This window comes from Balaenoptera borealis (genome assembly GCF_965194805.1).
Source record: "Balaenoptera borealis genome assembly, chromosome: 18".
Lineage (NCBI taxonomy): Eukaryota > Metazoa > Chordata > Mammalia > Artiodactyla > Balaenopteridae > Balaenoptera > Balaenoptera borealis.
In genome coordinates, this window is record NC_138877.1 from 78,954,612 (window position 1) to 79,403,529 (window position 448,918).

The following is a 448,918-nucleotide window of genomic DNA, read 5'->3' on the forward strand; positions in this document are numbered from 1 at the left end:
GACCCCTCCACCCCCCTTCTGCGGAGGAAGCCATCCAGCTGGGGGAGTTCCCTGCCTTTACCGTCCTGTCCCCTCAGGCCACCCTCCTTCTGCAGCAGCCGCCGCTGCGCCCGTGAAGGAGCTGGTGTCCTGTCTACCCAGGAGCCCTGCCCTCCGCCGCACCCATCCCGCGGGGGGAGCGCCTGCCCGCCCGCCCGGCCCGGCGCCCCAGCCTCCGCCTGGGCTCCGGGACGCCGGTGCAGTGCACGCGGACTTGCAAGGCGACGGTGCGTGGCCGCGGGAACCGCACTTTGAGGGGAAGGTCCTTCAGAGGCCCCGCCCCGCCTCCCCGGGGGCGCCCTAGAGCCTTTGGGGTTCATGTTGGCCACCTTCGTGGCAGAGGCCCGCGCTTGTTTTACTCACATTTCCCACCGTGACCCACTAAATGCAGACGTGTTAAAGCCCCAACTAAAATAAAGTTTATACCCAGGTCAACATTTGGGATGCTTCAGCCCTTCTGTGCACCTCAATTTTCCGAGTTCTCCTCGGGAACTTGTGTGTGCCCTGAACTCTGGAAGACCCAAGGGTGAAAAGGCGGGCGCCTTCCTTTTCCTTGCAAACGCTGCCGCAGGGTCGGGGACCCCCGCGGCCGGCCCTCCGCGGGGCGGCTCATCCACGAACCACTTCCTGCCCTGGGATCCGCACACCCGGAGCCCGGCCCGAGCAGCTCGCGGGCGACGCCCATCTCGACCCACGCGCAGCGGCACCTGCCCCACGCAGGCCGACTGGGGCGCGTGGGGGGAGCGTGCGGACACGCGGGGGGAGGGGCGGGGCGGGGCTCGGAGGCTCCTCCCCTCCCTCCTCCCCTCCCCGCGTCCCCCGGCCCCGCCCACTCGGCTCCGCTCCCTCGGCGCTGTCCCCTCCCCCACCGCTCCCTTTACTCCAGACCCTCCTCCCTCCTCCTTCCCCTGCCCCCCGCCACTCTCCTGCCGCCGCCAGACCAGCCCTCCACCCCACCGCCCTCCTGCCCTCCCTCCCCTCCCTCCCCTCCCCTCCCCTCCCCTCTCCCCTCCCCCAGGCCGAGGGGGAGCGGCGTCAGCGCGGGCACCTGCGGGTGGAGGCCGCGGACGCGGGGAGGACGGGCCCACGGCCGGGCAGGTGTGTGGGGCTGGAGAAGGGGGGAGGGGGCCGGGGGAGGGAGGGAGGGAGGGCGCTCGGTCAGCTCCCGGAGGCTCCGCTCGCCCCCGCCCCCCGCCCCCGCCCCCGCCCAGCGTGCGACCCCTGAGAGCCCTGGGGATGCCGGCCCGCCCGGAGCGCGGGCTCCACGCGCACAGACGCCCCTCCCCACTGCCGGGGCCGGGGTCCCGCACAGCCCGGCGGGTGCCACTCCCAGGCCTTCTCCTGCAGGGTTCCCTCCGCGGAGGAGCCGTCCTCCAGGCTCTGCAGACCCCCAGCAGGTGCCGGGACAGGTGTGATAGGGGCGGCTGGGGCGTGGGTGCCCCCCTGACTCTGCCCTTCCTGGCCGGGCAGCGGGAGTGGCGTGGCCCCAGTCTGGCTGTTTTGCTTTTCAGCCGGGCCGCAGAAGAGTAGGCTCTGCAGTTTAAAAATAATGCCGTTTGCTCTTTCAACTCCAGAGACTATTGCTGCCAGTTTTTAAAAACCGCACTTTGTTGCCTTTCTGTAGCGCTAGACACTTAAATAGGAGCTGGGCGGGAGCTGGAGACTCTCCTAAAAAGGAGACTTTTTTGTGGAGCAGGTGCAGCCTCTTAACTTCACTGAAAGCGTCCCCATCCGGGGCCACGTGGCTCGCCCTGCCCCTATGGACCGCCTGCGAGCCCTGCACGCGGAAGGGGTTAAGGTGACCCTGAGGCACAGGCAGGATGTGTGGGGTGGCCGTGGGAGGCCCCAGGATGTGTGACCGCTGGGAGGGGCAGAGCCAAGCCACAGAAATAGAAGTGCGTCCCCCAGGGGCTGCTGGTGCTGGAGTGTCTGCCGTGGGCCCCAGGCCGGCAGGGGACCCCGCTGGGCAGGTAGGTGAGGGGCGGGGACCCTGGGGAAGGAGCCCTTGCGCTGGAGGGTCTTCTAATATGCAAATCATCGGTGAAATGACCGGCCCAAAGCTGGTTTGGGGACCTGCGTTCTGAGCTCTGCTCCAGCCTCCTGGGACCCACTGCAGCAGGAGAGACCACCACCCCGGGGGACGGAGGGAGTCCTGCCCTGCGGTCCTGGGGGGGCGGCCAGGCGGGCCTCTCTGGGGTGAGTCAATCCGGGAGGGATAGGAAGAGAGAGTTTTCAGCTCTATTTTAGGACCCCCGCCCCCTGGGCCAGGGGCACCCTCCCAGGTCCTGGCCCCACAGTCTGGGCAGGCGCCAGTGCAGCTGTGATGGGAACACCCAGGCCTCTGTGGCCTCAGCCCCGCCCCGTGTGACGCCTCCCCTGGTGGCCAGGACTGTTGTGCGAAAGGCTGTGACGAGCGGGCCGAGGGCCCTACGCACGCACCGGAAGCCTGGTTACAACCCTCCTGGCTACAGCTTCAGGCACACCCTTTCCAGAGTGGTGGAGGCACCGTCTGCGTACAAGAGACCCTCGGAACAGGAGGAGGGCGGCAGTCTAACTTGTCAAGGTGATCGGATTTGCGGAGCTCGGCGACAAGAGGACTTCTGTGCTTGAAATGCAGCTTGAAATCCCGTCTTTCTCCTGAATTTGAGTGTCTTCACTCCCCCCCCCAACCCCGCCGTCATTGCTGGGCTTCTGTTGAACTCAGGTCCTCAGGTCAGCGGTAACTGTAATCAGTGGTCCAAGGTCAGCTTTCCATGAGACCCTCTTTCTGAGTCTGGGGCTCCGTTGTGAAAACTGGACATTTATCTGGGAAGCAGAATCCTGGTGACTAGAAGTGAAATTACAGTCACCTGGAAAGAAGAGCTTTCTGCCGATAGGCATTTAAGTACCTTTTGTAAAACAGCGAAAAACCTGAAGTTGAAAGGAAGGTTACTGGAGTACTTGTGTGATGGAAATAAACTGGCCTGGAATGTTACAGATTCGGATTCGCAGCATCTGGCCACCAGCTTGGTTGATTTGGTGCTATTTTAAGAGGCTCTGGGGGAAGAAGTTAGAAGTGTAACAGTAACGCTGACAGGAAGGTGACGTTCTGTTCTACGTGAAGCTCAGCCTCTTGTTCTCAGGTTCACTCATTCCACCCTCATCTGAGCCCAGGAGGGCCTGGCTGAAGCTCTTACCTGATAGACGAGAGACGCTGGGCTGAGCGCGCGCGCCCTGAACCCGGCCGAGGGCGTACAGGGCTGCGTCTGGAGCCGCCCGAGGGATGCTCGGTCCACTCGTCCCTTGGAGGATGCAGTTGGCTGGGCCCCGCGTCCGGAGAAGGCACCACGGGCTGTGCAGTCGGCGTAGGGTGGGTGGCCGGCTGCACTGCCAGCCACGTGTGGGGTCTTCGTGCTGGCGGAGCCGGCCCGTAGTACCCTCGCCTTGGGGACGGCTGCGTTCTGTGTCCTCTGGGCCTCCCCAAGTAGAAGGCTGGGGACTTCCAGCCCACGATTGGATTGTGGACACTCTGTGTCTACCGAGAAACTCGTGGACATCTGGAGCCGGACCCTTCACTTTGTGGTCAGGGGCCCCTCCTGAAGCGCCTCACCAAGCATCAGGGCAGCCCCGGTCAGCTCCAGGATCCCCAGGAAACCGGGCCCTCCGCAGAACCTCCCAGCACCTCTTTGGCGCCCAAAGGACCAGTCCCTCCGCAGCTCCACGGAGGTGAGCAAGGAGCCGTCCAGGGTCCGTCTGCAGCGCCTGCGCCAGGATGGGTAACCTTTGGGACGTGTCAGGTGAAGTGTGGATGTAAGTCACCGTTGGGGCATTCCGTCCAATCTGTTGAGAAAGTGAAGAACTTTATTCAAATTACTGAGTTGAAACAAAGACAAAAATCTGAACAACTCAAATAGGAAGGTAATGGTGTGGACGCCGAAGAGAGTACAGCTAGAAGGACTTGACATCTTCTCAGACTCCTTCCTCCTCACTTGTCTGGGTCTCATTCCGAGTTCAGGGCTGGAGAAGGAGCACAGCGGGCCTGACTCCCGCGGGGAAGGCCCTGCCCTTGTCCCACAAAATGGGCCTGAGGGGCAGGGAGGGCGGGGCGGGGTGGAGATGGAGACTTCACCTCCCTTGAGGGTTGCCCGTCCCAGGCACCGAGTTGGACAGCCCCTACCTCCCTCCCTGGTGCCCTAGACGCCGCGGCGGGTGTGAGCGCCACGGAGCCCCGCTGCCCCATGGCTGTGGTCCATGAACAAACCGCTCTTCCAGGCTGCGAGCTCCCTGGGTTGGGGCTGCCCTGTGGCCGCGCCCTCAGCGCCCAGGGGGACGAAGCAGGTGTGCAGGGAGTGCTGGCTGAGCCGGTGGCAAGCCGGGGAAGCTCCTGGGGTGGGCGTCGCACGGTGCCTGGCCGTGTCTAGCCGCCGGGTGACCGAGTTCTCGTCTCTGTGCAGGACACCTGGAGCTCGGAGGCCAAGAGCAGACGTGGGCCCCCGTCATCTCTGTCCTAGCTGCTTGTCAGGGCTTTTTCGGTGGGAAACAGGGCATCGAAAGGCACCGACAGGGTTTGGTGCTCTGTGGTTACGCCAGCCTGGAGATTTTTACAGTGAACAGAGGGTAACAACAACCCATGTGGGCCTAATGTCTGGGTTTGTCCTCTGCGCCCTTGGACTGTGGGAAGCGCAGAGCTGGAGGAACCGCCCTGTCTCCTGGCCTGTCTCTGGAGGGACGTTTCAGCACCTCTGCTGAAACGATGCTGGGATGCTCCTGTCCACGCAGCTGGAGAAGTAAAATCCCGGTGGAAGGCAGAAGCCCCGCCCTCCCTGGGCCCCTGGCACCAGCAGCCTCGGGGCCGGAGGCTGACCGCAGGGAGGGGGGCAGCCCTGGACCGTGTCCTGTGGAAGCGGGATGCTCACCCGTCCTCTAGCCGGGTCAGGCGAAGGGCACGTTTCTTCTGTTTCTCAGAACAAACTCGTTAAAAGCAAACCTTGGATCTTGCACTTGTGTCTTGAGCCTGAGCGGCCGCTGATACTTAACAACAGCGCCTTCTTGGGTTGGTGGAAGGGCTGTCCTGGAGTTGGGGGGGCACATCATGGCCACTGGGGACAAATGTGAAGCAAACACACCGGCCTTTTCTATTCCTTCTGGAGGTTTGAGATCACGATCGGCCTGCTCGTGTCGGAAATTCTCTGAGTAGAATTTAGAAGAAAAGAGGACAAAAGAGGGTTTGGGGTTTTGTTTTGTTTTTAGCTAGGGAAATTTCTCTTCCTATTTTTAAATGTCAAAACTAGACCGAAGCCACCAGAAGTCTGTAGCCCCGGGTCTGACTGTGCTCGGTGTCTGTGCCCTCCCAAGCGCCTGCCTGGCCTGGGTTTCTTGGAAAGATGCAGCAGGACCCGAGGACCAGGGCCGAGGGCTGAGGTCCTGCCGGAGGAGACGGTGTGGGATGTGGCTCCCTTGTCTCTTGTCACCAGGAAGGTCCCTCATCATAGGGTCACGCAAACGGGTTCAATAAAACGTTACAGGGATCTGAAGACATGCCTGGAAAAGTGACACAAAGACTCGTGTGGGTAACGGATAAAACAGACAAGGTACTGACCGAAGGCAGTGTTGATAAAGACAAAGGGACGTGCCTTTGAGGCTGTGGGAGCCCAGTGGGGTTGTAGGTTTTGGCGGGAAGAGGAGGGGATGGGAGGAAACGCCACCTGTCCTTGTTAGTGTGGGGTTGGTGGAGCCCCAGAGGGTTTGGGACCTGAACTGTGTGTCCCCCTCCCCGTGGCAGCCCCTTCCCCCCTGGAATGATGGTCGAGGCTCCGAGCCGTGGTTCTCATGTAGGCGGCCCATTGGAACCCCTCCCCGGGGCCGCTGGCAGTGGTGGGCTTGTGAACGGTGCTGGGCGTGGACTGGCATCGCGCGGCCAGGTGGCCAGGGAGGACCTTGGGGGAGGGGCTTCAGGGAAGGGCACGAAGGGGGAGATATGGGAACAGGAGGGTCATCCAGAGTAGCTGGGCGGCCTTTCCCGTGCGTCCAGGTGGCCTCCTCCACGGGCTAGTGAGGGTTTGCCCGTGGGGTGCGGCTGGAAGCAGGACAGGCCGCCTGAGTGGAGAAAGCAGCTGAGCAGCTGCCATGGGATCCCAAGCCGAATTTATCCAAGTTGAATTATTTACATCTTTATTCTTAAGGAAGGGGCCCAGCCAGGTAGTAAGCCAATGAGCCATAAATATGCCAAAAAACCGAGTACAGAAAGGAGTCGTCTGTGATTACCTACTGGCGGAGAGCATCTACCCAGCAGGTGATGTCACCCGGCTTCTGTTTGAAATATAGTCACTAGCTGTCTCTTTCGATCCAAGATTGCCTCCCAAAGACTTGATCTGAGTTTCTTAACCAAATTTTCACTGCAGGAGTAAGACTCGAATGTTTGTCCTGGCACTCGGATGGCATTCTCTACCTGGAGGGTTGGAGGTGTTTCCAGCGCAGGTGGCAGCGGCTCTGAAAGTTTGCCAGTTCAGTGGATTCGACTGTGACATTGAAACCAGGAGAACCAGGGGCTTTTTTATCCTTGAAACAAGAGCCCAAATGTCAAGGGGAAAATCTAGGTTTTTCTTTTTCTTAAGCAGCAGAAGTAAATAATATTTTTGCTTGTGCCACGCGTTATTCCATTTCGGCGTTATAAAAGAAGGCCGCTTCTTTAACTGAACGTTGACACGGTAGAAATTCACTGGAGAAGAATGACTTGAATTCTAAATAACCTGCCTCCATTTCAGAATAAACACTGCTGCAGGCTGTATCTGGTGATTTGGGTTTTGTTCAAAGAAACAGGCCTGATGTCTTTGGCTGCGTGAGCTGCGTTTCCTTTTAAAACCTGTTTTTCGCTCTGCAGACTCATGTTTGACTGTTGGAGGTTCATCCTGTGCAAGGAGACTGGAGGTGATGATGGTCCTCCTGCGCCAGGGCCCAGTGAGGCCAACGAGGAAGAAGGTGACCCTCGGGTCGATGTGTCTGACGTCATCAGGCTCGTTCGAGACCAGCCGGGGGGGACGCCCACGCCCGCAGGTAGGGCCACCGTACACCTCTGGGTCCTCATCGCGCCTCTGGTCCTCCCGGGGGGACCGACGTGTTTTAGATCTGGGGGAACAGCGCGCCTTGGCCTCCCGGGTCGCCTGCCGGCAGGGGGGTGGGCCGGGCTGGGTCCAGGGGCCGCCCCTGCCCTCGTGCGGGTGACACGTCACCTCTGCACGTTTGCCCGTTTGGCCTCCTGGCAGTCGACCCGCTGAGGCTGGCTCACGGCTGTGTCCTGGGCTCCGTCCTGCTGCGGGCGTATGGGGTATGAAGTCTGCATGTGTCAGAACTTAAGTTTTTGAAATCAGTACGTTAGATTTTTATTGTGGTAAAATGTACATAACATAAAACTGGCCATTTCAACTCTTTTTAAGTGTGCAGTTCAGGGGCATGAAGTACATTCACATTTTTGTGCAACCATCACCGCTGTCCATCTCTGAACTCTCTCATCTTCCCAAACTGAAGCTCTGTCCCCTCCCGCAGCGTGGGCCCCACTGTCCACTTTCTGTCCCCGTGAATCTGACTCCTTCAAAGACCTCGTGTCCGTGGAGTCAGACAGCGTCTGTCTTCTTGTGGCTTATTCCAGCCAGCACAGATGGAATAAGGTGTCCCTATTCCAGGACAACACACATGCCCTGGAGGCCCGTCTGTGTTGCATCACACAGTCGGTGTCGGTGCTTCACTCCTCAGAGCTGAGTCCTGTTCCCTCGTGGGGATGGTCCACGCTGTTTATCCATTGTCTGCTGAGACACTTGGGTGGCATCCATCTTTTGGCCGCTGTGAATAGCATTGCTGCGAACAAGGTACACGGCTGTCTGCCCGAGGCCCTGCTTCCCGTTCTTTGGGCGCATCCCCAGAAGTGGGATTGCCGGTCGTGAAAGCATTCGCTGGTTTTGAAACCAGAAGGGAAGCTGGTTTCCTCCTGTCGAGCTGGGTGACGGTGAGGTGAAGGGCTGATCTGTCTGGTCCCACTTTCAGACTCCGCATCAGCAGACTCTGGTCTTGGAGAAGGTCAGGGGGGCTGGGCCGGGCTGCTTGAACACCGGTGAGCTCGAAGTGGCAAGGGGGCCTTCCCCCTCCCTCCTCCCCGTCCTCCCCACAAGGCCTTCGTGTCCACACGCCAGGTCCCTGTGCGCTCCTGCTGCCGCCCGAGCCTCGGAGCCGGCGGGTGATGGGTCTGCACCGTCTGCCCTGGCTGTGCACGCGCCACGTACGGAGGACAGTGGGCCTGCAGCCGCGGTCGGCGTGGCCCCGATCTCACAAGCAGGCTGCGGGGTGCGAGGCTGCATTTGCCTGGAAACGTTTGCTCGTGTTTCCGAATGCCTGCTGTCCTCGTACAGCCTGGGTTTGGGAGCAGGAAGGGGAGCTGAGAACGCGTAGCAGTTTCCGTGTCACAGCAGAGGCGAAGGGGCAGGACCACCACCATCGCCGTGCACGTTTCCTGTTTAGAAAGTTCTGTCTGTCCTGATCGGTTAATAGTGTCTTTAGTGATGCCAAAACGCCACCTACAATATTCGTTGAATTGTGAAGTTGCTGTTGTTTGGGTCAAAAACCTTAGAATATCGGTAATTGCTGGTAGCTGAACCCAACACCTTAGTGCATCTACGGTGTGAGATCCTTCAGGATTCTGGGGAGGGGGCTCCTGAGGAGGGGGTCGGGGGAGACTCAGGGAGGGGCCCTGGGCCATTCACATTTCTGGGGAGCGGGGTTTGCAGAAACAATTCGCTTGGGCTGAAAATGCATTTCAGAAAAGGGGAAAATGACCACAGGAAAGTGATGCTTGGAGAGAAATTGGCTTCTTGTCTGTCCCCAGTGTTTCGGGCCTGGGTGGTGGTTGCAGTTTAAGGAGAACGAGTGACTTTCCACGATCGCGGCCCTCTCGGGGGTCGAGCTGTGCAGAATTGGGCGGCCGTCGCGCTCGCGGTTTCCTGGCTCTTGTCTCCCGAAGCTCCTCCTCTCTCTCGGGACCGCCCGTACTTTCCCGGGAGCCTTGTGGTGTTGCTGAGCCTCCCGACCGAGCCAAGAACACCCGGCCCGGTCCGTCTGTTCCTTGTGGTTGTGTGCGTCTCGAGGGGGACGTTCTCAAAAGACAAACACGCTGTTTGTGGAAACGGAGCTCCTGGTGTTACCGTAAATGATTAACTTCTCATTTTTAACCTTTCCTGATCCCTTGGTCTTTATTTGGACTTTTTATATTAGCCAGGAAGCTAGAAGGAGTTCCTTTTTGTTTTAGGAACTGTGTTTTAGAGAACACAGCACCATTCATGAATTTACAAATATTGGGAGACGAGCTGGTGTGTTGCAGGTTGACGCTGGGAGCGGATCATCTTCTTAGGGCAGCTGCGGGGGGGCCAGGGCCGGGTGAGGCAGCCAGGGGATGGGGGGAGGTCTCAGGGTAGAAGGGCCCCCAGCGGCCCCGAGCTGATCACCGCCCCCGGCCACTTTGCAAAGCTTCGGGGACTCCAGGGTAGTCCTCTGTCCCCCAGCGTCTCCTGCATGCTCTTCTCAGGGAGTTTACTTGGTGTGTCCCATCTTTACTTAGCACGGACAGGCCACGTCACCTAGAACCAGGAGTGACGGCTGAGCTGCTGGAGGAGGTTGTTCACAGGCCTGAGGATGCCTGGGGAGCCCTCAGCCCAGACCCGGAACCCCAGGACCCACCTCTGGCAGCCAGCGCAGCCCGCCCAGTAGCCGCGGCGAGTTTGTTAACGTTTCAGCAGAAACTTAGCGGGTTTTCTGTTTGACTGTGTGCTTTATAACACGTGCCGTATGACCAGGGTGACCAGTGGCCGCACCCTCCTCTGAGTGTGGCCAGCGGGTACAGGCTGCATCTCTCCTAGCCAGGAGGGTGACTGAGGGGCCAGCCTTTGCGCCCTTTGACCAGGTCCCACTGCCCAGAAATTCTTCCTCCCCTGGCCTTGCCTTGTGCTTGCTTAGAATCCTGCCTGCCTATCCAGGACTGGCAAACACCTGACCTGTTCCAGGAAGCGGTGCTCCCGGCGTCCCGCCTATCCTCCTCCCCCGGGGCTGCGCCTGCAACCCCATGACCCCATGACCCCGCAGAGCGAGCGCTGCTCTTGTCTCTGGGCTCTGCATCACAAATCACCATGAAGATTAACCGCGAAGAACGAGAAAAAAAATTGCTGCAAAGATATGGCCTTTCTACACGTGGCTCTCCTACGAGGCAGGATCAGTGGGACAAACGTCTTGACAGAAACTAGAGCTTTAGGGATGACACAGCAGCACGAGAAACACCGTCCTGTGAATAAACGGGAACGAGAAGTGTCGATTTCCCACGGGATCTCCTTTGTCTCTATCGTTATGGACAAAAATTTTACATCCACTGCTGGTAAGAATGCCTGTCCTTACAGCAGACCTGGAAATCAGGTTGATGGTGTGGATAAAAATCTTCAAGCATTTTGTTTTCAATCAGCAATCTCCACTTCTAGAATTTAAACTAAGGAATTAATTAAAACTTGTCATGAAGATTCATAAACAAAGATGTTCACCAGAGTCATTATTTATGATGATGGATATTTTGGGAGAAGCAAAATCACAGGATTGGGGGGGGGGCGAAATCATTTAGTTGTCCGGTGATAGCTGCCCCATGTCTTATGCTCTAGGAAGTGATGCAGCCGATTATAAAACAATGCACTGTGACAGCAATTCTGTGAGCACAAAGTGTGTGTAGTTTTGATGAAAGACCTACGACAGGTGCCTCAGTGTATTTTTATCATGCATTCGCAGTTTTTTGTTTCCTCTGTTTTTCCGCATCAGGAAAGCTTACTGTCTCTGAGATACTCGTTTCCCAAAGCAGGACGTGAGCCTGGACCCTGTCGGCCCCAGGACCCACCTCCCATCCCACGCTGACCCTGTTCCCGGGAGTGTACGCCCACGCGGGTGCTGTTTCCACAGGAACTGTCCCCACGGCGTGGTCCCTTTGGGATGCGCCCAGCTTTTCCCGAGGGCAGGAGGGCACAGAGCAGCTTTGAAGGGAGGTCTGGTGGGAGAATTTTCCTGGGGGAGAAGCTGGGTATGAACAGAGCCCCGGAAAGCGGGGCTAGGCAGCACCCCCCCGCCATGCTCCCACCTCCCAACCCCCTCCATTGGGTCACACCGTGGGCACAGCTTGGGAAGGGGCCAGGCCTCCTCCCCCATGGCGCAGGTCCCCATGGCGCAGGTCCCCCATGGCGCAGGTCCCCCATGGCACAGGCTCCCCATGGCACAGGTCCCCCATGGCGCAGGTCCCCCATGGCGCAGGTCCCCATGGCACAGGCTCCCCATGGCGCAGGTCCCCCATGGCACAGGCCCCCCATGGCACAGGCTCCCCATGGCGCAGGTCCCCCATGGCACAGGCTCCCCATGGCGCAGGTCCCCCATGGCGCAGGTCCCCATGGCGCAGGTCCCCATGGCGCAGGTCCCCCCATGGTGCAGGTCCCCATGGCGCAGGTCCCCATGGCGCAGGTCCCCCATGGCACAGGTCCCCCATGGCGCAGGTCCCCATGGCGCAGGTCCCCCATGGCGCCGGTCCCCATGGCGCAGGTCCCCATGGCGCTGGTCCCCATGGCGCAGGTCCCCCCCACCCCTTTGCGGTCCGTGCTTTTGGAACCAGGCTGCTTTGTGCAGCCCACCGCGAAGGAGGGGACTATGCGAGACCATTGTATTTAAGCGTGTTTAATTAATTTTACTGGCCATCCGTTTCTGCTTCTGTCTCTATTTCTCGTGCTTTATTTCTCCTTTAAGAATCTTTTGAGCTCCTTCCTGATTCATTTATTTTTCATTCAGTCTCGGGGCATTAATGGAATGAATCTATTGATCTTTCCTGCCCCCCAACTCCCCGCCGCTCGGCGGGCACCTCCATTCCCACACCCCTCGTTTCCTGGCACCAACTGGGCAGAACCAGAACCTGGTGTCTCCATCCGTCCGCCTAGTCCCGCTCGTACTTGGGTGAGTGAGGATGGGCGTTGTGTGCCAACCGGGTCTCAACAGAGCTGAACCGAGTGTACCAGCAGGCGGATCGTTTGATTCTCACTTCTCAGCCGTGAGCCTCGGTGAGCCCGAAGCCCTCGGGAGGCTGCTCTGTCTGCACGGACTGTCCAGGCCCGCTCTCTCCCCAGCCCGGTGCCCGTCCCCACCCTCACCCTCTCCTGCGGGCGACCCTGAGCCCACCCCACACGGGACTGAATCCCTCGCAGGAGCGCCTTCCCACCGGTGCCACCCTTCCACCTGCACCACACGCCTGCCTTCCTGGCTGTCGCTGCCTGGACCTGTCCCTCCACCTGAGCCCCACCTTACCACACCTGTGCCCTACCTGTGTCCCACCTGTGTCCCACCTGAACCTCACCTGTGTCCCACCTCTGCCCCACCTGTGTCCCACCTGAGCCCCACCTCTGCCCCACCTGTGCCCCACCTGACCACACCTGTGTCCCACCTGAACCTCACCTGTGCCCCCCTGTGCCCCCTCTGTGTCCCACCTGAACCTCACCTGAGCCCCACCTCTGCCCCACCTGTGCCCCACCTGACCACACCTGTGCCCACCTGTGCCCCACCTGTGCCCCACCTGAGCCCCACCTGAGCCCCGCCTGAGCCCCGCCTGAGCCTTGGTGCCCTCTTCCTCCCTCCAACGTCGCTCCAGCTCCCCCTTGTCCTCCCTGCGTCTCTGGGTCTTCATTCTCTCTGGACCCACATCAGTTCAGAGGTGCTGTAGTGTCTCCCGCCCGAGAGCCTGCCCGCCGTCTGCACCCAGCCCCTCGGTGCCCTCGCAGTCCTGTGGCTGTGGGAACCACCCACATCGGGACGCCCGGTCGCCCTGAGCCCCACCTCTAGCTGCCTCCGCGGCGTCTCCGCCTGCAGGCCTTGCTGACTGCTTGCTCCACCCTCCGGCTTCTCCGTCAGTTCCCTGCCCCGCAGCCCCTGGAACCGCCTCTGGGGTCTCTGGGCTGCCCCTTGTCGTCGTGGACTCAGCGTCTCTGTGCTGTTCACTCGTTTATTCTCTCTCCATGTGCGTAGAGATGATTTGATTGATTCAGATTCATCTAAAATATATGAAATCCTACAACAGGAGTTTTAGTCTTTACTCATTTTCCCAATTGTATATTCTAATGGATGACCACCAGGTAAGGGTTTGCAATTTTTATATTAAAATGCCATTTTCAGGGAATTCCCTGGTGGTCCAGTGGTTAGGATGCTGCACTCTCACTGCCGAGGGCCCGGGTTCCATCCCTGGATAGGGAACTCGATCCCACAAGCCGCGCAGCACGGCCAGAAATAAGTAAAATAAAATAAAATGCCATTTTCATACCAAAAGTGTTTGGAACCATGGTTTTGCTTTGGAAGAAAATGCTTTGAAAACATAGAAAGCATATAAATTACAAGTTCTTAACGGTAATTCTTATCATATGTTTGTTTTCCCTGTGGACTGTATTTGTGGTCTTGTTTTAGCTGCTTTAAAATCTGATCTGGACATTTAGCCAGGCAACTTTTTCAGTTCCTCCCTGAAAACAGAGAGTAATGAAACAGCATTCATTCATTTCATTGGCACCATCTGCAACTCTGAAATGCAATTTTTTATTTATTGAATTAAGTAGACCGTGAAATGTGTTCGAGATGCAATATTCCATTTCTCCATGCTTTGAAGGACCCAACAACTGGTATGATTTCTCTGTATAATTTCTCCTCCTTCAGATATCAAGGCTTGGCTGAATTATGCATCTTTAGTCATTTACTGTCCTTCTCTTCTTAAATAAACAGTCCTACCAAGTAGTTTGATGCCTCTTCAGGAAACGCCGTGTCTCCTAGTGTCTGACATCTCTCGTGAGTTTTGCCACCTCTCTTGACCTTTCCCCTGTGCAGCTGGGACCTTTTCTGTTTTCTGAGGTTAGAAGCGGGAAGGCGATCACGACACCTGGAGAGTTAGGCGTTTAAGGGAAAGGGGGGTGTGGCCAACAAACGCAGGTGGCCTCGCTCACCTGCAGAGGGAAGAGCGTGGATTTGTGCATCGGGAAGAGGGATCTGGGTCTTCAGGGCTCAGTTCTGAGGTCATCTGATGGAGGTACATTTTCTTTCTTGTGTTGGCACAAACACGGAAGAAAACTTGACCCGGCAAGCAGCTGTGCAGCCCGCGCGTGGGTGGTGCCTCCTGCACATGTGTGTGGTCAGTTATGGACACTCAGGGGCACACGTGTCTCTTGGGCGGAGCTGGATCCCTGGGGTGCGGTTAACAGGACCCAGCAGCCTGGCTGCAGATTCCGGACAGGTGTCTGCAGACAGATGTCGGGACAGGCGGGGATCTGATGGATGCCCTGAGTACAGACAGCTGTTAGCCGGGGAGCGGCCTCCCACCTGGGGGCAGGGGGACAGGGCCCTGGCTGGCCTGGGCTTTTGCAGGGGGACAGAATTCAGTGGGTGGAGGGAAAGAAGAGCCCCCCACCCCCGCCCCGGCTGAGGGCCGCAGCGCCTTGGGCTGCTCATCTGCTCTGACAGATGAAGTGGGTGGAAGCGGCGATTACCGCCTGCTGGGTGCTCACCGCGAAGCAGGTGTTGGGAGACAGGACGGGAGGGTCACAGGGGGGCGGGGCAGGACGGGAGGGTCACAGGGGGGCGGGGAGGGGAGAGGTGCCCTCGAAGTGAGGTAGGTAAAGAAAAAGCTGCGCTGAGATCTGAGGACACTTAGACCTGATGACAGTTTCTAGGAAATACTGGGAACAGGGATCTCGCTGAAGGCCGCCGAAGGCAAGTAACTGACAGACTCCAGTCTGTGGGAAGCCTTACGTGACCCACGAAAACGTTGCAGAGAAGGAAGAATTGGAGGAGAACCTGCAGGTCCAAAGAGCCGCCGGGAAGTAACAGCCAATCCAGTGTGTGAGCTGGATCGTGCGGGTCCCAATTCTAACAAACCCAGTGGGCTCAGAACACAGAAACGATATTTAAACTGAGAACTGTTAACCGCATCGTGGCCACGCGGCTGTTGACTGTCTCGTGTTTCGATGATGTGTCTGGTCTCCTTAGATCACACGGGGGCAGGGGCGGTGCAGCCCCCTTCCTGGGATGAGGAAGGCGCAGGGCGGGTCGGGCGCAGACACCCGCAGCCCTTACCCTGTGCCGCTGCTTCTGTACACATCTGAAGTTTCTCCTGTGGGCGGAAAATCCCCTGTAACGTGACTTGCGTGGCAGAGACCCCCGACTCGAGGCCACGACCGTGGGTCATCACGGTCCGGGCTGGTTCTCTGCCGGATCACATCCCTGGGGACCGGCGGAGAGCGGGCTTCTTTCCGTCCAGCCGGGCCCACAGTTACTAGACCTGAATGCAGAGGAACGGTTTTCGCTTTTTCACATAAATCTGGTGCATTTTTCCTCCTTAAAAAAAAGCCATGACAACTCTGCTCCGAGTGCATTTTCAGCCGCAGCAGCAGTCACGTGGGACGGCCCAGTCTGCCCGTTGCTCGCGTGTGTGTGGGACCAGGAGCCGCAGGTCACGCGGGTGTGGCTGTGGCACAGGGATGGGGCCGGTGTTGGAATGAGCCTGGAAGCTTCACGACCCTGCCCCGAGGGGGGGTGCCCGAGAGTCGCCCTCGGGAAGAGGAGGGCTGCTGCCCCGAGTGACACCCCACCCCGGGGGTGTCCCCGACAGCTCCTGGCTCCTGGGCGCCGTCTGAGGTTGGTGCCGGGGACACAGAGTCAGAGACGCTAACTGGCCTTTGCGAGACTGACTCCGGGCCACCAGCGCCTGGAAGGACTCGCCCGGCCCCTGGACTCAGGTGCCAGCGGAGGCCGGGCTGGCCGTGGCCGTGGGCCGTTCGCCTTCGGGTTCGCTGTGCTTCCCCCTGTGGGCTTAACCTTTGCCACGGACGGCGGCCAGGCCCCGCGCGAGCCGAGGAGTGAGCTCCGGAGTCGCGGCGGCCCTCCCCGTCCCCCCGAGGGCACTGACTCCAGGGGGAGTCGGGAGGGGGACACGGGGCAGCAGGAAAAGCCTGCTCCTGGGCGGTTAGCGGAATCGCTGCAGGGAAGAGCGGGAGCTGATCCGAGGCTCGTCCCAGGTTAACTCTCCGGCCCCCGAGGAGCCTAGGAAGCAGGCAGCGTCCATCTTGGCCCCCCGGCCGCACGTACCGCTCAGGGGACGCATCTGCGGGGACGGGCCCCGGTGGCCTGCGCTCACCGCCCGCCTGGGCCGCCGGCACCTGCTCGGCGCCTGCAAGGTGGACGGGGAGGCCCTGCCCCGGCCCCGGCAGCGGGTCTGTGCCCTGTCGGATTCGCCCTGTGGAGCCCCCTTTGCTCAGGGGCCCCGTTTCCCGACGTCCTTTCCGCTGGACGTTGCCGCGCGATTCAGAACCAGCGGAGCCCGTCGGGGTGAGTGAGGTGAGGGGTGCGGGATGCGGCGGCCGCTTTGAAGACGCTGGACAGTTTCTTCCAAAATTCTTACCCCGTGATCCAGCGACCGCTCTCCTGTGTATTTACCCAGACGAGCTGAAAACTTATGTCCACACCAAACCTGCACGTGGATGTTTACGGCAGCTTTACTCAGAGCAGCCAAGACGTGGATACAGCCGGGGTGCCCTTCGGCAGGTGACGGATAAACAAACTGCGGTCCATCCGGCCGATGATTCTGTTCAGGGCGGAGAGGAAATGAGCAGAGAGGATCTTAGGGCGAGTGAAACCATTCTGCACGGTTGTGGTGGTAGATGCAGGACATCACGTATCTGTCAACACCCAGAGACCTTTACAGCACAAAGCGTGAACCTCAGTGCATGCAAATGAAACAAACCACTGAGGGCGTCAGGGGACTCAGGAAGCACACAGACGTGACAGATGTGTGGTCAGTAAAGGGTGGGTGGCGTGCCTACGCGAGTGGCCTGGGGAGGGAGGGGGTCGGTACACAAGGGCCGAGGGACCCCCGGGCTTTGTTAGTGGCTTCCTCCCTGTTGTTATTAACAGTTAACGATTAGGCAGGAATGTTTGCCTGTTTGAAGTGTGGTGTTGAAGGACCTCTTCTCCTGTCTTTATTTTTGAGGATGGTGTGAACAGGACGTGTGTTCTCAGTCCCCGACCAGTGACCCTCTGGGTGCAGGAATGTCATGTGTGGGAGGGGTCCCGGGGGCTGGTGCTGAGACACACGGACCGTCTCACGCCGCTGGGACCCGGTTACCCTGGCATCCCCAGCGCTGGCCCCCCAGAGACTTCTAAACACCACCCCTGTTATGAACAGGCCGACCTTCCCGAGGGCCCTGGGCCGCTCCCCGAATTCTCAGTTCCGAGGTGTTGATGGGCCTTTTGAAAGTGGGACCAGTTTCCTGGCCCTGGACATGTTAGTGTTAGGGTGTGTGTTTCCCAACAAATAAACACTTTGGGAGATATGACAGGATCACATCACAAGGTCTAAGTTCAGCAAGGGGATGCCTCGTGTGCCCCCCAAGTTCATGTGTCAGAGTCCTGACCCCCAGCACCTCAAAATGTGACCTTATTTGGGAAAAGGGTTGTTGCAGATGTAACTAGGTAAGATGAGGCCTTACTAGAATGGGGTGGTCCTGATCCAACGTGACTGGTGTCCTCATAAAAATGGGAAATTTAGACACACCCAGGGAGAAGAGACGCACAAAGGGAGAAGCCACGTGAAGATGAAGGCAGGGATCAGGGTGATGCTTCTAGCAGGCAAGGATGTCAGGGACCAGCAGGAGCTGGGAGAGAGCCCAGGACAGACCCTCCCTCGTGGCCGCAGAAGGAGCCAGTCTGCCGGCACCTTGACCTTGGACTCCTGCCTGGAGACTCTGAGAGAACAGATCCCTGTTGTTTAAGCCGCTCAGTCCGTGGAACTCTGTTACAGTGGCCCCAGGACACTCATAGTTTTCCTGCTGGTCATCTGCTATTTAATGCAGTTACCAAGCTTTTGGTGAAAGCCTCTGATTTAGTGCTGGCTATTTGGAAGAATATGTTTTGGGGGTCGAAGTGAAGGAATCAATAAGACGGTGTGTGATTTATTCGCTGGTGGCAGAAAATTCGTGGACGCTTTGTCAGAAAAGATTTTCCTTAATCTGAAAACAATCTGAAATGTTTTGCTGGAAAACATTTGTGATTCAGCTGCTCTGGGAGATTATTTCTTAGATGTCTTTCTGCAAAGTACGGGCTGTAAATACTAAGTCCTCGTGCAGGACGATGGTTACACCTCGAGGTTACTGTTTCTCTAAAGTGAATTCTTTAAAACTCCAGTTTAAAAATTATCTAACGAAGTCAAATAAAGAGAACACAGAGGAAAAGTACCAGGTGGTGGACTTCTTCTTTGTTTGGGAGGAATGTAAGTGTTTGCCTGACACCCTGTTGGATAATCTTCGGGAGGTGAAGGCAGTGACTGTGCGTTTGTAAACCCAGGAGCCTCGTACCTGCTGCGGGGCCGTGACGGCAGATCCAGGAACGGAAGCTCGGGTGACTTGGAGGAAAGGGGCCTTTGTTTAGTTTGAAACCAGAACAGGCACTTTGAAACTTGACCACATTCCTGACCTCAGCCCATCCTCGTGTCCACTGTTTAGTATGAAATGTCCACGTTTTGTGTGGCTTATCCAACAGCTGGGCCACGTGTTGCACATGCTGACTTGCTCTCCGGAGCACCGCAGAGGCAGGTGTGGGAGGACCGTGGCGGGGGTCTCCCTGGAGGGCGGCCACCGCATTAGGGGCTGGGGAGGCTGCCCCAGGCCCCTCGTGCACAGGACAGGAGGAGGGACAGCACAGAAACGGCACAAAATGTCAGCGGCTGCAGCTTTCAAGGAAGAAAAATCAAGCACGTGGAAGAAAGAAAAATGTCACCTTTGAGTTTCAATTTCCAGACGCATCTGTGAACCTCACTGAACAGCAGATAAAGAATTTGTTTTACGCTCTGAGGAAAGTAAGGCCAAATCACGTCCTTGTCGTTAGAGGGCCGCACCTGGGAGCCAGGCGGGAGGGGCAGGAACAGATCTGCTGGGTCCACAGGGCTTTCGCAGCCTCGGCGGCACTGGGATTCGGGGCTGGCCGTCCTGCCGTGGTCCATCCTGTGCCTTGCGGGGTGTGGGCAGCACCCCGCGTCGTGACGACCAGAGATGCCTCCCGACGCTGGCCAGTACCCGGGTTAGGGGCAAAGTCGCCACCCTCTCTCCCCCCACCCCTGCTCTGACAAGAGATGAAACTCCAACACAACTTTGCCCTCCAGGGCGGATGGCGCTGCTAGGTTGGGGGCTCCGCGTCCAGAGACCCCCGGTCCTGAGCCCGGCCTGGAGGCCGCTGGGCGAGCTGCCGGCCGGGGCTGGGGGGATCGGTTAGAACCACAAGGCCGCTTGCCCACTGCAGAGGCTCTCCTTACCGGTTACCCGCAGGTAACTCCCGGCCCCGCCGGGCCCCTCAAGCAAAGATTTCATTTCTCATTTTTTCACAATAAGTATTTTAAGTCCTTAGAAACATCTCGCCGCTTTTTCATGTAAATCTTGAAGCTATTGTGTTTTTTACAATAAGCCACTTGTAACTGGCTTATTTTGACACCCTTGCAAAGGCTGTCATAGCTCATTTTCCTGTGTGTCTGCGGACAGGAGTGTCCTTGGCGACGCTGACTCCCCGCCGCCCGGCACGTGGAAGGTGCCAACATGTGAACACAGGGACGCAGCGTCTCGCGGGCACCCGTGGTCAGCCGCGGGCGGAGATCCTGGCGACCTGGAGGGTCCGGGTTCCGTTAAACACTGACTTTGACTTTGAAACCTGTGTGCTAGTATCTGAACATGGAAACTGCAAAAATGCTGTCTGGATTTGTGTAAAATACAGTGTTTCTGGGCTCGGATACAGGTACCCAAAGTTTACTGACAGGAATGTCCCAGGGGTGCAGGACATCGACAATTGTTGACAAAGTGTGTCCCCGGCACGGACACCCTGAGAATTCCAATTCCCCTGCCGCCTGGCGGGCCGGCCTGGCCCCGCTAGACCCCCTCGTGCCAGCAGGTGGCACTGCTGGGCCGGCCAAGGCTGGACCACCTTTCCTTCCATGTTTAGGGGTGAAATGTGCCCTAAGGCTGTGACAGAATGGTGGGGACGCTTTAGGCGAGTACAGTTTGGATGAGCGGGGAAGTCAGGCCTGCTCCTTGGAGAAGCCGAGGGGTCCCAGGAGGCCTTGAGCCACAGGCTTGTGTACCAGCTCAGGAGGCACGCAGGTGAGTTTATGCACAGGCGAGTTTACAGGCAGGTCACCCTTCCGGCTGGGGTGGCGCCTGGGCGAGCTCGGCGTTCTCTGAGTTTCTCCGCCAGCCTCTGGATTGTTGCAGGGAAAGTAGAAGAAAACGACGTGTGAGACGCTCGACAGCATCCAGGAGGGGCTGGTGTGTGTGAATGTAGATTGTCCGGTCCGCCATTCACTTCAATTTTCATAACAGCTTATTTAGGCATAATTCGCATACACGCAGAGCTCGGAGATATTGTGGGTTCGGTTCCAGGCCAACCAGAGTAAAGCAAGTACCTCGATGAAGCGAGTCACATGAATTTCTTGGTTTCCCGGTACATGTGAAAGCTACGTTTACACTATACTGTAGTCTGTTAAGTGTGCAACAGCATTATGTCTAAAAAAAAAACCCTACATACCTTAATTTAAAAATACTTTATTGCCAAAAAATGGCAGTTATCCTCTGACAACCCAGGGTTGCCACAAACCTTCAATTTGTAAAAAATGCAATATCTGCGAAGCACAATAAAACAAGGTGTTCCCGTACTATAAAATTGCACCCTTTTAAAATGTCTAATTTGGTGGCTTTTAGTGTTCACAGAGCTGGGCAGCCACCAGTGTCTAATTTTAGACCATCCCCTGGCCCCAAAGAAACCCCCACACCAGCACTGACTCCCCAGCCCCCGGCAGCCCCCGGCAGCTGCTAACCTGCCTTCTGCCTCTGTGGTTTTGCCTGTTCTGGATGTCTCACATACTGGACTCAGTACGCGGCCTTTTGTGTCTGGCTTCTTTCCCTTAGCATGTTCTCAGGGGTCATACGTGTTGTAGCGTGTCAGCGCTTCCTTCCTTTCCGCGGCTGGATCGTGCCCCCCGCCCCGCGTGGATGGACCTCACGTCATGTCTGTCAGTCGGTGGACTCTGGGGTTCTTTCCACGTCTTCGCTGCTGTGAGCACTGATGCGCTAGCGTCTGTGTGGCCCGGCTTTCCTTTCTCTTGGGCTGGACCTGGGAGGGAGCTGCTGATCACGTCTCCCACAGCGGCTGTCCCCCCCCATCCCCACCAGCTGTGTCACTGTGCATCGTCTCTCTTTCGGCCGCCTGCTGGGAGGGAGGTGGTGCCTCCTGTGACCTGATGCACTTTTCCCTGATCACTGACGATGGTAAGCATCTTTCCATGAGTTTGAAGGCCGTCTTATACCTTCTTCAGAGAACGGTGAATGCAGGTCATTGTCATTAGGGGCGTTTGTCTTCTTACTGTGAGTTGTGGAGGGCTCTGCGTTTTCTGGGTACAAGGCCCGGGGCCCTCCTGTGTCCCTGGCTCTCACTCTGGGGCTCCCACCTGGTACGGCAGGTGTGCGGGCGAGTTGCTCGTGGTCGGGGGGCCCTTCCGTGCACAGTGGGGCGCGTGGCAGGTCCGGCCTCCACCCACCCATGCTGACAACCAAAACCGTGCCCAGGGCAGGAGTCTCCCTGTGGGAAGTGCCACCTCACTAATGCGCTGACCCCTGAGGACCCAGAGGGCGCTGGGGCTGGTTTCCTGCCGCGGTGAATGGGCGTGGTCCCCGGGGCTGGGTGCACCTGGGCCCGTGACACCCTGAGTGGAGCGTCTCAGAGCAGAGTTTGTCTTGGGGAACGTGCCTTCCTGACGGGCAAGTTTCCAGGGTCCGGCGCTCCAAACCACGTGTTTTTTGCTTCTCAGGCTGCAGCAGGGCCTGGGGAGAGGGAGGAAGGTCCTGTGGGCACCACGGGGGTTGGGGGACCAGGGAATTGGGAGGTGGAGGGGCGAGTAAGCGGGACATGAGGGTAGGTCGCCATGCCTCCAGCTTGTGTCTTGTGGGAAGGACCACATCACAGGGACGCCCCAGAGCAACCTGGGGTGACCACAGGGCAGGCAGAGAGAGGGGGATTTTAGGGCAGTTGAAACCATCTTGCACGATACCATAATGGTGGGTACGTGACATCATGCATCTGTCCAAACTCAGAAACTGCCCAACGCAAAGAGCGAGCTCTGACGTGAACCGCAGATTTAGTTCATAACAGAGAACATAGCAGCACTGGTTCATCAGCCATAACGCGGGACATAGCAACACTGGTTCATCAGTCATAGCGCGGGTACCGCACCGGTGAGGGGGGATGCGTGGGGGCTCCCTGCACTTTCTCTTCCTTGTTCTGCAAACCTCAAACTGCCTTCAAAGTTGAAGTCTTACTTCTAAGTGCTTGTCGCGAAGGGGGTGATTCCACCTCACTGTCGTTGGGACCTTTTCCCACGAGGTGTGTCTGAAGCTGCGGTGACGGGTTTGCACCCTCACCTCCTGCACCATCTTCTTGACCGTGGGCCGTGCGCCCACCCGGCTGAGCAGGTAGAGCCCGGTGGGCAGAGTCAAAGCCTCGTCTGTACGTGCGATGCGGTCTCGTCCTGCGTGCACGGGTGGTGATGGAGCGTGTCTGGCACGTTTATACACCCAGTACCTGAGGTGGTTAAGATAGATGATTGGGTTGGTACCAGCGTCCTCCTTAGACTTACAGAAACGAAGCACAGGCGGATGAATCATTGAGACCGTGGTTCGTTGACACGGATATTAACCATGTTTTTAATTTTTTAAACCCAGGACTCCTCCTGTGGCTTCCAGGTGGTTCCAGCCAGGTGGGAAACTGCGGTTATTTCCTGCAGAACACCTGAGCTTACCCGGGGGCCAGGCTTCTCTCTTCGGGGCATCATGTTTTGAGGGGATTTCTCTTTGAAATGCTAACACTTTTCCATTTGTATTTGTTGAAATTCCAGAGCTTTCCATGACGGATGCTAAAATTTAATCACCTTTTCGCTTTGTCAGCTTTTCATTTGAAATGTCAGAATGTAAGTAGGCACATTTGCTACACAGTGAAATTACTCTAACTAAAGCTAGCCAACATCCTTCAGCAGATATCCCTAAAGATCATTTTTCTTCCCTTTGCCATAAAAACGACAGTAACTCTAATCTCAAAATAAACAAAATAGATGCAGCTGTGACCCGCAGAAGCATAATTACTAGCTAGATACCTTGTGAGCCGACAAACCACTAAACTTTAAACCTATGTGAATGCACGTGTTCTACCCAACAGGCCGGAAGCAGACAAGAATGGCAGGTCACAGCTTTATTCCAGCCGCTCCGAGGAAGAGGGCTGTATCTGCCCCAACCCTCCTCGGATTTTGCTGTGAAAATGGGCTGGAGGCGCCCTCAAGGTCAGCGCCCCACCCCCAGGTCAGGGCCCTCCTCAAGGTCAGCGCCCCGCCCCCAGGCCAGGGCCCTCCTCAAGGTCAGCGCCCCGCCCCCAGGTCAGGGCCCTCCTCAAGGTCAGCGCCCCGCCCCCAGGTCAGGGCCCTCCTCAAGGTCAGCGCCCCGCCCCCAGGCCAGGGCCTCCTCTTACGTGGGAAACTGAGAGGCAGCCCCCTTTGTTGTCTCAGGAGTTTTTCTGAATGAATTCACCCAGAGCCCGAGGGAGGTGTGTATCCAGAGCTCGCTGGGTCAGAAGAGATGCTTGTGCTCTGATGTCACTTTAAAACTTAACCCGTGAAAGACCACCGCACAGAAGACGGAGCAGATGGACTTTCCCCTCATCCTTCCTCTCGGTAAACACGGGCCCCTGAACTTTACATGTGAAAAAAGTGAGAGGATTCTGAGAAGGAGGAGAGCAGCCGGGATCCCAGGGCCCGAGAAGGACACAGTGGTCCAGGCTGGGCGCTGGAGGAACCGGCAACTGGAAGCGCCACTGGGCATAAACTGGGCAGAAAGCCCTGACCGAAGCCTGCTTTCTCCACCAAAGGACCAGGAGAGGAAGGACGGCAATTTCTGGACGATACCTGCTCCGCCCCAGCCTGACGTCACGGGAAAACTGTGCCCCTCTACCCGCCAGGCCCCAAAGACGGCGGGAACCTAAGCTTCCACCCTGAGAGGCTGCATGAGGCTCCCCTGCCTCATTCGGTGGTAATGAGTCCCATCCCAGCGCTGACACTTGAGGTCGGTGGAGACCACGTGGGGAGCCTGGACGTCCCCCTGCCCTGGGACTCAGAGAAGGCTTAGTGGACCCAGGACTTTCACCACCACCGGGGGGACGAGCGAGGCCCCCCCACCACCACAGTGACAGTGGGGACTCTCAGGGAGCAAAGCAAGGAGCCCCAGACCCCCCGGCCGGGAGGCATCAGTGGAGACCCCCTCAGCAGTGACAGGGAGCCCCCCGACCTCTAACCCTCTGCCCCAGATGTCGAGAGTCTTGCATGTCACCGTTGGGGAACCTGGCCTCCACCCGTGCCTGGCAGTACAGAGGCGGTGCCCTTACTTCCCTCCCTGCTGGAGCACCCGGAGGAAGTCAGCCAAAACAGCAGATTTTTAACAAATCCAGAGTTTCGTAACATAATGCAAAAATGTCCACGTGTCCTTCGAAAACTAGCTGTCGTATCAGGAACCAGGAAAACCTCAAAATGAATGAAAAAAGACAAGAGGTGTCAACGCAGAGATGGGAGAGATGGCGAGACCGTCCGACAAAGAGGTCAAAGCAGCCACCACAAAACGCTTCACTGAGCGATTACAGACATGCTTTAAAAGGGAAAAATAAGAAATCTCAGCAGAGAAATAGAAGATAGAGAGAAGGAAATGGAAATTTCATAAATTTCATAAGTACTGTAATTGAAGCAAAAAATCCCCATCAGTGGGCTCAACAACAAAAGGGAGAGGACGGCAGAAAGAATCTATAAACTTGAAGATGAAGCAACAGAAATCACCCAACCTGAACAACACAAAGAAAATAAACTGAAGGAATAAAAAAAAAGAACAGAGCCCTGGGGACCCAAGGGGATTCTAACAGAAGATCTGACCTTCCCGTCATTGGAGTCACAGGAGAGAAGACAGAGGCGGGGCTGAAAAGTACCTAAATAAAGGCTGAAAATGGCCCAATTTGGCAAAACACACAAACCCAAATATTTAAGAAGTTAGTAGAACCCCAGTTAGAATAAATCCCCCCGAACCACACCAAGACATATAGTTAAACTTCTGAAAGTTGAAGACAAACAAAAATTTCTTGAAAAGCACAGACTACCACAATTCACTTGATAGGAAACAGATAATTTGAATAGTCTGAAGCTATTACAGACATTGAGTTCATAATTTTAAAACTCTCAAAAAAGAAATCTTCAGATCAAGATGGTTTCACTCAAGAATTCTACAAAGCTTTAAAGAACACCAACTCTGCACACCCTCTTCCTATTCATCTTATGGGGCTAGTGTTACAATGATGCCCAAACCAGAAAAAAACGAGAAAGAAAACTATGGACCAGTAACCCTCGTGAATACAGACACAAAATCCAAAACAAAATATTAGCAAATAGAATGAAGCAATGTATAACAAGAATTATTCACTATGGCCAACTTGGGTTTAATCCAGGAATGCAAGGCTGGATCAATATTTGAAAATTAATCAGTGTAATCCACCATATTAATGAACTAAAGAAAAATCACATGGTCATTTCAATCAATGCAGAAAAAGTATTTCACAAAGTTCAACACCCTTTCAGAAACATAGGCATACAGGGGAGCTTCTTAACTTACCAGAGTACTTACAAAAAACTCCTACAGCTGACATTACACTTCGTGGTGAGGACCGCATGTTTTCCCCGTACAGCTGGGAACAATTTTCTCAACATTGTATTGGAAGTTCCTGCTGGTGCAGTGAGTCAGGAAAAGGAAATAAAAAGCATGGAGATTGGCAAGGAAGAATTAAACAGTCTCTATTTACAGATGACACGATTATCTAACTATAAAATCTCAAGGACTCTACAGAAATGCCCTGGAACTAAGTGAGTTTAGCAAGGCTGCAGGATACAAGATAAACATTGAAAAATCAATTGCATTTCTCCGTATAGCAATGAACACATGGACACCAAAAGTAAAAATACAATACCATTTACAGTTACTCCAGACAATTAAATACTTAGGTGCAACTCCAACAAAACACGTACACGGCTTGAAAACTAGAAAATGCTGATGAAGGAACTCAAATACCTAAATAAATGGAGAGACATACTGTGTGTATGGATCGGATGTCAATATAGTAAAGACCTCAATTCTTTCCAAACTGATTAACAAAATTCCTATCAAAATCCCAACAAAATTTTTTTGTAGATATAGACAAGATTATCATAAAATTTGTGTGGAAAGTCAAAGAGGTAGAATACCTAAAATATCTTGAAAAAGAAGAATAAAGTAGGAGGAACCAGTCTAAATGATAGCAAGGCATTATTCTGCCACAGTAATCGGGACGGGTAGGAGCTGGCAGAGGGACAGACAGTGGAGCGGAATACAGAACTCAGAAGTAACCCCACACAGACGGACCAACTGATTTTTGACAAAGGTGTAAAATCAGCTCAGTGGGGGAAAAACAGCCTTTCAACAAATGGTCTGGAGCAGTCGGACATCAGAGGCAAAACAAAAACGAACAAAAAACCATGACTTAAGTTTCACACCTTATACAAAAATTCACTCGAAATGGGTCACAGATTTAAACATAAAGTGTAAAACTATAAAACGTCAGAAAAAAATATAGTAGATGATATTCAGGACCTAGGAATAGACAAAGAGTTCATAGACTTGATGCCAAAAACATGATAAAAGAAAAAACGGGTAAATTAGACTTTATCAAAATGAAAAACGTATGCTCTCCAAAGGACCCTGCTAGGCGAACAAAGAGAAGCTACAGATAGGAGAAAATATTTGCAAACCACAAATAAAGGACTAAGGAGTCTCAAAGCTCACCGGTATAAAAGCAAACAATCCAGTTAGAAAATGGAAAACAGAGATGAAGAGGTATTGATGACAAAGGAACACCAGAAAGGTGATTAGGGAAATGCAAAATAGCTACGAGCTACAGTTACACACCTGTCAGAGGAGCTAAAGTGAAGAACAGTGGCCGCACCAAATGCTGGTGAGGGTGCCGAGAAGCTGGATCTCTGCGTTGATGGTGGGGATGAATGTAAAATGGTACAGCCATCTGGAAACAGTTTGCCAGTTTCTTTTAAAACAAAACATGCAGCTGTCATCCAACCCAGCAAATTGCACTCCTGGGCATTTATCCCAGAGAAAGGAAAACATATTCACACAAATTCATGCACACGAATGTTTCCATTAGTTGTATTCATAGCAGCCCCAAACTGGAAAGAACCCTAGTGTCCTTCGATGGGTGAATGGCTAGAAAAAGCTGTGGTCCCTCTCTACTCTGTGAAAGGCTAACTACTCAGCAAGAACAAGGACAAACGACAGGTTCACAAAACCACCTGGATGAACCTCCAGAGAGTCAGGCTGAGTGATTCCATTTAGAGAACATTCTTGAAATGACAGCACTATGGAAATGGAGAAAAAACTAGTGGTCGCCAGGGTTCAGGGGGGGTGGGAGGGAGGCGGGTGTCTCTAAAAGGGGACCATGTGGTGATGGGGAGCCCAGGGTGAGGGCTGTGTCGGTTGTCAGTATCCATGCTGTGACATCTTACTGTACTTTTGCACGCTGTAACCATTGGGGGGAAAAGGGATCTCTCTGGATTATTCCTTATAACTGCATGCGAATCTACAATTGTCTTTAAAAAAAGGAAGTTAATAATCCACAGCCCTATTCACTCACTGCCAACAAGTCCACACATATGTGCTGGGTAGGAAGGGTTTTGCCAAGATGTAGAATCTTACTTGCAGTGGGAAGGAGGGGGAAAAGAGCTTTCCTTTTAGATAGCTGTGACCTTGACTGGCTTAAAATAAATATTTGCTACAGAGTTATAGGTCCAGATCTACAAGTTAAAATAGATGTTAAGGTAGGTTAAATTCAATTTCAGTGACCTTGGTGTTGAGCCTTGGAAAATACGGCCTCTAAGTTAACGCTTGAATAAATGACATTTCTGAAATTAAATCAGGTATGTTTAAATATTCAGTTGTAGGCAAAGGAGATGGAGGCAGCGGCCGATTCCAAGGGGAGTGGGGTTGCTTCCTGCTGCTGCTGGAGCCTCAGCGGGGGCTGCAAGGGAGCTCAGACCACCCCCTGCCCTCCCCGCTCCGCTCCCCCCGCCCTCCCACTGCCTCCCTCCTGCCCTCCCCCACTGCCCTCCCCCTGCCCCCTACCCTTTCCCCTGCCCTCCCTCTGCCCCCCACTGCCCCCCCACCCTTTCCCCCGCCCTCCCCCACTGCCCTCATCCCGCCCCCTTGCCCTCCCCCCTCCGCTCCTCCGGCCCTCCCACTGCCTCCCCCGTGCCCTCCCCCCACTGCCCTTCCCCCGCCCCCCACTGCCCTCCCCCCTGCCCTCCCCTACTGCCCTGCGGGCACCGCCAGTGTCACTGTGTGCGCTTCACACACATGCCCGGCTTCCCGGTTCCTTCCTGGAGGTCTCAGCGCCAAGGCGCCCCTGCGTCATCTTTTCCACTGACCACGTCCCTGGGGAGAGACAGGAGGCCCACGGCCCACGTACCAGCCCCCGAGCCTCTGCAGAGCCTGAGTGCTTGTGACCCCCTCCTCTGGACCTTCTGGTATTTTGTGGATTGTTGGGTGGGGAGAATCTGAAAACGTACGATAAAATCAAATTTAAAGTTGTTACTACTAGTTTTCTAAAGAAAGTAATAAACCAACTTCCTAATTACAGATTGGCATGTCCTCCCATGTTTACTGTTTTGGACCAAAGTCCCCGGGGCAGGAGGGTAAACAGCACAGAGACGTGCGTCAGCCCGGGCGCCCCGAGAGGACCCGTTATCATCGCCATCGGTGACCCCTATTGTTAGCAGTTTCCTTTCCACCCAGACGTCAAATCCACTGTCAGGGAGAGCCCAGCAGGGGGCGGATAATTAAGGCTGCAGGCGACAGTTACACACCCGCCTGTTTGGGGAGGAGATACTGTTTTTATGGAGAGCAGTTGGTACTCAGAAGGTCCGAGGTACCTTGGGTGTGAGGGGCTACTTTGCGCGAGTCTGTCCTGTGGGCTGGTGCTGGGGCGCAACCCACCCCCAGGGAGCTGAAAGGGGCCCTGCTCCCTGCGGGGAGAAGAGGATGCCGCCCTTTGCCAGGGGCCCTATTTCGGCATCAGTGCTTATTCCGTGCGTTTCTGGTGGAAGGAACGTTTCCAGCCCTGATCTCTGTAGGATGTGGTGAAGGGCTGGCCACCTGACACTAATCCGAGAGAGGTCTGACGTGGGTGTCCATCTCCTCCAGAGTCCAGCAGACAAAGGTGGACACTAGCGGGCACACACGGAGCCACCAACCGTCCAAGGGGCCATGGTTGGGAGCCTAAGACGGAAGCTGTGATCTCTGTGTCACAGGGTTCACCTGTGCAGGGGCACAAATGGCAGAGACAAGGGTGGGAGAGCCCCTGCGGGTGTCCCGGCCCCCAGGGACTGCCATGACCCCTGTTCCCTGGCCTCCCATCCACGGCCTCCCACTGGGAATCTGGGAGCTGCTCCCAGGAGGGGGACCAGGCAAAGGCAGGACTGGGGAGGGGCCGCCCAGCCGGAAGACTGTGTCTGCATCCAGCGTTCTGATGCTCTCTGGACGGGACTGTATTTGACAGTCTCCTTCGGCCACCCTCCTGGCCTTTCTCAGCGGCTGTGAAGTCGTGAGTTAAGTTTGCTATTCCTGGAACTTCTCCCAAACTTGTCTTATCACCCGATGAGATTGTAAGTGCCCAGAGCCAGGGTCGTATTTCACTTTCCTGTGACACCCGCCTTCCCAGGCCTCAAATACAGTGGTGGCAAAAGAATGAAATCTCCCCACCTCTGCCCCACCCGGCTCAGGTCCCTGTGGGCTGCCTCGCTGCCCTCAGTGTCCCCCCTCCCTGCTCCAGCCCGCACCTCCCGGGGGAGGGGACACCTGGCACCGCCCCCCTCCTCACGCTGGTGTTGTGCTCTCAACGCCTGGCTAAGATGTCCAGCCCGAAAGAAGGAAACCCTGTCGCTTGTCACAACAGGGACTGACCTGGAGGACATTACGCCGGCTGACATGAGCAGGCAGAGAGGGGCAAAGGCTGCGAGGTCCACAGCTGCGAGGGCTGTGAGGTCTTAGTAGTCAGACCCGGAGGAGCAGGCGGGACGGGGGCCGCAGGAGAGGCCAGCGGGCGTGGAGTCTCCGTCACGGAGGCGAGGGTGCCCTGGGGCTGCTGACGGCGCGGCGCCCTGGCCGAGAGCTCGGCGCTGTGCTGCTGTGCGCCTGAAACCGCGTCAGGAGGGCAGGTCTCACGTTAAGCGTTCTGGCCGCAGCGAAGGCGGTGCGGGCAGCTCGGGGTGAGGGCGCCCTCTGTTCCCTTGACTGTGGAGGGGCTCTCGGTGCCCTCGCAGGTCCAGACTCGTCGCCCTGTACACGGTAACGGTGTGGCTCTTCGTATCTCAACTGTCCTCAGTAAAGCTGCTCAAAAACGGAAATAGTGAAATAAAAGAACAAGACGTTAGTGGAGCCGCTTTAATTTTTCACGCTCTCTTTATTGAACCTCATGATTCCCCTGACCTAGTCCGGCAGCCACAGGGGCCACCTGGAGGCTGGGCCCCTCTGAAAAACCGTCCCCTGTGGGCTGAGCCCCTCCCCGCGGCATCCCCTACGGCCAAGGCCCCGGACCTCCGGTTGGATGAGGTGGCTGGGCCTCAGGAGGACCGGGCCCTGGGTTTCTGGGTTCTGTGTGCTCGTTGTAGGGTTGGGTGTGTGGCTTTGCAAACATCAGGTGCTCATATTTGCTGGCTTGCCCTGTAAGGAGAAAACAGCCCTGGGATACTCGGAGCTACCGTGTCACACCCGCTGTGCCCTGAGGGGCCGCTGGGTCAGGGCCAGGCTGGGGGCCCCGCATCATCAGACCTCAGGAGTCGGGCAAACGAAGAAGACGTGACCGCGACCTGGGCCACAGAGGGGGCGGCTCAAGTCCGTGCTGGACAAGTGGACCCGCTGCCGAGCAGGAGTGCAGCCTCGCGTCCGTGCTGGGCCTCAGGGCTCAGGGGTTGGCGAGCGTGGGGTCCCCCCCGGTCGCCCTGAACCAGGGGGACAAGGCCAGTGGTCCATTCCGGCTTTCCTGCCTGATCCTCTGAATATTACAGCACTGCTAATATTTATCGAATGTGTACCACGTGCCAGGCACTCTTCTAACCGTTTCCACGTATTTAATCCTCAAAACAACCCAGTGCTGTAGGAATTTTGTGGTCCCCATTCACAGATGGGGAAACTGAGGCAGAGCGTGACTAAGAAACTTCTTCGAGGTCACCCACCCAGTAAGTTAAGTGGCCAGGCCGGGATGTGAGCCCAGGTTGCTGACTCTGGAACCCAAACTCCGAGCTGCGCCGCTAGGCAGAGGCTCCCAGAGGGGCGTTTCCACCCCCAAAAGCGCATTGTCAGCATTCAGCCTTCCGTGGGGATGTCTCTCCAGAGGCCAGGGTTGGGGCTTACGGTGGGGATGCCACGTGCACGACCCCGAACACGGGGACCTCTTAAACGCTCGCGCAGGAGATCCCCAGGCGCTCGGAGACTAAAATCAACTCCAGCTGCTAGGACCGGGTGTAAGTGTTGAACTGAGTCCCAGAGGGAGCGATGCCAGATCCCTCAGGGCCAACCGCGTGCTCTTCTCTAGTCTCCTTCGGTTTCTTGGAAAGTATCTGAAATGAGGGAAGAAAGTCCAGATGCCCCCGTGCACCGAGTTACCGTTCCTGCTTCCCAGGAGGCGTGATTCCCAAGGAACCGAAAGAGCCCAACACAGGTGCGAGGTCGTGGGGCTGGCGCTGCGCCCGACCCTAACCCGGGGCATCCCGAGTCGCTGCTCGGACTTGACGTTCTGTCCTGAGAACCTGAACTGAGGTTCACACGACGTGAGGAGAACGGTAGACGTCAAAGTGCAAGTTCGCTTTAAGCATTTTGCCTCTTAAAACTCTTGTGTTTCCCGCCGGCGCTCGTTCTGGGCGACGGGCCGTGTTTATAGAGCGAAGCAGGGGTCAGGGTCTGGAGGAGGGACACAGACACGCGGTTCTCGCTCCGAAAGCTCGTTTCGCTTATAAGCGAGGTCGGTGTGCGCTAACAGAGCACCTCGCCCGTTTGTGACGCCCACTTTAGAGTCAGAGCTCCTGCCGACGTGCGCTGGGCCCGAGCGACCCGGGCCGCGACTGTCCTCGGGTAGCCTGCGACCCGCCTCGCCGCCCGCGCGCTCTCCTCGGGGGGCGTCCAGTGCTGTTGGGATGCACGAGGCGGCCCCAGGCGAGGCTGCGTCAGCCGTGTTCCGACCAGGGCCCCCGGAAGCCAGGCGCGCTGGGCCTGAAACCTCACACTGCTTCACTGGCCTGACCGCGGGCGGACGTCCATCAAAGCCGGACACCCGGCGTAGTTTTCCTCGAGTATCGGGCTTGTCTGCGGAGCTGTCGCGTCTTCTGGGCACTCGTGTACCATCTGGGGGTCCTGTCAGCTCCCGGGTGGGCGGGTCCCCTGTCCTCACGCCAGGCAGCCTGGGCACGTCGGGGGCTCTGCAGCATCCCGCCTACGTCACGGCAGCCACGGCTCCTTTTCTCCCCCTCCCCGGACGGCCATCCGCGTGACGTGACGCCTCGTTACAGGCTGACGTCCTAGGGAACAAAGCAAAGCGCTCAGGAGGACTGGAGCGTGGCCGTGACTGTGACCAGACGAAGCCAGGACCTGCTGTCCAGGGCAACGCAGGAGGGGCCCCGGAGACCACCGGGTTGCTGTCACAGCTGAGTGCAAGGGCCGGGGGGCCGCTGCTGCCTGGGGGGGCGGTGCTCCCGGCATCGTGACACCTCGCTCCTGCGCGGGCCCGGGCCCGGGCGTGGTATGGGCCTAGGTGTGCCGTGGGCCCAGGTGTGCTGTGGGCCCAGGTGGCCGCCCCTCCGGAGGGTCGGGGGGTAAACCCTGGTGTTGTCGTGACAGTATCTTCTCTGCAGGGCTCCAAGCTGGGAAGGCTGCGTGAGGGCGGCCCCCGGGGCCTGCACCGACCCCCCACCCCATCTTGGAAGACAGCCCCCCCGGGGCCTTAGGATCTGGACGGGCTCGGGGCCTGTTACCCTCCGTTCTTCCCTTTCTCCCCTTTGGGACGGGGCTGTTTGTCCCTCGGAAGCGGTCGCCTGTCCCGTCTGACGGGCTCTCGGCCGGAGGGGACCTGGCCTTGGTGACTCGCCTCGGCCACGTCATTCAGGAGAGGCTTGGGACTTTGCTGAGTTGACGCCAGAGCAAACACGTTCTGCGTGTGAGGGTGTAGATTTTGGGGGGCCAGGGGCAGAATGCTGTGGTCGGGCTGTGTCCCCCCCGCAAATTCATATGTTGACATCGTAACTCCCAAGGTGATGGTGTTAGGAGGTGGGGGGCTTTGGGGTGATTAGGTCATGAGGGTGGGGCCCCATGGGATTAGGGCTCCTATAGAAGGGACCCGAGAGAGTCCCTCACCCCTTCTCACGTGTGAGGACACGGCAAGGAGGCCCTAGAAAGGGGGTCCTCCCCAGACCAGACCACGCTGGCGTCTTGGTCCTGGACGTCCAGCCTCCAGAACCGTGGGAACAAAATTTCTTTTGTTTACGAGCCGCGAGCCTATGCTGCTCTGCTATAGCCTCCACACCGACTCAGGCGCGGCAGGAAAGTGCCAGGTGGGTCCTTGCAGTTACTTACTGCTTTACATCTGAACAAAACGTTCTTCCCAGAAAGTCGAAACCGCTCTGACTTGGAGGCTGCTCAGGCCCACGAGGAGATGCACAGGCCCGATGCCCCAAAAGATCTGTCCAAGGTGCCCAGCTGGGAGGCGGCAGGGCCGAACCCCAGCCTGGCGACATCCTTACAGTAAGCGCAGAACCCGGCGATGCCGGTGCTGTGGGTCCCTGCAAGCGGGGGGGGCGTGGGGGTGGATCCCAGACGGGCACTGCCCTCCCCCCAGGCCCCGCCCTGTGTGGCTGCAGGAGGACCTGCGGCCCCAGCGGAACAGGGGCTGAGTTAGGGGCGCAGCCCTCTCTGAGGCGGGCTCCACAGGGGTCCCCACCTGCTCACTCGCAGCCTGAGAGCATCACTCAGACCAGAGGCTTTCATTTCCCAGTTAGGATCTTGCTGGACAGTCAGTCCTGCGTCCCAGGGTCCTTGTCCCGATCGGTCGGAGTCGTTTATGGCCCGCTGGGGGATCTCCGTGAAGCTTCCCTTAAACCATCCCCAGTAAATTGTGGAAGGGACACCCTGCCTTACTCCCAGGTAAGTTATGCTGTACCAGTAGGGGAGCACTCTGGATTTCGCATTTCCTCTTAGAATGCACAGGGCACTGGGCTCCTTGCTGAGCTCAGGAATGGCACTGCAGAGCCTGTCAAGGCTGTGAAAGGGCAAAGCTGGAGAAGCAGGGCCTCGGTCTGTGGAGGTGTCTGGTTAACCTGAGCCTCGTGAGACAGGATGCCGTCTGCAGGTTCCCCAGCTGGGCCGGGATCCAGCAGGTGTGGCCATGCCCAGGCCAGCCCCTCTGTTACCTACAGAGGGCGTCCCGGTGACTTTTTATTCTGAGTCCAGAAGTTTATTAATTGTTGTCATTCAGTTAGCTCAGCTCAGTTTCCAAGGCTCAGTCCTGATGTAAAACCTCGGTCTCCATCTCTCCCTCTCCACCCCGTCCCGCCCCACCTGGGCGCAGGTTTGGGATGGATGGGGCGCTGCTCTCCACTCTCCCTCCCCCAGCGTCTCCCTGGACCCAGGGCGGGGTAGGGCGGGGAGATGCATGCACGTGCACGTGCGGGCTGACTCGAGGGCTGTCTCCTGGAGACCAGCGTGTGGGGTTGGCCGGGCGCACCACCGCCACCCCTGTGGCGCCACTTCCAGCCGATCCCGGTGATGGCCACCCTCCCCTGGAGCCTCTGCACCAAACCTGGGCCATGGGACCCCTACCGCCTTTTGGGTGGACGCCCCTATACACGCTGTCGAGTTTAAGGTGTGCGGTGACAGTGTGATACATGGTACATCAAGGGAGCACCACGGTGAGCTTAGCTAATGTCTCCACCACATCACATAGTTACCATTTCTCTCCTGTGCTAAGAACCTTTGAGATCTACCCTCTTAACAACGTTCACATTTACAATCTGGTGTTGACAACTGTAGTCACCACGCTGAACGCTGGAGCCTGGAACTTCCTCATCTGCAACTGTAACGGGAGGTTTGTATGCTTGGGGCACCATCTCCCCATCTCCCACAACAACCCCCTGCCCGCAGCCCTTGGTAACCACCATCCTACTCTTTCTCTGAGTTTGGTTTTTTAGATTCCGCATATAAGTGAGATCACGCAGTGTTTGTCTTTCTGTGTCTGACTTATTTCGCTCAGCATAACGCCCTCAGGGTCCATCCACGTTGCTACAGATGGCAGGATTTCATTGCTTTTTACGTCTGAGTAATATTGCATTGTGTGTATGTACATCTTCTTCATCCATTCATCCGTCGATGGACGCTTAGGTTGCTTCCATACCTTGGCTACTGTAAATAATGCTGCAGTTAACATAGGGGTACTTATATCTTTATGAATTCGTGTTTTTGTTTTCTTCAGAAAAATGCCCAGAAGTGGAATTTCCGGATCATATGGTAGTTCTGTTTTTAGTTTTTTGAGGAACCTCCACACTGTTTTCCACAGTGGCTGCACCAGTTTACATTCCCACCAACAGCGCACGAGGGTTCCCCTTTCTCCGGTCCTCGCCAGCACTTGCCACCTCCTGTGTATTTGATGAGGCTCTCCCGGCGGGTGAGAGGTGGTGTCTCCCGGCGGGTGAGAGGTGGTGTCTCCCGGCGGGTGAGAGGTGGTGTCTCCCGGCGGGTGAGAGGTGGTGTCTCCCGGCGGGTGACAGGTGGTGTCTCCCGGCGGGTGACAGGTGGTGTCTCCCGGCGGGTGACAGGTGGTGTCTCCCCGAGGTCTCTTTGCATCCCTGACATCCTTGGTGTTGAGCGCCCTCCAGCCATTCTCATGCTGTGTGCTGGCGCAGCCACAGCTGGTCCCTCCCACAGCACCCTGGGTGAACCCTGCCTTTTGTCTTCTGAGTGTTCTGTCTGCGCGCCTTTGGCCCGGGGTTACAGGAAAGGCAGCTGATGGGGCCCCAGGCCGGGGACGTACCCTGGGAGCCCCGTGAGGGCAGGGACCGCCCCCAGCGCCTGCTGCCTGCTGAGCACTCACCTGGATCCAGCGCCCAGGGGGAAGTTGCCCAGGAGAGGCGGGTGTGTCCTGAGGTCCCCGAGGGCCCGGGATGCCCCCTCAGATGGACGCCGGCTCTGTGCCCCAGCTCACAGGTGAGGCTGTCTGCCCAAGGCTGCGGGTTCCTTCACAGCATCCTTTTCAAGTCTCCCCTTTTTCTTTGCTGCCCTCGCCCGCCACGTGGGACAGTCTAGTGCAGGAAACAGCCGCACCCAGGCCTGGCGGGCGGCTCCCGCTACCTTCCAAGAGCCATGTCGCCACCTCTCCCAGGGCCCCCTCCTCTCTCCCGAGGGCGGGCCCCCCCCCCCCCCCCCCCCGGCGCCTGGGTTCTCAGAACCCGACCCGCACACCCTCCCAGCTCTCCTGTTTCTCGCCTCCCCTTTCAGGGCTGACTTTCTGCAACGGTTGCTAAGAGGATGTGTTCGGTATCCGGGGATAATCTTACGTTCTGCCTCTTCTTTCTGGGACGGGGCCGAGGCAGTGATGCAGAGTAGGTCTGTGCTCTTGGGACACTCAGGCTAAGATGCTTCGTGCAGGGTGGGGTCTGGGGGTGACATTCCAGTTGATCCGTGACAGTGTTTCCCTGAAGCAAACACTTGTTTTTAGGCCTGTGTTTATACGCATCGAAGTTTGATCCTGTCTCTGACACCTTACCAGCTGTGTGACCTTGGGCAAGTTACTGGACCTCTCTTTGCCTTATTCTGTAAAACAGGGTAGAAACAGTGCCTGCCTCCTAAACCCTTGTGAAGATTTAATCAGTTCACATCATGGAAAGAACTTAGGAGGGTCCCCGAAACATAGTAAGTGCTCAATAGTGTTGGGTGTGATCGTTATGACTGTTACACTTTACGCCACATTCAGTGATTTTTATGGCAAGATGGCACCACGTGTGCCATAATTTAAGGAGAGAGTAAAGGTCCGATATAGATTGAGACGGAGGGAGGGACTGGCTCACGGGATCATGGAGGCCAGCAAGTCTGAAGTGTGAAGCGTGGCCACAGGCTGGGGACCCTGGTCAGTCTGGAGGCAGAATTCCCTCTCCCGCGGGGACCTCAATCTTCTCCTCTTCGACTGATTGGACGAGGCCCACCCACACCAGAGAGGGTGATCTGCTGGTCTACATATTCATCATGGCTACAAAACACCCTCAAAATGACATCCAGACAGTTTGAGCAAACATCTGGGCACCGAGGCCAGCAGACTCAACCCTGAAGCAGCACTGGGTTTAGCGGCTTGGTCCCAGCGAGAGGTGCTTCAGGGGAGGAAGCTGAGAGTGAGCAACTGACAAAGGGACCGGGAGTCCGTGAGAGCAGCAGAGCCAGAAGGTTCGCCTTCTCCTCTGTTTTGCTTTTGGTTTAAAGATGGGCTAGACCCCGGCAGCAGTTCTCAAAGTGTGGACCAGCGTCACCGGGGTTCCCGTGAGAAGGGCATGTTCCTGGGTCCCCCAGACCTACTGGATGGGGAACTCTGGGGGGAGGGTGCTGGCCTTCCGGGGTTAACGAGCTCTCGGGGGACCCCAGTCACCTCAAGTTGGAGCACCACTTGCGCACGCTTTTGTGCCTGAAGAGGGGGAAGGCCAGGACAAGGAGGAGGGGGTGGTACCTGGGAGAGAGGAGGCCCCGCCCAAGTGGCTGTGGGGGCCTGAGGGCACGTGGCCTGGGGCCAGTTGAGCTCCAGGGCAAGTGTGGCTGTTTTTGCCCTTGGACCAGTGGGAAGGCGGATGTGCCCCCCTGCACTTTGGGGAGGGCTGGGCCAGCGTTTCTGGCCGCTCCGCCAGGTGACTGGCCTTCCCTGAAGTTGGAGGCGGGAGGTGGTGATGGGGGCGGGCTGGCCTGGCGCGGGTACAGCGGGGTTTGCTTCAGCTGCAGGAGCCCAGGCCACAGGGAGGGGCCACACTCTGCCCTGCGGCCACACCTGTCCAGACCCCCACGCCCTTCGCTGGGCTCTACTCTGAACCACACAAAACTGCCGACGTTCAGTGGGTTTTGACGTTAAAAAAGAAAAATCATCAGTTTCTTAGCTTTACTCCACACTTCCCATGTGTGGCTGTTATACCTTCATTTCATGTTGCAATTATGTGTTTCCAGATCTTTCTTGCCCCCAGACCCTTGAGCGCTGAGGGCAGACGCTGGGCCACCTTCACCTTTTTACCCTCCCCTCCTCCCCGCCAGCGGTGCCGACGGTTAGTGGGCACACACTGTGCTGACACGAGCTGCCCACCTGAACCCCCAAAACCACTTACGGAAACGGGCACTTCCTCCTGAGACACTCCCTCTGTGACGCCAGCCTCTAAGGGATGGCCAGCCCCTTGGTAAGGAGAGGCCAGTCAGGGTCCAGAGAGCACCCACATGGTCCACGCACATCCCTGGGAAGCGGTGCCATGGCCGGGCACACTCACGACTGGCATCTGCAGGATGCCGGGGTGCAGAACGTACTGGGTGGCTTCGTGCCAACCGTGGCGAGGTCACAGGACCCGAGTCTGGGCGCGCGCTTCCCTCCTGCGCCTCTCCTCGGGGCAGGCGGCGCAGGGGGAGCGGCCGGTCCACCTCTCCACCCGCGGACCCACCGACCCACTCACCAGGGGCGGCGCGGGGAGGGCGCGCTCGGCTGCTACGGCCTCTGCACCTGCCTGGGGGCGGCCGGAGGTAACGGCGGGCAGGTTCCGGTGCTTGCGCCCGCAGCTTCCCGTCTCTCCAGGCGCAGAGACCCGCGGCTGGAGGGGTGGGCCGGGCTGCGCCTCTGCGCCCGCGGGGAGGGGAGGGGAGGGGTGCGCTGCGGGCTGAGGTCGCGGCGGGGTGCGCCCGCTCGCCCGCGGGGCTCCCAGGTGGCCTTGGGGGTGCGCGCGCGGGACTGTTCGGGGTCCGTAGGTGCGCGCGCGGGGCTCCCGGGTGACCGCGGCGGGGGCCCTTGCCGAGCGCCCTGGTCACCGCGGGGGTGCACTCGCGGGGCTCCCAGGTAGCCTTGGGGGTGCGCGCGCGGGACTGTCCGGGGTCCGTGGGTGCGCGCGCGGGGCTCCCGGGTGACCGCGGGGGGGGGGCCCTTGCCGAGCGCCCTGGTCACCGCGGGGGTGCACTCGCGGGGCTCCCAGGTAGCCTTGGGGGTGCGCGCGCGGGACCGTCCGGCGTCCGTGGGTGCGCGCGCGGGTCTCCCAGGTGGCCGCGGGGAGACGCGGGGCGCGCACCGCTTCCGCTTCCGCCGAGCAGCTCCCCGCACCGCGCGCAGGGCGCGCCCCCTTGGCGGGGCTCGGGGACCAATCCCGGGAAGGCAGCGCTGCCGGCCCCCTCCCCACCGCCTGCCCCGCCCATGAAGCACCTCTGGTGCAGAGGAGAGCGGGGCTGCGGGGCCGTTCTGCTCGGTCTCAGGATGAGATTCTGGCTGAGAGATGACGAGACGGCCCTGGAGGAGATGGTGCGGAGACTGAATGCGGCTTCCAAGCGCGCTGGTAGGCGGAGCCGCTGGCCCCGAAGCCCGTTCTTGAGCCTGACATCATGTGCTGAGTCTAGGGAGATGCGGCTGGTTTTTCTGTAACAGCCTGCATTTCTTTTTCCAAGCAGAGGTAACAGGGCAGGCAGCAGAAGGACGGCTTTGGTCTGGCAGCTGATAGGCTCCGTGGCCGGTCAGCCTGATTTTACTCCGCCTAGGAAGGTGGACAGAATTGCAGATTGGTGACGGTCTTTGTGGGAGACCCCAGGTTTGTACGTGGAGCCGTGGTCTGAAATCTGCTCATTCAACCCGCATTTCGGCTTCATGGGCTACAGTCGCAATGGAGAAAGCGTACGTGTTTGTGGCCTGAAAATAACGTGAGCCCAGGCGTTTCGAGCTGGTGTAGGGCTGGCGGAGCGTCAGAAGCTCATTTGGAGGAGGGAGAATCTGGTGAATCAGGTAGTTCTTCTCTCCACCAAATATGACTCGAACCTAAGACAGATGTTGGAACGCGGTGTGGGTGTGGAGTGGGGCACAGCTTGACTGGATGCTCGTTTTCTGCCCTGAGTAAAGGATGACTCACAGTTAGCTTTGAGGAGAAGTTCCAGGGGATTCGTTTGGATTCAGGAGAGCCCTGCGCAGGCCGCGCTGGGCGCTGCTTTCGGTCCCTTCTGAGCCTTCCTGCTGCGTGTGCAGAGGCACATTGACCTGGGCTCGTTCTCCTTGAAATGAGTAGGAAATAAGCGTGTATCATTAACAGTGAGTTGCCAGCCTTTTGCCTGACGTTGCCCTGCGTTGTTATAGACCGTGGCCTCATTGTCTGAATAATGCTTTCCTGAGAGATTAGGTTACTTGGTTTTGGGCATGGTATCCCCCCCCACCCCTCTCTTATAAGCGCGGGACCCCACAGATTTGGAGAGCAAAGCGATGACTAAGTCGGTGTAAACACACTGTGTGTGATGGTCTAACCGAGACTTTGGGAGACATTGTTTTTAATGGTGATTTTTGTGATTAAAGCTACTGGATTTATTGTAAATGGGTCAAAAGCAAATAAAGCCATTTTGTGCCACGTGGCCCCTTATTCTTAGGAAGGGGCCCCTTTTTCTGACACGCAGGTCGCGTTTCGCTGGGTACAGGATGCGGTGTGCAGCTGAGGTGAAGGGCACGGGACTGGGTTCCGGGTGCCCCCTGCACTGGGCTGGAGCTGGGATTACAGAGCCAGCGGGAACTGTTCCCAAGAGTGATGTCATCCCTGCGTTTCAGGGATGCAGGCTTCTTGGTGAGCTCGGGAGACGCATGTGCACTTTGAATTGTGAAAAGGCCTCCTGCCCAGAGCGGGGAGGCGCTGACCGCCCCCCGAGTCGTGCTGCGAGCCGGGCCCCGGGGCACCATCGCCTCGCTCTAAACGGCAGCTCCCTAGGTGTGTCCTTTGACACACCTGTGCTCCCGGCCCCAGTCTCACCAAGACTCTTTAAAATCCAGGTCAGCAGACGCTGGTCTTCGGAACACCGCATCGGGCTTGGTTAGCGGAGAGGACCTGCTTCCCTCCCACTAACACCGCCTCTTCCTTCAGCGCAAACCCACTTTTCACGCCCGCAACAGGGAGGTGCCACCGGACGGAGGCTGTGAGACACGGCACCGGGCGTGTGTCGTGCGGCGTTGACACAGTGCCACCCGCCGAGCGTGGGCGGGTTACACGTGCTCCTGTGGGGACGGGGATATGGGTCGCTGTAAACCGCCCACCAGCTCAGGTCTTTACCCCCAGCACTTCCTCGGAGGGAGCCCCATCCGTAGCAGGATGGCTCTGTCTGGAGGCCACAGAGGTCACTTGGATGCCGCTGTCGCGATTCAGGGGAGGGGGTTCGGAGCTGAGGCTCGGGTGCCCGGAGCCCTCCCAGGGCTGGGTGGCAGTTTCCCCGCGTGGAGCTGGACCCTCCGAGGCCCTGGCCCGGACCGGCAGCACCTTCTCTCGTCTGCCGTGCGGACGTGCTGCCACCTGCTTTTAGCTTCAGGGTTACTGTGGCCCCGTGTCCTCCAGGCCGGTCATCAGCTGGTTAGTCCGCCTGTGAGGGAGGATGGCGCTTGCTGCCCGTGTGGCCTGTGAGGCTGTTGACCTTGAGAATTTAAATTCTCTGGACTCTCGAACTCAGTCTTCAGTCACAAGGCCAGGACCCCCTTCCGGTGGCCAAGGGTCCCCTTCCATGTGGTGGGGCTCCTTTTCCAGCGTTTTCATTGTTTTGTTTTTCTCCCTAGATTTGCAGTAAGTGGGGACAAAGTAAGAAACATATGAGGGAGGAATGCTAATGGATCAAGTCCTTGTAAGCATTTGCCGATGCAGGAGAACAGTGGTTTGAACCGGAGCATCTGGATCTCCTGGGGGGAATCATCTGAGATTCCGGGGCCACCCCCAGAGTTTCTGATTCAGGAAGTCAGGGGCCTGAGAATTTGCATTTTAAGTTGTCAGGTGACGCTGATGGTGCTGGACCAGGAAGCAAAATTGGAGAAACACTTAGTAGAAAAGTCTTTAAACCTAGTGCCACCTTCTCCACTGATTGACCTTGAGCAAAGTGTTAGCTCCTGTCCTGGGTGGATGGACGGACAGACGGATGGATAAGGATGGATGGGGGGGTGGGTGGAGGGGTGGATGGATGGACCCATGGACGAAGTTGCACACAAGACAGTAAAGATAGAAGAAGCTCTATCATATTTCAGAGTTTTCATGTCTCCTGATGAGGACTAACAACTCCTAGGTCTTTGCATGTTGAAGGAACAAATCACTGGTTTGAATCAGGATGTAAGCGGTGAGGCCGTTCACTCCTCCGGTTCAAGTTCAGCCCCGGGACCCTTACTGTTTATCCAGACGTCTTCCTTTCTGTCCTTTCGGTCCCATCGTCTCATCTCTTACACCACCTTTAACCACAATGCAAGAAGCTAAATCCACCTGCTGTCCCAGCTGCTCACTCGGCCTGTTGGGGGCGGGACGCTGTCCCAGCACCATCATTCTAGCAGCACCTGGGTACATGGTGTTCACGTGTCCGACCTGTTCCCTTTAAGGACCCAGGCGCCCCACAGCCGTGTCCTCTGAAAGCCGCGATCAGTTGCAAGAAGCGAGGCTTTCTAGGGGTCCTATCGCTGAGCTCCCTAGAGTAGAGAGCCCCGACAGAGGGAAGCGGACGTAGCTTTGTGCCAGGCCTGACCTGAGCCGTCTCTCTGTAGGGAAAACAGACACTGTTGGGTGGAGAGGACGTGCAGGAGACTGACGGCCCGGGGAGGGGCCGCTGCGGCCACAGCCTGTCCTCGCCCGTGCGGCCTGCACCCCGCAGAGTCAGCTGCGCTCTGGGCTGTTCCCAAGGAAACCGTTCGGTCGTTGTGGCCCTGCTGCCGCCCCCCTGCACTCCCGCCCCACCTGGGACGGCCTGGCTCCAGCCCAGGACTGCCACCTCCGCCCCCAGCGCGCCCACTTCTGGCGCACGGCGGGCTCTGCCCTGGTCGTGCCTGGTCCCTCGGGGATGTGCCTGCCTGGGCAGGGGGCTTCCTCCCCTCTGCGTGGCAGGGCTTGTGGTGGCTCTTCTGTGTCCGGGGTCCCTGGTGGCGCTCACCCCTTCCTCCGGACCCCCGACTGGTGCCCACGCCCTGTGGTCGGCATTGCTGGCGCTGACCTGCCTTTTCTCTGCACCAGCCTGAGTCCTGCAGCCAGCGAGGCGGCCCGGCCCCCCTCCCCTACCCTCAGCCCTGCGAGGAGGGCGGTCACCTTTCCCGCCCCCTCTCAGTTCCGCGAGGAGGCGTAACCCTTCCTAGGGGCTTGCTCAGGATGAGAGATGGGAACACAGCACGCACTTCTCAGCTATGTAAAGTGGAAACATGACGGCTTTATTTGAAGAGCTTACGCACACAGTGAAGCACGTAAGTGGTGCTGAGGGCAGCGTTTCCTGAAGTTTCACGAACGTGCCTTCTTCGTCACCCGCCCTTGCAGCTGTCCTCTGTCTTGAGACGCTTGGTGCAACCCCGGTTTCCTCCCCAGGACTGAGCAGGGCTGTCTTTCTGATTTGCCGGGTACCGCCTCTGAGGTTCCAGAAGCGCCAGGCTGCACGTCTCCTCGAGATGTAGGGACTGTTCTCTTCCTGGGGAAGTTGTGCTTTTCCTGGGTTGCTTCGGAGAGTGAACCCGCGAGACGAGGACGCAGGGGGATTTTGGGGTGAGCGTCCCCCGGCCGATCGGCAGCTGGAACCTGGTTCTTTCTGCTCTGGTGGGTGGAAAACTCTGGGAATTCACTTAATACCTCTTTGTTAGGTGTTTGGTTTTTCATCTTTGGAGTTTGCTTTTTTCCCATACATAAATAGACCAAACACGGGCAGTTAACGAGTCAAATCGTGTGCTTCTCTACAGAACTTAAGATTTGAGCAAATGATTGTCAAAATCTTGTGTTTTAATAAAAGGAGGAATTATATTTTACCAAATAGAAGTCAGCACGTAATTAAGAAGCTCCCTTCAGCCTCACACCCCCTTGCCCTGTACAGAGCTGGGGCTTCGCGCTCACGGCTGGCCATGCCCTGGCCTCTATTATGCATGTTATTAACTACGTCATTTGACTAACATCCCAGTCATGAAAGGTGGGGATTCTCCAGGCGAGTGAGAAGGAAAGGGAAGTGTGCCGGGGGAGTGGGAGTTGGCTCAGAGAGGAGGGGGCCAGGGCCGATGACCCAGGCGGGGCAGGTGTGCGGAGGACACACACGGGCGAGGCCGGGGCCCAGACCCCTTTCCCCAGCTCGGACCCCGCACATGCACACGTACGAGAGGAAGTCAAACTCTGGGGAGGAGACTTGCAAGAAAATTTAAAGTTGAAAATACAAAAGAGCCGATTGTTCTTTCTCAGCTTTCGAGATAAGTGCCTCTTATGTGTCTCGATTGGGGTTTCAATGAATGTTCTGGGTTTTTGCTTTATTCCATTATTAGTAGTGTGAAAGAAATGAGTCCCATCCCCAAAGCATGACCCGTTCCTCATGTTTATCGTCATCTGTGTGGCCGTGGTACTTGCTTCACCAAAGGAAAGAACTGGTATCAAAATGTCACCAAATGATGACATCTTGGACAAGATATTAGGGACGGTGAACTAATGCCCCCAATACGACTTCACTTTTGTAAGGGTGCTTTGTCTTTAAGGACAAAAACTTTTTAGTGTTTTGATTCCTGAATCCTTAAGAAGGGGAACATGTCATTTGATACTTAAATGATAACAAAATATGGAAAGCGGTTGAATGCACATAGATGGTAGGTCTCTGTGGTTTATCAGTTTTATAACTTTATGCCTCCATCAATTCTGGAGGACTAAAGTTTTTACTGTCTTCTCATCTGAAACCACACCCTTAGTGTTGACAGGATCATTCATTCCTATGGACACTTTCATTCATTCACTCACCGGACGCTTAGGGAGCAGAACCAAGGCCGGCGAGCAGGGCAAGCATGCCCACCACGTGGAGTGTGCCGGCGAGGTCCTGTCTGGATCCGGAAGCTTCGCCGGGAACAGTCCTCAGACACAACCGTCACTAAACGTGATCAGTGTTAGAACCCGAGCATTTCACGGGCTGCATGCTTGTTCCCAGCACAGGGAAGACCCTTATGTAAAATGTGGCCCAGCCACGTCCCAATCCGTGTCTTTGATTTTTGTGGGACTTCCCTGGCGGTCCAGTGGTTAGTATTTCACGATTCCACTGCAGGGGGCCACAGGTCCGATCCCTGGTCGGGGAACTAAGATTGTGCATGCTGCATGGTGCAGCCAAAAAAAAAAGAAAGATTTTTGCAAACACAGCTTAGAAAGGGCCTAAATCACCTTGGCATCTGTTATCTGTGTTTTAAGAGATTTCTAAAATCATACGCCTTGGGCATCATCTCCAGATGTTGTCATGATTGGTCAGTCAGTTGTGACGTTATCCTTTATTTAAAGAAATTAAGCATATCATTTAAGAAGCTCGTTTTTAAGAGTAACTAGTTCCAGACTCTATAATGGCCTGTTTCTCCACACATGGTTTTATTCCTGGGTTACAGAAGCCTCCGAGTTTTAGAACCATAACGAGTCCTACAGGTTACCTTGATCGCCCAGCTCCCAGAACTTTCTTTGTTAGAGGGAAGACATGTGCCGGGAAATGACAGAAAGCACCCCTACTCGACGCCCCTCCTAAACACGGAACAACTTAGGAGGGACTGGCCACGCGGCTGCCTCAGGAACCGTCACTAGATGGGACCACAGGTTGTGGCCGAGAGCGGTGCCAGGTCATGGGGCCGAGCCCGAGGAGGGCTCGTCAGGTGTGTGGCCGCCTGTGGACCTCAGTGCTCACCGGACCCGAGACCACACAGCCAGAACGAATCCCCTCTCCCCCCGACCCAGTGCAACAGGGGTGCCAGGCACCAGGTCGAGGAAAAACCCAGGGAGGGATGAAGTGGGCAGTCGGGCCATGCTTGTCCGTGGTCCGTGGGGCAGGGGCTCCTCGGGTGCAGGTGTGCTCGCCGGTGCGACGGCTTCATGGGAATCCACTGACTCCACGTGAGAGCCACGGGCTGCCCCCTGTACGTGGTGTCGCAAGAAGAGCGAGGGGCACACGTTTTGCACCTCAGTGTGGAGCGTGGCCTGAGGGCCCAGTCTGCCGCCTGCATCCCGCCCCCGAGGGTTGAATTCTCAATCACCCAGCGTCTCACTTGGCATCAGACCTGCACTGAATGACTCCCTGCTCCCCTGGCAGGATTAAAGACTCTTTTACTGCCAAAAGCCGTGCCATTTATTGGTAGGAATTTCCTAGTAACTTGAGGCCACGTTGTATGAAATACACCCCTGGGTCCAGAGACGTGAGTCCGGTTCGTGAATGGCCTTCAGCTTCCCCGGCCAGCGTCTTACCAGGAGCCCTGGCTCTCAGGAGTCTTTGTGATTTTTTTCACGGGGTCTTGGGGAGGAAACGCCCGCCAACTGCTGGCAAAACCCCGCAGAGTCTCAGGATGTTCGGACACCCGAGGCGGCAAATGTGCACGACAGAGAAGCCAGCGGTTTGTGGGTGAGGCCCCAGCGCAGAGCCGGCTTTTGGAAAAGGGTTTAATTAGTAACATCTTTAAAACAATTAGATATTTGGGAGAAAGTGGATTAACCCCGGCCACTTGGTGGGAAGACCGTATCGGGTCATAAACCGTCTGCACCGGTGCGCGGGGGCGCGTTCTGACTCACCGGTCCGACCCCCAGGGTTCAGGGTTCTCTGTGCGAGCCGCACGCACGGGGAGGGACACAGCCCAGGGCGACGGCTCGCTGTGGTCCCGGTCCCCCATGGCGGCGGCTTCCGTGGATTCGTAGGGACCACATTTCCACGTGGCTGTTCCCGAGGCGCCGCACCCTGGTTGCGGGAAGGGGCCTGTGTCCCGGACGTGCCACATCAAACGCACCATCTGTTTCCTCTGGATCGTGTGCCGGGCCAGCCTCTCTGGGAAGCCGGTGTGAAAACACAAGCGTGGACGGCGTCTGCTCTGGCTTGCGTGTCGTGTCGGGAGCGCTCGTGGGAGGAGGGTGAACCAAGGCGTCGTGGTGCGGCCGTGTCACCTGCGCTCCGGGAACGGCACCCAGGTGCTCCCCCGCCATCCTGCAACCTTGAGCATCTAGTAAGCGCCCGGAGCCCGGGGGGCCTCAGCGTCACACAGCGTAATCGGCACGGAGCTGCGTGCAGGGCTCTGCACGCGCAGGGTGCCCGGCCGCCGGCCCGCAGCACAGGCGTCCTGGGACGGTCCTGGGCGGCCTGCTCGGGGGCCTTGGTCGAGGGGCGGGCTCAGCGTCTCTCTGGAAAGTGTTGCTCGCCAAACAAAGCAGCGTTAGGGTTTCCTCTCCCCGAGCTGGAGCTGCAGGAGTGACAGAGGGCGGAACTGCCAGTTTATTTCAAGAGAGCCCAGGCCGCGTCCCCTGAGGCCCTCCTGCCACGTTGTTTGTTTGGACATGAGGCTTCCTGAGCTTGGAAGGGGCTTTTGGCTCTGGCGGCCCCTGAGGCTGGGAGCTCCGCCACAACTCCCCGCCCCCCAAGGAAGGAAACACCCAGGACTTGCAAGTAGACAGCTGAGCCTCGCCCGCGGCAGGAGCCCTTCCCCGAGGAGTCCACAACTCCCCGCCCCCCAAGGAAGGAAATGCCCAGGACTTGCAAGTAGACGGCCGAGCCTCGCCCACGGCAGGAGCCCTTCCCCGACGGGTCCTGTGACCTGCAGCCAGGCCCCCTGTGCGCAGCTGCCCGAGTGGCCTGGCGGTGCCGGGCGGTGTGGGGACCGTGGCCTGGACGTGCACGGTAGACCCGAGGTCACCCGGGGCCTCGTCCCAGCGCAGCGTGCAGCCCGCGCCCGGCACCCCCGCTCCACGTCCCCGGAGTCGGCTCGGCTTTCGAGTGAGTGTCCCCGACGGAGTCCTGCAGGGCAGCCCTCGAGTGAGCCCGTCCTGAAGATCCGCTGCCGCCGCCGCTGTGTCCCCGGTGGGGAGACGACACGATGGCCGAGAGGGGCGCGTCCCGGGGGCCCCCCCGGCGCTGGCTCTGCCCGCTTCCCCTGCTGCAGTGCTGGAGGCGTCGAGCGGCCTCGAGGTGCCCACAGCCCGGTGAGGCGGGACGGGTGGTGCTGGCCGCGGGGCGTGGGAACCGGCGCCTGGGTCCCTTGGCGGGCGGGCGGCTCCCTGTATATTTCTTTCACCAAAGAAACGTGTGCCACTCACAGGACTTCTCGGAAGGGCTGGAATAGAAAAGCCGTGTTGGGCAGCCTTGACTGAGGCTGGGCTGCGGCTCTTATCTGGTTTACTTTGTCCTCTGTCCCGAGGGCCCTGGGCTCTGGCTGGGACCACAGCGGGGCAGGCGCAGTGAAGGCTCAGCCAGACGGCGCAGGAGAAACCCTCATGGGTCTCGAAGAATGGTTTTCCCAGCTGACTGCCCCAGGACTGGGGCTTCCACGGGGCTGACTTGGAGAAAAGCGCCCCGTCTCCCTGCTCTGCTCCTTCGGCCGGGAGCCCCTTCCTCCTTCGGGGACCTGGAGAGGGGAGAGTGGGTGCTGACCGGGGCACGCTCTGCGCGGCCGTGAGCCTGGGATCGCTTCCCAGGACAGACACCCATGTGTCTGCAACGTGCGGCGTCAGAAACAACAGGTCAGAGCCGGCCCCTCTGTGGCTCGGCCCACGGTCCTCTCCTTTTGGGGGAGGGTCGGGCAGCTGCCCGGTGCTGGGGGACACCGAGAGAGGGGGCAGAGCGCCCCGACTGGACGGAGCTGTGCACGTGGCCCCGGTGGAGCTGGACTCCGCCTCACGCTGCCGGCTCCGTGGCTGTGGTTCTGGGCTCAGCCCCGTCAGCGCCCACGACGCAAGGCCTTTCACCAGGTCCGCTGACTCCTGCCCTAAACTCAGAGCGAGGGGCCGTCACCAGGGGCCGCGTGGGCCCCCGCCTGGCCCGGTGCACACAGGGGTGTGAGTGCTCCGTCAGACCTTCTCCTGTCTCCCTCCCAAGCCCGTGGTGGGCTGGGCACTCCACCCGGGCGGCGGGGTCCCCGAGTAGCCTGACCGGACAAGCCCTGGCCTTGGGGATCTGCGCTGTGGCGGTTAGGGTGGCACCCAGGACCCCCAACCCCAGAAGGACTGGATTGTTGTCCTGACGCCGGGGGGGGGGCGGGAGGGGCCTGAGTCTGCCCCCGACTCTCCAGGCGTGTGTCGGGGCAGTGGATCTAGGGCTCCAAGGGCCCTATGCTATGAAGTGGGGCCCCGAGGGTCCTCTCTCTATGGAGTAGGGGGTGGCTGTGACCATCAGAGATCTGGGGAAAGGGGGCTATGTGACCGGAGCAGCTTCTCTTTTCCTGGTTAGCACATTAGATGCCTTTGTTCTGTGCTCTGCCTGTTGGTCATGAGGATCCAGAGTGGACGATGGGCAGTTAACTGCTTTGTGACACGTGTGGCCCTGGTCAGTGTGGTTCCGTGCAGCCTCCGCTTCCCGCTCTGTCCTCCCTCCACCTCCCGCTCTGTCCGTCCTCCACCTCCCGCTCTGTCCTCCCTCCACCTCCCGCTCTGTCCTCCCTCCACCTCCCGCTCTGTCCGTCCTCCACCTCCCGCTCTGTCCTCCCTCCACCTCCCGCTCTGTCCGTCCTCCCTCCACCTCCCGCTCTGTCCGTCCTCCCTCCACCTCCCACTCTGTCCGTCCTCCACCTCCCGCTCTGTCCGTCCTCCACCTCCCGCTCTGTCCGTCTGCTCCCCACGCCCCTCCCCGTCTGGCCTGGCGTTTCTGGGATCATTTTCCTTGACCTGCAGGAGCAGTGCCCAAGCTCACGGATCCCACAGCATCACTTTTTCCTGCTCCCAGAGAAGCAGTCTGGCCGCAGCTTTCCTTCCTGCCTGTGAGTTTGCCCTGGTTCCTTCCTTGCAAACCCAACCATGCACATGTCTTGGTCAGGCTGGCCTCTGCATCCCATGGACAGACCTTCCCAGGCACCTCAGCCGTTTCCCTGGGGTGAGTGTGGAAAGAAACACCTTCAAGTTAGGGGATGAACAGGGTCAGACTTCCCGCTGCAAGGTGAGGGCGCAGGAGGAAGTGTGGCTGCGAGGCTGTGGTTTTCTTTGCTCGCCAGAGTGGACGTTATCAGTTCATGAAGAGGAAGTCAGGGACAGCCTCCTGATTGTCGCCTCTGCTCTGTTCCTACGAGGAGCTCCCACCCTTTCAGAAGCAGAACACTTCCTGCAGTGGGCACTCGAGCAGTGGGGAGGAGCGTCCACTGTGCTCTGGGACATTTGGGACTGAGTCCCAACGAGCAGGAAAGCCAACCGTGTCCCTCAGAATTGAAAGTTCTTTATAGGAACGTGTTCCAGGTTGTCACGGACAGTTTTGCACAGAACCAGAACTGATTCTTTAAAAAGCAGATAAACGCATCTTAGGCGCATGGGTGAGCTGTTCACTGCAAGTGAGCACAGAATTTTCCCTTGAGCTTCCTGGCAGCTGATGCAAAAAGGGGAAATGTTTAAATGCAAGGTCACATGCCCAAAAAAAAGGCCCTTCTGGAAGGAATTCTGGAGGAAAGCAGTCGCTTGTCTATGTGCATTAGAGGCATTGGAACACTCAGTAGGTGACGTCTTTGGAACGTTTCCTCTCTTTTGGAAAATCGATGCACCTGAAAATGTTGAAAACAGCACTAAATGTTGGTGAGGCCCTTTCAGAGTTGGCTGAGGCATCAGTGTGGTTCCAGCCTTTGCCTGGGCCCCTCCCCCTGTTGTTCCAGGAGAGCCTGTGTGAAGTGGGATCTGACTTGGGCCGAAATTGTCTCAGGGCCGCACCGTCATGCTCAGGACACAAGGTCACAGGCCTCGGAGCTGCCGTTCCCGTGGGCCTGGGAGGTGGAGGCCCAGGTCTGTGCCGAGGCCAGAAGTGGGCAGCGAGGTGCCTGAGAAACCCGGTTTCCTTAGAGTAGCCACAAGTGGGCACGCATTTGGGAAAGTACAGTCAACACCGGGCCCTGATGCTTTGCGTTTTTCCCTCCGGATTTTACACTGTGAACCTGGTTTCCATCTTTCTGGGAGTTAGAGGAAGCCGCAGGCACTCACCCTCGCCGTGGTTGTTACGTTTGGCTTTTTGGAGCGCCGGCTGAGAGCTGGTGGGAGCTGTAAGGACAGAGGGACGTGCTGTTTTAGTTACAGCGCTTTCTCGGAGCAAAGACTCGCCTTGAGGTGTCTCCCCACGGGCCGTACCAAACCTGTGGGTAAGGAGACGCTTCACAGGCTGAGGAAATCTGGTGGTTGGTAGTATTTTTATTACTTCGAATTTCAGGCAACTTGGTTGAAGTCCCTCCTCTGGCCTCCTGCTCCAAGCTCCCCGATTTCCCCAGATCCAAGGAGGACACAGAGTGGGGTGTGCAGGCGTCTGGGTCTTCGTGGCGTCTCGGCCCGAGGAGCCCTGGGGCTGCAGGCCCACCCGCCAGCCGCCTGCCCCAGGCCCCGTGCTCTGCGCGGCCTGGGCTCCATCCAATGCGCAACAGGAGCCTCGCTGGCACCTGCTGGCTGGGGTTCGGGGACGCTGCCCGCCTGGGTCTCTGAGCACTGGGTGAGGGGAGCCTTCCCGCCGTCCCCGTGGTGGGCGGGGCAGGGCCACCGTGACGGCCGGGCGGCACAAGCGTTCTCTGGGCTCTGAAGGGGGGTCCCCAGGTGGGGCCGCTGCTTCACGCCCGCACGGCTTAGAGACGCACACCTTGAATGGAAGTCCGGGCAGAGACGAGAGGGGCCTTGGATGCGGTGCCTGTGTCCCCACTTCCTCACCTTCCCGAGACAAGTGCGGCCGCCCTGCGCTTTGTCCCTGGACTTCAGCAGATGGCACGGGACGGTATCGTCTGATCAGCACCTCCAGCGCGCCCCTGCTGGAGAGCACGGAGGTCTCGCCCGCGGAGGGGTCCCTCGTGCCTGGGACCGAGGCGGGGACAGCTGCACGGCCCGAGCCTGTGTGTAAACACGCGGGGCGGGGGCGGGCGGAGGAGGCGCTGGCCCGCGGGCGGGCAGCCGCCCTGTGATGGCTCGTCCTGGCTGCAGGGTGAAGCAGAAGTAGAAAGGCAGCTGGTCGCAGGCGGATCTTAGGGAGCAAAGTTCAGCCGGAGGAGGCTGCCGGGGACGGGCCCTCAGCCATGGGAGACCGGGCGGCCGCCCACGTCTCCCTGGAGGAGATGAAAAGCTTCTACATCTACTCCGAGTGCTGCTCCTGGCTGCTCTCTGTAGCTGAGGGTGAGTGCTTCGGGGTCACTCGCAGGAGGTGAGATGGGACGGGGCAGGGAGCCGGCCGTGGTGGCAGTGGCCGCGCAGTATGGGCACGGCGCGTGCAGGTGTCTTGGCGGGTCACGTGCACCCTGCATCCCCTTGGCATTCGGAGCAGCTCGGGGACGGGGTGTGAGCCCTTCACCCAGATATCGTTAGATGACCCTCCCTCTGGCTAAACGCATAAGCTCTGCCAGTCCAAGCCTGGTGCAGCCGGCGCCACGCCCGTCAGAGCTGCAGCCGGACCTCCTTCAAGCGCCCTTGAAGGACGAAGGTCCACGCAAAACGCAGACCAGAACAAAGCCGTTAGCTACGCAGTACTGACGGGCCCACGACAGAGAGGCACAAGCAGGTGACTCACTTGAACGTCAGCTGCTGGTATGTCCAAGTGCGGTTCAGTGACAGAGCTGCTCTGTGGCGGGCTTTGCGGGGAGCTGCGAGGGCCGGCGAATCCTCCTGGGCTGTCCCGGCAGGACCCGGGCCCCGCGCTGGCCAGCGGGTCTCCTCTGGGCTGAGTCCCGGCCTCTCTGCGGGAGGCACCCTGGGGTCGCCAGGGCCGGGCCTGGTCCTGGCAGGCAGACGTGTCCGCAGTGCAAACACAGCCTCGGTGCCTCCTGAGCGTCCCGCGCGGCCCCAGCTCTGAGCCTCCTCGGATTTAGAGCTTGGCAGCGTCGCTGTCTCACGTGAATGCCACCCACTTTACAGATGTGGGGGGCCAGGCAGCAGTTGTCAGAAACGGTGTCGCTTGTCCTGGACGGTCGTCCGGAGTGACAGCCGAGAACAGCCTCTTGGTCCAGTTGGGCCCGTGGCCCCGAGCTCGAGACTCCTAAGGTCACAGCGTCGAGAGCGGTTCGTGTACCGAAGCTCACGTCTGGTCACTGGGTGACCTGACCTCGGTGGGTCGCTCTCACCGCACGCCTCTCTGGGCTGCGGCCCCCGGCCCTTCCCCAGAGGACAGCGGGAACAGGACGGCCGAGGGGCTGCCCGTTTTGAGGGGCACGGGCCTGGGGGGCCGCCGGGTCTCTGCCCGGGTCTCATGTGGGCGGGATGGAGTCTCTCTCCGCCCGCCCCTTCCAGCACTTTCTGGAAACACTTTTGGCACCGAGGGGTGGACACTGCAGCCCCCGGGCAGGGTGGGAGTGCCCAGGACGCAGCCCAGGTCCCCCTGAGCCCGCCAGGCATGAAGTTAATCTGGGCAGCGCAGTTTCTGTTTTGATTCTCCGGCTTTTTCACTTCTGTTGAATGTCCAGATTCCCCTCGGAACTGCTGTTCACATGACAGTAGCATCGACAGAGCGGGTGCCCTTCTCCCCATATTTGGCTAAAAATACTCAGCTGGTGAATTAAAATTGAGTCAGAGTGGCCATGGGGAAGTGAAACTTGAGCTCCTGGGACCTCAGCGTCTCATGAGGCCCTGAGTCTCAGAAAGCTCAGCTTCCGCCCCGAAGAGCAGAGGCCAGGGGAGGCGGGCTGGGGGCGTATCCCCACCGGCAGCAGGTGTCGCTCAGAGCTGCTGCCCAGGCAGGTGCCCGCCAGACCCGGACGTGGAGGTGGGAGAATGTCCGCCACGAGGGCAGAGGCTCCGTCGGGACCGCCGTCAGGTGGGGCACGCCCCGACCGAGCCCCCCCGAGGGCCGCGGGCCTTGGGCAGAGGTGGCTGCTGTCAGTAGTCTGTGTCTCGAGGGGCTGTAGGGAGTGGACCGGGGGTGGGAGGCGTCCCCGGGGGGGGGCACGCCCAGTGCGGTCCTGCTGGCGCTGCGTGTTTGCTGTGATTCCCGGGAAGCCTGTCAGCACGAAGGCTGTTTGCCGTGTGGGCGTGGCTGCTTCTCACCGGCGCGAGATGCTTTTTATGTGCTTTCCCTGCTGTGCGGGCTTCTCCTTCCCCAGTGTGGTATGGGGGGCAGCAGCGGTTCAGCACCTGTGGGATGCGGTGCTGCGATATAGACACACGTGTCTAAAACGTACCAAAGAGCAAGAAGGTAAAGCGGTGAGGCCTCCTGCTTCACCTGCGTCTCTGCCGGTGGCCCCAGGAGGGAAGAGGGTTCCGAGCCCCCGGCCCAGCGCAGGCGCCTCCACTCGGGTCTGCCCGGCTCGCCTGAGGGCGGGGCCCTTCTGCATCCTGCCCCCCGGCCCTGGGGCACCCGAGCTGGGTGGGCAACAGCAGAGATGCCCCCTCCCCGGCTGGCTGGTGCGGGGCGTGCGGGACCCGTGAGTCTGACGGAACAGGAGGGGGAGGCTGCAGCACCTCCGCAGGCCCGAGGCAGGGCCAGGACGCTCCCTCAGGCCCCCGGTGCCCCGGGCCAGGCGCCCATGCAGGCTCCGCCCTGTCCTCTAGCGGGTCGGCCCCCATGCCCCTCCCCCGACCGCCTGTCTCTCCCAGGGTCCCCCCCCCCCGCCCCGCCCGATGAATCAGGCATCTCTTCTGAGCCCAAACCACTTGGCCCAGCCTCTAAGTAATTTTTAGTTATGTCCGGTAGCACAAAGGTAAATGGTGTTTTAAAATAAAACATATTGGCTTCAGAGAGTTTTTCTTTTGTTAACGTCTTTATTGGAGTATAATTGCTTAATAACGTTGTGTTAGTTTCTGCTGTATAACAAAGTGAATCAGCTATACGTATACATATGTCCCCATATCCCCTCCCTCTTGTGTCTCCCTCCCACCCTCCCTATCCCAACCCCTCTAGGTGGACACAAAGCACCAAGCTGATCTCCCTGTGCTATGCGGCTGCTTCCCACTAGCTAGCTATTTTACATTTGGGAGTGTATATAAGTCCATGCCACTCTCTCACTTCGTCCCAGCTTACCCTTCCCCCTACCCGTGGCCTCAAGTCCATTCTCTACATCTGCGTCTTTATTCCTATCCTGCCCCTAGACTCATCAGAACCTTTTTTTGTTGTTGTTTTTTAGATCCCGTATATATATGTTAGCATACAGTATTTGTTTTTCTCTTTCTGACTTACTTCACTCTGTATGACAGTCTCTAGGTCCTTCCACGTCACTACAGATAACTCAATTTCGTTTCTTTTTATGGCTGAGTGATATTCCATTGTATATATGTGCCACACCTTCTTTATCCATTCATCTGGTGATGGACACTTAGGTTGCTTCCATGTCCTGGCTATTGTAAATAGAGCTGCAGTGAACATTGTGGTGCATGACTCTTTTTGAATTAATGGTTTTCTCAGGGTATATGCCCAGTAGTCGGATTGCTGGGTTGTGTGGTAGTTCTATTATTAGTTTTTTAAGAAACCTCCATACTGTTCTCTATAGTGGCTGTATCAATTTACATTCCCACTAACAGTGCAGGAGGGTTCCCTTTTCTCCACACCCTCTCCAGCATTTATTGTTTGTAGATTTTTTAAAATTAATTCATTTATTTATTCGTTTATTTATTTTTGGCTGCTTTGGGTCTCCTTTGTTGTGCATGGGCTCTCTCCAGTTACGACGAGCAGGGGCCACTCCTCATTGAGGTGCGCAGGCTTCTCATTGCGATGGCCTCTCCTGTTGTGGAGCACAGGCTCTAGGCACATGGGCTCAGCAGTTGTGGCACATGGGTTCAGTAGTTGTGGCTCACGGGCTCTAGAGCGCAGGCTCAACAGCTGAGGCACACGGGCTCAGTTGCTCCACGGCATGTGGGATCCTCCCGGACCGGGGCTCGAACCCATGTCCCCAGCACTGGCAGGCGGATTCTTAACGACTGTGCCACCAGGGAAGTCCCTATTGTTTGTAGATTTTTTGATGATGGCCATTCTGACCGTTGTGAGGTGATACCTCATTGTGGTTTTGATTTGCATTTCTCTAATGATAAGTGATGTTGAGCATCCTTTCAGGTGTTTGTAGGATTTCTATATATCTTCTTTGGAGAAATGTCTATGTAGGTGTTCCACCCATTTTGGGGTTATGTTGTTTGTTTTTTTGATATTGAGCTGCATAAGCTGCTTGTATATTTTGGAGATTAGTATTTTGTCAGTTGCATCATTTGCAAATGTTTTCTCCCATTCTGAGGGTTGTCTTTTCATCTTGTTTATGGTTTCCTTTGCTGTGCAAAAGCTTTTAAGTTTCATTAGGTCCCATTTGTTTATTTTTGTTTTTATTTCCATTTCTCTAGGAGGTGGGTCAAAAAGGATCTTGCTGTGATTTATTTCGTAGAGTGTTCTGCCTATGTTTTCCTCTAAGAGTTTTATAGTATCTGGCCTTATATTTAGGTCTTTAATCCATTTTTTTGTTTTTTTGGTTTTTTTTGGTTTTTATTTATTTATTATTATTATTTTTTAAATGACATTCTTATTGGAGTATAATTGCTTTACAATGGTGTGTTAGTTTCTGCTTTATAACAAAGTGAATCAGTTATACATATACATATGTTCCCATATCTCTTCCCTCTTGTGTCTCCCTCCCTCCCACCCTCCCTATCCCACCCCTCTAGGTGGTCACAAAGCACCGAGCTGATCTCCCTGTGCTATGCGGCTGCTTCCCACTAGCTATCTATTTTACATTTGGTAGTGTATATATGTCCATGCCACTCTCTCACCCTGTCACATCTCACCCCTCCCCCTCCCCATATCCTCAAGTCCATTCTCTAGTAGGTCTGTGTCTTTATTCCCGTCTTGCCACTAGGTTCTTCATGGCCTTTTTTTTTTTTTTCCTTAGATTCCATATATATGTGTTAGCATACTGTATTTGTTTTTCTCTTTCTGACTTACTTCACTCTGTATGACAGACTCTAACTCCATCCACCTCACTACAAATACCTCCATTCCATTTCTTTTTATGGCTGAGTAATATTCCATTGTATATATGTGCCACATCTTCTTTATCCATTCATCCGATGATGGACACTTAGGTTGCTTCCATGTCCTAGCTATTGTAAATAGAGCTGCAATGAACATTTTGGTACATGACTCTTTTTGAATTATGGTTTTCTCAGGGTATATGCCCAGTAGTGGGATTGCTGGGTCGTATGGTAGTTCTATTTTTAGTTTTTTAAGGAACCTCCATACTATTCTCCATAGTGGCTGTATCAATTTACATTCCCACCAACAGTGCAAGAGTGTTCCCTTTTCTCCACACCCTCTCCAGCATTTATTGTTTCTAGATTTTTTGATGATGGCCATTCTGACCAGTGTGAGATGATATCTCATTGTAGTTTTAATTTGCATTTCTCTAATGATTAATGATGTTGAGCATTCGTTCATGTGTCTGTTGGCAATCTGTATATCTTCTTTGGAGAAATGTCTATTTAGGTCTTCTGCCCATTTTTGGATTGGGTTGTTTGTTTTTTTGTTATTGAGTTGCATGAGCTGCTTGTAAATCTTGGAGATTAATCCTTTGTCAGTTGCTTCATTTGCAAACATTTTCTCCCATTCTGAGGGTTGTCTTTTCATCTTGTTTATGGTTTCCTTTGCTGTGCAAAAGCTTTTAAGTTTCATTAGGTCCCATTTGTTTATTTTTGTTTTTATTTCCATTTCTCTAGGAGCTGGGTCAAAAAGGATCTTGCTGTGATTTATGTCATAGAGTGTTCTGCCTATGTTTTCCTCTAAGAGTTTGATAGTGTCTGGCCTTACACTTAGGTCTTTAATCCATTTTGAGTTTATTTTTGTGTATGGTGTTAGGAAGTGTTCTAATTTCATTCTTTTACATGTAGCTGTCCTGTTTTCCCAGCACGACTTATTGAAGAGGCTGTCTTTTCTCCATTGCATATTCTTGCCTCCTTCATCAAAGATAAGGTGACCATATGTGCATGGGTTTATCTCTGGGCCTTCCATCCTGTTCCGTTGATCTATATTTCTGTTTTTGTGACAGTACCATACTGTCTTGATTACTGTAGCTTTGTAGTATAGTCTGAAGTCCGGGAGCCTGCTTCCTCCAGCTCTGTTTTTCTTTCTCAAGATTGCTTAGGCTATTCGGGGTCTTTTGTGTTTCCATACAAATTGTAAAATTTTTTGTTCTAGTTCTGTGAAAAATGCCATTGGTAGTTTGATAGCGATTGCATTGAATCTGTAGATTGCTTTGGGTAGTATAGTCATTTTCACAATGTTGATTCTTCCAATCCAAGGACATGGTCTATCTCTCCATCTGTTTGTATCATCTTTAATTTCTTTCATCAGTGTCTTACAGTTTTCTGCATACAGGTCTTTTGTCTCCTTAGGTAGGTTTATTCCTAGGTATTTTATTCTTTTTGTTGCAATGGTAAATGGGAGTGTTTTCTTAATTTCTCTTTCAGATTTTTCATCGTCAGTGTATAGGAATGCAAGAGATTTCTGTGCATTACTTTTGTATCCTGCTACTTTACCAAATTCATTGATTAGCTCTAGTAGTTTTCTGGTAGCATCTTTAGGATTCTTTGCGTGTAGTATCATGTCATCTGCAAACAGTGACAGCTTTACTTCTTTTCTGATTTGGATTCCTTTTATTTCTTTTTCTTTTCTGATTGCTGTGGCTAAAACTTCCAAAACTATGTTGAATAATAGTGGTGAGTGTGGACAACCTTGTCTTGTTCCTGATCTTAGAGGAAATGCTTTCAGTTTTTCACCATTGGGAATGATGTTGGCTGTGGGTTTGTCATATATGGTCTTCCTTATGTTGAGGTAGGTTCCCTCTATGCCCACTTTCTGGAGAGTTTTTATCATAAAGTGGTGTTGAATTTTGTCAAAAGCTTTTTCTGCATCTATTGAGATTATCATATGGTATTTTTTTTAATTAATTTATTTATTTTTGGCTGCGTTGGGTCTTCACTGCTGCGCGCGGGCTTTCTCTAGTTGCGGCGAGCGGGGGCTGCTCTTCGTTGCGGTGAGCGGGCTTCTCATTGCGGTGGCTTCTCTTGTTGCAGAGCACAGGCTCTAGGCGCGCAGGCTTCAGTAGTTGTGGCGCACGAGCCCAGCTGCTCCGCGGCATGTGGGATCTTCCTGGACCAGGGATCGAACCCATGTCCCCTGCATTGGCAGGCGGATTCTTAACCACTGCGCCACCAGGGAAGCCCTATCATATGGTTTTTATCCTTCAATTTGTTAATATGGTGTATCACGTTGATTGATTAGCATATACTGAAGAATCCTTGCATTCCTGGGATAAACCTCACTTGATCATGGTGTATCATCCTTTTAATGTGCTGTTGGATTCTGTTTGCTAGTATTTTGTTGAGGATTTTTGCATCTAATTTCATCAGTGATATTGGCCTATAGTTTCTTTTTTTGTAGTATCTTTGCCTGGTTTTGGTTTCAGGGTGATGGTGGCCTTGTAGAATGAGTTTGGGAGTGTTCCTTCCTCTGCAGTTTTTTGGAAGAGTTTGCAAAAGATGGGTATTAGCTCTTATCTAAATGTTTGATAGAATTCACCTGTGAAGCCATCTGGTCTTGGGCTTTTGTTTGTTGGAAGATTTTTAATCACAGTTTCAATTTCAGTGCTTGTGATTCATCTGTTCATATTTTCTATTTCTTCCTGGTTCAGTCTTAGAAGGTTATACCTTTCTAAGAATTTGTCCATTTCTTCCAGGTTGTCCATTTTGTTGGCATATAGCTGCTTGTAGTAGTCTCTCATGATCCTTTATATTTTTGCAGTGTCAGTTGTTACTTCTCCTTTTTCATTTCTAATTCTGTTGATTTGAGTCTTCTCCCTTTTTTTCTTGATGAGTCTGGCTAAGGGTTTATCAATTTTATCTTCTCAGAGAACCAGCTTTGCTATTGTTTCCTTCATTTCTTTTTCATTTATTTCTGATCTGATGTTTATGATTTCTTTTCTTTTTTTTTTTTAATTTATTTTTGGCTGTGTTGGGTCTTCGTTTCTGTGCGAGGGCTTTCTCTAGTTGCGTAGAGCGGGGGCCACTCTTCATTGCAGTGCACGGGCCTCTCACTGTCGTGGCCTCTCTTGCTGCGGAGCACAGGCTCCAGATGCGCAGGCTCAGTAGCTGTGGCTCACGGGCCCAGTTGCTCCGTGGCATGTGGGATCTTCCCAGACCAGGGCTCGAACCCGTGTCCCCTGCATTGGCAGGCAGATTCTCAACCACTGCACCACCAGGGAAGCCCCTATGATTTCTTTCCTTCTGCTAACCTCAGGTTTTTTTTGTTCTTCTTTCTCTAATTGCTTTATGTGTATAGTTAGATTGTTTAGTTGAGATTTTTTTTGTTTCTTGAGGTAGGTTTTAAAAATAAAAACAGAGTTTTCTAAGGTGCCCGCAGTGGCCACCCCAGGACCGAGGCCCTCCCTCTGCCCCGCATGGCGGCAGAGCTGTGAGCCAACCCAAGGGCATTTGTGCCACAATTTCCCGAGTCTCCTGCGACGGGAAGCTTGTTTTGGAAACAGCTTTAAACGAGTCATGACATCTGCCCCTCCTGAGGGATCTTCCCGTTGCCGCATCTGACTCCTCCATCTGTTGTCCCCACTCTCGGGACCATCTTACCCAGATGTGGATCCGGTGGGCCCGTGGGCGTCCCCATCTGGTGCCCCCTCGGTTCTCCTGAGCGCCCCGCCCGGCAGCACCGCCCACCTGCTGTCTTCACTTCTGGGCTCCTGTTCGCGAGCCTCCTGCCTGGGATCTGAGTTGCCACCCCCTCGAGACTCTTTCAGCCCTTCAGGCACACCCAGCACTGGCTCAGGCAGGTCTGCACCCCACATCCCGGGTGAGGGCCGCCTTCCTCTGTGCCCCGTGGCCAGGGTCCTGCCACCCTGTGGACGGAGGGGACTGTGAGCCCTGGAGGGTGGGTGACCTTGTCCCGATCTCTCCCTTAAGGCAACTGAGACCAGCTCGGTGGTCGGATTTAGAATCCAGAATTCCCGAGACCACCGTGGTCCAGCCCAGAAAAGCCCGGGTCACCTCTCTACGCCGTCCTGAATCCCACAACAACAGCCCCTTTGTGCTTTGCAGGCGGGGGGAGAATGCTGCCGCCTTTCGTCTGGGGGCAGGAAGGGCCCAGTAAGTCAGGCGTCCCTCCGAGCCCCGGACACCTGCCGTCCACTGGCTGAGCCCCCAGGGTGTCCCGGAGCCAGGGTGTCCTGGACCCACGGGTGTCCACTGGACGGACCCAGCCTCACCCTCATTCAGTGGCATTTTATTAACCTAAGGCCCAGCTGTGTTTGCTCTCTGCCCCGCGTCTGCTCCTCACAGCCGCCCGGATTTACTGGGTTTGTGACAGAAGTTGTTGATCTAGCAGGCGGGGCCTGGCCCCCTCCCAGTCCTTCTGTCCAGGTCACAACTTGTGCAGAACAAATGGAACATTGTTCCCACTGCCCTGGAGGGTGGGGAGTGATGGGTGCAGATGAACACTTGTCCCAGCCCCGGCCTGGAAGGCAGGTGATAGTATCTGCAGCTCTTGTGTCTTTTTTCCAACGGGGCAGGAGAGTCTTCCTGTTAAGCTCACGGAGGTGGGCGGGGGCCCTGCTCACAGCCCTGCGGGCGGCACATCTGCTCTGCGGCCCGCGGGAGGGGGTCCTGAGCCCCTCGTGCTGCCTTCCACCTGAGTGGTTAGGTGTCACTGGCTTCCGCTGGCCTCGCCTCTGTCCGTCTTTCAGTCCTCAGTTCCTGTAGTCATCAGGAGAGACTTTAGGGCACCCGCAGTATAACCCCCATGCACGGTCACTGTGCAACGTGAAGCACACAAGCCAGCATAAAAGTGAGGACTAAGCACTGCCCACAGCCCTCTCTGGTCCCGCCGTGGGCAGTCCTAACACGTCAGGGCTCATCCCTGCTGTGACTGGGAAAGGAGCGCATACTGCATGCAGACATGCAGTAAAACACAGAATCGAGCGCTCTTCAGAGGGAGGGGCGGCGTAGAGCGGGGGCGGGTGGGGAAGCCGGGCTGGGGCCCTGTGGGACGCGGCGTCTGGGTGTATGCTGTCCGGGAGGGTGATTGGGCACCAGAATCGGGTTGTAGTCAGATGGAAGGGAAGCCAGAGAGACAGAGAGAAGCGGCCTGGCTCTGCCGCAGCCGGGCTGGGGGCGGACGGATCGTCTTTGATGCGGCGGGGATGCGTTTGGCCCTGATTTCACGTGTCCCATCTCGGGCCGCCCACGAAGGGTGGTCAGAGCCCCCGGTGCCCTTGGCACTTGAACCCCACAGGCAAAGGTCAGACAGACAGAGCGGCCTCCCGGTGCACGTCCCCGCCAGCCTCGATCCCCCCGTGGCAAGAAGCGCAGGTCGGAGGTGTGCGTGCTCAGAGCCGGCAAGGCGCCTGGTCTGGAGATTCTGGCCGCAGGGGAGGCCCAGGGCACGGAGGGGTGGCCGTCAGCCGAGTGGTTCCAGCTGCAACAGCGACAAGCGCGCTCCCTTCCCCAAAGGGGCCGGGAGACTCAGAGCACAGCCTCGTGGCGGCCTTCCATGAGTCTGCCGCGGGGCCGCGAGCCCACGTCCCCTTCCTCTCGGGCTCGCTGTGAACTCGGGGCCGGGAGGGCGGAAGTCGTCTTGGGTTGAGAATGAGGAAGAGACAACCCTTCCGAGGGTCCGGCGTGCGTGGACGGTGCTGGGGACCAGCGTGGGGCGCCCGTGGGCGCGGGCAGGCTCCACCCGCCTTCCCAGGAGACTCTCGTCCAGCCGCCAAACACAGCCAGAATCATTGGAAGGCCTGGGGGCGGGTAGAGGAATCCGGGGGAAGGAGCTGCGTGCCTGGGGCCAGGGCTAGACCCCCGATAGACCCTGAGCCAGGACGTGGGACCGGGGGACGGGTGGGGGTGGTGGTCTTCCGCGAGCGCTGGTTTAAGACTGGAGAGCGCCGGCCGCAGGCTCGCTAGCTGGATGCCTGGACCGCGGTGCTTGCGGGAGCCGAGAGGTTGCCTGGGGACGAGCTGCCTGCGAGCCCTCTGCCCGGTGGCCGCCCACCCTCCTTGCGGGCCCCGCACATTGTGGTGGCACGTGTCCCGAGGTGGGGCCCCCGCACACCTTCCTAGGTTCTCTGCCGCATCCACGGCTGGAGCTCGTGCGGAAGCCGGGCGCGTGGATAGCCGGCCGCAAGGACCGCCGCTCAGGCCAGCTCCTCAGGGCCTGCCTGTCACTCCAGGAAGGCTGCTTCTTATCCTGTGACCGTGGGTGACCCTGGGGGCAGGGATGATGCGTTCAGCTTAGGAGAGCTGGGTGGACGGGGCTGCAGGAGACAAGAAACAGGGCAGAGCCCCGGGAGCACCTTAATCTAAGGGGCAGCAGCTGGGGGTGGGAGGGACCCGGGCTGCAAGGATCACGGGGCCTTAGAAGGACAGTGAGGACACGAGAGGGGGACAGGGAGGGGGACAGTGAGGTCAGGGAGGAGACATGGAGGGGACAGGGGCCAACTGGGCCTGGGGGCCTGGAGAGAACTGAGTAGCCGCTGTGTCCAATTTCCCTGCTGCCTGAGGCTTTGCTGATCAGGGACACTTGCCTCACAGGTTGCCATGACGATGAAACAGGACCAGGTGGCAAGGGTGGCCTCGGCAAACAAGGGCGCGCCTGTGAGCGCGGGATGGTCCCTCCCACGTTATCACCAGCGGGTCGTGGCCGGAGAGGGTGGCGGCTTGGTCCTGACTTCTGCACGGTCCAAGCAGCGCAGTCTTGCCCACGAGGAGATTGTCCTTGGTGAGCTTGTCTTGCATCCCTGGGCAAGGAAGAATTAATACCAAGTGTCTGTAACTATTTACAGGACCAGCTAGGCGGGGGGTCGGGGTGCAGCCGGTGTGCACCCTGTGTGCTCAGAGCATGACGCCGCCTATACCGTGTGCTAAATACGCGCACGTGACCCAGAACGCTGCGTTTGCTCAAATACGCCCTGTCCACGTTGAATTCCGGGCCTGCATGTCCTTCCAGCTAAGGGAGCCCCTGTAGGGTGACGGGGGAAGCTGGACGGCCCTTCGCAGCGGGCTTCTCCGGGAACAGAGGCCCCGCCCCTGCCCGCTGCCCTTCTCTCAGGGCGTCCGCCTGGGGCCCGTGGTCGGCAGCCTCTGGCCTCCGGTTCCTGTCCGACCGTCAGGCCTCCTTCCCCGGATTCTCTGCACCCTCTCCTGCCGCTGGTTCTTTCCGCATCTTGCGCTGGTCGCCTGCCTGTACTGCTGGGCGGAGCCGCATAAAATTGCCTTCTTTGTAGGTTGAAAAGGTTGGAATATCCACAAACTCACCAAACCCCGCACCTGGGAGAGTGTTTACATCTTAAGCAAACACCCTCCTGGCCCAGCGGCCGGCCCTGGGGCCAGGTCCTGAGTGAGCCCGCAGGCCTGTAGCGCCAAACAAGGGACGTGGGGTGAGGTATGGGACGCAGCCAACTCTGCAGAAGTAACCAGTGTCAGCTGATCGGGGCTGAGGTCGCGAACCCCCCCACCCCCAGACGGATACGCCCGCCAGCCGGAGAGCCGCATGTCAGTGGCATCCGTGTGTGACTCTGGGCTCCGGCTCAGCTGTCCCCCAGTGTGACTTGTCACCCCTGGCCCAGGGCCTGTCCTTGAGGCTCTGCAGGGCATCAGCTACTGAGCCATCCCCAGAGACTGCGAGAAATGTCTGCGTGCCCTTTGGCCCCAGCTGGCCCACACGCCCTTCCTCACTCCGTGCACGGCCCACTCTTGAGAGCACAGCATCGGGTGGACGTGAAAACCAGGGGCCGAAGCGATGGTCCTAGAGCCATCAGCACAGCGAGAGGAAAACCCCGGCGGCTTCCAGGTCTGTGGTGGAGCCTGTGGTCAAGGGCCACATGGGGAGCGGGTGGGCACACAGGGACTGACGCGGAGGCCCGAGGCCGAGGAGAGCCATGCGAGCGTGGACCTGTGGCCCGGACACCACCCCGAGGGCCTCTGGGGCCGCGGAGAGCCAGTCGAGGGAGGTGACTGCAGAGGGAGCGGCCTCCTCTCCCGCCTGCCGGAGACCACGTTCCTTTCGTCACGCACCTGCCCTGGGCTGCTGGAGGTGTAGCGGGGGCTCGGCCCTGGGGGGCGGCGGCAGACACAAGCTGAGGCACAGACATGGGCACCCGAGCGCCGTGGACGCGGGAACGGGGCTGGCGGTGTGCCGACGTGTGGGTGGTGCCGGTGCCTCTTGGCTCTCTGGTCTTTGGGGTGGAGAGACCAGGAGCTGATTAACCGAATGGGGTTTGTCCTGATGCTTCCCTGACCGTGGCCCGTTGGGGGAGAGCAGCCCCCGGCCTCCTCTGACCCCTCCCGCCCGACCCCACGCACATTTCCTGGATGAACAGATCACGTGTCTTTAGAGGGAAACTTACAAACCAGTGACTCTCTTTTTAAACTCTGAGTCGGGGATCTGGAGCGGACCGGTTTTAAAGGAGAGCGCGTGCTTGTTTTGTGCACGTTGAAGCGCGGTGCCTTCTGGCTGGTTCTGCACAAGCACAGGGTGGGCATTAGGACTCCACCCACCAGACCTGTGGGCCTCGGACCTCACCTCGGAGGCCACGCAACTCAGCAGTGGGCCGGGCACACATCTCACGTTCAAGCACAGCCTGGAGAGGAAAGGTTGGGGCTGGAGAAGGGCGCCCGCAGCTAAGCCTGTGAGCCCAGAGCCCGTGGCCCAGCAGCTGGCTGAGGAGTGTGGCGACCTGCCTGAGACAGTGGCCTGGAGCTCGGGCCTTCGACCTTGACTCGGTCGGGAAGAAAGGACGGTGGGAGCAGGCGAGGCTGGATGGAGCCCACGTACCCCGGGCGTGCGGCACAACCTCCTGGTAAAGGCATGTCGGGCCTGAAGACTCCTTTCTCAGAGCGGTCGGTCACCTCTCAGGCTGTCGGTCACTCACTTGGCAGGCGTCCACACCATGCTGGATGCCCGAGGTGTCCCTGGGGCAGGAGGGGGCCGTTGTGGTCTCCGCGTCTCCGAGGGGTCAGAGGCCAGCCACCCTGAGCGTGATTCTGGAGGCCGCGCTCGGGGCAAGGACCCGCCTGAGGTGTGAGCCGCAGGCCGCGCGTGGGGGGACGTGGGCGAGGGCTGCCTGGGGAGGAGCTGGGCCGGCCCGGCCGCAGAAGGCCTTGCCCACCACGCTGGGAGCTGCACCCCGCTCTGCAGGAACATCCGTGGTCCCGGCCCCTGGGCGGAGGGTGTGAGAGCTGTCCTCTCGGGACTTGTGTGCCAGCGCCAGCAGGAGGCCACAGGGGAGCTGTTACAAGGAAGACGTGGGACCCATCCAGCAAAGGCCAGGTCAGACCCGGGACCACATGACGCACGACGGGAGCGTGGACGGGGCGCGTGTTGGCTGTGCCGTGACCGGTGCCCCCAGTGGCGTGAGCTGCTGGGCTCCACGGCCTCCTCTGGGGCGAGCGGCCCGGGGCCCAGGCTGGGGGAGGGCACATCTGCCTCATTCCCACGATGGAGAGGACGGAGCCCTCGCTGCCCGTGGATGCACAGCCACGGCCAGTCCTGGTCCAGCCGGAGGGCCGTCCTCTCCAGGTGGGTCGGCTCCAGGCTGGGCTCAGCCCCTCGGGTCCTTCCTGCTGGAGATCTGGTCCTTGGGGGGCGGCCTGGCCTCCCCCTCCCCCGGGAGCGCCACCTGCAGAACCGAACCCTGCGTTTTCACGTTTTAACGAGCTCCCCCGGGACCCCCCCCCGCCCCCCCCACCCCGTCCCATTTTCCTTGTTCTCAGCCACATCCCTGCCCCCCAGCCCCTGGCGGCGGTGTTCTGAGGTCTGGCTGCCGAGGACCTGGGGGGTCGGTCCTGGGAGGTCCTGGCCGGGTCCTGCGCCCCCAACCCCGGCCGTCCTGCCTCCCGCCCGCCCGGCTCCCTAAGCCGCTGAGCGCGGGCCCCCGCAGGGAGGGTCGGGACGGGCGACGGGGAGGGAGCCGGCGCTGCGCGAGCCCTGCCACCGCCTGGCCGCACGGTTAACCGGCGGCGGGCAGAGCAGGGGAGCCGACCGCAGGCTCCGGGCTCGGGGACGGCAAACCCGAGGCCCCGGGGAGAGCCCGGGTCCTCGCACTCCGGGCGGGCGGCGCGAGCATGGAGCCCGACCACGTCCCTTTGTGCGCCCAGCACGGGCGTTCCGGGCGGCCGGTCGCCACCTCCTGACGCGGCCGGCGGGCGACAGCATGACCTTAAGCCTCCTCTCCCTGCTGTCGCGGGACCTGTCCGCGCTGTGGCTGCCCCTGAAGACCCGCACAGGTGCGCGGCCGGTGGGCGCCGTGGGGACCGTGCGCGAGGGGGCGGGGCCCCGGGGGCCTGGCGCGTCGCCCACGCCGGACTCGGGACTTGTCGGCGGGGTCCGGGCCGGGTGGCGGGCGCGGAAGGGAGCCTCCTCGGTGGGCGTGCCGCGCGTCCCTCCCCCCCATCCTCATCCTCATCCTCATCCTCGTCCTCGGGCGGCGCCTGCCGGGTACCGGGCCACGGTCGCCGCTCCGCCTGGAAGCTCCTTTGTTCCGGCTGCGGGAGACCTGCCGATGGTGGGGGGCGCCGGTGGGGCCCCTCCACGCAGCGGGACCAGGGCTGGACCGGCGGGGAGCACCGCGGGGCGGTCTGCAGCCCGCGCTCCTGTACCTGCCTGGCTGGGGGAGGGTCACACCCGTGGTGACCGAGAACAAAGAGAGCTGGGCCCGGGAGGGCGCCCAGTTTCCTGGGCTCGTTTCTAGGGACGGAAGGTGTTCGCTTGGAAGTAGTTTGTCGTGAGTTCATTTTCCTGTGGGTGCTTCTGCGAAGGATTGACCAACAATGCGTTAAATAGTCTTTTGTAAATTTTGATGAATCAGCCACACCCTAGCCTTCGGTGCGTGAAGTTTCCGGTTTTATAAGGAGGTGACCGGTAGGTGAGACAAGGGAATCGGTGAGTTTCCTGATGGACAGGGCGCAGGACGGTGACCGCCTGGGCGGCCAGGTGGGAACACAAGCTGGTACACGGGGTGAGAGCGTGTGACTCACGCCTGAGCTGGCAGCACGGTGACAAGGCTGGGATCCTGGAAGGGACGCTTCCTGGGGCTTGGAGCTTAGAGGCTCGCCAGTGGGCGGTGCGCTCCCTACCGCATGCTGGAGTCTCCCCTCCCGCGTGGACCCGCGTGGTCCTCAAAGCCGTCCCTTTGTTTCCAAACTACGCTCCGGCTCTGATTCTTATCACGGTTCCCTTAAAAATTCTAGGTGTTTTTCTAACACGTGCTTTACTTTTAAGATACACGGGCTCTTGAGTGAACGTCCTGAGGCAATTTGGGGTGCCTGAGGGGTGGAGGGCCTCTCCCCCAGTCTCTGGAAACCATCCACTGGTCTCCTACAGAAGGAAGCGTCTGTCCGGTTTCGCAGAGTTGCTGGCACATGTGATGTGACCTCTCCCTTGGTGTTGCCGGGAACACTCCCCAGGTGGCCCGTACCTGGCTCTGTAACCGGATGCTGACTTTCGTTAGCGCCTGCTGTTTGCTGACTTTCGTTAGCGCCTGCTGTTTGCTGACTTTCGTTAGCGCCTGCTGTTTGCTGACTTTCGTTAGCGCCTGCTGTTTGCTGACTTTCGTTAGCGCCTGCTGTTTGCTGACTTTCGTTAGCGCCTGCTGTTTGCGGACAGGTTGCTGCGCCTCCTTCCTCACTTCTGCTCAGGCTGCACAGGATGGGGGGGGGGGCGGTTGGCGCCGGCCGAGCCGGCAGCCGGGCCCTAAGCAGATGGCGTGGATGAGAGTCACGTGGCGAGACCACAGCTCCGTCACCGCGCCCAGGGCAGCGGAGCCCGCGGAGCAGGACAGCAGGGCTGAGCCGCGCTCCCAGACCAGGGCCAGGGTCCCCCGTCCTGTCCCTTGCGAAACCAGTGAGGTCGCCAGGTGTGCACGACCCGCCGCTGCCAGCGCCCCAGCTCCCTCTCCGTCACCCCTCCTCTCTCTGTCTCTCTGTCTCTCTCTCTTGGTCTGTCTCGTCTGTCTCGCTGTGTCTGTGCGTGTCATTCTCTCTGCCTCTTCTCCTCTCTCTGTGTCTCTTCCCCTCTCTCTGTCTCTCCCCCTCAGTCCCTCTGTCTCTCTGTGTCTTTCTCACTCTCTGTCTCTGTCTCTCTCCCCTGTCTCCTACGTGTGTCCGGGGCTCCGCGGTCAAGCTCCGGCGGGGCAGCGTCCGTGGAGGGCCCAAGCCCCGCTCTGCTCTGTGCCGCCCCGCCTGGCGATCAGGGACCCCGTCAGCAGGGCCGCCTGGGTGAGGCTCAGGGCGACATGCGCCCCCGTCCCTGTCGCCCAGGGCCCCAGCCTCCTCTGCCCTGTGCGTCGTTGTTTCTGTGTTTTGGGGGGAGGGTTGTGTTTTGAGAAGGTCAGTGCAGTTCCTTGTCTGGTCTTAGATTTATCGAGCTGCAGACACTTAGAAAGTGGGACTCCATGTGCGTGTCCACCGTCGAGGGGAGGGTTTGGGGAGCTGCTGGAGTCCTTGCGGGAGCGTGGTGTGGGTGTCAGGGCCGCACCGGCCTCCCACGCGGCCCGTCCTGTGAGCTGCTTTCCGAGGGCAGATCTGGACAGGTACCGGGGGTGCTGCCCCCAGCCCCACCTTCTGTCTTCGGAGCGATGAGGGGCGGAAGTAGGTGGACATCCCTGAGCTTTATGGACGTGCTGCTTTTTACTGTTGACGAGTGGTTGTTTTAGAAAAGAGCTGTCGCACATCTCCTTCATTTCCAAACAGCAGTGGACTCACACGTGTGTGTATCTGTGGTGTGTTTGTGAGATGTGTCCGACAAGCTGCCGGGGGCCCAGCATGGCGGGAGGCTCGAGCCAAAGCCGAATGAGGGTGGGACCTTGCTGCCGGCGCACTGCTCGGACCCGCTGGCTTTCACTGAACCCCGAAGTGCCCACGTCCGAAGAGGGCGTGGATGGTGGTGTGGCTTGAAGGGTGTGCAAGCTGTTGGCCGTCGGCCCCCCGGGAAGGCGCCACGTCCTCCCCAGGCCCTCGGGGCACCTCCTGCGGCCTCTGCTCGGCGCGTCCTGCGGGGAGGCCGGGCCAGCGTGACCCCAGCCGCGGCCCCCCTCCCGGTCATCTCCGGGGCCTGGAATCCCATCTGGACCGCGTCCCTGATCCCTGTGGAGGCCCCGCCCGGCCGGGATGAGACGCAAGAAGCACAAGGGCGGGTTCCACCTAACTGGGCGCCGAGGCCGCTGCTTTTGGAGCGCGCAGGAGCCCGAGGGACTTCCAGCACAGCTCGCACGGAAGCTGGGGGCCTGCCTGGCGGGGGCTGCGGTTCTGCTCTCGGACCCGCTCTTTCACAGGGACCTGGGCCGTTGGGTGCGTGTTTAAGTGGCAACATTAACTCATCAGGCAGGTGCCCTCGGGCCCAGGATGCCGAGGAGAAGGAGGAAGGTTTGGAAAGGACTGACCCTCAGGCCCTGAGTGGCGGTGGACTTTCGGCCAGGGGAGGAGCAGTGAGGCCCAGGAGAGGGACGCCCACCGTCTGGCCCCGGGGCTGCTTCGTGGGCCCGCCGGCACCTGCAGATCCCCCGCCCCTTTCCAGCTTGGCCTGGGCCCCGGGGGCTCCCAGAGCCATGGGGAGCTGGTGGGTCTCAGCAGTTCTGCCCACTGCGTCGTCGTAACCTTGGGTCATCGTGTGTGACGACCTGCCTGGTGGGCTGGCCAGGCTCGGGAGCTGGACCCTGGCAGGGTTTGCCCGGTGCTGCACGGGGAGGAGGGCCACTAGGAGGACCGTTGTTGATGATAAAAGGTCCACGGAGATTTTATTCCGTGCCAGCCCACACCCCATGCCCGAGCTTGGAGGCTCCAGCCCAGGCCCCCGGGCCGCCCTAGTCCTCCCCGACCTCGTTACCTGGCCCACCTGCCACCTGGCTCCCTGCTGGGTGTGTGACCCACCCTCATCCCTCCAGCCTGCTCTGGGCACTCAGAGTCACTGCGCAGAGTAACGTGTAGTAAATTAACCTGCCTGCGATGTGGCCACGAGGCCTCCCGCTGGGCTTCCACCGCCCCCCCGCCGCCCCCATCCTGCAGGTCTGATTCTAGTTCATCAGGGCCCTTCTCCAGGGAGGCCTCGCAGGGGCAGCCCGACCCCGCCTGGAGCTCCACGGTGTGGGTGCAAAGGAGGCCCTCGCCCATGGCAAGGGGGTCCCTTCTGGGTCCTCTATGGGGCCCAAGGCCCCTTGGTCCAAGCGGACATCCCAGGCCCCAGCCCAGTGCCCACCCTGAACCCAGGGTGAACCTGGCCGTCCGAGCACGTGGCCAGACCCCAGCTCCGCGACCCGGGGGGAGCACGGCCCCATGAACTGAGTGAGTGAGGCGGCACCTCTCCCCTCCACCCTGCGGCTTGGTCCTCTCTGCTGGGCAGGGCAGGCCCCGCCTCCCTCTGCTCCTGACGTCCAGATGCTAGAGCCTTCCGTGCAGCTCTGCGGCCACCGGCCGCGTGTGGCTGTTTACGGTTAAACCAGTTAAAACTGAATAAAATGAACAACTGCAGCTGCTCCACCCCCATCAACCACGTTTCGAGCGCTCAGCGGTGTCTGTGGGTCGGGCGGCAGAGACGGGGACACTCCGGTCATGCCGGGAGCTCTGGGGGCGGGGGACCTGCTCTGGACACACGTGAGCCGCCACGCAGATGAGGGGCACGCAGCGGGGGTGCCGGGGCTCTGGGATCAGGCGCTGGGAGGGCCCCAGCTGAGCTGAGAGACGCAGGACGGTCAGGCCGGGTGGAGGGTCCTAGGCAGAGCTGTGCCTCCAAGCAGGTGCGGGGAGCAGGAAAAGCCAGGGTGGGACCATCCCACCCAGAACCCGCCTTTCCCCGTGGGCACGTCCCTGCTCTCGGTAACGGCAGCAGAGCCAGAAGAAACCGGGAGAGGCTGAGGGGTGGATGCGGCCCTTTCCTGGCCCGACCTCCGCGAGGTGCAGTGTGGCCAGGTGCCGGCTCACACACTAGCAGCAATTAAACACCCACCGCATGCCAGACACCATTGCTGCATGTGTGCACAAGCCTCCCCAGAGCTAGATGCCACGATTATCCTGATTTACAGACAAAGAGACCAACTCAGAGAGGTTAGGTAACACGCCCAAGGTCACACAGCTCCCACCTGCCTCAGGAGCACTGGTCCACTGCCCAGGAGACCAGAATCCCTGCACATAACAGGTGATTCTGCAAAATAAAACACAGCCTCTGGACCAGGAGGTGGCCCAGAGGCCAGAGCAGCTCTGCAGATGGCATGTCTGTGTGAGCCTTGGGGACAACGGACAGTCCGTGCTCACAGGTGGCTGCAGGTACGCGTCTGCCCGTTCACCGAGGGCAAGGTCATTCTCCTCTCCGCCCACAGCTTCAGATCTTATAAGATCTCGGATCAGAATTCTCCTTAGGGGCTTCCCTGGTGGCGCAGCGGTTAAGATCCACCTGCCAACGCAGGGGACACGGGTTCGAGCCCTGGTCTGGGAAGATCCCACATGCCGCGGAGCAACTGGGCCCGTGCGCCACAACTACTGAAGCCCACACGCCTAGAGCCCGTGCTCCGCAACAAGAGAAGCCACCGCAATGAGAAGCCCACGCACTGCAATGAAGAGTAGCCCCTGCTCGCCGCAACTAGAGAAAGCCCATGCGCAGCAACGAAGACCCAACACAGCCAAAAATAAAGGAAGGAAGGAAGAAAGTCTCCTTAGACTCTAAGGAGGAAATGCAAACTCACGAGATGATTTAAAGTGTCTCATCTAATTGCAGTGTCATTTCTTAGATCATTCCCGCAGGGTCAGGGACCCCCCAGATCACATGCAGGGGAAGGCCTTACCGTTTGCTGTAACCCCTCTGAGCCCGGGAGGGGCCCAGCTTCCCCTGCTTTGCAGTTACTTGGAGCTCTTCTCCGCGGCTCTGCAGAGCCAAGCCTCCCACCAAGTTAAGACATGCCCCCCCCCCCCGCCGCCAGCATTTCCACTTGCTAACCTCAGCCCCAGAATCACCCACCCTGATGCCGTCTCAGGCTGAGGGCACCCCTGCCCTGCCCTTCTTTGCTCTGCTGCACCTATGGTCACCCCATCACTGCTGTGTGGCCTCAGGCAAGTCACTCAGCCTCTCTGTGCCTTTGTTTGCTCATCCAAAAAAATGGGATAATCATGTTCCTACCTCTTGGTTTATTGTGACAATTAAATGCATTAGTACATTAAAAGTACTTAGTAATAGTTATATTGCAACTGCTATTTCTACTGTGGATTAAAGATTTTCTGTGTGAACCCATTTAAAAGTAATCCAGTTGCCCAGACAGCCTACAAGTTTAAGAAATTCTTACTTTTCTCCTATACTTTCTCTTATGTCCACTGGTCACAGTGAGATGTTTGAGACACACTTGCTTTCTTGATTGAGACCTCGGTGTTTTGTTTTAACTTTAATCTGTCATTGACTCAGTGGGTACTTGTGTGGGAATTTCATTTAAGACTTTTTCTTTGTTTTCATAAGGACCAGCGAGGGTGGCCTGTCCCCACGTATGCTATCAACAACGTGAATCCTGCAGGAGTCGGAGGTGCCGTGCACCCCCTTCTCCCCGCACACCCCAGAACCCGTGACAGTTAAGTTTGGGGGGTAGTCCCAGAGTCTCCAAGACAAGAGGTTTTCTGTGGTGCTCCCCAAGTCTGTCCGACTGCGGAGCCCTTCTCTCTCTCCCTGACTGGGGAGGGGGCTCTGCCGAAGGTGCAGAGAAGTGAAAGTCTGGAGCCCCCCAGTGTGAGTGGAGCCCCTGGGAAAATGCTCCATGCTGGTGTGAGGGTCAGTGGGTGTGAGGGTTGCTTACGCACTGATGCAGGTCGGGGCAGGTCTCTGCGTGCTTGGCGAGCTGCCTGGAGCCTGTGTTAGGATTCTGAGGCCCGCTGGGGCTCAGCCGTCTGCCGTCGGCAGGCGGTGCGACGTCTAAGCCAGGTGTCTGCCACGTCCTGCGTCGCCCGGGACCTGGCAGAGGTGATGTAGTGGACATCCTACGGGACAGGATTCCAAAAGCTATTTTTTAAGAAGTTGTTTGTAGCTGAGAAACCGCCAAGCGTGCCGTGTGAATATCCACAAGCCAGGCTGTGAAACGTGCGTGCAAGCTTCGTATCCGGGGCCCCTGGGGTGGGTGTGGAGCGTGCGCCCCGAGGCCCACCTGGCTGAAGCTGCTGCCCAGGTGGTCTCTTCTGACGTCCGAAACCTTCACAAAACGGGTGTTGGTGAAGGGGCAGATGGAAACGTGTCCGCTGGTGTCCCTGGGGGGGCCCTGGCCTCTGAGGTGCTGTCCAGCGCACGGAAGGAGGGTCTGATCAGCACCAGTCCCGCGGGTGGATGGCCTTGAGAAGGCTGCACTCCTCTGAGATCGACTGAGAAGGCCGTGGCCGGCGGGGCAGGGCGGGATGGGGATTCTACGTGAGCCTCGCCGAGGCCCCAGGAGAGTCATTCCCGTACAGCCTGAGCTGCAGACACGCTGCCGAGTGGGCCGTGGCCTTGGAAGATGCAGATCCAGAGCCTGGATGGTAGGAGGACGCTGGGCCTCGTCTGCACGGATGGTGCCTCCTGTGGTCCCCCAGGGCCTCCCGCGGCTCTGCTCAGAGTTTGTCCCCGGTGCCCACGCGGGAGAGCTCCTACGGCGCCAGCTGGGCCCCGGCTGGTTCCCTGAGCTTCGCCGGGGGTCCCTGGGAACCAACCCCTCTGCTGAGGATGGGGCTTCCCTGAGGACGAGTTTGGTTAAGCATCTTCTCATATGGGGCCTTTTATTTTAAAATACATAAGGATTCACGTCCTGAGATCAGGAAATCGGGGAGAACAGTGGTGAACTGAGTCAACGACGCATCGTACGTGACGTGAAATGTTTGTGCCTAAAATCCAGTAACGCGTAACTTGTCAAAAATACCCAGGATGGCCTGTGAGAGAGGATTCAGCCCAAGTGAGTGTAGACCTCCAACATCCCACAGGGCTGAGTCCCAGAGCCGTCCTGGGCACTACAGGTTGCCATGGAGATGCCTCTCCTGCCTGACCAGGGACTCGGGGAGCTGACGGGTCCCTGCCTGACCGACGGCCGGAACGGAGCCCGTTCGGAGCCCCAGGTATCCTCGTCCCCCGGCTTGGAGTCGCCTCTCTGCGGCCGTTCCTCTGCACACACTCTGCTCTGGTTTGGAGGTTCCTGGATGGGGTCTTGGTGGACTAGGAATCCCACCCAAGTGAGTTGGTGAAACCACCCCACGGACTCTCCACTTTGGACTCTGAAAGGGCATCACGGGTGTATTTTGATAGAAAATAAACAAAAACCTCGGGTGTGGATGTTCAGCCAGATATAAACAAGGAAGAGAATTAGCCGTAACAGACTTAGTGGACATTGCGGCCCAGGGCCTCTTGCCAGCTGCCGACCCCTGCGTAGGAGCTCTTCTCAGGCTCCTGTCCCTCTTCAGCGAGATCCAAGGTCATCGGCAAGGCAGGGACCAGCCTCCGATCACGAACGCCAGGCTCCTGCACGTGCTGTGGGCTCCCTTGACCCGGACCCTCGCCACCTGAACGTGGATTTCCAGGGTCCACGCGCTCTGCGTCTCTCGAGCCCCAGCCCTGCGTGTGTTCTCGGCCCGAGGCAGCGCTGGCAAGCACGGTGCAGCTCAGAGGCCCTTCCCGTGGGCAGCACGGGCCAGATGCCGCCTGCCCTGCATTATGAAATCCTCGTCCTAAAAGAAGGCAAATCTGCGAGCCAGTTTGCCAGAGGAAGGAAGTTTGCTGCCGGAGTCTGATTGTGTTAAGATGAAATGGTGTGAAGATAAAAGGGTGATACCCCCTCCCCCGGACTCTCCGATTGCTGCCCAGACCAGGCAGGACTCAGGGGACCACTTTGTGGCCAGAGATTCCAGCGGTTGGTGTTTCCTCCCCTTTGTCCTCGTGTAGAACTGAGCTGGGGCCCCGCACCACTGAGATGTCGTGAGCTCAGCGAGGGGTCATTCCCTCTGGCCACTGACAGGGAGCGGGCGTCTGTCCCCTGCGGTGCTCCGGACAGAGGGACCTTTCCAGACGGGCTTCCAGAGCTGGTGCCAGCGGGGCCAGGTCAACCTGCAGACCCCGGCCCCGGCCCCCGGCCCCCACCCTGCAGGGGTCGGGAGGGAAGCGCTGTCCTCTCCCCCCTGCACCCCTCCCGTCTCAGAGTGACTCTGTGTTGGGTAATTGCCTGGAGTCTCCGCTTACGTCTGGGCGACAGGAAAGTTGTTGTCGGGTGGTTATCTGTGAGGCATTGTGCGCACACAGAGCGGGTCTGTGCAGGAGCTGGGCCTCCCCTGACCCTGACCCTGACCCTGACCCTGAGCTGGCGGGCAGGGCGACCCCACTTCCCGTCCCAGACGTCAGATGGGCCAGGACGGGCACCTCCACTTCCTTCTCAACCGGCCGTCACCTGCCGCTCGAGTGCAAGATGAAATATCGTGGACGAGGCCCCAGTCTTTGAGCGAGAAAGAAGCAGTAAGTGCCTGACACCCCATCGCCCGCTGTCCACGGAGGGTCACGTGACAAACACCATGTGCCTCGATGGCAGCTGGAAACTGTGCTCGGTTATTCCCAGCTCTCTTAGGGGCGGCCAGTGACCATTTAACACGTATGAGTTTTTGTACAGTTCATTTGTCTGAATGGACCTCGTGCGCAGAGTAACCCTACTTTTAAACGTAGACTGGGTCATTTGATCTAAGGCACAATATTAGGTTAGTCCTGCCCAAGAAAATTCACGGGTGGTGGGGTCTGGGGCGCGGCTGCCGTGGTCAGCGGTCTGCACCCACGGGGCCTGCGATGGGCAGAAATTCTGGAACCAGCCTGGGTGCAAGTCAGAACGAACTTTGCCAAATTAGCCAGATTCCAAATGAAGCTCTGAGAAGTCATCATCTATTCTTTCAGCACGAGTTCTTTGGGCTCCTGCCCTGGGAGTGGGCCGGCTGGTGCCCTCCGCGGGGGATGCAGGAGGCTGTGAGGCCCCCGCCAGGCTAGGAGGCGGAGAAAGGCCCCCCCGAAGAGGTGACATCTCGGTAAGACATCTTGAGTAAGATTGGACCAGGAAACAGGGATGGGAAAAGCATCACAGAGGGGGCAGCCTGTGCAAAGAGCCCGGGCCTGGCAGGACCTCGGCTGGTCGGGGAACTCGAAGCACATCGGGGCGGCGGCCCCAAGCACGTCTCTCTGCGGAAGCAAATTAGCATGAACAGTGGTCCGGCCAGTGAGAAAGGGCAGGGATGGTAGGAGCATCAGCCGTGCCCCTAGCACGTGGGGCGCCGTCTGCCGTCCGGGGAAGCCGGACACGGAGGGCAGACAGCTCTGGTGTCCACAGCGAGCCCAGGAAGGAGGGAGTGTTCTCGTCGGAGGGGCCACATGAAGGCCGTGCCACTTGGAGCTGCTCGGAACCAGGTCTGAGAGTCTCTGCAGAAACGCCCGTCGGAGTCTCCATGTGGTCCTGGGGGGTCTGGAGGCTGAGGGCAGTCTCGCGAGGCCTGGGGAACTGCCCGTCCCAGCGTCCACGCCGGTCAGGGGACTTAACAGCTCGCAGCATCCGTGCTGGTTTCCGCAGCCCCGCGTGTCTCCTTTCCAAGCTTGAGGGCGACCCCACTTCCCCGGGGGTCCGTCTCAATGACGCGCTTGTCCCCAGCGGGCAGAGGCCGGATTTGAGGAGAACGGGGTCCGTGCTCGACAGCGTGGGCAGCGTAAAATCTGGCCTCCCAGCCTCCGTGCAGCTGCCTGCCCATCGCACCTGTCGTGTGTTCTAAATAAACGAGGTGTGACGGCCATAAACCACCTCGTCTGGAATTAAAAACATTTCAGGTTTTCTTTTAGCACTTGTTTCCAGCCCTGTTTTTCTTCCACAAAAAAAAGCCGCTGGGGGCTTCCCTGGTGGCGCAGTGGTTGAGAGTCTGCCTGCCAATGCAGGGGACACGGGTTCGAGCTGTGGTCTGGGAAGATCCCACATGCCGCGAAGCAACTAGGCCCGTGAGCTACAACTGCTGAGCCTGTGCGTCTGGAGCCTGTGCTCCGCAACAAGAGAGGCCACGATAGTGAGAGGCCCGCGCACCGCGATGAAGAGTGGCCCCCACTTGCCACAACTAGAGAAAGCCCTAGCACAGAAACAAAGACCCAACATAGCAATCAATCAATCAATCAATCAATAAATCTTTAAAAAAAAAAAAACGCCGCTGGTGAGACGTTTCCCTGCACAGGGGAGGTGGCGTGGCCCCGAGCTGCCCGTGGAGCCGGCAGAGTCGTGGCCTCTGAGGTTTCTGAGTGTGACCCGTCATTCAGTCCCTGACCCTGAACGTGCTGCGGCTCTGTCGGGACGAGGGGCCCAGGGACACGGCCCCCGTCACGTCCTCGTCAGCGCCAGGCAGAGTCACAGGGCAGCCAGCCATGGGTCTTGGCAGCTCCACAAATGACAGCCCGGATCTGGGGACCCGCCTGTGCGTTTCGTCGTGCCACCTGCCCGTGCTCGCTGGTCTGCAGGACGGAGGCTCATCCGCTCGGAGGGCGCTTCACTGTCTCCGTGACCCGAATCTCCAGGCCCTGGGGGCCTGGGTCTTCTTCTGGGTGTAGGAGAGCTGACTTTCAAGCCATTTGTGAGTTGTAGTCTCTGTGGAGAAGTTGTGTCAACATTCAAGGCTGCAGACTCCAGGACACCCGGGTCTGGAGACACGAGACGTGGGCCGTCGGTCACGTGGTACCAACCTGGCAGCAACTAGAGACACAGGTCCCCGAAGGCCCCCGAGCACCCCGGCTCTGTGGCCACCTGCTGGTGCCCCAGCACGGACCCAGACCCCGTCCGTGTCTGGGTTCCGCCAGGAGTCTTGCTAAACCTTTTGTTTCTGGTCAGCGCCTCCAGGCTGTGACTGGGTCACTCCGGGCCCTGATCTAGGACTTGCGGCTGTCAGGACCGGGCTCAGCGCCCTGCTCAGGGTCAGTGTCAGGCTGGGGTGAGGCTCCAGGCATGTGTGTCTGAACCCACCGCCATGGCCAGGTTTCCACTCTGACCAGTGGGTTGTTGCATAGACAGCAGGCGAGAACCCCAAGGGTGGCCCAGCCACTTCCAGGACGTCGGTAGGTGCTCTCAGACCAAAGCATGTCTGCTCCCTGAGCACTTGTCTCGGGGTCAGTCCTCCAGCTCCCGGTCCTGCCCCGCTCCCCCCGACCTCCCCTCTGCCCGCCTATCCTTCTCTCTCCCTCCCTGTCCTTCCCTGTCCCCCTCTGTCCCTCCGTGTCCCTCCCTCTCTCTCTCTCCCTCCGTGTCCCTCCCTGTCCCTCCCTGTCCCCCCCTGTCCCCCCTCTCTCCCTCCCTGTCCCTTCCTCCACTCCCTCCGCCTTTCTCTCTGCTTCTGACACACACCACGCTTTAAATATTGATGAATCACTCAGCGCACAGCTTTCTGTGCTCTGAGAAACAAAGGTTTCTGTACTGGAAACTGGAATCCCTTTTTCCAGGCCCGTGACCGCTGGACCCTCGAGTGTCTGCGGTGGGGCTGACCCAGACGTAGCTCGGGAGGCCATTTCCTCCAAATGACAGCGTGTTTCCGTCTGCTCTGCTCTCCCCGCAGATGAAATCATGCACCACGACATCAGCCCGCTCTGTGCTGCCGACATCCAGGACCAACTGCAGAAGCGCTTTGCTTACCTGTCTGGTGAGTGCGAAGGCCAGGGCGTGTGACGGGGGCGGGGGGGGTGTGCTCGGCCAGGCGGCCGGCCTCCTGGTCCTCCGTGACCGCGTCGTGGGGCCTGGGGACAATCCGTGCGGTGCAGCCCGCCGCCCATGGCACTGATGCCTGTGATGAGGGCAGCTCAGGGCTGGCAAGTGCCGGCCAGGGGTCAGCTGGGTCCCCCGGGGGGCGCGGCCCGAGTGCTCCTGGCTGCAGTCTCCTGGCTTCCAGAGCTTTCCTGGGACGGGGAGGAGGTGCAGGTGTGGCACAGTCGCCGCCGTGCAGTGTCCAGGGCCTGGGGTCTGGCTTCCGTGGCTCCGTCTTCTGGGAGAAGCCCCTGGGGTGCCACCGGCATGGGCGAGGGGCTGGCACTGCCCACAAGCCTGTCCTGGGGTCGCTCTGTATCTCCGGCCCCTGTCCACCTGCCACCCTCCCCTGGGATCCAGGTTCTGTCTCCACCCTGCAGGGACATCTTGCTGTCCTACCCGGCCGGCCGAGGTGCTGGTGCCTCAGGCCTGCAAAGGCCGTGACCTTTGCACGAGAGCAGTGCCTGGAGTGGGGTGGCCGCCCCTCCCATCGGGCAGGCCTGCCCACCAAGCCTCCCTGTGCTGTCCGTCAGGGGCCCGAGGACGAAGGCCCCCTGCTCACGGCCCTTTCCCCTGGCCAGCAGGTTGGGGTCTCTCCTGAGCTCCGAGAGCCAGTCCTGCGCCCCTGGGCTCACCTGCCCATCCCTTGGTGCCAGGAGCTGCTCCCCAGGCCGTGCCCTGTGTGGCTCTGGCCCACCTGCCCCCCTACACATGGACCCGCGGTGTCGCTCTGGGGTTTAAGTGCCTCCTGAGGCCCGAGCCCCGTGAGCAGGAAAGCTGAACCTCTGTGGTTTGTCAGCGGAGACGGCATCCTGCTCTTCCTGGAGGGGCCACCACCGCAAGGGGCGCCCACCTCACGGAGGAAGGAGAGAGAGTGGGGTGTCCTTCTGAGAAAAAAAAGTCCCCAACAGGACAGGGTCATGACCTTGACCTTCCTTCAGGTCTCCACCCGCTGCCCTCAGGAGGAGACCCCAGGGGGGCCCTGACCCCCAGACACCCCTCTTGTTATTCAGAGGCCGCCGGGTGCTCGGGGAGGGGGTTTTGCACAAGTAACCAAGGCCCCAGCCCGGCGGCTACAAGGTCGCTGACCACTGGGCCTCACAGGCCCCAGGTCCCCCAGCACACGGGGGGCCAAGGACAAGGGAGCTGATGTGACCAAGATACCCCCCCGCCGGCCTGGGCTATGGGGGTGTGTCTGGAGGAAGGTGGGCGGCCGAGGTGGGCAGAGAGCAACCCCAGCCCTACAGCCACGGGAGGGGATTCTGCCAGCACCTGAGGGAGGCTGGCGGTGACCCCGGGCTCAGGCGAGCCCACAGGCGGGTGGCAAGGCCCTGAGCTGAGGACCACCAAGCCCGCCGCCATCCCAACCTGCAGAGCGAGAGCCGACGGACCGGGTTGGTTCACGTCGTCAAGTCTGGGAATTGGTTAGAAGACAACACATCTTGAGCTTCAACGTCTGAAACAAAGCTGGACCGTCCTGGGTTTTTGCGGACACCCCGTGCGGGTTGGCCAAGCAGAGCCCGGGGGCGGGGGTGGCCCTCGTCCTCTCCATCCCTCTCCCACCCGCCAGGACACCCAGCTGCCCGCCTCCCAGCGTGAGGACGCCCTGGCCAGTTACCACGGTGCCCACCGCCTGCCCTGGACCAAACTGCCGTAACCTCCTGCCGGGGTGTCCGTGGGCGAAGGTCAGGGTGGCTGGCTTCGCAGCCCAGCACCGCTGACACTGGGGGGCGGCCCCACATTGTAAGACATAGAGCAGCCACCCTGCCCTGCACCCACTGGAGGCCAGCACCCCCCAGGGTGACGACCAGAACTGCCCAGGCGCTGCCAGTGGGCACCAGAGCATGCTGGTGTGGACAGAGTGAGAGGTCTTCCGGGGTCAAGCGGGTCTGCCCTCGTAAGGGGCCCCAGGTGCTCGCCTGTATCAGGCTGTCTGCAGCCGGCTGCCTGTGCAAGGTCACTGCAGACCAGCCTTGAGAGTCACGCGGCATCTCTTCTGCCACCTCGGATGGGCCAGGCCAGCCTCGGTTCAAAGGGAAGAGGGAAGGACCCAGCCCCGGAGGAGCAGCGGTGGCCATCTCCTGCCGCCCAGGGCACCGGCTGGCAGCAGACCACGCCTGGCCTCACCTCCCGGCCTCCGCACTGCTGCTGCGGGTCGTCGGTGGGACAGCTCGGCCCAGACTCCCAGCCTGCATCTCCACGCCCGCCCTCCCGACTGCCTGGCCCTGGGGAGCCGTGCTCACCTTCCCAGAGCCAAGGCCACTGCCTCGTTTTCCCTCGGGAACTGTGTCGGGTGCGCCTCCCCTGGGAAAAGTGCCCCCCCCGCCGGTTCCACCTGTACCTCCGCACACACGGTGCCGAAGGGATGACTCCCGTCAGACGGGAATTGTCTACCCGAAGCCGCCACGGGGCGAGCGGGCAGTCGGGGTGCAGCCTGATGGCACGTGCAATGTTTAAATGCTCGTCACGTCACCTGTGGAGCGTGGAAAACGTCCGCGCCGTCAGGAAGGAAGCAGGATGCCAGCTTCTGTTCAGCGCAGCCTGTCACACGCAAAAGCGCACGGAAGTGGGTTTGGGAGGAAACGTGCTGCCGCGATGCTCCCGCGGTGGCAGAATAGCGGGTGCTTCTTTCAGCTCATCTCTTCATTCCAAATATTTCCATCGACAGCACACGTTTCTCTCATGATAGAAGACATGGAAGGGACTTCCCTGGAGGCCCAGTGGTTAAGACTTCGACTTTCAGTGCAGGGGGTGTGGGTTCGATCCCTGGTCGGGGAGCTAAGATCCCACATGCCTGCGGCCAAAAAAACAAAACGTAAAAACAGAAGCAATATTGTAACAAATTCAATAAAGACTTTAAAAATGGTCTACATCAAAAAAAAAACAAAAAAACCAAAACATGGAAAGTGAGTTTCATTCTGGAAAATGACTGTCCAGCCGAGACCCGGGAGCAGCCCCGCGACCCCCGTGCTCAGTGCTGATCTTCTCTCTCCCCAGGTGGGCGGGGGCAGGACGGCTGCCCCGTCATCACCTTCCCCGACTACCCGGCCTTCGGCGACGTCCCCGACAAGGACTTCCAGAATGTCATGACCTATCTCACCAGCATCCCCAGGTGCGTGTGGAGGGGTCACTCTGTTGTATTACAAGCAGAACTGGGTCCGTCCTCCAGAAAGGTAGGGAGACCTTCTCCGAGCCCACGGCCGTGCTGGGCGGTGTGGCACCCAGGAGCCGAGGGGCGGGGGGCTGATGCTGCCCGGGGGCCCCCCCTCGGAAGGGGTGAGGCTGCGGACCTCCCGCCCAGCAGACGAGCGGCTGCCCCGCTACGGCACTGCGGACGTGGGTGCCGTCAGACTCTCCCTCCGTCGGGTTTCGGAAGGCGGGTCACGGCTCGGTGAATTAAGTCTAATCTGGGAAACAGACCCGCAGCGAGTTTGACCGCCCGACACCTGTCCTACAGAAACTGCTGGTCAGTGTCGTCCCGTCAGCACCGATCGGTGCCGGGGGAAGGGGGAGGCTGGGGGAGATCCTTCCAGATGCCTGCGGGGTGGAGCTGTTAAGCTGGGGGAGCCCTCCCGACGGACGTGGGTGGTGAAGGCCACTTGGCAGAGAGAGCCGGACGACGCGCCCTGGGTCCCGCGGGGTGCGGTCTCTTGTTAGGCTTGGGTTAGGGTGGCCACCGTCTCCGTCCTTCTCTGTACCCAACTCGCTGGGCCAGGCTCCGGGTGGCCGAGCTGAGGCGGGAGGTTCGGCCACTGTCCTGGGAGCGCGTGGCCTTCCTTAAGGGCCCCTCGGGCTGGCCGTGCCCCCTCGAGGGGCTTCTTGGGGGCTTGCGACCCTGCAAAGCATCTCCATTTGTCTTCTCCCTTGAAGTTACAGCCAGGAAGGCCATGGACAAGGCCCTGGACCTCGGGGGACGATGCTTGAGTAGGTTCGAGGGTCTGGAGAGTGGCGGGAAGGTGTCTGCTGCCCGCGTGGAGCGGCACAGGGGGTGTCCTTGGGGGAGGGGGACCCGGGACGGTGGGTCCAGCTCTCGGCGCGCCCAACAGTGAGACGCAGAAAAGCCGCACAGCCTTGGCGGTGGGACACCGGGGACAGGCCAACAAGAGAAAGGGCAGCTGCACTCGGCACCGGTTTCAGGCAGTCAGTGATTTAACAAGACGGCCGTTGGTGGCTGACCGTGGGCCCCCCAGGGGTCTCACTGGCCCTCCGGGGGGCGGGCTTGTGGCCAGCTCCCCAGCTCCCCTCCATGACACGTCCCAGGGGTGGGCATTCCACGTCCAGGTGAGGCGTGGCCCTCCTCCCCCGCTCTGTGACCCCCCCACCCCGTGTCTCTTGTCCCCCTGTGGCCGGCTTTTCCCCCATCTCCCGTGGTCCCCAGGCCTGTCTCAGACCAGGCAGTGGAGCTCACGGTGCAGTGAGGTCCGTGTGGACGCTGCCCGGGGAGGGGTCCGAGTCACTGTTCTCAGTCCGACACCCATGAGCCGTGAGAGAGGCCGCCTGCGCTCCGTGGAGGTTTCTGCCCACGTCCGTGTCACAGCCCTGTGTGGAGCCGGCTGGGCGCCCGCCCCTCTTTGCTGAACCGCCGGTGGGCAGGGTCAGATGACTCAGAGCCATCGGCAAGGGCGGGCGGGCTCTGCGCTCGTCCAGGGGCCTGGAGACCCCCGTGGCCTCCTCGCTGCCACCTCGTCTCTCTGTCTCTTCCCCCTCCGGCCCCTGCGTAGGGACGTACGGTCCGAAGTCCTGCGGTTAGAAGCTGCCATGAGCCTTCTCTGTAGCTACGGTCACGGCCCTGCCGCCCCCGCCGAGGCGGTGGCCGGCCCTGGACTCGGTGGCCGGCGGGCAGCGTTGCCGCGGTGACCGGGCCGCTCAGTGCAGGCTGAACAAGGGCCACGGGGGTGCTCTGTGTGGTCTCCCACTGCCCACCTACAGTGGTTCGCTGGGGTGACCCTCCCCCCCGATTCGGTGGGGGAATCTCAGGTTTCAGGTCACTCTCGGGTTTGGAAAGGTCCGAGGTCCCTTTCTGTCTGGCAGCGTCGACAGCGGGCTGAGAGGCGAGCCTTCGCCCGGACGCAGCAGGCCGAGCCCTGTGCCCTCTCGGCCCCTCCCCGCCCCGGTCACCACTCTCGCTAGCGCTGCTGTTCCTCGGGCCTCCTGGCCTCGGGGCCTTTGCACTCGCTCCCTCGGCCCTGGTGGTTCCTCTTCGGGCTGCAGGCCCCTCCTCTGGTCGGCCCTCCGTCACACCCGCCACCCCCGGGCCCCGGCCCCCCGGCCCCCTGGCTTACCTGCAGTGTCCCCGTTAGCTGACAGCGCGGTGTTGGTCTGTGTCTGCCCTGCACGCAGGTCCCGAGAGCAGCAGGTGGTTCCTTGGTAAATATTTCCTGGACAAATGGGCTTCGTCTGCAGAGAGCAAAGCCAGCTCAGGGGGTGAAGTCAGCCCGCGGCCTGGCGGGACTGAGGCTCCCCCCGCGTCCCTCACCGCCGCACACTCACCTCCTCTTCAGGTGGGACCAGCACCAGTGTTTCGCTCCTTCTTTAAGGGCTTCTCACCCCGGTGCAGTGGAACCTCTCCAAACCTTGGTCTCCAAGGTCGCAAACAGAATCTGCCCTCGGATGCAAGGGCAAGAGACACGTTCCCCCTGAAGCTGAGGAGTGACGGTGGGTTCCTTGTACCTGGCGGGGCTATGGTGCCGTGGACCTGGCCACGGGGCCGGCTTGAGCGTGTGCAGCCCAGACCCGTGGGCTCCGTCTCCAGGGAGGCTCATGCGGCGTGGTGGTCAGCGTGTGTCCTGTTCACGTCTCTTCCTCCTGACGGAGGATGGGGTGGGGTCCCGTGGCCCCGACGCCCTCTCGCACAGAGTGAAACCCCGGCGGCAGCGCCGGACACCGTCCTTTCGCAGCTGGGCGCCGGGCCAGCAGGCTGTCAGGGAGGCGGGCAGGGGCCGCGTTCTGAGCCCTTGGCCGCAGCGCTGTTGGGCCGGCTCCTGGGGGTGTGGGGGGAATCAGCCCCGAGCGAGGGCGGATTTGGGGGACCTCCTAAGGGTACGGAAGGGTGTCGCCCATCAGCTCACAGGCAGCTGCGTTTCCAGAAGATTCAATGCACGTCTCGGGGCGGGGGGGAGACACTCGGTGTCCGTGGGTCAAGCAGGGCCGGGCGCTGCCCGCCAAGGGCTCCCCTCCTGCGGGAACCCAGGGAGGGAGGGGCTGCCGCCTGGCGGACGCAGCCAGCACTGCCGGCCCCAAGAAAAGGGGGAACCCCCCCCTGCCCCCCGCACGGGCCGGGCTTACCCTAGACAGCCCGGCGCCAGCACGGCCTCCACGCGGGAGGGTGAGATCTGGGACCAGGCGCGGCTGTAAAGTCAACGCAAATCACGTGGACGGACGTCTCGTGCGGCTGCTTCTCAGAGACGCTGCCTCCTGCAGTCGGCCCCGAGCGTCCCTCTGTCCTCTGAAAAACACACCCTCCTGCGCGTAGCGCTCGTCCCGTTATTACACGCAGAGGACAGGAGCCCCAGGTTACGTCTGGTTCACAGTCGTGGGTCATCTCGAAACCTTACGCTGCCGGGCGGCCCCCGTCCGGATGCACCGGATGCACGTGAACTTGGAAATGCCTCCACGAGAGAGGCTGGGCTGCCTTGGTGATTTCTCAGCTGGCGGGTCCGCGGCCGCACCGCGGGGCTGGTCCTGGGAGCACGTCGTGGCTCAGGGGCCGGCTTCCCACTCCGATGCCTACAACCCTTGCGGTTCCTCTGGGGCTTGATCACCAGCATCTGCCAGGCCGGTGGGGACAAGTCCAAGGACGTGTGACCGTGACCCCCAGGCCCTGCCCGAAGAGTGGCTGTGACCTCAGCAGAACTCCTGCAGGGGGTTGGGGGGGTGCACGCGGCAGAGGGAGCCGCTCAGGTCACCGCCGTGAGGATTGGCCGGTGCTGGACACACTTGGGACCTGGCAGGGAACAAAACAGGTAAAGTCCTGCATCTCATGGTCTCAGAAAATTAAACGGGATGCAAGGAGTGTGGGTTGCCAAAGAAGAAAAACAAAGCGAAAGGGGGTGAAGGATGGGGGGGCGGGAAGAGGGGACCCCCCGCCGACGGTGACTTACGGGAGGTGAGGGGACCTCTGGCAGGGGGGATGGTCCTCACAGGACCCCCGGGGGGGTCTCAGGGGGGATGGTCCTCACAGGACCACCAGGGGGGTCTCAGGGGGGATGGTCCTCACAGGACCACTGGGGGGGGGTCTCAGTCAGGGGGGATGGTCCTCACAGAACCCCCGGGGGGGGTCTCAGTCAGGGGGGATGGTCCTCACAGGACCCCGGGGGGGTGTCAGTCGGGGGGGATGGTCCTCACAGGACCCCGGGGGGGTGTCAGTCGGGGGGGATGGTCCTCACAGGACCACGGGGGGGTCTCAGTCAGGGGGGATGGTCCTCACAGGACCCCGGGGGGGTGTCAGTCAGGGGGGATGGTCCTCACAGGACCCCGGGGGGGTGTCAGTCGGGGGGACCTCAGTCACGGAGAGGGGTCAGAGCCAGTGCAGTGAGTGTGGACACCTCCTTCCAGGATTTGCTCTCGAGGTGGGTGGGGAAATGGTCAGTGAGGGACGGGGGGGAGGCAGACGAGGTTTTCTTTTAAGATGAGGGAGATCACAGCATGTTTATGCTGATGGAAATTGCCCAGTAGAAAAAGAAAGATTGTGACCATTTGATTCATTTACACCTGCCATGTGTCTCCATGCAGGGCTTGGGTCCAGCACCCAGTAAATTGTGAGCGAGTCACGGAGCCGGGATGCCAGGCTCCAGGGCCCCTCCTCCCGCGATTCTGAAGTCTCGGTCCCCCCCACCCCCCCTCCACCTCTTACCCCCTCTCACCCCTCCCTGTGGCAAAACCGAAGTTTCCAAGCTGATCCTCCCCTCCTGGTGAAGGCAGTCACCGGCGGCTTCCCCCGTGGGTGCAGGTGTACACACACACAAGACATGCACAGGCATGTGCGTGCACTCACACACGCAAGGTCATAGGGTCTTAGGGCTGCCAACACTGAGACAGTAGTTTTCTGGCTGTTCTTTGAAGGACAGATTTAGCCGTCCTGGACGCCCTTCCACACGGCAGTCCTGCAGGGTCCCTGGGGGCATCCCACACCTACCCGCCCTGGGCTTGGAAGATAACATCGTGAGGATCGCCTTCCTGCACAGCTGCCGTCCCTCCCCAGCCCAGGGGCTCCTAGATTACTTGACGCAGATAAGGACGCTGACTTTCCACGGACCCGGGTCGGATCACCCAGCTGCTCGGGAGGCAGAGGCACATCTCCCGTCTGGCTTTCGTGGCGGGCCACGTTCACCCCGAGGGGCGGTGCACGCAAAGAGGTCACCCACACACAGGCGTGCATCACACACCACGCACACTTACACACACAGGTGTGCATCACACCATGCACACTTACACACAGGTGTGCACCACACCATGCACACTTACACACAGGTGTGCATCACACACCGCACACATGTGCACACAGGCGTGCATCACACACCACGCACACTTACACACAGGTGTGCATCACACACCATGCACACTTACACACACAGGCGTGCATCACACCATGCACACTTACAGGTGTGCATCACACACCGCACACATGTGCACACAGGCGTGCATCACACACCATGCACACTTACACAGGCGTGCATCACATCACACGTGTGCACGCAGGTGTGCATCACACACCACACACGAATGCTTATACGTGCATAGGAGCGGGTGTGCACACCACACATGTGCACACACACGTGTGCATCACACATTACACGTGTACATGCAGGTGTGCATCACACACACGTACACAGGTGTGCGTCACACCACACACATGTACACAGGTGTGTGTCACCATGCACACTTACACACACAGGTGTGCATCACACATCACACGTGTGCACGCAGGTGTGCATCACAGACCACAGACACGAACGCTCATACGTGCATAGGAGCGGGTGTGCACACCACACGCAAGCATGCACACCACACGCGTGCACACACGTGCCCCCCACATGCAGCTGTATGGACTACGTGACGGGGAAAGGCAGCTCGCGTGGGGATGGAGCAGGGTTGTAAATGCCGTTCTGAGGCTCCCAGCCGCGCGCTCGGGACACGCCTAATGCAAAGCCCTGCGGCCAGGCTGCCTCTCGCCCGGCCTTCAGCCCCTGGCAGCACCTCACTTCTCGCTGTGGCTGTGATTTCCATGTGAATTTTCAGTTGACTTTTGAATATAAAGATAGAAAATGTGGCATGAACGTGTCCCGAGCAATTCAAATGCATACGTGGAAAATCGTTAGCTTTCACGCTGCCCACAGGAAACCACAGTTAAGCCTCTCGCTCCGTCCGTGTGCAAATGCGCCCCCGCGAGACAGGACAGCGCAGCCCCTTCCTGGTCGACGGCGTGTGGCAGGCGTCCTCGTCGACGGCGCCCTGCCTGTCCTTTGGCGGCTGCACTGCAAAGGCTGACCGGGCAGGGGAGCCCCAGCCTGTGGCCACCACCCCTCCGCCTCCTGCAGCCCTGCCCCCCACGTGGCAGGTGTGGTGCGTTCTGAGGCCGGACACCTTGAAGGTGATCCCGTTTGTAACAGCTCTCAGGCGCCCTGGCCGGGGCTGATCCTTCCCCGTGGCTCGCGTAATTAGCGAGTAAAGGGCCGTTCTTGCCGTTTGCTGTCCATTTGCTGTCCAGTGGCCTGGCTCAGCCCGTTGCCCCACGTGGCCTGAAGCTCAGGGACCCCTGCCCGCTGGGGCAACCTGTCCACAGGGGTCCTGTCTCTCTGTCCTCCCGATCTTGTTCTCCTGGGAGCCAGAGGCTGCCCGGCTCAGACCTCTTCCTTTGTTGTAATGATTTTTCTCTGTCACCACCGTCAAGTGTGACAGCCACTGGCCACGTGTAGCCATTTAAATTGAAACTGAACGTCAAAGCTCAGTTCCTGGGCCGGGCTAGCCGTCCTGCGGTTCCCAGGGGCCGGTGGCTGCCACATCGGGCAGCCCGGAAGTGGCACGTCCCCACCTGATGGGCACGCGGCTGCGATGGGGCGGCATCCAGCTAACAGCGGCCATGCCCTTCACCTGCGGGGGGAAGGGCGAGAGACCCGCCCGGGAGGAGGGGTGCGGGCCTGCCCTGCTTGCGAGCAGCGACAGGTCCCCGTGAGGGGAGCCCAAGGGGGGTGGGCGTGAGGGGAGCCCAAGGGGCAGCGTGAGCCCCTCCCTCGCTGCCGTCAGAGCACCAGGCGGCACCCAGCAGCTCGTGCACATGGGGGGTCGCCACGCCCAGAGGCCTCCTCATCTAGGGTTTCAGCTCCGGGTGCAGAGGACGTGCCTGAGGCAGCCCCAGGCGCAGCGGAGTCGGGACAGCGGAGCGGCTGGGTCTCAGGACCCACTCGGAGGGCAGGAGCCAGAAGGCAGGCAGCTGGGGCTGCAGCAGCAGCAGCGTGGAGCCTCTGGCAGGTAACCAGGTAGCAGGGGTTCCGGACTTGCCGAGGTGGTGCTGGCGTCTTCATGCCCTCGGGGGAGCAGTTCATTCTGTTACAGAGAGGCGGCCGATTGTGTATATGTGCACGTGTGTCTTTTTTTTTTTTTTTAATGTATTTAAGGAAGCTCTGTGCCTGGTGGGTTTTTCCCCCAACATAATTTTCTAGCTGTGGGAAAATACACGTACTTCTCGCCGTCCTAACTAGTTCCGAGTGCGCAGCTCAGTGGTGTTACACGCACACTGCCGTGCGGCAGACTCTAGAATTCGTCATCGTGTAGAACGGAAGCTCTGTCCCCGTGAAACGCTCCCTCCCCTCCCCTCCCCGAGCCGTGGGCCCCACCGTCCACTTTCTGTCTCCGTGAATCTGACTCTTCCAAGGACCTCGCGTGAGTGGAATCAGACCGGATTTGTCACTCTGGGGTGGCTTATGTCACTGAGCATCATGTCCTCAAGGTTCACCAGTGTGGTAGCAGGTGTCAGGATCTCCTTCCTTTTTAAGGCTGAGTAATTCTCCATTGCATGGATGGACCACATTGTGTTCATCCATCATCTGTTGGAGGAGGCTGTGTTTCGAGATAGATTAAAATCAGTCTTTGAAAAACAGGTACATACTCCAGTTTCCTTCTGTGCCAGGTGGGTCCCTGTAGACGGGGCACGGGGCTGCACGTTGACCTCTTTGTTGTCTAAGAAAGACCCTCCTACTACTGCACGTGCGTCGGTTCAAACAAATCTTGAGTATGTTCACGTTGATGTTGATGTGGGAAAAACAACTCAAATATAAAGAACAAAAAATGCAAGTTTTCAGGCTCTTTGGAGAAATCCCTGTGTTTTTGTAAGAGGTGGACTGTTTCCTTTGGGTCGTGAGGAAGAGACGACAGCCCTGCGGTGTGCTCGGGGCTCCCTGGCCTGTCCTGCTCTCCCCTGTGTGCGTCTGACCCTGACGGGGCTGCTGTAGCCTTGAGAACAGATATGGTACTGTTGTTACCAAGTGTGGGAGAGTTCTTTAAAAGGGTCGGACGTTTTTCTTGCCGTTGTGCTTTCTGGGATGAAAAGCTGACCAGCATTAAGAAAACCATATTGCACACGTGATATGATAACAGGTGCAGCTTTTGAATCACAAGAAGAGGGAAGAGACAGCCAGGAAAGAAAGGCTCAGGCTTGAATGCTCAGGGCTGCATTCAAAGTCACGGTGTTTGAACCTGGCAGGTAAGTCACAGGCAGAGAGGAAACGGGCTACGGCATTTCGCTTACAAAAGGAAGACAGGGAAATAAAATCTTTGTAACATTTGCAGCCTCTGTAGACCAGGGTCAAAACATGGGATGAAAAGAGAGAAGAAAGGGCAAAGGAGTACAGTCAGGTGGGGTAGCGGGGGCACTCAGGAAGGTGGGGCAGGTTCTGCCTGAACCCATTTGTTCTGCAAGCCAGGCGGTGCCCCCCGACCCCCAGCTGCAGCCTCCACCCGTACCCCAGCCCCCTGCCTGGCCTGCCCACCCCGCGGGCTGGCGCAGCCCCAGGGCCCACCTGCTTGGCCAGGGCCCCTGGAGGAGGTGGGACCTTCTCTCCCACGGGCCCTTGGCGATGCACTGCCCTGCCACCTGCCAGGCCGGTCTGGGATGGGTGCCAGCCTGCCGGCGCCTCCTTCCAGGGCCTGCCTGGCCCGCTGGCCCCCGTTGCTGGCCTTGTTTCCCCCGCCTGGTGCCAGGCCTAGCTGGCCTCTGTCAAGGTGGCCCTGAGAACGCTCACCCTCACCCCAGCCGTGGTCCTTCCCACCGGGAGCTCCGCGCGGGCCGAGCAAGGCCAAGCCGGGCCTGGTGTCCCCGCCTGTCGTGCTCTGTGATGTGTTAGGTCCGAGAACAAGATGCAGCCACGCGGGAACTGGTCAGGGTGACGCCGGGTGACCGCGGCCTCACTGTGGGGACCCACCCAGCCCAGCCCTTGTTCCCGGGCTCCTGCCCAACGAAGGGGAGGTCAGACCACCACTGACCGTGCCTCAGGCCACCCGGGGCCACCCCGAGGAGCTGGCAGGCCTGGGGTGTGAGAGAGGACGCCAGGCCTGCGCGAGCTCTGGGCCTTTTTTGATTGTTTGGGCCAGAAGTGAGCTCAGCAGCCCCACCCAGCAGCCGGGCAACCACCTGATGGCCCCTCGGAGCGGCTGCTGGGACATTGCGGGCTGACGTCTGGGCGTCCACAGGGCCGCATGTGTCCGGGGCCCCGGGGGCTTGGCCGCGTGGCTGCAGTTTCTGGATTACTTGCTCCAGCCTCCCCCACTGCCACCACCCTCCGCGCAGTCACCCCGAGGCCTGGCGCACGAGGGACCCTGGGCGCCGGCCTCGTGCGCAATCTGAGCGTCAACCACCCGCCCTCTCCCCTGGGCGTGTGAGGTCACGGACGTGGGAGACGGGCCGACGGGACCCTCCTTAGCGCGGTGGAGGGTGGAGTGACGGGCCCCCGGGGCGCTGAGCCCTGGCTCCTGGGGGCTGGGCGGGTCACACGGCCTTGCTCTGGGGCTGCAGTCATGTGGGCAGAGGGGGCCTTGGAGGGTCCCTACGTCCTTACATAAGGTGCCTTCTGTTAGGCCTGTGTGCCTCTGAGCCAGCGTTCCCGAAACGTGGTCAGAGACAGGAGAGGGGCAGGGAGGAGAGCTCTGGTGGCCCCGAGCCAGGTGCTGGTGCACGGGTGTCATCACCGTCAGCCTCGGGGGCCGGGTCCCCTGCGGAGGAGGGGCCCTGCCTGGCCCCACACAGGAGGCAGCCCAGGGGTGGGCGGGAGGGAGGGCGGCTTTATCCCGCAGGGTGGACTCGGCCTGGGGGGTCTGTGCTCCCCAGCTGTGTGACTCCGGGCGGACGACTTAGCCTCTCTGTGCCTCTGGCTCACTGTGAGGAGTGAAGGAAGAATAGCCCCAGGCTTCAGTGCAGTGCCTGCAGGGGGTGGGGGGGACCCAGGCGGGGCCTCGGCCACACCTTCCGTCGCCCACTGGGCGCCTGCGGGGCCGCAGGCGGATGACCGCAGAGCCCGGGCCTGAGTGTTTTCATACGCCGGGAGCCGGGAGCTGCCGGCCCGCCCGCTGCCTCGCTGGGAAACCCGGCTTCCGGGACACGGTTTTGTGGAGCCGGTGAGTTCCTCGCATTTCTCTTGAAATTCTCTTTGTGTCGCTGGCGCCTTTGCCTCCTCATCGCGTTTGCTGTCAGCGCTGCCCGCTGAGGTCGTGACAGAGGCTTTGACGTCGCAGACTTTTTACCGTAAGGCTTTCAAATGCGCAGAGCGAGTTAAAGACCCCAAGGGACGGGGGTGGGGGGTGGCAGGGGGACGTGAAGTGACGTGGGCGGTGGGGCGCGAGGCCCTGGGCCGCGTGCTCCGGGAGTGGCCAGGCCACCGGCCCTGCTCGTGCGTGAGCGTGACAGGCCGCCGAGGGCAGCGGGGTCAGCGCAGGGGCCACGGGAGAACGTTCCGGGCCCAGAACCACAGCTGACACCCTGAGGCCTGTTGTGGAGTCACGGGGTGACGGAGAGCCGGGCCGCGCTCCTGGTGCCCAAGCGCCCGAGCTGTGTCTCGGGGGAAGGGAGACGGCCGCACAGCCGCCGCCGCTGGATAGAGCGCGTGGCGGGCTTGCCGCCATCGTCAGGCTTTGCTCTCGCGGCAGCCCCGGAGGTGGACGCGGTTCGGGTCCCACTTTTGCTTCTCGGCTGAGTGGCCCGTCCAGGTGGCTCCTGGCTTGTGGTGCCAGGCCCGTGTCCCCCGCGCGTGGCGCCCGCCCCTGGGCCGTGCTCCTCTCGGTAGCCCCCCACGGGCGGTGGTCCGGGAGCGCGTCTCAGCCCCCTGTGCCGGCGGGGCCCGTGCCTGGCAGGGTGGCCGCCTGCTCAGGGGAAGCGAGTCTCTTCCACTTTAGGAAGAGTGAGAGCCAGGCGGCTGGGCCCGAGCGCGGACCACAGGGCAGCTCCCCTGTGAGACGGAGGGAGGGTGGGGAGGCGTGCAGACACAGCCTGTGGAGAAGCGGCTGTGGTTGGTGTCGTCAGGGGACCGCGTGGGGCTTGTCCCCCCAGGGGAGGGGCCGCCGAGAGGGGCAGTCTCAGCGGAGCACCAGCGAGTGGACGGGGCGGGGCCCACGCGGCCGCCCGATGCGCTGCCCTCTCGCGCCGGGCCGGGGCCGCGGCTGAGCCCCGGGTCCCATGGCCAAGGCTGGGAGGGCTCAGAAGCCCGCCTGGGGCTGCCCAGAGGAAAGCGTGTGCCCGTGACACCGAGGAGCCCCAGGCTCCTGACCGCCCAGGCCAGAGCCGGCACCAGGCTTCGGGGCCGTCTCAGCTTCGACTGCCCTGCCCGCCCAGATCAGGCCCTGGGGCCGCCGTCCGTGTGGAGCCCCTGCTGCCCGGCATGGGGGGTGCGGGGCAAGGCGGCTGTGATCCCGGGTACCTGGCACTTAAGCCCGAGTGGTAAACAAAATAAAACTTCCCTCCGTGAGAGCTGAGCCCGATTAGAAGACAATTCTGTCGGGGGCGCCGTGTCGGCCGCGAGACCATCATCGACCTGGCTGTGCGCACTCTGACGTCAGCAGCAGAAGGCAAAGCTGACATCTACTTGTGCTTTTGCCCGGAAGTCCTGTGCTGTCTCTGGACCAGGTGACCCTGAACAGGTGGAGCCTTTCACTCTCAGGCGTGCTGACACACAGTCAGCGGGGCGCACGCACAGGCGTGACCCTGTGTGTCTCCGTCACCGGTGCTGCTCTGAGACGGAGCGTTTGGGCTGCTTCAGCTCCGACTTTTGTTACATGACCTTCCCAGCAGGCAGAGCACCGCCGCCAGCCGCATAATTTATATGTGCCCCGTGTGTTTCTGGTTTCCATTTAAACCGTTGGCGTGTTCAGAGACTTGGAAATTAGCCATTCCGGTCAGAGCCTCGGCCTGCTTTCTCATCCCTTCCGCGCGGCTTGGCTGGCGTGGGCACTGCCGCCCCGCAGTTGGCTCACAGCGGCGGGCTTGTCCAAGGGGAGAAGCCTCCTGGTCTCCGCAGTGACTCAGACGCCGCGGCAGGCCGAGTGGGGATGGGGCTGCCGTTACCGGGCGCTCAGCGTCTTTCTCACAGATGCCGCTGCCGCGAGAAGCCTCGTCTCGTCTCCCGTCCCCAGCGGGCGCTCGTGCACCTCCGGGCGCCTCGCGGGTTTTCTCCCCGAGCTGTGGCCGTGCCTTCAAGAGCGATTTTGTGTCGTGGATGAACTCGGGGACCCCAGATGCTGGGACGAGCGTGACGTGTGGGTCATAGGCTCACTGTGAAGGGCTGGGCCGGCTGGCCCACTTGGAAGGGAAGATGACCAGCTCTGACTGGAGCAGCTGGGCTCCAGGAAGCATGGGCCCTGCCTGCCTCTCTGTGCCGTGAGCTGGTTGGCGTCAGGCTGGGGAATGAACAACACAGAGTCTGTCCGTCCGTCTCGGGTCAGAGCGAGCCCTGGAAGGCGCCCGCGAGCTCAGGGAAGCCCTGCAGGTGGCTCGATGCTTTCCTGGCACGCGGCGCCCCTTGCAGTGTGGAGCAGCGTGCGGGTCACAGGAGACCCTCGGAGCCGGTTTGCCCCGAGCTCTTCCCAGAGATGGACGGCAGGGAAGGCCCGTCCTCCAGCGGCACACTGAGCGCGGCTCTCTCCTCCTTTCAGCCTGCAGGATGCTGGCATCGGGTTCATCCTGGTCATAGACCGCAGGCAGGACAAATGGACCTCGGTCAAGGCGTCCATCCTGAGAATAGCGGTAAGTGTCAGTACCGCGCCCGTGACCCCCACCCCCTCCTCCTGGGCGGGTGACGCGGCCTTTCCTGCCTGCTGGTGCTTTGGGTTCTGGCCTGTGCTGCTCGGTGGGGCGCCAGCTCGGAGCACTAGCCTGGGGCCTGGGGCAGGGCCAGCCCACACCTCCCTGGGTTCCTCGAGCTGCTAGCGCACATGTGTGTGCACGTGTGTGCATGCCTGTGCACGTGTGTGTGCATGCCTGTGTGTTCTCAAGTGGGTTAACGCTCAGGGGCTGTGTTATAATTTGAAAACAATTTCACCAGCTGGTTTGTTTCTGACGTTGAGTATGTGAGCTGCTCAGGGCGCACCGTGCACTCATTCTTGAGGGGGGATGAGTGTCACGGGAACCTTCAGGCTACACGTTTGGGATTATATTGAACAGCTTTTCCTATGTGACTTTCCCTTTCTAAACGGGCTGTCTCTTCTTTAGTCTTACAACTAAGTCAGACTAGTAGCCGTCCTTGGTGGCCCTCATGGCCACGTGGAGACCCTCCTGGTCCGCAGACTGCCGGCGGAAGAGCCGCTGGTCTGCGGTGCTGCTGTGCTGTGTTTAGCCGCGGGAACAGCTGAAGAGGGAAGCTGAAGTCAGCAGAAAGCCCCCACTCTTATCTTCGGCGGGGGCTTCGCCCCTGCTCCCGAGCTGGGTGCGGAGCGCTTCTCCCCAGCTGAGTTTCCCCCGCCCTTGCCTCCCCACAGCCAGAGGCCCGGAAAGTGTGTTGGTCTGCAGGCAGAGTGGCCCCGAGCGCCTGTGGGCTCGACGCGCTGCTGCTCCCGACCCCCGGTGGGGTGACGGTCCCCCGGGCTCTTGTTCTGGGTCTCGTCCTGGCCTCCGAGGGGCTGATGCCGTGCTGGGGCCTGGCTGGGGAGGGAGGACTGATCCCTCCTCCCGGCTGCCTCCTTACTTCCTCTGAACGACGCTTCAGGCTCCGTGTCTGCCCCGATGCTCACGACCGACAGGGTCCTGTGCAAACCCGTCCCGGGGCTGCCCGGTCCCCGCTTCGTCCTCCTGACAAAGCGGCTCCCTCACCGCCCTGCTCCTGCTCCCTGCCAGGCACACACGCTCTACGTCACCGTTTGTCTGCAGCAAATCAAAACACTTCAGGACGCTTCAAAAGAAGCGTGTTCACATAGTATATAAATGTTTCATCGTGGGCTTTCCTTTGTTTTTAAATCCTTAGAAACTCACAGAGGACTTTGATGTGCCACCAACAGCCAGCATGTCCATTTCGTTATTTTAAATTTTAAAATAAATTTGCGCATGATGTCACCTGACAGCCCAAATTAAGGATTAAATAGTAAAAGCCACTTGGGTCAGATGCACAAAGGACTTAACAACACATTTTTCTTGAACCAATAACTCAGTAAATTAGTCCTGAGCTGGTTGCCAAGAAGTTTCCAGTCAAGTGTGTTGCTGTTTTAAAAGGTAACACTTAGAATAGCAACATTTTCGAGTCCAGTAATCCGCCCAGTTCTTTTGCGTTTATCTGTCAGTGGTTTGAACCACCGCTCAGGCATGTCGTGGTGTGCACGGGCGTCTGAGTCAGCCGCTTTGCCGTGATGGTCACGGGCATCCCCGTGGGGTCCAGGCCTTGCCACACGCCACACCCCAGGGGGCCCTCACCCAGAGCCAGGGTGTCTGCCACTCATCCCTCCATACCCGCCCCTAGCGGCATCCCCGCCCAACCCTGGAGCAGGGCTGCACTCAGTCCCTGCCTGGCCTCCCTTCCTGGGAGGGTACCCTCATTCTCTGTTTGCACGCCGTGGTCCCTCGAGGCCATGGCCAGCCCTGTCCGCCTTTGTGTGGCCGGCACCCAGCCCGGGCCCGGGCGAGACAGGAGCGCTGTGTATATCTCTCGAGCTGATCAGCCAGCCACTCCTGGTCAGATAATAAGAGATTCTCCAAACGCAGTATTGTTTTCTAAGAAACAGATACATTATTTTTAAAACCTGAGTAATCATCGAGATCACCAGTGGCCCAGGGTAGACCTGTTGTAGGGTCAGGCTCTCCCGTGGCCGAGTATAAACATGGTTTTACTCTTCATCCAGTTTTTTTTTTTTTTTTTTTGGCTGCGTTGGGTCTTTGTTGCCGTGCACGGGCTTTCTCTAGTTGAGGCGAGCGGGGGCTACTCTTCGTAGCAGTGCATGGGCTTCTCACTGCGGTGGCTTCTCTTATTGCAGAGCACGGGCTCTAGGCGCACGGGCTTCAGTAGTTGTGGCACACGGGCTCAGTAGTTGTGGCACGCGGGCTTAGTTACTCCGCGGTATACGGGACCTTCCCGGGCCAGGGCCCGAACGCGCGTCCCCTGCATTGGCAGGCGGGTCCTTAACCGCTGCACCACCGGGGAAGCCCTGCATCCAGTTTATAATGAGATGAATTTCTGAAGAGAGCTGGCTCATCTTCGAAACTTTGTGAAAATCATAACTGGAAAGTTAGAGTTTTCACGTTTGCACTGATTCTTATACAATAAAAATATAAATTTTTCTCCTATAAGCCTTAGGGTTCCCCAGTACTGCCTTGGAACTGCCCAGAAGTTAGCACTTTTCAGCAGAATTGTCAAAAATTCTCTTTGAGCTCCAGTGGTTTTTGTTACAAGAATTCACTGATCGTATTAATGCCAAAAGTTCTATTTATATATTCAACACATTGATTGAGACCTTAATGTGTGCCTGGCACGGTAGGAAGTGCTGGGGACAGGGGAGCATAGCAAGAAATGTGTAGACTGGTGGAGTGCAGATGGCCGACATTGTGACCAGATGCCGGACACACACACAGGGGCCCCGGAGACGGGGCAGGGAGGACACAGGGGGCGGGGACACCGCGAGCCCGGCCTTGCCGCTTCTGCACCGTGTGCCCCTCTGAGCTAGGTGTGGGGTCCGATCTGCACCCCGGCTCCGTGGTGGGGACAGAGCTGGCACCTTGTCCCCGTGCAGGGGGGCGGGAGGGGGCAGAGCTGGCCCACGATGCCATCCCCTGCTGTGGACCTGGGCCGCCAGCCTCGCCCGCCTTTGCTTTCATCCAGGGGAGCCTGGGGGAGAAGACCACCTGGCTTCAGCTGGGCCAGAGCCCTTGAGGAGGGGACATCTGTCGGCACCGGCCCAGCCCGAACGATTCCACCGCGGCCCCGGGCCGCAGGCAGAGAGGCTTGATCCAAACATGCCTGGCCGCCCGAGTGAGCCCGGGCGCTTACGTAATGCGCTGAAATTTGGGGCTATTTTAAGCCGCCGTGTGTGCTGTCTCGTGAGCTGAGTTTTCTGTACTTTGGGGTGTTCTTTTTCCTTTCTTTGGATGCCTCTACCTCAGCTTGGAATAGAAAAATAAGACATTGGAGGGTCCCAAGTCCAGTGTCGCTAGAATCAGACTTGCTGTGTCCGCATCAAGAGCAGAGCCCGCGGCCGCTCACCGGGCGTCAGTTCGATGTGCGTGTCTACCTGTCACGGTTCACGGTCACGACCCACAGATGAGACCCACGGATGAGACCCAAAGCTGAGAGTTTGAACATTGCTCTCTGTCCAAGAGTTGGGTCAAGGTTTGGACCATCCTCAGATGGATGTGTCTTTCATAAAATACCATGTGTACTCTTCTGGGATTCCATTTAAAATTGAACCCCCTTTTTCTAAACTACAGGAGTTTGTGGAGGAGTTGGGGGGCAGCTGGGGACGTTGCAGCAGAGGGTGCTGATCTGTGTTTGGAGCCGGGCTGACTCAGCTGAGTCCGTACCCTAGAGCACACCTTGAAGGAAATCACAGCGAGAGCAGTTTCTAGTCTGCGTGGGGCAGAGCTCCAGTTTTTGCCTGTGAAGCCTATGCCTTCTATGTGCAGAAAAGGTACAAGATGAAGTGTCTGAAGCACCAGGATGTTTAGGCCATCCAGTACATATTCCAAATGTAGCAAAATAATATTGTCCTAAACAGCGCTGGTGAATTCCTACTGTGTGCTAGTTACTAGAGGTCTAAGCACAGCTTGGTGAGCACCTAGCGGAGGGAAGACGGGAGCAGAGCAAAGCTCCAGGAGGGCTTCCCGGCTGAGGTGACCCTGCCGAGAGCTGGGAGGGGAAGGAGGCCTTGTCCGGGCAGAGGGGTGGTGATCCGCCCCTCGGAACACAGACGGGAAGGCGGGGGGCCAGGGCACGGCTCCTTCCGCGGGGCCTGGGGTGCAGGGGGTGGAACACAGGTCACCGAGGGGGTCGGGTCATAGCACCACTCTGGCTGGGGATAACGCACGGACTGGCCCCCTGGGAGGCCAGCGTTGATTCTTGAAGAGCTGCGGCTTCTAGAACAAGTAGCTCAGCAGAGCTGCTCTGTGGAGGGGACAGGGCACCTCCAGCCCTGGGCTGTGCGTGGAGAGGCCTTCATGCAGCTTCCCTTAAACTCACCTGTGCTGCAGGTGGAGACCGGGCTTCAGAGGGCCGAGGCCGCCTACTGATGGGGTCGACGGCTGGGGGTCCGAGTCCAGGCCGGTGGGCAGTGCAGGTCCACACAGAATGTTCCGCGGGAGGACAGCTCCCCTAACGTGGAGAGTATTTGGTCTAATGATTGTCCCCCGACCAAAGAGACGCCCTTCCTACCAAGTTCTTAACTGTCTTTTCCGTAACGGTGTGTATGACGGTCTCCACACTGTCCATGCGGAGGTGGGGGGGGTCTTAGACGGCCCCATCCCCAGTGCTCACACCCCGTAACGGTGTGTATGGCAGTCCCCACACTGTCCACGCGGGGGTGGGGGGGTCTTAGACGGCCCCATCCCCAGTGCTCACACCCCGTAACGGTGTGTATGGCGGTCTCCACACTGTCCACGAGGGGGTGGGGAGGTCTTAGACGGCCCCATCCCCAGTGCTCACACCCCGTAATGGTGTGTATGGCGGTCCCCACACTGTCCACGCGGGGGTGGGGGGGTCTTAGACGGCCCCATCCCCAGTGCTCACACCCCGTAACAGTGTGTATGGCGGTCCCCACACTGTCCACGCGGGGGTGGGGGGTCTTAGACGGCCCCATCCCCAGTGCTCACACCCCGTAACGGTGTGTATGGCGGTCCCCACACTGTCCACGCGGGGGTGGGGGGATCTTAGACGGCCCCATCCCCAGTGCTCACACCCAACCTGCCTGGGAGCCACACTGGGAGCGAGGGGAGGCCTCTCCTCACGTCAGCCTCTCTGATTCAGACCCCAGGGTTCTCATCTGTTGGCACTGAGACACCAAGTTTCAAGTTTATATTCATCACACAAACTTGTGTTTTTTGGCTGCTATCAGACAAATATTATTTTGGTCAGACTTCGGCTGCTCTGTTTGAAATCAAATGTATAGTCAGGCTGGGTAAATGTGACTTTGAGCAAAACTTAAGAAAGTAACATGCACTTGGGGAGGGTTTTCAAACCCCGTTCCCTGAGGCACCGGGATTCCACAGAGCTTCTACTGCGTTCCACTGCAGTTAGCTGTTTCGTAAATGTAGGTGATGTCTTTGCATTGTATAAGGCTCTTAGGATATTAATTCAGAAACCAGCCTCTTTTTCTGTCTCCAGATTACATTTTAATGGTCCTTGCACCATCTGTCTGTTCCTCAGCCAATGAAGGTCAGCCTCAGAAAAGAAACACTGTTACTTTCAGGTTACATAGAAACTATCATAATCACTTGATTATTGAGTAAGTTACAAAAAGATGTTATTTTATAGCCTTCATCCCAAATCTTTCATATAGTTACTCTATTTTTATTTTATTTATTTATTTATTTATTTATTTATTTATTTTTGGCCACGTTGGGTCTTTGTTGCTGCGCGCAGGCTTTCTCTAGTTGTGGCGAGCGGGGGCTACTCTTCGTTGCAGTGCGCGGACTTCTCATTGCGGTGGCTTCTCTTGTTGCAGAGCACGGGCTCTAGGCGCGCGGGCTTCAGTATTTGCAGCATGTGGGCTCGGTAGTTGCAGTGCGTGGGCTCTAGAGCGCAGACTCAGTAGTTGGGGTGCATGGGCTTAGTTTCTCCGTGGCATGTGGGATCTTCCCGGACCAGGGCTCGAACCCATGTCCCCTGCATCAGCAGGAGGATTCTTAACCACTGTGCCACCAGGGAAATCCCATAGTTACTCTATTTTTAAAATAAAGTTTTTGTTTTGGAATTTCCTTGAGCTTTTCATACAGATATTTGACTCCAAGGGGGAGAAAATTAATTTGCAGCTATAAATTATGACTTAATTTATAGTTGTGTGTGTCTCATTGAAGTGCTCCCACTGGGCTAGGATCTCACAGTTACTCTCCTCAATATAAAGACTCAGTCATTTAGAGACACGGAAAGACTGAAGCAGAGGACAAGAAGGGGACAATCTTCTCCACGTTGACGGCCCCCCCCCCGGGGACGGTGAGCACGGTTGGTGCTCCTCCTCCCGCGATGGGGTGGGCAAGTCCCCCACCCTGGGTTTCCTGGCCACCTGCCCTGAGTGGACCTCAGTGAAGGACAAGGGCTCGTGTTACCTTGTAAGCTCAGACCACACCAGCTGTGAGGTGCGAATCAGGGCAATAAAACTGGGCTCAAGGCTAGAGAAGTGTGACTCGGTGTCGCCTCCAGAAAGAGATGCTGAAGGCGGTTTTCCTGAAGTAGTGGAGGCCGGTCTCACGCCTGGTGGTGGGGTCTACACGGCCCTCTTGCTGATGGGGACCCAGAGGCCCCCCGTCGGGCTGCCCAACTTCTCGTCTCTGTCCACAGCACTCAGCGGGCACCTGCTCGGGTGCTGGCACGGGGGACACGGAGTCCTGCTCTCCAGGGCTGTGACGGCGACACCCGGACACGTTAGGGACTGTGGGGCAGGCGTGCTGGGGCTGCAGGGGGGAGGGGCGGCAGGTGACGGAGGGGCGCGGGGGGAGGGGAGGCAGGTGACGGAGGGGCGCAGAGTGGAGGGGCGCAGGGGAGAGGGGCACAGGGTGGAGGGGTGCAGGCGGGAGGGGCGGCAGGTGACGGAGGGGCGCAGGGGGGAGGGGCGGCAGGTGACGGAGGGGCGCAGGGGGGAGGGGAGGCAGGTGACGGAGGGGCGCAGAGTGGAGGGGCGCAGGGGAGAGGGGCACAGGGTGGAGGGGTGCAGGCGGGAGGGGCGGCAGGTGACGGAGGGGCGCAGGGGGGAGGGGCGGCAGGTGACGGAGGGGCGCAGGGGGGAGGGGCGGCAGGTGACGGAGGGGCGCAGGGGGGAGGGGCGGCAGGTGACGGAGGGGCGCGGGGGGAGGGGCGGCAGGTGACGGTGGGGCGCAGGGGGGAGGGGCGGCAGGTGACGGAGGGGCGCGGGGGGAGGGGCGGCAGGTGACGGAGGGGCGCAGGGGGGAGGGGCGGCAGGTGACGGAGGGGCGCAGGGGGGAGGGGCGGCAGGTGACGGAGGGGCCGGCAGGTGTAGGTCAGGTGCGGCCAGGCTGGGACAGGGTGCGGAGTCACAGTGGTGACCAGCGCTGTGTCCTGGTGTGCAGAGAGGCTGACGAGCGCAGGGGAGGCCAGGAGGTGGGGTGGAGGTGCCGGAAAGCTCCGCTTGCAGGCGGCCGCGCGCTGGGGCAGAGCACACCTGAGCAGACGTCTGGGGGCCTGTGGTTGACTCGCGGGGTAAAGATCCAATAGAGCGGGTTGAGGTCGGGTTCCGTGAAGGGCCAGGACCCCACCGCGGCCTGCTGAGAGTGGCTGGCGATGAGGCGCGTGGCGGCCCGGGCGGGAGGGCGGGAGGGAGACCGGGAGCGGACGTGCATCGGCCACAGGAACGGGATGGCGCGATCCAGCCTGAAGATGTGAGTCGTGTTTGGAGACAGAGGACGATGGGGCAGGGCCCCTGGGCAGACACGGAGGCTGAGCGCTCGCTGCTGGGATTCAGGGTGGCCACCTGGACATGGTGGGAGGGCGGGCCCTGGGGCCGCGGGGCCATGGCCTCGCTGTGTCCGGCTCGGGGACAGGACAGCGGAATCCTCAGACGCGGGGCCCGGCTCCCGGGGCCTCCCTGACCCACGAGCGCACCAGGCAGGTGTCCAGGTGGGGAGGCTGGGGAAGGCGTGCGGACCACGCTGGGCGGCTGCGGGGTCAGGGAGGGGGCGCCCCGGGCGTGGCCAGGACTCTGGGTTTGTTCGCGGCAAGGCAGGGGCTTCTCTGGATGTTCTGGGGGGGGGGCTGTCGTGGTCACCTGACATCTCGAGAGGGTCACAGCACCTCTGTGGGGAGCCGCTGGGCAGCGTCAGGCCAGGGCCGCCGGCAGGAGAGGAGCCGGGGGGCGCAGGCTCGTGTCTGTGCCCCGGAGTGACACTGCCCGTCCCGCCTGGCCGGGGAGCCCTGAGCCAGAGCGCCCCGTCCCGGCGGCCTCTCTTTCTCCTCCTTTTTCTCTCACTTGAGGGACCGGTTCTCAGACCGAGGCCACCGGATGCGGCCCCAGGGCCCTGGGCGGACAGTGCCGCTGTCTCGGCTTCAGCCGGGAGCAGGGCTCTGAACGCCGCCCGGCGGCAGGGAGCTCGGCCTCCAGGACCGTGCGGTGAGGAAGGCGCTTTGTTATCCCTATTAGCAGACGGGGAGACCGAGGCACAGAGGTTAACTTGTCCGAGGTCGGGCACCTCGTACGCAGAGCTTACGTGAATGTGCGAATCTGCTCACAAGACCGTATCTATGGGTGTGCGCCTGGGTGTAAGCTTATCTTTAGCTCTGCTTTAGGTGATACGTGTGTGTGTGTGGCTTTGTCTTTACTGCACAAGTGTCTTAGTTTCCTGGGGCCGTCATAACAGATACCATAGACCACAGAGGGGCTCAAACGACAGGAATCTCCTGTCCCCCCCCGTCTGCAGGCAGAAGTCTGAGATCACGGTGTCGGCAGGCTGGTCCCTCTGCGGCTGTGGAGGGGTGTCTCTCTGTGCTCCCCCAGCAGCTGGTGGCCTCTGGACACCCTCAGCCGTGGTAGCCCCTGTCTCTACATCCATCCTCACACGGTGTCCCCGTGGGTCTCTATGCCCAAATGTCCCCTTTGTATTTATAAGGACACAGTCATGTCAGGTCATGGGCCTGCCCTGATGACCTCATCTTAACTCGGTCACCTCTGTGAAGACCCTAAAGACATTCTGAGCCACTGGGGACGTGGACTTCAAAATAAGAACCTGGGGGCACCAACTCAGCCTTAACAAAAGGTCAAAGCTTGTTTTTGTACAGTTTATTTTTTATTTTATTTTTTTAATTTTTATTGAAATATAGTTGATTTACAATGTTGTGTTAGTTTCAGATGTACAGCAAAGTGATTCAATTATACATATACATAAATATCTATCTTCTTCTTTTACATTCTCTTCCATTATAGGTTATTACAAGCTCCCCAAAAGGTCAAAGCTTTTGATCTTGAAGTTTATAAGCAGCATAACACAGTTGTACCAAGCAGTGTGACTTCTTTCCTTTTCTGTAAGAAATGGTATTGCTCTAACAGTGCAGTGTCTGTAACCATTTCCACTTTAGTCTGACGTTGGCGTGTTGGGAACACCCGCTCCGGTGGGCCGGTCCTCCCCGTTGGGACCGCGGGCCGCTGCGGGTGTGGGGACCCGGCTTGCAGCTGTGCTGCCCACAGGCAGAGCCGCAGCCCTCTGTCCCCTGCAGGCGTCCTTCCCAGCAAACCTCCAGCTCGTCCTTGTCCTGCGCCCAACGGGATTTTTCCAAAGGACGCTCTCTGACCTCGCCTTCAGGTTCAACAGAGATGACTTTAAGATGAAGGTACCGGTAAGTGCCCACCTCCTGTGAGGAGCGGCCCGGCCCCACCTGGGGACGGGGGAGAGGGGGCCAGGGAAGTGGGTGTGAGCGACCCCCAGCCGCAGAGGGACCCCTGTCTCACCTTCTCACTCCGGCCGGCACAGGGCAGCCCCTGGCATCTGCCAGTCGTCCTTTAAAAGGCAAAGTTTGCGGGGATCCCTTAGAAGCTGTGCACCCAGGAAGCCTGCGTTCCCCCAGGGAGGCCGGCCCACGTTGAGCCAGGTACCCAGAGCAACGTTGGAAGGGGTTGCCCAGCAACGTGCCCGTTACCAAGAGGACAGAGCCCACCCCCAGCACCTTATAACCTCTCCAGCAAGACCAGCCAGGTTTCTCTTGGAATCTGAGAATCCCGGTGTGGGTCACCGTCCCCGAGGTTGTCCCCTGCTCTCCGTGCTCAGGACAGAGGGTGCTTTGCCAGCCGGGGCCAGGTGTGCAGGCCACACTCAGCGGCCCTAGACCTCGGGCTCCAGGGTTTGAGGGGAAGGGGGTGCACCCGTTTTTGTAGCATCAAAAGCCTTGGTTTCTGACGCTGGGGGCAGGGGTCTGTGCTTCCCGGGCCGCAGCCCGGCCCTCCCTCCGCAGAGCCATCTCCCGGGCACCAACGTCTCAGGGACCCTGTGAGGCGGTGGCATTTGCCCATATTTGGCGAGTGACCCTCGCTAACAAGAGACCCCGGGTCAGAGGAAACAAGGCTGGGGTCCCACCCTAAGTGCGGAGGTCGCCCTGCACATGGCCCCGTGGGGCTGAGCCCTGAGTTCTCAAAACACGGTTTCCCAGAATTCATCGGCAGCATCTGCTGTTCCCCGGCCCATTTGGATCATTGTTTAGAATTAGAGAAGCATCATCTGGGGAAGGCTGCTGCTACAGTGTGTCCACGTCAGTGTCTGCTGCCTGTGCTGACCTCGGTGCTAAGTAGAAAACGCTAAGAGGGGCGGTGCGTTCTCGCCTTTTCTGTCGTGATTCAGTAGACACGAAGCAGATGGAAATCACGGGGGAAGAGCGTTAGGTCCTTGGATAGTGGACCGACCCGTCCCTGGTCCTGTTGGCGTGAATCAGGCTGATCTGGGGGAACGGCCTTGCCGGACGGCAAAGAGAGACCAGATACCTCCGCTGAGAACTGACGTCGTAGCCTGTTCTTAAGTGAAGGCTATGCCTCAGTCGGGGGGCCTCACATGGGCCCCCGACGGCGGGGCAGGCGGTCCTCCGGGTCTCAGTGGCACCCCAACCCCCCACGCCGGGATGGAGTTGACCCGGGACGTGTCAGATGTCCCCTCGGCCCCCAGCGAGCTCAGAGTTTAATAAAACACGAGGTGGTGTCGAGTGGCGCGTGGGCTGAGCCTCCCAGGACCTCGGCAGCAGCAGCTGACAGCTTGCAAAGCAAAGGCTGTATTTTTATCCAAGCTCATGGATGGAATGACCTCAAAAGGACAAGAGCAAGATAGGAAGTAAAACTCATCCGTGTGGAAGAGCCTCCGGGGCCACCTGTTCTCCCCAAAGGCAGCCGTGCCGTGCTGGGCACCTAGCCCCGCCCCCGCGCACCCCCCCGGGTCTCAGCAGGAATGCGGACAGACCCGCGGCTTCGGGGTCCGTGCGGCTCCGTTAGCACAAGGGCCCCCTCGCCCATCAGGTGCCCGGTGTCGGCAGCGTGCCCGGCTCCATCCAGGGCTTTGCTCGACCCCCCCGGCTGTTGTCTGGTGAGACCGGTCATCGTACACCCGTTTCACGGATGGGAGAGCCGAGGCCCAGGGCGCGTCGCACCCTGCCCTCCATGGAGGAGCCGGGAGACGCCTTCTGTCCACGCCACCCTCGGCCCCTCCGTCTGCGCCTGCGGGGCGGTCTGCTTACGGGCGGCTCTCATCCTCCCCAGGTCATAATGCTGAGCTCCGTCCCGGAATTACACGGTTACATTGACAAGTCCCAGCTGACCGAGGACCTGGGCGGGACACTGGATTACTGCCACTCCAGGTGGCTCTGCCACCGCACGGTGAGTGCCCCGCATCCTCCGTCACCACAGTCAGTCCGGCAGAGCCGCTTTTGCCGTAAGGTGCCTCCTGTGCCAAAGACGTCTTCCCGTTTACCCGGGTTTTCTCCCCAAGAAGGAGCAGGTGGTCTCAGTGGACCTTAGTCGTCCGAAGCAGTGACGTGAGTCCTGAGTCGGGAGTGGCTTTCCTGGGCTCAGGACAGACGAGAAAGAAGGAGAAGCACGAGCTGGGTTCTCGGCACTCACCGTCTGAGGAGGGTGCAGAGCCCGAGTTTGTGAAGGAGCCGAGGCTGAGGCGCGGGGGAGGGCCAGGCGCCCGGCCCGTCCTCCTGAGAGGGCCGGGCTGCGGCCGAGCTTGCAGGCGCGGAGGGCGCAGTGCGTAAGCGGCCTTGTGATGGGGTTTCGCTGCCCACCAGGCGATAGAGAGCTTCGCCCTCCGGGTTAAGCAGACAGCGCAGATGCTGCAGGCCTTCGGGACCGAGCTTGCCGAGACGGAGCTGCCCAACGACGTCCAGTCCACGAGCTCCGTGCTCCGTGCCCACACGGAGAAGAAGGACAGGGCCAAGGTGCGTGCGCGGGCGGGATGGCGCGGGGGGGGGGGGGGCGCCAGGTGAGCGGAGCCGAGGAGGCTCCCGAGCTGGGTGCCCTGCAGGGAAGCTGAACCTCCCTTCCCAGCAGCGTCTCTGGTTGGGCCCTGCGTCCTGCTGCCGGGCCCTGCTGATCAGGGCAACGAGACGGCATCCCCGGTGCCCCCGGGAGAGGGGGCGGACTCGGACGGCTGAGCCCGACCAGGTGGTCACGGCACACAACTGGCTTCCCGAGAAACGCGATCGGGGCTGTGCCCCCGAGGCAGCCGCGCGATTCGGGCTTTGAGTTAGTGGAGGCCGTGACCCGCTGCTGGCGCTCGGGGGCTGCCCCCCCACCCCGCCAAGAGAGCCCTCACCCCGTTTAGCCCCCGGCGGCGGGCCGCGGGAGCAGACACGCGGGGGTCTGGTTTCCTGTTACCCTGTCCGGTCCCACTGCCTGGGAGACCCGTAACCCTAGCCCTGCCCCGGTCACGGTGGGAGCGCCTCCCCGGCGCTGCTGAGCGGTCAGCAGAGGGTCTGGGGGACAGGCGGAGGCCATCGTGTGCCCACCTTATTGTCGTCACCTTCACACTCCCCTGCGGGGCCGGGCGCCACGGAGCCCACCGCCCGGGGCCAAGTCCAGGGCCCGGCGGCCTGGGGTGATGGGCGGCGCGCTGTTCCCACAGGAGGACATGAGGCTGGCGCTGGGCGAGGGGCGGAGCGTCCTGGAGAGCATCCGGGAGCCGCTGGCCCGGGGCCCGGAGCAGAGCCCGAACCAGGACCAGCTGGACAGTCAGAGCACCGTGCAGAGGTGAGGCCGGGGCCGGGGGGTCAGGGCGGCCGCTCGCCGCGTCCTCGTGCCCTGAGCTGAGGTTGTCAATGATGGGCCCAAACGGCCACGTCTCCACCTTTTAAAACAACAAACTCAGCTCAACCACCCGCCCCAAGCGGCTCCGAGAGACCCAGGGTGTCCCAGGGTGTCGAGGGCAAGGGCAGGGCCCTGGGGGGAAACAGACCCCGGCCCTCCGAGCCCTGTGACGCGCCCCCTCCCGTGTGGAGGGCAGACCGAGCGCCCCACCCGCCTGGCGCCGCCGGGGCCCAGCACGGCTGCCGTCCCCTCTCCCAGGCTCCTGGCCCAGCTGAATGAAACCGAGGCCGCCTTTGATGAGTTCTGGGCAAAACATCAGCAAAAACTGGAGCAGTGCCTGCAGCTCCGGCATTTCGAGCAGGACTTCCGAGAGGTGAGAGGCCGGGGCTCGGGGAGCCTGTAGGCGGGCAGCCGGCACCGCGGCTGCAGAAGGCCGCTGGCAGCACTCGGTGAGAACCGGCTCGCCAGCCACGCGGAGCCACGCGGGGCCGCGGGACTGGCTCGGACCACGTGAGCGACGAGTAACCATTGCAGACGAAGGTCGCAGAGACTCTGTCCCGCCCCCTTCATCCTTCGCCATCACAGTTGTTTTAGCTGTTCTGGTTCCTTTGCCTTTCCGTGTAAATTTAAAATAATCTTGTCTGTGTCTACGAGAAAATCCTGCTGGGGCTTCGTCAGGAATTGTGTTGAACCCGTACCTCAATTTGGGGAGAATCAGCACCTTTACTGTGCCAAGTCCTCCACTCAGTGAGCACGAACGTCGGTCCATTTATTTAGATTTTCTTAGATTTCTTTCACCAGTGCTGTGTGGTTTGCACGAGTTCAGTACATGTTTTGTTTGATTTACGTGTACATATCCCATTTCTTAAGCAGTTGTAGATGGTGTTGGATTTTTAATTTCGGTGTCCATGAGCTCATTGCTATCTATAGAAGTGCAGCTGCGTTTTTGTATATTTATCTTGTCTCCTGAAACCTTGCTGAACTCATCTGGGAGTCGTTTGGTAGAGCTTCAGGGTTACTCCACATAGACGATCGGGTCACGTGCAAACAGAAATAGCTTGATTTCTTCCTTTTTGATCTGTATGTCTTTATTTGTTTATATTTTTAAATTGTTTGCCCTGTTGCCCCGGAGAGAGCTTCCACCACTCGGATAATGGTGGTGCGAGTGGGCGTCCCTGCCTTGCTCCAGTCTCACGGGGAAGGTGTTCTTCACCAACGTTACACCTGTAACGTCGGCAGTAGGATCGCCGTAGATGCTCTTTGTCAAATCGAGGAAGTTTCCCTCTAGCCCTGCTTCTGAGAGGGGGTCCGGGCCCCCCTCCCCTCCCTGCACACCCCGTTTCTGCGGCATCCCCCCTCCTTCTTCTCAGCCGTGGCTCTTCTCACTGCTCTCCCTGCCTGGTCTCTCACCCCCACTCCGTCGCAGGTCAAAGCCGCCTTGGACGTGTTGGCCCAGAAGATCACGACCTTCACCGATGTGGGGAACAGCCTAGCACATGTGGAGCACCTCCTGAAGGACCTGGCCAGCTTTGAGGAGAAGTCCAGTGTAAGAAGGGACGTGGGCAGCAGGGGCGGGGCGGCCTGGGAACGCTGCGCTCAGTGTCACCGTGCCTGCAGAAGCCCCCCTCCCTGCCCTGAGCCCCATGGGCGGGGGGAGGGGCGGCTGCCTGGCCCACTCAGCCCCACTGACCCCCGTCCCACCCTCAGTGACCCCCGTCCCACCCTCACTGACCCGCGTCCCACCCTCACTGACCCCCGTCCCACCCTCGCTGACCCCCGTCCCACCCTCGCTGACCCGCGTCCCACCCTCGCTGACCCCCGTCCCACCCTCGCTGACCCCCGTCCCACCCTCACTGACCCCCGTCCCACCCTCACTGACCCCCATCCCACCTCCACTGACCCCCGTCCCACCCTCACTGACCCCCGTCCCACCTCACTGACCCCCACGCCCACCCCTGCCGACCCCTGGCAGGAAATGGCGCCCCTTTGCCCCAAGAACCAGGCTGAGCTGGTCTCTGGCGGCTCCACAGGCGGTCGTGCAGCGGGCCCGCGCCCTGTCCCTGGAGGGGGAGCGGCTCATTGGGCTGAAGCATTACGCCGTGGACTCCATCCGCCCCAAGTGCCACGAGCTCCGCCAGCTGTGCGACCAGCTTGCAGCTGACGTCGGGCGGAGGAGGGGGCTGCTGGGCAGGTCGCTGGATCTGCACGGCCTCCTCGAGGCGGTAGGCCCCCCAGCCCGGCCCACCCACCCCGCGCCGCGCGGTCCCGCGGGGACGCTCCTGCCGCGGGCCGGACCCCAGGCACCGGTGAAAAACGGCCCTTTCCCTGTGGCCCAGATGGTCCTGTCCTGACACGGGGGACCACTTACAGGACTCGCTGCCACAACTGGCCGTTTCTTTAAGAAACCCAGAGGCTGACTGTCCGGCCAGCTCCCTGCACTTTGTCCTCAGTGTGGATGCGTCCCGTCCTGGGCGATTCACTTGGTTTCAGGCCGGCATCCCTCAGGGGAGCCCCCTGGACGCAGGGGCAGGACAGGGACACCACGTCCTGCAGGTGGTCCCCAAGCGCAGCGGTCAGCGGGCCACGCAAGACACCAGGACAGCTTCCAAGGTGCCCTCCCTCCCTGCAGTCCATGAAGTGGTGCGACGAGGGCATCTACCTGCTGGCCTCGCAGCCCGTGGACAAGTGCCAGTCCCAGGACGGCGCCGAGGCGGCCCTGCAGGAAATCGAGAAGTTTCTGGAGACGGGTGCGGAAAATAAGATCCAGGAGCTCAGTAGAATCTACCAGGACTACGAGTCCATCCTCACCCGAGAGCTGCTGGTGAGGAGACAGCTCTTCTCCTGGTCGACGAGGGGGTGCTCTGATGGTTCCCAGAGACACGGGCGGTCAGTAGGCGCAGAGTAGCGGGTGCCTTTCAGGCCAGGCGTTGCTCGCAGGCCCCCCACGCCCCCGCCGGGTCCCTGCCTGCGGGGAGGGCCTTTGCTCGGCTCCCAGGCCCCCCACGCCCCCACGGGGTCCCTGCCTGCGGGGAGGGCCTTTGCTCGGCGCCGTGGCCGGGCACTCCGCTGACAGTGTGCTGAAACCGGACTCCTCGCTCCGGCCAGCTGTCCGCAGCGCCCCGCCGGCCGCCCACCGGGCCCCAGGCCCAGGGCCCCTCCCCCCTTGGTGCCCCCCATCTGCCGAGGGCAGAGCGGGGCCACGTGTGTCACGGCAGCTCTCGGGAGGTGTCCTGCTAATGAGCCCGTCGCCCCCTTCCCGGCAGGAGCACGTGCAGAAGGTCTTCCGGAAGCAGGAGAGCGTGGAGGAGATGTTTCACCGGAGACAGGCGAGCCTCAAGAAGCTGGCAGCCAAGCAGACACGGCCCGTGCAGCCGGTGGCCCCCCGGCCAGAGGCGCCCACGAAATCGCCCTGCCCCTCCCCGGGTACGAGCAGTCGCCCCTCACCCTGGGGAAGGCCCTCCTTGCGTCCAGCCCGTTGCGTACATAAAGTGTCATCGGCCCTCGGCCTGCTCACACCTTTCCTCGCATCTGTGCTGCTCCCGTTGTTGTGGCTGGACGGGGACCACCTGACTGTCGGGGCCTTTCCTGGGCTTGTCCCGCCCGTCTGTCCTTGGCGCCGTAGCCGGGATGGTCTTGCCCTCGCGCAGCATGGCCCTCCACCCCGAAGCCTCCTGGTTCCCCCAGGGCAGCGCTTCTGGAAGGCACAGCCGGACCCGCGGCCTTTCCTACGGCCCCTCCTATCACCTCCTGTCCGCAAACACACTGCCCCAGCGGCCAGCATGGCTCCCGCTGCTTTCTACAGCTGTGGCCGGTGTCGGCCGTCGGTGCTGAGAGCCCCTGAGCCCAGCGCGCGGGGCCCATTCGGAGGCCTCCAGGCGCCGAGTTCTCCCCCATCACCTGGGAGCCGGGCTGCACCGGGAAGTGGTGGACAGTGGGCTCTGCACGCGCCCAGAGCCCCGTCTCCCACCCCGTTTCCTTGCTCTGTATCTTACTGTGCTTTCCTCACCCTGCTCTGGGCTGCTCGCTGCTTTTCCTCCAAAAGTTAAAAAAAACACACACAAAAAAACACACCGATGGTCCTGGATGCGCTTTTCATCTCCAGGCAGTAAGGTGCAAGGTCCCACTCTTTCTCCACTTCTTTCCAAACCAGGCATCCGCAGAGGTTCCGAGAACCACAGTTCTGAGGGCAGCGTGCTCCGGAGGGGGCCCTACAGGAGGGCCAAGGTGAGTGCCCGCCCCCGCCACCGCCACCCGGCCCCCTCGCTGCCCCCGGCTCCCCCGCCGGGCTCCGCCCTGCTCCCCCTGCACACAGGCCGCTGCACCTGGGGGGCGTCCTCCGCTCCCCGCCCGTCCCTCCCCTCCGGGCCCTCCTCATCCTGCCTGCGGGGCCTCAGGCCCGCCCTCGACCGACAGGAGGTTGGGTTCTGGAAGCCGGGCGTCAGGCTACACCTTCTCATTTCTGGAAGCGCGATGTGGACCTGTCCTCTCTCCCCAGAGTGAAGTGAGTGAGGGCCGGCAGGGCCGCGGCCGCTCCACCGGGGACGAGGAGAGCCTGGCCATCCTGCGGAGGTGGGTGGCCTGCCCTTCACCCCAGCAGGTCTGAGGACAAGCGTGGCCCACCGGATCTCAGCCCCTGGGGAGGGTCTGTACGTAAAGGAGCCAGAGGCGGTGGGACCCGCCAGCCTCACCCTGCAGCCGCAGGGCAGGAGCGGAGCTGCCTTGTGGGTGCACACGGCCGGTTCTCTTGTCCCTTTGCATGTGCACGCCTGAACCGAGAGAGAGGTCTTCCTCCGGAAGGCCATGTTTGCTCCTGGCTTGCAGGCAGCACTTGGGTGACCCGAAACAGCCCGTGTCGTCCCTCCCTGAGCCCAGGGGACACGGCTAGTGGGATGCGGCCCCAGGCCACTCTCGCAGGGCCAGCCTCGGACCCACCCCCGCCGGCCCGTCTCCTCGGGACGGGCCCTCCTGCCGCCCACGAGCCTCTCCGACCCTCCGCTCCGCGTGCTGATGGCGGGCATCACTTCTCTTTCTTGGTCTCGCCGCACCGCAACCCCGCGGAGGCTCTGCTCGCCCCACACCCGCCCCGGGCGTCCCGCACGCTCCAGCCCCACCCAGATGCCGGGAGAGTGTCTGTCCCCGCACGGACGCACCGCTGGGCTCCGAACTCTGGGCTGGACGGAAGGCACTGCCCACGTGCTTCCCAGGCTGGCGGTCGCTCTCCCACAGGGCCCCGGCCTGCCGGCCGAGCTGATCGTCCCTGGCTCCGCGAAGGCAGCCTGCACTCGGCGCCCTCCTGCGCCCACTCTGAAACCCTGCTCAGACCCCACGCTGCCCGGCCTTCCACGGGGACGTCCTCCCCGCCAAGCTCACGCTGCCCTCCCGCCCGCGGTGGAGAGGGAACCCGAGCCTTCCTCTCCCGCGACCCGCACCACCCTCTGCGGAGCACGGGCACTTTGAACTGCACTGGGGCCAGCTGACGTGCTGGCTGCTGTCTGCTCCACGATCCCAACCCTTGGCTCCGTTTTCTGTGTATGAAAACAGGAAGCTTGGTCATAGGCAGTTAGAAGGTGATCCTGGTCCGTAAGGCGAGGTCTGACCGGCCGGTTTGCCAGCCAGGCCCTCCTGGGAGCCCCTCACCTGACGGCACATAGACGTTCCCCAGAGGGTCGCTGCAGAACCCTGCATGCGGGCGCTGGCGGGGCCTCGGGGAGGGGCTCCTCCTGGGGAGGGGAGGGGCAGGGCAGCTGCGGGGCACTTGGAGCCCGGGGCTCCTCGGGAGACGGTTGGGAGGCTGCTCCTGCATGAAAGCCGGCACCCGTCCACAGGCACGTGATGAACGAGCTTCTGGACACAGAGCGGGTCTACGTGGAGGAGCTGCTGTGCATTCTGGAGGTGAGGGCGCCGGCGCCGCCACGCCGCGTGGTCTCGTGGCCACGACGCAGCCCTGCCGAGACAGCCCAGGGCGCGTCCGCGGGACGGGGGCGCTGGCTGCAGGTGCACTTGCACTGGGCCGTGTTTGCGGCAAGAGAGGGCAGCCGTGCCTGACCCTCCCTGGGTGGGGGGCTGCTGCCTGGGGGCAGCAGAAGGGCTTCTGGGTGCGGGACTGTTCTGTCGTGGGGCGTGGGCAGTGGTCACAGGGGTGCAGACACAGAGACAACCCATCAAGATGCACACACAGGATTTGTCCTCTTCGTGGAAGGCGTACCTGAATTTAAAAAGGTTCAAAGGGAGTAGGATGGAACCACCCCCCCAAAAAAAACAATTGGTGCTGCTTGTAATTCACTCGTATTTCCGGTGCTGGTCCGGAGAATCACCTTAGATGGTCAGTGAATGAATTTGAGGTGGATTCGATTTCTAAAGCCTGAGACAACATCACTTCCCCGCTTGGCGGCCACGTGGAGACCAGGCTTATGCGGGGCTGATGGGCCCGGGCTCCCCCGCTGACCGCTGCCCCCTCCTCAGGGCTACGCTGCTGAGATGGACAACCCTTTAATGACACATCTCATCTCGACGGGACTTCAAAACAAGAAGGATGTTCTGTTTGGAAACATGGAAGAAATTTACCACTTTCATAACAGGTCAGGCCCTCCCTCGGGTCGCCCACGGGCCTCAGGTTATGCTTTGCTGGGGGAGAAGATTCCTGCCTCCCTCTCAAGAGGGATAAGCGGACGGGCAGCGGGTTCGGTAGGGCGTGCCCAGGGCGGCGGTGAGTTACAAGGGGCCGCCCACAGAGGGAGGAAGCGGGAGCTGGCCCCCCCGGTGTGCACACTCGGCCCTTTTGGGTGGCACCGAAGCCACACCCCTTGGCGAGGCCCCTTGCCCAGCCCGTCTCGAAAGGACGGCAACACCACAAGTTCCTTCCTGCCCGTCCTCCCCTCGTGGGAGCAGCCGTGGCCTCTCTGTGGCTGTGGGGAAAGCGTGCGTGGTCCATCTGGGCCCACTAGCCCTCAGCAATCTCGGGGGCTCTCGGGAAAGATCAGCGGTGGGCAGACGGGAAGCAGACGGGCAGCAGGAGCCTGTGGTCCTGAGGAAAGGCCGCTGTGCACGCGCCCCTCCAGTGCTGCCCGGCCCTCCCCCCCCCTGCACGCCAGGAGACACTGGGGCTTCTGTCTGGCCACTCGCTTTTGCCCTCTGTCCTCAGCCTCTGTCACCTGCCGCTTATAAAGGAGGTGGCAGGTCTCACCTGAGCCGCAGCCGGAGCCTTCCCTTGGGGGTTAGCGTGAGCAGGTGGCCTGGTGCCCCTGGTCCCTCGGCATCCTCGGCCCCGGCCCATCCTCGGTGCCGGGGCCCTGGAGGGATTCACCCAGTGGACAGGTGCGAGCCAGGAACCTAGAGGAAAACTCAGCCCGCAGGCTCGGGGGCAGCGCTTCGTGGAGGAGGGTCCCGGGGGCAGAGCCAGGATCCCTGACGTCTGCAGAAAACCCACTGAGCACACGGGCTGTGAGGGCCTCGAGATGCTCCCGTTTGCTGCTGTGGACTCTTCATCCACGTTTGCGCTGGTGGAGCATCTCCCAACTTCTGCGTGAACGCAACACCAGGAACAAAGCATCTCCACGGGGCCACGGCTGCACGAACCTGAGAGTCTGGTGCAGTCGGGACCCCAGGAGGGACAGGCGTGGGCTTCAGGTCCCGAAATCAGGTGGCGCATCCCTGCTCACAGTCTCCGGGACTGTCCAGAGTCAGGATACGTGTCGTCCAGAAAATAACGTCTGACGATTTGTGACAGATGCCGTCTTATGCTGGTTGTTTACGTTGTTCACCTATTGCAAACTTTCTTTGTCTAGAATATTCCTGAGGGAGCTGGAGAACTACATAGACTGCCCAGAGCTGGTTGGAAGGTGCTTTCTGGAAAGGGTATGTGTTTCTCAGGTGTATACTTGGCCATGCCTTAGTTCTTAAAGGTACTCCTTGCAGTCATAATGGCTTGAAATTCTGTCACAGTCCCCGTCTAACCAACCGAAGTCACAAGTACAAATGTTTCCAGTTTGGCTGAGATGCTTTTTGGTAGGGCCAGAAGAATACAATTTTGTCTAAAGCCAAATACTAGTCCAAAAAAAAGAGAAACTATAAAACATCAGCTTTGAGAGATGCCAAAATTATACAGCGTCTAAGTTTTGATTGCAAGCGTAGAGGTAGCTGACGCCCCTTCTTGCTGGGGTTAGTTTCGTGCTGGTCTTGCCGATCAGGACTTCCTCGCTCACCAGCTGACCCTGGACGGTCGCTCGTGCTCTGAAGCTGTAGACGCGCTCTCCCTCCGGCGCGACGATCGCTAGCGTGGGGGTTTGTGGCGAGGCTCTGGGAGCGGGAGGGGATGCGGATGCGGGATGCGGGATGCGGGATGTGGGATGCGGGATGCTGTCTCCCCCCACCCTGCTGTGTGGGTCCCGGTGAACTGCTGACTCAGCAGCAGGGGGCGCACTTCCTTCCAGCAGTGAAAAGGTCGCCTTCACAACATAAGCCAGAGGCCGAGGCTCCTTGTCAGGAACTGGCATCGAGGGGCAGCGGGAGGAGAGAAGGGGCCTGGCCCTGGGGAACGCCTCCCTGTGCTCTCTGAGAGTCGGGGGTGGGGGAGCGTCGCGCCGGGGCTCGGGGCTTGTCGCCAGCGTCAGCACCTCCTGGGGACCCGTGAGCGGTGCAGGCTCTCAGGCCGCCCTGACCTGCGGAACCCGGAACTCGGGCGGAGGTGGCAGTCCCTGTTGCATCCAGCCCGCTGGCCGTCCCGATGCACACGCACGTGTGAGCAGCGCCGCGTAGCTGAGCCCTGGCGCGTCTTTCTTTACAGAGTCTGTGCCGGTCCTGCGTTTCTTTTCAGTCTGTTATCTGTGAGGCCAGAGCCAGCCGTATGGACCTAATCTTTTATAAAAGAAGTACCGGGACTGGGGCAGCCCTGAGAACTGAACTTCTGGGGGGCTGTTACCTGGCTGCCCGCCCATGACAGCCGTGGCGTCTGAGATGGAGGGGCGACCGGCTTCGGGGAGAGGTCGGGCTGGTCCCGGAGGCGCCGTGCGTCCTTGCGCAGAGGGGTGTGGCTCAGCGGCGGGGTCAGCCCACCTCCGGGCGCTGAGAGCCCCGTGAGCGTGGGGGCGCCCCGTGACTCGGCCCCTGTCCCGGCGCAGGTGGAGGAGCTCCAGATCTACGAGAAGTACTGCCAGAACAAGCCGCGCTCCGAAAGCCTCTGGAGACAGTGCTCCGACTGCCCGTTTTTCCAGGTGTGTCTCCTGGCTCTCCTGAGAGGGGACGTTCCTTTACCGGGTGACCCTCAGGCAAGGAAGAGCGGCAGAGTCTAAAGCGGAGGCTCTGCTGGTTGCAGGAATGCCAGAAGAAGCTGGACCACAAGCTGAGCCTCGACTCCTACCTGCTGAAGCCGGTCCAGAGGATCACCAAGTACCAGCTGCTGCTCAAGGTGAGAGGCCGGGCGTCCCCCGGAGCCCCCTCCCCGCCTGCCCCCCCCCGCCAGCCGCACACCACTTAGTGGCGGCCGCCCCGGCCCGTCCCTGAGCCCCGTGGTCTCTGAGCACCTTCTTCCCGTCTCTGCGAGGCCCTGGCTCTTCACACGCCTTTGTGGAGGGCCTGTTGTGCGCTGCCCGTTGTCGGGGGTCAGGGACACAGAGGGCCACAGGCGGGCAGACCCTGCCCCACAGGGCACATGCGAGGCTGCCTGTGTCCTGCTGTCCTGGGGGCCCAGCAGAGCAGGTCCCCGAGGCCTGAGAATGGGTGTTCGTTCGGGGGTCAGATCTGGACGGAAGGAGGAATGGCTTAGAGGCGGGGAGAAGGAGCTGCAGCGGGGGTGGGGCTGGGTGCTCGCCCAGGCCAGGCTCTGCGAGGGGTCTGCCCTTGCCCAGCTCAGGGACAGCCCCGACCTGCGGCTGTGAGGGCTGGGGTGTGGGCCCACAGTGGCTGGGAAGGTGGCTTCCTGGGGCGCTCTGGGGCCAGCGGCTCGGGCAGGCCCCCCGACGGGGGCGGGGCGTGAGTGTCTGAGTGCGTGTGGGGTGTTGTCCCCACCGGTGACGACTGCACAGGGAGCCTCACACGTGTCCCGAAGGTCGGTGCCCGGGACTGCCCAGGGCCTTCACCTGTGGGGCAGAGTACAGGCCTCCCAGCCGCTCTCGGTGGAGTGGCGGGGCTCAGTGTCCAGACGGGCGTGGAACCTCCCCCAGGAGATGCTGAAATACAGCAAGAGCTGCGAGGGCGCAGAGGACCTGCAGGAGGCCCTGAGCTCCATCCTGGGCATCCTCAAGGCCGTGAACGACTCCATGCACCTGATCGCCATCACGGGCTATGAGGTGAGGCCCCGACCCTGTCCTGCAGGGGGAGCCCACGAGCCGGGGGCGGGGCCTAAGGCCGCCCCATTGCCAGGGTGGGCCCTACACGCGCACCACCCAGAACGCCACCGCCAAACCCGGCCCTGGCTGGGCCGCGGCCGCCCTGCACGCGGCTCATCAGCCTTGCGGAACCCAGGGCGCTTCACCCTGTGGGTGCACCTCAGCACAGAGGCGGCTCCGAGAACTCTTCACTCCTGGTCTTTCCCTGAACCCGTTTTGTTCTCGGTGACGCGGTGTATGGGCGCGACCGTGAGGCCCCCGCCTCCTGCTCCTCTGCACCCGCGTCAGGCCGCGCACGGTCCCTGTCGTCTCTGTAAATCCACTCAACACTCGCCTCTGTTTTTTCTTTCTGGAGCAGTTGTGGGTTCACAGCAAAACTGAGGGGAACGCGCAGGGGTTTCCCACCCAGCCCCGCCCCACACGTGCACACCCAGCCACCCCCGTCCGGCCCACCCCGTGGAGTCGGGCGTTTGTCACAGGCGACGGCCTCCACTGACGTGTCACCCACGGCCCACGGCAGTGTCACTCTGGGGCTTTGGACAAACGGATGACCTGTGTCCCCCACGGTAGCGTCACACAGAGTAGCCCACTGCCCTAGACACCCCTGGGCTCCCCCGTTCATCCCCGCAGACCCGCTGCGACCCCCGACCTTTCCAGCACGCCGCAGACTTGCCTTTCCCGGGTGTCGGGCCGTTGGACCCCACGGGGTGCAGCCCGGCCCCCGAGATGGGCTCCTCGGCCGCACCCGCTCTGGGCGCTAACTGCTCCCCACTCCGCCACCTTCAGGGGAACCTGAGCGACTTGGGGAAGCTGCTGATGCAGGGCTCCTTCAGCGTCTGGACGGACCACAAGAAGGGCCACGCCAAGGTGAAGGACCTGGCCAGGTTCAAGCCCATGCAGCGCCACCTGTTCCTGCACGAGAAGGCCGTGCTCTTCTGTAAGAAGCGGGAGGAGAACGGCGAGGGCTACGAGAAGGCCCCCTCCTACAGCTTCAAGCAGTCCCTGAACGTGAGTGATGCCGCCCCGAGGAGACCCCGGGGCCCCCGCTGGGCCGCGACGCCCACCTCCTGGAGCGGGGGGTGCCCTCGCCCGGACGCCCACCGCCCGCCCCGCCCTCACAGATGACGGCCGTCGGCATAACGGAGAACGTGAAAGGGGACGCGAAGAAATTCGAGATCTGGTACAACGCCAGAGAGGAGGTGTACATCGTACAGGTAGGCCCCTCGCTCTCGGGCCAGGCCTCGGGGTCTGCCCGGCTCTGTAAGGACTGCCAGCGAGCGTCTTCTGCTGAGATCTGGTGTCTGGAATCTTCGGAAAGCTCTATTCCCCGGAGGCCAGGGCCCCGCCATTCGTGCGGGGCTGCCCTGGGCCGTCAGTCACTAAGCCGAGCCCGGGACAAGGTACAGGGACACTGCAGGGCAGGGGGGCTCCAGGTGCCCTGCCAGGAAATGGGCTCCTGGTCCCGGGACGGCACGGGGGCCCGGCCCGCCTGGGCCAGGCGTCCACGCTGCCGCGCACGACCGGGGTCCTGTGGGAAGCGAGTCCTCCTCGCTCGCCGGTGATGGCGGGAGGCGGTGGAGTGTAAGTTCGCCCATGAGCCCGGGAGAGACCCCAGCCCGAGAGGGCGAGGCAGCGCTGGGAGGTGCCTCGCCAGTTGCCCTCGACAGTCCTGACGCCCTTGGGGGTCTGGGCCCGGGGACCCTGGGTGGATGCCGCACCACCGCAGCGTGGAGGCCCCGGTGACCTGCGCTCCTCACAGCTCACGGCACCCAGGCCAGCCCGGCCAGCCGAGGGCCCCACGGAGCTACAGCGGGAACGGCCAGGACTCGGCCGGCGCCCCGGCTTTGCACAAGCCCAGGGTCCTCGGGGCCCAGCCGCCCGCCTGCACTGCCCTCGGGCCCCGGGCGGAGTGGAGGTGGGCAGCAGCCTGGCCGCGCTGGTCCAGCTCCTGGTCCACTTGCGGGACGTCAGACCCCCATCGTCCTTGTCACCTAGGGAGACGTCAGGGCCGCTTCCCAGAGAAACACACTGTCGGGGCAGGCCACGTTGCAGGGGCTCCCACTGAGTCAGAGTCAGAGACCGTGCAGGGTGCTGGCCTGGGGTCCATGCACTGGCGCCCGCGGGGCCTGCTCGTCGCACCCTCGCCCGAGGGGGTGCCATCCCGCATCCCGAGTGTGGTGGCATCAGCCCCGATTCTGAGGGTCCCGGGCGCCTGCAGAGTGAGACACTGACGCGCGTCCCTCGGGAACACGCGCACTGAGCCTCTGGTCTGCTCTGGGGGCACAGGCACCAACTCCTGAAGTCAAGGCCGCCTGGGTGAGCGAGATCCGGAAGGTGCTGACGAGCCAGCTGCAGGCGTGCAGAGGTGAGGGCACGTCCCCTGGGCTGTCCCCCGGGGCCCGTTTACATTCCCACAGAGCATCCTCGGGATCCGTAGCCATCTGAGGCGCCGCGTGTAGCACCTGGAGGGCAAGGTGCTGGATTCGCGTTCCTGAGCCACGCTGGCTCTTGTCCCCGCAGAGGCCAGCCAGCACCGAGCCCTGGAGCAGTCCCACAGCCTGCCCCTGCCCGCGCCCGCCGGCACCAGGTGAGGCCCGGCCACGCGTGGGGGGGTCACCAGTGGGAGCCAGCCCGTGCCGCCGGGTCTCCGCGGCCCCGTCACCGAGTCTCCTGGTCATCGGGGTCGATCTGGAGTGCGCCCCTGGGGTCACGTGCTGCTGGGTCAGTCCCAGCAGGCCAGCGTCGAGGCCTGTGCCTCGAGCCCCAGCCCCAGCCAGAGGCCCGTCCGCAGCATCTCTGGCCGTTTTCCATCCGGGCGGTATTTCCCGTCACGATCAGTGCGCGGTGGGCGGCTGTTCCAGAGAGCAGCCCAGCGCCAGCATTTCAGTGATGGTAGCGCCCCAGGTGGACGGGGACCCCGGGGCGCGGAGGCTCCGAGCTGAGCCGAGGCCCATGGCTCCAGACAGACGCAGGGTCACGTTTCACACTGGCCTCGTTGTACCTTTTCTGCCCTTATTTTTCCTTTGTTGTTTTATTCATTCACTTACTTGTTTACTATTTCTTATGTAAGCCACGTCTAATTATTCATGGTTGAAATAATAATAATGATGCTTTAATAATGATTTATGGTCTAAATAAATAAACCACAGAACAATAGCTTTAAAGGAGAAAGGGCCCCCCCAGGGGAAAGAAAGCAACATCAAAACCGCCTCCTACTTAATAGTCAGGGAGGTGGGTTTTGTTCTCACTTGGCTCCGCCCAGAGCCTGGACATGAGTGGCCATGGCCATGGCCCTGCAGCAGGAGACGCGCAGCCCGAAGGCCTGGGTAGAAGCTCCGGGAGGTCCCCACCCTCCTCCTCGCAGACCTCTGAACGCTAACCATCCAACGTTCTCTTTCTTTTTCCATGTGTCTGATATCATTAGTCCCTCTAAAGGGAACACAAAAAACGTCAGAAAGTTGGAAGAAAGAAAAACGGACCCGCTGAACCTGGAGGGATACGTGGGCCCCGCGCTACTGCCGAGGCCCCCCGAGAAGGGCAGAGGTGAGTGTTGGGGCCGAGCCCGGAAGTGCCGGGAGCTGCATCAGGGGTCCGCGGTGGGCGTGTCAGGGCCTCACAGCCCCCGGTGGGCACAGGGAAGGTTCACGGAGAGCGCAGGGCCCGGCCGCCTGCGCAGGGCACAGGGGCCTTGGCAGGGGGCCCGGGCGTGACCGCCTGCCCTCTGGGGCCGCCCGGCGCCCTCTGCACTGCCCTCTCTTCCCCGCAGATGACGCGGTCACTAGCTCTACCTCAGAAAGCTCTGCGCTTTCCAAAAAGCGCTTCACCCTGCAGAGCTTTGCTGCCCTCAAAGGTCAGAAAGGTAAAGGCGCCCGGCCCCAGCCGGCTGGCGGGCTTCTGGGCGGGTCGCGCCCGTGGCTGTCTGTCGTCCATCCGTGCCGTGCTCATCCGTGTGGACGGTCTCGGGAGGGGCATCTGCCTCTTGCGTGGGCCACCAGGGACGCGTCTGCCACTGAGTCGCTCTCTTTCCCTGATGCTGGTGTGTCTGTCATTCGTGCGGCCAGGGCTCTGCTTGCGGGGCCTTTTCTTTGCAGAGGTGGAGGTGCGCTCTTCTGACAGAGGCCCGCCTGCCAGGAGCTGGACCTGTCCTTTGCTTTTCTGGTCCAGCTCCTCCCTTTCCCACCTTTTCCCGTGGGGTCCCCGAGGGCATTGCTCCCCCTGCCAGAGTGCGAGGCCTCCACTTCCCTCTGGGCGTTTCTAGTGCACAGGCGGGTTCAGAACACCCGATGGAGATCTCTAAAAGCTTGCCTGGGCTCCTGGGCAGTGAATATATGGGGGAAATACACCCAGACAGCACATGAGGCCAGCCCTGAGGTTCCAGGAGGGTCGTTAGAGGACTTCCTGCCCGAGACTGAAAGCCTGTCTTGTCTAGAGGTCTTTTCATTGGTCCAAAAAATTGGAGGTTTTTTTTCTTTTTTTCTTTTTTTCCCAATTTATAAAACACTTTTAAGTTGACCTCAAACAAACAAACAAAAAGACAGACAAATCCTGGTCCTTATACCTTGCTGGGTTTGGCGAGAATGCGTACTGGGCACGCTTCATGTGGAGCTCAGAAAACAAACCAAGGGGCCGCTTACCTAAAACCACGATGCCGACGCGGGGCCATCGCCCGCCGGTCTCATCCTCCCGCTCTCCTGGGCCGCCCCCCGCCCCCGACCTCTGGATCCCTCCGCCAGCTGAGCTGTGTTCCCAAGAAGCTGCTTTCTGAGTCACTGGAAAGCAGCCTGTGGCCGCGTGTGTGTCTCACCCCAGCATGAGCTCGGCGGTCCTGCTGCCCCCGGCGCGCCCGGCTCACAGCTCCTCTGTCTCTCCGGTTCTGTCTCTGCTCTTCCTCCTTTTGCAGCCTCTCCTACCAGTCCCGACAAAAAAGCTAAGCGACACCAAGTAAAGAGCGACCCAACGCCTTTTGGTTTACGAGGTAGAGTGGCTCAGCCTTCTGCACTAGCCTGGCGCCATTTCCCCGTCCGGTTAGGGACCCTGTCTCGCCCTCTGAGCTGCCCAGTGAAGTAGGTCCCTCCCAGCCAGGAGCACGGTCACTGTTCTGTTCAAAGCCTGACGCTCCGGCGACAGGTACCGAGGTGACGTCACGCTTCTCGGTCCAAGGTCTCAGGCCAGGTGTGCCCAGAATGCGCAGAGCTGCCCACTGGCCACCAGGTAGCAGCTGCTGACACCTGGCTGGTGCCTGGGCTGGGCTGGGTGCTCTTACTCAGCGGCTGCGGGGCTCTGCGTCCCAGGCCCATCCTTCCTCACCGTTTGTCCCACGCTTCTGGGGACGGCAGATGGGGTGAGGTTCCGTATTGGAACTCGGGCCTTCGTCTCTCTTGCCCTCATATTCTGAGGGCAAATCCCCCCCAGGGAAACCCAAAGCCCCCCACCTCCGCCTGGCCCAGGTTGAGAGTCTAAGGCTCGCAGACAGGATTTCACTCTGTGAGCTATCCCGCGCTTCCCAGACCACGTGATGGTGCCCCAGGGGTGCGGCCGAGCCAGATCCCGACACAGACCCCCCTCGGGCCTCAGTCCACAGTCCGCGCTGCAGGGACCCAGCCTGCTCCCTCTCGCTTCCCTGGGCAGGAGAGCCCAGAGACCCACCCCTACCCCAGCCTGCACCCAGCCCTGCAGACGGAGCCCCAGGCCCTTGGGAGTAGAGTCACCTCCCCGCCATGGTCTCCGGGGAGGGGCTGGTCTTGGCCATTTGTGTTCCTGCTTAAGGCCCAGGGGTGCCCGAGGCATCTCCCTGCTTTGCTGACTCTCCTTGTGTGGGAAGCTGCGCTCGGCTCAGACGCTGCGTCTACTGCCTTTGAGCCCAGTGGGTCACCTCTGCCAGCGCCTCTGTTCACCTGTGAGACAGGTGAGGTGACCTCACGTCCCGGTAGATGAGTGTTAGAGCCTTGAGGCCGGGCCCAGCTGCCAGCCCCCCTCCCTCCCTCCCCCTCCTCCTCCCTCTCCCTCCCCCTGCTTCGCCTCCCCCTCCTCCCCCTCCTTCCCCTCCCCGTCTGCTCCCTCCCCATCCTCCTCCTCTCCCCTCTCCTCCTCTGCCTTCCCCTCCTTTCCCACCCCTTCTACTCCCTCTCCCTCCTTTTCCCTCTCCCTCCTCCTTTTCCCTCTCCCTCCTCCCCCTCCTCCTCCCTCCCCCCTCCTCCTCCCTCCCCTTCCCCTTCCCCTCCCCTCCCCTCCCCCTCCCCCTCCGGCTCCTCTCCCCTCCTTCCCCCTCCTTCCCCCTCCTTCCCCCTCCTTCCCCCTCCTTCCCCCATCCATGGGAATCACTTCAGTCCACAGCAGGTGACAGTGAGCCGCAGGCCTTCCTGGCTGGCACTCTTGAAAATGCCAAGTGCTTGCTTCCTGGAGTTCCATCAGCCCCTTGTTTTTTCAGTATCAGTGTCAGCAACTCTTCTACTGGGACGAGGTGACCGTATTCACAGTTGCCTCGGCCTGATGTCCTCCTCAAAGCCCCCAGCATCCTACATGGATTAAGAGTGGGCCGTGGGGCTCAGCACTTCATGCTTATTCCCGTGTCACTGTGTTGACAGAGGGAACATCCCACCTGTTAACAGAGGGTCACTCAGAGGCCTGGGCGGCCGGGTGTGACCAAAAGGCAGAGCCGTCCGTCCACGCAGCTCTCAAGCGGGGGTTTACACGCCTCCGTCTCCAGGGGCTGCCCCTCTGCCCAGGGAGCCGCATCGTCTTTCTGCCCTCGCTGTCCCCCTTCAGACACATGCTTCCGTTTGGCTGGGAGCCCTGTGTCTATGGGCGCTGGGCTGGAGGGGTGGACATCTGTGGCCAGCTGCCCGGCGCCGGGGCCCCTGGTGACCCCCACCCGGCGTCCGTCTGAGCTTCCCGCCCTGGGCGGCTGCGGACGTGCCGAAGCCGGCGGCGAGGGTGGTTAGTGGCTTCCTGCATGGACGCCAGCCGCCGGGGGCCGTGGGTCATGCTCGCCACCCCTGCCCGGCTGGAGAGGCAGGGCCAGAGGGTCTCGGCGCCGGGCCTGGCCTGGCCTGGAGCAGGGACTCAGTGCTCTGCGGGCTGCGGGGGGATCTCTGGATCCCAGCTCCCTTTTCTGTGAAGACAGAGGCAGCTCCCTGACACCGCTTTAACACAAGCTTGTCACTGCCAGCCTTCAAAGTGTCGGCCTTGGGACAGCTGCTCCTCTGTCTGCACCCTGACTGCAAGGGGTGGGGGGACGTGCAGGCATGCATTCTGCCCTTGTCCACGTGGTTCCCTCGCTCCCTCTCTCCCAGGAGAAGGTGTGCTTCTGGCCACACCGGATGGAACTGGGAACTGGTTCCGGATCCGTTCCCCTCTTGTCGAAACGCCACTTAACACGGGCGGCGGCTGGCACCCGGAACCACAGGCGTGTGGCTTCGGCCTCTCGCTTCGTTCCTGGCACTTGTTGTATTTCTCCACGACGTACTTGCGCTCTCCCCCAATGGGAAATGCAGCGGCTACTCTTTGGGGACACGGGGCAGTAGAAGGAATGTTTACGTAGTTTATAAAGCCCGGAGGAAGCTTCTTCCCCACCCGTGACCCGAGGAAGCTCAGACAGGGGATTAGCACAGGGCGGCACCCCCTCTGGCCTGGGCGCTCTCAGCACCCAGCATCGTGAGGCCGGCCGGCCGATGGGTGTTGAGCGTTGCAGGTGTTGATTACAAACGCCTTTCCCGCATCGTTCGCCTCGACACGGACGGGCGGGGTCACCAGCTGTCCGGTGGAAGCTGGGGTTCGTTTCCGGCCGTGGAAGCAGGTGCTGTGGCCCAGGCCCCCTGGGCGGCTTGCACGGTTGAAGCGGAAACCTGCGGGTGTCCGGCCCGCCTTTATGCGCCGCTGGGAAGAGCAGGCTCCCCCAGCCGACACGTGTGGGTGGCGGGGACGTCCATAGGCCGCCCTCGACCTTGAGGGGGTCCTCACCGGGGCCTGGTCCTCTCTAGGTTGGAGCAAAACGTCTCACCCGTCAGAGGCTCCTGAGGACAACGACGGCTGGTCCAGCGCCGAGGAGCCCATCAACTCCTCGGACGCAGAGGAGGAAGGCAGAGTGGGCCTCAGGAAGCTGGTAACCTTGACTCCCGCCTTGTCAGCTGCACTGCTGGTCCCGGGGGGCAGGGTGCCAGCGGTGCAGCTCGGGGCCGTGCCTCCTAGGGCTTAGGGAGGGACCTTCAGGTGCAGGGTCCCATGGCTGTGTGCCCGCCCTCCTGTAGTTCTCACCAGACCACCTCACAGGGGACAGTGCACACCTCTGACCTGCCCCTCAGGGGAGCTTTCTTAAAGCTGCGTGTGTACCGCCATCCGTTTCAGAGAATCTCACTGTACGGTACGGATTTGCTTTCTAAACAAAGTCCTGTTTTACCACGAGCAGCAGAGGAAACTATTTACATATTAAGTCATCAGTCAGGACGGTAGCAACAGTTATTTGCTGCCCGCTCAGTGCTGCCCTGGTCCACACCTGGTTTACTGCAGCGAGCAGAGCACCCCAGAGTTGGAGGGGTAGAGACACAGGGAAATGGAGGAGGACGGAGGGAGAGGCTCGGGCGGCCAGGGCAGCCGTTCCCGAGGAGGCCTGAGGGTGAGAAGAGCCGGCCAGGGCGTTGGGGGACCAGCGGGGGAAACCGAGGCTGGCGGGCAGGGAGGCCGGGCAGGCCTCGTGGGTTTGCATTCCGCTCTTGGTGTAGCAGGAGGGTGTGAGGTGCTGCTCAGGGCCAGTCGGGGCCCCGACAGGGTGTCCAGAGAGGGTGCAGCTGCTCCCGTGAGGATAACGGACACTGGCCCGGCTCTCCCTGCTCCCAAGCCTGGTGGCGCGTGACCCCTGCACAGTTCAGGGGCTCCCAGTCGTGTGTCTCGCTGCTCGTGAGGCTGGAGCCCCACAGTCCAGCAGAACGGCCTCCCCTTCTCAGAGTCCGCATGGCGCAGCAGCTCCGTCCACAGGTGTGCCGAGCACCTGCTGTGTCAGGCACTGAGGGCAAACGGGGGCAAGGTGGACAAGAATCCCCCCTCTCCTGGGGTGAAAGGCTAGGAAAAGGCAGAGCATGCGCGGTGAGGGCAGAGGTGCGGCCCAGGAAGAGGCAACAGCAGGTGCAAAGGCCCTGGGGCCGCAGGAGCTGGGTGTGGTGGGAGCACTGGGGCGCAGCCAAGGGCACTGCACCGGCTGCTCAGCTTCAGTGGCCGCCACGTGAGACCCAGCGTCTCCCTGGACTAGGAGACCTTCCCAATGTAAGGCCATAGCCCCACCGGAAGCTCTGCGAATGGCAAGGCTCTCGTCCTACCCGGGACGCTGGGCACCGGCAGATGCGTGCCATGTGTGCCATGCGCCCTGCCGTCCCCTCCCCAGGTCCCCGGGAAGTACACCGTCACGGGGCTGGACGAGAAGGGGGGCCCCGACGCGCTGGTCCTGAGGAGCGGGGACGAGGTGGAGCTGGTGCAGGAGGGCGACGAGGGCCTCTGGTAAGACCGCCCGCGCGCCCCCGCGGAGCCCGCGCGCGCTGCCACACCCTGACCGCGCCCCTTGCAGGTTCGTGCGGAACCTGAGCTCCGGCGGCGAGGGCTGGCTGCCAGCCCGCAAGCTGTCCTCGCTCCTCGGCCAGCGCGGCGCCCCCGGGTGCCTGAGCAGCCCAGGTACGGCCCCCTGAGCAGCGCAGGCACCGCGGCGGAGGCGGGGCCGGGGGCGGGGCCGGGGCGGGGCCAGGACGCGCGGCAGCCGCTCGCCTGCTTGTCCGCAGAGTCCAGCGCGGGGTCCGCCCTGCTGAGCGCGTCGTCCAGCTGCAGCGAGAGCTGCGCGGCCGCCCTCGCGGACCTGCAGGGGTAGCGCCGCGGCCGCCCCGCCTGCGGCCCTGGGAGCTGGCCTCTGCTCGGGCCGGCGCGGCGTGGGGAGGGGCCGGCGCCCGCGGAACGCCGGCGCCGCCGCGGCCCCAGACGAAGGTTCGGGAAGAGTCCGCCCTGCGGCCTCGGCGCCAGGACCGCGCCCCACGGCGCAGGAAGAGCGCGGCACCGCGGCTTCCTCGGGGAGTCGGACGGACGGGGCTGCAGACGACAGGCCTCCGGTGCAGAAGGGCTCCCGGACTCCCCTTCGGCCTCGGCCGCAGCCGCTCCCCTTTGGTTTCCGACGTTTCTGGTCCGGTGCTTTCTGCAGGAACACGCGTTCTGTGGCGCTGCTTCCAAAAGAAGTGACCGATTCACTGACCCAGCGGCTTGGGGCGGGGGCAGGAGGCTAGTTTGTCTTCTACACATTTTTTTTTTAAAGCAAGGATTAATTCTACGGCCATCTTTTTGGTGATACTTTGGCCTCTGATCTTTACCAAGAATCACTGTGTTTACGTGAAATGACAATTTGATACTGTATTTGATATAAAACTTTTTTGTTATTGGGGTTTACATGGCGCTGAATGATTTGGGGGACACGCTCTCGTGGAAACTGGTGGCCCACCTGGTCACAGGTGAGTGGAAGGACGTCCCTCGGTAGAATCAGGCAGCGTTTCTACAAACACAGGCAGTTAGAAACCAAGGAAATTCCTTCGCCTGTGTAGGTTAATTTTCAAAGGAAAATGTAAACTATAAAATATTAACCTTCTTTTCTACAGAAAAACAAATGGGGGACTCTTGATTTTTTAACACACTTCAGTGAATTAGGATATTTTTATTGTTTTTAAAGACTATGTAAAGATGCAGTTTTTGCAGGTGTCATCTGAACCGATGTTGTCACAGGAGCCCAGGGAAAACTTGAGCTCCCGGCCCCCCGCCTCCCCCGCCTTGCATGTCCTGTGTGGAACTGTCCTGAGCACAGGAGCAGAGTTTAATCTTATTCAAATCAAGGCAGAACTGGAAAGAAAACTCTTCTGTTTTACTGTTGTGTTTCAGAAACAAATTCTGTTCCTTGGAAACTCTTCTTTCTGTGTCTGATTGGGGCAGATATTTTTATATGTGTGTATATATGTCGATGTGTGTACATACGTCCCCACTGTGAGGGGTGTATTTATAGCCTCCAAGCTGCTGGCGATGTGTCACTTTACAGCCCCCCCCCTGAGCCCCAGGCCCCTGCAGCCCAACCCACGGGCTCCCCGTCCTTGTGCAGGGCCAGACCTCTCTGGAGTGTATAGTAGACGGCGTACAAGCCCGGCAGCTTTTCTCCTGGTGTATAAGTTATTTGGAAAATGATGCTTCACATAATTTACTGAATATATTGATTGTTCAGGCACCATTCCTGCCATCCCAGCCTGGGATTGTCCACCATTTTTGTGATCTCTTCCTCATAAAAGCACTTTAAAACCTCATGCTTCAGTCACTGTTCCTTTTTTTTTACACTACTGATGTAAGTGAAATTTAAAAATCCGAGTTCTTTATTGTATGGCTGGTGTTTGAATAAACATCAGCACCTCTTGCTGTCGGCCTTGCTCTGTAAAGGCACAGGATCTGAAACTGGGTGGTAATGTTAGGCTCGCCCTCACTGGAACGCCCCCCACCCCCAGATGCCAGTGTGGGCCGGAGGGGCCCAGGGCGAGTGGGGCCTCCTGATCCCTGAGCCCTCGACCCCAGCGCCCATGTCCCCCATCCCCCTCCCCCCTGTCAGGGGTTCTTCTGCAGGAATAAGATAGGGTGAACTCTACCTGTGCTCGGCCACCTGGGAGAAATAGCACAAGTGTCAGTGGGCATAGTGGCTCCTCAAAGCCAGGTCCCCACTGGCCTGCAGCGTCCCCTCCACCTCTGCGGGGACCCCGTCACCCTGGACCTGAGGGCCTCTGTCCCTCGCATTGCCCTAATTCATGCTGAGGCCCTGTGCCTGGCAGGTCGTTTGTCTGTGGAAACCTGGTTCAGCGGTGATGCTTTGCGAAGCCCTAGAAGGAGCAGAGTTCTTTCCTCACCCCTGAGCCTTGTCCCCACTGGGCCTGGGGTCAGGACGCCCCTCACGCGGCTCCCCACACAGGTGCGGCTCCGCTCCATCCGAGGGAAGCCAGGGGCACCGGGCTGCGAACATCGCCCTAGGACCCCTGTCCGCCCGGACCCCGGAAGGTGATCCTGCTTGGATACAGGGTCGCTGCAGGTGCAGTCGGTTAAGATGGGGTCATGGTGGCCCCTAGTCCAATGGCTGGTGTCCTTATAAAGGAGCAGGAAATTTGGACACACACACACACACCAGGCGGGAACAGCCATGTGCCGGCCGAGGCAGAATCTGGAGGGCTGGCTCAGCAGGGCAGGGGTACCAAGGGCCACCAGAGCCCCAGGAGCTGGAAGAGGCCAGAAGGACCCTCCCCCAGAGCCTCTGGAGGGAGCGCGGCCCTGGGACACCTGCCTTCAGACCTGGGACTGGATAGATTCCCGTCGCTGGAGCCCCTGGGGGTGGTGCTGGGTCAGGCGGCTGGAGAGGAGCCCTAGGAGTCAGTGACCAGTGACCGCGCTGCACTCGGTCTGAGAAGGTGGGCAGCCCTGGGGCCGGAGGAAGCCCCGGGCAGTGGCCGCACCCGGCAGGGGTGGCAGGTGGTGCTTCTGGAGCCCTCGCAGGGCAGTGCAAACCCCCAGGCTCTCGGCAGGATGAGCAGCCCGCTGCCCCGCAAAGAAAGTGAGGCTCAAAGGAATGAGCCCCTTCCTCCCCAAGCTGGGAGGAGACGGACCCTGATGGGACCCTGCCAGGTGGTCTGACTCCGGAGCTGCTGCACCCACTGGGCCCAGGCGTCGCCACGAAGGGCTGTGAGAGTCCCTCCCCTCCTCTCCCCTCCCCCACCTCTCCCCCTCCCCTCCTCTCCCCCTCCCCTTCCCCTCCTCTCCCCCTCCCCTTCCCCTCCCCTTCCCCTCCCCTCCCCCTCCCCCTCCTCTCCCCCTCCCCCTCCTCTCCCCCTCCCCCTCCTCTCCCCCTCCCCCTCCTCTCCCCCTCCCCCTCCCCCTTCACAAATAAATTCCTGTATAACTGAATTCCTAAACAATTGTTGACAGTAACAAATAGAAATTCCAGAGGTGATAAGTAAAATGTTGTCCTCTGAGGACTGCCTTCCGTCTGGGGAGGGAGTAGCACCAGACCCGCCTGGAACAGCTGGGTCTCCTTGCTCCCCCTCTGAAGATAAATGCGCAGAGCTGGTGTCCCCAGCCTCCACCCGTTTATGGAAAGGAGGCTACTTCTGGAGGAGGCTGGACGCCTGAGTGAGCCTTGCAGGGTGACCGCCAGCCCAACGGGCCCAGGACAGTCCCAGTTAAGCCTGGAAAGTCCAGCATCTTGAGAAGCCCTTTCGTGCCTGGCAGCCAGGATAGCTGGTCACCCCAGCTGGTGGCCTGGGCCCAGGAGGGCATGAGGGACAAGACCCGGGCCCCCCAGGGCTGAGACAGGGGCAGGGGCTCTGCTGGGGGTGCGCACCCCTCCCCCTTGTGCTCCCAGAGGGGCCCTTTGGCTGAGAAACCAGGCCTCCCCTGTGACGAAATATTCACATTCACGCCCCACATCTGCTCCCCTTTCCCAGTATCATCACTGCGGGGGACGGCTCTCCACCCGCAGTTCAGTTCTGTTTCCCAGCTTGCCGTCCTACGTCCTCAGGCTGCAGACTTCTGAGCCGCATTTGAGCTGCACACGCCAGACATGCATCCTGACGCCCGTGTCTCGTCTCAGACAAGGAGCCCGATTCCCCAGGCCCGTGCCCTGGGGCGGCCCGGCTGTCCCGTCAGCAGGCGCTAGGTGGGGGACCGCATGCCCGTGTGCTTGGGAGGCGAGGCCTCCCTCCCCCACCTTCTCTGGCTCTTGGAGAACTTTGCCCGCCTCCCCACCTGGAAAGTCAACAGACTAAGCGACCCAGGGCCTCGCCATGGTTCCTCGGCTCCGGGGGTTGGCCCTCCTCTACCTTCTGCTTGGCCTGCAGGGGTCCCTGGTGGCAGGTACGCGGGGGGGAGGTTTCCCCATTCACCCAGTGGAAGGGAAGCTGACCCCCAAAGCTGGCCCACATGCTGGGCGCTCCCGTTTGCTGGCAGCTCCGCTCTGATCTGCTTTCCTTCCGAACGGCAAACGGTGCCCAGGGCCTTGCCCAGCGTTTGGAGGAAAGGCTTCGGGGAATTATTTTCCAGACTTTTGGGAGCCGTGGCGTTCCCCGGCCAACAGTGGGTGCCCCCCGCCTGCCGCCAACAACCCCCCACCCCCTGGCACAGGATCTGGGGCTCAGAGGTGCCTCTCTCACTCTGCTCTCTCGGCCTCTCGGTGGGGGGCTGGCGCGAGGGACGGTGTGGGGACGCTGGACCGTGATGATCTGCCACCACGCCTGTGACCCCTGCACCCCACCCTCGCAGACACTGGGAAGCCTGAGCCGGTAACACGGGGACAGCTCTGTGAGCTGTCATCGTGACTCTCCAGCACCGAGGGGCCGAGGTGGGAATCAGGCACCGACACTGTCCCGTAAAGTCCGGTTCACGTCGTCCCTCAGATCCCACGGCCAGACTCTGGGGTCCGAGTGGCAGAGCTGGTGCCGCCCATGGTCCTTCCTGCTTGTCTTCTTTTTTCACTTAATATCGCACCTTCTTAAGCATCATGGGGCACCATCATTTAGTGTTTCAGATTATTTGTCTCCAGCTTTCCTGATGGCTGGGTCTCTGTGCAGGTCTCAGAGCATTTCCTCGGGATAAATTCCTAGAAGTGAAGGGACCAGGTCAAGGGCGTTTCCTCGGGATAAACCCCTAGACGTGACGGGACCAGGTCAAGGGCGTTTCCTCGGGATAAACCCCTAGAAGTGAAGGGACCAGGTCTCAGAGCGTTTCCTCGGGATAAACCCCTAGAAGTGACGGGACCAGGTCTCAGAGCATTTCCTCGGGATAAATTCCTAGAAGTGAAGGGACCAGGTCAAGGGCGTTTCCTCGGGATAAACCCCTAGAAGTGAAGGGACCAGGTCAAGGGCGTTTCCTCGGGATAAACCCCTAGACGTGACGGGACCAGGTCAAGGGCGTTTCCTCGGGATAAACCCCTAGACGTGACGGGACCAGGTCAAGGGCGTCAATGTGTCATGACGACCTACTGAGCACGCTGCCTTCCTCCTGCACATAAAGCTTGTGCAGTGCTGCCCGTTGGCAGCAGCGAGAACGTGCTCCCATTGCAAACTCAGCCAGGCCTGTGGACAGGAGCCCTCTGACTCCCATCACCTAGCGGAAGGGCGGGGTCGGGGGACGGGAGGGCGTGGGCCCCCCCGGGCGTCCAGCGTCTCACGGCCCGCCCTCCAGTCTTTGTCTCCCAGGAGCAAGCCCACAGCGTCCTGCACCGGCCCCGGCGCGCCAACTCGTTGCTGGAGGAACTGTGGCCGGGGTCCCTGGAGCGCGAGTGCAGGGAGGAGCTCTGCTCCTTCGAGGAGGCCCGGGAGATCTTCAGGAGCAAGGAGAGGACGGTGAGCTCGCCTGGGGCTAGCGGCGTGTGGCGGCCACCCCGTGCTGTGAGGCCTGCTTTGATTCTCACGACAACCCTGCGAGTTTTACGTCATTGGCCAGAGGATTCCTCGGGAATCCCTTTTACTGACGGGGCCTCTGCGGTCGGCAGAGCGCCCGTGCGTCCCTTTCCCACCTTCTCCCGCTCAGCGGGTGACTGGACAGTCCACGCAGCATCCGAGGAGGAACTGGGGGCTCAGGGAGCGGGGGTGTCTTGTCCGCATTCACAGCTCGGACATGGCAGAGCTAAAGCCTGGGGATCCTGACTTGGGAGAGGAAATCTGTGACCTCTGGTGGCCTTAGCGATGGTGGGTGGATATTAGGAAAAAACTCGCTTCCCCTGGATGCACCCACCTCGTCTCCAGAGAAAAAAGTCTGGCTTTCAGAGCCCATCACGAGGGCCGGGTCAGAAGCCCCCCAGCCCGCCCCAGCCCACCAGCTCCTTCCGTGGGGACCATAAGCATTGCCTCTGGTGCACGCCTGTGTCACGCACCTTCCTCTTTGCTCCCTCAGAATCAGTTCTGGATTTCTTACAACGGTGAGTATGTGCCCAGCCGACTTGTTCTACCCGCCAGCCCCCCTCTCGGCATCCTGACACTGACTTGCTCGCAGACGGGGACCAGTGCGCCTCCAGGCCCTGCCAGAACGGGGGCTCCTGCGAGGACCAGCTCCAGTCCTACCTCTGCTTCTGCCTGGATGGCTTCGAGGGCCGAAACTGTGAGACGAGTGAGGAGGCCCGGGGCCCCCGGGGGGGGCTGCTGAGCACGGCCTGGGGGGAGGTTGGCCTCGGTGACCTTGAAGGGCCTCAACCTGAGAGTCTCGGATCTGGGGTTCTAAGGTGCTAATTCTTCCCCTTTTGACGCCCTGTCCCCTTCTGGGCTCCGGCACTGGGAAATGCTGATGCACCCGGAGGGGCCCGGGGCATCACTGCGTCTCCGCCAGCTCCACACATCCCAGTGGCGAGGTGGTCAGGGAAGCTCGGCCTTCCCTACTTGCTGTTACAAGGGTCGGCCCAGTACTACAGTATCACACAGCTCAGGGCTCCCCAGACCACCCTCAGCTTCAGTCATCTGCTAGAAGGTCAGCATGCTCTGAAGGCCGACACAGGCACGGTTACCGTTATCACACAGGAAAGGATATGGGTTCAAACAGCCGAGGGGCCAGGTGTGAGCTCCCAGCGTCTTCTTCCCAGGAGCCCTGTGGATGGTGTTCTGTTCTCCGAGCCCATGTGGGACAGAACTTACAGAGACTCACCCGCCAGGGACGCGCCCACAAGCCCCGGGATCCTGAGGTCCCACTGGGGCTCAGGCACAAGGATGTGGCTGACCCCCGTGTCCAGCCCCTCCAGGGGTCACGCTGATGCCAGGTGGCCCCAGGCCCCCAGGAAAACAACACTCTTGTCAGGCAGATCAAATTAAAGTGGACGACTTCATCAGAGGGGGGCAGTCACTTCCCGGGATCCCTCCCCACCTGTGAACATTCTGATGCCACCTAGCTCGTCTCAAAGGACCACGGTCAGAGACGGAGGAGGCTCCCCGCCGGTCACCTGGAGCTTGGGTGCTTAGCGGTCCTGGTGTGAATTCACCTCCAGGACAGGCCTTCCCGCTGGTGGCCCTGGACTTGCAGAGCGAGCCAACCACGTGTCCACAACAAAGTTCCCTTTTTCAGAGGCAGGTTGAGCCAGCGGCCAGCCCGGGCGGCTCCCTGGGGCACCAGGCCCCGGCTGCAGACCAGCCTCCCGGCTCTGGCTGCTCGCGGGCTGGCCTCCGATTGAGTCGGACTCGTCCACCGTCCCCAGGGGCCTCTGCTTTCCCCAGCCTGGGAGGGGTGACGGTGTGGAGGCCACGGCCTGCCGGCCCCGCATCCCCACTGGCGAGGCTGCTCAGACGTGGGACCCCGCCCCAAACTCCAGGTCTTGCCCTTCCGGGTCAGTCTGCAGAGCAGCCTGCTGCCAGGCTGTCCCTGGAGCCGGAAGCTGGGTGCCACCTTCGTGCAGAACACGGCCCCTGGCCCAGGGACGGGTGGCCCCCGGGCTGGCTTGCCCTGACCGGGGCCCCTGTCGGCCATGCCCTCCGCCCTCAGACAAGAAGAGCCAGCTGATCTGCCCGAATGACAACGGGGGCTGTGAGCAGTTCTGCAGGGGTGACGCGGAGGCTGGGCGCACCTGCTGGTGCCACGAGGGCTACGCGCTGCAGGCGGACGGGGTGTCCTGCACGCCCACAGGTAACAGGCCCTCGGGGACCAGGCCCAGGGCTGCGTGCTTTCGCTTCTGATGAGCACTGTCCTGACACACGTCCCCCCCGCTGGCTACAAGATGGGTGGGGGGAAGCATAGCGTCACTGAGCATCTACCAGGCACTGCCGGCGCGCTCTGCGCGGCAGAGGGGAAGCTGGGGTGGGGGCGGCCGCCCCCGCCCCCCGAGCAGGGAGGGGCCCCGGTGGGCAGGGCGGAGCCCCGGAGAGGGGGCAGGTGCAGAAGGCAGCGCGCGCTGCCCACGCCCACTCCCCGCGCCGGGCTCAGCACCACACCCAGTGTCTGTACTGACTGCAGCACGATTCTGCATTCCAAGTCTCTTAAACGGCAAGCACTTTTGGGAAAATGGAAAACGTCTCCAACCCAGCCTAAAGGCGACAGGGCTGCAGCTCCCAAAGCTGACCCCACCCCCAGCCCTGCGTCTCTCCAGAGGTGGATGTACCCAGCCTTGTCTAGGAAGCCTGAAATTCAGCTGCCGCCTCTAAAGGCTTTCTTTTCTGGCCTGGGGCTTTCTTGGAGGATGGAAAACTTAGAGCCGGGTCGGAAGAGCAGCCTGATTGTCTGAGATGCCGGTCACCTTACACAGCTTATCCTTTACACCTTTAGTGACTTCAAGCTGCACGTCTTCCCCCCTTGGAAAATGAGCGGGACCCACTCTCCAGGACCCTGGGCCATCTGCTTCCCCGGCAGCTCCCGCAAGGGCCTGCCGCAGCCCTGGGCAGCACCAGAGGCGCAGCCGCCCGTCCGCAGGGCCGCTGGCCTTTCTCACCAGCACCTCACACATCCCCACGTCTTGCTGGATTTGTTTTACACAGTTGAATATCCGTGCGGAAAAATGCCTGTTCTGGAAAAAAGAAACGACAGCAACCCCCAAGGCCGAATCGTGGGTGGTCACGTCTGCCCCAAAGGAGAGTGTCCCTGGCAGGTAAGGCTCCAGGAGCGCTGGGTCGAACCTGGGTGGCGATTCCGGGCATGCGCAGAGGAGTCCAGCCTCGGCGTGCCCACTGTCCGGCCAGCGTCCACCAGTTTTCCACCCCCTTAGCCGGACGGCAGCGGCCTGTAAAGCAGCCCCCACCCGGGGTGCACGGGAAGGGGAGCCCCCAAGGCACCCACGACGGGAACGCGAGCTTCCAGCATCTGCTGTGCCCTCGTCAGGCCATGCTGAAGCTGAATGGGGCGCTGCTGTGCGGGGGCTCCCTGCTCGACACCGTCTGGGTGGTCTCCGCAGCCCACTGTTTCGACAGACTCAGAAGCTGGAGGAACCTGACGGTGGTGCTGGGTAGGTCACGTGGCGCCTCCTTCTGCCGGGAGACGGTCCTTGAATGATAACCTCGGGGCTACGATTCGGGGCTTCCACGACCAGTGACCTTCCCCACAAAGAGAAGTGGCAGCGTCTGGGCAGACCCCATACCCACAGCGCCACTGTGGCCACCCACCTCAGCCTCTTTGCCACCCAGATGCGGCCCTGGGGTGACGCTGCTCCCGCCAAGGTCCCCGAGGGGGTGCCCCACCCAAGGCTGCGCTGCCCGGTGGGTTTAGGGGACGACGAGGACCCCAGGAGGGCCAGGCCCCGTCTGGAAGAACCAGGGGAACCGGGGCACCCTCTCCTCACCCAGCCACGGCTGCCCGCCCGAACCCCTCACCTGCCTCCAGCACCTCGGGGCCAGATCCGCCCCGACTCACGCCCACGCTGACCCCCCGGCAGCCCCAGGAGGCTGCTCGCCCACCGGGGGTGGGGGACGCGGGGCCCCGGGAGGCGAGGCGGGGAGTGAGTGGACGGTCCCCCCCGCAGGCGAGCACGACCTCAGCCAGGACGAGGGTGACGAGCAGGCGCGGCAGGTGGCTCAGGTCATCGTCCCCGACAAGTACGTCCGGGGCAAGACAGACCACGACCTGGCCCTGCTCCGCCTGGCGCGGCCCGTGGCCCTCGGCGACCACGTGGTGCCCCTCTGCCTGCCCGAGCCGGCCTTCGCCGAGGGGACGCTGGCCTTCGTGCGCTTCTCGGCCGTCAGCGGCTGGGGCCAGCTCCTGGAGCGCGGCGCCACGGCCCGCCGGCTCATGGCCGTGCACGTGCCCCGGCTCCTGACCCAGGACTGCCGGCAGCAGTCGCGCAGGAGGCCCGGCGGCCCCGTCGTCACCGACAACATGTTCTGCGCCGGCTACACGGACGGCAGCAAGGACGCCTGCAAGGGGGACAGTGGGGGCCCACACGCCACCCACTTCCAGGGCACCTGGTACCTGACGGGCGTCGTCAGCTGGGGCGAGGGCTGCGCGGCCGCCGGCCACTTCGGCGTCTACACCCGGGTCTCCCAGTACACGGCCTGGCTCCGCCGGCTCATGGGCTCCCCGCCGCCCTCGGGGGGCCTTGTCCGGGCCCCGCTGCTGCCCTAGCGCCCGCCCCGCAAATAAAGCCGCCGTGTGTGCCCGGTCTTCGCGCACCAAAGCCGGAAATTCTCCTGTGGTTCTTGGGGCAGGGGAAGGGGAAGCGGAAACAGAGACACAGAGAGGGAGACAGGGAGACTGACAGACAGAGAGAGACTGAGGGATGGAGAGACAGAGAGAAACCTGAGGGAGATTCTGAGGAGCTGGAGAGAAAGAGAGACTGAGCTTCAAAGAGGCAGATGGAGAGGGGAGGGGGACAGAAGGTGACACACCGGGCAGAGCACGCGGGGACTGGGCGCGCCGGGCCGGCAGCAGAGGCGTGAGTGTCCACCCCCGGTGACGTGTCCACCCGTGGTGACGGTGCCGCTTCCCCACACGTTCGTCTCTCACTCAAGCGTTTCATCTTCATTACAGAAAAACTGTTAGCATCCGCCACTCACTGTGCTGAATATCCTTCCAGATCTTTTCTTTTCTTTTTATAAATTTATTTATTTTTGGCCGCGTTGGGTCTTCGTTGCTGCGCATGGGCTTCCTCTAGTTGCGGCGAGCAGGGACTACTCTTCGTTGCGGTGCGCGGGCTTCTCACTGCGGTGGCTTCTCTTGTTGTGGAGCACGGGCTCTAGGTGCATGGGCTTCAGTAGTTGCGGCACACCGGCTCAGTAGTTGTGGCTCGCAGGCTCTAGAGCGCAGGCTCAGTAGTTGTGGCGCACGGGCTTAGTTGCTCCGTGGCATGTGGGATCTTCCCGGACTAGGGCTCGAACCCGTGTACCCTGCCTTGGCAGGCGGATTCTTAACCACTGCGCCACCAGGGAAGCCCCCAGATCTTTTCTAAGTGTGCGAACTTGACCGTAACACGCGGCCTCATGCTCTGCACACCTGCTCCCCCACGGACAGCAAGCAGCCGAGCCTCCTCCAAGCCCCCGGTGGCTGCCTGCCCTGCCTGAATTGTCCAGAGGCATTTCACGGAGACCCTCGTGTTTATCTCTGAGCAGGTCTCCTTCACCATCACCATCTTTGCTGAAGTGAACCTTGCATGAAGCTGTTTCCAAACGCAACAGCTCTCATGGATTTGGAGGCTACAGTCCCCAACCCTGAGGACTGGGTGTCCCTTCCAGCCGAGGCCCCAGCAGATGACACCTGCCTGGGGACCAGCAGGGATGCTCCCAAAAAAATGCAGGTTCCCAGGTCCTGCCCAGCTCAGTGGGATGGGGGTGAGGCCCCTTGACCTACCTTCTTATCGAGTCCCTCAGGTGATGGGCACACAGGCCTCAGGTTGGGAAGAATGAGGAACCAGGGACCAGGGAGGGGAGCGCCTGACCCCACCTGAACCCGGCCAGGTGGGCAAGGCCACCCCGGCTGGCGCCCACCTCCCTCAAGACTCGCCCGTCCCGGCCTGGGACGCCGTGCTTAAAGTGCCAGACGTGCTCTGACGGACAGTCCAGCCTGTTGAGTAGCCAGGGCTCCGCAAGCCTGGCCACGTGTTTGGGAATAAAGGCTCCCCGGGGCCTGCCCACTCCACTATGCGTCACCCACAGCCCCTTAAAACCGCAGGGCTGAGTTGCTGGAACAGAAGAGACCGTCTGACCCGCAGACCTCACGTGCTCGCCATCTGAGCCTTCACAGAAACGCTTTGCTGCCCCATCAGGTGGTAGTTTCTAGGGTTCTCGCCGGACACACGTTGAGAGCTCCGACCTTGGGCCAGACCTCCTGGGCTGGCTCTGGCTCTAGCCCCCTCAGGTGCACCACCAACCCTCTCCGCCCCTCGTTTCGTCTACAAGATGGGGCCCGCTGCCATGCTTGTCATGAGGATGAAACCGGTGCAGGTAAAACGAGGCACTGGAGGACAGGCCACCTGGCCAAGGCCAGGAAAGCCGATCTGCAAACGTCCAGGTGCCCCCAGAAAACAGCTCAGCCTGCAGACACTTGAGAAATTCTGCAACCAAAATGCCCGAGGTCTCTGGAGGCCCTGAGCCTCTTGTTTCTTCCTGGAAATGAAAGCTAGCTGGACTCCTCTTCCTGGGAAGAAAGGGGATGTGGGGTTCAAGGGGCCAAGCCAGGAGCCCACTCAGACCCAAGGCGCTCAGCAGGTCGTGGGCGGGTTGCCGGCTCTGCCCCGCTTTCCCCGGCCTCACTGCTGCGGCGGGTGCGGTGCCGGGCCACGCCGCAGTGCCTCACCCGCATGGACCATCTCCCCCCGCCAGGCGCGGGGAATCCAGTCTCGCCCCACACGCCCAGCAGTGCAGAGACAGGGCAGCACAGAGACCAGGCGAGCCAGGCTCAGGGACCAGGCTCTGCACATCACACTGACCACCCTGCGAAAGACCAGCCCTGGCCGGGGCGCCCAGCAGGAGCGTTCTGGGACATCACTGATTCGTTCAGTCCACTGGTGTTTACTGAGCACCTACTGTGTGCCAGACACCCCTCTCCGTGCTGGACACAGAGCAGCGAACAAGCCAAGCGACCAGGGTGTCATACGTGGAACGCGTCAGGTGTGCTCGGTGCGTGGAACACAGCACAACCCCCTCATCTCCGGCACAGGCGCTCACCCCACCGGCAGTTCCCAGGCCTCTTCCTCCAGAGCCCCGGTCAGCTGAGACGCTCGGGCCATGCCCCACACCTGCCACTCCGGGAGGGGAGGTTCCTGGCTGGCAGATCGGCCCAGGGCCCCGTGTGGTGCACACACCTCCCGCCCCGCGTGGGCAGAAAGCCCCGGGTCCTAACCCCGCGTCCACCACGCACGGCCATGGACTAACGCTCCACCTCTCTAAACCTGTTTTCTGTCCTAGAGAAAAGATGAGCAAATGATACTTGGTTTTTATCGTGGTTGTAAGAACAAAAACAGAGCTAGACATAAACGTCTGAAAGCTATAAAATGACGGTTTTTTCTCTCTCAGAACAAAGTGCTCCTGGGCCCACAGCAGGCCCCCCTGGACACGGTTCCTGACAAGGACAAGGTTGGGCCAGGACCTCCCCACGGCCACACAGGCCGGGGTGACCATGCCCTCAGTGCGGTCGCCTGCCCCTGACCTCCCCCGCCTGCCCTGCCACCGGGCAGGCCCAGGCTCCAATCAGGAGGCCGTGATAAACAGAAGGACACCCAGCCACCCTCCAGCCAGGCTGCGTGAACCTTGCCCCAGAGGCCTGTCACGGCGGGGACGGAGAGCTGTCCGTGGCCACACCATGGCGGGCCTGCTGTGCCTCGTCCTTCTCAGCGCCTCCCTGGCTGGCCTTCCGCTGCCGGGGGGGAGTGGTAAGTGCCCCTCCCTGCAGACTGCCCTGGGGGGGAGGCGAGAGGGTGAGGGGTCAGGGCGATGCCCCTGAACTTCCACAGTGTGGAGAGTGGGTGCCCATCCCCTGTGGGAGGCTGGCATGAGAGCCTGGCTTGGTGGTTTCAGCCAAGCGTAGCTTAGGGCCAGGTGTGCCTCCCTGTGGGTGGAGAGTCAGACAGCAGATCACAGATCACAAAGACAGACAGAAACACGGGCAGAGAAGGAGGGAGAGAGACAGAGACAGAGAGGGAGGGAGATGAGGGGGAGGGCGGCAGTGGCAGGCAGAGACAGAGAGAAGCCCCCTTCCTCTGCCAGAGCAAACCGCGGGCACAGAGGCTAGGGGGTCACAGGCAGAGAGGAGCTTCCACGGCAGGGAAGAGGATGAGAGCCAGTGCCACCACCCTCAGGCTGGCTCCGCCAGGGGCTCTAGGCTTTCTGGGACTCCAGACCTGTCCAAGAGAAGAAACCAGAAAGGACAGAGCAGAGTGGAGGCAGCCCCGGGGGCCTGTCTGCATGTTTGCACTCTGGGTGACGTGGAAGTTCAGTGGCCCAGGCGCGTGGGAGAAGGAAAGAGTGAAAAGTGAGAAAGAGAAACAAACCGAACAGGAGTGGGGGGACCAGGTAGGGGAAGGAGGGAGGGGAGAAATGGGTGCGTGGCTTGTATTTCAAAGCAAGCGCTCCCTGGTGGAGCGGGTGTCTGGAGTAATGGAGGATGGGCCCTCACAGAACAAATGTGGGCCTGGCCTTGCTGGGAAAACACAGGTGTCACTAAAAGAAATGGGGAATTTGGAAGGGAAAGTAATTTGAGGTAGGAGCGAGTGAACACTAGGAGTTTCATACACTCTTTAAAACAACTCTAAGAAGTAGGTATCGAATTCCCACTTGCCAATATTCAGTAGCAGGTGACCAAGATGCATTTGCCACTCAAGACAGTTTGATTCTGCAGTCCTGTTTTTTAGTTTCGGACATGGGGAGAATGGAGTTCTGATGTGAGGGCAGAATCCATCGCCGTGAGAGAGCTGAAAACACAGCGCTCACGATGGAAGCTGGGACTAGAAATACCAACTTGGAGAGTCATCTTCCTTATGGTGAGACTCTCAATTCCCCAGCAGAAGAGAGGCAGAGAGCAGGGCACAGCGCCAAGAAAAGGACCTGAGGGCCTCCCACAGCACAGTGAAAAGGGGAAGAGGAGTGGGTGAGACCAGGAAGACCCAGGCAGCTCGGCAGGGGCTACTGAGGGGAGAGGGGAGAGATCCCCGAGGGGGGAGATCTCTGAGCCAGGACACTTTAACTGGCAGGTCAATTTAGTGGGTTTTTTTTAATGAAACAGGACAGAAACAAGTAGAAAATTTTGTAACAAGTACTATTTTGTAGAAATTAATAGTAAGCACTATTTCTTGAAACTTTTGTTTTACTCTTGTGTACGTGTGTCCTGGGACTTGAAACAAATCATACTTTCAATTGTAGATCGTGCAAAACCGTGTCACCTCCCCACCTAACGCAGAGCTGAGACCTTGAAGGCGGTGGGGGGGGGGGGGTACAGCTGAGCCACAGAACGGAGTGGAGGGCCCGGGGAGGCAAGAGGGACCGAAGGGCGAGTTCCAGAAGGAGGGCTCGGGTCTCAGCGCGGGGCCGGGTGTGCGCGTGTGCGGCGGGGCAGGTCAGTGGTGGGCGCGCGGGCCCTGGGCAGGCGTCCGACCCGTCACTCGCGGGGGCGGGGGTGGCCTGGGGACGCGACCCGCACGTGGGCGAGCACGTGACAGCCGCGTTCTCCACCCCAGTGTTCCTGCCCCGGGACCAGGCCCACAGCGTCCTGCAGAGGGTCCGCAGGGCCAACTCGTTTTTCGAGGAGATGAAGAAGGGAAATCTGGAGAGGGAGTGCCTAGAGGAGACCTGTTCGTATGAGGAGGCCCGCGAGGTCTTTGAGAACACGGAGAAGACGGTAAGGGGCGGCGCGGCCAGGATGCACTTACAGGGCTGCGGGGGCTTCTGAAGCGCTGTCAGGTCCACCTTAAAACTCAAAATGTTTATCTAAGAACGCGCTGTCGGCCTCGGCCTGCACAAGGACCCCGGGCCCGGGCTCTTCGCCCAGACGCTCAGCCCGCCGCCATACCCGCCGACGGGTTCCGGTCCTGCGACCACAGGGTGGGTCGGTGCGCAGGCGCAGAACGAACGCGGCCTCGAGGCCCTGCTCTGCACCTGCGCAGCAGCGGCAGCAGCGGCGGCGGCGGCCGCGGCGCAAAAGCATCCGCCCCTCCCCCGGAAGAGGCGGGGCCTCCAATGCTGACCCGGAAGTCGCTGAGGTCCGTTAGCCACCTCGCGTCGTGCTGTCGTCGGGCACCTTGCGTCAGGCCGTGGGGTGGCTTAGCTGCAGTGCAGGGGCCGAGGGGGACGTGGACGGCCGCGAGCCAAAACGGAGCAACCGCGAGCTGAAGGCGCCTGAAGGCTGAGGAAAAGGAGGCCAAGCAGGAGCCCCCGAGAGACCGCCTGGCCGCATACAGCGGACGTGTCCACACCACGGGCCCGCAGTGGAGTGTCCAGCGGAGTCTGGGCGCTGGGGGGCCCGTGCCACACAGGCTCGTGTAGACTCCCGCCTGCTCGCGGCAGCCTGGACACCGCCGGCCTGGCTCACCTTAAAGGTGGCAGAAGAGCTGTGCCCTTGGAGGACAGGTCCAGTTGCAAGTCATGGCTGAGTGGAGAAACGTTAAGTCGGAAGAAGAATTTACTCAAGTCTATAGAAGACTTCCTTGTGGAGTCCGGAGAACCCTGGGAAAACTGAGGAGCAGAGCTGAGCGCCCCTCAGCGCCACAGACTTGCATTACTGTCTTCTTGCTTCCATGGGCACCTCATCCCCCTTTGGCCGAAAGGCGAGGAAAGGCAGTATCATCGGAGATTCTCTGACTCCAGCCAGAGTGACTTTGTGAGGAAGAAGTGTATCCCGCACGCCAAGATGATCACGTGTAGAAGAAGTTTCTTGGAAGAGTTGGGGTTCCTAGATGAACTTCCCATGCTCAATGCCGCTTCACGGGGAGCTGTGACCAAGCTTTCCATCACCCAGCACAGCAAGCTGGACGTGAACTTACGTGTAGGAACTTCTCCAGAACTCCAACTGGAAAATGCTGGTAGTTGGTGGCATTGACTGCGTTTGTGATGTTGGATGCCAGTTCCAGAAGGTTTGACTCGAACTCACCGCTCGTGAGTTTTACCTGGCCGTTTATGACCTCGTGAAATCATGGATATCATATCAGGGATGCTGAACATGTTACGGGCAGTTACAAGATCACCCACCATCCAGTCAGCCCAGCAGGCCAAACCCATGAGATGGACTCCACCCCATCCTTCTGGAGAATCAGCACAATAGAAGGGCTCAAGAAAAACCTGGGAGTGAAGCTGCCGGAAACTAACCTCTTCAGAACGGAAGAGGCTGAAAAAATTATTGATCGCATCTGTGTCGCAAAAACTGCTGAATGTCCTCCGCCTCGGACCACAGGCAGACTCCTTGCTAAGCTTGTCAGAGTGCCTGAAAGTGGCTTGCAGCAGCGACCCACTCATCGGTGACGGCCCACAGATAACGGCCAGACAGACTGCTCTGGGTCTCACTGAGCAGGCTGAGCTGCTTGTCATGAGGAGGGAAGTGTGCAGTGCTTACACTGGGTTAAATAGTCCCATACAGCAGCCAGAGGCTTTTAAACAACAGGCCAGAGCCACCAACGATGATGATGTTCATAGATGAGAACTTCTATACCGCCTGGAATCCAGGCTGCCCCCCCATCTGGCTGTGGCATGGACATTGGCTGCATCACCGTGTTTCTCACAATCTACGGTAACATCAAGGAAGTACTTCTGTTTCCTGCCATGAAACCTGAAGGTAAGGAGAATGTGGCAACCACTGATACACTGAAAAAGCACAATAGTTGGGCACTTCTGTCTAGAAAATAATAATTGGTAAGTTGTATGACTCAGACATCTTTGCATTCCTGCAAAAGGTCAAGGTCTGCAAGGGAATTCTTGTGTTGCTATCCATTTGACTACCATAGTTCATTTCAGCCACCAGAAGAGAGAAGAGGAATTAAGAATTCACTTTTACTCCTTGTTACCCAATGAACGATTTAGCTCTTTTAAAAAGTTATTCATAATTTCAGGAACTGTTTTTATTTTTAAATGTTCCTTTAATTCACATACACTTAACAGTTTCTTAAAATAATAAAAGTAATTGTAGTGCCAAGTTCATGTTCTGCCTTTTTCCTCAGTATCATTTCCCAAACACTCTTCCTTACTTCCTTAGAACTACCATACTTATAATTTTAAAGAGCTAAGTTGTTTGTTTGTTTTAGCCACGCTGCACAGCTTGTGGGATCTTAGTTCCCTGAACAGGGATTGAACCCACGCACTCAGCAGTGAAAGTTCAGAGTCCTAACCACCAGACCGCCAGGGAATTCTCTAAATAATACACGTGTCAAAGAAGAAGTCTCAAGGGAAGCTAGAAAATACTTTCAGGACTTCCCTGGTGGTCCAGTGGTAAAGAATCCACCTTCCAATGCAGGGGACGTGGGTTCGATCCCTGGTTGGGGAACTAAGGTCCCACATGCTGCGGGCCAGCTAAGCCCACGTGCCACAACTACTGAGCCCATGCGCCCAATTACAGAGCCCGCGTGCTGTAAACTACAGAGCCCACATGCTCTGGAGCCCGTGGGCCACAACTAGAGAGAGAAAACCCACACGACACAACTAGAGAGAAGCCCACGCACCGCAACGAAAGATCCCACGTGCTGTGACAAAGATCCCGCGTGCCGCAAGTAAGACCTGACACAGCCAAAAATAAAAATATATATAAATAAATACAATTTTTGAAAAAAGAAAAGAAAATAACTCCTAGCTAAACGAAAATGAATATATAACATACAAAATCTGTGGGATGCAGCTAAACAGTGCTTATCGGGAAATTTATAGCATGAAATGTTTTTATAGGAAAAGAAGTTCTCAAATTGATAATCTAAGCTTCCACCTTAAGACACACACACACACACACAAAAGGCAAAATAAACCCAAAAGAGGAGAAATCAATAAAATTGAAGACATGAAATAATAGAGAAAATCAGTAAAACTGATAAGATTTAACAAGATTGACAAAAAAGAGCACATGAATTGTATCAGGAATGAAAGAAGAGATATTACTACAGACCCTGCATATGTTAAAAGGATAATAAGAGAATACTATGAACAACTCCATACACAAATTTGGATGGAATTTTACAATTTGGATGAAATGGACCAATTCCTCAAAACCATGAATTACCAAAACACATAGTATGACAGAGATATCTGCAAATTCAACTTCTTAGTTAAAAACCTTCTGTAAAGGAAATGTCCAGGTCCAGATTGTGTCACTGGTGAGTTTTACCAAACATTTAAAGAAGAAATAACACCAGTTCTGTGTAATCTCTTCTAGAAACGAAAAGGGAACACTTGTAAGTTTGTTTTCGATCAGCATTACCCTGATGCCAAAACCCACAAAAACAGAAGAAAGAGAAAAAGAGGGAAGGAGAGAGGGAGGAAGGTAGAAAGAAAGAAAGCTATATAACAACATTTCTCATGAACCTCTTATAAAAATTCTCAACAAATTATTAGCAAATTGAATAAAGCAATATATGTTAAAAAAAGAAGAATACACAATGACCAAGTGGGTTTATCTGAGGCACAAAAGGCTGGCTCAGTATTTGAAAATCAACAGTGTAATCCACCAGTTTAAAGAAGAAAAATCCACATAATCATATCAACTGATAGAGAAAAAGCACCTGACAAGATGCAACATCCATTCATGATAAAAACCTTTCAGTGATTTCCCTGGTGGTCCAGTGGGTAAGACTCTGTGCTCCCAGCGCAGGGGGCAGGGGTTTGATCCCTGGTAGGGTTACAAGATCCTGCACGCATGCCGCAACTAAAAGATCCTGCATGCCGCAACGAAGACCCAGAGCAGCCAAAAATAAATAAATATTTAAAAATAAATATTTTAAAATAAGTAAATAAAACAATTATTTAAAAAAACACCTTTCAGCAAACTACAATTAAAAGGGAACTTCTTCAACATGATAAAGATTATTAACAAGGGAGCTACAACTGATATCGTGGTGAAAACTGAATGCTTTCGCTCTAATACTGGGAAAAAGGCAAGGATGTACATTTCTAATACTCCCAATTCAGCATTGTACTGGAAACCCTAGCCATAAGGAAGGTTTAACAATAAGCCAAGATAAAGAAATAAAACTCCCTATTTGCAAGTAACGTGATTGTCTACATAGAAAATCCCATGGAATCTGGAAAAAATACTCCTAAAATGTATGTGTCTAGCGAGGTCACAGAATACAAGGTCAGCAGGCAAATATTAATTGTATTTCTGTGTAGTAATAATGTGCAGTTAGAAACAAACAAAAAAATTAATGCCACTTACTGTTGCTCCAAAGAAAAATATCTATGTGTAAATCTAATAAAACATGTACACGACCTGTATGCTGAAATCTGCAAAACGCTAACGAAAGGAAGAGGACCTAAATAAATAGACATAGAATGTTCATGGTTTGAAAGACTTAACATATTAAAATATTGACTCTTCCCAATTTGATATATAGATTTAATGCTGTGCCAAACTTCCATCAGATAAAGACAAGTTGATTCAATATTTGTAATATGGAAAAACAAAGGAATTAGAATAGCTAAAACAATTTTGAGAAAGAAGATAAAATTGGAGGAATCATACTACCTGATATAAAGACTTACTGTAAATCTACATTAATCATAGAGATATGGGACTTCCTTGGTGGCGCAGTGGTTAAGAATCCGCTTGCCAGTGCAGGGGACACAGGTTCAATCCCTGGTCCCAGAAGATCCCACATGCCGCGGAGCAACTAAGCCCGTGCACCACAACTACTGAGCCCGACTGCTGCAACTAGCCTGCGTGCCTAGAGCCCATGCTCCGCAACAAGAGAAGCCACTGCAGTGAGAAGCCCATGCACCGCAACGAAGAGTAGCCGCTGCTCGCCACAACTAGAGAAAGCCCGCGCGCAGCAATGAAGACCCAACGCAGCCAAAAATATATAAATAAATAAATAAAATCGTAGCGATATTGATGTGTAGTATTGGTAAAGGGATAAACACATAGATCAAAAGAACAGAATAGAAAGTCCATAAATAGACCCACGCAAATATGGCCAGTTGATTTTTTTTTTAATATTTATTTATTTATTTAGGCTGTGCCGGGTCTTATTGCAGCACACGGGATCTTCGTTGCCGCATGCGGGATCTTTAGTTGCGGCATGCATGTGGGATCTAGTTCCCCAACCAGGGATCGAACCTGAGCCCCCTGCATTGGGAGCACAGAGTCTTACCCACTGGACCACCGGGGAAGTCCTTGGCCAATTGATTTTGACAAAGGTGCATAAGCATTTCAATAGAAAAAGAATTCTCTTTTTCAATAAATGGTATTGGAATAATTCTACATCTATATGCAAAAAAGGTCAGCTTTGACCTAAACCTCACAACTATACAAATATTATCTCAAAATGGACCATATAGCTCTAAAGATAAAACAGGAAACTTTTAGGAGAAAATTTTCATGACACAAAGTTAAGTTAGGCAAAAATTCTTAGACGTGACACCAAAAGCATAACCCATAAAAAACATATAGATAAATTAGACTTATTCTAAATTTAAAACTTTTGCTCTGTGAAAAACATTAAGAGAATGAAAATACAAACTATTGACTAAGAAAATATTTGCAAATCACGTATCTGCCAAAAGTTTTGTGGTCAGAATATATAAAGAACTCTCACAAGTCAACAGAAGAAAATAACCCAATTAAATACAATGAGCAAAAGATTTGAACAGACACTTCACCCAAGAGGATACATGGTTGGCAAATAAGCATACGAGAAGATATTCAGTATTATTAGCCATTACAGAAATGCAGATTAAAACCACGATGAGGGACGTCCCTGGCGGTCCAGTGGTTAAGACTCCATGCTTCCACTGCAGGGGGCATGAGTTCGATCCCCCTGGCCAGGGAACTGAGGCCCCACATGCCACAAGGTGGGCCCCCCCACCCCCCCCCCACACACACACAAAAACCAAACAAACCACAGTGAGATGCCACTACACACCTAGAATAAAAAACAAGTGCTGGTGAGGATGTGGAGCGACCACCACTCATACACTGCTTGTGGGAATGCAAAATGGTGCAGCCAGTCTGAAAGCCAGTTCGACAGTTTCTTACAAAGTTACCATATGACTCAGCAATCCCATTCTTGGGTATTTACTGTAGAGAATTGAAAACTTTTTTCACACAAAACCTGTACATAAATGTTTATAGCAAGTCTATTCATAATTGCTGAAAACTAGAAATAGTATAAATGTCCTTGGTCGGGTGAATGGATAAACAAACCGTGTTCCGCCGCACAGTGGAACGCTGCTCATCAGTAAAAGAGAACAAACTGTCGCCACGCACAGTAACGTGAATGAGTTTCAGTTTCAGAGGCACTATGCTGAAAGAAGGAAGGTTATATTCACACGGTTATATCGCACGTGAGTCCATTTACAGGACACCCTCAAGAAGTCACGACTATAGTGACACAGAGCAGACGCGTGCTGGGCATTCGGAGCGGGGGCGGCCAGTGGCTGGCAAGGTTGGGGGAGACGGAGCTCTTCTGTGTCTCGCTTGTGGCGGTGATTATACAAATCTATACGTGTGTTGGCTTTTATAGAATTGTACACCAGAAAAAGTCCGTTTTACTGTGTGATAAATTTTTAAATAAAAAATTTAAAAGACAGTGTAGTCATTTCTGAGGCCCTCTGTAACAAAACACCACAAATTGGGTGTCTTAAAACAACAGAAATTTACTCTCTCACAGTTCTGGAGACCACAAGTCGAAATCAAAGTGTCACCAGGCTTGGTTCCTTCTGGAAGGTCTGAGGGAGGATCTGCTCCATCCTCTCCCCCAGCTTCTGGGGGCGACCAGCAGCCCTTGCTGTTCCTTGGCCGGTAGATACATCACTCCACTCTGTGCCTGCACCTTCACAAAGCCTTCTCTGTGTGTGGCCTGTGTGATATTTTATGTCTCTTATAAGGACACTCTCATTGATTGGGGGTCCACCCTAATCCAGTACGAGCTGTTCTCGATCCATAACTTAATTACATCTGCAAAGACCCTCTTTCCATTAAGGTCAAATTCTGAGGTTGCACCTAAGTTGGGGCCGGGGAGTAGGGGAGACACTAATTAACCTACTATAGATAGCAAAAAATTGTTTTAAGACTACGAACATTTCTTTTCAGTGTTACATAGGCTCTTGATGCCCTATTTTAAGCTAATTACCAACTATCTTTTTTTCCAAGTAACGTAATGATTATTCTCCAAGCATCTGATCCTGTTTTGAATCTTTGACCCGGGTATCTTAATGTAAAACCACTTGTTGATTGGCTTGGGGGTAGCAAAGAGAGCAAACCATTTTTGGTACAATCCGTTTCTTGGTAATTAATTTGAAAATAAATTTTCAATATTTAACAAAGTTGTGCAATTAAGATGATTGAGCATGGCACCTGGGAAACATTTTGTAATATTAAATGATTCACATTAATCTTAAATTGATATACATGTAGGTCTAGATGTAATATGTGTGAAATGTAACACTGATTCTTCCTATAAAAGCTTGGATATAGGTATTGATTTAAGAGATAGTAAAAAATTATATGATAATGTTGTATGTGATGAAATTAAAATATTTTGTCTTAGCAATTACAATTATTTGTCATTATGAATTTATTACAGTGTTTGAATGTGATACATAAAGTTTACGGTTTGCTTCTGAATCTAAGCAATTACTTTAGAGATTTTACTTCAGTTGCTGTTGTCTCAGCACAGTTTCTCCAAACTGAGATTAGTGAAAAACAAACAAATAAAACCTATATAGAAACTTTTGTGATTCAAGAAAAGTAATCTAATTTCAAATTACTTAACAGTTGAAGCAAATAATGTGAAAATCTTGATTGTGATCATATCGTTAGTGATTTTGCTAGGATGAAAGTTAGAAAAGTACATTTAATATTACAAAATGTTTCCCAGATGCCATGTTCAACTGTGTGAGCAGGCAAGAAAATGGACGCTAGGCCGTATTGGGATATGATCATTTATTACACAAACATGTATTGTATTAAAAAAAAAAAAAGATGAATGAAGCCACAGCTTTACAAATGCAGGAGATCTGAAAACATTTCCCTTTTAGATTGAATAGTTCTAGAGCATTTTGTTCCAGAAAATGACCTGTTTGGGAAATAGCCTATTCACTTGAGTTACTAGATTGTGGCTGTTAATTGGTGTAAAATGTCTCTTTTCCATAATGCATTAAAAATTTTTTTTCCCTTTTAGAATGAATTCTGGAATATATACAAAGGTGAGATGTTTTCTATTTCAGTCTTGAGTGAGAGGGGTTCATCAGGGTATTTAAATCGGGAGAGATTGTATTCAAATTTTGAAGATGTTTCCTGAATTTCCTTTCTGCTCTTGTTTAAATTTTACTTATCTAAGACTTTTCCCCTCTGAGTGTTTCCATAATAGTTATGGTAAAATAGTTTTTTATAGTAGATTTATACTAATTCTAGTTTTGTTACTTATATACATTTAAATCGGTTCATTCCCATTTGAGGATACCAAATTCCATGATAATTTTTTTAAACCCAAGTATTTTAGGTAGAAACAAAAAATAAGAGTCTGAAACACTGGGTCCTCTCATAAGGTAACCACCTTGACTTAATGCTTATAGCGTCTGAAATGGTATTTGTCATAACTAATATTTTCACTCTGGTAACAGTATTCAGATTTCTCAAAATGACAATTGTACCTATCTCTAAATTATATTGTACAAATGCCCCAAGAAATGTGAAGTCCCATGTTAGTGCTCTACAGGAGCTTTTCATTCTCCTTTTACACCCAAACCATAGAAAATAGGAACCCTCTTGTCGATGCCCAGGCCAGAAACAAGTGTCCAGCAATCACTTATCCGCCCTCCTTCCAGCTGACCCCATGTGGTCACCAGCACAGGGCTCCTCTCCGTGATGGAAAAACGTTGTCAGTGCTTGTAAAAACAGTCAGAGGTCTCAGCAAAAACTTGAAAGCTCAGTCAGCAACCCAGCTAGATAGAGGTATCACGTGCACGTAGCCACAAAGCCGGGGGCGGGGTGCGGGGGAGGGCAGTGGTAACGAAGTCCAGATAGGACAACTTGTTTACAGGAAAACAGGAAGAATCCCAGGTTCATTCAAGTTAGCTGAGAACTGGGCGCCAGAATCAACACAGCAAAATCGTTTCCACGATGAAGGGAATCACCTGCAAGCTCTGGTTTCCAAATGTTTTCTTCGCAGATGGTGACCAGTGTGAAAGCCGTCCTTGCCTGAATCAGGGCAAATGTAAAGATGGCCTCAGGGACTACACATGCACCTGTTTGGAAGGATTTGAAGGCAAAAACTGTGAATTACGTGAGTTCCTCTTCTTGGTGTACCTTCAGGTCAGAGCCCCGTGCGGAGGCCCGGTGGGAATGCGGGAAGAAGCTAGAGGCCCAAGGAAACCCTCCCGGTCACGTGGGGTTCAGCCTGTGCTCCGTGAGGCGGTGCCGCTGCAGGCCGCGGAGCGCGAGTCAGAGCCCAGCGCGGAGGCCGGGGTACCGGGCACTCCTCTGCCCCTCTGAGGAGCGGCTGTGGAACGAACGTTCCCGAAGGGTGGGGCCCCTTCACGTGGAAACGAGAACCGACGTTTCTTTCCTCGGAGGAGGAGGTTTCTCCTGCTTCTCCGGATCCTGGAAATTCGTGCAAACGTCAGTGCTGAATGCTCGGGATTGTCCAGTTATAAACATTTGGTACAGTTAATTCTGCGTGGAGAAATCACTGAGCTTTCCTATATATACCGTGATTAATTTTTAACAAAACTTAGGTTAGTATTAGGCCAGTTTTCCCTGAGGAGACAGATTCGCGCTTCTTTGTTGATTTCTTAATCTGTAGTCTTTAGAGCGAGCTCTTCGATTGGATACTTCGGAGTTTCCCCGGTGGGAGTATCAGTCGTGCCCCCTTCCACCCACCGCCCAGAGCTGCTTCCCCAAATACCGTTTGGCTGACGCTGGAATGTTTTCTAAAGTTTCTTTAATGTTTGCCCCGTAACTATTCTTTCATCAAAACCCAGTGGAGAAATGTAAAGTCAGCTGCCAGGGCGGCACGACTGATGAGTCTGGGGTCTGATGTCCGGTGCACGCTGGCAGCGGTGACGCTGGCACAGTCCGGCGGTGAGATCCCCTGTGCCCGGCGCCTCGCGGGACCTGGACGGCTCTCCTGGGGGCTGGTGGCCTCCACTCCTCTACAAGTGACGCGGCAGGCCGTGGGGGTTAAATAACGTGCCCAAATCACGCAGCTAGAGGCCCACGGCCAGCTGGGAGACGGCCTGAGTCCGGGACGTGGCTACCACCCCTCTTTCCCGCCGCACGAGAGCCAGACCCCGTCTGGGGATGGACCCCAGGTCCTTTATGCCACGGGGTACCGAGGCCTCAGAGTGGACGGCGTGGGCTGCTCCCGGCTCGGCCCGAGCTCCCACCTCGCTGGCCAGCGCCACCACACCCTTCTTAGGGCTGAACTTGAGACCCTCCAGCCTCCAGGCCTTCCCTGGGCTTGTGCGGGCTCCCTGGCCCCCGGGGCCCCACGTGGGCGGGGGAGGGGCCTGCCCGGGGCGCCGGCCCTTTGCTCCGGCTGGTGGGCACCGTGGCACCGGCGGGTGAGGGCACGTCCCGGGCCGCGCCCTCAGCTTCCCGGCTCTTCCGCAGCCACGCGTGAGCTCTGCAGCCTGGACAACGGGGGCTGCGACCAGTTCTGCAGGGAGGAGCGGAGCGCGGTGCTGTGCTCCTGCGCCAGCGGGTACGACCTGGGCGACGACGGCAAGTCCTGCGTCTCCACAGGTAGGAGGGGCGCAGGCTGGGCTCCCGGTGGGGCTCGTGGTTTGGAGACGGACCCACTGTTTCTGTGAACCGCCTGAGAAACGGGCCAGTGATGTCAGCTCTCCTGGGGGCACGTGGAGCGTGAGGGTAACATGTGGAGGCCCCTTTGCCCAGTGCCCGGCTCGCAGCGAATCCCAAGTGGCCACTTTGCAGCTGCCACGATGGCGTCCCCATCCCTCTCGGAAGGGCGGGGGCTGGGGAGGCTGGAGTTACAAGGGCCGGAGCCGTGGGCCGGCCAAGGAGCCGGGGAGGCGGTGCAGGGGCCGGAAGGGGAACCCAGGGCCCTCCAGCACTGTTTCAGGTTGTGTGGGTCCCCATGTTAATGGAATTTTTTTTCCTTGATAAAAGCCAGATGCCATGCATCTGGCCCAGAAGCTCACGGAGGGCTGAGTGAGGGCCTGGGTCCTGGGGGTCCTGGGGGTGGGAGAGGCCCCGTCTCACACCCCATGGGGAGTCCTGCCTGACCGGGGCGGGACTCCTCTGCTGTGGGGCGGAGGCCGGCCACGCCCCTCTCAACTCGGGCTCCTTCTTGGGGGGACCCCAGCTCCTCCTCCAGTAGGCCCCAGCTGGCCCGCAGCCTTGGCATTACCTGGAGGGGTGAGGAATGCAGAGTCCCGGGCCCACTGCAGAGGTGGGCATATTCCAGGGCAGCGGCAATTGTGTAAAATTAAATCTCTCAACAGGTAGAGGACAGTGAGATTTACATTTCTATTGGTAATGAGATTTTAAACTTAAGCTGGTCCAAAACATATTTTAATTGAAGTCGTTGCTTGACTTGCTTGCAAAATTTTTTTAATTCCAGGAATAATTACAGGTCAATTTAAAATAAAGTCAGGTAAACTACTTCCTGGTGCAGAAAGTTCTGTTCTAAGTCATGGACGAGCTGATGCAGAATTTCAAGGGGGCAGTGGTCACAAATGTTAAGGCAGAGGCGGCTGGCACGGGAAGAGCTCTCCTCCCGCCGGCGAGCCAGCACTCCCCCAGTCCACTCGCGGGCCCTGCGGGGCGAGCGCCACCAAGAACACACACGGGGGACCCGCCTCAGACCTGCGGCCCCCAGCTGCCCCGCCTGTGTCCTGCTTCGCCCCCGCTCTGCCTCGGTTCCCTAGTTGGTAAGGATACGAAGGGACGCTTTTGGGTATTTCCGGGCCCCGCCCCTTGCGTGGCGCTCGTAAGGGTCGCTGTCCTCCTTCAGCTGTTGCCTTACAAAGCTCCGCTCGCTGCTCCTCCTGCCCAGAACACTTCTTTTTCTTCAGCGTTTCATTAGGAAACGTTTCCAACACACAGCGGGGCTAAGGGAACTTTGGGGGTTGAGCGCCCCAGCCCCCCTTTCTGCCATCCTGGTCTCCGTGTACCAGTCGTGTCCCCCGCTGCTCCACGGTCCTCCGTCCAGCCACAGCCACCCGACTTCTGCAGGCGTCCCAGTAGACGGTCCGCACGCTGGCCGGCCGGAGGTCAGGGCTCCCACCCGTAGCCCAGCCCCGAGCAGGACACAGGGCACCCCGCTCCCCAGAGGCCCCTCTCGGCCCCCTTCCCGGGGCCCACTCCTCTGGCTCCTCCTCGGAGTGGCCTGCGTGGGCCCCGCAGGGAGGCCTCCGCGAGGCTGAGGCCCGACTGCCCTTCTTCCAGAGCCCTTCCCCTGTGGGAAGCTCACGCAGGGACGCAGCAGGCGCTGGGCCGCCCACGGCAGCGGGGAGGCCCCCGAAGCAGGCGTGCCGGAGCAGTACGACGGCGGAGACCTGGGCCCCACCGAGAGCTCCCTCCACCTGCTGGGCCTCAATGGGACGGAGCCCAGCCCCGAGGAGGACGAGAGCCACCTGGTCCGGATAGTGGGCGGGAGGGACTGCGAAGAGGGGGAGTGCCCCTGGCAGGTAACTGCGCGGAGCTCAGCGGCCGGTTAGCTGGGTGGGGGGCTGTCCCGCCGGGCACCCGGCCCACGCGGGCCTGCAGCAGACTTGAGCGGGCAGCGGCGGAAGGAGCCGCGGTGGAAGAGGCCGGGCCTCTGCCCTCCCTGCCCGGCCGCCCCTCCCGCCCAGGCAGAGAAGGGGCTCCAGCTCGGGCGGCAGGGCGGGTTCCGCGGGCGGAGGGCGGCGCCCCTGAGGCCTCTGCTTGCTCTTTGGTTTGACGGAGGCGGAAAGAGTTGCTCTCCTTGTTTCATTTCTAATTTGGTAGATTTTTTTTACCCAAACACCCAAGTCCTAATGAGGCAGACGGTACCTTAGCAAAAAGTATATCCATTTGTTTTCAAAGGTAAAAACTCACTCTTTGGTTGTTGATTTGGACTAAAGTTGCCAGACTTAGCAAATGAAAACACAGGTTTCCACTTAAATTTGAATTTCAGATAAACAATAAATAACTTTGAATGTGAGTATGTCCCAAATATCACACGGGACACACACTGAAAATGATTTGCTATTTACTTGAGTCAGATTTCACTGGGGGCCTCTATTCTATCCAGAACCCTCACTTGGACTGTAAGTTTTTAGTGTCCAAAGCCAAAATGCCTTCTCCTACAAGTAATATTCCCAGAGCTGCCCACAACCCTTAGGAATGACGTCAGCTGGCCCCCACCGGCCACAAGGCAGGTGTGCGTTTATCTGAATTATCACGAGCCCGGGCAAGGACACGCGGAAACCTAGTCACCACGCACGGAGAGCGCGCCGCAGGTCAGGGCTGCCTGGGCGCCGTGCGTGTGGGTCTGAAAGCGCCAGGGCCTCTTCTCTCCCGTGTGGCGTCACGGCCTAGGAAGGGAGGGGAGCCCCCGCCAGATCCCCACAATTCAAGTTGCTGCGTGAGAGGGCCAGGAACGTGGTACCCGTGGAGCATGTGAATTCCCACAGGGCGGGGGCGGACACGGGGCTCTGAGAGGGGCTCGCGTGGGGCTCTCCGGGGAGCGGGCAGGAGGAGCCTCACGGGAGGGTCCCCAGACTTGGCCAGTTGCCTCATGTCCGTCTCCAGGAAGGACGGTCAGTGTCCCAAGTCTTAGGAAGACTGACCCTCCTCACTTGTCACACAAGTGGGGTTATGAGTTGATAAGTTATGCAAAAACATAAACAAAACATCACGACTTCGTGCTAGTCATGAAAGTCCTCCAAAGTTCTTTTAGAACTTGACATTGTTAAGAGTTTCATTAACTTGCACCCTCTCAACCCATGGCTGTTGCTTAGAGAAGGGCGAGTCCCCAGAGAAGGGAAAGCAGAAAGCGCTCTCTCCGCACTTGCCGGCCCAGTTCTTTGGGGAAAAGGAAAATAGGGGAAGGGTCTGTGCTCTCGCTCGCCCAGTCAGCACCCCGTCCCGGTGGAGTGTTCCCCGCCCCACGTCCCCGTCAGGAGCAGCCACGTGGATCCCAGGGACCGGCCTTGAACGGTAGTACCCGCAGCCGCGGGAGGGAGGTCCGGACGGTGCAAGCGTCCCCAGGCCCAGCGTAGCAAGTGTCTCATCCAGAGCCTGGCGTCTGCCTGGTCTGGGGCCTAATTCACACCAGAGACTACAGACAGCAGTTCTGCTGCACATAGAGCTGCAGAGGGGCCTTCCGGAGCCGGGAAATACAGGCGGGTAGGGCCTGGCTGGGCGAGTCTGGAGTTTGGGTGGGGAGAACCCCCTCAGCCGTAGCGCTGGGCCCTTGGCAGGGCCGCGGGGTCCACGGTGGGCCAGCTCCGAGCACGGCCCCTGGGGGTGGGCGCTGGGGTGCGCTGGCCTTGCCCTCGTTCCAGCCTGAGGACCCCACGAGCGCTCCCGGGGGGCAGGCCCGCGGTGGTGGGGAGACGGGGAGGACGCTTGGGCTACAGATCTCAAAGGCAGGCTCCACCTGGCGCCTCTGGCCCTCCCGTCGCAGGCTCTGCTCGTCAACGAGGAGAACGAGGGCTTCTGCGGGGGCACCATCCTGAGTGAGTTCTGCGTCCTCACCGCGGCCCACTGTCTCCTGCAGGCCAAGCGGTTCACGGTGAGGGTAGGTGAGTGCCGCTCACCCCCTGCGGGGCCCCCCGGTTTCAGAGGCACTAGGACTGATAGGCTGGCCGGAAGCGCTAGTTCAAATACTGAGGTCCCGAGGGGGAGAGGGAGGCCGGGGGAGGAGGGGCGCCCCCGCCCCATGCACGCAGGGTCCGCAGTGCCCTCTCCTCTGGGAAGCCCCCCAGAGCCCCCAGCCGTCTGAGCAGCCGGCACCGCTGCCCCACATTTGCATCTGGGGGACTGTTTCCTAACGTCCCCCTTCTCACCACACCCTAGAGCTGCTCCATGACAATCCAGTGCGAGCTACGTGCCCGAGCCACGGCTGGAATGTCTAGCTTCCTAGTTACATTACATCTTCTAGCGTACGTTTTAAACGTCCACAGGTGACACTCATTTCGGTAACACACCTCATTACCCAGTAGAGCCAAAACAGTGTCAGTTCGACCTGTAATCGGCCTGTAAAGTACTCTTGAGCTATTTTGAGGTATTTTTCATTCTGAGATTTGGCGCTCATGGCACATGTGGGCTGTGATCAGTGCCCACTTGGCCCCGTGGCTGGGGGTCGGTCTGGCAGGTCAGACCCGGTGCCCAGCCCCACCCGCGGGCAGACCAGGGGAGGGTGGCCGCTGCCCCCGGCGGGGAAGCAGAAGGCTGTCACACTGGCCTCGCTCTAGTCGCCTGTATTTCACATTTCCTAGTGACCACGTGCCAGTCTCTAAGCAGAAAAAAAGTGGGACTGCTTTAACGCGTCAGTGACGTGCAGGGCCTGGCGGCTCCACGCTGACGGCCACGCCCCCGTCCGCAGGCGACCGGAACACGGAGATGGAGGAGGGCAACGAGATGGCGCACGAGGTGGAGGCGACCGTGAAGCACAGCCGCTTCGTCAGGGAGACTTACGACTTCGACATCGCCGTGCTGCGGCTCAAGACGCCCATCAAGTTCCGCAGGAACGTGGCGCCCGCCTGCCTGCCGGAGAAGGACTGGGCCGAGGCCACGCTGCTGACCCAGAAGACGGGCGTCGTCAGCGGCTTCGGGCGCACGCACGAGCGGGGCCGCCTGTCGTCCACGCTCAAGATGCTGGAGGTGCCCTACGTGGACAGGAACACCTGCAAGCTGTCCAGCAGCTTCACCATCACCTCCAACATGTTCTGCGCCGGCTACGACGCGCAGGCCGAGGACGCCTGCCAGGGCGACAGCGGCGGCCCCCACGTCACCCGCTTCAGGGGCACCTACTTCATCACGGGCATCGTCAGCTGGGGCGAAGGGTGCGCGCGGAAGGGCAAGTACGGCGTCTACACCAAGGTCACCAACTTCCTCAAGTGGATTGACAAGTCCATGAAAGCTGGGCTGCGGGCAGGGGCCAGGGCGGAGCCGCGCCCCCAGTGAAGCCCCCCACCCGACCCCACCCCCGCAGCCCCTGCCTCTCTTCCCTCTCAGCACCGGGGCTCTGAGCCGGCTTCCCTCCTGCCGTGATTAGAGCCGGGTCGGTTCTTATCCTGCTTCTGTCCTTGCCCCGCCGAAGTGGGGAATGAAGGTCCATTTGGAACCCGGGACCCTGCCTTCCCGTCGCCAGCTGGGAGGTTTCAGGATTCGGGAAGTGCTACCCACATAGGATGGGCCAGGGCTCCCAGACCAAGTCTTCAAACTGAGGGGCCTTTTCTGTTCACAGCGCGTTTCTCTGTCCTGGAGGCCGCCAGCTGCCCCCCTGGCCCCTCACAACGCTGCTGAGTAAACCAGCGGGGTTCTGGGAGCACAGGGGCGCCAGGGCCAGCACCCCTCCCCGGGGTCGGGCGGGGCTTCCCCACGCCTGCCCTCCTGGCCCCCAGTCACCTCCCAGGAGAGGCAGCCTCCCTGGGAAGGCAGGGCCCAGAGGGCTCGTCGGCCGGGGCATTTTAATGTTGACCTAAAGACAGGCTCTCTACGTGGCTTCACAGCCGCGTCCCAGGGAGCCACGGGCACGCCCCCGGCTGTGACTGTCGCCAGGCCGGGGCTCTGGAGTCTGCCTCTAGGCCACAGCCCAGAGCACGAACCCAGCTCTGGCTAGCCCCTGCCACCCCCCTGCTACCCTGCTCGCGAGGTGTGTGCTGGGGGGCTGCAGGAGGGCTGCCCTTCCTCCAGCGGTCACAGCCCAGGTCGAGCCCTCCCGTCCTCACCAGCTCCAGGCCCTCAAGCCAAACGGCCAGGAAAACCAGACGTGCTTCTAGAAAAAGCAGTCACCTCAGATGGGACCTGCCGTGTTTCCCGGTACCGTTTGCATTTTGCGTAACTCGGCTAAGCAAACTTTCAAAGTTCCAGTACGAGAGCCCCCAAGGTCACTGGCTGGGCAGTTGCGTAAACAGGAGATCTGCACGTTTGCAAAAATCAACGCAAACGGGCTTCCCAGAAACGGTCAAGCCAGTGAAGGACGGAAAGGCCGAGAAGGCCTCGGACGGCCAGGCCCTGCGTGCTAGGGGCGGGGGGTCTCTGTCCAGAGCAAACCTGGATGGGCTGTCAGCCCACAGGTTGCTTGGGGTCCGGAGAGAGCTCTGGGGGAGCCCCCCTTCCCACCAGGCTTGCATCTCTCACCAGCGGGGCCGAGCCCACGGGTCAGAGAGCAAGGGGCGCTGGGCACCTGGGAGCGGAGGGCAGAGGGGTCCCCACCGCCCGAGGCGCTGAACCTTCCCCGTCGGGAAGCAGAGCTGGACTCAGTGAGGTTCCATGGGGAATTCGGGCAGCGTTGGAGGGAGGCCGCTCGTCTGGGTCGCACGGATGCTGGTTCCGTGGACCCTGGGACCACCTGCCTCAAAGCTCGTCTCCAGGTGGACCTGAACCAGGCCTGTGCCCTGTGGGCACAGTCGGTCCCGCTCCACTGCATGTCCCCTAGAAAGTCTCCTCCGGGGACAGACGTGAGCAGGAAGCCGACCGTGAGGAACCACGGGGGGCGGGGGGGTTCAGGGTCTGACTGTCCCTACCGAGGGTGAGGGACCGCTCACCTGTACCCGCGGTCCCTGAGGGGGGAGGGCGAAGACACGCCTGGGACAGAGCCGCGTTTGGAGGGGGGAGGGCAGAGCGGCTGTATGGCTGCGGGGTGGCAGGGGGAGGGGGCGGGCTTAGAGAGCCGGCGACCTGCAGACGCAGGGTCCCTGGAGGCCTCCGCCCGCTGCAGGTGCAGCCCCGGGCCCTCGGGGCTGGAGGGTGACGTTTCCGTTCTAGAGGGACCCTCACGACAGCCACCACGAGACCCTGATGGAGGTACCAGAGCCCTGGGGAAAGTCATCCCGAGCGAGCATCGCCCGGCGCAACTTGAATTACAAACAGGACGGGGTAGCTCTGCATCAGGAGAGCCCGGGGCGCATCACCGAGCGGGGGTGTGTCCTCACCGACGACGCGGAGGGGAAGCGGGGCTCCTGCCAAGAACGCGGTTCAGCCCTGGTCGCCGAGGTGCCCACGTCAGAAAGAACAAAGCAGCTGGGAAAACACGCTACACGAGCCTTCGAAGGAAACCAAGAGGATGCGCGGGGAGAGGGCACCGTGCGGGTTCTCGTCAGGGGCCCCTTAACAGGAGGGAAGCCCGGGGTGCGGGCTGCCGGCGGAGGGAGGGAGAGAGACAGACAGACAGAGACACAGAGACAGAGAGTCAGAGACTGAGACGGACAGAGGCAGAGCGCCCACAGGCGGGGCCCGTGCTGACACGCTCGGTGAGGGGGGATGAGTTTGCTGTCCCCTCGGACGGAGGTCAGAGTGTCTACCCCCTCGTGGCGCTGAGCGAGGCTCTTCCCGAGCGTCCCCCAGGCCCGCTTCCCCGTGGCACTTGGTGCCCCAGGAGGGCTGCTCTCACCGGGAGGTGGTGGGCTCCCCAGCCCTTCACAGGAGCCCCGCTGGCCCGGCCCGGTGGGCGCCCGCCCCCGGGCAGGGGGCCGCTGCCCCGCTCTGTTCGGGTTACCCCCCCCAAAGGGAGCCTCTGCGCCCGGCTTGTCCAAGACAGCCCCACCGCGCTGTGCCGCCTCATCTGCTCTGCTTTCCTTGACGGCGAGACGTGCCCCTGTGTCTCCCCGCCCCCGCGGTCCAGGCCCGGTTCCCGGGGGACGGCTCCCGACCCCCGACCTCCGACCTCCGACCTCCTCCCCAGGAGCCGCCCCAGCTCCGTCCCTCTCGGCCTCGGCCTTTCATTTTTCTGTCTTCCCCTCTCTTCGCCTTAAACAGAAAAAGACAGGACTGAAGCCTCTATTTAGGACACTGAATTATCCGGTAAAATATCCAATAAACCCGCTGTCCTCCGCGGGCCGCCTTTCTCTGCGGGGGTCGGTTTCCCGTCGCGCCGCGCGCCGAGCCGGGCGGGGCCTCTGGCCGCGGGCTGAGCATGGCCGGCAGCGGGCCGCTCGCCCTCCTCGCCCTCCTCGCCCTCCTGGCCCCGCGCGGCGCCCAGCCCGCAGGTAGGCGCCACCTTGGGCATCCTCTCTGACTCAGGCTTGCGGGTGGGTGGGTCGGGGGCTTTTGCTGGGAGCCGAGGGCCCCCGGCGGGACCAGCATGATCTGAGCCCAGCTCCCGATCTCTTCGCCGTTCGTGACAAGTATGTTGGAAGTGACCGTGTCCCTCGGGGTCCCCGGGGGCCCAGGTGGAGCCGGCCGCCGGGTCCGGGGCTCAGGACTGGGTAGGGCACGGCTTCTGGGGGAGCCGGGAGGGCACCCCAGCCCCTCCATGCCCCCCGCCCGCGGGCCCCTCCCCGTCCTCAACCTTCCTTCGCATTCAGACCCAAACCAGCGGCCGCAGATGGGGGGCCCTGGAGCCCTGCCGCCCGCGCGGCCAATGCGCCCCCCGCCCCCCGCACCCAACCGGCGGCCAAGGTCAGGTCGCCAGGAGCTCAAAACACACCAGATTGCAGAGGTTTAGCACAGAAATCAGAATGCAAACTCATAATAGTTTTTTTAACAACTGTTGTGTGTTGAAACAAGTATTTTGGATCTATTGGGTTAAATAAGTATATTATTAAAATGATCATAAACTCTTTCCTTCGATGTCCTAAATGTCCTGGGACACTCGTGACCGCAGGGCCTGCATCCACTTCTCTCGGCTGCGCTGCCAACCTCAGCCAAGGCTCCAGCCACCGCCCCCCTCCCTCCCTCCCTCCACGCAGCAGACAGGGAGACAGGGTGACGTCAGCTACCTCTTACAGTCAGTCGAACCTTTAGAATAAAACCCAAAGCTCGGAATGAGGCCTCAGTAAGAGACCCCCCCCCGCCCCGCCCCCGGCAGCACACAGCTCACAACCGCGTACAACTGTGCACAATCGTGTACGACGTAAACCGCTGAAGCAGCCTAACAAAACAAGGACTCGTGAAACCCTGTCCTCGAGGGGCCATAGATCAGATACCCAGAAAAACCCTCCCGGTAACACTGAAAGCAGAGTAAATATTTTATCCCATGTTTGCTACATGCCCCTGCCTGGCACAAGGGAAAAGACCAACGGGAGCAAAAGAATGAACGAGGCAGTGGAGCACGCCCACCACCCTTGGCTCCCCTGGGAACCCGGGACTTCGCAGCCCCAGGCGCAGAGCCTACACGGCCCGAGGGGACCCAGGAGGAGACCCCACCCCAGCTCAGACCATGCTTGGCACCACGTGGAGGAAAGAGACAAGCTCCCCGGCGGGACACTGGTGCTCGGTGGAGAAAGAGAAACCTCTCCGGAGAAGCAGTCACTGCAGTCGGCCCAGGGGTCTGCGGCGACTGCTTGTGACTGCAGTGACACCCCAACAATCCAGTGTCACGTCGGGGGGAGACATGGATCCTCGTTGCCTCGGGCTCCCTTCTCAACCTGGGGCCTCTCATGGTAAAAGAAAAACCCAAACACACAAGGAAACAAGACAACCAGAAACTTGCAGGAAAAAGAGTAGAATCAGACTCACAAAAACCTTGATACCCAGACACAGAACACAGGAGATGTGATACAGATACGACAAGAAAACAGGAGGGCTTCCCTGGTGGTGCAGTGGTTGAGAATCTGCCTGCCAATGCAGGGGACACGGGTTCGAGCCCTGGTCTGGGAAGATCCCACATGCTGAGGAGCAACTAAGCCCGTGAGCCACAACTACTGAGCCTGCGCGTCTGGAGCCTGTGCTCCACAATAAGAGAGGCCGCGACAGTGAGAGGCCCACGCATCGCGATGAAGAGTGGCCCCCACTCGCCGCAACTAGAGAAAGCCCTTGCACAGAAACGAAGACCCAACACAGCCAAAAATTAATTAATTAATTAATTAAAAAAAGAAAAAAAAAGTAATTCTTAAAAAAAAAAAAAAAGAAAACAGGAGACATTAAAATGCCCAAACAGATGTGAAAAAGAATCAAACAGAACTTCTGAAATGGAAAAAATATTCATTGGAATTTTAAAATCCATTCAATAAATGAATCAACACAAAGCATTCGGGGAAAAGATTCTCCTTTACAGCAGAATGCCGATTAGTAAGTGCAGAAGGAAGGAGGGGTGTAAAGTCACTCTTCTGCAATTAAAATGGTAATAACTGATTCAGGAAAAACTACTTCATTGACGCTGAAAACACTCGGCTAAAGACTGTTGGGGGACAGGGCATTCCTATCCCAAAACATCTTCTTCACAGTGGAGAAATCTGTGGACACCATCTATGCAGTGTCCCCCAAACTTCATGTTCACCCAGAACCTCAGAATGTGACCTTAGTTGCAAATATGGTCTTTGCAGGTGTATTAATTAAGAAGAGATCATCCTCAGTTAGGGTGGGCCCTAAATCCAATGACCGGTGTCCTTATGAGGAGGCTCTACTCAGTCCTCCCCGCCGTGATCCTCATCCTCATATTCCAGAATGACACTTAGAGCTCCAGCCATCACATCTGTGTCCCAGGTAGCAGGATGGAGGGAGGGACAAAGAAACGGCCAAGGGCCACGCCAGTTGTCTTTTTCAAGAAGGTTCCCAGGAACCTGCTGCCTAGCCCTTCTGTTTGCATCTTGGTGGCCAGCGCTCAGCCATGCGGCCACCCTTAGCACCAGGGGAGTCTGTCTGCGCAGCCGTGTGCCCAGCTAGAAATCGGGGGCTCTTGTCCTGGCAGAGGACTGCCCAGGGGGCAGCCTCTCAAGCCCGGTGTCCAGTCTCCACCCCTTCCTCGCGGGCTCCCCCCCTCCTGTTCTAAGCTCACTCCTACTCACCTGGCTGCACGTAAGGGGCCTGGGGCCCAACGTCGTGGTGAGCAGGAGGTAAACTTCTTCCCGGGTCTGAGGGTCAACCGCTGGGTCTGCCCCTTCCAGCACCGCAGAGCCTGGCCCTCAGGACGCGGGTGGGAGTTCTTGGGTTGCCCACCCACGCTGAGGCGCCTACACGCCTGTCTTGCTCTGCAGTGTTTCTTCCCACCTCAAAAGCAAATGAAGTTCTGGTGAGATGGAAACGAGCCAGGTCCTACCTTTTGGAAGAGCTCTTTGAGGGAAATTTAGAAAAGGAATGTTACGAAGAAATCTGTGTCTATGAGGAAGCAAGAGAAGTATTTGAAAATGACGCATCCACTGTATGTATCCCCCCTGCCACAAACTCACACGCTTTCTGATTATTCCGCTGCCTTAGAGGACGTATTTTCTCAGACTAAACTAAATTAATTAACCTATTTACTTACCTGGGAGGTTGATCTAATCTTAATTGTACAGATGAGGAAACAGACACACAGAAGTGAAATCACTTTCCCCAGCCAGTTAGTGGGGCACCCGGGATGGCAGCTCAGTCCCACCACCTAAACTCTTTCTTCAGATTAAGCAAATTAGCACATTGAGTGGCTGGACTCCTCACAGAGGTCATGCAGCTTGACAGGACTCTGACAGAATTTAGTATTTTTAATAGAGATGTAATTGTTTCAGTGTATCAGCAACGCAGAGATCCTCCCTAGGATGCCCACATGGTAAGACTATCTCTCATAATCTATAACCTGGATTACAAGCGACAACACATACACTCTAAATAATACAACTGAGACCTTGCCATTCTCAATTACTCATAAGTTTATCAATCAGGAGGCAGAAGGGCTGAATATTTGTGTGTAAATATTTCAGAATAGTACAATATGTAATAAAGTTTTACATATTAAAGCAGCAATATTTAAAGGTGATTGTGAACAAAATGTTGACCCGTTTCTCTAATATATTTTTAAAGTATTTTAAAATCATAATTTCTTAAATGCCCATGTATAAGAAAATGAAATAGACCATCTTTAATCAAACTAAGAGAAATTAAAACTTCCTGGTAAAGTTGTGCTTGAGTTGTTAGAAGTCCGAGTATGATTTGGGGAGATGCAATTACTTATATGTTTACCCTCCAGGCCTTAAGTCTGAGTAATTCTCCTAATTTTAGGTACCGCCACCCCAAATTAACATCCCCCCGCATACACACTTTAAAATTTTTAATCCTTGTTGACTTGGTTTATAAAAACAGAAAAAGTGATGTGAATTTTTTACATCTGCATCAGGCACTCTGCAGAGCGGGGCCATGGAGACAGGCCCGGGAGGGGAAAGGGCCACGGGAGGCCGTGGTGTTTGTGCCATGTCTTAGACTGTTTTCCCTTCCTCAAATGGGTCACTGTAAATAAATACTGAATGGGACATGGGACATGGGTGTATTAAAGATGATATTAAGTAGATGTAAAGAATTTTACATTCTTTGTTTCAACCAGTATTTTCCTATGAAGTGAATAAAATCAACATTTTCTTATTTTCAAGCCCAGCCACAGGAGAAAACATGGAAAAACAGATGTCCCATTTGTAACACTTTTATGTTTCTCTTGTACAGGATGAATTTTGGAAGACGTATCTGGGTAAGTGTCTCCTCCACCTACTCCAGGATTCTTTCCTCTTCTCCTCCCTTTAAGGTCAGGGGAGGCAGTTGGCTCACGAGGGCTGCTAACTTGAGGCCAGTGGATTCCAGATTTCGAGCCTTGGGCTCCTGGGACCCCTGACCCAAAGGAAGGGCCTGGCACTGCCTGAGGACGAGGACGAGGACGAGGGTGGGAAAGGCCCCGGGGTCCCGCCGGGATCAGGGGGAAGCTGGAGCGGCCTCCCGGGCTCCCTTGGGCCTCGTGCTGAAGGGTCAGACCCGGTTGAGGAAGGCGAGGCTTGGGCGATGCTGGGCGTCCCTGCGGGGACCACGGTGACAGGGGAGCTCGAGGAGGCGCCGGCGCTGGTCACGCGGCCGCCCAGCAAGGAAAGGGGGTCTTGGAGGGACGTCGGAGGGTGTTACCCGCAGGGTGTCCTCACGTCCCTATCGGCAGGCGGCTCCCCGTGCGTCTCCCAGCCCTGCCTCAACAACGGGTCCTGCCAGGACAGCATCCGCGGCTACACCTGCACCTGCGCCCCGGGCTACGAAGGCCGGGACTGCGCCTTCGGTGAGCCCCCCGGCCTCCGCCCCGCCCCGCCCCCCCCCGGCCTCATGCCCCGCCCCCGCCCCCTCCTGCCCCGCCCCCGGCCTCCGCCCCGCCCCCACCCCGGCCGCACCGAGCCCCGCCCCGGGGATGAGCAGGAGGAGGCCCGTGGGAACCCGGTTTTCCGCCGGGAATCACACCTTGTGAACGGCCCCCTGTTTCCCCCATGGGGTCCCCTCTTCTTCCTCCCAGCCCCCCGCCCCGTCCAGACCATTCACGATCTACTCTCCGCTCTCCCGGGGCCCGGCTGACCCCGCTGGGGGTGATGGGCCTGGGGGGCCAGCCTATGAGGGGGCCGCACCCGGCTCTCTGGGTCGTGGGTGCGTGACCCGGCCTGCAGCTTCATCAGCTGATGTCCCTTCAACATTGTGAGACTGTATCGGTGGGGGGTGGGCGGCGCCAATTCCCGTCAGTGGTCGTTGGTGCGGCAGTGAACTCGCTTAACGCCCCCGAGGGTCACCGCGGAGCCCGTTTCCGGGACGAACGTTACGTCCAGCCTGGGTCCCTGGCTGAGCGCCCCGCCCAGTGCTGTGTGGACGCCCCAAGCGCAACTCGCGCCAAAGCAGGGCTTCCGGCTTCATCCCGCACGTGTCCCCTCCCCCGTCCCAATGCCCACCCGGAAGAAGCCCCTTAAAGGGAGCGGCTGCTGCGGCGGGAAGTGAGCCCACGGCCGGGAAACACGGATCCTGGCGAGGGACTTGCAGACCCGGCCCCGCAACCGAGCCGCTGCTCTGAGGACGCAGCCCTGACTGCTCCACGCCCCTTCCTGACGCGGGAGTCCAAACGCTCCCCTGGCGACGCTGGGAATGAAAAGCCAGAGTCCCGGTGCGCAAGGAGATTTCAGAATGGCGATTTCCAGGGTAACATGTCCGGTTTTCCCTTTTTCCCTTTTCAGCTAAAAATGAATGTCACCCTTTGAGGACGGATGGGTGTCAGCACTTCTGCCACCCGGGGCCGGGGTCTTACACGTGCAGCTGTGCGAAGGGGCATAAGCTGGGCCAGGACCGCAGATCCTGCATCCCCCACGGTGAGTGCCCCGCCCTGGGCCTCCTCCTGCAGGGACCTCTGACAGGCCACCTCCTTCTCCGTGGCTGGGCGGGGGGGTCTCCTCCTCCGTGGCTGGGCGGGGGGGTCTCCTTCTCCGTGGCTGGGCGGGGGGGGTCTCCTCCTCCGTGACTGGGCGGGGGGCGATTCTCCTCCTCTGTGGTTGGGCGGGGGGTTCTCCTCCTCCGTGAGTGGGCGGAGGGGTCTCCTCCTCTGTGACTGGGCCGGGGGTTCCCAGTCCCCTTCTGGGCTTGCCCGGGGCCTCCCTGGTCTCTGAGAGCAGGTCGTTTAACCTCACCTGCTCTGTATCTACACGAATTATCTCAACCTAGTGGGCATCCAGGAATAGGCTGAAGGGTCAGCGCCACGGATAAACCCGACGTCTGCCCTGGGAGGCACTGACTTTTCTTTTCCTGTGGCCACATGAAGACAGGTGTGCGTGCGGAGCCCTCAGCTCTGAGTGCCTTCTGACGTCACAGGGATGCGAGCAGGACCTTCCGACTTTCCCGTGGCAGGTAACAGAAACATTTTATGAACGTGTTTTAATCTTTTGTTACAAATTTCATCCTATTTGTCATCTCCACCGTCTTTGATTTAGGTGAACTACTTACAATATCAACATCACACTTCAAAGCACTTTCTCATTCTGAACTTACAGCTTCAGTGTCTTCATTATTTGCACCAAATAAAAACAGTTTTATTTACAGCCATCCAAGACCTTTCTTGGAGTCCAAAAACCGTTTCCAATGTCACTGCTCTCGGAAGATAAGCATCCTGGCAGCGCTCGGGTGGACATGGTGGGTCCAGAGCCAGAGCAAGGCCTGGGCCCTGCTCACAACCAGCTGGCCGGAGTCCAGCTCCACTGCCATGTTCAGGAAACTTCTCTTCTTTGGCACTATTTCTGTTATTTTCCTGTTTCTCCCTTGCCTGGTTTGGAAGCCAAACATTCTGTTCATCCAGTGACACCTCTTGCCACTGAAACGTTCGTATCTAACTTAGCAATACCTGAAGTTATTATGTTTACCCTTCTCCCAAATTATTTCAAGCACCTCCCACTAGGCTCATCTGCTATTTTGACCAATATTTTCTTTTCTTGCTTTTTTAGTAACTCCACAAAATAAGTATTATTTTTAATCATACCGCCAACATGGGTTTGGATTTACCTACGTTTTGCATTTTCCTTGCATCCCAGGCCCCTAATGCAGATCATCCCCTTCTGCCTCGTCTGTCCTTTAGAACAGCCCTGTCAATAGAAACACAATATCGGCCACAGACGTAACTTAAATTTTCTAGTAGCCGCGTGCATAAAAGTAAAAACAGGTGAAATTAATTTTGATAGTGTGTTTTACTTACCTCAGTACATCTAAATATTATCTCAACATGTAATGAATAGTAAAAAAATGAGAGACAGTCACATTTTCTCTTTCTACTAAGCCTTTGCCCTCTGGGGTGTACAGCCTTTTACTCTTGGAGCACATCCTGGCTTGGACCAGTCAATCTCAAGTGCCCAGTAACCACAGCGACCACCATGGTCGACAGAGAGCTTTCCAGGGCCCTTTGGTGAAGGGGCCGCCTCAGCCCCGCGTGCGTGCGCGTGTGCGCATGCGCAGAACGCGTCTACTTCGCCCTGCTGCTCGCAGGCAGGCGGAGCCGGGCAGAAGCGTCCGGCTGCTGGGTGGAGGCCCGGCCAGACGGCGGACACAGCTCAGTGACCAGCGGACCCGAAAGGACCGAGGGAGGGGACATCAAGTGAGAGGCGGGGTGGGGGTGGGGATCTGTCCCCAGCGGGACCGTACCTTTGCTGTCTGTCCTCCTGAGCGTCCGTCCATCTTCCAAGTGTCCGTCAGTCACCCCTCCCCGCCCCTCCCCTCCGTGCGCTGAGGCGGCCTCAGCAGTGGGTGGGCTGGGCTGGGCTGGGCTGGCTGGAGGGGTGTGCGCCCATATTCTTAACCACGACACTATACTGCCCCGAATCCTGCAAACTGGCACCAACTCTTTATTGTCTGTTTGGTTTTTAAAGGTAAAACTAACAAATTCCGAAGGAGAAGACTTCTGTGGAGGTGTTCTAATACAGGACAATTTTGTACTGACAACAGCAAAATGTTCACTCTTGTACAGAAACATTAGTGTGAAAACAAGTAAGTATTTTATCATTCTTTTTAATAAAAAAATTTATTTATTTATTTATCTTTTAATTTTTGGCTGCGTTGGGTCTTCGTTGCTGCGCGCAGGCTTTCTCCAGTTGCGGTGAGCCGGGGCTGCTCTTCGTTGCAGTGCGCGGGCTTCTCATTGCGGTGGCTTCTCTTGTTGTGGAGCATGGGCTCTAAGGTGCAGGCTCAGTAGTTGTGGACACGGGCTCAGTAGTTGTGGCTCGCGGGCTCTAGAGCGCAGGCTCAGTAGTTGTGGCGCACGGGCTTAGTTGCTCCGCGGCATGTGGGATCTTCCTGGACCAGGGCTCGAACCCGTGTCCCTTGCATTGGCAGGCAGATTCTTAACCACTGCGCCACCAGGGAAGCCCTATCATTCATTTTTATAAGATCACGTTGGAAGTAAAAACTATACTATGTAGAAATAAAAATTTTAATCTAGAATTTTTGCTTCTAATGCAGTACAGACTGAGCTTATCTTCCTACTAGTGAGATCACTCATAAAGTCATAAAGCAACGGGGATACCTAGTGGAACTCTGGGCACAGCAAGCAGACAAATGCGGAATATTTAGTCTAAGGAGGAAATCACAGCTGATGAAACTGTCACTTAACTTGACACCGACATGGAGCAGCTCAGATCCCCGTCCGCCCCGGGGCCTGGGCTGTGCTGTGAACTGCTCCACAGTGATTCCCAGGACCCGCAAATCCACGCTCCATCCCCAGACATTTTTCAGTCAACAGAACGTCAGCCTAGAAAATGACATCTGAAAAGCCAAGCTCTGATTGGCTTGGAGAGGTTCCTCCTAATTTCTTCCTAGTCTTCCGACCGGTTCAGCAACCCGCACTGCGCTCCGCGCCCGCGCCCCCGCCCCCGCGAACACCTCGCTGGGTTTCCTAGAGGAGAGTGTGGGAGAGGCCCCTCCGTGGGGTAGCCCCTGTCCCCTGCGCGCAGGAGCCGGGCGGCGGGGCGCACGGAGTCACCTTGACCCCCGGCCTCCTTCCAGGTTCCCGCTGCCGGGCGCGCGAGGCCCCGCCGGCGGTGGAGGTGAAGGGCGTCCACGTGCACACGAGATTCGAGGCGGACACGGGGGACAATGACGTGGCCCTGCTGGAGCTGGCGCGGCCCGTGCGCTGCCCCGACGCCGGGCGGCCCGTCTGCACTGCCGAGGCCGACTTCGCCGAGCGCGTGCTCCTCCCGCGGCCGGGCGTGCTGGGCGGCTGGACCCTCCGCGGCCCCGAGCTGGAGCCCGCGCGGCTGCCGGTCACGCACGTGGAGCCCGGAGAGTGCGGCCGGGCCCTCAACGCCACGGTGACCACGCGGACGGGCTGCGAGCGGGGCGCGGCGGCGGCCGGGGCGGCGCGGTGGGCGGCGGGCGGCGCGGTGGCCCGGGAGCACCGCGGCGCCTGGTTCCTCACCGGCCTCCTGGGCGCCGCGCCCCCCGAGGGCCCCGGGCCGCTCCTGCTCATCAAGGTCCCCAGGTACGCGCTCTGGCTCCGGCGAGTCACGCAGCGGCCGAGCTCCGCCAGCCGGAGAGGCGACCACGGTCACGGACGCGACAGGGAGCCGGTGCTGGGGTGACAGCGCCCCCAGCCCCTCCCCCGGGACCCCTCGTCTGAGCAGAGCCCCGGAGAGGAGGGGGGAGGGGCGCGCGTCCAGCAATAAAAGCAGAGCTGCCGGCACCGCACGGCGCTTTCCTGAAACGCCAGGGAACAGGGGGCTTCAGTCCAACTGCGGTCGCGGGGGCGGCGGCGTCACAGCGACCTCCCCGCCTGCCCCGGGAGGGCGGAAGGGGCGGGGAGCGCGAGGGGCTGGACGGCAAACCGCGGGCCTCTGCGCGGGCCCGACCCCGGGGCGGGAGCCGCGGAGCGGCTGGGCCGAAGGGCCGCAGCCCCACGAGGAGGGCGGCGCAGGGACCGCGCGGCGAGCCCCGCGGCCCCGTGACGCCGCCGCCTCCCCCCGCGCAGACGGACCGCGAGTCCAGCCCGAACCGCGCTTCCCGCAGACCCGACCCGGGGGGTGCGTGGGTGCACATCACGTCTATTTCCCCGTTAATTTCTAAGCCGGAGGTGCCCAGTTCCCCCGAGGGAGGGAAGGGCTCTCACGGCTGACAGCTCCGCGGCCGCCACGGCGGGGCCCGAAGGCAGCTCCCGCCAAAGGCACAGGCGGGGGCGGGCTCCTTCCTGACCCGCTGATGGGGAGCGGAGGATTGTTTTAAGGGGTTAAAACAGTGACTTATACACCCTCCTCACTGGAAAACGGAGTTTAAACACAATTCAGATTTTTAAGTAACAATTCTTAAACTTACACAATGCTTGTTTCATTTCTGATATTATACTTCAATAAGAAGTATAAGAGTTAGCCTTTTTTTGGCCAATCTGCAGATGCACTGGCCCATTTCTTTGAAAGGACCTTGGCAAAAATAAATATGTGAATCTGACACAAACTAACGGACAGGGCAGTGGAGGAACAGGAGTGGACTTTGAAGTCTTACTGAAGTGTGGCTGTGTTATCTTCAAGCTGCCATAAGGTCATCAGGCCACTGCTCTGAATGGCTACCAAGGATTTAAAATCCAGCGGATGAGCGCTGCAACTTCTACATAAATAATTCTGTAAAGATACCTGCAATCTCGCTGATGGCATTAATTTGCCCTACAAATCTGGATTTGCTAGAGTAGAAACCCTACCTGGAAATTATGACAAACACACACAGCACAGGCAGAGGTAAGAATCTCCCTACAGCATTTATGGGCTCTATAATAACAAGGACCACTGCAGAGAAAGATACAGGCCTGCAACGCAGCTGAGACGCAGAGGGCCATGCGAAAGGAAAACTGCTCTAGTCACGTGTATAACTTAATAAATGGTTAGAAACCACACGAGGTAAGCACATCAAAACAATAAAACTCAAGAAAAGGGAACTTGATTAGATGGCCACACCCATTCACGCTGGGGTACAGACCGGCTGCTTCCACATTTGGGGGCGGTGCGAACAACCACGCCAGGCCTGTGTTCACACAGGCCTCCAGACCAGTGGGAACGCAGGATGCTCGCGCCCGAGGTTCTGTTTCTTTCATTGCCAAGTACGACCTCGTGTTGTGGTTCACGGTCAGTCCCTGATTTTCGGTGTCACAATCAACCTACTGTTCAAGAAAATACCTGAGAGTGCTGAAAATGCCCAGCTTTCTACGCTATGAAATCCAGGCACGCTCCCAGAAGTCCAGTGCTCACCCCGCAGCGAGGACGCAGCTCTCGTCCGTGAGGCCGTGCCTGGCCCCGCGGAGCAGCGATGCCGTGACAGCAGTGCCCCGGGAAACACGGACTGTCTCCCCATGGCCGTCTGCGCCTCCCCCAGGCCACGCCCTCCTGCTCAGGGAACTGGTGCGGGGAGGCGGCTGGGGGCCTGACACCCACGGCAGGCCGTCCCCATGCCCAAATCTGGACGTGCCCAGGGCGGAGGGCACACTGTTGGCTTGAAGCCCAGCTCACAGGAGTGGATCCAGCTCAAGCTCTTCTTTGGGGCCCTTGCTCTCGGAATGCGGCTCCATCCCACTGGAGAGGCCCACATGGAGCCCGGCTGAGCGCCAGTCAGAGCCCCGGGCCGATGCCCTTCAGGGTGGGTCACTCGTGCAGCCCGGGAGAGCCCTGCAGAGGAGCCACGCGGAGCACACTGCACACTCCTGAGCCAAGCGGGACAGTCGGGCTGGCAGCCGGAGCAGCTGACGCGGGGGGCCAGATGGGAGGCCTCGGCGGTGTGTGTGTGTGTGTGTGTGTGTGTGTGTGTGTGTGTGTGTGTGTGTGTGTCTCCACGTCCCACAAGCGGGACAGTCGGGCTGGCAGCCGGAGCAGCTGACGCGGGGGGCCAGATGGGAGGCCTCGGCGGGGTGTGTGTGTGTGTGTGTGTGTGTGTGTGTGTGTGTGTGTGTGTGTGTGTGTGTGTGTGTGTGCGCGCGCCTCCACGTCCCACAAGCGGGACAGTCGGGCTGGCAGCCGGAGCAGCTGACACGGGGGGCCAGATGGGAGGCCTCGGCGGGGTGTGTGTGTGTGTGTGTGTGTGTGTGTGTGTGTGTGTGTGTGTGTGTGCGCGCGCCTCCACGTCCCACAAGCGGGACAGTCGGGCTGGCAGCCGGAGCAGCTGACACGGGGGGGGCCAGATGGGAGGCCTCGGCGGGGTGTGTGTGTGTGTGTGTGTGTGTGTGTGTGTGTGTGTGTGCGCCTCCACGTCCCACAAGCGGGACAGTCGGGCTGGCAGCCGGAGCAGCTGACGCGGGGGGCCAGATGGGAGGCCTCGGCGGGGTGTGTGTGTGTGTGTGTGTGTGTGTCTCCACGTCCCACAGGCGGGACAGTCGGGCTGGCAGCCGGAGCAGCTGACACGGGGGGCCAGATGGGAGGCCTCGGCGGGGGGTGTGTGTGTGTGTGTGTGTGTGTGTGTCTCCACGTCCCACAAGCGGGACAGTCGGGCTGGCAGCCGGAGCAGCTGACGCGGGGGGCCAGATGGGAGGCCTCGGCGGGGTGTGTGTGTGTGTGTGTGTGTGTGTGTGTGTGTCTCCACGTCCCACAAGCGGGACAGTCGGGCTGGCAGCCGGAGCAGCTGACGCGGGGGGCCAGATGGGAGGCCTCGGCGGGGTGTGTGTGTGTGTGTGTGTGTGTGTGTGTGTGTGTCTCCACGTCCCACAAGCGGGACAGTCGGGCTGGCAGCCGGAGCAGCTGACGCAGGGGGCCAGATGGGAGGCCTCGGCGGGGTGTGTGTGTGTGTGTGTGTGTGTGTGTGTGTCTCCACGTCCCACAAGCGGGACAGTCGGGCTGGCAGCCGGAGCAGCTGACACGGGGGGCCAGATGGGAGGCCTCGGCGGGGTGTGTGTGTGTGTGTGTGTGTGTGTGTGTGTGCCTCCACGTCCCACAGGCGGGACAGTCGGGCTGGCAGCCGGAGCAGCTGACGCAGGGGGCCAGATGGGAGGCCTCGGCGGGGTGTGTGTGTGTGTGTGTGTGTGTGTGTGTGTGTGTGTGTGTCTCCACGTCCCACAAGCGGGACAGTCGGGCTGGCAGCCGGAGCAGCTGACGCGGGGGGCCAGATGGGAGGCCTCGGCGGGGTGTGTGTGTGTGTGTGTGTGTCCACGTCCCACAGTGGCTCTTCTCCGCGCAAAGGGCACAAGCAGCCTCCAGGTCTGGTGCCTTTGCAGCGATGAGCAACTATAGCCCATGACATTTCCTTCTTTAGTAAGTTTTGCACAGACAGAGGAAATACGCATACTCTGAAAAAACAGCTATGACACCTGGAAAATTTAAATCAAAGTAAATTCAGCTTGTAAAAAGAAGCATTAAGTCAACCCAGCATTTTGATCACACAAAATGTTCAAATGTAACATAAAAATAGACGTATCCCAGAAGATATGGTAAAGAATACGCCTTTTTGTATAAATTCAGATCGAATACGCCTTTTTGTATAAATTCAGATCGAATACACTTTTGTATAAATTCAGATCACCTTTTTTTATAGAAAGAGTTAAAAGATGCCTTCACGAACAACACTCACGAGAAGTAAACAGTAGCTGCCTCGGAGACCGTGCCCCTCGCGTGAGTGTCACCAGCACCCCAGGGCCAGCGGAGCCGGCTGCGCTGAGAAGGGGATTCCAGGCCTTTGTGAGGTGCATATTCGTCAGCCGAGATGTCGGAGACACTGAGGTCTCAGCATCCGCAGGAAAAGACCCGAGAGACTCCAGCTGCGGAAACCAGGACCGCGCGCTCCCTGTCCTCGGGGCCGGGGGCGGGGTCAGCACACCGTGGACAGCGGGGGGAACGGGTTCTGCTTGCTGACAACCAGCTTCTGGTGCTGGTGCGAGATGTAGCCTTTAATGTGACCCTGTGGGAGAAGAGCAGAGGCGGCGTATGTTTCTGGGCCTGGGTCTCGTCAAGCCCGCGGGGGTGAAGGACCTGGTGCTGTGGCACAAGTATCCCCCCCAGTCACCGTGCAGTCAGCTCCCTGGGAGGACAACGAACGAACACGCGCAGGGGAACAGAGAAATACGTGCCGTGTGCACCCACCCCGCCCGCACAGAGCCCTCCGGGAACAAGGAAGGCGTCAGAGCTCCCGGCGAAGACGGGGCCCAGGGGAGGCGCGGCCACACACCACGTAGATCAGGTTGGCCAGGATGCACTGGACCTCGGCGATGTCCACGTCCTCCACCTGCATGAACTTCAAGGCGACCAGGAACGCATCCAGAGACAGCTGGTGTGTCTTGAGCAACAGGTACCTGGAAGAGGGACAGAGCTCACGCTCATCAGGGACGGGATGTGAGGACGGAGTCAGTAGGAGAAACGTCTGCTGAGAAACCTCTGTTCAAAAGGAACAAAGCATCTCCCACTTGCCAGATACACTTGAAAAATAAGAGCTTTTCATTCTGACTTTCCAGTTTTAAAAAGCCACTAGTACAAATATACTTTACGTTTACTGAATATTTGCTTGAATCTCAGATGCACGTGTTCTCACATTTTAACATCCTTAAAATCGAGAAGCACCTTACGATGGACAGTGTCTCAGGTGTGATGAACTGGGGTCCTTGCTAATTTTGATATATTCCTCACAGCCAGAAAAAGTCTGACTTTGACTGAAGTTTAACCGAGAACCTGCTGGGACCAGGCCTCAGAGAAGAGTCAACTTCCAGAGTGACACGGAAGAAAAGAACAACCTCTGACGGACAGGGGTGGTGGGGAGGGTCAGTGGGTCACCAATAGAGGACACGGGCAACGGGTCCCACACTCCCGGCAAAATGGGAAACGCTTGGTTCTCAGGGCTGGCGCTAAAACGTCTGTTACAAGGTCTTCACCGCAACCCGAGTTATTCCTCCCGCAAGGGCGGGCAGACCTCCGCTCCCTCACCCGTGCAGCCGTGGCGCCAGGGCCCAGGGCAGTGCGTGGGCTGCGGAAGATGGATTTTATCCCACAGAATGAAAAAGAAAGGACTCTGCTTACACTTTCTTAAAAAGATTCCTGTAGGTGATAATCTTCAGCTTCTCGAGGATGAGGAAAATGCCGCACCGGATGAAGAAGGTCTCGTGCTTGGCCAGAGCCTCGTTCAGGAGGAGGAGGTTGCCTTCGCTGGGCGGTGGGACAGATGCACAGACACAGTCAGAACAACGTCCAGGACGAGAGTGTTCCCTCACAACATGAGGACGTCTGTGCTGATTTTATCTTCTAAGAGGTCTCAAATGGAAAAGGAAAAATACTCTACCTCACAGCTTTGGTCACCTCCGCAAACTGCATGAGATGGTACTTCCTCAGGAGCTCAATGGTTGGCATGTGACCCTAAGAGTAAATTTCCAGAATAAGGACCCTTTCACTTTTAACCAAATTGTCTTTGATAAAACTCTTATCAAGGAAATAAGTTTTAAAAACTTGCAACCTGCGTTTCTTAGGCTTTCTTCCTAAGTCGCTGAACAAGAACTGAAAGCATCCTAGTCTACTGGAAAAAAAAAAACAAAAAAACAACGCTGCTCTGGAAATCAGAAAACCTAGCCAAAACATGGTTTTGTCATCAGTGACATCTGACCTTGACCTCGACCTTCTCATTACTGTCTCATAGGAGGCAGTGACACCTGAAGCAGTACTAGGCTACAATTTAGGAATTCAGAAACAGCTTCCAGAAGAACCAGCTGAAAAATCTAAAACTGGTTGTTCCCGTGAAGTCGGGTTAGCAGTGGGGAGGGAGGTGTGACACTGTCTCTTTCCCACTACAAGTCGCCCTGAACTAGGTAAGTATGTGTGTGTTGTTTTGATAATTTTTAAAAATTTTTAAATGGGAGGAAAGGAAGCTCTATCTATTACTTTGAGAATGTTTTAGTCAAATAACTTGGTAGCTATTTGTCATTTCTTTACAAATATCAAAAATAATTTTCAGTGACCAAGTAAGATACCTACAGACAGGCTGGAATGACCTTTTTCTTTCTTGGTTAATCCATTTCTATAAATTTAGATTTTTTAGGGGAAACAAAAATAATATGCACTTATTTTACTTGTCTTATACATGTTAAACTTTTGAGTTAGGGAACTTCAAGAGAAAGGAAACACAGGCAAGCCTTTCCAGAAGGATCTGGAAGTGCCAGTCACGGAAAGAGTAGTTCGGGTCACACCCAAGGCTCACTCCTCCTCAATTTTTGGGGTATGCTCATGTGCAGCTCAGACTGTGACCCATCACACACCACTGGCTGCGCTGTAGAACATCTGCCCACTTCCTGTAGACAACAGGACCCGTGAGAGCTGGTGAGATCACTTACCAGGAGCATCTTCACAGGAAGTAGATAAATGAGGACCATCCTTTTGTTCTTCTGGCTCAAACGGTGGCAGTGCTCAAAAGCAAAGGACAGGTACTCCTCAGCTGCAGAGTCAGCCACAGACATGGTCACCACGGTCCCCACCCTGTGCCTGATGCTACCACCCACCCTTACATGAAGGCCCGAAAGGTTTCAGGAACTGCAAATATCTACCGTCAACGTTTAACAAATAATTTCCTGCTGTGTCAGGTATTCAAAAATACCACTCAGTGCATATTCAGAGGAAAAGCACAGCAATACCTTCAGAGACTTCAGCTGAGAGTACAGGTGACCCCTGAACAAGGCAGTCTGAGCTGTGCGGGTCCACCTGTACACGGGTACTTGCAACAGTAAACACTATGTTACCACGTGGTCTGTGGCTGGCTGATCCGTGGATGTGGAGGAACCGTGGGCACAGGGCTGACTGTGAGTCACACGGGGCTTAACCCCCTTGTTGTTCAGGGGTAAACTGTAATTTAAAAGCTTCTCTTCTTGGACTTACCCTGTGGTGCGGTGGTTAAGAATCTGCCTGCCAACGCAGGGGACAGGGGTTCGAGCCCTGGTCCAGGAAGATCTCACATGCCGTGGAGCAACTCAGCCTGTGCGCCACAACTACTGAGCCCGCGAGCCACAACTACTGAGCCTGCACTCTAGAGCCCGTGCTCCGCAACAAGAGAAGCCACCGCAATGAGAAGCCCGCACACCGCAGGGAAGAGTAGCCCCCTGTCTCTGCAGCTAGAGAAAGCCCGCGCACAGCAACAAAGAGCCAACATGGCCAAAAAATAAATAAATAAATATATTTATTTTAAAAAAGTAAGAAATAAAAGCTTCTCTTCTTATGCTTGATATTTAAAGGAAAAAAAAAAGATGGGGGAACTAACCAAGAAAAGCCCTCTTTCGAAAGCTGTAGATGTATTAAAAATTTTGTGAAAGAAAATGAAAAGTTGGTCTACACAACCCTACAGAGTAAAAAAACAGCACTTATTATGAGAGCGCTGTTATTTTTGTTATTGGAGCATCCATGGCCGTTGACACATGGAGAGGAGGTGCTCCTTACGTCTGGTGTGTTGCCTGAAGTCACATGCCTTCGCGTGCAAATAACTGTCGGAGAAGTGAGTTTAGAAAGTCTGGTCTGAGGACGAGAGAAGAATCATAACGGACCACCACATGCCAGCTACTCGAAAAGTTCAGAAACAAAAAACGTGGCTTCCCGTTCTCGAGAAAGCTAATGACACAAGCCACATAACGTGATTTCATGAAAGCGCAGCTCTGACGCGGCACCGATCCGCCACACACGGCCACAAGCGCCGAAGATGGCACGAGCGCAAAGCTCGTCCGCCGCGGCTGGAGCTGAGCTACGCGCTGCCCGATCTCCACGTCCTGGGCCAACGGGACCAGCAGAGGCCATGGGGAAACACCAACTGTAGCCTGCGCCGCAACACCGGTGCCCAGAAAAGGACATGCTGGCGCCCGTCTCAGAGACCTGGCGCGGAGAGAGGAACTTCCCGTGGGACTTTCCCTCGTGGAACCAACGTAGTGTCAAAAATAAACGCAGCCTGGACGCAGCCAACACCCGCGGTCCACCTTCAGCAGTAACAGGAGGCAGTGACCATGTGCCCTGAACCCAGCCCCAGCTGCTCAGAAGCAGTGACACACCTTGCTTGAAGTCGCTGTCGAACATGGCCTTCCGCCCCACGTAGTACCTGTACGTCACCCGCTGGGCGGTGCTGTAGTCGTCCTTCAGGTTGGAGCTGTCGATGGCTCTGATGAGCGGTTTACACAAGTGGAGCTTGTTGATCTGTAACGAGCAACCGTCTACCCTGAACAGCATTGTAAATAAGTAGGCAGGACAGACGTAAGCTTCTGGTCACGAAGTGCACGCCTCCTTGCGGTGGGATTCCCGTCATCAGAACCGACGGCTGGATGCTAACCTCGCACCACAGCCGCCCGGCCTGACCACGCCCACCGCGGAGGGCGCCCCCGCACGGGGTGGGACCCCGCGCCCCGCGCCCGCGCCCCTCGCCTGGCCGTCCCCGCACCGACACCGGCGTGAGGCGCTGGCACCTCCCTTCCCCTGGAGCCGAGCGCGCGCCTCGCCGGGCGGAGGCTAAAGAGGACCACGGGCGTGAAGCGCTGACAGCAGCCCTCGCGCCGGGCAGCCCCTGGGCGCACGCCAGCTCCCAGGATTATGTGCGCAGCCGGGGGTGGGTGGGTGGGGGGGGGGCGTTGGGGGGGACCGCTTCCCGGCCATGCCCGGGAGGCCGGCTGACACTGAACAGAAGGGCTGTCCGGGAAGACAGGCGGAAAGCAGACCCAACAAAGAGACGCAGCGCTCTGACAGCATTTACCTTAAAATAGATCTTGAATAACTGATTCACCAGAAACAGCATGCCCCACTTCTTGGAGTCCTCTATGCCCGCACGGCTACGGGGAGAACGGTTACGTTTATGTTAAAGCTGCCCAGGAAGTAAAGATGTCACGTGTCAACGCAAAATCAGCTTCCGCAACAAATTAGCGTCTTAAGATAGAGCCCCACGGCTCGAGTCATGTGCACGGAAGACTACAACGCCACGAAAGAAGACGTCTTTAGAAGTGCTAAATGTGTGCGGAAGCATAAGAGGTGGTTCTTTTCTCTTATTTCCTTATGAGACAATGGACTATTTGAAGCAAAAGCTAACAGCAGTCGTGGGGCTAAGGCCAGCGCCGGGCGGGGGGGCGGGGCGCTCACGTGTCGCTGGCGCAGACGCGGAAGCAGCTCATCAGCAGCTCGGCCGCCTTCTCCAGCATGTCCCCAACTTTGCTCTTTCCTTTCTTTACCAGCTGCTGATCTGCCTGATAGAAGATAAAAACCTTTACTTTTCATCTCCTCTAGACGCCTCGATTAAACAGAAGATCACGGCACAGCTAGAAGCAAAAACGTACAGCTGAGGGTCATCCCCAAAGGTTCTGGCAAGACCATCTAGCCTGTGCTACTACGTTTTCCAAAACGGGGGCGTCTACAGCGTGTTCCAGCTCTTCCACAAATCAAACTGCTCTTCAACCAATTCAAGCCTGTAAGTCGGTCACGGACTCCTTGAGCCTGTGCCATGCGCTAACTAGCCTTTTCTTACTTGGCCGCGAAGCCCCATCTCCCACGCGCGTGACGTTTGCATGGTGCAGAGGACGGCAAGGGACGGGACTGGCGCCTGCCTGGCGGCCCCAACCGAACTCGAGGCCACTGTGTCCTGAACCCCGCGCACCCGCGTCCTCCCATCAACCAAACAATACAGCTAACTTCACTTTAGAGGGTCAGTGAGGATGCAGTAAATATTAACATTAGTAAGTCTTAGTCGTTGAATACATGTATTTTTAGTGTTCTTTGTGATGAAGTGGGAAGTCCACCTACAGCACGTCTGTTTTTAAGGAAAAGCACTGGGGCCACCGTCGAGGCCGCAAGCTGGACCGTGGAACAAACAACCTCAAAGCCTGGCCAGCCAGCGTGGGCCACTGGCCAGCGCGGGGCTCTGGAAAGTGAATGAAGCAAGCCTGTCACTCCCAGGCAAACACTAACCATTATCTGCTGCCGATGACATTTGCACTTTCAAGACAAACTTAGAACTTTGGAAAACTTGTATTGACCACCTTAAAAACTACTCTTGGGCTTCTCTGGTCGCGCAGTGGTTGAGAATCTGCCTGCCAATGCAGGGGACACGGGTTCGAGTCCTGGTCTGGGAAGATCCCACATGCCGCGGAGCAATTGGGCCCGTGAGCCACAATTACTGAGCCTGCGCGTCTGGAGCCTGTGCTCCGCAACAAGAGAGGCCACGATAGTGAGAGGCCCGCACACCGCGATGAAGAGTGGCTCCCGCTTGCCGCAACTAGAGAAAGCCCTCGCACAGAAACCTAGACCCAACACAGCCATAAATAAATATATTAATTAATTTAAGAAAACAAAAAACAAAAAACTACTCTTGTAGTTTTAAAAGGTGTAGCTCAGAGAAGGGCATCTACGATCACCTGAAAAGGCTACCAGAACAGTCCTCCCACTTCCATGTACATCTACGTGAGGCCACACTTCATATATTCAACCAAAACAAGGTACTGCAAAGAGTGAATTCAGAAGCAGACATAAGAACCCGAGCGGCTTCTGTTGAGCCATACATTAAAGAGATCAAAATGGAAAAAAATGCCACTTTTTAGTACATTTTGTTCACTTTGAAAATAGTTTTTTTTTAAATTTAGAAAGTCAATTATGTTACCACATAAAAGGTTTATTATTTCAGGTGAACAATATTAAAAATTTTCCCAGTTAAAATTTCTAATACAGTAAGTATTGATATAACCCATACGAACAGAAGCTTCTGGGGGTCCTCAATAATTTCTATCTAAGTTATTATATTTTTCAGTTCTAAAATTTCCATTTGGTGCTGCTTTATATCTTGCATGTCTTTGCTGAGATGTCTCCACCTGCTTCAAGCGCGTTCGCACCTGCTCCCAGGGTTTTATGGCGGCGGGGGTGGAATCCCCATCCCATCCTCAGTGTCGGGTGCTTGCTGACTATCTCCCCCATTCAGAGTCTCAAAGGCCAAGAGTCCTGATTCCTGGTATGACAAGGGACTCTCGATTATATCCTGGATGCCCGGGATGTCGTAAGACTGTGGCTCTTCTTGTTTCAGCCAGGCCTGCGCTCACACCACGCCACCAACTGCTGACAGGGCTGGGCCTGCAGGCCCGGGCGGAGGCAGCTGGGACGCTCCCCGCCCCAGAGGTGGGGTGGGGGGGAGGGAGCCGCGTCGTCTCTGCCTGTCAGTGTCCCGGGGTTTCAGGCTTCGCCAGACCGAACCAGGACGCCCAGGAGACGAGAAGGAAACAAACGCAGGGAACTCGCTGCTCTGCCCCTTCTTCTCTCCACCTCTCAGAGCCACACTGGCCTTAAAACTCCCAGCAGGAGGGAGAGAAACACGTGCCTACCGTGTCTTGTCCAGAACCAGAAGCTATCAATAGTTTTTAGAACTGTAAAGGGGTGTCAGGACCAAAACGTTAAGAACTGCTGCTCCCAAAATGGCTTATGCTGACCCCAAGGGGAAATCGACTCATAAACCCCTCCTCGGTCCAGAGAACCCTCAGCACTCCCTGAATCTACACCAGGGCGAGGGGACGGGGCGCGTCTCCGCAGCTGGCGAGAGCGCGGTCCCTCATGCGTGAGCCCAGCCACGCCCGTGCCCTTGCTCTCCACGCCGGGTTCACCCGACCCCACGTGTTCCTCAAAATTTGTGGAAAGAATGACATGAAATTAAGCAACAGATAGATAACGAGTTTGGGTTTAAAACAACAGTGACAGAAACTGAACTTACATTATTGGCAAATATTCGAAGGTCAAGTGCCACTGCATACATGACAGGCAGAGCCCTACGGGGCAAAAACAAGTACATTTGAAGAAGCTCTGAGGTCAGAGGTTCCAATACCAGAGGTGGGGACGCCAGGGCTACCATCCAGAACGGGGGTCCCCAGCCCACGCCCGGGGGCTGCTATGCTTTCCCTCCCCCTCCTCCCGGGCAGGCGGCAGCCCCTCCCCATCTGCACGGAGACGCAGGAAGTCCACGGGCCCAGCCCCGGCCGCACCCTCCCCCTACGCTGGGACAGGAATTCTCCCTCCCCTCAGCCCCTACCACCAGCCAACAGCTCCACTAAAACAAGACGTGGTTCACAACGATCTCCTAACAGGGCCCGAGGTATGTAACAGACCAATGCCATAAAACGACTTTTCAAAATCTAGCTGGCAGTGTTAATTTTATGTGTAAGAGAGATCTTCACTTAAAAAGGGTTTTTTTTTTTTTTTTTTTTTTAGTAAAAGGTATTTGCAAGCCTTCAGTTATTTTAGTATAAACAAAATTTCAGTATTTACCAAGATTTTTAATAAATCATAAAATAGTTTACCAAGGAATTTAAAATAACCCAGTTATCATGTATTCTATCATCCCAAATGAGCTGTAATTGATCTACATCTTTTATCCAAGTTTAAAACCAAAAGTAAGTTCAAAATTGACAATTAAAGGGAAAAAGTAATATTTAATAAATATTTGGGGGCATGGAATGGCTGAAATACTTCATATTTACAGAAAAACACTGCAAATAATCTGGCTCACCTGCCATTTAAGTTTACACTGACTATTAAAACTCCATTATCTGTGTTGATATTATCACGTCAACACACAATATTACATACCAACACAGAAAACACAATTAAAACTTCTGCTTTTAAAAAAGAAAAAAGTGGGGCTTCCCTGGTGGCGCAGTGGTTAAGAATCTGCCTGCCAATGCAGGGGACACGGGTTCGAGCCCTGGTCTGGGAAGATCCCACATGCCGCGGAGCAGCTGGGCCTGTGAGCCACAACTACTGAGCCTGTGCGTCTGGAGCCTGTGCTCCACAACGGGAGAGGCCGCAACAGTGAGAGGCCCGTGCACCGCGATGAAGAGTGGCCCCTGCTTGCCGCAACTAGAGAAAGCCCTCACACAGAAACGAAGACCCAACACAGCCAAAAAAATAAATAAATAAAAGTAAAAAAAAAAATAAAAGAAAAGAAAAAAGAAAAAAGTCATTTGCTAATTTCCAGCTGTTTCTGTTTGTACTTACCAGTTTTCTTCTTTGTGGGCCTGAAATGCCCGTAGGAATGATGTAGTATATTAAGGAAGGTCCGACATAAAAAGTTCAAGTCATGCTACAACTGAAAGACTAAAGAACAACGAGAGTTCTAAATTGTAAGGGCTATAGCTCACCACTTAAAAGATTATGTATAACAGCAGCAGGTTCTTGAAGGGAAAAAATACATAAGCCCACATTATAAACGCCTGAGTATCATTAGGTATAAGTAAATACATTTATTTCATACATACTTTCCCCAAAGTAAGAAAAACACTGTTATAAGATTTTTAAAAGTGGCAATTTCACACATTTTATTTGGTTTCTCTGAGCCCAGATGATCACAACTTATATATAATGTGCTTTAGAATCTGTAGTGTCAAGTTTATTTCATTGACTACAGAATTCCTGCATTCAAAGGAGACTTGGCTGGTCAGTAACCAATTCTCTTCTGTGTATATTAAGCAAGATGGTTAAAAAATTGGCAACTAAAGGGAATTCCCTGGCGGTCCAGTGGTTAGGACTCGGCACCTTCACTGCCGGGTTCCACAAGCTGTGCGGCTTGGCCAAAAAAAAAAAAAGCAACTGAAGTCTGGAGATACATATAAACAATACTAGAATACTCACTGACCAGGGCCTTAGCCATAAGATATCACTTAAATGATTTAAATCAGAATTGGCTTGATTAAGGCCCTCAGTGACCACAATTCAATGATGCTGTGTGTGGCGTCCACTCTTCCATCTGTGCCCGGATCTGCAAGTTCTTCTATTTCTCCAAGGGGACTAACCCATCCCTGTAACTATACTGAATGTTGGAAAGGCAACAAAATATTATTCTTCACAATAGAATTAAATAAAATCCTTAATCATAACCAATGTTCTTCCCTACCATATAGGTGACTGGACACCAGTCTGAAGGCCATGCTAAATTTAAGTACTTGAGTGGAAGAGCTAAATGAGCTTCTCCTGCTTTCTAATTAAAGGTGTGACTAAAACTGGCCTGATGTTTCAAGATCTTAGCCCCCAAGTAACCCGCTGTATCTGTCAGACATTGAACAGTAACGCACACGACAAAAGATATTGGACAATGACGGTCTGGCACTTGTACGCCTCTATGAAGTCGTGGTTCCCCGCCGCGTACGTGCACCTGGAAAGGAAGCGGTGGACACTGAGGACGGCGGGGCAGAAAGTGCGCGTCCTCGCTGAGAACCGGCATGAACCCCGCGGACCGCACTGCTCACTCCCAGCACAAACGCCCTGCTCGCAACCGACCCAGCAGATTACAAGGAGGCTCACAAGAGACCACAGGGTACAAGAGGAAATCCCACGCTACATGCTGGGCCTGTTCTTTCAAGTCCCAGAATGAGAAGCCCAGCTGCAGAGGTTCCACTAACAACACGCAAATGGCCCTTCTCGGGCATCAATGGGCAAGGACACTCTACCCAGACGCCCGGCTGGCATTGTCACTCTCAGTCAGTCCGTCCCCAAATCTGGCGCCTCATCCATGCTGCACAGAGCTAGGAAGTTGCTACAAGAAACACAGCAGCACTCCAACTTTTCCAGAGATCTCAGGGGCCCCGCAGGTCTGCCCCGCCCTGCCCCCGCACCCCAGCCCGCTCAAGACGCCGGAGAAGAGGGCAGGCACGAGGACAACCAAATACCACACACTTTAAGACCTAGAGCTTGCCTGAATCGAGGCTTTAGAGGTGAAAACGGCAGACATGACATGTGAATAAAAAGCAGAATTTCATCTGCTCTGCTCTGCTCCAGTTTCTTTCCCAGTAAGGCCAAGAGGTTAAAAACCGGGCGTTTCCATGAAAAACGCCAAGTCGATAGTGGGCGCCACATCCTACTGCACAAAAGACCACTACACAGCCAGTAGGATGAATATCAAATGCTTTTTAGAGCATTACACAGAAGACACACACACATCCATGATTACCATTTCATGTTAACTTTTGAAAACATACGTGGTCCCTGAATAAAAAATTTATTAAAATTCTAAAGTATTTCATTTTATTTTTTTTTAAGTATTTTAAACTTCACAAGATTTTCATAGGTGTTACCAAAGTGAAATTACAAACACACTTTTCTACTTTTTCAAAGGAAATTTTTCACTGCTTCAAGCATAAAATGATGGTAAATAAAACCCCTAGTCAGTTCAGCAATTTTCAGATATGCTTGTTTTTCTTCCTCACTCATGGATTACCTTAAATGAGCTGCAAACATTTCGTCATAAGGGGGTTCCAAAACTTGTTGACACTTCTCTTCTGGAGAGGCCATCTAAATGATCGTAAGAAAAATGGTAAAAATAAAATTAACTGGGACAGAAAGAATGCAACACGTAGGAAGAGATTCAGACAAACCTTTGTTTCAAAAGAATTTACACTTAACAGTTGATAGTAACTCTTCACACTTTAGCACTTCAAAAAAAAAGGTTCATTTCTTCCACACATATTTATCAAGCACGACCTACGTACAGGGCAGGAGATGAACACAATTCGCTTTGTCTACCACAGGCCAGGAAATACTCTAGGCATGTTCATATACATCTTAATCTATTTATTAAGCAGCTACTATGTGCCTCGTGTGAGGTCGAAGGAGCTGGAGACAATGCCTGGGGGAAGGGGGGTCGGGGGGTCAGGAATCGCTCGTGCTCACTTCCTGCTGACAGGACTGCCCACTCCGGGTCCTGAGAGACAGCAGACATTCACCTCGAACTTGCCCTCGCCTCTCAGTGGCCAAATTCTGGTAACACGAGCATCACAGCGGACTATGCAGTGCACTGAATTTAAAAGAAAGGGACTCAGTGAATCCACACTGATACAGCTCTATAATGAGACAGGGAGAATGGCAGCATGGGAAGGATCACCACCTTACAGCCCCTGACGAAACAATCAGGCAGACAACGGGCCCAGCGAGGCAGCTGTCACATGGAAGCACGTGGAGTTCTGGAGCGAAGGAATCAGTCTTAGGTCACAAACGGGCGAGCAGACGTGTACCAGGGACAACCTGCCAGCAAGCTGAACCCGAGTCCCATCAGGACTCCGAGCACTTTCTTTTTTTTTAATTTAATTTAATTAATTTATTTTTGGCTGCGTTGGGTCTTCGTTGCTGCGCGTGGGCTTTCTCTAGTTGCGGCGAGCGGGGGCTACTCTTTGTTGTGGTGTGTGGGCTTCTCACTGCAGTGGCTTCTCTTGCTGCGGAGCACGGGCTCTAGGCATGTGGGCTTCAGGAGCTATGGCACGTGGGCTCAGTAGTTGTGGCTCGCGGGCTCTAGAGCGCAGACTCAGGAGTTGTGGCACACGGGCTTCATTGCTCCGCAGCATGTGGGATCTTCCCGGACCAGGGCTTGAACCTGTGTCCCCTGCATTGGCAGGCGGATTCTTAACCACTGCGCCACAAGGGAAGCCCAGGGCACTTCCTTTCGAAAGAAAGATTTAGGTCCCTGATAGGACACTCCAACATTGTAACGGCTATCAACGAGGAAATGGGTGTTACAAAATATCAACAATATCTTCCACAGAAGCTATAGCTTGGAGAGCATTTATCATCTGAACCAAGAATGCTTACATTTTAGAGCAGGGGCTGGCAGATGCTCACATAAACGGCCAGCCAGGAAATGCTGCAGGCTCTGCAGGCCCATGTGCCTCTGCGGCAGCCAGCGCGGAACGCAGGCGGCTGTGCTCCAACAAAACCTCACTGGCAGCAACAGGACACGGCTTTGGGCTCCAGGGACAGCCAGGCCTGGGCGGAGCCCGAGCCCACTGCCTGTCCGCTGGATGACCTTGGATGACCTGGCCCCGCTACTGCACTTCTCTGAACCCCAGAGAGTCGTGTGGGAATTAAATGCAGGAAAACGAGCACAGATCTCAGCACAGACTCTGAGACACGGTGCTCAATTAATGCTCAATAAATGAACTGGAATTAGATAAACTGTGAAGGAACTTGGCAATTTTCAAACAAGAGTGGCAATATTGGTTTCCTTCCTACTCAAAGTCTAGACTTTTCTCAGGAAGGTGGGGACCCTGTAGCCCTCTCAGACGCCTGTGCGTGCAGCGCCACACCTACCTGAAGCCGTGGGTTGGCAACATGAGGGTGCTTGAAAGACACCAGCTCTGCAAGGGATGACCCGTCTCTGGTGTCAATTGCTTCATAGACCTGAAGCGTTTGGAAAGAGAAGAGCTAAGTGGAAAATAAAACACTCTGTCCTAATGGAACCTAGACAGCACGCTGCACACCCCTAAACTTTCCCTACTTTGAAAGGAGTCAAAATATAACAATCAGTACTCTCCTTAGCCAGCAAATAATCACTGCATTTGAAAATGAGGTCTCCTGGAGGCAAACAGGTGACTTACCGTTAAAAACAATGAAAAAGCAGAAAAAGCCAGCGGTTTATTATTTGCTTATTAATGAAGGTGAATTATTCAATTTTACTCAGTCATACTAACAAACATTTGAAAATCCACTTATACAGCTTATGAAGAAGAAAAAAAGAGCTTGAAAATCACATATGTCCAAAATTCAAAGCACTTCCACTCAACCTAAATTTAAAATAAAAATGGGAAGGCAATGACCAAATAAATGTCACAGTCACACAATAGGACGCCTGAGTGTTGTGAAAGAGAATCAAATAGATCTACTTGTAATAATATGGAAAAGTGTCCACAACATACTTACTGTTAATTCCAAAAAAATCAGTTGCAGAAAAACTGTACAACTTGATCTTGGAGAAAAAGAAAAACTAAGTATCGATATGACGTGTAAGCACAGGAAGAAATGTGGGGCCCCAGGCCGCACCAGCTGACCCCTGGCCAGTGGAGTGGGAGCCGGGGTGGCCGAGGAGAATTTTATTTTATATATTTCTATACTGGAGGCCTGCGTTACAGCAGAAATTTTGTAAATAGAAAACCAAATGATATTTTAAACTTATATTTATCAAAAAATGACATAAAAATCCTAACCATATAAGTGAAGACAAAGCCAAGCATAAAGCTGCACGTACTACAGCATCATTTATCCACAGAAAATTAGGTACGGAAAGTATATGCAGGGGTGACGTGAGAGGACACACGAATGCACACCCACGAGAGGTGCTCACATCACCGCCCACCAGCAGGGTTAACACTGAAAGGCCGACCACCCTGAGCGCTGCTGAGAACACAAAGCGCCTGGAACCCCAGCCACCGCTGGCGGGAGGGCGAAGGGGTGCAGCTGCCTGGGGAAACGGTGAGGCACGCGACCCTCCCACCCGGTGACCCGACGGCCAGGAGGAACGGAGGCCCATGCTGCCTGGCCACCTCCAGGACCCAGCTCCTCGTCTGCTGCACACGCAGCATCGACTGGGGAAGTTTCACCACCGTCTCTAAGGCATTTCACAGAATAAAGGATTTGCCACTTGACTATTCAACAGACTACATATGCGCTTATATTTTGAGCCAGCAATCCCACTTCTGGGGATTTACCTTACAACAAGAAACAAGATATTCGTGCAGGCTTACTTGCTGATGTATTATAATGAGTAATCACAAAATACACAAAATCAGCGCCCCTGCCTCCGAGAAGCTGATAAAGCCCACGACATTCCCGTCACCGGGGGTGTGACGGAAAACAGAAGGCTGGCGACAGACTATGGGCAAGTCTTAAAGAACTGATGCACTGCTCGGCAGACAGTAGAATCACAGGCAGGCCAGTCACCCGCTCTGGTCACCGTTAATGTGTCACGCCCCAGAACCTTTGGCCCTTTCACTTAACACCCGCACTGGACCCTGCGGCCGGACCCCAGGTCAGCCTGTTGAGCAGTACCTGTGGGCCTGGACCAGGGACTGCAGACCTCACCAAGTGAAGCTCACTAGCTCTGGGCGCTCCCAGGGGGAAATTCTCTTCCCGGGATGCTGCTGGTCACCTTGCATTCTCCAGGTTCCAAGCTGGTCCACAGGGGGATCATCTACTCGTGAACTCATAATCCTTTAAAAATATGTTTTCTAGCTCCAGCCACTGAAAAGGCATAGAATTAATGACTCCGCAGTAGCAATGGGCACACCTAGCACTCAGGTTTGTTTTCTAAATTCTATTCCCCACTAAGAGGAACCAGAGCTCCCTGGGGAAAGGGCAAATCCAGCACTGGGACAGGGAAAGAACTAGGTGAGCCTGGAGTATATATTATTGTGCCAGAAAGCGAGGCAAGGCTCAAAGAAGGACAGAGGCATGTCAAAAAGCCACAGAATGGGGACATATGTATAACGGATTCACTTTGTTATAAAACAGAAACTAACCCACAATTGTAAAGCAATTATACTCCAATAAAGATGTTAAAAAAAAAAAAAGCCACAGAAACCAGTTTGAATGGACTCCCAGTGGTCAAATCTGGGACAATTCGAGCTTCAAAGAGAATAATAACATTCCCAATATTGGTACTGGATTATAACTAGGCATTAAAAGTAATCTATAATGATGCTTTCACAAAGAGGGGCATAGAGGAAAGCATTGTTTAACTGCTGAAACACTAGCTAGTAAATGTAGAAAGAACGATAGGCAATCACCACTTGGCAACCACTAACGTAATAACTGACTTGGGAAAACCATTTTGTGGGAGGGTGTAGGGAACAGGACGCTCAGTGGTTTTCAGGGTCCGTCCAACAGCCCACAGGTTAATCGCAATGCGGAAAGGTACCTCAACGGCGGAGTCATCTGATGGGCAGATGCCTCCTTAACCAAGTGGTCCCGTCAGCATCCCCAGCGCTGGGAGAGGCCGCGGGAAATCCACACGATCCGACTGAACCCGGATCTGATCATCAGGAATAGCCAAATAAAGGCAGCTGGTGAGGCATTTACAAGTCACTGGGCCTGGACACGTAAGAAAGGTTAAATGTCATAAAAGCCCCCTTCCCCAAAAGGCAAGAGGACTCTTCTAGAAGACTAAAGGGCAAAGCACCCCAATGCCATGTGATCTGACTGGACCCTGGGTTTCAAAAAAGAGGTTCCAAAGAAGATTGGGGGTGGGGGGGTGTGGATTAAACTACGGATTCTACACTGGAAAATGCTGATGTTCAGTTTCTCGGATGCACCAAAGGCGCTGCAGTTACACAGTGGACGGCCTAGGTCTCAGGCGCACACTCAGGAAGGTGAAGGCCACGGGATCACCGGGAAGAAGCGTGTGGGCCCAGAGGGAAGGATGAGCGAGCACGGTGGGTACACGCCCGGGTGAGGGGTACACACCTCTCCATTCTATTCTTTCAACTTTCCTGTAGGTTTGAAATTTTTCAGGAAAAAAAAGTTGGAGGAAAAAAATTTTAATGTAGACACAGCTTTTAAAAAGTAACCTGCCGTGTGAAATAAGAGTTTGTGTAATGGACAAGAGAATGAAATAAAAGACACTAAAAAAAATAATACCAGCCCTCAGAGAGATACTAGAAGTGATGGAGAGATCCACCTCGGGGAGAAGCATGCAAACTGATCTTTTTCTAAGGAGAACAACAAATCTTTAAAGTAAAATATATGGGGAAATGTAAGGTAAATTAATTCAAAAAGAAACTAAATGGAATGCCTGCTGAAACTCGAGTGCTGAGCAGAAAGGGGGTGTCGCCGCGGGCCAGCTATTCAGAGGCAGCCCTCCTGGGCCCTCGTGCTGGGGGTCCCACACTACAAGACTCTGACCACTGGCTCTTTCACTAGGGCCGTTACTCAGGGCTGTTCATGTGACGAGTTACCTTGAGAAATGAGATAATGTCTCCCCCATCCCAACCCTAGACAAAAACCAGACTTGCTTACTGCCTGCTACAGGACAGGTAGATTCCCCAGGTTCTGTCTCTCTCAGGTACATGTGCAGCCGCCCTTCTGGGCCCATCACATCGCCTGTGGGACTTCGGGCCCAGGGAACCACACCAGCACGTGATGCTGTGCCGCTTGCCACACAGAGTAATAAGGTCCCTGGTCTCTGACCCAGGAATCGCACGTGTTCTGCCAGCATCCAAGAAACTAACAAGAGACCTCATGGGCTACTGAGGGTAAAATCAAATCCCAGACCCAACAGCTAATGGAAGTTATCACAGAGACCACGGGAAATGAACGACATACGACTTGCCCACAGGTGGTTGCTGGCCGAGGATGTTGCAAAGGTGAGAAATAAGTCCAAGCTGACAGAGTCACTGAGATTCAAGCAACAATAAACTTTGGAAGCTAAGGAATAGGCAGGTTCTGACTCGGACAGGAAGTGGCTGAAGCTTGGGCTAACAGAGGTAGTGAGCTTGGTGTCACAGCGTGGACTCTGGGGACAGGACTCCCAGTCTGAATGTGCCACTTACTAGCCCAGTGACCTTGGAAAGTCACTTAACATCCTCTGTAAAATGGGGCTTTTGCAATGGACCAACCTCCTAGGGAAACAGTGGCGATGACGCGCTGCCGGGTACCACGGCGCCTGGCTCTCGGTAAGCCTTCGCCAAGCACTCATCGTGCCTGGTCTTCGCACAGCCACCCCGCTGTCCCGTGGGGTGGAACAGAGAAGACAGACAATTACAGGAGATTCTCAGAGTGCTCCTCTGGGAAGGCAGGGAACAGGACCGAGCGGTAGTCTGGAGAAACAGAGGCACAGGAAACGGAGACACAGGCCAGCACGAGTTCTAGCTCACTGCTCACTAGAACGTGGAGGTCCGAGCACTGGTACATCACTCGGCCTCACGCCCCTCCACCTGCCTGCATCTATCCAGCCCACACACTGTGCTGCACATCGCGTGGCTCAGACACTGTTCAAGGCACACACAGTGCCCCTCCCCCCAAACCCTGGGGTTAGGTGTGGGCCAGAAAACTGTAAGAGATTTAGAAATATACAAAAGATACAAATATACAGAAGATAAAAGTTATAAAAAAGCATGAAATTCTGGAGAGACTCTATATTCACATTGGTTCTCAAATGTCTACGTACTTGTTCAACTTTAAATAAAAACTGATATTGAAAAATGTTAACTCTGCAAAGGTAAGGCCAAGGTGGACTTTTCCTTAAAGAAAAGGTCTTAGGCCTCATTCAGAAGACTGCAAACGAATGTATATTTGTAAGCTTTAAGTTAAGATTAAAGCATGTATCTGTTTTTTCATGATTCCCGTTTTAACCAACTTTCTCAACTAACGGTTCCAATCTTGTTACACTATATTCAACTGACAACTAGATATCTTGGCCTGGTTGTCAACAGACACCTCCAACTCGACACGTCCAAGACTACATTTGTTTTTCCCTCCAAATCTGTCCTGCTCATCTGTTGCCCAACTAGAAACCTGGGAATCATTCTTGACTCCTCCCCGTCCCCCAACGGCACATCCTTATTCACCAAGCCCTGGTAAAGTATCCTTCAGATATTCTAAAAAGCCCACTCCCCCTTTTCCTCATCCCTATTACCACGGTTCTAGTTCTGCGAATTAGCACAGCTCAGAGGAAAGACTACAAGCTTTGAATCCATAATTACCTATGTTTGCGCTGTGCTGCTGCGTTCACAGGCTGTATGGACAAAACCCTGAGAGACACACTTCCCAAAGGATGTAAGCAGCGGATCGCTAACACAGACCGGCTCGCAGCCGGACCACTTGCTCTGTCCCCCCGTTACTTCCACCACTTTGTCCCCCCTCCCCACACGCCCCTAAACTGAGAGCGCGGCCAGGGGCTCCAGCGCAGCCGGTGGACAGACTCGCCCGGGCTCCCGCTCCGGCCCGCAGGCCAAGACAGCCGGAGGACAGCTGGCAGGCGGCCCGCTGGCCGAGGAAAGTTACCTGCTGCAGGTACTGGTTGATGGTGATGTGCGCCATGGCCGCTCCCGCCGCCGCCCCGCGGATCTGCGCGCCCCGTCGCCGCCGTCGCGTCACTTCCGGGCCGCGGTCCGGTCCCGGCCCCGCGTCGCCGGCCCCGCCTTCCGCGCACGTTGGTTCCGGAGGCAGCGTGTGCGCGGGAGTGCGAGCCCCGGGTCGGCATGGCGGCGCGCCCGGGCTGAGGAAGGTCGGGGGCTGCGCTGCGACTCCCTGCCCCCCACACGAGGCCGCCTCGTCGGCGCCCCGGTGCCCGGGCCTGCCGGGCCCTCGACTGTTGCGGGTTCCACACGGACCGCGGCGGACGCGGACTGCGGCGCCCGCGAGCTCGGGGCTGGGTCGGGTCGGGGTCTGGCGCGCTCCCGAGGCCTGCGGCGCCGGGTCTGGTCGGGCCGGGTCGGGCGGCGGTTGTGCCGGGCCGGGCGGGGCTGAGGGAGCGCAGCGGAGGGAGGGCGAGGCCGGGCGGCGGAGACCGAGGCCGAGGCCGAGGCGGAGGCCGGGCGGGCGGCGGGCGGGGCTCTGCGGCCGCGGCCATGGCCGACGAGAGCCCTCGGAAGGGCAGCTTTTCGGCGCTTGTCGGACACACCAACGGCCTCACCAAGCCCGCGTCCCTCGCCGCGGCCGCCGTCACCTCCAAGCCCGGGGCCGCCGGCGGCTCCAAGAAGCTTGTGATCAAGAATTTCCGAGGTGGGTGCGGGGCGGGCGGGCGGGCGGGCGGGGCTGGGGTCCCTCCCCTCGGCCGCTCGGGCTGCGACGTCGGCGGGGCGGCGCGGGCCGGCGGCGGCTTCCCCTTGGTCTGTACAGTTGGTCCAATGGCATTGAGTGACGCCAGGTAACTCAGGTGTCCCGGTTCGCACGACCGAGCCGGACCGAGTAGCAGGACTGAAGCTCTTCGTGATGTAATTTAATTACTTGCTCCACTTCTCACCAGCTCTGTCGCTGTCACTGTCTCAGAGCAGGCGTCTTCGATGCAGACACACCAGTTACAAGCTTATTCTTCACCTTCCTCCCAGCTTGGAGTCGTTTCAGTCGACTTTAAATGTTGTAGAGAGCTTAACTATTCCACGTTTATACGTTTGTGAAACCCACTTGTTACGTAAAGGAATACTGTACGATTTGTAGGATTCCTACGTGTGCTTATCCTAAGTATCAGTACTAGACGTATTTGTTTAGCCAATCGAGGATGGGATGGTTGCATAATCTGTAACCCAAGAAATTTATAAATATGGTACTTGCATTGGGAAAACCTAATTTTTGCGTTCCTCACCTATGTGTATTTTAAGTACTTTTTTTGTGGAATAGTTTTTTAAAGATGTGTGACTCTTAGCATGGATGCCATTGCCCACTGACTCCATCTGCATTTACAGACAGACCTAAATTGCCTGATAACTACACTCAGGACACCTGGCAGAAACTTCATGAAGCAGTGAAAGCCATACAAAGTAGTACCTCCATCAGATATAACCTGGAAGAGCTCTACCAGGTAAGGCTCCACATGTGCAAAAAGCAGAGCTTGTTAGAATTCTCACTGAGTTGTAAACGCGCAGTTTTCTTAGGGAGAACTTTAAGACCTGAGGGGGCCAGGGTCCGGTTTTTCACTTACCTGATTGTTTCTTATAGTGTCTAAATAGCACAATTATCCAACTCCAGTGAAATGTGACCCAGACGTGGATTTTGTGCTTCTCGGTGTTGTTTCAGAGTCAGTAATGAAGGGGATAATAGAAATCGACTCTGCCTGCAACAAGAACAGTAGGAGTTCTGTGGCAGCGTGTTCCAAGTCGAGGAGGGTTTTCCGTTTTTGGTGGTTGTGGGATTTTTATTTCATTTTCAGGCCTCAGCTGTCTAGAAGGGTATTTAAAGTTAACCCATTACAGGAGAGAAATGCGTTTCTAAGAGTCACATGACTTTTAATATTTTCCAAATATGCAGCAAACTATTATTATAATTACATTATGTTATATATGAAAATCTTATTACAGTTTGACTTGTTAATGTGGATTTTCCCCTTTTCATTGTGTTTTGTGATTAATTGTTACAGTTAAAATGTGCAGACTGGTTTTGTTACATTTAATTTGAGATAACGATGTTCCTTTTCTAACACCAGAAGAAGTGATCAAAAGTACGTTTCACTGTTGGGATATTTCAGTTACACACAGACTGGTTTTCTTGATATCTTGTTTTTAAAGAATGACATTCGCTAACTAGTCTAATATTATCTACATTTTAGGTAATTTGATAGCACAATTTCTACTAAGAGACTTAAGTTAAAAAATTTTTTTCTGTTTACATAAGTGATTACGTTATAAAAATTATGCAAACTACAAAAAGTACAAAGAAGAAAATAAAAATCACCTATATTCCTACCACCCAAAGAAGACTACCATTGACAGTCGATGGACACCTGTCCCTTCTTCGTCTTAAGTTTGTGTGAGGTTACTGTATTGTTTAATTGACTTAATTACAGTGAAAAATATGTACTTCAACAAGTTTTAACAAATGTATCCAATTGTATAACCACCACACAAGATACAGAATGTTTCTGTCACCCTGAAAAGTTCCCTGAGGCCCCTTTGCAGTGGGTCCTGTCCTGTGCCCTAACCCCCAGTCCTTGGCAGTCACTGATGTGCCTTGTGTCGGTATGTTTTGCCATCTCTAGAATCTCATGTCAGTGGAACCGTGCAATTGTGCCTCGCTCCTTTTGCTTAGGGTAGGGCTTGTGAGTTAGGCGCGTGCATGCGTCCTGACAATAATCTGTTTCTTTGTCGCTGAGTACTCTGGGACCACCAGTTAGTTATCCTGAGGTAATGGACGTCTGGGTGTCTAGTTTTGGGTTGTTATGAATAAAGCTGCTGCAGACATTCATGGGTAAGTCTTCGTGTGGACAAAAATTCTCATTTCTCTCGTATGAACATCTAGAAGTAGGTTCTCAGAGTAAAATGGAAAGTGAATTTAACTTTACAAGACATTTCCTAACTTTTGTGGACAAAAATTCACATTTCTCTCGGATAAACATCTAGAAGTAGGTTCTCAGAGTAAAATGGAAAGTGTGTATTTAACTTTACAAGACATTTCCTAACTTTTTCAAAATGGCTTCACCATTTTGCCTCTGCCAGTGGTGTGTGAGCGTTCCAGCGGCTCCGTGTCCTTGCTGACATTGGGTATCGTCAGTCTTTTTAATTTTTGCTATTCTAGTAGGTGAGTAGTGGAATTTCACTACGGTTTTAATTTGCATTTCCCTAACGATATTAAGTATCTTCTCTTGTGCCCGTTGCCATTCCATACACCTTCTTTAATGAAGCGTGTGTTCAAATCTTCTGCTCATTTTTTATGGTGGTGTTTATTTCCTTATTATCGAGTGTTTGAGTTTATCATGTGTTCTGAGCGTGCATCCTGTACCAGGTATTTGCCCTGCAAATATGTTCTCCCAGTTTGCAGCTTGTCTTCTGATCCCCTTATCTATGGCTTTCAGAGAGCAGACGTTTTACATTTCGATGAAGTCTTTGCATCAGTTTGGTCTTTTGTGGACTGTGCTTTCAGTGTCTCTCTGAGAAGTCTCTGCCTAATCTAAGGTGGTAAAGATTTTCCCTTGTATTTCCTTCTTTTAGCGTTTTAGGTTTTACATTTAGGTCTGTTATCTGTTTTGAGGTGAATTTTTGTATTTGCTGTGAGGTGTAAATCCAAGTTCACTGTCTTCCCTGTGGAGGTCCAGTTGGTCCAGTGCCGTGTGTTGAGGTGTCTGTCTTCCCCAGCAAACTGCCTTCGCTCCTTTGTCAGACGTCCTTGCCCCTGTGAGTGTGGGTGTCCTAAGTCTCCAAGTCTGGAGCGCTGGCCCTGCAGCTTTATCCTTTTTTGGGTAAACTTGTTTTGGGTGTTCTAGGTCCATTATATTTCCATAAGAATTTTAGAATCTGTTTGCCAATTTCTGCAAAAAAGCCTCCTAGGATTTTGGTTTGGATTATGTGTAATTGTAGGTGAGCGTGGGGAGAGCTGCTATCTTGACAACACTGAACCCCCCAGTTGACCACAGGGGACAGCTCTCGCTTAGTGAGGTCTCAGCAATGTTTTCTAGTTCTGCTGTGCGGGTCTTGTACATCTTTTGTGAAATTTATCCCTAAAGCATTTCATATTTTTATGGTATTGTAAAAGGTAGTATAAATTTTAATTTCTGGTTGTTGATAGTACATAAAAATACAACTCATGTTTATATATTGATCTTGTATATTGCTGTCTTGCTAACCGCTCTTATCTCTAGTAGCTTTTTTGTAGATCCCATTGGATTTTCTGTGTAGACAATCATGTCGCCTATACACAGAGATAACTTTACTTCTCCCTTTCTAATCTGCATGCCTTTTATTTCCTTTCTTGCCTCATTGCACTGTATAGAACCTCTGGTGATTAGTACGATGGTTAATAGAAACGGAAAAAGCAGACATCCTTGTTTTGTTCCTGGTCTTAGGGGAGAAAGCTTTCAGCCTTTCATCATTGAACACCATACGATGCTAGCTGTGGGTTTTTCAAAAATGCCCATTATCAGGTTGAGGAAGTTCCTTTCTGTTCCTAGGTTGTTGAGAGTTTTTATCAGAAATACATGTTGGATTTTGACAAATTCTTCTGTGACTGTTGAGATGGTCATGTGATTTTTGTTTTTTAGTTCGTTAATTACATGGATTGATTTTTCAAATGTTAAACCGGTCTTTCATTCTGGTATAAATCCTACTTGGTCATGATGTATTATCTTTTTTATGTACTGTTGGACTCAGTTTGCTGACATTTTGTTAATTTTTGCATCTGTGATCACAAAGGATATTGTATTATTCTCGTGTAATGTCTGTGTCTAGTTTTAGTATCAGAGTAATGCTGGCCTCATAAAGTGAGTTGGAAATGTTCTCTTCTTTTCATTGTCTAGAAGACTTTATATGGAATTGGTATTATTTCTTTTTTGTTTTTTTTTAAATAAATGTATTTATCTGTTTTTGGCTGTGTTGGGTCTTCGTTGCGGTGTGTGGGCTTCTCATTGCGATGGCTTCTCTTGTTGTGGAGCACAGGCTGTAGGCGCATGGGCTTCAGTAGTTGTGACACTTGGGCTCAGTAGTTGTGGCTCGCAGGCTCTAGAGCACAGGCTCAGTAGTTGTGGCACACGCGGGCGTGGCTCATGGGCTCCAGAGCGCAGGCTCAGTAGTTGTGGTGCACGGGCTTAGTTGCTGTGCGGCACGTGGGATCTTCCCGGACCAGAGCTTGAACCCGTGTTCCCTGCATTGGCAGGTGGATTCTTAACCACTGCACCACCAGGGAAGTCCAGAATTGGTATTATTTTTTTCTTAAATGTTTGAGAGAATTCCCCGGTGAAGCCATCTTGGCTTTCTTTGTGGAAAGATTTTCAACTACAAATGTCATTAGTAGATATAGAACTATTCAGTTTATCCATTTCTTTAAGTTCACTCATCTTCTGCAATGTCTAATCTGCCACTAATACCATCTGGTATAATTTTCACCTCTGCATTGTTTTCCTCTCTAGCTGTTCAATTTGAATCTTTTTTTGTATCTTCTCTTTGCTTAACTTTCTCTAACGTGTGGAACACAGTTATAGCTCTTTTATGTCCTTGTCTGCTGATTCTGTCAATTCCAGGTTGCTTTGACTGACTGATTTTTCTCCCCAGTAAAGGTTGTTTTCCTACTTCTTTGCATGTTTGATAGCTTTGATTGGATGCCAGACATTGTGAATTTTGACTTGTGTGGTAAATGCTTTTGTATTTCTTTGAATATTCTTGAGCTTTGTTCCAGACTTGGTTAAATTATTTAGAATCAGTTTGACCTTTCAGACTGTTGCCTTTCAGCGTTGCTAGGCAGGACTAGAGCAGTGTTTCGTCCAGGGCTAATTGCCCTGCTGCTGAGACAAACCTTCCTGAATCCTCTGCCTGGCGTCCTGCTGTGTTCCCGCCTGGCTGGTGGGAAGTGTGTGAGCACCAGAGCCCAAGGTCTCTAAACTCTCGGGGGTTCTTCCCCTCACCTCGGCGGTCTCCTCCCACATACGTGCTGGACAGCCCTCTGCTGAGCACTGGAATTGGACCTGAGGTCACCTCCCCTCGGGGCCTTCGCCCTGCAGACTCAGGCCTCGGCCCGGGGCGACTGCTCTGTGGCCTGGACGCTGGATGCCAGAGGCCAGAGTGGTTGGTGCTTGTCTCTCTCCTGTCTGCCAAGGCCACGACCTCTCAGAGCCCAACGTGCAGCGCTTCGGAAACTGCTGCTTCGTGTATTATTTCAGCGAAGGCTGAGTCCGCTTCCTTTACTTCGTCTGGACCAGGAGCAAGAGTCCCACCGAGTGCCCAGACTCAGAGGCTTTTGATTTAATGAAATATTATGTCTTCCAGCTAGGGTTCATTATTGCTCTTTCCCTGGAGATTTGACTGTCTGGTATCAATTGCCCATCAGTTTTCTTAGTAGAATGACTTTGCTGGACCTTTTACCCAGGATGTGTTTCATAATAGTCACCATAGATATTATTGTAAACAGTGTTTCCAGATGCCCTGGGTATCGTGGGTGTCCGTGTGGGTGTATGTGAGACCCTGAGGGCTAGGGCTGCTTACCCCCAAAGTGGCACTCATTCCAGGGGACGTCTCAGGAGGGCCCGTGTGGGGGGCAGTGGATGGGCTTTTGGTCGCAGGTGCGTGGGCGGGCGCCTGGTCACTCAGAAGTTCTAGCAAGTCTAAGTACATCTCTGCAGAGTGAGCCGCTCACATCTTGTGGAGCGAATGGGGTGGAGATAGTAAGTGATGTCACGGTGAGACTATCCTGGTCTCCAGTAGAGTGGACAGTGCACTGGACCTGGTGTTTCAGAATAAAGCCTGAGTTTCTGCTGAGGTGGTGTGGTATATAATTTGCCAAAGAATCTTATGTGCAAGGAACAGTTCTCACCAAAGCTGGAAAGGCTTTTTGTTTGTTTGTTTTTGAGGAGGTTTTCAGGATTATTTGAGGGAGAACTTCTTGTTTTGATGTTGATCAGTTTCCCAAAAGTGGGGTCTGGCATCTCCCCGTGCCAGGTCTGAGGAGGCCTCGGTGGAGGGAAAGGTCAACTCCAGCCTGTCTGCACCGCCTACCTGCAGTTTCTTAGTTACTTTGTTTCTGTTAGCTAGAAAGGGATATTCAGATTACGTGAAAAAGTCTTAGTAGATACACATCCAGCTGAGAGTCATTCTCTTATTGTAACGCGAGGAGGAGGAGATTTTGAGTGCATAGATCTTTTCTGAATTTAGATCTGAAATCTCAGCTTGCTGAAGAAAGTATATCTTGTGTGTCTTAGGTCTATATGTTTTAGTCCTACTTGTCATCTCAATGAGGCAACAGAAGACAGAAGACTACATTTTCAAGAATGGTTTCGGGAAAGGCTATGTTGTTGATTTCAGACTAGTTTTGTGTTTGTTTTGTTTTTGGCTTTTTTTAATTATTGAAGAACAGTTGATTTACAATGTTGTGGCAATCTCTGCTGTACAGCAGTGACTCAGTTATACACATAGAGATATTCTTTTTTAAATACGCTTTTCCATTACCATTTGTCCCAAGAGATGGGATATAGTTCCCTGTGTTATACAGTAGGACCTTGTTGTTTATCCATTGTAAATGTGGTAGTTTGCATCTACCAACCCCAGACTCCCAGTGCATCCCTCTCCCTCCCCCCTCCCCCTCGGCAACCACAAGTCTGATTTCTATGGATTTCAGACTAGTTTTGATGCACAGAATCAAACCTGTCACAGAACTTGGCGCTTGAGAAAAGCTGTGCTGCTGACCTTGAGTCACGGGGTAAATGTCTCCAGGAAACCCTGTGCCTGGTGAGAGCTCGGTGAAGGAGAATGGAGTGGAGTCAGGTCCTGACGGATTAATAGGGTGGGTGAAAGTGATGCAAGCGGGTGAGGAAGCCCAGAAAATGGGAAACAAGTAGACACTTTATTTGATGGACCAATTTGAGAATGTAAATTAATCAAGAGTGAATTCAATGCATAAGTTATTCAAAAACAGAGAATATTCAGGTTCAAATATCTTAGGCCTAATAGGAAGGATTTTGTTAATTCAGCGGCTTTGGTCACTCAGCGAAATCAGTCATTTGTACGAGGGCATCACGTCCGGCATTCGCAACGGGGGCCGGGAGGGTGGACGTCTTCCTGGGACACCGCCCCCCCTCCATTCTTCGTCCCACGCTCAGGCCCAAGTCCTTGTCTCCTTTTTACGTTGCCCTTTGCTTGTTTCTTGTGGGTGGGAACCGCAGTCCTGGTGGCGGCTTCTCCTGTGTGGTGTGCTTGTCGCGTTTAGACGGGCCTGCCACCGAGTAGGGTAACCCTGGGCCCCCCGGGCCGGCTGCTGCAGGAAGCCGCTCGTCGGTCCTCGGGATAGTCCACGGGGGCGTGGTTTCCCCGGGCGTGGGGGCGGGGCTTTGTTTTTCCTTTTTCCCCTTCATTTACCTAAGTAACTCAGAGTACTTGCCTGCTCTTTCCCTTACGGTTTCTCACTCTGAAACGTCCCGCTCCGCCCTGACGGCAGCTGTCGCCGTAGCTACTGGCGCCCGAAGCGTGTCGTTGCCGGTGCCGCGTGGCTGTTTTGCTCCCTCAAGGCCCTGGCGGGGATCCCCACGGAGGGGCGCGCCCTCGCAGGCATGGGTGTTTCGCTGGGACACTGGTCTGTCCTGAGACAGATAAGCGTGTGCAGAGCGGGCGTGGTGGCAGGGCTGGGAGGCTGGGGCGAGCAGGTGTTTCCACTCGGCTGCGCTGGTGTGAGGAAAACCTCTGTGTCCCAGTGCTCGGAGGGCCCAGGTCCTGCCGCTCCCCTCCTCCAATGCCTGGATCCAGAGGTGTGCTCGGTGCCAGTACCGGTTCCGGTCACGTGAGGTGCTTCGTACACCACGAGGAGGCATTTCTAAGCGTCCAAGTGTGGCTGAATCTCCTGAACGTGTTCTGGGGAGGGCCTCCTGTGTTGGGCCGCTCCTGCAGCCCCAAAGAGCCTGCGGCGTCCCTGCCCCCCCGCGGGGAGCGAGCCGGTGACAAGGTGCCTGTAACATGAAGACGCCAGCAGTGACTCAGCAAAGACCCGAGAGGTGACGGCGCCCCCAGCACGCCTGGGTGCCCCAGGGCTTGGCTGGTGGTTTTAAGAGGCCTCCAGATTCTCAAAAAAGAAATCTCAGTGGGCTTCACGTAAATAGTAAGCATGTGCTCAACAGGACATATATATACGAGGGAGAGTTGGCTCTAGCATTCAACCAAAAAAGTCACAACTGGGAAACGATTGTTTTGAGGACATTGACACCTGGTTCAGGAATCGGAGCATTCAGAAAATGGTTCTAAGATGTCCTTTTATGAAGGACACGTACCACTAAGCTTATCTTGATTTTTACCAAAGAAAAATGTTTTCTTCATATATTATATTAAAAATTTACTTGGTAATAATTGTTTGTAATGATTAACTACTGCTGCAAAGGCCTTTGTTAGGAGGGTATCTTGGTTTTTTTTTAAGAAAGAGACAGTGGATCTTGGACTGAATTATAAAAACATGAAGCTTTTGGGAAAGGCATTGAAGGATGTAAAAACAAAATGTGGATGGGGATCCCTTGTTCTAAGTAAGGCAGAATGTAAGGGAAAGGTATTTTTAGTCTCTTAATTATTGTTATTAGTCCATGTTCTCTTTGACCTTTTATAAATATGCATGTGTTTTATGTATTATATATTTCTTTACATAATTATTTTCTTAATATCTACAAAAATTTAAGTTGCCCTTTTTTCCCCTCGGGAATATAGTATTTGAGTTAAGATTCCGAAGTGTCTCCATTCTGTATATCCCCCATATATTTTAAAATAGTTCAAAAATAGGCAGTAGAAAAACTACATTTCTGTTTACAATATTTCGTATTTGAATTGAATCAGATGCTGATTTTGTACATGAGATTTGAAAGAAAATTTTATTGGAACTGGTAAGAACATACAAGCATTATTCCTTTGATGTGGATCAAAACAGCTAATGAAAAATATTTCTGCCTCAAAACCTTGTTTCTTCATTAATTTGAGGCAGACTTGGCCCGTGTTCCTTCAGCTTATTTGGGACAGAATCATCAAACTCATGAGCGTGAAAGGAACTGGAATTCGTGTCGTTCTCCCCCCACTGGAGGGTGGTCACCAGGGTTTGGAGCAGGGATTTCTGGCTCTGGTTTCACATTGGTGATCGTCAGGGTCAACTCACACACCTTCCTGTGGCTCCACCTCAGACCAAGGAGTCATCCAGACACAGGCCGGGGGGGGGGGGGCTCAAGCTGCTTTTGAGTCCTCGGGGGACGGTGTGCAGCCAGCTTGAGAGGCTGTTGAAGAGGGAAGCTTCCGAGTATCATGAGAAGCCCAGACTGGGGCGGGCCCACCTGGGGCCTGGGTGTCCTGGGGCTGTCAGCGCGGCGCCGTCCCATCTGCACTCCAGGTTCACTGTTGTTACGGACCATTTTTGCCAAACTTTTACTGGATTCTGGCGTTCCAGCGATAATTGCCCTTGACCATGATAACTTATTTGTGGATTACGTAAGTGGTGGGCGTGGCTTTGTTACGATTAGAGCTGTTTGTACAGATGGGTTGCTTTTAAAGAACAAATTTGTCGTTCACAGTGAATAACTCATTTATCTCTTTTGTTTTCAGGCTGTTGAAAATCTTTGTTCTCACAAAGTTTCCCCAGTGCTCTACCAGCAGCTGCGCCAGGTCTGTGAAGGCCACGTCCAAGCACAAATCCTTCAGTTTAGAGAATATCCTTTTTTTGGCTTGTGAAGTTCCTATTTATTACCTAAGTATTTTGAAACTGAACATTAATAGGATAAAGAACTAATGAGTATCCTTAATATTAAAGCAAAAGCTTTTAAAATTCTCTTTTATTTATAGAAACAAAACCTTACATTTGTATCATACAACCCAACGTAACAGATTTTTTTAGGTGGAGTTTTTACTGTTTAAATTACTTGGCTGATCTGATTAAAGTCAGAGTGTCCATTTATCTAGTCTGTTTTGGAGTATTTAGGAAGAGTTCTGAAAAACATCTTAAGGTTTGAGTGCTGCTATTCTTTATTCTTGTTTTTTAAAAGTCTGTGTTAGTTTTCTGTGATTATAACCAATTCCCACAAAGTTGGCCACGTGAACCAACCCCGGCCCGTTGGCTCACGCTCTGCAGGTCGGCTCGCGGTGGGCTCGGTGGCTCTCGGCTCCGGGCCTCGCCGGCCCAGATCACGCCGGATATTTGGTCCCGACGAAGCCTTGCCCCGGGTGGGGCCCCACCTGGCCGCAGCCCCCGGCCTCCCAGCACCTCAGGTTGGCTGGCGTGGGCTTGACCCTGTGCAGCCTTGCCTTCGGGCCCCCGCTGGCCACGGAGACCGGTCAGGGTGCCGCCACGTGGTGAGCGCCTCGGCTCGGCACTGGGCACCGGAGCTGCCGGGCCGCTGCCGAGGTGGCACCTGCCTACGTGTGCTTACGACGCAGGCCTTTTCAGACTGTTCGTGGAAGGTCTGATACTGTGAGCCATTATAATTGTGAGCAGTTGTAATAGTTCTTCCAGAATTACTTGTTAACCGTTCAGCTATTCGGTCTGTGCTGTGACTCGCTCTGTTTTTAAGTTAGGAGCGGACCCTCGAGAAAGTGAGTGAGGCGCTTGGCTGGGACCCCTGTGGCTGTGGTCAGTGCGCCCCCAGCCCCTGCCCCTCCCAGCGGCCCCCACCCCCGCCGGGCCTCCTGCCGCTGAGGACCCCAGCGCCTTCCGATTTCACACACCAGAAACGGGCTGCTCTGTGTTGCCTCCTCTCTCCGTGCTCAGAACGTCGCACGTCACCTCGCAGCCGCGCCGAGCCCTGTGCCTGCTGCACCTCGGCCGAGGGGCGGCGCTGAGGGGTGTGCCTGTGTCCGGTGCCGCGTCCGGTGCCGCGGAGCTGAGACAGGCTGGAGCAGGGCTGAGGCCCGGGAGGCCGGGTCCTTGCCTCCGCCAGCTGCCTGCGCACCCGTGCAAAGGGTGTGACGGTGCGCCATGTGGCTGGGTGTGAGGGTGCTGTGTGGGCCGTAGGCGGTGTAGACGTCGTGACCGTGGGGCTTCGATGAATCCGTGCACGCAGTGCCCGGGTGCTTGGCAAGGTTTGCCCTGGGAGCCCGCACCGGGTGTCTTTTGCTGTAAACAGCATCCTGAGAGTCAGGTCGTGCACGTGGTGCACGGATGAGGCGTGACGTCCGTCTCTGTGAGACCGGAAGTGACAGTTGACGCTCAGCCCTTGTCCTCCGTCTGCCCGTCCCCCGGTGCTGTTCACAGTGACTGGCTTCCTCGCCTCGGGGACAGCATCTCCAGAGCTGCCCTCTGGGCGGGGCCTTTGGTCCACCCCCCAGCCCACGAAGCCGCAACGGGCAGTGGGGTGAAAGGGAAACGGGGAGGGGCAGGAAGAGATGGAGGACGGTGAGTGCAGGCAGGTTCATCACAGGTAGGCAGGGAGACACGGAGGCTGGAAACCACGTGTGTGGTTTCTGAGCTTCTGCCCTTTCAATATCCTGATTACTAAATAACATGTACTATTCGGAGGCGAAGAGAGCAGAAAGTAAGGGGTTAAAATTGCAATAAGTAAATTGGCCGGTGTTTCTGAAGTTTTCCTTAGCAGGTCTGCACAGACTCACTAGATAGTGTTTTGTTTTTAAAGAAGATTAACACATGCTGGCAGGATCACTGCAGACAAATGGTAAGCCTGCTGACACGCTCCCTGAGGGGGTCTCAGTGCACACGCCCTCGTGGGGCTTTTCCTCCAGCCTCTGGCTCAGCTGGGCGGAAGGCAGATCTGAGTAGCTGGGAGTATGTGCCCCTTTGCATCCAGCTGTGTTGTTTGTTTTTCTTTTTTAACAAAAGCGTGGCTCCATCCATCTTCCCTCAACCCCCAAGGAAGGCGGGGCCCGGTTGGGAGCTGGGATGGGGAGTTCTGTTCAGGTCATATGCTGCCATCCAGCTCCGACAGAGCTGGACAGTGGGTGGAGAAGAGTGGGGACAGTCTGCTCTTCTGGGGTGGGGCTGGCTGCGAGCTTGGCCTTCAGGCCGACCGCACAGGTAACTCATGGTGCCTGTGATTCCCCGTGGGTCTCTGAAGTTTTCCTTGATCTCAGTTTATGCCTGAGAATCAAGCCTGAATTCCATGAGTTTACTGTAACTAGATGACCAGGCTTAGACTTAGTAGATCTATTGATTCTAATTTGATTTTATGTATATGAGTTTTCAGGGTGACCTGACTGAAAATTATGTAAGTGAGAGAAAAGATAGTATCAATAGCTTTCCTAACTAGGTTGAATTCTTTTGTTTCCTGACTGAGGTGAGTAGGCGACAACGAATGAGTCTCTCTTGGGCCAGGCACCGGGGGAAGGTAGAAACAGGTGAATGTGCCGGGAAGGTTCTCTCTAGGTGTGTAAGCAAACCTCCACGACACAGTCTGGGGCGCTCGCTGAGAGAGAGCCCTGGGGCCACCGCCCACCACGTGAGCCTGCAGAGTAAAGTCGAGTACACACACGTGGCTGAGAGCCTCATGCCGAAGTGATGAGCCGGAATGCTGGAAAAATTCAGCTTAGAGCATCTCCCAGCCTAAGGAGATTCCCCACGTCAGTCAGGAAGTGACTGAATTTCAAAGGCATCTTCAAGACAAAGTGCTGTACAACCCCTACAGTCAGATTTTCTGGATAAAAGAGATGAAAAGCAAACACCAAGGGGAACGTGTAAATTCAGGGGAAAATCAATCATGAGGGTCTTGAAGATAAAAACATCTTTTCATTGAGAATCATGTTAGATGTGAGACAGCTAGGGTTGAATGTTTTGTTGGTAAGGTACGTAAATAAGTCAAGTCCTCCTCTTGCCCTGCAGATCATGATCAGAAGTATCTTCCTGTTTCTGGATCGTACTTACGTGCTTCAGAATTCCATGCTTCCTTCTATCTGGTGAGTGTCCCCCGGTCCTGGTCTGTGGTGGAGGCTGCGGCTGACCTGTGTCTCCGATGGTTGACTTGATGACACGTGCCAGGGTCGCTGGCACACAGGCCTGCCCCTCGGTGGCTCTCGGCCCGGAAGCGTCTGTCACCGTGAGGGGCAGCCGCCAGTCCAGCACGTTCTCCTGCGGGCCTGGAAGTGCCTTGTGAAGCCCGTTTCTGTCACCTCTTCCACCTCTGCTCTGGGAAAGGCTGGGGAGCCGGTCACCCTCTGATGGCGCCTCCCGGTGCTCTGCTGACCGGCGGGCACAGGGCGTTGGCGTCCATCTGCTCGGGGCAGTGTTGAGTCGGGAACCCCGTGCCCACGTTGCCCTGGGTCCCTGGTCCCCGACTTCCAGCGTCGTCCCGAGCAGCTCAGCCTTGGTGACGGGGCCTGTCTGTGGTCTCGCCCTCGGTCCTCCTGGCCTGTGCCCACATGGACGTTCCCTCCCGATTCAGCATGTTGTGCCCTCTCGCCACCTCTAAGTGCCGTTCTGTAAAGTCGCTTCCTTTTCTATCTTCCTGGCCGTCCGTTCACTCTGACCCAAGGCAGTGCGATTTCTCCTTCTACCACCGGGAAACCGCTTGTCTTTGTTTCCTGTAACCCACGCATGGGGCGGCTGGGGCCCTCTCTCCTCTCCGGAATTCCACGTCCCCTCTGCTCCTCTCTCCTCTCAGCCCCGACTCCTGCACGTCTCCTACTAGACACCCACGAACGTCTGCAGGACAGATCTTCGTTACTCAGAGAAGCAACCAGTTTGGAAAAGCTGCTGACGACAGGAAGTCACAGAGCTCCTCCTCTGTGCGGGGCTCTGTCCTAAGGGCTTCACCACCTCCTGATGGACTTCATCCTTAGCGCGGCTCCGTGAGGGATGACCGTCCTCCAGATGGAGAAACTGAGGCAGCGCGGCTGCCGCCGCAGGACCTTCTTCTGAAGCCACACTCTCAGCTCAGGCTCCAGCAAAGCCGCCAGGATGTGCCCGCGGCTTCCTCCTCCCTCGGCGCGCCTGGGCGCAGCAGGCTTCCCTCCCCACCTCCTCCCGTCTCAGCTAGTGGGCCGCTCCCACGGACTCTGCAAAGCTCAGGCCGGGCCTCCACTGCACAGCCAGGTTTCTCACGCGGCCTCACAGCGATCCGTGCCGTCCTGCACGAGCACACTTGCTTCCCTGCCCCCTGCAGTGGACGGGGGCTGGTCGGGTTCACGCTCTGGGCGGTGCCTCCAGGTTAGACCGCAGGGTCACGTTACAAACTACGTTTAGACTCTGGAGCCCGGCGAGCTGGGCACAGCAAGCTCCTTGTAGTCTCTCTGCCTCAGTTTCTCCATCTGGAGGACGGTCATCCCTCACGGAGCCGCGCTAAGGATGAAGTCCATCAGGAGGTGGTGAAGCCCTTAGGACAGAGCCCCGCACAGAGGAGGAGCTCTGTGACTTCCTGTCGTCAGCAGCTTTTCCAAACTGGTTGCTTCTCTGAGTAACGAAGATCTGTCCTGCAGACGTTCGTGGGTGTCTAGTAGGAGACGTGCAGGAGTCGGGGCTGAGAGGAGAGAGGAGCAGAGGGGACGTGGAATTCCGGAGAGGAGAGAGGGCCCCAGCCGCCCCATGCGTGGGTTACAGGAAACAAAGACAAGCGGTTTCCCGGTGGTAGAAGGAGAAATTGCACTGCCTTGGGTCAGAGTGAACGGACGGCCAGGAAGCTAGGAAAGGAAGCGACTTTACAGAACAGGGCTTAGAGGTGGCGAGAGGGCACAGCACACTGAATCCGGAGGGAGCGGGCTGAGGGATTGCGATGGACTCCGGTTTGCACCCTCAGTTCTGTCGTCCTGCGGCCGGGGCCACACAGGAGGGGCAGCTGGAGGACGGCGGCAGGGCAGGCGGAGGGTCCCAGGGCTCCTGGGCAGGACGGCGGGAACCCGCTGACCCAGGCAGGGAAGAGGCAGCGTTGATGAGGGAAGAAATACAAGGCACGCCAGACTGTCCAGAATGAACGTTTTTCAAAAACAGGAGTTCTTGACACCTGGACCAGAGAGTTAGCAAGTCAGTAGCTTGGGGGTGATGTTCGTAGTGTAGCTGGAGCTTCACCCAGAACTTCTAAGAAGTGAAACTGAAGGTCTTGTCTTCTCCGTTTGTCCAGGGATATGGGATTAGAACTATTCAGAAACCACATTGTTAGCGACAGGACGGTTCAGACGAAGACCATCGAGGGCGCCCTGCTGCTGATCGCGCGGGAGCGCCGCGGGGAGGCCGTGGACCGGAGCCTGCTGCGGAGCCTCCTGGGCATGCTCTCCGACCTCCAGGTGGGCGCCGCGCGCCCCCACAGCTCGCGGGGGAGGCGCTGGGCCCGCCCAGCTGCCTGCACCCGGGTGACCAGGTGTCAAGGGTGTCGGCGTCGGAGCTGACGCCGTCACAGTATTGGTAGGCAGTATGGGAGGGGAATGGCTCGGCTGGCACTCACCCGGAGCCGGGGAAGGGGCAGCTTTTGCCGCACAGACGCAGTGCCCTGGGAGGCGGCTGGGGCCTGGGAGCGCCCTGGGCAGAGCAGGGGGGCTGGGCGGGCCCGGGCAGCTTGTCGCGGGCACAGGGCACGGCAGCCATGCGCACTCGACATGGGGCTGCACCAGCACTTCAAGCTGAGAGCTAGGTTTCTTCGCTGTAATTGGTCGTTAACCCTGCTCATTTTTTAGGTGTATAAAGATTCATTTGAACTGAAATTTTTGGAAGAAACTAATTGTTTATATGCTGCAGAAGGCCAAAGGTTAATGCAAGAAAGAGAGGTGAGACAACGAAATGTTTCTGAATTGCCTTATTTCATCTTCATAGATGTGCATCTAAGTGTGATTTCTAAATGTTTGTCTCTTCATGCTGGCAAACATCTCACTGAAAATCTTCCGAAAGCTACAATCTAGTTTAAATTCCTAGTGATGAGCTTCTTTGTGACTTTATTAAGGGCTTAATTTTTTTCTCCTAATTTAGAAACCCTTCTATTGCCCCCCGCCCCCAATAAAAAAGCTAGTGAAACAGCTTCTAAAATACATAAAGGAACTCAAGCTGAAACAAGAGTTTAAAAGATAATTCTTAAATATGAAAGAGAAACCTGGCGTGTTAAAAATTTTCATCTCTGTGAGGCATTGAAAAGATTACCCAAAAAGCCACGGGAAAAAAACGTGTTTAGTAGTAATAAGAACCCAAAAACTTGATAGCCGGTTTCTCGGGTATCAGAGCCCAGCCCAGCAGGAAGCCCCTCGGGACCGTCACAGGATGGGGGGTCAGAGCCTCAGCGACCCCTGTCATGGGGCCTTTGCTGTGCAGGCAGGTGACCCTTCACCCCTGGAAACTCAGAGTGTGTTTTGAGATCTCCTGCAGCCACTCTCTTTGGGGCCTCAGAGGAACAGTCTGTTGATTGGCGTTTGCCAACCCCACCAAGCGTGGGTCGGGGGGTGCCGTGACCTGTCCCCGGGCCTCAGTGACGGGAGGACCCTCCCCGGGAGCAGGGCGGGACCGTGCTGTGCTGCCTGCCCCCATTCCAGACGTTACCTTCAGTCTCCAGGATTGGGTTGAAGGAAACCTCCTGCCATGTGTCCCCCTCCCCCTCCTCACCACGCCCACTCCTGGTAGTCTGTTAACATTTTGGCCTGAATGTACATTTTGCTTTTTTTTCTTAAATAAGGAAAACAGTATTTCAGCTTCTTGGGTAACAAGAAGGTTTTTGTTGCTGATGTGTTTAAATGTTGTGTTTGGAAGGTTCCAGAGTACCTGAACCATGTGAGTAAGCGCCTGGGGGAGGAGGGTGACCGCGTGATCACGTATCTAGACCACAGCACACAGTGAGTACCACTCCCGCGCTCAGCTCCGTGACCCGCAGCCTCTCGTAGCCTCACTCGTTGCTCTCTGAACCCGAACGTGTTCTGCTCCAGGGACAGTTTGCTTGTTGTCTGTGATCACTCAGCACTTGTAAGTCACGCTGACTCGTGGCCTGTGGTGAGTCATGATTCAGGCTGAGGTACTGGGTATTTTCTATAGACAATTTATAATTTATGTTGTAAACGTATAATAAATTTATAGAAGTTTATGTTAACGAGGTATCGTTGAATATAGGCAATTTCGGTTGTAAAGTTTTGTTGGACATGTGATATAGCTGTAATTTTTCCTTATAGTACTCAGTCACATTATTTTTTCTTTTAATATTTACTTATTATATTTGTTTTTGGTTGCGTCGGGTCTTAGTTGTGGTATGCGGGATCTTTTGTCGCAGCGCGCGGGCTTCTCTCTAGTTGTGCGCGGGCTCCAGAGCGCGTGGGCTCTGTAGTTACAGTGCACGGCCTCAGTAGTTGCAGCCCATGGGCTTAGTTGCCCTGCGGCACGTGGGATCTTAGTTCCCCGACCAGGGATCGAACCCGCGTCCCCTGCGTTGGAAGGCAGATTCTTAACCACTGGACCGCCAGGGAAGTAAGTCCCTTCTCTTTTCATCCAAATTTTTTTTTTCTCTAAACCTGAGGTCAGTGAGTAGCTAGGGAAAAGTACAAGGGCAGGTTTTGTGAATGTCTGCGTCAGGCACATGATATTTGTTCAAGTGAGGAAGATTAGAGCAGAAACCTGAGAGACATAAAAGAGAGATGTTTTTAAGAGGGAAAGTGCTACAATGTGCAGAACGTGGTGACTCGCGGGGGTGGGGGGAGGGGCCAGGCAGGATGAAAGAAAGGGACAGGATGTGACAGCTTGAGAACATGGAAAATAGAGGGTCGTGAGGCAGAGGTGAGGCTGCTCTCAGACACCTGGAGCTGGAGATGCCGTGTGGACCTCAGGTGCAGGGCGGTGCCGTCGGGCCGAAGCGGGGTCCACGGGGGTGGGAGGGTGCGGGGAGGTGGAGGAGACTGTGTCCAGCGCCTGGTGGCGCTGGGCCCCTCGGCCCCTCCTCCCCGCCCTCCGGCGTGTAGGTGCTGTGTTATAACTGCCCCCTCCCCAGTCTCGCTTAGGAGTGTCTGAGAGTTAAGCAGAGCAGAGGGTGGTCCCCCTCTGGGTTAGGGTTTCGAGGAGCGCTGCCCGAGGTGGCTCCTGTGGTGTCGGGCGGTTCAAAGGTCACCGAGTGAGAAACGGTTTTCAGAGAAACAGGAGGGAGATGGCAGATAAGGGAGCCACGGCAGCCCAAGGGCTGCGCTCCGGGTGCCCCTCCCCGCCTCGCCCGTGCGCACCACCACCTTCGGGACGGGCACCGTGGGCATCGGTGCAGGCCACACCTCTGGGCCCTCCGTGCCTGGAGCCCGAGTGCCTGCCGCACCTCTCTCGGGGGTCGCCCTGAGGTTCACCTGAAATGGTGCGGTGAAAAGTTCCTCAAAATGAAGGCCAAGGTCACTACGCCTGGGAGTGAAGCGGGGGCTCTGATCTCCTAAAAGAAGAACTGAGCGAGCGGGGCTGATGAATCAGGAGTAGCAGCTGTGTGTCCCGCGTGACATTCCCGCGGCCTCTCTGAGAAGTCAGATTTTGAAGAGTGATCCTGGGGGGAAACGGGCAGGAAGAAGTGAGGGCAGGGGGCAGCTGTGGGTACAGGAGGCCGTCTGTGGGGCCCGGGCGGGGCCGGGTCACGGGCAGCCCGCCCGGGTCGGCCTTCGTCCCCAGGTGCGGTGGGCGAGGGCGCCTCCCGTTCGGTGTGCCCCCCTCTCCCGGGGCCCCGGTGACCTGAGTCTGTGTCAGCGTCGGCGATGGCTGGGCGTGTGCTGACTTGGGCTCATCTGCGTGGATGGGGGTCCCCGTCCTCCACAGCCGACAGGCTCTCCCCTGCACTTCCTTCCTGACACGCCTCTGTTTACTTCCCAGGAAACCACTGATTGCCTGTGTGGAGAAGCAGCTGTTAGGAGAACATTTAACAGCGATTCTGCAGAAAGGTAGGTTTTCCCAGCTCTGTGTCTCTGCACTGATTGCTCGTCCCTGATTTGGTAAGAGAGTTAGCGGAGCATTGTAAGCACGCGAGGACACTTGTTGTAAGAAGACAGACACTAAAATCATCGGAAAAATGATGGACACTAGCCCCTGAGGGGAAAATTGATTACACACAATAGTGAAAGGCGCGCGTAAGAACCACGGTTTAAGCTAAAATCACGTGAAATCCTTTCTGGGCTGAGAGGTTGGTTGCGAGAGGCCCTCTGGCTGGCAGACGGCCTGGGCTGTGCTCACAGGCCCCATCCTGTACGGTGACGTCCCTCCTGGGCACTGACCCGCAGGTGTGGACACGTGCGGTCCGACAGGCTGGGGGCGCCCGCGGGCTGCATCCCTGCCCTGCTTGCGGCTCCGCGGCAGACGAGCTGCTGGAGCCATGGTCCCAGGACAGAGGCGGACCGGGCCAGCGCGGCATATGGCCAACGGTGCGGTTTTAGCGCCGTGCTGTTAGAGGTGATGTGACGTTTTCACTCCCACCCTCACTGTAATGAGCACAGTCTAACCTTCTTGCACACTTCAGTGCTTAGTGTTGCTTTTTATATCATTTACTGTTACGTTTGAAAGTCATTTTGGAGCCACGGGATCTGTTTCAAGATATTGGTAACCTTAAAGTCTAATTTTGGGAAGGCCCAATAGCTCCCAAATGCGTCTGGTTGGGGTCTGCTTTGCCGGATGGTAATATTATCTCTAATGAGACACTAAACGTGGGGCTTCCAAGTGAAACCAGAATGAAGCCGAAAGGAGAGAATTAGTGTTCGTGAGCATCTGCTGTACTTCATGTAATGCCTTCGGGTCCTAGAACAGCCCCAGTTTACAGGAAAACCGAGCGAGACACTAGTGCCTCAGATCGTGGCCCGAAAGCCAAGGGCCAGGGTGCGAATCTGGTGTCTCCTGCTCACATCACACTGGAACCCACACACTGGCTACGTTTCCACGTGGATGGGGCCTTGGTTTACTGTCCACCTGAAACAAGTGTCCTCCGATTTCCTACTAGGTGTTTATTAATAAAAAGGAGTCACTTTTTTGGGGGGGCGGGGGGCCACGCCATACAACATGAGGGATCTTAGTTCCCCGACCAGGGATCGAACCCTCACCCCCAGCAGTGGAAGCACAGAGTCTTAACCACTGGACCACCAGGGAGGTCCAAAAAGGAGTCACTTTTAGAAGAAAAGGGAACTTCAAGTAGACAGTAGAAATTTGGATGAATCATTTCAGTGTGTATTTTGATAAGCAAAATTGTTTCAAGAGAATGGTAAATTATATATATGTAAGAGCATAGTCTAAATTTTATTAAAGGCATTTGAAAAATTAAAAGCTATAATATTTGAATTTTTAAGTCATCGTTCAACGTTTCAGTAAATCAGTTGTAGAATAAGTTATCTGCATCAGTAGATCAAATCGTAATTGAGAGAAATACAGACATTTGGAGCCTTGCTCAGGGTCCGTCAGCACAGCCGACGCGTTTGTGTGTCTTTGACGTGTGGACAGTGTGCCTGATTTACAGCAGAAGCTGAGGCTGCAGTCACGTGACTGGCTCACAGCTTCTCCGCTCTAACCTCACTGCCTCCCCACAGTTATCAGAAAGCAGGTGGTTAGAAAATCCTTCATGAAGCTCTTCTGATAGTGGTGGTTTTAGAAAATCTTTGTAAAATGTTAAAACCTGAAATAGTAAAGACCTAAGAAAATGCTGTTAAGCACCTCCCAAGTATCTGATAAACAATACATGTTTTCCTTCCACAATTTATTATACAGGTGAATAAAATAAATCAACTAAAAGATTAGATTTGATAGCTTATCTTAGGCACATATACTTTCTGGCTGATGGACTAAATCAGAAGTGACTTGGGGTCGTAAAGCTCCCAGGTCAGAGAGTTGGTGTGAGCGTTCTTCGGACCTTGGCTGCATTAGCCAAATAAGGGGCCTCCGAGCGGGGAAGGGGTAGGAACTACACCTCCCAGCGTGGTGCTCAGGGAACAAGACTCACCTGGTGGGCTGCGTCACAGGGCCTTGCCCGCGTAGGAACCAGCCGACCCCTGGGTTTCCGCGTCTGCAGGGGCCCTGTGTGCCGCGAGCCCCGGCCCAGCCTAGCTTTTGCTAGTGCCACCTTCCCACCCGCCCTGCCGAACTAACATTGCCGTGTGATCTCAGGGCTGGACCACCTGTTGGATGAGAACAGAGTGCCCGACCTCACTCAGATGTACCAGCTGTTCAGCCGTGTGCGGGGCGGCCAGCAGGCGCTGCTGCAGCACTGGAGCGAGTACATCAAGGTGCGTGGCCGTCGGTCGGGCTCTGCGAGGGACGGGCGTGGGGCCGCCGTCACCCATCTCCCTCCAGGTCACTCGTGCTCAGGATTTTCAGGGATGAATACCGTCCGGGTGTAAACACGTTTTAAAAGCTGCCATTTGGCCGTTTGTTGTCAGCGTAAGTATTGGGTTGGCCAAAAAGTTCCTTCGGTTTCCAAGTAGAAATAAAAGACACATTTTTCATTTTCACCAAGAACTGTATTGAACAGCTTATTTACTGTTTTGTTCCACTACCTTCTGCCATTTTTCAAGCAACTTCATAATTCCGTCGTCCCAAAACTTTTTACCTTTTTGAGCAAAGAACTGTTCAGGTGCCTTTCACTGTCTTCCAGGGAATTGCATTTTTTTTCATTAAGAGAATTTTGTAAAGACAAATAAATGGAAATCTGAAGGTGCAATGTCTGGTGATACGGTGGATGAATCAGAACTTCCCAGCCAAGCTGTAACAGTTTTTGCCTGGTCATCATAGAAACATACGGTCTTGCGTCATCCTGATGGAAGATTACGTGTTTTCTGTTGAGTAATTCCAGACGCTTTTCATCGAGTGCTGCTTTCAGTTGGTCTCATTGGGAGCAGTACTTGTTGGAATTAATCGTTTGGTTTTCTGGAAGGAGCTCATAATAGAGGACTCCCTCCCAATCCCACCATATATACAACATCACCTTTTTTGGATGAAGACTGGCCTTTGGTGTGGTTGGTGGTGGTCCATTTCACTTGCCCCACCATCTCTTTAATGTACAGTATCCACTCATTACTGTACAGTATCCACTTTTCATCACCCATCACAATTTGTTTTAAAAACGGAACGTTTAAGTAGAGAATTATATGCGGAAATACCGTCAAGTAGGTTTTTTTCACTTAACTTACGTGAAACCCAAACATCAAAGCGATTCACATAACCAAGCTGGTGCAAATGATTTTCAGCGCTGGATTTGGATATTTTGAGTATGTTGGCTGTCTACCCCGTGGTATAACGTTGACTGTTCTCAGTTCATGTCTCGACTGGGTCGCTCTCAACTTGAACTGGTCTGCTCGACCGTGGGGCGTCGTCCGGCGAGAAAGCTCCAGCACAGAACTTCACAAACCACTTTCGACAGGTTCGATCAGTCACAGCACCTTCTCCATATACTGCACAAATCTTTTTTTGTGCTTCAGTTGCGTTTTTACCTTTCTTGAAATAATAAAGCATAATATGCCAAGAATGTTGTTTTTTCTTCCATCTTCAGTATTAAAATGGCTACACAGAGATTCACCAATTTTGATAAGTCTTTTTTTAAATGCACACTGATATGACAGCTGTCACAATACAATCTAACAAAATTCTTTTGAATGAAGTTAAAGACAACTAAGCGCTACTAGAGCCATCTTGCAGAAAAAACTGAACGAACCTTTTGGCCAACCCAATGCTAGCTGAGTTCTACAATCAAGATTTTCAAAAGTTGTTTTTGTGAATCTACTGTATAAACGTGATCTCATGCCTTTGCTCAGTGGGAACTCTCACACGTTGTGGTATGTCAGGTGGGTGTGTATGCTACTTTGTTTCCTAGAAATCCAGGACTTATTACGTAAGCATGTACTTGCGGGTTTCTGCGTGTGTATGCATGCATGTGCACGCGTGTATGGTTATCAAAAGACAACAGGAGAGATCCTTGTGGTGCTGGCTGCTTGGCCTCTTGGCCGTGGGCGTAGATGACACACACAGGTGATGCCTGCCCAGGTGACGCACGCACAGGGAGCTGCAGGCGAACACGGCGACCCGTCGGGGTGGGCCGGGCGGGCTGTGTCACAGCCAGTGTCCTGGCTGGGGCGCTGCTCCGTAGCTTCCCCCAGGGCACTGTCGGGGAGACGAGGCTTAGTGTGCGCGGACGTCGTCGCTGTTTGTGCCGCACGCGAATCTGTGACTGTCACAGGGAAACTTCAGCTGAGGAAAAAGATAAAGGAAATAATCAGGCCTGAAGTTGCATGTTGGTCTGCATGTGGCCAGCTTGGACACACGCACACGCGCATGCACGCACACATGCCCCCAGGCTTTTGTGCGGTTGCATTGAGCTGAAAGGCATAAGCGACTCACGCTGGGTCAGCACTGGAGCTTTATGTTAAGAAAGGCCAGTGGAGATTTAGGGTTTTGCCGACCAGTAGTCCTGAGAGAACAGGAGCAGGTGCTGAACACGGGAGTTCACCTTTGCAGTGTCCATTCTTGGCAGGGAAAGTCAGTGTGTGAACACGGTCCCGAGGGTCCACTAATGATAAGCAGTTACGCTGTGACAGCACAGTTGTTTCCTCACAAAATAAAGCTGACCCTCACGTGTCGTGGTCTTACGTATGTTATTTTAACATCCCGTCAGTATGAAAGGGTATAGAGTGAAGAGTGAGTCCCTCCCACCCCTGCTGGTCATGCCCTGTCCCTCTCCAGAAGGTCTTTATGCCACGTCATTTGTGCCTTTTCACCAGCGATCAGCCTCCACGGGCACCTTTGACGTGTAACTGTGTGTGTGTGTCCTGTGAAGAGGTGTCTTACATTGAACCACGGTTGTGTTCAGCGTCTCTTCAGCTGGTAGTTTTTCATCAAATAGCGAACTGTTGTTGTCACGCACAGACTTTTAGTAATGTTTAAATAGCATCTTTAAATTAAAAATACAGGCTAAAAACCAGGCTCTAAACCACCCACGGTTAGAAGTGAAAGGGAAAGAAACTATAGTCAGGAAGTCCAAATAGGTGTATCAGGTTAAGGGGGTTACTTTCTATTTGAGGAATTTATAAGTAAAAGTTCTTAAGAAAGCAACAGACATTTCCCCAGTAATTGATAAATTCTTCCAGAAGCAGAATTGTAACCCTAAAGCATTAGTGGCATATCTACTTAATTTTTAGAAGGACTAAATTTGTGAAACTTTTGATATTATTTAGTGTTTTATACCAGGTGTGATTAATTTATATAAAACTGTCATGATTGTTGGATAGCAGGAGAAAAATTGTGTTGTATCAGAAAGCTGTTGATGACTTGGGGTTTGTTTTCGCAGACTTTTGGGACAACGATCGTTATCAATCCTGAAAAAGATAAAGACATGGTGCAGGACCTGCTGGATTTCAAGGACCGAGTGGACCACGTGGTAGAAGTGTGCTTCCAGCGGAACGAGAAGTTCATCAACCTGATGAAGGAGTCCTTCGAATCGTTCATCAACAAGAGGCCAAACAAACCTGCAGAGCTGATCGGTAGAAACACATACTCCTATACCTTTTCTTAACACGGGAAAATAAAGCAAATCTCAAGTAGATTTTTTCCCCAAAAGTTCAACTTCCTTATGGGGAGGGCAGGGAACATGCCTTAACAGGACACACCTTTTCAAAAAACCACATACACAGGTGTGTGCTTATAGATATATTAAATACATATGTAAGTGCGTGGTACTTTCATAAGGGTGAATGTAGTTGTGATTTCGTAAGGAAATGGAGCTTGACATCATAAGAGAGGAAGGGACATAAAGATTTATCCTAGTTTGCACTACTCACAGCTCCAGAGTTGTTTTTGTGAGGATGACCCTTGATTCTCTATGTTGACTACAAGCCAGTGATTTCTACTCAGAAGTTGGGTTGAGGTTTGTTACATATGAACGTTATGAGGTCATGAGGAGAACTGTCAGTCTCTAGATAATACTTAACTGGAGATGCTGTTTAGTCACTATCTTTGTATCCTCCAGTCAGTATTCAAGTATGGTAGAATTGAATGACATCTCAGGAGATAGCATATTTTAAGATGAAACAGTTTTTAAATTATCACTTTATATGATTATTTCATGATAACATCAAAATATTTTAGGATTCACAATTTCATTAGTGAGTAAATTTTTTTTTTTTTTTAAATTGACAGGAGGCAAAGGGCAGGGAAGGTGTGACGCAGACTTGGGCTGTTGAGGGTTGTTGAAAATGTGGTGGGAACGTGGGGTTCACTGAGCAAGTGACTGCTTCTGTGCATGTTCAGAATATTTCATAATAAAGAATGATAAGAGGAAAAAAGCAACAAGAGACATTTAAAGGCAATTTAATTTGGCCTTTGAACCACTTTATGGATTGCAGTTTCTCTAAAGATGGGTTCGGACTCTTGGGAGCTTGGGTTCTGCCTTCCTTAAGCCAGGTCATGGTTGGTTCGTGTATCTTAGAAACAAGAAGCCCAAGCAGAACTGCTCTGTCCCTGCATTGTCAGCCCTGAGAAGAGTTCTTTCTCTTGAGAAAGTCTCACCCGGATGTAGCACACCACATCTTGAAGACAGGGTACTGCAATTTCTGGAGCACTCATGTGTCATGAGCCCCAGCATGGGATCAAAGTGTTTGTTCTTGGTGCCCTGAAAGTACAGATCTTAGAAAATCAGGTGTTTGCCTTTTTGTCTCATAATAATATCATTTTGGAAAGGTTCCAGAGTGTTACTGTTCAGTTTTTGCGTGGAGAAATTAAAGATCTTCCTTCATCTATTTAGAATATGTATTACATAATGAATGCTTATTTTTCAAATAATTTAACCTCTTACAGCAAAGCACGTTGATTCAAAATTGAGAGCAGGTAATAAGGAAGCAACGGACGAGGAGCTGGAGAGGATCCTGGACAAGATCATGATCCTATTCCGGTTCATTCACGGTGAGCGGGGCTCGTGGCATCTCCTCACTGCCGGGCACAGAGGACGCGGTGTCCGCAGAGCGTCTGTAGTCGGGCCCCGTCTTCTGTTGAGAAAAATGGGAATGTGTCCGCTTCCCTATTACCACAGGGACTAGGGTGACGGCTGCCACGGACTGAGTGAGGTGTTTGTGGGGATTCAGTGGGTAGAGCTGGCTTGTGTCAGGGTGGACGCCCCGCTGGCCGTTTCAGCTGTCGAGGTGAACGTTTGCATGGTAGCTATCTAATGACTTACGTTGTTCTCACTTGCTCGTAAATAGGTAAAGATGTCTTTGAAGCATTTTATAAGAAAGATTTGGCAAAAAGACTCCTCGTTGGAAAAAGTGCCTCCGTTGATGCTGAAAAGTCTATGCTGTCGAAGCTGAAGCATGGTGAGCGCGTGGGGCGGGGATGGGGCTCGGTGCCTGATGGGTATCCTCCCAGGATGCTCACCTGCAGCCCGTTTGTGTCCAGAGTGCGGGGCCGCTTTCACCAGCAAGCTGGAAGGCATGTTCAAGGACATGGAGCTCTCGAAGGACATCATGGTTCATTTCAAGCAGGCGAGTGGTGTTCTTGTCGAGTAAAACAGCTTTTTAAAAAGTATCCTATTTTAAACTGTGAGAAGTGATTATGTAAATTATGTACATAAGTATGTGAATTATGTACAATCCTCGTCCTTAAAAATTACACCGTTAACGTTTCACATATTCAAAAAACTTAAATTCAAAATGAAAAAGAAAAATAATCCCTGGGAATTCCCTGGCAGTCCAGTGGTTAAGACTCCACTCTTTCACTGCCAAGGACCCAGGTTCAGTCCCTGGTTGGGGAACTAAGATCCCGCAAGCTGTGCAGTACAGCCAAAAAAAGAAAAAGGGAAAATAATCCCTAAAATTGCACACTAAAAATTTGACTTAAATGAGTTTAATGATCCTTATTTGATACAAGACTAAAGAAGAGAAAACATTTCTAGTGACTTTAGAACAGGGTGTGTGGTTTCGGTGAAATATGTTCCAGGGACTAAAATAAATGAAAACACAAGGTAAACTGTACTTTGAAAATGACACCATTTACTTTTTAATGAATTAATTCCTTTTGGTGATATTCTAAAGTAATCATTCTGTCCCGATTTTCTTTGTTTTTAGTATATGCAGAATCAAAGTGACCCGGGCTCTATAGACCTGACAGTGAACATACTTACGATGGGATACTGGCCGACGTACATCCCCATGGAAGTACATCTAACTCCAGAGGTAAGCGTTTTAAAGCCCGAATGCCCTTTGTTATTCATATACTGGTGCTCCAGAGCCCCACGGACCTCACCCTTGTAGCACCCATGCCAGCACAGATGTGCTCTCTTTCAGGGAGTGTTTAAATCACGCACTCAGTCAAAACCCCAATCGTCCCTGTCTAAACAGTGTTTGCAGTGGACGCTTTTTGTCTCCATGTCCACCAGCCGCCCATCAAGAAGGTGCTGGCACAGGCGCTTTTCTAAAAAGTTCCTGTGTGCGGAGCCATGGGCCTCCTTGTCTGGCTGGCTGCTCCTCCCGCCCGTTGTAGACAGCGCCAGGGTCCCGTGAGGGGCAGGGAACGGTGCGTGTGTCGGCTGTCACTCTGGTTCTCTGGGGACGTGCGGGTACTGGAGAGAACCCTGGGCTCGGGCACAGAATGTGCAGAGAAGGAAGCAGCACCCGGACCGCTGGTCGGGGCGCTGGCTAGCTGGTGCCAGGCCTCCAGGAAGAGAGCTGGGCATGGAGCCCTGGACCCTGGGAGCCGGGGCAGAGCGCTGCCTCTTGGAGCGCCTCTTCCCATTTCCAAGACAGTATCTTTCTTTAGCTGTTCTTCTGTTTCTGACCCCACTAGTCAGTTGCCTTTGTGGTTTTCTTCTCTTTTTTCCCTTCCCATCGGTCCTGAATGTGGATGTTCTCTGGAAGCCCCCTCAGCTTCCTTCCCCTTGCGCACATACCCCACTCAGCCTCCAGCCTATGTGTCCGCTTGCCCCACGGGACCTCCACGGCCGTGGGCTCGGCCCTCCCTCCCTGAACCTCTCCACCCGATGGGAAGACTCTGAGGCACCCCACATGCACCCGGTTCTCTTGTGCTCCCGGGCCCAGGTGTGACCCTCCCAGTGGAACCTCTTCTGCAGAAAACCGCCATGCCCCCCCACTATCTGGGAGACACTCGTCTCCCCAGTCACCTTCGCCAGAAGACACCCCTTACCTCCTCCCCCCAGGGCGTGCCCTGCTCATGGTGCTGCAGGTGTGTTCAGTTGTTGTATCAAAATAGTTCAGGCTGAGAGAGCCTCATGCACCAGAGGGCAGACAGCAGAAGCAAGAAGAACTACAGTTTTGCAGCGTGTGGAAGGAAGACCACATTCACAGAAAGGTAGACAAAATGAAAAGGCAGAGGACTTTGTACCAGATGAAGGAACAAGATAAAACCCCAGAAAAACAACTAAATGAAGTGGAGGTAGGCAACCGTCCAGAAAAGGAATTCAGAATAATGATAGTGAAGATGATCCAGGACCTTGGAAAAAGAGTGGAGGCAAAGATCGAGAAGATGAAAGAAATGTTTAACAAAGACCTAGAAGAATTAAAGAACAAACAAACAGAGATGAACAATACAATAACTGAAATGAAAACTACACTAGAAGGAATCAGTAGCAGAATAACTGAGGCAGAAGAACAGATAAGTGACCTGGAAGACAGAATGGTGGAATTCACTGCCACGGAACAAAATAAAAAAGAACGAAAAGAAATGAAGACAGCCTAAGAGACCTCTGGGGCAGCATTCGCATTATAGAGGTCCCAGAATGAGAAGAAAGAGAGAAAGGACCGGAGAAGATATTTGAAGAGATTATAGTCGAAAACTTCCCTGACATGGGAAAGGAAATAGCCATCCAAGTCCAGGAAGCACAGAGAGTCCCAGTCAGGATAAACCCAAGGAGAAACACGCCGAGACACATAGTAATCAAATTGACAAAAATTAAAGACAGAGAAAAATTACTGAAAGCAACAAGGGAAAAACGATAAATAACATACAAGGGAACTCCCATAAGGACAACAGCTCATTTCTCAGCGGAAACTCTACAAGCCAGAAGGGAGTGGCATGATATACTTAAAGTGATGAAAGGGAAGAACCTACAACCAAGATTACTCTACCTGGCAAGGATCTCATTCAGATTTGATGGAGAAATCAAAAGTTTCACAGACAAACAAAAGCTAAGAGAATTCAGCACCACCAAACCAGCTCTACAGCAAATGCTAAAGGAACTTCTCTAAGTGGGAAACACAAGAAGAAAAAGACCTACAAAGACAAACCAATAACAATTAAGAAAATGGTCATAGGAACATACAGATCAATAATTACCTTGAACGTGAATGGATTAAATGCTCCAACCAAAAAACACAGGCTTGCTGAATGCATACGAAAACAAGACCCATATATATGCTGTCTACAAGAGACCTACTTCAGACCTAGGGACACATACAGATTGAAAGTGAGGGGATGGAGAAAGATATTCTATGCAAATGGAAATCAAAAGAAAGCTGGAGTAGCAATACTCATATCAGATGAAATAGACTTTAAAGAATGTTATAAGAGACAAGGAAGGACACTACATAATGATCAAGTGATCAATCCAAGAAGAAGATATAACAATTACAAATATATATGCACCCAACATAGGAGCACCTCAATACATAAGGCAACTGCTAACAACTGTAAAAGAGGAAATCAACAGTAACATGATAATAGTGGGGGACTTTAACACCTCACCTACACCAATGGACAGATCATCCAGACAGAAAATTACTAAGGAAACACAAGCTTTAAATGACACAATAGACCAGATAGATTTAGTTGATATTTATAGGACATTCCATCCAAAAACAGCAGATTACACTTTCTTAAGTGTACATGGGTCATTCTCCAGGATAGATCACATCTTGGATCATAAATCAATCTTTGGTAAATTTAAGAAAATCAAAATCATATCAAGCATGTTTTCTGACCACAACGCTCTGAGATTAGAAATCAATTAAAGGGGAAAAAACGTAAAAAACACAAACACATGGAGGCTAAACAATACGTTACTAAATAACCAAGAGATCACTGAAGAAATCAAAGAGGAAATCAGAAATTACCTAGAGACAAATGACAACGAAAACACACTGATCCAAAACCTATGGGATGCAACAAAAGCAGTTCTAATAGGGAAGTTTATAGGAATACAAGCCTACCTCAAGAAACAAGAAAAATCTCAAACAATCTAACCTTACACCTAAAGGAACTAGAGAAAGAAGAACCAAAAAACCCCGAAGTTAGCAGAAGGAAAGAAATCAGAAAGATCAGAGCAGAAAGAAATGGAATAGAAATAAAGAAAACAATAGCAAAGATCAGTAAAACTAAAAGCTGGTTCTCTGAGGAGATAAACCAAATTGATAAACCATTAGCCAGACTCATCAAGAAAAAGAGGGAACGGGACTTCCCTGGTGTTGCAATGGTTAAGAATCCGCCTGCCAGTGCCGGGGTCATGGGTTCGAGTCCTGGTCCGGGAAGATCCCACATGCCATGGAGCAGCTAAGCCCGTGCACCACAACTACTGAGCCTGCGCTCTAGAGCCCGCGTGCCACAACTATTGAAGCCCGCGCGCCTAGAGCCCATGCTCCGCAAAGAGAGAAGCCACCGCAATGAGAAGCACGCGCACCGCAACAAAGGGTAGCCCCCGCTCGCCGCAACTAGAAAAAGCCCGTGTGCAGCAACGGAGACCCAATACAGCCAAAAATAAATAAATAAAATAAAAACAAAAAAGAAAAAGAGGGGGAGGACTCAAATCAGTACAATTAGAAATTAAAAAGAAGTTAAAACAGACACCGCAGAAATATAAAGCATCATGAGAGACTACTGCAAGCAGCTCTGTGCCAATAAAATGGACAACCTGGAAGAAATGGACAAAGTCTTAGAAAGGTATAACCTTCCAAGACTGAACCAGGAAGAAATAGAAAATATAAACAGACCAATCACAAGTAATGAAATTGAAACTGATTAAAAATCTCCCAACAAACAAAAGTCCAGGACCAGATGGCTTCACAGGTGAATTCTGTCAAACATTTAGAGAAGAGCTAACACCCATCCTTCTCAAACTCTTCCAAAAAATTGCAGAGGAAGGAACACTCCCAAACTCATTCTATGAGGCCCCCATCACCCTGATACCAAAACCAGACAAAGATGCTACAAAAAGAGAAAATTACAGACCAGTATCACTGATGAATATACATGCAAAAATCCTCAACAAAATACTAGCAAACAGAATCCAACAACACGTTAAAAGGATCATACACCATGATCAAGTGGGATTTATCCCAGGGATGCAAGATTCTTCAGTATACGCAAATCAATCAATGTGATACACCATATTAACAAACTGAAGAATAAGTACCATATGGTCATCTCAATAGATGCAGAAAAAGCTTTTGACAAAATTTAACACCTATTTATGACAAACACTCTCCAGGAAGTGGGCATAGAGGGAACCTACCTCAACATAATAAAGGCCAAATACGACAAACCCACAGCCAACATCATTCTCAATGGTGAAAAACTGAAAGCATTTCCTCTAAGATCAGGAACAAGACAAGGATGTCCACTGTTGCCACTATCATTCAACATAGTTTTGGAAGTCGTAGCCACGGCAATCAGAGAAGAAAAAGAAAAGGCATACAAGTTGGAAAAGAAGAAGTAAAACTGTCACTGTTTGCAGATGACGTGATACTATACATAGAGAATCCTAAAGATGCCACCAGAAAACTACTAGAGCTAATCAGTGAATTTGGTAAGGTTGCAGGATACAAAATTAATGCACAGAAATCTCTTGCATTCCTATACACTAACAACGAAAGATCAGAAAGAGAAATTAAGGAAACAATCCCATTCACCATTGCAACAAAAAGAATAAAGTACCTAGGAATAAACCTACCTAAGGAGATAAAAGACCTGTACTCAGAAAACTGACACTGATGAAAGAAATCAAAGACAACACAAACAGATGGAGAGATATGCCCATGTTCTTGGATTGAAAGAATCAATATTGTGAAAATGACTGTACTACCCAAAGCAATCTACAGATTCAGTGCAATCCCTAACAAATTACCAGTGGCATTTTTTTATAGAACTAGGACAAAAAATCTTAAAATTTGTGTGGAGACCCAAAAGACCCCAAATAGCCAAAGCAATCTTGAGGGAAAAAAATGGAGCTGGAGGAATCAGACTCCCTGACTTCAGACTCTACTACAAAGTTACAGTAATCAAGACAATATGGCGCTGGCACAAGAACAGAGATATAGATCAATGGAACAGGATAGAAAGCCCAGAGATAAACCCACGCACCTATGGTCAACTAATCTATGACAAAAGGAGGCAAGGATATACAATGGAGAAAAGACAGTCTCTTCAATAAGTGGTGCTGGGAAAAGTGGACAGCTACATGTGAAAGAATGAAATTAGAACACTCCCTAACACCATACACAAAAGTAAACTCAAAATGGATTAAAGACCTAAATGTAAGACCGGGCACTAGAGAACTCTTACAAGAAAACATGGGAAGAACACTCTTTGACATAAATCACAGCAAGATCTTTTTTGATCCACCTCCTAGCGTAATGGAAATAAAAACAAAAATAAACAAATGGGACCTAATGAAACTTAAAAGCTTTTGCAAAGCAAAGGAAACTACAAACAAGACGAAAAGACAACCCTCAGAATGGGAGAAAATATTTGCAAACGAATCAACGGACAAAGGATTAATCTCCAAAATATATAAACAGCTCATGCAGCTCAATATTAAAAAAACAAACAACCCAATCAAAAAATGGGCAGAAGACCTAAATAGACATTTCTCCAAAGAAGGCATACAGATGGCCAAGAAGCACATGAAAAGCTGCTCAACATCACTAATTATTAGAGAAATGCAAATCAAAACTACAATGAGGTATCACCTCACACCGGTTAGAATGGGCATCATCAGAAAATCAACAAACAACAAATGCTGGAGAGGGTGTGGAGAAAAGGGAACCCTCTTGCACTGTTGGTGGGAATGTCAATTGATACAGCCACTATGGAGAACAGTATGGAGGTTCCTTAAAAAACTAAAAATAGACCTAACATTTGAGCCAGCAATCCCACTACTGGGCATATACCCAGAGAAAACCATAATTCAAAAAGACACATGCACCCTAGTGTTCATTGCAGCACTATTTACAATAGCCATGGCGTGGAAGCAACCTAAATGCCCATCGACAGACGAATGGATAAATAAGATGCGGTACATGTATACAATGGAATATTACTCAGCCATAAAAAGGAACGAAATTGGGTCATTTGTAGAGACGTGGATGGCTCTAGAGAGTGTCATGCAGAGTGAAGTAAGTCAGAAAGAGAAAAACAAATATTGTATGTTAACGCATATATGTGGAACCTAGAAAAATGGTACAGATGAACCAGTTTGCAGGGCAGAAATAGACACAGATGTAGAGAACAAACGTATGGACATCAAGAGGGGAAAGTGGCGGGGGGTTGTGGGGGGGGGTGTGATGAACTGGGAGATTGGGATTGACATGTATACACTGATGTGTATAAAATGGATAACTAATAAGAACTTGCTGTATAAAAATAAATAAAATAAAATTCAAAAATTCAAAAAAAAAACCCCAAACAATTCAGGCTTAGAGGAATTTGCAAGAACGGTTCAGAGTTCCCAGTACCCTCCCCCGCTCCCCAGCGCCACCAGGTGTGCCCATCACACTCCCCATAATGTGCGTTGTTTCCTGGTCCATTTGAGAGTAGGTTGCGTCGTGTCCTTTAACCACAGTACGTTAGCGGGGCTTTCCTGGGCGTAGAGCCGGAGGACACTGTCAAGTGCAGAGAGTTGACGTGGATGTGCCGCCCCCCATCCTGCATGTCGCCATATTCCGATTTTGTCAGTGTCCCAGCCGCGTCCTGCGTGGTGCTTTCTCTGGTTGCCAGGCTCAGCCCAGGCCCCCACGTCGCCCGCAACCGTGTCTGCAGCCCCCTTCAGCGGGGGCGGCAGCACCCCCGTCCTTCGCCCTCACGACACAGCCCTTTTGGAACTGCAGGCGGCTCTCGCAGGCTCCCAGCTTGCTGGTGGGTTAGACGCCGGCCGTGCAGGTCCTGCCACAGGCTTCTCGGTCCCTGGGCCAGGGCCGCACGCTGTTCCTTTGCCCCTGGTGATGACGATGCCTGTGCTCACCTGGTTAAGGTGGCAGCCGGTTTGTAGTTATCAGGTGACTTGCGGGGAGAACCCGAGGACGATGTGAACCTCTTCATCCCCGTCAGACTCACTTGCCCGGGTCCATGCTCGCCTTACAAGCAGTGATCCCGTCCCACCTCCTGTTTCTCTCTGTTGAGAAGTCGGCGTCCTCTTCCAAGCACGAGCCTTCCCCTCTGCCCCACGAATTTACTTATTTTTCCTCTGTCTCTGTCAGTGTGCACTCCTGGATTCTTACCTATTTGATGCTGAGATTACCCCGCCTTTGGCTTGCGGGGGCTCTTCTAGCTCCTGTGCTTCAACACGTACCCCTGCACTCTTGAGAGCCTTGGTCTTCTAGCAAAAGGTGTTTGGGGCTAACCAAATACTCGTACTTGGTAAAATACACCTACAGTTTCTCAGTGGCATTAAGTTATGGAACGTTCAGAACTTTTTCATCATCCCAAACAGAAGCCCTGACCCAGTATGCAGTCCCTCCCATCCCTCCATCCCCCCCCCCCACTACACACACACACACACACACACACACACACACACACACACACACACACACACACACACACACACACACACACACACACACACACACACACACACACCGCCCTGCCCCAGACCTAGGCAACCACTGATCTGCTTGTTCTGGACGCTATAAATGAGATCGTACATTGTGTGGCCTTCTGGGTTGGGCTTCTCTCACTAAGCATCATGTCCTCAGGGTTCATCCATGCGGTCGCGTGTGGCATCTTCATGCCTATTTAAGGCTGAACAACGCTCCATCGGGTACCTGGACCACATTCGTTTATCCATCCATCGATGGGCATGTGGGCTGTTTCCGCCTTCTGACTGTCGTGAAAGGTGCTGTTGTGAACATGAGCGTGCCGTGTTTGATCACCCGTTGTCGGCCTCTTGGGGTCTGTCCCTAGGAGTAGAATCGCTGGCTCGTGTGAGAATTGTTCAACTTTTTGACGAACTACCACCATTTTTCATAGCACCTACGCCATTTTATGTTCCCATCAGCAACTCACAGGGGTTCCAATTTCCACACCTCCTCACCAACATTTTTTTCATTTTTTATGACAGCCATCTTAGTGGGTATGAATCAGTATCTCATTTTGGTTAGACTTACTTTTGCCTGTTGACTGATGATGTTGAGCATCTTTTCATGTGCTTATTGGCTATTTGTAGACCTTCTTTGAAGAATTGTCTATTCAAGTCCTTTGCTCATTTTTTAATTGTGTTTTCTGTCTGTTAAGTAGTGAGAGTTCTTTCTGTGTTCCAGACATTAGATCCTTATCAGACATGTGACTTGCAAATATCTTCTGTGAGTTGTCTTTTTCTTTTTTTTTAATAAATTTATTTTATTTATTTATTTATTTTTGGCTGTGTTGGGTCTTCGTTTCTGTGCGAGGGCTTTCTCTAGTTGCGGCGAGCAGGGGCCACTCTTCATCGTGGTGCGCGGGCCTCTCACTGTCGCCGCCTCTCTTGTTGCGGGGCACAGGTTCCAGACGCGCAGGCTCAGTAGTTGTGGCTCACGGGCCTAGTTGCTCCGCGGCATGTGGGATCTTCCCAGACCAGGGCTCGAACCCGTGTCCCCTGCATTGGCAGGCAGATTCTCAACCACTGCGCCACCAGGGAAGCCCTGTCTTTTTCTTGATAGTGCCCTCTGTATAAAAGTTTTTAATTTTGATGAAGTCCACTTCATCTATTTTTTTCTGTTGTTACTTGTACTTTTGGTCATATCTAAAAAACTATTGCCAAATCCAAGGTCATGAAAATTTGTGCCTATGCTTTCTTCTAAGAGCTTTATAGTTTTAACTCTTACATTTAGGTCTTTGATCTTTGTTGAGCCTAGAACGGTAACTAGCTAGTAAGCACCCATGTTAGCTGCTGCTACCTTATTGTAATCATTATTATTATTTCCACTCCTGGGAATTAATCTCCAGGAAATAATTTTAGGAGAGGTCTGCATTGGAAGCTTTATCACACTGTTGACTTTTTTTGGGTGTGAGATGGTACAGTAGACCCGTTTTCTAGAAGAGCCCTTGTCTGTTAGCTGTGTTCTGAAATACTTAGCAATGCAGTGACACCATGCCTGGGACGTGATGTACTGGAGGTGGGTCATGGGTCCCTGGGGTGACTAGGAGCTGAGTTTGGAAACGTGAAGAGGAGGTGCCAGGCAGCCGCAAGCCTGGCAGGCCTTCCCGACAGAGGGCCCAGGCCCTCATCCCTCGGCAGCTGCTTTGCAGCAGCGCAGAGGCAGCCCAGGTCGCGCTCCCTTAGCACCCCGTCCAGAGGGCTGGTGACATGGTGGCAGTGCTGGCGGAGCAGCTCCGGACCTGGCAGAGGGCTGGGATGAGGAGGTGCGCGCCATGAAGTGGGGAGGGCCGGGCCCAGGGGAGAACTGAGTCCTCTCCTAGGAGCTGGGCCTCGGCTGGTGACACTGCCAGGGCCGAGTGGAGTGCGGGCCCTGGGGCTCCAGGGCGAGAAGACAAACCCGAAAAGACCCAGAAGGCGTGGTCGCCAGTTGGAGACAGGGATCCTCGTGATGAGGGTCTCGGGCGCCCGGGGGCAGGGGGAGGCTGCAGAGGGAAGCTGTTGAGAGGGGTCGCCTCACCAGATGAAGCCTGATGAGAGCCGCGGGGGCTCCTGGGCGCGGAGGCTGCGGGAGGGGCCGAGGAAGCCTGCGGGGGCTCAGGAGGGAGGTCCCGGCCGCACACCCAGCGGGGGCTGGACGGTGTCAGGAGCCCTCCCAGAAAGTACCGTTGAAATCGCGGCAGCCTCAGGGCCCGAGCAGGTGGTGGCAGCTGTCAAAACACAGAACTGACTTTTCATTCAGCCGTGAACACTGCACAGTATGTGGTTCTCAGGTTAAAGGTGTTCAGCATAATTAAATTTGTGTTTTCTTGGCTTGACAGATGATTAAACTTCAGGAAGTATTCAAGACGTTTTATCTTGGAAAGCACAGCGGTCGAAAGCTTCAGTGGCAAACTACACTGGGTCACGCCGTGTTGAAAGCAGAGTTTAAAGAGGTAAGTCCTGTGTCTCCTCCACTTTTTATTTTTCTTAAGTGTGTTAATAGAATGTTTTTTGATTGTGATTGAACTTTGGTAGCAAAGAAAGGAAGCCGTTATTCAATATAACTCAACATTGGCTTTTCAAAGGTCAATAAAATGAAACAGTCGAAAGATTACTATTCTAATCAATAAAAATTAATTAGAATAGAAAAGCTTTTACCTAATTAAAAATAAAGCTAAGGCTGTGAAGAGGCAGTTCATAAAAGTGAGACTGAAACATCGCTATCCATGAGAACGTGTCCACTTCTCTGCCAGTCGAAGGGTTACAGGTTAAAAACAATAAAGCGCCACTCTTTGACTAGGAAACTGATAGAAGCTAAAACGAAAAGAACGGCAGCCTCGCCCACTGCTGGAAGGAGCCGTGAGCTCTGCAGAGGGCAGTGTGGTGCTGCGTCTCAGAACCGGAGACCACGGGCTTTGTTGCGAGTAGTTCCAACTCTGGGAATTCAGCTTAATAAAACATTCTCACAGATTAATGAGTAAGAATATTCGTTTCAGTGCTGTTATTAAAAGTGATAATTTAGGAAGGGAAAATGCATACAATGTATTGATAAATGAAAGAAGCATGTCACAAAACAGCCCATATTCGAACTTAACTTCCATTTTGTAAACAAAATTCAATTATGTATACTGAGCCAAAAAATTACAGAATTACTGTTTTGCAATTGTACTACGTTAACTATGCATTTTCATATAAATTATATATACATATATATACAATTACACATAAATTATCTGTACATATTTCATTGTGTGTTATTGTACAGGGTCATATACACAAAACCACACACACTACGTATAGTTCTTGTTTTTTCTTTTTTTTTTTAATAAATTGATTTATTTGTTTCATTTTTGGCTGCGTTGGGTCTTCGTTGCTGCATGCAGGCTTTCTCTAGTTGCGGCGAGCGGGGGCTACTCTTCGTTGCGGTGCGCGGGCTTCTCATTGCCGTGGCTTCTCTTGTTGTGGAGCACGGGCTCTAGGCGCGCGGGCTTCATTAGTTGTGGCTCATTGGTTCAGTAGTTGTGGCTTGCGGGCTCTAGAGTGCAGGCTCAGTAGTTGTGGCGCACAGGGTTAGTTGCTCCGCGGCATGTGGGATCTTCCTGGACCAGGGCTTGAACCTGTGTCCTCTGCATTGGCAGGCAGACTCTTAACCACTGCGCCACCAGGGAAGTCCTCACATACGGTTCTTTAAGGTGTCGTGAGAGTTAAATCCCACGATCCCCTTACTGTCCACACCCCCGGCTGGGCCCAGAGCAAGCGCTTGCACGGGGTGCCCCTCCCCACAGTGACCACGTGGCGAGTGTCCGTGGCAGGGGCTGGGTGATAGGAGGTGGGGCCCATGTCAGCTGCCGCAGTGGAGGGAGTATCTCAATAAGGCGGGTCACATGGCTTTGAGTGTGTGACAGTGCTACGTCTGAGAAGCCATTATATACCTTAATTTAAAAATACTTCATTGCCAAGAAAATGCTAACTGTCATGTGAGCCTTCAGCAAGTCCTAATCCTTTTCTGGTGGAGGGTTTGAAATACTGAGTCACCGACATGGGACACGGGCACGGAAGGAGCAGGTGCTTGGAAAGGGAGCCGACAGACCCCCAGACCTGCAGTCGAGCGAGGTGTGGCGTGCGCGCCTGTTCCCGGTGGTCCTTGTTCTCTCCATGCGGGATCGGCCGCGCCTCCTGCCAGCTTCCCCTCCATCCAGGCCTCGTCACCGTGCCTTCTCGTGCTCTGTCCAGAGTGTTTCAAGAGAAGAATTAAGTGCAATCCTGAGTCATTTTATTCTTGTATAACTAGTAACTTAATTTTTTCTTATTTGGTGTTTAATTAGTAACTTCTTACCATTCCCCGCACACACGAAGTTTGAGAGCAAAGATTAGCCTCTTAAAAAGGTCTGCGGAGTGTGCAAACACAGCTTCCCATGTGAGCTGTCCTTCTCTTTAAGGGAAAGAAGGAGTTCCAGGTGTCGCTGTTCCAGACGCTGGTGCTTCTCATGTTCAACGAAGGGGACGGATTCAGCTTTGAGGACATAAAGATGGCCACTGGGATAGGTAGGCACGCCTCCTCAGCAGCGGGCGGCTTCTGGGGAAGAGGAGATGGAGACGCGGGCTCTGCGGGTCGCCCCCGAGGTCGTGGCTGCTCGGGGTCCTGACCTGCGCGCATTCTCCCGCTCAGAGGACGGCGAGCTGCGGAGGACGTTGCAGTCCCTGGCCTGCGGGAAAGCGCGCGTCCTGGTCAAAAGCCCCAAAGGAAGGGAGGTCGAAGACGGAGACAAGTTCATCTTCAATGGAGAATTCAAGCACAAGCTGTTTCGGATCAAGATCAATCAAATTCAGATGAAGGAAACCGTACGTATCCACTTTCTCTTCTTGTTACACGGCATTCGCCAGAGAATCACTGGCTTTAGAGTAATTTCTCGACTGTAGGGTTCCAGAGCATATTCTGAAGTGTCTAATTACATAGTCACGTCTACGAGAGTGCTTATTTTAACATAACTTTCATTACTTTTATACTCATGACAGGAGCAAAAATCAGAAAGAAATGCATTTAACAGTTATGGTTCCTATTCACAGAAGTGGTGGATAAATCAGGTCTTCCTAGACCGCACGCCGTTAGCGTGGAGAGCACGTCATTTCCAAAACCTGGTGACTTGTCTCTTGGATTTCTGCACAGCACTCAGCCATTCTCTCAGCCTTGCCTCCACCAGGTCCTGGGGTGGAAGTGGTGAGGGTCCTGGGAGTCGTGGACCCACCGGCAGCGCCTCTGGGATCCATGTACAGGTGGAGCGTCTGTAGATTTGGTCAGGCTCTCGAGTGTCACGTGTCCGGAGCAGGTTCTGAACCTGCCCTCGGGCCTTCCTGATGCAGAAGCCCTGGCACCGCAGGGCTGTGGTCAGCGTGCGGGCCAGGCGGGCAGGCGCACCCTGGGGCCCACCTGCAGAGCAGGTGTCAGCCGCCCCCTTGTATGTGTGGATGAGCGAGGCCGGGCCTCGTGGGGACGGAGGTAGTCGAGATGATGCACGGGCAGCTCTGAAGGTCTGAGGTGGCCTCACAGACGCTCCTGCACCTGCAGCGGGACTGAGGCCTGCTGCCCTTCCCTGGAGGGGCTCGCTGTCGCCCAGTTGGGAAGTATGTTCAGACCGTGCAAAAGAAATAGACCAATAAATACGTGAAAGGTATTTACTCTCATCAGTAATTTTTTCAATTCAAATTAAAATAATATTCTGTTTTTTGGCTGTCAATTTGGGAAATGTTTAGAAGTTTGATAGTATCTGGAGTTGGCAAGAATATGAGAAAACGGGAATTTTTATGTTTTTATTTTTTAAGAGATGTTTGGATTGGCACAGCGTTTTTAGTGGGTAATTCGACATATCTGTTACAGGTTTAATGCACATAGCCTGTGTTCCATCTTTCTTACTATTAGGAATTTATACCAGAGTGACTAAAGGGTGTAAGGTTCTGGAGTTATAATTCCCAAGTGGGCCTGTCTGTCACCTCTTTCCTCCAGAGGTGACCTCTCCTGCCACTTGAGTTTGCAGCTTTTTTGCAGGCAGCTTTTTTCTCTGATGTACATGTGTAAACTTGTCTTAATGGGATCGCTCCACGTGCCATTTACATGCACCATTTTGTAAGCTGTTCCTCTTCTTCATCCTGAGCCTCTTTCCATGTCAGGACTTGGTTTTTAAGGGTGCAGAGGGTCTCACGCACACACACCGAACATCAGCTTCTGCCACCGAACGTCCGTCCGTTCCGTGGCTCGAATCCGTGGGGCCCACCTGCAGGGCCTTTGCTGAAAGGCAGTCAGGAGGTTTCCATTCCTGGAAATAGGGTTATGCTAACCATCCTGTACAAAACACTCCTGTTTCCCTGGCTGGGTTGTTTCTTGAGTATAAACTCCTTGCCCTGGAACCGCTGGGTCAGAGAACGTGAACTTGGTTGATTTGGCCCCTCAGCCAGATTCCAGTCTCTGGCTCACGGGGGTCCTGACCTCCGCCCCTGCCGTTGCCCACCCCGCTCTCAGGCACGGAAGTAGCTCACTGCCATGTTAGTGTGGCTTCCCGTGGTCCCTCTGAGCATCGCTTTGCCACTTAGGAGCTCGTACGAAGCAGGTAACCTTTCTAGTCCTCAGGTCTTCATCTCTTAAAGTAAGTGCAACACCATCTCAGGGTGTGAGATCGCAGTGAGAACGCTTGCTTAAGACTCTCGGCCAAGCGCCTGTAAGCCTTCATAGCTGTTGGTCCTGCTCCCTCATGGGTTGCCATTTGCGTTTTTCTCTTTTTAATTCATCGCTTGAATTCGAGTCACTGGTACATTTATTGTAATATTCCACCTCTGACTTGTGGGTATCCTGTTTATATTGAGGAGATTAACCTTTGTCTTTTGTGCACATGATTTTGTCATTCTGAGAGCATTTCCCACATGACTATAGTGGGAAGTAGAGTCTTTTCTTCCACAGTTTCTGACTTGGGGGTCATCCTAAGAAAGACCTTCTTCCTCTAACCCAAATTTTAAAAAACATTTACCTCTATTTTTCTAGTAGTTTATACATTTAAATCTTTCTCTGAGCAGTGTAGAAATTATTTTAGTATCAGAAAACATTGTAACCACCCTCCCTACTTTAAAAAGTGAGTTGATTCTCTGATAACCTATTGGAACTGTCACCTTTATTATAATCAGATTCACATATCATGGGGAAGTTTCTCATTTCTGTTCTACAAGTTCTGTTGATCTATTTCATAGCGAGCACCCAAAGTCTTTTAATTAATGTACCTATTCCTATAAATTGACTTATTTTGGTCCTGAAGTTAAACGGTTTTACTAGAACAAAACTCAGCACAGAACACGATCCACCCGCAGTGTGGCCTGTCTTTCAACAGAAGGTTCTCACCAGACTCCACAGTCGGAGATAATTAGCACTGAAATACACTCTGGCATCCGGCTTCTCCTGTGCAGGTTGAAGAGCAGGTCAGCACCACAGAGCGCGTATTCCAGGACCGGCAGTACCAGATTGACGCCGCCATCGTCAGGATAATGAAGATGAGAAAGACGCTGGGCCACAACCTGCTTGTTTCCGAATTGTATAATCAGCTGAAGTTTCCCGTCAAGGTGAGTGGGTGTCAGCTTGATTAAGTCGCAGCACCAGGTACACCCTTGGCAAAGCGCATACGAGTCTCACGACCTTTAGCATCAGACCGTCTGTCCTCCGTTATAGCTGGTCACACACTACAGAAATCTCCGTGTGTGTGTGAGAGAGGGGCTCCGCCTGACACCCGGTCACCGCGGCAGGGGCGCTGGGGCCTGGCTCTCTCTCCTCCCGCTGTTGTCACGTTGCCTCTGCCCGAGGATGTCTGCCCTAAAGCCTTCCGGCAGGCGTCCCAGAACCGCCTGTGCTCCTGGGCAGAAGTTCTCTGAGGCCGTGTCGTCCAGCCCAGGCGGACCGGGGAGTGGACGGACACTGGACGGGCCAGCGGGCCCTGCTGTCCCCAGGGAGTCCTGTGCCCCACCATGCTCTGCACCCCGCGGGGCCGGAGTCCCTGCCCCTGCACAGGAGGGGCCCAGCGGTTCAACAGAGGCTGCGGAAGCACCAGCTCTGCTCTGACAGGTGCTGGTATCGGCCCATCACTTGGGGTGGAGGGTCCGCTCGGGCTCGGAGGCGACCTCGCAGACGTGCCCGGTGCATCCCCTCCCCATGGGCACTGCCCACCCGGAGCATGTGTAGTAGCACATGGTGATGGCAGGCGGCATCGGGGGCATCGTCCTCACAGAGGAAGGACACGCCCCGGGCAGGCGCCGCCGGGCTGTGGTGCGCAGCGACCTCGGTGCCGTGCTCACCGTTCACGGCCTCACACCCCCAACGGGCAGCCCTGCTCGGAGGCCTGCCACACGGAAGGGAGCCCTTTGCTCACGATGCGACGTTAACATTGTCTTTGGAAGCAGGGAGTTTTGTTCTAGCGTTTTATAATTGGCTTCTGATTATAAACACTTCTTTGTAGATGGGTGTGTTGATATGTGGCATGTGCACATAACTGTAATCCCGTGCTTCGAGCGTGGTATCTTACATTCCCCTATGGTTGTAAATTTAACGCCACTGTAATTGGGGCTTTTGTTCTTCTTTTCCAGCCTGGAGATTTGAAAAAGAGAATCGAATCTCTCATAGACAGAGACTACATGGAGAGAGACCAGGACAGTCCCAACCAGTACCGCTACGTGGCCTGAGGCTCATGGCGGCTCCTCCCATGAGACACTAGAATGTATCTTTAGGGCAGAAACACTTCTGTGCTGTTTCCAGGACCTTCTGGGACTTAGCAGCGTGGCTGCTTCGGGCCTAGCAGGAAAGGGGGGGGTCCTTGGATCCTCCTTCACAGGCTCAAGGGTTTGCAGATGGCTTGTGTACCTTCCCTCCAGTTCCTCCTCCTGTTCTTTAGGCGTCTGGATGGTTCCGTGGCTCTGCAGAGTGACTCTGAGGTCGGACAAGCAGATACTGGTTTCTTAAAAGAGGCTCCTTTGTAAGCGGTGTTCTCGTGGCAGAAGCTGATGTTCGGTGTGTGTGTGTGAGACCCTCTGTGCTGCCCTTCTGTAGCTGCAGGGACACAAGCTCTTAGACCCAAAACAAGAACCCTTACTGGTGAACATTAGGCAGAAACGGTCAGTGTTAAAGCTGGCTGGTCGATTATGCAGCCTGGATAGTAGCATCTGTTCCAGGTCTTTCAACAAGTGTTAGCCCCTGAGGACTGGTTTTCAGGATGGGGCTCCTTGGCGAGACCTCCGATGCACCAAGAGGACGCCACGTCCGACGTGTGTGATGCCGCGAGCCCGTCAGCGCCTTCACTTTACTTCCACTGCGTCCCCTGTGGATTTTCTGTTGGAGGGTTCGAGGGGGGCAGCGTGTGTGTGTTTGCTGTTCTAAGATTGAGTCTGGCAGCCCCATTCTCTGCATTGGGGAACTGCTGTTTGATTTTTTCTAATTGCAGTGTTTGTACGATTGCGACAATAAAGTTTGGTTTTGTTTTCACGGCCCTGGGCAGGGTGGCTGTCCTCTGCGGTAACCCCTGTGAACGTTTCGGAGGAGACTTGACATTGTGGGCAGGGGTGCGCTCGGCGGCGCCTGCTTTCGCGTTGTGTGTGCGCAGCTGAGGCTGAGCAGCGGACGGTGACGTCCGTGTGGTAACTAAACAAAGACGCTTTCCTGAGAACATTTACGAGTGCTTTATATTCTACAGGACAGCGTGCTTCGTTCTGATTAAAAGCTACCAAAGGGATTTTGATCATGGTGTAACTGTTGAAAGCAATATTTTCTGGAATATACCAAGTTTATATAATTTGATTTTTGTGCTAAATTATTAAAAGATTCTCCCTTTTTGAAACGTGTGTTTAAAATATGACATCTTATGGGTTTCCATAGGAGAATCCTCACTCTTTAAGTATCATCCTTATTTCTATATTTGTAAATTTTCATTTGTGAGTTCAGTAACAGGTGGTCGATAAGAGACCAGATAGATTCTACTTCTTAGACTTTAAGTTCATTATCTCTTGATTGTTGACATTGTAATTTAATGTAGACTTACCCTGAATAAAATCAGTTTAATTGGCCTTAAAATTACATTAATGAAGCTGTGGTGTGCAAATGACACATTCCTCCTTGCCCTTGTAGCCGGCAGACAGCAGGGCGGGGTGGGCCGCAGCCCCCGGCCCCCCGCCCCGACCTCACTGTGTTTCGCCTGTGCGCTTCCTTCAGGGTCACGTCACGTCACGTCTCATTACGGTTAAAGGTCAACGTGGGAAACAGTCAGTCGAGGAATGATTGAAAAGGAAAAGACATGTAGGCAAAAAGCTACTAAATTGGAAGGAAGAAGGTGAGATGCTTTGATGACTTACACGGGGAAGCCCTGAGCTTCAGGCAGGAGGTCCGGGCAGCGCGGGATGGTGTCAAACGTCCCCTTTAAAACACAGACACGGTGACTCTACAGTAACAGCAGGAAAGAAACAGGCAAGAGGAGCCGAGCGTTGTTTCAGACGTCTCCTGACGCAGGGCGACGACGGGGGCAGAGCGGTCCGTGCGGAAACCAGGCCCGCGGGGCTGCGGTGGGGCGGGGCTGGGGACAGGCACGTCACCAAGGGTCCAAGAAATGAAACTGTAAATAGAAGAAAAAAACGTGAGATGTATCTTTTTTGGAGTGGAAAAAAGTCTAATATGAATTAAGATCCCTTTTTTAAAAGACAAAGATAAATGACATTCTTAAAAATCTGGGGGGGGGACGTTTTTAAATAAAAACTGGCAAATTGGGGGGTCAGAATAAGGCAGTGCTGAGCATTTTCGTGCGCACAGAGCTGCCAGCCAGCCGGCCGTGGCTGTGCTCTCAGTGAGTCTGAGCCCAAGGCAGCTGGGGGGCGCCGCCGTGGTCCCTGGCCCAGGAGGGGGTGGGTCGGGACGGGCGCTCGCTGGGGCTGGGGCCGGTCTGGGGGGGCGGGAGGGGCTGAGGTAGGACCAGAGCTGGAGGACGGACCCGATGGGTCAGGAGGAGAAGCACCGAGTGACCGTGATGCCGAGGGTGGCCAAGCCCCCTGCCTCGGGCCCCGGGGAGACGTGTCGGGTGACAGGTGTCGGGCGGGCGAGCTGTTCGGCCAGGCAGGAGCTCTGCTGCCCAGCACCTTGTGCCCCGTTCCCTCCCTGGGGTGGGGGGACCCTCTGATGAGGTCGGCCCTGGTCCAGCTCTGGCCTGGAAGCGGAGCCTGCCCATCAAGAGACGGAGGGTCGAGGGGTCAGCAGAAAGGGCTGGGGGGGGCCGGGCTCCTGTGCTCGGGCTCAGACCCGCGGGCCCTCAGGACGTGCCCCTCGGTTGCAGCCTGGAGCGGTGGTCTCGCGGCTGAACTTACAAGCACATTGTTCGAAAATGCCCGAACCCGTGACCCACCGAAGTCCACATCCCTTTCGATGTCCTGCCGCTCGTGGGGAGGGAGGCCTGGCACCGGGACAGCACGTGGGGAGGGAGGCCTGGCACCGGGACAGCACGTGGGGAGGGAGGCCTGGCACCGGGACAGCACGCACAGAAAAAAGCCTGAACGTCCTTGGATAGGACTTAGGTGGTGTCCGTCCAGACGTGCGTGATGCTGGGTCCCCCAAGCCTTCCCCAGAGTGAGATCCAGACGCTGATGGCGCGGATGTCGCATGGGAGGGAGAGGTGTGGCCCCGGGAGGGGGCAGCGCACCGCCCCTGTGCACGCGCATGTGTGTACGTGTGTACGTGTGTGCGTGTGCGTGCGCACAGGTGCACGACAGCACACAGCCGTCCCCTCACGATGGACTTCCAGGGCCAAGGGGAACTGTTCACTGCATACTTTGTACTGCTTGAATTGTTGTCAAAACAAAAAGTGTGTAAATAAAATTCATCCAGATTGTTAAGAAAAACAAAATGGCCCCACATACCACACCCATAGCATCCTGCCCCTACCATGGAGGGCGTGGGTCAGCCCACCCAGAGGAACCCCAGCGTCCCTCGCCCCTCCTCCTCATCTGGTCAGTTGTGTCACCTTCAGTTCCTTTATAGTAAGTCACACCTTCCAACCTCCATTTACTTGGCTCAACTGTTTCTCAAGAGTATCGAGTATGAACATGAGAAAATGAAGGCCCGTATTCTTCCCCACGATTCCTCCCCCTTCCAGTTTCTGACAGCTCTTGTCGTACCATGTTTATGTATTTATACATATTAAACTTTGCATGTTTTGCCTAAACGTTGCAAACTCACAAAAGGCATTTACGATCATCTGTTAACTCACCCTGGAACCCCGGAGTGAAGTGTGATTCTGTACCCGGGCAGCTCAGAGTCTGAGCACAGAGACGAATAAGCTCTCTTCTTCCAAACACCATCAAACGCTCAAAGTTCATGTCATAGTTTAACTTGCTTTATATTTGGACTCTGGTCCAGCTTTTTGTCTTCCCTGGACATTTTAAAATAAAAATTTTAAATAAAAATATAGCAATTTTTAATGCTATTGTTGACAAAAAAACCCCCACAAACCTTTGTCTTATCACCACGATCTGCAATTTTCTTATTAAACTCTGCACGAATCCAATTTCTTCTCAAAGAACTTTTCCTCAGAACCTGATGCCTTCCGACCGGCTGCGAGGCTGGCGTCCCCTCCTCCCCAGACCCCAGCCTTCCTTTTACTTATTTTCCTGATTCGTTTTTACTAAAGTGATCCTTACATGACTTCCTCAGCAGAAAGGCATGGGAGGAAAATGTTCTGAATCCTTGCTTGTCTGACTTACTTTGCCTTCGTGTTAGCAGTTTGGCTGCACGTGAAGTTCTAGGTTCGGGACTTCCCTGGTGGTCCAGTGGTAAAGAATCCGCCTTCTGATGCAGGGGACGCGAGTTCGATCCCTGGTCGGGGAACTAAGATCCCACAAGCCACGCGGGGCAACGAAGCCCTCGCGCCACAACTACCGAGCTGGCGCGCCGCAGTGAAAGATCCTGCATGCCACAACTAAGACCCAACTCAGCCAAATAAATAAATAAATTAAATAAATGAAGTTCTAGGTTCACGTCCTGGCCCAGAACTCGGAAGGACTCGCTTCCCAGCCTCTGATTTCCAGCTCTGAAGTTGGCTGCCGTTGTGTAACTAACCTGGTTTTTTTTTTTTCCACAGAATTTTTGAAATCTAGTCCCAGGTTTTCGTATTTCACAAGATTGTGACATGGGGCCCATTTTCCTTTGTTCTGACAGGACCCAGTGAAACTCCCTCCTCAGGAGACTAGCGACTCCCTTCCGTCCTTTCTCCACTCACCTCCTCAGGGCATCTTCCTCTCTGATCGTCCCGCTCTCACTTTCTTCAAGAGGAATTCTGTGAAGAAAATAGACCCAGACGATCTTGAATGGAAACCCACAGCCCCCGCCCCTCCCTGCCCCGCCGTAAACTTTCCACTTCTGTTTCTGGTCAGTTCTTCCCCCCCGCGCAGCGGCCTCTAGATCAGGCTGTCACTTCCTGTTTCCTGATTACCCCCAATTTTAATAGGAGACTGTTCCTTTGTTTTGTTTTTATGGCTACAGTATGTTCTTGAAGTTCTGAGGGCACTAATTCAAATTTTTGAAGTTCTTTTCTCTTTCTGCACATCTAGGGCAGGGTTGTAAACCTTTTCTGTAAAGAACCAGACGGTAAACAGCTCCTGCTTTGTGAGCCGCATAGAGTCACTGTTAGGTGTTTTCTATCCCTTTCAAACAACGTTACGTAAAAACCATCCTTAGTCCTCTCACACCAGCCACGAGCTGTGGCTTCTCAGTTCCCCTCCAGGATCGGGGGTCAGGGGTTCTCTGCCCCCCGGTCCCCAGCACAGGATGCCCCACATTCTCTTGGTTGCTGGGGTGCATGTGATTTGTGTGTGTGTGTGCATGTGTGTGTTCTTACAAAGACAGGAGGACAGCATATAACGGGAGGTACAGATGTAGATCAATGTGAAGCAGCGACATGAAAAGCTGAGAAGGTTTTTACGGGTCCCCACTTAAGAATCAAGGTCAACTGCTCTGTAAACGGAGACGGCGCTGCATCTTAGAGCAGACGTGCTGTCAGCTTCTCACACCTTGGAGGCCCCTGGGCTGGCAGACAGAAAGGGTTAGGGCTGGAGCTTCTCGGTCAGGTGGTCCAGGGGTCAAAGCCTGGCTCTGTCGCCGTCTGGGTGCCCTTAAGAAAATTACACTCTCTCAACCTTGGTTTTCTTATCTTTTAAAAGAAGATAATAATACTCCTTAGCTGTGGGGTGGTTCTGAGTTAATACGAAGGTACTTAAGACGGTGCCACAGGCCAGCACATATGACAAACGGGGGCCTGTTCTGATTCGGTATAAATCTTAAATCTGCCCAAAGTGGGGCAGGAAAAGTGGGGGAACAGGAATAAAGAACAGAAATAAAATGATCGAAACACTCCAACTAAAAGGCAAAGACCTTCAGACTGGATAGAAAATTAAGACCCAGGTAGGTATACGTCATCTACAAGAAAGTCATTTTACACATAAAGACACAGACGGGTTTAAAGTAAAAGATGAAAAAAGCTTTAGCATGAAAACTAATCATAGGAAATCACACACACAGAAAGCTGTGTGGCTATATTAGCATCTAGTAGACTTCAGGACAAGGAGTATTTGCAGAGGTAGAGGGCATTTCATAAAGATAAAAGAGGTGCTCATCAGAGCCAACCCTAAATGCACAGACCCGTAGTAAGAGAGCTTCCAAGTAAATGAAGCAAAAACTGACAGCTGAAAAGAGCAACAGAGGCAGCAGACAAACCCATAATTGTGGTCGGAGATCTCAGCGCTCTCAGGGGCTGACAAGTAGACAGAAGAACAGGAAGGACGTGAAACGTTATCAGCCGACCTGACCTCGTTGATAGTTACAGAATAGCACACTCAACAACACTCTTCCCAGTTCGTGGGGACGCTCACCGAGGTAAGCATATGATGTGTCATAAAACAAGTCTCGCTGCACTTTAAAGGGCTGAAACTATACAGAATATGCCCTAGATCACAATGCAATTAAAGTAGAAATGTAACAGAAAGATAATTGGTAAATGACTAAATGTTTGGAAATTAAGCAATACACTTCTAAATAAATAATCCAATAATTCTAATATAAATAGATAACATAAATAACACACTTTTAAATAAATAACCTATGAGTCAAAGAAAAATCACAAGAAAAATTAGAAAATATTTTGAATTGAATGAATAGGAAAACAACATATCAAAAATGTGTAAGATAACAGCTAAAGAAGTGCTTGGAGGGATATTTATAGCTTCAGATGCTTACGTTAAAAAAGATGAAAGTTTTAAATATAATGATCTAAGCCTTAAAAAGCTAGAAAAAGAAGAGCAATTTAAATCCAGAGTATAATAGGCGGAAGGAAATAATAAAGGTAAAAGTAGAAATCAAAGAAATAGAAAATGGACAAATAGAGAAATCAATGAAACCAAAAGCTGGTTCTTTGAGAAGACCAACAAAATCGATAAACCTTTATCTAGACTAATTTCAAAAAAGAAACAAAAATTATCAATATTAGGAATGAAAGGACATGACAACAGATCCTACAGAGAATATTATGAATCAGTTTATGCCAATAAATTCTATAACTTAGATCACATGGTCAAATTCCACAAAATTTGCAAATTATCAAAATGGACACAAGAAGAAACAGAAAATAAAAACCTTACACCGTCTTTCAGAAACAGAAGAGGGAATAGTTCACAACTAAAATTATGAGTCCAGCATTACCCTGATTAAAAAATCAGACAAAAATATCACAACACCGACCAATATCCCTTAACCAAATATTAGCAATTTGAATACAGCAATATATAGAATCAATAATATACCAAAACCAAGTGAAGTTTTCCTCAAGAATGCAAGGTTGGTTTAACATTTGAAAATCTAAAAAAGAAAAGAAATAAAAATGTAATCATCTCAATAGATTAAGAAGATTTTGATGAAATGCAACACTCGTTGATTTTATTTTTTTTTATTTTTATTTTTTATTTTTTTTATTTATTTTTTTTTTATTTTTATTATTTTTTTTAATATTTATTTATTTGGCTGCTCTGGGTCTTAGTTGCAGCACGAGGGATCTTCATTGCCACGTGTGGGATCTTTATTTGCAGCATGCAGGATCTAGTTTCCTGACCAGGGATTGAACCCAGGCCCTGCATTGGGAGCATGGAGTCTTAACCACTGGACCACCAGGGGAGTCCCAACACTCGTAGATTTTAAAAACAACTCTCAGAAAACTGGGAATAGAAGGGAACTTCCATAACATGAGAAAGGACATTTACATAAGATTTAAGCTAACATTATGCTTAAGAGTAACAGCCTGAAAGCTTTCCCCCTAAGGCTGAGACAAGGCAACCTTTATTCAATATTGTGTTGAAGATCCTAGCCACTGCAGTAAAACAAGAAAAAGAAGTGAAAGGCATATAGATAGGAGTGAAGAAGTAAAATAGTCTTTATTTACACATGACATGATCATATAGGTAGAACATATGAAAAAATCTACAAAAAATGCTACTAGAACTAATAAGCCAGTTTAGCATGGTCAGAAGATGCAAGGTCACTAAACAAAGATCAACTGTATTTCTACATTCTAGCAACAAACAATTGGAAAATAAAATTTTAAAGTACAATTCCATTTGAAATAGTATCCAGAAATGTGTGAAATACCTGGGGATAAACTACAAACTATACAAAAAGATGAACACAGAAAACTATCAAGCATTGCTGAAAAAAATTTAAAGAACACCAAAATAAATGGAGAACAACAGCATGTCATTGGAAGATGCAATATTGGGGGGGGGGGGTTGTTGTTTATTTTTGTTTGTTTTATTTTCTTTTATTTTTGGGGGCTGCATCGGGTCTTAGTTGCAGCACGCAGGATCTTCATTGAGGCACGAGGGAGCTTTCATTGCGGCATGCGGGCTTCTCCCTAGTTGTGGCGTGTGGGTTTTTCTCTCTCTAGTTGAGGTGCGTGAGCTCAGTAGTTGTGGCACACGGGCTTAGTTGCCCTGCAGTATGGGGGATCTTAGTTCCCTGACCAGGGATCGAACCCGCATCCCCTGCATTGGATTCTTTACCACTGGACCCCCAGGGAAGTCCCAAGACCCAATATTGTTAAGACGTCGGTTTTCTCCAATGCCCACCAAAATTCCAGCAGCCTTTTTACTTTATAGAAAAATGATTAGCTGAGTCTAAAATGCCTATGGAAATTCAAAAAGCCGAAGCAGTTTTTACAAGAACAGTTGGAGAACTTTAGCTAATTTCAAGACTTACTATAAGGCTACAGTAATGGATACATGATGGTATTGGTGAAATGATGGACATGTACATCAACTGAATGGAACAGGGAGCATCGCAATATATCCACTTATTTGGGGCCAACTTACTTTTGACAAAGATGCCAAGGTAATTTAATAGGTTAAGAAAAGTCTTTTCATCAAATAGCTATCCATACTGGGGCGGGGGGAGGAATGAACATTGACTCTTATCTCACACCATCTGCAAAATTTAAATTTAATTTGATCATAGGCCTAATTGTAGAAGCTAAAACCATATACCTTCTAGAAAAAAAGAAAAAAAATAAAACCACAGGAGAAAAATCTTTATGGTGTTGGGATATGCAAAGATTTCTTAGGATAGAAAAAGTGTGAAGCATAAAAAATACCAATAAATGGGATTTTCATTAAATTTAAAGCTTGCTTTTTAAAAGGTACTATTAAGAAATAAAAAGGCAAGCCACATAATGGCGGAAAATATTTACAATACATCAGAGTATCTGTATCCAAAATATATAAAAACACTTAGAATTCAATAACAGGAAAACTAGTCACCCATTTTAAAAAATAGGACAAAGTTTGAACACTTACCCAAAGAAGATATGTGAAATATTAGGCACAGGAAAAGATCTTCGACCTCAACAGTCATCAAGAAAATGCAAACTACAGTCACAATGAGATACCATTAGACAGCTACCGTAATTTTTTAAATTTAAAAGACTAATGATACCAAGTATTGGCCAGGATGTGGAGCTACTGTTGGGGGGAACTTACAATGGTACAACCACTTTGGAAAAGCGTTTGACAGTTTCTTTTTAAAGCTAAACATACACCTACCATATGACCCAGCCATCCCACTCCTAGGTCTTTACCCAAGAGAAATGAAAGCATCTGTCCACACAACGATGTGGTGTTGAGTATTTATAGCAGCTTTATTTGTAACCACCAAAATACTGGAAATAACCAAAAGTCCTTCAACAGGTGAATGGGTAAACAGGTGTGGTAGATCCATACTGGAATAAGCTGCTATCAGCAATGAAAAGGCATGAACTAGTGGTTCTCACGGCATGGATGAATCCAGATACAAAAAAGTATATACCATGCCATTCCATCGATATGAAATTCTGTAACATGAAAAACTAACCTGTAGTGACAGAAGGCAGATCCGTGGCTGCCTGGGGTTAGGGATGGGGGAGAACCACAGAGGGGCACGAGGGGCCCTTTGGGATTGAAGAAAATGTTTTCTATCTTGATTGGGGTGGTGGTTTCATGGGTGTTTGCTGTTGACTAAGAAAACGCAGAAGGCTGCATATGAGAAAAGAACTTACTTGGGACCTTTAAGAATTTCAACTTGGGAAACAGATTTGGGTAAAGCTGAAAGAGTGTTCAACGGAAGAGAAAGAGTCAGGGGTTTACAAAGGCAAACGCCATGAGCTTGTTTTTGTTTGTTAATTTACCATCCTAACCATTTTCTAAACTATTTGTTTATTTATTTATTTAGGCTGCGCCGGATCTTCGTTGCGGCCTGCGGACTCTTAGTTGCAGCCTGCATGTGGGGTCCAGCTCCCTGGCCAGGGATCAAACCCGTGACCCCTGCACCGGGAGCGCAGAGTCTCACCCACTGGGCCGCCAGGGAAGGCCCCGTGAGGTTGTTAAAGTCCGGCAAGAATTATGATTGACTCTGACACAAGAAAGGAGATACTTGTCCGTAAGGGATAGGCTGTCACAAGTTATGTAGGCCAGGGGTCCGATAAGTGTCTTGAGTTTCTGGAACGTTGTGCAGATGTTCCGGACGCCTGCATCAAGACAGTAAGTGGTCAGAGCTCCGATTCCATCCAGATTGAGATACGTACAAACCCCACTTCCTCAGCGGTCCATTTAGAGGCTCTCTCGGCAATACTGGTGCCATTTTGATTTTCCTCTCACACTACATTTGTCAAAATTCATCAAACTGTACACCTAAAATGGTATGTGTATTTTATATAAACTAACCTTTAAAAAGTTGATTTGACAAGGTAAAAGTTACAAGAAAAAAAGAAAATGAATGGGGCACCTTTACCTGGCTCTACCTGGAGAAACGAAAAGGCAAGAGGAGACTGGTCTTAGGCTTTTTTTTCAGTTGGAATCGTGGTCATTGTGACCTTTCTTAATGTTTCTGTCTTGGTCCTAAACTTTTCTTTTGTAGTTAAGAACAGACAACGCCCAGATTAACTGATTAATACTCCAGCCTTCATCTGTCTGGAACGGAAGCTCTCTCTGGAGCTCTGCGGTCACGCCCCCTCTTGCTGTCAGCCTTCCCAGCCATATGGTCGCAGACTTGTGGGTTCGCTGGCCACACAGAACCGCTGTATGTTACAATCATGAGTTACAAACGTGGAAGTAGCTTCATGTGCACTTCAGTTCCTGTCCTGTGTCGCCCACGACTAGGAAGAGGCCTTGTTGGCTGCATCTCATTTCTCAAACAAGCTCAGGCCCGAGTCACACCACCTCAGACCAGGGTCACAGGCGGCGTCCAGGGGATTGCAACCGGAAACTCCACGTGACTGAAGTCACACAAGTTCTCGTGCTGCAGGTGACTTGGAACTACTGGATTTAATCTGCTTTCTAAGAATGCAAAAGTTTTGGTTCTTTTTTATGAGGATCCCTTTTTTGTAACCTTCTAAAAGGAAGCCTACTGTGGTTGAAGAATTTCGAGGAAACTAACAAAAGGAAGTTCTCCGAGAGGTGCATGGGACGTGTATAAAAGATGTTCTCAATGGCCTTACGTTAAGTAGCGAAAAAGGTGTGAGCAACCTGAAGGAGAGGCTGATTTTTTAAAAAATATTGTATGATGGGAGTCTTACTTCTTTCCCCACTTAATAGCATATATGTCATTTGAAGGCACACTGTTTTCTATTTTTCTGACATGTTATTCATTAATACTAGTCTTACACTTACCAGCCATGATTCTCCTGCCTTTTGTTTCATTACTGGACTAAAAGTAAGTATTTTTGAGCTAAGTGGGCAAGAGAACTGGAAAAGAGAAGTGAGAAGTCACGGTCCCCGGGAGTGTGGTGCAGGCCCACGTCTGCTGTGAGCCGTGCCTACGGGGCGCCAGGGGCCCCCTGGGCTCACAGGGCGGGGCCCCACGCCGGGCAGCGCGGTGGCACCCGCGTCCCCCAGGTCCAGGGCTGGGGGCTCCAACGTCTGCAAACAGTGGTCCCTTCCGAGGGGAGCTCTTGCGCAAAGCGAGAACGACGGGCAACTTGAGTGAAACAGAAGCACGAGCACACACACTACTCAGCCCGCGAGGAAGGGCAAAGGGAAGGATAAACCCTCAAGCCCTTTTATGGTCGCTGGGCGCGTACACCGGCAGGTGTGTATTAAACACCATTGCTTCTTACCTACTCAATTTAATCTACAGGGGAAATGAATCTCAAAGAAAAATCATCAACGGAAATAATTTATCCTCAAAATATTTACCATAGTATTTGTGAGATAATAGAAAATATACATATTGGTCTCAGCCCCTGGTTCCTGGCACAAGGCTCCTGAAACCCTTGGAACGTCCTGACGAGACCACTGGGAGCACCTTCTGTTCTAATACTAGGTCTCTGACCCTGTTCCTGACACACAGTCCCTAAACCCCTTGGAGTTTCCTGGGTGATAAGAGCGTCCTTTGTTCTCATGAGGCGACTCTAGGTGGGCTTCTGGATGGCTCCTGGTCACCACAAGCTCGGAGCTTTCAGCCCCACCCCATTCTCGGGAAGGAAAGAGGGCTGGAGATTGAGTTAACCATCACTCATGCCTCTGTGATGAAACCTCCGTAAAATCCCAACAGCGTGGGGTTCAGAGAGCTTCCAGGTTGGTGAACACACCTACGTGCCAGGAAGGTGGCACCCCAACTCCACGGGGACAGAATCTCCTGCGCTTGGGAACCTCCTGGACCTCGCCCCCTGTGCCTCTTCATCTGGCTGTTCATCTGTGTCCTGAACCATATCCTTTCCTACGGGATAAACCAGTAAACCTGAGGAGTGCTCCCCCCGAGTTCTGTGAGCCCTTCCAGCAAATTAACGGAGGCCGAGTCGGGGGTGGGGACAACTGGTTTGTAACAAGTCGGACAGAGGTTGTGGGTAACCTGGGGACCTGCCACTGGTGATTGACTGGCATCTGAAGGGTGGGACTGAGCCCTTGACCTGGGGACCTCGGGTAGTGTCGGGACTGAGTTCACTTGCAGGACAGCCGTCTGGAGTCAGGAGTGCTGTGAGTGTGGCAGGTGTCGGAGCAGAGACACAGGAGCAGCGAGGCTTTTCCTAAACAGCGTCACTTATACTGGGGGAGGGAGGCATCATCGAATAAAACACTGCAGCCAAATGATGTAGTAACAGACACTATTAAAAGTATATTTGTAGAGTTTGTAATAGCATGGGAAAATGTTACAAGTGAAAAAAGGAGGATACAAAATGCAACAATAATTTTTTTTAAAAAGCACAAATATATGGAAAAGAGTCTTTAAAATATCACAATACGTAGCTGGTTGACGTAAACATTGAATTTTCCCCTTTTTTTCCCATTTGTCTATCACAAGCACCTGTTATCTTCACACAGTAAGACAGTAAACTCTTCAAAAGCAGCATAAACTAGACTTCAATGAATTATAGTGTAAAACAAAGGACGTCCCCACCATCTGGTTCCCCGAGGATCAAGCCATGGGGCACCGGGCCCCACAGCACAGCCCGAGGGGAGCGCAGACCCAGGACGGGATGAGGCCTGGCGCTTTGGGAAAACAGGCCCTTCGACGGTTACACGTTAGGAACAACATTTACAGACCGGATCCTTGCATCTTCCCACCCTTAGGAAAGCGCTAGAGTCATTCATGGGGATACCTGTCCCCGTGACAGGCAGCGACCCTCCACGAGGCCCCCCTCCTCGGAGCGGCTCCCCGGAGCTGGATGAGGGGCTGTCCCCGAATCACGCGGAAACTCGGGGCTCACGTCGTGCGTCCTTTGCAGGGGACAACAGGAACACCACAAAGACGTCACATGCCCACAGCTGACTGATAACCACAACGTGATCCCAGTACAGATTCTTTCGGTTTTGGACTCACAGAAGAGCTGCAGGGGCACCAGAGTCCCCTCTCCCGGTCTCCACGCTTCCCGGGACATGCGCCCCTCCCGGAACGAAAGCGTGTACCATCGGGAACGAGGGTGGCCCTGCTCCGACGCTATTGGCTAAGCCACGCGGTGGGCGAGGACGTCACCAGTATTTCTGCAAACGCCCGTCTCTGTCCCGGGAGCTGACCCTGGACCCTCAGGCCCCCACCTGGGACAGTCCCCTTGGTCCCGTCCCCGTGACCTGGAGGCTTCTGAAGAGCAGGGTCAGCCGTCACCAGCCGCCCTGGGGCACAGGTCACCGGGAAGGGCAGGAGGGCACAGCGGTGTCACCATGCCCCGTCACCAGGGACGGGGACCCTCACAGCTGAGGCAGGTGGCGTCTCCACTGCACGGTGACTCCTTTTTTCTTTGTAGTTAGGAAAGAGCTATTCGGAGACGTCTCTGAGACCATCCGCACGCCCGCCTGCCCGGCAGCTTCGAGCACCGGTCCCCCCGGGCGCCGGCAGCGGTCACAGCGGTCACTGCCCACGGCCCTCCGTGCTGGAGGTTCTGTGAGGAGGACGTGCCCTGCGTCCCCGCCCTTCTCAGCGACGTTTACCCACCCCTTGGATTCCGCCCCAGTGCTACCAACATCACCTCCTCATTCGGTGTGGTCCAGCGCCCGGGGCTGCTGGCAGCTCAGGGTGGCACCTGCATCCCCGAGGCCCCGCGTGGGCACCACGTGGCTCCTTTCCCAGGGAGAGTCCTCAGGACCCTCACCTGCAGGGCTGTGCTTCTCGGCCCTCAGCGGGCAGTCAGGAGACAGTCCGACCCGCGCAAGCACCCGGCTCTGGATTTCCTGACTCTCCGTCGATCTGTGTTCTAAACACACACACGAGCTCCAGCTCACAGGGTCCCCTCTTCCCCGCTGCAGCTTCTCTCTCCCACAGCAAGGAACCTGCGAGTTCTCATTATCTGCAAAATATCTGCTTACTTGTTCAACAGCGGTAAACATACAGCTTCAGAACCGCTAACCCACCCCAGTGGGAGTGAGCCGACCAGCAGGAGGACAGCGTCCACCCAGGTCTCCGGTCCACACACGGGGTTCCTGGGGTCGGCGGTGTGGCCACGGGACCACCAAGACAGTCACCTTTGTCACGGACTGCACCCCCTACATCCTGCTTGATAGTCTTAAAATTAACATAAAGTTCAGTCTTTGGGGTGCACGTTTCTATGGGTTTGGCAAACCTTCAAAGTCCCATCCCCACCCCCTCGTCACCAGACGGAACAGCCCCGTCAGCCCAGACCCCCTCAGGCTGCCCCAGACCCGCCAATCCCGACAGTTTTGCCCTTTCCAGAATGTCCTGCACTTCCCAAGTGCCCGGAGGATCCCCCGCCACTGCCTGCGTGCAGCCTGGGGCAATGATGGCTAGGGCTGCCGTAAACGCTGCCAACCTAAGTCAGAACTTCTCTTGGGTGAACGTTAATTTTATTTTTAAAGACAACTTGCTTGCAAAACATCATATGGCAAAATAGACAACAATAGTTAGAAAAACCCTGAAGGAGAAAAGTGAGGGAGCTGGCCCTGCAGATACAGCATCTATAACTTCAAAAGAGTGGTGCTGGGGCAGCTCCAAAAATCATCACGTCAAGTACGTTCTCACGTCAGCACAGGATGAGGGTGGAATCTCCAATCAGTGGGCAAAAGGTGAGCTTTTGGTAAGTGGAAGGAGGACACCTAGAGACCTGCGTGGGAAGGGTGACACGGACCCCTTCTCTGCCCTGCCCGTCGGCACCCTGCATCAGAGATACAAGTGCAGAAATGAAACTACACATGCACTGGCAGAACACAGACGGAGTCTTCTAACCTAGGACTAGGAAAGACTTAAAACCCAAATGCTGTGGAAGAGTGATCAATTCACCCACGTTTAAACAAAAGAACTTCTGCAAACAAAAACATGCCATAAGCAAACTAAAATACCAAAATGATTCTAAAAATGATACACTGACTTTAAAAGTGTGACTTGTATTGCAAATATCTCTATAATCTGATAGAAAGATGGGCAAAAAAGGCAGGTGCCCCACTTATAAGGAAAATGCAAATGAAAACTACAGGGACCTAATTTCTCACAGCTCAGGGTCAGGCTGCGGGCACACGGGCTCTCTGCTGATGCATAGCTGGTGCGACAGCAACAGCGGCAGCCCACGTGGAGAGAAGTGTCACAGTCACTCACATCTAGAAGGCTGCACTACCAAGACCACACGATTTTAACCTGAAAATGATAATAACTACAAAAGACTGAAGACATATCAACTACACAGAAATCCACGGTAACATAGCGCTTTAACATCACATTTTTTAAAATGTGATGGTTCACTTTGTTTTTTAATTAATAAACTGTATTTTTTAGAGCAGTTTCAGGTTCATAGCCAAATTGAAAGTACAGAGTTCCCATACCCCCTCTGCCACCTTCCCGCCACGCACGGCCTCCCCCACCATCAGTGTCCACACCAGGTGGGGGACGGTCACCGCTGAGGAACCCGCAAAGACAGGTCATCACCCCCCAGAGCGCACGGTTCACGCCGGGCGCGGCAGTTCACTTTTGGAAGCTGCTTCAGCGCTGAGTTCTTACTCTGAAGCCAGACAAAAGAATCACGAATCAGGCACGGATCCCACCTTTCCTGTAGGGACGGTATTTTGGAGTAACCAACTGGTCCACGATGGAAAATTCTTCCGTACAGGCCTGCTCCAGCTGACAACACAATAGGAAAGACAGAATTACAAATTGCCAGGGACGTCCCTGGCGGTCCAGGGGTTAGGACTCTGCGCTTCTACTGCAGGGGCCTGGGTTCGACCCCTGGTCGGGGAACTAAGACCCTGTATGCTGCGCGGCGTGGCCAAAAAAGAAAAAAGGTATCGCCCATCTGCCAAGCCCGCTGGAATACGGACCTGCTGACTCACCAGGGATGTAGGCGAAGCTGTGGGGCCAGAGGTCAAAGGCTAACAGGGACTCTGCGGTGGACGGGGCCAACTGGGGCCACCCCAACGTGGCCCCGCAGCCAGAAGAAAAGGGCAGTGCTTCTCAGGTCTCCATGCACACTAGCAGCCCGAGGCCCTGGCTGAAATGCAGGTTCTGATTCAGCGGGTCCACGGAGGGGCCTGAGGCTCTGCACTTCTAACCAGCCCCAGACGAAGGCAGCGCCGCAGAGCCACACTCCACACTGCGTGGTGAGGGTCCAGCACCACGTACGGAGCGTGGCGCCTGGGGCAGAGGGGCCTCATTCAGTCACGCCTCAATCAGACTCGCCGGTTAGCGGAGCAGAGGAAGACACGGCCATTCAAGGACTCACAGGTCAACCCAAAGTGTGGGGTGTCCTACAGGACAAGTGACCTCGTTTCCCCAACAGAGGGGAAGGGGACTTGAGACACGCCATCGAGGGCAGCGTGCAGACCTCGCTGGAGCCACAGGGAGCACACTGGCTGTAAAAAGATGTTTTCTGGACAACTGGGGAGGTGTGAACATAAACTGGAAATTAGTTACTAAGGAATTATTAGGTTTTGTTTTTATATTAGCTACGATAATGGCATTCTGTTTATGTAAAAGACTTACATGAAAAATATAACGTCTGAGGTTTGTTTTATAACACTCAAGCTCCAAAACCAACCAAAACACAGAACAAGTGAGGAGGGAGGACAAATGGTAAAAGTAATGGGTACGACAGGATTCATTGGATTATCCTATTTTTATTCAAAATTTTCCTTTAAAAAATTTCATAAAACAAGCTTTAACCACCACAGCACTATGCACCATTACTATTTTTGCTTAGCAAGTCTCAAGAAAAAAAGTGTAACTTAGAGCAAAAGAGGAAAAAAAGCAGAGACTGCCTGCTAGTCCGTTTCTCTAGATTTCGCCTTCCGTCAACCCTCACTTATCTCCTTAGCTACTGAGCCCACACCCTCTAGCGGCACGAGGTCATTTCACAGGCAAGAAGGCCCCGCCTTTCACCTGTGAACTCGCCCGCTCGTTATTACCAAAGCAGGGTCCCCAGTCCCCTGCGCAGCCCTGCAGAGGCCTCTCCACTTACTGCCCTCACTGCTTTGTTTTAAAAAGGCTTTTAAAAAGTCTCCAAAAGAATTCAGAAGGTGTGGAGTCCTTCACTGTGCTTGGTTTTCCACATCTTTCCTTCAATCAGAATAGTTCAGATCCGGGACTTCCCTGGCGGTCCAGTGGTTAGGACTCTGTGCTTCCATTGCAGGGGGCACGGGTTCGATCCCTGGTCAGGGAACTAAGATCCCACAAGCCGCGTGGCACGGCCAAAAAGAAAAAAAAAAACCAGATCAGACCCAGCCTTCATTAAGGATTCAAACAAAAAAGAATACCAAACAAGAAAATCCCACCATATTACTTTTCCATACTCTATTAAAATGTAACTTCATAGAACTTTTGCTAAACCTTTCATTTTTCTGCTGGTTTTTTACACCCTGTTCTTTTGCTCACACAAACTCCTCTTGGTCTTTACAAAGAGAAGATTTCAAACACAGCGTGTATTGGGCAGTTGGACACAGTAGAAATGTGCTCTGGTGGGTCTAAGCAGAAAAATCACCTGCTGAAAGGACTGAGTAGCTCACAGAATTTCCAAAAGGAATGCAGAATGTCGCTAGGGAAATAGCAGGCGCGAGGAAATAGCTAGGGAAATAGCAAGGGCCACGGCTGAAGACACTACAAACCCAACCTGGTGAAGACCCTTCACCATTGCCTCTAGAAATGCCGCTTTGCTGCAGCCACAGCTGCCGTCACCACCGAACACCACATACAGGGGCAGCTAGCTTCTCTGCAACCACTAGCTCCTGATCCAGTCTAATGGGCTGAACTCTGGCTGAGCTCGCACCTTAGCCGCTAGGAAGGCTGGGAAAGTGACCATCTGGTTTTTTCACTTCTGCTGGGCGCTCTGTCTGCCATCCATATTCAGAGGGTAAGGCGTTCTCTCAACACAGGAAGGGGCTTCCAAGGCTGGAAAACACAAAATTAATAGGTCTTTTGTTTCCATACTCAAGATTATTTGGTAGTTTCTCACCATCAGAAAGTTCAAGAGAAAAGGGAAATATTTTAGAATTTTCCAGTTACATCTGAACTTAACACTCTATTTCATAGGGACAGCTCAGGCTCAAATAATAACCTACTGGACAAACATCATGTTAACAACCTGTTGCTGATAAAGGACTTCACAGTGAAAGCATAGAGAGACCGCAGACCCAGCACCTCCTCTTTCCCACGGCACACTTCAACGGACAGCACTTCTCTTAAATGGGATCCTGCTGAGACTCTTCCCCATTTGGAACAGCAACAAACAAAAAATCCAGAAAGATCCCTAAACACCTAAACAAGACATCAGCAAATCGACTCTGTAGTAACAGTAGATTTCTGCCCCAAAGAGCTGAACAACCTGTGGACTAAGAATGTTGCCTGCCATGTCAGTAAGGAAGGACGTTGCAGCCATCAGTCATCAGTAATTGCAGCCACTCCCCACCGTGCAGCCTGAGAAAACTCACGAAGGAAACAAGGAATGCCTGCCATCACGGAGTCATCACATTGCAACTACCCCAGACGGTGAGCCCTGAGGGGACTCAGGATGGGAAAGCACAGGACACCGGCCCCAGAGCTGAGGTGCAGATCAAAGGAATGATTTCAGTGAGCCCAGACTCTTGCATCTTTCCATACATAGAAAAGCGCTAAATTCCTTAATTTGAGATATCTGGTTTTCCTTAATTAACGATAATCTTTTGACATTCCGACTACCTGCCATTTGTTGCAGAAACTCCTATGTATCCTGGTTCCCCCCTCGGAGCAGTTTTCTCGGGGTTGAGGTGCCCCGGCTTGAAGCCCTAAGAACGATCCCTGAATAAAACATAGCCCTCAACTTTCAGCTTGTGGTTTGTTTGTTTTTTTCTTCAGTCGACAAAACCCAACGAGCCTGGGGCTTCCTCAGCCTCTTTGTTTCCCTTTTACTTGAAATCCTTCAGTGTCACGACTTTTTCAGCTAATTGTGTTAGAAGGTGGCGGGGAGGGAAGGGAAACTGGACAAGAAGAAATAACAACAAGGAAGAAGACAAAATCTACAAAAAGCAAACAAATGTAAGAACAACAACAAAAAAAGTCAGAAAAATCAAAGCCTATGACAGGCAGTAATCAACACACCTGCACCGAAGGTGAACTGGAGGCACGTTTCCCCAGGAGGTGGGGTTGGAAGTGCTCAACGAAGCAGCAGGGCAGGCGGGCGTCACCTCTCTCTGCAAAGGGCCGGTGTGGCCAGAGCGCGGGCAGCAGTCGAGAAAAGAGAAGAACCGGGCAGAGCCTAGAAGCAAATCAGGAACTGGGGAGTGAGTGAGAGGCACTTCAGGAAGGTTCTGGCAGCAGCGAGGCTGCGATTTCCTTCCCTGGGCAGCTTGGGGCCTTTCTGAACCTTCCAGGCTGAGGCCGCCCAGTCCCCCACGGCCTCTAGGACGGGGTGACAGCCGGGAGCCACCGAACCCTCTGAAGCCCCTTCAAGATTGTGTCTAGCTTTACACCCTGTGCCTTGTGTGTTTTTCCAGCACGAGGGGTAACACTCAGTACGCGTGTTCACATCCCCCTCCTTCCTACCCCCCAGCCCAGACTCTCCACGGGCCCCGAGGCCGAGAGACGCGTTAGCATCGGCGTCCCTGCGGAAACGCCCTCTCGTCTCCCGTGGGGCGGCCGCCGTGGGATTCCCACCCTCGGCCCGCGACGGAGAGCCACACGTCCGCTCCAAACCCCTCTTTTCATCTGGCAGCTGCAGGACGGACCCAGAGGCCCCGCAAGGAGGTGACCAGCCGCGCCCACCGCCCGCCTTCTGCTTCCGCCGGCCGGAGACCGGGCGGGGGTCGGAGGCGAGACCCGAGTCACGTGGCGTCGCGGTCACGTGTCAGGCCCAGGTAACGTGCGAGGCGGGCTCAGGGCGCACGCCTGAGCTCTCTCACTCTCGCGAGATGCACGGGGGTCACGTGACGGCGCGGGCGCGGCGCGGCTTCACGTGACAGGCGCCGCCGGTAGCGGGGTCTGTTTCCTGCAGCGGGCGCAGCACCGGGACCAGCTGCCCTCACGCCGGCCGGGTCAGACCCCAGCCCGCCCGCCCCGGCCCAACCGCCCACGACCCCGCCCGGCTCCCGCTCGCGCCCATGGCGGCCCCCGGCGGTGCCCGGCGATGGCCGCTGCTCCTGCTGCTGTTCGGTGAGAGGCCGGGCTGGGGGCTGAGGGCGCAGGGGCTGCGGGGTGAGGGGTCGGGCAGGTGTGAGGCGCTGCGCGGGCCCAGAGGGATGTGGGGCGGCATGAGGGGCGGGGTCTGCTCGGGGGCCGGGAGCTGCGGGGCTGGGGTCGGGCCGGGCCCGGGGACTCCAGGCGAGTCGTCCCGCGCCGGCCGAGGCGGCTGCGGGGGGAGGGGTCGGTCCAGGTGCCCAGAAGTGGACGACGGAGGGAGGGCCCGGCGCGGCCCTCGGGTGCCAGACCTCGGGTTGTGGGGTCAGTCGGCAGTGACTTGGTGGTTTTTGAGCGGCGTGGTTCGCGCCCTTATTTGGGGGCACGGGTGGCCCCGGAGGGCTGCGTGCGGCTGCAGCCGGAGACGCGGGACCGCATGGGCCTCGGTTTCCGCCCGACGCGGATGTCCGCGCAGGAGAATAGGCCGGGCGGCGACCCCGGCCTTTAGAGTTCGTCCTTCGGGCTTTTAGCCTTCGCCCCCAGCAGCATGGCACGGAGCGCTGACGCGTGTGTTTATGTCGTTGTGAATTTTAATTACGTTATAATGACTTAAAGTTGCCCTTGAGAGTTTTTGGGGAGCCCACAGTGGACAAAAGGAGAGGGGGGCTAGGCCTGGCCTCCCAGTGGTCGTCTCCATTTCTAGTGAGTCGTCAGGAGCGCTGCCTGTGTGTGCGCGCGCGTGTGTGTGTGTGTGTGTGTGTGTGCGCGCGCGCGCTGGGCCCACGGAACTCGGGAGCCGTCCGTGGGCGCCGGTGTTTTATCCATTGAGAAATTTTGCTGTCATTTATCTGTCCTAAGGAGAAGGGAATTGTGCTGACTTAAACAAGAATCACTGCATGGTTTGATTTTTATGGCCCCTGAGAGCTCTCTCTGTGGCACTTTCTCACCTGGTCTCCGTGATACGGGAAGATTAAAGTGCCAGGAACTGAAAAGAGGTACCGGAGCTCGCTGGTGGGCGCTCCCTGAGTTCAGCAGACACAGAAGCAGTCTCCCAAGTACCTGCCGGGAATTCTCTAAATATCTACTCTGAAGTTCTTTTATTGTAACAGAATGGATTTTGGTTTCAGGGTTTTGTTTTGCCTGTTGCGTAAAATGAGTTCTTTGAGCCGCAGGACCAGCGCAGGGGGTGACCTTCTTCCAGCCGCAAACCCGGAGCCTTGCTCTCCCCGGCAGGTGTCGTGAGTTTTGAGAGGGCCTGCAGGGACAAGTCTTGTCGTGTCAGGGCGGCTCATTGTTCTTTATTAGAAGAGCTCGCGTGCATTAGAACTGTCACATTTTGTTTCATGTTTTAAAAACTCACCTGAATGAAGAGAAAAATCCATACTTCCCTACATTGATAGCTCGGAGTATCATGCATGCAATTAGCTTTTTCTCTTTTTTTTTTTTTGGCCATGCCACGAGGCTTGCAGGATCTTAGTTCCCCGATCAGGGATTGAACCTTGGCCCCCAGCAGTGAAAGTGCGGAGTCCTAACCACTGGACCGCCAGGGAGTTCCCATAATTAGCTTTTTAATGTCCATTCCATCATATCTTTTAAGTTTTATATTCAGTTAAAAATCCAACTTTTAAAAAGGTCTGTTAAGAGCTTGTATGTAGGTTTATTTAAAATAATGTCTATTTTAATGCACAGTTTCACCAGAAAACATCTTTTCTAAAAATACTTCAAACTTCTAAGTCACAAATTCATCCTGCTTTGATAATTAGTAAGTATAGTTTCCTTTGTGTTTTAATATTTGGTAGAAAGCGTAGACAAGTGTGAACTGAAACTTCTTGATACATATGATTAAGTATATTGCATAATGGGGCTCTTGACTGTTGATGTCACCGGGATGACCTCCTTCCCCTTTCCGAATGAAGAACTGTTGCTTAGGAAGTTTGAAAAAATGTTTTATACTGATTAATGTTACCCTCGCTTGTGGGAGTTTGCCAGTTACCCAGGTTGGCGACCTAATTTTTCACTAGATTTGAGGTCAAAATGTTTTGGGTCCATAATTTTGAATTTATATTGTTAGATCCATCCCAGGCTGTATTAGTCCTTCCTCCTCTCTGCGTCCGGAAGACTTGACTATGTGCATGTCCAGCACATGCTTCTACTGGAGCATTGGTTCTGCTGTGTTGTGATTATTTTCACACCTGTGTCTTCCTTATGTTACAGCCTACCTCGTGCCTCACATACAGTACGTGCTCAGCACGTACACGAAGAGACGTCCGGTGGTCCCTAACTGAACACGCACGTCGGCTGTTCAGAAACGTACATACTGGTCTCTAGAGTCTGTGACTCCTTTTCTGGGATGGAGCCTCGGTCTTTCTTTTTTTCCTTTACATTTTCACAGGTGATTATGTATCACTGGTTAAGAAGCATAAAAATACTGGATTCAAGAAAATCGAGCCAAGAGAAATTAGAAAGTGATTTCTATTAAACAGTTTAACAAAGAATGTATTGACTTGTTTCTCTAGATGGCAGTTTCTTTCATACGGAAGTGAGTGTGTCATAATTTGAAGCATATTCACTTGCTTACCAAGTGCTGGAGAGAAAGTGTGGTTCAGGTGTGGACCTCACCGTGCCGCCGGCCCATGGCAAGCTCGGCGGGCACGTGCTGTGAGTCAGCAGACCCAGTTGCAGATCTGGCTCTGCACCATCACTAGCTGTGTGACCTCGAGCACAGTAGTTAACTTCTCTGTGCTTTGGACTCCACATCTGTGAAAGGAAATCATCATAGTGTCTGCCTATTAAAGTTGTCACGATAGTTTATAGTTACCTGCAAGGTGCACTACAGGTGCTCGTTAAATGAAACGCTTATTTGACGGTTTGTGTCAGGTACCAAGGATTCAACAATAGATGAGGGCCGTGTAGCACTGAACGCATCGATAGTAACAGCTAACACTGAAAGCAGGCTGGTACCTTGTACCCAGCGCTCCCCTCGCTTTGGCTCACTTGATGCTCTGACGGTCCTTGATGCTTGTTTCCGTCTCACAGGTGCCTAAACCGAGGGGCGTGGTGGTTCCTTTGGGCCCGGGGTCACACAGTCAGCTAGTAGCGGAGTCTGTCAGAGACTGAGATCTCTCGTCTCAGGCAGGCGTGCTCCCACAGCTGCACCTGTTTTAGAGACTGGAGTGTCTGCAGGTGGGAGTGTTTTGAAGGAATCAGCCACTCGTTCCTCTACGGGACCCCTGGAGAGAGGTTGGCGTGAGTCTGGCGTGCGTGCCGACGAGGAGCAGCTCCTGGTGGTGCAGGTTCTGGCTTTCGGGAGGGACACCCCTCAAACTACTGCAGACATCCTAGCTAATGTGAGATGGTGGTTGTCTTTTATAGAGTTAAGAACTAATTTCTGACTATTAGCATACGTGTTTCTCTTACAGTTTTTTGTTGTAATGCTCTTGTAGACATTCTTCTCTTGACCAAAATTGGCTCTGGTTTCTTGTTTTAATAGTGGAAAATTTGGGGGTGTCTAGTGCTGCCGTTGCTTTTTGTTTTGTTTTGTGTTTCTGGGGTTTTTTTGGCCGCGCCTTTCGGCATGTGGGATTTTGGTTCCCCGACTAGGGATTGAACCCGTGCCCCCTGCAGTGGAAGCGCGGAGTCCTAACCACTGGACCGCCAGATAAGTCCCTGATGCTTATTTTAAGTTTGTTTTAGTAATACTACTTTGTTGTCCTTTGAAAGCTCAGACCTTCAGCATGTTTACTAAATGAAAAAATTGACTGAGAAGTTATTCATGAAGTGTTTTCTAGTTAAGTGCTTTGAGTCAGTAGAACGTTTTTTGGTGACTTAGGGACCTGTTTTATAGGAGGGTGGCTTGGTAGGAGCTGACCTGTGCGGGCCCCTGTGGGAGGTGGCCACCTGACCTGCTTTTCCGTGGCACGTGTGGCAGCATGTGGCTCCAGTGCCCGTGCCGGTGAGGGCAGCTCAGGCCTGGCGGCGCCCACGTGCACTGTGAGTTGGTCGGTGTCCGGTGTTTCTCTGGCCTCAGCGCCCAGGCTTTTGCTTCTGCTGCCAAACCTGCGTTTGCCTGGCTGGCATCTCTGTAGCTCTTGTGCACTTACTCCATCGCTCTCAGAGACATGTCTTTAAACACCTTCACTGTAGGACTTCCCCGGTGGCGCAGTGGTTAAGAATCTGCCTGCCAATGCAGGGGACACGGGTTCGAGCCCTGGTCTGGGAAGATCCCACATGCTGCGGAGCAACTACGCCCGTGAGCCACAACTACTGAGCCCATGAGCCACAACTACTGAAGCCTGCACGCCTAGAGCCCCTGCTCCGCAACAAGAGAAGCCACCGCAATGAGAAGCCCGCGCACCACAAACAAGAGTAGCCCCCGCTCGCCGCAACTAGAGAAAGCCTGCGCGCAGCAATGAAGACCCAACGCAGCCAAAAAAATAAAAATATATAAATTAATTAATTAAAAAAAAAACTTCACTGTGTCAAAAATGAGTTGTGGGATTTTCTCTAGGTTTTTAAAAGGAACGTTCATTCATTGGAAATGACTTTAGTGGAATCTTGCCGCAGTATTCGGGGGGGGCGGGGTTAAAATTTGTGAAGCACAACAGGCAAAATTTTCATTGTCTGCCCTAGTTTGCTTCATTTGTAGCAGTTTTTCTTTATGAACGCAGATTTTGCTGTTTCCTTTACCTGAGGCTTACAGGAGGGTATGCAGGGTTTCTGTCTATACTGTTCGCTTTAGGCTTAAGTAGTAGTTGCTCTGAAGGTTTTATTTGGTGACGGTCCCAAGGGTGAAGTGAACTGGGTTCACTGGAGTCATTTTACCACGTTAGCGACAGGGACTTCAGAATGAAAGCTAGTTGGCTGTCCTCGGAGCGTGCTGCCTGGGTCACATGTACCCTTAGAGCCGTCATAGCCAGATGTGCTGCTGCTTGATGAAGGGCGCGCAGGGATCTTACCTGCAGAAACAAGGAGGTGTGTTTCTGGGAGTGTGGCAGTGACCGGTGCTGGTTGGTGGTTGCTTGGCTTTAGGATGGTCAGGACACCTGCCCGTCTGTGAAAGAACCCTGTGCTAAGGTGTGTGGCTGTCACTTACCTTCTCTGACTCAGATCGGAGTGCATTTGCTGCTAAGCTGCCTGCTCGGGGTTTCGGGGTGTGGCCCTGGCCCTGAGAACTAGCTCAGAGCGGTGGCCACTCCCAGGCTGGAGGACCTGTGACAGCTGCCTTCCGCCCCTTCCCTCAGGCACTTGGCTTCTCTACCTACAGAGGCAGAGTGGTGTCCTAAGGTCACACAGCCAAGTCCAGGTCCAGTGGAATTACTGTATTTTGAGGACCTTCTGGAAATGGGCAGAGAGCTCTGGTCTTTGAGTCTGCGGCTTTTCTTGCCACGTCGCCAGTCCAAGAGAGGCAAAAGCAGAGCCGACTCTGAGTAGCAGTTTGGGTCCACAGGGTTTCTGTAGAAGGTCAGCGTTTAGTTTACGTTGAGCCCTGCCTTCAGGACCCCACCCCCCGCCCCCGAGATCCTCTGAGGAAGGAGCGTGGGCAGCCTGGGCCCGGGGTGACTCCAAAATTGACCTGTGCCTTCCCGGTACGTATTTTGAAGAAAAGCATTGAAGAGCTAATGACAGCTTGGCAAACTGATGGGATGGGTTTAGAGAGAACATTTTCAGACCAGTCTCCAGGAGGGACAGAAGCCCAGCTGAGCCCCACCTGTGGGATCTGTGTGTCTAGTTCTTCGGCGATTTAAGTAGCTTTCCTGATAACAGCTGTATTGCCGCAGCTGTAGACAGCCAAAAATTTCTAAAAGGTGTTTGGTCATTTCTGTCTTTCTTGGAGTTAGCAGGCCTCGTGCATGGTGCGTCAGCTGTGTTTGTGGTGAAAGATGGCAATGGGACAGCTTGTATCATGGCCAACTTCTCTGCTGCCTTCTTGACCAGCTACGACACCAAGAACGGTTCTAAGGTAGGAAACACCAGGGCCCTTCATGTCTTGCTTGTGTGTGTGTGATAATTTAACCTGCCTTGACAGTCTTACATGTGTGTGTTTCTTGTATGTTATATACTGCTGTGTCTCATAAGCTGTTAGTACCTGTAATAGTCTATGCACTTTATACACTGAAATGCAGTCATATTATACAAACCATTTTGTGCTCACTATTTTATTGTGAGCATTTTTCCAGTTTTCTTCTTGATTATCTTTTGTAATCACAATGTAGTACTTCATTATGTTAATCACGCTAATTTACTAACCCATCCCCTGTAACTGAGTTTTCTTATATTCTTTTTATGCTCGGTGTACAGCTCTGTGAATACAGCTTTTTTGATCTGTCAAATCCGCTTTAGGTAAACTGTTACGCTCCAAGAATCGTGTGTAAACAGGTGCTCGAGGTGCAGTGCCACTGTACTAGTTTGATTAGAATGCCCCTTTTGGTTTTGTTAAAACAGCTTTGCGCCTCGGCAGGATGAGAAAGGCTTTTTGCATTTACCAGATCCCTAACAAATACGCAGCATTTCTTTGTTACATCTTCCTCTGTAAATTACCTGTTAGTGGACCTTTCACTTTCTCTTTCCATTTAACATTTGTTCTTGTAAACATACTCTTATATTTTGTTTTCAGTGCTTTGTTGAAGCAGTGTTTTTCCTTACCCCTCTCCACATCCAAGGCACCATATCTGTTTTCTGGCACTTGGAGGGCAGTGGGGGCCCAGGACTGCTGGGAGGATGAGTGGCTTCTTCAGAGCCCTCTGGACGTGCCAGCTGCCTGGCCTCCTCAGTACATTGGCCCTGTCTTGATAAAAATGTGGTCTCTATCAGAGCAGAAGAAAGCAGGGAAAGCTTCATTCCACAGAAATGTCTCCAATTGTAAAGACTTGTCCAAGCACATCTTATTTGTTTAAAAAATTTTTTTTAATTATTTTTTTTAATGTGGACCATTTTTAAAGTCTTTATTGAATTTGTTACAGTATTGCTTCTGTTTTATGTTTTGGTTTTTTGGCCACAAGGCATGTGGGATTTTAGCTCCCCACCCAGGGATTGAACCCGCACTCCCTGCATTGGAAGGTGAAGTCTTTAACCACTGGACCACCAGGGAAGTCCCCTAGGCACCTTTTATTCTAATTTCTACTTCACTTCTTTTTGTTTGGATTTTTTAAAACATTGTTTCATTATATACTAATCGCGTTACACAAATGGGAACATCCGTTTGCTGTAGTGTGCCTTCCCACTTCACACAGTGTGTCTTTGTCACAGGCGTGGTCTGTCCATCAGGACAGTGCTAGGACAGCTTCCCACGGGTCCTTCACCCAGTCCGGTTCATCGAGATGAGCTTTGGTGGTTTTGTGGTTGTTTGTTTTGCTTATAATAGTTAATTCAGACAATTCTGCAGTAAACTCCCTCTTCTCTTTGTTTAGAGAGACATATTCTTTAAATAAACTTTTCCATGGCAAACAGGAGGTAATGGCTTTTTTCAGATAAAAGTATCAGCTCATCCTGAAGCCCAACGTGAATTATTTCACTTTACTGAGATAACTGTAGTTTTAATTCTCTTGTAAATTAAAATCATATTAATGAAGAACAGTTTTAAATTAGTGAATAATTAGGTCATCCTTGCCTTGCACTTGAGTTACTTTCTGGTCTATTATTTGACGTGTAATACTGACTTTCATGTTTTTTGTTTTTATTGAAAATGAATGCATTAATAGTGACATCTGAGATGGAGCTGGGGTCGGGGCATATGTCAGATCTTTGGTGTTTCTGAACCCCTTTAGTAACCTACACCCTAACTGGGTTCTACCGTCATCATGTTTGTTCCAGAGCGTGACCTTTGAGCTGCCGGCCAGTGCAGAAGTATTAAATAGCAGCTCTTGTGGCAAAGGAAATGCTTCTGACTCCAGTCTCGTGATCGCTTTTGGAAGAGGCCATACGCTGACCCTCAGTTTCACAAGAAATGCAACACGTTACAGTGTCCAGCTGATGCGTTTTGTTTATAACTTGTCAGATACAGGGATTTTCCCCAATTCGAGCTCCAAGGGTAAGAACCAATATGGACCAATTATGGGGTGGAGAAAACTGCGTCGGGGGAGTATCTAAAATTGCTTCTAACTAAGCACTTCCAGGCGTTAAAGATCGATTTTTTTTTTTTCGTGTAGAAACCAAGACTGTGGAATCCGTAACCGACATCAGGGCAGACATAAATAAAAAGTACAGGTGTGTGAGCAGCAAGCAGATCGACCTGCGCAACGTGACCGTCACGCTCCGTGACGCCACCATTCAGGCCTACCTCGCCAACGACAGCTTCAGCAAGGAGGGTGAGGACCGCCCCCGGCCCCGCCCCCATGGGTGCCCGGGAGACCTGCGCGTCTTCGGAGAGCTGCCCCCGGCCCCTCTGTCTTTAGAGAAGTTTGCCTCTTTCGGTGAGGGTGGATTAAAACAGGCTAAAGGGGCAAAGCAGTTCACACCCTCTCTCTTCCCTTGTTACAGAGCTGATGGGGTCAGGGTCGTAGGCTCTCCTTCAGCTCAAGCCGCTGTCTCTCCCCAGAGACCTCGCCTAACCTCAGTCCAGCTCAGGCAGGCCCGGGGCAGGGGTGGGAGCGACCAGGGGGGCCTTTCAGGGAGACCACGGCCCCGGGGTGCACCCACCAGCCCAGCCCTGTGGTCTCGGGTGAGGTAGTCGACCTCTTACTTCCTCACCTGTGCAGTGAGGGCGCTCACCTGTCTGCGGAGGGCGTGCGGACGCGCAGGACGTCCTGCCGAGCGCTGCTCTGGACGCCAGCCGGAGCCTGTGGTGGAGCGCGTCGTCTTCTGACTGCGATGCCCCACGCCCTGCCAGCCAGCTCGCTGTCATTTCCTGGGGGGAGGGGGTGTCCCCACTGTTGTTCCCCGCGTTTACGCCTTGCCCCGCAGCCTTCCCTGGCGGCTCGGAAGCAGCTGGGGTGCCTGCTGACCCCACGGCCCTCCATGCGGCCAGCGGCAGCCCCGGGCTGGCAAGGGCCTCTGGGCTCTGCACAGCCAACAACTAAAAATGGTGTTTTTGCTGATAGATTAACGTTAAAAAATAACGTTTCACAACACATGAAAATGATACAAAATTAAGTTTTACTGGTCATAAGCAACATTTTATTGGGACACAGCCATGATCACTCACTCACCCGTTCCTGTGGCTGCTCTCTCACTCTCACATGGCAGAGCCAGGTTGGGACGGGCGCTACGGCCACCTGGCCAGTGGGGCTCCCGTGTCCGGCAGGATCGGATGCCAGCCCCGGGCCCACCAGAGGACTGAGGTGTATTCATCTTTTCATCTTTCATGTTTGATGAGTGGATTCTTGTCAGCTCTTCTGAGACAGTTAGAAGTTCAAAACAGAAATTGCTTTTCAGTGAAGTTTATCACACGTCTCACCTCCTGCCCAGTTTGGCCTTACTCACTTTTTCATTCCTTGGGAACCTGAGTCTCACTCCCAGTCTAGCTTAGGTGCGGGCCGTGCTAAAACGTCTCTTTCCACTTGAAACTTCGTCAGTGCAACGTGCAGGTTTATCTGAGTATCTGCAGCTGCCGGGAGACCATCAGGGCCTTCGGGGCGCATGAGCTTCTGCGAACCGTGCGAAGGGCACTGGGAGGGTGCACAGCCCCGCCCCCCTCCTACCCTGCCACGACCCCTGGGCTCCCCGCCTCGCAGAGGCCTTCCCAGGGGAGCACGCGCGTCCCCGAGTGATCCTCTCGGGTTGTGAGCCCTCTGCGGGAGGGACTTTGGTGTCTGTCGTAGGTGTAAGGCTGGTTAACACAGGTAGAAGGGAGAGGGCTGTCACCCACACACATTCTAAACTCCTGAGGTTTTCTGACTGGCGGTTAGTAAGAGCTTCACGGAGACAGCAGGTCATACGTTACAATGGCTGTCGGGTCGGGTAGACAAGGACTTGGAGACTGGCCTGTTCTCTCGTTTGTCTCTTAACGTGGTTTGTGCATTTAATCATTTGTGTCCTGTGACAATTGATAAGTAACTGATAAAACTGCTTTTAAAAGTGCCAGTGTCCCAACGTCTACCTGCAGCTTAGCTCCAGGAGGGAGGCGGCAGTGCCAGCCGGTGCCCCTGGGGCCAGGCATCTCGGGGGCGCTCACCCAGCTGAGCCCACCTCCCAGAGCTTGGGTTTTGTTTCTCCTTTTTGCCCTCTTTATTCTCTAGAATAAAGCACTTCCCTCTACAAGTTGTGTGAAGGCCAGCGTGGCGAGGTGACCCTCAGGGTGGGCTAAGTTACCCGAGTCCCGGTCTTCTGGGGTGGACGTGGCGTCCGCAGCCGGAAAGGAGTGAAAGCTGGACTTGAGCTTCGGGTGGTGGACGGGTTCCCGCCGCTTCCCGAGCGGCTCCCACCCTGGAGGCTTGGGCCGGCTCGCGTGGCTCGGCCTGGGGGGCCCGTGGGAAGGGTCGGGGTTGGATGGAGGTCGTGTGACCGTTAGCGCTGAGCTTGCGCACTGGCCACGGAAACGAGGTGCTAAGAGGAAGGGCCTGGGCTGGGGGTGCCCGATGCCCTGGGGTTCGGCGCGTTCGTCAGCCTTCAGAGAAGGCGCGTCTGGCGTGTCAGCCCCTGTGGAACACGTACAGTTACTTTTCAGCTTTTGCCTCAGTCAGCTTTGATTTTGAATATAAATTTTTGTCGTAAGCAGTCATGGTGGGTCAGACTCTGAGGGACGGGGTCGTATGCACACCCTCAGTGTGTCCTCCGGGGGCGCCCTGTGCCCTCCCCTGTCGGACCTGTGCGGCCGGGGCCGCCCCCATCTCCTGGATTGCGTCTCTTGCCGCGGGGCTCCCACTCTCCCCGTCGCTGGGCCCTCCGCCTGCCCCGGATGAGCGCCCGCAGCAGTTGGCTGACCGCGGGCACGGAGTCTCGGCTCCATCCTTGACCAGTAGGGCCGTCTGGTGCCCGTCCTTCCCGGGGCCGCTGCTGTCCTCCTGGGGGCGCCACGCCGACGGTCCGGGCTGGCGATGGTGTGTGTCCGGCGTCTGTCCCCTCGGAGCCCAGGCACTCCGGGCCGCTCTGCTACTGTCTCTGGGACCATTTCCAGCCCGGCGCCCGGCACAGGAGCTCGGAGAACACATATGTGAATTGTTGCCGTTGCAAGTGGCCTGGGTCCCCAAAGCACGGGATGGAGTTGAGGTTTTGTTCTGACCTCACTGGGGGAAGGTTTGTCCTGCAAGGGAGGGTGTCTTTGCGGACGAGGGGCCACCCGAGGCCGAGGTGGAAGGGTGTCCAGTGGGAGCTGCATGCGGAGGCGGGCGGAGGCGGGGGGTCGGGCCCCCAGCGGGCCCAGGTCGAGTGTCGCCGAGGTGACCTGCTCCCGTCCAGGGTTCCAGAGCAGCGTTAGTTAGCCCGCGTCTCCCTGGAGGCCTGGAGGTCGTGTTCTGCGGGGCAGGGATCCTTGAGAATGTCAGCTGGGGCCCAGGGTGGGCTCGGGCTCCGGAGTTCCTGGAGGTCCTGAGGCGGCGGCGGCACGACTCACCCCCACCGTCCCCACAGAGACGCACTGCGAGCAAGACGGGCCCTCGCCGCCCAGCCCGACGGCACCACCCCAGCCCTCGCCCACCCCGGTGCCCGCGAGCCCCTCGGTGTCCAGGTACAATGTGAGCGGCAGCAACGGGACCTGCCTGCTGGCCAGCATGGGGCTGCAGCTGAATGTCACCTACAGGACGAGGGACAACACGGTAGGCTGGCCGGAGCCCCTCTCCCCGCCCTGGGCCTTGTGGACCGGGCGTCCCGGGGTGGGTCGCGGGTGCTGTGGGTCCCGAGCTGCTCGGCCGGACCCCCGTCCCACCTGGGCCGCTGTCTCTGCAATGGCAGGGTTGAGTCTCCTGATGCAGGCTGTTCTGCGGCCCCAAAGCCTCAAGCGTGTGTTGTCACCACAGGCCAGGTGTGCTGGCCTGGGAGGTGGGGGGATTTTCTTGGACGCTTTACTGCTCGGACACTCGGGTTGTCTTTCTACTCTTCCCTTGAGATGATGTTTCTCCCTGAGGGTGAGAGTCTGGGGATGGAGACGGGGCCGGCCCCGCTGCGGGGACGTGAAAGCAGGAGAAAGCAGCCGGAAGTACCAGGAGGACCGTCTGGCATCCCGAAATCTGCTCGTGTGAACTTGTCATGTTTTCTTCTGGTTTGGGTTCACGTGAACGTGGCCTTGAAGCCACTGCTTTCGGGCTGCCTCTGCCCCCTCAGGAGCGCGGGGCCCAGGGGAGGGGAAGCTGACCTCTCGGCTCTCCTCACTAGACGGTGACCAGGGAGTTCAACATCGACCCCAGCAAGACCACCTTCGGGGGGAACTGCACAGCCCGGCTGGTGACCCTGGCGCTCCGCAGCGGGAACCTGCTCCTGGTGCTGCAGTTCGCGATGGTGAGGGCCCGCCGCCCTGCTCGGCCCGCCTCCCGGACCCTCGGCCCACCCTCGTCTGTCAGCAGACGCCTCGCGCTTATCCCGCAGGCGGGGCAGGGGCGACCCGGGGCCTCGGCTGCCGTCCTCCGCCCTCTGCCCTTCGTACCTGCGTGGGAAGGGCCGCGTGTGCAGGTAGCAAGAGAGTGAGGGGGGCGCGGAAGAGCCCCTGCTGGGTGTGTGTGGGGTGCACCCTGCAGGTGAGCTGCTGGGCCTCTCCTGATCAAGTGCAGCTTTCCTAGGAAGTCAAACGTTGTCTTTTCTGGAACGTAGCTCCTTCATTCCCCATCTTAGCAGAGTCTGATTCTGTAACGAGGTCTGTAAGGAGCTGATCAGAATTCATGTTCCCGAGACGACAGGCTGCCTTTTATGGGCTGGGCGCTCTGCAGTTTCCTTCTGAAGCTACGGGCGCGGGAGGTCACCTGTATCACCGGTGCCCCCCCGAGCCTGATGGTGACCGTGTGATTGTCGTCTTTTCCCTAGAATGCAAGTTCCAGCCGGGTTTTCCTGCAGGGAGTCCAGCTGACTATGACTCTGCCCGATGCCAGAGGTAAGACTCCTCCCCCCCCAACCGGCATGCCCGTGCGGGTGCCCCAGGGCACTCACCCCCGCTGCCCTTGCAGACCCCACCTTCAAGGCCGCCAATAACTCGCTGAGGGCGCTGCAGGCCGCCGCCGGGAACTCCTACAAGTGCAATGCCGAGGAGCGCGTGCAGGTCACCGAGGCCGCCTTCCTCAACATATTCAGAGTGTGGGTCCAGGCCTTCCGCGTGGACGGGGACAAGTTTGGGCCCGGTGAGTAGGCGAGGGCGTGGTCCGTGTAGCTACCGGCTGGGGGACCCCTTTCAAGTCCGGGCGATTTTAGCGCCAGTTCCCCTACCCGCGCCACCTGGCCTCTGCACGCCCCAGCCCGTCTGCGCATGTGCTCACGCCACCCTTTGAGCAGAGAGCTGGCGGGGCCCTCGCCCGCGGGCGCGTGCGGGCACCGGCCTGCGGCGTGGCGGCAGTGGCCGCAGGCGGCGGGCGGAGGTGGGCAGCGGGCCGTCTGTCTCCACAGTGGAGGAGTGCCAGCTGGACGAGAACAGCATGCTGACCCCCATCGCGGTGGGCGGCGCCCTGGCGGGGCTGGTCCTCATCGTCCTCATCGCCTACCTCATCGGCCGCAAGAGGAGCCACGCCGGCTACCAGACCATCTAGCCGGCCGCCCGCGCCTGCCGAGGGCCAGCAGCCGCTGCACGGCCTCTGGCCGTCTCCCCGGGCTTAGATTGCTGTTGAGGGGGGCACCCTTTCTTGCAAACTGGTTTTCAAATCTGCTTCGTCCAATGTGAAGTTCATCCGGCCACATTTACTATGCACAAAAGAGTAACTATGGAAATGACGGTGTTAATTTTGCTAACTGGGTTAAATATTTTGCTGACGGGTTAAACGTTAATATTTACCAAAGTAGGACTCTAAGGTGGGTGGGGGGTAAGAGAGCTTTTCTAAACGGGCACTGGCTCCGCTGTCATTTGGCTTTTTAAGATTCCGGTGTTTGGTCTCTTCACTCTTTACTCAGACGTGAGCCTTATAAAGGGAGAGTCTCTGGTCTTAATGCTTTGATGAAGGCTGGTAGCTGTGAGCCTGACACGAAGAAATCAGTAGGAACGAGGGTCGTAGGGCAGGCATGAGAAGATGCAGACCTGGGATGCTTAAATTAAGCTTTAGAAGCCAGGGCGGGCCCGGCCCCTAGAGCATCAGGGCTCCTGGGCGCCGGGTCCTGGGGCTTTCCACGCTCTGCCACTTGAGAGCTGGCACTTTTTAAAATAGAAAAACGGGCGTTATTTTTATTTACTTTCTTGTAAAGTGATTTTCCGTCTTCTGTTGGAGGTTTGGGGTGAGCCTTTGTCTGCACTGTGTACAATAATTGTTTCACTGATTCATCGCTTACAGCTCGGTGGGCTGTGTGCTGAGGATCGTCCCCTCCTGGGACGCGTTGCCGTAACGATGCTAATAAAACGTCTCTTTGTCTGTCTGGACCTCATGCTTTTGTCGGCTCCCGGCGAGAGGTCGCGATGGGCGTGCGGTGGGCAGGGTGTGCCTGGGGGGCTACTGTGTAGCTGGTCCTCTGGGTGGCGACTTGAGGAAAGGCCAGTCTTCAGCTGTAATGGTACAGCACGTGGAGCCCTGTGGCTCTGGGGACAGATCACCCCATGGAAGATAGGCCCTTACCTGGTCCCCCGGGTCAGCGGCCGCCAAGGGGGAGCTTGGGCCCCAGCTAGTAGAGGCCCGCACCCTCGGAGGACCCACAGGCCTTGCTGAGGCCGAGGGCAGCCTGCCTGCGGGTGGAGCCGTGCGGCCCGTACTCTGCAGCCGTCCCTTCAGACCAGGCTCGGCGGAGCAGGGCCCGCGAGGGACGCTGAGGTGGGGTAGGACGCGGCCACCCAGCAGCAGCCCAGCCGTAAGTGGCATGAGCTGCGTCACTGTCCCCCACGTCCATCTCTGCTTCTCTGCGGTGTGGGCGGTACAGGCCTGAGCCCGAGCGGAGACACCAGCAGCTGGCCTGTCCTGCGGGGTCAGGTCTTGGCAGGCGTGGTGGGATTTGTAGCATCACACAGGGTAGGAACACGTTAAGCTAAATACCCAGCGTGGAGGTGGTGCATCTGCCTTCACAGAGCCCCGGGCAGTGACGCGCCCCAGGCCCTGGCAGTGCAGCTGGTCGGCTCCCACGGAGGGGAACCCGTCGCGTGGTTCCTTCCAGGAAAAGGCCACCTGTCCCCGTGTGTCCTGTGCAGGACAGCCTGCCTAGGCTGTGGGTTTCTCAGCCAGAGGTAGAACCCCCAGAGGGAGGCAGATGGGGTCAGGGTGGAGGTCCAGGGCCTCCAGCCCCGAGAGGAGGGGTCTCGCTGGGGCGTCTTCTCCCTCCAGGGGTCCGGGATGACGCAGCCCAGATCTGACTTGCAGTCCTTAAATCTTACACACGTACATCTGGTTTATTCTTCACGTAACACGATAATTTAAAAAAATCATTGGAGAAACTTACCTTCTACGGTGAGGTCACGTGCGCACACCCCCCCCCCCCCCGGAGGCCACTGCTCTCCTGCAGGAAGGACCGTGAGTACTGGCACCAGCGACACTGATGCACGTCACTGCTGGGGGTTAGTTTCCAGTGGCTGGTGAGCCGATGCAGACTCACAGGTGCCGACGGAATAAACACAATCGCACACGTCACGTTGTATATATTATGTGTCTCAGGTAAAAATATATATTTAGAAACACGAAGAGCTAGACTTGAAGAGCTATGTTACAGAATGACAAATCGCTCCCGGCTGGAGTGTGGAGGCGGCGTGTGTCGTGTGTCGGCAGCACAAGGCGGGTGGCGGCCCGATGCCCCGAAGGCCGTGTCAGCCCTGCGCCAGCAGCCGGGCCCGGCAACGCTCCCTCAGCCTGGCGATGCCGGCCCTGGACAGGCTCCCAGGCTCCGAGAAGATTTTCTGGAACAGAAGGGGATTAGTTTAGACCCCGCAATGCGTTTCCCCTTCCTGCCCCTGGTAAAGGCTGGGCTGAGGCCCGTTGGTCAGTGAGCGAAGGAAGGTCACCTGTTTCCATCACTTTTTAAAACCGAAAGGATGTTAGTGACAGAATAACTCAACCATCAGCACAGACACTGCCCGAAGAGGCTGCGGCTTCCCCACGCGGCCAGCCGGGGCGCCGGGAACGCACAGCCCCTTTGACCTACACCCCAGGAGGGCAGGGGCGCCGGGACCCCGGGGCGGGGGGGGGGGGGCGGCCGGAGTTTGGCGCAGAGAAGGGTTTACTGTGGGGCCGAGCAAGGAGAACAGGTGGCTCATGCCCCCAAAAGGCCCAAACTCCCGGAAGGGTTTCAGCAAAGCATTTTCAAGACCAGATGAGGGAGGGGGTCCCAGGGTGTGTGATCAGCTCCGCGCAGTCCTTTGGTTGACGGGGAGGTCACAGGGTCACATTATCAATCCTCAGGCGCCAGAGAGGCTGGGGGCGACATTCCTTGGTGGTTTTAGCATCTGAAAAACTCAGGAAACGTGCATGAGATACGTTATCTGGGTACTTCAGAGGAGCCACAGCGGAGGAGATGGGGGAGGGGGCTGCCCTGGGAAGGCCCACAGGGTCCTGCTCCGTTACACTTGGGTCACGTTTCGTACTTTAAAAATTTTGAATCCAATCCATAAAATGTCTCAGATTCTTAAGTCTGAGGCTCTGAGCTCTTGGAATTAAAATTCGGTAACATCTTGTCCAATTTTCAATTCTTTTGGTGTTTCTCTGTTTTTGTGGTAAAACCTACATATTGGGTTGGCCAAAAAGTGCCTTCGGTTTTTAAGTAAAAATAAAAGACGTTTTTCATTTTCACCAAGAACTTTGTTGCACAACGTATTCACCCTTTTGTTCCACTACCTTCTGCCATTTTCCAGGCAACTTCATAATTCCTTCTTCCCAAAACTTTTATCTTTCTGAGCAAAGAACTGTCCCAGGTGCCTCTTACAGTCTTTCAGGGAATTGAATTTTTTTCCATTAAGAGAATTTTGTAAAGACCAAAATAAATGGAAATCCGAAGATGCAACGTCTGGTGAATACCGAGGATGAATCAGAACTTACAAGCTGTAACAGTTTTTGCCTGGTCATTAAAGAAACAGGCGGTCTTGCATTATCCTGATGGAAGATTATGTGTTTTCTGTTGACTAATTCTGGACGCTTTTCATCGAGTGCTGCTTTCAGTTGGTCTAACTGGGAGCAGTACTTGTTGGAATTAATCGTTTGGTTTTCTGGAAGGAGCTCATAATAGAGGACTCCCAATCCCACCCTATACACAGCATCACCTTCTTTGGATGAAGACTGGCCTTTGGAGTGGTTGGTGGTGGTTCATTTCACTTGCCCCACGATCTCTTCCGTTCCACATTATTGTACAGTATCCACTTTTCATCGCCCGTCACAATTTGTTTCAAAAACGGAACGTTTTCATTACGTTTCAGTAGAGAATTGCATGCGGAAATACGGTCAAGAAGGTTTTCTTCGCTTAACTTATGTGGAACCCAAACATCAAAGTGATGAACATAACCAAGCTGGTGCAAATGATTTTCAACGTTTGATTTGGAGATTTCGACTACGTCTGCTATCTCCCGCATGGTATAACGTTGATTGTTCTCAGTTAATGTCTCAACTTGATCGCTCTCAACTTCAACTGGTCTACCCGACCGTGGAGCGTCGTCCAGCGAGAAATCTCCAGCACGAAACTTCGCAAACCACTTTTGGCACGTTCCAGCAGTCACAGCACCTTCTCCATACACTGAACAAATCTTTTTTTGCATTTTGGTTGCGTTTTTACCTTTACTGAAATAATACAGCACAATATGCTGAAAATGTTGCTTTTTTCCTTCCATCTTCAATATTAAAATGGCTACACAAAAATTCACCAATTTTGATGTCTTTTCTTAAAAGGATGCTGATATGACAGCCATCACAATACAATCTAACAAAATTGTTTTTTTTAAAATATGTCTTTATTGGAGTATAACTGCTTCACCATACTGCGCTAGCCTCTGTCGCACAACAAAATGAATCAGCCATATGCATACATACATCCCCATATCTCCTCTCTCTTGCATCTCCCTCCCACCCTCCCTATCCCACCCCTCTAGGTGGTCACAAAGCACCGAACTGATCTCCCTGTGCTATGCGGCTGCTTCCCACTAGCTATCTATTTTGCTTCCCACTAGCTATCCACTAGCTAGCTATCTATTGGTAATGTACGTATGTCCATGCCACTCTCTCACTTTGTCCCAGCTTCCCCTCCCCATCCCCCGCCTTGTCCTCAAGTCCATTCTGTCTACATCTTTATTCCTGCTCTGCCACTAGGTTCATCAACACCATTTTTTTTTTTTTTAAGATTCCATATATATGCGTTAGCATACGGTATTTGTTTTTCTCTTTCTGACTTACTTCACTCTGTATGACAGACCCTAGGTCCATCCACCTCACTACAAATAATTCAATTTCATTCTTTTTATGGCTAATATTCCATTGTATATATGTGACACATCTTCTTTATCCATTCATCTGTCGATGGACATTTAGGTGGGTTCCATGTCCTGGCTATTGTAAATAGTGCTGCAATGAACATTGTGGTACATGTCTCTTTTTGAATTATGGTTTTCTCAGGGTATATGCCCAGTAGTGGAATTGCTGCATCACATGGTAGTTCTAGTTTTAGTTTTTTAAGGACCCTCCATACTGTTCTCCATAGTGACTGTATCAATTTACATTCCCACCAACAGTGCAGGAGGGTTCCCTTTTCTCCACACCCTCTCCAGCATTTATTGTTTCTAGATTTTTTGATGATGGCCATTCTGACTGGTGTGAGGTGATACCTCATTGTAGTTTTGATTTGCATTTCTCTAATAATTAGTGATGTTGAGCATCTTTTCATGTGCCTCTTGGCCATCTGTACGTCTTCTTTGGTGAAATGTCTATTTAGGACTTCTGCCCAATTTTTAGTTGGGTTGTTTGTTTTTCTGAAATTGAGCTCCATGAGCTGTTTTTATATTTTGGAGATTAATCCTTTGTCCGTTGTTTCATTTGCAAATGTTTTCTCCCATTCTGAGGGTTGTCTTTTCGTCTTGTTTATGGTTTCCTTTGCTGTGCAAAAGCTTTTAAGTTTAATTCGGTCCCATTTGTTTATTTTTGGTTTTATTTCCATTACTCTAGGAGGTGGGTCAAAAAAGATCTTGCTGTGGTTTATGTCCAAGTGTGTTTTTCCTATGTTTTCCTCTAAGAGTTTTATAGTGTCTCGTCTTACATTTAGGTCTTTAATCCATTTGGAGTTTATTTTTGTGTATGGTGTTAGGGAGTGTTCTAATTTCATTCTTTTACATGTAGCTGTCCAGTTTTCCCAGCACCACTTATTGAAGAGGCTGTCTTTTCTCCATTGTATGTTCTTGCCTCCTTTGTCATAAATTAGGTGCCCATATGTGGGTGGGTTTGTTGCTGGGCTTTCTATCCTGTACCATTTATCTATATTTCTGTTTTTGTGCCAGTACCATACTGTCTTGATTACTGTAGCTTTGTAGTATAGTCTGAAGTCAGGGATCCTGATTCCTCCAGCTCCGTTTTTCTTTCTCAAGATTGCTTTCGTTATTCAGGGTCTTTTGTGTTTCCATACGAATTGTAAAAATTTTTGTTCTAATTCTGTGAAGAATGCCATTGGTAATTTGATAGGGACTGCATTGAATCTGCAGATTGCTTTGGGTAGCATAGTCATTTTCACAATATTGATTCTTCCAATCCAAAAACACTGTATATTTCTCCATCTGTTTATGTCATCTTTGATTTCTTTCATCAGCATTTTATAAAGTTTTCTGAGTACAAGTCTTTCTCCTCCTTAGGTAGGTTTATTCCTAGGTATTTTATTCTTTTTGTTGCGATGGTAAATGGGATTGTTTCCTTAATTTCTCTTTCTGATTTTTCATTGTTAGTGTATAGGAATGCCAGAGATTTCTGTGCATTAATTTTGTATCCTGCAACCTTACCAAACTCATTGATTAGTTCTAGTAGTTTTCTGGTGGCATCTTTAGGATTCTCTATGTATAGTATCCTGTCATCTGCAAACAGTGACAGTTTTACTTCTTTTCCAATTTGTATTCCTTTTATTTCTTTCTCTTCTCTAATTGCTGTGGTTAGGACTTCCAAAACTCTGTTGAACAAAATTGTTTTGAATGAAGTTAAAGACAACTAAGTGCTACTAGAGCCATCTTATGGAGAAAACGACGAACCTTTTGGCCCACCCAATAATTTACATCCTAACCACTCCAGGTGTGTGGCTGGGTAGTGTAAGCTATGCTCACATGTTGGGCATCAGATCTCCAGAACCTTCTCATCTTCCCAAACCCAACTCTGTCCCCAGCACCCCCCTTCTGTCTCTATGAATCTGACTCCTCCAGGGGCCTCACATATGTGGAATCAGATAGTTTTTGTCCTTTTGTGACAAATTACTAAGCATAATGTCCTCCAGTTTCCTCCACGTGGTAGCAGGTATCAGGACCTTCCTTTGTAAGGCTGGATAAAATCCCACTGCATGGATGGACCACATTTTGTTTATCCATGCCTCTGTATGGGCATTCAGGTTGTTTCCATGCCTTGGCTATTGTGATGCTGCAATGAACGTGGGCGGGCTGGGGTCTCTTAGAGACCCTGATTTCATTTCCTTTGGATAAATGCCCAGCAGTGGGATTGCTGGATCATATGGTAGTTTTATTTTTAGTTTTTTGAGGACCTCCATACTGTTTTTCACAGTGCCTGCACCAATTTACATTCCCACCAACAATGTATGAATAGGGTTCCCTTTTCTCCACATCCTCACCAACATTTGTTATTTGTGGTCTTTTTGATGATAGCCATTCTGACAGGTGTGAGGCGATAGCTCATTGTGGTTTTGACTTGCATTTCCCTGATGACGAGTGATGTTGAGCATCTTTTCATGTACCTGTTGGCCATCTGTATGTCTTTTTTGGATAGGGTCTATTCAGGCCCTCTGCCCATTTAAAACTTTTTTTAAAACGTTTTGGCCACGCTGTGTGGCATGTGGGATCTTAGTTCCCTGACCAGGGATCAAACCTGTGCCCCCTGCATTAGAAGCGTGGAGTTTTAAGCACTGGACCGCCAGGGAAGTCCCTCTGCCCATTTTTCTTTTTCTTTTTTAAAAATTTATTTATTTATGGCTGTGTTGGGTCTTCGTTGTGGTGCACAGTCTTCTCTTGTTGTGGAGCATGGGCTCTAGGTGCGCGGGCTTCAGTAGTTGTGGTATGTGGGCTCAGTATTTGTGGCTCACAGGCTGTAGAGCACAGGCTCAGTAGTTGTGGCGCACGGGCTTAGTTACTCAGCGGCATGTGGGATCTTCCCGGACCAGGGCTCGAACCCATGTCCCCTGCATTGGCAGGTGGATTCTCAACCACTGTGCCACCAGGGAAGTCCGCTCTGCCCATTTTTAAATGTAATTCCTTGGCTCCTTGTTGAGCTGTGGTCTCTGTGTGTCTGGATGTTGACCCCTTAGCAGACGTGGTTTGCACAGTCTCTCCTGTTCCGTGAGTTCCCTCTTCACTCTGCTGCCAGTGTCTGTTGCTGCACGGAAGCCCTGATTCTGCTTTTGCCCTTCTTGTGTGGGCTCTTTTCGTTTTGACTGCCCGCAGCAGCTCGGAAGCCAGTCGGGGCCGTCGGTGACCAGACTAAGCAAGGAAGAAAGCAGATTTGAGAAGTGGAAGCAGGAAGGGACTCAGACTTGCTTCCGGTTACAGAGAAACTGCTTCACAACGAGGAGGAGAGAAGGTGCCTGGGGGGCGGGGTGGGAGCACCTGGGAGCAAGTGCCGAGCCGGCCCGATGACCTGAGAACAAACTCTTCAGATGGGTTCAGCTGTCCTCTTCCCATTGCGTTGCTCTCAGCTGCCAATGAGATCATGGCTTTCATTCTCAAGGAAATTCTAGATGTTATCACACAGGATTTCAGAGAGGTTTGACCTACGAATTGCAGTTTTGCTGAAATACATATACAACTTTGTAGAGACCCCTGAGGAAATAAGACCAGGGCCACCTCCCCGCCAGCGTCCCATGATGGCCACACCTGTCGTCGGCAGACACATGTCTTTACGCAGTGGTTTTTCTGCCGTGTGGGGAGACCACCCCGCCGATCCCCTGTGTCCACTCAGCTCACAGGGCCCAGAATACCTTTGGGCCGGAACGCCGGCCACACCCGCCGTGGACACACGTCCGCTTGCAGCCATCACACAAGCAGGCCAGGCGCCTGCACTAACTGAGCACCTACTGTGTGCGGGTGCCCTGCTCCACACAGAATCGCACCACCTCGGAAGCATTAGCCCGAGTCCACGGGCCGGACGCCAAAGTTGCACTGTCCAGGAGGCCGAGCCTTGGGGACAGAGCAGGGCGTTGGCTGGGGCTGGGGCGCCCTTTGAGGACAAGAAAACGCCTGGGCCCAGTGACGCAGCTGCACCACCGCTGAGTGGAAGGCACCGAAGAGCTCTGAAATCTCCAGGTAAAGGGTGAATTGTACGGGGGCCTTCGTTCACTGAAACCAAACACCTAAACAGCCCTAGGCTGCAGGACCTCCTCGCCAGGGGCCTCGTACCCTGGGGGGCGGGGGAGGGGTCACGTCCTCAGTGCAGCTGTTTCAAGAGGGAAGGTGAGGAGCACCACGGGCCGGGCGTCTGGGTCAGCGCTCCCCCCTCCCAGGGTGACTCCAGGCCTGGGCTTCGCGCCCTCATCCCAGTCGTCCCCGTAAACCCCGCCCCCCCGCGCCTTCCCAGGGGATCCGAGTTGTCCACACGGCCTGCGCCAGGCCTGGGACCCAGCGGGGAGGGACAGACAGGCGTGACCCCACCAAGGCCGCAGAGAAGTCAACAGGCGTACGGCTGAACAGAAATGGGGGGCCCGGTGTAGACCGGGTCATCGGGAAAGCCTGGGATGGGGGCGGTCACCTCCCAGGCCCGGGAGAAACCAAGGTGTGGATCCAACGGGGCTCCTTGGGGGGCCCCAGGTGGCACCCGGCCCCACCCCTGGGCTGATGGCGCAGGAGGGGAGCAAGGGTGAGCACCCCCAGTCTGCCAGGCGCCCCGGGCTCCAGGAGAAGCTGGCCTGGAAGGGCTGGAGGCCCTCCCTGGGCTGTGTAGCGGGGAGCGCCGGGCAGACCGCGCAGGGAGGCCAGCAGGGCGCCGACACCCACCTGCATGAAGGTGTGGCATTCGGTCACGAAGCTCCCTCTGGTGATCTCCTTGAACTTCTCACAGATGTCAGGGACGCTGGTGGCTTCCAAGATCAAGGCCTGATGTTGCTTGATGAGGGTCAGCGCCACCCGGAAGATGATCTTGGAGCCCTCGTTGAACAGACAATCCCAGATGCGAAGCACGGTCTGCAGAGGAAGAGACAGCGGGTCAGCGCGTGGCCGCCTAGTTGGCCCCAGTCCGCGCCAGGCGCCCTCACCTCCACGGGCAGGACGTCCACAAACAGGCAGATGAACCAGCGCGACACGACCAGGGTCCACAGCAGGCCATGACTGTCCATCAGGGCCGCCACCGCCGGCAGCTTGGTCCTCACCAGCTCCCCGAGGACCTCCTGGTCCGTCTTCAGGCCCAGCATCGAGGGGCTGTAGTAATCTGCACGGGGACAGGGGAGAAGCGGGGACGTGGACCCCACAAACCACAGCCCCTGACAACCACGACCCTCGTTCCCCCTGAGCCGTGAGAGGGGGGCCACGCCCAGAGACCCTTTCCAGAGGACGACCCAGGGCACGATCCCAGCCACAGGGATGCAGGAATTCCTGGGAACAATGCCCAGAGCGGGGCCCCGGGTCCCAGCGCTCCAGACAGCGGTGCCCCACCGGGCATCTGTCACAACCTGATGGAAAGCGGGGACGTTTGCAACCCACGATCAGGCAGCCAACAGTGGGTACAACCAAGTGTCCGTCGATGGATGGACGGGAAACCGAACGTGTGAGCGTCCTGCCCCCCCCCAAAGTGTCCTGGGCACCCCCCTAGCACAGAACACCACCCCTCTTGTGTCACGTGTCCTATTTTCCTCTCATGGAGAAGATGCAGGTGAACGTTACAGGACAGCATCAGACAGACCAATGCTTCCAACCGCGTGACTGTCTTTTGAATGGACATTTCCTTGCCAAGGAATTTTCTAGCTTAATGTGATGTATTATAATAAATCTTAATGCTTAAACTTTGCTATAAAAATAGGAATAAAATAAAATAATAAAACAGGGGGACTTCCCTGGTGGCGCAGTGGTTAAGAATCCACCTGCCAAGGCAGGGGACACGGGTTCAAGCCCTGTCCAGGAAGATCCCACATGCTGCGGAGCAACTAAGCCCGTGCGCCACAACTGCTGAGCCTGTGCTCTAGAGCCCACGAGCCACAACTACTGAGCCTGCAAGCCACTACTGAAGCCCGCGTGCCTAGAGCCGTGCTTCACAACAAGAGAAGCCACGGCAATGAGAAGCCCGCGCACCGCAATGAAGAGTAGCCCCTGCTCGCCGCAACTAGAGAAAGCCCACGCGCAGCAATGAAGACCGAACACGGCCAAAAATAAATAAATAAAATAAATAAAAATTTTAAAAAATAATAAAATAAAATAGGAAAACTTGGTACGCGTTCTGTGCCCGCTGCCACACAGTTTGGTCATTCACCACAGCAAAGGGAAAGACGTTTTTGTTACTTAAGTATTTGGGTTAAAATAGAATCATTATGAGTATAGACACGACATCATGGTCACACCACTGGTTTTCAGAGCGCGTGCACACGCTAAACCGCGCCCAGTAGTAAAGACCCCAGAAATCAGTTCCTAGAAGCCTGTTCAACTATAAATACCTGGGACTGAAACTTCCTTCTCTCCCATACCCTCCTCTCACTTCCGTTCCTAAACCCTAGCGCCGCTGGCTGTCCTGTCCTCTCAACTAGCAGCGCTCTGGCTCCGGTCCCGGGGGAGAGGGGCGGGCTCCGCTCCCCGTCCTGCAGGGCGCTGAGCCGTCTCAGGCGAGCGCGGTGGAGACAGCGGATTTGCGGAGCCGTGAGCACAGCACGGCCTCGTTCTCGGTTACAGACAGGCTTACGGCAGCTCCCCAAATAGTCAAGGTCACACCCCAAAACCGCCACAGGCCTGAGCCAGTCACAGGAGGGTCGCTGACACCCCCGTGCCCCGGTCTGCCGTGAGCCGCTGATGGCAAACTCCCAAGGGCCAGGCCCCGCCTGCAGCCCCCCTCAGCCTGGCCGGCCTGCGCAGACGCCAAGGACCCTCTCCCCGAGTCAGGCCTCTCCCGGGGTCGCCCCACTTTGCAAACAGCCCAACAGCTGTGTAAGCACGTGGAGAGGGGGAGCGCTGCTGCGGGGGCAGGTGGGCACAGGGAGCCCCAGGTACTGTCACCCCCAGAATGAGCCCTGCCCGCCCTTGTCTCGGCCACACCTTCTGGCTTCAGCGGGGCTGCTCCCGGGAGGGGCAATCGTCACCCGGCTCCCCTGTGTCTCAAGGGGAAACAGGTCAGACCAGCTCTCAGGACGCAAGTGTGTTCATTCATTAATGGGCTGACTCATCACCAATGTGACATCCCGAGCTGGCCCAGCCCATCACACCTCCCGTCCCTTCTCTGCACCTCTGCAGGCTCAGCAGTCTGAGGGCAGATAGGGCAGGGGTTCCCCGGAGGAGGAGACCCAGACATAACTTTCTTGACGTAAAAGAAGCCATTTTAGGTCTGGGCCATCCTGTGATCTAAGCCCGGCCACGATGCCCTGTCCTTGCAGAAGAACGAGCCTGTTTGCATTGTAGTTTAGTTTGACTGAACCTAATAATTATCAGCAATGACATCTTATGGTCTTAAAAATAAGTCTGTGTAACGCACTACCCCCAGGGGGCCACACGGAGCCTTGATTTTCTGTTTCTCTAGGTCGGCCCTTACGGCCTCTGTTTATCTCGGTCCCGCTGCTGTCGCCACCAGGCTTTTAGGCTTTGTGCCCTGATGTTCCCCAAACCCCCAAAGAGCACCTGGAATTGGTCACGGTGGGAACGTTCATCATAATGCAGTCTCTGACCTAACTGAGCAAACGGTGACCACAGAGCCGTGTTGGCGTTTTGTCTGGAAGCCTGTCCATCTTCTCCCTTGACAGCCGTTCCGGCTCCGCCATGAAGCCGGGGCAGCTGCCCCCTCCGTCCTCCGTCCTCTGTCCTCCGTCCCCCGCGGGCGGCATCCCCCCAGCCCTTGCTAACAGCGGCACACGCCTGAGGAGAGGCCCCCGCTTCACGGCACCGCCCAGGCTCACCTCCTGGGGGCACAGAGCTGTGGATCTGAGCCCAGGCCTCCGGGCCGCCATCCGTGAAGGGGGCTCAGCGGTTGGCGTGTGTGGTGTGGCGGCTCTGTGGATCAGACGAGAGCGGGTGCAGGCGAGCCCGGAGCCTGGACGGGCCCCGGCTGCCCTCGCATCTGAACACGCAGCCCCCAGGACGGGCGGCTGCTCTCCCGGGTGGTCCTGGGCTGAGCCCGGGCCGACCCGGGAAGGCGGGTGGCGGAGGAGGGGGAAGGAAACGGGAGGCGGGCACAGCAGACGAGACCACCAGGGCTCGCCGCGTGGGCAGCCGGAGCCCGTCCACAGTCACCAGGACTTTGCCAGCGGCTGGACCAATCACCGCCATCGTGGCTGGGGGGGGTCACGTCTGCCCAAGTCCTCTCCCACCCCAGATGGCTCCGGCCACTTCTTGTCCCAAAGGGACCCTACTCTGCAGCTCACCATCTACGCGGCGCGTCACAGAAATCGGTGGTGGTTTATTAACTAAAACAATTAATATTCAATAATAAATAGAAAAGCAGAAACGCACGAGAGGAATGATCTTCACCTCGAGAGCAGTAACCACAACAGCTGACAGTCACTGCACTCACGGCCATTCACGAGCCCAGCAACGAAGGCTACAGAAGCCCGGCCGCTCGCCTGTCTACTCACTACGGCCGCGACGATCCCCACGGTCCAGACGCCAGCGGCGCAGACCGGGATCAGGAGCCGGGAGCCCGGCTCAGCCATGTCCAGGCCCCGAGATGCAGCGCCGCCTGCTGGGACCCCGCATCTTGCGTGCTCCTGTCTCAACTCAATTGCAAGGTTTTCGACCTCAACTCTCAGACAGTTCCTTCTGTTTCGTCACGTCTTGACTTGTCAGTGGCATTGTTTCGGCAACACCAGAAAGCGACAGTTCCACTCTTACCGCGAGGATTAACGTACCCGGGAGTATTCTGCCAACAAGGGCGTCCAACAGCCAAAAGGACTCCTCTTCACTCCTTGTCACCAGAATCAGATACCCTGCTATAAAGTTCATTCCCTGAAATGAGACAAAAGAACGAAGGAAACTCACTGAGGTCTAAACCACCTACAGATTCTGTAATCGCCTGGCTAACTGCTAACTTTCCGTTTTCCTGGCTCTTCCCTAAAACTTGCCTGATTCTGGAACGACCTTTCAGTGGAGCTACAGTGTCTAAGGCTGTGCCATCTAGTGACACGTGTAGTTGGGCCCATGAATCCTGCCTTAGAACAAGCCAGGGCCTCGTGTTCATGAAACTGTATCGGGGGGGAAACTACACCAGTGACCACACTTCCTAAGAACGGTAAGGCGCGTGGTCTGACGCTCGGGGACGTTGAAGTGGAATCTCGTGATAGAGCCCATCTGGGGAAATTCACGGCACACAGCGCCGAGGGGGCAGACGCTGCCATGTACACACAGTTCAGGACCCTCAACCGCCAGGGGCGGGTGGACCCGGGAAGGAGCAACGGTGGTCTGGCACCGAGTCAGCGCCCCTCCTGCGTGACTGGCTTTCGGGTGACTTCCACTTTCTTCTTTGCTGCTTCTCTACAACTTCTAAAATAAACATGTATTTCTCTAGTAGTAAGGGGAAAATCCAGCTCTCGTCAACCAACAAGTTAAATTTGGACCCAGACACACCACCCGCAGAGGCTACGGGTCACCAGCGAGACAGCCACGGAGAAGCCAGCCCCCCGACCCCCGGACCTCGGACTCCCGCCTGCGGGGCTGAGACACGATCGACTCCTGTCCTGTGCGCCTCTCAGCCGGCGGCACGATGTCACGGCAGCCACAGGAAGCTCATACGTGTGTGTGTGTGTACATACGTGCATGTATTTCCCAAAAGCCAGCAGGGTTTTGGCATCAGGCTCATGTTTAAAATGGTGTGGGTTATTTTTTAAACCTATTTTTAAAACCCACAAGAACAGCAGCTAGAATAACCTAAGGACAGTTTCTCAGCCGCCCTGTCTCCCCAAGTCCTGAAGGTCAGCTCCTGCCCCAGGACAGTACGTTAAGGGCAGTCGTAACAGGTGACAGTGTCAGGGATTCCCTCGGAAGAACAGATCCGCCCAGCTGCGCCTTTCCCGCAGGCACCCCCTGCGGAACAGTGGCCTGAAAACAGCCTGGGAATCACGCCGGCCGCTCTCAACGGCGTCCCCACGTGTCTTTGCTGCTGGTCTTTTCAAAGCACCCGCCTCACTCCTTTCCGTGACCCCCCGTCCCCCCGGAGCCGAGGCCATGCCACGTGCCGTCCACACGGGACACGAGCTGCGGGGCCGCCCCGAGTAGGCGTCCGTGTCCCCTGCCCCCCGCCCGGCGCTCGTGGTCCCGGCCCTGGAGCCACCTGGGACCATAGGTGCTACCGCCCAGGGCCTGCCTTCCTCTCGGGGACGCTTTGGCCCGGCCTCCGGCTCGGGGGCCACAGGGGCCTCGCACGCAGGGACAGGAGCCCCCAGCCGCAGCCCCTGGCCCCTGCCCACACCCGCCGGGACCCGGCAGCCTCCGGAGTGCAGGGCGGGAGGGCACGGCCCCTGCGGCTCCCGACCCAGCTCCCCTCGCTTTCCGGGTCGTGAACACTGTCCCTTCGATGCTCCAGAAGGAGAGTCTCCAGGGAGGAACGAGAACTGACTCCCGCCACCTGACGGGCAGCTCCGCGCGGCAGGAACAAGGCAAGACCCCCGTCACCTCCTACTGCCGGCTGCTCCGGCTTCCGGAAACAGCCTCGAAGGGCTGGCCCACCGCACGCGTACACACGCAGGCACACACGCACATGCCCGCCATCTGCACCAAGACGAGAGGGTGCTGGTCTCCCGAGCCCGGTCAACACAGCCCGTGTTCAGCGCAGCTGCTTCGCCTTCCCCCTGCCCCGCCTCCGTGGGCTGGCACCGCGGGGAGACGGTGAGGTCCCAGCCCGTGTCGGGGGGACCCAGCAGCCCAGCACCGGGCTGACGTCCCTGCTGGGGCTGCGGGCGCCGGGGGCTCACCTGGCAGTAGCCCACGCCACGGTTGTGGTGCCCGTAGGCCAGCAGCACGTTGTACAGGGTCCTCTGCAAGCAGGGCTCCGAGCCCTTCCGGAACCGCACGTTGTCAGGGAAGGTCCTGTTCATGTCTGTGAGGAAATCCGCGGCGCAGGCCGCTCAGGGCTGGGGACAGAGAGGGCTCTGCGACGGACCCGGACCCTTCCTGACCTCCACCATCAGCCGGCCTCGGGGGCGCAGAGGCGGCCCCCCGGGGCCCCTGTCCCGCGGCAGCCCGGCCCGGGGACACGGGTCAGCAAGGACGACAGAGCGGGCTCCTAGGAGGAGGCCGGGCTGCTTGGGCCCTGGCGGTTCCTGCCATCCCTGCGCCCCCCGCTTAGCTGGGGATGAGGCGGGTGACAGGTGAACAGGTTACATAAGACTTTGGAAAATCTTCCCAGTTCTGACAACTGAACACATAAGGAGGCAGGACACACCAAGATTCCCGTTTAGAGATAAACAGACAAAAGGGAAACTAAGCACGACATAAACTCATCGCCTCCGGCTTCTGTCTGCAGGACAGTCCCCTGCGGCCTCTTGCTGCTCCTGGGCCCCCCTCCCCGCCCGGGCGGGCGCCTGCCTTAAGGAGCTGCGATCCTGTGAACCGAGGACGGGGGCAGAGTAAGGAGGGCGGGGGTCAACGAACAGCCGCTGGCCCTGCTTGGATCAGAGCAGTGGTGTCCGCGCGACAGCGGGACTCAGGGACACAGCTGGTAGCTGGAGGCCTCCCCACTGCTGCAGGAATTCTGCCCCCAGGCTCTGGCCCAGGCCTGGTCTCTGCCCACGAAAACCAGCTCTGAGCCGAACAGCACACTGCCTGCCTCAAAGCATGTAAGTTTTCATTGTGTGTTTTTTACAAAGAAGAGTTTTTTCCTGGAATTCTGAACCTTCCAGAAACTGGCATCCATCACGGGGAGATGAGTGCTTTTCACTAATTCAGACTAGAGTGATCAACAGTGCTCACTGCTACATAACGTCTTCTGTGATGAGACTTCTGTGTTTCGAAATCTCTCTACCCCTACCCCACCGCCATGCTAGAGGCAGACACGGCGGGACGTTCGGTCTGCGCTTACCTGGCACGAAGCACCCGCTCTACTGTCCCTATAAAATGACTGATCCAGACTCTTCAAAAACAGACCTCGAATCATCACGTGACCCAGCAATTCCACTTCTGCGCATGTACCCAAAACACTGAAAGCGGGGTCTCAAAGAATTACCTGCACACCCCCGTTCATGCAGCATAACTCACAGTGGCCAGAGGGTGGAAGCAGCCCAAGTGGACAGATGATGGATAAACATAACGCAGTCTCTACACATGACAGAATGTTGTTCAGCCTCAGAAAGGAAGGGAATCCTGACACACGCTCAACGTGGGTGAACCTTGAGGCCGAACCTCGAGGCCGTTATGCTCAGTGAAATAAGCCAGACGCAAAAGGACAAATACTGTATCATTCCAGCCATACGAAGTCCCTAGAGGCGTCAAATTCATAGAGACAGAGTGGATGGTGGGAGGCGGGGGAGGGGATGGGGAGTTAAGTGTTTAATGGGGACAGAGGTTCAGTCTGGAAAGACACAAAGGTAAATTTTATGTATTCAAACACTCTGCACTAAATAGAGCCTTCAAACAAACAGCCACATTCTAATTTATTTAACACGATCGGCCTTTGCTTGGACCTGAGGTCTCTTCCCACCCTGAATCAGCACGTCTGGCCCTGCGGAGGGACCCCCGCACGTGTGCCTGCGGGGTCATGGCGGCGTCCGTCCTGAGCCCTTTGGCCGGGGTTTGCTGTGGGGTCAGGAGGCAGCCAGCAGGCCCAGCACCCCCCACCCCGTCTCCAGCTCTGGGATCTGGGACCCCTACTCCTTACGCTGGGGACACACCACTTTCTCAACGTTACAAGTCAGTCCAACCTCTCCGACATTTAAAGTAATCAAATTTTTTAAATGAAGTATTTGTGTTTATATCTGTAGTTCTCAAAAGCTGTTAAAGTCAGAAAGGCAGATGTATTTCCTAAAAATCTAATTATTCAATTTAGGTTAAACATTTTTCTGAGTACTCTGAACTCTGAAGAGCCTATGAGCCTGTCCCTATGGGACCAGTGAGGAAACTGGAGGAAAAGGAAGATGGGAGCCCAAAACCCGAGCATCCCTGGACACTCAGAGTATGACATAAAGAGAGGCCTCCGGTGTGTGGCTTCCCGCACGTGGGCAGCCGTGTCTGTGAGGCCGGGGGGGTCACCCAGCCCACGTCCCTCCCGTACTGACTGCTGGCTCAGCGGCCTCGCGTTCCCGCAGGGATCCTTCTCAGAAGAAATCTGGTCTTTCTAGCACCATTTTCCTTACCACCTAGCTAGACACGCAAATATTTTCTGAACCAGTTCAAATCACTGACCTCCCCTCGTGAATGCCTGAGATTTGATTTTCCTTTCAGAAAACCGAAGTCAGCTGGTGCGTCTTTAACCACGTAACTCTCCTCATCCACATCACAGCATCACCGGGTGCTCACACAGTTTCCTTCTGGGGGTGCCGCCCGGCCCCCATATCCCGGGGGACGGACCCCGTGCGTCACCTGTCCTGATGGCCTCCTCCAGGCTGTCGTCCCTCTCTCCCTGGAGGAGATGGCGGTAGTAGCCGGGGTTCCGGTCCATCTGGGCCTGGGCTCCGCTCACCCCCATCCAGACGCGGGCCCGGTGCTCCAGCGGGACGCCCTTCCGGATGTAGCGCTTCACTGAAACGGAGGGAAGGGGCAGCTTCAGACAGACCGCCGGGCACTTCCCGAGGCCAGAAACCACAGGGTTTGCTTCTGGCTCTCACCGAAATCAGTCAATCAGACATAAAAAAGGTGCAAAACTTCACGCACCTCCACCAAACTGATACACACGCTCATTACAGAATTCCGCTCTCCGTCCCCAAGCTGAGCACAGTCTGGAGGCTACAGCAGCCCTGGTACCTCTAGCTCGCTGTCAGCACAAGAATACAGGCTGTGAGGGTCACCTCCAGTCCCCACCCTGCCCGCCCCTCGGCCTGTGCCGGACGCCGAGGCACCAGCCGTATTTAACAGGAAAAGATTATAGGTTCCAGTCAAGAAAAGCACTATCGCTAAATTCTTATAACTCAAACTGATGGTCACCTGTACGTGAACACCTTGAGGCTTCCCGGAGGCCAGGCCCCGAGCAGCTGCCTGCTCCTGGGAGGGCGTGTGGGACAGGAAACGCACAGCAAACGTGTGCAGAGGGATGCGGGCATGACGAGGGGTGCCCAGAGGAAGGAAAGGACAGATTTTAACACCATCCGCCAAAGGCAAAGAAAACTCGAGAAACCCTTTGCCAGTTTAGAAGCGTGTAGTAGGATCACGTCTGGGCCAGAACGTCTTGGCCAGCGTGGCTTGGTCTGGTCATTCTGTTACGGGGACGTGACGTTTTTAAGTCTACCCTCCAACTTAGTACGATTTACACGAGCCCTCAGGGGTCAGCGTGACCAGCAGCGCCCAGAGTGAATTAATCCTCTTCTCACAACAGCAAGGGGACGGACAGGTCAGGCCTAACTCGGGAGGGGGCCATTCCCACTGAGACGGAGCAGAAGGAAAGGACACGCAGAAATCAGCAGTAACTCCACGCATGAACAGCAAACCACTGAAATAAAAACACTGAGACAGTATCACTTACAATAGCACCAAAAATGAAAGGAGAAATATTTAGGTATAAATCTAACAAAACATCTGCAAAGAGAAATCCAAGAACTAAATAAACGGAGAGAGATGCCAATACACCTTCAGGATCCCTCCCGCTGCCCCGTAGCTGCCGCCACACCCACCCAGGCCTCTGCCGATGTCCAGACCTGCAGGTCAGCCACCGAGGATCATGCAGGAGGGGCTCCTGAAGGTGACCGACTGTTCTGCACCTTACCTGTGGTGGGGATTACCTGACTGTGCATTTGCCTACACTCATAGACCTGTACGCCAAGAAGAGCGAATTTCACTGCAAATTTTAAAAAATTAATATAAAGTATAAAAAGGAAAGTGCAAACTGGTTAAACCCCTCACACTGTGCCTCAGCAGCCCCGACCTTGAGTAGGCCTCAGTCTCCTAACCTGTGAAATGGGAACAAAGCACAGCCCAGTGCCTGAAATACAGTCAGGACTCGGGGCTCTCGGCTGGCTGTTAAGAGCAGTTAACAACACCCAGAAGTTTCAGAGAATAAAGGCTTCTGTTACTTTCGTTGTTTGTTATCTGAATTTACTAAGTTTCTTTGGAAGAGAAAGAAAACGGTTTTCCCATCCTCAGAGACTGACACTTCCCCAAGGGCAGGGCTAACCCATGCGTCCTCCTGGACATTTGGAGGAGTGTAAAATATATGGTAAAAACAGCTGGCAATTTTTTAAAAAGAAGCTAGACCGCAAAGAATTGACTCCCAGCTGTCTGCCCCAAAAAAGTTAAGCAGATTCCCAGGTTTTTTATATTTGTCTTTAAAATATGTTTTGCAATTACACTCTCATTTAGATCGCGCTAATACCCTAGCCCACTGGGCAGGAGACACAGAAGACGCAAACGGGACGGAGCTTTTCCCTCGCCAAGTGCCTTCACACCAAGACGGAAAGGAATGTAAGGGTAGCTTCCAGGTCGAGCACTGAGAGCAAGCGATCTCAGGCTCCCGCTGGATACTCGCCACAGACAAAGAAAAAGAAAAAGAAAAAGAAAAAGTATCCACAGCTAGCGTCCTCAAGCAGGGTGAGTTTCAGCTGTCATCTGAAGGCTTGCTGGATGCCAGGATTTGTGGGTAATCGCGTGACTGGAGACAAGACGGAAGTCCTCTCAAAAAAAGAGAACACACACAGTAGGACCCAAAAAGCCAGAAACAGTGAAGGCACGGGAGCAAAGGTGGTCTTCGGGTGTACTTGCTGGTGTCAGGGTCAGGGTTCCAAACTCGGCTGCCTGGCTCTTACTGCGCAAGCTGGGTCCCACAGCCCTCACACGGCCTCCCTTCCCTGGGACGCCACACACCCGACGACACTACGGCCAGCCCGGAACGTCTGGCAGGAAAAACACTGGATGCCCATTTCCTGGATCACACGTCCACTGCTGTGTATGCCGACTGCCCCTCCCTTGGAGCCCCGTGGGTGCTGCAGCCTCCCCGGCCGTCACACCCGGAAGCCACACCAGCTCCAGCGGCGACGCCCTGGCCCACAGAACGGTGCGAGCCCACACGCCTCTCGCTGGATTTCCTGAAAGAACTTCAGGTCACTATGCTCCCCGGTTCAGCTCGACAGTGAACCCCGTCCCCAGGCCAAAGGCTCACCAGGGATCAAGTATATTTGCTCCTAAACCTGTACGCCAAGTATACTCGCTGCCATGATCAGACAGTTTAACGAACGCTGCAGATATTTTTTAAAAATTAAAGCAAAAAAGAAATAATTGTTATTTCAATAAAACCAAGTTAAATTTTCAGAAAAAGTTGATAAGTGCTCCAAAAGGCAAAAGCAAAAACAAAACAAAACCTTTAAATCAGACAACCTCAAAAGTCGAGGAAAAGACTAAAGATCTGGAAGGATTCTGCATTCAGATTGCTTTTATTCCCGACCCACCTGGAAAAAAAACCCCGACACTGGAAAACAGATACAACGCGTTAAGTACGGTTTCGGCAGGAAAGATACAGAATTGGTGGACCCTCCCTGTTCAAAGAAAATATGACAGGATAGAATCAAACGACAAAATCAAAGAGGAATAAACATGCACGTGTGTTTTATATAAAAACAAAGGCTTATGCGCACATGTACATCTTGCAGTGATTCTCTGCATTAACTGACCTCTGGGTCAGCTGGACCCCTGGGTCTATGTTGGACAGGAAGTCTTCTCCTGCATTAAAAAGCAAATGACAGCTCGAGAGTGTACCCTGTTCCTGGGGGGACGTGGGACAGTCGCCAGCGGTCACCTCTGCGGGAGACTGGGGCCTGGGCAGCAGAGAAACTCAATTCAATTCACACCTTTTACTGTGATTAAGATGTTTTCCCATGTGCAAAAATTAAGTTTATTTTTATATACTTGTGTGTAACTGTTAAAAACAAATCAAAAGTAAAAAAATGAAGCCGGTGTCTGCTGGAAACATGTTAACACCAGCAGCAACGCAGGGATGGACCTCGGCGTACAATCACGCAGGATATTAGCTTCGGGGTCTGGAAAGCAAGAAGGGTCAACCTTTGAGGTCCCTTCAGGCTGCTTATATGAAACGCTAGTTTACCCATGTTTTTACTAAACACTGCCCACCAATAACAGCCTTGAGGAGGGGGGGCCTGGTTGAGGGAGAAGCCCAGGGTGAGGCCGAGGTCCAGGTCCACCTGCCTCCACCCCCCCCACCCACCCCGCGTTAATCCCATAAGTATTCCCCCGGCATCTCCTGCGTACTGGGGCCCCTCTGGGCCCTAGTCACCAACCCCTTTAAAGGCAAAAATTGACCTGTCACCCCCTTGCTTAAACGCAGACTTCTCTCTGCCTGGTGGTGCAACGTGTGCCCACCTGTGACCTGGTGCAGGGCCCCTGTTCCACCTCCGGGCCCTCCTCACCACACCCCTAATGCTCTGGTCACAACTCAGTACCTGGTGGCTGGGACCCCCACCCTCACCCCTTAATTGTCACTCATGTCCCATGTCAGGAAGCCCCAGTAGCCCCTCTGCCCCACATACTTGAGTTTCCTTAGCTCCCCGGGGCACATTCCCGTCCACCCCTCACCACCTGCCCGCAGGTACCCACTGTCTGGCCTCTATCCACAGCGTGAGGAACACTGCAGGCAAACACTCCATTCATTCATTCAACAAACACCGAAGCAATCATCCATCCAATCCAGCCGGCAGGGAGGGGTCTTTGATCCCAGCAGGGGAAACAAAGGATAAAATAAGTATGACCCACACCGCATAAGACAGGGAGGAACAGAAAATAGGCAAGCAAAGGACAGGAAGTGTGGGGCTGTGGGGTGAGACGGGAAGGCTTCCTGGAGGTGGCATTCCAATCCAGACCTGAAGGAGGCGAGGGCAAAGCCTGGGGCTGGGGAAGAACCCCAAGGAGAAGCAGGGGAAGAGGTGGGGGTGTGCAGGAAGGACCCCGCTTTCGCTCTGCGGGGGTCAGGGAGAGCTCTGCCTAGAAGCGCTAAGGGCACAGCCCTGGCCACTCTCATTTGGAGGAGCAGGAAATCCACCTTCTTCTGGAAAGAAGGCCATGGTCTCCATCCATCTCAAAGGACAAGCAGGCCTCATGCCGAAGGGAAGAAAGGACGGCCTGCACCTTGACCGTGCAGCGCCCTCACCTGTGAGCCTGCGCGGGATACGAGCCGGGCTCGCGGCAGCCTTCCCCCGAGATCCGAGACCCGAAGGAACCCCAAGCCCTGACCTCCCTGGCGCGCCCGTCACCCGTCGGTCGGGTCACTTGTTGCGCGCCTGGCGGGTCAGGCTCCGAACTCACGCGTCATGCTCTTCTGGACACCACCGCCTCCCTTTAGAAGTCTGGACCATTTTATGGCTCTTCTGGTGAGTATCGCCAGATAGGTGGAAAAAAATTCTTCATAAGCTGCATAATCAAAGTCCTCAGGCCTTTCAAACCCGTACGGATCGATCCTACGACACAAGAAGACCCAGAGTAAAGTTCCACGCGCACGTGGGACGTGGGACCTGCGGCGCCCGGCGCCCGGGGCCCCCCGTGGGGGGCTCGTGTTCCCCCCGACCCGCCCGGGTGCAGGAAGGGGCGGCGGGCCGAGCGCGGGCGCGTGCGCAGCGCAGGGGCCGCCCAGGGGCGCGCAGGCGCCGGGCACCACCGCCCCCGCCGGCTCCACGCCACCGGCACCCGCCCGCTCCCCCGGGCTGGGCCAGGGGCGCCCGGGCCTCGCGCGCTTACCTGGGGACGCGGTCCCGCGCCGCCTGCGCGCGCCCCGCGGACTCCATGCCGGAAGGGGCGGGAGGGGGCGCCCGGGCCGCGGGGCCGGGGGTGCCAAGTCCACCTCCCGGGACTCGGGGCGCCTCCGGTCTTTCCGCCGGGCCGCGGGCGCCGGGAGGCGGGGCTGGCGGCGGGGGAGGGGCGGGGAAGGAGGGCGGGGGAGAGGAGTGGGAATGTCAGGGGAGGGGGAGGGCGGGGGCGCGGCTGGCGAGGGAGGGACGGGGTGGGGCCCGAAGGGATGAGGGGGCGGGAGGGGCTGCACCTGCTCCTGCGCCAGGAGCAGCTGGAGCCCGGAGCCTGGGAGGGGCCGCAGCCCGGCCGCCACGCGGTCCCCGAGGCCGGGAGGGAGGAGGCGCGGGGTGGGGGATGGTGGACCGGGGGCGGGATGGGGAGACCGGGGTGGGTGGGATTTGGGGGACCTGGGGCGGGACTGGGGACTCAACCTGGCAAGGCTGGCCGGACAGGTGCGGCGGGTACCACCCCTCATCCCCCACCCCCGGGCCTGCCGGGCCTGGAGCAAAGGTTGGAGGAGAGATCAATCCAGTTTGGATTCTTCTGACAGCACTCCAAACCTCAGTGCCCCGCAGGTCCAAAGGCCGGCGTTCTGACCTATGACTGCTATTTTAATGTTGTTTTTGCAGAAAAAGATCGTCTTATTTTTTACTTGGTCTTTTTCAACCTACACTTAAAACCTGAGAAGAACACATAAATAAGTGGATTTTTTTTTTTTAATTTATATTTTGGCTGTGTTGGGTCTTTGTTGCTGCGCTGGCTTTCTCTAGTTGCTGTGAGCAGGCCCTACTCTTCCTTGTGGTGCGCGGGCTTCTCATTGCAGTGGCTTCTCTTGTTGCGGAGCACGGGCTCTAGGCGCACGGGCTTCAGTAGTTGTGGTTCGCAGGCTCAGTAGTTGTGGCTCGCGGGCTCAGGAGCGCAGGCTCAGTAGTTGTGACGCACGGGCTTAGTTGCTCCGCGGCATGTGAGATCTTCCCGGGCCGAGGATCAAACCCGTGTCCCCTGCGTTGGCAGGCGGGTTCTTAACCACTGCGCCACCAGGGAAGTCCCAAGTAAGTGGATCTTCATCCCTGCAGCCCCACCCCCAGGGAAATCTGCCCTGTCCCTCCCCGCCTCCCCAAGCCAGACTGGGGGGGTGGTGTCCAGCCCCTCCACAGACACCTGCCTCCAGCCCCGTCCCTGGGCCAAGCCCTGCCGGGACCACAACGTCCAAAGAGCTGGCTGGCTGGGGCTCCTCCAGGCCAGCTGATGGAGGGTGGGCTGGGCCCTGCAGGATTGCCATCTGGGGTGACCTGGGCTTAACAGCCCACACGTCTGCTCTGCTCCCTAAAGGGGCTCCCTCCTCCCACTGCCTCTTCCCACTTCTGAGCACATCTTGGCAGCATGAGTCACCTCTGTGAGCCGCCCGCGATTGAACAGAAATGCGATCCCAGTCTTGCGTGCCTTTTAGTTGGAGGGAAACGCCAGCAGATGTGAGCACCGCGGTTACCATGTTGCGTGTCCGCTGTTCCCCTTGATACTGCAGGACAGCCCTGGTTTAGGACAGCATCTTTCTCGGTCCCTGTTCACCATTGCACTGTCCCCACGTTTCAATATCGTGGCGTGAAAACCATGTCTAAACCGCTTTTCGTATTTGGGAGGCCATTGAGAATTTGCCCAAACTGTCATTTTGAATTTTGCCTTGGAAATGTGGTGAGGTAAAAGGGGATTTAAGATTCTTTAAATTTAAGATTTACGGCACTTTTGTAGCCTCAGCTCTCCACTGCCAAGGGTCCTTTTAAAGAAGTGGGTTCAGACCGTAGGCAGATCAGGCAAATCAGAAAAGACACCATCTCTGCAGACGTCACGTGGCCACCTGGCTGTGCAGGGCCCACTCCACCAGGGCCCGGCACCTTTGGAGACAGTGTCTCACTGGGGATCTAGATGTACTTTCTCATGACAAGTGCCTATAAGCTGTGGCTGGGCGTGGTGGAAACGGGATTGCCAGCATCCACTGCAAATCCACCTGGGCTGTTGTGAACCAGCCTGGCCCTTAACACTGGTTCTTCGGGAACATTCCATCTGAGGGCTAAGCAAGGAGCCTGGAAAGTAATTTGGGGAACATACCTGTCCCTAAGCTGGGGATGTCTGTCTGTCCATTTCCGTGGAAGTCTGTAGGAAATTAGTGCTCCACTGAACAGGACCCCAAATGCCCCCCATTTGCTGGTTCTGGGGAGACTTTCCAAGCGCTCGGCTCAGTTCACAGACCCACCTCCTTGGCCCTCCCGCCAACAGGGTGCCTCCTTCTGCAGGCTCCAGTCCGCAGGCAGGGTGACTTACATCAAGCACCAGCCCTGCCCCGCCCCTGGCGCCCCGCCCTCCTGTCTCTGCCCCGCCCCCGGCGCCCCGCCGTCCTGCCGCTGCCCCGCCCTCCTGTCTCTGCCCCGCCCTGGCGCCCCGCCCTCCTGTCTCTGCCCCTCTCCCCGGCGCCCCGCCCACCTGTCGCTGCCCCGCCCCCAGCGCCCCACCCTCCTGTCTCTGCCCCCGCCCCCAGCGCCCCACCCTCCTGTCTCTGCCCCGCCCTGGCGCCCCGCCCTCCTGTCTCTGCCCCGCTCCCCGGCGCCCCGCCCTCCTGTCGCTGCCCCGCCCCCGGCGCCCCGCCGTCCTGCCGCTGCCCCGCCCTCCTGTCTCTGCCCCGCCCTGGCGCCCCGCCCTCCTGTCTCTGCCCCTCTCCCCAGCGCCCCACCCTCCTGTCTCTGCCCCGCCCTGGCGCCCCGCCCTCCTGTCTCTGCCCCCGCCCCCAGCGCCCCACCCTCCTGTCTCTGCCCCGCCCCCGGCGCCCCGCCCTCCTGTCTCTGCCCCGCTCCCCGGCGCCCCGCCCTCCTGTCGCTGCCCCGCCCCCAGCGCCCCGCCCGCCTGCCGCTGCCCCGCCCTCCTGTCTCTGCTCCGCCCCTTTCCCTGGCAGCCCCCTCTGCCACCCTGGACAGGGCTGCTCCCACTTGCGGCAAGTGACTCCCTGAATCCCCCACCCGTTCTGGACTTTCTTTGGGGCCCAAACCACATTTCCTACTCCCTGTCTCCAAGAGCATGTCCGGTACGGCTGCCCTCACTCCTCTTGTGCCCCAAAGTGGCCCAGCTCGCAGCCCCACTGGCCCAGCCCAGCAGCTCCCCTGGCCCGGCGGGCACTTCCTGCGCCCCCTCGGCCTCTTTTCCTGACTCCTGCCCTTCTCAGGCGCATTCCAGCCTCCGTCTTCCACTGTGTCCTCACAGCCGCCTGGCCCCGGCCCCAACAGGAAACACAGACCACGGATTCGGGCACTTGGACTTGGGTGTGATAGCAGTACCCCCGACCGAGGGCATTTGGGGCCGCATGAAACGAGGGCGAGCATTAGATAAGAGGGGGCCGCCCTCCAGGAAGAGTGGAAGCAGCGATACAGGGAGAAAGCACCCGTGTCCGAGGCGGCCAGGAGGGTCCGCAGCCAGAGCGCGGTTTGAGGGCCGCTGGCCCCCGCCTCGCAGCGTCGGCCCAAGCCCCCCGCCTGGGAGCCAGAGGCAGCCGGACCCCTGTGCCCTCGGTGCTCCTCCATCCACCTCCAGACGCCCGGTGCCCTGAGCGTCACGGGCACTCTCCCCGGCCAGACGCCCTTCCCCCAAAGCCCGTGACAGTCCACACAGGCAGGTCACATCCAGAGGAAGGGAACCAAATCGAGCACGGCCCCTCAGGGCGAGGGCATGCCTGGGCTGGGGTGCAGCCAGCTCCTGGTGTCCCGCTGCCCACCGTCAGGCTGCTTGAGGAAGCTGCTTTGCAGCACTAAAGCTTCAGGCCCTGTGTGGGAACTACCCGCCCAGGGGCCCTGGCTCCTCTGGGAGGCTGGCCACCCCCAGCCCAGTGTCCACTCACCACCCATCAGACGCCCCTCTTCCTGCAGGGACTCCCTGTTCCCGTCGCCTGATTGTAAGAGCTGCTGCCGTTTGAAGTAAGACGTGCCGTCAGAGCTCTGAAGTTCTTGGGGCTGCCGGTACCCCCAGACTAATGGAAAGTCCAGGCAATATCATCTGTCACTGTGAAGACCTGAGAGTAATGAAAGGACCGTGGTGACAACACCCGAACCTGCTGGTCACTGAGGATCAGGGTGGGCCGGCCTCCAGGCACCGCGGCCTCCCCACGGGGAAGTCGGATGGATGGTCCGAATTGCAGCAGGGCCGCTCACACCCTTTCCAGCAAAGTACTAAGCCTGGCTTGTTTTTTATTTGGCTAAAGAAGAGTAGTTATGGGTAAAATGATATGAAATCTGGAGTTGGCTTTAAATATACTCCAGCAAACGGGAAAAAGGACAGAGTAGATGGGAAAAAAAGGCAGAGTCACTGAAGAGGGGTATTGAGTACCTGGGGGGATTTTTACGCCCGTGTGAATATTTCCATGATAATTAGTTTTAAACGGTAAAGGAGAGATGTCCTGTCCCATCCGCCCGCTGTGCGCCGCCTGAGCCCCTGGTCTGGGGCCGCCATGGGCACAGCGGGATTAATGTGCTCAGAGGGTCCTCACAAGGCCATCCACTCCTACACGGCTCCTGTCCCTCCCGGAAAGCAAGCAGGGCCACGTGCAGAGTCACGGGTACACAATTAAGGACCTGGGGGGGGCATAGAAATGACCCACGTGGGGAGGTCTTGAGGTTTCCAGTGACCCCGCCAGATGCCCACGTCTCCCACGCCGGCCGGCAGCAAGTGCAGGAGGCCTGGATCTCAGGGCGGTTTCATCATCGCGTCCCTTCCGTCCCTCCTGCCCTTTTCTTATCCCTTTGGGTGAGGTCCAGGCAGGGACCCCAGCTGGCACCAGACTGTCCCAGGAACACCAGGCCACATGATCACCCTATGTGGGCCTCTTTTCAGGGGAAAGCCACCATCCCCACGGCTGCAGGGGTGGGGACTCGGGTCCTGGAGGCTCGCCCCTTAGGTGGGTGACCCTGGCCGGGCTGTGTCACCTCGTGCACAGCAGGACTCAGGGAGAAAACCTCAGGGGCTCAGCTGGCGCTGCTGTTGCTTGGTCAGTGCTGAGATGAACCCCCACCCCTCCCCCCCACCCCCAGGGGCCCCATGTGCCCTGCAGGAAGTCACATCCCTGTCCTTTGAAGAAGAAAACAGGTTTAGGGAGATGGCAGGTCCAAAGTCTTCCTGCTCCCGGCGGGGTGAGGGGTGATTACCATGATTACCGCCGTGGGGAGGGCGTGGTGCTAGAGCACGAAGGCGGGTCTGAGGGCCGCTTGTCCTCACATGCCTGCTGTTTGTCTGGCCTCCCCACTCTTTGAATACCGATTTCAAATGTCAGGCGCTTTGCAGGCTCTGGGATCGGAGGAAGCTTATGATCTGCTTCAGGAGACAGTTTTATGAGAGTGTAACCTGTAAATAAGATATATTTTTATAACAAGATAAAATGAGCCTCTTGAAGAACAAGGGTTGTGAAGCCACCGGGCGTGTATAGTGACCACAATAAAGTTTCAGTTTTTCTTTTCTAGGCCGCGCCGCGTGGCTTGTGGGTTCTTAGTTCCCCGACCAGGGATCAAACCCAGGGCCTCACCGTGACGGCGCAAAGTCCTAACCACTGGACGGTCAGGGAAGTCCCCACAACGAGGTTTCCTAGGAGACGCTGTGACACGGGGGAGGCAGCAGGTGCAGGAGGTCCCCGGGAGGAGCTGGGAGCCTGTCCTGAGGGGAACTGACAGGCAGATGGGCAGAAGGACTGAAGGATGCCAGCCTGGGCAGGTGCCCCCTCCCCGGCAGGTGCCCCCCTTCCTCTGTAACAGAAGCCCCACCTCCCAGCACCAACTGGTGGCTGGAACAACAGAAGTGTGTTTCTCCCCGTCCTGGAGGCTGGAGGCCCAAGGCCACAGTGGCGACAGATTCTTCTATGTCTGGGCTGTACTCGGCCGTCTCCTCCCTGTGTCCCCACGTGATCATCCCCTGTGCGTGTCTGTGTCCTGATCTCCTCTTCTTATTAGGACACCGGTTATGTGGGATTAGGGCCAACCTAGTGACCTCATCTGACCTCAATCACCTCTTTAAAGGCCCCGTCTCCAAATATGGTCACGTTCAAAAATATTTCTAGTCTTGAAAAATAACAACACTCTCAACTTTGGGATTTAAGAGCAATAATATAAAGAGAAAATGTTCCGAAAGTTACACATCCAGAGGAACCCACTTCACTTACACCTGAAACAGGGCTGACAGATTTAGCAAATTAAATACACACTCGGGGCACCCAGTGTGGGACATGCTTACACTTACGTGTAAGTGTTCACGTGTGTCTGCACTTCAGATGTGACCGGCGTTCCAGCTGGCAACCCTGTCCCGAAATCATATGAAACTGTGACCCGGTTTCCTTTGAACAAGAGGTAGGGAGATCTTTTTCCCTTGAGAATTTTTCTCAAGGCTGTTCTCCCAGGAAGAACAATCACGTCCTTGTTTCTGACAGTCTGAGCACAGCTTCTGTCGCCCACAGAGTTGACAGCACCTCTGCCTTAGATGCAAAGCAGGTTCCATTCTGCTCTGCAACCGGGTCTCAGGGTGAGAGCCCTCAGGACTTCCCAGGTCAGGAAGCGGTGAGGTGTAGGGTCTCCGAGGCCATGGGAAACGTTCTGAATATACAAAGATGCATGTCAACAACCTACCCTAGGAGCCTGCTCTTCACAATATTAACTTTAAGAGAAATACTGGAAGCCAGAGCCAGAATGGTGGCAAGGTTATATTCAAACACGAGCAGACTCCTGAGGGATCTCTGTGTGCAATGCATTACCCGGTTTCATTCAAGACACCGTGATTACTGTAAGGGTAAATGCAAATCTAAACCATAAATTTTAATTTAAAATTTTCCCTGTGGGGGAGGGATGGAGTGGGAGTTTGGGATGAGCAGATGCAAACTAGTATATAGAGGATGGATAAACAACAAGGTCCTACTGTAGAGCACAGGGAACTATAGTCAATGTCCTGGGATAAACCATTATGGGAAAGAATATGAAAAAGAATGTGTATATATATATATGTATAAATGAATCACTTTGCTGTACAGCAGAAATTAATGCAACATTGTAAATCAACTATGCTTCAATAAAATAAATTTTTAAAATAAAAAATAAATAAGATAAAATTTCCCTAGTGCAAAGAGGGTGCGCTCCTTCCCTCTTTGATGTGATGTAAAACTCTAAAGCCTCTGGGCAGGTTTGCATCCGCGATGCCTTTCTTGGGCTGCGGCCCGTCTCTGATGTGTGAATGTGGAGGAGAGTCCCCTCTGGGGAACATCAGCCAGGAGCAGGTTTGCAAGATACCACTTCCTCTTGTGAAGAAGACAGGAGTTTCACTTCTCCTGTCGTGCATCGAGGGTGCCGTCTGGGGTCTGCTTCCCAGAGCTCGGTGCATTACCGGGAGGCGTACATTCTGCCCAAGCTCATTGGAGGGGAGAACTGTTCTCTTTGCCTTCCTCCTTTCTGGACAGGTTTTCTGGGCTAGAAGACGCTTGGTTGTTCATTTTGTTGTGAGGCTGGCGTGCCGCTTGGGGATTTGGGGGGGGCCGCCCTAGTGGGGGGCACAGACTCGCGGTCCAAGGGGAGAGATGCCTCTGCCTAAAGCTTCTAGTAGCTCTGAGACCACCTTCCGTCCTCCAATACCTGCCGACGCCCAGATGCCAGCCCTTTGTGGGCTCTGGTCCTGTGTTTTCTACAACGCTGTCTTACTCCTGCTTTCCAGGGGCTCCGACGGGTTACAATTTTGTGCACATCTCCTTCCAGACCTAACCTGTGTAGGGAATAGAACAGCACGTACGCGTGCACACACATGTACGCATGCACACATACACCTACACACACGTGCACACACCCCACACATACAGTGCACACATGTACACACACACATACACGTACACGCACACCTACACGTACACACGTGTGCACACACCACACACATGCACAGTGCACATAATGTACACATGCACACACATGCACACCTACACCTACACACGTGCGCACACACCACACACACGCACAGTGCACATAATGTACACATGCACACACATGCACACCTACACACGTGCACACACACACACACTCTTTAATAGGCTCTCGTTCCACATAACCTTGGAGCCTTTCTTGAATCCTCAGCCCACCGTCACTCGGGAACCCAATCCTGCCCTTTCTACCACCTCTAAGACCAGGAGTACATGTTGCTAGGTAAGCTGCATCCCATGTGCCTCAGTTAAAACCTGCAGCTGATCACATGGTGCTCGGTAAGAGGAGCCCACCCGAGAGTTTATCCTGCAGGTTCATCTACGTGACGATTAAGGACAAGAATCGAATCCACAGTGATTGAAAGGGGAGCAGTAACTCTGTGCTGCCTGTGGAGGGGCAGGTGCCGCGACGCTCCCTTTGGGGTGGAGACGGCCGAGGCGCCCGTGGACCACCCGCCCCTCCCCGGCTCCGCCTCCCTATGCGCACGCGCGCGCACGCCCCCGCCCCGCCCGCGCCCGCGCTCCCCGCCCCGCGGCCCCCCAGGGAAGGGCCCTGCCCAGGCGGGAGCCGGTCCTGGTCCCGAGGGGAGGCTGGGGGCCCCGCGTGCCCGCCTGGCACACGGGGGGTGCCTCGGCGTGATGAGCAGCTGAGCCACGCGCCCACCCCCGTGCTCCCGGCCCGGGTCTGCACACCCCGGGCCCGCGCAGATCCCGGCGCCGGGTTCCCGGGCCCGCAGTGCCCCCTGGTGGCCCCGGTGACGCCGGCCGTCACTCCCAGAACTGAGCGAGTCTGTGCCCAGCCGGCTGGAGCCCTCCACCCGGTGACCTCGGCCTCGCGACTCGGGGACGGGCAAACGCGGCCGGGACGTGTGGGGACTGGGGCCAGGTCCCCAGGACTCGAGCGGGGCAGCTCCTCCCCTGTCCCCTGACGCTTGGAAACAGGACTAAAAGTGTCTCAGATGCGTTTAGATTAACTTAGGGAACAGTGACACATAAAGACGAGAACAAGAAAAGTACCTGTAATTCTCTACTGTCGCCGCTGCTGCAGCCGCCAGCGCCCACTGGCGTCAGGACTTGCTTATTTCATTACTTACTGTCAGCCATCCACGGGGCGAGCATGGGAACAGCATTTGTTGGCTGATTTCTTCAGCCTTGTTTCTGAAAGATTTAAAATTCTCCTCTGGCTGTGGGTTCCTGGCGGGTCCACACCTCCTTCAGGTTTGGGGTTAAAACACGACTTGCCGTGGAGCAGTCCCCAAGGCGGGTCCTTGCCTGTCAGCACGACCCCACGTGGCCTGCGACACGCGATAAGCAGCACGCGCGTATTTGGTCCGGGTTCCTGGCTCTGAGGGGCCACAACCCTCGGACTCTGCTCTTGTCATTCGTGAGAAGCCCCTTTGGACCTCAAGGCGGCAGCTCTGGAGGTGAGGGCTGATTGCCAGGGAGACCAACCCCGTGGTTAGCGGTGTCGAAAATAACCAATACACAATCTGTAATAGGAACAGAAGAGAGTTTCACGTGAGCCAGACTGAGGACTGTGGCCCGGAAGACAGCCTCGCAGGTTGCTCTGAGGGTCTGCTCCGGAGAAACAGGGTTGCCAGCACAGTTTTATGTCTTGTCTGGACAAAGAACATCAAACAAGTCAGGGATACATTCCTTCACGGCTGGAAAAAGTAAACAAAACAACAGACCAGCACGTGCACATCAAGTCAGCGTGGCCTTGGCACCTGGGAAGGGAATGCCACCATCCAAGGAGGACCAGCACTGGCGTCCCAGAAAGGGAGGTATTTCATCTTTACTTTGAACGTGGACATTCTTGACCTCTGGTCGATGTGCCCTTTTCTCTAATAATTAAAGCAAATGTACAATGTGTGTTTGATAGGCCACAAACAGGCTACTTTAGTTGCATAAAATTCATGTTATCTCATGGATAAGCCAGAATGACCTCCCCACACCTAGTATGTGAATATTTCTTTCATCAGAGCGTTGGAACCTTTAGCCTCAGCCCCGACCTCGGGGAAGGGGGGAGGCTGGAGGTTGAGTTAATCACCAGTGGCCAGTGATTTAATCAGCCCTGCCTGGTAGGGGACTCTCCAAAAAAACCCTAGACACAGGGTTTAGTGAGCGTCTGGGTTGGTGGACACATCGGGGTGCTGGACGGCGGCGCACCCCCGCCCCATAGGGACAGAAGCCCCCGTGCTCAGCACCTGTCAGGACCTCACTCTACAGACCTCTTCATCTGGCTGTTCATCTGTAAGCTTTGTAATAAGCTGGTAGCAGTAGGGATGTGTTTCTCTGAGTTCTGGGAGCAGTTATAGCAAATTATCAAACCCGAGGAGGGGTCGTGGGAACCTCGATTTATAGCCGCATCAGATAGAAGTGGGGGTGACCTGGGGACCCACCACTGCGATTGGGGCTGAGCCTGTATCTGTGGGGTGGATGGTGTGTCCGAACTGAACTGACTGTAGGACCCGGCTGGTGTCCAGGGAAACAGGGGGCACGTCCGCCGTCAGAGTGTTGTGAGAAGTGATGAAATGTAATAGAATTCATATTTTATGGCAAGACAAGAAAACTTTAAACATAAAATTTTTCTTTGTCCGTTTGGGCCTCCTCCCTCCTCTTTAGTCTGTGCTGTGCATCTGCATTGACCAGACCTCCTAGGAGAGAACCTTCCCTCTTGATTGTGTGAGGGGGTCACAATGACCCACTACTCACTTTGGACGTGCAGACCTGGATTGTGTGAACCGTCAATATGTCACTCGGCTCTAACCCTTCGTCTCAGAAACGTACCTAACTGTGCTTTGACCTCGAACGGGCGAAACAGTCTTTAGAACTTTCTGAGACTCTCCCCTGGGTTGGCTCAAACAGAATTTTCCATTTCTTTCTTCGATCAATAACTGAATAGGTTTTTTGTCGACATAAGAAAAGGCGATTTCCTTAGCCTCTTAGTTCTTTTAGGGAAAATGCCCGATGCTATCACAGGTCGAAGGTGGATCCACAAACCAGTGTCCAGTGGCGCCCACCTGAGCCAGGCCAGTCCCCGCAGTCAAGGAAACACACGGCTGTGGGCTCGGGATCATCCCGTCTGCTCTTCTGAGAAGTCTTTCCTGGGCAGAAGGAGGGGGACACGGTGACCTCATCTCCTGGGTCTCCGTGTGCCGAGGAGCGTTTCAGGAGAAGAGGAGCCTGGACCACCCCCAAGCCCCGCCCCCACGAGCAGCGCTTGCTCTGGGGGGCGCGGCTCACCCGCTGGCGGCCTCCCTGCCCTTCCCGGAGGCCAGCGCTCGCCTCCCCGGGTGCTGAGCTGCAGGCCCTGCTCCAGGCCCGGCCGCTTCCCTGGACGTCCTGGGGGCAGCGGGCACCGGGGGCGGCCGTGCTGGGGCCCTGCCTCCCGCGCCCCCCGCCTCCTGTCTGCGTGGCGGCCCCGCGTCTCCCCGGGGAGCTCTGCCCAGCCCACCGGGCACCTACGCGTCCTGGGAGGCCGCTGGCTTTGCCCCAAGCCCACCCAAGGGGCTCTCCCCGCAGGCCTCTGACCGAATCTCGCCGCACGCAGCTCCTGGCCCTACGGCTGCTTCCTGACGGGAAATTCTGCCCCCTTCGTGCAGCCCTCAAAGAGCCGAGGACGAGATGTGTGATGGGCGACACATTTTATTTCCTTTCTTGAAATTATTTCCAGCTGAATAATAATTCTCTCAAAGGAGAGAATACCACAAAATATACTTAGTAATTTTTGTCTAATGAATCATTTTAGAGTTATTTGCACACACAGGAGGATAAAACAAGGAACACTGAGTCAACAGCCGAGGGTTTATACGAAATCAGATAATTAAAAGATCGTGACCAAATGGCAAAGACGCCCTCATTACAAGAATAAGAAGAGACGCTGAGTTTGTAAACTTCTGAATGATGCCGTTCCCGGTGGAGCATCTGAAATAAAACGCACTCTTGTGATTCCAGCGATGGTGTCTCCTCTGTGAGCTGCACGTATGTACATGCGGGGCTCGCGGACGGGTCTGTAAACAGTCGGAGCTGTAAAGCACTGAATCGAGGTGAAGGCCAACGAGCTACTCAAATACGTGAAAGTGAACGTCCACTAAAACGCTGATGTAAACATCAGTCCACCCACTTCTGCAATAGTTGTTTCAACCCGGGGGGCTCGAGGGTCTTTCTTTTGTAGAGAAGACTGTCACCCTCCGACTTTACGGTCTAGGACAGCGTGACGCACGCTGACATCCCAGTAAATCCTCAGGAAAAATCGCTGTCGGTTCTTTCCTGTGGGGTCGCCTGGCATGGGCAAGCGGAGGGCGGTGTAACCTGCAGCCGTGATCGTGGAACCTGGCCTCTGGGGCTGCAGACTCGCCCTGCGCCTGCCAACGTCGAGGGGAGCTCCGTGTACACCTTTTCCGAGGCTGCGATCCGGGTGGATTCTGGTCATGTTTCCACCACTTGAAGTGATACCACCGGCTGCATCTCCAGTGGACGTTCTGGTCTATTTAAAAATAGAAACAAAACGCTCTTGCTTCTTATTTTAAAAAGGGAACACCCAGTGAATACAGTACTTTTATCTCCTCCATCTGTCATCACGTTCTTTGCCAAACATTGCCTCAAATCCTTTGTGGAACAAAGTAGAAATAAATAAAGAGAATAAATCAGATGGGGCCACCAGGTGCGGTTCTGGGAAGGGAAATTCCAGCTCCAGCAGAGATGCCGGCTGTGAGCAGGCGTGGTCGAGGGACGGAAAAGGCCCAGGGTCCGGGCCTCTGCTGGGACCCCTCCCTGTGCTTTTGTCCAAGGAGCCTCCTGGGTTCTGCAGCTCCAGGGGGCCGACCCCAAGCCTGATGTAGGCTTTCCGAGACTCCTGGCCCCCTGCGGGGGGCAGCCTGGACCCCGCAGCCCACGTGCTGACCACCCTCCCGGAGGTGGGCCGGCCCCGGAGCCAGCGACCTCGGTTCTGTCCACGCTGGCTCTCAACTGGTGGGAGTGAAACTCAGCAGGTGAGACGCCCACCCCAGGGTCCCTATCCCAGAAGTCGGGGTCATCATCCAGGTGCCCAGACACTGGACACGGGCAGCACTGTGGGTGCAGGTAACTCTCCTGCTGCAGACACCGCTGGCTGGGCCCCGAGCACTGCCTGCTCTGTGGAGGGGGGGACGCATACCTGGAGGGGTGACCGAGGGGGGCCCCCAAGCGGCCCTCAGACGTGCCCAGTGTTGACGCTGAGGACGTTTCCAGTCTGCTGGATGTTAAGTTAATGGCCTGGTTGGAGAAGGGGGGGGCGGCAGGAGTGAGCCCCTCCCTGGACGGAGCACAGCTGGCTGCACAGCTGCTGCCTCCACCTGGCCCCCTGCCAAGCTCGGGGCCGCTCGGGCCACCACGCCCGTTCATCCCCTCGGCAGACCTGTCCTGGGATGAGACGGGACAGAGCCAGTTCTTACTCAGCGCCTATCAAAGCTCAGGTCAGAAGCCTTGTCTCTGCAAGTGAACCTTCAAATCGGAGAGCAAGGGAGGGCGGGCACCCGTCAGGGGAGCTGCTCCGGGACGAGCAGGGATCCTCCAGGGAATCACTCAGCTGTGAGGGCAGCAAGCATCACGGAGCCTCAAAGAGCAGAGCACGCTTTCCGCAGAGGGATGTCATCAAAAGCACAGCGTGGGCGCTGGGGGAGCCCCACCCAGCTCGGCCTGGACCCCCGTGGCCCCTGGGACTGAGCCCCCCACACGCCAGGTTTCAGGCCGCTTCATGGCTGCGACTAAGGTTTCAGCTGCACACGGTGTGACCCTGTGTCTGTGCCTCAGGACAGAGGCTGAGGGAACCGCTCGGAGAACTAACGGCAAGACAGTGACAAAATCACCTCCAGGCAATGTGATGACCGACCAGTGGTTTTTATTTCCTTCCTTGTCCTTCTATACACTGTTCAAATATTCTAGACAGAAAGTGCATCGTCTAAGTGATGGAAAGAGCTGGAACTGAGCAACGTCTCTGGCGGGAAACACTCGGACGCTGTGCGGGAGGGCAGCAGGACTGGAGTGTGCGTTCCGTCACCGACCTGTGCCCCGTCCAGGCCCTGCAGGACGCGCAGGCCCCGAGGAGGCTGCTGTGATGATGGTGGGTCGGACGAGACCGGGTTACTTTTCTTACCAGTTTCTGAATGAAAGCGTCCTTGGAATCGTGCACCTGAAAATAGCCTTTTCACGGCTGACAGTCACTGTCGTCTGGAATCGACTCCCCCTGGTTCGCTGGCTCCGGCCAGGCTGGGGGGACAGAGGGGCCACACCCGGATCCCAGTGTCTCCCTGACTGTCAGGTGGCTGTGGGGTCGTGGATGCAGCCCCCCACCCCCCCGGTGGTCACCACGTCAAACTGAAGCCCTCTGACTCTTTCCAGGACGGGCAGGGCCACTCGGGGCCACTCGCCACCCCGGCCGTTTCTGAGCCAGGAGGGGTCACGTCGGCACCTGCTGGTGACCTCGCAAGAGGCAGAGTGCCCTCAAAACCGAAGGCCGTGCCCCAGGAGGGGACGGGACAGATGCACAGGAAGTTCAGCCCCGAAGGTCAGAACTTCCTGTGCAGAGACGGGCGTGAGCCTGACGCCCGTGAAGACACCAGCTGTGGGCAGAGTGTCGCCGACGTGGCCAGAGTGTGCTGGCCGCAGGGCTCCCGTCCTCCCAGGGCCACTCACGACAGAGGACACGACCCTGCAGACCAGGCGCCGGCGCCCAGAGCCGAGGGTCACCGCGAGGAAGGAACGGGCGTGTGGCCTCCGGCCACTGACTCCCGTGAGGGCCTCACTTTGGAAGCGCGAACGTGTCATTGGCCCTGAGGATGGCTGGTCTAAAGGACAGCTCGAAGGACCTCTGGTCCTTGAAGCTCTGGGCTCTGTACTTGGCCAGGTGTGCACCCCTGCCACCGCGTCCGCGTCCCTGTGTGCCCCTCCCCGCCCTGGGGGTGTCCGGGGGCCCCCCCGGGGTGGGGGCGCGGGCCAGGCCGCGGCCCCCTAGTGCGGCCAAGGGCACCGCAGAGCCTGGCGCTGGCCGGGGGCCGGGGGCCGTCGGGCTCTCCCCCTGCCCGCGTGGCTCTCCACGACCCCCCTGGCCACCCCTGGAGGCTACTGGTCTCCGGGACGCCTCGTTTTGGCCTGCGGGGGGCGCCACCTCCGCTGCCCTGCTCACGGGCTGAGCCGAGTCAGGGGGGGCCGTCCTGCCGGCCTGGGCCTGGGCAGGGTGCGCCGGGCTCCCTGGGCGGGGAGGAGCTGGGCTCTTTGCAGCCGGGACGCCACGTCCCGGAGGGGGGCCCTCTGTGTGCCTCACCCGCTGCCTCTGCGGCCACTCTGGGCTCTTCCCAGTGCGCCGGCCGGGAGCCTCTGTCGGGGCCGCCGGGTCACCGTCCACAGCCTCTTGGGCCCCACTCGAGCGGGCCTTCTCGCCCCAAACGCCTTCTCCCTTCCTTCCAGGACCGTCCAGACTCGCAGCCCCCGGGGGCCCCTCCTCTTGCCCACGGTGACTTTTTCCGCCGCCCAGGCTGGCCCTCTCCCCGCCCGCGACTTCCCTGGGGGCCTGGAGGTCGGGGTGCTTCTGGGCCACCCGCCCCGCCCTCGGCCCATCCGCCGCTGTGGACGCGGGGGGAGGCTGGTGGGAAGGCCCGGCACTGCCAGGAAGCTGTGCCCCGGGTAAGAGGCACGGCCCGCCCTTGGCCTGCGGGTTCTCAGAAGGTGGCGGCCTAGTGCCCAGCGTGCGGCGCGGGGTCCCCGCCACCTGGCTCTCCTGTGGCACCGGGACATCCGGGGCTGGAGTCGGGGGCTTTAGGCTGCCCCCCCGAGGGCTCTGCCACGCAGCGCCCGAGATTCTGCCCCCAGCTGCCACCTTCCTTTCGCCTGCGACCAGTTCACCTGGAGCTGCCACGTGGGGCTCGACAGGCAGGGTCTGGGCGCCGGCGGCCTCCCGAGGGGGGGCGGGTAGGGACCCCGAGGCTCTGCACACGCTGTGGCCCCCGGGCTGGCGATCAGGCTTCTCGGCCGCGAGACCTGGGCCTGTGGGCCGGGAGGCGCCCCTTTCCTCCTGCTCCTCGGCCGCCCTGTTTCCGGGGCTCAGGGCATCACCTGGCGCCAGGGCTGGGGGACTCCTGGAGGCCCCTGCAGCCGTCGCCCGCCCAGGGGCTTTGACACTCCTCGGCTGTGTCTGTTCATTTAAGGAGCTCACTCTGTTCTCGCCAGGATCATGGCTGGCGCTCCCTTCAGCCGTCAGCGGGGACCGGGCTGGCTCCGGGGACGACGGGGGCCCCCTGTGTCCTTCCTGCTCACGCGGGGGGCTCTTGTCCACTGAAGGCAGATTCTCAGGCCTCCTCCCGTCCTGGGCCGGTGCTTCTGGCCTCATGGAGACACTCACCCCGCTCCTCTTGGGAACCCTGGGCGCCAGCGCTTGCCGACCGCCAGGGGCACAGCCGGCGAGTCCCCCCCATCGGTTTTCCGAGGCCGCGGACCGATGTGATGAGGTGCCGGCGTCACCAGCCGGCCTTTCCTCCCGTCCTGGCAGCAGAGGCGTCTTAGAACTCAGCTGGGACGCGTCCTCTCCCCACATGTCCTGGTGCTTCGGGAGCCTGTGTGAAGTCCCAGGGCTGTGTCTGGTTTCCTTTCCTCCAGGGGAACTTTTCTGCGGTTTCGTCGTGGGAACTGCCTCGGGGACGTCTGGACCATGGCAGGCAGCACGCTGCGGAGGCGCGAGCGTTGGCTGTGCCCCTGGGTCCTGCTGTGGCCGGGCGGGCGGGCTCAGACCTGCCGGGCTCAGGCCTGCCGACGACGGGGCGCCCCGGCTTCCACCCTGGGCCGTAGTGGGAGGTGGGGCGCCTGTATTTCCAGTCACACCCTCTCCTCCCAGAAGCCGCCAGCCTTGGTCTTCAGGGCCTGATGCCCTCTGCAGGGTGGCAGGAGGGGGCGGCACCGTGTGGGCAGCCGGGAGTCTGGCCGCGAGCCGCGGAGGCTCCACGGCCGGCTGTGTGCGCCGTGTGGCCTGGGCGGCGTGCGCCACGAGCGGGGGGATTTGCCCTGGAGCTGTCTCTTCTGGGCAGTTCTCCTGCACAGCGAAGAGGGGCTCTGGCTCCGAGTCTGCAGTCATCCCTTCCGTTTCATCCTCTGAACTGCAGACGGTCAGGGTGACTTCAGGGGCAGCCCCTGCTCCGCCCCCCACGAGCCCAGGCCGGGGGCCCAGCCTTGCTCCCCTCGCCCCCTGGGCAGCCCCCGTGCCGCCCGGGCTGTCCGGTCCCGGTGGGCTCATCACGGGCTCGCGGCCAGGAAGGACTTCACCCCTGGGGGAGGCGGGAGAGGGGGCCGCCCTGGGGACACACTGGGGCCCCGCACCTGGGACCACTGTTTGCGGGCCGTCCCTGGGGGCGGTCGTCCGGGGCGTGGAGGGCTGCCGGGGCTGCCCCCACCCTGGCGCTTGGCTCCCACCGGGCGTCTCTCTCGCGCGGGGGGCCGTGCCCGTTTCTCCTCTGGGCGCGCGGTGCAGATCCGCGCGGGTGACTCTGGCGCCGTGGGACATCCAGCTGTGGGGGCCGCAGACGACGGTGGCGATGCTGAAGGGCAGCAGGGGCTCGGCCGAGACGGCCAGGAAGCGGGCGGGGGGCGCCCGGATGCAGGTGCTGGCCAGGGTGGCCGTGCGGAGCATGCGGTGCTCAGGCCGGTGCAGCACGCGGCGCTCGGGCCGGTGCAGCGGGCTCCGCGGCAGGCGCCTCTTGAGCTCGTCCGCGCGCAGCGGCAGGAGGCCGGCCTCCGCACAGCGGCAACCGCTCCGCTCAAACGTCTCCCGCAGCTTGGCCAGCGCGGCGCTCCGCCTGCCGCCCACCTTCGGCAGGGGGCCCCCGGCGGCTCTGGGCGGCTCCACGGGAGGCTTCTCCTCGGCCTCCTTCTCCTCCGCGGCCAAGAACACCTTCAGGATGCTCTTCACGGAGCTCCTCCCGGCGGGGAGCCCCCGGGGCTTCTCGCGACCCAGCGGCTCCCGGCCCCAGGCGGGGCGGCCGGCTCCCTCCCTGGCCTTCTCCAGGAGCTTGTGGACGGTGGCCGTCACCAGGCTCCTGCCGGGGCCCTGCCTGTCCTTGAAGATCAGCCGCCCCACCTCCCGGGTCCTCTTGAGGCACGGCTCCCGGCCGGTGCCCATGAACTTGGCCTTGAGGAGCTGGAAGCGTGTGGGTCGCCGCTGGGCGTCCTGGGGCTCCGGTGCCCGGCTGGTCTTGCTCACCCAGCCTTCTGCCCTCCTGGCGGGAGGAGGCTCCCGGGGCCCGTCCTCGCGGTCGGTGATGTAGACCAGCAGGTTGCTGAGGATGGCTCGGGCCGCCGGGTCGCATGTCACCCTGCTGACCTTCTTCTTTAGGGCTTGGACATCAATGGGCGTCTTATTGCTGCAAATCCTGCCGCTCTTGGGGCTGTGGGGAAAAGAATGAATCGTCACAGACTTTATCATCATTTTTTCCTAGGTGGCTCCTTGGAACATATCTTATGGGACAATCCCATTTAAAATACCCCAAGAAGTCCAGGAACAGAAGCCTGGGCGCCAAGAGGCTTGGATTCTAGTGTATCCCTGTGGCAGCCTCGGAGAGTCAGGGTCGCCCACCGCCTAGAACTTTGGGTCACTATTTCCTTTTCTGTTAACTGGCCATTGTTTCTGACCTGTACCCTCTGCAGGGCTTTGGAGAGCTGACACTAAGTGGCTTTGGGAAAGCGCTTTGGAAAACTACTTGTATGCATAAGGTATTTACATATTTTTTTGTAGTGGGCATGTTTTTCTTGCATAAGTTAGGAGAAAAGCATAAAGAGTTTACATTCTCTGTGTGTTCTCTGCTTTCCTCTAACTGTACTGCATTATATTCTGATTCAGTCCCAAGGGCGCCATCCCCAGAGCTGACTCTGAGAGCAGCAAGGAGTGAGACCCCAGGCCCTGGGCGGGTCAGGCAGCGGGAGACTCAGCTGTGGGGCGGGAGCTGGGGCGCGGCCCCCAGAGCAGGAGGGAGTGGGCTTCACTGCCCAACAGAGGGGAGGAGGGCTGGGGGCACTGGCCGGGACCTGCCCTCCTGAGCCCCCTCGGGAACACTCCCAGAGAAACCCCAAGGCTGAGGGGCCTGAGCCCTCACCCTCCATGGCCCTGTCCCCGAGAGCCCTTTGCCCCAGCCCAGCCGCTGACGGGGCTGTGACCTTGAGGGTCCAGGCTGAGAGGCTCTCCCCTGAGGGCGTGTCTGCCGAGCACTGACAAAGCCGGAGCCTCCTGCCTGGTGGGGCTCCCACCTCTCCAGACGGTAGTTTGGCAAAGACGTGCCCAGAATTGCAGCCAGCCATCAGCCCGGCTAGCCGTTTATCCCAAAGGGACGATCAGGGCGCAGAGCAAAGATTAGTGTGCTGTGTGGGACACTGGAAACGGGACACATCCTAAGTGCCTGACACGGGGCAGGGGGCCTCAGAAAACGTCACATCTGAGTTTGAGGGAAGACAGTCTACAGCAGGAAAGTGCTCAGGACGCAGCCGGCGGAGACACAGACCGAAAGCAGGCTGGAAGGGAACGTGCGAACATACTTTTCTTTCTGTACTTGGCAGAAGAGAGAGCTCTGTTTCTGGAAGCTGCACACAAACTTCTCTTAAGAGCTGTTAGGAGCGCTTCCGTGATGGTAGGACAGCAACGGGGCCCCTGCTGGCCTCACCGCCTGACGGGTGAGCCCCTTGGGTGAGCCGGGCGCCCGTCCACTGTCTGGGAGTGGATCCCGGACGGACAATTACTCCTTTCAAGGAGCGAGGGGGAGTGAATGTAACCGCAGAATTTTCCGTGGAACCCCGAATTCACCCTGACGCAGTGAACCCACGCGGAATGCGGCTGCTCCCATTACCCTCAGATGCCGGAGGACCTGCGCGCCCAGAGCGAGGTGACCCCACCAGAAGCCCCAGCTCAGACGTCTCAGGGACCCAAGACCTGCATTTGCAGCAAGTCCCCTGGGTGGCCGTAGCTGCTGGCCCTGGGAGCCGCTTTGAGAACGGCCGGGATGGAGCGAGAGCTTTCCAACCTCAGACAGCTGTGGGTTTGACCCCGACGTGGTGGACGAGGCTCCTCCAACAAACCCAGAGCTGAGCCCACTGAGCCCTGAGGTGGCAGGGCCGGCGCGGCTGCGGGGTGGCCACAGCCGAAAACGAATGACAGCTGGATCTGGGGCCGCACCGGGAATCTGAGGGGGTCGGGCTGTGCTGAGCCCCGGCCGGAGGGGGACGTGCCCTGGGCTCGTTGGGCAGCCGGACTCCAGTGCACTGGCCCTCGACTGGTCCCCGCTCATTCCCACCCCAGGGCCCGAGCAGCCTGCACGCCGGGCGTCTCGCGTCCCCTGCTGGGGTCCCCGCCTGAGCACACAGCCCCCAGGCGCCGCCCCCAGCACATCCCAGGGCGCCTCCCGCTGTGCGCTCCGCATCCTTGCCTGAGGCCTGGGTGCAGCACAGAGCACGTGGAGTGTGGCTTTGCGTGGCCCCCTAGTGGCACACAGGCTCCGCGCGGGGGGACTGTCCCTTCCCCGCTTTCCCAGGGCTCACAGCAGCACCTGTGGAAGGGCCCTGGCCGCCGGGTGTGTCCCGGAGCGCCTGCCCCCCACTGCACCTAGCCCCCGCCCACCAGCCTCTCTGCCCTGCTCTCTTCCGCTCCCCTCGAACTCTGGCCGTGCTGTGCTCTGTCCCAGCTCCACACTTTCCCCACGCTGCGCCTTCTGGCCTGGCACAGCCATGCTCCTGACGAGCTCCTATTCATCCCTCAGGACCCGGTTCTGATGCCCCTGCTTTCCCAGCGGCCCGGATGCCTTGTCCCCACTGGTCCTCTGAGGCCTCTTAGTGTCCCCCGCAGGGTGGCAGTCCCGACCTCTGCACCCCGAAGTCACTGAGTCAGAGTGGACGGCAGGCGAGCTCCCCTGGGGAGGCGAGGTCCTTCTGTCCAGACTTCAAGTCTGCCTGTCCGGCCAGACTTGAAGGCAGGCCCAGCACATTCTTTTGGGACCTCCCTGCACCCAGGGCACCTCGGGCCTGGGTGAGAGTTCCCACCCATCCCGGGGGGTCGGCCCAGCCCATCTTGGCCTGGTCAGCACTGCCTGGAGGACCGGTGGGCCCGTGGCTTCATGTCCAGCCCCTGGCGGCATGGACGTGACCAAGCCCATCCCAAGGCAGGAGTGGAACATATTTCTCTCAGGGGCCAATCTAAACAGTAGGGCTGCAGCAAACGTTCCTCATTTAGTCCTGTCAGTAACTCTGGCTCCCGAGAGGTCACTTGAAAACACAGGGACATCAGAGTCACTGTTGGCGACACACCCCTTCCCATCCCGGTCACCAACCGGACCCCCTTGGCATTCACCGGTGGGGCAGGACGCAGACCCTGCGTTCCCAGCTGAGGCCCTCCACCCCATCCTTGTCCTAAAACGGCAGCAGCGTCCAGCACCTCTGGGGGCCTGTCCTCTCCACGGGGGCAGCCTGTCCTGCTGCATCGAGGGCCTGGTTGGCCTGGGCCTGCTCTACCACGCGTCAGCACGTGTCCTGGGGCAGCGACTGGATGTCCCCCGGCCCCCGTGTCCCCGCTGAGGTACGGGGTCTCCTGGGGCACAGGTCTGGCTGTCCCGCCGCCCTGGCAGGGGCACTCTCTGCGGCACTGAGACCCCCTTCCCCACTCGCAGCCATGACCTCCCTCCAGGCCGATCCCCTGTGCCCCGAGAGCACGTGTGCTGCCCCAGGACACACAGTGAGTTCACATCTGCCACGCGGCCATGCTACCTAACGTCGTCGCACGGACACTCTTCCCCCAGCTGTGGGCCTGGGGGTCGGGGGGCAGAGGCAGGGACACGTCACCCCCTCGTCCTCCCGGCCTGGGGCAGAGATGGCGGCCGCTCACTCGGGATGCGGAAGGGGGACATCCACGCACCGTGTCCTTCTGGCTGCGGTTCTTCCCACGTCCCCGTGGAGCCGCGAAGGCCAGGGGGACAGCGACCTTCGAGCCACCCCTCCCCCAGCGCCAGGCGGGGCCTGCACACAGCAGGCGCTCCATAGATGCCTCGCCTCCACTCGGAGGAGACGGGGAGGAGGAGAGGCTGTCGTCCCCCGTCTCTACGGGCCGTTGGCGGGGAGCTGGCGGGCGGCTCTCACGCGGACTGCAGGCCCCAGCTTGCACACCCCTCCTCAGCAGCGGTTCCCCCACCGAAGCACAAATGCACATCTATCGACTGCGCGGTACATTTCAGTGACCGGGGAGCTACCGGCTGAAACTTGCCAATGAATCAGAGTCTGACAGCCTGAACCTCTGTGTTTCCTGGAAATAAGCCTGGATAAAGGCTGGTGGGCGCCCTCCGGGCCGGGGCCCACGGTCCTGCTCCTGGGCCTTCCAGCCTGGCCCTGGTCATGGTGCACAGAGGGCCGTCCGTCCAACCGGCTGCCTGAGGCCCTGAGGGTTGGATGCTATTTCAGGACCTGAGATTTAAATAGCAGAGTGTTCTGGGGACACTCCCCTCACGTCTAGTGACAACTACTGCTGGGTGTGCGTGTCTGTGTGTGTGTGTGTCTCTATTTGTGTCTGTGTGTGTCTGTGTGTGTCTATGTGTGTCTGTGTGTCTCTCTATTTGTGTCTCTGTGTGTGTGTCTTTGTGTGTCTGTGCATGTTTATGTATGTCTGGGTCTCTGTGTGTCTGTGTCTCTGTGTGTGTCTATGTGTGTCTGTGCGTGTGTCTGTGTCTCTGTGTGTGGGTATGTGTGTGTCTGTGCATGTCTATGTATCTCTGTGTGTGTCTGTGTGTCTGTGCATGTCTCTGTGCCTGTGTGTCTGTGCGTGTCTACGTGTCTCTGTGTGTGTGTCTGTGTCTCTGTGCATGTCTATGTGTGTCTGTGCGTGTGTCTGTGTCTCTATGTATCTGTGCGTGTCTGTGTGTCTCTGTGTGTGTGTCTGTGTGTGTCTCTGTGTGTCTGTGTGTGTGTCTGTGCATGTCTCTGTGTGTGCGTGTGTCTTTGTGTGTATGTGTGTGTCTATGTGTGTCTGTGTGTGTCTATGTGTGTCTGTGTGTCTATTTGTGTCTCTGTGTGTCTTTGTGTGTCTGTGTGTCTCTGTTTCTGTGTGTGTGTGTCTCTGTGTGTGTCTGTGCGTGTCTCTGTGTCTGTGCATGTCTATGTGTGTCTCTGTGTTTCTGTGTGTGTGTGTGTGTCTCTGTGTGTGTCTGTGCGTGTGTATGTGTCTGTGCGTGTCTTTGTGTCTGTGCATGTCTCTGTGTGTCTGTGTGTAGTGAGAGGGAGAGAAAGCAATGCAGCAAACGGGGCCCAGTATTAGTACAGTAACAGTGGGTGAAGCTGAGTGAAGGGTATATGGATTCTTTGAGCTGTTTTGTGACTTTTGTGTGTTTGAAGTACTTGAAAACAAACGATTAAGATGGGACAGGGAGAAAGCAAAGCCACCCTGAAAGCACAGATGGCCCTGGGCCAGTGGGGACACTTGGGACCCTGGAGGGGGTCTCTGGGTTTCCTCTGGGCCTGTGCCCCCAGGGGGGCTGCAGTTCTGAGAGGGCCCTGTGGTCAGGCTCCAGCCAGCGAGTGTTTACTCGTTTGCGTCCCCGGGGGGCTGGCAGTTGAGGGGAGATGTCCCCGGGGCCGGACACGGGCTCTGGCCGGGTGTCATCGGGCACCAGAGCCTGAGCGCCATCCAGGGGAAGCCACGGCCAGTGTGTGGCCCGGCGCCGGAGCCACCCTTAGTGACAGGGGCGCGTGGAGCCCCCGAAAGCCTCGAGGCTGCCATTTCCCCCACGCTGGTTTTGCCCTGTAGCATCCGGGGGTGCTCGCGTTGTATTTCTACCTCTTAACTGGAAATGAGCCAACACGCGAGCGAATTTTAACTCCACTGCTCACGGTGTCCGCGCTCTTACCTAAGAGTTACTCCCACCTTTGGGGTGAATTTCGGTGATGAGGCTTTAAACCCCACGTTTGGGTGAAACGTCAAGCTGGGTATTTCCTGCTCCATCACGTGGCATCTGGTCCGTTTTTCCCATCCCATCTGCTCCGGGTGCTGGGTTCATAATTCACCGAGGGCTCTGTCTGCGGATTCGGGGCTGTGGTGAAGCCTCGACGGGTCCGGAAGGCCGGTGGGGTGGTCAGGGAGCGGGAGTCCCTTGTCGGATGGCCTCTCCCACCCCTGAACCCACAGCACGGGGCGGTCAAGCACCGCCGCGGAGCCTCCCGCTAAGGAGGCCCGGGTTCAGGGGTACGTCTGGCGGTGAGGCCGCTGGACCCTGCTGGACCCTCCGAGGGGGCCCTTCTGATCCTGCCCCGCGATTCAGCCCCGAGTGGCTCCCCCGACCTCGGGGGGCGGGGCGGGGACATCATCTGGCTTCCAGACATGAAAACGCTGGGAAAATGATGGGAAATCTAATGCACAATCTCTTAACCAAAGAGTCTGGGGACAGGAATTAATTGAAATCGGCCTGAAGTCTGGAAACTCACCGCAGTGCAGGGCGTGCACCTGTCCCTGGGGACGCAAACCCTTCCCGCCGGGCACCGCTAAGACGGGGGTGTGGCCACAGATGCACGAGGGAAACAGCATGATGGCACATGCGTCAATGGAGTTTCAGGCAAGAGTTAAAAAAACTGAGGGGGACAAGTGTGATGACATAGAAAAATATCCAGAAAACCGTCAAGTGAAAAATTCCCAAAGCAAATCATATGTAATGTGTAATTCCTATTTGTGGAGGGAAGTCGTGTGTGTGTGTGTGTGTGTGTGTGTGTGTGTAACACACAAATGCATGTATGCAAACCCCCCCCCCTTCCCGGCCGTATGTGTAGAGAACTTTCTGGAAGGACACGAAGGAATCGTGACCCACGGTTTCTCTGGTGCCTGGTGATGTGAGTCAGGGTGAGGGTTTGGAGGAACCCTGCTTCCCACATGCCCCATTTATGGGGTTGAGTTTCTGAAGCTGTGTGCAGGTATCACTTTTCTAATAAAAATGAAATCAGCAAGTGTTAAATTTTAAAAAATTTGAGTAGGTATGGAATTCTCGTCATTACTTTTTATGGTTTTGTTTTTCTTTTCAACTTTTGTATTTCTCTGGAATAGGAAAAGGAAATGGGGAGATAGTTTCACTCTTATTTTATGATGCTGGTGAATTTCTATTCATGTGTTTTAATTTATAATCAGTCTATAAGTAGACTCACTCCCTGATTCTCAGGATGGGTTTAATTCTCCTACATCGTCACTGAGGTGGAGACCAAGTGGCCTCCGATCCAGCCGCCCCCATCCTCTGATTACTTCCCTTCCGCGCAGCAGACTGCGAAGGGCCGCTTTTAAGGAGAGCCGGGGACACGGGACGGACCCCACACAGGAAGCCCCACATGCCGTGTGTGTCTGGGAAAGTGTCGACTTACCTTAACTGGGTTCTGTTCCTGGAAGACAATTCTCATTAATCTCCCAGCCCCCCTAAACCTATCTGGACCCCGCATGGTGGAGCGTCCCCCCCTCTGCCTCTTCTGACTGAAAAGCATCTTGAGCAGCAAAGGTTAGTTCAGTTATTCAGAAATGTGGCGTGGAGCCCACTGTGTTACTATGTGCAGGATGGCCCAAGGTTTCTCTCCAACACAGCCGGGAGCCACACTTGCCCGAGGAGTGCAAAGTGACGGATTCTGTGGAAAACACGCCCGTCCCGTCCCGTCCCCTCGCCCAGGACGCCGGGAGGCGCCTCGGGGCCGAGTGTCTGCGTGTCCGGCAGGGAGGCGCCCGGCTGTGCTCCCAGGCAAGCCTTCAGCACGCGGGGCCTGCGGTCACAAGACGGGCCCAGCCAAGCCGCCAAAGCACGTGTTACACGTCAATCACCAACCGCTCCTTTACTCACACCAGAGGCTACTTCAAAGAGATTCGTGTCCAAGGTTATTTTTAACAAGAGCAAGTGTGGAGAAGCCCTGGCCACGGGGAATGGGGCCAGCTCTGTCCTTGTCAGCGAGCCCGGGGCAGGGCGGCACATGGGAGGGCGCTTCCTGGCTTCATCAGTTAGTCGTTCTAAGAGAGGCTGGTGTTAAACCTAGTGAGATGGAACATGTGGGCTGGAGCTGAAACACAGCGCGTGGGCCCCCCCGAAGGCGCCAGCGCTGGCTACTCTTCCTCCTGCTCTGGACACACGGCGGTGAGGACGCAGATGCAGCGCCAGGTGAGGCCCCGTGAGGCCGGGGAGCCAGAGGCGTGCAGGTGTCGGACCGCACGTCTAAGAGCTAGAAAGAGACCGCGCTGGGCGCCCCGCAGACAGAGGAGGCGCTCTGAGCAGAGCCGTCGTGGTTATGGGTGCTGTTGGGGTCAGTGAGCAAATGCGTTAGTTTCGCGACAGAATAAAATACACCGAGTGTCCAAGAGGCCCTTCGTGACCTTGCGTGTGGAGGTGGAGGCTGTCGAGCCCAGAGGGACGTCAGTGAGGCACTAGGCTTGGCCAGGACAGGAAGACTATTCTCATAGGACAGACGATGTGTTTTATACAGCAGTTAGGCCTCTGCAATTGGGAGGAAAAGTTAAGATGTGGCGTGAGCTGCGGGTGGCCCCCCGGGGCCCCAGAGCGGGCTGGGCAGGGGCTGGGGTGGGGGGCTTTACTTCTCCTCCGTGGACAGGCGGTAGAGCGCCTCCCCCAGGTGCCGCAGCGTCTCTCCGTGCTCCAGCTCACGGTACAGGCCCGCGGGGACGGCGTCCAGGCCGTGCAGCAGCCCAAACAGGCAGCCGGCGATGGCCCCCGTGGCCCCACTCTCACCTAGAACGAAGGACGGGCCCTCAGGGCTGCACGGTGGTCCCTGGTCCCCTTGCCCCCTTGCCCCCTTGCCAGGAGGCCGGGCCATCTCAGCCTCCGCCCTTGGCCTCAGCCAAAGCCCAGGTTTGCTTCGGGCGGTGCCGGGGAAGGGGGCAAGGGGGTCCCCTCCCCTCGTGGGACAGCCGCACACCCTGGTGCGCTCGGGCCTTTGCAGCCCCGGGCGGCACTCAGGCGACCACCTCCCGCGGGTCCCGCCCATGCGCTTTCCACCCCCCGCCACCCCCGCTTTGGGCTCTCAGCCTCCTCCCCCCCAGTCCGCCCACGGCCCTGGCCCGCTGCCCCTTCTCCACTCCCCTTGCCCCGGGAGGTGTCGCGTCTCCACACCTGGGCACCCGGAGGTCCCAGCAGTGTAGGTGGGGAGCCCGGGCCCAGCAGGAGGGCCTGGCTGGTAGCCTCTTACTTCACACTCGCGAGAGGGCGCATCTCACCTCCGTGGAACATGGCCCGGTGGCAGAGCTCCGTCCAGCTGCCCTTGGCTCCTAAAAGGGCATCGTAGGCAATCATGGGGGCGTCGTGGCCCCGCCGGCCCCCTCGACCTTCCGAGCTCCATTTCCTGTAGGTCTGGAGAAAGCGCCACAGGTCAGAGGCACAGGCCGCGGGGAACCATGTCCCGTGCGTTAGAGCACGAGCTTCCGGGTTCATCTGCGCGCTTACGTGACGCCCCTGTGTACCAGGCATCGCCCCAGGGCTGCGGGTGGACGCTGAGCGGGAAAGACTGGCTTCCCGTGTCTCTCACCCGAGCCGTCCCGCAGAAAAACAAACACGCCAGCTGCCGGGCAGCAGAGTCTATGACAGAGACAGCCGTCAAGGGGTCTGGAGTGCTGTGACAGCACGGCCGGGCGCCACTGCGTGACGTGCGGTCTGCATGGGGCACAGGGACAAGTGAGGCCGGGCAGGGGTGCCGCGTGTGGTCAGGGCCGCAGGCCGGCCGGAGGACATGGTGGGGGAGGCGACGGTGGCCTGAGCAGCTGGTGGCTCAGAGCAGGTCCCTGTGGGTCTGTGGAGGAGGCTGACGAGGGGCAGGGGCCAGATAGGGCCGGGAGGTGGGCGCAGGCAGGTCGCACCCCTGTGCCTTAGCAGCGGAGTCAGTGTCGGTTTGGGGCAGCAGCATCTCCACAGGAAGAACGGTGTTTCTGAGTCTCTCTGCGTTGGGGGGCCCATGAGAGATGAATGAAAGGGCGGGAGGAAGCACCTAAAAAGGGAAGGGTGGACCCTTCCTCTCCCCCTGCTCCTTCCTGACACCTGGAATGCAGATGTGCTGGCTGGAGTGGGAGCAGCTAGTTTGGACTATGAGGTGTGCTCGCCGAACAGCAGAGCAGCCAGACAGAAGGATCCTCAGCTCCTCACTGCAAGGGGCTTCTGACTCAGCTCTGATTCCCTTGACGTGAGGATAATGAACTTCTATCTTGGTTAAACCGCAGTTACAGCGGTTTCTCTTATGCTACCAAACACGATCCCGACGATTTCAGCCACTAGGGGGATTTTCTCAGCATGGGGAATGCCGGTGGTTTGCACAGACTTATTCATCCCTCTATCCCCAGTCCCTAGAAGAGATGAAGTGAGATGGACTATTTTCACATTTTCAACTTTTCTAGCACAAATCGTGCTTATAATCAGAGAAAATGAAAAGATAAAAGCACCATCTATTTCAAATGGGCTTCCTTTGAGAAGCCTTCCACGGCCCCCCCTTCCAGCTGCTCCCTCAGCCCACCTCCACCGCGGGGTTCCGTACAGCCGGGGGTGGTGGGCGGCGGCCCTGACAGCTCCTGCTCCCCAGCCATGTCGGCCCGGCAGACCTACCTTGTCCCTCTCCTCCGCGTTGTAGTGGTCGGGAAAGCTGGCTTCATTATCCGTGTCCTCACTGATTTTTCTCTCCTCCAAGTAAAACTGCCACTTAGCTTCAAAGTAAAACCAGTGCTCCTGGTATTCTAAACACAAAGAGCAGGTGAGTGGGCTGTGGCGGCCATCTAGCTGGGCGCCGTGGGCAGCAGGCGGGAGGGAGGAGGCAGAGCCCACGCCCTCTGCCCAGTCTGGGGCAGAGGAGGGCCTGGCGCCTCACCTTAACTATGGCTCCGGAAGTTCGAAAATGCTCACATTGTAGCTACTTTGAAATGCCAGCAAGGAAGATGGAGATCGAAACCAACCCAAAGAATTGCTTGACAATGCACTGAACTAAGGCAGTAATCACAGAATTTTTAAGTGGCTTCTTTTGAAAATTCTGAACCTGTGTATTTTTTTTTAAATTAATTTTATTTATTTTTGGCTGCGTTGGGTCTTTGTTGCTGCGCGGGGGCTACTCTTCATTGCAGTGAGTGTGATTCTCACTGCGGTGGCTTCTCTTGTTGCAGAGCACGAGCTCGTGGCATGCGGGCTCAGTAGTTGTGGCCTGCGGGCTCAGCAGTTGTGGCGCACAGGCTTAGTTGCTCCACAACACGTGGGATCTTCCCGGACTGGGGCTCGAACCCGTGTCCCCTGCCTTGGCAGGCGGATTCTTAACCACTGCGCCACCAGGGAAGCCCTGAACCTGTATATTTTTATTAATTCAACACTGTGCCTGCAAAGTCAGGAGAGAGGACGTTCGCTATCCCTAACTAGCAGCTTGACCTGCAAGCCCCAGAGGCGCTGAAGCGACTTTTCTGGAGTCATTTTAGGAAGATGCTGCCGCGAAGTCTGGAGCAGCAGCTGCAACGGCTCGTGGGTGACGGGCGGGGGGAGTTGGGGGGGGGCGGCGCCCGCGTCTCAAGGACCCAGAGGGGATCCCCCTGCTCGCCTGACCCGCTGCCCTCGGGCCAGGCGGTACTGCAGACTTCCTTTGTGGGGTGAGCCTGTCACACGGCCCCCCCAGTCTGTCCAAGTCTGCCCTGGGTGTGGCTGGAGCCCACCTCCTTCTAAGGTGCGGGGGGACGGTGTCGGGAGGGAGGCCGCGCTCACCTGCCAGGTGCCGGATGGTCCTCTTACAATACTCCTCGGCCAGCGGGACCGTCCTCAGCATGTCTCGTCCCCACTGCTCCAGCCGCTTCCCCTGAACGGCGTACGATGCGAACAGGGCCGTGCACAGGGACCCGAGGAAGCCTGGGGTGGCAGGAGAGAGGGTCAAAGTTGGCACCAGCCACGCCCCCTCCCAGGTGCTGGACACGCTGTGTCCCTGGGCTTTGCTAATTTGACCTTCAGTTACCGTCTGCAAGGGGGCAGCGGTGGGGTGGGGAGAGCACAGTCCCTGCCTCCAAGCGCTGCTGTTGGAAGGGGTCCAAGCCCAGGCGAGCACCTGCCGAGCTGCCCTGCGAGCAGCCACGGGAAGCGGGGCCCCAGGGAGGCGTCAGCCGCGACCACTTCTGGGGCAGCGACGAGTGTCTGGTTCTCGCGCCCGGGGTCCAGCTGCCGTTCTGACCGCCTGCCACCGCCCACCTCCCGTCACGGGGTGCTTCAGCTCCAGATCTGGGACGCGACACTCCCAGGCAATAAAGGTAAGAAAAATTGACACTTGCCTCCAAAGGCAGTTCAAAAATTGCAAAGGAGAGTGGAGTGCTTCCCGGTATTAAGTGTGTGCTGTCCGACCCTAGTCACCAGCTTAGAAATATATAAATTACCCAGCTCTTAAACATGTGAAACAACATTTCTTTAATAAGAGTGGGCAATAAATTAACTAATGTCCTAGATGTTTAAATTCTCGTACTCATGGCATTGTTTCCAAACGTCCAACATTTTCCTGTTGGAAGGCTGTTTGTGTTTAATTCACTTCTGCTGAGTCGGGGGTTAGCAAACTCCTCTCCACCACCCGGACGTTGCCGCCCGGCTGAATTACATGGCTTTGTGCTCAGAGATCTGACGGGCTCATCCATGGGGTCCGTGGCTCAGCGGCCGCGCCTGCTGTGGACTCAGCGGCGTGTTTTACCACGTCCACGCCTCAGGTGCCACGGCGCCCGCGCTGGCTGCTTCGTGGAGGGCACAGGATGGCCCTCGCAGCTCAGGGGGCGACACCAGTAAGCCCGGACCCTGCAGGTTACCTTGAAAGGGGCACAGTCACCGAGCGCAGCTGGCACCCTCGACCTCGGGGGCCGGGAGCCGAGCTCAGCCAGAGCTCAGGAGGGTTCTCCATCCCGGAAGTTTGGAGCTGGCTGCTCCCGGTCACGTCTCAGGGGCGGGCGCTGGGCCAGCAGGCCTGCCCTCCCTCTGCAGCCCGGCCCTGGGGGGGCAGCCCGGAGTGTGGGCCGCCTGCGCACCCCGAGCGGTGCTGTTATTCGACCCGCTTTGTCCTGACACACGGGGCGGGGGCGGGGGTGGGGTGGGGTGGACTCGGCCAGGGCGCGGCGCACGCGCGCACAGCGCCCACGGGGCCCGACGGCGGGGCTGGCTCCCCGCTGGACAGCCCGGCAGAAGCGCTGGCTCCCGGGGCTCCAGCCAGACCCCAGGCTCGTTCGGAACCGGTGCCGTCCTGCTTTTCTTGTGACGTGACCGACTTTGAAGCAGGGAGAAGGCCTTCCCGTCCGGCCTCCCCACGCCTCCCCGCCGCCCGCGGCTGCGTCACCTGTGGGATGGTTGTGCGTCATCCGACCGCACTCCAGGCTGACCTCGAGCAGCGTCTCCAGCCGCCCCGGCTGCCAGTACCGCATGCCCACGCACATCGCCTTGGTGGCAGCACCAAACCCGGAGCCTGCGTGGAACGTGGGATACCTGGTCTTAGACCTCTGTGCCAGTGATTCCAACGCTGGCAGTCTAGCTCTCACGAACCATATGGAGATGTACAAAAACTCTGTGCTACCATGTTTATCACAGGGTCACTTAAATGGGTCAGAAATAGGGAAATTGCCCACATTCCTGACAAAGAAAAGAGAGGAAAGAAATTGCAAAGCAGCCATATGCAGCCATTAAAAACAGGATTTTTGATGGGATGAGGAAATGCTCCTTCTGGGAAAACGTAGGAGAGAGAATTGCACACACAGTATGTCTTCAATGATATGTTTCCTCTTTTTAAAAGCAGCTTCATTTCGTTATAATTGACATACAATCAACTGCACATATTTAAGGAATGCCAGTTGTCCTGACAAAAATACACCTGTGAAACTGGCACCTAAATAAAAATTGCAAACATATCTATCACCCCCAAAGTTTTCTTGTGCCCCTTCTGCCCTCCTCACCGACCACAGGTCAGTTTGCATTTTGTAGAGTTTTATATAAACAGACGCGTGGCTTGCCTTTTCATTCTCTTAGCAGAGTCGTCAGGAGGGCAGAAGAATGCATTTGGGAAGCATTCCTCCTCTTTACTTTCCTGGAAGAGTTGTGTACAGTTGGTACCATTGCTTCTTTAACTGTTTCTAGAATCTCCACTGAGGCCACCTGAACCCAGAGTTTTCCTTGTAAGGTCTTTCATAGATTTAATGTTACCTGGGTGACCTGTTTAGTCTTGAGTGACCTTTGGTAGTTTATGTATTTCAAGGAATTTATCCATTTCATCTAAGTTGTTAAATTTATTGGTATAAAACTTTTAATAATATACCTTCACTGTACTTTCAATTTCTGTAGAATCTGTAGTGACGTCAACCCCTCATTGTCGATACTGGTAATTTGTGTTTTCCTCTTCTTTTCTTGATCATTATGGCTAGAAGAGTATCAGTTTTTTATCTTCGTAAAGAGTCAGCTATTGGTTTTGTTGATTTTCTCTATTATTTTTCTGTTTTCTATGCCATTGATTCTCACTCTGACTTTCAATTTTTCCTTTCTTTCATTTTCTTTGGGCTCTTTTGCTCTTTTTCTAGTTTCTTACGGTAAAGATGAAGTCATTGGTTTGAGAACTTGCTACGAAGTCTCTGCCTATAATTGTGGGTTTGTCTGCTTCTCTGTGCAGCTCTATTAGTGTTTGCTCCACCTATTTTGAAGGTTTGTTACGCGGCACATAAACTTCCAGGTTTGTTACTTCTCCCGACGAACAGGTGCCTCCTTTTTCCCCTGGTGACATTCTTCACTTTGGGTGTTTTTGAAGGAGTCACTCCAGCTTCCCTTTGATCAGTGTCAACCGGCGTGTCTTTTCCCATCTAACCTGTTTGTATTTAAAGTGCGTCCTTTACAAGCAGCACAGAGTTGGGACTTGCTTCTTTGTCCCGTCTGACCTTTTGTTTGGGGTCCTTAGACCACTCTCGTTTGCTGTGATGGTTGACAATGAGGTGATGGCATCATCTTGGTACTGGGTTTCCTGCCTGTCCTACCTGTTATTTGCACCCTTCTCTCTCTTTCCTGCCAAGAGGACGGCACGTTATGGAGTGGGAAGATTCGCTTCCGTCCGGATGAGTATTCCCGCGGGTGGGGGACGGAAAAGACCATCACGGCGCAGCTCCAGCAGGGAGGGGCCCACAGGGGTCAGAGCCGCGGAGCACTCAGCGCGCAGACCGGCTGGAGCCGGCTTTCCTCGTGGGGAGGAGAGGACTCGAGGTCTGTGTGGTCTCCGCTCCCCGCTCCCGGGGCCGGGCCAGGCGGCGGGCCGCGTGCAGCCTCCCGGGCTGCGGGGGAGGCCCTGTCCCCTCCCCACGGGGCAGACGTGGTGCCGGATGCGGACCCACAACGGAGAGGCGTCTCCTGCCAGGGAAGGGGCGGCTGGGCCAAGGGCCGCGCCTCCTGGTCCCCACAGAGGGGACCGTCCAGCCAGCGCTGCCTGGCCCAGCTGAGGGCCCAGGTCGCATGACAGCTGCTCCCCCACAGCGAGTGTCATTGAAAGGGTTCCATTTCGTGTCTGGCTGGCTTACGAGCTGTCACTGTTCGGGGGTTTGAGCAGCTGCCTTGGGTCCATCTTCGCGGGACACTGCCCCACTTCAGGGCTGAATGGGGCCCTGACCCTCGCAGCGCCCCCATGCTGGGGTGTCAGGCATTTGCTTTGACATATTTGGTAAACGCTGCGGCACCTCGTTATTACTTTTAATGCCACATCTTTTAGAGAGGGTTAAATAATAAAAGTCAACACCTGCGTCCTCGCCATTTCCACCGACTCCCTGCCCCACTGGCGGTGTCCTCCTGCCCGAAGGACGTCCTGGGCATCTCTCCCTGGGCACCCGCCCGGCATGATCTCCTCGGTTCGTTTGCCTGCAAAGGCCACTTGGCCTTCACTCGGGAAGGCGTCCTCTGGGCGTCGGTCTGGCTGGCGCTCGCTCTGCACCCGGATGGCTCTGCTTCTGACGCGAACCTGCCGTCCTCGCCTTGGCGGTCGCTGCTGGAGGCGCGTTCCTGTCTTTATTATTAGTTTTGAGCGGTGTGTTTGCTATGTGCCTTGGTGTAGTTTGTTTCGTGTTTCTTGTGCTTGGAATTTATTGAGTTTCTTGGGCATGTGAGTTTATGTTTTTGACCATATTTGGAAAAATGTGGCCACTATTTCTTCCCATCTTTTTTTGTCCCCCCTCCTCTCTTAAGGACTCCAGTTACAGGTGTGTTAGTGCTTTGATTTGTCCCGTGGCTCCCTGGTGCCCTTTCCACATTCTGGGGTTCTTTTTTTTTCTGTATGTCCCATTTTGGATAGTTTCTATAGCTGTGCCTTCGAACTCACGAATCTTTTCTTCTGAAATGTCTAATCTGCTGTTAATCTCAGTCAGTGAATTTTTAAACTCAGACATTGTAGTGTTTTTCTCTAGAACTGTGATGTAGGTCTTTTTTATACCTACATGTCTCTATTTAACCTTTCAAAAATATAGAATACACACTATTTTATATCCTCACCTGGTAACTTTAATGACTGTGTCAGGGCTCGTCAGTTCTGATTTACTGATGTTTGTCTTTATTATGGACCATGTTTCCTGCTTCTTTATGTGCCAGTAACATTTGATTTGATGGCATCCTTCAAGGTAAACCCAGAGGGACAGGTCTGCCCTCCGCGTCAACCCGGAGGGCGGGTCCAGGACCCCAGGAGCAGAGGCCCTGGGGACAGAGACTGCAGCTGCCTGATAACGTCACCCCGAGGACACAAGATATCATCACAGAGACAGACATTTACGCAGGTGGTGTGTGCTTTCCTTGATGCACTGGCTAAAAATAACACATTTAAAGGGAAAGCAGTGGGAAAACGTTCCTTAAAATAAACCAGGGCTGGTGACAGAGGAGCTGGGGACGCTAGTGGCCCTGAAGCCAGCGGCCAGGCTGGCGGGCTCCCTGGGCGGCCGGTCAGGGGGGTGACAGGCAGGGTAGTGTCGCGGGGCCCTGTAGCCCCGTGGCCTGAGAGGGAGAGGAACTCATGCTCTGACCTTTCTCATTGAAGGGTGTGTGCCAGGCCAGGAGATAGTTGTCGGGCTTCAGCTGCGAGCAGCCCTCGACGGTGGCCGGGTCTACACGCTGCCCCGGGAGCTTCTCGAGCACGTCCACGTAGCGCCGCACCATCTCACGGTACAGGTCGTCCAGGCACCAGAAGTCTGGGGCGGAAGGGGGTGTGTGGAGGGCAGGGTCAGACGAGGGGCGGCTGGAGGGCAGCGACGAGGGAAGCCACGACCAGCGTCCGGCCCCATGCCCCCAGGAGGAGGGAGAGTCTGGGATCGGCTCACAGGACCCTGGATCCCTGGAGAAACCTGACCGCGGACGGACAACGCGCCGTGGATCTCACTGAACTTCGGATGTTGTGTTTTGCTGCTGTGCCTCTTCTAGTTACACACCAGAATCTAGAAAAACCCAGGATCCTCATACACGGCTCACGATTCTATCCCTGAGAGGCCCAGCTGGCCCGAAACCTGCCTGTTCCTCGGGCCCTCGGGGACCCACATCCAGGGTACGGGGAGCTGACCCTCTCCCATCTCCCTGTCAGCGAAGCGGCCAAGTCCCCGCTGCCCACCGTCCCCACTGCCTCCTCGTGGGAAGGCATTCTGGGGACAAGCGTGGTCTCGAGTCCCTCGGAGATCATGGGCCACAGGACAGGGGCGCCCAGGCTGTCACCTGGGTGGCACCGGGTTTGGCTGACCTGTATCTGGGTGACCTCACGTGACGCCCCCCCCCCCACGCGCCCACCACTGCAGGGTCAGGCTCCTGTCTGTCTACTCTTTCCTCCCAGACAAGGCTCAGCGAGGGGCGGTCACTTGCCGAGGCCAGAGCTGGCCAATGGATTTCGATCGCAAAGCCTGAGCACTTCTGCCATTAAATGGATCCACAGCGTGGTGGATAGAGGCCACGCACCCTCCACAGTTGGGGCCCGAGGTGCCTGGTCACACGGAGAGCAGACTGGACAGTGCAGGGCAGGGCGCACCTGCCAACGCAGCTGACGGGCACCAGGGACCCGGCCTGGGCGGGGCTGCGTCTCAGGCCTCGGGGGCCGCCCCTCCCCTCCGGGAGTCTGCCTGCCTTTGGAAGCCGCGTGGAGAGCCGCTGTCCGGCGGGGCCCCTGCAGTACTGCGTGCGTAGCAGCCCCAGGAGGCGGGCGGAGCTTCAGCTGCAGGCAGGACGCTGTCTGGGGTCCAGGCCACACTCACGGTGTGACGCTGGTCAGGCTACTCAGCGCCAAACAGTGAGTGTGGACTGGACCCCACTCTGCGCGTCGGCTCCCTTGTCTGTAGCCCCTCGTGATAAAGTCGACCTGCAGGGCGGCGCGAGCACCCGATGACGCCGCCGCACTTAGAGCAGCACCGGCCACAGTCAGAGCCTGTGGTCGCTGTGACTCAGGGGCTCAGAGGCCCCTTCCACAGGCTGCAGTTTGTTAGTAAAGAAAAAAGCTGGGCTGTTTGAAAACTAAACTTAAATGAAATTCCAACTTGGATGTTTAGGGAGCTGGAAACACGTCCGCTTGCCGAGTTTCTGGGGGCGCAGGCCCACCTGAGCGCGCCCTGGTGACCCGCTGGCCAGAGGGCGTGTGTCCATCCAGCTGCGCCCGCAGCCGTCGGAACCAGGCCCGCTGCCACCGTCCTCACCCAGGGCGGATTCCGCCCTATTCCTGCCAAGAGGACGTGACTCGATCCACCCCGGGGAAGCATGTTCTCGTCGGGGGCCGAGCCGGGAGCTGTCCTGGGGGCCGCCGCACGGGACGGAGACACGCCGTGGGCTCTGCCAGGCGAGGGCCAGCACGAGGGCACACGGACTGGCACAGAGGGACACGGGAACCTGCCTGAAAGCCGCACAATCAGCCCCCACTGCCCCCAGTTTCGGAGTTTGCAGACTCAGAAGGACGCTTGCTGCGCCAGCTTGCTGTGACACTGTCTTATCCGAGGTGCCTTGGCTCTCCCCCCGGCTACTTGGGACCCGGCAGAGCAGATGGCATTCCTGTGCGGTGACAGCAGAGCTAAGCCCGGCTGCTGGCACCGGCCGGCGGGGTGAGCACGTGGTGACACGCACATTCCAGCCACTTCAGAGCCGGCTCGAGTTCTAATTTGGCAGTGATGTGCTCACCACTCGATACTCGTGGGGGAGCCGCGCCTCACAGACACCCGCCGCTTCTCTGAAACTGAGTGAGACTTGCTCCTAAATCACCCTGCTCCTTAGGAAACGTTGTCTCCCCTCAAATCGTAGCATTTTCTTAGGACAACTGGGAAACTGTAGCAACTCTCCAGGCTAAATCCTATTTTGGTAGGCGGCATTTTAACCACAGTTCACTGGAATTTAGAAGTAATCCCCCCAAAATATCACTGTAATGGGTCCAAATTTCAAACTGGCTTATTATTTTATGTATTGTTGAAATAAACTCAGAAGCAGGCTTACTACCTGCGGTGAAAAGCTGAGCCCTCATTCCAAACCCCGAAGCGAGCCATTTGGTTGGTTTTAACCCTAGAGACGGAGGCTCGGCCGAGTGAACGTTTACGAAACAGTGAAAAGTCCGGGTTTGAGAACCTGAGGCTGCAGATGAGCAGAGAGTGGCAGTGTCACCCGAGAGGCTGCGTGGGAACACAACCCGCGGCACGGCCGGTTTGCTGGGGACCCGGGTGTGACCAGCTGGTTTCAGCAGCCGCAGCGGGTGACCCCCGGGCTCCGGGCTCACCCTCACCGCGGGACCCCGCGCGCCCGCCCTCCGGCCCGCCGGCACGCCGGGGCTGAGCCTCACCTGTGACCAGGGCCCCTGCCGTCGTCATGTGCATGATGGTGTTGTCACTCACCGGCCACTTCTCTGGCGAGAGCACGAGGCGGTCCAGTCCCCCCACCTCTCCCAGCCCCCTCTGGACCTTGGGGCCCGAGGCGCTGGCGCTGTCCTCCCCGAAGGCATGTCGGTGCCCGAGGGCATCGCCCACGGCCCCCAGCAACATCGCAGCCTGAAACTTCTCCATCTCTGCCGGCAGCTGCCGGGCGCCCAGCCTTCAGCTCGCCCCGCCGGCCTCTGCTCTGGTCGTCGCGTCGCCGTCGGGAGCCTCCCCGAGTGGCCAGGAGCCCTCTTCTGTCCCGGGCGGCGGCACCAATGGGGAAACCGTCTGGGCCCGCAGCCCGCAGCCACGTGGTGCGCCCAGAGCTGGCTCTTCCGCGGGGGCACCTGCGGCTCAGCGCATCGCCGGGCTCACAGCCACCGCTTCGGGGGGGGGAGGTCTGCACGGCGCACGGGGAGATGCGCACGTTTCTGGAGCTTCCAGGTGTAATTCGTGCACCGTCGGGCTCACTGCGTTCGGTCCAGTCACGCGCGTGTGTCAACCTTCCCCGCAGCCCAGGCTGAGGGCCCGCCCGAGCCCCTGGCCCCTCTGCTCCCCGGGCCTCCACCCACCCACTTGGTCGCTGCGGCTCTGCCTTTCCGGGACTTTCAATTACACGGGATCGCGCCCGGCGGCCTCCACGCTGCGACTCGGCTGTCACACGCACGGCTCTGTTTTCCGGAGGACTCGTTGATTATAAAGCGTGTTTATGGTAGAAAACTGCCCCGTGCAAAGGGGGAAAGCACGTGGAGCCGCCACACGCGTGATCACGGGCGTCCCCGCGGCCCAGCGTCGGCAAAGGCTCCCCGACAGCCAGCCTCCCGGCCGCTCCGTGGGTGCGCAGAGCCCAGAGCCCCGAGGGCTGGCGAGGGCGCCGCCGTGAAGGCTCACGCACTGTAAGCGCCCTCCCGCCGATCCCGTTCCGCGGGGAGGGTGTGCACGGCCGTGCTGAGGCTGAGAGTGGGGGGAACCCCTGCAAACCAGGGACCTTGACTTGAAAAGAGGGGTCAGGAGAGCTGCCACCTCTGTCCCCAGGCCCCTTGTCCCCCAGGTCCTGGTCCCACGTGAGACCAGGACAAGCAGGAGGGCGTCACGCGGGATGTAAGAAACACGTCTGATAAAACTTAAGTTTCTTTCGATAACAAGATACTAAGATGCCTTTAAATGAACGGGTCGGACTTCCCTGGCAGTCCAGTGGTTACAACTCCACACGGGTTCGATCCCTGGTCGGGGAACTGAGATCCCGCACGCCGCGTGGCGTGGCAAGAAAAAAAAAGAAAAGGTAAATGAACGGGTAGTATCATCACAGCACTTATTAAAAGTGAGGTTCTGGAACATGACTCCGGCCGGCACAGTTCTGAGAGGTCCTGAAGCAAAAGCCCTTTACGACCAGTGCAGCTGGCCCGGGTTGCTAGGGTGCAGGCTCCCTCCCCGAGGGCAGCCCCCCCAGACAGCCACCCACGTGGGGAGAAAGGCACCATGTGGCAGAACCGTTTATCACTGAGGCAGAGGTACCGTCTTCTGCTGGTCTCTTTTGCTGAATCTGAGGCAGCAGACACTGTCGTCGGAGACGCTAAGAGCAACCGCACACTATCTGGCCGATGTCAGCCGAGAGGAAGCGGCGAGGCGAGCCCACTGCCTTGTTCCTGCAGCGTTTGCCGAGCCCTGGCCGTGTGCCATGAGTCGTGGGTATGGCTGTCCCCACGGAGCCTGGAGCCGGAGACATAGGTAATATCCCATTAAGCATTTACTAACGTAAAAGAACACACCGAGGGGCTTCCCTGGTGGCGCAGCGGTTGGGAATCTGCCTGCCAATGCAGGCAGGGGACACGGGTTCGAGCCCTGGTCCGGGAAGATCCCACATGCCACGGAGCAACTGGGCCCGTGAGCCACAACTACTGAGTCTGCGCGTCTGGAGCCTGTGCTCCGCAGCAAGAGAGGCCGCGATAGTGGGAGGCCCGCGCACCGCGATGAAGAGTGGCCCCCGCTTGCCGCAACTGGAGGAAGCCCTCGCACAGAAACGAAGACCCAACACAGCCATAAGTAAATAAAAAAAAAAAAAAAAAATTAAGAAAAAAGAAAAAAAAAAAAGAACACACCGACGTGTACGATGTCACCAACACGGAAGGAGGTGATGTTGTCCAGCCCAGGAACTCCCGGCAGGCACGGGGAGCCCACGTGTGTTAAACCTCTCACATTTGGTTAATCCGCGTGTCTTCACTGTATTTATGGTTTGCGTTTCAGTGGATCAGTTAGGTATGTCACTCCCGTCAGTTCAAGGAAATTCGTGTATTATGAGATCTGTGACCGCCCACATGGAACAGGTGTATTTAGCAGATACTACGTGATACCTAGAAGGGAAAGCATGTGACCCAGGCCGTCCGTGTGGGACGTGATCCTGTGACAAGGCGGCAGGCTGGACACAGGTTGGGAGGGTCCCAAGTGTGGTGGCCGCTCCCCTGACGTGGGACCAGGACCCTGACATCCAGGGCCGAGCATCCCAGGACAGAACTGAAAGGCACCGTGACGCCAGGAAGAGAATTTTAGTGCTTCCAGAGTCCTCAGCACTTTCCCAGCACGCACGACTCAAACGTTTATTACAGAAGGGAAACCTGCAGTGTTTGAAGAGCCTTTGTCACTGGTGCTTTGGTGTCTGTTGATAAACAACTCCACAGAACACCTTTCTCCACATGACTTTAAATCTCAAGAATGAAACAGTGCCACAGACCTCATGATTCTTACAGGCCCGTCTGAGTTCCATAAGCTCTCTGAACAGAACTCTTACATGTCAGAACCCACGAAGCCTCGAAGGACGCGTTACAATTGTTGAAGTTTCTATTAAAGCCTCTTAGAACCCCAGTCTTACAGGTAGAGGACGGGGCAGCGGGGCCTGGGAGAGATCAGGTGACTTCCCTGGCCCTGCACCTCATGACGGGCTGACCCCGCCCAGACTGGGTCTCCAGGCCCCAGGCCTGAGTGGGTCACATTTTTGGACGCCAAACCAACTACACATTTTAGGCACACTTTCTGGAAATCTGAGTGAATTCCCCTCTCCTGTGAAATTACCCCGATTTATCTGTCTCACGAACGGGGTTGCGGGCTGGGCAACAAGCACACCTGTGGCGTGAAGATCGTTCCCAGTACGAGGTGCGGTCCACACAGCGATTCTGGACAGCGTCCCCCCGACAGGGGAGCACCAGGAGGCCGGGCAACGAGACGCGGACACACACGTCCACCTGCACATGACATGGTTTCCAGTGTGGGGTTTTTGGGACAACAATGTGTATTTTACCTCCCAAATGTGACAACCGTATGAGGGCGGGTGGTTGAACAGTACTCATGTCACAGACGGCTGAAAGAAGAGAATGCTGATGTTTAAATCTATAATTAAACATGAAACAAATAATTTTTCATGGAAAAATGTCCTTTTAAATACAGTTTTTTTAAAAGCATACTTTATGAAGCTTCTTAGGAAGTTCAGCTGACATTATTAGAAGTAGAGCAGACCTACTGACTTGCAGGCAATTTAAAAGAACACTTTTCTGGAATCACGATGACACCATCGCTTTGCAAACTGCAACAGCGCGTTAACCTGTAAAATGATTCCCAGATGAACATCCAGAGAAAAGTGAAATGAAAATAGAGCTGATAAATCTAGACACTTGATGATTCAAAAAATATAAATCTTAACCCTGGCACCAAGTTTAAAACCGTCAGCATCCACGACGATCATCTTCTTCAGGGCACGTTTCCAGCAGCCTGACTTGTACTGTTTCTCAGGGGTGGTTACGGACAATTCAGCGAGTGCGGTGAGCACAGCCTCGCTTTGGGTCATGATCAACAGCGACCCTGCAGCCTGCAGACAGGCCCCAGCTCCTCCGTAAATGCGGAAATCATGCAGAGGTCTCTTACAGCAACGGCTAGGGCCCCGTCTCTGGGCGCCCCAGCAGCGAGCTCAGAGGGTCTCCGTGCGGCGTCCACAGTCAGCGGTGTCTTCCCTAAGCAGCAGGAGAGGGTCTCCACTCTCACGACTGGTCAGGATGACTTCCAAAATGGGCAACAGGCATAGCTGACCAGTGTCTCCTGCAGGACAGTTCCCTTTTCACCTTAATCCATCTCGATTTTCTGCCTAGAGAGGGCTGCCTTTACCACTTGTGACCACTGGCCGTGCACATTCTACGAAATCATCTATGAGAACAGGCCATACTCCTGAAGGAAAGCAAACAGATTTTTTTAAAAAATCAATGATTTAGAGCAATATTTTTATATTCAAAGCATTTTTTCACAATCCAACTTTTATATTTCAAGAACTCAAATGATTTTAACTTTCTATAGCCTGTGCTCCACTTACAGAATTGGCTAAAGTGACCCTCTTCTGCTCTAGCCAGACCAGGGTTGGCAAGTGCTGGTGTGCTTGTGTGGACCCGGCCCTGTGAGGACCGCCCACCCTTGACCCCGCCGGGAACGTGCACGGTCACCTCCTGGCCGGGCAGAGGGAGCTGACGGTGGGCGGGGCCGGGGGGCGGTGGGCATCCTTCCCTAACGGGGCAGCGCCCACAGCTCAGAAGGCAGGCAAACGCTCCCCGAGTCCTGAAATGTTTGGGGTGGGGACCTCAGCAGGCGTGATCGTGCTCAGGTGAGTAGATGGAGGCTGCAATCTTCCGTGAGCTTCGGCGGTGCGATGGACTAGGCGCTGCAGCCACACGCGGGGCAGTGGGCCCCAGTGACTGTCCTGCTTGAGGTCTGCCTCAGGGCCTCTGCACATCCACTCTGAAATGCTTTAGCTCAGACAACTGTCTTCCTGACTTGAACTAAATATGAAGCTGTATTTTCTTTTGTGCGATTTACAAGACATAATAAACTGACTACCGGTCACTGTGCTCACCAACCCCGTCTCCGGACGGGGTCGGGCCAGGAGTCAGCAGGTGCCGTCCACCCCGGGGCCTGCGCTGCCGTCACCGACCCGTGGTCCGGGGGCAGAGACGTGTGCGCCCGCGTCAGTGCCTCTGGCCATCGCCTGAAGTCCGACTACTTCTCGTACCTTCTTCATCATAGCTGGACATGTCATCTGCAATCATATTTCCAAAATCTAGCAGAAGGTTCCAAGTGTTCCTTGGGATTGATCTCTTGCGATGCTCCTAATACACAAGAGAAAAAAACCACCAGACTTACGATACAGACTTAGCTCTCAGGTGTTCTACTGGCCTGGTAATCTCAGAACAGAATTTGGTAAGGAATAAGTACCGGAACAATATTGTCAAAAGTTAAAATAATAATAGCGCTTTGGGTAAACGTTAAGAGTTACATAATGCCAATGTGCAGATGTAGAAAGCAGACTTATTTAAACACAAATTAAAATAAAACTTTAAAAATACAAAAATTATAAAGTTTTATTTCAAATCGAGAGGCAGCACTTTTTTTTTTTTTTTTTGAGAGGCAGCACTTTTTAATCTCTTCACCTAACCCCCAAACCAATTCAGAAACAGTGCAGGCAAGTAGTATTTTGATACATTTACAGTGGGATGGGACACTTTTCTGGAAATGTCTCTGTTCCTCGGTACTTCAGGTGCAGCAAACACGTGCAGGATACCCGCCCACAGCTGAAGGGGCAGCCCCGGCCCCGGCCCGGCCTCCCCTTTATCTCCCAGAGGCTCTCAGCTCCTAAGGCAGCAGGTGCCGCTGTGGGCCCGTCTGCACACGTCACACGCACACGATTCACAGACGGCTCGCAAGCTCGTCTCACACCTCAGAACACGCGCGTAACCGGCACAGCACGCGTGCTCTTCTGCACCTGCCGTCCCGCGTGAGCCCCGTGTCCCTCCGCTGCGTGGCGTTCGGGGGTCCTTCCCCAGGCTGCTCCAGGAGGGCCTTCCCACACAGCCCCCACCCCGCCACCCAGTGGAAGGGCTGCTCCTCGCGTGCAGGGGGGGCCTGAGCAGGACAGCACGGCCACCTCCGGAGGTCAGGGCGGCCCGCACCCTGCACCCTCCCCGCAGCCGCAGCCGAGACCCCGCCCCGAAGGACCCGCCCCCCCCGGGGCCAGCTGAGCCGTCCACACCTCCCGAGCGATGCACAAGACATCCAGGAGTAGTCCCAGCCCGTGAACACAGTTGTGGGGGGGCCCAGTGGTGCACAGGCCAGAGGAGGCGGCCTCGGAGCAGCCGGGTCAGAGCCCCCGGGCGCCGCTTTCAGCTGGTGGCAGAGCGTGGCCGCGGGTCGGCTCCTCGGTGACCTCTGCGCGAGACCCTGGCGCCACAGTGCCCGCGGACAAGCCATCAGCTAGTACGGACGGCCACGCACCCACTGACCCCTCACGCGGGGCCCCGCAAGCAGGGAGACACTTACCAGCAAGAAGATGTTCCAAAGATCTAAAAACTTAAGGCTTCCGGACAATACCAAATTGCACTATGCGACGGCCACTTGTAAGCCTGGCAAGAAAAGAGAAAGAGCAGTTAGTGAGCCCCGGCTCCTTCTTCTGCTGCACAGTGATTGCTTCTCAGCGCGCTGGCACTCACTCACTCAGGAACGGCCAGCCGTCTTACCTCGGAGTGCCGTGAGGGCTAATGCTCACAGGCGTGTTCCTGAAGTCGTGTGTGATCTAATTCTGTAACCCTGGGGAAATGTCTTTTAAAAAGGGTTTGTTGGGAATTCCCTGGCGGTCCAGTGGTTAGGACTTGACACTTTCACTGCGGTGGCCCAGGTTCAATCCCTGGTCAGGGGACTAAGATCCCGCAAGCCACGCAGCACAGCCAAAAAAAAAAAAAAAAGGATTTGTGTACTATGTTATTTGGACATGTAAATAAGTACCCCCTAATTAAACCATTTCAAAGACTCTCATTTTCTTATGTATTGGGCTTTCTGGAAAGCTGAACCGACCTGGATACCATTAACACAGATCATTTATTTTTAAAAAATAGCCCAATGCACTTTCTAAGTGATGAACTACAAGTTAAAAACTCATTTAGAAAGGAAGGGACACAGTGCTTTCCAAATAGACCTGCCTTGCCACTTAAGAACTAAAACAGAATCTGATTCAAAATCGATCATATAAGTACTATAAAGATCTGGAACTTCTTGGGACTTCCCTGGTGGTGCAGTGGTTAAGAATCCACCTGCCAATGCAGGGGACACGGGTTCGAGCCCTGGTCCGGGAAGATCCCACATGCCTCAGAGCAACTAAGCCTGCGAGCCACACTACTGAGCCTGTGCTCTAGAGTCCACGAGCCACAACTACTGAGCCTGCGTGCCACAACTACTGAAGCCCACGTGCCTGGAGCCTGTGCTCCACAACAAGAGAAGCCACCCGATGAGAAGCCCACGTATCACAACGAAGAGTAGCCCCTGCTCGCCGCAACTAGAGAAAGCCCGTGCGCAGCAATGAAGACCCAACGCAGCCAAAAACAAATAAATACATTTATTAAAAAAAAAAAGCTTTAAAAAAAAGACTTGGAATTTCTTAAAGTCAAGACAAATAAGCATGTTTATTTGGTCACTAGTCAAAGTCAACGTCCTCATTTTTCATTTTTCCTTGGCTGGAAGGTAGCGATGATTTCACAACTTCTATACAAACCGACGCTGTGGGGATTGATCATAAGATGGTGTCTTAACGCAACACGAGCGCCGTTTCGGGGCTGCAGTAGAGGATACTCCCCGACCCACCGTGTTTGGAATACAGACTCATTCTCTGCTCTCTGCAAGGTTAGCGCTGATTTCTTTCTACATGACTGATACACAGGTACATCAAGGGGCTGAGAAGGTTACGTCCTAAAGCTGACGACCTTGAACCGTGTCGGCTAGCGCTCATCATTTTCAGATGATCAAACAGTCATACTGCAATAATGCTTACGTGTGCACACCAGTTAGATTAATGCGAAAAGCTGATGAATAAACATTTAAGGTAACAAATTCCTTTAAATGCAAAATACTCAACTAATCACTTTTCAGATTTTTACCTAAATCTGGTTTGGTCCCACCTGGACAAAAACTATTAAAGCTGGAGCTCTGACCTGAGATTTCCAGGGTCCATCGCCAACGCTGGATGAGCAAAAGAAACATATGAGTAGCAGCCAACTTTAAATAAAGTGCCTCTGTTCCCTATGTGTTTAAAGTGCGTGAGATGTTCTCAGCCTGAAATAACCTGGAGTCTTAATCAGAAAGAAAGCAACGGTCAGAAAATTGCAGGAGCTGGTAGAAGGGAAGGCTGGCTGGACCTTACCTATGGGGCCCTCGGCATTTACGCCTAGACGATTAGTCCCGTCCTGCTAAGTCTACATCCTTATCACTTAGGAAATCTATACTCAACGCATCTTAATGATGAAAAGTGTCACGTTGAGAAATGGAGGTAAACCTGGGGAAGAAAGAAAAATAAGTTTTTTGGCAGACATTAAATCTAGTTACTTTTAGGTTCGTTTGGTCCTCGAAACCCTTCTTATAAAGTTCCCGATTTGTATGTTTGCAAACCACACAACTAAAGTAGAAGTGTGCATTTTCAGAGACCTAGCATCACTTACATAAACACACTGAGTGCTGTCCTGATGGACTTGGCCATTTGCAAAATAACAACAAAACTCAAAATTATAGAACTTGAGAGCTGAAATCAAGAATAAAAGCTACTCCAGTGACCATAAAAGGAATCTTCATAGCACCTATTTTCTTTCCAATAACCTCTGAAAAATCCTACCTCCTGAGTAAGAAAATGTTTAGAAGTTACTCCTACTTAAAATTTTTATCTGTGATAGTCCCTTTAGAATTAGATCATAAAGATGTTCCTTCTGTCTGCCTGCTAATGCAGGGGACACGGGTTTGAGCCCTGGTCTGGGAAGATCCCACATGCCGCGGAGCAACTGGGCCCGTGAGCCACAACTACTGAGCCTGCGCTCTAGAGCCTGTGCTCCGCAACAAGAGAGGCCGCGATAGTGAGAGGCCCGCGCACCGCGATGAAGAGTGGCCCCCACTTGCCGCAACTAGAGAAAGCCCTCACAGAAACGAAGACCCAACACAGCCAAAAATAAATAAATAAAGAAATTTTTAAAAAGATGTTCCTTCTGTCAAAAAAGGGTCTTTGGGCTGATGTAAAAATTAGCTAATAATCATGAAACTTTACTTCCTCAAAAATTATGATTTTTCAAAGCCAACTGATTCCAGACTCTAGCCAGTATAAAACCATGCTAAGCTTCTTACATCAAAACACGGAGTCAAGGAGCTTTAATTATCTCCTCTTTTAGCCTATCAGTTAAGCACAGGCTAAGGAATCATCACACACAAAACAATACAGCACATGTACATCTTCACACACACATAAGCAGACACACAAACCTGAAGGAAAGGAAGGGTTCATCTGTGGGTTTTTTGTTTTTGATTACCCCTTTCCACGGCTGTCCATGCTTTTTCTAGGAATTATAGGAACACTTGTATCAATCTCTTTAATTTATATTTAACCCTTCAGAGGACAGACCATGTAATATACTTTGGAAATTGTAAAATCAATTGTTCCATCTGGGGTTCGCAGCCATAAAATTACTCATCTTACTTTATTTTTTAAAAAAGCCCTCAAAAAACCTTATAAATATTCAGGTATCTAATCATTTTCCTGTAGAGGCTATTATTTTCTTTAATACAACTTTATATTCCTCCAATTAGTCTCACGAAGCAAAGAAAAAAATCAGTAACTGTTCTAATTCTCTAGTGATTTTTTTAAATAAATTTAATTTAAAAACTTATTTATTTATTTTTGGCTGCATTGGGTCTTCGTTGCTGCATGCGGGCTTTTCTCTAGTTGCGGTGAGTGGGGACTAATCTTTGCTGCGGAGCACGGGCTTTAGGTGTGTGGGCTTCAGTAGTTGTGGTGCGTGGGCTCAGTAGTTGTGGCTCGCGGGCTCTAGAGCGCAGGCTCAGTAGTTGTGGCGCATGGGCTTAGTTGCTCCATGGCATGTGGGATCTTCCTGGACCAGGGCTCGAACCCATGTCCTCTGCATTGGCAGGTGGATTCTTAACCAGTGCGCCACCAGCGAAGTCCCTAGTGAATGATTTTTGATAAACACGTTATTTAAGTGTCTATAGGCATAAAAATAAATAAGACAATGATTTTTTTCTCAGTAAAGGAATTACAGGATAACTATAAATTTCACCTTTTGTGCTGCCTGATGCTACAGCAGATCTATTTAAAATAGAGGCTAACATACTAGGCTCCGTATTGCAAAAGTGTTTCAAAATACTCCGTACCCTCACACTGAATTTCTTTGAAATTATTCATGCAGAAAGTAAATTTTTAAACTTTAAATTAGGTAATTAATTTAGACTAACTGTCATGCAGCACTCCACTGTATTCATATTTTATAACTTCTATGTACTACTGATGGTAAATGTTTTGGCTGTTTCTTGTTTTCTGGTCACAAAGAACGTTGCTAAAAGGTTTCTGTACACGGATCCTGGCACACAAGTGAATGTGTTGACGCAGACACCCACCCACGATTTCATGAGTCTTGTTAAACAGTTCTCCAAGCTGACTGCCCACCAGCGCTGTTCTGGAGCTGTCCTGGAAGAGTGAGTTGTGTATTCTAATTTGCACACTGCCATGAATGAGGCTGAGCGCCTGCTTGTATTTTCACTGGCCATATGGAACGTATCTTTCGTGAAGGGCTTGGTCAAGTCTCTTGCCCATTCTCAATTAGGTTATCTTTTTCTTGTTGTTCTGTGGGAATTCTCTACATATCAGGGACACAGGCCTTTGTCAGTTGAGTATCTCATGGCCCCCACCCCTCTCGTGGATGCCTCTTCACTTCTCGATGCTGTTTCTTGGTCAGAAGTTCTTATTTTAGCGTAGTACACTCTACAGTCTTCTCTACAGTGATTTTTCATGCGTTTTACAACCTGCCCTACTGCATGGCCATAAGGATATTCTCCTCCATTATTTTCTAAAGGTTTCTGCCTTCAGCCTTTCACACTGAGATCTACAATCCACTTGAACTGACTTTCATGTATGGTGTGAGGCAGACATCAAGATGCATTTTTTTCCATACGACTAGATAATTCTCCCAGGACCATTTACTGAAAAGCTGTCCCTTCTCCACTTCTCCAAAGGGCCACCTTTCCCATAAATCAAGTGTTCCTGTAAACATGGATTTGTTTCTGGGCTCTCCATTCTGCTCCACTGGCCTATTCATCTAATCTGGCCCCCAATGCCATGTACTCTTAACTACTGTAGCTTGAAAAGTCCCATGTTATGCACTGAGATAATATCCACCCCCTCACTTTTCTGTTACGGTGATAAATTCCATTGATCAACTTTGTAATGTTAAAAAAATCTTGCATTCCTGGACTACAGCAAACTTTGTCATGACAAATTATCCTGGTTTTTTGGTTGATTTGTTTTGGGGGCTTAATTTATTTTGCTGAAAATTTGTTTAGGATTTTTGGATCTTATGTTCATCATATGCATCTTTTGATTCTTATGACTGAGAGTGGCCTATAATTTTCCATTCTCAAAATGTCCTCTCTAGGTCTTATTATCTAGGTTGTGCTGGCCTCAAAACATATTGCGGAGTGTTTCTTCCTGTACTATTCTCTGGAAGAGGTGGTGTGAAATTGGTGCTATTCTCTTTATTAAAAGCTTGGTAGGATGTGCCAGTGAACCAATTCTGGCCAAGAGTTTTCTCTTTGAAAAGATTTTAAATTATGGGTTCAGATTCTGTAAGAGTTATGGAACTATTTCTTCATGTGCCCATTTCAGTAAGTTGTCATTTTTAAAAGAACTTCTCTGTTTCATTCAGGTTTTCAAATTTACTAACATAAAGTTGTTCATAATACTCTCATCCTTTAATCTGTAGGGTCTATAGTGATGTCCCCCTTTCATTCTATATTGGTTATTTGTTATTCATTACTTTATAAGTGTTCACATAACAAGCTTTCGGCTTTACAAATCCTTTCTACTTACAACTTTTTTTTTTAAATTTATTTGATTGATTTATTTTTGGCTGTGTTGGGTCTTCGTTTCTGTGCGAGGGCTTTCTCTAGTTGCTGCAAGTGGGGGCCACTCTCACTATCGCGGCCTCTCTTGCTGCGGAGCACAGGCTCCAGACACGCAGGCTCAGTAGTTGTGGCTCACGGGCCTAGTTGCTCCACAGCATGTGGGATCTTCCCAGACCAGGGCTCGCACCCCGTGTCCCCTGCATTAGCAGGCAGATTCTCAACCACTGTGCCACCAGGGAAGCCCTAAAAGCATCTTTTGATAAGCAGACGTTTTTAACTTTGATGGAGTCCAATTTATCAATTTTTTCCTTATGGCTAGTGCATTTTATGTCTTCCCTGAAAAAGTGTTGCTTAACCCAAGGTTACAAAGATGATGATAGTCTCTTCATGTTTTGTCTAAAACTTTATGGTTGTCAGTATCTTGTACAGGTGTACAATCTAGCCCCAATTAATTTTTATATATGATATGAAAGAGGGACTGAGGTTAAATTTTTTCACCTTTACCCAGTTGTTTCAGCATCATTTGTTGAAAAGGCTCTTTTTTCCCCCACTGAAATAATAAAAGCTGACTAACAACCTTGCAGTAGATGAACAAACTAGGAAGACTTTACTAATTCATTTCAAGACTTACTCTAAGGCTACAGCAATTAAGAATATGTGATGTTGGGTTAAAGACAGATAAAAAGACCCATGGAATTCAACAGAGAAGATCCACACAGACAGTTTTTTGTTTTTAAAAAGATGTCAAGGTATTTCATAAAGTTTATTCAGTTTACGTAAGAATCCTCCAGCCCCCAAAGAAAGGATGAAGAATTAACTGTTAAAGGCAGGTATTCCAACCGCAATCAGGAGTTAACAGCCAGGAAAACGTGAAGAAGTCATAACAGAGCAGACGCCAAAGCCAAAGTATTTTTAGAGGTTAGTGCTATTTAGACTAGAAGCAAAGTCCTTCACATCTCTGAAAACACAGGTTATCTCCACAATATAGTTCACTAATACATTCACAATACTTTTAATATTTTGAAAAATAGCTTCACCTTTAACTGCTCCCTGAGGTGTAGAGAGAGAGCAGTCCACCAACCACCATTAACCTGTAAGCTAAAGTTATGTTCTGTATACTCCAGATAAGAGGGCGTGAGATTATCTAAAACATTTTGGGAAGATTCACTCTCAAAATCTTTAAAATATATTTTTTAAGTTATGATACTTCATAGGATAATAGGAATTTAAAAATTTTACTTGTACAGCATATTTCTAGACAATGTCTAAGAAATGCCATTAATTGTCTCTATAAGAAGCACTTGTTTCCAAAATGGCCCATTTTGGGGGAGATTTTAACAGGTGGGACAACTTGTAGTCCAATGCCAATGGAACGCTTCTTTACGAGGTCTTTCCTACTCTAAAACTACTGGTAACTCATCTAGGCTTTCCTGGGTGAAAAGAATGCCAAACACATATGCTGTTACAAATTGTTACAATGATACCTTTTGTTTGGTTGGTTTTATTCGACTACCAGGAATGTGGTAATATATTAGAAATAAAGTCTCATAGAGTTTAACATCACAACAGACACACGGGTTTAGTGAAAACAAGCACAATGTCCGCCCAGCCTTAGAACATGTTTACCTAAGGCTTTTGAGCTCCTTCAGGAGCTAAAAATAAGTGAGTTTAAGTTGTCAACACTGAGATATCAGAGTAGCAGCAAGTCAGCAAGTCAGCTTCTACACACCTCCTGAAACAGTTCAATAAGCTTAGTGATTAGAAGGTGTTTATGTGCTTTCCTTTACCTCTCCGACTCATCCAGCAAGTAAGAAACATGTTAAGGTATGAATGAAGCTTTTATCCCAACCCTGTAGGTAGAACAGAGAGGTGTTACAAGCAAAAAGACAGAATGACATTTTATTAACGCTTAATACAGCAACACAACAAATTATACATGGAGCACACAGTATTATGAAATAAATTAAATGGCTGAAAACAAACAAACAAAAACACCTGGATATTTACTGTCAATTTAAAACTGGAAGGAAAAAAATTAAAAAGGAGAAAGTGTTACAAAAGAAATTAATCTGAATAAAAACACTGAACAAAACTTTAACTGGAATTTAAAAGAAAACCAAAGGTTTAATAGTACAAATGCATAAGAAATTTGTAAAATATTCAAAGGACATAAATTGATATGAAGTTTACAGGTTGCTGAAACATAATTAACGTTGAAAGTATTTTCCTTTCTGAAAAAGTTTAAACTGAGACCAATTTACTTACCCAAGCTCTGCCATGCCATCTACAAATTCCTTTTTGCTAAATTCACAGAGTCGTGGCCCTGAATTTCCAGCTATACCCAAAACGGTGACACTGGCAGGATCTACGCTTAAATCATCACAAAACTTTTGAATTCCATCAATTCCAATTTTATTTTCATCTTGTGGGTCTATAGTTAAAATTAAGGGAAAAAGAAGTTAAAAATTTGGGTATTTTGAAAAGCATTACTAAAATGGGTGGTAAGAATCATACCTCGACTACATAGTTCTGGCTTCAAATTCATCAATCAATGCACTGCAATTTTCTACCATATGTGAAAGAAATAGCAACAAATAATGATTTATCCAGAAAATACTCTTTATTTTTAAAATCTAGGTTCCTGGGTATTTAGGGGGGAAAAAAATCATTGAAACTTCTTTGAAGACTTCATCATTAAGAAAAAATTAATTAATCTCCCTAAAGTAAAATAAAATTTCAAGTTTACAGAATTTTACCTTGCCCAAAGGCAAACTGCTATGAAAAACACTGTATTCAAAATATTTTAAGTTTTTATCACCACCTTGTCAAAGCAAAAGAAAGATGTTTTTCTTTTAAAAGTGATTTCATTTGCTATAGTGCTAATACTACTGCACAATACTTATTTTTCAGTCATTTAGTTTATGCACCCACATTTAACAGCTTAGAAATTCAGGCTTCCCTCCCCCGTCCCCCGGCAATTTCTAGTTTAGAAATAAAATTAAGGAACTTAGCATTTCTCCATGGGAAAATCAAACCGTGAAATCCATTAAAAGAATCAGCAAGGCCTCACCAAGCGAGGCCCTGTGACCTCAGCCCGTGTCTCCTGACCGGCATCACAATGACAGCCCACCTGCTGCCGTAGAAGGTGCGAGAAGCAGGCCTGCGGCACCTTCCCGCAAAGGAAGGTTAAGTGCAGCAAACTCTTCTTCCATCACAGAAGATTGAACTCTTAAGTGCTCAACGCCACATTTATATATACATATGTTGTTACCAAAGAAGAACTGCTGACCTACCTTAAATGAGCAAAATCACACAGACCCTTCCAACTCTACGCTCCTGTGTCCGTGAGAACCTGCCGCTGTGGGCTCATAGGTCAGAGATTCCCACACACCTCCTGACTCAGGCCTGTGCTCCGAACACGACAGACCTTCAGGATAACAGAAAAATGGGTCTACGATGCCCTCACCTAATAACCGTCCTGATAAACTTCATATACAATGATTTTGAATGCTTTAAAGTAGTTTGGAAGCACTCATTCATTTGTATACATTGTGTAACAACGGTTGTTCTATTTGTCAATAGTCTTTGAACTATACATCTACTTTTAGGGCCCAAAATGATTGTACCATATGTCTACTTTAAATGACTAGAATTGCATGAATAAAATTAAATGATAAGGGATGAAGCTTAAAGATAATTTTCACATAAAAATATTTTTCCAAAGGCAGCTGCACATATCTGAATAACTTTTAAAATCTGCATAGCATATGACTTACAAAATTAGCTCAGTAATTAACTTAGCCAAAAAAATTTAAAGCACACTGAAAACAATGTTCATTTTTGGAGAACTACAACAAGTACAAATCTGTTTTTCAAACCACAGAACATGTTTCTGAACCAAGATTTTTAAAAAAAAAAAAAAAGGAATGTAATTTTCAATTGATTTTTTGGATCTAAATAGACAGATTATACACAGTATTTTCAAAAGTAAAAAATGAAAATAATAAATAAACAAGAACTTAAAGCCAAGGGAGTTACTCTGTTTGTGTTAATACTTGTTTAAATGAGGGATTTTATTTTTTAAGTTTTGGAAAGATAAGATTAACCTTAGAAACTGCTAGAAAAACAAAAAAAATCAGCTCTTGAATCATTGCCGCCTCTCCCATTACAGCATAGACCTGACATTTGATGTGGAATTTAAAGCCTGCTGAGCAGTCTGGATCTAAACAGACTTATCATGCAGACTTATTTTTGCAGCATGACTGTATTTTGATAGGGAAAGCTCCATTCTAAGTGCCAATTTCAATAAAAATAACAACTGTCCCCAACTGACAACACAAAGGTTTTTTTGCCAAGAGTTTTTTCAGAAGCTTCTGCAGCTGGAGCTGTTCCAGGGCTCCAACACCAGCACACGGCGTCCTGTACCCTCACGTCAGAATTATTCTTACGATTTGGTATCGTTCTGAAACGGCCTTCTCACCACGTATTCCTGCCTACGTGGAAGTGCTGGGGAAGAGCACCGTCTTAACGAGTGTAGCCACCTGGCCTGGACACCAGGCCTCCGGGCAGTGACCGCCCGCAGCTGACCGGGGGCACACGAGCCTCCGCCCGGGCCACGCGCAGGAGGGCTCGCTGCTCGTCAGTCCTCAGACCCCACGCGTCTCGTCCCAGCCCAGCCTCGCACCATCAGCAGCCACGGTCCCACTTAGACTGACTGAATCGTGCAGCTGAACATCTGCACGGGAAGGAATGCACGTCGGGGGCCCTGGGACGCAGCGCGGAGACTCCAGAACAGCCACCCTGCTCCCTGGAGACGGACGCAGTCGCCACTGCGCCCCCTACCTTTGTACCTGTTATACAGCGGCTCCAGCTTCTTCCTGACGGCGGAGGTTCTCGTGGAGTCCTTGTGGAACGAGGCCGGGTTCTGGAAGAAGCTGTCCGTGGCGTGTCCAGTTTCCACTCACTTTGGGCTAAGCAGTGGATGGCCGTTCTCTCACCAGCCTGAGTGAATGCCATGAGCTGGTGGACCTTGTCCTTCTGAGATGATTTAAGCTTATGCTGTGGGAAGCAGAAGAAGCAGGAAAGCCAATGAGGCCAGTCCAGAGAGCTGTTTCAGCTCTATCACTAACGCCTATATTGTAACTGGACTTAATTTTTCCTTGGGTGACTGGACTTCACTTCAGAATTACAGGAAGACAAAGCCTTGTTCTTCATCAGTTAAAAAGACTGCACAGCCTTCTGAAAATTCAAATGACAGCATCTACACAGTAATAAATATACAAAGTCTAATCTCCCCCAAATTAGAAGAATCAATGTTTTATACAGAATACATTTTGATCTCTATCTGGTTCACTTTGCATGAAGTAGGATGTTAATTTTTTCTAAGTCTCAGTGAAATCCTTCTTTATAACATGTATGTACCCTCTGATGAAATGCGGCTAACCCGAGGCCTGACCACATCACCACAGCCCACCTGTGGGTCCTCCTTGGCTTCAATTAATTTCAGGCCCTAATGACCAGGAGGAGGACCTCATGGTTGGAAACATGATTATTTTAAGTTTTTCTCCGTTTAAAATTAGCAGAACAACACTGATGAAAACACACATAACAAAGAATTGTGTGAAAAATAACTTATAGAAGTTCCAAAAGCAGGCACAAAAAGCCTGTTATGATTAAATGAAGATGATACTAATAATGAGAATGCCTGTGTACATGAGACAGAAATAAGATGGAAAAATAGGGCAGAGGCTGTCGGTAGGTAGTAAATAACAAACTGCCATGTAACAGTACTATATATAGTATATAATGAAACCAAATAGCATTTTAATGTTTCCAGGTATTGAACGGTTAAGGTTTTATTTATCTAAGGTAGCCTGATGAAAACAGCAGAAATGACAGTCATTCACTAATTTCTGTAAATCAAAACAGACTCTATAATCTACTGGGTGCTAATACTTTAAAAGACACTTTACACAATAATATGATAAGGGGAAAAGTTTTACTTAAAATGATTTATACTCACTCTTGTTCAAAAAAAGATGAGTTTATAGAAGCACACAGAATAAATGATAACTTACAGAAATGTGTAACTGGAAAACAAGATGTAGATGAGGAAATCAAGAAGAGGAAATAAGGAAAATAAGAAAGCCAGAGATAAGACACAGACACGCATACCATATATGAGTTGAAAGTGAGCTGAAAATTAGGCTCTGAGCTTCTCAGTTGCCAACATAAAGAAGAGAAGAGGATTAGTTAGGAAAATCTGTTTTCATAAGATTTAAAGACCCACCAGTGGCCCAAAAGTGGCCCAGCTCCTCCTGGCGCTGAAACTGGAAGGCAGTGGAGACATGAAATGTCCCCTTTGTACCAGACCAGCTCCGCACCAAATGCCACCAGGAAACAGCAGAGCAAGCTTGCAAAGCGTTTTGCTAAGGCCTCCCTCAGTGCCTGCTGGTGCCAGGAGAGCAGAGGACGACTGAGCAGGGGTTACGCTACTGCAGTCTACACACACTGCCCTCCCAGTGTGGCTGGGGACCCCGGGGGCCCAAGACGTCTCAGGGGTTCCGCGGTCACAAAAGTATCTCCAAATGCCTCCAAGCCGTTACCCACCTTTCTCACTCTCATTGGTGTATAGCAGAGGCTTCCAGAGGCTGCCTGACTGGTGACATCACAACAGACTGAACACAGAAGATTGGAGAACCTAACTTTGATTAAAGATGTTTGCAAAAATGTAATGTGAATATATAACGGGTTTACTATTGTTATTTTTGAACACAGATATTTTTAAACTTTCCATTTTAATTTCTAATATGGTAAATACCAATGGCTACAATCCCAATAATTTTTTAAAGTGTATAGGGGGCCTGGGACTTAGAAGTTTGAGAAACACTGATCTAAGTAACCCAGGGAATTAATATTTTGGCTACTTAGAACAATGACTGTTGATCATTTGGGGCCCTGGGTCCCTTTTGGAATCTGATGATAGCACGGATCCTTTCTCCCGGAAAACGTATGTGGTACACAGGTGGGCATATGGTTTGGCACAGAAATTCCGGGTTTTCACGGACCTTTTAGGACCATCCTGGCTTCTCAGAGGCTGGGGGGAGGTGGAACTCGGGCTAAGAACCCCGGAGCTAGGGCAGGAGGCGCTGGTCTCTGCCGCAGTGAGAGTACCACGCAGAGAGGTGGGCGAACCGTGCCCCACGCGGCTGCATTTACAAACCCGCAGCTACCCTGCGACTGCAGCCTACAGCCCGGGTTCCGGGGGCACACGTAGAGTGCATGTTCTCTACATTATTTCCTGAAAGTGAGCCTTTGAGAAAAACCAACGAGTTCAAGGTTCTATTCTCTGGGAAGATTAAATTTAACTCAGTGCAGTCAGGTCCCAAATGCTTTGACAGTAAACTGACGAAAGACAATGCTGGCATCTTTGATGACACCGATGGCTTCCCCAGGGGAGGTGGGCAAAGCCAAGGCTTACCTCAGACACCTTAAGACAGTGACAGGTGTTCGACCCCAAGATGGTGCACCGTTCAGAAGAACCATGACATGTTTACTATGGAAACTGCCATCAGTGCTAGATTTTAACATTCTGTCAGGCTTGTAAACGCAGAATTCGGTACTTACATACAATGAAATTCAGCCATAAAAAATCATGAAGTACTGATATATGTTACGACATGGGTGGGCCTCGAAAACATTATGCTGAGCAAAGGAAGTCAGACACAAACGGTCACACACTGTGAGATTCTATTCGCGTGAAACGTGCAGCGCAGGCAAGTCCTGAGACGGAGGGCGGGCGGTGCGGCCAGGGGCTGGGGGAGGGAGGCGTGGGAGGGACTGCTGACAGGTGTGGGCCTTCCTTCGGGGGATGAAAATGTTCTGGAACTAGACACAGGCAGCGGTAGCACAACGCGGTGAAGGTCCTACGCACCACTGGACCGTACACTTCGAAACGGTTAACTTTATGTGATGTGATTTCACCTCAGAAGAATCCACCCTAGCGCCCTGAGCCCCTCCCAGATGAGCCAACAGAGCAACGTTTGCTCAGGTGACAACCATGCAGCCGGCAGATCCCCGCCAAGGAGGTGCTGCCCATCTCGAGGTCCTTCTCCTGACGGTAGCCTCCCGCAGCCCCTCCTAAACCGTGACCCGGCGGCTCTGTGACAGCATAAAGGAGGGCGCTTTCCGGGAAGCCCAGGCAGAGAGGGGCAGGGGCAGCACGTGGCCCAGGCCGCCCAGGGCGGTCTGAACTGTCACCGCGTGAGTTACAAAGCGGGGAGAAGTGCACATAGAGAATCAGTCTATTCCCGGTGGTAGGATCTGTCTATTCCAAGACAGATCCTGCCACCTAGAACCGCACAGTGGCACGAAGGTGCCGGTTCTGAATCAGCAACAGCGGCCGCGGGTCCAAGCCGAGCCCAGGGCAGGTCTCTGGCCAGGGTGAAAGGGGAGGGGACGGTCAACAAAGTTCCAGTGATTCAGTGTTACCCCTACAGTGATTAAAACAATAACCAACAGCTAAATCTAAAGACTATACGTGCTTCCTGCCCAAAAGGGACGAAGAGATTCAAGTTGCAATTTGTAAAAAAAGGGAACTGGCATAAAGCTTTCTTAAAAAAAAAAAAGCCTCATAAACTAAATATTTACCAGAGAAAGAAAGCTCTGGGTCTACTTAGGACTAAATCCATCTAAAATTAATAAAGGTCCATAACCTGGAAGGGCCACAGCCTCCCCTTCAAGCTCTGATGGCCTTCACTAAGGCTCACCACGCCAAGGAAATTAAAGTATTAACGGCAGCTTTTAAGGGAAGTGGGAGGGCTTTTTCTACTTTGTTTTACCCTGTTAAAATGTACAAAATTCTTGAAATAAAAATCTGGACAATCCAGGAAAAACATCAGATAAATTCTCTACCTCTGGAAAAAGTCTCAAACGTTTAAATTGTGACCTTGTAAAAAATCACTCATGTGATCTGGGCACCAAAACTGACCACATACAAAATGAAAATGTTATCCTTAAAATGCCCTTCCAGAGACACTGAATACAACAAAATCTCCTCTTAGGGTCAACTTACAAGGGGCCGCCAGGGCAACCACACTGACCCAGTTCGTGGCATCAATTCAGTCGCCTTGACGGTTTCAGGTACAGCAGGCGGGGGTGGTGCATGGAGTCACACCCAAGTGCCCCCTTTCACTCTCCTTCCTCTCCAACCTCTTCAGCAAGTCAGGCTCCTGCCCACCCAGCCCCTTCCCCTTAAGAGCTGGAGCTGTGGTCTCGCCGGCCAAGGCGGGCGCACTCGGCCGGGCAGTGCAGCTGCTGCCCCGGGGCCGGCACGAGCCTCCGGGCTGCACTGCTGACCGCCCGCTCCTGGTTTCTGGGACGGCTTTCTCGGGCCCTCATGTTTCTCTGACCGGCGCTTCTCCATCTCCTTCTTGGCTGCTCTCCCCACCCAGAAGGTTTGTTCTCACGCCTCCCCGCTTCCTGGCACGTTCCTCCTGGACCATCTCTCTCCGGCCTTTAAGCCCCTCCCCAGCCTCCCACTACCACGAGGACAAAGGCTGCCACTCCTCCCTGTGACCAGCTGAGTGCCCCATCACAGCCTCCCGCCGCGGCTGCCCCCTGGCTCTCTGGGCTCCGCGAGGCCCTCTTCCCATTCCTGTCCCTCCCACCCGCAGCGCCGCGCACATCTGGCTGCCCCACGCCCCACTCATTCTCGAGAGTTCAGCTCAGCTCACACCGTGCTGCCGCGGCCAAGCCTTCACTGGCTGGGTATCTGACACCACACACCCCACCCTGCGGGTTCCTGGAACCGGTGCCTCTCCCTGGCACCTATTCCAGCTGCAATAACGTAGCTGCGTGTTCAGTGCCCGTCTCTCCTGCTGGGACATCGGCTCCATCAGTACCAAACCCACGTCTGCCCTGCTCAGCGTCGAAGCCCTGGCACCTTGCACACCACCTCGCTTGCACGCAGAAGCCACTGCATTTACAGAATGAACACTGAAACCCTTCAACTACCATGGTTTCCACAACGTTTCAAAGCAACTGTACGTTTCCAGAAAGCCCGCCCTCTCCTGGGCTCCAGATCTACGTCTCTAACCAACCAGACGATCCCGCTATCTTCCCCTCCTTACTGCATCATCTTTCCGCAGAAACCTGCGCTTCCTTCTACAATCCCTATTTTGGTTAATACCATGACCGTCTGCTCAGACGCCCCAACCAGGGCCTGCAGAGCCCTTCCTCTCCTTTTCCTCCTTTTCTGAACGGCTCTGCAAAATTCCCCACCCTTCCCTCCTCTTATGCCCCTTGTTCCTACCGACAGTCTCCGTTCAAATCTTCGCCTCTTCTTGCCGAACTACTACCACCGCTTCCTAGCTGGCCTCCCCTACCCGCAGTCCTGACTCCCTCCCATCCAAGTCCTGTCCTCGGGACAAAAGGCGATCGCTTCGCACACACTCCTCCTTCTCAAACACCTTCCAGGCTCCCGCTCTCTCCTGGGAGACTCTGCTCTCCTCGGCGGGGAACGCGAGGCCCTGCTCAGGAGCCCTGCCATTCTCGACCCTGAAGTCCACGTTCCGGCCGCTCTGAACCACCGGCAAGGCTCAGGCGCGATCCGGTCCACCGCATCTCCCGGCAGGACGCCCGCCTGCCCGCAACGTCCTCCCTCCGGGGTCACCCGGCTGCTCGCGCTCCCGAGGAGGCAGTGCTCGGAGTCCCCGGCCCGCTCTGTGCCTCCGTCTCGTCAGGCAGCACCGCCGCACTTGGGTCACCGGTCCGGTCCCACCTGCGTGCTCCCCGCCGCGCCTGAGGACTCCGCGCCCGGCCCCGGGCCCCGACCGCCAGCCCCCGACCCACGACCTCCGACCCCAACCCTCGGCCCCAGCAGCGCCTCGCCGCCCCCCAGCCCCGGATGCCCAAGAGCGGCCGAGAGGAAGGCGAGCCGCGGGCCACCTACCATTCTCCCCGCGCTCCCCAGCTTGTCGCCGGCCCCGGCCGTCTGCGCAGGCGCCCCGGCCCAGCCGCGCCATCCCCGTCCCTGTCCTCAGCCCCCGGGACACCCGCCCAGGGAGGCAGCGACAGGTCAGGCCAGGCCGGCGGGACTCCAATTCCCGGCGTGCACTGCGCCGCCCGGGGCCGCCAGGATGCAGGCCCTGCTGCGCCTCCGACTCCCGGCGTGCACCGCGCCGCCCTGGGGTGGACAGAACGCACACCCCGCCTCTTTAAAGGGGCCGTGACTCCCTCTCGGCCGCGTCGGCTCAGAGGGCGTTCGAGAGAGCACTGTGGGCCTCCTGGGCCCTCCCCGTGCCCGACCCCGTCCTCGTCCTCGTCCCCGCCCCGGGGGCGGCCCCGCCGCCTGGGAAGGGATGCGGATAAGCGGCGTCCCGGTCCTCCCCTCTGGAAAGCCGGACCCAGGACGCGGCGCGGCCGGAACGTCCGGGTGAGCGTTCGGCGCGGGGCCCCGGGTCCGGCCTGAAGTGCGGCCCTCAGAGCTTCCCTCTCCTCCCCTCCCGTCCCCGGGGGTCTCCCCTTCCCGTGGGTGTCAGTTCTTCCCCTCCCCGGGGTCTGGTCTCCCCTCCCCTCGGGGTCTCTCCTCCCAAGGTCTCCTCTTCCTGGGGGTCCCTTCTCCCCCTCCCCGGGAGTCTGGTCTCCCCTCCCGGGTCTCCCCTCCCCGGGGGTCTCCCCTTCCCGAGGATGTCTTCTCTCCCTCCCTGGGGGGAGGGGTGTCTGGTCTCTCCTTCCCCTCCCTAGAGGTCTCCCCTCCTCCTTCCCAGGGGTCTCTCCACTTCTCCCGAGGTTCCGTCCCCTCGGCCTCACTCTGCCCCCGCCCGCTCCCTCCTCCTCCGGGCTTTGCGCCGAGAGCGGTGCTGCACCTGAGCGCCCTTTTCCAGACCCCGCACCTGGCGGCGGCCCCGGGGTTGCGGGAAGGGCGCGATGGGGGCGCGGGCGGGAGCTGGCGAGGCTTCGGACTCTGCGGGCCACTCGGTTGGACCGTCTACACTCTCCCGGCGCCTGATCCTCGGGTCAGATCTGCGGAGGAGCCGCCGCTCCACGAGCTCCTGGGGGTCCCGGCTCTGCGCGCCGCTCCCCGGTTCCCGTCGGACCTCACCCGTGGTCCCCGTTCACGCTCTCGTCCAGGTGTCAGGCGGCCCCGCCGGGTCCCCTGAAAAGGACGCACGACGTGAGCCTCGAGTTTCCGCGTGATTCGGGGACAGCCCCTCATCCAGCTCCGGGGAGCCGCTCCGAGGAGGGGGGCCTCGTGGAGGGTCGCTGCCTGTCACGGGGACAGGTATCCCCGTGAATGACTCTAGCGCTTTCGTAAGGGTGGGAAGATGCAAGGATCCGGTCTGTAAATGTTGTTCCTAACGTGTAACCGTCGAAGGGCCTGTTTTCCCAAAGCGCCAGGCCTCATCCCGTCTTGGGTCTGCGCTGCCCTCGGGCTGCGCTGTGGGCGCCCAGCGCCCCATGGCCGGGGGAACTGGATGGTGAATAACGTTACTGAGTTCACAGCCTTTTTATACGTTTTTCTGATCATTTTTCCGGCCAGAGCGTCGTACTGCCTTACTGGTCCCAAATTTCTTTTATAATATAAATTTTTGAAAAGATAGTGTCTCAGTGATTGGATTATTAACGGAATACTGGGTTTTTGTACAGTTTAATTAACATTAAATACTTTAAAACTTTTTACTGTCCTTAAGAATTTTCTTCTTTCCTTCCTCTCCCCCTTTTTTAACTCGTTCTCCAATTTTACTGATTAGAAGTGAGCCATAAATTGTATTATAAGTGCTTATAAGTGCTTTATCTTTTAAGAAATAGACTTTACATCATCTAACTTGTTAAAGTGTAAAATAGGCTTTTCAAGTAAAATCCTCCACAGATTACATTGAGGTAGACTGCTTCCACTGGGGGTTTCTTTGCTTCCTTGGATCTTCCCACAAGCTGCCCGCTTTGTTGCCCGTCTTGTGCCTGGCCTGGAAGTTCTGGTGGCATCAGGAAGAGATACTACAGACAACCCTCCTGCTTTCCTTTTTCCAGAGGCCCTGCACCCGCTAACCCTGATCCTGCCCCACCCAAGCGGCTCGCTCTGGAGTTCCTGCCTGGAGCTCCCATACCAGGTCAGCCCCCTCCCCCCTTTAGGGTCTGGGTTCAGCTGGGTAGACGGCCGGCCCCTAGGGTGGGCTGTCCCGGGAGCTGGGTCCTACCTGGTCCTGATGGCCTCTGCCCACAGACAGAGGCTGCTGTCAATAAACCAGACTGACTTTCAGCAGTTGGATCTGGTAAATCTGAGGTGGTGGGTCTGGAAGGTCCTGAGGAAGAGAGATGGAGGGGCCTCTGGCTACACGTGTGCAGGAGGCTGGGGGGCAGGGCTGCCAGGTTCTCGCGTTTTATTTTAGCCCAGTGTGCAAAGTGGAAACACAGGGGCGCTGCCTCCCGGCCCCCCGGTCTCCGGAGGGCCTCCAGCAATGGTCTAGGGCTCGGTGGTCCAGCAGCGGGTGTCCCAGGAGAGCGCTGTGCGCCCTGCAGTCTTGACAGAACTCGGAGTGGAGGCGGGACAGAAATCTTCACCTGGTGACTTTGCTCTGAACACACCTGGTCGCGGACTTTTTTTTTTTTTTTTTTTTTTAATTTATTTATTTTTGGCTGTGTTGAGTCTTCGCTGCTGTGCTGCTGCGCGCGGGCTTTCTCTAGTTGCGGCGAGCGGCGGCTACTCTTGGTTGTGGTGCGCGGGCTTCTCATTGCGGTGGCTTCTCTTGTTGCAGAGCAGGGGCTCTAGGCGCCCGGGCTTCAGTAGTTGTGGCTCATGGGCTTAGTTGCTCCACAGCATGTGGGATCTTCCCGGGCCAGGGCTCAAACCTGTGTCCCCTGCATTGGCAGGTGGATTCTTAACCACTGCGCCACCAGGGAAGCCCCAGATCTTGGACTTTTTATGTAAAATTATTGGAAGTTTCTTTGTTTTTGAGTAGGCTTAATAATGAACCCATATGCCTTTTTATTCTGAATCATTTATTACAAATTTTTTTTCTTAATCAAATAATCTCATCGATTTTAAAGTTTGTTTTGGGATTCCTGTTCTGCCTTTAAACAAGCCAAACCTGCTAGAAATTTGGCAAAGTTGGGGAGATATATTTTAATTAATATTGGAATATGTATAAATAGGAAGTTTTAGGAGGGAGGGTTTGTGCTCAAAGTATTGATTTTTGCTATCACACTAAATGAAAAGTAACCTTGGGTTTCACTTTAGTTGAGTCATCCTGCAAACCTTTGGTTTTAGGGCGTTTCCTACTTTAAAATAATAAAATGTCACAGGCATGTTTGCCATGCTCTGCAGTGTAAATGGTGCACATTACACACAATAGGGGTGTAGTGGGAAACAGGAAGAACTTATATAGAGTTTTTAAAACTTTATTTTGAGATGATTATAGAGTCACATGAAGTTTTAAAAAATAATACAGAGAAATCCTATAGAATATACATAGAAAATCCTCAAGATGCCACCAGAAGACTACTAGAACTTATCAATGAATTTGGTAAGGTTGCAGGATACAAAATTAATGCACAGAAATCTCTGGCATTCCTATACACTAACAATGAAAAATCAGAAAGAGAAATTAAGGAAACAATTCCATTTACCATTGCAACAAAAAGAATAAAATACCTAGGAATAAGACTGCCTACGGAGACGAAAGACTTGTACTCAGAAAATTATAAAACACTGATGAAAGAAATCAAAGATGACTTAAACAGATGGAGAAATATACAGTCATTATTGTGAAAATGATTATGCTACCCAAAGCAATCTACAGTTTCAATGCAATCCCTATCAAATTACCAATGGCATTCTTTATAGAATTACAACAAAAAATTTTACAATTTGTATGGAAACACAAAAGACCCCAAATAGCCAAATCAATCTTGAGAAAAAAATGGAGCTGGAGGAATCAGGCTCGCTGACTTCAGACTATACTACAAAGTTACAGTAATCACGACAGTGTGGTATTGGCACAAAAACAGAAATATAGATCAATGGTACAGGATAGAAAGCCTGGAGATAAACCCACGCACATATGGTCACCTAATCAATGACAAAGGAGGCAAGAACATACAATGGAGAAAGACAGCCTCTCCAATAAGTGGTGCTGGGAAAACTGGACAGCTACCTGTGAAAGAATGAAATTAGAACACTGCCTAACACCATACAGAAAAATAAACTCAAAATGGATTAAACTTAAAATGGATTAAAGACCTAAATGTTAAGACTGGACACTATAAAACTCTTAGAGGAAAACATAGGAAAAACACTCTTTGACATAAACCACAGCAAGATCTTTTTTGACCCACCTTCTAGAGTAATGAAAATAAAAACAAGAATAAACAAATTGGACCTAATGAAACTTAAAAGCTTTTGCACAGCAAACCATAAACAAGATGGAAAGACAACCCTCAGAATGGGAGAAAATATTTGCAAATGAAGCAACGAACAAAGGATTAATCTCCAAAATATACAGAGAGCTCATGGAGCTCAATATCAAAAAAACAAACAACCCAATTAAAACATGGGCAGAAGACCTAAATAGACATTTCACCAAAGAAGACATACAAATGGCCAGGAGGCACATGAAAAGATGCTCAACATCACTAATCATTAGAGAAATGCAAATCAAAACTACAATGAGGTATCACCTCACACTGGTCAGAATGGCCATCATCAAAAAATCTACAAACAATAAATGCTGGAGAGGGTGTGGAGAAAAAGGAACCCTCTTGCACTGTTGGTGGGAATGTAAATTGTTACAGCCACTATGGAGAACAGTATGGAGGTTCCTTAAAAAACTAAAAATAGAACTACCATATGACCCAGTAATCCCACTATGGGCATATACCCTGAGAAAACCATAATTCAAAAAGAGTCATGTACCACAATATTCATTGGAGCACTATTTGCAATAGCCAGGACATGGGAACAACCTAAATGTCAAATGATAGATGAATGGATAAAGAAGATGTGGCACATATATACAATGGAATATTACTCAGCCATAAAAAGGAACGAAATTGGGTCATTTTTAGAGATGTGGGTGGACCTAGAGTCTGTCATACAGAGTGAAGTAAGCCAGAAAGAGAAAAACAAATATCGTATATTAATGCATATATGTGGAATCTAGTAAAATGGTACAGATGAACCTATTTGCAGGGCAGGAATAGAGATGTAGACGTAGAGAACGGACATGTGGACACAGCGGGGGAAGGGGAGGGTGGGATGAATTGGGAGATTAGGTTTGACATAAATACACTACCATGTATGAAATAGATAGCTAGTGGGAACCTGCTATAACGCACAGGAAGCTCAGCTCGGTGCTCTGTGATGACCTAGAAGGGTGGGATGGCGGGGGTGGGAGGGAGGACCAAGGTAGGGGGGATATAGGTATACATATAGCTGATTCACTTCATTGTGCAGCAGAAAGTAACACAATACTGTAAAACAATTATACTCCAATAATTTTAAAAAAAATTAGATAACTTCAGATAATACAGAGAAATCCTATAGACCCTCCCCCCAGTGTCCCCAGTGGGAGCTCTTGCAAAACTGTATCATAAGCAGGAGCTGGGAGAGAGACAGCCCACTGCCCAATCTGGGTGCACCAGGGCACATGCATGCACGCATGTGTGTGTGTAGATCTGTGTGATTCTGTCACATGTGCACACGCGTGTGGCCACCACCACTGTCAGGACACAGAACGCATCCACCCCACGGGGTCCCTCCTGCTGCCTTGTTAGGTCCACAGCCGTCCTCCCCCTTCCCTGGGCCCTGACCCCCACTGTCCCTTCCCCGTCTCTGCAGTTTGTCATTTTAAGAAAGTTGTGTAGGGAGTTCCTGGTGGCCTAGTGGTTAGGATTCTAGACTTTCACTGCCAGGGCCCAGGTTCAGTCCCTGGTCGGGGAACTGAGATCCCACAAGACTTGCGACCAAAAAAAAAGAAGAAGAAAGAAAAGAAGTTGTGTAAATGGCATCACGCGTGAGCGTGGCAGGCTCTCCTCGGCCTTGAGTTCGCCTGGGTTACTGCGTCAGTCGTTCAAGATGTGGAAATTTTAAGAATTCATTATAAAACCACAACAAATCCAGAGTGTCTTTTTTTATAATTAAAAATAACAATAACAAAATGACACTGTTTACTGAAAAAAAAACATGTTACAGTTTAGTAGTCTGTAGGATTTGGTAGCCGAGTTTGAAGGTAAAATGAGATGTTTATGAAAAAGGACTGGTTCATATCTTAAGGTCTGTAAATAACTCCATGTTCATGGTAAAAGCTCTTTTCAGTGGAAATATTAGTATGACTACAACTAAAATTCTGAGAGGTTTTTCATAAAAGTGAATAGCTGTCTTCGGTGTTTTGGGGAGAGGGATAGCTAACTTCAGGAACTTGTCTGAGGGAGGGGCCCAAAGTGGACGGAGGGGTGTTACATACCAGCTGTGCAGCAGTTTATTTTCCTGAAGTTTGAAATCTGTAAAAGAATCACTTTCTGAGATCTTTTGGAGAAAATGTGCGTGTCTAGGTCTGTGCAGTTAACAAAGCACCTGAAATTTGTGTCTCGGTTCTGAAGAATACTAACTGTGTGCACGTCTGAAGTAGCGCTTGAATTCTTTCTTTCCCTTGAAACAGTAGGAGCTTAGCAATTGAGTCAATAAAATAACAGATCAGCGATATTGCCGGCTGTCTGTGTGATTGATCAGTGGTTTGTTTGCTCAAGGTGGTAACGTTTACTTAAGGTTGTATTAAAACTGTGCCAGTGAACCCAGTAACTCAGACAGCCCTACTGGTTTATCCCACCTCATTAGGAAGCGCGCTGTCCTGCACCCGTGGATCCTCTGGGAGATGCTGGGACCCAGAGTATCTAAACAAGTATTGAAATCGGACAGTTTCCTGACTTTTTACCCAGAATAGTGAGCCAGTGTGCAGTCTTTAATGGGCGACTTCTGATTGTCAATCTGAACACGGGTGGCTGTCCTGCCCTCAGCGGTCGCCTCTTCAGGGTCTGCTGGGGGGCATGGAGCAGGCGGCCCCCCAGACCGCCGGCTGCTGCTCTCTGCTGCGTTCCCGTGTGTGTCTTTGTAAGCTCGGTCGGTGTCCACTTTCTGTGGCTGTCATTCCTTGGTTTGGTCAGGATTCTATCTCTAGAAATGCACACTCTTAGTTTTGCTAATCTACTTTTCCTGGGAAACCAGATTAAACTCATTAGAATTGGGATTACCAGTGAAATGAAAATATATATATTCTAGAATAACATGATTCCTTGGAAAGGGTGGGTTTAGTTTTGTTTTCTTTTCTTTTTGGCATAAGGACTTGGGCCTAGTTGCCAGGCTCACTGGGTGTATTTCAGGGCGCATCTTACTGGGCTCTCCTGCATTTGTCACCTCTTCCGTCTTTGTTCTCTATCTTCCTGCCTCCGAGGTCATTCTTTCTTGGTGACCCTGCTGACCTGGCCTCCACCTGCGCCTCGGTCAGCCCTCCTCTGGGCAACACAGCTGCAGCTCCCCCGCTCGTGGCGCTGAAACCTCCGGCTCGACCGGGCCGGGCCGGGGTCCTGTCTGCGCCCCGCCGCCAGGATGAGCTCACAGGCACTGCTTGAAGTCTTCCTTAAGGGAGAAGAGGAGGAGCCTGAATCTGCATGATAGAAAGTGTTTGAGTGTGGTTGTAGTTTGTGATTTTTTTTTTCTCTCCTTGACATCTTGTTAGCACATAACGGTAGACTGACATTGGAAATTTGACGGAATTCCAGGTGACTCAGGAAAGCAGACGGTACGGCCCAGCCAGCTCATAGCAGTTCGGCTGCATTTCCCAGCCCCTTGGACCTGGTTCCGGGGCCCCTCGTCTGCGATGGGGGAAGCAGGTGGTGTTTCGCAGCCTTTGATACGTGGACCCTCTTAAATGGAATTGCTTTTTGTCTTTTGCACACGGTAGATTTAGTAGATATATGAGGCTGAGTTTTCACTTTAAAAAATTGCTTTTAAATTCAGATGTAATCTTTAATCTCAACTCTTCATCAGGCACCATACTTTAAATTCAGTATTTGATTGTAATCTAAGGGCAGCAGGTAGTTCAGATGTTGATCTACGAAAAATAACATTTTCCTCGGAAAAGTGATAGTTTTTAGTAATTATTTAACACTTTAATCTCAATAGCAATGAATCATCGTTCAACTATATGTGTCAATAAATCTCTTTTTCAGCTGAAAATGCGTATCTCAAATGCGAGCCCGACTTAGCAGGAATCTTTGGACTGCCTTGCCCTGTCCCTAAAATTGGATCATGAAGGTACTGGGGAAGAGCCACCTCTGGATGTGGCTCCCGTTCCTTCACCTGCTGGCCAGCGGTGCGGAGCACGAAGAGGCAGTGAGACACGCCATCGAGTGGCACCGGGGCCAAGGGGCGGCCGTCACCCAGAGGAGACAGTGGGTCCTGGACGGTTGCAGAAAGCTCTCCGGGCTTCTTCGCCAAAAGGCTGTGGTTCTTAACAAACTCAAAAGTGCAGTCAGAGCAGTGGAAAAAGACGCCAGCCTTTCGGACGAGGAGAAGCTGTTTCAGGTGCACATGTTTGAAATTTTCCAGAAAGAGCTGAATGAAAGTGAAAACTCCGTCTTCCAGGCCATCCACGGACTCCAGAGGGCCCTGCAGGGCGACTACAGGGACGTGGTCAACGTGAAGGAGAGCAGCAGGCAGCGCCTGGAGGCCCTGCGGAAGGCAGCCATCAAGGTGGGTCCAGGGCGGGGGCGGCGTGCGGGGGCGGCGTGCGCCGGCGGAAGGGGGCTCGGCAGGTGGGAGCCACCCAGGGCCTCCGATCTGGCCCGGCAGGTGCAGGAGAGCCGGTCCCTTTGCACAGTCACTTAGCAGAGCCACATTTGAGCACTTCTAGGAGTCTCTCATGCTTTCTCCGTGGTGAAAATCCCTGGGTATTGAAAAGAGTTACTCATGTTCTCCCAGTGAACTGACGTGGAAATAAGCCCATTGTAATTGCTGTCAGGGTTTTGAGCTTCTGATAAGAATTACTTTTAGTGTGAAGGCTGACTTTCTTCAAGGCCCACATGCTGAAAACAAAAATATTAAAGGTAGTTTTAAACAAATGTATACATTTGAATTAAGGATTTTGATGAAGGATACTTTTATTTTATTTTATTTATTTTATTTTATTTTTTTTTTAAAAATATTTATTTATTTATGGCTGTGTTGGGTCTTCGTTTCTGTGCGAGGGCTTTCTCTAGTTGCGGCAGGTGGGGGCCACTCTTCATCGTGGTGCGCGGGCCTCTCACTATCACGGCCTCTCTTGTTGCGGAGCACAGGCTCCAGACGCGCAGGCTCAGTAGTTGTGGCTCACGGGCCTAGTTGCTCCGCGGCATGTGGGATCTTCCCAGACCAGGGCTCGAACCCGCGTCCCCTGCATTGGCAGGCAGGTTCTCAACCACTGCGCCACCAGGGAAGCCCTATTTTATTTTTTAATTTTTATTATTTTTTTAATAAATTTATTTATTTGTTTTTGTTTTTTGGCTGCGTTGGGTCTTTGTTGCTGCGCGCGGGCTTTCTCTAGTTCCGGCGAGTGGGGGCTACTCTTTGTTGCGGTGCGCGGGCTTCTCGTTGCAGTGGCTTCTCTTGTTGTGGAGCACGGGCTCTAGGTGCACAGGCTTTAGTAGATGCAGTGCGTGGGCTCAGTAGTTGTGGCTCGCCGGCTCTAGAGCACAGCCTCAGTAGCTGTGGCGCACGGGCTTAGCTGCTCCGCGGCATGTGGGATCTTCCCGGACCAGGGCTCGAACCCGTGTCCCCTGCATTGGCAGGTGGATTCTTGACCACTGTGCCACCAGGGAAGCCCCTGAAGGATACTTTTAAAATGATGAGAAGAAACTATTATTACGTCAGATGTGATAGTTATATAACATTTTAAAGCTATCATTTAAGCCATCTATTATGTGCCAGGCACTTTAAATATACGAAGTATCATTTCTTCTTCATGGAAAGGCTATGATAATATTATACAGCTTAAAAAGTAAAGAAGATACAAATTATTAAACTTTTTTTTACCCAAGTGTGGTATTTTGGGTAGAAATATGGTGATGGGGTAAGTAGCCCCCTGGATTCAATCGTACTATCTGTTGTTAGAAACAGACCGCCCCCTCCGAGCGGGATCACCGCCTCACGAGACCCTTCGCACAGGTGGGACATTAAACTCCATGGCATTAAAGAGGGAGTCGCGGGGTGTCGGTTTGCGGTAGTTTTACGGTAGAACAGAGAACAAACATGAGTTTGAGTGGCACTGACCCCACACGCCTGCTCTCTGCTGGTTCTGGCCTCATGGGTCTAAGGCGGTCTAGGCACTGGGGGCGCTGAGTAGAGGCCGCGAAACAGCCGAGCCTGTGCCTGGGACCATCCTCCACTCAGCGCCCACTCCGCCTCAAACGTGAGTAAGTAGTAAGGGTACTGATTTGAGATCCCTCGAGCTTGAATACAGTTGTGTGCCATACACGTGTTAAACTCTGTTCCCAGCACCACCCATCAACTGTGCAAGTAAGTAATGCTGTCAGATTCTCCTGGAACATCTCCCCTTGGTAACTTGGAATTCGACTGTGTATTCCGCTTAGAAATGTCTAGCTAAATAATCAAGTGCCACAGCTGGGCTTCCACATGCAGTAGGCACAGTGGCTGGAACAGCATCAGGGTTCGGCGGGTGGTTTTTGTGTGAAGAGATGGCCTTCAGCATCTCTTTACGGTTGTGTGTTACGTTGGTGTGTGTGTAAGTAGCCTTCCCGCAGGGTTTGCTCTGAGAAGTTTGAGTGCCCTGGGGCACCCGGCCTCCCCTGCCGTGTTTGTGGTGCGGGCGGGTCACCCAGGTTTCCATCGTAATAAACACCACTCTTCATTTCTTACACATGAATAGGAAGAGACAGAATATGTGGAACTTCTGGCAGCAGAAAAACATCAAGTTGAAGCTCTTAAAAACATGCAGCATCGGAACAAAAGTTTATCGCTCCTGGATGAAATTCTTGAGGACGTGAGGAAGGCGGCAGACCGTCTGGAGAAGGAGACAGAGGAGCGCGCTTTCGATGACAATAAGTCAGTGAGTAGCACCCAGAGCAAGGTCCTCTTGGCCTGCTGAGCCACTGAAAGGAGGTGTACTTGGAATTGTTTGCAGGTGTGCCGTAGCGCAGGCTGAAAATGAAGATGAGGCTAAAGCACTTGTGTGCCGTAGCAAGTAACTTGTGTGGCCCTGAAGACGTGCCCCGGTTTCCTCTGCTTCCCCCCGCCGCCCCGTGTTTGGTCAGCGCCCCCCCCCCCACGACTGCCCCGCCCCCAGCAGCTCGTCTGTTTCCCCAGCCTTGGCTCTGGTCTCAGGAAGCTGGCCCTGGGCGGCCACGTTTCGGTGCGGATCTGCCCGGGGAGAGGCTCGCTCCTTACAGGAAACCACCTTTGGGTCCCAAGCAGCATGTCAGACTGAGTCCTGGGACGGACTCAAGAAAGGGTTAGGTAATGACAGCAAACCAGAGCAAGGCTGGAGAGGGAAGAGGAGTGAGGCCCTTACTGACCCCGGGGCGGGAGAGGCTCTGGGTGTGTGAGGGCCGTGCGCCGGGGAAGAGTGTCCTTGCCTTTACGCCGCTCACCAGGCACTCTGCCCTCCACGGCTCCGGGCTCTCCCACACTGGCCCTCCCCCGGTCCTGTGGGACGCCAGCCGCGTCCTGTGGTTCAGTTCAGCCTGACACCGTCCCCATGGGGCTGGCGCAGACCCCATGGGTACAGGCCCGGCCCAAGACGGCCCCCACTTCAGATGCCAGCTGCCCCTCTTCAGGCTCCCTCCAGCGTTTGCTGTGCTGCCCACAGAACTCAGTCTGTTTGCTAGGTTGGCAGATGGGCACGAAGGACACAGCTCAGATGGAAGAGGTGCCGCGGCAGGGCGTGGGGGATGGTGGCCTCCCCCAAACACCGGCACACGTTCAGCAACCTGGAAGCTCTCGGAAGCTCGTGCCTGAAGGGTCTTCACGGAGGCTTCGTTATTTAGGCTCCTGACAGACTCGGCCTTCAGCCCCTCTGCCCTCCCAGAGGCCGGGGTGGAGCTGCAAGTTCAGCCCTCATCACGTGGCCGGCTCCTCTGGTGACCAGCCCCTCCCGTGGGTACCCGGGGGCTCTCCACCACCCCTCACTCACCTGAGGGCAGGTGAGGTCGCAAGGGGCTTATTATGAAGGACAGAACACTCCTTTCACCTCTGCTGCTCTGGAGCGATTTCAGGAACCGAGGCCAAAAGACCAAATATAGGACAGGATGTTTCCATCGCTCCTTATCACTCAGGAAGTCCCGCGGGTTTGGGGGCTGTGAGCGGGAAAGGGGTCTAAGACCAAATATGTGTTTCTTGTTACAGATCACAGTGCCACGCCCTGAATCAGGTAGAGTAGGTGTTTGGAAGTAATGGAAATCCTGAACACTTCCATCCTTAAATCTCTTTTCAATTGAAAAACTTTTTCTAATTTTCTAATTTATTGGTCTTCGGTCACACTTGACAGAATGCTGAAAATGTTCCTGTTGTTCTTCTGTATGGGACTTACTCTGTAACATTTGATCTTGAACTTAAACACGTCTGATTGGCTTTAGTGACATAACACTGGTCATTGTTGCAGGTCAGAGGGGTGAACTTTGAGGCAGTTCTGCGGGTGGAAGAGGAAGAGGCCAGCTCCAAGCAGAACCTCACGAAGCGGGAGGTGGAGGAGGACCTGGGCCTGAGCATGCTCATCGACTCCCAGAATAACCAGTACATCCTGACCAAGCCCAGGGACGCCACCATCCCGCGGGCAGACCCCCACCTCATAAAGGTAGCCCGCGCCGCCGCCTGGCGCCCATGTCCGCTGCCTAAAAGCTGACGTCGCTACAATAGCTCGTTCTCAAGGGGCAGAGAGGGTTTGGCTATGGTTTCCCGTGTGGCCTGTGTAGACGTGGGGCGCGGCCGCCTTCTCCAGTGCCGGCTGGCTGGAGCCCCGGGCGGCCTGAGGTGCACATCTGCGCCCTTGGAGGGAGCCGGTCTAGTGGGAGGACGTGGAATTCTTTAGGCTTGAGGTCGACGGTGTTGTGGTTCGGGGTCGCTGTTTGGACTTGGCCCGTGTGAGTGACACAGCGTAGCCTGCGCAGGGTCCAGATCAGTCGCTAGGTCTCCAGCTAAACTCCCCGACGCTGGAATCTGCTCAGGAGAAGAGACCGAGGCAAAGAACTCAGTCTTCAAGGCGCTGCCAGCACAGACAGCCGAGGGGCAGATAGATAAACGCTCCCCACGGGCTTGTCCCGTGTGAGGGGCTGATCCCTGTACTTCTGGATCGAATCGAGAGGTAAAAGACAGCAAGCGTGTCGCCTTCCTTGGTTTTGACCAGGCTGGGGACTGGGAGGGACTGAGTCTGAGAACGGCGACTTCGGTGCCCTTCGCGAAGGGGCAGGGTCTCCACTGCGCAGTTGCCCCCCTTCACCTTTGTACGTAGCGTAGCTTCTGGGGCGGTGGCGTGAGGCCACGTGAATACCCCGTTCCTCGCCACCCTCGGGCCAGCAGCCTTAGCACCGTCCACGAGTCTCTCCTGGATCGGTTAACACCGTGCAGGTGAGATGGTCTTCGTGCCGTGGGAACACAGTGGGGAAGCGTTCCCGGGCTCGAGCGCCGAGAGGAGGCCTCGCACTCACAGTTCTCAGAGGACTGTTACGGGGTCCGCGCGAAACAGACACACCGCTGTAATCGCTGGACGCTGAGGAGCGGGCCTCACCTGCTCCCAGAGCCCTCCCGCTGCCCCTCACTTGCCTTTCTTCCCACGCAGTGAGGTCAGGTCCCGTCCCACCCTACCTTCTCCTTCCTCTTGCTGCCTGTGATCTTACGTGTGTGTTTCTTGTCTGTTTATCCTTCTGTTAGGACATCGTCACCATAGGGATGTTGTCCTTACCATGCGGCTGGCTCTGCACAATGATAGGACTGCCGACCATGTTTGGTTACATCATCTGCGGCGTGCTCCTGGGGCCCTCCGGACTCAACAGTATTAAGGTAAGAACAAAATTGAACTGTTTAGTGTCTGTTGAATTGAATTAATGAAGATAGCAGTTTCTTATAAATCACATCAAAGAAGATGTCTTTTAAAGTTTCCTGAGGAATCTCTAAAGCGTAAGAAAGTCATTTTGTTCGTTAATGAGTGAGCAGCTTGACCAGACAAAATGATCCTCTTCGTGTCTTTAAAATATATTAGTTTTAAAGATTCTGTTTGCAGTAATATTATGGACTGGATTATTCGGACACTGAAAGGAACTAAAAATCCTGGATTAAATGTATTTTTAAAACATGCTTGGGACTCCCTTGGTGGTGCAGTGGTTAAGAATCCACCTGCCAAGGCAGGGGACACGGGTTCGAGCCCTGGCCCGGGAAGATCCCACATGCCGTGGAGCAGCTAAGCCTGTGCGCCACAGCTACTGAGCCTGTGCTCTAGAGCCTGCGAGCCACAACTACTGAAGCCCACGCGCCGCATCTACTGAAGCCCGCGCTCCTAGAGCCCGTGCTCCGCAACAAGAGAAACCACCACAGTGAGAAGCCTGCGCACCGCAACGAAGAGTAGCCCCCGCTTGCCACAACTAGAGAAAGCCCGTGCACAGCGACGAAGACCCAATGCAGCAAAAAAATAAATAAAAATTAAAAAAAACAAAAAACAAAAAACCATGCTTAACACCCTGAGAAGCTGGTAAAGTAGTAAGCAGCGACCCAGCCTGGCTGTGGGCGTCTGGAGGCCCGGGAGGACGTGGGTGCTGAGGCTGCTCTTGCTGAAGGCTGTTTGCTGAGCAGGTTGAGGGGAGCATCGTCCTGTGTTGGTGACGCTTTTGACAGTGAGCAAAGGGTCCCAAGCCCTGTGGGCTTCAAGCTGGGTCCTCAAAAAGAAAACGCCATGTGGACAGAGGGGAAGAGGATGCCACGTAGAGGTGTCCTGGTCCCAGCCCAGAGGAACCTGTAGTGCAGGGCATGGGAAGGGGCCGTGGCGTGCCCCGCCCTCCCTGACGCTCCCCTTTGGGTAGAACGCGAGTCGGTGAAGTGGGGGCGGGGGGCAGGGGCTCCACCTGCAGCCTCATCCCCTCCTCGGCTTAGCCCACCCGCACCGGGTCTGGAGGGTCCTGAGGGTTCCCCCCACTGGACGACACGCAGGGTGGTCGAGGCCTTCTTCGCGCTGACTGATCCTCACAGCAGACGGTGTTGCCGGGCGAGAAGTACCTGGATGCTGCAGGCTGGAGCCTGGACCTTGGGGAGGAGGACCACCAGGGTCCACCAAGGTCCACCAAGGTCCACCAAAGTTTTAATTCAACTTTTTTTTTTTTAACATCTTTATTGGAGTATAATTGCTTTACAATGGTGTGTTAGTTTCTGCTGTATAACAAAGTGAATCAGCTATATGTATACATACATCCCCATATCCCCTCCCTCTTGCATCTCCCTCCCACCCTCCCTATCCCACCTCTCTAGGTGGTCACAAAGCACCGAGCTGATCTCCCTGTGCTATGCAGCTGCTTCCCACTAGCTATCTATTTTACATTTGGTAGTGTATATATGTCCATGCCACTCTCTCACCCTGTCACATCTTACCCTTCCCCCTCCCCATATCCTCAAGTACATTCTCTATGTCTGCGTCTTTATTCCTGTCCTGCCCCTAAGTTCTTCAGAACCGTTTTTTTTTAGATTCCATATATATGTGTTAGCATAGGGTATTTGTTTTTCTCTTTCTGACTTAATTTCACTCTGTATGACAGACTCTAGGTCCATCCACCTCACTACAAATAACTCAATTTCATTTCTTTTTATAGCTGAGTAATATTCCATTGTATGTATATGCCACATCTTCTTTATCCATTCATCTGTCGATGGACACTTAGGTTGCTTCCATGTCCTGTCTATTGTAAATAGTGCTGAAATGAACATTGTGGTACATGACTCTTTTTTGAATTAAGGTTTTCTCTCAGCTTTTTGAATAGGTAGTTTTCATGTGATTGAAACAGTATAAAAAGCTGTACGTGAAAAATCTTTGCCTGACCTTGTCCCATCCCTCCCTTTCCAGAACGTTTGCAAACACTGGAAAACACAAATGTATTTTCCTTTTCCTTTTTACTTAACAGCAAAGATAGCTCATAAGCAAAGAATTAAGGCTAAATAACTAGGTAATAGATCCAACTGGATACTATGAATATTGTATTTCTTAATAAATTACCTATACCATGGAAAAATAATATAATTACAGTAGATAAAAATACCAAGATCAGGACTTCCCTGGCGGTCCAGTGGTTACGACTCCACGCTCCCAATGCAGGGGGCCCAGGTTCCATCCCTGGTCGGGGAACTAGATCTGCGTGCCACATGGTGTGGCCAAAAACAAAAAACAAAAACAAAAACAAAAACCCCAAACAAACGATCAAAAATACCAAGATAAAATTACCAAAATAAAAATCCAAGATCATACTAGCCGAAAGTGGGAGTGGTTAATGGAGAGAGTCTAATTGTGTATAATTGTACTTCAGTATTTATCTTTTCTTAGTAGGGAGTTAACAGGCTTTCATTTTCTAAGTCAAGAAGTATAGATTTAAGTATGTTACTTTGAAGTCAGGTTGCAGCCTAATTTTCAAAAGGGAAAGAAAAATAGTAGCAGTAAGGAAGCATAAAAAGCAGAAGACATAAAAGAAGTGAGAGCAAACATGTTGTTTTATAACAAATATATGTGGAATAAACTTCTCTGTGAAAAGATACAGTTTGCAGATGGTGTCAGGAAAAAAGTACAACAAACGAGATTGAATAAAAATAAAGTGACTAAAAGGTTGAGAGTGAAAGGAGGAAATGTGCTGACAGAGAGAGGGCAAATCAGTGGTGTTCACAGCCAGCAGACAGAGGAGGTGCACGCCCGCCGGCACACCGACACATGAAGGCCTGGACTCTGTTTTCACGTGTTCAGGGAACATTGAAAAAATCAAAAAGTTAGTGGCCATAATGCAAACCTCAATTGTAAATAATATAATTAGTGCCAAATATACTGGTATGAACAACACTGTCTACTGTAGTGCAGGAACATTGATGGTAAATAGCAAATGAGGGGCACTGTACGTCAGGACCTGTGGGGAGTGGCCACATGGGGTCCAGGAGAAAGTCCCACACTCAGTCTCACCCAGACCCAAGGAGAGTAAAGCACTCCTGTTAGTTAAGTGTTAAACTCAGGTTTAATGCCTCCCCGTCCCCAAAGGAAGCTAATGGAAGGAAGTGATGGAAGTAACAGTGGCAATTAATGAACTTGAAAGCAGGTGAATTCATGAGCTATTTCCTAGAAAACAAATAAAAATATTCCTCTGGCTAATCAAGAAAAAGGAAAAAAGGCACTACCATCAGGAAGTTAAGATTATCTCAGATATAGAGGAAATTCAGATCGTTGTTTGTTTTTTTTTAAATACTGGGCTTTTTGGTGGAGTCCCGCTGAGTGTGTTAGGACAAGATGCTTCTGTGAAGTACACATGGTACCTTAAATACGTTAAGTTTTAGGGTTTTAAAACCTTCTTGTTTTTCAGTCAGTTGTGCAGGTGGAGACGTTAGGAGAATTTGGCGTGTTCTTCACTCTCTTCCTCGTTGGCTTAGAATTTTCCCCAGAGAAGCTGAGAAAGGTGAGTCCACCAGTGTGCTTGTGTCGTTGCCCCACTGAGATTAACGTGCCCTGCCATCACCATCCACATTCGCTGGAGACTTGCCCAGCAGATTAGGTCTGTTTAGAGTAGAATATGGTGTTGTAGTTTGATGTTATTTTTGGAACATAAACTCCAGAAGATAAAATGTTTAAAAAAAAGAGTGAAAATTCAATGAATAAATGGAATTAGCTTTCAGTGGCTAATTCCAAACCAGGTCTGAGAAGTGCTGTGTTCAAACTTACTGATTTTTGAGTCCCTCCAAGAGGGTCCAACGCTGGTAGAGGCCGAAATATCATAGGGATGGAATGTTCAGTGTGTTACTCTGGGGGAAAAACTCGTTTTCCTAAATAAGTGGCAAATTTTGATTATTGCTGTGTCACTGTAAGATGAAAATATCTGAAAGGTTAATAGTATTTAGGACCATATGTATGAATAAATGTTAAAGTAGTGGAAGCAACAGTTCCTCCTGAATTTGTTGGCTTTTAGAATGGTTGCTTTGAAAGCCGGACTATTCGAGAATGGAAACAGAGTTAGGTTGGAAGTGAATTCATGAAAAGCTACTTTGTGTTTGAACAGACAGGTCACAGAAGAGGAAAAAGCTGATGAGAAAGCAGTTGGGGGGTGGTGGAGAATCACAGAGAAGCTGCTGGTCACAGGAAAGGGCGGCTCCATCCAGGCCCCGTTTCGCCCACCAACTTAACCAGGACACTAGTGTCGAGTCAGCAGGGGTCTCAGTGACTTTGTGGGTGGTCAGTGGGCGCCCTTGCTCCAGGCTGATGAGAGGGACAGCTCGTGCCCCTTCTGGGGAGCAGTCCGGCAGTTTGATCCAAGAGCCTTGCCAGGTTCACGTCCTTTCATCTGTGGTTCTGCTCCTGGGTTTCTAGGCAAAGGGAAGAGTCAAACCCAAGTTTTGGATTTTGTTTTTAAAATTAGCCCCTAAAAGGTACTCAGCTCCTCACTGTAGCATTTTTATAAAAGATCCAAAGCAACCTGAGTGTCTAAAGGTTAAGCTGTGATGTAGCTGCTGGATGGAGTATTGTGTAGCCATTAAAAGTGTTATAAGAATGTGCAATAACAAAGAAAAAAATGTTAAATGCTGAACTTCAGAAGAAAAAAGTGAGCATATAGTGTGACCGTGGCGACACAGAAGGAGCCGAGAAGCACAGGAAATAATGTGCCAGACGGCCGTGGATGCTGCTTTCCAAGCCCTCTCTGACCACCAGCATGCTTCCTACAGGAAGGGAAGTGAGCTCGGCCTGAGCCTGCGCTGCCATCAGGGAGCAGCTGTGCCCGGCCCTGCCCACCCCTTTCCCCAGTTCCTCCTTTTCTTCTTTCTTTTTGTTTTTTAATAAATTTATTTATTTATTTTTATTTTTAGCTGCGTTGGGTCTTCGTTGCTGTGCGCGGGCTTTCTCTAGTTGCGGTGAGCGGGGGCTGCTCTGTTGCGGTGCGCGGGCTTCTCATCGTGGTGGCTTCTCTTGTTGCGGAGCACTTGCTTTAGGTGCGTGGGCTCAGTAGTTGCGGCACGTGGGCTCAGTAGTTGTGGCACGCAGGCTCAGTAGTTGTGGCTCGCGGGCTCTAGAGCGCAGGCTCAGTAGTTGTGGCGCACGGGCTTAGTTGCTCCACGGCATGTGGGATCTTCCCGGACCGGGGCTCGAACCCATGTCCCCTGCACTGGCAGGCGGATTCCTAATCACTGCGCCACCAGGGAAGTCCCTTCCCCTTTTTTTCTATTAAAGCTCCATTTGTCCATCCACTGACGACTCACTTCCTGTCAGTTTTCCTCCTCATACAGCATCCTGAGTCAGTTCAGGGTTTTCTCCTGGTACTCTGGTATCTTTTTCATCCTTCTGGCACAAGCACCTCCATGTGTTAATTTCTGAATCCAAAGTATAAAGAAAATTGGCCACTTCTCTGGGTCCTAAGGGAAGTGGCCAAATTCTTCCTGTTAATTCCGTTGAGGTGTGTGTTGTGGCTGGGACAGAGGGGCCTGGTGAGGACCTGTGGGGTCTCCCGGGAGCGGGAGGGTCTTCCCAGGCAGCCCTGTGAAAGCACAGCCTGGACCCCTTGGTGTTCATGTGCGTTCAGTTGACAGACGTTCACAGCAAGCAGCCGTGTTACCTTGAGGTTAGGAGCGAGGAGGGGCAGCGTCTGGTCCTCCCGTGTCCCTGGTGCAGCCATCTCAGCTGGCAGTGTCCTCATCTGGGCTATGAGGGGTTGGGAAGATTCAGGTGTCCTCTGGGTGCAGAGTCTCAGAACTATCTTCCGCGGCACTGTGGTGTTCAGGGTTAAATGAGAAAGTAACATCATCCACCATGATGTTTGCTTGCCCTCATCAGTGTGATACGTTTTTGTGATGCTTTGGGGATTTTGCGCCTGGCGATGCAGCCTGAGGCAGGGCTCGTGGCAGCAGGTGTGTGTCGTAAGTCAGGGCAGGGGCGTGGACGGGGACCGGCCCCTATTGGGTGCCTTTGGGTCTGGGGCGAGCTGGGGTCTCTAATGTCCCCTAGCTCCGATGTCCCTGAGCGCCACCGAGCCTGGCTGCTCCCCGCCTGGCGGCCCTGACCCTTGACCCGCACCAGGAGCGCATCCCGCCCCTTCGTAGGCAGGCCCGTGGGCTCGGCGTGCAGAAAGTTTATATCCACTGATAACTACGCTAGTAAGTCCACGTTTATTTTTCTTTTATTTCTCAGGGATAAATGACTGACAGCTTTAGCGCAGCCTGAGGTACCAGTGGCTCTCCTGCCTTGTGGGGTACCCGTGTGACCCTGTCACGGTGGGAAGTTACTTGGTGGGGTTTTTTTTTTTTTTTTTTTTTTTAAATTTTTATTTATTTATTTTTGGCCACGCCTCGCAGCTTGTGGGATCTTAGCTCCCTGACCAGGGATCGAACCCGTGCCCCCTGCATTGGAAGCACGGAGTCTTAACCACTGGACCGCCAGGGAGGTCCCCTTGGTGGGGTTTTGAAGTATCAGCAGTTGCTGGCAGGCCCCTCTCAGTCTTCTCTGAAATCTCCTAGAGGCCTGATTAGAGACAGTTCAGAGATGCCCGAGTCTGCGAGATCCTTCCCGGGCCTTGTCCCTGAGGATGCTCGCGCCCTCGACTGTCTGTCGTTTATTCGTGAATCACCTGGGCCGCCCAGGTGTGTCCCGTTTCCGGGGGCGGAGGGGGTCCCCAGCTCCAGCTGCGTTCTGAGGATGGCGGTGCACGATGCGGAGAGGGTGGAGGGCGTGCTTCGTCCCTAACCACGTCCAGCGCTCGGTGACCGCGTGGGACCGCCCCCGCTTTTCGTGGTGTTGCGCTGGTGTGTTTGCTGCGGGGCCGGCCGGTTCCTGGGCAGGTGTGCACGCGCTCTGCGGGGCCGCGGGCACTGAGGTGTGTGCACGCCCCTGTGCTCTCTCCCAGGTGTGGAAGATCTCCCTGCAGGGGCCCTGCTACATGACTCTGCTCATGGTGGCCTTCGGCCTGGTCTGGGGCCACCTTCTACAGATCAGACCCACCCAGAGCGTCTTTATCTCCACCTGCCTGTCCTTGTCGAGCACACCCCTGGTGTCCAAGTTCCTTGTGGGCAGCACCCGCAGTGACAGGGAAGGTAGGTGGCCGCGTGTTCTGAGCATGTGCCGAGGTTAACCGACCGAGTCCCCACGCCCTGAGTGACTTTCCCCCAAGCAGGCGACGTCGACTACGGCGCGGTGCTGCTGGGGCTGCTGGTGACGCAGGACGTGCAGCTGGGACTGTTCGTCGCCGTCCTGCCCACGCTCATCCAGGCGGGAGCGGGCGCACACGCCAGGTAGGGCTGCCGTGCTTCAGCTCGCGGTCTGTTCTTCTGGCTTCAGATCGTTTCAGAGGAGGTCGGAAATACCGACCTTCCTTTCCTTCTCAAGTACTAGGTTTCTTCTGCTCTGTTTCCTTTCTGCTGGGGGGCTCTGGTCATTCGTTCATGGTTAGTCTGCTGCCAGCCACAGGCTCTCTCGGTTTCCTCATCTGAGAGCCTTATCTCCCTTCCCCCTGGAGGACGTGGCCACCGGGCATTGGTCTGCAGCGGACGTTTCTTTCTTCCAATGCCTGGCAATGCTGTGCTGCTTCTCCCTGGCCTCCGATGGCTTCAGTGAGAAACTGGCTGTCATCCAGATCTGTGTTTCTCCACAAGTAACGCATGGCTCCTCTCTGGCTGCTTTCAAGACTTTGCCTTTAGTTTTCAGAAATTTAATTACGCTGTGTCTTGGTGTCTTAGTTCGGGCTCTACAGCAGACACCACAGATGCGGCAGCTTACACAGCAGACGTTTAGTCCCGGGGGCTGGGCCCCGGAGATCAGGGTGCTGGCGCCCTCTCAGGCAGCTGTCTTCTCCTGTGTCTCCACGGTAGGGGAGGTGGAGAGGCTGCAAAGCCCTCCGATCTCTCTGATAAAGGCCATTAGTCCCAGCACCGGCCCCACCTCCAGATGACTCTGGGGGAACACACACCTTCGGCCCGTGACACCTTTGGGTTTGTTCTGTATGGCGTTCGTTCATCTTCTTGAAGCTGTAGCTTTATGTCTCTTGCCTAGTTTAGGAATTTCGGCCATTGTTTCCTCAGGTGTTTTTTTTTTTTCAGTCCCGCTTGCCCCCTCCTCGTGGGACCCCAGTGATGCAAACGTGGCTCTTCTGTCGTCCCACGGGTCTCTGAGACGCTTCTTTTTCGGTCTGTTTTCTGCCTGTTGTTCAGACTGGGTAAATTCTGTCCGTTTGTCCTCACGTCCAGTGGTCCCCATCCTCTGTCATCTCTCTACTATTCAGCCCATCCAGCAAGAGTTTTGCTCGGCTTATTATATTGTTTAGTTGTATAATTTCCATTTGATTCTTCTTTTTATAACTTCTGTTTCTTGCTGAGATTTTCTATTTTTTCCATTTGTTTCAAGAGAATATTTTAAGTGCTATTGAATCATTTTTACAATGGCTGCTTTAAAATCTTTGTCAGATAATTCTGATGACCGGTCTTGATGTTGGAGTCTCATTCAAGTTGTGGTTTTCCTGATTCTTGGTGTGCTGAGTGATTTCCAATCGTATCCTGGACGTTTTGTATCTGATAATATGAGTTTCTGGATCCTTTAATCATTTTTTAAAGCCAGCAGCCCCATGTTGAGGCATGGTTGAGGGTGGGTGGGTGTGTGTTCATCTTCCTGCTGGGCCCCGTCCGGGGGGGGCATGGTCAGCCTGCCTCATTGCTGACCGGCGGGGTGGAAGCGTTTTGTATTTTTAGTATTTGCCTTTTGCCAGATATTGTATTAAGTTTCAGCAATCTAAAGTGATAAAGATCTTTTCTCTGCTCTCAGGAAGCTCAGCCTGGTGGGGAAAGTAGAAGGAGGGAATGGTTTTTAACTGAGATTCCCAGAGGTGAAGGCTCCGGCCCTGGTGTGCGGCCGCCCTGGAGCCCCAGCTCTCCATTTGCCAGCCCTGCAGGCTGTGTTGTCACCTGTAGGATGGGAACAAGGTGGAACCCGGACCGTGTGCTGGCTGTCAACAGAGAGACTCGTAGGGCACCTAACACGCCCCTCGTATGTGCAGCTGTTAAAGGCCGTTTGTCAGGAAGGCCCTTTGTCTGCCATTTTTCTTTGATCCAAAGTTCTTTAACTGTCAGAAAAGCGACCCTTTGTCACATTAGTCCTCCCGGCTACAGATTTTCAGGGTAAGTAACTGAACAAAAATTTAGACAGAAAAAGGATTTGTAACTTTAGCTGAAAGTCGTTTGAGTTCTGTTTGGGATGTGCAGTAAGTTGTTCCCGGGAGAGGCGGGAACCCCCTTTCCCAGGCAGAATCTGAACCGCAGCCAAGAGTGTCCGGGCCCCCTGGGAACTACGGGTATCCCCTGGGAACCAGGCCCCCTGCCAGGTAGACAGGTACGGCTCAGGCAGAAGACTTGGGAAGCTTTTCTTTTTATCTTCCTAATTTAAAAATTCATTCAGTACTGGTACTGGTCCTGTTGATTTCATTCCCGTTTTGTCATGAGACGCCATGTTTACCGAGAATTTTAATGACGTGGAAAACTGCCCTGCATTGTGTTAGGTTGTAAAAAAGAGTCAAGACCACATATAGTATTTCTCAGAAGGAGAAACATGGAGCTGCCATTTGACTCAGCTCTTCTGCTCCAGGGTGTGTACCCCACAGGAATGGGAACACCTGTCCACAGGTATCACCTTTGGGGGGCAAAGGCGGCACAGCCACGTGAATGCCCCTCGTGCCATGAGTTACACACTAATGGGGAAGGTGGTAAATTTTATGTTACGAATATTTTACCACAGTAAAAAAAACTTGTGTGTGAATGTTCATGGCAGCATTAGTCATAATAGCTAAGACGTGGAAATGACTCAAATATCCATTAGCTAACGGACAGATAAATAAAACATACAGTGAAATGTTACTCAGCCATAAAAAGGAATGACGCGCTGACACACACTGCAGCGCGGATGAGCCCTGAGGACAGACGCCAAAGGCCACACCATGGTTCCCACAAACAATTCTGTTTGTGTGAAACGTCCAGAACAGGCAGATCCATGGAGACAGCAGGTTGGTGGTGCCGGGGGCTGGGCTTGGGGAGTGAGTGCAAGGGGCGCAAGGTTTCTCTGGGGGATGAAATACATTCTGAGACTGTGGTGGTGGCACAACTTTGTGACTAGAAGCCATTGAATTGTATACTTTAAACGGGTGAATTGTGAGAAATGAGACATGTATCAATAAAGCTGTTAAAAATTACATACAATATTATTTTAACTACATAAAGGAGAAAATGGAGGCTAGAAATGTGTATTACAAAGTGTTAAGGATTTTTCTACTAGTAGAGGAATAGATTACAGTAATTTTACTGTTTACTTTTCTGTGTAACTTGGGAAAACCTCTTTTCCAATTTTGATAACCAGGGAAAATTTATAGTAAAAAATATTAAATAAGATCAATAGTAATGTTAATATAAGCTTTGCCTCTTAATTCAGCTTTATTCAGAATTAATCTTGATCTTTCCTAAAGGGAAGAATTATCTTCTTCCCTCCAAACATTTCACAGGTAAAGAACAGAACACAGGGACTATGATAAAAAAAAAATAAAGTAATTCAAATTATTAGCATTAAAATCTTGCAAAACCATGAAAGTTCTAGAAGAAAGTATGGATGAATGTATTACTAAATATTGAAGATGTTCAAGCAGAACACAAATTCCAGAAGCCATAAAGGACAAGAAATGTGATCAGTGCTACTAAAGTTTCATACTTTAAATGTTTAAATACACGCACATGTCCATGTACACACAAACGCATATCCACCTGCGCACATGCATGGATACACACACACAGAGAGACCTGCACACATACATATACACACATACATGTGTGCACACATGTATACATGCACATACATGTACAGGAACACATTAGGTAAGCAGGCCAAAGACAAATGGGAAAGAGATGTGTGTACACATTCTGTCTTATTGTTTAAAATCGAAGTATAGTTGATTTTAAGACAGAGGGCTAAGTTTCTCATTTCATGAAGATCTACAAATCAACGAGAAAAATGAGACTAACGCAGTTAGCAAATAGGGGAGCGCCGAGAGACGCTAACTCAGCCACACGCGGGTGGGAGAACACCCTGCCCCCTGCCCCCCACGGAAGGAAGTCCGGGGACGCCTCTCCCTGTTGGGCGGGGCCGTCTGTCAAGGGTGGACATGGACGGCGCACGGGCTCGCCCACAGCCCGCCCCCAGTGTGGCTGAATCTGGACGACCCATTCCCGGGTCCAGCCCGGGAGACGTGGCCCCGGCCCTCGGGTCACGGGCATCAGACCACATCCCCACGTGTTGCTTTGGCCTCTGCAGCCAACTGAATGGGATGAGTCAGGGGTCACTGGGGTACAGGGGGAAGAGGGCTGCTGGGGAAGGGGCGCCTGGTGCTGGCCCTGAGGCCCGGGTCCGGGTCGCGGGCAGTGGAGCCCTGCCGCGTGGGGTGGGTGAGGAGTTCGGCGTCAGCTGCTGGGCTCTGGGGGCCTGGCTGGGACTTCGAGCAGGTTTCTCTTCCTGCCGAGGCCACAGACCCCGCCTTCTCCCCTGGGCTGTCATCCTGAGCCTTAGCAGTCGTGGATGTTCACAGAGACTCTGCTCTGATGCCCTAAGGCATCACACACACCTTGGGACGTGTCTGGGCTGCTGGTCTAGGCCTGGCTGCTGGGGTGAATCCTCTCTTAGCAACCTGATTTATATTCTTCCATCAAGAACTTTTAAGCCAGAATTTTGGACTGAACGGTTTCCTAAATGTGATGGGGAACTGGGGTTAAAAAATATGTATGTTACCATAAACACGACAGATACACAATAGTGCCCATCTTGTGAAAGTCATTAGGTTGAGATCTTAAGAATATATTGAGATCTGAATAGTATATTCTAAAAAGGGGTTCACGCAGAACCCTTTTCTCCATGACTAAATAACAGAAAATTCAGAGTTCTGGCTCGGGATAAGGGAAGGCTCTTCTGAAAGTCGCTGGCATCCCCCAGTCGTGCTTTGGTGGGGAGCCTGCAGTGTCGTGTTACAGAGCGACTGTTGCCTTACAAAGAATTTCAAACGGGGGTTAATTCCTAGTGAGGACTTTTATCATCTGTCATCAATGGAGATACATAAGCTGTCAGTCACGAGTCATTACGTCCTATAAAATGTACTTACTCCAAAGTATTAATTGCAACACAATTCAGCTTCTATATTCGATTCAAGTAACTTAATTTCTGAGGTTAATGTTTGATGGATTTTATTCTAACATTTAGAAATGAAAATGTCTGCGATTTGGGTCATTTATTTTGTAATGTTAAAAAGGAATGAAAGGTCATTTCATTGGACTTTAGCGTATTCTGAGGAGAATCAGGCGTCTCCCTCTCTTTCCCAGCGTCGCCATGGAGATCCTGCGGGTCCTGGGCCTGGTCGGGCAGGTCCTCTTCTCGCTTGCTGCGGTTCTCCTCTTCTGTCTTGTCATGAGGACCTACCTCGTGGGACCGTACTGCCGGAAGCTGCACGCGGAGAGCAAGGGGAACAAGGAGATCCTCATCCTGGGAATCTCCGCTTTCATCTTCCTCATGCTGACGGTAAGGCCCCAGATGCCCGCCACGTACATCGTCTGACTTATCCTCTGTTCACCGAGAGCTTGTGATCGGTCCTTCTTCTTTCATTCTACTAACAGTTGGCATACGCGAGACACTTGTTGGTGTTTTTATCCGTGCACAGTCGTGCTGCCTGGCACTTCTGCCCGCGCGCTCAGCTCTCTGCTGGGATGGTGTTTGCGAGTGTGAAACCGTGCGAGTCTGTCTTAGATGCTTTGCATCCGAAGCAAGAATCACAGTTTAAAACGACTTTTCGTTCTGTTTGATGAGAACAAGCTAGTCAGCAGCATAACTTCTTTCGCTGTAACGTGAAAAGCTCACCATAGAGGCTTCTTTTGGAGGCGGCCATCCCAGTTAAGGGACAGGCTTCTCATGGGAGAGCAGGGGAGGGGCCGGAGACCCCATAAACAGTCCCAGATCTGGGGCATCACCTGCACGGAAGAGATGCGCCCCTCGACGTGCGCCAGAGAAGTGAAGACCCGTGTTCACGCGGAAACTGACACGTGAGCGTGACAACAGCTGTGCTCCCATCGGGCCAGACCGCCCAGATGGCCTTCCTCAGGCGCGTAGTTCAGCCGGCCACGGCCCTCCACGCCAGGGTGGCCACGCAGCTTTGAACCGCAGGTCCGTGAGTTGCCGGAGAGCTGTGCTGACTCGAAAAGCCAGTCCCCAAGGTCAGGAGCTGTGTCACTCCACTTCCGTGCAGTTCGTGAAGACAGATCAGAGATGGGGGAAGGCCGCTGGCCGGGTGCTGAGGAGGGAGGGGGGCGGGGAGGACCCCGGAGGCCACGGGCGGCCCACGTGGCCCCACGGTGTCACATCCACAGGACTCGTGCTGTGACTTGGGAAGATGCTGCCGTTGGGAGGCCCAGGGGAAGGTACCGGGGTCTCTGGATGACTTCGTAGAACTGCATGTGAGCCTACAGTTAGCTCAAGAGAAAAGTTTAATCCTATAAAGGAAACTGAGGAAAATAACTTCCTTACACAGTTGCGTTGCCTGCTAGTGTCTCGTAATCTTGGGAGAAGACTGAGGTTTGCTTTTGCTCAAAGCCGTTCACGTACGTGACCGGCTTCATTTCTGAGCGTGGCTCCACCCCATCTGGAGTGTCCCCTCTGGAGTGACACCCAGCAGAGCGCTCCGACCCGGCGCTCCGTGCTGCCACCCAGCGGCCCTTGAGCCGGAGCAGCCTCGCTCTGTGGCTGTGTCTCCTGAGCACCTGCTGCAGGGAAGGCGCCTAGCGCCCCAGGCCTCCGCTCGCTCGCCCCGTCTGTGCTTAGACGTTCCGGGCCGTGGAAGTGAGGCTGCACGTGCAGGTCTAGGCCCGGGCCGCGTGGGCCTGCGTGACCGCGGCTGGTTTCCCCAGGTGGCCGTGCCCTTCTCCCCGACCAGCACGTTTCAGAGGCTGATCCCGAGCTGTAGCCCGTGTCAGTGCTTCATTCCTTTCCACGGCTGAATGATATTCCTTGTCAGATAGAGTTTTGCTAATGTCTTCCAGTTTGGGACTTGCCTTTCACTCTCTTGACCACGTTTTTCTGAACGGAAGTTCCTAATTTTAGTGTAGGGCCGCGATCATTCTTCAGGGGCAGCACCTCAGGATCCCGCGTGACACACGCTTTCCGGCCCCAGGTCCCGGAGACGCTCTGCGTTGTCCTCTGGAAACGTACTGCTTTCTCCTCTCACTGAGACCTGCCATCCATGGGAGGCGAGCTAGCGCGGCGTGGATGGCCGTGGTCAGGACCTGTTCTCCACGAGCGTCTCCTCACCCCCGTGAAGTCGAAGTCGAAGGTCACAGCACAGAAGCCGAGTGGCCGAGCATGGGTGGCCCAGACGCCCTGCTGTCCCCAGGCGGGCGCGCGGCCAGCCCGGCCCCCTCTCCGCGGGCTGTCTGCTCGTGGTCTCCTGGGTCACGGGGACGGGTTCGGCTGGTCCGCTTCCACGCACAGGGGGTTCTGTGACTGTTCCCGTAACGCTAGGCGCCCTTGGCTCCCCACGTCCGCGTCCGCGCTGCCGGGCGTGTGTCGTGTGTGTGTGGCGGCAGCGAGCGCCGTGTCGGATCCGCTCCCGGGCGTCTGATGGGCTCTGACACGGTCGTCAGCGGGGCTTCCTGGAACGTCGTCCGTCTGTCTGTGCTGCTCTCGTCACTGGATTTACCCCCCCGAGTTAAACGCCGTGTCCGCTTCCTTCCTCTAGGCGCCGGGGGGGGCGGGGAATAGTTTTCTGCACCACGTTTTTAATGCCAGGGGAGTCGGGCTGTTAATTGATTCAGGGTAAAGAAAGTGTGTCACAAATGCTTAGATCTTGGACAATAGTCTCACTCAAAACGTCCACAGCAGTCTACACGAACGATGGTTGCAACTTTTACGACCGTTTCCTCTCGCTCGTGGTCAGTGAGCTGACGTCCACTGCCGTGCCTTCGGCGGGGTTCTCCTAGCACACCGCAGGGGCCTGGGCGGGGGCAGGGAAGCCGGCTTGTCGCGGTTTTATGGGGACGTCCCGCCACATCCGAGAGGCCCTCTCGTGTGTCCTCAGCAGAGAGGCTGGCGGGTGCACCCGGCGTGACCTGTGTCCTCCTCCCCTCAGGTCACCGAGCTCCTGGACGTGTCCATGGAGCTGGGCTGCTTCCTGGCCGGAGCCCTGGTGTCCTCCCAGGGTCACGTGGTCGCTGAGGAGGTCGTGTCCTACGTGGAGCCCGTCCGCGACTTCCTGGCCATCGTGTTCTTCGCGTCCATAGGTGACCCTCCTCCTCCAGGGGTGACACTCCCACTGGGTCTCATCTGCTCACACGTGTTTCTACTTAGCTTGTGCCGCGAAAACAGTTCCCATGGCGACTAGGGTCTGAGGGACTCTCCCTTAGAAGGAGGGAAGGTTTGAGCTGTGGGACGGGGGCTCCTGCCTGGGGGTCCTGAGGGTCCACCGCTCGGCAGGGTGGCAGGTCCACTTCAGCACGTCCACATCAAGTGCAGGAAGAAATTCTAATTTTAATACAAAAAATCAAACTGGTGTGTCGAGGCTGCTGCCCTGGGAATGTCCCCGTGGAGGGGGGCAGTCCCGCTCGTGGTCACAGCACGGCCACCTGGCCTCTCGCCCACACCCTCCACTGCTTGGTGGGTCCAAGAGCCCCAGAGACTCTGGGTGCCTCGAGAGGCAGGTTCTGAAGCCCGTGGAAACAGGGCGGGGAGCACTGAGTCGCCCGGCCCTCTGCTCGGGCTCTCGGGGTGGAGTGGGTGGGAGACACCCTGCCCCTTCCCGTCCTGGCGGAGGAGCCTGGGGAGGTAGAGGTGGCAGGGAGGCTGGCTGCCCGCCCGGACGATCGCCCGTCCCCGTCCCACAGGCCTCCACGTGTTCCCCACCTTCGTGCTGTACGAGCTCACCGTCCTGCTGGTCCTCACGCTGTCCGTGGTGGTCATGAAGGTAGGGCCCCTGCTTGCGAAGTCCACGCTGCCTTTGGTTTCACCCGTCACACCACGCGCCTGCTTCCTGCCTGTGTGCACCCCCCGCCCAGCGCAGCTCGGGCAGCCGGGGCTTCTTGCGTCGGGATGGCCCTTTGTCTCAGGGTTTGTGTTGAAAATGGGGGTTTCAGAAGCTGGGACTGGAGAAACCGCTCTCTGGATCCTCCAGTGACACCCTTGCTCTGTAATTTGACTTCTAAGTGAGTCTAAAGAACCGCCAACCCTGCTCTGGTGATGCAAACGTACATTTTAACGGCCACTGAGAACTATTTTGCCGCTTTCCACTTGTCTGATCTCTGTGACTACAAATTGTTGAGGTGCCCCTGTCAGCGTGGGATTCTGGGAGTGGAAGTGGCCTGGGCGGTGGCCGCTGGCTTTGCGGAGGAGAAGGAGCAGGGCCCCGATGATGGCTGAACGGCACTGCCCGCTGCAGGCTGCTTTCCTCTGCGCTTTCTTTACGTTTTGTTAAAAACAAAGTTTCCGTTCTGAACGCTGCACGATATTCGCTTGGCGGGAGGGCCTTGGTTTTCCCGGGCGGGGGGTCTCCCTGCGTCCTCCCGCGCGGTGCTGGGGCGGTCCCCCCCGGGACCCGCCCTGCTTCCTGCGGGCGGTGCTCCGGGCCCCGCCTGGCCGAGTATGACCTGCCGCTCTGGCAGTTCGTCCTGGCAGCCCTGGTCCTGTCTCTGCTGCTGCCCAAGACCAGCCAGTACGTCAAGTGGATCGTGGCCGCGGGGCTGGCCCAGGTCAGCGAGTTCTCTCTGGTCCTGGGGAGCCGGGCGCGCAGAGCGCGTGTCATCTCTCGGGAGGTGAGTCTCTGCCCGGCTGGCGGAGCGGGGTTGTTAGGGGGAGTAGGGCTGGGTTGGGGGGGGGCGCCCCAGTCCCCGGGGCCTCTTGGGGAAGGGGGCGCCCTCCTCCTGGCCGGGCACCAGAGGCTCGCACACCGCGATGCGGAGACACGCCCCCGGCCGCGCTGACGCCCCGCCCCCGGCAGGTGTACCTCCTCATCCTGAGTGTGACCACGCTCAGCCTCCTCCTGGCCCCGCTGCTTTGGCGAGCGGCCATCGCCAGGTGTGCGCCCCGGCCCGAGAGAAGGTCCAGCCTCTGAGGACCGCGGCCAGGCGACCGGCCGGAGCTGTCACCGCATTCCCGGACCTCAGAGTCTCCCGGAGCCCGCCTCTGCGTGCAGTGATTATGCGCCGTCTACGTGTAACTCTGCGTTTTACAAATCGCCTTGACTCTTTTGCCTGGATGTGCCTTTTCTTCAGAAATTGATGTTAACTTTCTATTGTTATTTCATCAGTTCATGTTCTTTTGGTAAAGAAAAAATCTAGGAGGCTTTTTTATTTATTGTACAACTTGTAAGCCGTTGGTCAATATTTGTTATTAAACGTTTCTGTGACGTGAGCTTTTAATTCTCACAATGTGTTTGGAAAGTTACTTTTAATCCTTAAAGTCTATGTTTTCTAAAATGAGATAAGTTCTTCTAAATGTCTTTTGCTTTTTATTACAATTTTAAACAACACTTTCATGTCAGTTTTTATCAGGTAAATCATTCTTTTAAAATATTTGGTTTTGAATCACAAGAATATGCATTCCTTAATAAAAATCATTTATGATCAGTATAATTAATTGAAATTTATTGAAAACCTGTTTTTTAATTAGATTTTTGTGTTGAACTAATCTTTATCAGTTTTTAAAATTAAGATGCAAAACAAAGAGGGGGGGAGCTTCCCTGACGGTCCAGTGGTTAAGACTCCATGCTTCCCCTGAAGGGGGTGGAGGTCCGATTCCTGGTCGGGGAACTAAGATCCCGCTTGCAGCATGGTGCGGCCAAAAAAAAGAAAAGAAAAAGAAAATTAAGGTGTGTCACCTATTACCTCACTTTTATAGAGACTAAATGAATGCAGAGCTATTTGTATAAGCTAAGTTCTGACTTTGAATTCTAAAAGTGTATTGGTGATTATGTACCCTTTTGTTTTTTACTTTCGATGATTTTTTTTTCATTCCATATATTATCCAGTCTCACGTGCTCACAGGGTCAGCAATTACAACAGCCTCCCCGTCTCCCAGCTCTGAAAGCGGCAAGACAGCCACAGCTGCGGCCAAAGTGTGCCCCATTTTAGAAAACCACACAGCTGAAGATCTGACCCTTACACAGATTTCCCTAAGGGGTACCTAAGTTGAGTTTTCCTATAAATACTGGCTTTAAGAGCCCAGTGATTTGTCCAGAACACTTGGTGTAGAGGGACAGAGATGTTAGGTGTGATTACGGATCGCAGATGTAAATTATGGGTTGCAGTAATATTAACTAAAACACATTAAGGTGAAGTAAATTGTATCTAGTCTGAAGTAAATCAATGGAGAAATGATGTAAACGTGCTTATTTTTAGAAACTAGCATCGGTTTTATTCATTTGTAAACCATTTCACACGGTGCCATTCCCTCCGGATCCTTGGGTGGAGTGGGAGGTGTTACCTGAGGTACCAAGGCTCTCCTGCCTTGCCTGTAACTCTGCACCGTGTCTGTCCATGTGCCTCTCCCTCTGGCATGTGTTCTATTTTCTCTTATATCTCCAGCACCCACAGCAGAGCTGGGACCTCTTAAATTTTGTTGAATGAAACCTATCTGATGTGCTGACATAAAGTTTTCCCTGAAATGTGGAACTAATATCACTCTGTGAGACTGAAGTAATTAATAAAGATGTACACTTTGTGACAAGAGGAAATGCTGTTAGAAAAGTCCTGCTCCTTGGAGAGGCCTAGACCATCAGGACTCCCCAAAGCCATGGGGGCTTCCCCCACCAGGCCCACTCTGCTCCAGCCCCGGGATTGGCCTCGTCACCTTTTACTCACCGGTGTCTTCACCCTCACCTCTCTTGGTCCTTATCATCTGTAAACTTGCTCCAGTCTGCCCCCATGGTGAACTCACAGAGCCCTCTCTCAACCCCTGTCCTCTCTCTCCCCTCACCGTGCAGACTCGCAGAAGGCTCAGAGCCCTTCTAACCCCCGCACCTGGGGCTGCAGACCACCTGCCTCCCAGATACCAGCATTGACCCATCACCATTTCCTCTGGGCCTGTGTGTGACCCAGCAGAAACTCTTCAGGCCAGAAGGAAGTGGCATGATATATTTAAAGTGATGAAAGGAAAAAACGTACAACCCAGAATACTCTACTTAGTAAGGCTGTTATTCAGATTTGAAGGAGAAATGAAGTTTTGCAGATAATCAAGACATTCTCCAAGTTAGATCGTATGCTAGGCCACATAACACGTCTGCAAAAATTTAAGAAAATTGAAATCATATCAAGCATCTTTTCCAACCACAACAGTATGTGACTAGAAATCAACCATGAGAATAAAAACTGCAGAAACACAAACACATGGATGCTAAACAATGTGCTACTAAAAAACCAATGGGTCACTGGAGAAATCAAAAAGGAAATTAAAAAAGAAATACCTGCAGACAAATGAAAGTGGAAACACAGTGATCCAAAAATCTATGAGATGCAGCAAATGCAATTCTAAGAGGGAAGTTTAAAGTGATACAAACCTACCTCAGGAAACAAGAAAAAGCTCAAATAATCTAACCTTACATCTAAAGGAACTAGAAAAAAGAGCAAACAAACCCCAGAGCTAGTAGAAGGAAAGAAAAAGAGCAGAAAGAGAGAGAGAAGAAAAGAGAGGAGGGCCAAATAAAATCAGAAATGGAAAAGGAGAAGTTACAACCAACACCACAGAAATACAAAAGCTTGTAAGAGATGACTACAAATGATACACCAATAAAAAGGACAACCTAGAAGAAATGGATAGATTCCTAGAAACGTACAATCTCCCAAGACTGAATCAGGGAGAAATAGAAAATATGAAAAGACAGATGACCAGTAATGAAATTGAATCAGTAATCAGAAAGCTCACAGGAAACAAAATCCAGGACCAGATGACCTCACGGGTGAATTCTAACAAACATTTAAAGAAGAACACATATTCTTCTCAAACTATTCCAAAATATTGGAGAGAGAGGAACACTTCCAAACTTATTCTATGAGGCCAGCATCACCCTGATACCAAAACCAGACAACAATATTCCAAAAAAAGAAAATTACAAGCCAATATCACAGATGAGCATAGATGCAAAATCCTGTACAAAATATTTGCAAATGAATTTGCAAAATCCTGGACAAAATATCTGCAAATGAATTCAACAACACATTAAGAGGAGCATACACCATGATCAAGTGGGATTTATCCCAGGGATGCAAGGATGGTTCGATATCTAAATCAATTAATGTGATATACCACATTAACAAATTGAAGAATAATTTTTAAAAAACATGATCATCTCAATAGATGTAGAAGAAGCTTTTGACAAAATTCAATATCCATTTATGATAAAAACTCTCAACAAAGCGGGTATAGATTGAACATACCTCAACAGAACAAACACCATATATGACAAGCCCATAGCTAATATTATACTCAACGGTGAAAGCTGGAAGCATTTCTACTAAGATCAGGAACAAGACAAGGATGCCCACTTTTGTCATTTTTATTCAATGTAGTATTGGAAGTACTAGCCACAGCAATCAGACAAGGAAAAGAAATAAAAGGCATCCAAATTGGAAAGGAAGAAGTAAAGCTCTCACTGTTTGCAAATGACATGATACTATACGTAGAAAATCCTAAAGATTCCACCAAAAACCTATTGGAACTAATACACAAATTCACTAAAATTGAAAGATACAAAATTAATATACAGAAATCTGTTGCATTTCTGTACATTAACAATGAACTACCAGAAAGAGAAATTAAGAAAACAATCCTATTTACAATTACATCAAAAAAGAATAACATACCTAGGAATTAATCTCACCAAGGAGATAAAAGACCTGTACTTGAAAAACTATAAGACATTGATGAAAGAAACTGAAGACAACACACAAATAGATATTCCATGCTCATAGATTGGAAGAATTAATATTAAAATAATCATTCTACCCAAGTTAATCTACAGATTAAATGCAATCCCTATCAAAATACCAATGGCATTTTTTTTTTTTTTTTACAGAACTAGAACAAATGATTCTAAAACTTGTGGAAACATAAAGACTCCAAATAGCCAAAGCAATCTTGAGAAGGAAGAACGAAGCTGGAGGTGTCATGCTCCCTGATTTCAAACTATACTACAATGCTGCAGTAAACATTATGGTACTGGCACAAAAACAGACACACAGATCAGTGGAACAGAAGAGAACCCAGAAATAAACCCATACTTATTTGGTCAATTCATCTGTGACAAAGGAGGAAAGAATATATTATGCAAGGGGGAAAAGACAGCCCCTTCAATAAGTGGTTGTTGGGAAAACTGGAGAGCTACATGCAAAAGAATGAAATTAGAACATTTTCTTACACCATATACAAAAGTAAGCTCAAAATGGATTAAAGACTTAAATGTAAGACCTGAAACCATAAAACTCCTAGAAGAAAACATAAGCAGTACACTCTGTGCCATTGGTCTCAGCAATAATTTTTTGATCTGTCTCAATGCAAGGGAAACAAAAGAAAAATAAACAAATGGGACTACATGAAACTAAAAAGCTTTTGTACAGTTAAGGGAACTATCAACAAAATGAAAAGGTAACCTACTGAATGGGAGAAGATATTTGCCAACAATGTATCCAATAAAGGGTTAATATTCCAAAATATACAAAGAACTCATACAACTCAACATCAAAAAAAGAAAAAAGAAAAAAACAGATTAAAAAATGGGCAGAGTATCTGAATAGACATTTTTCCAAAGAAGACATACAGATGGCCAGCAGGCACCGCTGCTCAACATCACTAACCATCAGGGAAATGCAAATCAAAACCACAAATGAGATAGCATCTCACACCTGTCAGAATGGCTATTGTGAAAAAGACTACAAATAACAAATGTTGGTGAGGATGCGGAGAAAAGGGAAACCTTGTGCACTGTTGGTGGGAGTGTAAATTGGTGTAGCTGCTATGGAAAAGAGTATGGAGATTCCTCAAAAAATTAAAAAGAGAACTACCATATGACCCAGCAATTCTACTCTTGGTATGTAACCAAAGAAAACAAAACACTAATTCAAAAAAATACATGCACCCCTATGTTCATTGCAGCATTATTTACAATAGCCAAGATGTGGAAGCAACCTAAGTGCCCATCAATAGATGAATGGATAAAGAAGATGTGTTGTTTTTATATACAATGGAATACTACTCAGCCATAAAAAGAATGAAATCTTGGCCATTAGTGAGAACATAGATGGAACTAGAGGGTATGCTGAGTGAAATACGTCAGAGAAAGACAAATACTGTATGGTTTTACTTATATGTGGACTTTAAAAATGAAATAAATGAACAAACATGACAAAACCGAAACAGAGTCATAAATACAGGGAACAAACAGGTTGCCAGAGGGGAGGAGTGTGAGGGAATGAGTGAAATAGTTGACGGAAATTAAGAGGAGCAAACTTCCCATTATAAAATAAATGAGTCATGGGGATGAAATGTCCAGTGTGGGGAATATAGTCCATAACTATGTAATATCTTTGGTGACAGGTTGTAACTAGACTTATAGTGGTGGTCAATTCATAATGCATACAAATATCAAATCACTATGTTGTGCACCAGGAACTAACATCGTGGTGTTCAATAAGACAACAACCACAACCACAGAACAAAGACTAGCTGCGGCAGGATCCCCAGGAGTGATGAACACTTAGATCAGAGGGGAAGATGTGACCATGTAGCATCATACCAGCCCTTAGCAGTCTGGCCAGACTCCCACACGGAAGAGAGAAGTTTTTACCTTGGTGAGGGCACCGGTATGCCATCAGCTTTAACATAACCCTCTGGGATAGTCTGCATGCATACGTAGGCAAACAGCTAAGGCACGACCTGAGAACGTCCTCTACACCCCATGGCCCTCAGTAGAGAAAGCACAGACTGGAGTCCAGTGTGCAGGTCAGAGCATACAAGTATCTAACAGATATACTTGTGTGTGTGTATATATTGTTCTATTAATGTGATACATTACATTGATTGATTTTCTTATGTTGAACTATCTTTGCATTCCTGGAGTAAATTCCCCTTGGTCATGGTGTATAAGTTGATGAAAAATATGAATCTACAAATCCAGGAAGCTCAATGAACTCAAAGTAGGGTAAAGTTAAAGAGATTCACACTGAAACACATTATAATCAAACTCAAAAGACAAAGACTGAGAATCTTGAAAGCAATGAGATGTGACTCATCACTTACAAGGGATTCTCAGTAAGATTAATAGCCAGTTTTTCATTAGAAGCCATGGAAGTCAGAAGGCAGTAGGATAACATATTTGAAGTACTGAAAGAAAAAAAAAATAACCTGCCAATCAAGAATTCTATATCCAGCAAAACTGTGCTTCAAAAAATATGGGAGAAAGTAAGCTATTCCCAGGTAGACAAAAGCAGTGGGAGTTCATTTCCACTAGACCCGTTCTACAAAAGATGCTATAGGGAGTCTTTCAGGTTGAAATGTAAGGACACTAGACAATAACCAGAGGCCATAGGAAGAAGTAAAGACCTATGTGAAGGGTGAATACACAGGCTAATACAAAAGCCAATATTGTATTTTTGATTCTCAATTCCACTTTTTATCTCCTACATGACTTAAATGGCAAATGCAAAAATATAATTATAAATGTTATTGAAAAAATAATGTATAAATATGTATTAATATGAATTAAATTCCCATATCACAATACATAGATTGGCAGATGGATAAAAAGTAGAATACAACTATATGCTATCTACAAAAGGCTGACTCTCAACCTAAGGACATACATAGGTTGAAAGTGAAAGGATGGAAGATTTTACTTGCAATTTTTAACCAAAAGAGAGCAGGGGTGGCTGTACTAATATCACACAAAATAGATTTTAAGTAAAAAATTCTTACAAGAGACGAAGAACATTATATGATTATAATAATGATAATATAATGTCCCTTGTCTCTTGTAACAATGATAAAAGGGTAAATTCGCCAAGAAGATAATAACAATTATAAATGTACATATGCTAAACATCAGAGCTTCTAAATATATGAAGCAAACACTGACAGAATTGAAGGAATAGGCAGCATACCATAATATAGGAGGTTTTAATACCCCACTTTCAATAATGGATAGAACACCCAGAAAGAAGGTCAACAAGGAAGCAGAGGACTAGCACAGCACTGTAGAGCACTGGCACCAACTGACATGTATAGAACACTCCACCCAACAAGAGCAGAATACACATTTTTCTCAAGTGCACATGGAACATTCTCCAGAGTTGGGTCCTTGGAGACGTTGCCTCCACTTTGTGAGACAGCAATGCGCTAAAGAATACGTCGTACTCGGAGTCTATTTATTCAGGCGCCCCTAGTTTCTCACCAGCTCAGAAGCAGGGCAGTCCACGGAAGAATTTTAAGCAGGAAGTGTCATGATCCACTTTCCATTGTCTGTAGCGAGGGGCGAGGGCAGGTGTGCAGAGGTGTGGGTGGTGGTACTGACAGCAGTAGGAGGTGGTGAGCACCTGGGGCAGGTTACTCACCGGGCCTGGGCCCGTGGAAGAGGCACAGCTGAGGGGCCCTGCGGGAGCCGTGGACAGAGGGGGACGCAGCCAGCAGCCAGTGTGGCCAGGGAGGACGAGGGCCACGCGGACCAGCCTCTCCCTCCCGCCTTTCTCTCCTCTGGCCAATCCAGTGGACTGCAGGTCCACAGGTCGGGGTGGGGGAGGGGTGGGCAGAGCCCCCCAGGGACCAGGTGGGGATGGGGCAGGGCCACCAGGTCTTCTTTCCTGGGAGTGTGTCCTCCGTCTTCCTCTGGGGACTGAGCTCCCAGAGCACCCCAGCCTCTGCACGCCGCCCACGGCACGGGCACGTTTTCAACCCGAGCGTGTCCGGGTGCTGGTCTTGGGCCCTGGACGTCTGTCCATGTCTCACTGTCACGTTCCTCCGCAGCCTGCAACTCGACCGTCAGGAACGCTTGCCCCGACCTCCCTGACCCGTCCCGTCTGCCCAGCTGCCCAGCCCGCCCACATCCACCTTCCGGGTCCTCGCCTGGCGCCTGTGGACTTGGGCCCGGGGCTGCCCCTACCCCGTCCCTCGGCATCCACAGGTGCAGCTCTTGGTAGCAAGCACTTGCGTTTTGGAGGCTGTGGGTGTCTGAAGCCACTCCCTATAGTTAGGAAATGTGCCCTCATTAACACAGGCAGGAGGCGGGTGCCACGTCCCACCCTGGGAGCCCAAGAGGCACCGCCACCGGGAGCTGGAGGGTAGAGCAGGCCCACCCAGGCCGAGGCTCCTGTGCACAGTTCTGACTCTGGATCAGGAGCTCCGGCTGGGTGCCACCTAGAGCCCTTCCAGCCTCCGCGGCCCCATCTGTGCGCCGGTGCTGCCGGGTGGGCGTCCGTGGGCGCCCAGCTTCCTCGGCCCTTGTTGTTGTTTCTGAGTCCAGACCTCAAGTGACCCCTGATGCTGTGGCCCTTCTTGGTCAGTCCCCAGAGCTGTGCTCTACAACCTCTCCTCTGCCCACCACATGCCTTATTTCTCTGAAACACAAATCTCTCTTCACCGTTCAGAACAAACTGATAATTGTCTCCTAATGCCTGCTCCCTGCCCCCTTATTTCTATAGAGCTTGAAATGCTTAGGCAGGTAAAGGGCCCAGAATGATGACTGCATCTCTAGCATCACTTACAGCCAGGTGTGGCCCCAGCTAAGCCAGTAGGACTGTTATGATCTGAATGTTTGCAGCCCCAGTGAGGTGTGAAAGGTGACAGGACATGCCACTCCTTCGGGAGAAGCCCTGGGAACAGGGCAGAGGCTACCCTTTTGCACGGGAAAGCTACATTCAGAAAGGAACTCTCTGTCCCAGGAGGACGCGGATGAGGAAATCAGGACAAATGCGTGTCAGTGAAGAGGACTGGGGTGTAATCTGCACAGGCACCTTACTTGTCTTCTGCGTTTCCCTGTCACCTCCCGCACACCCTTCTTTCTTTTGACTTTAGCTGGACGTGGTCTTTAAGCCTGAGTTCTAAGCCACTCTGGGAGTTACTCGTCTTCCCCTAGGTGCTCCCCTGTGCACACGAGGTACACACGTTCACCTTCTGCTTTTCTCTTGTTGATCTAAGGGCCACAGCCTAGAACTTAGAATAGAGGGGAACTTATTTTTCTTCTGCTACAGGCAGTGTTTGGAGGCGGGGGTCTCTGGGGGCAAGTAGGTCATGGGGGCGGAGCCCTACACATGGGATTAGTGCCTGTGTTGGAAGAGGTCAGGGAGCCAGCTCACTCTGTCTGCCCTGTGAGGGTAAAACGAGGCATCTGTCTGTGAGCCAGAAAGAGAGTCCCACCCGAACGGCACAGGCTGGCACCCTGATTCTGGACTTCCGGCCTCCATAACCACGAGAAATAATTCCTGTTGTTTATAAGCCACCAGTCTGTCGTGTTTGGCTATAGCTGCCCTGCCTGAGACACGGATGTAAGCAGCTACAGGCACTTTCCAGATGTGTCCTTTTCTGCACGTGCAGGGACACACGCATACATGTGTGCACACGCACGCTCGCACACACACACCTCAGCTGGTCATAGCCATCTCAGCGTCACCTTTGCTGTGAAGCCCTCCCTGACTGCCTGCAGGGGACATAATCGTTCCTTGCTCTGTGCTTCCACAATTCCAGCTTCCAATCACAAAGACAGCCTTGCCCCTGTACGTCGTATTTGATTTGCAGCAGTCTGTCTCTCCCGTTTGACTCTCAGCAATTCTGTATCTTCTTTCTTTCTTTTTTGGCCGTGCCATGCAGCTTGAGAGATCTTAGTTCCCCAACCAGGGATTGAACTCTTCCCCCCCTTGCAATGGAAGCACGGAATCCTAATCACTGGACCGCCAGGGAATTTCCAATCCTCTGTCTTATTAATCTGCACAGTGTCAGCACTCAGATGCTACCTGGCACGTATTCAGGCCTCAGAACTGTTAGGTGAGTGAGGAATGTAGGACAGGTAAAGCTTTTGAAATTGTGTCTTCTTATCAAAGAACTATATTTTTATCTACTTATTTCTCAGCTAAAGGAATCAGAGCATCAGAGAGGCTGAGATGACCTGTCCAAGGTCATTTGACTTCCCTTCATCTCAGCTTCATCGTAGCAGGTGGGCTGTAGGGCCCTTCTCTGAATCAGCAAGGTAAGTGGACAGCAGGGGAAATGACCAAAGGCTTTTGGTTCTACACAAAGTGAAGTTTCCTAAAATTGTGCTGTGGGCTCTTGGTGCTTTCCCTCCTGGCTGATGGTAATGGATTCTATCGAGGAAGGAAGTGACATAGGAGAGGTGGACCTTCAACCTTACATTGTAGGATTCTGTGGAAAACAACCTGGATGTCATCTTAGCAGGAGCAACACCAAGTCACCCAGAAGGAACACTGGGGTGAACTGCGGAATTAATGGGCAAAGGAATGAAAGGGGTTTGAGTAAATGTGAGTCAAATTGGATGCCGTGATCTTCTAGAATTTGTCAGATCCAAGGGGAGCTTTTCGAAGGACCGTGGCTTCAGCCTGTAAGCGGTTGTGCAGGTGTTTAAGATGCTAAGGACATAGTAATGCCAGAAGGCCGAGGACTGACCTTCCTTCCCAGAGGGGGACTTGGCTTTGACCAGAAATTTTCGAAAGGAGTCGTGATGTAAGGAAGGGAGAAACACCGACGTCTTCGTGTGTCTGGGCGGTGGGTGGGGCTCAGAGGTGGCGACTTCTGTGGGGAGAGGACCAGGGGGGTTTTCCTGAGGTTTGCGAACAAGTCACCCAATTCACTTACATTTCATGTTACACACAAATAAGTAGAAAAAATTTTTCTAAAGATGCCATTATTGATATTTGGCCAAAGAAAGAGAAAATGTCGCTTGTCCATATGCAGAACCCCACCCATAAGTCCCATGAGCCCCTGCCCCCCTCCCTGTCTTCCTACCTCTTGATGTCACCATTGCCATGGTTACCCAAGAAGGTGGAAAACAGAAAACTGCTGGAGAAAAGGCCAGTCATTGAGAAGGGAATCGAAGACAAACTGGATATCTAACAAACAGATTTAGAATTCAAATTTTCAAGGGAGTAGAAAACTTTCTCTCTCTTTAAAGGAGAGTTTAATGGGGGTGGGGGAAGGCTTTGTATCACACTCTGAGACTCAACAGAGCAGATGCCCAAAGAAAGAGGTAGCTTGTGAGAGGTGAGCCGTTTTCCTGGGAAGGACTGGTCACTTCCTTCTAATAAAACACAGAACAGCACCATTTTCCTGTGGTGTCCTGCACGACACAGCAGTGATACAGCCCCTGGGAGGAGGAGCGAGTCACCACTGAAGGGAAGCATCACTACGGGCTGTGCTTCTGTACGTTCCCCGATGCAGACCGGATATGGAGCGATCAGATGAACGCAGGCGTGCGGCCATCACACACCAAGGTTACTTTTCTGCCAGCCTAGGGGTTTTGAGGTGAGGCAGTGGCAAAAAGCATTTGGAGCCTCAACCCCAAATTATATTCTGTTCCCTTTTAACACAGGCACGGGGCTCTGTGGGGCACCTGACTGTGGAGGCAGAGAGGTTCCACGCAAACCAGCCTCAGCGGACTCAGCGCTGCGGTAGCTCCTGCGAGTTCAGAATGTTTCACTAGTGACTTTCGCGCAGAAATTATTTTGAATATGAGAGCTAGTTATCCGTGTAAATGTGGTTGAATTACTGGAATCTTGACTCTGTAGGGAGAGGTCTAAGAGTCGTACTCTGGTCCAGCGTTTCTTCCTCACTCTGAGCCCACAGCCCTCACCAAGAGGCTTGCTGCCTGTGCACTTGGGTCCAAGGGCTGGGAGGGGGCTTCCACCTGCTATCTGGGGGTGAAGATTCCAATATGGTAAACAAGAAAGAATTCCTGGGAAAGAACCGTGGGGCTAGTAACACATGACCACTTGAGGAACAGAATGGAGGGCTGTAGGTTCCGACACCATGGGGCCCTGCTGACCATTGGGGAGCTGTGTACCTTTCACCACAGGGGAGCGAGGTGCTCTGCCTGCAGGAAAGCAGGACTGTCCCTCTGAAGCCTTTTATTCCCCCCTTCCCCTCTCTATCCCTGTTTCTCTATGTGCAGTGTACTAATCAGCAGAAAGAATGGGAAGACTTCTGCTCTTCAAGAAACCAACGTTAACTAGGGCGTTAACAGTTCAAGACTGGAGTGGTGGGACTTCCCTGGTGGCGCAGGGGATAGGACTCCGTGCTCCCAATGCAGGGGGCCGGGTTCGATCCCTGGTCAGGGAACTAGATCCCACATGCGTGCCGCAACGGAGAGTTCACGTGCCCCAACTAAGGAGCCCAGCTGCAACCAAGACTCCGTGCAAGCATATAGATGAAAAAAAAAAAGACTGGAGTGGCTTTGCTAGCAGGTGTGGGCATGATCAGCATAAAAGTGGTTAATTGTGAAACCCTCCCAGTCCCGGGTGGGGGCAGCGACACCTTAGCGTGCAGGGAAGAGGCCTTCTATCCACCCTCCAGGCCTCTGACGCGGCCCTGAACTTTGGACTGGCTCCCAGGCCCCGCCCACCCTCTGCTGGGCCTCCGCAGCGGGCCCCATGCCCTGGCCCTGCCGGTGGTGGGTCACAGGAGAGACAAGTGTCCACTAGGTCCAGTCCACCCGGCGATAAGGAGCGAACCCGCACCCTTCCGCCCCGAGGACACGGAATCTGGTCAGAGGCCGGGCGCGGGCGTGGAGGCCACCGGCAGGGCAGTGGACAGGGCCCTCCACGCTGCGCGCGCACACACCCGGTCTTCTCCGCGCACCTGCACACGCACACGCCTGGCCTCCTCTCCTTCCTGTGCACATACACATGCACCCGCCCATACACGCCCACGGGCACAAACCCAGCCTGCTTTTCTCTTCCGCGAGTACACATACACGCTGCGCACACACTGGAACCCCGCTCCTCCAAGTCCGCACATCTGCACGTGCACACACACACACTCGACCCCTGTCCTCCGTGTGCGCTTGTATACCTTGCCCCTGGCTGTGCACACACGCACGTGCACACCCATCCCTGGCCCCCGTGTGCATACACACTGACCTGCACACCTTGCCCCTGTTCCCCGTGTGCCTACACATGCATACACACTCCCAGCCCCTGTCCCCCGGGTGCACACACATCCACACACACCAGGCCCCTGTCCCCCGAGTGCACACACACGCACTTGCACCCTGGTCCCTGTCCCCCATGTGCGCACACACGCCCGTGCACCCCCTGCTCCGATCCCTCGGATGCGCACACATGTGCACACATCCCAGCCCCTGTCCCCTGGGTGCGTACACTCGCCCGTGCGCCCCCGGCTCCGATCCCCAGTGTGCGCACACGTGCACACATCCCCGGCCCAGTTCCCCGCGCGCGCACCGCCGCGTCCTGGGCCAGGCCCTCCTCTCCATCCCCGGTCGGCGCGCGCACACACGCGGGCACGCGCAGGCGCAGCCCATCCCCTCGGAGCTTGAGCGCGGGCCTCCAGGCGGGAGGGGGAGGGGGAGGGGGAGGGGAGGGGGAGGAGGAGGAGGAGGGAGCCGAAGGCGCGAAAAGGCGCGCAGGCGCGCTGCGGGAGCCGGGCCGCCGCCCACGTCACCGCGCCGCGCACGTCACGCCGCCCGACGCTCGCAGGGTGAGCCCCGCGCCCCGGCGCCTCGGCAGGGCAGGGACCCCGGCCGAGCGCCGCCGGGACCGCCGCCCTCCGCCCGCCCGCGTGTGCGCGCCCGGTGTCCGCGCGCCGACCGCCCGCCAGGTGCGGCGGGCCGGGGTCCCGGAGGGGCGCGCGCGCTGAGCGCCCGCGGACCCCGCCGCCCCCCGCCCCCGCGCCGCGTGCGCCGACCCGGTGTCCGCGCGCCGAGGGCCGCCGCGTGGGCGCCCAGGTGACCGGCCCAGCGGGGTCGCGGGCCGGGGTCCCGGGCGGGGCCTGCGGGCGGCCTCCAGGCGGAGCGGCGCGCGCGTCCGCGTCCGCGCCCGGCGGGGGTCGGAGCGGGGCGGGTCCGAGCGCGCGGGGTCTGGGGCGCGGGGTCCGGGTGGCGCCGGGCCCACCTGCCCGCCGACTGCCGGTTCCGGCGCGCGGGGGGCGCTCGCGGGTGGCGGCCGCGGCCTAGTGACAGGCCGGAGGCCGGGACCCCGGAAGCCCACCTGTCAGAGTTACCGGTCGGCCGGTGGTCGCGGGTGGGCCGGGAGCGCCCGTGGGGAGCGCGTGTGCGCGGGGCCGCGGGGCCAGGCTTATCCGCGCTGGGTCTTTGTGCGCGTCGGGGAGGCCGGGCGGGCATCCTGCTGGCGGACGGGCTTCCCTGCCTGGGATGACTTTAAAGTCCCCAGGGTAGGGGGCATTTCTGGGCCGCGCGCGCTCTGGGGATGGGGTGTGAGGGTTTGGAAGGGAAGGCGCCTGGTACCCGGAGGGGCAGTGGGGACGGCGGTGGTGCTGGGGGAACGTTGGTGTTACTTCTTATTTCATCCTTACTCATTCCTCGTTTTCCCTTCTTCTTACCAGAAAAAACCATTTTTCTTCTCTGGAGGGTGAACATTTATAGCATCGATTTCACGGATCTGGTAACATGGCAAAAGATGTAAGTATGTTTGCTTCCTGCTGGACAGACGTTTGCCTAGTGCTGTGTTCTTGGTAGGCTCCCACTTTGTTTCAGAATGACCACACATAAGCTACAGGAGAGTTGATGTTCGGGCTGTTAAAGCACATGAAACAAGGTAAAGGTGAAAAGGATGGAAGAAACCCGCAGCTTGTGTGGAGCCGTGCGCTGGCCTCCGCCTGGGCTTTGCGGGCCTGGACACCGGGCGGTAAGCTCCGTTATGTGGCTCAGGCGCAGCCCAGTTTCTGGGTCTTTGCCGACGGTTAACTTGTAAATCAATCATGCCTTTGTGGGAGGACACCCTGAGTGCACGAGGGCTGGGCCCGGCCCTGGGCTGTGCCCTGAGCACCTGCTTTGTGTACCACGTGGGAAGTTAGTTCAGCTTCGATCCATAAAGCGCTAAGCACTGGTTTTGGCAACTCTTTTTCTCAGAAAAAGTGAAATTTGGTGATGAACAAAATGTGGTAAAAAATTCTCCTTTAGCTTTATATTTGTCATGAAGCTATAGAACATAGTGAGTAATTTTTTTTTCACGTTTTGCAAGAAATAGGCTTTTAGGCCCCCAAATATATTTTATGGGCCGTGTAGCCCTGTACTACCCTTGGTAATAGGTAAATTAACTGAAACCCCAGCTCTGTTCTTCAGTGTTTCTCAGAACGTGCTGTTCTGTGAACATTAGGGAAAAGAGGCCGTGGACTTATTCACTCATTAATTGCACGGAAGTACAGCCCGAGACACAGCTGGAGGCATAAAATGTGTCTGTATCTGTGGGACCACATAACAGGTGTGAAGCCCTCCCGTCAGCGTGTGTGGATTCGGGTGCCCCTGTGTGGTGTCTGTGGGTGTGAGTGTATCATCTCTGACGGTTGAAGGCTGTGCCCGCTTCTCTGCTACGTTCGCCCCAGAGACGCGGGCCGGGCAGCAGGCGCGCAGTAAGGGCGCTGCGGTGCTGGGGCTGGTGTTTGGGGGCCGTTTCTTGCCCTCCTGTGTGAACCCCCGGAGGAGAGCCCTCTTTCTCCTCCCGGGCGTCTGGGGAAGTAAAGACGGACGGTCACGGCCCCGGGCCCGGCCGCAGGAGGAGGACTGCTGAGCGGCCTCTTCCGATGGTCCCTTCTGGAGACACAGCCCCGCAAGGCGCGGGCAGCCCGGTGGCTGGGTGGAGTGATGCAGTACCATCCATTGCGACGTGAGTAGGTGACACCAACCGTGGAGGTCGGTCCCGTGGTGATACCGGCCTGGGGAGTTGCAGGTGAAGTGGCCTTGCCTGTGCTGAGCTGGGGGCCGTCACGTGTGCTGGAACCAGGTTTCGCTGGGGTTGGCGGTCGGTGGGCTGGAGGCCACGGCAGGGTCAGGGCTTGGTCCGTGTCCCGCTGCCTGAGTCTCAAGGAGGGTGTGACGTTTCAGCCTGGGAAGCCGACTGTGGCAGCCGTGGTAACTTAAGCAGTGGGGCCTCGGTGTGGTCTCCGGTGTAAGATCGAAGCCCCTTGAGTTGAAGGGGGTGGTGGGCTGGGACTCCAGCTCGGCAGAGCTCTGGGGGCTCCGTGGGGGCCTGTTGGGGCCCAGGGGGGTTGGAGGGGGCTGGGACGGGGCAGCGTGGGCCGTCCCCCTGCAGGTGGGCCGGTCTCCCGGGCACACCTGCAGCTTCTCTCCACCCTGTCGTAGGTGCGTCCGGCCCAGGGTCCTGCCCCGCTGGGCTGAGGGCCCCTGCGCGCTGCCGGCCTCGCTCGGGGTTTGGGTTTTGCTGGAGCCGTGATGGTCACCCCGGCGGTGAGGGTGGGGCAGAGTCGGGGAGGAAGCGGCGCGTTTCCCCTGAACCCCGGAGGGTGGGGATGGGGAGGGGGAGGAGGAGGAGGCAGGGTGAGGGCACAGGCCGGTGGTGCCTGAGGCTGAGCTGCCTGCCCGCCGTGGGGCTTCTGTTCCTAGTGCACGGAGAAGTTAAGCCTTTGTGTGTTTTTCTAAAAGGCATCTGGACAGAACACTGTCGTTCCCGCGTTTAACCATTTTCTGGCGATACGTGAAAAGAAGCCTGGTGGCTTGGTGGTTCTCCACCACCGTTCCCTTTGGAAAGTGGGTCTCCGCGCCGTCCTTAACTTCCCTGGCCCCTTCGTTGCTCCCGGGACCCTCGGCCCTCGTGTGCGGGACTCACACCAGAGCTCAGGGACTGTCCTTAATGTGCACGTGGCGGTGTTGCCACGATCTCCTGCGGCGAGGCCCGTGGGTCGGAGGCGCGCAGGTCGAAGGCGGTGGCGACGCTGTCCTCGGCGCCGTCCTGGGGCTGCCTGTTCCCTCCCGCACGGGGACTTGTCACCCTGCTGAGTGAAAATGCAGTTCATTGGTTATTGATTTATGAAGCTGGGTATCTGTGGGTTTTATTTTGTGCCTCCGGTCCCGTGACACACGTCCTGATGGGAGGGTTTCCAGTGCCCAGGACGCTCCTGTGGTGAATGTAGGCGTGGAAGGAAATGTGAAAACTGTCACCGTCAGAGATGTCTCATTGTACTAAAAATTGCAGTTGTGTGAAGTAGAGAGTGGATGGCGTCTGACGTGCGTGTGTGTGTGTGTGTTTCCTGAGCATGTGTGTTTCCTGAGCATGTGTGTGTAGGGGGCCGAGTGTGTGCATGGTGTGTGTGTGTTTCCTGAGCGTGTGCGTGTAGGGGGCCGAGCGTGTGCGTGTGTGTGTGTTTCCTGAGCGTGTGCGTGTAGGGGGCCGTGCGTGTGTGTGTGTGTGCTGAGCGTGTGTGTGTAGGGGGCCGAGTGTGTGCATGGTGTGTGTGTGTTTCCTGAGCGTGTGCGTGTAGGGGGCCGAGCGTGTGCGTGTGTGTGTGTGTGCTGAGCGTGTGCGTGTAGGGGGCCGAGTGTGTGCATGGTGTGTGTGTGTTTCCTGAGCGTGTGCGTGTAGGGGGCCGAGCGTGTGCGTGTGTGTGTGTGTGCTGAGCGTGTGCTGAGCGCGTGCTGAGCGTTGCGCGTGCTAAATGTGTGGTGCACGCGTGTCCCGGCCTGGGCTGCCTGCCCTTCTGGTCTGTGGCCCTGATGAGTGTTTTGGTGCCATTGGCCTTTGGAAGACTGTGGGTTTAAGATAAAGGGACTGTGTAGCAGTTGTAGTTGTTCTAGAACTGGACCGGAGGGGCCGCAGGGAGAGAGCCCGTGACTCAGGACCCCCCCCCCTCGCCCCGCCGCTGTTGGAGTGACCCTCGGAAGGAGGACATGGGGCTAACGTCCCCACTGGGAGGACCAGTCCTCATCCAGTGTCATGAAGGTTTGAAAAGAGCAAGCAGGGGGTGGTCGATTTGTGAAATCTCAGGCCTGCTTTTGCGGAGATGTTCCTGGGACCCTCCCCTCCCCTCCCTGCTTCAGGTTGGGACCAGAGGGCAGGTGAGCCGCGCTTCGGCCCCAGCAGTCCCGGGAGGGCCTGTGAGTTGCCGTCAGGGCTCGGGGGCCTCACCGTGGAGCTGCTCTGTGGTCGCACTTTGCGTTCCGTGAGTTTATGGAAGAATCCCTGGATTGTGTTATTGAGCGCAGGAGACTGAAGAAACACGCGTGGAATCTAAACTTGGGAGGGATGCGTAACAAGGCCTGGTTTAATGAGCTTGTCTCAGAACACACGTCCTGAGTGCTGTTTCCCAGGCCTGGGCCTCGGCGATGAGATTTGGGCCGCGGAAGGGGACCTGGGGTGGCAGGGCCGGCCGTGTCGCTCAGGCCGTGAGGTGAGAGCCCGCCGGGCGCTGACGGCGCTTCTGTTCCCGCTTGAGACACGAGCGAGAGAGCTCAGCCCGCTCCGGCGAAAGCGGCGAAGGCAGCTCTGCTGTGCTTGACTCTCGGCGGGCTTTTCCTGTTTCGGAATTAACCTTTTTCCCCACGGAATGAAACTGGAGAAACTCTGAGACCGTGTGACGAGCAGGACGTTATGCCGGGCTTAGCAGTGCCGCCCGGGACCCCGCGGCTGGGTCGCACCTGGTGTAAAATGCCATCTGCCTCCTGGTACAGCCAGGGTGCTTTCTCAGCCCTGCTCCTCGGCGAGTGCGTCATCCCCAGGGTGCGCTGTGGACCAGGAAGCCCTCCTGGGGCTGGGTACCCAGCCTGACGCGCGTCGTGACCCCCCAGGGGACGTTTTCCGCACACAGTCACTTGCTCGAAGCTCTTGTCTTTGGGGTTGAGCGAGTCACGTTTTTCTTCCGCGTAGAGCAGCTGGGGGGCTCTCGCTCGGACGCCAGCCCTGGCCTCTCCTCCTGTGGTTCTGTGCTGTTTGTCGAGGGGGGCTGGGCCTCGGGGGGAGCAGGGATGGGCCGCAGCCCTGGGTCTCTCCTGGCGTGAGGGCCAGACCTCTGCAGTGCGGCGCCACGTTGGCCCAGGTGGAGGTGGGACTCGCCCCGGCCGCTCTGCTCAGACGGGCACGGCCGGTACGGAGTCTGTCTACACTGCGCGGGCCTGGACGGGAGCCGGCTGGTGGTGGCTCCACGGTCGTGGTGCCGTCTGGGCCCGGAGCAGATGTGCTGCGCGTGATTTCGAGGGTCCAGGATGAAGCTGGACTTCTTTCTCTCAGCCTCTGTTGTTTGAGCTCAGGACTCTGTCCATCAAGGTCCTGTTTTCACAGGATCCAGGTTTTAAGGGGATTCTGGTCTGACAGAGTGAAACCCCTCGGCATCCCTTGGGCCCTGAAGCGCAGCACCTCCTGACACCTGTACCCCGGTGTCCCGACAGATGACTTCGTGTCACCGAGGGCCCAAGACAGGGACACGGAGCGCTCGCTGGATGATACCCGGGGTGGGATTCCGCCTGTGGACCAGGCCACCGGCTATGCAGCTCTGCCCTCTGCCTCCCTGTCCAGTCGCAGGTGACAGACTTGCCGGCCCCTCCTGGTCCATCCCACAGAGGACTCGCCACCCCGGGGGTTCTCGGTGGCAGCCGTGAGTTTGTCTTTGCTGGTTGACGTTGCACCAGCAGGTTTTTTTCTGTCACAAACCTTGGGTTTTCCTTTTAGCAGAAGTTCCACAAGGAACAAGTGTGAATTACTGGAAAAGTTCAAGGAATGTTTCTCGTGATCGTAAACGCAATGTTAGTTGTGCCAGAGTTGGAAAGCTCCAGGAAAACGAAAAGAAGAGAATGAAGCCATCTGCCAGCCGGCATCTGAGAGGGATTGTTGGGGGTTTGTAGTTTATTCCTGTTGGGTCTTCACTGAGTCGTACACAGCAAAGGTGTGTTTTACCCACGTGTTGAATGTTCTGTGCGTCCCGCGTCTACCCCGTCCACGTCCGTGTACTGTCGCTGTTTCCCCCAGTCAGCGTTTCTTTTCTCCTGTGTCATCTTTAGCAGCTGTGCGTTTATTTGACATGTTGGGGAATCGTAGGTGGTCAGTTGCTGAAAAAGTGACCTAAAATGGGAAATAATAAAAAATGATACATTCCTAAACTCATCTTGTAAAATTCAAACACATACGCTCGCTCTCCCAGCCCCCTGGCTGTAGAGCGAAGGCCCTTTCTTGGCCAACGGGTCCAGCGATTCACGTTTTTTGCACAAACCATAGCCCATTAAGGCCCAGCTTTGATTTCTGCAGGATGGAGGGAGGACGTAGAGGACGTTTAAAGTCGCTGAATGCGACCTAGATTGTTTGCAGTTTTTTCCACGCGTTTAATAACAAATATAAGCGGCACAAGTGGGCACTTAGAAGCGAACACAGCCGAGTGGTGGCCTGACGCGCGGGTCTTCGGAGGGTCCCGAAGGGGTGGGGCTGGGTTAACTCGGCAGAGCCCCTCCGCTGTGTCCCCCGTGCCCAGGCCCCAGCCGTGGGGATTCTGGTGGCTTCCAGTTCAGTCTTCTCACGTTTGCACAAATCCACAGTGATAACCCAGGACGGGTTCCTGGCATCATAATTGTGTGTGGACGCTCACACACGTGTGTGCCGTGCCTGAGGCGTCCTCAGATGACTTCCCGGGGCGGGTGTGCCGGGTCGCATCTACTCCCATCAGGTTGTCGGAGCCCATTTTAACCGCCCGTTTTCAACACCAAGTTTGAGAATTTAAAAACCCACAAACTCGCTCCATTTGATGGGTGAGGTTTTAAATTGCGTTGTTTTAGTTTGCATTTTTTGATTCAGAGATTGAATCTTTTCCTTTTAAAACATCATGTTTCTTTGTGAATTGAACACTCCCTGTGCTGCATCCTCCATTCGGGCGTCGATTTCCTGTTGATTTGCATCCACTCCAGAAACTAAGGATGTTCATGAAAGCTTTGTCGTCATTTCACAGCAAAACGTTAAGATTTGGTTCTTCTGTCGTCAGCACGAGTGGCAGATATACCATCATTTCAGGCTACACAAAGGAGAACACACCAGAGTTCACACCTGGAAGTTTCATGTTAAGAACAGGTAGTTTCCAGGTGTCCGAACGTTCTTCCTTCCCTGTCGTCCGGTGCAGCGTGACCGAGGCCGGCACAGGTCTGTGTTCCTGCCCCTCTGGGGCCGTGGTCTCGGCCTCAGCTGTTACACGATGGCTGGTCCTCTGCTTCCTGGTCTCCGTGACTTGAGTACCTGGCGTGGGTCTTATCTTTATGTTGTTTCATTTGCATTTCAGAAAAATCAGGGTTTGAGTGAAAATGTCTTATGCTGAATGGATAGCATCTAGATCTGATCAGAGCTCTGGGGGTGGACACCCACTAGCACAGCTGAGGGGACCAGGCCACCAGAATCGGGTCGCAGGGGGCCACAGGCTGCCGGAGATCGGGTGCAGGGGCCACAGGCTGCCGGAGATGGGGTGCAGGGGGCCCAGGCCACCAGAATCGGGGTGTAGGGGGGCCACAGGCTGCCGGAGATGGGGTGCAGGGGCCCCAGGCCACCAGAATCGGGTCGCAGGGGGCCACAGGCTGCCGGAGATCGGGTGCAGGGGCCACAGGCTGCCGGAGATGGGGTGCAGGGGCCCAGGCCACCAGAATCGGGGTGCAGGGGCCACAGGCTGCCAGAGATGGGGTGCAGGGGCCACAGGCTGCCGGAGATGGGGTGCAGGGGGCCACAGGCTGCCGGAGATGGGGTGCAGGGGCCCCAGGCCACCAGAATCGGGGTGCAGGGGCCACAGGCTGCCGGAGATGGGGTGCAGGGCCCCAGGCCACCAGAATCGGGGTGCAGAGGGCCACAGGCTGCCGGAGATGGGGTGCAGGGGCCCCAGGCCACCAGAATCAGGGTGCAGGGGGCCACAGGCTGCCGGAGATGGGGTGCAGGGGGCCCAGGCCACCAGAATCGGGGTGCAGGGGGCCACAGGCTGCCGGAGATGGGGTGCAGGGCCCCAGGCCACCAGAATCGGGGTGCAGGGGGGACCCTGCCTCTCCGCCTGTGCCGCCTCCTCCACCTCCTGCCCTGGCTGCAGTGTGGACGTGCCCGTGGGTCGAGGGCAGCAGGGACTTGTTGGGGGGAAGGGCCTGCTGCACTGGGTCGGGGGACGGGGTTCCCCTTGAGGGGCTGCGGCCGGGCACAGTGGGTGGGAGGGCGGACGAGGGGCAAACCCGGCACAGGCCTCGGGGGCTTTGGGGAAGGGAAGAAGCCAGCCCATTGGGTCAGCCTTTCTGGTCCTAAAGAACCTGGAATCATGTTCCCCTGGGGGCGACTTGCAGATGGGCGGGGTCCTAGTCTCCGTCGCCTGGCGGGGGGCGCAGCAGGGCTAGCCCCTGCAGATCTGCCGCAGAAAGGCCAGAAAGCAGGACGTAAGCAGGTATTTAGAAGTTGTCTTGGAGCCGTGTCACGTTTTCTTAGGGCAGTCTTGCGTTTGCGCCTGTTGTGGAGTGAATTTGATGTTCTTCTGGCCGTGATGAGTGAGGCTGGTCAGATCATGGGTTAGAGGCCGCGTCATTCTAGGGCGGGTGAGGCTGGGAGCGGGGCTCCCGGGTCTGACGGGAGACCCAGGACCTGGTGTTGGGGGCTGGGGAGTGGGGCGGCACCTGCTCTCTGGTGGGTGGAAGGTGGTGGTTTAAACGATCTGCGTGGCGCTGGGTGCAGCTTGGGGGCGGAGTGGGGGGAAGCGCTCCTTCACACGTGGGTCTCTGGGGGCGTGGGGGCTCTGATGCCCTACAGGAGGCCCTGGAGCCCTGGCATTTCCGAGCCGGGCGTCAGGGCCCCGAAGGAGGAAGCAGAAGACGCGGGCTGGGCTGCGCCCTGCCTCCCGGTCGTGTGCCCCTCGGGGACAGCGGCCAGCATCCCGGCAGGGGCTCAGGGTCTCACTTGAACTCTGCAGCCTCACCCCGGTTCCTGGCCCCGCCTGCCTCACCTGCGCCCCCCAATCCCTGGAGCCCGCTGGGCCTTGTGAGTGTGACCCCCACTGGTGACGGGCCCTGGGCCTGGCGCGGGAAGTGTTGGTGCTCGCCGGCCGTCTCCTCTCTAGACCTGTGGCCGATGCTGCCCTGTGCCTGTGGCTCAGGCCACTTGCTGTGGCCGTGGCTCTGGCCGCCACCTGGTTTCCTCTCCGTGGATGCTGGGGGTGGGGTTGCGGCCTCAGAGCCGCGGCTTGCAGCCCCAACCTCGTGCTTCCTGGATCTTGGGATCCTGGGGCCTTTGGATCCTCTGTTAAGGAAGCGGCAGTAGCCTTATGTTTCGCCCAGTTACGGAAGTAGAGGGTTTATTTAAAAATCCACGTGGAGTCGGAAAGAAAGTTAAGAGTCATCTGAAATCTCAGTGCAGGGTGGCCTTGCTGTTAGATTTTGGAGATTGTTTTGGGAATAAGTTACACGTCCGTTACACGACTTTGCATAAATGCTCTCGGACGTTCTGTTCCTGCTGTTTTTCTCCATGGGTTTGTCCCGGACGCTTTCATGTTGGTAAATATGAACGTGGATGATTAGAGGAGGCTTCGTGGGCCACCTCAAATGTGTGCAGGGGTGGAGGGGCCGTGAGCACGGCCCCGCATCCCTGTCGTGTCCTGAGTGACTCGGTTCAGGGCTGTCCCACCGTCCTGCCTCCCCCGGGACTGGTTACACTCCTACTGTCGTGGCATCAAACGTTCCAGGATGTGTCTCTCGAAGGCGAGAACACTTTACACCTGAAACTTGTATGATGTTGTACGTCAGCTGTACCTCAAAAAATAATGCAAATAAGTAAAGAAGAGAAATACCCCAAACACTGAACGGTGATTCCCGAGTGCCTCCCTGCTGGTCCTGGACCCGGAGGGGCTCTGCCACCGGGACCCCGTGGGGTGTTTCACGTGGACGTGGCCCTGGGTCCTCCCCCGTTCAGGCAGCTTCCCCTGCACCGCCTTGCGAGCGCCAGGGGCCGGTTTCGCCTGTTCTGTGTGTGGCAGGAGCTGGATCTGAGGTCCCAGGCACAGGCTCCCGAGCTGTGCTCTCCTCCTGGAGTCTTTCTTCACGTGATGGACCTCAGCCCTCGCCCTGGCGCTCCGGCCTCCTTGGTTCATAGTGTCTCCGTGGTGGCCCTTCCATGGCAGGTGGCCGCGGTCAGCTCCGTAGCAGGTCACCCAGAGTCTAGGGATCTGGAGAGCAGTGTTGTCACCCGTGGTGTCTGCGGCAGGAGCACGGCACCCAATGGTGTCCTCAATGGTCCCCGAGGCCCCCGGGGGCTACTTGTCGCCCTCACATCCTGAGAGCGAGTGAGGGGGCCGAGGAGATGGAGACAGAGACAGAGAGATGGGGAGAGACAGAGACAGGCACAAGACACAGGTGGGAGGGGCGGTGAGCCAGCGGGCAGGCGACTTGGCCCCTGGCAACCTGCCCTGGCCTTTGCAGATTTGGCCGCTAGGTCAGGCCGCACTCGGGGGAGGGGACTGGGCAGGGCACGAAGCCCCGCTGGCGGGGGCCTGGCTCGCTCACAGGGCGCGGGTCCCTCGGCGAGGCAGGCAGTGTTCTTCGGGGTCCGTGCCCTTTTACGTTAGGGCTGCTCCTGTGATCGCTGTGGTGGAAGGACCTAAATGTTTCTCTCGCATGCGCGTCAGTGCCGACGTTCCGGACGCTGTGGACTAGGTTTTCTAATGATTTCCACGAGGGCCAGTGATGATGGATTTTGTCTTTTTGTCTTGTCACCGTGACAGCAGTGATGCGCTGGGTGTGCCTTGTGGCTCGGGGAGTGCCACAGCCTTTCAGGATGAGTCAGGAGGTGGTTATTGAGGTGAGGGGTGTGCGCCTGCAAACTGGCTCCCTCCGCCCTCCCCCTGCCCCGCCCCCAGCCCCCTGCTCACGGCCTCCCCGGTGGGCGGGCCCTGGGGCGTGCGCAATCCTCGCGGTCCCGTGAAGGAGGCCGGGAGGTGATGCGGAGGCAGACTGGGCGGGGAGATGCCGCAGGGCTTGGCCAGGTCACGCCTCCTGGGGGCATGTGACGAGCGGGGGGCCCACTTGGCATTTCTCAAGCCTGGAGCGTGGTGGTGGCGGCACTAGTAAGGTTTGCTAGTTTAAGTAAAGTAGTTGTCAACTTTTCAGCTTTCGTTCTTAATGGGATCAGCTCTTTCTAGTAGCATTACGTGTTTTGGGGACACGTGCTTTACCGTTATTGCTACTGTGAATGGGATAGCTTTACCTACTAAAATTGAGTAACCAACTTTTTCTATTAAATATGAACACAAAAGGCTGAATATGGTTTTTCTAAGAAAAATTAAGGTGAGTTATGGCAAACGAGTGCCTTTGTTGTTGGTTTACATGTAATGGATTTAGCAGCGTGGTATTTCCCTGGAGGAAGCCAGGTTTGCATCTTAAATATCAAGATTTTGTCAGAAACAAAGTCCAGAGCACTTACGTTCCAATTAACTGCAATTTCAGAAATACCTCTTAAAGGTAGAGCGCCACCTGTGTTTTGATGCTTGTTGTCAAGGCCCTGAGGTCGTAGCCTCTGGGCTGCGAGGTGCAGGCAGAGGCCCCGAGGCCTTCCTTGGACTCCCAGCTGCCCTTGGGGCTCCTGCTCCCGAAGCGGGTGTTTTAGAAAAGGCTGCCGCCGAGACTCGGGGTGGAGGGTGGCCTGTGGGTGTCGACGCCCACGCGTACCTGGGACGGACCGGCCCCTCTCCCGAGGTCTGCGCTGTCCGCTGTCTGTCCTGCTCTGGTGCGGTGTCCCGCAGGGCAGGGCCGGTGCAGAGATGCTGTGCCCACACGGAGCCTGGGGTGGGCTAGGGTGTCGGCCTGAGTCGCCTTCAGGCCCGCAGACGCCTTCTGTCACCTTCCTGCAGAGCCGGGCGAGAGGGACCTTGGGTGCGGGGTTGATGGGGGACGTCTGTGTGCAGCGTCCCTGGTGTTTAGAAGGATGAGTCGCAGTCGTCCTGGCAGCGGGGTGACCTCGAGGGTCTGCTGTCGCTCTGACACCTTGAGCTGCTTTCCTGTGGCTGCCGCCCGCCCGCCCGAGGCCGGTGTCACTCACTTAGTCCCTCAGAAAGGACTCCCGGGGTCAGGCAGCCTGGTAAATTGCTGGGCTGTGACCGCGTGTCTTTGACGGTTTGCGGTCGCGTCACATCCAGGGGTCATGGCCGCGGCTGCCCATGGCTGTGAGGTTTGCCCCCGAAGTGACGGCCGGAGGGTGAACGGCAACACTTTATGTTCTGAGGAAACCTGTAACCAGCGTCATCTCTGGGTGGGAACAATGACCCCAAAATCCAGTGGCTGAAAGTGACAGCAAACAGGTATTCTCCCAGCAGCTGGGGAGGGTCGGGTACAGGTGGCCTTGCTGAGAGGTCTGTCCCTGGGTCTGGCGGCATCCGAGGGGTGAGGCGGCCACCCCGGGGGGCCTTGGTGTCCTTGCGGCACCCGGAGCGAGCAGCACAGGAGGAGGGGCGGCCCCGCCGTGGGCCACAGTCCCTGGTCCCCGGTGAGGGAGGGTCCCCCGAGGCCGGCGCTCGGCTCTGAGGCTCCAGGTCCAGCTGCTCCTCCAGGCTCAGCGAGGAGGTCCCTCGGGGCTGGTGGGACACTTGCGCGTTGCTGTGCTTCAGGTTGTCTGGAGGAAGGATTTCTCAGGTATTTCGGTTTCCTTCACGGGCAGGCGAGCTTGTGTCTCCTCTGTGATGCTGACACGTTGTGTTGGGAAGTAGAGGGAGTGTCTGCGCCTGGGAGCCTGGCTGGGTGCGGGCTGCCGTCCACGTGGCCGTCCGTGTGAGGGACGGGCATCTCCGGCCGCTGGGCCTCAGTCGGGTGTCGGGTGTCACAGGCTTCTCGCCCCTGCTGGGAGATCAGGGCCGAGCTCCCGGCAGCTCTGGGGGTCTCTCCAGAGGCGGCAGAGCCTGATCCGTGGCTCTGGGTGACGTCACCACGGGGGGTCAGCTGGCCCCCGTGGGGGGCCCCTGCAGTGGCCCAGACGTGAGCTTCACCTGTCACCCGCGAGGGGACCGGCGAGAGCCCGGCGGGAGACGCAGGTGCTGCCGTGGGTTCCGGCCACGTCTCCACGTTGGCTCCTCGCTGGGGCGTGAGCGGCTCGGGAGCGCCGCGCGGCGTGGCATCCGGCGTGGCATCCAGCGTGGCATCCAGCGTGGCATCCAGCGTCAGGAGGGCGCTTGCGTGCAGTGTTGCCGCGGAGCCGGCTCTGGTTCAGAGCTCGTGTGCCATGTGCCTCGTGTCTCGTGCGTCTCCTGGTCCAGGTCCCCCTGGCTTAGGTGGGAGGCTGGGGCTGGCAGAGAACGGTGGCCCCTTGCCCCACCCTCAGCAGTTTGCAGGACCGGCCGTGCCCGTCGGCTCTGGCCGGGCAGCCGCTGCGGAGAGCCTGCGGCCCAGGAACAGAGGGTGGGCCCTGCGTCCGGGGCGGGGGGCGAACGCCCCAACGCAGGGCTTCCTGGGCGTGAGCTGCCGAGCGATCGTGGGTCACGTCGCTGCGGGCCAAGCGTGAGAACCGAGCAGGCCGGGGGCGTCGGGGCCCTGGCCGACGGGGGCAGCGGCATTGCTCAGCGCAGGGGACGCCGGTCCCCAGGGCGGGCTGCCCCCGTGCCCTGCGGGCACTGGCCTCGTCACGGGGGCGGGCAGACCTCCTCGACCGCCAGCCAGCATGTCCGCATCGGGTCTCTGCTCTGCGGCGGCAGCGTCCACGTGGAGTCAGCTCTGGGGGAGCAGGACGGGGGACACGGAAGCCGGAGGGAAGGGCGGGGGGCCTGGGGCCCCCCTGCCTGGTGCTGCCGTCCAGGCGAGGGGGACCAGGCTCCCTCCTCGCCTGTGTCAGGTGTGCGTGTGCGTGTCATTATACAGCCCTTTCTGACCATGGCGGGTCTTCGCTCTGGGGCTCTGGGCCCCCGAGCCTGCGTTACTGGGGCGTTTCTGGGACCCGTGAGATGGGGGCTCCCCAGCCGTGATCCGCCGTGGTCCTTGTGGTCAGGCACTTGGTCCCCTCGTTTTCTGGGATCGGAGGGTCAGGAAACGGCCACAGGGCGTTGCTGGGCTCGGCTGGCGAGTGGCCCCTCCCGTGCGGCCTGCCTTTGTCTGGGGCATCAGCAGGTCGGGGGGCTCCCCCGCCTACCCGTGGGGGACGTGCGTGCGTTTGAGCGCCTCACGGACATGCCGCCCAGCCCCACCTCGGCGCAGGGCTGAGGTGAGCTTCTCCACGGCCGGTCTCGGGGGCGCTGGGCAGGGTCTCCGTTAGCTTTTGTTTTCACACCTGGCTCTTGCGGGCGTGTGCGAGGTGTGCGTTGCTGTGTATGTGCGCGTGTGAGCGTGTGTGAGCGTGTGTGTGTGTACATGCATGGGTCACGTGTGTGAGTGTGCACGGGTATGTGGATGTGTGAGCGTGTGGTGTGCATTGGTGTGTGTGTGTTTACGTGCATGTGTGTCTGTGTGCGTCTGTGCACACGCACGCGTGTCCGTGTCTGGCGGCCAGGTCCGGTCGGGAGAGCCGGATTTGGGGCCCCGCTCCGAGCAGAGCCGCTGTGTCCAGGGGGTGGCTGCGGGCGTCCCTCCTGACACTCGGGGCAGAGAAGCGCTGGCGGTTCTCAGACGTGGGAAGCCGCTGCCACACGGGCCTGACGCGGGCGGGCAGGGTGGTGCCGTGGCTGGCCCGTGGAGGTCCAGGTCCCCAGCGTGTCCCACCCGAGCCGTCCCTGTGACAGTTCGGGTGGTGCTCCGAGCCCTCCGTGGTCGCACGTGTCGGGCACACGCTCCTTCCGTTCAGCGGCCCGTTGTGCTGGTGCCCCAAACGCGCTTGACCGTGAGGCGCTGCCCTGTGCCCCTCTGGTCGCCCCGGGACGAGGGGGGCGCTGGTGGGTGTTGGGTGCGTCCCGCGGCCCCGTGGCCGCGAAGGGCAGGGACGGACACGCCCGGGCCCCAGGCCCACGCCCCCCGTGCGCAGAGGTGGTCTGTCCTGATGCTGGGAGCGCGGTGCCCGGCGCTCTGACGGAGCCAAAGGCGCTGTTCTCGGGCCAGAGCACCAGTTTGCTTTCCCGGTGGCCCACCCGCGGTTACGCGTCGCCGACCCCAAGTGTAAAATGACATGTGACTTAATTGATAACTAAGGGAAGCGTTGCACCGTGTCCCAAAGGCTGAACTTCAGGGGCTGGAAGGATCGTTTCCCCGCTGCTGACGAGCGATCACGGTGGGTGAGGCAGCTCGTGCCCCCGGGCCTCGCGGCTGCGTGGGGGCCGCGAGGTCCCTCTGAGGCGTGTCGCGAGGTGTGCGGGCGGCGGGTTGCTGGGTTGCCTGTCGCGCTCCCGACACCTCCTCACTGTGCTGTTGTTGCCCCCACAGGCCGGTCTAATTGAAGCCAACGGGGAACTCAAGGTCTTCATAGACCAGAACCTTAGTCCTGGAAAAGGTAAGGGCGCCCGTCTCGGGATAAGTGTGTTCAGTGGGGGGTGGGTGTGAGTTCCCCTGACGTGAAGACCCCTGTCAGCAGTGGGAGCCCCACTTGGGGAGCTGTCTGCCTGGAGCCCCCGAAGGACCGGGGTCAGCGCCCCAGTTTATTTTGGTTTGCAAGTTGCGTGCTATGTGCGGAGATGCGGGAAAAGTAGCAAAGTGTGAGGAAGAGAACACAGCGCGGGTCACGGATACTCCTTCCGCCTCAGGCCAGCCATGCTGAGCCCATCAGGCCCACCTCAAACCTTGCGGGTACCTGGTGCCCCCGTGAGAGAGCGGCGTCTCCTCGTCCGCGGTGTGTCTTGAATGGGCCTCGACGTCTGTCTGCACCCTTGGGATTGAGGGGAGGGGGTGGGGCGGGTCGTTGCAGCCCCTCTTCCCAGGGGCCCCAAGCTTTGCAGTTTTCTTCCTGTAGGGACCCGGGATGGACGCCTGCTAGTGGGTGTATTTGAGCCGGTTTCCCAGATGTGGATTTGCTGGGTCAGAAGGACGCCCACCTCGAGGTGCTGGCCTGTGGTGCCTGGCGGACCAGGCCGTGCCGTGCAGGGCCCTCCTTCCTCTGATCTGTGTCTGCCTTCGTCGCGCTTGCTGTTGCCTCTCAAATTGGAAAGTTTTCATCATACAAATAATACGTGTTCACTGAAAAAAAACGCTGATCGTACCCAAGGGTGTAGTTGAAGACGTAAATGTGTGTTTAAGTGCACGTTTCCTCGAGGGCATCTGACACCTGGTGTCCATCCATGTACGTGGTGTCCTGGGACCTGCGTCGTCCTCTCCCGGCAACATCTGGTGCCACCTTTTGTGGCCCGATGGCAGCTCTGGGCACCCGAGTACCGGGTGCGCGTAGGCCACCATCTTCCACTCCCCGCAGGTGCTGTTTCCCAGGGCGGGTCCTCATCTCACTGGTGAGGGGCATCCTCTGGGGACGCGGGTCACTCTGGTTCACGCTGTCCCTCAGCCTGAGGACGGGCTTCTCGGGCAGCAGAAGTGAGAACTTAGTAGTGACGTGTGGCTGGAGGCTTGGTGTCACTTTACGATTCTTGAGACTCGGAACCTGCCCTTCAGACACACACCCGCAGGGTGACCTCAACCAGCTTCCGCTATTGCTGGGAGGCCTGTTGTAGGAGGGCGAGGTGCCCCTCCCCACAGAGGCCCCCTGGGGCGGGGGGGGGCTGCTCAGAGGAAGTTCCAGATGGGGACGGTTCTCGAGGAGGTGGAAGGCTGCTCCCCAGGACGTGGTGGGGAGTCGCCCAGGAGTGGCCGGGGTCAGGGCGCCAAGACGGCCAGAGGGTGCCCCAGGCCCGCGGGTGCTGCACCTTGATACACGCAGGAGCTCCCGCAGGGCCTGCCCGTGAGTGGCGTGTCCACGTGGGCGGGTGTGGCCGCTGTAATGGCCCAGGAGGGCAGCTCCCGCTGATGACTGAGAACCAAGGAAGCCGCCGGGCTCTTCCAGTGCCAGTGACGCCAGCGGCTGGCGGGGCTGGGAAGACCCGGCGTGCGGAGTGGCCGCTTTATCCTGACCCTTTTGGCCACGTTAGCCCACAGAGTATTTATAGCATGGCAGGCAAATAGTAACTCTGCAAACATTAGGTTCTGGTAATTTTTAAATGTTTGCTTAAAATTATTCTCAAGAAAACGCTAAACCTCACATTTTCATACTTAAGGTATCTTAAAACCTATAGATATTAATGATATGGTTACTAATTATAAAACTATGCAATATTTTTAGAATCCTTTTTCTGTTAATGGTTATAACAAGTCAGACAGTATATATTCTTAACTCATTTTTTTTGAAAGGAATTCTCCAATTCATAATGTTATATTTGAAAATATTTTGTTTGGTAGTTCCTTTAAGAAAGGCTTTGTAGTACATTTTATGGCTAAAGCAATGTTATTTCTAGGGAGCAGATTCCTAGCTTGTGTTATAACTTAACCCTCCCTGTGACCGAGATGTTAGGCCCCCATAAACGGGTTGTGTGTGGCACCTTTATTAGGAAAATGTGTGAAGCATTCTGATTTCTCTGGCCAGATTAAACCAAAAGGGAAATACCATTCCATGCCGGATGTTGACCAAAAGTGGTAAATCTCAGCTGAGTCAACAGTTGTCAGGGACCTGGGAGGGGTGCTGGGGTGTGTGCATGCGTGTACTCGTGCCACGGAACAGCCGCAAGCCAGTGCTGGGCTCAATCCCGTGACGCACAAGGTCACCTGGGACCCAGGTTCCCTTGGAGAAGTGGCACTCAGCCCCAGGAACACGTAGGTATTACACTGTATGTTTGTATAGTTACACATGTTATATGATATTAAAATGGAATTGGCCCAGCCTTAGAGGAAGTCAGCTAGATCTCTCTGTGGATCAGTTTTAAAAACAGCAGAATCAAAGTTGCAGAATATGTACAGTATGTACTATCTTCTAGATTTAAAGGCCCGCAAACAGCACTCACGTTGTTCTTGGATGCGTGGGTGTGTGTGGGAAGCGTGGAAAATGGAGCGAACGCTCTGAGTGCGATAGCTGCTGGCGGGGTGGAGTGGGGAGCTTTTCGGCAGAGACAGTGAAATGATACTCGTTATTCTGTGCATGCTGTGTACTGGCGTAAGGCTGCCTGCAAAATAATTACTCCTATTTGCAGCGTTTCTCACATGGTAACATTCAAGGGGAAGATCCCAGGGGTGGGACAGACGGCGTGGGTGCAGGTGAGGAGGGGCTGGCCCGGTCCACCCCCGAGTCCCCCCCCACAACCCCGAGCTGGGCAAAGGTGGGAGCCCGGGTAGCGGCTGGGTGTCGTAGCCAGACCTGCAGGCCAGCGGCAAGGTGGCCGCCCAGCCCTCCGTGGATGTGGCCTCCGTGTAACGACGGACAGATGGGCTCTAAAGGCCAGCGCCGGGAGCCCTGCCGGGCAGCTGCTGTGGGCTTTGACCCAGCAAGCTTCCGTGCTCACAGGTCGTTGAAAACGGAATCATTTCTGAATTGAAAGAAAAGTTATTCTTTTTAGTGAAAATAACCAATTCCGTATTTTTGGAAACTTACTAGTTACTCATCTGTACGTAAATCTGAAAGTGGTATGTTTAATTGCCTAAGTGTGTTTTAAATCTCTCAGTGCAAAACAGAATAATGTTTTGTCTTTTAAAATATGTTTCTCGGGCTTCCCTGGTGGCGCAGTGGTTGAGAATCTGCCTGCCAATGCAGGGGACACGGGTTCGAGCCCTGGTCTGGGAAGATCCCACGTGCCGCGGAGCAACTAGGCCCATGCGCCATAACTAGTGAGCCTGCGTGTCTGGAACCTGTGCTCCGCAACAAGAGAGGCCGCGATAGTGAGAGACCCGCGCACCGCGATGAAGAGTGGCCCCCGCTTGCCGCAACTAGAGAAAGCCCTCGCACAGAAACGAAGACCCAACACAGCCAAAATAAATAAACAAATAAATAATTAAAAAAAATATCTTTCTCATATCTAAAACAATTTTTTAAATATTTGTTTTTGTTAAGATACAGATCTCTATTTTTAGAGGGATATAAAAAACTCAAGGCAGATAAACCTATTTTGCTTACAGCCAATAGTTTAAATTTTTTTGGTGTTGATTGGTAAAAATATTAATATTTAGGCAGTTGAAGGATGCATATCTGTCTTCGTCAGCTTAGGTTAATAGAAATTATTCATTGTTCATACGTAGCAGCAAAATTCATTGTTTACTGGAATTTGAAGAAGTTTATTTAAAATGCATGGATTGTGAAGAGTTCAAAAATGAGACCTCAGACCAGGCCGGATGGAAGACCATGTCTCTCCCTCTTGCTGAACCTGGTGGAAGTGAAGGAAAACGCCCTCTGGTGGCAGCCTGGTGCAAGGCTCCTCGCCCGTAGAACCCCCGCCGTCCACCCTGTGGGGACCGGAGCCCGTGCGCTTTAGGGGAACCAGGGGGTCCTGTCCACAGGGGGCTTTCTCCCTCCCTCAAGTGGGTCTGGAAATCCATGTCTTCACCTGAGACCGTCCCGGCCCTTCCAGGACGCTCGTGCACCCGGGCCCGCCTGCCGGTTTCCCCCGGGCACGCGTGCCCTCTGGTGTCGGCAGGGCAGGGGGTTCACTGTTGTATCCCTGGGGCCGAGGCTGGTGCTGGGCACACAGTGCTCTCAGCAGGCCCGTGTTGAGGGGAGGGAAGTTTCCGTCCCCGCTGAGGTGTTTCCCCGCCTCTGCGTTAGGTTATCTGAGTGTTTAGAGAGGTGGTAGCTCCTTGCAAGTCACTCTTCCTGGAAACAGAAACGGATTCTACTTGTCAAGGAAAAGCAGATCGTTAGATTTCTACGCCAGGTTGCAAACACACACAGAGGTGTTGGAATACAAGTTAATTCCAACTGTGAAGTTCTGTAAGTGTCTTAGAATTGCAGACTTTAAGAGCTATTGGCTTCGGGGCCTGTGGTCCCACCAGAACATTCTGTCGGTGGGCAGACAGCCCACAAGGCTCGGGTAGGTTGGTGACGGCCTGGGTGCACCGGAGCCCCCGATCCCTGGACGCGAGGGCACAGGGGTGGGTAGGGGTCGTTGTAGGGAGAGCGGCAGCGTGGGTGCAGCTGCCTCAGATTTGAGAATTGGGCTTAGTAGCGGTGCTTGCAGCGGACCGTGGGTCTAACACGGTAAGAGGGGCAGTGAGGCTATCTCCCGAGGGGCACCGTCATCCTGACACGCACACTCTGAGCCTTAATTCAGGAAAGGCGTGACCTTTAGTCTCCTTGCGTTGCAGGTGTGGTGTCCTTAGTGGCTGTCCATCCCTCCACAGTAAACACGCTTGGGAAGCAGCTCTTGCCAAAAACGTTCGGACAGTCCAATGTCAACATCGCTCAGCAAGTGGTAAGGCCGGGAGGGTGGTGCCCGGTTGGCCCTGTGGCTTCCCTTCCTGTGCCCGCGGGTTTCAGGAGCACGTGGCCAGCGCCGTGTGTCCTGCCCCGGCCTGGGCCTTCCTGCGTGTGCCACTGGACAGCGGGACCTGGCCAGGCCAGGGCGGCTTCCCCGCCGGCCGCGCTGGTCCTGAATCTGCCCTGATGGTGTTTTCCTGGGGTGACGCGTGCGCTCGGGCAGAGCGGCCCGAGGGCCGGCCGCTCCCGGGCCTGGACCCTCCTCAGGGCGGGCTGACTGCCGTCCCGGGACACGAGACTGGTGTCCATGCGGGCCTCAGGGTGGGGTCAGGGCCTTGCTGGCCGTCAGGCGCTGCAGGGCGGGGGCTTCCCTGCCCATCCTGGCCGATGGGAGGGCGTCAGAGGTGGGTCTGCGCTCCTGGGACTGTGCCAGGCGCCTCTCCTCCAAGGACTCCCACCGGCCCGTCAGCTCCCACCGGTGGGGTTTGGCGGCTCCCTTCCTGACGGGACTCGCGGGCTCCACGGGGCCGTGCGAGGAGGGGCGTTCACCGCCCACCTGCACCTGCTGCCCACGCCCCGCCAGGCGGCCCCCCGGGCAGCTGTGTGCCTGCTCCCCGTCGCTTCGCCCCCGTCGGTGAGCTGTGACCACGTTCGCTCAGCGGCATTGCTGTGATTTTTCAAATCCGTGGTGTGTGGGAGTCCTAGGCCTTACTGGGCACGTCACAGATATTCAATAAATGTCTTTTTGATAGAAGTTATAATTCACATCATTTTATTTTATAGGTACTGTGCGTTATGTTAGAGCAGTCACGCCTGAGAATAGCTCGGTGACTGTAGCAACAGTTCTGTCGTTAGTACCAGTTTAAATAGTTGGGAGGAAGACCAACGTGAAGAGTTTTCTGTTGGTGCCTTTCTGACCTTCAGCTTATCAACCTGAAGTTCCACCGCTGACTTGCCCCAAGCCGTCTCGGAGCCGAGCTAGTTATGGAAATGTGTTCTTCCAGAATCCCAGTTCTGAGAGTTAAAGCTGGCCTGCCACAGATGCCTGCCCATCTCTACAGACAGAGGGCTAAAAGCAGAAGAGCTGGCAGGTTCCCACAGGAGGGAAGTCCATGGAAAATAGTGAAAATAGGGGAGTGAGGGGAGAAAACCTGCGGTGTCCTCCACGAGGCTGTGGGCAGTGAGTGGCCCGTGGGCCCAGGGTGTGCTCCCCGCTCCCCTGTCCTCTTGTCGAAGGAGGCTGCCCTTGTAGTGAGCACCTGTTGGGCGCCTGCTGTGTGCCTGGTGCTGTGTTTTCCTTGCAGAACAGTGGAACCCACAGGAGGTGTCCTTAGGGGTGGACGGTGGAGTGGGCGCTTGTGTCTGCTGGGGCAGTCACACCGAGGCTGGGCACCCCTCTTGGGGGGCGCGGCAGCGGCCTGGCCTGTGCAGGCCACGCAGGGCTGGGCCGGCGTCCTGGGCCTGCTCTCCTGAGGACGTAGCGGGCTGAGTGCTGAGAGGGACGGGTCTCGAGGTTCCCGAGCCGGTGACCATGGGCTTTGGCTGCACGCACCTCCCACCGAGACCCGGGGCCCCGTCAGTGCACACCCGTGAGGCCCTCACCTCTGGGGGTTCATCCTCTTTTCCATCCTGTTTCCCTTTCCAGAGCACTTGCTATTTGATTTCATGTCTTTTGGATGAGAGTGACCTACAGTTTGAAAAACACTGTGACGATGCTTTATCGTGACACTGGGAACGTGAATTAAAAGAATGAAATTCAGCTAAGCTGTTTTTCTTTCTGTGGTTTGTGGATCATTAACATTGACAGGTGACCTGGGCTTAGGGATAATTTGCAGTGTGCCAGGTCAGCTGTCCCAGGGCCACGGCAGGTAACCCTTATCCCACTAAGCAGCAGACTAGCGGGAGTGTCCCGCTTAAAATAGCCCGGACACGGCCTGCTCTCCACGCGCCCAGCGCTGGGGACCCAGTGCTGACACATTCGGCGACGTCACCGTGCAGTCACCAGGAAACGGTGCTTCTGAGTGGTTTCCTGGGTCGGGCACGAGATCTTTGGGAAGCTAGAATTTTACTTGGCTGGATGAGGCAGTGTCCCCGTGTCCCCCGTTAACGTGTGACTGTCGATTGATGGGACCAGGGTTCTGAGTGCTTGGTGTCAGAAGACAGGCCTTCTGTGCAGGGACGGGTGTCTGTGTGTTGGGGGCGGCGGGACCCCTGCCTTTGCCCCGGTGCCATTGCCTCTCCTCCGCCCTGTGCTGTCTGGGGTGCCCGGGGCTCCCCGCTTGGCTGGGTGGGCTGGTGGGGCACTGCAGCAAGCCTCGCTAGCCCTGCGTTCCTTTTTTTCTTCATTTTTGGGCCTCATCGTAGCACCGCTGAAGCGTAGAGTTTTATCCTGTCATGTGTCGTTGAAAGGAAGGGAAGTAAAAGAGGAACGTGAGGGTCCCACCCGGAGTTGTCTCCAGGCCCGGCCAGGCCGCTGGGCGTCCCCCGCTGCCCAGGGCTCCAGGTGTCCCCGCTGGGTGCTCACGTGACCGTTCTCTAACCTTTGTGGTTAATGGAACTCAGCGGCGGCTGTAGGTAATGAGAAATGATGAAGTGACAGCATCGTGTGTGGGAGATTCTGACTGTTCTGAATTGTCTTTTTTGACTGTAGGTAATTGGTACGCCTCAGAGACCTGCAGCGCCAAACACTATCGTGGTAGGAAGCCCACACACCCCTAACACTCACTTTGTCTCCCAGAACCAGCCTTCAGACCCCTCACCTTGGTCTGCCGGGTGAGCACTTGCCTAGAATTTACCCCCAGCCTCTGGCTGCGTGGCCGAGCAGCACGGCACTGGCCAGCGCGTGCCCGGCGTAGATGCGTGGACCACGCCGCCCTGTGGTTTTGGGGGTGGGCTCTGGCTTCTTAATGCAGCGGTAGCTTTCACACTTTGCGCTGTCTGTACCAGAAAGTACCGTTTCTCGAACCCCAATAAATGTGGCGGGTCTCAGCAGCTTCTCCTAAACAGCTGAACATGGCCGTGGGGACAGCCCTGTGTGACGGCCACAGCACCCTGTTCCTTTGATCCTTTCCTCCAAAAGCAAAGTGACGTGAAAGCGATTTTACTCAGAGGTCAGCTGTGCAACTTTCCCTAAAAACAAACAAAAACAAAGCTGTAGAATCGTGTCTGTATTGGTTCTAAAGCAAAAATCATCCGCTCCCGAAATTCATCAGTTGGAAACTTGGGGCGACCGTTTCCTCGCTGTGGCGACTCAGGAAGGTCAGACGCTGGGGCTCCCCGCCAAGGGGAAGTGCCCCAGCCTCAGCGCTGGGCGCCGGCTGCCATGTGGCCGTCAGGGTGTCTGCACTGGCTCATCTCAGCCGGCTCACGTTTGCCCCCAGATTCCTGTATTTGCAGCAGAACTTCCATAACTCCTGATGTCGGTCGACATCTTTTTGAGAAGCAGCGTTTGGCGTCTCGATACACATCAGGCGTGTCCTGGGGTCTGCCCTTTGGGTCATGTGCCCCACTTTTCCCGAGAGTTGAAGATACACATGTAAGGTCCGGCCACTTAAGTTTGTTCTCCGGCCTTTGAAGGAAGGAGGGGGTCCCTGGACGGGGAGACGGAACCAGGCTCCCGTCCCTGCTCGGCTGAGCGTAGCCCGCGGGACCCCCTCGAGGCGCCCGCCAGTCCTAGGCGGCGGGTCTGGATCCTGGGCTGGCGCTGTGTGCTGAGGCCGCTGCTTTTCTGTTGTGTTTCTGAAGGAAGCGTAACAGGAAAGGGGAGAAGAACGGTAAGGGGCTGAGGCATTTCTCCATGAAGGTCTGCGAGAAGGTGCAGCGGAAGGGGACCACGTCCTACAACGAGGTGGCGGATGAGCTGGTGGCAGAGTTCAGTGCTGCCGACAACCACATCTTACCGAACGAGTCGGTGAGTGTGTGCGCGGCGGGGCTGGCGGACAGGGCACCCGGCCCGCCGTCCGTGTCTGGAACAACCTCAGGCACGCGGAGAAGTTCTGAAAACGCTTCCAAAGGTGTCCTGACCCGCTTGTGTGGCGATGCCCCAGCGTCCCCAGCGCTTCCACGGCGCGCACCGGCTCCGGCCCCGTGTGTCGGCCGCCTCCCCGTGGCGACGCCCCCTGCCTGGCCCGGTGGGCTGAGCGGGACCGGGCTGAGCGGGACCGTACGGGGGCGGGCGGTGCACAGCCTCCGGTGTGTTTGGGTTCTGGGCCGTCTGGAAACCCCCTCCGTCTCCGCCAGGCCTACGACCAGAAGAACATCAGACGGCGCGTCTACGACGCCCTGAACGTGCTGATGGCCATGAACATCATCTCCAAGGAGAAGAAGGAGATCAGGTGGATCGGCCTGCCCACCAACTCCGCCCAGGAGTGTCAGAACCTGGAGGTATCTCCAGCCTTGTGGCCGCCGCGTGTTCCTAGCAGGCGTCGGTTGTCTGCACCACTGGCCCCTGCTGAGTGTCTTGGGCGGAGGTGGGGGGCAGGTGTCCCCGTGTCCTGAAGCCCCTGATCACGTCCGTGCTTTCCCACTTGACGGTGACCCTCCGTCCGTCTGGGGCTGCAGACGCTGGTGGCGGGGCAGTCGGCCCAGTCCCGGCGGCGGGGTGCCCCCAGTGTGGGTGAACTCTGCATCCCAGTTTGTGGGGTTTTTAAAAAGATAACATAGCCGTGTCCAAAAGATGAGAAGATGGAAGAAGGTTGTGTAGTTTTGAGATGAAGAGAAACTGGCCTGTGCCCGCAGCGTCTGCCACATTCTAGGTTCTTCTGTTTCCCCACCGTCAGGCCCAGGGCACACGTTTTCGGCGAGGACCTTTCCTAGGTGACCCTGTGTTGCCTTGGATTTTAAAATACGCTGTGGAAACCAGCTGTGGTGATGCTTTATGTCGATGGCTTGTCTTTGAAGGTGGAGAGACAGAGGCGGCTGGAAAGAATAAAGCAGAAGCAGTCGCAGCTCCAGGAGCTTATCCTGCAGGTAATGCAGCGCCCGCCGTGGAGGCAGCGTGATTGCTGTTTGGTGGCGTGGCCGCCCGTGGCCCCGTCGTCTCCCCTCCGCGTGTTTGCTTTTTGGACATGTGTTCTCCGCTGGGTGGCTCCCTGAGGCTTGCGTCCCCCGGCCGCTCTGGTCTCTGAGGGGGGGCCGGGCAGGGCCGTTGACGCCCAGGGAGGGTCAGGTGGCCGGCGGCGGCAGGTGTGGGTGCGCGTCAATCGTGCGTCTTTTTAGCAAATCGCCTTTAAGAACCTGGTGCAGAGGAACCGCCAGGCGGAGCAGCAGGCCAGCCGGCCGCCCCCCGCCAACTCCGTCATCCACCTGCCTTTCATCATCGTGAACACCAGCAAGAAGACGGTCATCGACTGCAGCATTTCCAACGACAAGTAGGTCGTGGCGGGAAGGGCCTTGGCCGCGTGAAGACGCCTGGTCGGGGGGGTGTGGGGGGGGAGAAGGTGGCCCGTCTGGTTGATTTGCTGCGTGTCTCACTTGCAGCCACCGAGTACGGTCTTCCAGCGTCCTTACCTTGCAGGGGTCCTCCTCGCTTCCCTGACTGCGTCTCCTTGAGAAGGAGGACTGTTGTCAGGACAGCAGGCGGTGCTCGGGGCCCGGCCGGGGGCGGCCTGGGGGCGGCCGGCAGCCCCGGGCTGTGTAGGTGCCGCCCGCGCTCCCTGGTTGCTGGTTCTGAGCTGGTGGGTTGTGTGGCTGAGGGGGGTTTGGGGTGAGCGGGGTGTCCCGCTCGGGGCCCCCGAGCCAGGTGTCCAACTCCGTCGTGGAGACGGCGCTCTTCTGACGGTGACTTTCTCCTCGAGGTTTGAGTACCTGTTTAATTTTGACAACACGTTTGAAATCCACGATGACATTGAGGTGCTGAAGCGCATGGGGATGGCCTGCGGCCTGGAGTCCGGGAGCTGCTCCGCCGACGACCTGAAGGTGGCGAGAAGTTTGGTGCCAAAGGCGCTGGAACCCTACGTGACAGGTCCGCTCCGTCCTGGACGGAACGCCCGCCCCTCCGCTGGGGTTGGCTCCCGCCCGGTGCCCAGAGCAGAGGCAAATGGGGCGTGGGACGGTGGCGGGCTGTGGGGTGCTGGTGCGGCAGCCGTAGGACGCCATCTGGCGGGGCCGTGGCCCCTCGGGACACGGGGGGCGGGGGGCGGCGACAAGGCCGAGCCGTGTGGTTCATGCGGTGCAGGTGTTACGTCGGGACCTCACCTTCCAGGTAGGGCCCCAGGTCTGTGAGGAGTGTGGCAGGCGTGGGCCCGACCCCAGGGAGTGGCTTAGTCACTGCAGCAAAGTGACCGAGAAAAGTGTCGTCTTGGCAGCCCTGGGCCTGCCCCCGACGGCAGGTGTGGGGTGCCTGCTGGGTCCCCGGCATCCGTTCTGCCGGCTCCTTGGCTGAGCTGGGGGGGTCCCAGCCACCGAGGGGAAGGGCTTTGTGGTGAGAGAGGAGAAGCAGCCCCTGCGCCTCTGGTGTGGATTTACTCCCTGAGCGCTCCCAGCGGCTCAGAGTAAGTGGGCGTCTGGCCTCGGAGCGTCCAGTGAAAGTGGCGCCTCCCACCCCCTCTCGATGCCAGCAGCTGCCCTGTGAGACCCCCGCTGCCCTCGCTCCAGCCCCCGTTCTTGGCGATACAGCTGCGTCCAGGACGGGGGTCGACATAGGTCCTTTCTCCCCTTGGGTCCCGCCTCTGCGTTATGGTGACGGTTGCCCTTCCGTGGCACTGTGGTGGCGGCGTCAGTGGCTGCACCGATTCAAAGAAGTAAAGGGAGGACTTCCGTGCTGTCTTCGCGAGGCTTGGTCCGGTGGCCGGGCCCAGCGAGCGGGCTGCCTTCTGGCTGGTAGCGGGCGTGGCGCTGGGCGGCCCGAGGGGCCTCGCCTGGAGAGCCGTCCCGTCTCAGCTCGTGGGCCTGTTTCCTGCGGTCTCTGCTTTGTGAAATTTGCTTTCTTTTCTTTCTCTTTCCAGAAATGGCTCAGGGATCACTCGGCGGTGTCTTTGTCACGTCGGCAGTTTCAACTGCCAACGGCACAAGGCTCTCTGCCAGGTAACTGCTGTCCCCGGCGGGGCCTGGGGGTGGTGGGGCCACTGTCACCTGGCAGCGGGACGCCCGGAGTCGTGTGTGAACAACCACTGCTCAGCCGCTCGGAACGGGGCTCCCAGTGCAGGGCAGACCTCCCCCTACTCCGGACGCCCCCCAGAGCTCGTCCGTTGTGCAAAGGAGATTTGTTTTTTCTGATTGGTTTCTTTCCTCTAAAGGTTAAAAGTAGTACATGGTTTTTATTTCTTTGAAAAGTACTTCAGTGAAGTGCGGGCAAAGCCACCTGAACCCCACGGCCGGCAGCCTGAGTGACAGGCTATTTCTCCATCTCTTTTTTCAATTGTTTTTTTAACACACTTGAAGTCACAATACGCATATAATATTGTTCCTTTTTTTCACGTTACTGTGTATTGAATGTATTTTATATTATCGAAGGAGCTTTATCATTTAAATCAATGTGTATTTGACTTTTGACCTAGCAGTCCCACAGAGCAGAACCATGTCAGGCCTCAGGGTTTGTCTTAGTTTTTAAAAGATAAATGTAAAGTAATTTCAACGTTAAGTAGTGACAAAACAGTCGTTTTATTTTTTGTGTAGTATTATGTGTTAAACTTATTTATATCAATTCTAAATATCAATAAATGTTCAGTTTCTTAAAGTGTAAGTGAAATCAGTAGAGTGTAGGTCCAACAAAATGGAATTGACTGATAAGTCACGTGTGCACACCTTCGAGGGGGCTCTGCGGGCACCGTGTCCTCTGGTCCCCGTGCAGCGCTGGCCCGGCCACAGTGCGGCCCTGAGGGAGGGGCGGGGTCGCCCCGTGAGGGTCCCAGCGCCCATGGGGTCTGTGTCGACCTCGGCGGGGCTGAGGGAGGCCGCAGGGTGTCTGCACCTGTTTGGGTTTTGACTGAGGTTGGTTCCGTTTTTAACTCTCAATCTGCCGCTGTGTGCGTAGCCCAGTTTGTAAAATCTGAACACTGGTTATACCAAGAGGTGGAATTTGGGTATTTCCTAAACGTTCCTCTTTAAGAAATTCTTTTTATTGATTAAATTTCAGAGGCTCACGTCAGGTTTTCTAAAGAGGGAAACAAAGCCATTACCATTTCAGAAGAGATACTGACCGTGGTGGTGGATACGCTGTTTTTACAAAGGCCCTTTTTGTTTATTGAGCTGCCCTCTGGTTCAACATTTAGGTGGTTCCCAGTTACAAGAAAAGCTGCAACGAGCAGCCTGATGGCTCAGTTTTCCACCCTTCCTGGCTTGGTCGCCAGGCTGGCTTTCCCAGATGTGGGATTACTTTGTCGAAGAGCAGCGTCAGTAAATACCAGTGAAAGGTATTAAGATACATGCGTGTGGTTTTCTGCCAACGGGAAAACACCTTTAACGTTAGGCATCTGTGCAGCTCTGGCCTGTGGGGCTTCTGTGGTGCCACCGGCCTCTCAGGGTCCTGACCCGCGTGGCGGGACAGGAGCCCTTTTACTCAGTCATCGCCCTCCCCCTGCCCCGTGCCGTCTGATTCAAGTGTATCACGGCCGCGTTTCCAGGGTGGTTCTGACCCTTTCGTGTCCTGTTATCTTTAAACAGACTCACGGTTTACCAAATAAGCTCCCCCGTTTTGTGGAGAGCAGTTGAAGGCCACAGGTCGGGCTCAGAGAGGATGCCGTGAGGACCCCCTGGGGGTGCCGCTGTTTCTCCGCGTGGAGACAGGCCTCCTCCGAGTCTGGGGCCTGGAGGACCTGTGTCAAGTTGTAGCCCTAGGTCGGGGTCCCCTCGGGACCTTCCCTTGCTGTTCAGCTCAGACATGAAGACACTGAATGACTTGTGATGGCGCCTGAGCAAGCTGTAGCTCAGAAGAAACGTCGCCTTCCCTCCCCTCGCGGTGGGCGTGGCCGTCTCCCCTTGGTGCCCTGGGACCGTAACTGACCACAGCTGACCCTCCGCGTCTCGTGTGCGCTGTGCTGGGACGCGGGCGGTGGCTGAAGCCGGGGGTCTTTGCCCAGGATTCCGGCTCCTAAAGCCCCTCCATCCTAGGCCGGGGTCTCGCCCGCGGGCCTGTTGACCCGAGGACCTTGGGCCGGACCACTCTTCGCTGCGGGTGCCGCCGTGCCTTGTGGGGCGCTGGGTTGTGCCCTCGGCCTCGGATGCTAGCACCCCCAGCCCCAGTTGTGGCAACCAGAGGTTGTCATGTGTTTCCGGATGAGGCTCCCAGGAGCGTGATGCAAACGCGGGTGGGTTCCGGCGACCCATTTGAAGACGGGGGCGCGGGGCTGGGCAGCTCTGGCTGCTCTAGAGCCCTGCCCCGCAGCTCTGCCCCCTGGGTCCGCGGTCCCCGCCTGGGCCCGCCCCAGGGACCCTCGTCAGGCGGCATTCCAAAAAATAAAACCTGCAAGAGCCGTGGGTCCTCGGGGCCGTCCTGGAGGCGCAGGCTGCAGTAAGAGGCGCCCGGCACCCTCAGCTTCCTGGCTCAGCACGGACGCTGGAGGAGCTGAGGGTGGGGCCTGGGACGGAGTTTCCACGAGCGGGCACACGCACACGCCAGCACACGCTCACTGGGTGCCCCTTTACTCCCCGGCTCCCACCCTTCGGGGAGGGCAGGGAAGTCACGGGCGGAGGCCTGGGAGGAGAGTCTCGGGGGTCCTCCGGTTGCTGTGCCTGAGTCTCACTTCCGACGTGATGATAAATGGGGAGGACTCAGTGTCGGGGCCCTGCCGGGGCCCCTCGTCCGGTGGTGATGTGTGAAGGGGGCGTGACGGGTGAGGTCAGCCTCGGGAGTGTTGGGTTCTGTGCTGCACGTGGGTGAGGTTTTCCGTTTCTGTTCGTGTAGCTGAGAACACCCAGACCTCCCGGGGACGCCGGCCCGTCTCTGGCGCCGCAGACGCGGCCACTGACACCTCCTGTCCTTGCAGTGACCTGGCCAACGGCGCGGACGGGGCGCTGGCCACGAGCTCCAGCGGGTCGCAGTACAGCGGGTCGCGGGTGGAGACGCCCGTGTCGTACGTTGGGGAGGAGGACGAGGACGAGGACTTCCACGAGGACGAGGAGGAGGACTGAGCCCCGTCGGCTCCAGGGACGCGTCCGGGAGGAGAACGGCTGTGAACGGGGGTCCTTCTGTGTCTTCCGTCCTCCTCCCGAGAAGAGCGCGCTGAGCCGCTGGGCTCGGCGTGCGCCGCCGATAAGCAACGCGCCGTTCTCTGCGGGTCCTGACGAGTGTCTGATGCCGACGCACGGCCTCTCTTTACTCTTTCGGATTTTGTGTTTTCGTTTGCTGTTTTTTTTAAATTCAGAGTTCATTTCGCCCCTTCACAGTTCTTGCCGAGTTTGCTGGAGACGTTGTGCTCCGTCCACGCCGAGGGAGATAAAGGCCCTGCTGCCCGGCGGGCCCGAGGCAGCCGCCGAGGGGGAGGCGCCGCGGAACCGGCAGATGGCGAGGCTCTGCTTCTCGACGTTTTATTACGACCTTATTTCCCTTAAATTATATTGACTGCGTGACTCCATCGGGTTTCTACTTTGGTTTTGCTGTGTTGCAGCCAACGAATTGCGAAGTTCTTTTTGGTTTTTGTTTGGTTTGGTAAAAGTTTACTGCCATGCTGGTGCAGCTATGGAAACTGTCTGAAAGCTTGGAATGGTTTATTGCTTATAGTAAAATTTGCCTGATTTCTTACAGGCAGCGTTTGGGAACTTTTATTATATAGTTGTTTACATACTTATAAGTCTGTCATTTAAAGACATGTACTGAAACAAATGTTGTATTTGTTTCGTAAGCATCTTCCTGTAATCTATTATAAAGTTGAAATTAAATATAGAGAATGTTTTAACAGTTTTTTAACTCAAAATTTGTCAATCATTTTTAATAGTTCTTTTTTTATAAAAAGAAAAAGGAATTTCAGGACAGGCAGTAGTCTCTTTTAAAACTTATTCACCAAGAACCATTAACTGCACAGTTGCTGTTAGCTGCCTGTTCTAAAATAATAGTCTTTTTATTGGAACACAAACAAACTTTTCTGTAATATTTTGTGGAATAAAGAGACTTTAATTGTTTGACTTGTTTAACTTGGCACTGTTAGTTTTTATTAATAAAGTGCGCATGGGCATTTTAAACAAGTCGTGTGTCCCTCTGATTCGGGATTGCTGTCGGGAGCTCGTTTTGTCCCGTCAGCCGTGCCCTTCTCTGGAGGGAGGAGAGGGTCCAGGCCCAGCAGTGCACTCAGGACCCGCCGAGGCCCCCAGCCTGTCCTGCCGCTGCCCAGCGGCGGGGCCAAGGAAGGAGGTCCCGGGGACGCGGCCGGTGGTGGGGAGAGAGTTTGTGCCTTGCCTTGTTTTTAGAAGAAACGTACCCACGACCTTCAACGTGCGAATCCTTACAAAACGTGAACTTTGCAAACACATCCCGGAAAGGTCACGAAGCTCCACGGGGAAGCAGGGGGCGGAGGGATGCAGGCTGGATGCCCTCGCGGACACGCCCGCGGTGAGAGAGCCAGGCCGAGGTCGTTCCTTGCCTTTCTCCCGGATCCTAGAAGTCGAGACAGACTTCACGGATTTGACTTTCGGAAGAAGAGTCAGATTGTAAGGTGAGGTGGGGCAGCTCAGTGTTTTATTCACGTTGGTCGAAGACATCCGTGGACGTTGCAGGGCACGGTTGCGGCCTTGAGCAGAGTCGCGTCTCCTGAGGGATGCGGCAGTTCCTCCTTTCTTCCTGACCGTGGCTGCCTGAAGTGTCCTGAGGGCCGTGGCTGGAGAGACGGGGGCGGTGTCGGCGCCCGTGCGGTGAGGATGCGGCCAGCCCCGCGTCTCCGGCCGAGTCCCCTGCGGCTGCGCCCCTGCGGCCCCTCCTCCTCCAGGGCACCCGGGCGGGTCTGGCCAAGCTGGGCACCCGGGCGCGGGCAGGAGACCCCCGACCTTCCACCGGTGGTGACCCGGGTGACCGAGGGTCTGCTGGCTCCGCTGCTGCGGGAGCGCCTTGGACGGGGGACAAGGTTCTGGCATCGTCGCCTCTCCTGCTCCTCCTGGTAGGTGGTCAGCTGCGGCCCAGGCATCCCGGAGCGTCGCCCGTCAGGGTGTCCAGCCTGCGTCCGTCCACGCCCGCTTCCCTGCGGTGTGGTCTGTGACCTCCAGGGGAGGTGTTTGGTTCCAAAGGTCACATCTTACAAGCTGGTGAGTAGTGGGGTTCTGCCAACCAGGAGGCCTGTGGCTACTTGGGCCGAGTACTGACTCTGGGTGTTGGCGCAGCAGTGGTCCCCGGGGCGCGTCAGCCAGCTCCCGAGAGAGGAACGTCCGGACTCGAACCTAGGCCTCTGACCTCTGACCCCAGAGCCTGTGCCACCCCTCCCCCAGGTGCTGGTTGTTCCGTGTATTCGACAGCAACTTGACAGAAGGTTCTAGCACTTCTTTCCAAGGGGCACTTTGTGGTCGGCAGGTAGCCGGGTCCCCTGCACCCCCCCGCGGGGGCAGCCCCTCCAGCTGCTGGGCCTCGGTTTCCTTCCCTGTGAAATGGAATCAGCAGCCCCGGCCTCCCAGGGCAGCTGGAGGAGGGACCCCGAGTCAGGCAGCCTACTGTGCTCGGGCCCCCCGACGGGCACCCCCACCCCACCCCCATCGAGGCCTCGGTGTCTCTTCTGGGGTGGCTGGACCTCTGACCCCTGACCTCCAACCTCTGATGTGTCGTGACATCCCTGAGGTGGCCTGATCTCTGGCCTGACGTGGCACTTCCCAGGTGGCTCAGGGTTTTTGCCGGTGGGGTCGGCAACGCGGAGCAGAGGCGGCCTTCGGGGCTGGGCTGCGGGTCCCCTGTCCCCTGAGCCTCTGCGGGGCTTCTTCCGTGGGGTTAGGACTCCGGGCTGCCAGCTCCGGGTGGGGTGAAAAGTGGGCGACAGGTGAGAGCAGGTTTGTCCTTGGGACAGAATGTTCTCGTTTCAGGGTTTTCTGAATGGGCTGGGGCTGCAGACTGCCCCCCGCCCTGGAGGCTGGAGGGGAGACTGTGCTCCGAGGAAGGTCACCTCTGGGGTTTGGGCTTCGCCGCGTGGGGACACCCTTACGTCCCAGAACTGTGCGCTCTCGGGGCAGCCCCTTCCACTCCGGTTTGTAATGTCCCTGACTTGCAACTGAAAGTATTAAAGGGAGAGGTTTTTTAGTTCATTAATTTTAGTTAATTCTTCTTAAGTTAATTTAGTTAACTGAATTTCAGTTAGTTTGAGTTTTTAGTTAATTCTTCCCCCTCATCAGGAGAGACATGACTCTTTTACATAGATTAAGAGTGAATTTAATAAACTTGATTTTTACAGTTTAGGAATTGCATTTTTTAAAGCCGGCAACCAGAATGCATGAAATCCTAAGTCACGTTTCATATGAACGCACTACCGGTCTTCATATTAACGTATAGAAAAAATAAATTACAGCAAGAAAGGTGATGTCCACGTGGAAGAGATGAGTCCTTTTGGGGTCTTGTTAGTTGCACAGCTGCTGCCTTAGGGTCACCGTGTTAGCCCAGCGTTTTTATCGTGGCTACAAATTCTACCTAAAAAGTGACAGAGATTTCACAGGATTCTGGCTCTGAGAGCTGGGCGCACGGGGGCCTGTCTGGTGTGGAGCTGCCTCCGGTGCCGGATTTAGCTGGACGCGGCGTCTGCGGTCACCCTGCACCTGGGGGCCAGCCGCCTGGCTCCTCTACTTCTGGATTTTCAGCTTGAACTCCACCTTCCCCTCATAGGGGTCATGGGGGTTGTCGAAGGTCACGTGCTCCGCCAGGATCTTGCACACTATGACAACCTCCCTGTTCCTGGGGACGTTGAGAAGCTTCGCGGCCACCAGCGGGTTGCTGTAGTGGGGCTGAAGCGGACGTGCGTTAGGACCCTCGAGGGCGGCCGGGCGCTTGGCTGGGTGCTCCCATGTCGCCCGAGAGCCGCCCGGGACTCACTGGGACACAAATATCTCCCTGCTTAGAAACGAGGAGACTTGGCCCAGGGGGTGGGGGGGGTGGACAGACCAGTGACAGATTCAACTTCAAATTACACTTGATGAAAATTAATATAAAAACAACACAGAGGATAAAGCAAGAGATTTGGAGAAAATGATTTTAAATGGATATGCAGTTGTCTAAGGGCCTTCTAAGGAGGCCCTCGGAAGGTAAAAGATTAGATTTGATATTTATTTTGCGTGAGAACGATGTGTTTTCAGGTAGTTACGAGAACATGGGTTTGGGAAGCACCTGAAGATTAAGTGGTCCGGCTGCGCTAAGTACGGCCTTGTTTCGTTTTTACAGGTGAAACATTAGGGCTTCCCTTCTGCTGGTGATTGCTCAGTTTGATCCGGTTCCGGAGCAGCTGCTGGGGACAGTGGCGCACACGTACCTGGGCCTTCTTCCCGTAGTAGGGGAAGTAGTGCAGGCTGTAGACGCCTCGGGGTGGGAAGTACTCCACCTGCAGGGCCGGGGCATCCCGGTGCTGGTCCTGCGGGCGAGAGGCCGCCGTGAGAAAGGCCGGATGTGGCGCACTCGTGTCCGCGCCGCACATGCTTCTGCACGCAAGTCCACGTGTGTGCGTACGTGTGCGCCGTGACCACACGTGCAGTTGGCATAAACTAGATCTCATCTTTATCATCAGCCGAGCAAGACCCCGGGTGACTTATCAAACTTGTATTTTCTTCCATTTAAAACCCTCTTAGGATAAAAAAAGGCAATAGAGCCGAGCGTGTGGGAATGAAGGCCCACAAGGCTGGGCGGCTGATCTGCTGAGACTCGGGAAGGACCCATACGCTGTCGTGGGGTTTGCTTCCTTTCACTGTCAGAGCCAGCGAATCGCCCGACGGCTTGAGCTCGTCTGAGGGCAGAGGAAGGGTACTTTGGTGTCTGTGCAGATCCCGGGTCAGCCTACACATGTGTGGTCGAGGAAACTCAACAAGGAAAAACAAAACAGGACGAATGCTGCGCTCCGGGGAGACTGCAGGCTTTGGGGGGGGTCACCCCGGTGGGGCTCCCGTGCTGACGGCAGAGAGCCTTGGCTGAGGGCGTGATCGTGAAAACAAACTTTAGAAAATATTCAGTGAAGACAAATTTAGTTTTTTCATGTTGTACTTAAAAGCATGTTTTGAGAAAAACTGGACTAAATTAATGCCAACTGTTGGCAGCATTTGTATACACACACTGCCAGACAACAGTAGCTGTCGGTAACTTGCATATTTTTGTAAATAAGCAAATAAAAAGGACAAAGCAGCGTAGTAGAAGTGCCTTGGTTTTTCCAAATAGCCACAAACATTTTGAAGCATGTCAGTGATACACTGTCCCAAATGCTTTTTGAAGTAAAACAATGACGAGGGTTGTTTTTCTTACCAGGTTGTTGTTGTTGTTTTTTTTTCCAGAGACAGTAAAACTATTCTCCAGGATCATATAGCTGTGCCATTTGGCATCTTGCAATACCATATAGAACATTTTTTCTTGATAATTCTTACCACGTTTTTAATCCCCCACGATAAAACCACTCTTAAGTGAAGGTTCATGCAATTCGTGCACCTGGCTTGTTAGGCTGACGGTTGAGGTGATTTTAGGGAAAACCAGATCAGTATTTCCCGCAGGTTTTCCAGCCTCAACAAGACAGCTGTGGCCGGTCACTCACCAGGAATGTGCAGTCCACCCTGGGGGCCGTGCTGTTGCCGGGGAGAAACTTGACGATCTGAAAGGGAAAGGTTCGGACGTGGCCTCTGTGCCCGTCTGTGAGCGCGGAGGACGGGTGCCGGGGAGGGTCTGGGGGCGGTGTACCAACTCCTGCTTCAAAGCCGGAAGCTCCACGCCGGGGCCGTGGTCTTGGCCGGCAGGTGGCAGAGCTGGACGGGGGTCTGAGCTCCCCAAGCCCACCTGTGCCGACGGCCCGGCCCCCGGATGCGCCTGCTGGTGCCCAGGGTCCAGTGCGGTGCCCTCCTGGCTCGTGGGGACCACCGCCCTCCCTCGCTGCACACCTGCCGGGCAGCTGGGACCGCACCCCAGCTGGGCCCGGGGGCCCAGCGCGGTGTGCCAGTGCGTGGCCCCCCCGGCCTCTTAGGGAGGAAAATGAAGAGTGCCACGCAGATGCCAGCGTGGAGCCGGGTCCTCAGACCCCACCCTCCCCGGGGCCCTGCCGAGATGTCCCTTCTCCCCGCAGCGTGGACGTGCCTCCCGTGGTTTGCTGTGTTCTCACGGGCAGCCTCTCTCTGCGCCTGTCCCCAGACGGTTCCCAGGTGCCCCCCCCGCGCTGACCGCGGCCCGGCTTCCTCCAGCCGCCGCGCACACAGGGCTGCCCCAGGCTCTGCGGCTCGCGGGGGGCGCACGCCACGGTCAAGTGGGTGGTGGGTCTGGATGGCGGCTCCCAGTTGTGTTTGAGGGAAGGCACGCTCGCCGCTGGCACACGTGCAGGAGAGACAGGGGCCCGGTTCCCTTCTCACCTCCGACCCCCTCACTCACCCTGTTCATCTTGATAATGAAACACGGCTTTCCTTCCTCAAAACCAAAGGTGGGGTCCGGCCGGCCCGAGCAGTTTTGCAGCATGTCTGCTGTGAACTTGCAGGAGAACTTGGTGTGGTTCGGGGCCAGGAATCTCTCCTGGAAGAAGTACCTCTCGGATGTGCAGTTGATGTTGTCCTCCTGGGCCGCGGGTGAGTAGCCTGGGGGACAGACACACCTGCGACCCTGCCCGGGCTGCAGCCCCCCTCCCTGCCCCCGGGGGTTCCTGAGACGAGGAAAGAACGGAGACTGAGGTGCATTCTACACTCTACCTGCCAGGAAGTGGTGCAGGGCCTGCGTTAGTTCTGTCCAGGTCCTGTTGTCAGACACGTTGTAGGAAATGTCCAGGCCTTTCTCCCCGTAGACATCTGGCCTCAAGGTCACCCCTGGAAAAAGGACGTGACGCTTGGTCTTTGGTTGTACATCCAGGCCGTTTGCTGGGCGGTTGGCCCCGGCCTGGGGGAGGCCATGCCTGGGACGCTTCGGGGCCAGGCCTTCGAGGGTCCCCCCGCCCCTGGCGCGGAGGCTGCAGCCAGCAGGGCCCGGGACCCTGCCCAGGGGCTGGGGGGCCGCGCCGTCCCACGAGGCCTGGCCAGGGCCCACGGCTCCCTCCCACAGGAGGCCTGCCTGCCTGCCAGCCTCTGGGTTTGGGGCACATTCTATCACAGTGTGTTCTCAAGCTTGTAATCTATTACGTTCTGTTCTGAAATGACATCGAAATCCTCCATGTTTCATCCATTGGTTGATTCAAAAAATTGAGCCCCAGTTGTCACGACGATTTGCAGAGGCTCCACCGAGGGTGGCAGAGCTCAGCGCTGCTGTGGGATGTTCTTGGGTTATTATCTTCCTCAGAAAGAGTTAAGGACGCAGGGGTGACAAACACTCTGAGTAGCTGGGCTGGAAGAAGATTTCCTTCCTTCGTTTCTCCCCGCCTCCCTTTGTTTTTGTTTTCTGCAGGCACCGCAGGTTAGCTGGCCGCGAGGGGGGGTCTCGGTCCAAACACCCTCCCCAGGATTTGGGAGTCTCGCCACCAGCGACTTCCCCCTCTTTGGCGCTGGCTCCGGCCCCTCGTCGCACGAGCCACGCTGCACTTAGACGGCACTCGTGCTCTGGACCTACTTTGTTGTTGGGGAGGCGAGGCCTCCCCAGGAGGGCAGCCTCGGTGCTGGTGACGCCACACGGACGCCGAGCTCCCCTCGCCCCCCCTCCTGATCCCCTGGTGGCCGTCCTCCCCGACCTCCTCCCCGCGGGGTCGTGTCCTGACCCGGCAGCCCCGGGCGGAGCAGGGCCCGACGCCCAGTACCTGGTGACTTGAGCTGGTCCTGGTAGTCGGGAGTGTACGGGTCGATCGTGCACATCAGCACGTAGATGCACAGGGCGAAGATGCCGGTCATGACCACGTAGAAGGCCACGTAGTAGAGGCTGATCCACACTGCGGGAAGAGGCGGGTCAGACGCAGCGACAGCTGCTTGGTCGCGGGGAACACGCGTGCAGCCCACCAAACGCGTCACCGCTCAGGGTGAGCGTTCACGCACGGCGCTGGGCACCCATCCCGCTATCTGGTTCCAGACCATTCTCATCACCCCGATAACCCTGCACCCCTTACTTAAAAGCCTTTTTAAAAATTATAGTTTTAGGAGCGTAGCTTTAGAACTGCTGTTCTCAAATCTAAGGCTGAGCCTCTGGGGCTGATCCTTAGCTGCTCCCCGCTCTCAGGTGCCCGGGGGTGTCGGGGGGCGTCAGGGCTGAGGGGGGCCTTTGGGATCACCCAGTGGGGGAGGAGAGGCCGGCCAGGGCCTGCGTCTGGGCACTGAGACCGCCAGCCCCACGCGGCTGCTGGCTGGTCCCCTGCCCTCCCCCGGCGCCCCTGCCCTGCCGCACGGACCCCAGCGGGACAGCGTCCGGCCCAGCATCTGGCCCGTGTCCGGATTCCAGCAGTAGTGCTGGAACTCCTCCATCCTCTGGCTGCATGACTTCTTCTCCTGCAGCGCCGCCATCGCCCCGCTCCTGCCAAAGGACACTTGGGGGAGGACGTCCCCTTGGGTTTTATGGTCTCCCCCTCAGAGGTCAAGGGCATTGCGGCTCTGGGTTCCGGGGCGAGCCCAGCAGGGTGTTATCGCTGCTCGGCCGTCAAGCGCCGGCGCCCGGGCAGGCCTGGCGGGTTCCCCTGCCGTCAGGTGCCCCTCCACCCCCTCCCTGGGCAAATCAGGGTGGCTCACTCCTCGTCTCGGGTGCCCTTGGCCTGGAACTTTATCTGCTCTGATAATGAGCAAGGAGGCCTGCCAGGTGCCCAGCTCTGCCCATCGCACTTCCTTGGGGAGGGAGGTGTGAAGAGAGCGGTCTGCACGAGGAGGGGCCTGGACCCTGACGCTCACCCGCGGCCGAGGTGCCCCCTGTTCTGAGCTGATTGCAGCAGGCGCCCCAGGTCACGATGAGGCGACGGCTGGGACCCCGGCGGGGGCGGGGGCTCCCGCCGCTGTCACTCCTGATGCTGGAGAGCCAAGCCTGCCGGTGCCCGGGGCGGCCGGACGCGGGGCCGCAGGGGTTCCCGTCACTCCTGAGCTGAGCTTCGGTGATGAGCGTGGTGTCCTCTGAGAGCCAGTGTTGGGCCCTGTAGGACTTAGTGTCCTTGGAGGAATCCACAGCCATACAGTCTAGAGGTGTTTTCGAAACCGAATGCACACCGGTCCCCGGGCGCGTTGCTGAAATGCAGACTCTGACCCCGCGGGGACCCAGTGGACCTGGGAGCTCCCGCGGCCTTGCTTGTGGCTGCAGGACCGCGGCAGTGTCTAGGCAGGGGGCGCTCAGCCTGGCACCACGTCCGAGCCACCTGGGGCGCCTTGGAAACCTGTGACACCTGTCCCACCCCCGAGTTTCTGAGGGAGCTGACCTGCCGGGTGGCCTGAGCGTCTGGACAACTACGAGCCCCCGGACCACCTAATGCGTGGCCAGAACCAAGCGGCCTTGGCGGTCCACATGGCTGGGGCACCCACCTCTGAGATTAGGAGGAAAGGGCAGCGCCGGGCACATATGACGTGGCACCGAGGCGTCTTTACAAATATCTAAGTCAGGACCCGACTGAAAGGGTGGGGATTGTATACAAAGAGCTGGGCGTCCATCCATTGTCACTTTCCCTCTGAGGGACCCACGTAGCCAAATTGGAAGTGTTCTTCGGGGATAAAAATAGTGAAAAGCCCTCTAGCCATTATGTTTATTTTCTTTAGGATGATTTAGAGTTTGTCAGCAAAACGAACACCCTAAAATTCAGATGGAATCGCAGCATTTTAGCTTGGACTCATAGTCTCTTAATGGACCAATCGTAGGCATTTTCCTTCACACCGTTCCCCTTCACAGCTTTGGAACTTTAGGGCAGTAAAAACACAGTGTGGCCTTAGGCTGCGGTCTCACCGTCCACAGCCTGTGGGTCTGGGACCCCCGCGCCGAGGCCTGAAGACACAGGGTAGGAACTGCTGTGCACAGAATCGGTGCCGCCCTGGTCTGGAAAGTACAGAGACACTCTTGGGACGAGCACAGTATGAATTCTTCCTGGAAGTCTTTGAACGAAATCCTCCACACTTAGTCTCTGAATTCCCAGAAGCATGAACGTGTGTGCTGAGCTGCACACGCGTTGTCACGATGACCTTCCTGGGACACGTGCCCGTGGGGAGGGGAGGCCTGGGGCGGGGTGGGGGGCCCTGGGCTGCTCGGCGTGTCCCGCGGGACAACGTGGGACGGACGCCCCAAAGAGAGTGAGCTCCGGGCGATGCGGGAGCTCTCCCTTCCTATGCGGGAGGCTCGACTCCCACCCCCCGGCAGCAAGGGACCGGAGCCCACCCCTCCACAGCTGCCGTGGGGTCAGCGGAAGCCCGCGAACACCGAAGGACTGGATGATAGGAAGATTCCCAGCTTTCAACGGATAATCACTCATCAGAGCAAGAACCGGGAAGACCTCCAAATGAAGTTAAAACGAGATGATCAGTAGATGCCAAGCCTGAGGTGACAGGTTCTGAAATCATCTGACAGGTTGTGAAATGCTTCAGCAAGCAATGGTGATTGTGCTTGAAACAAATGGAAAAGCAGAAGTAGAAAGTTTAAGGAAAGAAATAGAAGATATAAAGAAGAACCAAATGGAGATTTTAGATTCAAAAAATACAATAACCAAAATAAAAAGCTCAAAGAATGGATTCAGAAGCAGAAGGGAAGGGACAGAGGAAAGAATCACTGACATGGAAGAAAAAACAATAGAAATTTCCGGATTTGAACAATAGAAAGTAGAGCCAGAAAAAAAGTGCCCAGCCTCAGTGACCCAGGGGCCGTAGGAAAGGCCTAACATCTGCGTCACTGGAGTCCTGCAAGGAGAGAAGAAAGAGCGGGGCTGAGGCGTAAACCTTCCACTTAGAAAACATTCTTGAAATGACAACTTCATGGAAATGGAGAACAGATTAGTGGTCGCCCGGGTTCAGGACAGGGTTTGGGGTGGGAGGGAGGCGGGAGTCTATAAAGCGGGACCGTGGGGTGGGAGGGAGGCGGGAGTCTATAAAGGGGGACCGTGGGGTGGGAGGGAGGCGGGAGTCTATAACGGGGGACCGTGGGGTGGGAGAGAGGCGGGTGTCTACAAAGGGGGACCGTGGGGTGGGAGGGAGGCGGGAGTCTATAACGGGGGACTGTGGGGTGGGAGGGAGGCGGGAGTCTACAAAGGGGGACCGTGTGGTGTCGGGGGCTCCTGAGCGTTTGCTGTGGTGGCATCGGTATCTGTGCTGCGATCCTGAGCTACAGTTTGGGGAGACGCCACCACTGGGGGACTGGGTGAGGGGTGCAGGGGTTATCTGGGTTATTTCTCATAACTGCACGTGAATCTACAATTCCTCTAAATAAAAACTTTTAAAAAAGGCCAAATGAGTTTGGGAAGCTCTGCGTACATGACCCCTCTTAGAGAGCCAAGTTCACTCTTCCATCTCTGAGTCCCGTGATCGGAAACATATTTAACGCCGTTTATCTGAATGCTTCCCACTTCCCCAGGAGGTAGTTCGGCTCAGCGTTAATCCAGTGGGAGTTGCCATCCTCAGACACCGCCTCTCGCAGGGGTTCCTGACCCGGGTGCCAGCCCCACTCCAGGCCCACCGAAGCAGATCTTTATTTCTCCAGGCGATTCGAGTCCCCGGCACTGCTGGGAGGCGCTGTCTGGGGACACATGGTGAGGGACACACGTAGAAGGGGCTCCAGTCCACAACACGCCTTGGAGCCGGAGCCGCCGACCCGTCTGAACACTGATGGGTTAAAGAAAAGGCAGGAAGGGTTTGAAGAGATCAGCTCACGGTCGCCTGCTAGTAAGAGCCAGGCTGGACGCACCAACCCACCTGCTCAGCTGCAAGTTCTCGTTTCTGCTTCCCCGGCTGCTACACAGAGTCTGCCTGTCTCCTCATACCCGCTGGCAGAATCTCACTGCCCTCTCCACCCTCTCCTCCCCGCGTGGAGTTGGTTACCTGGCCTCTTCTGGCTGGGGTGTTCTTCATTTCTGTGGCCCTTCTCTTCCTCTCCTCTCTAAACTGTAACCAACCCCCATCACTTCCTTGTCATTCTTTCCCATACAGGTACCAAGCACCTACTGTGTACAAGAACAAGGCAGACAAGGCCATAACCAGGTGTGCCCCAGGTGTGCCTCAGGTGTGTCCCAAGTGTCCTCCAGCTGTGTCCCAGCTGCCTCAGGTGTGTCCCAGCTGTGCCCCAAGTATGTCCCAGGTGTGTCTCAGGTGTGCCCCAGGTGTGTCTCAGGTGTGCCCCAGGTGTCCTCCAGCTGTGTCCCAGCTGTGCCCCAGCTATGTCCCAGGTGTGTCTTAGGTGTGCCCCCGGTGAGCCCCAGGTGTGTCCCAGGTATGTCTCAGGTGTCCCCCAGGTGTGTCTCAGGTGTGTCCCTGGTGTGTCCCTGGCCTCTTCGTTCCCTTCTCTCTCCTGCCTCTCTCTGTGTGGGACCTCAGCCTGGGTGTAGCTGGGGTCTCCTGCATCCCCATCCTAATTTCACCTGAACGTTTCTCTTGGCGTTTCTCCTTCGCCAGCCAGCGCAGCCCAGGTGAGGGCAGGGGGCTGATGTGAAGCTGATCCCTCGGCAAGGGCCGGGGTTACCTTAGGTCATCAGAGCCAGCAGCATGACGCAGCTGCTCTCAGTGTCAGCTCAGGACAAATGTTGGTCCTCACATACTGACCAGTCCCCTGGCCAGGGGTCTCACCCGTGGACGCCCAGAAAGCCTATTCCTAAACTCCTATCATCAGCTGGTTTTATTCTCACTCGCGGGTTTTCTAAAGAAAAAATG

General features: G+C 55.3%; 13 protein-coding genes and 4 long non-coding RNA genes across 83 annotated transcripts; 9 read left to right on the forward strand and 8 right to left on the reverse strand.

Moving 5' to 3' along the window:
• Positions 1 to 865: 865 nt before the first annotated feature.
• Positions 866 to 131,119, forward strand: MCF2L (MCF.2 cell line derived transforming sequence like). 23 transcript variants are annotated; one of them, XM_082365825.1, is made up of 34 exons: positions 867 to 1,137; positions 4,473 to 5,609; positions 6,899 to 7,071; positions 79,913 to 79,996; positions 83,095 to 83,209; positions 96,229 to 96,319; positions 105,924 to 106,043; positions 107,941 to 108,057; positions 108,471 to 108,620; positions 109,307 to 109,431; positions 109,747 to 109,861; positions 110,915 to 111,034; positions 111,519 to 111,710; positions 112,118 to 112,309; positions 112,752 to 112,911; positions 113,639 to 113,712; positions 113,984 to 114,057; positions 115,314 to 115,380; positions 115,951 to 116,066; positions 117,273 to 117,342; positions 118,605 to 118,697; positions 118,799 to 118,891; positions 119,646 to 119,771; positions 120,597 to 120,818; positions 120,932 to 121,024; positions 122,097 to 122,175; positions 122,331 to 122,397; positions 123,235 to 123,353; positions 123,577 to 123,669; positions 124,711 to 124,785; positions 127,790 to 127,911; positions 129,184 to 129,296; positions 129,364 to 129,467; positions 129,572 to 131,119. In XM_082365825.1, the coding sequence occupies exons 3-34, from the start codon at positions 6,903 to 6,905 to the stop codon at positions 129,655 to 129,657; spliced, it is 3,636 nt and encodes a 1,211-aa protein (XP_082221951.1). In that variant the 5' UTR covers positions 867 to 1,137; positions 4,473 to 5,609; positions 6,899 to 6,902; the 3' UTR covers positions 129,658 to 131,119. The 23 variants fall into 23 exon arrangements, with proteins under 23 accessions (XP_082221950.1, XP_082221951.1, XP_082221940.1 ...); XM_082365814.1 differs by lacking the exon at positions 4,473 to 5,609; XM_082365830.1 differs by lacking the exons at positions 867 to 1,137; positions 4,473 to 5,609 and adding an exon at positions 5,895 to 6,310.
• On the reverse strand, positions 24,246 to 39,401 carry LOC309615869. Of its 4 annotated transcripts, none has more exons than XR_014237113.1 (4): positions 38,969 to 39,401; positions 30,204 to 30,629; positions 28,711 to 28,798; positions 24,246 to 27,276 (listed from the first exon to the last, which is right to left on the reverse strand). It is a non-coding gene; the product is annotated as an uncharacterized lncRNA (long non-coding RNA). The 4 variants fall into 4 exon arrangements; XR_014237114.1 differs by lacking the exon at positions 38,969 to 39,401 and adding an exon at positions 30,837 to 32,618; XR_014237115.1 differs by lacking the exon at positions 38,969 to 39,401 and having other exon boundaries at positions 30,204 to 32,618.
• Positions 86,003 to 88,676, forward strand: LOC309615871. Its single transcript, XR_014237118.1, has 3 exons — positions 86,003 to 87,059; positions 87,829 to 88,502; positions 88,635 to 88,676. It is a non-coding gene; the product is annotated as an uncharacterized lncRNA (long non-coding RNA).
• A 2,496-nt stretch (positions 131,120 to 133,615) lies between the features above and the next one.
• On the forward strand, positions 133,616 to 139,920 carry F7 (coagulation factor VII). Its single transcript, XM_082365849.1, has 8 exons — positions 133,616 to 133,700; positions 135,027 to 135,187; positions 135,738 to 135,762; positions 135,837 to 135,950; positions 137,307 to 137,447; positions 138,293 to 138,402; positions 138,633 to 138,756; positions 139,270 to 139,920. Exons 1-8 carry the CDS (start codon positions 133,631 to 133,633, stop codon positions 139,866 to 139,868), a joined length of 1,344 nt encoding a protein of 447 aa, XP_082221975.1. The 5' UTR covers positions 133,616 to 133,630; the 3' UTR covers positions 139,869 to 139,920.
• Positions 139,921 to 142,632: 2,712 nt separating this feature from the next.
• On the forward strand, positions 142,633 to 161,640 carry F10 (coagulation factor X). The gene is made up of 8 exons (XM_082365848.1): positions 142,633 to 143,109; positions 144,910 to 145,070; positions 153,541 to 153,565; positions 154,531 to 154,644; positions 155,973 to 156,104; positions 157,773 to 158,014; positions 159,979 to 160,096; positions 160,900 to 161,640. Exons 1-8 carry the CDS (start codon positions 142,857 to 142,859, stop codon positions 161,478 to 161,480), a joined length of 1,626 nt encoding a protein of 541 aa, XP_082221974.1. The 5' UTR covers positions 142,633 to 142,856; the 3' UTR covers positions 161,481 to 161,640.
• Positions 161,641 to 164,317: 2,677 nt separating this feature from the next.
• Positions 164,318 to 174,387, forward strand: PROZ (protein Z, vitamin K dependent plasma glycoprotein). The gene is made up of 8 exons (XM_082365850.1): positions 164,318 to 164,506; positions 167,435 to 167,598; positions 168,867 to 168,891; positions 169,345 to 169,458; positions 170,390 to 170,521; positions 170,968 to 171,053; positions 172,559 to 172,676; positions 173,691 to 174,387. The coding sequence occupies exons 1-8, from the start codon at positions 164,434 to 164,436 to the stop codon at positions 174,263 to 174,265; spliced, it is 1,287 nt and encodes a 428-aa protein (XP_082221976.1). The 5' UTR covers positions 164,318 to 164,433; the 3' UTR covers positions 174,266 to 174,387.
• Positions 174,388 to 178,148: 3,761 nt separating this feature from the next.
• PCID2 (PCI domain containing 2) lies at positions 178,149 to 197,813 on the reverse strand. 3 transcript variants are annotated; one of them, XM_082365852.1, is made up of 14 exons: positions 197,366 to 197,813; positions 191,681 to 191,770; positions 189,819 to 189,892; positions 188,689 to 188,756; positions 187,604 to 187,643; positions 186,324 to 186,378; positions 183,719 to 183,822; positions 183,339 to 183,414; positions 182,647 to 182,788; positions 180,955 to 181,055; positions 179,913 to 179,986; positions 179,654 to 179,779; positions 178,812 to 178,935; positions 178,149 to 178,544 (listed from the first exon to the last, which is right to left on the reverse strand). In XM_082365852.1, the coding sequence occupies exons 1-14, from the start codon at positions 197,399 to 197,401 to the stop codon at positions 178,455 to 178,457; spliced, it is 1,200 nt and encodes a 399-aa protein (XP_082221978.1). In that variant the 5' UTR covers positions 197,402 to 197,813; the 3' UTR covers positions 178,149 to 178,454. The 3 variants fall into 3 exon arrangements, with proteins under 3 accessions (XP_082221978.1, XP_082221977.1, XP_082221979.1); XM_082365851.1 differs by having other exon boundaries at positions 191,681 to 191,794; XM_082365853.1 differs by lacking the exons at positions 186,324 to 186,378; positions 187,604 to 187,643; positions 188,689 to 188,756; positions 191,681 to 191,770; positions 197,366 to 197,813 and having other exon boundaries at positions 189,819 to 189,871.
• A 118-nt stretch (positions 197,814 to 197,931) lies between these two features.
• Positions 197,932 to 243,195, forward strand: CUL4A (cullin 4A; the record flags this gene model as incomplete). Of its 2 annotated transcripts, XM_082365846.1 has the most annotated exons (20): positions 197,932 to 198,085; positions 198,766 to 198,881; positions 208,054 to 208,157; positions 210,044 to 210,113; positions 211,274 to 211,347; positions 213,504 to 213,666; positions 214,054 to 214,143; positions 215,111 to 215,193; positions 217,181 to 217,248; positions 219,449 to 219,567; positions 222,621 to 222,813; positions 224,126 to 224,230; positions 224,527 to 224,637; positions 224,720 to 224,805; positions 225,388 to 225,495; positions 235,442 to 235,555; positions 237,542 to 237,647; positions 237,772 to 237,944; positions 240,549 to 240,701; positions 241,716 to 243,195. In XM_082365846.1, the coding sequence occupies 20 exons, from the start codon at positions 197,932 to 197,934 to the stop codon at positions 241,809 to 241,811; spliced, it is 2,286 nt and encodes a 761-aa protein (XP_082221972.1). In that variant the 3' UTR covers positions 241,812 to 243,195. The 2 variants fall into 2 exon arrangements, with proteins under 2 accessions (XP_082221972.1, XP_082221973.1); XM_082365847.1 differs by lacking the exons at positions 197,932 to 198,085; positions 198,766 to 198,881; positions 208,054 to 208,157 and adding an exon at positions 208,173 to 208,240 and having other exon boundaries at positions 210,046 to 210,113.
• Positions 243,196 to 243,445: 250 nt separating this feature from the next.
• On the reverse strand, positions 243,446 to 249,088 carry LOC309615868. The gene is made up of 3 exons (XR_014237112.1): positions 246,377 to 249,088; positions 245,369 to 245,530; positions 243,446 to 243,727 (listed from the first exon to the last, which is right to left on the reverse strand). It is a non-coding gene; the product is annotated as an uncharacterized lncRNA (long non-coding RNA).
• Positions 249,089 to 256,936: 7,848 nt separating this feature from the next.
• On the reverse strand, positions 256,937 to 262,422 carry LOC309615824. 4 transcript variants are annotated; one of them, XR_014237082.1, is made up of 5 exons: positions 261,667 to 262,367; positions 260,360 to 260,481; positions 259,556 to 259,756; positions 258,432 to 258,589; positions 256,937 to 258,222 (listed from the first exon to the last, which is right to left on the reverse strand). It is a non-coding gene; the product is annotated as an uncharacterized lncRNA (long non-coding RNA). The 4 variants fall into 4 exon arrangements; XR_014237079.1 differs by lacking the exons at positions 258,432 to 258,589; positions 259,556 to 259,756 and having other exon boundaries at positions 261,667 to 261,823; positions 262,293 to 262,422; XR_014237080.1 differs by lacking the exons at positions 258,432 to 258,589; positions 259,556 to 259,756 and having other exon boundaries at positions 261,667 to 261,823; positions 262,222 to 262,367.
• Positions 262,423 to 262,521: 99 nt separating this feature from the next.
• Positions 262,522 to 277,092, forward strand: LAMP1 (lysosomal associated membrane protein 1). Of its 3 annotated transcripts, none has more exons than XM_082365792.1 (9): positions 262,522 to 262,716; positions 268,518 to 268,639; positions 270,490 to 270,706; positions 270,825 to 270,983; positions 274,183 to 274,367; positions 274,924 to 275,046; positions 275,566 to 275,632; positions 275,706 to 275,876; positions 276,139 to 277,092. In XM_082365792.1, exons 1-9 carry the CDS (start codon positions 262,665 to 262,667, stop codon positions 276,276 to 276,278), a joined length of 1,236 nt encoding a protein of 411 aa, XP_082221918.1. In that variant the 5' UTR covers positions 262,522 to 262,664; the 3' UTR covers positions 276,279 to 277,092. The 3 variants fall into 3 exon arrangements, with proteins under 3 accessions (XP_082221918.1, XP_082221919.1, XP_082221917.1); XM_082365793.1 differs by having other exon boundaries at positions 268,521 to 268,639; XM_082365791.1 differs by lacking the exon at positions 262,522 to 262,716 and adding an exon at positions 267,582 to 267,651.
• Positions 277,093 to 278,290: 1,198 nt separating this feature from the next.
• Positions 278,291 to 299,981, reverse strand: GRTP1 (growth hormone regulated TBC protein 1). 6 transcript variants are annotated; one of them, XM_082365786.1, is made up of 9 exons: positions 299,819 to 299,981; positions 299,390 to 299,541; positions 294,512 to 294,670; positions 293,192 to 293,251; positions 291,910 to 292,034; positions 289,852 to 289,948; positions 286,072 to 286,244; positions 285,815 to 286,000; positions 278,291 to 278,551 (listed from the first exon to the last, which is right to left on the reverse strand). In XM_082365786.1, exons 1-9 carry the CDS (start codon positions 299,863 to 299,865, stop codon positions 278,462 to 278,464), a joined length of 1,089 nt encoding a protein of 362 aa, XP_082221912.1. In that variant the 5' UTR covers positions 299,866 to 299,981; the 3' UTR covers positions 278,291 to 278,461. The 6 variants fall into 6 exon arrangements, with proteins under 6 accessions (XP_082221912.1, XP_082221914.1, XP_082221911.1 ...); XM_082365789.1 differs by lacking the exon at positions 278,291 to 278,551 and adding an exon at positions 284,345 to 284,613; XM_082365788.1 differs by lacking the exon at positions 293,192 to 293,251.
• A 13,721-nt stretch (positions 299,982 to 313,702) lies between these two features.
• LOC309615873 (uncharacterized protein) lies at positions 313,703 to 325,214 on the reverse strand. Its single transcript, XM_082365856.1, has 2 exons — positions 323,732 to 325,214; positions 313,703 to 318,250 (listed from the first exon to the last, which is right to left on the reverse strand). The coding sequence occupies exons 1-2, from the start codon at positions 323,857 to 323,859 to the stop codon at positions 314,623 to 314,625; spliced, it is 3,756 nt and encodes a 1,251-aa protein (XP_082221982.1). The 5' UTR covers positions 323,860 to 325,214; the 3' UTR covers positions 313,703 to 314,622.
• Positions 325,215 to 325,664: 450 nt separating this feature from the next.
• Positions 325,665 to 338,187, reverse strand: LOC309615876 (inactive ADP-ribosyltransferase ARH2). Of its 2 annotated transcripts, XM_082365870.1 has the most exons (8): positions 337,626 to 338,187; positions 334,858 to 335,022; positions 331,167 to 331,292; positions 329,573 to 329,713; positions 328,442 to 328,569; positions 327,070 to 327,202; positions 326,431 to 326,584; positions 325,665 to 326,332 (listed from the first exon to the last, which is right to left on the reverse strand). In XM_082365870.1, exons 1-8 carry the CDS (start codon positions 337,843 to 337,845, stop codon positions 326,314 to 326,316), a joined length of 1,086 nt encoding a protein of 361 aa, XP_082221996.1. In that variant the 5' UTR covers positions 337,846 to 338,187; the 3' UTR covers positions 325,665 to 326,313. The 2 variants fall into 2 exon arrangements, with proteins under 2 accessions (XP_082221996.1, XP_082221997.1); XM_082365871.1 differs by having other exon boundaries at positions 325,665 to 326,584; positions 337,626 to 338,183.
• Positions 338,188 to 360,618: 22,431 nt separating this feature from the next.
• Positions 360,619 to 392,530, forward strand: TMCO3 (transmembrane and coiled-coil domains 3). Of its 13 annotated transcripts, none has more exons than XM_082365862.1 (16): positions 360,619 to 361,099; positions 361,798 to 361,948; positions 362,695 to 362,774; positions 368,887 to 369,409; positions 371,580 to 371,759; positions 373,311 to 373,502; positions 374,576 to 374,704; positions 378,238 to 378,330; positions 379,730 to 379,774; positions 381,757 to 381,943; positions 382,021 to 382,141; positions 387,224 to 387,440; positions 390,037 to 390,187; positions 390,788 to 390,867; positions 391,562 to 391,711; positions 391,897 to 392,144. In XM_082365862.1, the coding sequence occupies exons 4-16, from the start codon at positions 368,966 to 368,968 to the stop codon at positions 392,008 to 392,010; spliced, it is 2,103 nt and encodes a 700-aa protein (XP_082221988.1). In that variant the 5' UTR covers positions 360,619 to 361,099; positions 361,798 to 361,948; positions 362,695 to 362,774; positions 368,887 to 368,965; the 3' UTR covers positions 392,011 to 392,144. The 13 variants fall into 13 exon arrangements, with proteins under 13 accessions (XP_082221988.1, XP_082221992.1, XP_082221991.1 ...); XM_082365866.1 differs by having other exon boundaries at positions 387,245 to 387,440; XM_082365865.1 differs by having other exon boundaries at positions 382,024 to 382,141.
• Positions 392,531 to 405,538: 13,008 nt separating this feature from the next.
• Positions 405,539 to 437,248, forward strand: TFDP1 (transcription factor Dp-1). Of its 16 annotated transcripts, none has more exons than XM_082365190.1 (13): positions 405,539 to 405,599; positions 406,465 to 406,539; positions 421,180 to 421,246; positions 426,019 to 426,125; positions 428,781 to 428,902; positions 429,875 to 430,040; positions 430,370 to 430,513; positions 431,030 to 431,098; positions 431,348 to 431,499; positions 431,926 to 432,092; positions 433,075 to 433,153; positions 434,341 to 434,481; positions 436,454 to 437,248. In XM_082365190.1, exons 2-13 carry the CDS (start codon positions 406,528 to 406,530, stop codon positions 436,626 to 436,628), a joined length of 1,401 nt encoding a protein of 466 aa, XP_082221316.1. In that variant the 5' UTR covers positions 405,539 to 405,599; positions 406,465 to 406,527; the 3' UTR covers positions 436,629 to 437,248. The 16 variants fall into 16 exon arrangements, with proteins under 16 accessions (XP_082221316.1, XP_082221321.1, XP_082221318.1 ...); XM_082365192.1 differs by having other exon boundaries at positions 405,587 to 405,719; positions 406,464 to 406,539; positions 428,868 to 428,902; XM_082365191.1 differs by lacking the exon at positions 436,454 to 437,248 and adding an exon at positions 436,054 to 436,453 and having other exon boundaries at positions 405,587 to 405,719; positions 406,464 to 406,539.
• Positions 437,249 to 438,977: 1,729 nt separating this feature from the next.
• ATP4B (ATPase H+/K+ transporting subunit beta) lies at positions 438,978 to 444,753 on the reverse strand. Its single transcript, XM_082365149.1, has 7 exons — positions 444,496 to 444,753; positions 443,914 to 444,042; positions 442,883 to 442,996; positions 442,572 to 442,771; positions 441,751 to 441,807; positions 440,491 to 440,589; positions 438,978 to 439,969 (listed from the first exon to the last, which is right to left on the reverse strand). Exons 1-7 carry the CDS (start codon positions 444,605 to 444,607, stop codon positions 439,808 to 439,810), a joined length of 873 nt encoding a protein of 290 aa, XP_082221275.1. The 5' UTR covers positions 444,608 to 444,753; the 3' UTR covers positions 438,978 to 439,807.
• Positions 444,754 to 448,918: the final 4,165 nt, after the last annotated feature.

Excerpts from the sequence above, each read along its gene's own strand:
- MCF2L (XM_082365825.1), top strand. The coding sequence starts at position 6,903 with ATGTTTGACTGTTGGAGGTTCATCCTGTGCAAGGAGACTGGAGGTGAT. Across the intron at positions 83,210-96,228 it reads TATCTCACCAGCATCCCCAG|CCTGCAGGATGCTGGCATCG; the intron begins GTGCGTGTGGAG and ends TCCTCCTTTCAG. Across the intron at positions 124,786-127,789 it reads AACGCCTTTTGGTTTACGAG|GTTGGAGCAAAACGTCTCAC; the intron begins GTAGAGTGGCTC and ends GGTCCTCTCTAG.
- F7 (XM_082365849.1), top strand. The coding sequence starts at position 133,631 with ATGGTTCCTCGGCTCCGGGGGTTGGCCCTCCTCTACCTTCTGCTTGGC. Across the intron at positions 135,188-135,737 it reads TCAGGAGCAAGGAGAGGACG|AATCAGTTCTGGATTTCTTA; the intron begins GTGAGCTCGCCT and ends TTGCTCCCTCAG. Across the intron at positions 135,951-137,306 it reads GGGCCGAAACTGTGAGACGA|ACAAGAAGAGCCAGCTGATC; the intron begins GTGAGGAGGCCC and ends CTCCGCCCTCAG.
- F10 (XM_082365848.1), top strand. The coding sequence starts at position 142,857 with ATGCCCTCAGTGCGGTCGCCTGCCCCTGACCTCCCCCGCCTGCCCTGC. Across the intron at positions 154,645-155,972 it reads AGGCAAAAACTGTGAATTAC|CCACGCGTGAGCTCTGCAGC; the intron begins GTGAGTTCCTCT and ends GCTCTTCCGCAG. Across the intron at positions 156,105-157,772 it reads CAAGTCCTGCGTCTCCACAG|AGCCCTTCCCCTGTGGGAAG; the intron begins GTAGGAGGGGCG and ends CCCTTCTTCCAG.
- PROZ (XM_082365850.1), top strand. The coding sequence starts at position 164,434 with ATGGCCGGCAGCGGGCCGCTCGCCCTCCTCGCCCTCCTCGCCCTCCTG. Across the intron at positions 167,599-168,866 it reads TTGAAAATGACGCATCCACT|GATGAATTTTGGAAGACGTA; the intron begins GTATGTATCCCC and ends TCTCTTGTACAG. Across the intron at positions 171,054-172,558 it reads TTCCGACTTTCCCGTGGCAG|GTAAAACTAACAAATTCCGA; the intron begins GTAACAGAAACA and ends TGGTTTTTAAAG.
- PCID2 (XM_082365851.1), bottom strand. The coding sequence starts at position 197,401 with ATGGCGCACATCACCATCAACCAGTACCTGCAGCAG. Across the intron at positions 191,795-197,365 it reads TCAACCAGTACCTGCAGCAG|CTCTTCTCTTTCCAAACGCT; the intron begins GTAACTTTCCTC and ends TTTTCCACTTAG. Across the intron at positions 182,789-183,338 it reads TATTCAAGATCTATTTTAAG|ATCAACAAGCTCCACTTGTG; the intron begins GTAAATGCTGTC and ends TGCTCGTTACAG.
- LAMP1 (XM_082365791.1), top strand. The coding sequence starts at position 267,597 with ATGTGCTGCTGCTTGATGAAGGGCGCGCAGGGATCTTACCTGCAGAAA. Across the intron at positions 267,652-268,517 it reads TTACCTGCAGAAACAAGGAG|CAGGCCTCGTGCATGGTGCG; the intron begins GTGTGTTTCTGG and ends TCTTGGAGTTAG. Across the intron at positions 268,640-270,489 it reads ACACCAAGAACGGTTCTAAG|AGCGTGACCTTTGAGCTGCC; the intron begins GTAGGAAACACC and ends TGTTTGTTCCAG.
- GRTP1 (XM_082365785.1), bottom strand. The coding sequence starts at position 299,865 with ATGGAGTCCGCGGGGCGCGCGCAGGCGGCGCGGGACCGCGTCCCCAG. Across the intron at positions 289,949-291,909 it reads GTGGCGTGGGCTACTGCCAG|GGAATGAACTTTATAGCAGG; the intron begins GTGAGCCCCCGG and ends GTCTCATTTCAG. Across the intron at positions 284,306-285,814 it reads AATGCCACACCTTCATGCAG|TCTGGTCACCGACGGCCCCG; the intron begins GTGGGTGTCGGC and ends TTCCTTGCTTAG.
- LOC309615873 (XM_082365856.1), bottom strand. The coding sequence starts at position 323,859 with ATGGGATGGGAAAAACGGACCAGATGCCACGTGATGGAGCAGGAAATA. Across the intron at positions 318,251-323,731 it reads AAGGTGGGAGTAACTCTTAG|CCCCAAGAGCGGCAGGATTT; the intron begins GTAAGAGCGCGG and ends TTTTCCCCACAG.
- LOC309615876 (XM_082365870.1), bottom strand. The coding sequence starts at position 337,845 with ATGGAGAAGTTTCAGGCTGCGATGTTGCTGGGGGCCGTGGGCGATGCC. Across the intron at positions 335,023-337,625 it reads GGCAGGGGCCCTGGTCACAG|ACTTCTGGTGCCTGGACGAC; the intron begins GTGAGGCTCAGC and ends CTTCCGCCCCAG. Across the intron at positions 326,585-327,069 it reads CCGGGCCATGTTCCACGGAG|GTGAGAGTGGGGCCACGGGG; the intron begins GTGAGATGCGCC and ends CCTTCGTTCTAG.
- TMCO3 (XM_082365862.1), top strand. The coding sequence starts at position 368,966 with ATGAAGGTACTGGGGAAGAGCCACCTCTGGATGTGGCTCCCGTTCCTT. Across the intron at positions 371,760-373,310 it reads CTTTCGATGACAATAAGTCA|GTCAGAGGGGTGAACTTTGA; the intron begins GTGAGTAGCACC and ends TCATTGTTGCAG. Across the intron at positions 390,188-390,787 it reads CGTGTTCTTCGCGTCCATAG|GCCTCCACGTGTTCCCCACC; the intron begins GTGACCCTCCTC and ends CCCGTCCCACAG.
- TFDP1 (XM_082365190.1), top strand. Across the intron at positions 430,514-431,029 it reads AGGAGTGTCAGAACCTGGAG|GTGGAGAGACAGAGGCGGCT; the intron begins GTATCTCCAGCC and ends TTGTCTTTGAAG. Across the intron at positions 433,154-434,340 it reads GGCACAAGGCTCTCTGCCAG|GTGGTTCCCAGTTACAAGAA; the intron begins GTAACTGCTGTC and ends TTCAACATTTAG.
- ATP4B (XM_082365149.1), bottom strand. The coding sequence starts at position 444,607 with ATGGCGGCGCTGCAGGAGAAGAAGTCATGCAGCCAGAGGATGGAGGAG. Across the intron at positions 441,808-442,571 it reads TCATTATCAAGATGAACAGG|ATCGTCAAGTTTCTCCCCGG; the intron begins GTGAGTGAGGGG and ends TTTCCCTTTCAG. Across the intron at positions 439,970-440,490 it reads ACTACGGGAAGAAGGCCCAG|CCCCACTACAGCAACCCGCT; the intron begins GTACGTGTGCGC and ends CGTCCGCTTCAG.